Here is a 437,500-nt window from a genome sequence, read left to right as displayed (position 1 = left end):
ATTACCATCTCCCCACGCACACAATACAATGCACCCCCTCCAAACACACACACACACACACACACAATACAATGCACCACCCATCACCCCCTACACACACACACACACAATGCAGCCCCCCATCACTCCCTACACACACACAATACAGTGCACCCTCCATTACCCCTCCCCCACATACAATACAATGCACCCTCCATTACCCCCTCCCCAGACATAATACATTGCTTGCACCCCACACCACCACCCCCTGCAGACACAAATTACACTACCCCATCACTACACACTCCTGCCTCCCCCCCCCTCCCTCGGAATACAGTGCTCCTCCTCTGCCTGTCACAAAGCTGTGTCTCCTTCACAAATGTTCCCCGTTATGTGTCCTCAGCCCCTCCCCACACATCTCCATTAATTACACCTGTCTCTTCGGCTCCTCCATGGAGCGCTCGCTTCCTGATGAATCCAGTGTGGCGCCCGCAGCACTGTGATGACGTCAGCAATGTGCCGATCTCATCACGCTGCTGCACGTCGGGGGCGGGGCCCAGTCCCAGCGCGCTGTTCAAATGTATTTACGTCTGAAAGACGCAAATACATTTGAATAGAAAGAAGGAGGAAGCTGCAGGCACCGGCGCGCTCCTCTGCACTGTGTGTATGTCGGGCACACAGCACACAGCAGGGCCGGAACAGCACAGCGCGCTGCCTCCTGCTAGTGTGCCCGGCATGCACACACTGATGAGGAATGCGCCGGTGGCTGCAGATACAGGCAGGTGACTGGTAAGAAGAAGAGCCCCGCCGCACATACCCCCGGGGCCCCTGCTCGCTCCCCTGGGTCCCTGCACCCCCCCGGGCCCCTGCACACGCCCCCACACCCCCCCTCGGGGCCCCTGCTTGCTCCCCTGGGCCCCCGCACCCCCCCCGGGCCCCCGCCTTCTATACTCACGCGCTGCTGCTCCTGCAGCCTGGCCTGGGGCGACGCCGGGTCCGTCCTCCACAGCGCGATGCTGCCAGCACCTGCACAGGAAGGAAGCAGTCATCGCTCTGAGACTGCCTCCTCCTGCAGTGTCGCTGTGCAGATGAGGTAGAGCCACGCGGCACTGACAGTGACAGCAGGCAGAGCAGGGAGATCGCTCTCCCTGCTTGCCGCTGCAGAGGGAATGGGGTTGTCACTAATCATATCGGCAATGTGCCGATATGATTATTGAAATTACCGGCTGGGGGGGCCCTCTCACACATATCCATAGGGGCCCAGGGGGGATTAGGGGGGAGGGGCCTAGGGGGCGTGGCCATCAATAGCAGGGGCCCACCGGGGGTTCTCCCGACCTCCTGGTGGGCCAGTCCGCCCCTGTATACAGCTGTATGCAGGTGTGTGTATGTGTATACGGCTGTACGCAGGTGTGTGTCAATGTGTACACGGCTGTACGCAGGTGTGTTTGTCTATGTGTATATGGCTGTACGCGGATGTGTATGTGTGTATACGGCTGTACGCAGGTGTGTGTCTGTGTATACGGCTGTACGCAGGTATGTGTGTCTGTGTATAACGATGCTGAAGTTGGTTTCTTATTCGTCCAGTTTCTTATTCGGGGCTGAAGTTGGTTTCTTATTCGTCAGTTTCTTGTTCGGCAATTTAGTTTTTTCAGTTTTTTATGCATTTAACAACAAAAGTAACACATGACAATAATAAAATACAATGCACTGATGTGCCCTAATATAAATACACTCAAAATCAGCTGCAAAAATTATAAAACTGGCAAAAAAATGGGCATCAAAGTGGGCACCAAAGTATGTTAGTGAAAGGGTTAAATGGCTTTGGGCCACTGATCTAACACCAGAATTGCATATCTAGTGATGCCTCTAATCAAACTGAAGTGACTCCAGCCTGGCCCAAAGGGGTTCTGGGCATCAGAACTGGCAGCAAAGTTGGCACACAGCCAATGTTCACAGATTTGAATAAGTAACTAGTGTTTTTGAGGGGTTAAATGGCTTTGGGCCACTGATCTCACACCACACTTACATACCTAGTGATGCCAAACATCAAATTCAGATCACTCCAGCCTGGCCCAAACAGGTTCTGGGCATCAGAACTGGCATCAAAGTGGGCAAAACCCCAGTTTTACAGATTTGAATAAGTAACTGGTGTTTTTGAGGGGTTAAATTGCAATGGGCCACTGATCTCACACCACATTTACATACCCAGTGATGCCGCACATCAAATTCAGATCACTCCAGCCTGGCCCATAGGTTCTGTGCATCAGAACTGGCATCAAAGTGGGCATACAGCCAATTTTCACAGATTTGAATAAGTAACTGGTGTTTTTGAGGGGTTAAATGGCTTTGGGCCACTGATCTCACACCACATTTACATACCTACTGATGACACACATCAAATTCAGATCACTCCAGCCTGGCCCAAACAGGTTCTGGGCATCAGAACTGGCATCAAAGTGGGCAAAACCCCAGTTTTACAGATTTGAATAAGTAACTGGTGTTTTTGATGGGTTAAATGGCTTTGGGCCACTGATCTCACACCACATTTTCATACCTAGTGATGCCCCACATCAAATTCAGATCACTCCAGCCTGGCCCAAACAGGCTGGAGTGATCTGAATTTGACGTGTGGCATCACTGGGTATGTAAATGTGTTGTGAGATCAGTGGCGTAAAGCCATTTAACCCCTCAAAAACACCAGTTACTTATTCAAATCTGTGAAAACTGGGGTTTTGCCTACTTTGATGCCAGTTCTGATGCCCAGAACCTGTTTGGGATAGGCTGCTGTGATCTGAATTTGATGTGTGGCATCACTAGGTTTGTAAATGTGGTGTGAGATCAGTGGCCCAAAGCCATTTAACCCCTCAGAAACACCAGTTACTTATTCAAATCTGTAAAACTGGGGGTTTGCCCACTTTGATGCCAGTTCTGATGCCCAGAACTTCTTTGGGCCAGGCTGGAGTGATCAGAATTTGATGTGAGGCATCAATAGGTATGTAAATGTAGTGTGAGATCAGTGGCCCAAAGCCATTTAACCCCTCAAAAACACCAGTTACTTATTCAAATCTGTAAAACTGGGGTTTTGCCCACTTTGATGCCAGTTCTGATACCCAGAACCTGTTTGGGCCAGGCTGGATTGATCAGAATTTGATGTGAGGCATCACTAGGTATGTAAATGTAGTGTGAGATCAGTGGCCCAAAGCCATTTAACCCCTCAAAAACACCAGTTACTTATTCAAATCTGTAAAACTGGGGTTTTGCCCACTTTGATGCCAGTTCTGATGCCCAGAACCTGTTTGGGCCAGGCTGGAGTGATCTGAATTTGATGTTTAGCATCACTAGGTATGTAAATGTGGTGTGAGATCAGTGGCCCAAAGCCATTTAACCCCTCAAACACAACAGTTACTTATTCAAATCTGTGAAAATTGGCTGTGTGCCCACTTTGATGCCAGTTCTGATGCCCAGAACCCCTTTGGGCCAGGCTGGAGTCACTTCAGTTTGATTAGAGGCATCACTAGATATGCAATTCTGGTGTTAGATCAGTGGCCCAAAGCCATTTATCCCTTTCACTAACATACTTTGATGCCCATTTTTTTGCCAGTTGTATAATTTTTGCAGCTGATTTTGAGTGTATTTATATTAGGGCACATCAGTGCATTGTATTTTATTATTATCATGTGTTATTTTTGTTGTTAAATGCATAAAAAACTGAAAAAACTAAATTTCCGAATAAGAAACTGACGAATAAGAAACCAACTTCAGCCCCGAATAAGAATCTGGACGAATAAGAAACCAACTTCAGCATCGTCTGTGTATATGGCTGTACGCAGGTGTGTGTGTCTATGTGTATACGGCTGTACGCAGGGGTATGTATGTGTGTGTACATGGCTGTATGCAGGTGTGTGTGTCTGTGTGTATACGGCTGTACGCAGGTGTGTGTGTCTGTGTATATGGCTGTACGCAGGTGGGTGTGTCTATGTGTATACGGCTGTACGCGGATGTGTGTGTGTGTATATGGCTGTACGCAGGTGTGTGTCTATGTGTATACGGCTGTACGCAGGGGTGTGTATGTGTGTATACGGCTGTACGCAGGTGTGTGTGTCTGTGTATACGGCTGTACGCAGGTATGTGTGTCTATGTGTATACGGCTGTATGTAGGGGTATGTATGTGTGTGTATACGGCTGTATGCAGGTGTGTGTCTGTGTATACGGCTGTACTCAGTGGTGTGTGTATACGGCTGTATGTAGGGGTGGGGGTGTGTATGTGTATATGGCTGTATGCAGGGGTGTGTGTATGTGTATACTGCTGTACAAAGGGGTGTGTGTGCGTATACGGCTGTTGTGCGTATACGGCTGTACGCAGGTGTGTGTGTCTGTGTATAAGGCAGGATGCAGGGGTGTTCATGTATATGGCTGTACTCAGTGGTGTGTGTATACGGCTGTACGCAGGGGTGTGTGTGTGTATGTGGCTGTATGCAGGCGTGTGTGTATGTGTACACTGCTGTATGCAGGGGTGTGTGTGTGTGTGTGTGTGTGTATACGGCTGTACGCAGGTGTGTGTGTGTCTATGTGTATATGGCGGTACGCAGGGGTGTTTATGTGTATGTGTATATGGCTGTACTCAGTGGTGTGTATACGGTTGTAAGCAGGAGTGTGTATGTGTATATGGCTGTACTCAGTGGTGTGTATACGGCTGTACGCAGGAGTGTGTATGTGTATATGGCTGTACTCAGGGGTGCGTGTATACGGCTGTACGCAGGGGTGTGTGTGTATGTGTACACTGCTGTACGCAGAGGGGTGTGTGTGTATACGGCTGTATGCAGGGGTGTGTGTGTGTATGTGTACACTGCTGTACGCAGGGGTGGGTGTGTGTATGTGTGTGTATACGGCTGTACGCAGGTGTGTGTGTCTATGTGTATACGGCGGTACGCAGGGGTGTTTATGTGTATATGGCTGTAGTCAGTGGTGTGTGTATACGGCTGTACGCAGTGGTGTGTGTGTGTATGTGTAAATGGCTGTACTCAGGGGTGTGTGTATACGGCTGTACGCAGGGGTTTGTGTGTATGTGTATACGGCTTTACGCAGGGGTTTGTGTGTATGTGTATACGGCTGTACGCAGGGGTGTATGTGTGTGTTTATACGGCTGTACGCAGGGGTGTGTGTATGTGTATATGGCTGTACGCAGGGGTGTGTGTGTATGTGTATACGGCTGTATGCAGAGGTGTGTGTATGTGTATATGGCTGTACGCCGGGGTGTGTGTGTATGTGTATACAGCTGTATGCAGAGGTGTGTGTATATGGCTGTACGCAGATGTGTGTGTGTAGGTGTATACCGTGTCGGTGTATATGTCTATATATGTGTACATATCTCTGTACTGTATGTTTACATGTCCCTGTTTCTGGAGTTGTGTATGTGTGTAAGATGCCTGTATGTCAGGCTGCGTGCCCACCATCAGGGTTCACAGTGTTTTGGATTCAGAGTGTTTTCGCTGCATTGTACAGTACAAGCACAGTGGATGGGATTTCTAGAAATCCTATGCCCCCTGTGTGTGTACAGCCCACAGCGAAATCTGACCTGTGGTGCTGCTTCCCGAGCTCTGGCATGTCAATTTATTGCTGTGTAGCCACAAGTGTCTCCACAGAGAGAACAGAAGAGAGAGACCAAAGCAGCCCGAACCCTGACTGTGGACATAGGCAGCTGTGGCCCCTGTGGAAAGCAGTCGTGGCCCCGCAGGAGAGGACATGCTGCGTCCAGGACACACCATGTCCAGAACGTGGGCATGTAGCTTTATAGTGTATTCTGTATGTGTAAAACATTTGTATCTGTAGGACACAACACTAAATCTATACGGGTGAGTGACCACCATCAGGCGTCCTCACGGTCTGGAGACGCAGCGTGCTTTCTCTGCTGGAGACGCTAGTCTCCTAGGCGGGAGAACGCGCTGTCCGTGCACACCATCAGAGTAACTGTCAGCGGATATTCGCTATATTCTCCCGCTCAGAGCACTAGCATTGCTGTTAGAATAAATTGACTTGCTGAGGATAGGAAAGCAGCGCCAGAGGACAGTTTATGAAGTGTCTAAAAGAGCCCAGGGGGCCGGAGATTTCTATAAATCCATCCACTGTGCCTGTACTGTACAACACAGCATTTTGGACTCAGTGAAAACACTCTGCGTCCAAGTCGCTGCTGACACTGAGGGCACGGTCCCTATGGGCTCACTCACATATGTGTTAGGGAATTTCATTTGTCTTTCCATGTTTATGAAAAGAAGTGAAATTAATCCCTGCACTGTGAGGTAGCTATGTCATCACCTTATGACCTCACATGTCTGTGTATGTGGTATGTGTTGTGTCCGTTTTTTTCACAACGCATACCCATTATAATCTATGGTGCTGCTCACATGTCCGTGTGTTTACACAGACCGTGTGTGATCCCTACGGAGACATCTGTTTTTTTTCCGGCAGCGCAGATGACAAAGGCCAATAGAAGTCTATTGGGCCGTGAAAAACACACACAGCACACAGATGGCATAAGTGTATAGTCCGTGTGCCAGCCATGTTCTGTATGAGTTTAACATTGAAAATATAGGATAAGCTTTGTAATTGCTGTATATGTAGTTAGCTGGGTTATGGTACTGTATCTGTGTAGATTTGCTCCTATATCAATACAGTAAGCTCAGTTATGGTACCATATTTAAGCAGTAAGCTTAGTTATGGTACTATGTCTATGCAGTAAACTTGTTCTGTTCCAGTAGCTATGTAGGAGGCTTTGTGTCCTGTTGCTGTTTCTATGTAGTAGACTAAGTAAGTACAATTTTGTTCCTCTATGGGTACAGTAAGCTCGGTTCTGCTCCCATATCTCTGTAGTGGGCTCGGTTCTGCTCTTGTATCTCTGTAGTAAGCTCGGTTCTGCTCTCATATCTCTGTAGTAAGCTTGGTATTGATTCCCTTATCTCTGTAGTAAGCTCGGTTCTGCTCTCTTATCTCTGTAGTAAGCTTGATTCTGCTCCCTTATCTCTGCTGTAAGCTTGGTTCTGCTTCCTTATCTCTGTAGTACAGTAAACTCGGTTCTGCTCCCATATCTCTATAGTAAGCTCGGTTCTGCACCCATATCTCTGTAGGAAGCTCGGTTCTGTTCCCATACCTCTGTAGTAAGCTCGGTTCTGCACCCATATCTCTGTAGTAAGGTCGGTTCTGTTCCCATATCTCTGTAGTAAGCTCAGTTTTGCTCCTATATCTCTGCAGTAAGCTTGGTTCTGCTCCCATATCTCTGTAGTAAGCTCAGTTCTGTTCCCATATCTCTGTAGTAAGCTCGGTTCTGCTCTCTTATCTCTGTAGTAAGGTCAGTTCTGTTCTCATATCTCTGTAGTAAGCTCGGTTCTGTTCCCATATCTTTGTAGTAAGCTCGGTTCTGCTCCCATATCTCTGCAGTAAGCTTGGTTCTGCTCCCATATCTCTGTAGTAAGCTCGGTTCTGCTCTCATATCTCTGTAGTAAGGTCGGTTCTGTTCTCATATCTCTGTAGTAAGCTCGGTTCTGTTCCCATATGTTTGTAGTAAGCTCGGTGCTGCTCCCATATCTCTGTAGTATGCTCACTTCTGCTCCTATATCTCTGTAGTAAGGTCGGTTCTGCTCCCATATCTCTATAGTAAGCTCAGTTCTGCTCCTGTATCTCTGTAGTAAGCCTGGTTTTGTTCCCATATCTCTGTAGTAAGCTCTGTTCTGTTCCCATATCACTGTAATAAGCCCCTTGCAGTTCCCATATCTCTGTCGTCATCTTGGTTCTGTTGCAGTATCTATGTACGCAGTAAACGCGGTTCTGTTCCCATATATATATACCAGGCTGTTCATAAAGTCTGTTACTGCTGCTTTAATGCAGTGGCCAGAGATAAACAGACCAAAGGTGGGCTGCTGCAACTTGAGGGCCACTGCCTTATGATTGCCCCCCAGGCTAAAATGTGCCAGCCAGCCCCTGCTTATAGGGGAATCCATAGCACTTTTCCAGAGGTTTTTTTTGTTACCAGAAAGGTGAAAAACCCTTATATTTCCATTAACAGATGATGGACGTGAGTGGCTTATTGTTTTTTTTGTGGCTCGAGTTGAAGCTTTTATTAGGAACATTTTACATAAAATTTTTGACCACATTTATCCTGTGCTTCACGCTGAGAAATTACATTGAGATTTCCATCTAAATCTCCAATGTCGTGATTCAGATGACACCCCTGAGGGTTCTATTCACTATGAGGCAGTAGAGTTACTCTAGTCTTTGTCTGGCCTCTGTTCAGTGTTGTCCTTTTCAGAAGTGCACAAAATTGGATGACCACACATTTATGCATGCTTAAAAAGACGGACACTGCAGTGTAATAGGCCAGAGGGAGTACAAAATTATGCCCTCTGCCTCATTCAAGGAAATCTTCTGTTGGGGGTTCAGTTTGAAGCATGTATTTCAGTGATTTACAAGTAAACCCCAATTTAAGTGTTCAGCGTATGGCACAGGCTAAATGTGAGCCGAGACTTACTGCAATCATTAGAAGGCAGAATAAATAGTTCAAAAATTCTCTAGCACTTATAAAGAGGTCAGGAATGACACAAAAAGAGGCAGAAATTTAAATTAGGACCCAGTTGAGAGTTACACCTTGGTGTGGTAACTGGGCTCAAGTAAACTTGGCTAATTTTATTTGCAAAATAACTCATTTTTTTCCCAAATTTTTTTTTTCATGTTTTCTTTGCAGTAATGCGTATTCACATTCCAATATTCACCATATACATCTGCTTTTTTTCTCCTTCTCTCTAGTTGAGTGAAACTGCTATTTTTGATAGTGTATGTATTAAGCAAAAAACAGAATAGGAGCGTTAAAGGGCCATACAGCATACTAAGAAAAAATATGAGGACTCCTTGTGATAAGAGTAATAATAAATTTATTCCAAAATTATAACAACAAGGAGACAACATTGCAATTATTGAAAAAAGTGCATGGGTGCAGGAAAAATGGTTCCAGAAAAAGTTCCCAAACCATGGGCCCCTGCCATAAAAAGTACAAATCACTGGGTAGCAGTTTAGAATTCAATTCATTATAAATACATAAATACATTGCCGCTTACCCATCAGAGAGAAAGTACAAAAATACTGGGCAAGTGCCCAGGGAGGGGTCCAGTGCAGGAGAAGGAAGCCCCAACGCGTTTCACTGTGTTAGCTTCTTCGAGGGGAAGTGTGTCCATGTGTCCAGTGTATGCCATGTTCAGTTTGCACCAGTTCAGACAATAAGATTAGGAAGTGACGGCAATTCTTCTATTATGGTTTAAAAATAAACAAAAATAATACTCCCATGGGCAGTTGGTATCAATCAGGAGCGAAGCAGGGTATGAGAGTAGTACAACGGCATATGATCCATTGGGTAGGTAGGCAATTTGGAATGACTGCAGCTGTAAGATAATTAACTAGCTACCAATTACTCTACTGTGTTTTTCCAAAAATAAGACACTGTCTTATATTTTTTTTGCCCCCCAAAAAAGCACTAGGGCTTATTTTTGGAGGTCTTATTCTTGGAGAAACACAGTTGGGGGTAAGTTTACCCCAAAGAAAGCAGACCCCCCACTTCCCAGAAGACTAAAACTCACCAGACACGGACGTCTGCGTGGCTCCCAGGTCCTCCCTGTGATCTCCGGTCGGTGCTGCATGCCGTTCTCCCGTGCTGCTGGCTGACACACTGACACACACAGCTCGATCGCAGACACATGCAGCAAATCACACACACAGCAGATCACGCACACACACAGCAGATAGAAGACACACACAGCCGATTGCAGGCACACACAGCTGATCACAGATACACACAGCCGATCGCAGGCACACACAGCCGATCACAGATACACACAGCCGATCGCAGGCACACACAGCCGATCACAGATACACACAGCCGATCCTAGACACACACAGCAGATCACAGACACACAGCCGATCGCACACACACACAGCTGAAAGCACACATCACACCACATCCAGCGCTTACGGCCGCAGGGAATGATGAGAGCAAGTCACGTGTCGCGCCGCAGGTCCTGTTCGTTGCGCTCCATCGCACTGCCTCTCATGATTCTGCCAGCGAGAAGAGATCGGTGTCGCTGGATGAGGTGAGTGTGTATACGATCCGATGTGTGTGCGATCCGTTGTGTGTGTGTGTGATTTGATGTTTTCGTGTGATCCGATGTTTGTGTGTGCAATCTGACTGTGTGTGCGATCCGATGATTGTGTGTGAAATCTGGTGTGTGAGTGAGATCTGATTGTGTGTGTGTGAGGGTGATCTGATGAGTGCGGGTGTGTGATCACTGCAGGTCCTGCCACTCAGCATCGGGTGAGTGTAATTGCCGGGTGCCGATGTCTATATAATGAAGTGTCCTGCAGTATTTGTAACCTTTTTTAGCTGCACGGACACTTCATTATTGATCCGGGACTAGGGCTTATTTTCGGGGGAGGGCTTATATTTAAGCCTTGTTCCGAAAATGCTGAAAATCCCTGCTAGGGCTTATTTTTGGGGGAGGGCTTATTTTTGGAAAAACACGGTAATATCACCCTAATATCTTCCCTTACATGATCGTGGAGGTTGGCACCCTAAGGAACACATGCAATATGGCACCCCTTCTCCTTGTCATCTATCCCTGATAGGGCCGTATGCGTCCCTATGACACCCAGTAAAGGGCAACTTAAATCCTGTGTGAAATATCAAAAGACAATAACTTAATAGAAAGCACTGATAAAGGCTGATTCCTAGATAGAACAAAACAGGACAGATAACTGATTGCGGCCAGCAAAAAACACTGCAAAAAATACCAATCTCCTGATAATAAAACATACTGAGACCACACAGACTCTCCCCCACTATATCAGATACTCTTGTAAATAATGTCCCAAACTCCCAATTAACTCCCACACCTGTTGAGTCACAGTCAGCTTCATACCCTGTCCTGACCACCAGAGGGAGCTCCAAACCATCACCCCCTCGAATGACATTCACAACAGTATGCAATAGAAGCATCCCTCTATTATAGATCCCAAAAATTATTAATGACCTAGACATTGCACAACAAATCCTCATTTGAGGAAGCAATGTGTGTGACTTTGCAATCAGACAATACTAAGGTTGAAATTTGGTAGACACCTAAGAAAAAAAAAATATATAAAGCATATTTTGAAAAAAAAAAAAAGGAGAGGAGGATCAACACTTCTGTGTTTTAAATCTTTATTGGTGACAAAAAATATCCATTAAAAACTATGTCCATCCATTAAAAAACACATGATTGCTAATTGACCGGGTAAAATGGTTTTGGAACTCTGCACCCACCTAACAACAAGTCCTGATATCTACAATAAGGCTATGTGCGCACGTTGCGTAAATTCATGCAGTTACGCTGCGCTTTGCAGCGCAGCGTAACTGCATGCGTCCTGCGTCCCCTGCACAGTCTATGGAGATTGTGCAGGGGCCGTGCGCATGTGGCGTCTCAGAGCGCAGCGCTTCGGCTACTGCCGAAGCGCTGCGCAAAAAGAAGTGACATGTCACTTCTTTCCTGCGCTTTGCCGGCAGCTCCTGCTCTGTCTATGGCAGGAGCTGCAGGCAGAGCGCATGGAATCGGCTTCACTACGGACATTTCTGCAGCGATCTAAAGCGCACGTGTGATCTTCAGATCGCTGCAGAAATTTCTGCAGGCTAGTACGCAACGTGCGCACATAGCCTAACACCGTGAAGCATTTTCTATATATTTTCATATTATGTCTGATAACTGATCCAGGAAACCAGAAGCAAAAGAGAAAAAGTAATCACTTTCCTTTAAGTAGTCACAGCATGGTCCTGAAGAATAAAGAAGAAAAAGAACACCGCATATACATAAGGGGCACACCAACCACAGTATAAATCGTACAAAAAAGCTTTATTCAACACACTGAGTTTTAAAAACACTTAAAAAAATGTGAAGAACATCACACTCAGAGCTAAGCTAAACCCAAGTGTAACCATGGCCATGGTGAACAATAAACAAGATCACAATGATCCTATTCAACATATATAATAATACGTACATCAAAAGATATAAACCTGTGGGGAGCCACAATGAATGGCTAAAGTTGCAAAGAGATAACCAAGAGATGTATGGAGTACAGCAATAACTAGTACATACAGAGCAAATATAATATGGCTATACAATACAAAAATAATGCAACATTAGATAGGGGGCGGCGTTTGCAGGGGAGGTTTTTTTGGACAATAATACAATTGTATTAATAGACCCAAGATGGAGCTTGGGAAGATGGTACGTATCCGTATATAAATGCAAAATGATAACCTGCCTGCAGGTAACTCTGCACTGACATACACCATAAGAGTCCCCAAGCAGAATGCTGGGCTCCAATAAAATGAAGGGTGCTATAGAACTGTACAGATAGATAAGTCCCTTATGAACAGAGGGGGCACGAAGCCAAATAGCAGATCAGCAGGTGCCCACAACACTCACAAAGGAACGTAATTACCAGCGATCGTCCGCCCAGATGACCATAGCAAACACCAGCCCCAAAACATGGATGATAGTGGATGGAAAAACCACAGGGTATAAGGAACACCATAGACCAGGTGGGTAGGCAGATATAGCTCAGAGTGGGTGACCCCACGCGTATCGCTGCCGAAGCAGCTTCATCAGGGAAAGTGCTGTTGTGTTAAACAAGAGCCTATAAATAGTAGAAACAAATACACTCACCTGTGCTAGCAAACGCACAGGAGCGGTGATCAATGTAGGGCGCTATGCCCGCGCATGCGCAGTATGATCCGGACAGGGAGACATGAGGATCAAAAAGCTATAGGCAAAAAGACATTATCCGCGCGCGTGCGCAGGCCACTGCACGAGTCACACATAAACAGAGCACAGAGTATCAGGCTCAATGTATTACGCGATTGTATGTATGCGCTGGATACAAGGGAAGCCACAAGCAGAGAGGACAGTCTTGGGTATCATATACCCTATATTGCTTGAGAAACAAAGATAGAAAATAGAGATAAGAATATAGAATAACCTATGATATATAGTGTGCAAGGATATTCTTATAAGAGCTGAATGAACAGTTAACGAATAATCACAAAGCAGAGATAGTGGCACCATGACGTGCACACATAGCAGGAATTATAAAGTCGAAGGGGACCGAGGATGGTAAAGAAATGCCCCAACCATTAAGATGAAGGATGGAATGTACTTATCCATCCCTACACACCATGCAGCGGCAAAGATAAACAAGGATTGCATATGCATGCATACCGTTATAGATATATACATGCATATATTTACACCCCCCATATACAACCATATGTAAGGAGCCCCCAAGGGGGTTTTTTTTCGGATAGATCCATATGTGAAGAAAAAGTTATTGAACTAAAAACAATCACAGATGGAAAAAATGCCACCAATAGTTAGGATAAAGGATAGATAAAATGTCCCTATCCGTACATGTATACCATACAACGAGAGCATAGGTGAACACAGAACCATTATGCGTGTATAGAGATCTATACGTGCACGCAGATGCATAGGCAGAAGGTCACATATGCGTATGCGTGCACCTGCACACACTTTCATAGTCACATATGAGTGAACCCGTACACATGGCCATGGGTCAAAGGCCCACAGGGATGTCCATGGTGAGGGCATTATGTACCATAAATGGACCAATATGGGACTCTCAGATGAAGCACGAATAGGCAATGTCCAGGCCCATGGATAGACAGAGGCACCGATGTAGAAGTGCACGGAAGACGCCTGATGTATAAATGCATCGCCTGTGCACGGGGGCACATGGAACCATGAACACCAAAAATAGGTGCGCAATCAATATCATATGTAAGTGAACGATAGAACATATGAGTCCATATGCATCAAGTTGCAGGTAGTTCCTTGAAAGTTCCAAAAAGAGCCGCCACATGGAATAAAGATGAGACATGAAGGCATCGAGGTTCATACTAAATGTTGAATGAGCTGGAAACTGTGAGGTAGTAGTGATCCAAGACTGGAGCAGAACCCAATATTCAATGTAGAGGGAATTGATGAACCTGGAAGGAGGGTTTGAAGAAAACAGACGTCAGCCTAGAAAGCCAGTAAATAAAAGCTCCTCATTCAAACCAGTGGGGGCGACCAAATGTAATTTAAAGATCCAACGAGACTCATTCTGGAGGAGCCACTTAATGCAGGATCCACCCCTGGCAGTACTGGTATGTTTTTGGAGTCCATAGACCCGAGTGCCACGAGGATTACCACCATGATGGGACAAGAAGTGAGCAGCCACCGAAGTCAATGATTTACCTTTTCTTGAGTCAGAGGCTGCCAAATTGATTGTGGAGAAGTGTTTTTGAATTCTTTTACGCAATTCTTGTGTTGTCTGTCCAACGTATACTTTGTCACAAGGACAAACCATGCAGTAGATAACATTCCTGCTTTTACAGTTGATGTAAGTATGAATATGATGGTCCGTAGAATCCTGGGGATTGTGAAACACATTGTGAGTAGGATTCATATAACCACATATATTACAATCCCCGCACGGGAATGAACCCCTCAAAATGATGCCACGTTGGAGCTTATATGTAGGTCTAACGAAGTGGCTGCGCGTCAAAAGGTCCTTCAGACTCGGAGCTCGCCGGGCGGTGAGTAAGGGGAACGGAGCAGTGACAGGAGATGTTTGTAAATCGGTGGTCAAAATAGGCCAATGTCTACGTAAGATCCCTCTTACCTTATCCCATTCGTTGTTATACGTGGTGATAAATCTCACGAAGTTGTCCTTAGGTCTGGATGATGTCTGGATCAATGAAGTCTGTGTTTCCGACTTAGCTCTCTGATAGGCCCTCGAGATCACCTTCTTGGGGTATCCACGGTCCACAAATCTGCGTGTGAGATTGGAAGCCTGTTGATAGAAGTCACTATCTAGGCTACAATTCCGTCTTGCCCGCAAAAATTGGCCGATAGGTATACCTGATTTGGTGTGCTGCGGGTGAAAACTCTTATAGTGAAGCAGGCTGTTAATGGCCGTCGGTTTCCTATAAAAAGTTGGTTAAGAGTTTATTCTCCTTGATTGTGATCTCAAGGTCAAGGAACATAACAGCTGTGGACGAAATGGTATAGGAGAGAAAAATATTCAGAGCGTTGGTGTTTAAGTTAGAAATAAATGAGCAACACTCTTCCTCTGTGCCTGTCCAAATGAATATGACATCGTCTATGTAGCGATACCATTTGAGCACGTGTTCTTCGAAGTCATGTGATGGGAAAACAATGGTAGACTCCCACCATCCCAAAAAAAGGTTCGCAAAAGAGGGCGCACAGCGGGCACCCATCGCCACGCCGGAAGTCTGCCTGTAGTACGTGCGGTCGAAAAGAAAATAATTGTGGCGTAGTACGAAATCCAGGAGGTCGACCAAAAAAGAATCGTGCATGCGGTCCGACCTCACCTGTTGGTCCAAAAAATGCGTAACGGCTAACATGCCGTCGGTGTGTCGGATATTGGTGTAAAGCGATTCAACATCGCAGGTGACTAATAAGGCACCCGGAGGTAAAATGATATCCTGACACGCCTTGACCATATGTAGGGTATCCTGGATGAATGATGGAAGTTTATTCACCAGTGGTTGTAAAAAGAAATCCACATAGGTACTTGCTCTTTCGCACAGGCTCCCTATACTGGCCACAATTGGTCGACCAGGTGGTCTTACGGCTGATTTGTGGACCTTTGGCAACATGTAAAAGGTGGGGGTAATGGGGTCGCTGACCCACATGTATTGCTTCTCTTTGTCGGTAATAACGCCCAAACGATGGGCGGATGTTAAAAGATTATGAAGCTTAGACATGAAGACCTGAGTTGGATCAGACGGCAACTTGATATAAAATGACGTATTATTCAATTGCCTATGGGCCTCTTCTAAATACATGTGTGTGGGCCAAATGACCACATTTCCCCCTTTGTCGGCCTCTTTGATAATGAAGCTGTTGTTATTTTTGAGTTGCATCATGGCCTTAATTTCTGGGGTGGATAAATAAGGTGCCCTAGGTGTGCCCGATGTCAATTTGATGATGTTATTTCTTACCAACTCGAAGAAAATTTTGATAGCAGGTATTAAAGAGAAGGAAGGGGTGGCCACGGACTTGTTCTTGTAGGGAAATGCTCGCCTGCCCGGTTCCTCTGAACTCTCCTCCAATAGCTCCAGAAGGTCCTGAAATGTTTGACGTTCGTTAGGTTCCAATTCATCAATGATCTGTGGTTTCCTGTAAATCACCTGAAAAACAAGGTTCCGACAGAAAAGGTAGAGATCTTTTATGAGTACAAATTTGTCAAGTCCATGGGTAGGTGAAAAAGTGAGACCCCTCTCCAGAATCGAGATTTCCAATGTAGATAAAGTATAAGAAGACAAATTAATAATTTGTAGGGAATCTCTTACCTGGGGGTCATCACTATCCATGGGAGCCTCGATGGTATCTAAAATCTGTACCTCGAATGTCGGAAGGGTAGTGTCCGGTTGTTGTTGCCCGCCTTTCTTCTGGTGGCCTTTCCTTTTGCGCCCCCCTCTTCTGACCCTGTGTCGGGGTCGCTGCTGGTGGATAAAAAAATCGCTAGATCCACTATGTTGTGCTATGGGAGGATTGTTGACCGAAGTCTGTCTAAAATGCCTGTTAGGATGTGTGCCTCGTGAATTGCCCTTATGTCTCCATTTAAAGGCTGATTTATTATCAAAGTCATTCCTATCTCTCTGGAATTTGCCCCGTTTCCTGTCGACAATATCTCTCTCATAATGATCCATTTGATCCTTGAGTTTAGTTTGAAATGATGTAACCAGCTGGCGATCCTCTATCTTTGCCAATTTGGCCTCCAGATCCTTGATATTTGTTTTCGTAGTGGCGAGCAGGACCCTGTCATGTTCCAATAACATGTTGATCAATATATTTGAACATTTCAAAAGGCCCTGCTCCCACGTGTCTTGGAACGCAACAGATGGTTCCCATGCAGGAAAGATGTTGACTCGTAAGCCTCTTGGAACAATACCAGCCCTGAGGTACTCCTCAAGGCTGCGTATGTTCCACCAAAGGCGAATGCCCGTCTTATGGGCAGATGTAAGGTCAGAGGTAAGAAGAGAAAATTCGTCCGGGACAATTGGAGAAGCCCCCGAGGAAAATAAATTATCAGAACGTTCACGCCAAGTGGCTTCCCGTGCATCCCAGTCCATGATGCAAAAAAGCCCGCAAGGAAGTGGCACAATGTTGCCAGAACCAGGTGAGTGTAAATATAGGGACGTAAAGCAATAACCGCAAATGCGTTTTTATACAACGGTGTGCTGCCCCAACAAAAATGTCCCAAGAAAGGACAAGGAGCAAGAGCTAATATTAATATTGTTTAGGAGCGCACCACCGATCACAATGAAAGTGGGTGCACCCTAATGCGATGTGCAAAGCTGAAGAATAAAGAAGAAAAAGAACACCGCATATACATAAGGGGCACACCAACCACAGTATAAATCGTACAAAAAAGCTTTATTCAACACACTGAGTTTTAAAAACACTTAAAAAAATGTGAAGAACATCACACTCAGAGCTAAGCTAAACCCAAGTGTAACCATGGACATGGTGAACAATAAACAAGATCACAATGATCCTATTCAACATATATAATAATACGTACATCAAAAGATATAAACCTGTGGGGAGCCACAATGAATGGCTAAAGTTGCAAAGAGATAACCAAGAGATGTATGGAGTACAGCAATAACTAGTACATACAGAGCAAATATAATATGGCTATACAATACAAAAATAATGCAACATTAGATAGGGGGCGGCGTTTGCAGGGGGGGGTTTTTTGGACAATAATACAATTGTATTAATAGACCCAAGATGGAGCTTGGGAAGATGGTACGTATCCGTATATAAATGCAAAATGATAACCTGCCTGCAGGTAACTCTGCACTGACATACACCATAAGAGTCCCCAAGCAGAATGCTGGGCTCCAACAAAATGAAGGGTGCTATAGAACTGTACAGATAGATAAGTCCCTTATGAACAGAGGGGGCACGAAGCCAAATAGCAGATCAGCAGGTGCCCACAACACTCACAAAGGAACGTAATTACCAGCGATCGTCCGCCCAGATGACCATAGCAAACACCAGCCCCAAAACATGGATGATAGTGGATGGAAAAACCACAGGGTATAAGGAACACCATAGACCAGGTGGGTAGGCAGATATAGCTCAGAGTGGGTGACCCCACGAAGCAGCTTCATCAGGGAAAGTGCTGTTGTGTTAAACAAGAGCCTATAAATAGTAGAAACAAATACACTCACCTGTGCTAGCAAACACACAGGAGCGGTGATCAATGTAGGGCGCTATGCCCGCGCATGCGCAGTATGATCCGGACAGGGAGACATGAGGATCAAAAAGCTATAGGCAAAAAGACATTATCCGCGCGCGTGCGCAGGCCACTGCACGAGTCACACATAAACAGAGCACAGAGTATCAGGCTCAATGTATTACGCGATTGTATGTATGCGCTGGATACAAGGGAAGCCACAAGCAGAGAGGACAGTCTTGGGTATCATATACCCTATATTGCTTGAGAAACAAAGATAGAAAATAGAGATAAGAATATAGAATAACCTATGATATATAGTGTGCAAGGATATTCTTATAAGAGCTGAATGAACAGTTAACGAATAATCACAAAGCAGAGATAGTGGCACCATGACGTGCACACATAGCACGAATTATAAAGCCGAAGGGGACCGAGGATGGTAAAGAAATGCCCCAACCATTAAGATGAAGGATGGAATGTACTTATCCATCCCTACACACCATGCAGCGGCAAAGATAAACAAGGATTGCATATGCATGCATACCGTTATAGATATATACATGCATATATTTACACCCCCCATATACAACCATATGTAAGGAGCCCCCAAGGGGGTTTTTTTTCGGATAGATCCATATGTGAAGAAAAAGTTATTGAACTAAAAACAATCACAGATGGAAAAAATGCCACCAATAGTTAGGATAAAGGATAGATAAAATGTCCCTATCCGTACATGTATACCATACAACGAGAGCATAGGTGAACACAGAACCATTATGCGTGTATAGAGATCTATACGTGCACGCAGATGCATAGGCAGAAGGTCACATATGCGTATGCATGCACCTGCACACACTTTCATAGTCACATATGAGTGAACCCGTACACATGGCCATGGGTCAAAGGCCCACAGGGATGTCCATGGTGAGGGCATTATGTACCATACATGGACCAATATGGGACTCTCAGATGAAGCACGAATAGGCAATGTCCAGGCCCATGGATAGACAGAGGCACCGATGTAGAAGTGCACGGAAGACGCCTGATGTATAAATGCATCGCCTGTGCACGGGGGCACATGGAACCATGAACACCAAAAATAGGTGCGCAATCAATATCATATGTAAGCGAATGATAGAACATATGAGTCCATATGCATCAAGTTGCAGGTAGTTCCTTGAAAGTTCCAAAAAGAGCCGCCACATGTGCGATCCGTTGTGTGTGTGTGTGATTTGATGTTTTCGTGTGATCCGATGTTTGTGTGTGCAATCTGACTGTGTGTGCGATCCGATGATTGTGTGTGAAATCTGGTGTGTGAGTGAGATCTGATTGTGTGTGTGTGTGTGAGGGTGATCTGATGAGTGCGGGTGTGTGATCACTGCAGGTCCTGCCACTCAGCATCGGGTGAGTGTAATTGCCGGGTGCCGATGTCTATATAATGAAGTGTCCTGCAGTATTTGTAACCTTTTTTAGCTGCACGGACACTTCATTATTGATCCGGGACTAGGGCTTATTTTCGGGGGAGGGCTTATATTTAAGCCTTGTTCCGAAAATGCTGAAAATCCCTGCTAGGGCTTATTTTTGGGGGAGGGCTTATTTTTGGAAAAACACGGTAATATCACCCTAATATCTTCCCTTACATGATCGTGGAGGTTGGCACCCTAAGGAACACATGCAATATGGCACCCCTTCTCCTTGTCATCTATCCCTGATAGGGCCGTATGCGTCCCTATGACACCCAGTAAAGGGCAACTTAAATCCTGTGTGAAATATCAAAAGACAATAACTTAATAGAAAGCACTGATAAAGGCTGATTCCTAGATAGAACAAAACAGGACAGATAACTGATTGCGGCCAGCAAAAAACACTGCAAAAAATACCAATCTCCTGATAATAAAACATACTGAGACCACACAGACTCTCCCCCACTATATCAGATACTCTTGTAAATAATGTCCCAAACTCCCAATTAACTCCCACACCTGTTGAGTCACAGTCAGCTTCATACCCTGTCCTGACCACCAGAGGGAGCTCCAAACCATCACCCCCTCGAATGACATTCACAACAGTATGCAATAGAAGCATCCCTCTATTATAGATCCCAAAAATTATAAATGACCTAGACATTGCACAACAAATCCTCATTTGAGGAAGCAATGTGTGTGACTTTGCAATCAGACAATACTAAGGTTGAAATTTGGTAGACACCTAAGAAAAAAAAAATATATAAAGCATATTTTGAAAAAAAAAAGGAGAGGAGGATCAACACTTCTGTGTTTTAAATCTTTATTGGTGACAAAAAATATCCATTAAAAACTATGTCCATCCATTAAAAAACACATGATTGCTAATTGACCGGGTAAAATGGTTTTGGAACTCTGCACCCACCTAACAACAAGTCCTGATATCTACAATAACACCGTGAAGCATTTTCTATATATTTTCATATTATGTCTGATAACTGATCCAGGAAACCAGAAGCAAAAGAGAAAAAGTAATCACTTTCCTTTAAGTAGTCACAGCATGGTCCTGACACAATTCCTCTCCCATATCAGGTTCATGAGAAGGCCAGGGAAAGTTGGGTGTATACTAGAGATGAGCGATGTTCGAATCGAATCGTTCACCAATTTCAAATTCGAGTTGTTTTGGGCGATGTTCGGGTCGTTCGATGAACTCAAACGATTTGCTTAACGTTCGACCGTTCGAGTTACCGTTCGATAATGGTTCGATTACCAAAAGCGTAGCTAGTTACTAGCTGGCTTTTCACTGTGATACTGTCCCTTGCCCTATAAGACCCGGCCATTTTGGCCATCGCCGCCATTATCTCAGTGCTGCGGGTGTGTGTCAGTCACCGCTCCCACTGCTGCTGCTGCTGCTGTGGGAGCTATACACTTATACAGTGCAATATACACATCGGTTTATGGATTAGGGACTACTTGTAATTTCAGCCCTTTTTAGGGCTAGATTAGAGCAGTTCATAGCCATTTTTGCTAGGCAGGTCTGTGCAAGCGCTGTGCAAGGGTTTTTCACAGCATCTGTCTAAATCAGCTCAGGCAATTCTTTGGGGCATAGTATCAGTGTCTGTGATAGTCAGTGACCTACCACTGCTGTCAAGAAAGCTAACCCACCTCTCCATTTCTACTAGCCAATTCTTAACTGCAGGTAGTCCAGGCACTTCTTTGGGGCATAGTATTAGTGTCTGTGATAGTCAGTGATGTACCACTGCTGTCAAGAAAGCTACCCCACCTCTCCATTTCTACTAGACAATTTTTAACTGCAGATAGTCCAGGCAATTCTTTGGGGCATAGTATCAGTGTCTGTGATAGTCAGTGATGTACCACTGCTGTCAAGAAAGCTACCCCACCTCTCCATCTCTAGTAGTCAATTTGTAACTGCTGCTAGTCCAGCCAATCTGTGAGGAAGGTGCAGGCGTAGATATAATGTTGCCTTCATCCAAAGGTGGTGCTCTCGATCTCTGAGAGAGCTCAACACCAGCAGCTGTTTCCACTTCCAAAACAACTGACGACCTGCCAATCACACTGCCTGTTGCGGGTAAAGAGGTGGAAGGTCTGCGTCCAAAAGCATGTTTGACTGCTGTCCCCACAGTCACAGAGGATGAATAGCACGCAGATGCACTTGATGGGGCAGACGGTGCTTGTCCCGCCCCGCTAGGCCGCATTGTAGCACAGTGACCTTCCCACTGCGACTTATGCTTCATTTAAAGTCATGTGCAGGGTGGGCTTCCCTGTATACAGCAAAACCATACACCAGGAAAAGGACTCTAGGCAGTTGGGTTGATAAATTATTGTTTAACTTTACCAAAACAAACAATAAAAACCATGCATAAAACAGAAAGAATAGAACAATCTATTCACAAGTCCAAAAGCCTACACCCCTATGCTGCGCCACTCGTAATGGCGATTTATACCGCCTTCTCACCGACCTTTGCCTAACCAAGGGACTATCTAAACAGTTGCCTAATACCTGGTAATCACTCTTGGTAGCAGGAGTAATTGTGTGTTTGTGTGTGTGTGTGTGTGCGCGCACGCGCGCGCGAACAGACCTACCAGTGGCGCAGCACAAGAGCTTACAATTTATCTACCTGAACATAGACAAAACCCATTAACCCCCCTGAATTCCCTTGTTTGCTGAAGCCTCACAGATGAGGCAGATGATAAAAGTGATAAGGCAAACCACACAGCTCAGCAACACAGTCCTGGAAATCTTGTAAAGCAACAGTCAATGCAAACATGTGTCGCTGTCCCTTTAAGATTTTAACTGTAACTCACAAACTGACAGAGCAGAGCCAGCAAGTCTTATTGTTTATATAGTCGGCCTAAGCAGAACAGATATGTGTTTTGTTACCAAAACAAAGTGTTGCGTGCACGCAGTCCTGGGCCCAGCCTACCGTACCCGGGTACTGTGGTGACCAGCTGCCATAAATACAGACTTGATGATCTTCTCATGGTAATCAGTATAGCCAGCAACTGAAGAATGGCGGTCTCCGGCACAGGATGCTGTTCACCAAACTCCTACACGAGTCTCCTCACAATCCACCTAAGTGTTTCTGCGGTGGCTCCTTTCTGTTACGCACACCTTTTGCCCCCACTTCAGCTCACATACAGCACCTCCTCCGGTCTCCAAGTCCACAGCCGAAGACCGTTTTGCTGTTGATATAGTGACCAAACAGTCAAAGGCAGATGCAAAACAGCGGCCCCTTGTTGGTGGTCAGCAACAATGCATACAATAGACAGTAAATAAGCATTTTGCATTTACAGTGAATAAAGGTCATTTATACACTCTTACCCTTTTACATGTGAATAACAATGCATACAATGAACGGCAAATAAGCATCTTACATTCACAGTGGATAAAGGTCATCAATACACCCTCACCCTATCACTTTATATCAATGTGACAGTTCATGGACGAAGTACTCAAACTAGTGAGTTTTTGGCCTCTACTTACAGATTGGTGACAAATCTTACAGATGACATGAGTTAGATAACAGAGAGTAGTAGAGAATGGGTTTCACAGCCGCGCCAAAAGACTACTGGATTCTTCTCAGATTAATGTTTCTTTTATTTCATAACAGGTCAAGTCTACGCGTTTCAGGAGAACACAGCTCCCTTCTTCAGGACAAACCAGCAAAGAATCATCAAATCTGCTATATAGAGAGCCTATACACCATTATATACCTCATGGAATGAGGACAGAGCACACCCACCAAAAGAAAAAAAAAAAAAAAAAAAAAAAAGGAGGCGGGAAAGACATGCTTGCAAGTCACAGTGACGTAGTATGGAATAAAAAAGTCTTAATGCGATACAATTGTAAAGGCTCTCTATTAATTCCAACAACTTAAAAATCAATGAATTAAAAATACCGAATAAAATTATGTTTATATTAAAATGTTTCTGAGTGATTTATTTAATTGTGTATAAAATGTGTATATATGTATAATGAAGAACACTCTCAGGGAAGTGTATAGTGTATTGCCCAGAACACTGAAATAGCTTAAAGTTTTCAGTACCATATAAACCGGGAACCATGTGTGGAAGACGTGCAGCTGAACGTGCCACCTGTGATTATATAGATCAGACCCATACAAACACTTGTTTAGGGAGTTAAATCCTTCCAAGAAGGATTGGAGACAAAAATGGATAAAATATCTATATAAGCAAGAGTCTATTACTAGCGGTCCCATAGTGACCGCCCAGACATAAGAAGAAAAAAGTCTCCAAAATCTTAGAATGACCGTTGTGATGTGAATAATTATCTATGTTATTATATAAACGCAATCGTGACATTAGTGTCAACGTGTGTGTGCCACTGAGGGAATAATCAACCTTACAATCTTGGGACAAGGGTTGGTATGGATACGTGCAGTGAAAGGAGATATACTAATGAAAGTGAAACACAGGGTCGGGCCGGATTTGCAACACTTCATGCATAAATACAATTTAGACCATACATGAGTCCAACTATGGCTCACGGGTCTTAGGATCATAGATTCAAATAGGTCAAATAAGTTCACCGGGTGAATGGGGTTCAGGACCGTGGAAAAATGTGGAGTACGCATGCTCAAAGGGAAGATACAGAGCTAGTGCTCCATCAGAACTTTAGAAGTGAAGACGGGGTCAATGGAGTTTAGGAGCGTGGGAAGGAAAAGCAGTGCACATGTACTAAAGAAAAAAAACACCTAGAATTAACTAGAGAAAAATAGAACCGTGAGAATCAGGATAGAGGAGCGGAAAGAAATCCCTCCACTTGTTAGAGAAAGGGAGCATCTCAAACAACAGGTTCAATACCCCCATGCTAGTGAAAAGAGTGAAATAAAGTTATCCTCCACAATGACATATGAGTGATACTAAAACTGCATATATATATATATATATGCATAAATATGTGAAGAATTACATATATATATAGTGCATAATGTATAATAACAGGCAAAATAAATTAATCCATGAATCCATGGAAAAATAAAAAAATAAATTAACAATAAAATACATAGTAGGAAAAATACATATCCTACTAGCTACAATCGACCCAAGCTACCCGAATCATACACATATTAAAAATGGGAATAAATTGACGCATATAATTAAAAACAATAATTAATATACGAGACCTGGCACAATATCCACAAATTATTATATAAAACCTTTAGGGCCCATATTTACAACAATTACAAAAAATATATATATATATAAAAAAATAAAAAAGTAAAATTTAAATTATATAAAAAAATATATGGGAAAGGGACCACCTCTTAATCCTAAATCAATAGGCATATGATATGTATAGGAAACATGTCTCTAATAAAATAGATCTGTCACTTCATTAAGCCCAAGAGGTTTTAAGGTATTTAATTTATATATCCAGTATGTCTCTTTTCTTTTCAATAGATCCATACGGTTATGGGCAGACAGGGGTATCTGTTCGATGGGAGTAATCCTAAGACTGGATTTCCCATCGTGACATAGAGTGATGTGTCTGGAGAGGCCGTGTAACATGAACCCTATTTTCACATTGTGCCTATGAGAGTTCAATCTCTTATGTAATGCCTGTGTCGTTCTCCCAATATATTGTTTTTGGCATTCACAATCAATCAAATATATGACAATTATGTAATTCTTCACATATTTATTTATATTTATTCATATATATATGCAGTTTTAGTATCACTCATATGTCATTGTGGAGGATAACTTTATTTCACTCTTTTCACTAGCATGGGGGTATTGAACCTGTTGTTTGAGATGCTCCCTTTCTCTAACAAGTGGAGGGATTTCTTTCCGCTCCTCTATCCTGATTCTCACGGTTCTATTTTTCTCTAGTTAATTCTAGGTGTTTTTTTTCTTTAGTACATGTGCACTGCTTTTCCTTCCCACGCTCCTAAACTCCATTGACCCCGTCTTCACTTCTAAAGTTCTGATGGAGCACTAGCTCTGTATCTTCCCTTTGAGCATGCGTACTCCACATTTTTCCACGGTCCTGAACCCCATTCACCCGGTGAACTTATTTGACCTATTTGAATCTATGATCCTAAGACCCGTGAGCCATAGTTGGACTCATGTATGGTCTAAATTGTATTTATGCATGAAGTGTTGCAAATCCGGCCCGACCCTGTGTTTCACTTTCATTAGTATATCTCCTTTCACTGCACGTATCCATACCAACCCTTGTCCCAAGATTGTAAGGTTGATTATTCCCTCAGTGGCACACACACGTTGACACTAATGTCACGATTGCGTTTATATAATAACATAGATAATTATTCACATCACAACGGTCATTCTAAGATTTTGGAGACTTTTTTCTTCTTATGTCTGGGCGGTCACTATGGGACCGCTAGTAATAGACTCTTGCTTATATAGATATTTTATCCATTTTTGTCTCCAATCCTTCTTGGAAGGATTTAACTCCCTAAACAAGTGTTTGTATGGGTCTGATCTATATAATCACAGGTGGCACGTTCAGCTGCACGTCTTCCACACATGGTTCCCGGTTTATATGGTACTGAAAACTTTAAGCTATTTCAGTGTTCTGGGCAATACACTATACACTTCCCTGAGAGTGTTCTTCATTATACATATATACACATTTTATACACAATTAAATAAATCACTCAGAAACATTTTAATATAAACATAATTTTATTCGGTATTTTTAATTCATTGATTTTTAAGTTGTTGGAATTAATAGAGAGCCTTTACAATTGTATCGCATTAAGACTTTTTTATTCCATACTACGTCACTGTGACTTGCAAGCATGTCTTTCCCGCCTCCTTTTTTTTTTTTTTTTTTTTTTTTCTTTTGGTGGGTGTGCTCTGTCCTCATTCCATGAGGTATATAATGGTGTATAGGCTCTCTATATAGCAGATTTGATGATTCTTTGCTGGTTTGTCCTGAAGAAGGGAGCTGTGTTCTCCTGAAACGCATAGACTTAACCTGTTATGAAATAAAAGAAACATTAATCTGAGAAGAATCCAGTAGTCTTTTGGCGCGGCTGTGAAACCCATTCTCTACTACTCTCTGTTATCTGCCTCATGGGGACCGCTGCCGGGACTTGGTGTTACATGCTGCTATAGGTGTTGTGACTGTCACAACCCGAATTGGTGAGTAGGATTATTCTTTGCTTCACCCTATATATATTGGGGTAAGACCCTATTGCGCTTTCTTTTTCCACAGTTTTCACAGATGACATGAGTTGGGTGATCCTTTGCGATGTCAAAAAAGGCCCAGGCTAGGCAAGGCTTACAGCCCATACGACCTGCAGAGCCACCACGACTTCTGCTCAGAGGCAGATTTGTGGCTGAGGATGCACTTGTTGACGTGCTTCCAGTACTCCATCTCTGTCCAGGAAGGCGCAACCTAAACTCGTTGTAAGTAGCATCCTCCTCCACCTCCTCTGCTGACCTCATCGACTGGCTGACTGTGGTTTGACAGTAAGTGAGGTCTCCAACCTCATCATCACCCTGTGTGTTCTCATTCCACTCGTCCTGACTCCTCAGAGCCAACCTCTTCCTGCCCTGACCGAATAGTAAAGTTGTCGTTCCAATCAGGTAGCTGAGTCCCATCAGCATGTTCCCCATTGTCTCAACCAAGAGGAGTTACAGTTTGGGAATGAGGGTCTACATTATGCTGAGAACCTTCTTCATCTGGGCCTGGATCCGACTCACAAAGCTTCTGGGCATCAGTGCACATCATTTCCTTGTCTGGACTCACTGCAGCTTTGGAGCAGACCTCTGATTCCCAGACTATAGTGTGACTGAACAGCTCTGCAAACTCAACTATCTCTGTTACCCCATACTTAGCATTGCAGGTGGAGACTTGATAGCTGGTAGGAAGCAAGTGCGATTGGGGTGACACCACAGAGGAATGGAGTATTTGGGATATTGAAGTTGAGGTGGAGGAGAGGCCACTTGATGGAGCACTTGAGATCCATTCAAGCACCTGCTGTTTTGGTGCCTCATCTACATTTGGTAGCGATGGTCGTGTCCGTAACAAAGGGATCATATTAGATTATCCAAGGAAAGAAGTAGACATCTTATTTTGGCTAGAAGATGGTGTTACGAATCAGTGCCGCCGTAGCCGCAGGCAGCCTGCTGCGGTTTCAGTTGCGCCCAGGCATCGGCTGCCATTTTTGGCCGTGCCTCGGGTCGTTCAGCTGGCTGCTTCCTCCTCTATGTCTAAGTGTGGAGAGGCGGCTAGTGCGCATGTGTGTGCCGATTTCCCCCAGCCACAGCCTAAGTCCAGTGTTTCGCCTAGTGAGCCTGACTGTGCCATTCCTGAGGCTAAGTCCTCAGTTCGGGCTACTGAGCATGCTCCCACACTTAGTGCGAAAAGCCTCTTTGCACAGGAACTTGGACTCCGTGACGTGTCCAAGTCCTGTGCCTACTGAGCATGCTCAAGCTGATAGTCTGTTGTCTAAGACTGTTGTTCAGGATACTGAGCATGCTCAGGCACTTAGTGCATCAGAGGCTAGGTCTGGTTAGGACCTCACTGGCCATGTCCGTGAGGTGGCAGGCCCTGATAGGCCAGAGGGCATCAGGTGTCCTGATGATGTGGTCACTCCAGACTGGCTCGCAGAGGCCCGCCCCTATGACTTGGCACCTCATCATTGTTCGTCAGACAATGACTGGTGAGGTGTTTGGGGCGTGGCTGCCATGAGTTAATCAGTGAAATGACGGTTCCGGATAGGCCGCTGGTTATGTCACTGATGACATGGCACTCTGCTATTGGCTCCTGGAGGTGCATTGTGGTCCACCCTGAGTTGGAGCGGACTCAGGTTATAAAAGTGGCTGGAGACAACATGGAGGTGCGCAGTCTTCTATTATGCTCAGACAGAGCACGCCTCCATGTGTTGAACCCATTGCAGCTTTAGGACAGAGGTAGGCAGGGATAAGGTGTCGGTGCTTGACGCCATCACACTTGGTAACGCGGCACGGTTATGGCCAGCTCCTGTCCTACCAGTCCTGCTAGTGCAGCCCAGTGGCATTGACTGGGCTGTTGCGGCTCCTGCTATCCACACATGTGCCCCCTACGCACACGGACAGCGTACCCCAGGGCCCCTATGTTGTTAACAGGGAGTTCCAGTGCTAGGTGTGTGGACCCTGTGATGCTAACAGGGTTCACAGTCTCCTGATCTGAGTGTCATCTAATTCGGGTCAGGCTTCTTTTAGTTTCAGAGCCACCCAGCTCTGTATCCTCCACCTAACCTTTGGGTTGCCAGCATCTCCTTTTCCATCTGGGAGCACGGTGGACCCCGACTGGCGATTGGGATATATACCACCTTATCCTAATCTGCCAGTCCCCCCATAACAGATGGTATTTTATCAGCAGATGTTACTGTTGCTTTACCACCAACCCCACGGACACAAACTTTTTTCCCTTTCCAACACGCCTGTTCCACTTTCCACCAGCATCTGGCCTTTTTCCACTCATTTTGTAGATGACCAAATTTGCAACTCTGCAGGGATACCCTTCTCAACGCCGTCTCAGCACAGCACCCAGCCCTCGGTCCCTCAGATGTGGACAAGTAAAAGCCCATTTCCTCCTAGCCATGACAAAGCGGTGAGATTCATTCTGTGCACCACTGGTGTTTAGTGGAAAAGCTGATCTAAGATTGTGTAACCGCTTCTGCTGATACTCCTGCATACGTGTGTCCCTTTCTATGGCAGAAATTATTTAGCCAAATTTGGGCAGAGACACCATTTAAGTGGCATCAATTTTCCCACAGTTGCAAACTTAAAATGGTTATTTTCATGGAGCACATTAAAAAATCGACAAGCCTTTAGTCTGCCCAGGATGACACAGGGGTAGAAAAGTCCTTGCGGATCCATGACTTGTTAATCTTGATGAACGTTAGTCTGTTCATTGTCACTGGACAGACGCGTGCGCTTATCTGTCAGCACACACCCAGCAGCACTGAAGACACGTTCCGAGAGAACGCTGGCTGCGGGACACGACAAGATCTCCAAGGTGTAAGTGGCGAGCTCAGGCCATTTTTCCAGATTGGAAGCCCAAAATGAGCAAGGCTCCAGTTGCACAGTCATGAACTCGATGTTCACTTGGAGATAGTCATGTATCATCCTCTCGAGGCGTTGACTATGTGTCAGACCTCTTGTGTCTTCTGGCCTTGCAAAGGATGGTGTAAAAAATTCATGAAACGATTACATAAAATTGCTGTTACCACCAGATACGGTGTTACTGGTACGGGTTGAGTGATGACTCGATAGTCTCATGGTTGGCAAGTTAAAAATGTGAGATTCAGCACTGGTATTTAATGGAAAAGCCGATCTAAGATTGTGTACCAGCTTCTGCTGATACTCATGCATATGTGCGTCCCTTTCTATGGCAGGAATTATTTCGCCAAATTTTGTCTTGTACTGGGGATCTAAGAGTGTGGCAACCCAGTAGTCAGCATTACTTCGAATTCTGATAATCCGAGGGTCATGTTGTAGGTAGTGCAGCAAGAAGGCGCTCATGTGTCTTGCGCATCCAGTAGGAACAAGTCCTTGCTGTGTTGTTGGCGGCAAGGTGAGAATCATGCTTCCTTCCTCTGCCCTCTCCCCCCAACCTCGCACAACTGAAATGTGATCAAGGTGTCCCTCATCTGCTGATTCTTCCATGCTCATCACCAGTTTGTCCTCCATTTCTTCCTGGGCTCCTGCACCTTCCTCAACAGTTTGGCTGCTACCATGCGCTTTTGTTAATCCCTCTCCCCCACCGTCCCATGCCTGCCGCCTTGGTGCTGCTGACGGTCTGGACCTTGGAGATCTTGTTATCCCTTCCGCATATGACTCCTCCTGTACCTCCTCCCCTTCCTTTGGCCCATCACCTGACTCCAAATACTGTTTAGAGTGTGCTCCAGCATGTAGATGACCGGAATTGTCAGGCTGATAATGGCATCATCAGCACAAAACATCTTCGTCGCCATTTCGAAACTGTGTAGAAGGGTGCATAGGTCCTTCATCTGAGACCACTCCAGCAGCGGGATCTGCCCCACCTCTGGATCTCATTGGCCCAGGCTATGCGTAATAACGTATTGCACCAGGGCTCGGCGGTGCTGCCACCGTCGCTGCAACATGTGCAGATTCAAATTCCTGCGTGTCGGCACATCGCATTTCAGACGGTGAACTGGCAGACCGAAAGACTTCTTGAGTGATGCAAGTCCTTGAGCTGCGGGGTGTGAACGGCGGAAGTGCGCACATAACGAACGTGCCCTCTGCAGAAGCCCATGTAGGCCGGGATAGTGGTTTAAAAATTGCTGGACAACCAGGTTCAACATGTGAGCCATACAAGGCATGTGTGTCACATTGCCCCGGCGAAGGGCCGCGCCCAGGTTTGCAGCATTGTCGCACACGGCTGTTACGTCACCCCCGGAGTCGGCTCCAGCGACTTCTAATCCGATCGCCAGGTGACGCCGTGTTCCTTTTGTGGATAGTGCTGGTGATGGGAGAGGAGTCTATGACAGTGGCGCCAGTGGGCGCAGGCTCTGCTCATCCACTGGGCTGGGTAACCTTGGGATCTGCAGTACCACTGGCTGACTGTAGGTGGTGGGTGTCTCACAGCTGAAGTACCATCATTCAGCTACAACCAATGGGAATACACCACACCCTTTTTAATGCTCCTCCTGTCTGCTGACCACTGCCAGAGATAGTTCTGAACTTGTGGTTCCTGTTCCGCCCTGTTCTGTTTTGTGATTTTGTGTGCTGACTACTGCTTGTTTCCTGACTATGTCTCCTGCCTGCTGTTTATGTACCTCGCTGCCCGATCCGGATTTGACCACCGCTTGTTTCCTGACTACGTCTCCTGTCTGCTGTTTATGTACCTCATTGCCCGAACTGCATTTGACCTCTGCTTGTTTTCTGATTATGTCCTTGCTGGCCGATTCTGTCCCTGTTCCACAATTCCTGGTTTGACCCTGCCTGACTACTACTCTCTCAGACTGCAGCCTTCCACAGGTAGTGATCACCTTGGGCCCTGTGTAATTCCAAATCCCTGTATAGGGGTTAAAGTGTTTCAGGATTCTAGGGGTCCTGCTTGGTGAGTGGCTTCCCTCTAGCCTATCCTTTACAGCCCGTCTGAGTCTGTGGATCCAGGCAGGCGTTACACCGTGCCCTCTGCAGAAGCCCATGTAGGCCGGGATAGTGTTTTAAAAATTGCTGGACAATCAGGTTCAACACGTGAGCCACACAAGGCACGTGTGTCACATTGCCCCGGGCAAAGGGCCGCACCCCGGTTTGCAGCATTGTCGCACACGGCCTTCCCTGGCTGCAGGTTGAGTGGATACAACCATTGATGAAACTCGGTCTCCAGAGCTAACCGTCCACAACTCCTCAGTGATGTGACTCACATTTCCCATACATTTCAAAGTAAAGAGTCGACCGCCTGATGCCACTGAGCTCTGCTGCCAGCATAGTAAGGAGGTGTGCGGGATTCCTTGTGCACAGTTACAACACGGGTGGCCTTACCAGACAGGATTTGGGCGGAGGTGGAGGACCGAGATGAGGTTGAGGAGGCAGAAGCAGTGGAGGAACTTCTACATACAGAGGATTGACGCACAACTCGTTGGGACAGCAAGACTTGTACAGCAGACCCTTCTCCATTTCTCACCATAGTTACTCAGTGCCCAGTAAGCGACATGTAACGCTCATGTCCATGCTTACTGTTCCAACTATCTGTGGTGACATGCACCCTGTCACACACAGAGTTACTTAAGGAAGCGGTGATGATGTGTGCGACATGCTGGTGTAGCACAGGCACACCTTTCTTGGAGAAATAGTGGTGACTGGGCATCTGCTCTTGGGGCACTGCGATGGACATAAGGTCTTGAAAATCCTCTGTGTCCACCGGGCGGAAAGGCAGCATTTCTGTAGCCAACAGCTTGCAGATGCTGAAAGTCAACCTCTTAGGCATGTCATGCCCTTCTAAAATCATGTAAAAAACAGCAAGTGGACTCCAACAAGAGTCTCCATGTTTTCCAAAAATTTGGCCACAGACACCACTTAAGTGGCATCAATTGTCCCACAGTTGCAAACTTAAAATGTTGATTTGCATGAAGCACATTCAAAAATCCACAAGCCTTTACTCTCCCCAGGATGACACAGGGGTAGAAAAGTCCTTGCAGATCCATGATTTGTTCATCTTGATGAACGTTAGTCTGTCCACATTGTCACTGGACAGACACGTGCGCTGATCTGTCAGCACACCTCCAGCAGCACTGAATACACATTCCGAGAGAATGCTGTGTGCAGGAAATGACAAGATCCCCAAGGCGTAAGTGGCGAGCTCAGGCCATTTTTCCAGATTGGAAGCCCAAAATGAGCAAGGCTCAAGTTGCACAGTCATGGTATAGATGTTCACTTGCAGATACTACTATATCTGTGTCTCCTCCTCCTTTTACTCGTCCAGCTCTTTTCTTTCAGCATGAGTATATGTACTTGTCACTTTTCCATGTGTTTGTGGTGTCTTGTGAGTTATTTGTCACCTTTTGGACACCTTAGAAGGTGTTTTCTATGTGTTTGTATGTGTTTGTGTTTGCCTGCCATTGTTTTCAATGGAGGTCGAACGTTCGTCGAATACACCCACCGTTCGACGAACCAAACTGAACTCGAACACTAGCGGGGTGGCTCATCTCTAGTGTATACCCAGAATGAGTGACATATGGTTACTGCTCTATCAATTACAAATTAAAGGGATGGTCTAAATAGTAAATTGGTTGCGGTACTTATAGGCACAAGAGTTATACTGTACTATTATCTGATGGAGTGTCTTATGTCTCCACACATGGACTACGCATGGGGAAGATGCTATGGCGCTTCTTTGCCCAACACATGATATCCCAGAGGTAACCTATTTCCTATTGAACTGCAAGTGACTGTACAAATAGACATGGGTATCCTCCCTGGTCACATGACTCGCCCCTTGGAACTCTCACTGGCACACTCTCACTGATGCACTTGGAACTCTCACTGGCACACTCTCACTGATGCACAATCCCATGGTGCGCATGCTTGAGTTGTCACAGATCACATGACGCACTCACGTGACCATCCCCAGGTCCTGGTGGTGTCACTGATTTCAAAAGTGTTGATTACATACAACGCAGAATTAGATCACATCATCTGCTATCTGCCTCAGTGGATTTTATTTCAGGGGTGGGAGTTATCGTTTTTCCAGAGTATTTGTTCTACCAATAATGTGGGAGCCCCCTATATTTCCAATGCAAGATGACGGACCTGAGGTAGGGCTGGTTGTGTGCGAGATTTGTTAGGAGTTTTATTGGTAACATTTTGGGGTACAGAATTCTTTTTTGATCGCTTTCAGTATAAGGCTGGGATTGGGATCACATTCTTGTGTTCTAGACTGAGAAGTTATGTGAGGGTTTCTGTGTAAATTCCAAAAAAATGAGATTCAGATGGAACCACACTCTATAATGAGTTAGATGGAGACGCTTTGGACTCCGTTTGGCATCTGTTCCAGTTGTATTTATCTTTTTAGTCGTGCACAGAACTGTGGTTGTCCACACTTGTATGCCAAAGAGACGCCTAAAATGATGGGACACATCTGGAACAGAAATCAGACAAGGCCAAAGTGTCTCCATCTGCCTCATTTTAGTGAGTGGTTCCATCGGGGGTTTTGTCTTTGCGGTTTCTGAGATGTAACCAATTGTCTGAGAGCACAGGATAAATGTGAACCGAGCCTTTGGGAGGTAGAATGATTAAATAGACAGTAGTGCAAGATTGGTTCTTATTTTTGTGCGGTTCACCTTGTGGTATTAGTAATAAGGCAGATTTATTCTTCATGATGGTGCAATAACAGTGATACCAGATTTATTAATTTTATTCATGTTTTGATGCTATCACACAGTCAAAATGCTTTTTTATAATAAATAGTTTATTCGTCACAATATTCTGGGCGCTGTACATTTTTAACTTTTTGGGGACCATGTAAACAAAAACCAGCTATTCATTTATTGATCAGTGCGGTTACAGTGATACCAGACTTATAACGTATAGTTTTATGTTTTGCTACTTAAAAACATGAAAAATAAAATTTCACAAAAAATGTTTGTTTTTGTATCGCTGAATTCTGAGAGCTGTAACTTTCTTAGTTTTTTTTCCCGAATAAGTCATATTAGGGCTTGTTTTTTGCTGGATAGCTTGGCATTTTCATTCATACCATTTTTTTTACATATGACTTTTTGATCGCTTTTTGTTCAAGTTTTTGTGTGTCAATATGATGAAAAATCAACATTTTTGGTATGTTTTTTGTAATGAATTTTCTTTATATTGTGAGCTGTATGGAAGAAATAACATGACAGTCTTATAGATCAGGTCATTCCGGACACTGCAATACCAATTATGTGTACTTTTTTTGTTTACTTTTGCTTTAACACAAACATTGTGTTTTTGGTGGCGAAACATGTTTTTGTGATTTTTGTGCGTTTAGTTTGTGTGCATTTTGTTTTTTACACATTTTATTTCCCTTTGATTTTACTTTTTCAGTTAGCTCCACTGTGGGACATGAATTTTTTTTTAGTTTGATTACTTTTTTCATGCACTGCTGTACTCATATGTGCGGGAGACCAGTCAGTTGTTCACTGACAGAGCCTTTTAGACTCTGCTTATAGAGGGATCTAAATGGCCACCATATCCTGGGGTCATCAGATGACCACAGGGTACCATGGCAACGATCAATATGTCAATATGTCAATATGTCAATATGATGAAAAATCAACATTTTTGGTATGTTTTTTGTAATGAATTTTCTTTATATTGTGAGCTGTATGGAAGAAATAACATGACAGTCTTATAGATCAGGTCATTCCGGACACTGCAATACCAATTATGTGTACTTTTTTTGTTTACTTTTGCTTTAACACAAACATTGTGTTTTTGGTGGCGAAACATGTTTTTGTGATTTTTGTGCGTTTAGTTTGTGTGCATTTTGTTTTTTACACATTTTATTTCCCTTTGATTTTACTTTTTCAGTTAGCTCCACTGTGGGACATGAATTTTTTTTTAGTTTGATTACTTTTTTCATGCACTGCTGTACTCATATGTGCGGGAGACCAGTCAGTTGTTCACTGACAGAGCCTTTTAGACTCTGCTTATAGAGGGATCTAAATGGCCACCATATCCTGGGGTCATCAGATGACCACAGGGTACCATGGCAACGATCAGCACTTGCAATTATGATTGCAGGGGTTGATCCTGCTTCACGAGTTCTTTTTACCCCCTTTTAACCTTTTATATTGTCATGATTGACAATAAGTATTTAAGGTGTTAATCAAGCCCAATCGATTCCAAAACTGGTCAGGATTTATGTCCGCAGGTTTCAGCTGTCATATACAGCCTTCACCACCGGGACTTTTGCGCTATCCATTTTATTCTTTACCACAGTTTTAAAAAGATAATAAGGAATAAGGTCACTTATGGCTGTTTTAAAGTTTATTGGCAGTTAAGGGGTTAAAATGAATCCATCATCACGTTTTTAATACCTCATCTCACAGCAGCATAATGTAAGAAAATAAACCTTGATTCTAATAACGTATCACTTAGTTTACTGTGTGCTGCAGTTGTGACACATTCAGAGCTTTTAAATCAGGGGGTCCCAACCTGTGGCTATGGAGCCACATGTGGCTCACGGGCCAATGATGTGTGGCTAGCAGCTGACTGATATCTTGTTGCATTTGTACCAGATCTAGCAAACAGCTATGAAGAGCAGGTCTCCAGATGGTGAATTATGTAATTAGCCATGCACAGAAGAGCAGATCTGGATGCACATACACTGGTTTGGGGGGTTTTGAGATAATAAGCTTTAGACAAGATACTATCTCTACAAATAAGCATGTCAGTATGATGCCCTGGACTAGCCAGGTAGTCACAGATAGCGCCCCGCACAACACCAGTCCCTCACTAGGTAACACCAGCCAAACCAAGATAAACCCTAGTCACCTCCCTCAGTGCTTGATGGAGACACCAGGGGGGCGGAGCCAGGTAGTTGGCCACGCCCACTGAGGAGTCCAGAGGGCCTGAGGCAGGAAAAGATAGTTAGAGTTCAGTTGTCAGTAAACACAGAGAGTGGCAGTTGAGTAGTCAGCTGCCAGTGAGGAGTAGTGAGTGGAGTGAAGGAGTCTGACAGGTGCCGGGGTTGGAGCACGGACACCTTTGGCTAGGAGGCAGACAGTGGCCTAGCCTGCAGGAGCCGGGAAGACGGCTCAGTGGAACCGTGGTGGACCGGGACAGGGTAGTGGCCCGCCAGTACCGACCCGGGGAAACGACTCGGAAACCGGAGCACACAGGGGGGTACTCAGACCCTGAAACGAGGTCCAGAAGCCACTGGACTGAGTTAATCAACTGATTGCGGTCTGGACCTTAGGTCCTTTCCCACCCAAGTCCCGACTGAAGACAACAGCCCACCGAGGGGGATAGAAAGGCACCGCACAGGCAGAGAGATCCCACGGGCCAGCGTCTGCGGGCAAACGGGCTCCTCTGACATATCCAAAGCCGGGGAGCGGACTCCCGTTGCTGAAGCACAGACAGTCTACACATACACAACACGGTGCAGGAGAAAGGCCAAGACCACCGAACTGGGTGTGGGACCAGACGCAGCCGGCTGCGGGCACCGACCACCATCAACTTTGTTTACCAGAGACTTGTGTGTGTCAATAACTGTGAGTACAACAGTGCCATCCGGCAGCGCACCGCCCTGCACCGCACAGCTACTCTCCCCAACGGGTCCCAGGGTTAACATCTTGCTGCATAACCATCTCCCCCGGGTGCCCCGTAACTGCTGCGGTGGTGTCTACACCTTCACCACATCCCGTCAGTGGCGTCAGGAACTCAAACACGGCTCCGACTGTACACCTACCTACCCCCTAAGTAGCGCCAGCACTCTTTCAGAGTGAAGTGAAGTGATGCCACCCACCAACGAGCCAGGATCCAAGCGGCTTGGCTGCAGCTGAGCGCGGGGCGGTACATCTGCAGCACACATTAGGCATAAGGGAGTGTCATAGTCAAAATATACCAGAGGGACCGCTGTAAAATCCACAGAACCAGTTGAAGACAGTGCTCTTTAGAAAGTTTCATATATACATTTTTTTTTATTCCTCCATGTAATAACAGCAGCAAAGCTTCAACCTCTTTGGGTTTTTTCAAGCTAACAAATACCCCATACTTAGACATACAGTGTGTCCACCCATATCCTGTCCACCGCCATTAACTTGAGAACGGCGGCAGCTATAGGCATAGACGTGGTGTCTAGATATAGTAAAGGATCCATGCGCTATGCAATGAAACCACCTATAGTGCCACCTGGTGGAAAACAACGGAGTTAACATTTTTATCTCAACAATGGAACAAGATACAGAAAAAAAAGTGAACTACAAAGTTGTAGGGCATCATTAATTCAATACAAATCGACGCCTTGCATACTATGATTAGAACGTGTAAAACTCACAAGGCTGTGGACGTAACGCGATACCTCATGGAGACCTTCCTACAAGTCATTGGGTATGGTGGCTGCGTGGAGTGGCCTCCACGCTAACCTGACCTGACCCCATTGGACTTCTTTCTGTGAGGTCACATCAAACAGCAGGTATATGCGACCCCTCCACCAACATTGCAGGAACAATGACGTCATATTACAGATGCTTGTGCAAACGTGTCACCTACCATATTGCACAACATGCTGCAAGATACAGTATGCTGTACAGAGTCCAGATGTGCATTGCAGCTGACGGTGGCCACTTTGAGCATCAAAGTTAAATGAGCGCCATATGTGTGACCAGCATTCAATGTTTTGAGGGGGTCATGGGTTTCATATCATAACATTTCTGTATGCAAGGTGTCGATTCGTATTGAATTGATGATGCCCTACAATTTTTTAATTCACTTTTTTTCTCTATCTTGTTCCGTTTTCAAGATAAAAATGCTAACTCCGTTGTTTTCCACCAGGTGGCGCTATAGGTGGTTTCATTGTTTAGCGCATGCATGTTTTACTATACCTAGACACCACTTCTATGCCTATAGCTGCCGCCGTTCTTAAGTTAATGGTGGTGGACCAGATATAGGTGGACACACTGTATATACACCCAACTGAAAGAATGAACCAATCGCAATTGAGACATACAGTGAGACATACATTGTTAAATAAACAAATCCATGTTACTAACAAAAATAAAAAAATACATGTGGAGAAATAAATTACTTGCTTTAGTACAATTTAATTCCAACATAAAGAGTATACACCACACAGAATAAGTCCTCCACAGCTTTATATGTTGCAGCTATGCAAGTCATGATAGTGTCTTCCCACCTAGTAACAGTGATCAACTGATAATAGCATCCTAATAGGTTGACTCCTACCATAGAGGATCGATACCCCCTATACGCTAGGTATTCAGCAAAACTGACTTTTCTCCGCCCCTAATAAGTGACACATCCCTGAATTCGGTGTCTTATGCTGTCCTCAGATTACATGGTAAAAACCTACTGACTGACTCCCTGTAAGGAGCTACTGCACAGGTGTAACTGGTGCCAAGCAAACAGCTACCAGACTATGGGTTTGGTTTGCTATGAAAAACAACAGACTGGGTGATTTTACTGATTTGAAAAATAACTTGTATTTACATATATTGATGTTTTAGGGTATAAAACCCAGTGAACCACTAATGTGATCATGTAATACCCCTGTAACTAAGTATGTCTTATATATAAAATATATAAATCTCACAAGAAGACAGGGACATGAAGATATGGATTCATAATCTAACATTGCAGATACAGTGTAAATATAATGTGCACTTGGAAATATATCATCTGAACTCATGCACAGCTTCCTGACATTCAGCTAATCAGGAGGTATGTTTATAATGTCACTTGTGACACAGTGGGGAATTCTTTAAATCTCACAAGATTTCTTTAAATTACTGTGTTATTACTATTTAGTCTGTATGGTTGTCTTGCCTGTATTGAGCTTGAAGGTTAAAAGAAGAGGAAAGAAGAAGTGAAAAATGTCACATCCATTCAGAACTCGCAGGTTTTAAAATTATCCCTTGCTATGCAAATTTCCTAACCAACTGGCTGGTTCCCAGTTATGCATGGGGAGAAGCTGCAGTCACATCTGCTTCCCGTTTTGCCATCTGTTTGGCCTCATCCAAAGCAGCTTGCTTTTTACTGATTAAGCTGTCTCACTCAGCCATTAAGACATACACCCACTCTGTTGGTCGGCTGATTGGGGACACATTCATAACTGCTAAACCCATACTCATTTCACTCCCAAGAGACAAGAAGGTGTTGACTCCAGTGATATACAGCAGCACCCACAGCATAGCACTTTGACTCAGTGTCTGTTTGAATAGCATCATGTTCCATATACGTACATATTATGATGTTGGATGAAGGCAATATATAACATGTTATATGTTTCACTTAAATTGACATTTCATCATGCACTTTACAAAAAACAGATATCGGACTTTTATGACCTTTTTAACTATTATAATTCTTTAGTTTCTCCTATAACTCCATTAGTCATATCCATTTTTGTTTTATATTTGCATTGTTAATTACGTTAAAAACAGTGAAGACGTCTGCCTTTTTTAGGCTTCCTGACAACAAAGTGCTGCCATCACACAGTTTCCTGCTGTATATTGATCAGTGGTAAACTGTTGGACAGCACAAAGCAGCTTTATAGCTGTGGTTTGGTTGTTACATGTGTGAACAGGAACTGGCAGTTTTGGGTTGTGTTTAAAATCCTACTTGGACTGAGCTATATAATGCACTAGCTATACTACCCGGCTTCGCCCGGGTTAATAACTGCTGTTAACAAAATAGAATGTATTAACAAAAATTTAGTCTGCACACAAAAAACACAAAACAAATAGATAGAAATGTAATTATTAAAAGGCAAAAACTAAGCGAATAGAAGCATTTCACAACATATATTTCAACACCACAGATATTCCACACAGATTTAACTAAATTGGCCAAGTAATGTGCTCTGTCTGTCTCTTTCCAGGTCTGTCTCTTTCCCCGTCTGCCTGTCTCTGTCTCTTTTTTTGTCTGTCTCTTTCCCCGTCTGTCTCTATCAAGGTCTGTGTCTTTCCCCATCTATCTTTGTCTCTCTGGATGTCTCCTCCTTCCCTGTCTGCCTGTTTTCGTCCCTGTCTGCATGTCTGTCTGTCTCTTTCCCCATCTGTCTCTTTCCCCATCTGTCTCTTTCTGACTCTTTCCAGGTCAGTCTCTGTCTGTCTCTTTCCAGGTCAGTCTTTGTCTGTCTCTTTCCAGGTCAGTCTTTGTCTGTCTCTTTCCAGGTCAGTCTCTGTCTGTCTCTTTCCAGGTCAGTCTCTGTCTTTCTCTTTCCAGGTCAGTCTCTGTCTGTCTCTTTACAGGTCAGTCTCTGTCTGTCTATTTCCAGGTCTGTCTCTTTCCAGGTCTTTCTCTTTCCAGGTCTGTCTTTGTCTATCTCTTTCCCCATCTGTCTCTGTCTGTCTCTTTCCCCGTCTGTCTCTGCCTGTCTCTTTCCCCGTCGGTCTCTGTCTGACTCTTTCCCCGTCTGTCTCTGTCTGTCTCCTTCACCGTCTGTCTCTGTCTGTCTCTTTCACCGTCTGTCTGTCTCTTTCACCGTCTGTCTCTCTGTCTGTCTCTTCCACCGTCTGTCTCTCTGTCTCTTTCACCGTCTATCTCTTTGTCTGTCTCTTTGTCTGTCTATTTCACCATCTGTCTGTCTGCCTGTCTCTCTGTCTGTCTCTCTGTCTGTCTTTATCCGTCTACCCACCGACGTCTTATTACCTCACATATAAGCTTCTACTACTATGAATGTCTTTTGTTCGTATAGCAACCAATCACAGCTCCTACTAATAACCTGTAGTTCCAGGCTCCATATACTTTAATGGAGGCATGTTTTTTGGAGAGTAACTGTAAAGCGTGGGGTTAAATTTTCCTGTCAAAACATAGTCTACGACGTTCCCTGGGTCACATGAGGAGTGTGCAAAATTTCGTGATTGTAAATGCGACGGTGCGGATACACTTTTCGTTTCACTTTTTCCCCATTATGTAGAAAGGGGCAAAATTGATTGGTAAATTGGAACGTGCGGGGTTAAAATTTCGCCTCACAACATAGCCTATGACACTTTCGGGGTCCAGAGGTGTGAGTGTGCAAAATTTTGTGGCTGTAGCTGCGACGGTGCAGATGCCAATCCCGGACATACACACATACACACATTCAGCTTTATATATTAGATAAGCTCCACATGGCTAAAAGCAAAAAGTAACATACCCACATTTCAAATATATGGCCGATCCCTAGCCATAGGTTCTGTAATCCGCAGCTATTGTTACTGGGCCACAATTGTTGGTGGATATTTAAAAGGTGAGTATGTTATTAATTGTAATTTTTAGCTATGCATTTATACAGGGCTTTGGAAAATGTTGAAAAACACTTGTAAAGCTGCTGACCCTTATAAACTTGAATTAGTATAATTATAACAGTAAAGCTATAAAAACATCAAATTAATGTTCATACTTACTAATCTTTCTCAAGAATGCTGATGCAATACATGCAGAGTAATAATGGCTCATGAAAAATGTATATTATCATAAAGCTACAGATTTAAAACAAAAAGTTCACAGTAAACGATTTCTGGGCCAAACATTCAATTTATTTATTTTAAAGGTATAAAATAGAAATGTGATCACATACATGTAAATAAAAAAGTCTACACGGTTTGTATACTTTGATGCAGCAACAAGTTCTAAATGCAACCCAGCAGTGAAAGTGTTGATTTCTTACTGCCTGTTAAAGGGAATCTGTCAGCGGGATTTCACCCCCAAACTAGCAGTAGCTCTTTCAAGGACAAGTTCAACAATATATGGTCAATCCATTCCTCTGTTACCAGCCTCTGATATCAGCCTCTGAATTGATATGCAATTGAGACTGAATGTCTTATGGTACATGTGTCACTCCAGCTCTATTTTTTCCTGCTTGAATGACAGCCTCTATGTTGTGTAACATCAGTCAAACGCACCACTGGATAGAGATTAGAGCTGGAGTGATAGAGGCTTCAGATCTACAACCTTATTTCAATGTGCAGTAATTTAAAATGGTGATCTCAGTAACAGGGGAATAGACTGGCCATATAAAGGAATTGTTGGACTTGTCTTTGAAAAGCTACATGCATATATAAATATTTTGTAGGCTGGCAGGTTGCCTTTAAAGGGGCTGTTGGGGATTAGAAAAGCAAAGTACATGTTATTTTTTCTAGACACAACTCCATCCTTGCTAAAGAGATATGTCTCGGACTGCAGAGGAGGCGCAACAGTCCATGGACAAAAGTTATGCTGTTTTCAGAAAAAAGAACATACTCTGTTCTAATCACAGACTTCCCATGTAAACGATTTAGTCAAAAATAGTGACTCATTTCATATAGGCATATAAATAGAAAATAATATTTAGAAAAGTGGTACAAATATCTGATATGCAGCAAATAAATAATATTATACAAACATGATTCTTTATATCCGGTATCTTCCATTCCCAGCATTTTCAGAAGTGAAGACTGTAACATCTTACAATCTACAGTATGTTATATGTCTGACTTCATTCTACAAAATGTGTGCATAACTACAGGAAGTCACAATACATAAAAAGAAAAGAACAGCTAACGTCACTGACATATTACGCTTGGCTTCTATAAATCTGATTTTTTCTGCCAGATATTTTATGCTCAGCAGAGCTAAGAGACATGCGCTTTTGAAAAAGAAAGTGGGGAAATATGACTCAAAGAATGTGGATTGAATGTAGAACAGCTTTAAAGGCAATTTATTTTATAGTCCTGTTTACTTGAGGAAGAAAACAACATACACCAGTAAGATACGTGGTCAGAAAAGAAATGCAGTTCACATGTGCTCGTGTACAAATGTATGACAGTTGCCCTTTTTAGACATAGCTACAGGTGCTGATGCATGTCTACCTCTAACATACATTGCATGGAATCATGGAAGCACCTGCATTTACAGTCAAGTCATTTTGTCTAATAATGTGATTTGGGTCACAACTGAATACACAGATGTGTATATAGAACGGTTCAGCTCCACAATTTCTGGGTGTAGCAGGAGAGATACAGCAGATCTAACTAAGTTCATGCAGATGTCCTATCTGAAATTGAGCAGTTTAAGGAATTTCTATGAATCTAGTTTGGGGAAAACTAACCATATAAAATTTATAGAAAGAAGATTCTGCTTTAAAGTGAGTGTGTCACAAGTGGACATAAGTCATATTATATATTGAAAAAACAAAGCATTAAATGAGAGTAACAACTTGGAAAAATGTAAGTCAATTTTATTGATTTTGGCAGTTACTTCCCTTGAGCTATTGATAGTCATAAATGACTCTCTTGCTGTGCCAACTGGATCTCATAAAAGAGGTAGCACACGCTGCACTGTAAACCAGCTGATCTTGTGGAATGACACAGGAGTACAGTGGAGAGTGGCCAGCACAGTTCCAACTACACTGTCTGCTCATGTAGCTTTCTACCTCAAGGCCTCATGAAGAAACTCTATTGCAGCATCAAAGACTAGTAGTGTAGAACTATGTACAGCGTACAGTCTCTAAACTATATGGTTATTTTAATACTGTAGTACTAAATCATAGTCCTGCATTTTGAATTATAACATAATAGTAACATGTAAATTTCTCTTACTTTATGTGAAATAGTGCTTAGCACAAATCTATAATGAATTAGCTCTGGCACACTGAAATAATTACAAATACTATGGTTTTTAAATAAAGGAAAACACTAGCGTGTATACATTTGCATACATCATGCATGGACTTTTAGCTTAAAATATTAATATAATACACAGAATATTTTATTGTATACAATTAAATTGAAAAGTTATGGTGGACTCTTATATATTGGGCTTCTAAATCCTGATGTATCCTGGCCAAATATATGGCAAAATATCACCTTTTGGTAATACATTTGTTTGTTAAAGACTTAAGGCTGCTTTACACGCAGCGACCCGCAAATCGCTGCCCGTGGCGTACAACATCACTAGGAACTGTCACATGTACTTACCTGCCTAGCGACGTCGCTGTGGCCGGCGAACCTCCTCCTTTCTAAGGGGGCGGTTCGTGCTGCGTCACAGCGACGTCACATGGCAGCCTTCCAATAGAAGCGGAGTGGCGGAGAGCAGCCGAAAGAAAGTGACACCCACCTCGTTGCCAGACGACGCAGGTAAGGTGTTGTTCCTTGTTCCTGGGGTGTCACACGTAGCGATGTGTGCTGCCTCAGGAACGACGAACAACCTGCGTCCTGCAACAGCAATGATATTTGGGATTAGAACGATTAGGGGAGTAATTTTGATCGTTAGCGGTCGTTCGTACGTTTCACATGCAGCAACGTCGCTAACGAGGCCGGATGTGCGTCACGAATTCCGTGACCCCAACGACATCTCATTAGCGATGTCGTTGCGTGTAAAGCCCCCTTTAGTCTCAAGATGTGTCTTCAAGAGTGTAAGACTCAATAGCTTTCTGAGTTCCTTGTTGTAGGAGAACATTAGTGATGAGAGACCATGCTTGCCACTGCTCGAGCATCTGAGTTTGAAAATGCTTGAATTTCCCATTGACTTCCATTAAACTCGATACTAGAGTCGCGTTGGAGAAACCAGATGCTTAATCAAATAACAAGCAGTGTGAGCACGCTCGCCCATCACTAGAGAACACCCCTGCAGTGAAAGATTTGATTTAGCAGTATGGATGTACTAATGTGACTGTCAGTGTTTGTTCTAAATTCTGCACTAGTGTGTGTACACTTACATAGAAAGATAACAGTTCCTTTGAACAAGTGCAGGGCTCAGCAGCTCATGGAGAAAGTGAGGAATGAGTAAAGGCCCCGTCACACTAAGCAACATCGCTAGCAACATCGCTGCTAACGAACAACTTTTGTGACGTTGCTAGCGATGTTGCGGTGTGTGACATCCAGCAACAACCTGGCCCCTGCTGTGAGGTCGTTGGTTGTTGCTGAATGTCCTGGGCCATTTTTTAGTTGTTGCTGTCCCGCTGTGAAGCACAGATCGCTGTGTGTGACAGCGAGACAGCAACAACTAAATGTGCAGGCAGCAGGAGCCGGCTTCTGCGGAGGCTGGTAACCAATGTAAACATCGGGTAACCAAGAAGCCCTGTCCTTGGTTACCCGATGTTTACATTGGTTACCAGCCTCCGCTGCTCTCACTGTCAGTGCCGGCTCCTGCTCTGTGCACATGTAGCTGCAGCACACATCGGGTTAATTAACCCGATGTGTGCTGTAACTAGGAGAGCAAGGAGCCAGCGCTAAGCATTGTGCGCTGCTCCCTTCTCTGTGCACATTTAGCTGCAGCACACATCGGGTTAATTAACCCGATGTGTGCTGTAGCTAGGAGAGCAGAGAGCCAGCACTAAGCATTGTGCGCTGCTCCCTGCTCTGTGCACATTTAGCTGCAGCACACATCGGGTAATTAACCCGATGTGTGCTGTAACTAGGAGAGCAAGGAGCCAGCGCTCAGTGTGCGCTGCTCCCTGCTCTCTGCACGTGTAGCTGCGTGCGGTGGTAACCAAGGTAAATATCGGGTTGGTTACCCGATATTTACCTTAGTTACCAAGCGCAGCATCTTCCACGCGGCGCTGGGGGCTGGTCACTGGTTGCTGGTGAGCTCACCAGCAACTCGTGTAGCGACGCTCCAGCGATCCCTGCCAGGTCAGGTTGCTGGTGGGATCGCTGGAGCGTCGCAGTGTGACATATCACCAGCAACCTCCTAGCAACTTACCAGCGATCCCTATCGTTGTTGGGATTGCTGGTAAGTTGCTTAGTGTGACGGTACCTTAACTGCTGAAGGTTGGGAGCCACTGGCATGTGATTTTGTAGGTCTGATAACAGCAGCTCCTAATCAGGATCTGACAGGGAGGGGTAGGTGAGCAGAACTGTCACATTGCTATGTTAAACTTTATATGCTGGAGAGACTGAGATCTCAGGAGGTAACTGTCAGAACCCAGCCTCTAATGTAGCTATGCTTAACCATCCGCTGGTGTTCGGTTTCCTTGGCAATGAGCTGTAAACAATGTAAGATAAAAGCCGTCACAGCACTTGGATATAGCATGTCAAATGCATACTTGCTTATTTTCATGCTAACTATACCAATTTAATAACATGAGAATAGCCCTTGAAGGTCTATAGGCATTTTAATCACACTACATCACAAATGTGGTGTGAATCAGATCAGATCTGTAAGGGATGTTTGTGTTTTTTATTTTTAACTAATGTTATTCCTTGCCCGATGCTGGTTTTTGCCATCATATCTTTTTCCAGAGCATGTTGAACAACAGAGTATATTAAAATCTTGTATCGGGCAAGGAATTTGACATGCTTCTTAGTTTTAATATGATATGCTGATAATATTGTAGCATTTAAAAGTATATGTACACTACAGTTCAAAAGTTTAGGGTCACTTAGATATTTCCTTATTTTTTAAAGAAAAGCACATTTTTTTTCAATGATGCTAACATTAAATTAAACAGAAATACACTCTATACATTGCTAATGTGGTAAATTACTATTCTAGCTACAAACGTCTGCTTTTGAATGCAATATCTACATAGGTATTTAGAGGCCCATTTCCACCAACCACCACTCCAGTGTTCTAATGGTACATTGTGTCTGCTAACTGTGTTAGAAAGCTAATGGATGTTTAGAAATCCCTTGAAAATCCTTGTGCAAGTATGTTAGCACAGCTGAAAACAGTTTTACTGATTAGAGAAGCTATAAAACTGACCGTCCTTTGAGCTAGTTGAGATTCTGGAGCATTACATTTGTTGGTTCCATTAAACTCTCAAAATGGCCAGAAAAAGAGAACTTTCATGTGAAATTCGACAGTCTATTCTTGTTCTTAGAAACAAAGGATATTCCATGCGAGAAAGTGCCAAAAAAGTGAAGATTTCCTACAATGGTGTGTACTACTTCCTTCAGAGGAGAGCACAAACAGGCTCTAACTAGAGTAGAAAGAGAAGTGGGGGGCCCCGCTGCCCAACTGAGCAACAGGACAAGTACATTAGAGTCTCTAGTTTGACAAATCGAGGCAGCACAGGTCCTCAAAAGGCAGCTTCACTAAATAGTACCCGCAAAATGCCAGTGTCAACGTCTACAGTGAAGGGGCGACTCTGGGATGCTGCCCTTCAGGGCAGAGTGTCAAAGAAAAAGCCACATCTGAGGCTGTCTCTTTGTCTGTCTATTTCACCATCTGTCTGTCTGCCTGTCTCTCTGTCTGTCTCTCTGTCTGTCTTTATCCGTCTACCCACCGACGTCTTATTACCTCACATATAAGCTTCTACTACTATGAATGTCTTTTGTTCGTATAGCAACCAATCACAGCTCCTACTAATAACCTGTAGTTCCAGGCTCCATATACTTTAATGGAGGCATGTTTTTTGGAGAGTAACTGTAAAGCGTGGGGTTAAATTTTCCTGTCAAAACATAGTCTACGACGTTCCCTGGGTCACATGAGGAGTGTGCAAAATTTCGTGATTGTAAATGCGACGGTGCGGATACACTTTTCGTTTCACTTTTTCCCCATTATGTAGAAAGGGGCAAAATTGATTGGTAAATTGGAACGTGCGGGGTTAAAATTTCGCCTCACAACATAGCCTATGACACTTTCGGGGTCCAGAGGTGTGAGTGTGCAAAATTTTGTGGCTGTAGCTGCGACGGTGCAGATGCCAATCCCGGACATACACACATACACACATTCAGCTTTATATATTAGATAAGCTCCACATGGCTAAAAGCAAAAAGTAACATACCCACATTTCAAATATATGGCCGATCCCTAGCCATAGGTTCTGTAATCCGCAGCTATTGTTACTGGGCCACAATTGTTGGTGGATATTTAAAAGGTGAGTATGTTATTAATTGTAATTTTTAGCTATGCATTTATACAGGGCTTTGGAAAATGTTGAAAAACACTTGTAAAGCTGCTGACCCTTATAAACTTGAATTAGTATAATTATAACAGTAAAGCTATAAAAACATCAAATTAATGTTCATACTTACTAATCTTTCTCAAGAATGCTGATGCAATACATGCAGAGTAATAATGGCTCATGAAAAATGTATATTATCATAAAGCTACAGATTTAAAACAAAAAGTTCACAGTAAACGATTTCTGGGCCAAACATTCAATTTATTTATTTTAAAGGTATAAAATAGAAATGTGATCACATACATGTAAATAAAAAAGTCTACACGGTTTGTATACTTTGATGCAGCAACAAGTTCTAAATGCAACCCAGCAGTGAAAGTGTTGATTTCTTACTGCCTGTTAAAGGGAATCTGTCAGCGGGATTTCACCCCCAAACTAGCAGTAGCTCTTTCAAGGACAAGTTCAACAATATATGGTCAATCCATTCCTCTGTTACCAGCCTCTGATATCAGCCTCTGAATTGATATGCAATTGAGACTGAATGTCTTATGGTACATGTGTCACTCCAGCTCTATTTTTTCCTGCTTGAATGACAGCCTCTATGTTGTGTAACATCAGTCAAACGCACCACTGGATAGAGATTAGAGCTGGAGTGATAGAGGCTTCAGATCTACAACCTTATTTCAATGTGCAGTAATTTAAAATGGTGATCTCAGTAACAGGGGAATAGACTGGCCATATAAAGGAATTGTTGGACTTGTCTTTGAAAAGCTACATGCATATATAAATATTTTGTAGGCTGGCAGGTTGCCTTTAAAGGGGCTGTTGGGGATTAGAAAAGCAAAGTACATGTTATTTTTTCTAGACACAACTCCATCCTTGCTAAAGAGATATGTCTCGGACTGCAGAGGAGGCGCAACAGTCCATGGACAAAAGTTATGCTGTTTTCAGAAAAAAGAACATACTCTGTTCTAATCACAGACTTCCCATGTAAACGATTTAGTCAAAAATAGTGACTCATTTCATATAGGCATATAAATAGAAAATAATATTTAGAAAAGTGGTACAAATATCTGATATGCAGCAAATAAATAATATTATACAAACATGATTCTTTATATCCGGTATCTTCCATTCCCAGCATTTTCAGAAGTGAAGACTGTAACATCTTACAATCTACAGTATGTTATATGTCTGACTTCATTCTACAAAATGTGTGCATAACTACAGGAAGTCACAATACATAAAAAGAAAAGAACAGCTAACGTCACTGACATATTACGCTTGGCTTCTATAAATCTGATTTTTTCTGCCAGATATTTTATGCTCAGCAGAGCTAAGAGACATGCGCTTTTGAAAAAGAAAGTGGGGAAATATGACTCAAAGAATGTGGATTGAATGTAGAACAGCTTTAAAGGCAATTTATTTTATAGTCCTGTTTACTTGAGGAAGAAAACAACATACACCAGTAAGATACGTGGTCAGAAAAGAAATGCAGTTCACATGTGCTCGTGTACAAATGTATGACAGTTGCCCTTTTTAGACATAGCTACAGGTGCTGATGCATGTCTACCTCTAACATACATTGCATGGAATCATGGAAGCACCTGCATTTACAGTCAAGTCATTTTGTCTAATAATGTGATTTGGGTCACAACTGAATACACAGATGTGTATATAGAACGGTTCAGCTCCACAATTTCTGGGTGTAGCAGGAGAGATACAGCAGATCTAACTAAGTTCATGCAGATGTCCTATCTGAAATTGAGCAGTTTAAGGAATTTCTATGAATCTAGTTTGGGGAAAACTAACCATATAAAATTTATAGAAAGAAGATTCTGCTTTAAAGTGAGTGTGTCACAAGTGGACATAAGTCATATTATATATTGAAAAAACAAAGCATTAAATGAGAGTAACAACTTGGAAAAATGTAAGTCAATTTTATTGATTTTGGCAGTTACTTCCCTTGAGCTATTGATAGTCATAAATGACTCTCTTGCTGTGCCAACTGGATCTCATAAAAGAGGTAGCACACGCTGCACTGTAAACCAGCTGATCTTGTGGAATGACACAGGAGTACAGTGGAGAGTGGCCAGCACAGTTCCAACTACACTGTCTGCTCATGTAGCTTTCTACCTCAAGGCCTCATGAAGAAACTCTATTGCAGCATCAAAGACTAGTAGTGTAGAACTATGTACAGCGTACAGTCTCTAAACTATATGGTTATTTTAATACTGTAGTACTAAATCATAGTCCTGCATTTTGAATTATAACATAATAGTAACATGTAAATTTCTCTTACTTTATGTGAAATAGTGCTTAGCACAAATCTATAATGAATTAGCTCTGGCACACTGAAATAATTACAAATACTATGGTTTTTAAATAAAGGAAAACACTAGCGTGTATACATTTGCATACATCATGCATGGACTTTTAGCTTAAAATATTAATATAATACACAGAATATTTTATTGTATACAATTAAATTGAAAAGTTATGGTGGACTCTTATATATTGGGCTTCTAAATCCTGATGTATCCTGGCCAAATATATGGCAAAATATCACCTTTTGGTAATACATTTGTTTGTTAAAGACTTAAGGCTGCTTTACACGCAGCGACCCGCAAATCGCTGCCCGTGGCGTACAACATCACTAGGAACTGTCACATGTACTTACCTGCCTAGCGACGTCGCTGTGGCCGGCGAACCTCCTCCTTTCTAAGGGGGCGGTTCGTGCTGCGTCACAGCGACGTCACATGGCAGCCTTCCAATAGAAGCGGAGTGGCGGAGAGCAGCCGAAAGAAAGTGACACCCACCTCGTTGCCAGACGACGCAGGTAAGGTGTTGTTCCTTGTTCCTGGGGTGTCACACGTAGCGATGTGTGCTGCCTCAGGAACGACGAACAACCTGCGTCCTGCAACAGCAATGATATTTGGGATTAGAACGATTAGGGGAGTAATTTTGATCGTTAGCGGTCGTTCGTACGTTTCACATGCAGCAACGTCGCTAACGAGGCCGGATGTGCGTCACGAATTCCGTGACCCCAACGACATCTCATTAGCGATGTCGTTGCGTGTAAAGCCCCCTTTAGTCTCAAGATGTGTCTTCAAGAGTGTAAGACTCAATAGCTTTCTGAGTTCCTTGTTGTAGGAGAACATTAGTGATGAGAGACCATGCTTGCCACTGCTCGAGCATCTGAGTTTGAAAATGCTTGAATTTCCCATTGACTTCCATTAAACTCGATACTAGAGTCGCGTTGGAGAAACCAGATGCTTAATCAAATAACAAGCAGTGTGAGCACGCTCGCCCATCACTAGAGAACACCCCTGCAGTGAAAGATTTGATTTAGCAGTATGGATGTACTAATGTGACTGTCAGTGTTTGTTCTAAATTCTGCACTAGTGTGTGTACACTTACATAGAAAGATAACAGTTCCTTTGAACAAGTGCAGGGCTCAGCAGCTCATGGAGAAAGTGAGGAATGAGTAAAGGCCCCGTCACACTAAGCAACATCGCTAGCAACATCGCTGCTAACGAACAACTTTTGTGACGTTGCTAGCGATGTTGCGGTGTGTGACATCCAGCAACAACCTGGCCCCTGCTGTGAGGTCGTTGGTTGTTGCTGAATGTCCTGGGCCATTTTTTAGTTGTTGCTGTCCCGCTGTGAAGCACAGATCGCTGTGTGTGACAGCGAGACAGCAACAACTAAATGTGCAGGCAGCAGGAGCCGGCTTCTGCGGAGGCTGGTAACCAATGTAAACATCGGGTAACCAAGAAGCCCTGTCCTTGGTTACCCGATGTTTACATTGGTTACCAGCCTCCGCTGCTCTCACTGTCAGTGCCGGCTCCTGCTCTGTGCACATGTAGCTGCAGCACACATCGGGTTAATTAACCCGATGTGTGCTGTAACTAGGAGAGCAAGGAGCCAGCGCTAAGCATTGTGCGCTGCTCCCTTCTCTGTGCACATTTAGCTGCAGCACACATCGGGTTAATTAACCCGATGTGTGCTGTAGCTAGGAGAGCAGAGAGCCAGCACTAAGCATTGTGCGCTGCTCCCTGCTCTGTGGACATTTAGCTGCAGCACACATCGGGTAATTAACCCGATGTGTGCTGTAACTAGGAGAGCAAGGAGCCAGCGCTCAGTGTGCGCTGCTCCCTGCTCTCTGCACGTGTAGCTGCGTGCGGTGGTAACCAAGGTAAATATCGGGTTGGTTACCCGATATTTACCTTAGTTACCAAGCGCAGCATCTTCCACGCGGCGCTGGGGGCTGGTCACTGGTTGCTGGTGAGCTCACCAGCAACTCGTGTAGCGACGCTCCAGCGATCCCTGCCAGGTCAGGTTGCTGGTGGGATCGCTGGAGCGTCGCAGTGTGACATATCACCAGCAACCTCCTAGCAACTTACCAGCGATCCCTATCGTTGTTGGGATTGCTGGTAAGTTGCTTAGTGTGACGGTACCTTAACTGCTGAAGGTTGGGAGCCACTGGCATGTGATTTTGTAGGTCTGATAACAGCAGCTCCTAATCAGGATCTGACAGGGAGGGGTAGGTGAGCAGAACTGTCACATTGCTATGTTAAACTTTATATGCTGGAGAGACTGAGATCTCAGGAGGTAACTGTCAGAACCCAGCCTCTAATGTAGCTATGCTTAACCATCCGCTGGTGTTCGGTTTCCTTGGCAATGAGCTGTAAACAATGTAAGATAAAAGCCGTCACAGCACTTGGATATAGCATGTCAAATGCATACTTGCTTATTTTCATGCTAACTATACCAATTTAATAACATGAGAATAGCCCTTGAAGGTCTATAGGCATTTTAATCACACTACATCACAAATGTGGTGTGAATCAGATCAGATCTGTAAGGGATGTTTGTGTTTTTTATTTTTAACTAATGTTATTCCTTGCCCGATGCTGGTTTTTGCCATCATATCTTTTTCCAGAGCATGTTGAACAACAGAGTATATTAAAATCTTGTATCGGGCAAGGAATTTGACATGCTTCTTAGTTTTAATATGATATGCTGATAATATTGTAGCATTTAAAAGTATATGTACACTACAGTTCAAAAGTTTAGGGTCACTTAGATATTTCCTTATTTTTTAAAGAAAAGCACATTTTTTTTCAATGATGCTAACATTAAATTAAACAGAAATACACTCTATACATTGCTAATGTGGTAAATTACTATTCTAGCTACAAACGTCTGCTTTTGAATGCAATATCTACATAGGTATTTAGAGGCCCATTTCCACCAACCACCACTCCAGTGTTCTAATGGTACATTGTGTCTGCTAACTGTGTTAGAAAGCTAATGGATGTTTAGAAATCCCTTGAAAATCCTTGTGCAAGTATGTTAGCACAGCTGAAAACAGTTTTACTGATTAGAGAAGCTATAAAACTGACCGTCCTTTGAGCTAGTTGAGATTCTGGAGCATTACATTTGTTGGTTCCATTAAACTCTCAAAATGGCCAGAAAAAGAGAACTTTCATGTGAAATTCGACAGTCTATTCTTGTTCTTAGAAACAAAGGATATTCCATGCGAGAAAGTGCCAAAAAAGTGAAGATTTCCTACAATGGTGTGTACTACTTCCTTCAGAGGAGAGCACAAACAGGCTCTAACTAGAGTAGAAAGAGAAGTGGGGGGCCCCGCTGCCCAACTGAGCAACAGGACAAGTACATTAGAGTCTCTAGTTTGACAAATCGAGGCAGCACAGGTCCTCAAAAGGCAGCTTCACTAAATAGTACCCGCAAAATGCCAGTGTCAACGTCTACAGTGAAGGGGCGACTCTGGGATGCTGCCCTTCAGGGCAGAGTGTCAAAGAAAAAGCCACATCTGAGGCTGGCAAATACATGGATAAGATTAATATGAACAAAAGAACACAGACATTGGACAAAGAAATATTGGAAAAAAGTGTTATGGACAGACGTATAGAAGTTTGAGGTGTTTGGATCACACAGAAGAACATTTGTGAGATGCAGAACAACTGAAAAAATGCTAGAAGAGTGCCTGATGCCATCTGTCAAGCATGGTGGAGGTAATGTGATTGTCTGGGGTTGGTTTGGTGCTAGTAAAGTGGGAGATATGTACAAGGTAAAAGGAATTTTGAATAAGGAATGCTATCACTCCATCTTGCAACGCCATGCCATAACCTGTGGACAGCGCTTGATTGAAGTCAATTCCATCCTACAACAGGACAATGACCCAAAGCACACCTCCAAATTATGCATGAACTATTTAGGGAAGAAGCAGGCAGCTGGTATTCTATCTGTAATGGAGTGGCCAGCCCAGTCACCAGATCTCAACCCTATTGAGCTGTTGTGGGAGCAGCTTGACCATATGGTACGCAAAAAGTGCCTATCAATCCAATCCAACTTGTGGGAGGGAGGAAGCATGGGGTGAAATATCTCCAGATTACCTGCGCAAATTAACAGCTAGAATGCCAAAGGTCTGCAAAGCTGTAATTGCTGCAAAGGAGCATTCTGTGACGAAAGCAAAGTTTGAAGGAGAAAATTATTATTTCAAGTAAAAATCATTATTTCTAACCTAGTCAATGTCTGAACTATATTTTCTATTCATTATGGAACTCATTTGATAAATAAAAGTATGATCTTTCATGGAAAAGACAAAATTGTCTGGGTGACCCCAATCTTTTGAACTGTAGTGTATGTATATTACTGCTATTAAGTAGACATAACATCTATGGTTTAAAAGTATTGTAAATCTTTAAAGTGTCTAATTCTTGCGTAAATTTGGAAGGAAAAAAAACTATTGAAATTAATTACTGTATAAAACTCTGCCGCTGAGTGTTAAGTGTGGTGATGCAAGAAGTTATATCTGATGAAAAACAACATTTATTTAAACAAGGAAAGCATATTAAATGTAATGACAACACTCGTAGAGGATTGACAGATAGATTTTTGATCAAACAATGGCTTCTGCGTTACCATTAATCTGCTTCAACTATCTTTAGCTCTTTTGAAGTTGCCTTTTTTCCCATTCTTTTCAACATTACTCGACCAGGCAATTCAGAAAGTGCCTGGACTGGGTATTTTTGCTGGTAATTTTGAAGCTTGATATGCCCTTACTGAACAGAGAAACATTGAAGTGCATACAAGTTATACCTAGTGTTACACAAAGCCAGGTGAAAGCACTCCCTATCTCTACTGTATGGTCCACTCATCCTAAACAAACTGCATTGTAGATATCGCTCTGCTCTGCTCTTGCAGACGAGGAGAAAATATGTATAATTGGGTTAACAACTGGCCAGATGATATCAAACAAAGGGTGGTTATTAATGGAACACAGTCTTATTGGTTCACAGTTAACAGTGGAGTATCCCAGGGGTAAGTATTTCTTTTTAACATATTTATTAATGAGCTTGTGAAAGGCATTCAGAGTAAAATTTAAATATTTGCAAAGTATACTAAACTCTACAAGATAATGAAGAAAGAAGGATTATTTAAAATTACAGAGGGATATATGTAAGCTGGAGACTATGGCTGAGAAATACCGTAGTGATTGAAAGTTAATGATGCTGCCAAGGCACATAAAATCATGGGATGCATTAAAAGAGGCATAGAATAGAAAAGTTTTGCCTCCATGCAAGTCACTAATCAGACCACATTTAGAATACTGTGTACAATTTTGGGCTTCAAAGTATAAGAAGGACATATCTGAACTAAAGTGTGTGCAAAGACGAGCGAGCACAGATATTAAGGTAGTGGGTGGACTGCAGTACCAAGATAGCAAACCTGGGGTTATTCAGTTTTGAAAAGTGAAGGCTTAGGGGCAATTGTACTTTTGCAGGAAATAGTGGGCAAAGATGACCAATTATAGATGTACCCTCATGACTAGTATTAGTTTAAGGGTGTGCATATTTATGCAATCAAATTATTTTAATTCTTTATATTTATTTTTCCACCCAAAAATATTTCCTTTGTTCCTTTGAATTTTCCAGATTATGGCTGACATTAAAAATGCAACAATTTCTGAAATTATTCTATGTAATATTATTTTTTTAAAGACAAAAACCTGGCATTTTAAAATGGGTGTTTAGACTTTTTATATACATTGTGTGTGTGAAAACAATAATAAATTCACAGTATAGTTTTACTTGAAAAATGTATCAAACAATCACAATGAAAAAAGTGGAACAGCAGTTAATGTCAAGTAATTATGCTATGGTTTTTGTTTTTAAAAGTGAAAATACAATGTTTAGATGGGATATAACTTTTTCACCTTACTTTGAATCAATTTCAATAAAACCCCTCACAAAGCTTAGGATAAGTATTGCAGCCTCCTGTTTATGACAAAAAAAATACTTTTATGCTGTGTTCTATTTGCAGGCAAAATCTAAGACATCTCACCTTATACCCACAGAAACAATTACTGAATTAATAACAAATTAGTGACAAATTAAGTAGTGTGTCGTGGTTTCAAATTCAAATGTGAACAGAGCCTTTTTAGTAACAAATACACTGATGAGCAAATGGGTAACATTGTTTTTAAATTTTGACTTTCAGGCTCCATATCTCATAATCCACTCGATTTTTGAGCGTAAGACTACCTTTATTTTATAGACAATCATCTTAGCTGTCTCGTACATAAATATGACTTGCAACTATTTAGTATTTTATTAGTTATGCAGATTCTTGTTATTTCACTGCATTGTTACTGTTTTGCTCCTGGTGGTAGAAAAGTCTTTTTCTTCCTGTATACTGGAAACTGCAGTCCCTAATAGCTCAATGTACTAAAAGAGAAACAGCATCATCTAGCTCATTGATAGCGGTCTTTCGGTCAAGAAAATTGCCAAAGCGTACCATCTGAGTACCAAGACAGCTGGAAGAATGCAAAACGAAGTCCTTCCATCTATTCAAAAGGCAAAAGGTGGACATCCACTCAAAGTATCGGCGTCAAGAAATCGGCTCATCACAAGATCTATCAATTCTGGTACGACAAACACATATGCCAGGAAGCCAGTGCTACCTTCAATAGGTGGCACCAGAGGAGTATTGCGGCTTAAAAGTCTCCTCACTGGCATGCTGTTATGGTGTGTCAGTCTCTGTAAGGAGAATAGTTTCCCCTTTAAACTTCATCTTAGCCTCTCATTTAGCTAGATCAGATCTCATACTTTGTACTGACGAGGGACAACCTTCCCAAACACTATGTCTGCAAATTGAGGTTTTGATCTGGCATCAATCCTAAGTCATACAACAAGACTCATTGGAGGGTCACATTTGACTTCTAGGATTGCTACCTCAAATAGGTAGCACCAGAGTTTGTCTTCTTCCTCCCTGAAGAGACAATTTGAATATTTCCCAGAGGAGCATTGCAGCTTAAAAGGCTTAAAAGTCTCTTCACTGGCATGCTGGTATGGTGTGTCAGTCTCTGTAAGGAGAATAGCTTTCCTTTTAGATTGCAGGCACCATGCGACACACATTACACAAGTCTGGAATGGTGGCTCGAAAAAAAAGTAAAGAAGCCTCAATTTCAATATAGTCATGAGAAGAATTGGCTCGAGTTTGCAAAAAAGTCAGAAAGATGGATAGTAGAGCGATTTGGAGCAATGAGGCGAAAATGATGAGTGCAAATGGATCTGGAAGAAATAAGGGAAAAATAGGCTATTGGACTGAGGAATTGAAGGAACTGTCAAGTTCTATAGAGGAAGCCTGATGATAGGGGGCTGGTTCACAGCAAAAGGCATTGGATACTTTGACCATGATCGATGGTGGTCTTAATGCTATGATATGTGAATATCCCATAAGAAAATTTACTTCGTACACTTGAGTACTATGAGTAAGAAAAGACCATCATAGTGTTCCAGCAGGACAACGACCCGAAGCATACATTGAGATTGGTAAAGAAATGGTTCAATGACAATGAAGTAGAGGTGCTGGATTGGCCCCCACAGTGCCAAGAACGCAACACATTTGAACACTCGTGGGTAGAGTTGAATAAAAATCTGTATACATACTCAAGTGAGTCGACCACTATGCACCAACATTGGGAACGTGTAGATAAGACCTGGGATCAGGTTTCGGTCAAGACATGCTCATGCCCAGGATTCAGGCAGTGTTGAAAGTCAAAGGGGGATTTACAATATACTAACAAAATACAAATAAAAATTAAATTTTTAGGAGCAAAACAGTAGCAATGCAGTGCTCTGACAAGAATCTGCATAAATAATCATATGCTAAATAGTTGCAAGTTAAATTTAGGTATGAGAAAGGCAAGATGATTGTCTATAAAATGAAAGCGGTCTCATGCTCAAAGCTGTAGTGAATGGTGAGATATGGAGCCAGAAAGTCAAAAGCTTCAAAACATTGTTACCCTTTTGCTTGTCAGTGTAATTGCAATGTTTATTCTGTACATGTCTTTTATTGTGCTTGTTTTGGAACTTTATCCATCATGTTTTTTTTAAGTTTGTAAAATGTTGAAATATACACAAGACTCACTCTTATGGATGTCCAGGCTGTTCAAGCTCAAAACACCTTGTAAGGATTTTTTGAGAATATGTACAAGAATGTAGTTATAACACTCCACTGCTGGTACTAAGAATTTTAAATGCATAAGAACTGGCATTAAAGACTCTTAAAAATAATGTTGACACCAGAAGCTATAAATAAGCCTATATTATACAATTATTTAGTAACATACTGTCAGTTTTATACAGAAATGCATTTATCATTAACCCAATACTTATGACCATAATGTAATGTAATGTAATTTGTTTGAAATGTTTATTATGCTGTGTAACAATTCACTTAAAATGAACATGGGAACTATTGTCATTAACAATATCGATGCCAGTATGCTACAGCATGAAGCTTAGCATTAGGCATATACTTGAATAATTTGTTTGAAGACTAACATTTGCAAAAATATCAATACGGACTCTTTATTCCACTTAGAAATGCGCAGTAACTCTCTAGTTTCATATATATTATTATAGAAGCGAACAACGGACAGATGTTAGCTATACACATTTATGTAATTCTATGTTTCTTGATACAAACACTTTTCAAAAGATTTCCAAAAGCATGATACTTAAAAATGAGGCATCATGTCACTGTAACAATAAAAATCTTGTAAAAAAGCATGCTGTCTTAATGAAAAGTAGTCACATTGTTAACTGTAGTAAGTGGTAGGTCTTTGTATGCATTATTGGGTTTATAGATGCTTCTTCAAAATGTTCCCTTGGAAAATGTTTGTGCTTTTTTTCTGTGGAATATTAAATACATGGCAGAGAGGGGATTAGATCAACCCATATTGAAACGGTGTTCACCTCGGGTAATATGTGATGAAAACTCATATCTATCTTGGCTTTGGTATCCACACATGTTACACTCAAATGGATCGCGAAAACCATGACAGCCCATGTGGATTGTGTACATCACGTGATCCAAGAAGAGAACTCGACAGTGCTCGCACTTGTGGACTTTTATTGCCTCTCCGTTACCACTGATGACTTTGAAAGCATCTTGAGAATTGTCATTGGCAGCTCTATAGACATCAAATGGTTTGTTTTCCTTTACAGAGAGCCCATTTCTAGTATGGGGTCCTATGTGACTGGTCAGATATATAAGTCCTCCCCTTTCCTCATTGTTGCTTTCGGTATCTGTGGAATCTTGACAGCTGTTACTTGGGGATACTTCTTTCTCTAAAGCAATAGATTTAACCTGGGAAAGTAATAGCAGGTTTTCCACTGCACTTTCTTGTGCCGCCTGATTGGTGTGAGATGCAACATCTGCATGAGGTTTATGTAGGGCATACATTGTGTTAATAACTGGGACCACTTCAGGGCCACCTGGTGGTGTCTGAACCAGTGGACGCAAGGATTCAGCTCCTAAATATGTAATTGCATTATTGATGGCCTGATCCATTACATGTGTCTGCATAATTTCATTCTCCTTCTCAAAATTACTGTTGGCATCATATGGCAGGTCTGTCAGACGTTTCTCACCTAAAGAAGACAGCATATAACTAGTTAAACATTATTTATAGTGTTATATTTCAAAAGTTAGGAATACAGTACCTTACATTTTTTTAACTGACTGCTTACATAATTTCTAACATATAATCGAAAAACAATTGTACTTGTATCACATAGTATAATATGAGTGTGTATGCATATATATGTATATATGTACATATATATATATATATATATATATATATATATATACATACATACACACTCATATTAAACTATGTTACGCAAGTACAATTGTTTTTCAAATATATATATATATATATATATATATATATATATACATACACACACACACAGTGGGTACGGAAAATATTCAGACCCCTTTACATTTTTCACTCTTAATTTCATTGCAGCCATTTGGTAAATCAAAAAAGTTCAGTTTTTCTCATTAATGTACACTCTGCCCTCAATATTGACAAACCCCCCCCAGGAATGTAGACATTTTTGCAAATTTATTAAACAAGAAAAACTGAAATATCACATGGTCATTAGTATTCGGACCCTTTGCTCAATATTGAGTAGAAGCATCCTTTTGAGGTAGTGCAGCCTTCTTGGGAATGATGCAACAAGTTTTTCACACCTAGATTTGGGGATCCTCTACCATTTTTCCTTGCAGATCCTCTACAGTTCCATCAGGTTGGATGGTGAACGTTGGTGGACAGCCATTTTAAGGTCTCTCCAGAAATACTTAATTGGGTTTAGGTCAGGGCTCTGGCTGGGCCAGTCAAGAATGGTCACATAGTTGTTCTGAAGCCGCTCAATTGTTATTTTAGCTGTGTGCTTAGGGTCATTGTCTTTTTGGAAGGTGAACCTTCGGCCAAGTCTGAGGTCCAGAGCACTCTGGAAGAAGTTTTCTTACAGGATATCTCTGTACTTGGCTACATTCATCTTTCCTTCAATTGCAACCTGTCGTCCTGTCCCTGAAGCTGAAAAACACCTCCATAGCATGATGCTGCCACTGCCATGTTTCACTGTTGGGATTGTACTGGGCAGATGATGAGCAGTGCCTGGTTTTCTCCACACATACCGCTTTGACTTATCACCAAAAAGTTATATCTTCATCTCATCAGACCAGAGAATGTTATTTCTCATAGTCTGGGAGTCCTTCATGTGTTTTTTTGTAAACTCTATACAGGCTTTCATATCTCTTGCGCTGAGGAGAAGCTTCTGTCAAGCCACTCTGCCATAAAGGCCCAACTGGTGAAGGGCTGCAGTGATAGTTGACTTTGTGGAACTTTTTGACATCTCCCTACTGCATTTCTGGAGCTCAGCCACGGTGATCTTGGGGTTCTTCTTTACCTCTCTCACCAAGGCTCTTCTCCCATGATTGCTCAGTTTGGCTGGATGGCCAGGTCTAGGAAGAGTTCTGGTGGTCCCAAACTTCTTCCATTACGTATGACCATGTGATATTTCAGTTTTTCCTGTTTAATAAATTTGTAAAAAAATCTACATTTCTATTTTTTTCTGTCAAGATGGGGTGCAGAGTGTACATTAATGAGAAAAAGATGAACTTTTTTGAATTTACCAAATGACTGCAATGAAACAAAGAGTGAAAAATTAAAAGGGGTCCGAATACTTTCCGTACCACTGTATATATACATATACAGTGGGTGAAATAAGTGTTGAGCATGACACCAATTTTCTAAGTAAATTTGTTTCTAAAAATACTATTGTCAGTAACAACCCATCGAATCCCTACAGGCAATGAAATCAAACTATAGACGTCCATATATTAAGTTATGTGTTATAATAAGAAATGACACAGGGAAAAAGTATTGAACAAGAAAGAGAGGTGCAAAAAGCTATGGAAAGATATGACACCAGCTGAAAAGTTTCAGTAATTAGAAAGCAATCCTGCCACTTAGTGAAAAAATAATATCGGCTGGTTCAATGATGGCCTATAAAAAGTATCTCATTATGAAGGTGCCACACAAGAAACATTTCATGATGGGTAAAACCAGACCGCATTCTAAAAAACCTTATTATTGCAAAACATACAGTGAGCACTGTTGGGGTAGAATAATCTGGAAATGGAAAAAACATTATTTCACTATAAATTGGCCACAATCAGGTGCTTCCTGCAATATTTGAGACAGAGGAGTGAAAAGAATAATCAGAATAGTCGTCCAAGAGCCAAAGACTACCTCTGGAGAGTTACAGAAAGACTTGGGATCAGCAGGTACAATTTCTTCAAAGAAAGCAACAAGTAATACACTTAACTTCCATGACTTGTATGTATGCTCACTACGCAAGACTCTATTGCTGAATAAAAAGCATGTTCAAGCTTGTTTAAAGTTTTCTCAATAACATTTAGACAAGCCTGTGAAATACTGGGAGAATATAGTCTGGTCAAATGAGGCTAAAATGAACTTTTGGGATGCCATAAAACACACCATGTTTTGGAGGGCAAAAGGTATCGTTTATCATGCCAAAACCACAATACCAACAATGAGGTTTGAAGGTAGGAACATCATGGTGTGGGGCTATTTTTCTGCATATGGCACTGGCAAACTTCATATAATTGAAGGAAGGATGAATGGACAAATGTACTGAGCCCGAGACATTCTTTATAAAAATCTACTACCACCTACCAGGATAATGAACATGAAAATGAGGGTGGACATTTCAGCAAGACAATGATCCCAAACACACAGCCATGGAAACTCTCAATTGGTTTCAGAGAAAGTAAAGCTGCTAGAATGTCCCAGACAATCACCTGATCTGAATCCAATAGAAAATTTAAAGAAGGAACTAAACCTCAACGTTCAAAGAAGGAACCCACAGAACTTTCAGGATTTGAAGACTCTTTATGTGGAAACATGGTCCAAAATCACACCTGAGCAATGAATGTGCCAAGTTTCTACATACAGTAGGAATCTTGAAGCGGCATCATCAACAAAGTATTTTGTACGAAGTAGTAATTAAATTTCAGTAAGCGTGTTCAATACTTTTTCACTGTATGATTTTCATCATTACACATCACTAAATTTATGGACTTCTATGGCTTGATTTCTTTAACAGAGTAGATTGGATGGGTTGTTACCAACAGCTGGTGAGAAATTCATGTCAATAATACTTTTAGAAATATAGTTACTTAGAAAATTGGTGAAGTGTTCCATAATTATTTCATCAGCTGTATTTTTGCACAAATACAAAACAAGTTCTTCACATTATTTCTGAAACATTTTTTTTTGCTATTAGTGTAAATAATAAAAGTCAAACACACAGAAAAAAATGCAATATTTATATAAATTAGCTCTACTGCAACTTTTGAAGAAAGGCATGTTCATTGCAGACTTCCGGGGAGCACTGCATAACTCATAAGTCTACCGACGCCAATTCGCATTCTTCTTAATAAGAAACTTTACCCTTTAGAATCTCCGTTGAAGGCTTCTCAACAAACCAAATCAGTTTATTATATTGCATAGATGAAGGGCAAGAAACTCCAAACAACTATCTGCAAATAGATGTCTATTCCTTGTGACTACATATCCTGTCATATGACAAAGCTCTTTAAATGGTCAATATTGACTTCTAGAATTGCTACCTCCAATAGATGGCATCAGAGATCTTGTTTTTTTTCTCTGTACAGTATTTGTATAGACAAATGAAAAAGATGCCTGAACCTCAGTATTTGTGGTCAAGGGCCATGCTAAAGTAAAATTATTATTATTATTCTGTCTCCTGAACTCTCTATACTATAAAAAAGGCACAGAATTAGTCAATTATGTTGGTAATGAACAGATTGCTACAGCCATATAAAGTACTGTTCAATATATAATGTGAAAACCGCTACCGAATCTAGGCCTCACCAAGAACTAGGGAGTGCCTTACTGCCTACTGGTGAGTCTGTCTCACAGTTTGATAAGCACTCTATTTTATCAACATAACAATACTGCTAGTCTGCTCTCTTGCCTTGTTGGTTATACTTAGGATTTGAGATGAACGAAACTGAGGTTTGGTGTTCAGTGTTTGTACCAAAACAGAGTTTGGGTGCTGTACGTATGCAAAACACTTGCACAAGTTTCGCTGTAGTGTTTGAACGGCTCACTCTGGGGGTAACAACAGCATGATCGGATGTAGAGTGCACCAAACAAAAAAAGGGAAAAACCCCGCCCACCCTCCTCTGGAAGTGATCTGTTTGTGGCTGGCTGCATGTGGGCGGAGAACCGAACTGCCCAATTAATGACTTCCATTGGTGTTCAGGTAAAGTCAGGATCCCAAACCAAACTTTAACTAAAGTCCGACTGAATCTGCGAAACCGAACTTCCACAGGCCTGTGCGTCCCTACTTAGGATGTTAACTGAAAATAAAACAGGGTCTTACATTATTTTCTGCTCCGAAAGATGGGCTTGGGCTTATTTTCAGGGATGTCTTTTTTTGTCTAATTTTTTTTCATGAACAATAATCCATATTTATTCTTGAACCATGTATCCTTCTAGTCACATTATGTAATGTCACAAAGGTCCTGAAACAGTGTTATTAGGATATAAATGATGTGGCCCCTAGAAGAATGGGGGCCCTGTGAAATTAACCGGTTTGCTCTGCCTTCTCCCTAATGGCACTCCTGCATGCCAGCCTGTCTCCTGTTCAGTTCTTTTAGACTCCTGCAATTAGGAGACTTTTGATTACATCATGTCACATGACTGTGAAATCATCATAAGTTCTCAAAGAATCATAACCTCAGAAAAATACAACTGGGGTCCCTAAGGGTGTGGGGGCCCTGAGAAATTGTGCAGTTTGATTCCCCCTAGTGTTGGCCATGACTGTAACTATGGATTATTTTTGGAGTATGGCTTATATTTCAAGCATGCTTTAATAATCCTGTAAAATCATGCTAGGGCTTATTTTAGGGGAAATACGGTAGTAAGGTTAGGATGTGGCCATTAATTTGTATAGTGATCTAGCTAAAAAATGTCTCCATGACAGACAAATTAAAAAAAAATAAAAATTCAAGGAAAACTAAAGAAAATAAAAATAAAGCAGGCGCGCACTATACTTATGAAGTCTCCGGAGTGGATGTAACTGCTTCTGGGGCCGCTCTTTCTACTTTTGTGGCCACTCATTAGCTTCATATATATTCACTGCTTCGCCTGCCCACTGGCAGTCCTGGCATCTGTGATTGGTTGCAGTTAGACGTGCTCTCATCCTGTGTGGCAGCGTGTGTGACTGCTTGCAATCACAGATCCTGTCTGCGGGTCTACAATATATCATGGTGTAAAAATAAATAAATGAAAAAAAAAATTGGTGTAGGGTCCCCCTATATTATGATACTTAGCACAGTTTAAGCTTACGGCTATAGGCTGCAGCCCCCGGCCGTGTGCTTAGTTTGGCTGCGTATCAAAGGATTGATGCGGCTTTTGTTTTAAAAAAAAATGTTAAAACCATAAATGATTTTAAAAAAACAGCGTGCGGTCCCCCCAATTTTCATATCCAGCCATATTAAAGCCCAACAGCTGGGGGCTGGCATTCTCAGACTGGAGAGACCAATTCTTATTGGACCCCCCCAGCCTAAAAATAGCAGTCTGTAGTCACCCAGGATTGCTGCACCATTAGACAGTCTCCAAACTTAACCCGTCTCATCCCTATTGCCCTGGTGCAGTGGCAATCAGGGTAATGAGGGGTTAAAAGCAGCTCTCTGCTGCCACTAAACCCTAGATTATTAATGGGAGGTGTCAATGAGACCCGCTCCCATAACTAATCTGTAAGTGGAAGTAAATAAACACAAACACCGAAAAAATCCTTTGAAATAGAATACAAAAAGCCCCACCCTCATTCACCTATTTATTAACCTCCAAAACACCCAGGTCCGACTTAATCCACACGAGGTCCCACAACAATTCTAGCTCTACTACATTTGAAGTGACAGCGCGTGGCCATAGAACTTGACCGCCCAGTGTGAGCTTCAGGCAGAGAATGAGCTGTGTGATGAGCGGTAACATTACTCAGGTTGTTTGCGGTCACAGCTGGAGGTTCCCACGGTCCTCCAACTGTGATCGCAGGGTTGTTTTTTTATTTTATTTCAATCTAGCTATAGTACCCGGGCGTTTATTGGGGGGCCAATAAACATGGGCTTCCCCAGCCAGAGAATACCAGCTCCCAGCTGTCAGCTTTATCATGGCTGCATATCAAAATTCGGTGGGACAGTATACCCGTTATTTAAATTATTTATTTAAATAATTTAAAAAAAAAAAAAGCTTCATGCGGTTCCTCTTATTTTGATACACAGCCAAGATAAGCACATCGCTGGGGGTGCAGTCTGTAGCCATATACTTTATCTTTGCTGGGCAGCATAATACGGGGGAACACTATGCCAATTTTTTTATTTATTTATTTTTACAGCAATAGAGACACACACACACACAGCGCCTCTGATTGCAAGCAGTCAGACATGCTGTCACACAGGTGGGGGTGCGTCTGAGATGTGGGGACTGCCGGTGGGCGAGGGAAACAGTGAATATGTATGAAGTTAATGAGCGGCCCCAGAAGTAGCGTTAGAGCTATGCGGAGACTGCTCCAATCTCCCTATTCCTTCTAACACCATTTTAAAGCTTCAGATTCTGGTCCCCATAGACTTATATGGGGACCGGCATCCGGTCAGTATCCGGGATCAATTCCGGGTCCGAACCAGGGTTTTTCTTTTTTAACCTGGCTGGACCTGCTGATCCCGGGTATCTGCGCGTCAGCCATGACTAATCTGAAACAGATTCTCTTGAAGCATAAAGGGGAATCTGCCACCAGATTTTTCCTACCCCATTTAAGAGCATCTGAGAGAAGCATGATGTAATGGCCAAGACTCAAATTCTAGTGATGTACCATTTGCTGCCTGTTTGCTGCAGTTTTGAAAAAAAAAAACAAAAAACCCCTACTGTTTTATATACTGCATATCTAGCAGTTCTCTGAATTTTGAGCTCTGTATAACCCCGCCCACACCACTAATTGGCAGCTTTGTATGTATACTGTTCATAGGCAGAAATATGTTAATCAGTGGTTCGAGCATAGTTATATAGAGCTTATGAATATGTAGGACTACATTGTCCATGTCCTCTTCATTGCTTGGCCAGGCACAATAGCTGATCCATACAGGTGACTGAGTCTTGTCCTGCTGTTCATCCCTTTTAGGCCGGTTTCACACATCCGGCATTTCGCCGCTTTGCAGAATCCGTCACACTGCAGTACAGTGCAATACAGTACAATGGCATCACGGCAATCTCTGGTCACATGTGAAATGCTGCATGTATGAAACCGGCCTTAGCCTCATTCAAGTGTATACCGTAGGATAAAGTGCAATGTCAAGTACAGCTGTGCTGTAAATTGCTCTAAAAGAAAAGTTTAAGTCTATAATCACATATACTAGTTTTGATACAGGTTGAGTGGCTGATTTCATATGTTGATCTTCTTAGGTCAAAGCCAGATTTGGATTCAAAAGGAATGGGGAATATAAAAGAAGGACTTATACTTATTTCATGCTGGATCTTCTTTTAGCTCCAAAAAGTGCAGTAAAAGATGCACCTCAAACGGTATTAAAATCAGCAGGTGTGTGTTCATCCTTAATCATTTAATGCTGATGACCTGGCCTTGTATTTCACAGAGAAAATAGAAAACATCCACCGAGAGATCTACTCCCAGCCACTAAGCGTTGTGAATCCCATCCCTCCCCACATCCCATCCAGCTCACTTTCCACATTTGACCCAGTCACAGAGGAGGAAGTCTCCAGGCTCCTCTCTTCTTCTCGTCCTACCACTTGCCTTACTGATCCCTTTCCCTCACACCTACTCCAGTCCCTCTCTCCGGTTATCACTACTCACCTAATTAAAATCTTCAATCTTTCTCTCTCTCTTCTGGTATCTTCTCCTTCTCCCTCAAACACTCTATCATTACTCCATTATTAAAAAAACCTTCTCTTGATCCGTCCTGCACAAGCAACTACAGACCAGTCTCCATTATCCCCTTCATCTCCAAACTCTTGGAGCGCCTGGTCTACTCTCGCCTCACCCGCTACCTTTCCACTCACTCTCTTCTAGATCCTTTACAGTCTGGCTTCCACCCTTTACACTCAACAGAAACTGCCCTTGTGCTTTCCTGGTTCTCTTCCTATCTTTCTGGCCGCTCATTCAGTGTATCATTTGCTGGCTCCACATCTTCTCTTCCTCTCACTGTTGGGGTCCCTCAAGGTTCAGTCCTTGGCCCTCTTCTTTTCTCCCTCTACACTGCCCCAATTGGACAGACCATCAGTAGATTCGGCTTTCTGTACCATCTTTATGCTGATGACACACAGCTATACACCTCATCCCCTGAGCTCACCCCCGCTGTCCTACAGAACACAAGTGACTGCCTGACTGCAGTTTGCAACATCATGTCTGATCTCTATCTGAAACGTAACCTTTCCAAAACTGAACTTTTTCTTTTCCCCCCGTCTTCCAACCTGCCATCTCCCTCTCTGTGTGCGGCACAACGATAAGTCCTAGGCTGCAAGCTCGCTGTCTGGGTGTTATACTTGACACTGATCTCTCCTTCACCTCCCACATACAATCTCTTATCCGCTCCTGTCGCTTGCACCTCAAGAACATCTCTAGAATACGCCCCTTTCTCACAATGGAAATGACAAAAACCCTCACCGTGGCCCTGATTCACTCTCGCCTTGACTACTATAACTCTCTATTAATTGGTCTCCCCCTAACTAGACTCTCTCCTCTACAGTCCATCCTTAATGCAGCAGCCAGGGTCACTTATCTGGCTAACCGCTACTCGGATGCCTCTGCTCTGTGCCCGTCATTGCACTGGCTGCCCATATCACAGGATCCAATTCAAACTGCTTGTTCTCACCCACAAAGCTCTCCACAGTGCAGCACCCCCCTACATCTCCACCCTCCTTTCTGTCTATCACCCCACCCGTTCTCTACGCTCTGCAAATGACTTTCGACTAACATTCACACTAATTCGAACCTCCCACTCCCGGATCCAAGACTTCTCCCGAGCCGCACCAATCCTCTGGAACGCTCTACCCCAAGAAGTTAGGATGAATCACAACTCACTCAGCTTCAGATACTCCCTAAAAATGCATCTTTTTAGGGCGGCCTATCACACTCCCTAGCCAAATTAATTTCACATAGTCCCTCCACAACTTCTCAGAACATAACCCCACGTCAAACTCCATGGCACCCAAATGCATCTCAAGGTTCTGGCCAACTGGTTCAGGAAGCCATTATTTATCCCCCATTTCCTTGAGATGGCTGGATTGTCATTGTAAATAAGCACTTGTACCTTGCCCACCCCATCTCATTGTAGATTGTAAGCTCTCACGAGCAGGGTTGTCTTTTTTCCCTCTAAATATTGTATTTTCTATAACTGTTACTTGTTTGTATATGATGCTCCGGAATTGTAAAGCGCTGCGGAATATGTTAGCGCTATAGAAATAAAAGATTATTATTATTATTATACTTTTAGTCTCTTCAGACTTCTGCTTTAGCTACCTAAAGAGTGGGCCAAAAACTGCACCACACTGCTGCATGTGAAGGTTGCTAAACAGCAGTTCTCAGTCCAGCTGAGTTAAAATGTGACATATAATTATATTATTAACATGTTCTTTTTAAAGAACAAGCAATATAGTTTTTCCAGTTTGCTTTAAGATAATGTGTTAGAAGTGAGAATATGACACATCTAAGTGTTTAAATTCATTGCACTTCATTACTTTTGTGGCTTCCTAAACTTTGCTTGTTAGCTAGAAAGGCTGTACTACGCATAAGCAAACCAGTAAAATTAGACAAGACAGGAAACACTTGGGCTCGTGTGTTCTGGAAAATACTGGGCTGGCTATGTGGTTACGAAGGCTGAATATAAACCGCTAACTGAGCAAAGCTATAAATGCTAGGAGTTGTTTTACGTATGTCTAGGTATAATCTTTACTTCTATGGTCTTGGATCTTATTTTTTTTCTTTTTTTCAAAGGTACACACATATGACTAAAGACATTTTTGAGAAAGTTTCCTTTGTTTTTTAAGATTTGCGTTCATTTTATTTTATAACTAACCTAAACCTATATAACAAATAAAAACAACCAGCAAAACAACTGGGCGACATGAAAGGGATTCTAATTTTTATGTTTTTTACTATATATATATATATATATATATATAAATATATATATATATATATATATATATATATATATATATATATATAAATAAATATATATATATATATATATATATATAGTACGGGCCAAAGGTTTGGACACACCTTCTCATTCATAGAGAGTTTTCTTTATTTTCATGACTCTGAAAATTGTAGATTCCCATTGAAGGTATCTAAACTATGAATTAACACATGTGGAATGAAATACTTAAAAAAAAGTGTGAAACAACTGAAAATATGTCTTATATTCTAGGTTCTTCAAAGAAGCCACCTTTTGCATTGATTACTGCTTTGCACACTCTTGGCATTCTCTTGATGAGCTTCAAGAGGTAGTCAATGGAAATAGTCTTCCAACAGTCTTGAAGGAGTTCCCAGAGATGCTTAGCACTTGTTGGCTCTTTTGCCTTCACTCTGCGGTCCAGCTCACCCCCCAAACCATCTTGATTGGGTTCAGGTCTGGTGACTGTGGAGGCCAGGTCATCTGGCATAGCACCCCATCACTCTCCTTCTTAGTCAAATAGCCCTTACACAGCCTGGAGGTGTGTTTGGGGGTCATTGTCTTTTTGAAAAATAAATGATGGTCCAACTAAAAGCAAACCAAATGGAATAGCATGCCGCTGCAAGATGCTGTGGTAGCCATGCTGGTTCAGTATGCCTTCAATTTTGAATAAATCCCCAACAGTGTCACCAGCAAAGCACCCCCACACCATCACACTTCCTCCTCCATGCTTCATGGTATGTAGAGTCCATCCGTTCACCTTTTCTGCGTCGCACAAAGACGCGGCGATTGGATCCAAAGATCTCAAATTTGGACTCATCAGACCAAAGCACAGATTTCCACTGGTCTAGTGTCCATTCCTTGTGTTCTTTAGCCCAAACAAGTTTCTTCTGCTTGTTGCCTGTCCTTAGCAGTGGTTTCCTAGCAGCTATTTTACCATGAAGGCCTGCTGCACAAAGTCTCCTCTTAACAGTTGTTCTAGAGATGTGTCTGCTGCTAGAACTTTGCGTGGCATTGACCTGGTTTCTAATCTGATCTGCTGTGAACCTGCGATTTCTGTGGCTCGTGACTCGGATAATCTTATCCTCCGCAGCAGAGGTGACTCTTGGTCTTCCTTTCCTGGGGCAGTCCTCATGTGAGCCAGTTTCTTTGTAGCGTTTGATGGTTTTTGCCACTGGACTTGGGGACACTTTCAAAGTTTTCCCAATTTTTCGGACTGACTGACCTTCATTTCTTAAAGTAATAATGGCTACTCGTTTTTCTTTACTTAGCTTCTTTTTTCTTGTCATAATACAAATTCTAACAGTCTATTCAGTAGGACTATCAGCTGTGTATCAACCAGACTTTTGCACAACACAAATGATGGTCCCAACCCCATTTATAAGGCAAGAAATCCCACTTATTAAACCTGACAGGGCACACCTGTGAAGTGAAAACCATTTCTGGTGACTACCTCTTGAAGCTCATCAAGAGAATGCCAAGAGTGTGCAAAGCAGTAATCAAAGCAAAAGGTGGCTAGTTTGAAGAACCTATAATATAAGAAATATTTTCAGTTGTTTCACACTTTTTTGTTAAGTATTTCATTCCACATGTGTTACTTCATAGTTTTGATGCCTTCAATATGAATCTTCAATTTCCAGAGTCATGAAAATAAAGAAAACTCTTTGAATGAGGTGTGTCCAAACCATTGGTCCGTACTATATATATATATATATATATATATATATATACAGTATATATATATATTTTATTTATGTTTTTACTTTTTTCTTTTTTAGTTCCCCGAATCCCCCAATAATTTGATTGCTTATACTATATACTGCAATACTTTATTATTGCAGTATATAGCATAAATCACAGTCTCCTAGTAAAGGGAATGTTAGTCGGATTTCACCCCCATGTAGCTCTTCCTATGAAAAGTCCAGTAGTACCTAAACATTGCTAGTCCATTCCTCCATTACTGATAGATTAGCGTTTTAATGTATATGCAAATGAGGCAGAATATCTATCTGTAGATCTGAAGCCTCTGTCACTCCAGCTCTATTCCGTACTCCTACATCACTGACAGCCTCTATGCTGTGTGCCTTCAGGAAAAGGAGATCTTAGTCAAGCAGCAGGAGGCGGTACTGGGTGGGGAATAGTGCTGGAATAACAGAGGCTTCAAATTTACAAATAGCTCTATAGTTTCATTTTGATGTCAAGGTCTCAGAAATTGAAGAAAAGACTGGCCGTATAAAGGTATTACTGGATTTGTCTTTTAAAAGCTACATGCAATTGTAAAACGTTTGTGGTGTAACATAGTTTGTAAGGCGGAAGAAAGACATTATGTCCATCTAGTTCAGCCTATTTTTAGTGCAGCTGTTCTGCAGTGTTGAACCAGGGGAAGGTAAAACCCACAGAGTAGGAGCCAATTTTCTTCATAGGGAAAAATATTATTTCCCGACTCCTAATCTGAGTCAACTATCTACCTGTAATATTATGTTATTCATAACCTTCTATACTGTTGCTTTCAAGAAAAGCATCCATTCCTCTCTTAAATTCATTCAGTGAGTTGACCATCACCCCTTCCCCAGGAAGAGAGTTACAGAGATTCACTGCTCTTACCATGAAGAACCCTCTTCTATGCTGATGTAGAAATTTTCTTTCCTCGAATCGAAGAGAATGCCCCCTTGTTCTTGTTCTTGTCACAGTCCTTGGCATAAACAGATCATGGGAGAGATCTCTGTATGGCCCTCTGATATACTTGTACATATTTATTAGGTCTCCCCTAAGTCTTCTCTTTTCTAGAGTAAATAGACCTAATTTTGATAACCTTTCTGGGTATTGTAATGCACCCACTCCACTTATTATTTTAGTTGCCCGCCTCTGAACCCTTTCAAGTTCAGTAATGTCTTTCTTGAGCACTGGCGCCCAAAATTGCACACAATACTCCAAGTGTGGTCTGACGAGTGATTTGTACAGAGGGAGAATGATGTTTTCATCTCGTGCCCCCAGACCTCTTCTAATGCATCCCATCACCCATTTGCTTTGGTGGCAGCTGCCTGACACTGGGCACTCCAATTTAGCTTCTTATTGACTAAGATGCTTAAGGGGTATGTTGCACGTTGCGACATCGCTACTGCGATATTGTCGGGGTCAAATCGAAAGTGACGAACATCCGGCGCCAGTAACGACGTCGCAATGTGTAAAGCCTAGATGCACTGATAAATGATCGCAAAAGCGTCGTAAATCGGTGATCTGTGTAGTGTCGGTCATTTCCATAATTTCGCTGCAGCGACAGGTACGATGTTGTTTTTTGTTCCTGCGGCAGCACACATCGCTGTGTGTGAAGCTGCAGGAGCGAGGAACATCTCCTTACCTGACTCCAGCAGCTAAGCAGAAGGAAGGAGGTGGGCGGGATGTTTACGTCCCGCTCATCTCCGCCCCTCCGCTTCTATTGGCCGCCTGACTTGTGACATCTCTGTGACATCGCACGACCCGCCGCCTTAGGAAGGAGGCGGGTCGCCGGCCAGAGCAACATCGCAGGGCAGGTAAGTGCGTGTGACGCTGCCGTAGCGATAATGTTCGCTACGGCAGCTATCACAAGATATGGCATGTGCGACGGGGGCGGGTACTATCGCGCTCGGCATCGCTATCATCGGTTAGCGATGTCGCAGCGTGCAAAGTACCCCTAAGTCTTTTTCCATGTCTGATTTCCCCAGCAGTTTCCCATTTAGTAAGTAATCGTAGCATCTGTTTCTCCTTCCCATGTGCATAACCTTACATTTATCAGTGTTAAACCTCATTTGCCATTTTTCAGCCCAATTCTCCAATTTACTCAAATCCATCTGTAGTTGCAAGCTGTCCTCCTTTGTGTTAACTACCTTACATAGTTTTGTATCATCTGCAAATACTGATATTTTATTCTGTAAGCCATCCACCAGATCATTAATAAATATATTAAAAAGTAGAGGTCCCAGTACAGACCCTGTGGTACCCCACTAGTAACCCTGGCCCAATATGAGAATGCACCATTAATAACCACTCTTTGTTTTCTATCACTAAGCCAGCTACCTACCCATCTACACACATATTCCCCGAGCCCAAGCTTTCTCATTTTACTTATCAATCTTTATGTGGGACAGTGTCAAATGCTTTAGTAAAGTCAAGATAAATGACATCCAATGATTCTTCTCGGTCCATGTGAGAGCTTACATCCTCATAAAAGCTGATCAGGTTAGTTTGACAGGAGCGATCCTTCATAAATCCATGTTGATATGGAGTTAAACATTTATTAACATTGAGACATTCCATAATAGCATCCCTTAAAAATCCTTCAAACATTTTACCCACAACAGATGTTAAGCTTACCGGACTATAGTTTCCAGGTTCCCTTTTAGATCCCTTTTTGAATATTGGTACCACATTTGCTAGCCGCCAATCCAGTGGAACAGACCCAGTTTCTATAGAGCAGTGATGGCGAACTTATGGCACGAGTGCCAGCCGGGGCACGCAGAGCCCTTTCTGCCGGCACACGCGCTGTCGCCTAATCCTGCCGCTTTGCACTGCTGGTGTGGTCACGCCGTCAGTTCAAAGTTGTGTTGGAGCAGGGGAGACATATCTCCTCGCTCTGACACTCCTCCTCTCCTAGGCTGCAGTAAGTGGCGCCGGTGTAATGATGTCTTCTGGCCGCGCGGGAACTGAGGACCCAGCGGAGCGCAGCGTTGGAGCGGGTGCTGGAAGGTGAGTTGAGTGTTTTTTTTTTTAACTTGTGTGCGGCTGTGCCAAGGTTGGGAGGGGGGGCAGTGCCAGCATGGGGGAAACATACATGCAAGCACGGGGGAAACATACATGCCAGCATTGGGAAAACAAGCATGCCAGGAGGGGGGAAACATGCATATCAGGATGGGGGAAACGTACATGCCAGGATGGGGGAAACATGCATGCCAGGATGGGGAAAACATGCATGCCAGGATAGAGGAAACAAACATACATGCCAGGGTAGGGAAAACATGCATGTCACGATGGGGGAAACATACATGCCAGCATGGGGTAAACATACATGCCAGGATGGGGAAAACATGCATGCCAGGATGGGGAAAAAATACATGTCAGGATGTAGAAAACATACATGCCAGGATGGGGGAAGCATGCATGTCAGGATGGAGAAAACATACATGCCAGGATGGGGAAAACATGCATGCCAGGATGGAGAAAATATACATGCCAGGATGGGGAAAAAATACATGTCAGGATGGGGAAAACATACCTGCCAGGATCGAGAAAACATACAAGCCAGGATGGGGAAAACATGCATGCCAGGATGGGGAAAACATGCATGCCAGAATGTGGAAAACATACATGCCAGGATGTAGAAAACATGCATCCCAGGATGGGAAAAACATGCATGTCAGGATGGGGAAAACATACAGTACATGTCAGGATTGGGAAAACATACATGTCTGGATGGGGGAAACATACATGTCAGGATTGAGAAAACATATATGCCAGGATGGGGGAAACATGCATGCCAGGATGGAGAAAACATACATGTCAGGATGGGGAAAACATACATGTCAGGATGGGGGGAACATACATGTCAGGATGGGGGAGACATACATGTAAGGATGGGGAAAACATACATGCCAGGATGGGGAAAGCATGCATGTCAGAATGGGGGAAACATGCATGCCAGGATGGGGGAAACATGCATGTCAGGATGGAGAAAACATGCATGCCAGGATGGGGAAAACATGCATGCCAGGGTAGAGGAAACATACATGCCAGAATGGGGGAAATATGCATGCCAGGACGGGGGAAACATACATGCCAGGCTGGGAGAAACATGCAGGGATGGAGAAAACATACATGCCAGGATGGGGAAACATACATGTCAGGATGGGGAAAATATACATGTCAGGATGGGGAAAACATGCATGCCAGGATGGGGAAAACATACATGCCAGGATGGGGGAAGCATGCATGTTAGGATGGAGAACACATACATGCCAGGATGGGGAAAACATGCATGCCAGGATGGAGAAAACATACATGCCAGGATGGGGAAAAAATACATGTCAGGATGGGGAAAACATACATGCCAGGATAGAGAAAACATACATGCCAGGATGGGGAAAACAGGCATGCCAGGATGGGGAAAACATGCATGCCAGAATGGGGAAAACATACATGCCAGGATGTAGAAAACATGCATCCCAGGATGGGGAAAACATGCATGTCAGGATGGGGAAAACATGCATGCCAGGATGGGGAAAACATACATGCCAGGATGGGGGAAGCATGCATGTCAGGATGGAGAAAACATACATGCCAGGATGGGGAAAACATGCATGCCAGGATGGAGAAAACATACATGCAAGGATGGGGAAAAAATACATGTCAGGATGGGGAAAACATACATGCCAGGATAGAGAAAACATACATGCCAGGATGGGGAAAACAGGCATGCCAGGATGGGGAAAACATGCATGCCAGAATGGGGAAAACATACATGCCAGGATGTAGAAAACATGCATCCCAGGATGGGGAAAACATGCATGTCAGGATGGGGAAAACATGCATGTCAGGATTGGGAAAACATACATGCCAGGATGGGTGAAACATGCATGCCAGGATAAAGAAAACATACATGCCAGGATGGGGAAAACATGCATGTCAGGAGAGGGAAAACATACATGTCAGGATGGGGAAAACATACATGTTAGGATGGGGGAAACATATATGTCAGGATGGGGGAAACATACATGCCAGGATGGGGAAAACATGCATGCCAGGATGGAGGAAACATACATGCTAGGATGGGGGAAACATACATGACAGGATGGGGAAAACATGCATGTCAGGATGGGTGAAACATGCATGTCAGGATGGGGAAAACATGCATGCCAGGATGGAGGAAACATACATGCCAGGATGGGAGAAACATGCAGGGATGGGGAAAATATTCCTGCCGGGATGGAGGAAACATACATGCCAGGATGGGGGACCCATGCATGCCAGGATGGGGAAACATGCATGCCAAGATGGGGGAAACATTCACGGCAGGATGGGGACAATATACAGGGATGGGGAAACATACATGCCAGGATGGGGGAAACATACATGCCAGGATGGGGGAAACATGCAGGGATGGGGAAAACATACATGCCTGGATGGGGGAAACATGCATGACAGGATGGGGAAAACATGCCAGGATGGGGTACATTTACCAGAAAGGGGAACATTTACCAGGATGGGGGAACATGTTGGGTCGGGGAAACATGACGGGATGGGGTACATTTACCAGGATGGGGGAACATGTCGGGATGGCAAAGATTTACCAGGATGGGGGAACATGTCAGGATAGGGAATATTTACCAGGATGGGGGAACATTTTGGGATGGGGAACATTTACCAGGAAAGGGAACATGCCAGGAAGTTGGACATTTACCAGGATGGGGTTACATTTATCAGGATTGGAGAACATTTACCAGGATTGGGGAACATTTACCAGGATTAGGGAACATTTACCAGGAATCGGGTACATTTACCATGATGAGATACATGCCGGGATGGGAGAACATTTACCAGGATGAGAAATACTTTCCAGGATGGGGAATATTTACCAGGATGGGGAATATGCTGGGATGGGGCACATTTACCAGGATGGGCCATGATGCGGACAAATATATCAGAAAGTAGGAAATATATATCAGGATGGGGGACATGTTTACCAGGAAGTGGCCTAGGAAGGGGGACATAACTACCCAATGAAGGGGGAGGGGAGCAACTCATACGTCTTTATGGGATTTCAAGATGTTCAGACTTTGAAATGTAGATTGGGATTACAGGGTGAAATCTGATTGCATTCCATGCTAAAATCTCTGTCTAATATGCTGCAATTTTTTCCAGAAAGATCAATCCAACTGCTGTGTCTGGAAAGGGCAGTGGCAGTGGCTCAGCTTCAATGTGTGGTAAGCATGCATGAGCGTGATGCCCCCTGCTGAAGAGAAGACTGCAAAGGTAAGCTTAAAATCATTTATTTATTTAATAGGATTGGTTGGCACTTCGAGAAAAAAATTGGGTTTAGGGCTACAGTTTGGGCACTCGGCCTGTGAAAGGTTCGCCATGACTGCTATAGAGTCTTTAAATATAAGGAATATAGGCCTGTCTATCACATTACTTAACTCCCTTAACACCCGAGGATGAATGCCATCAGGGCCTGGTGATTTGTCAATTTTAATGTTACTAAGTCGGTTCTGCACTTCTTCCTGGGTTAGGCAGGTCATACTTAATGGGGCATTTACATGATCACTCTGCAATTCCCCTGGCATATGCTTTTCCTGTATGAACACAGTTGAGAAAAAAGTACTTAAAACATTTGCTTTTCCCACATCGCTCTCTATGATTTTACCCTCATTGTTCTTTAAAGGGCCGACACCATCAATTTTAATTTTTTTGCTGTTTATATAATTAAAGAATAGTTTGGGATTTGTTTTGCTTTCCTTAGCAATGTGTCTCTCAGTTTCTACTTTTGCTAAATGTATTTGTTTTTTACACATTTTATTTTTTTCTCTATATCTTTTTAAGGCTTCTTCGCTGCCTTCTTGTTTTAGCTTCTTAAATGCCTTTTTCTTATTATTTATTGCCCTTTTACATCCTTATTTAGCCACATTGTTTTTCTCCTGTTCCTAGCTCTTTTATTTCCATACGGTTGGCTAGCTCGCAGTGGGTGTTTAATACAGATTTAAAAATTTCCCATTTATTTTCTGTGCTCCTATTTTCGAGGACATTGTCCCAATCAATTTGGTGAAGGTCTTCTCTAAGCTGATCAAACTTTTCTTTCCTGAAATTCAGCGTTTATGTAACCCCCCTCCAAGGCACCTTACTGAAGGACAAGTGGAATTGCATTATATTGTGGTCACTATTCCCTAGGTGCCCATCCACTTGTACGTCTGTTATTCTATCTGGCCTGTTGCTTAAAATTAAGTCCAGTAGGGCTGTCCCTCTAGTTGGGCCCGTCACAAGTTGGGACAGATAATTATCCTTGGTTACTGACAGAAAACCTGCTGGCAAATTATCTTTAATGGAAGTCTGTTAGCACAAAATGACTGTTGAAACCTAGCACCAAGGCACTCAGTGCACCCAAACATTGAGGTGCAGGTTCCTACCTACTTGTTTTCCCACTCCCCCCCTTTATCTTTGATTGACAGCTCTGGCTTTATAAACTCTGAGAAGGGCTGAGATAAATGGAAAGCAAATAGGTGGAAAGTGCACCTAAGGCTAGGTTCACACACTGCGTTTTTTTGACGCTGCGTTTTTGTGCGTTTTTTGCGCCAAAAACCGCACAAAAACGCACCCGCGGCAAAAAAATGTGGCAAAAAATGCACGCGTTTTGCCGCGATTTGGTGCGTTTTTTGCTGCGTTTTTGCTCACTGCGTCTTTATGCGTTTTTTATCAGTGAACAAAAAAAAAGGTCTGATGTCATTTCCTTCTTCAATGTGTTCTTCATTCTCCACTAGTGTATCCAGAAGAGCAGACAGCTGCAGAACTACAAGGCTCAGCATACTCCATCCAATAGTGTATGCAGGAGAGCAGACAGCAGCTGTCAAACTACAAGGCTCAGCATCCTCCTTCCAGGACTGTATGCAGGATTTCTTTGCCCCCCCCAAACAAAAAAAATGACGTGGGCTTCGCCATATTTTTGTATGCTAGCCGGGTACAGCAGGCAGGTACGGGCTGCCCCCAACCCCCAGCTGCCTATTTGTACCCGGCTGGGAACCAAAAATATAGGGAAGCCCTTTTTTTTTTAATTATTTCATGAATTTCATGAAATAATTTAAAAAAAAAAAATGACGTGAGCTTCACCCAATTTTTGAGTCCAGCCGGGTACAACTAGGCAGCTGGGGATTGGAATCCACAGTGCAGGGTGCCCATGCTTTCTGGGCACCCACGCTGTGAATTGCAGTCCCGCAGCCACACCAGAAAATGGCGCTTTCATAGAAGCGCTATCTTCTGGTGCTGTATCCAACTCTTCCAGCTGCCCTGATGCCGGGTGGCTCGCTGGGTAATAATGGGGTTAGGGCTAGCTGTATAGCTGGCCCTAAGCCCGAAATTCATGGTGTCACGCCAATATTAGACATGGCCACCATGAATTTGTAGTAAAGATAAAAAAAAAAAAAACACACAGAAAAATATTTTTATTAGAAATAAAACACAACACAATTAGTGACTCAATCTTTATTGAAATAAAGAACCCCCCTCCGCAGTAATCCTGGGTCAAGGGTCCCGCGCCGTCCAATCCGGATCCAATATCATCTGATCGGTTTGCTGGAAGGCAAAGCGATCAGATGATGTGTCAGGTTCTAGGGGCTGAATCACATCACACATCAGCTGATTGTATAAAAGCCGATTATACAATCAGCTGATGCATCGGTGCAAAAAAAAAAAAAACTCACTTATGTGCTGATTACCGGCAGCTCCTGGAGCGATGGGGAGGGAGTCTGATCCCGGCCGATCGCTGCAGCAGCTGCCGGTAATCAGGGATGAAGTCTCCTGACGCATCCGCTGATAACCGGCTGGGCGTCGGCGTCAGCCCGAGACTTACGATCAGCTGATGCGTCAGGTGACTGCATCAGGTGATCCATCGCCAGGTCCTGCATCCTGCAGTTATACGTACCCGGGGAGACTGCACACACCCGGAGCGGCGGTACCAGTAGGAGGATCTGGGAGCGGGCATGGCACCGGGAGTCTGCAGACAGGTGAGTATAACTTTTTTTTTTCTACTGTTCACTTTTGTTTTCGCAGCCGCTTCCACTTCCCGCCCAAACATGGCGCCGCACGGCAGCATACATGCACAGGATGGGAGGTGGAAGCGGCGGTGACGGTACCGGGAGGATTCACGCTTCTGTGTTTACTAACAGAAGGAATCCTCTTCCTGTACACGTCACTTTACTACCCACCTCCTGCGTTTATAGCTGCATTTTTGGTCTTAGAAACGCACCAAAACACACCAAAACGCAGCTATTTGCGTTTCTCATTGCGTCTTTCAACATCCCATTGCACTCAATGGATGAAAAGCGCAGTGAAAAACGCGGGAATAATTGACATGCTGCGTTTTTGTGGCACCACAAAAACGCAGCTGAAAAAAAACGCTGTGTGCAGACAGCAAAAATGAAAACTCATAGACTTTGCTGGGGAAGCAAAGTCATGCAGTTTTCTGAGCAAAAACGCACCCGAAAACTGCGCAAAAACGCCGCGAAAAATGCACTGTGTGAACTTACCCTAAATGTTAGGCCATGCAATTGTGCACCAAGTGCCTATACTTGGTTTGAACGGCATTCTGTAATGATAAACTCCTGATGAGGTCAGCCACAGGAGTACTGTCATTCCTGAAGTACCTTGAGCTTTAAAATCTGGCATTTTTTTGCCATCTTAAAAAAATCATGTGCACACACTCTTAAATGGGATCAACAGGTTATCCTGTTTTCATTTACCATCTTTAGCAGGACATAACAAGGAGTCTGCATCATTTTTGTGTTATGTTGCAATCTGCTCTAATGATAAATTTGGCTAAAAACAAAAATGTTACCTTTTATTAGGATGCAAAACTATTCCTTGAGAAGAGACTTAATTATCCTTATTAGCCATACTATGGGACAGTGCAGATGCAACAATTGAATCCATTCCTGTAAGGGATCACACATCGGTTTTTCTCGTATGAATTCTATCCTTGTTTTTCATGGACAGACCTCGTATATATTAGCCTATGTATCTGTTCATATATCCGCATATTTTTGTGATCTGAGTGGTCCACACAAAACCACGAAGACTTGCACGATTTTGATGTGAGTCTGAGATCAATTTTGCCAATGCAAGTCTATGGGTCCACGAAAAAAATCAGAAAGCTTTTTTTCATTGATTAAAAATTGATGGCAAAAAGTGACACACTGACCAAATTTCGATGACACTCTTGATGGCACTCAGATTAATAATGGCGATGTAACTCTGAGCATTTTTTTACGTACAAGAGAAATCACTGACGTCTGAAGCCCTAAGGCTGTGGTCACAGGACTTAGGCTATGTGTCCACGGTAGAATGTACCTGCGGACTTTTCTGCCTGAAAATCCGCGACTTTCGCAGCAAATCCGCACCCGCGGATTTGCCGCGGATTTACCGCGGATTTGCCGCGGATTTGCCGCAGATTTTGATGTGGATTTTTTTTTTTTTTCCCATTCTATACCCAAATCCGCACCAAAATCCGCAACAAACAATTGACATGCTGCAGATTTTTCCGGATCAAAATCCGCGGCAAATCCGCAGCGGAAAAATCCGCAGCATGGACACAGCATTTCCAAAATGCCATTGAAATGGCTTGGAAGTGCCGCTGCTGCAGATTTTCGGCAAATCCGCGGCAAATCCGCGGCAAAATCCGCGGTAAATCCGCAGCGTGGGCACATAGCCTTAGAATGTTTTTGCATCATGTTAAAAATATATATATAGAGAACGGGTTTATGCCGTGCTAAAAAACCACTGTTGTCAAGATATTAATAAAAATCTCTTTTATTTATTTATTTTAAATAAAAGAGATTTTTATTAATATCCTGACAACAGTGGTTTTTTAGCGCGGCATAAACCCGTTCTCTATATTTATATATTTGCCACGTTTCCACTGGGCCGCTGCTTGAACCACGCGGACACACACATGCTCAGCAAGGGGTTGTGACTGGCACAACCTCACCAGGTGAGTGTACCTTTCTATACTTTCATACGGTTATTACCGGGTAAGACCCTATTGCGCCTTTTGTTTCCCCTTCTCTAGCAGTCTTTGCATCATGTTGAAAGATACAGATTTCCATTCTTTAGGCTTAGAAAGAACAGCACATGTAACACAGGATGTAACCGGACTGCCCTGAGCTCACAGTACAGGATCTGATCTGGTCTTTTACATTGAAAATACTATCCTGCTTTTCAATTTGTCTTTGAAAAAAAGGTTTATGATTTCATTATATGTCACAAATATAAAACTTGCCTATGATCTTGTTAAAGCTATTTATTTTATTCAAATCTTATAGAGAAGTTTGCTTGTTTTCCCTATCTAGGTTTGCGCTTTGTGAGGAAGGTAAAAAATTGTTTATCACTAGAAGTCCCAGAAATTTTGAGCTCCTACCTGAAGTCCCGAAAGAGGGTCAAATGACATACAATAAACTGAATAGAACTAACTAGAAACTAAATGGCTAAACTCAATGGAAAACAACAACCTCCTGTGGTGCGATAGTAATGGCCTTAATTACAGAACAAAAGACGGTGATTATAGGAAGTTAGCTAAAATCCTTCAGGTCATTCAACCCGTCTCTGGGTTCCAAAGGTAGAAATGTTAAATGACCCCGCTCTGGGACTTCTAGTGTTAAAAGAACTGAAGTCCTCAGTGGTTGATACCTGTTAATGGCTAACTGAAAAGATGGTAATAATAGCAAGCTTTCCAGACTACGTAGATCTCTTCATCAGGCTCAGCCTGATGAAGAGACCTGCATAATCTGGAAAGCTTGCTATTATTACCATCTTTTCAGTTAGCCATTAACAGGTATCAACCACTGAGGACTTCAGTTCTTTTAAACAATTGTTTATCTCTACTGGCTAACACAGTAAAAGATATATTTTACATGTAAGGAAGGTATCAGCTAACAGAATACTGTAAATTAGAGCATGCACACATTAGTCGAGACTGTGGTCACAAGATGTAGTTGTGATTTCACGGCAGCAGTAACATCAACAAAGACCAGAGCCATCAGCAGAAGCAGCGGCAGAGTTGCGGGCGGTAGTGAAAGCTGATTTCGGATTTTTTCCTGTGTATCTATACTATTTTCATAATAATATCTGCAGTGGTGTATACCATGGTGGATTTTGCTCCAACATTTCCAGTGCAGAAAAATCACTGTGGGGTAAATACCACAGGGGAGTAAATACCTGTGGGGTAAAGCAAGGACACAAATGTCATTCTCGCTTCTCATATGTATGCCAGGCATTAATGTGGATTTGATCAAACAATGTATAACCTTAATGTACACAAGAACCAGAGATGAGTGACAATCTGTTCCCTACCATGTTATTGGGTTAGTGAAGGCACTAGTACATAGATGAAACAGTGATAAAATCAAAAGGGAAGGTTAAAAAGATTTAAAGAAAAAGAAAATGAATTTATTAGTGATCTAATAATTTTAGCAATACAGAATGATTCATGTGAAATATTTTTCTACCAATTTTAGTGGTTGCTCGCTCAATTGACCCCAGCTAAAAGCACTAAACAGTAAAGGGTGCTTTACACGCTGCGACATCGCTAACGATATATCGTCGGGGTCACGTCGTTAGTGATGCACATCCAGCGCCGTTAGCGACATCGCAGCGTGTGACACCAAGGAGCAACGATCAACGATCGCAAAAGTGTCAAAAATCATTGATCAATGACACGTCACTCCTTTTCATAATATCATTGCTGCTGCAGGTATGATGTTGTTCGACGTTCCTGCGGCATCACACATCACTATGTGTGACACCGCAGGAACGACGAACATCTCCTTACCTGCGTCTACCGGCAATGAGGAAGGAAGGAGGTGGGCGGCATGTTCCGGCCGCTCATCTCCGACCCTCCTGTGCTATTAGGCGGCCACTTAGTGACGTCGCTATGACACCAAGCGCACCTCCCCCTTGAAGGAGGGATTGTTCGGCGGTCACAGCAACGTCGCTGAAAAGGCATGTGCGTGTGACGCTGCCGTAGCGATAATGTTCGCAACGGCAGCAATCACCAAATGTCGCACGAACGACGGGGGCGGGTGCTATCGTGCACGACATTGCTAACTATCGCTAGTGATGTCGCAGCGTGTAGAGCACCCTTAAGCCAACTCCCATTGTTGTCACCAGATGATCAAAACTTGAACAAAATAAACAAATGTTGGTAATGAAAACATTCAACCTTTCCAACAAGTTGTGGTTTTTAACTACACCATTTGCTTTATGACATAATGTACTAAACATGGGAAAAAAAATCCCACTGTGTTTAAATGATGAAAAAATTCCAACATTGTTTTTATGACATTCATTGTGTGCTAAAAATGACATTGAGACATAACAAAATTCTCCAGTGGTTACGATTACAGTGATAACAAACTTGTATTTTTTTCAAGTGGTTATAAAAAATTTGTAAAAAAAAAAACAATTGACAAAAAATGTAGTTTGTGTTTCCATTTTCGAAGCTCCAACCTGGTTTTTTTTTTCTATTGTGGGTTGTTTTTTTGCACTGCAGGCTGACACTTTTATTTTCACATTTTTGGTGTAGATATGATGTTTTGATCACTTTTTGATACATCATCTTAGGAAACTGTGGCAGCTGAAGATCAAAAATTCATGTCACGGTTTCAGTGCTGACGGCACTTACGTTGTTGGGGCTCATGTAAGGTTGTTATGTTACGCAAACCCTGAGCCCAATCACCTTTCAACATATAAGTATTTAAACCATTTCGGGACGGCCGACAGTATATAAACGTTCGCTTCTGCTGCTCCTTGTGCAGAGCCAACGTTTATCAATGGTCTGCATTCAGGAGGGGATCTCGACCCCTCTGCATGCTGCCATCATGCGATTTCCAGTGCAGAAGGATAGATCTGCCCAGAGACATCACCAGGATGTGATTAGATCAGGTTCTGGTGATGTTTACCCTTTGCGATTGTCTATCTGCTGTGATCAATAGTGATCATGGCACATAGACGTTTCAGAGGTACAAAGAGCTGCTTCTCTTACCTCTCCCGCGCCTCCTGTGTCACGATCGCTGAGGACCTGAGGGTTGTAATGGCAACCGGAGGTCACATGACTCCGGGACTGCCATGTATGGTGGCCTGTGAGACCCAGCAAGCAGCACGATCTGACAGGCGATCTGCACCCTGACACTGCCAGTATAATGCATTGCTACGCTGCTGCTGCTGCTGCATGACAATGCATCATACCAGTGATCAGAGTAACAAAAATTAAAGTCCCATATGTGGATTAGGTAAAAAAAAAAAAAAGAAAACTAAAGAAAAACTTGCAAAATGTAAAAAAAGAAGAAAAAAAAATTATGCCGAAAAATACATTTATTTGTATAAAAATAAAACAAACAAAAAACACAGAAAAAGTGCATATATTTGGTATCAACGCATCCGGCCCGACCTGATCTATAAAACTGTCACACTATTTAACCCCTTTAGTGAACAGTTTAAAAAATGCATAAAATAGGATTTTTCATCATAGTGCAGAAAAAAAGTGGAATAAAATCCAATCAAAAAGTTGAACATCAACAAATATGGTATTACTGAAAACTACACCTTGTCCTGAAAAAAATGAGCTGCCACAGGGCTCCATCAGAGGAAAAATAAAAAAGTTATAGCTCTGAGAATACAGCAATGCAAACATTTTTTTTTTCTAAAAAATAGTCTTTATTGTGTAAAAGCGGCAAAACATAAAAAAAATATAAATGTGGTATCAGTGTAACCATATTGACCCAAGGAATGAACCTGTGTTGTTACTTTTACCAAACAGTGGATGGCACAACCCCCCCCCCCAAAAAAAAACAATTTCTGAATTGCCATTTTATGGTAAAAGTACATAGCAAAAATGAGAATAAAAAATGATCTAAAAATGTTATGTGCTCGAAAATGGTACCAATAGAAACGTCACCTCGTACCGCAAAAAACAAGAGCTCACATGCATGACTCTCCAAATGTGACATGGCGTCCACAATCTATTACAGACAATTGTGCGCTCTAAAATTCAAAGCCCTACTGTGCGCCCAAACAATTGATTTCTACCACATAAGAGGATTTGGCGTGCTCAGTAGAAATTGCACAATACATCTTATGGTGTATTTTCTCTTGTTACCCTTGTAAAAATGCAAAATTTGAGGCTAAAGTAACATTTTTGCGGGAAAAAGTTAAATTTTCATTTTTCCTTCCCCATTGCTTTAGTTCTTGTGAAGAACCTAAAGGGTTAATAAACGTCTTGGATGTGGTTTTGAGCAGTTTGAGTAGTGCAGATTTTAGAATGGGGTCACTTTTGGGTGTTTTCTATCACCCAAGCCTCTCAAAGTTACTTCAAATGTGATGTGGTTCCTAAAAAATGGTTTTGTAAATTTTGTTGGAAAAATGAGAAATTGCTGATGAACTTTAAACCCTTCTGACTTCCTAACAAAAAAATCATGTTTCAGAAATTGCGCAGATGTAAAGTAGGCATGTGGGAAATGTTATTTATTAACTATTTTTTCTAACATAACTTTCTTGTTTAAGGGCATAAAAATTTTAATTTTCAAAATTGTAAAATTTTCAAAATTTTGGCCAAATTTTTGATATTTTTGAAAATAAACACAAAATACATCATCTTACTTTTACCCCTATCCTGAAGTACAATATGTCACGAAAAAACAGTCTCAAAATCCCCCGGATCCGTTCAAGCGTTCCAAAGTTATAACCTGTCAAAGTGACACTGGTCAGAAATGAAAAAATTGGCTCTGGCATGAAGGCATTTACAGAAAGTGAACGGTAGCCACAGCTCTCCCTTACTGTTGATTACTCAAACGTCTGAAGGTGGGGATAGCGAAGCCAGCAGTGATTGGGGGCACTGCTCGCTTGATGTCACAACCTCATGTGAGCTCTGGGAATGCGAGAGCAACCACCGCTGGAAACGTGCCAGCAACAGAGGTGAGTATAAACATTTTTATTTTAATGGGGCAAAACATGGGAAGTGAGAAGGTGTTGGTGTAGTAGTAGACAACCCCTTTAGAATGAAAAAAATTAAAATGCCAGAATTTTGCATCTTCAGTTGGCACAGCTGCCTAAGATGATGCAACAAGAAGTGATCAAAACATTGTATGTATCCCAAAACCCTTTTAAAGTGTTTAAATACATTATATTTTTTCACAAACTTTTCTGGATATACCAAATATGCTTATTATTTATTTTATTTCTTTCATTTTATAACCAGAAACAGGCGTTATTCAGGCAAAAAGCTTTTTAAAAATTTATATATATATATACATATATATACACACATTTTTAAAACCTTTTTTCATCACAATCTGTGCTTCAGCTATGAAGGGATGATGGGAGCCAGCGAGTAGACTCGCCAGCAATAGCATCTTTTAAAAGTGATTGGAGTGAGTGTTGGTTGCACAGCTGGTATCTGCTGGATATGGTGCAGGTTCAGCTCCTCTCCTGAGCCGACCCCATAAATTGGGACCCAACTAAGGTCGTACTATCACATCCCACATTGGGAAGAGGTTAAATATACCTAATATAATTTGCTTTTCGGTATATATTCATATTGTTATATACTATATGGATGCTCCAAAGGTAATGTGCAAACGTGCTGGCAATTTTATGGATCTAATATAGAAAGAACTTAAACCTGAGACACAGACTAATGGGTCATGCCAGAAACTCCTTTCACATTTTGATAATTTAATCCTATTTTTACTCTTTTAAATGAAATATTTTAACTTCTGATTCATTTTCATCTAAACTAACAAATCAAATCATTATGTGTACGATTTGGTATTACACTATGGTAAATTGTGACTACAAACTCTTACCAACAAATTTTTGAGGCATACAGCTCTTACGTTTGGCTACATTACTTGCAAGTCTGTCCAAAACAAGTGATCTTTCAGACCCAAGCTTAGATAGGTCCTCTGCCATTTCTGTGTGATTGTTCTCTTCTTTTATTGCTACAATAAAAGGAAATAAAGGTTGTCAAAAAATACAGCTCTTAAAGTGGTTTTCCCTTTTGATCTTTTTTTTATACTAATTTGTCATGCCCATGTTCAAAATAACCAAATCAACTGTTATTTACCCTCTCCAAGTGAAGCATTATATCTACTCCATTGCTCCTGTGATTGTGCAGGCCACCAAGGTGACATCACATCAATAGTGCTGCACTGTGATATAGGTGTCATGAGCTGCCGAGTGACTGGCTATAGCCTTGATGACGTGATGTCAGCATTGCAGCCTGCACACAATCATCAGAGGAGAAGGGGAGTCCACTGCCTGACCTGGGGAGCGTAAGTAACAGATGACTTATTACATTTAGCATGGCCATGACAAATTAGAAATAAAAGTTAAAAGGAGAAAACCACTTTAAGTAAAGCACAAGTCAGTGACATGTGAAACATTTAATGAGCTGCAGATACAAGATGGAGATGGGTGAGAATCCATTATTAATCTGGGATACATAATCAGTCTGGATGTTTAGGTTTGCACTCGGATCAGTTATTTTTAGGGATGATCGAATACTTCGATTATTCGGCTTCGCGAATATTTTACAAATACCTCGCCGCTATTCGATGTGTAATGTAAGACTATTGGAAGACCGAATAGTTCCAAATAGTTGTTATTTGAGTTTCCTATAGACTTACATTGCGCATCGAATATTCGCGAATAGTCGAATAACGGCGAGGTATTCATAAAATATTCGCGAAGCCGAATAATCGAAGTATTCGATCATCCCTAGTTATTTTCCATTAAAAATACTTACTGGAAAACACAAACGCAAACATAGAGGCACAAAGATAGACTTTACTGTGTGTAGTTAGAAAGAGACATTAGGACAACATGTCAAGGTGTTTTCAGTTAAACTATGCAAACCGTTGAGTAAAGGCCCCGTCACACTAAGCAACATCGCTAGCAACATCGCTGGTAACGAACAACTTTTGTGACGTTGCTAGCGATGTTGCTGTGTGTGACATCCAGCAACAACCTGGCCCCTGCTGTGAGGTCGTTGGTTGTTGCTGAATGTCCTGGGCCATTTTTTAGTTGTTGCTGTCCTGCTGTGAAGCACAGATCGCTGTGTGTGACAGCGAGACAGCAACAACTAATGTGCAGTGAGCAGGGAGCCAGCTTCTGCGGACACTGGTAACTAATGTAAACATCGGGTAACCAAGAAGCCCTGTCCTTGGTTACCCGATATTTACCTTTGATACCAGCCTCCCCCGCTCTCACTGCCTGTGCTGCCGGCTCCTGCTCTGTGCACATGTAGCTGCAGCACACATCAGGTAATTAACCCGATGTGTGCTGTAACTAGGAGAGCAAGGAGCCAGCGCTCAGTGTGCGCTGCTCCCTGCTCTGTGCACATTTAGCTGCAGCACACATCGGGTTAATTAACCTGATGTGTGCTGTAACTAGGAGACTGGGGGCTGGTCACTGGTTGCTGGTGAGCTCACCAGCAACTCGTGTAGCCACGCTCCAGCGATCCCTGCCAGGTCAGGTTGCTGGTGGGATCGCTGGAGCGTCGCAGTGTGACAGCTCACCAGCAACCTCCTAGCAACTTACCAGCGATCCCTATCGTTGTTGGGATCGCTGGTAAGTTGCTTAGTGTGACTGGACCTTAACTTGATTGATACTATCAATCAAACTAGGAAAGTCTACTAGACAAACAACAGACTGATACTTTAAGACATGCATCTGCATGGCCTGCCAAGTTTCAGTGGTACTCAATTCAGATCTACTTAGAGAGTCGAAAAGAAATAGTTTCATGAGATCACACACACATATCGTATCTATCCTGAGGAAATGTGACTTGCTCACATGTATTTCTTTGAATATATAAATCTTTGCAGATAAATTCTAAAGCCACTGCTACTAAAAGCTGTTTACAAATGGTGAGACCTAACACGTCTGAATATTCCCTGCTATATTACAATTATATGTGGCAATAATCTGCTAAATTTGGTGGCAAAACATAAGCATAGCTGGACTTTATGCATGGTATGGAGGCGCTGGGGTTCAAGAAAACCTGAAGATAAAGCAGGCAAAGCAGAGGTAGCAGGGACCTTGTATGGTTTAGCTGCAGTGTTTGACCACAATTCAATGGAATGCTTTAACTAACATCTTAGTCTCACATTGGGGTGAAAAATTATATAGAAACAAAATAGTAATATTAGTATGAATATTGCTGTAGTAAGACAATTGCTTACATATATTGAAAGTCCATATTACTATTTCCAGGCAGAAATTAGTTTGTCAAAGCATCATTAATTAGCAAGCCAGCTGTTTAACAAATTATGATAATATTGTCATGAGTGTCTCCTGCTCTGGGGAGACCTCTGGCGAGGCTGGGACCAGAAGGCCACAGCTCCTTATTACGCGCAGGTTTTTAACTTGAATTTGAGTGAATCTACTTTATTTTAGTGCTGTATGGGTTAAGGACTTTTTCCTATCTGGCTGTTCTTTGTAGCCTTCATCTCAGATGCACCTCCTTTGTGACTACTCCCCTTTGCTATAAAAAGTCACATGTCTCACCATCAGACAATGGTTATAGATTCTTATTCTTATGCTGACCACTTTGGAAGGAGCCTGTCTTTGGAAGAAGCTGAGGAGGAGCTTGTAGTGTTTTCATATTTGTGGCTATTTTCAAACTGTCTGTCTCACTTATGTGGCACCCCAGGGTTCAGCTGCCACAAATATACCTGTACCTGGGCAGGGAAGGATCTCCACATCAGGTAATCCCACATACAACATTTCCACTCCAAGCCTGGAGGGGGAGCTCTACAAGTCGAGTTCAGGTGAGGTCCCCTTTAAAGCCAGGTTTGGAGGCAGAGTCAGAGAGACAGTTGACAGTTGGAGAAAAGGAGACTGTGCGAGCAGAGAGTGAGGGGAGACATCAAAATGGAGAGGGCAGTGCTTTGCCCGCACAAGTAACTGTGTGACCACCTGAGGGATCAAGAGTGAGGCAAAAGAGGAGTGACCGGGGAGGTGGAGCCAGACCGGTTCATCCCCAAGGAACAGCGCTGATTATCGGACACCGGCGTCTGAGATTGTGAGGGATCTAATCTGCCCAGCAATAAAGACCGGGGGCCAGGGAGACTGCAGATCTCCTGGCCGCAGTAGCACCTGAAGGCAAAGCCGCTACACAGAGCTTAGGGATCACAGTGAGTACAGCAGTGCCCCTTAGAGAAGCTCCCGCCGCCTGCCATACAGGTGAAGACAGTGAGAGAGGGACATGGTATAGCTACAGGCAGCCTAGTACCAAGGAGAAACATAGCGCAGCAGGGAGGCCACACAACTGACCTGGTGCAGAGATCCTGAACTGTTCCCAGATCACCAAAAACTGTAACATCAGAAACTGAACCCCTTTTTAACACCTGCAAGTAAAATCTGGTCAGAGTTAATGAATTGGTGTGATGCACTTTATTTCTTCATCTGAGGAGCCATAGGCTGCTGCACTAAAGTGACAGTTGAAAAGGCTGTGAAGAAAAACCGCCATATCTGTGTACTACTAAAACTGCCCTGGGGACCCCGCTTCACCTACGGGAAGCGTAAACAACTGGCTGCCTAACCATCACCCCAGAGGTATGACCTGCAGACCCAGTAACCATACTGGAACCGTAGGTGGCGTCACAAAATACTTTTATTTATTTATTTATTTATTTTTTTTATTATTATTTTTTTTTTTTTTTTATTATTTTTATTATTTATTGACTTTCAGCGACCACCAGGGCCACGGAACCGGGCACAGGCCCCCGTGAGATAATCCCATTAACCAACACCCGGAACCGAGTACCCCACGGCGCTGGGGCGGGTCAGCTTTTGGCGTCACGAACAGGATCTGGACAAGGCCCAGTAACCCTGGGTAACGTGTGCCTTGAAAACTGTTTAATAACTGAACTTTGCCGCCATTTTGAGCATTTGAAAAACTAACTGCGCCACAGTGAGGATGGAGATGCAAGGTGATGCTGATGCCGCTGGAGCAGCTGCAGCACCTGAAGCTGTAGCCCCAATCATGCCGCTTGCTCTGCCGTATGTCCCAGGGGCGGCATGGTTACCGCAATATGCTGGGGAACCCAATACCCTAGCTGAATTTAGAGAAAAGATGTGCAATTTCCTGGATATATACTCTATGTCTGACAAGCAAAAAGTGTCTGTTTTGCTGGGGCAACTGACGGGTGCAGCAGAGCGAGAGGTTAAATCCTGGCTGAATACAGATAAAAGGACAATAACCCAGATATTTGCTAATTTAAAAGCTGCTTTTGAAACTCGTACTGTAGCTGAGCTAAGAATGAGGTTTTACAACTGCAAACAAAGACCGCAGGATAGCATACGGGATTATGCATTGAACCTTCAGGAGGCGCTGCAGGCTGTAAAGCAGGTAGACCCTGAAAGTGCACGAGAGGAAGATAAAATGTTAATTGAACAGTTTCTTGAGGGGCTACATTCACCAATTCATCAAACACAGCTGCGTCTATGGGTCATGGAGCATCCGAGTCTAGACTTTGTAACTCTGAAGAACCGGGCCAATAGAGCACTGCGAGTCCCTGTGACTACAGACCCCGCACCTCAACCGCGGCAAGCCATCACCTCTCCCTCAGAGGTGGCGTCCCTTTCCTTAACTCCAGCAGAAATCAATGGACAGGCTGTAATACCTTGTGCCTCTGATGACTTGCGTTTCCAGGTACAGCAGCTGACAAAAGATGTGGCCATGCTCCTAAAGGCCATGCAACTCCAGCAGAAACCACAGTCATCGGAGAGGATCCAGTTGGCTGACAGCCCTGAGGACATCCCGTGGATGCGAGGAAGGAGGAACCCACCGCCCAGAGGAAGACCCAACGACCGCTACGACTCGTCAGGACAACCTATCTGCCGCCGTTGTAACGAGGCGTGCCACTTTGCCAGGTCATGTCCTTTAAACCAGCGACTCCTGGGGCAGCGGGCCGACCACCAGGAATAAAGCAACCAGGCCCATCGAACTGGCGCGATAGATATATGGGAGGACGACCATTTCTATCTATCGTGCTAGATGGCATTCCCACACTTGCTCTATTGGACACTGGCTCACAGGTGACGACGATCCCGCATATCCTTTACAAAAGATTTTGGTCTGATTCTGAGCTCACTCGCCCAGACCCAGACCTTACTATATATGCTGCTAATGGACAGCCAGTATCACAAGTAGGGTACAAGGAGGTGACGATAAAGGTGGGGAGGGAGGAACTAAAGGGCCAAGGACTTATTGTGGTGGATACTGATTGTCGTGAAAGAAATCCAACAATGATATTAGGTACTAATGTTGTTGAAAATTGTCTAGGAGAAGTTCTTTTCTTGCTCCAGCAGGTTGCAAAAACTGCCAGCATCGGGCAGCAGAGGGTCCTACAGAAAGAAATCAAAGCCTTTCTGCAGAGACAATAGGTAGAGTTGTCTGGTGGAGAAATCGGCAGTGTACGAGTAAGCGACCCATTCCCCATTGTGTTACCCCCAAGAAGTGAAGTGGTGATTTGGTGTCGGGCAGCTATAGGCCTCAGAGGGCGGGATTACCAGGCAATGGTAGAGCCCATGTACTCAGATAGTAGGCCCACAGTCCTGACAGCCAGAGGGATAGTTGATGTACGCAAAGGGAGGGTACCTGTACGAGTTTTAAACTGTGGAGAGGAAGAGGTCAAGCTACCCAGATATGCTACTGTTGCCAAGTTGTTCACTGTCAACAACAACTCAATTCAGGCAGTGGAACCCTTGACCCCGTCCGACCAGGCGGAGAACAACAGCTCCAAGGGACAGCTGGAGGACTGGTGTCAGAAGCTGCATGTCGGCACTGATTCCACCCCTTCTTACCAAAGGCACGGAGTTTATCGGGTGGTGAAGGAATATGAACGGGTCTTTAGTAAGAATCCATTAGACTTTGGGCGGATAAAAGGGGTACACCATCGCATACCCACGGGAGACCATCCACCTATAAAAGAGAGATACAGGCCTATCCCACCAGCTCACTATCAGTGTGCTAAAGATATGTTACGGGAAATGAAGGAAGCTGGGGTTATTAGAGATAGTTGTAGCCCCTGGTCAGTCCCACTTGTCCTGGTAAGAAAGAAAGATGGCACAATGAGGATGTGCGTTGACTATAGGCAGATAAACCGCATAACACACAAGGATGCTTACCCGTTGCCCCGCATTGAGGAATCACTTGCTGCACTGAAAGCTGCTAATTTCTTTTCCACCTTAGATCTTACCAGTGGGTATTGGCAGGTTTCCATGGCAGAAGAAGATCGAGAGAAGACCGCATTCACGACGCCGATGGGTCTGTGTGAGTTCAACAGCATGCCGTTTGGACTCTGCAATGCCCCCGGCACGTTCCAAAGGCTGATGGAGTGTTGCCTGGGGCACCGAAACTTCGAGACTGTACTGATATATCTTGATGACGTCATCGTGTATTCCAAGACGTATGAGGAACATCTGGAGCACCTGGCCGAGGTGTTTGAAGCATTGTCAAAGTTTGGTATGAAACTAAAGCCTTCAAAATGCCATTTGCTGAAGCCGAAGATTCAGTATCTTGGGCATGTGGTCAGTGCGGATGGTGTGGCACCAGACCCTGAAAAGGTCACTGCTATCAGAGACTGGCCAAAGCCAACAACCGTCAAAGAGGTGCGTCAGTTCTTGGGGCTGGTAGGATACTACAGGAGGTTCATAAAGGACTTCACGAAAATAGCGGCACCTTTGCAAGATCTCCTGGTAGGCCAGACCAAAAAGGGCAAGACTTCCGGCCCTCCGTTTGAATGGGGTGAGAAAGAAGAAGACTCCTTCAAGCACATGAAGTGGGCCCTGACCGGTGAGGAAATCCTGGCCTACCCTGTTTATAATCTGCCATTCGTGCTGTACACAGATGCCAGTAATGTGGGATTGGGAGCTGTGCTGTCGCAGGTGCAGAATGGCAAAGAACGTGTAATTGCCTTTGCAAGCAGGAAGCTCCGTCCTACTGAGAGAAACCCAGAAAACTACAGTTCGTTCAAGCTGGAATTCCTGGCCTTAGTCTGGGCCGTCACTGAACGATTCAAGCACTACCTGGCATCTGCGAAGTTTACCGTATTTACGGATAACAACCCGCTTACCCACTTGGACTCCGCAAAGCTAGGTGCACTAGAGCAGCGATGGATGGCCCGGTTGTCAAACTATGACTTCACCATCAAATATCGGGCAGGCCGCAAAAACGCTAACGCTGATGCATTGTCGAGAATGCCCCATTTACCAGATGCAGGAGAAGACTCGGATGAGCTAGAAGAGATAGAGCTCCCGGCTTTTCACCGCAATAGTGCATCCCAGTGTAACCAAGGTGTTAAAGGCAAACGCCAAGAGGCCACGCTGAACCCGTTACCTTCCCACGGGTGGGAGGAAATGCAAGACAGCGATCCGGCTGTTCGCCTAGTTAAAGAGCTAATAATCCAACCAGACTCAAGTCTTAGCCCAGATGCCCCACCGGAAGCGCAGCACCTGTGGAAGGAAAAGAGCAGATTGTTCATCTACAGGGGTAGGCTATGCAGACATTACATCAACACCCGAACCTATGAGAGGGTGTGGCAAATAGTGGTACCGAAGAGAGATGTTCATATGGTGCTGGAGGCGTACCATGACGGAGCAGGACACTTCGGGTGGAAGAAGCTTGAGGTACTGTTACGCCACAGATTCTATTGGGTTGGCATGAGAACTATCACGGAGAACTGGTGCCGAAACTGTGGCCCATGCAACCTGAGAAGAAAGGATCGTGACAGTCAAACAGCTCCACTACAACCAATTGTCACCAAGCAGCCGCTGGAACTTGTAGCCTTGGACCATGTGAAATTGACACCCAGTAGATCCGGTTATACGTATGCCCTCACTATGGTGGACCACTATTCCCGGTTTCTGGTGGTAGTACCTGTAAAGGCCTTGACAGCAAGAACCGCAGCGAGAACCTTTCAAGCCTACTTCTGCAGACCACATGGCTACCCGGAACAGGTGTTGACGGATCAAGGTTCTGCATTCGAAGCTGAAGTGTTCCAGGAGTTTTGCAACCTGTATGGATGTAAGAAAATCCGAACCACACCGAATCACCCACAGACAAACGGCATGTGTGAGAAAATGATCCAGGTTGTTATAGACCTGTTGAAAACCTTGCCCTTGGAAGAAAGAAGCATGTGGCCAGAGAAGTTGCCTGATTTAGTGGACATGTACAACAACATCCCTGTGAGTTCCACCAATTGCACGCCAGCATACTTGATGAGAGCAAGACCCGGGAAGTTACCAGTTGACTTAGAAATGGGAATTGTTGTTCCTGAAACCAGTTCACCTGAAGCTGATTGGGACACTAAGCGCCAAGAGCAGTACAAAAAGGTACAGGAGTGCGTAGAAAGAAGCCTAGACCAAATTAGAGAAAGGCAAGAGAAAGATTATAACAAGAATGCACCAGCTGCTCCTTTAATACCTGGAGAGATGGTTCTAAAAAGAAAAAGAAAGACCCATAAGCGTGATGACCAGTGGGAAGCAGAACCATACACAGTATTGCCCTCTAAATTTGACAACAAGAAAATCTGCTTAATCAGCAAGGATAAGGGAAAAGCGTCAGCGGCAGTTTCTAGAGACCACCTTAAAAAATGTCCTGAACAGTTGAAACAAAAAGAAGTAATCACCTGTATACCTCAACCTAAAGAGGAAAAGAAAGAGAAGATGATAAGAACAGTACTTGGTGATTTTCCTGAAAGTTGGCCTCAGTACAATGGAGCCATAATTATACCATTATTGACTGGCGCTCAACCAGTAGAAGTCCCAGAAAGACTGGAAGAACCGGTCAACGTTTCAGAAGAACTAGCAGTAGAACCAGAGAACCCTGCTATTGGGGATCCTGCCAGTCCTATGGTAAGAATAAGACAACATTCATGCATACCAATATTGCGTAGATCCTCATGCAGACTAGTAGATAGTGCACGCATAGCACCAGCACTAAGTACCAGTACACTGCACCGACCAGTTGTGACACAGGCATTACGTAGGTCTAGCCGTAGCAACTTTGGTCAGCCCCCGTCCCGTTATATAAAAGAATATTAAATAGAAAGTGTAGTAGTTAGTAAAATGTAAAAATATTTTATTTATTTGTTTATTGCAACTAAGTAAATCTGTAACCGTCAAGCGTGTTTAGCCTGCAGGACTTTTTGCATGAACTTTTGCATCTTCTTGAACTTTTATGGAACAATGGACCACAGAACTGGTAGTGGTCAAAAACTTTCTTATATATACCATACTCACATTTTTCAGCGGAAGGACTGCATTTTTCTGTTTTAATGGTTTTTTGTAATTTTTATTTTTTTAAGACTTTATACTACTCTTTATTGTTGCTAATGTTTTATAAGTTTGTGTTTCCAGTCCAGGAGTACTGAATTTAAGTAAGGGGGAATGTGGCACCCCAGGGTTCAGTTGCCACAAATATACCTGTACCTGGGCAGGGAAGGATCTCCACATCAGGTAATCCCACATACATTTCCACTCCAAGCCTGGAGGGGGAGCTCTACAAGTCGAGTTCAGGTGAGGTCCCCTTTAAAGCCAGGTTTGGAGGCGGAGTCAGAGAGACAGTTGACAGTTGGAGAAAAGGAGACTGTGCGAGCAGAGAGTGAGGGGAGACATCAAAATGGAGAGGGCAGTGCTTAGCCCGCACAAGTAACTGTGTGACCGCCTGAGGGATCAAGAGTGAGGCAAAAGAGGAGTGACCGGGGAGGTGGAGCCAGACCGGTTCATCCCCAAGGAACAGCGCTGATTATCGGACACCGGCGTCCGAGATTGTGAGGGATCTAATCTGCCCAGCAATAAAGATCGGGGGCCAGGGAGACTGCAGATCTCCTGGCCGCAGCAGCACCTGAAGGCAAAGCCGCTACACAGAGCTTAGGGATCGCAGTGAGTACAGCAGTGCCCCTTAGAGAAGCTCCCGCCGCCTGCCATACAGGTGAAGACAGTGAGAGAGGGACATGGTATAGCTACAGGCAGCCCAGTACCAAGGAGAAACATAGCGCAGCAGGGAGGCCACACAACTGACCTGGTGCAGAGATCCTGAACTGTTCCCAGATCACCAAAAACTGTAACATCAGAAACTGAACCCCTTTTTAACACCTGCAAGTAAAATCTGGTCAGAGTTAATGAATTGGTGTGACACACTTTATTTCTTCATCTGAGGAGCTATAGGCTGCTGCACTAAAGTGACAGTTGAAAAGGCTGTGAAGAAAAACCGCCATATCTGTGTACTACTAAAACTGCCCTGGGGACCCCGCTTCACCTACGGGAAGCGTAAACAACTGGCTGCCTAACCATCACCCCAGAGGTCTGACCTGCAGCCCCAGTAACCATACTGGAACCGTAGGTGGCGTCACAAAATACTTTTATTTATTTATTTTTTTTATTATTTTTTTTTATTTTATTTTTTTTTTTATTTTTATTATTTATTGACTTTTAGCGACCACCAGGGCCACGGAACCGGGCACAGGCCCCCGTGACATAACCCCATTAACCAACACCCGGAACCGAGTACCCCACGGCGGGTCACTTACCTTATGATGTATTGCAGTGGTGACACTAGTGTTCTTGCCAGCTTTCTCACTAGCCAGGATGAGTTCAGGGCTAGCAAGGGCCTAGGCACATGACGGCAGCAGGGGGAAGGACCCGTATATGAACGTTAGGGAGTATATGGTGCAGGCTCAGATGAGTTGAAGAAGGTGTCCCCTCTCCCTATCGCTAGGGCCTTCCTTTTATACCATTCCCACTGTTACTCTTGTGTTGCGCTTCATGTATGCTGTTTGTCTGTATGCTCTGGCATGACAAATATTTAAACATGCCAAGCACAAGCATTAGAATAATTTTGTTTGGCCATGCATGTATATAAAATAACTCAACAAATTCTATGTGATAACTTTAAAATTCTATCAAAGGCCTAACACAACATGCTTAAACAGTCTTGTATGATGTAGCCACCTGAGCTAAATGGAACTGGTAGTGTGCCACAAGGCTTAGAACTGCACAGAGGACTGATTATCTCCATCACAGCTTCCCTAGATAGAGAAGCTTATGGGGTATAGGAACAATTACAGACAGTTTACTATCTATATATATAATTGCCTTATTCTGTCTGTCTGTCTGTATGTCTTGCTCCAAAATTGTGTCCTTACAGTGACAACCAGCGGATTGGCTGCTAGGCTCGGCCTGGCCCTGCCCCCCCCACAGATTGGCCGCTCGCCTCGGCATGGCCCCGCCCCCCGCATGGATTGGCCGCTTACCACGGCCCTCCGCACGCATCGCCCGCTCCAGCGTACACCGGCTCTCGGTACACATGTGCAGGGAGCCGGCATACGCTGACACCTCGCCCGCTCGCCCCCGCCCCCGGCAGACATAACTTTGCGATGCTGGGATCGTGACGGAGCCGGTGTACGCTGGTAACCATGACACACATCGCGTAACTATAGGAAGTGCTTCCCTTAGTTACCCGATGTGTAGCATGGTTACCAGCGTACCACTCGGCCCCGACCCCGGCATACGTTGGCATGCTCGGCCCCGCCCCCGGTGGCCCCAGCATGGGTGATGGAGCATGATGGGGGGTGTGCAGCATCGGGGATGGAGCACGATGGGGGGTGTGCAGCATGGAGCACGATGGGGGGGTGCAGCATCGGGGATGGAGCATGATGGGGGGTGTGCAGCATGGAGCACAATGGGGGGTGTGCAGCATGGAGCACGATGGGGGGTGTGCAGCATGGAGCACAATGGGGGTGTGCAGCATGGAGCACAATGGGGGGTGTGCAGCATGGACGATGGAGCAGGATGGGGGGTGCGCAGCATGAGGGATGGAGCACGATGGGGGGTGTGCAGCATGGAGGATGGAGCACGATGGGGGGTGTGCAGCATGGAGGATGGAGCACGATGGGGGGTGTGCAGCATGGAGCACGATGGGGGGTGTGTAGCATAGAGGATGGAGCACGATGGGGGGTGCGCAGCATGAGGGATGGAGCACGATGGGGGGTGCGCAGCATGGGGGATGGAGCATGATGGGGGGTGTGCAGCATGGGGGATGGAGCACGATGGGGAGTGCGCAGCATGGAGGATGGAGCACGATGGGGGGTGTGCAGCATGGAGGATGGAGCACAATGGGGGGTGTGCAGCATGGGGGATGGAGCACGATGGGGGGTGTGCTGCATGGAGGATGGAGCACGATGAGGGGTGCGCAGCATGGGGGATGGAGCATGATGGGGATGCGCAGCATGGGGGAAAGAGCACGATGGGGGGTGCGCAGCATGGGGGATGGAGCACGATGGGGGTGCACACCTCCCCCAAAAAAGACACACCGCCACACGCGCACCGCACAACACACCACACACACACACACACACACACACACACACTGGGAACCACAAACACCGCCCTACACAGACACCCACACACACACAGACAACGTCGCACACACACAACACCCAACACACAAACACCGCGGCATACACAAATATATGCACATACCGCGCAACACACACACTGCACAAAACATACCTCCCCCCAAAACACACACACGCACCCCACAGCCACACCCACACCCACACAAACCGCGCAACACACACAGCACAACACACACACAACACTGCAGACACACAGCGCTCCACAAACAACACAACACACACAACGCAACACACAAACAACACCGCTCTCACACGCCCCCACACCCAGACAACACCCAGAACATTTACAGCGCCCTACACAAACACTTGGCAACTACACACAACAACATCTATATATATAATAACAATCATACATTACCTACACAATACGTAAATTCTAGAATACCCGATGCGTTAGAATCGGGCCACCTTCTAGTTATATTATAATTCTTCCATTCCCCCAGAGATCACCCTCTATGGAATACAATACAGTGGAAAAACTAAAATTGTTTGGCATATGTTGGGCCCATTACTTCCTTTGAACTTATTTTGGATAGATGAAGCATTTCTAGACTGATACCCAGAACCTACACAATATGTGTGAACATAATCTTGCAGTTTTATAGTTACATATTTATTACTCTGCCCCAATGTTTCATTAACATTGTCACATTTACAACAAAACTAATGAAATGTTAGTACCGTAATTCATTTTCATTAGCGGAGGTAAAACTCTGTCTCATTTCCAGTCTAACTGCAATGATAGTCTGTAAAGTAAATTACCTGAGTAAATGTTATTCTGCAGGCCCATACTTTGCAAGTAGTTATGACATCTCTCCTTATGTTCTTCCAAAGAGCTGCGTTGTTTGTAACTGCGGCCACAATAGCCGCACTTATGTGGTTTACCCACTGCAAACAAAAAATATAAAAAGTAAAATACTGTTATATACACTGTTATATGTTATATATATAGCTCTTATATACCACTGTGTAAAAACAATGTACATTGTAACATAATATATGGTAGTTGCGTCTAAGTGGAACACTCACACGATCATTAATGAAACACCATAATACTTTTCTGATAAAAAAAATAATAATAAATAAAAAAAAATATTTTCGGCTAGGATTGTTTTTTTTTTAATCTGTCTGTTAATATCCCTGAATAGTATCTTCATGATCTTGTGAATGTTCTGAAAGTCTTGCACACTTTAGATCTCCATATTGCTTTACTAAAAGAGTTTAATTTTGTTCAAAACAATATCTGGTGGTGTGTGATGTCTCTCACTTCTGTTTTACCATGTGTGTCGTATTGTGACTTGCTTTTTTTTGCATTTAGCAGGGTATAATATTAAGATTAGAGTGCATTAAGCATTTTCTCCCCATAGCACTTTAAAACGTTTCTTGTACTGGTAAATCATTTTTTTGAAAGATGAGCGGATCAGGCAAAAATCCAAATTTAACCATTTGCACAGATTTTGCCAGGAAATTTGATTCACTGAGAAAGTTTTATACGGAAATGTAATGTCTCTCATCTCTGGGCTCTGCTCCTCGTCATCATCTGTCTTGTCCTTGCTGCATCTTCAGATTGCCATCATTACTCCGTGTATACACATGCTAGGTCTTGGTGCACGCCTTGGCATCATGATGCTGTAACCTTTTGTATGTTCCAGATGTCTCAGCTTAGAGTTAGAGGCCAAGGGATTTCAGTGCGAATGGCAGTGATCTGAAGATGTGGTGAGGGCTGGATGGGTGACTTGGAGAGGTGAGCAGTAAGGAGAACAAAAGGCATTTTTTATTTTTTGACATATTGATGGCCTTTGTACTTCAGAAAAATGTTGCCCATCTGATGCCATTTTGCTGATTCCGCATGGAGGCAAATTATAAAAATAAATCACAAAATGGCGAATGCAGATTTTTGTAAAACTTGAGTAGAATTCAATTGCACCCAGATTTTTTGCCCATCTCTCCTATTAGTTTGAATAATAAGAACAGCAGTTTCTGCTTTAGAGGTGTTCTTCCTACTATATTTGTGGACAAGATACTGCAACCATACTAACATATTCATTTAAAGCACCATTTTAATACTGTATTTTTTTTTTCAGCACTGGAGTGATGCTTTACATGTAAGTCCACTGCCCTTTGTATTATTCTCACCTGCAGCCGTCTTCTTCTTTTTCCAGTGTTGCTACGGTTAATCACCAGTGATTTGTGATCTCCCAGAAGCTCCAGTATTTCATGGTGCGTGCCGCAGGTCACAAAACAATACATCTCTATGAGAGCCTTGTTCTGGCCTTATTCTGCCTCTGATATAGTTGCAATTGGGACTTGTTATATAACTTCTGATTTTCGGCTAGTCAGAAACTATGGGCACAAGATGTCGCCATGGGACCAGAGCGGCGAAGAAAAACATAAAAGCCTCAGAGGGTGAGTATTATACGGGCAGCGATTTTATAGTTAAAGCACCATTTTAACAGTGGAAAAAAACAAAAACACTGGAGTGCTGCTTTAATGTTGCAGAATGGAGTTCTCTGCTTTTGGCAATTGAACTTCTATGACTATTCAAATGTTGTAACCTGCTAAGGCCGGATTGGCCATTTGGCAATTCTGGCATTTGCCAGAGGGGCCAATCCCTGTTGTGGTCAGCTCTCTGCTGAAGCTCCATTAATGTAATGGGAGAACAAAGCAGCCGAGGAATAGGAAAAGAGAAGAAGGAGGTGCGACCTGAACTCCTCTTTTCATCTGTAGCAGCAGCGGCTAGACCTCTCTGGCTCCAGCAGTGGAACAGAAGTCCTCAGTCAGGAGGAAGGGGCTTATTAAGATAAAAGTGTAGCTGTCCTTGTTTCAATGGCCGGTGAGTGAGCCCAATTAGAATGTAAAAAATATACACAAGCTAGGCCAGGAGCTCTGTCAGACTCATTTTGTCAGTGTTTGTGACTAGAAAAAGGGGAAGTCAGGGCTGCAGCATTTCATGTTTCACAAACAAAACCAGTGTTCAGGAGTGTTTTTCTTCCAGGAGATGCAGATTTGGTGCAGAAATGTCTGCAACCAAATACTCAACATGCGCACATAGCCTAATCCAGTAATACGAACATTGAGTTCAATGAGTTCACCTGCTGTGACCGCAGGTGATCTCATTGACCTCCATGAACTCACCTCAGGTGAACTAATTTGACTCAGTGCTGGAATAAGCCATACGCGCAAGTTGAGTATATGGTTGCAGACATTTCTGCATCAGATCTGCATGTCCTGGCAGAAAAACATACCAAAACAACATGCATTTTTCTGCCATGAGATGTAGATTTGGTCCGCAGTCAAGTTCGTGTGAAGTCTGGTACTGAACCGGGTTTTTTGTAAATGTCCAGCTGGACCCGCTGAACCCAAACCTCTACGGATTTGCCCATCTCGATTTATAATGTAAATTAAATAATGAAAACCATAGACAAAACATGAACGTGAAAAGCAGTCATTACAAGTGCCAGAAGGAGAGCAGAACTGTGCAAGCTGCAGCTGTAGTCTCAGGAGGAGAGCAGAACTGAGCACTCTACAGGTGTAGTCTCAGGAGGAGAGCAAAACTGAGCACGCTACAGCTGTTATCTAAGGAGGAGAGCAGAACTGAGCACACTGCAGCTGTAGACTCAGGAGGAAAGCAGAACTGAGCACGCTCCAGCTGTAGTCTCAGAAAGAGAGCAGAACTGTGCACGCTACAGCTGTAGTCTCAGGAGGAAAGCAGAACTGAGCACGCTACAGCTGTGATCTCAGGAGAAGAGCAGAACTAAGCACACTGCAGCTGTAGACTCAAGAGGACAGCAGGACTGTGCATGCTACAGTTGTAGTCTCAGAAACAGCTGTAGTCTCAGGAGGAAAGCAGAACTGAGCACGCTACAGCTGTTGTCTCAGGAGGAGAGCAGAACTAAGCACACTGCAGCTGTAGACTCAAGAAGACAGCAGAACTGTGCACGCTGCAGTTGTAGTCTTAGAAGGAGAGCAGAACTGTGCAAGCTGCAGCTGTAGTCTCACAGCATTATGGCATGTAAAGTGACCACTAATCAGCTATATACAAGTCAATCTTACTTACTATCAGATATATACAAGTCAATCGGCAGACCTTTATAGGCCTATTTGTGAAATGACCACCAATCAGATATAGGGCTCATGCGCATGGTGCGTACTGACATGCATTTACGCTGCGTATTGCACTGCAGCGTAAATGCATGCGTCCTGCGTCCCCTGCACAATCTATGTAGATTGTGCATGATATGTGTGCACGTTACATTTTTGAACGCAGCGATTTGGGTGCTAAAATTTTGACCCAAATCTGTGCGTTCATAAAAGCAACATCTCAATTATTTGTGCGTTCTGGATGCTTCTCCCACTCTGTCTATGGGGGGGACAGCGGCCATAGCGCTTGAAAACGGCTTTTTTTTTAACAAAAATACTGCATTCATTATGCAGAGTTCCTGCAGCGATTTGAAGCGCACATGTGCTGTCAAATCGCTGCAGAATGTTCAGCAGTTATGTGCGCATGAGACCATATACAAATCAATCGGCAGACTTTTACTGTCCTATTTACACGGGAGCACCACACTTCTATTTGCACAGAACAATTGCTAAAACAATCATTCTATGCACATAGAATGACATGTTCTCAAGAGCACACATCCTGTTTATCTGGAGCAATGTGCTACCAAGAATGGTGATTTTTAAGCTTGCTAAAATCATTGCACTTGACGAATAATCATTTTCCTCTTACATCATGAGATTACTGACCTATTTAGTTGGGCCAATAGTCAGGAAGGCGTCCTCTTGGGCTATGTGCACACACAGAATATTTGGTTGCAGAAATTTCAGCACCATTTCTGCAACGTTTTTTTTCATTGCTTTCAATGGTGAAAAATGCAGGCAAAAACGCTGAAAGAATTGACATGCTGCACATTATTTTCTGCACCATATCTGCAAGGAAAAAACTTCACATATGCACCTCATTTCAGGATTCTCATTGACTTTGCTAGCATAAAGAAGGATTTGCTTGCAGTTTTGTAACAAAACTGCACCAGAAACCGTACACACAAAAGACAAAAAAAACACACTGTGTGCACACAGCCTTACGCTTTGTGCGCTCGTTGCGTAATTACATGCTTTTACACTGCGTTCTGCACTGCAGCGTAAAAGCATGCGTCCTGCGTCCCCAGCATAATCTATGTAGATTGTGCAAATTCCATCCGCACGTTGCATTTTAGAACGCAGCATTTTGCATGCTGCCAAAATGCGTTCTAAAAAGCAACATGTCACTTATTTCATGCGCTCTGGATGCTGCTCCCACTCTGTCTATGGGAGAGGCAGCAGCCAGAGCGCATGAAATTGGCATCCATTCTGCAGACACACTGCATCCATTATGCAGTGTTTCTGCAGTGATTTGAAGCGCACATGCACTGCCGAATCACTGCAGAATTTTCAGCATGGACACTACGCAGCGTGCGCACATAGCGTTACAAATACTCTTTTCATAATTACTGGCTCATGTAAATGGGCTACAATTCAGGGGCTGTTCGTTGTACCTGTCAGCAGCACACACTATTTTCAGTGTATGCTGCTGACCTGAAGTTCCACTATATAAAGAGCATAGATTACAGTAGATACAAGAAGTGGGCCTGTGTTTTTGAAAATGCCAGGGCTAAATTTCAGTCCCAGTCCAGCCATGTTACCTGCTGTCTCATTCTTCTTTAACTATCAGGCTCACTTACCAGAATGTGTCCTGAGATGACCAGTGAGTGCATCTCTGCGTCTGCATGCATAGTTACACAAGTGACACTTAAAGGGCTTTTCACCAGAGTGTAATTTGATGTGGCGGAGGAGATTGCCTTTCTGGGTAAATGAGGCACCACATTGATTGCATTGAAAAGGCCGTTCTCCTGGGATAAGAAAAACAAAAACAAAATTATATACATATAAATAGCTATAATTGAGTAGAACAATAAAGATCCATAATATATAGCTCAACTGATCTATCTATCCATCTATCTATCTATCATGTACTGTATGTACTTATGTGAGAACAAAAATGTTACACAGTTACAAGAGGAAAATTTCAGCAAGAAAGTTGTTTTCTCACTAGCACTGTATGACTTCCGTCGTCTGCAGGTTTGATAGAACATGAGGCTTTTAGACTAGACCTGCCAGTTCCTTAACGCTTCACTGGCTGGGTCAATTTGATCTGAAAATCTAATTTTTTTTTCTAAATCAGAATGGCACATCACAATGCAAATTCAACCTCATTTAAATAAAGTGACTGCAACATTTTTGTGTTGAAGAGCCACTCTTCCTGATCAGCAGTTTTGGAATAAACCAATATCCAATTTTGTATGTAGTGGCATTTGGTGTTTTTTTTTTTTAATGTAGCTTTTTTTTTTCAAAGGGTCTTTAAAATATGCTACTGAAGCAGCAAAAATAAAAAGGGAACTCATTAAAAATGCATTTCAGGATCACAAGTTCATTTCAGCGTTACATTCTTATATTTAAATGAAAGGCACTTCATTATAGCAGTTATAATAACTTCTTTTCATTTACATTTTCCCATGTATTTTCCCTTTCAATTTCTTCTCCATTACCTGTCTGTCCCTAAGCGGCCAAATCAGGGAGGAGAATGAGAAGGTGAAATAAAAATGAGCAGGCAACACTGCGCTGAGGGACATTATCCATTATCCTTGCAGGATATTATCATGGGGTTTTGAATTAATAGTCTCAGGAGCTCACAAAACTCATAGCCCATGACTGTATGTTTAGAAAAGTGAAAGCTTTCCCAAGGAGTATCAGCAGTGAATTAGCACTACTACTCTTCCTCTTACAAGTCCCTTCAGTTTGAGCTACACATTCTATACCTACAGAATTGTGGAACTGCATGTACACTACATGTTTGCAAAGTATTTTAGTTGCAACCTTCCAAAAAAAGGTCTGAAGCCACACTGGGATGTAAATTATTCATTTTCCTGTCTAGTTGGTGGTTATGTTATAATAATTGGTGAAGAACTGAACAGTATTGTAAAATAAGAAATGCTTCCAATCTTCTAAAACTGCAATGACACTGATGTGTGTCTGGGAGGATTTATGCAATCTTGGTGCATATAGGGTCCTAATGTGTGGGGTTGGCTTAGTTATGGAGATAATCCATTGAGCTAGCTTCACAAATAGCACTGGCCACGTGCCGTCAAAGTAAAAGTTGGGTTTCCAGGACCCAATAATAATTGAGACCGGGACACCTTTTTTCGTCCAGTACATTTTATATATTTTTATGTTATACAAATCCAAAAACATATTTTTCCATCTAGACGTTACAAATAGCATATATATGTATATATATATATATATATATATATATATATATATATATATATATATATAACTAAAACCTATGCAAACTATATTATAAAAAGCTTTTTCATATAAAATTGCCCCACAACTGAAAAAAGAAAAAAAATCGAGAAAATCGTCTGAATAGTCATTTCAGAAACCGGTTTTCACAGAAATAGTTGATGACTTACAAAAACGTTTTAGATGAGTTCTTGTTAATCTAATGTATAAAGCTGAGTATGTATGTGTGTGTGTATGTATGTATGTATGTCCGCTAAAGGAATCCACATCGTCGCATTTACAATCACGAAATTTTGCACAGGTGCCTCATGTGACTCAGGGAATGTCATAGACTATGTTTTGACGGGAAAATTTAACCCCGAGCTTTACAATTACTCTCCAAAAAACCTGCCTCCATTTAAGTCAATGGAGCTGTGAGCTACAGGTTAATAGCAGTTGTGAATGGTTGCTATAGGAACAAAGGAAATTGTTAGTATAAGAAGCTTATGTGTGAGGTAATATGATATCGGTAGAGACAGACAGACACATAGACAGAGACACAGAGACACATACACAGAGACAGACAGGAACAGACAGAGAAAGAGGCACACAGGGAAAGAGACAGACAGAGACAGATAGGAAAAAAAAGCCACAGACAGAAAGAGACAGACAGAAATACACACGGGGACAGAGACCGACAGACAGACAGCGGTAGACAGGGAAAGAGACAGAGACAGACAGAGGCAGACAGGGAAAGATACAGTTAAAGAGACAGAGACAAGGGAAAAGACAGAGACAGGGAAAGAGACAGAGACAAGGAAAAAGACAACAAAAGAGACAGAGACAAGGAAAGAGAAAGGGAAAGAGACAGAGACAGGGATAGAGACAGAGACAAGGAATAAGACAAGGAAATAGACAAAGACAGGGAGAGACAGACGGGGAAAGAGACAGAGACAGACAGACACAGACAGACAGACAAGAGACTGGGAGAGAGACAGAGAGACAGTTACTATCCCGGGCAACGCCGGTTACTACAGCTAGTTCATTCTCATTGCCCCTTAGGGTAAGGAAAGTGATTTTATCTTTGCTTTCCTCAGGATCAACTGGATAAGACTTAGGCCCTGATTCATCATTCATATCTTTTTAAAGTCATGTTTCTTTTTTTGTCTTGTGCTATTTGTTGTCATTTTATGTACCAAATTCTTTAAAATTGTGCAGGTAGTTCATGTATAGTGAGCAAAGAAAAAAAAATCTTTCTTTTTTTGAGAATCTTTAGAGCAAAAAGTCATACATTTTTGCAAAATGGAGTAAAAATTGCTCAAAATAACTGCATCACTTAAAATGTCTAAACTGGGGGACTGGGGTATATTTTAACCAAATGTAAAAAAAATCACAAATTATAAATCAGTCGAAAACATTTGGAAATTTCCAAATTCGGGCAATAATGGTGAACATAAGAAAACACAGGCAAACACATAAAATAGACTTTAAAAAGGTGCAAACTCCTGGAAGAATTAAGCACAAATAAAGAACAGGTAAAAACTAAATAAAAGGAAATGCAATAATTACTTGGGGACAAAGTTCAAATATTAATTACTATATCCCGTCATCTACATTTTCACTCCTTCCATGGTTAATCATGATGGACTTACGACTTTTACTATGTAACTATTCAGTAGTTATTCATTTTGAAATAAAAAAACCCTCTACTTTTAACTGCTTCAGCCAATTAACTAAGCTGCTATCATTAGGACATCCAATGTAATATGTTTTCCAATATAATTGCATACTCATAGGGAATTTATATTGTGAGCCCCAATGGCGACAGTGTTGCCAATGTATGTAAAGCGCTGTGGAATTAATAACGCTATATAAATGAATAAATCTATAAATAGGTAAGTATAACAATTTACAGTTAGGTCCAGAAATATTTGGACAGTGACACAATTTTCGCGAGTTGGGCTCTGCATGCCACCACATTGGATTTGAAATGAAATCTCTACAACAGAATTCAAGTGCAGATTGTAACGTTTAATTTGAAGGTTTAAACAAAAATATCTGATAGAAATTGTAGGAATTGTACACATTTCTTTACAAACACTCCACATTTTAGGAGGTCAAAAGTAATTGGACAAATAAACCAAACCCAAACAAAATATTTTTATTTTCAATATTTTGTTGCGAATCCTTTGGAGGCAATCACTACCTTAAGTCTGGAACCCATGGACATCACCAAACACTGGGTTTCCTCCTTCTTAATGCTTTGCCAGGCCTTTACAGCCGCAGCCTTCAGGTCTTGCTTGTTTGTGGGTCTTTCCGTCTTAAGTCTGGATTTGAGCAAGTGAAATGCATGCTCAATTGGGTTAAGATCTGGTGATTGACTTGGCCATTGCAGAATGTTCCACTTTTTTGCACTCATGAACTCCTGGGTAGCTTTGGCTGTATGCTTGGGGTCATTGTCCATCTGTACTATGAAGCACCGTCCGATCAACTTTGCGGCATTTGGCTGAATCTGGGCTGAAAGTATATCCCGGTACACTTCAGAATTCTTCCGGCTACTCTTGTCTGCTGTTATGTCATCAATAAACACAAGTGACCCAGTGCTATTGAAAGCCATGCATGCCCATGCCATCACGTTGCCTCCACCATGTTTTACAGAGGATGTGGTGTGCCTTGGATCATGTGCCGTTCCCTTTCTTCTCCAAACTTTTTTCTTCCCATCATTCTGGTACAGGTTGATCTTTGTCTCATCTGTCCATAGAATACTTTTCCAGAACTGAGCTGGCTTCATGAGGTATTTTTCAGCAAATTTAACTCTGGCCTGTCTATTTTTGGAATTGATGAATGGTTTGCATCTAGATGTGAACCCTTTGTATTTACTTTCATGGAGTCTTCTCTTTACTGTTGACTTAGAGACAGATACACCTACTTCACTGAGAGTGTTCTGGACTTCAGTTGATGTTGTGAACGGGTTCTTCTTCACCAAAGAAAGTATGCGGCGATCATCCACCACTGTTGTCATCCGTGGACGCCCAGGCCTTTTTGAGTTCCCAAGCTCACCAGTCAATTCCTTTTTTCTCAGAATGTACCCGACTGTTGATTTTGCTACTCCAAGCATGTCTGCTATCTCTCTGATGGATTTTTTCTTTTTTTTCAGCCTCAGGATGTTCTGCTTCACCTCAATTGAGAGTTCCTTAGACCGCATGTTGTCTGGTCACAGCAACAGCTTCCAAATGCAAAACCACACACCTGTAATCAACCCCAGACCTTTTAACTACTTCATTGATTACAGGTTAACGAGGGAGACGCCTTCAGAGTTAATTACAGCCCTTAGAGTCCCTTGTCCAATTACTTTTGATCCCTTGAAAAAGAGGAGGCTATGCATTACAGAGCTATGATTCCTAAACCCTTTCTCCGATTTGGATGTGAAAACTCTCATATTGCAGCTGGGAGTGTGCACTTTCAGCCCATATTATATATATAATTGTATTTCTGAACATGTTTTTGTAAACAGCTAAAATAACAAAACTTGTGTCACTGTCCAAATATTTCTGGCCCTGACTGTATATTAACTACTTTCTGACCGCTCATAGACTTTAAAAGACGTCGGTCTGCATTCTACTCTGCAATGACATTCTCCTTCCCAATCACTATATATACAGCGCTGAACAACAGATGTGTATAGCACATACAGGAAGTGGTAATGGCACTTCCTCCTCCTCACCCAGGGGTCATATGATGGCTGGATCTAAGGAGGGAACAGGAGCTGCTGGGCAGTAGGAGACACAGTCAGCAGGTAATAAATAAGTTTTAAAAAAGCTGCTGTCAATCCAAGCAGTTGTTTCAAGCCCCATTCCCATGAAAAAAAAAATGTGTCCAATATATAAAAATAATTGTTACAAAAAGTAAAACATATTTTAAAATGTATTTTAGTGGTCCTTTGTCATTCTAAAAACAATGTGAAAAACAGACACATTTTTACATTACTTATTACCTGATATTAGCGATAAAAAAAAAAAAAAAAAGAGTATGAAAAGACCATACAAATTAATCCCATTTATCATGAAACAAATATGCAAAAACGATTAGAATTTTTTTTCCAGCTCTTTAAACTACATATACAAAAAAAACTACAAAAAATGCTTAGTCAAGAAATTAGGGTTAAATGGCCAAGTCCTGAGCTGGTTAATGAACCTATGAAAGGAGATGATCCAAGTGGATATGCTTGTGACATCTATCTTGGTCATCAATAAAGTTAACGGAAGCATTAATATCGAGCTGTTAGGTAAAGTTTGAAAACATAGAATTTTATAAAACATAGAAACAAGTTCTTTGTAATTTTCCAGGAAGCTTTAAATCTTAAAGGGGTTATTCCCATCTCCAAGATCCTATCCCAATATGTAATCGGCATGATAATAATAATAATATTATCAAATATCTCCAATTAGAGATGTAGTATAGTTCTCCTAATATAGCCATGTCTCTTACTTCATGTGCAGGGCATTGCAGTTTAGGATCCATGGTTACGTCCACTCAGAGTGACAGTTGCTTGTTGTTGTAACCATAGATACCAAAGCTGCAATGCCCTGCACATGAGGTATTGGCAGTTTTGGTGAAGCATGTCTTAATTTATTTTCTGATAACTTCCAGGTGGATTTAGCATGCTTCCTTAAAAACTGGAAACACAATAGGGTCCTCTCAGCACCATACTGTGGCTCTATATAACTCAGAGCCTGAACTAGCATAGACCCATAATACAGACAAATGCATGAGCCCTTGGGGGGGTCTAAAAAGTTTATGCAATAATCATCCTTTTTTATACATGTTCAAGAAGAGCAAATGTCGTCAACATTTCTATGTGATGGGAAAATATTAATCAAATTTACATTGATTAGTATTCTGTAAAGATTCTCAATCTCCTAAAAATCTTTTCTGGGATCGTACCATAAGATCCAGGGGTCTAATAATTTTTCCTTACATACTATGGAAAATAATTCTAACTAGGGATTAATTAGCCAGTTGTCTATTTAATGGTATATAATAGGTAATATGTATTTAATGTTTATTTATTTATTTTTTTTACAAATACAATACTACTATGAATGTCATTGTCATACAACTCTGTAATAGCAATGCCAATGTGAGGCAGAATTCTGGGAACATTCAGATGCTTGGCATAGGGAAAGGTTGGCCGAAATGACTATATTTTGTAAGAAGGAACATGAAAATGTCCTTTAGCATTACACATTTGAAAATTTTAATGTATGTAATACATTAGTCCTGTTTGTGTACGGTTAGATGATTATGTTGATACTCTAGTTGGGAAACGTTTGCATCCATTCTCCTTTTTATTCACATTTAGCAGACTCAAAGAATTAATCAACATTAATGAGATCAAAAAGAAGTGTAACATGAAGGCCTTAGAAGGGAACCTGGGATTTTACAAGTGTTTACCAGTGCATTAAAACTTCATTTTTTTTATCATTATGATGTTTTCAGTAATTTTTAGAATCCAGAATTATTTTATAACTTAAGATACTAAAACAAATTGAGAAGCAAATCCATCTGTTGTCATTACGATTGCTTTGATGATGATCAGAATTCATAGCATTACTGGCCTGTAATTTTACCAATCATAAAATGCAGCAATAAATCAATATTATTTAATCTTATTGACTGGGCTTTATTTGCTTTGTACTTTACTAACAAACTAATGTATTTTGCAATGTAAACAGAGGTAAGAAATAATATACGTATTTATGGAGGCAAATAATTCCCCTTAAGTAAGACTGCTAGTTATACAAAAGCATTATCATTACCACATTACCAAGCAACACAAGTCTTTATATTGCAAGCTTTGTCCCCAGTGTTTGAAGGGCAATTAACCCAAGGACACATTTTTTTCTTTTTTGCACTTTTGTTTTTTTCCTCTTATTCCCAGAGCCATAACTTTTATATTTTTCTGTTGATATATCCGTGTGAGAGCTTGTTTTTTGCAGGTTGAGTTACAGATGGTTCTGGAGGCTGTAGGGCAGCGCTGATGTCACTTATTGCATCTAGCACTGCTCCAGCAGACATCTTTCAAACAAGCAATGCAAATGGCTGCTGAGAGATGAATAACATGCCAGTGCTCCACTAACCCCTGCCACAGCGTCCATCTCATATTATCCAGGATTCAGGACAACCTCAGAGGGCTGCGATGCAAGAAACTAGTAATTATCTGCAGCGACCCCCCTTGGTGACATCCTATTCCAGGAGTGACAATGGGAAGTGAAAGCAGCTCCAACCCCCTGTGATGTCACATTTGTGACTCCTCTTGAAACAAAATGTCACAGGAAGGCAGTAAAAAAGATTAGAGATTAGATAGATAGGGGAGAATGGTAGGAAATTGTATAATAAAGATGACAAAAGTTGCAATAGTTGTTAGAGGTTAAGGATAGATAGTTAGAAAATACATTTTAGGTGTCGGACCACCAATTTAAGATCTTTCAAATTAAATGATGCTGTAGAGGGTTTCATTTATGGGATCTATTCAATAAATCTAACAAGACATATTCAATAGACATTCAGCACTGCCTTCTTTTTTATTCAACAGTTAAAATAAATGTTATAGCAAATGATGCACATTTATATAAGCAGTGCAATATGAATATATATATGCACACACATATATATATATATATATATATATATATATATATACACACTAGCTGTGCTACCCGTCTTCGCCCAGGTTAATAACTGTTGTTAACAAAATAGAATGTATTAACAAAAATTTATTCTGCATGCAAAAAAGACAGAACAAATAGATAGAAATGTAATTATTAAAAGGCAAAAACTAAGCTAATAGAAGCATTTCACAACATATATTTCAACATCACAGATATTCCACACAGATTTAACTAAATTGGCCAAGTAATGTGCTCCATCTGTCTCTTTCCATGTCTGTCTCTTTCCAGGTCTGTCTCTTTCCCCGTCTGCCTGTCTCTGTCTCTTTTTTGTCTGTCTAGCTCTGTTTCTTTCCCCATCTGTCTCTTTCTAGGTCTGTCTCTTCCCAGGTCTGCTCTTTCCCCGTCTGTCTCCCCGTCTCTTTGTCTGTGTCTTTTCCTGTCTGTCTCTTTCCCTGTCTGCCTGTCTCTGTCTGTCTCTATTTCTCTGTCTCTTTCCCCATCTGTCTCTATCATGGTCCGTGTCTTTCCCCATCTATCTTTGTCTGTCTCTCTGGCTGTCTCCTCCTTCCCTGTCTGCCTGTCTCTGTCCCTGTCTGCATGTCTGTTTGTCTCTTTCCCCATCTGTCATTTTCTCCATCTGTCTCTTTCCCCATCTGTCTCTTTCCAGGTCTGTCTCTGTCTGTCTCTTTCCCTGTCTGTTGCTATCTCTCTGTCTCTTTCCCTGTCTGTCTCTCTGTCTGTCTCTCTGTTTGTCTCTGCCTGTCTCTCTCTATCGTCTCCCCACCGACATCTTATTACCTCACATATAAGCTTCTTATACTATGAATGTCTTTTGTTCCTATAGCAACCAATCACAGCTCCTACTAATAACCAGTAGTTCCAGGCTCCATTTACTTTAATGGAGGTATGTTTTTTGGAGAGTAACTGTAAAGCGCGGGGTTAAATTTTCCTGTCAAAACATAGTCTACGATGTTCCCTGGATCACATGAGGTGTTTGTGCAAAATTTCGTGATTGTAAATGTGACGGTGCGGATACACTTTTCATTTCACTTTTTCCCCATTATGTAGATAGGGGCAAAATTGATTGGTAAATTGGAATGCGCGGGGTTAAAATTTCGCCTCACAACATAGCCTATGACGCTCTCGGGGTCCAGACGTGTGAGTGTGCAAAATTTTGTGGCAGTAGCTGCGACGGTGCAGATGCCAATCCCAGACATACACACACACACACACACACACACATTCAGCTTTCTATATATTAGATATATATTACAAATATATATATATAGATATATAGATATACATATATATATATATATATATATATATATATATATATATATATATATATACAGTACAGTATACACACAGTCATGCTCAAAAGAGTTGGCCCCCTTGAAATTGTTACACAAAAAGAAGTATTTCTACCTGAAAATGTTTTGCAAGAACACATGCTTTGGACATATTTATTTAATTTGTGTGTATTGGAACAACACAAAAAAACTGAGGGAAAAAAAGGAAAATTGGACTTAATTTCACACATAATCCCCAAAATGGTCCGGACAAAATTGTTTGCAACTTTCCAGAATTGTTTCAACCATGTGATGCTCATTCAAAATCATCTGTGGCAAGTAACAGATATGGGCAATATGAAAATTACACCTGAAACAAAATAAAAAGGGAAGTAGTTTACTCAATCTGAGCATTGTCTGTTTGTATGTGCCACACAAAGCATTGTGAGTAGAGAGAGGGGAAGACAACAGTCTGATGCCTTGAGAACCAACATTTTTGAAAAATTCCATCTCCAGAGATGTTGATGTTCCTTTGTCCATGGTGAGCAACATACCGTAATCAAGAATTAAAACCCAGGGCACTGTAGCTAATCTCCTTGGATGTGGACAGGAGAGAACGTTTGATGAAACTTTGCAACACAGAACAGTCCAGATGGTGGATAACCAGCCCTAATCAAGTTAAAAAGAAATTCAAGCTGTCAGGCAGGCTCAGGGTGCATCAGTGTCAGCGCGAATTATCCATCGACATTTGAATTAAATGAAACACTAAGGCAGGAGACATAGGAGGATGTCACGCTCCACGGGTCCCGACGTCGTTCCTCACTCACCGCTCCGGTCCCCGGGTCTCCTGCCTCCAGTCACACGTCCTCCTCGGCACCGCTCCCTGCTCTGGCCTCCGGCACTCGGGCGTCGCGCATGCGCATTAGGGCGCGCGCGCGGTCACTGACCTCCTCTTTAAGGCCCAGCACTCCCTAAACAGGATATTGCATCAGTCAGGGTCAGGTATATTAGGAGCTTCCTGTCTGGAGGGCGTCGCCTGTTCTACGAGTTCTATAGCTAGGAGTCCAGGCCCCGCTTGCTATGTCTTGCATTAACACTGTGTCTTCTACAGAACCATTTCTACCAAGTTAACCTGGTCCTGTCCACAACCTGTCCGAGAGGTCCTGCGGGGACTATCAGCTGAGACGCCACAATCTTCTTCAGTCTGAACCTGCCTCCTACCCTCGGCTTCACCCGGTGACCTTTGCCTCCTCTACCGGTTGGACTCTGTTCACGTCTAACGTCTCTACCTGCCATCAGTACCCGTGCACCATCATCACACCTGGCACCAGGAACTCTTTGTCCCCAGGGACTTCCTCATTCCAGCTTCTGGAAAGGACTCTGACCTTATCCCGCTTAGTTCTCCGGCAACCGTGCACCTAGGCCCTCTGGTGGGGTGACCGGACAGTCCCTGTATAGGGGTTAGCTCTGTGTTGCCTCCCTGGGGGAGTCCGGTGCACGGCCCAGAGGATCCACCACCCGGGCATTACAGATAGAACAGGCCATGGATCCCGCCAAAGCTTTAGCAGCTCAGTTGGCCGGATTGCAGCAGGAGCTGGTCCATCAACGCGAAACCCAATCCCGTATGCTGGCCTTCATGACGTCAGTAGATACCTGCCTGAACACGCTGCAAGCAACCGCCACATCCCTATCAACACCAGCCACGTCCACGACCTCCGTAGGAGCCGCCACCGAGACCTCAAGACTCCGACTGGCTTCTCCGCCCCGGTACACCGGGGATCCCAAGACCTGCAGGGGGTTCTTGAACCAGTGCTCGCTCCACTTCAAACTGCTGCCGCGCCTCTTCGCTTCTGACCAGGCCAAGGTAGCCTTCATAATGCCCCACCTGGAGGGGGAGGCACTGGCATGGATGAATCCCTTGTGGAAGAAGGAAGATCTCGTAACCAACAACATCCGAGACTTCCTGCATGCCTTCCGGGCCACCTTTGATGAACCCGGACGCGCCTCCGCGTCGGCTTCCTCGCTACTCAGACTACGACAAGGGACTTTGACAGTGGGACAGTATGCTATCCGGTTCCGCAACCTGGCCTCTGAACTAGGGTGGAACAATGAAGCCTTGACTGCCGCCTTCTGAGAGGGACTTACCGGTCGTATCAAGGACGAGCTGGCCGGCCGAGACGTCCCCTCCACCTTGGACGCCTTGATCGCCCTTGCAACCCGGATAGACCTCCGCTTTCAAGAAAGGTCTAAAGAAATGTCCCGCGAGCGGCGTCCTGTAAGGTACTCCGCTTCTCCACAGAAGCCCATCCTCTCCTCATCCGTGCTCCCTGGCTCCTCCATCCATGAGCCCATGCAAGTGGACCGGCTACGGTCCTCCGAGCAGCGTCGAGCGGAACGAGCCGCCAAGGGCCTATGCTTCTATTGTGGAGACGGCGCACACCAGGTGCGTGCCTGACCAGAGAAACCGGGAAACTCCAAAGCCTAGAGTTGGTAGGAGAGGCCACCCTAGGTACTGGGAAGCTCTCTGACCCAGTGACATGGACTGTACAGGTGACAACAGGAGAAACCCGCTTCACGGCAGAGGCGTATCTCGACTCCGGGGCAGCGGGTAACTTCATTCACCAGGCCACAGTGGAGAAGTACCAGGTACCTGTCACCCCATTGCAGACACCCCTTGTGATAGCCTCTGTGGATGGGGAACCTCTCTCTGACACCGTCCTGTTCGTCACCAAACCTGTGAAACTGCGTATCGGTGTGCTACACACCGAAGAAATCGCCTTCCATGTTCTGCCATGCATGTCTCATCCGCTTCTACTGGGTTTACCCTGGTTACGGGTACATGAACCTACGGTCAGCTGGCGTACTGGAGAAATCATCCGTTGGGGTCCGTCTTGTCATGAGAACTGCCTCCAGTCAATCCAGCCCGTCCATCGTCCTCTGGCCCCGGACTCCTTACCTGGCCTTCCTCCAGCCTATTGGTCCTTCGCAGATGTCTTTGATAAAAAGGAGTCGGAGGTATTGCCTCCACATCGACCCTACGACTGTGCCATTGACCTTCTGCCGGGAACCACACCCCCTCGGGGACGGATATACCCTTTGTCCCTTGCTGAGACCCGGGCCATGTCTGACTACATCACCGAGAACCTGGCACGGGGGTTTATTCGATGGTCCTCGTCCCCGGCTGGTGCGGGCTTCTTCTTCGTCAAGAAAAAAGAAGGCAACTTACGGCCCTGTATCGATTACCGGGGACTGAACCAAATCACCGTAAAAAACAAATACCCCCTGCCTCTCATCCCTGAACACTTCGATCGGCTCCGGGGGGCCCGTATATTCACCAAATTGGATCTCCGTGGGGCTTACAACCTGGTTCGCATACGCTCCGGAGACGAGTGGAAGACCGCCTTCAACACCTGGGACGGGCACTATGAATATTGCGTGATGCCCTTCGGTCTTTGCAATGCCCCGGCAGTCTTCCAGGAGCTGGTGAACGATGTATTCAGGGACCTCCTCTACGTCTGTGTAGTCGTATACCTGGACAACATCTTAATCTACTCCCCAGACTTACGGACTCACAGAGAGCACGTGCAGATCGTGCTACAGAGGCTGAGGAAGAATCGCTTATACGCCAAACATGAGAAGTGTGTGTTCGAGCAATCATCCCTTCCCTTTTTGGGCTATGTGATATCGGACACCGGTCTGCAGATGGATCCCGGGAAGGTCTCTGCTATCCTCGACTGGCCTCCTCCTTCGGGACTAAAAGCCATCCAACGTTTCCTCGGCTTTGCTAACTTCTATCGCCAGTTCGTCCCTCACTTCTCGACCCTAGCTGCTCTGCTCTCCGCCCTGACCAAGAAGGGGGCCAATCCGAAGGCTTGGACACCCGAGGCTGAAGCCGCCGTCTGCTCTCTGAAGCGGTCCTTTGCTTCTTCTCCAGTCCTTCACCGACCTGAGTTGAACCGCCAATTCACCCTGGAGGTTGATGCCTCCTCTGCAGGGGCAGGGGTTGTACTTATGCAGAAGTCCGCCACCGGGAAGATGGTCACCTGCGACTTCTTCTCCAAGATCTTCTCAGCCCCAGAACGCAATTATACCATTGGTGATCGAGAGCTCCTGGCTGTTAAGATGGCGTTGGAGGAATGGCGATATCTCTTGGAGGGAGCGGTTTACCCGGTGATCATCTATACTGACCACAAAAACCTGGAGTATATATGCTCCGCTCAAAGGCTGAATCCGCGCCAAGCACGTTGGTCTCTCTTCTTCGCCAGGTTTGACTTTCAGCTACACTACCGGCCCGCGGACAAGAACGTAAGGGCGGATGCCCTGTCTCGGTCCTTCGTTCGGGTGGACCAAGAGGAGGAGCCAAACCAGCCCATCATCTGTCCTAGCAAGGTCATCCCGGTGGCTCCCGTCTCTCTGGCACAGATCCCTCCTGCGAAGACGTACGTCACGGAGACCGACCGACTCAAGGTCCTCCAATGGGGACACTCCTCGAAAGTGGCCGGACACACCGGCCAGAAGAAAACCTGGGGCGCAATCGCCCGTCATTATTGGTGGCCGTCTCTTCGTACGGATGTCACCGCCTTCGTCTCTGCATGTTCCTCTTGTGCCCGGAACAAGACGCCTAAGCATCTGCCCTTTGGTCCTCTTCTTCCTCTGCCGATTCCTTCCATTCCCTGGCAACACATAGCCATGGACTTTGTCACGGACTTGCCCTGGTTATCTGGGTCGTGGTGGACCGGTTCTCGAAAATGGCTCATTTTGTTCCTATGGCTGGATTGCCCTCTGCTCAAGAGCTTGCGGACGCCTTCATACAGCACATCTTCCGGCTGCACGGCTTTCCTGCCCATATTGTGTCCGACAGAGGAGCCCAATTCACCTCACGCTTCTGGAGGGCCCTCTGTGAACACCTGGGAGTGTTTCTGGACTTTTCCTCTGCCTACCACCCTCAGTCAAATGGACAAGTGGAACGAGTCAACCAGATAATGACCACCTTCCTTCGCCACTACTTCAATGTCCACCAGGACAACTGGTCCACGCTCCTTCCTTGGGCTGAATTCTCTCATAACCACCAGGTCAGCGAATCCACCTCCAGTTCTCCCTTCCATGTTGTCTATGGTCTCCAGCCTTCTGTGCCGTTACCAGTCTCTCCAGCTTCCGATGTACCTGCAGCAGATGCCCTGGCCAGAGACTTCTCCGCTATATGGGCCTCAGTCAAGACCTCCCTGGGACATGCTGCTGCACGAATGAAGAAACATGCGGACAAGAGACGTCTTGATCCTCCTCGCTTCTCTCCTGGGGACTTGGTCTGGCTTGCCTCCAAGTATGTCCGACTCAAGATTCCTTCGTACAAGCTGGGTCCGCGGTACATCGGTCCCTTCAAGGTCCTCAGGAAGATCAACGAGGTATCCTACAAATTGCAGCTTCCGCCCTCCCTGCGGATACCCAACTCCTTCCATGTGTCCTTGCTGAAACCTGTTGTCCTTGGTCCCTTCTCTTTGATGCCAGTCCTCCTCCTCCCATAGCCGATGATGACATCTATGCGGTAAGAGATATCGTGGCCATGAAGACCGTCAGGGGACAGCAGTACTTCCTGGTCGACTGGGCAGGTTATGGTCCCGAGGATAGGTCCTGGGAACCCCGGGAGAATGTGGGTACTCCTCTGATTCGTGCCTTTCTGTCCCGGTTGCGGGGAGTGGGGTCTGGGGGGGGTACTGTCACGCTCCCTGCTCTGGCCTCCGGCACTCGGGCGTCGCGCATGCGCATTAGGGCGCGCGCGTGGTCACTGACCTCCTCTTAAAGGCCCAGCACTCCCTAAACAGGATATTGCATCAGTCAGGGTCAGGTATATTAGGAGCTTCCTGTCTGGAGGGCGTCGTCTGTTCTACGAGTTCTATAGCTAGGAGTCCAGGCCCCGCTTGCTGTGTCTTGCATTAACACTGTGTCTTCCACAGAACCACTTCTACCAAGTTAACCTGGTCCTGTCCACAACCTGTCCGAGAGGTCCTGCGGGGACTGTCCTCCCAAGCTATCCTGGCCTGGGCCACAGCCTGTCCGAGTGGTCCTACGGGGACTATCAGCTGAGACGCCACAATCTTCTTCAGTCTGAACCTGCCTCCTACCCTCGGCTTCACCCGGTGACCTTTGCCTCCTCTACCGGTTGGACTCTGTTCACGTCTGACGTCTCTACCTGCCATCAGTACCCGGGCACCATCATCACACCTGGCACCAGGAACTCTTTGTCCCCAGGGACTTCCTCATTCCAGCTTCTGGAAAGGACTCTGACCTTATCCCGCTTAGTGCTCCGGCAACCGTGCACCTAGGTCCTCTGGTGGGGTGACCGGACAGTCCCTGTATAGGGGTTAGCTTTGTGTTGCCTCACTGGGGGAGTCCGGTGCACGGCCCAGAGGATCCACCACCCGGGCATTACAGAGGACCCCACTGCTGGCACAGAGACATAAAAAAGCTAGACTGGAGTTTGCCAAAATGTACAGTACATGAGTAAGCCAAAATCCTTCTGGGAAAGTGTCTTGTGGACAGATGAGACCAAGATAGAGCTTTTTGGTAAATCTCACATTCTCCTGTTTACTGTCAAATATGGTGCAGGTTCAAAGAGAGTTAAGGCACTGCTGGAAAATTAAGGTGCCCACACAAAATATTGAGACAATTTGGCTATTTTCACTTAGGGGTATACTTACTTTTGTTGCCAGCGGTTTTGACATTAATGGCTGTTTGTTGAGTGATTTCGAGGGCACACCACATTTACACTGTTATATACAGTACAACCTGTACAATGACCACTTTAAATTGTATCAAAGTGTCATTTTTTCAGTGTTGTCACATGAAAAGATATAATAAAATGTTTAAAGAAATGAGAGGGGTGTACGCATTTTTGTTATATAGTTATATATTTCAGTTATTGCAAAAGTGCAATTTAGTTGAACAAAAAATAACCAGCTTCAATTAATTGCATTGAGGTCTATAGAAACAGAATCACGTGCCACAAGACTTTTATTTTTATGATGGTCTCGGTGGGTTACGAGTTACTACACTACCCCATTGATAACTATTTTCATGTAACACGTAAAACATTGTAGCTCTTGCTTTAAAGGGATTTTTTAGAACTACATTTAACTAATAAGGTATACAAAGGTTAAAAATAATAAAACTAAACTATACTCGCCCACTGCTGCTACATTGTCGGCTATATATTGCTGTCCCTTGTGGTTGTTTACTGCTGCAGTAGTGATTTCACGATAGCAAGGTATATGATCTCTACAACTACTCACTGTGCTCATCTTTCAATGTATGGCAATATGTATATTTTTCTATGTTTGGTTGTGTGGCATACATCTGATAGGGGTACATCAAGATACTTTGCTCAATCAGTAGCTAAGGTGTGAGTATACTGATGGGGAAAACATATGGAATATACAGTTAGGTCCAGAAATATTTGGACAGTGACACAATTTTCGCGAGTTGGGCTCTGCATGCCACCACATTGGATTTGAAATGAAACCTCTACAACAGAATTCAAGTGCAGATTGTAACGTTTAATTTGAAGGTTTGAACAAAAATATCTGATAGAAATTGTAGGAATTGTACACATTTCTTTACAAACACTCCACATTTTAGGAGGTCAAAAGTAATTGGACAAATAAACCAAACCCAAACAAAATATTTTTATTTTCAATATTTTGTTGCGAATCCTTTGGAGGCAATCACTGCCTTAAGTCTGGAACCCATAGACATCACCAAACGCTGGGTTTCCTCCTTCTTAATGCTTTGCCAGGCCTTTACAGCCACAGCCTTCAGGTCTTGCTTGTTTGTGGGTCTTTCCGTCTTAAGTCTGGATTTGAGCAAGTGAAATGCATGCTCAATTGGGTCTGGTGATTGACTTGGCCATTGCAGAATGTTCCACTTTTTTGCACTCATGAACCCCTGGGTGGCTTTGGCTGTAGGCTTGGGGTCATTGTCCATCTGTACTATGAAGCGCCGTCCGATCAACTTTGCGGCATTTGGCTGAATCTGGGCTGAAAGTATATCCCGGTACACTTCAGAATTCATCCGGCTACTCTTGTCTGCTGTTATGTCATCAATAAACACAAGTGACCCAGTGCCATTGAAAGCCATGCATGCCCATGCCATCACGTTGCCTCCACCATGTTTTACAGAGGATGTGGTGTGCCTTGGATCATGTGCCGTTCCCTTTCTTCTCCAAACTTTTTTCTTCCCATCATTCTGGTACAGGTTGATCTTTGTCTCATCTGTCCATAGAATACTTTTCCAGAACTGAACTGGCTTCATGAGGTGTTTTTCAGCAAATTTAACTCTGGCCTGTCTATTTTTAGAATTGATGAATGGTTTGCATCTAGATGTGAACCCTTTGTATTTACTTTCATGGAGTCTTCTCTTTACTGTTGACTTAGAGACAGATACACCTACTTCACTGAGAGTGTTCTGGACTTCAGTTGATGTTGTGAACAGGTTCTTCTTCACCAAAGAAAGTATGCGGCGATCATCCACCACTGTTGTCATCCGTGGACGCCCAGGCCTTTTTGAGTTCCCAAGCTCACCAGTCAATTCCTTTTTTCTCAGAATGTACCCGACTGTTGATTTTGCTACTCCAAGCATGTCTGCTATCTCTCTGATGGATTTTTTCTTTTTTTTCAGCCTCAGGATGTTCTGCTTCACCTCAATTGAGAGTTTCTTAGACCGCATGTTGTCTGGTCACAGCAACAGCTTCCAAATGCAAAACCACCCACCTGTAATCAACCCCAGACCTTTTAACTACTTCATTGATTACAGGTTAATGAGGGAGACGCCTTCAGAGTTAATTGCAGCCCTTAGAGTCCCTTGTCCAATTACTTTTGGTCCCTTTAAAAAGAGGAGGCTATGCATTACAGAGCTATGATTCCTAAACCCTTTCTCCGATTTGGATGTGAAAACTCTCATATTGCAGCTGGGAGTGTGCACTTTCAGCCCATATTATATATAATTGTATTTCTGAACATGTTTTTGTAAACAGCTAAAATAGCAAAACTTGTGTTACTGTCCAAATATTTCTGGACCTAACTGTATATATATACACACACACACACCAAGACTGTCATAATAATCCAACTCCTCTGGATTTTTGGTTGCCACAGGTGGCACATGATCTTGTTCCTGTGTTCTGCAATGTAAGTAGGTGTCACCTGTTATAAATTGCACTTTTGTAATAGTTGTGCAGTCCAATATATGTTTATGGTAAAGCAACTTGTCTGAGACCTCCTGTTACGTGAAACATTCCTGTGCAATCCTCACAGCAATTATTTCTAAGCATTTCAAACTGCAGATGAGTAATGATATTCATCGCTAATTTCCTGTTACCAAAGCAGGTCAAAAAGCCATACAATGATCAGTGTTAAATTTGGAAAAGGACATAGTTCTCTTGCTTGATGAAAGAAGAAGACATCTGCAACACACTAATCTATGGACTATTGGGTTGTTTAAACAGAGCTGGCTGTAATCATATTGCATAAAGAGGTATCCCACCTATATGGTGTCCTAAAAGGAATAGTGTTTGGTCCACCATGCATAGAAGATGCTTCATTTTGACCCTCTAGGGGTGTTAGTCAAGTATGGATCTTTGTTTGACCTTGCGAGGGCCAATTTCTTGCATTTTTTGGTCTATGGAGGACTAAACACAGTTCTGGATTTAGACTACTCTTTCTCATAATACATCCATTTTCAGTGTAGCCACCATACATTGTACCATGAGAAAGTGCTTAGAAAGTGTGATATCAAGAAAACATACATTTCATAAAAGACAACTGAAAACCGCAATATACCGACTATATTTTCAGAATAGTTTTTATACAATCATGCAAAAACACATACACACAAAGACGGCCACCACACTGAATAATAGCATGCAACAGAGATGTGGATGGGTTTGTGTTTAACATACATGATTGTCTAGTGTTTTAACACATATGAATTACAAATGTTTAAGCATACTCAACACCGTCCCTTCATTATATGGATATTTCAGGAATCCCAATTATACGCTGTACTGCAGACATGTGCCCTCTCCTTGGTATTTGTGTGGATATTTACAAGTATTTTGAAATTAAAAATGGCAGCAATATTTTCAAAATAATGGCAAAATACCAGACCACCCCTTAAAGTTTGCCTACAAATGTTATCTGTGGCTAGGCAATTATTACTTATAGTTTTCCCTCATCTGATAAGAGCTGATCTGTGAGTTTGTAGTTGCAGGATCCCTACAAATCTAATATTGATGACCTGTCTCACAGATAGATCATCAATGTCACTGTAGTGGAAAACCCCTTTAACAAGAGCTGTGATGTGCATATAGCAGATTAATTATTCCATACTATATAATGGAAAATTGGAAAGAACATTCAAAGTTTTATGAAATTGCAAAGAAAAACACAATTCCATCTTTATTTTTTGGGATTTATTTCTGTGTTTTCAATGTGTGTCAAAATTACCAGGCAATGTGATTTTTCCCCTTACATATGATGATGGTGATATCAAATGTACACAGGCTTTTGTTTATATTTTAAATAGTAAAAAAATTGTGTAATCTGTAAAACAAAAACACTTGCCTGTTTCAGCATTTTGAGACCCGTAACTGTCTTATTTTCTGCAATAAACCTGTTTTAAGACTCGTTTTTTGTACCCTGAACTGACATTTTATTGATAACATTTTGGGGTACATATGACATTTTGATCATTCTTTATTGTAGTTTTTTGGGAAAGGGGAACAACAGAAAAATGTCAAAGTTGCCATTCCATTGTTTTTTGCATCTATCGTATGTTTTAAATAAATTAATATTTTGATAGATTGGACTTTTTTAGACACAAGATCTATGAGGGGGGAAAAACTGAGTGATTTAAGCTTTGAACCCCTTCAATATAGTTTTTCTTAACATTCATATATTTTTATTTTATTTCTTAATCCCATTTAGGAGACTTGGACTTGCAATTGTTCAACCACATATACTATACACTGCAATACAACAGTATCATAGTATATAGTAAAATTGTTCTTCTATGAAGCTTGGCCTGTAGCTTTCAGCAGGCCCTTGGCTGCCCTGGTAACCTATAACCATGTATAACTAATGTGCAATTTAAATGCTGATGTCAGAGAAGGACAGTGGCATTTAAATTGTTAAGCTACTGTTTACCTCCGTTTGCTGCAGTTACAGGCAGATGCTGAATATGTAATACAGCTGGCATGTGCCTGGTATAACACAAGCTCAGATCCTCAGCTAGCTTCATACTTTCCATAGCAACCTATAAACAGTGCTGTAACCATAGTCTGATGGGCTCTGGCGCAAGATTTGGATTGGGTCCCCCATTCCCATCCCCCTGTATGTTGGTCAGATGTTTCTAAATCCTATAAAGACATACGTGTTGCCCCACCAATTATTGGGTGATGTCCCCCATCCTTTACTAACGTCCCTTATCCTGGGACTCTTCCAAGTATACATTTCCCCCATCCTGGTATATATGCCCCCTTTCCTGGTATATACAGTATGTCTCCCATTCTGGGATGATTATAGTATATATGTCCCCAATCCTTGTATATATATGTTCCCCATCCTGGTATTTATGTCTCCCATACTTGTATATATGGCCCCCTCTTCCTTGGCCCATCCAGGTATGTATATATTTCCCCCTTCCTGGTATATATGTCCCCATCCTGGGCCTATCCTGGTGTATATGTCCTCCATCCTGGGGCCATCCTAGTATACATGCCCGCATCCTGGTATGTATGTCCTCCATTCTGAGACAATCTTGGGATATATGTCCCCATCTTGGTATATATGTCTCCCATCATGGTATATAAATCCCCCATCATGGTATGTATATACACTGATGAGAAAAATGGTAACAATGGTTTGAAAGTTTGAATTTCTCACCATACACTACAGCTTTGAGTGTGAGACTACCTTCATTTTATAGATAATCAAGTTGACTATCTCATACATATATTTGACTTGCAACTATTTAGCATATGACTAGTTATGCAGATTACTGTCATGTCACTGCATTATTACTGTTTTGCACCTAAAAATAAAAATTTGCTCCTGTTGGTGGAAAAATGTTTTCATCCTGTATATTGTACACCAATGCAGATTGCGTAAAGTAGATATTTAGCCAAAACCAGAGTCTAACTACTTTGATAAAATTACATAGAACTTTATTAATATCAAAAATTACTAACAAATCACACAGTTAAAATACAAGATTTGAGAAAGGAAGGAAGATCCTACCCTAACCTTTCCCTTCCTCAAAAACGGGGGTCGGCGTCCTAGTATGAAGACGCCCCCATTCCTCGACGGCTAACCCTGGGTAAGGCCCTCCCTAGTGGGTTAGATGTGACCCCTCTCAGATAGAAACAACCCCTAAAGTAGTAACATCACAGTGAGGAAGAGGTGCTCAGTCCGTAGTGGCTAATTTGTCTGTATCACCACTTAGGTGAGTAGGGATATGGGGCCTAGGGAAGTCGTCAGTTATTCATGAGTCCATGTGCTCAGTGAAAATGATAGATGGATGAGTCAAATTACTTATAACCACAATACAAAATTTGTCCAATAGAAACAATAGTCCACATTCCATATGTAAACTAATTCAAGAGATGCCCGACGCGTTTCGCCCTTGTCACTATCAATATTCAGGGGCTTTTCAACATATTCTTGAAAGAAATTTCCGGTTTTGAACAAATCAACAGTAGTGGATTTATTCACTTCAGGGGGGTATAGGAGGTTAGTATGCTGCCTACTCAGCTGGTCTATCATGAGGCTTGTCAGGATGAATTTTTCACCTTTCTCAATGGAGGTTCCTGTCTTACTTAGAGGTTAATGAAATTCACAAAGGGAGCTGAACCCTGGAATATTTGTGCTTAATCCCCTCTGGAGCATATTTATATCGCTCAGAACAATGGCTGTGGGGTGTGACTATATACACATAGCCCACAACAGGATCAATTTACTTATGTGCATCAGCCGAAGTAAATATTTTCAAATGGTCAGCTATTTACCAATGGCAGTGTAATCACTTATGCAGCCTCCAGTGTTAAAGGAGAGGTACATATACCCAAAAGTCCTAGTTGCTGTCCCACAATGGGGCAAGGAGTAACCATAGGGAACCACAGCAACCAGTGTCTTACACAGGTCCGTGTGGAGTGTTCCAGGTCTGGCGTCCAGCGATCACCCCAGGTTTCATCCTGTATATTACAAATTACAACCTGTTATCACATTTCCTAATAGCTTTGTGTGTTATTAGGTTGATTACCAAGCTAAAGGTCACTTGTTCGAGGAGGAGTAGCCATAAAAAAAGATTTCCCAAGAAAAGAAAAACAGCATGATCCAGGTCATCGATAGTGCTTTCTTGGGCAAGAAAATTGTCAAACTGCATTATGAAGATGTCATAAAAGATAGAAGACTAGAAATAAAGTCTGACCATCCATTCATAACACAAGAGGTGGACATCCAAATAAATCGGGGTCAACTCTTCACAAGGTCTATCAGTTCTGGCGCAACACACAGATGTGGAGGTGGCTCGTATGCTTCGTAATAGTGAGATCACAGACGTTTAACGAAGCACCGTGCAATGCACGTTACACAAGTCTGGCATGGTGTCCCAAAAAAAGGTGAAGAAGCCTCGACTTCAATATCATCATAAGAAGTATCACCTCGAGTTTGCAAAAAGCGTGTAAAATGGACAGTAAAATAATGGAAACAGGTAATCTGGAGCAATGAGACAAAAGTCAATAGACTAGGTTCCAATGGGTGCAAATGGGTCTGGAAAAAAACAAGAGAAAAAGAGGCAAACAGATCAAGAAATTAAAGTAACTGTGGAGATCAGTGGAGAAAGCTTGATGATAAGTGGTTGTTTCACAGCCACAGGCATTGGTGGTCTCAATTCTGAGCTTAGAGTATCCTACAAGATGAGAAACTTCATACACTTGAGTACTATGGTTATGAAAAGGAAGACATAGTGTTCCAGCAGGAAAATGACCCAAAGCATACATCAAGATTGGAGAAGAAATGGTTTAGTGACAATGAAGTAGAGGTGCTGGATTGGCCACCACAATTCCCAGACCTCAACCCAATCATACACTTGTGGGTATAGTTGAGGAAAAAGATGTATACATACTCAAGTAATACCAGTATGCACCAACATTGGAAATGTGTAGAAGACACTAGAGATTAGATTTCGATCACAACATGCTTAAATCTAATCAAGAGCATACCCAGAAGGATTCAGGCAGTGTGTAAACCCAAAGATGAATTTACAAAATGCTAACAAAAGAATAAAAATTTAAATTTAGATTTTTAGAAGCAAAACAGTAAAAATACAGCAACATGACAAGAATCTGAGTAATCATATGCTAGATAGTTTGGATTTTGATTCATAACAACCTGTGTTTCAATATATTTGTAACCTAATTTGCATCAGCACTAAATAACTTAGGAAAGTGAAGTGAGAAAAATATAGGCAACATTTTTTTGGGATAAAATGGGATAAATTAAACTTGCCATATGCATATGCATTCTACCCTTTTGCTATGAAGCCCCAAAAAAATTCAGGTGCAATCCCTTTTTTTCATAACTCATATGCTTAGCGAAAAGAAGTCCACCTGTGTACAATACCATATGTCCCATAGTCTGTCAATATATACACAATTTTTCTCAAAGACCACAGAGGCTGCAACACTATTAAGCAAGAAGAACCACTAACTAAACAACTGGATGAATATCAAGGAGATCTCCAAACAACTCTGAAATAAAATTGTTGAGAATTACAAATCAGGGAAGGCTTTAAAAAAATATCCCAATCTCTGATGATCTCCCGGAGCATCATCAAATTCATTATCATCAAATAGAAAGAACATAGTACCACAACAAACCTGCCAAGAGAGTTCTATCCACCAAACTCTCAACATGGGCAAGGAGGGCATTGATCAGAGAGGCAGCACAGAGACCAAAGGAAACTCTGAAGATCTGAAGTTTCCAAGCAGAGAATGAAAGACAGTATCTGTATATACGACCACAATAAGCCGTATACTCCATAGAGCTAGCCTTTATGGCCAGAAAAAAAAGCCCTTACAACCAAAAATTGGAAGGCTCAATCTGATTTTATTAAAAGACATGCGGGAGACTCCCCAAATGTATGGAGGAAGTGGCTGTGGTCAAAGGAGTCCAAAATTGAACTTTTTGGCCTCCAAGATAAACACTATGTCTGGCTCCAAACTAACACAGCTCATCACACCAAGAATACCATCTCCACTGTGAAACATGAAGGTGGCAGCATCATGCTATGGGGATGTTTTTTGGTAGCAGGGACAGGGAAAATGGTTCATGTCGAGAGATGGCTGGTGCAAAATACAAGATATTCTTGAGCAAAACCTGTTTGTTAGTGATTTGAGACTGGGACGGAGGTTCACCTTCAAACAAGACAATGACCCAAAGCATACTGCTAGAGCAACAGTCGAGTAGTTTAAAGGGAAATCTGTAAATGTATTGGAGTAGCCTAGTCAAAGCCTAGACCTTCATCCAATTGAGAATCTGTGGTTATCCTTCATGGCTATTCACGAGAGGAAACCATCTAACTTGAAGGAGCTGGAGCAGTTTTGCTTTGAGAAATGGGCAAAAATTCCAGTGGCAAGATGTGGAAAGCTCATAGAGATTTATCCAAAGTGACTTGTAGCTGTAACTGCCGCAAAAGGAGGGTCAACAAAGAACTGACTTTAGGGGAGTGAATAGTTATGCACACTAAAGTTTTCAGTTATTTTGTCCTACTTGTTCTTTGCTTCACAGTAAAAACAAAGCCAAGACATGGACTGTGACATTTCAAGGTTTTGAGGTAGCAGAAAACAAAAAATGCTAAGGGGGGTGAATGCCTTCACAAGGCATTGTATATGTTCCCCATCCTGGCATGTATTTCGCAAATCCTTGTATATATGTCCTAATCTACATTGATTAACATTTGTAGGCTTTTTTATAAGGGGTACACCATGCTACTAGAACAGAGTTTAACAAAAGATCAAAAGTTTATCAACATTAAACTTTTATTTTGCCCAAAACCTGATGATCATAATTAGAGAACAACAGTGACTGTAGCACAGAAAAAGATAACTACATTTTCTGAAGGTAAAAACAGTCACCAATCAGTAGGAAGTCACATGGCTATTATCTCATTGGCTACAGACTGGTCACATGGCTTTGACGTCATGTCCTGTCCTAGGTCCTGTCATTGCACTCTCCGGTACACGGTGCACATTTGTGTATCGCCGTGTACCGGCGACATGCTCTAGCACACGGTCGACTCCCCATTCCGTTAGGGACCGGCTGACACAGCCGGTCATTAACGGAGATCACCGTTGCCATAGCAACGCAGTTAGCGGTGACGTTACCGCTAACCGCGGAATCACATGATCGGAGCACCGTTGCTATGGTAACGCATCTGTCAGCATTACCGCTGTTACCACTAACAGCCAGCAGCACTGATCTCTCACGGAGTGAAGGCTGCACGGGAAGCAGCGTCTTCTCCCATGCAGCAGTGATGGAGCAGAGCTGCATTTGTTGAACGAGAAAGACAGAAGACCATGGATCGTGGAGGGCTGACAGGGGGTAATAAAGATGGAGTCTCTAATGTGTCTGTGTATTTATTTCTATTAAAGTATTTTTTCTCTGTGTAGTGTTTTTTTTTAACCCTTTATTGGAGATTCTTAATGGCCGGGTCAAACGTGCCTGACATTAAGAATCTCTGGCTTAATACTAGCTAGTAAAACAAAGCTAGTATTAACTCATTATTACCCAGCAAGCCACCCGGCTTCAGGGCTGTTGGAAGAGTTGGATACAGCGCCAGATGATGGCGCTTCTATGAAAGCGCCATTTTCTGGGGCGGCTGCGGACTGCAATTCGCAGCAGAGGCGCCCAGAAACCTCGGGCTAACCTGTGCTGCGGATTCCAATCCCCAGCTGCCTAGTTGTACCTGGCTGGACACAAAAATGGGGCGAAGCCCACGTCATTTTTTTTTTAATTATTTCATGAATATAATATTTTTGGTTCCCAGACGGGTACAAATAGGCAACTGGGGGTTGTAGGCAGCCCGTGGCTGCCTGCTGTACCTGGCTAGCATACAAAAATATGGCGAAGCCCACGTCATTTTTTTGGTGGGCAAAAAACTTTTGCATACAGTCCTGGATGGAGCATGCTGAGCCTCTTAGTTCTGCAGCTGCTGTCTGCTCTTCTCCATACAGACAGACAGCAGCTGCAGAACTACAAGGCTCAGCATACTCCATCCAGGACTGTATGCAGAAGTTTTTTGCCCCCTGAAAAAATTATGTGGGCTTCGCCATATTTTTGTATGCTAGCCAGGTACAGCAGGCAGGTACGGCTGCCCCCAACCCCCAGTTGCCTATTTGTACCCGGCTGGGAACCAAAAATAAAGGGAAGCCCTTTTTTTATTATTTCATGAATTTCATGAAATAATTAGAAAACAAATGACGTAGGCTTCGCCCCATTTTTGTGTCCAGCCAAGTACAACTAGGCAGCTGGGGATTGGAATCCGCAGCACAGGTTGGCCTGAGCTTTCTGGGCCCCACTGCTGCGAATTGCAGTCTGCAGCCGCCTCAGAAAATGGCACTTTCATAGAAGCGCCATCTTCTGGCGCTGTATCCAACTCTTCCAGCACCTGCCTGCTATACCTGGCTAGCATACAAAAATATGGCGAAGCTCACGGCCTTTTTTTGTAGTTTTTTGGCAAAAAAAATAAAAAATGCTTCCCTGGATTTTCCATTGCCAGTGACGGTAACACCAAGCAGTGGGGGTTAGCAGCCAGTAGCTGCTTGGATTACCCTTAGCTAGCAATACAAAAAATGCAGCGGGAGCCCATATATATTTTTTTTAATTATTTATTTAAATAACTAAAAACAAAATGGGCTTCCCTGTATTTTGATTGCTGGACATCACAGTGCTGTAAAAATAAATCTTTAAAAAAAATGACGTAGCGCTCCGCGGTACTTTTGATTCTCAGCGCAGATAAAGCAGACAGCTATGGGTTGCCACCCCCATCTGCCTGCCGTTACCTTGGTTGGCAATCAAAATACAGGGAAGCCCATTAATTTTTTCTATCTAAAAAATAGTTAAAAAAAAATGACGTTGGGTCCCCCCATTTTTGATAGCCAGCTAGGGTAAAGCAGATGGCTGTAGCCTGAAAACCACAGCTGGCAGCTTTACCGTGGTTGGGGATCCAATGTGGAGGTCACCCCAGGCTCTTTTTTTATAATTATTTTATAAATATTAATAATTACACAAAAAAAGTAGGGTCCCCCCCAAATTGGATCACCAGCCAAGGTAAAGCGGACAGCTGTGGTGTGGTATTCTCAGGGTGGGAAGGTCCATAGTTATTGGGCCTTCACAGCCTAAAAATAGCAGGCCGCAGGCACCCCAGACGTGGCGCATCCACTAGATGCGCCAATCCTGGCGCTTCACCCCAGCTCATCCCATGCCCTGGTGCAATGGCAAACGGGGTAATAAATCGGGTTGATACTAGCTGTAAAGTCACCTGAGATCAAGCCCAGCAGTTTGTGATGTCATGGCGTCTATTAGATACCCAACATCATAAACTGTCAGTACTAACAAAAAAAAAATCGACAAAAGAAATTTATTTGAAAAAACAGTCCCCAAAACATTCCCTCTTTCACCAATTTATTGTAAGAAAAAAAATAAAGGGGTCCCACGACGACTCTGGACCGTCTAGAATATGGGGGGGAGACACTCAGGGAACGTATCCCCCATTTTCTAGGAGTGCAGACCCTTCATGTGAGGAGTGTGGGTGAAATGAATCTGCACTCACTCTCCCCGGGTCCACAGCAGCAGAGTCCATGTCGTAATGGTTGCTACCAAAGCTGCAATGCCCTGCTCATGAGATAAGGGCATGCCTAATCAGGAGAACTATTCTACATTTTCAAATATTGGTATTTGCTGATATTATTGCTATTCCACCTACTATATATTGGGGATAGGATCTTGGAGATGGAATACCTCTTTAAGTCCAGTTATCCAGCTGAATGAATACTTAACAACAGAGCTCGCTATTTAGATGTGTTTTCTTGTGGCGTATAACGGACTCTCATGTTTGGTAGTCGTTCAGCAGGGCAACTATAAAATCAAATGCCTCCATTTGGAAATGTAGTATATAGCTCTCCTGATCAATTATATTCCTTACCTCATGAGCAGGGCATTGCAGTAATAATAATGATTTATTCATTTATATAGCGTTATTAATTCCATAGCGCTGTATGTCTTTGGAGTGTGGGAGGAAACCGGAGGAAACCCACGCAAACACGGGGAGAACATACAAACTCCTTGCAGATGGTGACCTTGGTGGGAATTGAACCCAGGACCTCAGCGCTGCAAGACTGCAGTGCTAACCACTGAGCCACCGTGCCGCCCATTTAGCTTACAGATGCATAACCACCACTCACTGTGTCTGAACACAGGAAGCTGAGCTGACAGCCGCTCTGTGCATGCGCCAGCATCTATTGTGAAGGAGAGGGCTGTGGGGGGATCAACGCTGCACAGGTACCGTGGGACACCAGGGAACACCGGTGGGGTTATAGGGGGTGACCTGGCAGGGCCTGGGGAGGAGTTTTCTGTCGCATGTGTCATGGCACATGCGACAGAAATCAGAGGAGTAGGGTGAATGCGGCCGGCGCGCTGCTGTGCGCGCGGCCATCTTGGATTTATGGGAGGGCATCAGGGGGGGCACTTTGGCGACACCGGGGGACCGGAGGGGACCGGGGAGGAGATTTATCATGTTTGTTCATGCCACATGGGCGATAAATAATTTTTTACCGACACTGTCATTTACTTTAACGTGATCATCGGTATATGGTGTATACCTGTGATCACGTGAGCGGGAACCGGAAAAACCGTCCTGAATCATGATCTCCAGGGTCTCAGCTAGCCTTGATACCCCGGAGATTTTATGACGCTGGGGGACGTTATTCACTTATTTCTGCCTGCTGTTTATAAACGGCAGATCAGAATAAGGCTACATTAACACGACCGATCCATTTTTGTGGTCTGCAAAAAACAGTCCGTTTTTTTTCATGGGTGCATCCGTGTGGCATCCGTTTCCGTTCCGTAGACGGTCCGTATGTCATCTGTTTGTCATCCGTGTGCCTTCCGTTTTTTTTGTGTACTGCAAAAAAACTGAAGGAGGGAAAATACATAAATTTACCCAGGATCCATAGCTTCATCCTACATGAGACGGTCACATGTTCACTCCAGTGCCATTTTGTACTGCTTTTCACAGCGTAGAGTGCTCTGGTGATTTTCTTGTGCTTGTGCACTTCATATCAGTCTTTTCTGTAATTATAATGGCAGAAAGACACATAATGTCCCACTCTCCTGCATTTTGTAATTTTGCACCCTTTGGTGCCTTTCATGTGGCACTAAGGGGTGCTTAGCTTTGTATTTAGCCAAAAAAAAAAAAAAATGAAGTGGGGTTTCCCCTATTTTTGTAGCCACCTAGGGTAAAGCAGGCGGCTGCAGCCTGCAGACCACAGCTGGCAGCCTCACCTTGGCTGGTAATCCAAAACTGAGGGCACCCCACGCTGTTATTTTAAATTAAATAAATAATTTAAAAAAAAAAACACGTAGGGGTCCCCCCAAAATTGGATCACCAGCAAAGGTAAAGCAGACAGCTGGGATCTGATATTCTCAGACTAGGGAGGTCCATGGTTATTGGACTCTCCCCAGCCTAAAAATAGCAGGCCGCAGCCGCCCCAGAAGTGGCGCATCCATTAGATGCGCCAATCCTGGTGCTTCGCCCCAGCTCATCCCGTGCCCTGGTGCGGTGGCAAACGGGGTAATATATGGGGTTAATACCAGATGTGTAATGTCACCTGGCATCAAGCCCTGGGGTTGGTGAGGTCAGGCGTCTATCAGATACCTGACATCACCAACCCAGTCAGTAATAAAAAAAAATAGACGACAAACACATTTTATTTGAAAAAACACTCCCCAATACATTCCCTCTTTAACCAATTTATTAGAAAGAAAAACAAATCCAGGTCTGGTGTAATCCAAAGGGTTCCCATGACGATCCACACTGTCCCAGTCAATGAAGAGCAGGATGTTCCCCATTGGCTGGGAGAGCAGTGCAGTGACCTGAGCTAACATCAATGGGTCAGCCCAGGTCACTGCATGGGATGACAAGTGCTGCTGTCAGCGAGGTACATTACCTGCGCTGATCTCCTGCACTGCTGACAGCACCTGTCACTGATTTCAATGACCTTCACAGCCAAGTATCGCGAGAGGCCCGTGACGTCACCGCTAGTCAGTCTCAGGTCGTAAGCGAGAGAAGGTGATGTGACAAGCGGCGGCCATGGAGGACAGTGACAGCGCTGAGGTCGGGACTTCATCACCGCAGGTAAGCCGAGTGGGACCATGTGTGCAGAGTGCCAGGTGGGCGGAGCCTAGCGGGGTAATGTGTGCAGAGTGCCAGGTGTGCATAGTGCCAGGTGGGCGGAGCCTAGCGGGGTAATGTGTGCAGAGTGCCAGGTGTGCAGAGTGCCAGGTGGGCGGAACCTAGCGGGGTAATGTGTGCAGAGTGCCAGGTGTGCAGAGTGCCAGGTGGGCGGAGCCTAGCGGGACCATGTGTGCAGAGTGCCAGGTGTGCAGAGTGCCAGGTGGGCGGAGCCTAGCGGGGAAATGTGTGCAGAGTGCCAGGTGGGCGGAGCCTAGCGGACCATGTGTGCAGAGTGCCAGGTGGGCGGAGCCTAGCGGGACCATGTGTGCAGAGTGCCAGGTGTGCAGAGTGCCAGGTGGGCAGAGCCTAGCGGGGAAATGGGTGCAGAGTGCCAGGTGGGCGGAGCCTAGCGGGACCATGTGTGCAGATTGCCAGGTGGGCGGAGCCTAGCGGGACCATGTGTGCAGATTGCCAGGTGGGCGGAGCCTAGCGGGGTAATGTGGGCAGAGTGCCAGGTGGGCGGAGCCTAGCGGGACCATGTGTGCAGAGTGTCAGGTGGGCGGAGCCTAGCGGGACCATGTGTGCAGAGTGCCAGGTGGGCGGAGCCTAGCGGGACCATGTGTGCAGAGTGCCCGGTGGGCGGAGCCTAGCGGGACCATGTGTGCAGAGTGCCAGGTGGGCGGAGCCTAGCGGGACCATGTGTGCAGAGTGCCAGGTGGGCGGAGACTAGCGGGGTAATGTGTGCAGAGTGCCAGGTGGGTGGAGCCTAGCAGGACCATGTGTGCAGAGTGTCAGGTGGGCGGAGCCTAGCGGGACCATGGGTGCAGAGTGCCAGGTGGGCGGAGCCATGTGTGCTGGCGGCGGAGTGCGAAGTGGGTGGAGCCTAGCGGGGTCATGTAGCACTGAGGACGTCAGTGTCGTGGACTGCATGGCTGGGGACAGGTGAGTGTGTGTGTGTGTGTATGTATGTATGTGTACATGCCGCGTGCAGGAGGGGGCAGAGCGAGCTGAGCGGGGAAGTGTCGGCTTCCTGCACACGTAACTAGGATAAATATCGGGTTACTAACCAAAGCGCTTTGCTTGGATACCCGATGTTTATCTTGGTTACCAGCTTCTGGCAGGCTGCCAGTGATGGCTCCTGCACACTGTAGCTGTAAAAAGCCCTGTTTTTTGCTGCTAGAACCGTTCTCAAACGTAACTAGAACTATCGAACTTTAGCAAAAAGCTTGAGTTCTAGTTCGATCTAGAACAGCCCCCAAAATCACTCGAACCGCGAACTGGAGAACTGCGAACCGCGCTCAACTCTAGTAATTACATTAACACCTGTGCAATACAGAGGAAATCCCAAAAACTTGCACTGTTGTTGGGCCTTGAGGACTGGAGTTGGGGACCTCTGTCCTAAAGTGTTCTCTAATTTTGATCCGTGTTCTTTTTCATTTATCTCATTTAGATTTTGATTATGTGCTTTGGAATAAATTCAATTTATGAAATAAGCTTAAAAAAGAGAATTTTGTTTACTTACCGTAAATTCTTTTTCTTATAGTTCCGACATGGGAGACCCAGACCATGGGGTGTATAGCTTCTGCCTCCGGAGGACACACAAAGTACTACACCAAAAGTGTAGCTCCTCCCTCCGGGCTATATACACCCCCTGGATGACAATCTAACCAGTTTAGTGCAAAAGCTGAAGGAGGACATCCACCCATAAGTAGAGATAGAGTAAAACTCGGAATAACCGGAATCTCTGTCTACAACAACAGCCGGTGAAACACACGGAACAAGAACTGCCAACAGGCAACAGGGAGGGTGCTGGGTCTCCCATGTCGGAACTATAAGAAAAAGAATTTACGGTAAGTAAACAAAATTCTCTTTTTCTTCATCGTTCCTTATGGGAGACCCAGACCATGGGACGTCTCAAAGCAGTCCATGGGTGGGAAATAAACAGAACTGAGAAGTGGGCAAAACCTAACTTCACAAATGGGCGACAGCCGCCTGAAGGATGTGTCTGCCCAAGATCGCATCTGCCGAAGCATGAGCATGCACTTGGTAGTGCTTCGAAAAGGTGTGCAGACTAGACCAAGTGGCAGCCTGACAAACCTGCTGAGCCGTAGCCTGGTGCCTGAAAGCCCAGGAGGCGCCGACAGCTCTGGTCGAGTGCGCCTTAACCCCTGGCGGAGGGGGCACCTGAGAACATTGGTAGGCATCGGAAATTGCCGACCTAATCCAACGAGCTAGGGTCGGTTTAGAAGCCGAGAGACCCTTACGCTGACCCGTGGTTAGCACAAAAAGAGAGGTGGACCGCCTAAGAGCGCCCGCACCAAATCCAAGGTATGCAACGCCTTCTCAAAGCGATGCACAGGGGCCGGACAAAGGGAAGGCAATGAAATGTCCTGGTTAAGGTGGAAAGGAGACACCACCTTAGGGAGAAAGTCCGGAGTCGGACGAAGAACCACCTTGTCTTGGTGAAACACCAAGAAAGGTGACTCCGAAGAGAGCGCAGCCAAATCAGAAACTCTCCTGAGAGAAGTTATGGCCACCAGAAAGACCACTTTCTGTGAAAGTCTAAACAAAGGAACCTCCCTGAGAGGCTCAAAGGGGGGTTTCTGTAAGGCCGTGAGGACCAGATTAAGATCCCAGGAATCCAAAGGCCGCCGGTAAGGAGGAATGATGTGAGATGCGCCCTGTATGAAGGTGCGCACCTGAGCCAGTCGGGCGATACGCCACTGGAACAATACCGACAGGGCCGACACCTGTCCCTTGAGGGAATTGAGGGATAGTCCTAGCTGCAGACCGGACTGTAGAAAAGACAGGATGGTCGGCAAAGAGAACGGCCAAGGAGCATGGCCGGAAGAGCGACACCAGGACAGGAAAATCTTCCAAGTCCTGTGGTAAATCCTGGCCGAGGAAGACTTCCGAGCCTGAGTCATAGTGGAGATGACCTCGGAAGGAATGCCTGAAGCCGTCAGGATCCAGGACTCAAGAGCCACGCCGTCAATCTGAGAGCCGCAGAATTCTGGCGGAAAAACGGACCTTGAGAGAGAAGGTCTGGGCGGTCCGGGAGATGCCACGGCATTTCTACGGACAGACGGAGCAGGTCTGGGTACCAAGCTCGCCTGGGCCAGTCTGGAGCAATGATTATGACTCGACGGCCCTCCATTCTGATCTTGCGCAGGACTCTGGGCAAGAGAGCTAGAGGGGGAAACACGTAGGCCAGACGGAACTGGGACCAATCTTGAACCAGCGCGTCCGCTGCGAAGGCCTGAGGATCGTGGGAGCGAGCTACGTAAACCGGGACCTTGTTGTTGTGCCGGGATGCCATTAGATCCACTACCGGAGTGCCCCACTTGCGGCAGATTGACCGGAACACTGCCAGATGCAGGGCCCACTCGCCGCTGTCCACGGTTTGACGGCTGAGATAATCGGCCTCCCAGTTTTCTACGCCTGGGATGTGGACTGCGGATATGGTGGACTTGGAGTCCTCCGTCCACTGAAGGATTCGTTGAACCTCCAACATCGCCAGGCGGCTGCGAGTCCCGCCCTGGTGATTGATGTAGGCAACAGCTGTCGCGTTGTCCGACTGGACTCGAATGTGCTTGCCCGCCAACAGGTGGTGAAAGGCTACGAGAGCTAGAAGAACAGCCCTGATTTCCAGCACATTGATCGAGAGGGCTGATTCGGACGGAGTCCAAGTGCCCTGTGCTCGGTGGTGGAGAAATACTGCTCCCCAGCCGGAGAGGCTGGCGTCCGTGGTGAGGATCACCCAGGACGGAGTCAGGAAGGAGCGTCCCTGTGACAGAGAGAGGGGCCAAAGCCACTAGCCTGTGCAAGGAAGAGGTCCACTTGTCCCAAAAGCGGAGAATGTCCAGCTGCAGAGGACGCAGATGGAACTGGGCAAAGGGAACCGCTTCCATTGACGCCACCATCTGACCCAGCACCTGCACGAGGTGCCTGATGGAATGACGGCGGGGCTTCAACAGAGAACGCACCGCCAGATGAAGGGACTGCTGTTTGACTAAGGGCAGCTTCACAAGTGCCGGCAGAGTCTCGAATTGCATCCCTAGGTACGTAAGTTCCTGGGTCGGGGTCAGAGTGGACTTGGGCAGATTGACAAGCCACCCGAATTGAACAAGCATGGCGAGAGTGAGCGAGACACTCCGCTGACAGTCTGCACTGGATGAGGCCTTGACTAGAAGGTCGTCCAGGTAGGGGATTACTGCCAACCCCTGGAGATGCAGGACCGCAACCACTGCTGCCATGACCTTGGTGAAAACACGAGGGGCCGTGGCTAACCTGAAGGGGAGAGCCACGAATTGGAAATGTTCCTCTCCGATTGCAAAGCGTAGCCAACGCTGGTGTGAAACCGCAATAGGCACATGATGGATGCTAGAAAATCTCCTTGGGTCATTGAAGCAATGACCGATCTCAGAGATTCCATGTGAAAGTGCCGCACCTGAACATGCTTGTTGAGAAGCTTGAGATCCAGGATGGGCTGGAAGGAACCGTCCTTCTTGGGGACTAGGAAGAGGTTTGAGTAGAAACCTCTGAACCGTTCCCGGGCGGGAACCGGAACAATTACAATTACTGTGAAGGCGGCGGCTTTGGAGCAGGGTGGAGTGGACAGAAAAAATCTGTTTGGCGGGCTGGAAGAAAATTCTATCCTGTAGCCGTGGGAGATGATATCCCGCACCCACTGATCGGAGACGTGTTGAAACCACACGTCGCCAAAGTGGGAGAGCCTGCCACCGACCAAGGACGTTGCTGGCGCAGCCAGATAGTCAAGAGGAGGCTGCCTTAGTGGCAGCAGCTCCTCCGTTCTTCTGAGGACGCGGCTTCGCGTGCCAGATGGGTTTTCGAGCCTTGGCTGAGTTAGTGGACGAAGCTGAGGGCTTAGAGGATGACCAGTTAGAGGAACGAAAGGAACGAAACCTCGACTGGTTCCTGCCCTGGACAGGTTTCCTGGTTTTAGTTTGTGGCAAGGAAGTACTCTTCCCGCCAGTAGCTTCCTTAATAATTTCATCCAGTTGTTCACCGAACAGCCGGGACCCAGCAAAGGGTAGCCCAGCAAGGTACTTCTTAGAAGAAGCGTCTGCTTTCCACTCTCGAAGCCACAAGATCCTGCGGATCGCGAGGGAATTAGCGGAAGCAACCGCCGTGCGGTGAGAAGCCTCCAGAATGGCAGACATGGCATAGGATGAAAAAGCCGAAGCCTGGGAAGTTAAGGCAACCATCTCGGGTATAGAGTCCCTGGCGAGGGAATGTATCTCCGCCAGAGAGGCAGAGACTGCCTTAAGAGCCCACACTGCTGCAAAGGACGGGGAGAACGAGGCTCCTGCCGCCTCATATACGGACTTGGCCAGAAGGTCAACCTGGCGGTCAGTGGGATCCTTAAGAGAGGTGCCATCGGCCACAGATACGACTGTCCGGGCTGAGATTCTAGACACCGGAGAGTCTACCTTTGGAGAGTGAGCCCACTCCTTAACCACTTCTGGTGGAAAGGGAAAACGGTCATCAGAACTACGCTTTGGGAAGCGTTTGTCAGGACAGGCCCTGGGCTTGGTAACAGTGGCCTGAAAACTGGAGTGGTTAAAAAACATACTCCTTGCTCTCTTAGGTGAGGTAAACTGGTGTATTTCTACCAGAGAGGCTTGTTCCTCTGACACTGGTGGATTGAGGTTCAGTACGGAGTTAATGGATGCAATCAAGTCACTAACATCCGCATCACCCTCAGATAAATCAATGGGGTACATAGAGGTAGCGTCTGAGCCCACAGTAAAAGTATCCTCCTCGCCCTGCACCTCAGCTCGTGAATCAGAGCCGTGGGACGAGGAAGGAGAAGGGTCCCTGCGTCTCCGTTTAGGAGGACGGGGTCCTAAAACATGCTCTGTGAGCTCTGCAGAGCTCGGAGCAGCAGAGGCGCCCTGAGAAGGGGGCTGATGCATGGTCAGCAGAGTCCGGGACAGCTGTCCCATGCAGTCGGCAAAAGACTGGGAGATAGCTCTGGAAAAAGATGCTACCCAAGCCGGGGGTTCAGCCACCGGGGCCGGAGCAGCCGTAGGAACCCCTGAGGAGGCTCCAGGCTGAGGCACCACCATGTCAGAGCAGGCATCACAATGTGGATATGTGCTCGGTTCAGGCAGAATGAGCTTACATGCATTACATATAGAGTACAACCTTGCAGCTTTACTCCTAGTGAGAGACATGCTGCTGAGGTGGAGGCTCTGCAGTAAAGAATACACTCCTATAGAATGACCCCCTGAGAGTGTATAATAAAGCCCACAACCAGAGGTTGTGGCTTACCAGACCGGTTTTTGTGTGCCCTCCGGATTCCACAGCTCGGACCCCCAGTAGATGCAGAAGTTGCAGCAGCCAGCGCCGATCAGTGTGTGAACGCTGATAAAATGGCGCCGGAGTGAGGAGGGGGGCGGGGTTTAGCCCAAGAGCGGGAACCGGAGGGCCAAGGAGAGATACAGGGGAGGGAAACATCTCCTCAGAGAGGAGTGTCCTCCCCTCTGCTGAACGGCCGGTGGGCGGCGTCGCACTGTTCCCCTGCAAGACTGATGCAAGGGAACTGAAAACGAAACTAGGCCGCAGCTGAAGCCGGGGCCTAGATTTTTACATGCGGCCGACGAGCAGGCACCCTCGGCGCGGTTCTCAGGAAAAACCCAGAGAACCGGCCGGAATTCACAGCAAAGTCAAAAGACACACTCTCCCCTCAATAAATGTACCCGGGACCCCTGAATAACGTCTCAATACTTAGCTTTTGAGACGCAGGGCCAGGTCCCTGGTGGGGGGGTAAACGCTCCGTCCGGCAGGATCCTGACAGGGCTGCGGATGGAGACCGGTCTCCTGCAAGCAGAGAGAACCGTGATGGCTCCCACTTCAAGCCAGAGCCTCAGAGGATGGTGAAGGAGCGCGGCATGTGAAGGCTCCAGCCTTGTAAAGTCAACCTTAACAGCACCGCCGACACAGTGGGGTGAGAAGGGACATGCCGGGAGTCCAGACTGGACCCGCTTTTCTTCCAAATCTTTGAAATCAAAAATCTTAAAAAAATTAAAAATCAGAGAATGCATGTGTGTGTGACCTCCTGAACACAAAGCATTGAACTGGTTAGATTGTCATCCAGGGGGTGTATATAGCCCGGAGGGAGGAGCTACACTTTTGGTGTAGTACTTTGTGTGTCCTCCGGAGGCAGAAGCTATACACCCCATGGTCTGGGTCTCCCATAAGGAACGATGAAGAAATACTGCTAGTTTATACATGTTAGGATATAATCACAAAGGACTAAACAATGAACGTAGCATTTAGGAAATTGTGTTGTTCTCTAATTTTGATCTCTAGTGTATGTCCCCCCATCCTGGTATGTATGTTCCCCATTCAGGGCCCATCCTGATATATATGCTCCCCCTTCCTGGTATATAGAGTGGGAATAATAAGTATTTGATACACTGCCAATTTTGCAAAATTTCCAGCCTATATAGATTGGAGAAGTTTGTATTTGTTATCATAGGTATGCGGCAACTGTGACAGACAGAATAAAAAAAAACAAAACAAAGAAAATCCCATTGTATGATTTTTAAATAATCAATTAGCATTTTGTTGTATGAAATAAGTATTTGTTTGATACAATTGAAAAACAAAACTTAAAATTTGGTACAGAAACCTTTGTTTGCAATTACAGAGGTCAGATGTTCCCACCTGTTCAGAAATGCCTACAATCTACAATGAACTCACTGCCGCCAGACCACCGTGCGGAGCTGCCGCCCAATCTACACCCCACCTACTGTCTCCTCCCCATAATCCTATAGAATGTAAGCCCGCAAGGGCAGGGCCCTCTTCCCTCTGTACTAGTCTGTCTACTGTAACTTGTATATGTATTTTGTATGTAACCCACTTCTCATGTACAGCACCATGGAATTAATGGTGCTCTATAAATAAATAATAATAATAATATTTCCTGTAGTTCTTGATCAACTTTGCACACACAGGGATTTTGGCCGACCCATCCATACAGTTCTTCTCCAGATCGTTCAGGTTATGTGGCTGTTGCTGGGCAACATTGGGTTTCAGCCCTCTCCAAAGATTTTTTTATTGGCTTTAGGACTCTAGGACCTTGAAATGCTGCTTATAGAGCCACTTTTTAGTTGCCCTGGCTGTGTGTTTCGGGTCATTGTCATGCTGGAAGACCCTAGTCACGACCCATCTTCAATGCTCTTAATGAGGGAAGGAGGTTGTTAGCAAAAATCTTGCGATACATGACCCTATTCAACATCTCTTCAATACGGGACAGACGTCCTGTCCTCTTGGCAGAAAATCATCCCCAAATTATGATGTTTCCACCCCCATGCTTATAGTTGGGAAGGTGTTTTTGGGATTGTAGTAATCCTTCTTCTTCCTCAAAACACGGCGAGTTGAGTGGATACCAAAAAGTTCTATTTTGATCTCATCTGACCACATGCCTCCTGTGGATCATCCAGATGGTCATTGTCAAAATTCAAACGGGCATGGGCATGTATTAGCGTGGGCAGGGGGATCTCGGCTTTCTTCAGGTCATTGACCAGGTCCTCCCATGTAGTTCTGGGCTGATTCCTGGCCTTTCCCAGAATCATCTTTACCCTATGAGGTAAAATCTTGTATGGAGCCCCATACACAGTAAGATTGACAGTCATCTTGTTTTTCCATTTTCTAATAATCGCATTAAAAGTTGTTGCCTTGTTACTAAGCTGTTTGACTATTGTCATGTAGCTCATCCCAGCCATGTGCAGGTCTACAATTCTTTCCCTGATGTCCTTAGACATCTCTTTGATCTTAGCCATGGTGGAGAGTATGGAGTGTAATTGAGTGTCTGGACAGGTGTCTTGAGAACAGTCAAGGACAATCCACAGACCACCTCCTAAGAGCTGCAGCATCATCTTGCTGCAGATGGTGTCATTGTGCATCGGTCAACAATACAGCGCACATTGCACAAGGAGAAGCTGTATGGGAAAGTGATGCGAAAGAAGGCATTTCTGCAAGCACACCACAAACAGAGTCGCCTGAGGTATGCAAAAGCATATGTGGACAAGCCAGTTAAATTTTGGAAGAAGGTCCTGTGGACTGATGAAACAAAGATTGAGTTGTTTGGTCATACAAAAAGGCGTTATGCATGGAGGCAAAAAATCACGGCATTCCAATTAAAGCCCTTGCTACACGCAGTAAAATTTGGTGGAGGTTCCATCATGCTTTGGGGCTCTGTGGCCAATGCCGCCACTGGGAATCTTGTTAAAGTTGAGGGTCGCATAGATTCAACTCAGTATCATCAGATTCTTGACAATAATGTGCAAGAATCAGTGAAGTTGAAGTTACGCAGGGGATGGATATTTCAGCAAGACAATGATCCAAAACACCGCTCCAAATCTACTCAGGCATTCATGCAGAGGAACAATTACAATATTCTGGAATAGCCATCCCAGTCCCCAGACCTGAATATCATTGAACATCTGTGGGATGATTTGAAGCGTGCTGTCCATGCTCGGCGACCATCAAACTTAACTAAACTGGAATTGTTTTGTTAACAGGAATGGTCAAAAATACCTTCATCCAGGATCCAGGAACTCATTAAAAGCTACAGGAAGCGACTAGAGGCTGTTATTTTTGCAAAAGGAGGATCTACAAAATATTAATGTCACTTTTATGTTGAGATGCCCATACTTTTGCACCTGTCAAATTTTGTTTAAATGCGGATTGCACATTTTCTGTTAGTACAATAAACCTCATTTCAATCCAGAAATATTACTGAGTCCATCAGTTATTAGATATATGAAACTGAAATAGCTGTTGCAAAAACCCAAATTGTTATAAAGAAAAAGGTTAACATTAATAGGGGTGCCCAAACTTTTTCATATGACTGTAGGTGCAAAATGAGTGCAAAGTAGAGGGGCTTCTCAAAGAAAAAATAACAGATCTGTGAAAGCCAGAATTCTTGCTGGTTGGTACGTTATCTGGTTGGTAAGTGATCATATATTTACTTCATGCAAATCAAATGCAAATTAATTATTTAAAAATTATACAATGATTTTCTGAATTTTGTTTTATTCTATTTATCATAGTTGAAGCATACCTAGGATAAAAATTACAGACCTCTCCATTCGTTGTAGGTGGAAAAATTTGCAAAATAGGCAGTGTACGATATACATATTTTCCCCTCTATATGTTCCGTATTCTTGTGTATATGCCTCCCACCCTGTTATGTCCCCCCATCCTGGTACAGTATATATACACTGAAGAAAAATATAAACGCAACACTCTTGTTTTTGCTTTTATTTTTCATGAGCTGAACTCAAAGATCTAAGACTTTTCCTATGTCCATAAAAGGCCTTTTTGTCTCAAATATTGTTTAAAAATATGTTTAAATCTGTGTTAGTGAGCAATTTTTGTTTGCCGAGATAATCGATCCCCCTCAAAGTTATAGCATATCAAGATGCTGATATGACAGCATGATTATTGCACAGTTGTGCCTTTTGATGGAGACAATAAAAGGCCATGCTAAAATGTGCAATTTTTTTTTACACAGCACTGTTATTCTTTTGCTTATTACTGTATGACCCCCATTCTGGTATATATAGTCCTCATCCTGGGCTCATCCTGGTATATATGTTCCTCCTTTTTGGCCCATCCTGGTATACATGCCTGCATCCAGGACCCCATCATGGGCTATATATCCCCCATTCTGGGCCATCCTTGTATATATGTCCCCATCCTGGTATATATCTCCCTTCCTGGTATGTAAATCCCCCATCCTGATATAATATATATATATATATATATATATGTTCCCCATCTTGGTATATATGCCCATTATCCTGTTATACATGTTCCCCACCCTGATATATATGACTCCCATCGTGGTATATATGCTCCCCATCCTGGTCCAATCCTGGTATATATGTTCCCTGTTCTGCATTTTAAAAAAAATGCAGCTTTTTATTTTACAACTGGCATAGGAGCCCACAGCTGACGACAGCATGCACACCATGGTCCATGACGTTACGGCCAAGCGCCTCTATTTATGGCATGCTAATGTCAGCTACCGGCCTCTGCTTGGCTGGCAGTGTGTATAGCGATGCAGGGACCAGACGGATCTCTCAACCACTACACACTTCAGCTGAATGTGCTTCCTTGAATGCATATCCAGCTGAAGTAGATGCTATGGTCGGAGGGCCCCCCTTGAAGCATTGGCCCTGTCACAATCTCTGCAGGTGTGGTCATTATGCACCTGCCTATAAAAAAATGTATGCCATAGGTCTTTAAAAAGATATTGCGCCTGAGTTGTAAAACCGAAGTCAGCAAGAGTAGCACAATTTCTAAAATAAACCAGCCATAATATTCTCATCTAATACAACTCATTTAAAGAAGTTGTTCGACATAAACTCCAACATTTTTTAAAGCAATCTATGCTGTATTGTCGTCTAACACATCCTATATATTTTTTTTTGTTTCTAACTTTTATTCTTCTTGAATTATCACTTTATTCTCTGCAGCCACTTTATTTGCCTGCAGCTCAACCAAACATTACATTTTCCTGTCCTTGTTTGCCAGACCTCACAGTCAGAGCTGGCACCACCCAGCCTCATTGTCCAGCCCCTTTCTCTGCCAACCCTGTGCACTCATTGGCTGTCAGTACTCTGCCCCAGCACTGATGGAGGTGGAAGCTACAGGTCTTTTATAGAAGCTCTGATTGGTTGCTAAAGGGAATGGAGGACATTCTTAGTATAAGAAGCTTATGTATCAGGTAATATGATTTCTGCAGAGAGACGGATAGAGAGAGAGACAGAGACAGACCAAGAGATGGAGAGAGACGGAGACAGGGAGAGCGAGACAGAGAGAGACAGAAAGACAGAGAGATAGACAGAGATAGATAGACAGACAGAGACAGGCAGACATAGAGAGACACAGAGGTAGACAGGGAGAGAGATAGACAAATTGGGAGAGTTTGAGAGAGTGTGAGAGTGACAGTTACTATCCCGGGCAACGTCGGGTACTACATTATATATATATATATATATATATATATATATATATATATGGATATATATATATATATATATATATATATATATATATATATATCCATATATATACAGTTAGGTCCAGAAATATTTGGACAGTGACACAATTTTCGCGAGCTGGGCTCTGCATGCCACCACATTGGATTTGAAATGAAATCTCTACAACAGAATTCAAGTGCAGATTGTAACGTTTAATTTGAAGGTTTGAACAAAAATATCTGATAGAAATTGTAGGAATTGTACACATTTCTTTACAAACACTCCACATTTTAGGAGGTCAAAAGTAATTGGACAAATAAACCAAACCCAAACAAAATATTTTTATTTTCAATATTTTGTTGCGAATCCTTTGGAGGCAATCACTGCCTTAAGTCTGGAACCCATGGACATCACCAAACGCTGGGTTTCCTCCTTCTTAATGCTTTGCCAGGCCTTTACAGCTGCAGCCTTCAGGTCTTGCTTGTTTGTGGGTCTTTCCGTCTTAAGTCTGGATTTGAGCAAGTGAAATGCATGCTCAATTGGGTTAAGATCTGGTGATTGACTTGGCCATTGCAGAATGTTCCACTTTTTTGCACTCATGAACTCCTGGGTAGCTTTGGCTGTATGCTTTGGGTCATTGTCCATCTGTACTATGAAGCGCCGTCCGATCAACTTTGCGGCATTTGGCTGAATCTGGGCTGAAAGTATATCCCGGTACACTTCAGAATTCATCTGGCTACTCTTGTCTGCTGTTATGTCATCAATAAACACAAGTGACCCAGTGCCATTGAAAGCCACGCATGCCCATGCCATCACGTTGCCTCCACCATGTTTTACAGAGGATGTGGTGTGCCTTGGATCATGTGCCGTTCCCTTTCTTCTCCAAACTTTTTTCTTCCCATCATTCTGGTACAGGTTGATCTTTGTCTCATCTGTCCATAGAATACTTTTCCAGAACTGAGCTGGCTTCATGAGGTGTTTTTCAGCAAATTTAACTCTGGCCTGTCTATTTTTGGAATTGATGAATGGTTTGCATCTAGATGTGAACCCTTTGTATTTACTTTCATGGAGTCTTCTCTTTACTCTTGACTTAGAGACAGATACACCTACTTCACTGAGAGTGTTCTGGACTTCAGTTGATGTTGTGAACGGGTTCTTCTTCACCAAAGAAAGTATGCGGCGATCATCCACCACTGTTGTCATCCGTGGACGCCCAGGCCTTTTTGAGTTCCCAAGCTCACCAGTCAATTTCTTTTTTCTCAGAATGTACCCGACTGTTGATTTTGCTACTCCAAGCATGTCTGCTATCTCTCTGATGGATTTTTTCTTTTTTTTCAGCCTCAGGATGTTCTGCTTCACCTCAATTGAGAGTTCCTTAGACCGCATGTTGTCTGGTCATAGCAACAGCTTCCAAATGCAAAACCACACACCTGTAATCAACCCCAGACCTTTTAACTACTTCATTGATTACAGGTTAACGAGGGAGACGCCTTCAGAGTTAATTGCAGCCCTTAGAGTCCCTTGTCCAATTACTTTTGGTCCCTTGAAAAAGAGGAGGCTATGCATTACAGAGCTATGATTCCTAAACCCTTTCTCCGATTTGGATGTGAAAACTCTCATATTGCAGCTGGGAGTGTGCACTTTCAGCCCATATTATATATATAATTGTATTTCTGAACATGTTTTTGTAAACAGCTAAAATAACAAAACTTGTGTCACTGTCCAAATATTTCTGGACCTAACTGTATATATCCATATATATATATATATATATATATATATAGTATATATATTTATATAGTACAGACCAAAAGTTTGGACACACCTTCTCATGCAAAGAGTTTTCTTTATTTTCATGACTCTGAAAATCGTAGATTCCCATTGAAGGCATCAAAACTATGAATTAACACATGTGGAATGAAATACTTAACAAAAAAGTGTGAAACAACTGAAAATATGTCTTATATTCTAGGTTCTTCAAAGTAGCCACCTTTTGCTTTGATTACTGTTTTGCACACTCTTGGCATTCTCTTCATGAACTTCAAGAGGTAGTCACCGAAAATGGTTTTCACTTCACAGGTGTGCCCTGTCAGGTTTAATAAGTGGGATTTCTTGCCTTATAAATGGGGTTGGAACCATCAGTTGTGTTGTGCAGAAGTCTGGAGGATACACAGCTGATAGTCCTACTGAATAGACTGTTAGAATTTGTATTATGGCAAGAAAAAAGAAGCTAAGTAAAGAAAAACGAGTGCCCATCATTACTTTAAGAAATGAAGGTAAGTGAGTCCAAAAAATTGGGAAAACTTTGAAAGTATCCCCAAGTGCAGTCATAAACATAAAGAAAACTCTTTGAATGAGAAGGTGTGTCCAAACGTTTGGTCTGTACTGTATACATACATATACATAAACACCAAAAGCCAAGTTTTTCAGCCCATTTTTTTATGCTGAAATTGCCCTCCCTCGGCGTATACTAGTGTGAGGGTCCCACAAAAAATTATTCTCACCTGTCCTCCATTCTCGTTGTGTACTCTTACCTGCTTCTTGCAGACTGCTGGCACATAGATCGCGGTCGGCGCAGGGGCCGCCACTGTTGTCGTCAGCGCTTTACTTCACTTGAATGATTTGCAGAGCCGGCACCAGCAGCGGCCCCGTATACCAGCTGCGATCACTGAGGGGTCTATGTGCCTGCAGTCCACAAGAAGCAGGTAAGGGGATACAGCGGGAATAGAGGGTAGGTGAGAATAATTTGTGTGTGTGAATTTATATGTTAACAATGGCATAACAGGGGACAAGAAGAGGACCAGAATGAGGACATTACTACAGGATGGTCACGTTACTACAGCGGACAATATGAGCACATTACTACAGGGCACAATATGGGCACATTACTACAGAGCACAATATGAAAACATTACTACAGAGGACAATATGGGTACATATAATTTAGTAATGTGCCCATCCTTTAGTAGTGCCCCTATCCTGTAATAAAGTGCCCCATCCTTGTGCCCATCCTGTAGTATTGTGCCAGCCTTCTGCTTATCCTGTAGTATTGTGCCCATCCTATAGTAATGTGCCCTATCCTTGTGCCCATCCTATAATAATGTGCCCATCCTGTATTATTGTTCCCATCGTTCTGCGCATCCTATAGTAATATCCCCTTTTCTGCTCCTCTTCTTGTAGCAATGCTCCGTCTTGTAGAACTGTCCCATATTGTGCCATTCTTCACACACGCAAAAAAACAAAGACAGATTCTCCTCACCTGTCCTCCATTCCCTCTGTATCTTGTTTGCTTCTTGTGGCCCGCAGCCCCCTTGATGATCGCTACAGGTGCAGGGGCCGCCCCTGACAAGGCTTTATATCAGATGACAGATTCCCTGGTGCTGCACAGGGACAAGCTCTCTATACAGCTTACACCAATGATCAGCTGCTGGTCTCTGATTGCCCGGCGGCTGATCATTGCAGTAGCCGTATCGCAAAAAGCATCAGGGGCTGCCCGCATGCGGCCTACATATAGCGTCTTTGAGACTACTGCACTACAGGATATGTGGGAGGGTGTGGGGGAAGGGACTCCCCGCACTGTACCTGTTTAGCAGGTCGGCACTATAACACCAGCTGTGATTCCTGTCAACAAGGTTCTGCCCCTGTCGACGTGAAATCACAGGAAACAGCAAAATCCTGGCAGGAGGGGTCAGATGACCGCTCTGAGCCAGGGAAGAGGGGCTGACAGCAGGGAAGGTAGGTAGTTGCGATCTACTTACCTGCCCCTATGTAGCCCAATAGTAAAATGGAAAAAAAAAAAAAAAGCACAAAACCCATAATCCCTTTAATGAATGTCCTGACAGACAGTGGGGCTTCCAAACATGAAGTTACCTGTAGGGTATATTTCTTCTGATATTTTAGAGGACTAGTTTTGACAGGATCCACTTAAAAAAACACACTTGATAAATCGCTTCCAATTAATTTTTATTGTAAAACCACATTGCTGTTCAAGTGTTCAGTCTTTTGAGCATTTTTAGTTTTAAAAAATTCAGTCATTGGAAAAAAATGAAAGTGCATGTCAAGTCTTTGATGTGGCTCCTGATTTAGAATCTGTCAAACTAGGCACTGTTCCAAACTGTTCCAAAATACTTCAGAAACTCTGCAATCAGAATATAGGAAAGAAAAACTTAAAAAACTCCCAAAAGAAGAAGAGTTTCCTTTTGAGGTTTTTCACATGAAAACTTGCTTTTGATGCCAAAAAAACCTCTGTCTGCATGTAGTCCACCATATTTAAAGGGTTTTTCCCATGAAAAAAGGTACTTTTGCAGTTAATTTTAATCAGTAGATCTTGGAATAATAATATGTTTCACAAATGGATGTGTTTTAAAAAAATGCTCTTGTGCTGACATGATCTTATAAACTATCAAAAATAGCAGTTGCACTCGAGGGAAGGAGATGTATATGGTGAACATTGGAATGTGAAAATGCATTGCTGCAAAGAATGCATGAAAAATTTGAAAACATTTTTGGGGAAAAAAATTAGTTATTTTGAAAACAAAATTGGCCAAGTTTAGTTTGGGCCCAGTTACCACCCCAAAGTATAACACTCAACTGGGTCCCAATCTGAAAACTGAACACAGCATAAAGAGGTCAGGAATGACACAAAAAGAGGCAGAAACTCAGATTAGGCCCCAGTTGAGAGTTATACCTTGGAGTGGTAACTGGTATCAAGTAAATTTGGCCAATTTTATTTGCAAAACAACTCATTTTTTTCTCCAAATTTTTTTTCAAATTTTTCATGTTTTCTTTGCAGTAATGCATTTTCACATTCCAATGTTCACAATATACATCTCTTTGTTTTTTCACCTTCCCTCTACTTCAGTGCAACTGCAATTTTTGATAATGTATGCTATGTTCAGTTTGCACCAGTTCAGACGATAAGATTAGGAAGTTCCAGCAATTCTTGTATTTTGTATTAGACCCCTTTCACACGTCAGTGATTCTGGTACGTTTGTGCTTTTTTTTAAACGTACCAGAATCACTGACATACGCAGACCCATTATAATGAATGGGTCTGCTCACACGTCAGTGATTTTTCACTGCACGTGTCTCCGTGCAGCGTACCCGCGTGTGCGTGATTGCTGCACGGAGACATGTCCATTTTTTTCTGGCATCACTGATGTTCCACGGACCACGCAGTGGTGTGGTCCGTGAAACACTTGCCAGAAAAAAACGTGCATTTAAAATAATAAACATGTTAACTCACCCGGCGTCCAGCGATGTCCTCTGCAGCCCGTGCAGCTTGCTGCTTCTAAGCCGGCTGATTACTGTCGCGCATATTCATTATGCGCGACACAGCCGACCCGGAAGCAGCTGCTGCAGGGGTCACCGCCGGCCGGATGCTGCACCGCGGGAGGATTCAGCACCATGGAGAGTGGGAGCGGGCGCAGGTGAGTTGATTTCTAAGTGCAATCACGGGCCACGGAGAATGGAGCCCGGATTGCACTTAGACAACCCACGTGTGCCGTGATTCACGGCACACGCAGGGACATGTGCGTGTTTTACACGCCAGTGAAAAACGTCACTGTTTTTCACTGACGTGTGAAACGGGCCTTATGGAGTCATTTCCTTTGACTTCTCCCAGTGACCTCAGGTGTTTTAATTTTCCTTTTGCAGATTCTTCTCTAGCCCTTATAAAAAGTTCAGGAATGACATGAAAAGAGACAGAAATTTAGATTAGGACCCAGTTGAGAGTTATACCTTGACATGGTAACTAAGTTCAAGTAAACTTGGCCAATTTTATTTGCAAAATAACAATTTTTTTCCTCAAAAACATTTTCAAATTGTTCATGTTTTCTTTGTAGTAATGCATTTTCACATGCTAATGTTCACCATATACATCTCTTTGTTTTTTCCTCTGTCCCTCTACTTGAGTGCAACTGCAGGTACTCTTTGGGCACAACCCAGGGGGCTCCTTTGTAAGTCCAGATCCTATAAAGGGTTTAAAGAGTGGGAGCTGGGGTTCCTCAGGGACCTGCTAGATGCTAGATGGAGTTGCTGGCAACAAATCAGTACATGGTAGTCTTTTTGAGCTGTAGGCCTCAGACAGACTTCATGATGGTTTTTTGTTCAATTATATTTAAAGAAGTTTTCCACTACTGTGACCCCCTTTTATTTGTCCTAACTAATGCGGGCGTGACACGGGACGATAAATCGTGCGATCGCATAAGCGATTGCACCCGCCCTCGTCGTTTGTGCGTCACGGGCATTTAGTTGTCCGTGGCGCACAAAGTCGTTAAACCCCCATCACATGCACTTACCTGCTGAGCGACGTCGCTGTGGGCGGCGAACATCCACTTCCTGAAGGGGGTGGGACGTTCGGCGTCACAGCGACGTCACACAGCGGCCGGCCAATAGAAGCGGAGGGGCGGAGATGAGCGGGACGTAAACATCCCGCCTACCTTCCTTCCGCATAGCCGGCGGGACGCAGGTAAGCTGTGTTCATCGTTCCTGGGGTGTCACACGGAGCGATGTGTGCTGCCCTGGGTACGATGAACAACCGGCGCAGAGAAGAAAAAACGACTTTTTGAAAATGAGCGACGTGTCAACGAGCAACGATAAGGTGAGTATTTGTGCTCGTTCACCGCCGCTCGTAGCTGTCAAACGCTACGATATATCAAACAATGCCGGATGTGCGTAACTTACGACGTCAACCCACCGACATATCGCACGATATAGCGTACCGTGTGATCCCATAACACTTTCCCAATATACTTCTGCTACCTACCTTGCTCCTGTAAGTTGGTCTCTCTCCGGCGCCTATATTCCTACGTCGATGTTCAAGAATTGTTTCTTTTTAACCCCATAAGCATGAAGCCAGTTTTGTACTTAATGATGGGGCCATTCTTTGCAATTCTGACCAGTGTCACTTTCACAGGTTATAACTCTGGAATGCTTCAACGAATCCCAGTGAGTCTGAGATTATTTTTTCATACATATTATACTTCATGATAGTGGTAAATTTAAGATGATAGTTTTTGCTTTTATTTGTGAAAAAATCAGAAATTTGATGAAAATATCGCAATTTTCAAACTTTTAATTTTTATGCCCTTAACACTAGAAGTCCCAGGAATTTCGAGCTCTATAGGGTTCCAATGGTAGAAATGTTAAATGACCCCTCTCTGGGACTTCTAGTGTTAAACCAGAGAGTTATGTCACACAAAATAATTACAGTATTTTTCGGACTATAAGACACACCGGACCATAAGATGCACCCTAGTTTTAGAGGAGGAAAATAGGAAAATAAAATTTTAAGCAAAAAATGTGGGGGTAATGTCCCCAAATGCTCTACTAAGGTACCCCACCTGGTAATGATCCTCCTACCTTGTATATAATCCCCATCCTTGTATATATGTCTCCCATCCTGGTATATGCCCTCATTCTGGTATATGGCCCGCATCCTGTGGCACACATACAAACACAGCGTTGACGTCATCACTGTGCGCATCGCTCTCCACACACATCAGCGGGCAGGCAGACAGGAGGTCATCGCGATGCTGCAGGGAACGGTGACCGGTGAATATACTTATTCACTGCCCCCCATGCTGATGATGATACGCGGGGGCAGTGAATATAGCCACACATGTTCACTCGAGGCTGTAGGAGCCAGGGTTGATCACGTGGGCTGACTGTTTAGTATGTGCGCACTCCCTGCCCATCATCCAGCCCACCTCTCAGCACCGGCTTCAGGGCTGAGAGATGATGGGCATCGGGATGCAGTGCATATGAAATGAGGGTAATGAGCGGGCCCACGTGGTCACGGTAGGCGCTGCTACAGCCTTCTCCTGCTTCTGATGACCCACTAAACCACCACCGCACCCCCCTTCCCTGCAGCCATCGGACTATAAGATGCACCCCCCACTTTTCCCCAAAATTTTGAGGAAAAAAAAGTGCATCTTATAGTCTGAAAAATACAGTACTAAGTAACATTTCCCACATGTTCACTTTACATGAGCGTAATTTTTTAAACAAAATTTTTCGGGGTTAGGAAGTTAGAAGGTTCCAAAGTTTATCAGCAATTTCCCATTTTTTTTCCAAAAAATTTTTTTAGGAACCACATCATATTTGAAGTGACTTTGAAGAGCCTTGGTGACAGAAAATACCCAAAAGTGACACCATTCTAAAAACTTGACCCCTCAAAGTACTCAAAACCACATTCAAGAAGTTTATTAACCCTTCAGCTGCTTCACATGAACTAAAGCGATGTGGAATGAAAAAAAATTAAATTTCTCATTTTACCTAAAATGTTGCTCTAGCCCAAATTTATTCACTTGAAAAGAAATAACACAACAAAATTGACCCTAAAATTTGCTACCTAGTTTCTTATGAGCACGCTGATACCCCACATGTGGTCAGAAACCTCTGTTTGGACAAATGGGAGGACCCAGAACAGAAGGAACAATATTTGAATTTTGGAAAGCAAATTTGGTTGAAATAGATTGCGAGCGCCATGTCGCATTTGTACGGCCTCTAAGGTAACTAAACAGCAGAAACACCCACAAGTGACACCATTTTGGAAACCAGACCCTTCAAGGAATTTATCTAGATATTTGGTGAGAACTTTGAACCCCCGGGGGCTTGACAGAAGTTTATAACATTGAGCTGTGAAAATAAAAACAATACATTTTTACCACAAAATTGTTACTTCAACCACATAGCTTTTTTTTCACAAGGGTAACAGGATAAAAAACACACCAAAAAATGTATTGTGCATTTTCTCCTGAGTACACTGATACCTCATATGTGGTGAAAATCAACTGTTTGGGCGCACGGCAGAGCTTGGAAGGGTAGGAGCTCCAATTGACTGCAAAATTGTCTGGACTCATCAGTCGCGTTAGAGGAGCCCCTAAGGTGCCTAATTAGTGGAACTCCCCGACAAGTGTCCACATTCTGGAAACTAGACATCTCAAGGATTTTATCCAGGGTAAAGTGAGCAGTTTGAATCCACAGGTACTTCACAGAATTTTATAACCTTGGGTCGCCATATTGAAAATGTTCATTTTTTTTTAACAAAATTGTTGCTTTGGCATCAAATGTCTCACTTTTTCCAAGAGGCAACACCAAAATGTGGACCCCACATAATTTCTTATAAGCGTAGGGATACCCCATATGTGGTCAAATAGCTTTATTTGGACAAACTGTAGGGTTTTGGAATGGAAAGAGCACCATTTGAATTTTGGAAAAGTTGAAATAAATTGCGGGCACCATGTTGCATTTGCAGGGCCCCTATGGTACCTATACAGCTGAAACCACCACAAGTGAACCCATTTTGGAAACTAGACCCCTGAAGTATTTTATTCAGGGGTATAGTAAGCATTTTGAATCCATGGGTACTTCACAAAAATGTTGCTGTAGCCTCACATTTCTCACTTTTAGACTATCTGCACATGATCCGGCAACAATGCGTCTAATACACAGTGCCAGCCCTCTTGCGGAGATGTGAGTGTTGTCCACAGGACAGCGCAGCTGCCTGTGCCCACGATCCGGGTTCAGGCTGCTGTGGACTTTAGCTCTAATCTCCCCACAGAGTAAACTCTCATCTTCACAGCACAAATTGACATGCTGAGGCTCAGGAAGCCACGACACAAGTAAGTTTATGCTGTGGAAAAAAGAAGCACAGTTAGCATGGGATTTCAAAAATTACTTCCAATGAGCTTTTACTGCACAACGCAGCGTTATGGACGCAGCGAAAACACTCTGCGTCCAAAATGTTGCAAACCCTGATGGTGGACACGCAGCCTAAAAAGCTAGAATGGATGGATGGATGTCAAACACATATATAATGTCCCACCCCCCCCTGCATATTCTAAGCTGACACCCTTTAGTGACTTTCATGTGCAACTAAAGAGTACTTACCCTTGTATTTCGCAAAAAATAAATAAATAAATTAAAAAAAAGATGTGGGGTCCCCCCTTTTTTGGTAGCCAGCTAGGGTAAAGCAGATGGCTGCAGCCTGCAGACCACAGCTGGCAGCGTCATCTTGGCTGGTAATCCAAAATAGAGGACATCCCAGTCTGTTATTTTTAAACTATTTAAAAATAATTAAAAAAAAAAGTGGGGTCCCCCCCAAATTGGATTACCAGCCAAGGTGAAGCTGACAGCTGGGGTCTGGTATTCTCAGGGTGGAGAGAACCATGGTTATTTGGCCTTCCCATCCTAAAAATAGCAAGCCGCAGCCGCCCCAGAGATGGCGCATCCATTAGATGCGCCAATCCTAGTGATTCGCTCCAGCTCATCCCATTGCCCTAGTGCGGTGGCAAACGGGATAATATATGGGGTTGATACCAGCTGTGTAATGTTACCTGGCATCAAGCCCTGGGGTTAGTGATGTCACGGCATCGATCAGATATCCGACATCACTAACTGTCAGTAATAATAATAATAATAAAAAAAAAATAGACGACAAAAAAAACATTTATCTGAAAAAACACTTCCCAACACATTCCCTCTTTTACCAATTTATTGAAAAAAAAAAAATCTGATCTGCCGTAATCCATTTTGAAGATCCCACAACTATTCTGGACCTTCCTGAACATGGGGGTACGCTCAGTGAACACTTCCCCCATTTTCTGGGAGTACAAACCCTCCATGTGAAGAGTGTGGCTGCAGTGACCTGACAATACTGCACTCACACTGCCCGGGTCCAACGGAGGGCAGAGTGACCTGCATTAAACTCATTCCACAATATGGGGGGCATGCGCAGGAAATCTATCCCCATTTTCTGGAACTGCAGACCCTCCATGTGAGGAGTATGGGTGCACCTACTCTCCTGGGGTCCACAGCACAGCAGTGTGAGTGCAGAAAGCTCAGCGTCACTGAATGCAGGAAGCCGGTCGACAGCCACTCTGTGAAGTGCGCATGCGACCAGCATCTTTTGAGAAGGAAGAGGAGAGATCGCAGCTGCACAAGGTACCGAGGACGCTGGGGAACACAAGGGTGGTTATAGGGCGTAACATAGCTGGACCTGGGGAGGAGTTTTCTGTCGCATCTGTCATGGCACATGCAGCAGAAATCAGAGGAAGATTATGAATGTGGCAGGCGTGCTGGTCGTGGGGGTACTTTGGCAACACCGGACGACTGGAGGGAACCGTGGGAAGAGATTTATCTCCCATTTGACATGTTTGATCATGCCAGGTGGGAGATAAATTATTTTTTACCGGCGCCGCCATTTACTGTTACGTCATCACGGTTACATGGTGTGTACTGGTGATCACGTGAACGATTAATGGAAAAAACATCCGGAATTGTTATCTCCAGGGTCTCAGCTACCCCCGGTAGCTGAAATCCCTGAGATTTACCGATGTTGGGGGCGGTATTTACTTTTTTCTGCCCGCCGTTTAAAAATGGCAGATCGGAAAACGTACCCCCTTCTAACGCCGTTTTAATCCATACGGCCATCGTAAAGGGGTTAACGAACAGCGACAGAATGGGGGACATACTGTGATGAGCAAAAAGGTAACAATGTTTGGAACTTTTGACTTTCAGGCTCTATAGCTCACCACTCACAACATCTTTGAGTGTGAGACTACCTTCATCTTACAGACAATTATCTTGGCTATCTCATACATAAATTTGCCTTGCAACTATTTAGCATTTGATTAGTTATGCAGATTCTTTTCATGTTACCTACATGATTACAGTTTTGCTTTTGGTGTTTGACATTTTTTTCTTCCTATATATTACAAATTACAATCTTAACAGCTCAGTCTTTTATTAGGTTGATTTCCAAGTGAATGGTTACAGGTTCGAATCAAAGAGCAGCCATGAAAAAGGTTTCCCAAGAAAAGAGAAACTGTATCATCCAGCTCCTCGATAGCGATCTCTCGGCCAAGAAAATTGAAAACTGCATCATGTGAGTCCCATGAGAGATGGAGGAATAAGAAATGAAGTCCATCCATCTATTCAAAACCTGGAGGGGGATGTCCTGGCAAAATATTGGAGTCAACATGTCGAGGCATCCCAAGGTCTATCAGTTCTAGAGCAACAAACACGGCAGTGGAGGTGGCTCGTATGCTTCGTAATAGTGAGATCAGAAAAGTCCATGCAAGACTGTGAGACACACATAAGTCTGGAATGGTGGACTGAAAAAAGATGAAGCAGCCTTGACTTCAATATCATCATAAGAAGCCTCGACTTGAGTTTGCAAAGAAGTACGAAAAATGTACAGTAGAAAATTGGAAATGGGTGATTGGATCAATGAGATGAAAGTCAATAGACTAAGCTCTAATGGGTGCAAATGAGTCTGGAAGAAATAATGGAAAAAGTTGCTAGCAGATCAAGAAATTGAAGGAATTATTAAGTTGGAGGAAGCCTGATGATTTGGGATTGAATCACAGCAAACACAATGGATACTGGATCACAATTGATGGTGGTCTCAATGCTAAGCTATATGCGAGTATACTACAAGATGAGTTACTTCGAACACTCGAGTACTATGGATATGAAAAAGACAACATAATGTTCTAGCAGGACAGCGACCTGAAGCATATGTCAAGATTGGCAAATAAATGATTGAATGGCAATTAAGTAGAGGTGCTGGATTGTCCCCCACAGTCCCCAAACCTCAACCCAATTGAACACCTGTGGATAGAATTGAAGAAAAAGCTGTATACATACCAAAGTAAGTCGATCAGTTTGCACCAACATTGGGAATGTGTAGAAGAGACCTGGGATCAGATTTTGATCAAGACATATTTGAATCTGATGGAGAGCATGCCCAGAAGGATTCAGGTGGAATGCTAAATGTGGATTTAGAAAATACTAACAAAATTTTAAAAAATTAAATTTAGATTTTTAGGAGCAAAACAGTAACAATGTAGTAACATGACAAGAATCCGCATAACTAATCATATGCTAAATAGTTGCAAGCCAAATGTACATATGATAACAAAGATGATTGTCTATAAAATGAAGTCTCACACTCAAAGCTGTAGTGGATGGCGAGATATGGAGCGTGAAAGTCAAAAGTTCAAAACATTGTTACCAATTTACTTGTCAGCGTATATACCAGGAGGGGGGATATATATACCAGGTTGGGCCCAGAATGAGGGACATGTATATCAGGATGGGGGACAGATATATCAGAATGGGGACAGATATATCAGAATGGGGGACATATACACCAGAATGGAGGTCATATATACTACGATGAGGGACAGATATATCAGGATGGGGGACAAATATACCAGGATGGGGGATACATATATCTATATATATAATTGCCTTATTCTGTCTGTCTCTCTGTCTTGCTCCAAAATTGTGTCACCGTGACAGTGTCACCGTGACAGTGTCATAAAAGTGACAACTGTCGGATTGGCCGCTGGGCTCGGCCTGGCCCCGCCCCCCCCCACGGATTGGCCGCTCGCCTCGGCCTGGCCCCACCCCTCGCATGGATTAGCCGCTCTGGGCTCGGCCTGGCCCCGCCCCCCCACGGATTGGCGGCTCGCCTCGGCCTGGCCCCACCCCCCGCTTGGATTAGCCGCTCGCCCTGGCCCTCCGCACGCATCGCCCGCTCCAGCGTACACCGGCTCCTGGTACACATGTGCAGGGAGCCGGCATACGCTGACGCCTCGCCCGCTCAGCCCCGCTCCAGCGTACACCGGCTCCCGGTACACATGTGCAGGGAGCCTGCACCCGGCCCTACGCACGCATCGCCCGCTCCAGCGTACACCTGCTCCCGGTACACATGTGCAGGGAGCCGGCATACGCTGACGCCTCGCCCGCTCGCCCCCGCCACACGTTGGCACACTCGGCCCCGCCCCCGGCGGACATAACCTTGCGATGCTGGGATCATGACGGAGCCGGTGTACGCTGGTAACCATGATACACATCGCGTAACTATAGGAAGCGCTTCCCTTAGTTACCCGATGTGTATCATGGTTACCAGCGAACACCGGCTCCCGGTACACATGTGCAGTGAACCAGCATACGCTACGGTCAATAATGAAGTGTCATGCAGCGGTGAAAGAGTTAAAGACACTGCAAGACACTTCATTATAGGCAGCGGGCACCCCCAGAAGAGAGAAGATATAAGAAAGAAGACCCCGCAGTCATACTCACCAGACGCCGACCGGGAGCAGGTGAGCGCATCAAGGTCCTGCAGCGGCGGAACACGCACACACACACATAAGAACAGACACACACACATCAGATCACACTCACTCACTCTCACACACACCTCACACACACATCAGATCGCATCCACACTCACAACATCCAGTGATATCGCTTACTTCTTGGCGGCGATACTCTCCGTGCAGTGACCTTCCAGGACCTGCCGGAGGATCACATGGCCGGAAGCATGTGGTATCTCCGGATGTTGTGAGTGTGTGAGCGCGTATGTGCGATATCGTCAGTGTGTGTGTGTGTGTGTATGCGATCGGATGTGTGCGTGTATGCGATCGGATCTGTGAGTGTCGGCAGAAGGCAGAGGAGCACGGCGTGCAGCACAGCTGCTGGGACCGCCCACCGGAGGGCACAGGGAGAAGTGGGGTGTGAGTGTATGCGATCAGATGTGTGCGTGTATACGGTCTGATGTGTGACTGTGGAGCACGATGGGGAGTGCGCAGCATGGGGGATGGAGCACAATGGGGGGTGCGCAGCATGAGGGATGGAGCACGATGGGGGATGGAGCACAATGGGGGGTGCGCAGCATGGGGGATGGAGCACGATGGGAGTGCGCAGCATGGGGGATGGAGCACGATGGGGGGTGCGCAGCATGGGGGATGGAGCACGATGGGGGTGCGCAGCATGGGGGATGTAGCACGATGGGGGGTGCGCAGCATGGGGGATGGAGCACGATGGGGGGTGCGCAGCATGGGGGATGGAGCACAATGGGGGTGAGCAGCATGGGGGATGGAGCACGATGGGGGGTGCGCAGCATGGGGGATGGAGCACGATGGGGGGTGCGCAGCATGGGGGATGGAGCACGATGGGGGGTGCGCAGCAAGGGGGATGGAGCACGATGGGGGTGCACACCTCCCCCAAAACACACACACAGCGCCACACGCGCACTGCACAACACACCACACACACACTGGGAACCACAAACACCGCCCTACACAGACACCCACACACAGACAACGCCGCACACAGACACAACACCCAACACACAAACACTGCGGCATACACAAATATAAGCACATACCGCGCAACACACACTGCACAAAACATACCTCCCCCAAAACACACACACGCACTCCACACCCACACAAACCGCGCAACACAAACAGCACCACACAGACAGAACGCTGCAGACACACAGCGCTGCACAAACAACGCAACACACACAATGCAACACACAAACAACACCGCTCTTACAAACCCCCCACCCAGACAACACCCAGAACATTTACAGCGCCCTACACAAACACTGGCAACTACACACAACAACATCGATATATATAACAAAAAACATACATTAACTACACAATAAATTCTAGAATACCCGATGCGTAGAATTGCGCCACCTTCTAGTATATATATATATATATATGAAAGGGGCCAAAGATGGGGACAAATATACCAAGAAGGGGCCCAGGATCGGGGCACATATACCCGGATGAGGATATATTAACCAACATGGGGACATATGGAAGGGGCGCAGAATGGGGGACATTACTACATAATGGGAGAGACCTTATGTCTTTATAGGATTTAGAAAGCTAGAAGAGTCTATACATCTGACCAACATGAAGGGAGGGAGGGTGGGTCCCATCCCAGGTCTAAATTTTGCAATGGGGCCCATCAGATTCTAGTTATTCCACTGCTAACATTCTCTACAATCTATATCTCCCACTTAAGTCTACAAAACTTCTTTTGTGCTGCACCACTTCTCTGCAATTCCCCACTCCAGACAATCTTGCTAATTCCCAGTTTTGTACAGTTATAAGTGTGCTCTAAAAACATATTTCTTCAGATGGGCCTACTACCTCACCTCACTGTTCTAATTATTTACTGTTCTCCTTTCCTAAATATTCCTCAGAATCTGGTTTCTTGTATCTGTTTCACACTCCATGCACTCAAAAGCACTTTGCATCTGGACATATACAGATTCTGGATGATGACCGGTTCATATAGCTTTGTTTGAATATGCTTATTTATCATCATGATGACTGGACTTTACACTACAAGCACTGTTTACCTTTTTTCACATGAATTCCTTATAGAATGTAAACGTGCGAGCAGGGTCCACACTCCTCTTGGTAATAGTTGAATTATGCCTTACTCTGTAATGTTTTATTTTGTCTGTATATGTTCCCTTTAATTTGTGAAGTGCAGAATATGTTGGCATAGAGAAATAAAATTATGTATTTAACTGTATAGGAATGCACACTGGACTGTACTTACCTAGAAAAGGCATTCAGGCATATTGTTTTCTTTTACAAAGGTTCTCTATGTCTAAACAACCATGCAGACTAAAGCCATTTTTGCATGTATACCGTCTGAGATTATGAACATGAGTGGATGCAATCACAGTCTGCACCTGGCCTAATTCTATTTATTGTAACTTATTTTCTATACAAGTCCATATAGTGGATTATAGGCACACCCCAGAGCATGATTTGTATTTTAAATATGTGACTACATGGATATTTATAAAGTAATACACCACAGAATTTTCTTTATTACATATGAAAGTGATTTTGATAAGTGCTGAAATATATGTAAGGCCCACAATGGATACACAATGTATACTCAGTTCCAAAACAGAAGTGGCATGGACAATGTTGTGAAAGCAGATTGATGCGTATTTCTCCTTCTATGCTATTTGTTTTAAATGTAATTATTTATAACATAATGAGGTATTAATTGGAAATGGAAATATTAACTGGTGAAAAAGGTGTGTCAATGACCAGCTAATTAGTAAGGCCACGTTCACACATTTTTACACAGTATTTGTAAGCCAAAAGCAGGAGTGGGTGGAAAATGCATAAGTGTTCTGACTGTTCCACTCCTGGTTTTGGCTGACAATACTGTAGTAAAATACTGACTAAATACTGAATGTGTGAACATGGCCTTAAGCTGATGAAATGGAAACAACAAGGGACGAAGTCAGCTTCCAAAACCTCCCAAAGTGGGAATGTTGTATGGAGTTTCAGCATGCATTGTCATAATTTCATAAACTTTCATACTGCATACCTTCATTTCTGAAAGGCTGGGGGATGACTGGCATTAAATGTAAGACCACAGGATTGATCCTAATTATGAAAGTAAGATTTCTGGTTAACAGAGTCTAAATCTAGCTGATACTTTAGCCATTCCCCCCTGATTAACTCTTTAAGGGGTTTTCCAAACTTAAAGGTGCTTTACACGCTGCGACATTGCTAACGATATATCTTCTAGGGGTCACGTCGTTAATGACGCACATCCGGCGCCGTTAGCGACATCGCAGCGTGAGACACCTAGGAGCAACAATCAACGAACGCAAAAACGTCAAAAGTCATTGAACGTTGACACGTCTCTCCTTTTCATAATATCGTTGGTGGTGCATGCCGCTGGTTGTTTGTTGTTCCTGCGGCAGCACACATCGCTATGTGTGACACCGCAGGAACGATGAACATCTCCTTACCTTCATCCACCGGCAATGAGGAAGGAAGGAGGTGGGCGGGATATTCCATCCGCTCATCTCCACCCCTCCACTTCTATTGGACGGCTGCCATGTGACGTCGCTTAGAAAGGAGGCAGTTCGCCGACAACAGTGACGTCACTAGGCAGGTAAGGCTAAGTTCACATTTCCGCTAAAATGTATCAGTCACAATCCGCTGCTCTTGTAAACAACGGAATCCGTTTAGCGGATTCCGTTGCTCCCATAGACTTGTATGAGCAGCGGATTGTGACTGATGATGCTGCGTTGCACCCTCCGCCCGACTGATCAGTCGTGGAACGACTGACCCCCGGGCGGGAGGAACGCAGCATGTAACGTTTTTTGAGCAGCGCGATCCGTCGGATTTCGCTGCGCATGCTCTCTGGCTCCCTGCACACGTCACCAGCTTTGGTTGGTTACCCGATATTTACCCTGGTTACGGTGCAAAGAGCCAGCGCTAAGCGGTGTAAGCCCGTAACCAAGGTAAATATCGGGTAACCAAGGTAAACATCGGGTGCTTTGCTACCCGATATTTAGTCTGGTTACGTGTGTGCAGGGAGGCCGACACTTCCCCGCTCGGCCCCGCCCCCTCCCGCACTCCGCACATGTGTGTGTACACACACACACTCACACTCACACATACACTCACCTGTCCCCAGCCATGCAGACCGCAGCACTGCCACTGACATCCTCAGCGCCTGGCCCTGCCCCCGTTTGGCTCCGCCCCCTCCCACATTCAGCATGTGTATACACACACACACACACACTCACCTGTCCTGCAGTCCCTGCGGCACTGACGTCCTCAGTGCCACGGCCCCGCTCGGCTCCCCCCCCGAACTCCGCCCCCGAACTCCGCCCCCCCGTACACAACGGAATCCGACAAAGAATTCTGTTCTTTGTCATCCGTTGTACAGCGTTGAACAGCGCATCAGTCACATGCGTCAAGCGACACATGTGACTGATACAAAACAACGGAAATGTGAACTTAGCCTAAGTATGTGTGACGGGTGTTAGCGATGTTGTGCACCATGGGGAGCGATTTGCCCGAGATGCACAACCAACAGGGGCAGGTACGCTCGCTAGCGATATCGCAGCGTGTAAAGTGCCCTTTAGGCTACAAGTCTGCAGTCACTCTTCACGTTGTGCATAATGTGAAGATTCTGCAGTGCCAATGACAGGTGTGTTACCACATTTATGTGATTTCCATACATGCCATAAAATGCTAACTAGATGGGCGCAAACTGCTCAATGCATACTTGCAGATACATGACTGCCCGCTCACGGTGAGGAAAAATTCAATGCTGGAGAAGAGAAACGGGGTTAATGCCGCTCTGCTGCTGAAGTAATAGATTGCTGATTTAATCAATTATTTTTTATTTCACAGGTCTACGCGTTTCAGAGGTCAGAGCCTCCTTCATCGGGACAAAGGAAAAATCAACAATGAAACACGTAGACCTGTAAAGTAAAGAGGAATTTATTAAATCAATAGTTTATTACTTCGGCAGCATTGCGGCATTAACCCCGTTTCTCCTCTCCAGCATTGAAGTTTAATTCATGTGGGGCTGCGGCAGCCGCCATTACCTCAGGCTTGCATAGGGGTTGTGACTTACACAACCTCTTAAGGTGAGTGCCTCTTTATGTACATACATGTACTATAATATCTGGTAAGACCCTATTGGCGCTCTTTTCCCTTCAGCTTTCACTCACGGTGAGGGACAATCCTCACAGCATGCAGTGCACAACCTATTATCTACGAATGTCCTTTTTTTGGAACGCCTAATCTTTTGCTTCTAGCAACTATGATTTTATAATTAGGTCCAATTTTTTGTGTTGTTTTTGTAAAAAAAATGTTTGCAAAACAGGAAATCATGTCATTGTCATTTTTAATTGAATATTCTTCCACCCAGAGAGCTTTCCAAACACCTATTTTCGAGGTTATTTCAAAATTTGGCAAATTATGTTTCTGATTCATTAGGACCCAAATCATTAAAAATCTGTCATTTAATAAAAAAAAAATGAAAATTGCTAATTTGGCAAGTAATGGGTTAATGTGAGGATTTACAAGTCAGCAGTCATTTAGAATGGCTGTAGACTTGTAGCCTAAGACCGGAAAACCCCTTTAACTGTATTTTAATATCATGGCTATCTGGCAGATCTCCTACATGTTTGCATATCCCTTTGACAACCACTAACTTTGGAGGCAGCTTTGAGATGCAGCACAATAAATAAACTGTGTTTAGTTAGTTTTTTTTTTTTAGCTTTTCTCAGCTTTGGTTTTAAAGTGTGGTTCATCTGAAGGTTGTAGGTATAACTACTGTATAAAATACAAATCTGCAGTGAATAATATAAAGAAGCATGGCTGTTATGATACTGCACTATACAATGAGTAGTAGAAAGGAGTCTGCCATTCTGATGTTTCACTGACAGCGTCTGAAAATGTATTGTCAATGCTAATGTCACAGCTGTTTTGGAACTGTAAAGTTTACATTGTGTTAGAGGCCAACCATCTTTTATGAAGCCACATGATCACTACACTTGTAGCATGCCATGACGCATTACTTTTTTCTTTTTTCGGCCTTTAAAGAAAGAACTATGCCAGGCCTTACCAGTGTGGCTTCTTTTGTGTACCATGAGCACATTGGGGCCGATGCATATTATCCCACAGATATCACATTTTAGTTTTCCGTTAGGAAGTCGAATACCTCCAACTCCTGTTAAGGCTTTGGTGCCTTGTCCGTTCAGTGAGCCATTCATTTTCTCCCCAGCAACATCAATCATTCGTAAATCTTCTGCACAGTCTTCTCCATTCATGTCACAGGTACGCCCGTTCTCCTCATCACTGTGGGTCTCTACTTTTATATTGCCAGCTAAATGAGACAAAAACAGATGCAAAAAACTCAGTACCACTTAGAAGCACTTTCCAAGTCAATATTTACATGTATTATTTTCAATGAAATAATTAAATTAATAAAATAGAACAGCTTTTCATATTAAAACAAAATTCTTATACATTATTCCTGCATGCATTTCATTTCAAATGACTGCAAAACGCAAATGATGCACATCTTTGTTTCAATACAAGTATGACAATGAAGTTTAAAGGAGCCGGTCATTAGATTCATGCTGCACGAACCACTTCTAACATGGGAGAGACCATTTCCATTAACTAGAATGGGTGGGGCAGAAACTGATTAGTGACCTCATTAGACAAGTCAAGTCTATCCCTAAACTCCCTGGCTGGCTGTTCAAAGTATGTTTAGGGCTCGTGCGCACATTGAGTAATTGCACGCATTTACGCTGCGTGCTGCGTTCCCTGCACAATCTATGTAGATTGTGCATGATAGGTGCGCACAATGCTTTTATGAACACAGCGATGTGGGTGCTAAAATTTTGACCCAAATCCGTGCGTTTATAAAATGAGCATGTCAATTATTTGTGCGTTCTGGATGCAGCTCCCACTCTGTCTATGGTAGGGGCAGCATCCCGAGCGCATGAAATCGGCTTTAACAAAAAAACTGCATCCATTCAAAAAAACTGCATCCATTATGCGGTGTTTCTGCAGCGATTTGACGCGCACATGAGCTGTCAAATCGCTGCAGAATATTATGCAGTTAAATGCACATGAGCCCTTAATGTGAAATGCTGCAGCATATCACGTGGTTCGGCACTATGAATCTGAGCACGTGTTTCCTTTAAATATTATACAACAACAGAAATAATTTCATTAGCCATCGATTGGCTGAGTGGGCAGTGCAGTGAGTTCACAAGACTGTAGTTTTTCCAACTGCTGAAAAAATGGACAGCCCTCTGGCCTATGTTATTCAATGAGTCAGTGTAGATGAGCAGTTTTTGCCACTCTCCGAATCTGCATGTGAAAAAAATCACTAGTTGATGTGTCTATGGATGCACCCCCCAAAAAAATCAGGTGCAATGAGGAGCCACAGTATAGCATGGAATTTCTTTAACATAGAAAACTGTAACTTATGTTGTAAATTATTAATAACTGCTGATGTTAAATACAGAATGAATACGGCTTGCACATGGATGACAATGAGAAAACAATCATTCGAGTTTTCGGTATGAAACTCTGATGATTTTTTATACAGTCGTGTGAACTCAGCCTTTCCAACCATTTTCAAGATGGGACCAAGAAGAAGGGATTGGGATTGGAATTGCAGAGGGTGACGGTGGCTTTAATTAATCTGACATAACAGAGTAAACATTTAAAAGCAGTACGATGATGGTAATCTATAATGAAAAAATCCACACAAAGCTATAATAAAAATAAATAAATTTATGGCAGCGCATGCAAAACCACAACGTGGCACACACACCTACTGTGCAGGAAACACTGCATGCTTACAGAGTGTTAACCATGCCATGGTACAATAAAAATATACTTACGGGAAAATGATTTAAAAATGATAGCGTGTAAATCCCTAAACCGCTTAGCCTCACGTACAGCTGCAATAAAGAAGGCAAACAGGATGCTGGGTTGAACACGCCACTGTCTATACTTCATTGAAGTGGTGATACTGTTTGTCACAGTTAGAAAGCCCTTAAAATGTCGAGGTTGGTAAGACAGGAGATGGATTATTCTAATATATGATGATATTTGACTTATGTATATTATCACAGTGTAAAGGAGAAATTACAGTATTTTCTAATCGGTACAAAGCTTGGCTAGGTAACCACGGAAACACATATCATCAGTCTTTTGTCACAACATGAAAAGAATACATCTTACTTTTTACATTTCACTTAAAATACAAGGAAGTTTGTTCAACCCTATGTTTATCACAAAACATATCCTTACATCATTTTAAAGAATATTCTAACTTTTTGGCATGCAAATTCAACCTAGACTAATGAATGATAAACAATGTGCAGCATGTATATGACCATGGCTGCATGATCTCAACCACATATGTTTCATTCTGAGACGCTGTGGTGTTTCAGAGGAGAACACAGTTTAATAGTCGCCAGGGACCAAGCCACATGGGAGAGTAGAAGGGACAGGTATATATATCGGCGTTTTCTCCTCGCCTTCTGCTAGTGCCTAACAAATCTCTCCATTTGTAAGAAAGATCGGTCACTCAAGGACAGCAGAAAATAATCTGTGGAAGAATGCACAAATAGGGTCTTACCAGGCAAGGCAACAGGCAAATATAGGCAGACACACTCACCTAGTAGGGTTGTGCCAGTGACAACTCCTATTATTACATTGCAAAATGGCGAACAGCCACAGCCCCGGAGAAACCAATAAACTTAAAGCAGGGGGAATAAGGTGTATCCTGCGCTATCACTAGAGGATTCAATGTTGATTATTTCATCTCTTTATTATTTGTTCAGGTCAACACGTTTCAGAGATCACTGTATCCATCAGGACAACAAAGAAACGTCAACAATCATTGTTGATGTTTCTTTGATGTCCTGATGAAGAAAATAGTGATCTCTAAAACGTGTTGACCTGAACAAAGAGTAAAGAGATTAAATAATCAACATTGAATCCTCCGGTGATAGCGCGGCATACACCCAATTCCCCCTGCTTTAAGTTAACTCCAGGAAAGCAAGAGGGGAGAAGTTGCTGAAGACCTGCCTGTCCGAATAGTCTCCTGTGCGGCCCATCCCTGCCAGCTATTAAAAATTTTTTCTCTGAAACGCATTAAACTTATGTGGCCACGGTCTGATATTTGCAGCCTGTGGATCAGGGAGCATGTATCAGCTGTCAGGTTCCCTTCAAGGTATTATTATTATAAAGGAGTAGTGATACAGATGAACATTAAATAAAAGGTAATGCCAGACAACATGGTTGAGCACGTACATTTGATTCATAATACGTCAGCCTGTCGTACGCTCACCCCTCTCAATCATGAGATGTCTTTTAGTAAATATCTGTACTCCATGTTAAACAGCAGTTCCGGATCATTTTGCTTATTACGCAGCATTGTGCTGTTCCTCTGTTAGTCCTCCAAGAATTTAGGAAGAAATACACAACTTGGTGTTATCATTCCTCTTATTAAAAGGGTATGTGCCTATGCCTTAACAATATCAGCACCAACTGAACTGTGCAGGGGGACGCAGCCCTAAATAGTAACTTTTTTGACAGTTTATTCAATAATGATTCTGAGGAACAATGGAAGAAATGTATAAAGGAGAGTTCAAAGAAAAAATGCTTCAAAACTGTTATCGGTATTTTATCAAGAAAATTATTTACTAAAACACATATAAGGAGAACCATAAGGTCCTATCAGAGCCTGAGGTTCCCCATAAATCTTTGAGTGTTTTTTTTTTATTGATTTAAATAGTGTGAATACCACCAGGACAAAAGTAACCAGTGTTTACCCTTATTTTATTCCGGATGCTCTCCTGAATATTCTGTCTTTTCTTTATCAGATATGGTTCTAGAGGTATGGGCCTTTTTATTTAGTACAAATTTTTATGGTCAGCCTGAAGACATGCCCCAAAAGAATCCTGAGAGATATGCTATATTGTTAAAGACCATGAAAATTGACACAAAATAATCCAAATATCTCGGGTTAAAAAAAAAGAAAGAAAAAAAAAATATAGAATACTCAGGTGAGCAGTGAGATTAAAATAAGAGCCAAAACTGGCTACTTTTGACCTTGTGACAGGTCTTCTTTAAAAACTAGTGATTTGTTACCCCTTCTTGCCCGAGCAATTTTTAGTTTTTGCACCTTATATTTTTCCTCCCCTTATTGCAAGAGCTATAATTTTTTTTGTTGACAACACAGCTGTACGAGGGGTACTTTTGAATGACTCCACACATTTTATCATGTTTTATATTGGTAAACGGGGAAAAAATTCCAAGTGTGGTGAAAAAAGATCATTTGTTTTTCAGATTTTTTTTTACAGCATTCATTATAAGGTTAAAATGACCGGACAATATTATTTTCTATGCTAATATGGGTATATTAAACATGTGTATTTTTGTTTAAGTGTTAAAAATTAAATTGTAAATTCGTAAAAAAAAAATCACACTTTTTCCAAGACCCATAACATTTTAAATTTTCAAATGGTGGATCTGTGTGAGGTTTTTTTGCGACCTGAATTCCCTTGTTTATTGAAAGCATTTTAGGGTAAATAAGACATTCTTATTGCAAATGCAATGTTTTACCCTGCTGCACTTGAGACTCATGCAAAAAATTGTGAACTGCTTGAATAACCCCTTCTCATTCCACATGTGCGCCCCTTCAACAGAAAAAAAAAAAAGTCTATACTCACCTCTGGTACAGGCGCAGTTTCATCGATGATGGAACTCGCGCTTACGGGGCCCATATGACATTGTTATGACTTGTGAGCCCCGCGACCAATCAACACTAGCTTCTGTCTCCCCGCATTCGGAAAGTTAAGTAATTAACAGGAAATGAGTGTGTCTGCCACCCATTTCCTGTTAATTGCTCCTATATCTAAAGGTGGGGACAGAAAGCCTGATACTGATTAGTCGCTGGGCTCAAGTGTCATAACAATGTCACTATGTAATATCACCAACAAAAGCTTTTTTACAAAGTATTAAATACATTTCAGCAAGTGTGTTTAATACTATTTCCCTGTGCCATTTTCAATTATAACTTAATTTATGGACATCTATCATTTGATTTCTTTGCCTGTGCGAATTGGGTGGGTTGTTACTGACACCCGGTAAAAATAAAATCATGTCAATAGCACCTTTAAAAATGTATTTACTTAGAAAATCGGTGACGTGTTCAGTACTTATTTCACTTGCTGTATGTCTTTGTGATATGTCAAATGTTTTGTGTAAGTGCAGTTACACTTAATTGCAATAAATTCTTAACAGAATCCATATGATCTATGAACAACCAATGTTAGAAGGTCTACTGTAGTCACCTGGAAAACTGTTAAGTTTATATGATTGTTTAGAATATAAAGAAGTACATTAGTTTTGATGACACATACTGCATATTTTATTATTCATTTGAAATCACAATATCCAGCCTTTTAAGGTGTTATGAGACGGTAAAATGGAAATACTTTCACTGTTGTGTTTCTGAGCACTGCCCTGACAGAAAACTGATGATTCTTCCAGACTTTTATCCTGCAAGATCCTAGCTGGGCAGGGAACCTCAGTTGGGTTATGATAAGCTATCTCCCATGGGACAAACATTCACAATGAACACACCCAGAGAGCTGATGAACCAAGATTTCCTTGAAAAACATGATACTTGTACAGCTAACTATCTCTTCAGTAATCCTCAATTTACAAACTAAATATGGAACACTGTATGGCCAACAGTTATTTCCCATTGCCACAGAAAGTTACAGTACTGTAAAATACAGAATTGTCACAGTAAATGACTTGTACTGTTTAACAGGCATAGGACACATAATCTGAATAAACACAAATATTTATGGGTGTATAATTATTTAGTTTACACCCATATATATTATCCAAGAAAAAAAAAATAACGTTGGTATTTCTCTTTAAAAACATGCATTCTAGATTGTAAGAATAATTATTTTAAAATTAATAAAAAGATGTTAAAATAAAAACCAAAAACATGCATTCTGTTTCCAGATCAAGAACTCAACAAAAGTGATGAGCGAGCGTACTCACCACTGCTTGATACTCGATCGAGCATCAAGGTGATCAGGTGCACTCATTACTCGATTGAGTATAGCAGATGCTCAAGCGCCATGCTCGAGTCCCCATCCCACATGCTTCTCGAGTATTAGACAGCCAATCAACATGCAGGGATTGCCTGACATACACAGTAATGTGTTGCGGTACATTGTGTATTGTAAACTTGCACTCTTTAGTGCTTTTAGTGGTCTTATTTAAACTAATAAATAATAATAAAAAAATTATGTAGCCCCTCCTCCCCTATTTTTGATAACCAGCCAAGGTAAAGCAGAAAGCTGCAGCCTGGTATTATCAGGCTGGGAAGGCCCATAGTTATTGGGCTATTCCGGGCCTAAAAATATCATCCCACAGCTGCCTCAGAAGTGGTGCATCACATTACTTGCACCAATTCTGACACTTTGCCTGTCTCTTCCCAACTGCCTTGGTGCGTAGGCAATTGCATTGTAGTAATGGTTTATGAGGTTGATGTCAGTGTGGAGTGTCAGCTGGCATCAAGCCCTGCTGTTAGTAATGGAGAGGCGTCTATCAGAAACCCCCATTATTAACCCCCCCAACATACTAAATTACTAATTCCCAAAAAACATACAGGAAAATATAGTTTATTTGGATAAAGTCTTCCCCACACTATCCCTGGTTCACCAATTTATGATCAAAAATGTTCTTTTATTGAGGTAAAATGTTTTAGAAACAGCCATTGAAATGTTTTACCTCACAAAAAGAATCAGCTATGATCCCATGCTGTAGTGTCTGTATACTTTTTTACTTCCTCCCCTGCCCAGGAGATGTGGTATGATCACACTCTATCCCTATACGGTCAGACACGGTCACTATAGAGTACATAGCAGGTACACATATATAAGATTGTCTCAGCACAGGAACATTTTTTTCAAACACATCCAATTGTGGAAACTATTATTATTATTCCAAGGTCTACTAATTAAAATTAACTTTGTTCTTAGTAAAACCGGTTTCAGATAGGAGAGACCAATGTGGAAAAATGCCTATCTGTTAATATAAATAAAATGTAATCTGGTACCACCAAAAATAAAAAAAAATGATCTCTAATGAACAATTTTCTCCATAAAGTGAATTAAAAATTCATAGTGGAAAAATTCTGAGAGATTTTACATGCTTCAAATTACTAAGAGTTCTTAATCATAAACATGTCCATGAGGTTCCAAGAGCAAAAGGCATTATGTCTTTTATAAGTCTCTTATACAACCGAAGGACAAACTTCACACAATTGACACCTGGTGATTAGATATTCAAATAATTCAGTAATGTTAAACCAGTTATAATAAAATAACATTAAATAATATCCAATATAACAGAAATTAAAGATATAAAATCACAAAATAACATATCAATGAAGATACATGAAATCTGTGCAATAATGTAAACCAAGAGGAGCACGAGCATTGAGTTTTAATATCCAATAAGCTTCTTGTCCAAACAAGGTTTCCATCCTGTCACCACCTCTTTTTGGCCTATTCACAAGTTTAATGCTCGTCACAGTTAGAGATAAAAGATCCCCATGCTGTATGTCCAAAAAATGTAAGCCAGACGAAGACAGCCCTATTTAAGAAGAGCTAGGTAATGCTGCAGCAACATGTTCCCATATTCTCTTTTTGAAAGTGCGGGTGGTATATCCAATATTATATTTAGGAAATATGTATATGTTGCCATATAAATAACATGTAGAATTGCAGATGATGCAAGTATTAATAAAATATGTTTTATCAATACTTGAAAAGGTAGTATTTTTTTACATGAATTGAGACAACTTACATTTCTGGCCACTACATTTATATGATCCCTTAACACTAAGCCATGTGCCTTTATTATTGCAATCACTAGAAAAGAGATAGGAGATTGCCGATACTAGTAGCTTTTTTTGCTACACAATTAATATCTTTTGATAGTATTTCTACTAGTTTTTCATCTTTGTTAAGAATGGGCAAATAGACAATATTGTGGTAATTCAGACTACAAGGGGTAGAAAACGTAACCTGTTCTAATTAATGATAAGGTTACGCTTAACATCCAGTACGATAGTTTGTGTTACAGTATCATAATTAACACTTTACGCCAAAACGTGTAGGTCCCTTACTTCTTGTGTCCTGCACCTTAAGATTGGAATTCTTAATTGTCCCAAATGATCATCAAGTCTAATAGGCTCAGTGTACATTTTTCCACACTGGACCCTCCTATACGTTGTTTGTAATTTACTTATTTATTTATCCATACATGAAAAACAGTGATGAAATACTGATTTTAAAAACTGACATTAACCAAACACCAAAGAAACTCAGAACCTCAAAGATGCTTATGATTAAGGACTTATCTATATTCCAACTGTCCGAAACGCGTCAAGCCATGATTTTTTCATGGAACTGATGATGTTTTTCTTGGATTTTTAATCATTGAATAAAGTTTCTACATTTTTATATATTTTTCGTTGGATTTATATTTTTGCTATCCTGGAATTGGTGCTGAGTCCCATCCTGTCTCCTTGCTATTGCCTCTACGGACCTGCCTGTCCGGTGGACATCCTGCATCCCACCTGAACTGAGCGGATACATATACGGGTGAGCTGAATAATATTTTTTTTCTTCGTTCCCAGTTCTGGAATATAACAGCATTGGAGGATAATGGATTCCTGGTCACTTCATGTGTGATTCTTCTCAAATCTTTGGCAGTTAATGTATGTCTTTTTTTTTTTTCAACACGTTTTTTTCAATTCTGTTGAGTATTTTAAAAAAAAAACTTTTGCTGGTTCTGTGATCATGCCCCAATATTTTCAGAAATTTCAAGAGTGTTGCATACCACTGTAAAAGTTGTAACAATTTTTGACTTTTCAGTCAGTTAAATCTCGTTTTAGGCCCATTTTGCCTGACGAAAGCAAGTTGCTTAATAATCATGCGCTCCTTGATAAAGAATGTTGATATCCTTAGGCTCCATTCTACACAAATGTACATCCCCTGATATGCTTAAAACCAGTAAGCAATCAAGTTTAAATAGCTTGGAATAGGAAAATCTGAATAAAAATGTTGTTCTTGTAAAAATACTCGCATGCCTAAAAATTGTGCATACAGTGCAGTAGTGATATAGAACATGTAATTAATAGTCTCTTTCCTCCTCCTCACTCATCCCCTCCAAGAAGCCTTTCCAACAAACTTGATGGTTGCTAGCTCTCCCCAGTCTCACAAGCTCGTTGCCTTGGAGTAACCCTCGACTCTACTCTATCCTTTAAGCCACACATCCAAGCCCCCTTCACCTCATGCAGACTACAACTCAAAAATATCTCCCGGATCCATGCTTTCCTTAACCAAGAATAAGCAAAAACATTAGTGCATGCCCTCATCATCTCCCGCCTCGACTACTGCAACCTCCTGCTCTCTGGCCTCCCCTCCAACACTCTTGCACCCCTCCAATCTATCCTAAACTCTGCGGCCCGCTTAATCCACCTCTCCCCTTGCTATTCCCCAGTCTCGCCACTCTGCCAATCCCTTCACTGGCTTCCCATCGCCCAACGACTCCAGTTCAAAACATTAACCATGACATACAAAGCCATCCACAACCTGTCTCCTCCTTACATCTGTGACCTAGTCTCCCGGTACCTACCCACACGCAACCTCAGATCCTCCCAAGATCTCCTTCTCTGCTCCTCTCTTATCTCCTCTTCCCACTATCGCGTACAAGATTTCTCCCGTGCCTCCCCCATACTCTGAAACGCTCTACCTCAGCATATCAGACTCTTCCCTACCGTGGAAAGCTTCAAGAGGAACCTCAAGACCCATCTCTTCCAACAAGCCTACAACCTACAATAACCCTCAGTCCAGTACACCACTGTGCAACCAGCTCTGTCCTTACCTATTGTACCATCACCCATTCCCTATAGACTGTGAGCCCTCGCGGGCAGGGTCCTCTCTCCTCCTATACCAGTCTGTTTTGTACTGTTAATGATTGTTGTATGTGTATAGCCTCTTTCACTGTAAAGCGCCATGGAATAAATGGCGCTATAATAATAAATAATAATAATAATAATAGTGTTGTTTCTATTTTTGCAGATGCTACCTAACTATGTAGTATAGTGTTATATATTGAAGATGTTCTTAAGATATAAGCTGACTTGGACAAACTCAGTGTGTGGGCATTTAGTGGGCAAATGAGGTTGGTGAGATTCAATGAGGATAAATGTAAAGTTAGGCATCTAGGTACTACAATATGTGGGCATCATTCGTTCTAGGTGGAGAGTCACTAGTTCATGCACTATGTCTCATTCATATACCCTTTCCCTAAATCATCTCCTATCCCTTGGCTGAATTTGATTTGAATGTGTCTTTTTTCAACCGTAACATGTAACTATTTGTTGATTTTGACCTTACATTATATTTTTATAGTATTTCAACATAATAGTCATCATTAACAATCCAACAGATGCACTGTACACGGAGAAAATAAGCAGCAGTTGAGGCCACTTGCATGACAAACACAGTTACTCAATTCTTGCAAAAGCCAGCCCTCTCCTTGTTTGTATAGTTTCCACTTCCTCACTCTGTCCTAAGATATTCCTATTTTCACAATACTTATGTCGGAACAAGAACCATAAAAGAGAAGTATATATTTCTGGTTTAATGCAGGGAATAGGGGAAAAAAATCTGTTTCTACTTCATCCTTCTGGTGCCACTGTATGTGAGACATAAAAGCTTGCTCTCTACCATATGCAGTGAAAGATAAGAGGCTTTTACTTTTACTAAAACTTAACACTATTTATCTTCAGCCTGCAATAGTTAATGTGCTTTTCAAAATCCCTTTAAGGCTATGTGCCCACGTTGCGTTCTGTCCCTGCAGAAATTTCTGCAGCGATTTGAACAGCACACGTGCGCTTCAAATCGCTGCAGAAACAGTCCGTAATGAAAAGCCGGTTTCATGCGCTCTGGATGCAGCCTCTGCCATAGACAAAGCGGGGCCTGCATCCAAAGCGAATGAAAGAAGAGACATGTTGCTTTTTAGAACGCAGCGATTTGGCAGCAGCCAAAGCACTGCGTTCTAATACGCTGTGTGGGCATGGATTATGCACAATCTTCATAGATTAGCAGGACGCATGCAGTTACGCTGCAGTGCAGAACGCAGCGTAACTGCATGAAAATATGCTACGTGGGCACATAGCCTTAGGCCTCATTCACACATCAATATTTCTGATCAGTATTTCATCAGTATTTGGATGCCAAAGACAGGAGGGGCTCTAAGATACAGAACAGGTGTCAGTCTTTCAATAATAGTTTTTATCTGTGGGTTAAACTCCTGGGTTTAGCACAAAAAAACGAATGCAAAAATAATGATGTGTGAATGATTGATTACAATTAGATAGAATAAAAGTAAAACAAGGCCACTAACAGCATGAGGTCCTCATAGTAAAAAAGTGGATCCAATGCCAACATGGTTTCCGACTTTAAAAAGGCTGATGGCTGTATAGGTACTGTGCTAACTGCCACACTTGTGTACACAGTGCTATCTACAAAAACAATGAAGTCTATAGGCTCAGTAGTTCCTAAATTGAGATCTGGGAAGATAGGAAGTTGTACCATTAATTTGTAACCACTTATAAGGGTTGTCTGGAATATATTTTTATTTGGGCATAGGTTTGAAGACATTGAAAGTAACAAAAACACCAGTACCTTCCTGAGGACCAATGGGTTTGAAGACATAGAAAGTAACAAAAACACCAATACCTTCCTGAGGTCCAGCGCCGTCTCTCTGCAGCTACACTGGTTTTTGTTGAAACTGTGCAACAGTATTGTTATGACTACAATGCACAACACCGCTGCAGCCAATCATTAGACTCTGCTGAGGTAGAACTACATTTTTCAGAAAGCTATCTTATGTGTATGGGCACCTTTAACACTAGAAGTCCCAGAGAGGTGTCATTTAACATTTCTACCTTTGGAACCCAGAGACGGGTCGAATGACCTGAAGGATTTTAGCTAACATCCTATAATCACTGTCTTTTGTTCTGTAATTAAGGCCATTACTGTCGCACCACAGGAGGTTGTTGTTTTCCATTGCGTTTAGCCATTTAGTTTCTAGTTTGTTCTATTCAGTTTATTGTATTTCATTTGACCCTCTTTCGGGACTTCAGGGGGGAGCTCGAAATTTCTGGGACTTCTAGTGTTAACCTGATAATTGGTCATGATTTAGCTTTCATTACCTAACACAATTATGTAAAAGACAAGAAATGGCATAACAACAAAATCTGTTAGGTGGCCTAAATGCAAGAGTAATGATCGTGGTAGCAGAAGGTGCGTCCACGACTGGGCCCATGCTGCGGGCCCACCAACCCCGCTGCCTACTTCAGCTGGATATGCATCCAAAGATACACATTAGCTGTAGTGTATTGCAGTGCATAGACCCGACAGGTCCCTGTGCCACAATACTGGCTAATCAAAATCCAGCAACTGACATCAGTGTGCCTGTTATTGGCACCACATGGCAGTAACGTCATTTGTCACCCTAGCAGGCATGCAGATGTCTCTGTAACGGCTGTAGATGAGGACGAGGGATATATACCAGGATGGTGGACATATATACCTGGAAGGAGACCAAGATACGGACATATGTGCTTCTAAAGGCCCCAAGATGGGGGGGACATATATACTAGGATTGGGGACATTACTGCATAATGAAGGATGGAAGGACAACACATTTGTCTTTATAGGATCTAGAACTACAATGTCCCATACATCTGACCAACATGCATTGAAGGAGAGGCAAGGTCCAAATTTTGCACCAGGGCCCATTTGACTCTAGTTATGCCACTGCTAAAAAGTGTCTATGCCTGAAGTTATCTAGCTGTAGTACATGCATGGTCATGTTTTAACAGTGTATCAGGAGGTCCTCATGTTGTATTTGTAATGTGCAGCACAGTATACAATGACATCTCATGTGTACTTTAAGGGTAAGTTCACACAGTGCGTTTTTTCGCGGCGTTTTTGCGCAGTTTTCGGGTGCGTTTTTGCTCAGAAAACTGCATGACTTTGCTTCCCCAGCAAAGTCTATGAGTTTTCATTTTTGCTGTCTGCACACAGCGTTTGTTTTCAGCTGCGTTTTTGTGGTGCCACAAAAGCGCAGCATGTCAATTATTCCCGCGTTTTTCACTGCACTTTTCATCCATTGAGTTCAATGGGATGTTGAAAGACGCAATGAGAAACGCAAATAGCTGCGTTTTGGTGCGTTTTGGTGTGTTTCTAAGACCAAAAACGCAGCTATAAACGCAGGAGGTGGGTAGTAAAGTGACGTGTACAGGAAGAGGATTCCTTCTGTCAGTATATACAGAAGCGTGAATCCTCCTGGTACCGTCACTGCCGCTTCCACCTCCCGTCCTGTGCATGTATGCTGCCGTGCGGCATCATGTCTGGGCGGGAGGTGGAAGCGGCTGCGAAAACAAAAGTTAACAGTAGAAAAAAAAAAGTTATACTCACCTGTCTGCAGCCTCCTGGTGCTATGCCCGCTCCCATCTCCTCTCACGGTATCGCCACCCCCGCTCCGGCTGTGTGCAGACGGCCGGGAAACCTCCGATGGATGCAGGACCTGGCGATGGATCACCTAATGCAGTCACCTGACGCATCAGGTGATCGTAAGTATCGCGGTGACGCGGGCGCCCGGCCGGTATCAGCGGATGCGTCAGGAGACTTAATCCCTGATTACCGGCAGCTGCTGCAGCGATCGGACAGGATCAGACTCCCGCCCCATCGCTCCAGGAGCTGCCGGTAATCAGCACATAAGTGAGTATTATTTTTTTTTTTTTTGCACCGATGCATCTGCTGATAGTATAAACGGCTTTTATACAATCAGCTGCTGTGTGATGTGATTCAGGCACTTGATCCTGACACATCATCTGATCGCTTTGCCTTCCAGCAAACCGATCAGATGATATTGGATCTGGATTGGACGGCGCGGGACCCTTGACCCAGGATTACTGCAGAGGGGGGGTTCTTTATTTCAATAAAGATGGAGTCACTAATTGTGTTGTGTTTTATTTGTAATAAAAATATTTTTCTGTGTGTTGTGTTTTTTTTTTTATCTGTACTAGAAATTCATGGTGGCCATGTCTAATATTGGCGTGACACCATGAATTTCGGGCTTAGGGCCAGCTATACAGCTAGCCCTAACCCCATTATTACCCAGCGAGCCACCCGGCATCAGGGCAGCTGGAAGAGTTGGATACAGCGCCAGAAGATGGCGCTTCTATGAAAGCGCCATTTTCTGGGGTGGCTGCGGGACTGCAATTCACAGCGGGGTGCCCAGAAAGCATGGGCACCCTGCACTGTGGATTCCAATCCCCAGCTGCCTAGTTGTACCCGGCTGGACTCAAAAATTGGGCGAAGCTCACGTCATTTTTTTTTAAAATTATTTCATGAAATTCATGAAATAATTTAAAAAAAAAGGGCTTCCCTATATTTTTGGTTCCCAGCCGGGTACAAATAGGCAGCTGGGGGTTGGGGGCAGCCCGTACCTGCCTGCTGTACCCGGCTAGCATACAAAAATATGGCGAAGCCCACGTCATTTTTTTTGTTTGGGGGGGGCAAAGAAATCCTGCATACAGTCCTGGAAGGAGGATGCTGAGCCTTGTAGTTCAACAGCTGCTGTCTGCTCTCCTGCATACACTATTGGATGGAGGATGCTGAGCCTTGTAGGTCTGCTCCCCCTGACTCTCCCTCAAGCATACAGTCCTGGATGGAGCATGCTGAGCCTTGTAGTTCTGCAGCTGCTGTCTGCTCTCCTGCATACACTATTGGATGGAGTATGCTGAGTCTTGTAGTTCTGCAGCTGTCTGCTCTTTTGCATAAACTAGTGGAGAATGAAGAACACATTGAAGAAGGAAATGACATCAGACCTTTTTTTTTGTTCACTGATAAAAAACGCATAAAGACGCAGTGAGCAAAACCGCAGCAAAACGCAGCAAAAAACCGCACCAAATCGCGGCAAAACGCGTGCGATTTTTGCCGCGTTTTTTTGCCGCGGGTGCGTTTTTGTGCAGTTTTTGCCGCAAAAAACGCACAAAAACGCAGCGTCAAAAAAACGCAGTGTGTGAACCTAGCCTAACACTACTTTAAGAAGGGGGTGATTTGGCTTATATAAGATACATATGCTTGAAAGATAGCAAAACAGGCAAATTTCCATTCTAATTCAGTTAAACAAATTATGACCTAAAACCCCCACACAAGTGGGAATACGAAATGAAGAGCCCTATCTCTCATAGCATGCCTTGCTTCCCTTCCCTTGCCAAGAAAAAAGAAACTTTGAAATGCTGTGGTTTGCATGTTCTCCTGTAACTGGTTTTCTACATCACTGGCCTATTGTATAAACAGATGAAGAGGAACAAGCACAAATAATGAAATATAGGATATGGGAAAAAGAGGAAGCTAAAGTCGCTTCGACTGCCCAACCGAAATGCAGAGTTATGGAGAAGTGACAGAAAAGAAAGCACACATAAGGAATAGCTCTGGTAGCTTTCTCTAGGATGTTTGCTTTCATTTGTTTGCATTTTTCTTAGTCTGAAATGAACTTATCTGGTTCATCTGTATCCATTTAGTTGGGTAAAAATCAATAAAGGAGGATTGTAATAAATCCACAATTATTTATATATACACATATCTAGAACAATTGCAGTGATCAATGAAATCGGTTACCATGTACCAGGTTTTGTTACTGAACTGAAAATGTTATACTTAAAGAGATACTCTAAATGTTATATGACATGTTTTTTAACCGTAAGAAAATTATGGCCCATCCATAAGGCCCCCAAACACATGAGATAACTGTCAGCAGAAATATTGTCTGGCTAGCTAAGCACCAGAGGTATAGCCATTTCTTTAAAGTATCAGAGGAAACGTTTTTCACCAAGACATTAGGGCACATGTTGCATGCTCTACTGTGAGCAGACTGCTTGGCCATCGAGTACATCTGGAACGTCATTGTTTGGCAATTGTAAAGGGAGCTGGAAGCAGCTGATCTTGATGATTTGCCTACCAAAATGCAGTAAGTGTGGCAGAACATTCCTCAACCCTTCCAAACCTTAGTGGTAGCATGTCAAACTTGTGTAGAAGAATGTGTAATTCTGTGTGTGATGTTCATACTCGATACTGAATAAATTAGGAGGTTGCAATAATTATGTTTACATTTTTTTTATTAAATGTCAATAATATGTCTATTGATCCTGTGATTTTGAAAATTCTATGACTTATTTTTTGCAATTTCAATGCTGAGAAGTGTATAAAGATAATAATCATATTCAGTATCACAACATCCTTAACCCCTTCACGACCGCGGGCTGTAAAATTACGTCCTATTTTAACGTGACTTAACGACCAGGGACGTAATTTTGCTGCCTAAAGTTCATTTGATTGCCGTGGCCATAGCAACGGCTTTCAAATGATGTCCCCTGCTGTTTCTTACAGCAGGGGACCTTTGCTTCACCCCAGGGGGGGTGGCATCGCCACCCCCCATCGACGATCGATGTGATTGGCTGTTCAAATCTGAACCGCCAACCACATCTTTCGCACTGATTTCGGTAAAAATAATGCCGGAAATAGTGCGATACTGTGATATCCGGCTATGAGATGCCGTAGCAGGTACATCAGATCATAGGTGGATCTCAAACATGCCGCCCCCAGCCCCTGCAGCACTGATTGGAGCGATCGTGCTATGACGCGCAATCGCTCCAATCAGTGTGCAGTGGGGCGGTTTGATTTGCTGGTGGCCGTCCTCCCCAGGCCTGTGCTGGTCTGGGGACCCTCCCCCAACATGTCTGCAGCGTGCAGCACTGGCTCGCACTAGTGGTACCACGCCACCGCAGCTGCTGCCGCTGCTGTCACGTGGAGCAGGAGCAGGAGCGGTGAGTATTGTGCTCACCTTGCAGCCCCTGCGCGCTCCTGTGATTGCTCCTGCGCGCTCCCGTAATGGCCCCTGCCCGTGCCCCCCTGCGATCTGCCCCCCGACATACCGATCTGCCCCCCCGACATCCCGATCTGCCCCCCGACATCCCGATCTGCCCCCCCGACATCCCGATCTGCCCCCCCGACATCCCGATCTGCCCCCTCGACATCCCGATCTGCCCCCCCGACATCCCAATCTGCCCCCCGACATCCCAATCTGCCCCCCGACATCCCAATCTGCCAGCCTCCCCTGTGATCTCTATTCTGCAGCTCCTCCGGTATCTCCCTCCTCCTCTGCTCTCCCCCTCCCCCTCTGCTGTCCCCCCTACGTCCCCTTACCTGTCTTCACCGGAGGGGTCCTCCAAGGTCTTCACTGGCCCGATCACATCTGCCTCCATTGCTGGGTCCTTCTTCCTGGGTCTTCTGCTGAGCTGTCCAACTTCCTGCCTGCTGCTCCTGTAAAGCTGTTCCTCCTGCTAATCCTCTGGGTACTGTGAGTATAACTTTTTTTTTTTCTTTTTTTTCCTCTATCCCCTGTCCATTTTTACACCTCATGCGTCCGTGCATCCCGCCGAGCGCTGATCAGGGATGCAGATAACGGATCGGCATCCCTGCTCAATTTTTGGCGTGACAAAAAAAATCCGGGATACGGAAAAAAAAGTCACGCCAAAAATTGAGCAGGGATGTCGATCCGTTATGTGCATCCCTGATCAGCGCTCGGCGGGACGCACGGACTGATGCGATACAAAAAGCGTCGGGGATATGGAAAAAAAAGTATCACATCTGTCCATGTGTCCCGCTGAGCGCGGATCAGCATCCCTGCTCAATTTTTGGCGTGACTTTTTTTTTTTTCCGTATCCCCAGCGCTTTTTGTATCTCATCCGACCGTGCCTCCTGCAGCGGCCGATCAGTGCACTGCGTCTGTGCGTTTGAAAAGTCAAATGGCGTTCCTTGTCTTCTGAGACCCGCCATGCGCCCAAACAATTGATTTCCACCACATATGAGGTATCTGCGTACTCGGGAAAAATTGCACAATACGCTTTATGGTGCATTTTTTCCTGATACCGTTGTAAAAAGAAAAAAAAAAAGCTACCTTGTTGCTGCAAAAATTAAAAAAAAAAATTAAAAAAAAAAAAATTTTCACGGTTCAACGTTATCAACTTTCAGTGGGGGTACAAGGGGCTCACTAAACATCTAGATAAATTCCTTGAGGGGTCTAGTTCCAAAATGGGGTAATTTGTGGGGGAGTTCCACTGTTTAGGCATCATAGGGGGGGTCTAAAAACGTGACATGGCGTCCGCTAATGATTCCAACCAATTTTGCTGCCAAATGGTGCCCTTCTCTTCTGAGCCACGCCATGCGCCCAACAATTACTTTCCATCACATGTGAGGTATCTGCGTACTCAGGAGAAATTGCACAATACGTTTTATGGTGCATTTTTTCCTGATACCCTTGTGAAAAAAAGCTACCTGGTTCAAGTAACAGTTCTGTGGTAAAACAAAAGAAAATTGTATTCATGGCTCAACATTATCAACTTCTGTGGAGCCCCTTGGGGCTCACTAAACATCTAGATAAACTCCTTGAGGGGTCTAGTTTCCAAAATGGGGTCACTTGTGGGGGAGCTCCATTGTTTAGGCACCTCAGGGGCTCTCCAAACGTGACATGGTATCCGCTAATGATTCAAACAAATTTTGCTGTCAAATGGTGCTCCTTCTCTTCTGAGCCCCGCCATGCGCCCAAACAATTACTTTCCACCACATATGAGGTATCATCGTACTCAGGAAAAAATTCACTATAAATTTCATGGTGTATTTTTTCCTGATACCCTTGTGGAAAAAAAGCTACTTAGTTGAAGCAACAGTTTTGTGGTAAAAAAAAAATAATTCTTTTCACAGCTCAACTTTATAAACTTCCGTGAAGCCCCCAGGTGTTCAAAGTGCTCACCAAACATCTAGAAAAATTATTTGAGGGCTCTAGTTTCCAAAATGGGGTCACTTGTGGGGGAGCTCCATTGTTTAGGCACCTCAGGGGGTCTTCAAACCTGACATGGCGTCTGCTAATGAGTGCAGCTAATTTTGCGTTCAAAAATTCAAATGGCACTCCTTCCCTTTCGAGCTCTGCCGTGTGCCCAAACATTTGATTTCCACCACATATGAGGTATCTGCGTACTCAGGAGAAAATGGACAATACATTTTATGTTGCATTTTTTCCCGATACCCTTGTGAAAAAAAAGCTACCTAGTTGAAGCAACAGTTTTGTGGTAAAATATTTTTTTTTTCTTTTCACGGCTCAACGTTATAAACTTCTGTGAAGCCCCCAGGTGTTCAAAGTGCTCACCAAACATCTAGAAAAATTATTTGAGGGCTCTAGTTTCCAAAATGGGGTCACTTGTGGGGGAGCTCCATTGTTTAGGCACCTCAGGGGGTCTTCAAACCTGACATGGCGTCTGCTAATGAGTGCAGCTAATTTTGCGTTCAAAAATTCAAATGGTGCTCCTTCCCTTTCGAGCTCTGCCGTGTGCCCATACATTTGATTTCCACCACATATGAGGTATCTTCGTACTCAGGAGAAAATGGACAATACATTTTATGTTGCATTTTTTCCCGATATCCTTGTGAAAAAAAAGCTACCTAGTTGAAGCAACAGTTTTGTGGTAAAAAAAAATAATTTTCTTTTCACGGCTCAACGTTATAAACTTCTGTGAAGCCCCCAGGTGTTCAAAGTGGTCACCAAACATCTAGAAAAATTATTTGAGGGCTCTAGTTTCCAAAATGGGGTCACTTGTGGGGGAGCTCCATTGTTTAGGCACCTCAGGGGGTCTTCAAACCCGACATGGCATCCGCTAATGAGTGCAGCTAATTTTGCGTTCAAAAATTCAAATGGCGCCCCTTCCCTTTCGACCTCTGCCGTGCACCCAAACAATTGATTTTTACCACATATGGGGAATCAGCGTACTCAGGAAAAAATGCACAATAAATTGTAGGGTGCACTTTCTCTTTTCTCCCTTGTGAAAATGAAAATATTATGGCTAAAGTAACATTTTTGTGTTAAAAAGTAAAATTTTCATTTTTTCCTTCCACATTGCTTTGGTTCCCTTGAAGCACCTAAAGGGTTAATAAACTTCTTGAATGTGGTTTTGAGCAGTGTGAGGGGTGCAGTTTTTAGAATGGGGTCACTTTTGGGTATTTTCTGTCACCTCGGCCTCTCAAAGTCACTTCAAATGTGATGTGGTCCCTAAAAAAATTATTTTGTAAATTTTGTTGGAAAAATTAGAAATTGCTGATGAACTTTGACCCCTTCTAACTTCCTAACGAAAAAAAAAAATCTTACGAAAATTGCGCTGATGTAAAGTAGACAAGTGTGAAATGTTATTTCGTAACTATTTTGTGTGACATATCTCTCAGATTTATGGGCATACATTTTCAAAGTTTGAAAATTGCGAAATTTTCAAATTTTTCGCACAATTTCCTAAATTTTCACAAATAAACGCAAAAAGTATCGGCCTAAATTTACAACTGACATGAAGTACAATATGTCACGAAAAAACAATGTCAGAATCGCCAGGATCCGTTGAAGCGTTATAACCTGTCAAAGTGACACTGGTCAGAATTGCAAAATATGGCCCGGTCATTAGGGTGTTTTAGTGGCCGGGGGTGAAGGGGTTAAGAGCCCAATCTATCAAAACATAAAATAGTTTAACCCATATGGTAAACTTTGCAAAGCAAAACAAATTGAAAGTCCAGAATTGCAGGTTATGGATCTCAGAAAACAACAACATAAACCATTTCATTTCCCATTTACAAATTTAAAGATTTTTTTCACCGCTAACATTATAAAAAAGATTGGTACCAACGTAACCAAACTGATCTGATGAAGCATGTAGGCAGGATATTTATGCTGCAAAAACAAAACAACCCAAACATACCTTGTCTCACAAAAATAGAAGAAATGAGGCACTCACCGGTTTATAGAAATTTTCAAAAAACTGGTTTATTCAGGCATGGGGAGAGGGTGCAGGGATGGCATTTTCTGAAAATTTCTACAAAACGGTGATTGCCTCATTTCTTCTATTTTTGGAATGATATGGCTCTGCAGCTTTGGATCACACCTCGGGGGTAGATCCATACTCAGGAACACACTGATGAACACCTGAACAGGTGTAACAAAGCAGAGTGTTGGCCTTATGTTTCAACTAGTGGATATTGGAGTGTGACCGTTCCTTTCCTGGAAAAAATAGTGCCCAGTGTTCTCTCTTTTTTTTGGTGGATTAACTTGTCCCACAAGCCTTCATATCGCTATATCAATGAAAAAATAAAAAGATATGGCTCTGGAAAAAAACAAAAACACAAAACCTAAAATTGGCCATGGTGTGAAGGTGTTCAAAGTAAAAATCATCCTAAAATGTTCTTCAATTACATGAACAATAAGGCTATGTGCCTGTGGGACTCTGTACCCGCGGATTTTGCAGTGGAAAATCTGCGGATTTATTTGGATAAATCCGCAGGTTTTAGTAAGTACAGACAGTCCCCATGTTATCCTATGGAACATGGGGAGTGTCTGTGTCCATGCTGCGGCATGTGCGGCTGCGGAACATGCTGCGGATTTCCTCCAGCCGCACGTAACTGCATGTCAATTATACCTGCAGAAATACCTGCGGAGATCCCAGCTCTCCACTATGGAGATAGAGGCCGGGACTTCTGCAGGTAAGTAACAGAAATGTCCGCAGGTTTTCCGCAGATATTTCGCTGGAATCCCGCAGCTATGTATAGCTGCGGATTCCGGGGTCAGCTGCGGGAAACCTGCGGAGGTACCTGTGGATATATCCGCAGGTACAGAGTCCCGTGGGCACATAGCCTAATAGAATTAAAAATGATAGTGTTGACCTCTTAAAATATTTAAAGGGGTTTCCCAATTATGTAATATTTATGACCTCTAAACTTTGTAAAACGGTTGAAGAGGATGAAGGAAAAACCAAACTATTAAGAGCTTTCTTTACAAATGTAAAATAGCAAGGGAGGTAATCTTATCCCCTCTTATGTGAAACAACCCTAGGTTAAGGCCAACGGGAACAAAGTAATTGACTGATGTCACACTGTACAAAGGGCTAGTAAGACGTAGTACAGCATATTCCCCACTAGGTGGCAGCAGAGTAGTGAAGGAGAGTCAAAATTACACTGTAACAGAAAGGCAGCTGAAGTAGAGCAGAGTAACTCCAGCAGGCAGCTAACAGGCAAACCACCAGGGGGCAATAGAGTAGTCAAACAGTCAGGGTCTAGCCGGGAAGTCAAGTCAGTGCAGAGGGAGGATCAAAATCAAGTTAGAAAACAACCGAGTCAGAAGCCGGGAGATCAGGAATGCAGAAGGAAACACAAATAACAGACAGGAGTGGGAAGCCAGGGACTGGGACAGATGGACGAACGGGGGAGGGTACACGTCAGGGCATGACAACAAGGAGTCAGATAAACCAGATAATCTCACCAGAGCAAGTCACAGGCTGCAGAGCAAAACTATAACCAGCACAGGAATGCAGGTTCAGAGACCAGATATAGTGCCTCCTGAAACTAGAATGAGGCTGATGGGAGTTAACCTCTGACATGACCAGGCCGGGTCTGTGAAACTCTGGAGAGGAGAATATCAGTCCTGGATCATGACAACTGATTTCTTAATGGATAAAAAACATCCTATTTTATTATGCCAGGTAGATTGGAAAATGGGAAGTAATTGTAACATCTGACTGGTCCATAAATTATTTATTACTAGGAGTGTTGGGAATATACAGTGGATATAAAAAGTGTACACATCCTTGTCAAAATACTAGGTTGTCATATAAAAAACAGATCAGGAAGAATTATTTCAAAACATTTTCCACCCTTAATGTAATCCGTAATCTATACAAATTCACTGAGAAAAAAAAAAAAACGAAATAATTTTGAGTTAAAAAAATAGAATACCATAACTACGATATGGTGGTTGCATAAGTGTTAACACCTTCTTATAATTGGGGATGTGCTTGTGTTTAGAATTGGATATGGATACCGCGTCATACCTGACTACGCCAGTTGCTACCACTTCTGAGGACCTCCTGCACGCACACTGATGAGGGTCTTTGACCGAAACGTCTGTGCTTGTGCTGGTCCTACAAGTTCTTGTCAATAAAATACCACTATTTATATTTATCTTGAGTGCCAAGTTTCTACATCTACTGGGGACTCATAAAGGCCAGGATGTCTACTGAAGAGAACAGTGGTGGATGATCACAGAATCCTTTCTATGATGACAAAAAGCTTCAGAACATCCACCGAAGTAAAGAACACTCTCTAGGAAGTAGGTGTTTCAATATCTACCATAGAGAACACTTTTTGAGAGCAAATACAGAGGGTTCACCACAAGTACAACACATTAATCAGCCTTAAAAAAAGAAAGGCAGATTAGACTTTGCCAAAAACATCTAAAGAAGCCAGCCTAGTTTTAGAAAAGCATTCTTTGGACAGATGAAACTTAGATCAACCTGTACCAGAATAAAGGAAAGAAGAAATTATGGAAAAGATTTAGAAAGGCTTATGATCTAAAACACACCACATGCTCTGTAAAACATGATGGAGGCAGTGTGATGGCCGGTCATGCATGGCTTCCAATGGCACTTGGTCACTAGTGTATATTGATGATGTGGCTGAACACGGAAAAGGTGGATGAAGTCTGAAGTGTACAAGGCTATACTTTTTGCTTAGATTCAACCAAATGCAGCAAGTTTGATTTGGCAGCGCTTCCCAGTACAGAGGGACAATGACCCAAGATATACTGCAAAAGCAGCCCAGGAGTTTTTAAGACAAAAAAGCTAAATATTCTGCCATGGCCAAGTCAATCACCAGATCTCAATCCCACCGATCATGCATTTCACATGTTTACGATAAAACTTAAGGCAGAAACTAGCAACAACTAAAATCAGCTGCAGTAAAGATCGGCAAAGCCTTACATAGGAGGAAACCCAGCGTTTGATGATGTCCATAGCTTCCATACTTCAGCCAGTCATTGCCGGCAAAGGATTCTCTACAAAATATTAAAAATGAACATTTTATTTATGGTAAAGTTACTTTGTCTAATTATTTTTGAACCCCTGAAATGAGGAGGCTTTGTACAAAAGTGGTTACAATTTCTAAAGGTTTCACAGGAAATTTTTGTTCAACCCCTTTAATTAAACCTGAAAAGTCTACACTTCAATTTCATCTCAGTTGTTTCATTTTAAATAAAAAATAGGAGGCCAAATCATGATGATACAGTCATTGTCCAATTATTTTTCGACCTCACTGTATGTATGAAAATGATGATATGGTCAAAATACTCACTTGCTGAATAACTGCATGAGTATATATGTAGTCAGGAAGGAATTTTTCCCCTAATATGGGGCAATTAACACCTGCCTTATAGGGTTTTTGCCATTCTTTAGATCAACACACGTTTGGGTTATAGGTTGAAATAAATGGACCTACAGTAAATACAATGCTTCCAAAAGTTACTAAAGGACAGCGGTCAATAACAGTGTTACAAAATCGGACTATAACTTCCAAATGCCTGACCTGCTTCATATTATATCACATGAGCGTTAGCAAAAAAACTTGGGTCATATATATCATGACATAAAGTATTACCTTGAATCTTTGTTGCCAAAAAGGAAGCCATAGAGTTTAAAATGAGACTCAAGAGAGAACATGGACACATTTCATGAAGTGAAAATTTTCAGTTCTTCCTAGTCTTCCTATTTTTTAAATGAGTTAAAAAAGTTTGAACGCCAGTAGAAACATTTTTTTTTAGGGACGAAAAGCTTAGTGTTAATCAGCTTCACCTGAGACCAGTACTTGTTATATCTAGTGAAATTTGGGCAAATTAAAATACATGGCTCAAAATAAATAACAAAGAGAAAAAAAGTTCAGCTCACCCAATCCACATGGAGACTGGAATGATAGACAGGTGCACGGTAGAAATAGCCGGCCAAGCTCTAGGATTCAGGGGAAAAAAAAAAAGGGGGGGGGGAACTCCAGCAAGCAAGTGCAGTATAAAAATAAAATTCCTGTTTATTAGGTATGCATTAAAAGAAACAAGTCCTAGACATTAAAATCCACAAAATCATATGAGATGGTATGCATTTCGAGCGCCTAGCGCTCTTAGTCGTAATCAGGAGTAAGAGCGCTAGATGCTCGAAACGCGTACCATCTCACATGATCTTGTGGATTTTAATGTCTAGGACTTGTTTCTTTTAATACATACCTAATAAACAGGAGTTTCATTTTTATACTGGACTTGGATGCTGTAGTTCCCCCCCTTTTTTTTGCATTGCTCAAAATAAAGTACTGCCTAAAGGCCGCCTTGACACATTGCATGTTTTTGCTGAAAAAACGGGACAACCGCAACGGTTTTGTCAAACTTTTAGTAAATCGAGGGGGAACAGTTTTGCCCTTCCAAAAAATTACAGTGTGGGAACGCTGCTTAAAAGGTTTGCAAGATAATCATGTTTAATGTCCTTAGACATTTTCTTTTGCAGCAGTTTGGTTACCTATCCCCAGTGTTGTGACATAATTCTTGTCACCTTATTGCACTTCCTAATGTTTTTGAATAACATGTGAAAACCAATAAAGAAAGTAAAAGTGCCTGGTGAGTGCCACTTTATTCTTATACAATGTTTTGTTTTTTTTTACAAAATTTTGGCTTATTTTGCTTATACCGCACATCAGCAGTATTTTGCCGCAAAACCGGATCCGTTATAAATGTGTTTCAGTTCAATTAATTTCCAATGGAATCGCTGCAAGATGCAGTCACATGCGGTTGTGTATGATGCACGCAACCGCATGTGACTATATTTTACCGCGATTCCATTGAATTAATTAAACTGAAACGCATTTGTAACGGATCCGGTTTTACAGCAAAATATCGCTGATGTGAGCGCGGCCTTAGGAAAGTCTTTATTGGGTTATCAATATTCACAATTTGCTTTATTACAGTTGACTCTAGGATAGGAATTTACAAACGATGAAAAAGGTGATAGATTACAGTAATAAGACAAAAATATACTCACTCATACAATGTCAAGGTTACAGTGGGTGGGTATTCAGACCCCTTTAAATTTTTCACTCTTTGTTTCATTGCAGCCCTTAGGCAAGTTGAAAAAAAACATTTTTTTCTCATTAATATACACTTCAAACCATATCTTGAAAAAAAACAAAAAAACAGAAAAAAACACAGAAATGTAAACATTTTTACAAATTTATTAAACAAGAAAAACTGAAATATTACATGGTCATATGTATTCCGCCCATTTGCTCAGACACTCATATTTAAATCACATGCTGTGCATTTCCTTATGATCCTACTTGAGATGGTTCTACTCCTACATTGGTGTCCAGCTGTGTTTAGTTAAACTGATAGAACTTGATTTGGAAAGGCACAAACCTGTCTATATAAGACCTCACAGCTCACAGTGCATGTCAGACCAAATGAGAATCAGGAGGTCAAAGGAACTGCCCAAGGAGCTCAGAGACAGAATTGTGGCAAGTAACATATCTGGCCAAGGTTACAAAAGAATTTCTGCAGTACTTAAGGTTCCTAAGAGCACAGTGGCCTCCATAATCCTTAAATGGAAGAAGTTTGGGATCACCAGAACTTTTCCTAGACCTGGCTGTACTGCCAAACTGAGCAATCATGGGAGAAGAGCCCTGGTGAGAGAGGTAAAGAAGAACCCCTAAGATCACCGTGGCTGAGCTCCAGAGATGCAGTAGGGAGATCGGAGAAAGTTCCACAAAATCAACTATCACTGCAGCCCTCCACCAGTTGGGCTTTTATGGCAGAGTAGTACGACGTAAGCCTCTCCTCAGTGCAAGACATATGAAAGCCCGCATAGAGTTTGCAAAAAAACACATAACGGACTCCTAGACTATGAGAAATAAGATTCTCTGGTCTGATGAGCCGAAGATAGAAATTTTTGGTGATATTTCTAAGCAGTACATGTGGAGCAAACCAGGCACTGCTCATCACCTGCCCAATACAATCCCAGCAGTGAAACTTGTTGGTGGCAGCATCATGCTATGGGGATGTTTTCCAGCTGCAGGGACAGGATGACTAGTTGCAATTGAAAGAAAGATGAATGTGGCCAAATACAGAGATATCCTGGAAGACAACCTCTTCCAGGGTGCTCTGGAGCTTAGACTTGGCCGAAGGTTCACCTTCCAACAAGACAATGACCCTAAGCACACAGCTAAAATAACAAAGGAGTGGCTTCAGAACAACTCTGTAACTATTCTTGACTGGCCCAGCTACAGCCCTGACCTAAATTGATCATCTCTGGAGAGACCTGAAAATGGCTGTCCACCAACGTTTACCATCCAACCTGACGGTACTGGAGAAGATCTGCAAGAAAGAATGGCAGAGGATCCCCAAATCCAGATGTGAAAAACTTGTTGCATCATTCCCAAAAAGACTCATGGCTGTAATAGCTCAAAAGGAGGGTGCTTCTACTCAATACTGAGCAAAGGATCTGAAAACATATTACCATTGGATATTTCAGTTTTTCTCGTTTAAAGAATTTGCAAAAATTTCTACATTTGTTTTTTTTTCTGTTAAAGATGGGGTGCAGAGTGTACATTAATGAGAGAAAAAATGAACTTTTTTGAATTTACCAAATGGCTGCAATGAAACAAAGAGGGAAAAATTTAATGAAGTCTGAATACTTTCCATACCCACTGCATTACAGATATTATGTAAACATTTGTTATTGTTTAAATACACAGATGTATATTTTCTAAGCCAACTGGATTTGTCCCCCGAACCACCATGCTTAATATTAGTAATTACTATTATACCAATGCAATGTTGGACAATTATGATCCAACTATTTTTATAACTTTCTTCACTATTTCATTACTTCTTTAACATTCCAAAAATAGCGCTTCCTTAACATTAGATCCTGTTCAGTAAAAATGCTACTTCTCCATAGTTAAAATTATTGCAATCCACGCCATAAAATAGGGAAGAGAACTTAAAGAGTACTTATCACTAGTATGTGGCTGCCTAGTTTTGTTTTTATTTTTAAAGAAAACCTATATAATACAAACTCTTTCTACATATCTGTATATAAAAGAAAATAATGAAAAGTACCTCTACATCACGTGACTTTTTAGCAAACGTTTGGTCCAAACTTTAAGGCTATGTGCGCACGTTGTATATTTACATGCAGTTACGCTGCGCTATGCACCGCAGCGTAACTGCATGCGTCCTGCGTCCCCAGCATAATCTATGAAGATTATGCAGGAGCTGTGCGCATGTGGCGTCTTAGAGCGCAGCGCTTCGGCTGCTGCCCGAAGCGCACGTTCTAAGAAGTGACGTGTCACTTCTTTCCTGCGCTCTGCCTGCAGTCCCCGCTCTGTCTATGGGAGGGGCTGCAGTCAGAGCGCATAGAATTGGCTTTTTTTTTTTTCATTACGGACTCTTTCTGCAGCGATTTGAAGCGCACGTGTGCTGTTCAAATCGCTGCAGGAATTTCTGCATGGACAGTACGCAACGTGCGCACATAGACTTAGGCTGTGGGAACTAGCTTGCAGTGCTGATTCCAGTAAACTCCACAGCCGCATTTACTGTCAGACTGTGAGGGCTCGTAGGTTATCATAAAATCTCACTGTTCTGACTAAACAAATGCTGTTTGCACTTTCAAACAGCAATTACTGATTGGTAGTTGCTACAATACCCTTATGAGTTGGGCATGGAGCTGTGGTAGATAAATGTGCCTGCTTTGTCATCTCAGTTGCTGTCTAAGCAGAGTGCAGCAGTTGAGATCAGTTTGTCACTGACTGGGTCAGTCTACATAGGCAGCGACTCAGATGGAAGAGCTCCCTTCTTCATACTGAATAAAAATAATAATAATAATAATCTTTATTTCTATAGCGCCAACATATTCCGCAGCACTATACAATTCAGGAGGATCATATACAAACAAGTAACAGTTATAGAAAATACAATATTTAGAGGGGAAAAAAAAAAGAAAGACAACCCTGCTCGTTAGAGCTTACAATCTACAGTGAGATATGGGGGGGGGGCAAGGTTCAAGTGCTTATTTACAATGACAATCCAGCCATCTCACGGAAATGGGGGATAAATAATGGTTTCCTGGACCAGTTGGCCAGAGCCTTGAGATGCATTTGGGTGCCATGGAGTTTGATGTGGAGTTATGTTGTGAGAAGTTGTAGAGGGACTAGACTATGTGAATCGAATCTGATTAGGGAGTGTGATAGGCCGCCCTAAAAAGATGCGTCTTTAGGGTGCGTCTGAAGCTGAGTAAGGTGTGATTTGTCCTAACTTCTTGGGGTAGAGCGTTCCAGAGGGTTGGTGCAGTTCGGAAGAAGTCTTGGATCCGGGAGTGGGAGGTTCGAATTAGTGTGGGTGTTAGTCGAAAGTCGTTTGCAGAGGGTAGAGAACGGGTGGGGTGATAGACAGAGAGGAGGGTGGAGATGTAGGGTGGTGCCGCACTGTGGAGTGCTTTGTGGGTGAGAACAATACTGAAAGCCTTGTTATCTCAGTTGCTGCCGATGCAGAGCACAGCAGATGATATGAGTTTGTCATTGGCTGCTGCGCTCTGACAAAGCTCACTTCATTCTGAGAGCTTTGATATTTCAAGGCGGAGCACAGGAGCCAATGACAAACTCATGTCAAATGTTACACTGTGCAAGGGTCCCTGTGGCAGCCACCTAGATGACAGTCTAGTTTGCCTATGCAAGATTCTAAAAATCAGCAAAGAGGTCAGTGGACATTTTGCACACTCACAATTTAACACTCAGGAAAGTTTTACTAGAAAGTCAGATGCTTGAGACAGTTTAGGAGGAGTTTATTATTAATTTATTTAATTGGAAAATTGTTTTACATACTCTATGGCTGTCTATTCTTATCTTAAATAACATAGGTGATCACATACTGGTAATAGGTACTCTTTAAATTCTTCCTGACATAAGATGTATTAGTGTGCCTAATAAATAAGTAAATAAAAAAAAAGGAGTTACAAAGTTATCGCAAAATGGATGTACTGGTACGTCCTAGAGATTGTGCAGGTTCAGAAGCTGGGCCGGTGAAATCACTGCCGGGAGCTTATGTTGAGGCTCGGGTCCCACGAGCACATAAAAAATAGGTCCCATTCTCAACCACAAAACGGCTGACTAGGAAAGTGTAAATGGGCGTCGGTGGGAAGGGGTTAAAATAATGATTTTCTTGGATTAAATTATCTTAAAAACTAAACTACCGTATTTTTCACTTTATAAGACGCACCTGATTATAAGACACACCCCCAAATTTGGTGAAGGAAGAGAGAATTGTTTTTTTTTTAATGTTAAATGGGGTCCATCTTATAATGCCAGTGTCAGTCTAACAAATCATATAGGGTATATGTCCCTCATAGCCCCCCATCCTAAAATTAGCCCCCTTTAATCTGGATATGGCCCTCTTATATTGAATATAGCCCCCTTGTGCTGGGACACGTCGCCCTGTGCTTCCCCCCCCTATAGATGGCACACCTCCCCTGTGTTTGATATGGCCCCCATACTGCTGCCCATGGCCACTATAGATGGCACATCTCCCCTGTGTTTGATATGGCCCCCATACTGCTGCCCATGGCCACTATAGATGGCACATCTCCCCTGTGTTTGATATGGCCCCCATACTGCTGCCCATGGCCACTATAGATGGCACATCTCCCCTGTGTTTGATATGGCCCCCATACTGCTGCCCATGGCCACTATAGATGGCACATCTCCCCTGTGTTTGATATGGCCCCCATACTGGTGTCCATGGCCACTATAGATGGCACACCTCCCCTGTGTTAGATATGCCCCCCATACTGCTGCCCATAATAAAATAAAACACTCTTTCCTTACCTTCTCAGCACTGTCCCTCCTCGCAGTTGAGCTCCGGCTTCCTCCACTTCCTGGTTCTTGCTGCCGGTCATGTGATCGGCACGGCAGAGTGATATCATCTCTGCGTGCCTGATCACAGACAGCAGCAGCAGGAGACCGGGAGATCAGCGCTGGAGGTAAGTAAAGCTTTTTTTATTTTACTATGGGCAGCAGTATGGGGGCCATATCTAACACAGGGGGGGATCATGTGCGATCAAAGGGAGCACAGGCAGATATAATATTTCCCCCGCTGCCCCAGCCCATCAGCACGATGCGGTTTCAGAGGACAGTGGACAGCGGCTGTGCATATTATATGAGCGGAAGCAGGAGATCTAACGCTGCCGCCCGCAGCTTTCACCTGCCCCCAGCACTGCTCCAGAGCGGACCCTGCAGTATATATATATATATATATATATATATATACACACACATACCACCCCCACCCCCTTATATTCGGTTTATAAGACGCACCCCCTACTTTAACCCAAAATTTGGGGGAACAAAAGTGCGTCTTATAAAGCGAAAAATACGGTAATTATTTTTATTATTATTTCCCCAATAAATACATTTATCACCTACATTATCTATAGGAAAGATGATAAATATATAGTAGCTTGGGCTCCCGTAATCATGAAAACAAGTTAGATCCCCAGATTAGTCGACCCTTTTTCCACGTTTTCACAACCCTGTGGGCATGATAATATGATTTCCAGGAGCCAGCATCACCACCAGCTCCTCAAAATCTCACGCATGTGCTCAACTCATTTTGGCCACGTCAGTGCACTTCAGAAGCAGGGTGGACACTTCCTGGCTTTATGGCTTATGTACACGTCTAATGAATTCGGAAAGCATACATCTTCAGAGGCACATTAATGGGGCTGAAACGAGCCATGCACATGCACGAAATTTCCAAGAGCTGGCGGTGAAGATCCTGGAGATCATGTTATCATTCCCACAGGGGCGTCATAACATAGAAAAAGGGTCGACTAGTCTGGGGAACTAACGCCCTTGCGACTAGTCACATGCCTAATTATTATAAGGACAGTAGTGAGTTTTATAAGTGTTTTTTTAAAAAAATCATATTAGTGAATAGTGTTATACAGGACTAGTTAGGGAGGTGATTTGGACATACAGGTATGAATGTTGCAGGCCAGGAGAGCATAGGAGACCTGACAGGTTCCCTTTAAGGGTACGATAACCTATGGAAAAGGTGTCAAATCTGCAGTGTATAACAATACAAGCAAGGAATCACATGCTGCAGGAACACTCCACAACCGAAATTGAAACAATATGTGAATTTTAAAATCTGTAACAGGTAATTTATGCTGCAGATTTCCACAGTATATTTCACCCTTTGCAATAGCGTTTTGATTTGTTTTTTAATTAGAATTAGCTAAAGTATGTGTATAAATATATTGCATGCTATTTTTAGTATATCAATTGTCATTTAATATCCTGGGTGGAATTTGATTGGTCTTAGATATTTTCATGTGACCATTGTATTTGAGATATAAACGTTTGCACGGAAAATGTTACTTTTTTTTATTTAATCTTAATATGTATTTAAGCAATACTAAAATATTTTTAGATGGAAAACTTTGATATCTATAGTATATGTAATTAAAAAAGACAGTTGGATGACACGGACTGAAACTTCCTGTCACAGATAAAATATGAATAGCAATAATTTGGTATGAACTGCTGCTTTAAAGGCAATCTGTGAGTAGTATCCACCCTCCTAAGCCATCAATATGGGCATGGAGGTCATAGGAAGCTGCGTACATATATACCTTGATATCTGTAATATGATGTTTTATTCCACTGAAATCCACATTTTTTTTATATGTAAATGAGCTGTTAAGATCCATTGGCCGAATATAGATCTCCATGAGAATCTGCCTCCAGAGCATAAAAGTGTGAGACATGTAATAACTGATATTTTTTTCCCTTAATGACACACAGCTCTGCAGTGAGATCAGAGCTAAAACAATAAAGCAGAGCTAAGGCTTCAGCTCGGGAGGGGGGGCAAAACATCTGATTGGGTCCCTCACCAGGTAATCATGATAACTACGGTGGCACAGACTAATCGTGGGTATAGTGGAACCTCGGCAGATGACACTGATATTACTGCTGTATGGTGACTATATAGTGGTAGATATCGGTCCTGCAGCACATACAAGAGATCACAGTACAGTTATAGATGGTGACTTACAGCTGACGTTCTTTCAGATGGAATTGTTCACCTTTTCCGTCTTTCCATCTGGCCCAACCAGCATGACAACTTCTTCCAGCCACATCTCGTCTACAGAGATTACAACAAAGACACATTTGACTTCTCACATTTTTGGGACCGTCCTCATCTAATCCCAACCTGCACAAACTCCTCATCCTGCAGTTACCCCAAAACTGAGCTACTGTTGTTGTATGTGTCCCTATTATTGTACCTGCTGTGTGGCACAAAAATCCTCTTACTGCACCACATAGTAATGCCACCACTGTGCCCCCACTTGGTAATAATTCCCCACTGTGCCCCCACATAATAATGCCACCACTGTGCCCCCCACATATTAATACCACCATTGTGCCCTTTACATGGTAAAATGCCTCCTTTGTGCCCTCTAAATGGTAGAATTTCCCCTAGAAAATATTAATGCCCTGTATAAGTGCCCTAGAAAAGTGTCCACATTTTGCTTCTAGAAAGTAATAATGCTCCCAGTGTGCCTGTGACGGTCACAATACTCTGAGTGCCCATATAACATTAATGGTTCTTAAGTGTCCACTTAACAGTTAATAATGTTCCCCCATGTACAGCTTGTTTATACACAGTATGAAGCCCCTATACACATCAAAGTATGATGTTCCCATATCTCCTCCTATACACAGTATGATACCTCTACACCACCCCTATACACAGTATGAGGCCTCTACACATCCCCTATACTCAGTATGATGGGCCTACCACTCCCCCAAAACAATGGTCCACACACTGTATAATGGCCACCACAGTAGCTGACACACTGATTAATTGTCCCAACAGCAGCCCCCATATTGTATAATGGCTTCAATAGTAGCCCCCTCACTGTATGAGGGCCCACAAAGTAGTCCCCACAGTATATGACAGCCCCCACATTATCTCCCATACTGTAGAAAGGCTCCCATTAGCTCCCACACTGTATAAAGGCTCCTCACACAGTATAAGTGCCCCCCACACCAGTGGCATAACTAGACTCCAATGGACCCCGATGCAACATTGACATGTTTATGTCACATTTACAGACCCTTGCAGCTTTCTAAAACCTATCAAGACGTGTTGCACCCCCTACATTATGTAGTAATGTCCCCCATCCTGGTATATATACTATGTCCCCATCATGGTGTATATGTGCCCCCAGCCTGGCGTATATGGGCCCCAAAAATAGACCCCATTCTGGTGTATATGGACCCACAGCCTGGGACCCATGTTAGCATATATGGGCCCCCACTCTAGGCCTCATGCTGGTATATATGGGCCCCCACCCTTGGCCCCATGATGTTATATATGGGCCCTCATGCTGGTATATATGAACCTCCAGCCTGGGCCCTGTGTTGGTATATATGGGCCTCTAGCTGGTATATATGGGCTCCCAGCCTGGACCTATGCTGGTAATATATGGGCCCCCTCCATGGGCCCCATGCTGGTATATATGGGCCCTCATGCTTGTATAGATGAGCCTCTAGCCTGGGCCCTGTGCTGGAATATATGGGCCTCCAGGTGGTATACTGCATATGGGCTCCCAGCCTGGAACCCATGCTGGTATATATGGGCCCCCAGCCTTGATATATTTGTCCACCGTGCTGCATAAAATAAAAAAAAATTAAAAGAAATCATATACTTACCTGCTTCAGCAGGTCTTGAGCGGTACAGCGCGGGTAGTACATCTCGTGCACAAGACATCAGAGTCCCGGCGCTTTGCGATGATGTCATTACATTGGGACTCTGATGTCCTGCGTGTGCGCTGTCATCAGCAGCAGTGCAGGGAGACTGTGTCTCTGCAGAAGTTAAAGGCAACCAATCATCAGGTTTTTCGGATATAACCTAAAGCCAGTGCTGTACTGGCACTATCAGGCTGATTCTCTACATACCTGTAGTGGTCAGCTTGGATGTTTAGGTTTTGAAATCCAAGAAAGGGAAGTTTGTAAAATGAGCAGCTTGTTGAGTTACAGCAGCTGAGGATCAGATAATATATTCATAGTTATCCCCTCCCCCTGTTAGAATTAGCATAAGTATTATACAAATGACTCACTTTGTTTCTTGCAGGACCTGTGGTGAGTTCATACCACCACAGGTCCTGCAAGAAACAAAGTGAGTCATTTGTATAATACTTATGCTAATTCTAAAAGGGGGAGGGGATAACTATGAATATATGATCTGCTCCAGTGCAACTGTCACTCTAGAAGCTGCTCATTTTACAAACTTCACTTTCTTGGAATTCAAAATCTAAACATCCGAGCTGACCACTACAGGTATGTAGATAATCAGCCTGATAGTGCCAGTATAGCCCTGGCTTTAGGTTATATGCGAAAATCCTGGTGATTGGTTCCCTTTAACTATGTCAGCGCGCTGTGCACGCCAATATAGTTAACTGTAGCACTGCTCTGATGGGCCCCCCTGGAGCATGGGGCCCGGGGCAGACGCACCCTCTGCCCCCCCAGTAGCTACGCTACTGAGTACAGCAGGCAGAAGTGAAGTTTGTATCATTTCAAACACATTTGCAGTTGTGCACTAATGGTGCTGTCAGCTCTGCTGTACTGACCTTCCCCACATACTGGCTGCCTGTGGGATGGAAGCTGAAGTACTGTGAGTGGACAACTGCAAATGTTTTTGTAATGAGACAAACTTCACTTCTGCTATAAAGTGTTAGAAATCAGCTGTCATGTTTTAGTTCTGATCTTACTGCAGAGCTGGGTGTCATTATAAGAGCAGGGTTTCAGTCATTACATGTCTCACACTGGTAACCCCCTCTTTAAAGGGGTTTTCCTGATTAGCTATGTTACTTACCTCATATAGAGAACACTGCAGCAGCTCAAGTATCCATGGTTACAACCACTAGCCACTAACATACTGTCTCTAAATGAGTGGTCACAACCAATGATATGTAAGCTGTTACTATGTCCTGCTCATGAGGTAAGTGACATAGCTAATCAGGAGAACTATACTGTACTACATTTCTAATTGGAGTTATTTGCTAATATTATTATTATTATTATTACTACACCTACTACATGTTGGGATAGGATTTGCGAGATGAGAATTCCCTAAAATAATCTCTGGAGACAGCTTCTCATGCAAATCAGTATCCGGCCCAAAGATCTTAACAGCTCATTTACATATAAGGCCACTTTACACACAGAGATAAATCTGCGGCAGATCTGTGGTTGCAGTAAAATTGTGGACAATCAGTGCCAGTTTTGTGGCTGTGTACAAATGGAACAATATGTCCATGATTTCACTGCAACCACAGATCTGCCAAAGATTTATCTCTGTGTGTGATGGGGCCTATACAGTACGTAAAATGTGGATTTCTGTTAAATAAGACAACGGATTACAGATATCAAGGTATCATTTTATTCCACTCTCTATGACCTACATGCCCATATACCGTAGATGTCTTAGGAAGGTTAGTCATACTGACAGATTCCCTTTGATAAAAGTTTAATGTGTATTTGCATGTTTATCCTTTCTTACACTGTATTTACATTTTTTTTTCACTCAGGCAAGATCTGGTGTAAGTACCCATGAAAGAAGATGGTCTAAATTTCATATGCTGTTTGGCATAGCAAAAAAAAAAAGCGGAAAGGATGATTGTCTTATCTTACTCTCATATAACCATTTTATGAGGGGTCAAAATTCCATTTCCCTTAATTTTTAAACTTATGAGCTCACAAGCATAAAGTAACTGGAAACACATACCGCAGATGGTCTTACCTTAACATTACACTATCAGAGAAAAGCGACTTCACATGTTAAAAAGATTACTCACAGAACTGTCAGGAAGTGCGTGAGCAAAGACTTTATATTGGTGAATAGTCCATGGGAAACTTTAGGACTAAAAACTGCATAAAAAAACCTATCTTAGCAAACAAAAACAACACTTTCAACCCACAAACCAGCACAAAGCTTAACTAAATCTTCATACGGTAACAATATTCCTCTGCAAGCAACTTTATTAGTTAGTCACAACTAAGAACTAACTGTAGTTAAAATCCTACGCTCAAAGAAGTTCCTGTATATCTACTATGCTCATATTCTTAAACACATTTTTTTTAATTTAGTTAACTGCTGGAAAAAATGGAACAAAGGAATTACAAAATAATTTACAGAGAAAGTGGAAATCGTTTCACCTTTTTAACATACATGATGGCACTTATTGGCAACATGTGAGTAGATCTTGGATGTTTATGCATTTCTGAAGTAGCTGCCGGGAAAGAGTATGAGGGCTCATTCACAGAACAAGTATCCATGAAAATCTATGGGGCTATTCACATGTCTGCGTCTTTTTTGCAGACTGCATATTAGCCAAAACAATTATGATACATATTTGTTTTTAATAAAAGTCATGGAGCAAAATTACTATGGGTCCATGAAAACCACGGACAACACACATTTGTCCATTTGTGTGCAGTTTATGATCAACATTGTAATGGACAAGAAAGGCTTTGCAGCGTATATATTTATTTTTCCATACATAAAAACCACTGATGTGAAAAATTATGGATGCCTAAATGAGGGCTAATACAGAGTATAACATATGGGGAGAAATTACCTTATTCTTTGGAATATAAAACACACTTTATCCCAAAAATGTGGGAGGAAAGTGGGGGGTGCATCTTATAGTCCAGATGTATTAGAGTTCCTACAGTAGGCAGGAGCAGGGTTGCCGCTGCAGGGAGTCGGCGTGTGGAGGGAATACATGTGTCGACTATTATGGAAAATGAATATTCACTGCTCCCTATGATCCCATCCACCTCTTAGCACTGAAGCCTGCACCGAGAAATGGGTGGGATTCCGAGAGTGGGGAGCAGTGAATATTCATTAGGAAGTAGCCAGCCGCTGACATCAGTGTGTGATTGGGGTACATGGCAGTGACATCATGCACTGTCTGTCGCTTACACGCCAAAGTCAGTTACCGGCATCAGATGGTGGATTGGTGTCCTCCAAGGTTCATTTCTTGGACCCCTGCCTGGGACAGCTCATAGAATCCCACGGCTTCTAGTATAATCTTTATGCTGATTGTACACAGATCTACCTGTCTGGACCTGATATCACCTCCTTACTAACCAAAATCCCACAATGTCTGTCTGCTATTTCATCCTTCTTTTCTGCTCGATTTTTAAAACAACATGGACAAAACACAACTTTTCATCTTTCCCCCATCTCACTTTACCACCCCACCTGACCTATCCATTTAAGTCAATGGCTGCTCACTCCCCCAAGTCCTGCATGCTCACTGCCTAGGGATAACCCTTGACTCTACTCTCTACTTCAAGCCACATATACAAGCATATCCCCCTCCTGCCGACTCAAAAACAAAAATACTTCCCTGATCCATACATTCCTTGCCAAAGAATCTGCAAAAACATTAGAGCATGCCCTTATTATCTACCGCCTCGACTACTGTAACCTCCTTCTCTCTGGCCTCCCTTTTAACACTCTCGTACCCTTCCAATCTATCCTACACTCTGCTTAATCCACCTGTCTCCTCACTATTCCCCCATTCTCCTCTCTGCAAATCTCTTTACTAGCTTCCCATTGCCCAAAGACTCTATTTCAAAACACTATGGCATTATAGCTGTTTCCTGAGCTAGGGGTTGGCAATGGTTTTGTAAAGGGGTATTGTACATGCTTACCTGTTATTTATAATAACAAAATTTTGATTTTTACTTGATTTTGAATTGTCTATGTTATACAATTTAGATTTTCTTAAAGAAGAAAAAAAAATGTTTTGGTTTATACATAAACAGCACACAGACTGAATAATTTCTTTGAAAATACCCAAAGTTTGAATGAAACCAAAGACCTAGTACATGAACTAAATTTGTAGTATGCTATTATTGAGAACATCATATGTTCTATTTACAGGCATTTTTCTTTCAATTAAAGGACCACACCAGCATTTGTTTTTTAATGCACCTTAGGAGTGGTGCTTTTAATCTAAGTACCCTGCCCACTGTCTTATACTCACCCTCCGGCAGCTTCATCGTCTATCGGTCTCCGGCAATTTGTGACCTGTCGAAAGCTCCAGTGTTTGCTGGAGCACTCCAGAGGTCATAGATCAATCTATAATAGCCTCATTCTGGCGTTTAGGCGGGCTTTACATGTTGCGACATCGGTAACGATATATTGTCAGGGTCACGTCGTTAGTGACGCACATCCGGCGCCGTTACCGACACCGCAGCGTGTGAACCCTAGGAGCGACAATCACCGATCGCAAAAACGGCAAAAATCGTTGATCTGTGACACATCGCTCCTTTTCATAATATCGCTGCTACTGCCGGTACAATGTTGTTTGTCGTTCCTGCAGCACCACACATCGCTGTGTGTGACACCGCAGGAACGACAAACATCTCCTTACCTGCCTCCACTGACAATGCGTAAGGAAGGAGGTGGGCGGGATGTTATGTCCCGCTCATCTCCACCCCTCCGCTTCTATTGGCCGGCCGCTTAGTGATGTCGCGGTGACGTCGCTGTGACGCCAAACGCACCTCCCCCTTGAAGGAGATATTGTTCGGCGGTCACAGCGACGTCGCCGACCAGGTATGTGCGTGTGACGCTGCCGTAGCGATAATGTTCGCTACGGCAGCAATCACCACATATCGCATGTGCGACAGGGGCGGGTGCTATTGCGCTCGACATCGCTAGCAATTGCTAGCGATGGCGCAGTGTGTAAAGCGCGCCTTAGACTTGTATTGAGTGCTTATTCCATAACATCTGACTTCCGGCTATTCAAAAGTTACAGTCACAGGATGGTGCCACGGGACCAGAGCGGTGCCGGAAAAGCATGAAAACGTGAAAGGGTGAGTATAAGACAGAGGGCAGGGGGCTTACATTTAAAGCACCACATCAAAAGAAAAAATGAAAAAACTGGAGTGGTGCTTTAATGAAAAAATTTAGAAATTGTTATAAAAAGTGGACATACCTCCTATATCCAAAACAGGCTAAAATTTTCATGCATGTTATGGTAGTGACAGCTGCTACACTTTCCACAATGTCTTCCATTGCACTTAAGCCTGCTTTACACGGGACGACCGACAGTGCGATTTCACAATCGATCGTACCCACCCCCGTCGTTTGTGTGTCACGGGCAAATCGCTGCCCATGTCGTACAAAGTCGTGAAACCCCCGTCACACGTACTTACCTGCTGAGCGACCTCGCTGTGGGTGGCGAACGTCCACTTCCTGAATGAGGAGGGACGTTAGGCGTCACAGCGACGTCATACAGCCGCCAGCCAATAGAAGTGGAGGGGCGGAGATGAGCGGGATGTAAACATCCCGCCCACCTCCTTCCTTCCGCATAGCCGTCGGGAGCCGTGGGACGCAGGTAAGCAGAGTTCATCGCTCCCGTGGTGTCACACGGAGCGACGTGTGCTGCCACGGGAACGATGAACAACCGGCACAAGTAAAAATAAATGATATTATGAAAATGAGCGACGAGTACACAACTCACGATTTGTGAGCGATACTGCATCGCTCAGAGGTTTCACACGAGACGACGTCGTGTATGATGCCGGATGTGCGTCACGAAAACCGTGACCCCGACGATGCATCGCACGATCCGTCGTCTCGTGTAAAGCACCCTTTAGAACTGCAACACTTTTTTATTGCATAGGAATTATGCATTGCCTTGTGCTCTTTAGCTGGAATCAATTGGCATTTCCAAAATCCATAAACGTAAGTAGGTTGAGAGTATAATACTGATATTTTGTGGTCTTTTTGAAAGTTAGTTCCTTTTAAAACCTTGAGAAACAAGACTTATCCCCTGCTTTATGGGGGCCAGGAGAAGTCAGCTGCCACAAAGGCACTGGAGCAACTTCCTCTACGTCCGTTCTAGTTCAAATTGCACAAAGTGTAGCTAGTTCATGTGAAAATTAGGGCTCTAAAAATACCAGACGTTGTAGAGGCAGATACACGTGAGAATAATAAACATTAATGTTAATGTACAGTGTCTTTGCAAAAGTATTCACTCACATTGACATTTTACCTATTTTGTTACATTACAATCATTAAATATTTTTGTAATCTGATTTGTGTACAATGCGTCAGCACTAAATAGTCTGTTGGTAAAGTGAAGTGAGAAAAATATAGGTAAAATTTCAATTTTGGATAAAATAAATAAAAATTGTCATGTGCATATGTATTAACCTCTTTTGCTAGGATACCTCTAAATATTTTGGTGCAAGCTATTCCCTCCAAAAGTCAAATGCTTAGTGAAAGGAAGTCAACCTATGTGCAATCTAAGTGTCACATGGTCTGTCAGTATATTCACACCTTTTTTTAAAAGCCACAGAGGCTTTCTCCATTAAGAAAGATCTACCACTAACCAAACAACACCATGAAGACCAAGATCGCCAAACAATCCAGAGACAAACTTGTTGAGAAGTGCATATCTCAATCTCTGATGATCCCCTGGTGCAGCATCATATCCATTATCATCAAATGGAAAGAAACCGGTACCACAACAAACCTACCAAGACAGGGCCGCCCACTAAAATTTTCAGCCCACGCAAGGAGGGCATTAATCAGAGAAGCAGCACAGGGACCAAAGGTAACACTGAAGGAGCTGCAGAGTTCTCAAGCAGAGACTGGAGTATCTGTCCATATGACCACGATAAGCCATACACTCCACAGAACTGTCCTTTATGGAAAAGTGGACAGAAAAACATTCCAGCCAAAAAGTGGAAGGCTCATTCTAGATTTTGCCAAAGATATGTGGGAGACTCCCCAAATGTATGGTAGGAGGTGCTGTGGTCAGATAAAACCAAAATTAAACTTTTTGGCCACCAATTTAAACGCTATGTCTGCACCAAACCAACACAGCTTATCATCCCAAGAACACCATTTGTTTTGGCAGCTGGGACAGGGAAAATGGTCCAAGTCAAGAGGAATTGGATGATGCAAAACACAGGGATATTCTTGAGCAAAATCTGTTTCAGTCTGTCAGAAATTTGAAACTAGGATGGAAGTTCACCTTTCAACAGGACAATCACCCAAAGCATACTACTAAAGCAACTCTCCAGTGATTTAAGGGAAAATGGGTATATGTATTGGAATGGCCTAGTCAAAGTCCAGACCTTAATCCAATTGAGCATTTGTGGTCAGACTTGAAGATTGCTGTTCACCAAAGGAAACCATCTAATTTGAAGGAGCCGGAGCAGTTTTCACTTGAGAATGGGCAAAAATCCCAATAGCAATGTGATTGTTAAAGTGAGAAGCCATGCCCAGCACCCTGCCAGCCCTCTACCATTGACAGTGGTAGCTGGAGGTCAGGGAGTGCAGGGCTCTAGCCTGGAGAGATTAGACATGTTTTTGGTCTCTCCAGGTTCAGATGTAGCAGAGCCCGGACCGTTGTGTGACATTATGTGGAATAAGGTTCCTTTTGGGGTTAATAAAGAGGGGACAGAGGGTACTGTATTTTATTTCAAATAAAGGATTTTTCCTGGTGTTTATTTCTTTTTACTTATAGTATTAAGGGCTTCATAACAGTTGTCATTAACCTCTTATTACCCCATTGCCACCACACCAGGGCAATCGGGAAGAGTTGAGTTAATCGCCATGATTGTCGCATATAATGGATGTGACAATTCTGAGTCGGTTGCAAGCTGCTATTCTTAGGCTTCGAGGGTACCAATAATCATGGTCTTTCTCAGTCTGAAAATACCAGCACCCATCTATCAGCTTTATCTTGGCTGGGTATCAAAATTGGGGGGACTGCACTTAGTTTTTTTAAATTATTTAATTAAAAAAAAATTGCATGCAGATTTTTATTTTGATACACAGTCAAGATAAGCCCATAGCTGGGGGTGGCAGCCTGTAGCCGTGGCTTTATCTGTGCTGGTATCACTATAGGGGATGTCTACGCCATTTATAAATTTATTTATTTATTTTACACTCTACTTTAAGCACGCAGACAGTGCCTGTGATGCCAACCAATCACAAGCGCTGTTACAGAGGGTGGGAGCATGTTCTACCGGCAGCCAATCAGAGCCGCCGGTGGGCGGGGAAAGCAGTGAATCTCGATGAGGACTGATGAGCCGACACAGAAGTAGTGTTACAGCCACACGGGAAGCTCCGTAAGTATATTCTTCTGCTTTAACCCTTTTATTTTACAGGTAATATTACAGTCACTATAGACCTATATGGGGATTGGCATCTGGGCTTATGTTGGGGTAGACGTCCGGTCCCGAAATTGACTTTTTTTTAACGTCTAGCCGGACACACGGGAGCCGAACATCTGCGGGTTCACTCATCTCTAGTGAAGACTACACAACAACCATTAGTTAGGCACAGAACATATGCATACAGTTACACAGTAACATTTGTCTAGGTGCGTGTTGTAGTAAAATCTCCACTAGGAACCTTAACATTTCTAAGGTACCTTGTACCGTTGCACAAAAAATATAAGTGTCTCTTTCTGCAAAAGTTGTAAGAACACCCACAATTGTGTTTCCTATAAACACTGATATTGCATGGTAGTTGTGATTATCTTATCTTACCTACATGCACAACCAAATGTTACTGTGTAGCTTTGCTGACAGCTCAAATTGGTGTGGTTCTGTTGCTGTTGGCAACTGTTGTAGTACGGTATCTCCATCAGCTAAAGTTTGCTACAGCCACTTAAAGTATGTGACAAAAGTCAGTACAGTAGAAGTAGACTTAGGGCGGCTTTGCACGTTGCGACATCGCAAGCCGATGCTGCGATGTCGCACGCGATAGTCCCCGCCCCCGTCACAGGTACGATATCGTGTGATAGCTGGTGTAGCGAAAATTATCGCTATGCCAGCTTCACATGCACTCACCTGCCCTGTGACCGTCGCTCTGGCTGGCGACCCGCCTCCTTCCTAAGGGGCGGGTCGTGCGGCATCATAGTGACGTCACACGGCAGGCGGCCAATAGCGGCGGAGGGGCGGAGATGAGCAGGATGTAAACATCCCGCCCACCTCCTTCCTTCCGTATATTCTACGGAAGCCGTGGTGACGCCGGTAGGAGATGTTCCTCGCTCCTGCGGCTTCACACACAGCGATGTGTGCTGCCGCAGGAGCGAGGAACAACATCGGACCGTCGCGTCAGCGTAATTATGGATTACGCCGACGCTGCACCGATGATACGATTACGACGATTTTGCGCTCGTTAATTGTATCATCTAGGCTTTACACACTACGATGTCGCATGCGATGCCGGATGTGCGTCACTTTCAATTTGACCCCACCGACATCGCACCTGCGATGTTGTAGTGTGCAAAGCCCGCCTTAGTATCAAGATGCTGCTATTGCTCATGTTCTGGTTAAGTTTTTAACAATTTTATTTTATTTTAAAAAAACATTTTTGAGTATTTTTGTTAAAAGGGAACTTGTCAGTAAGAATTTCTTTAGGAAACAAAAGATAGTGCAGGGTAGCGGAAGGTGAAACATCTCAAACGATGCATATTTCATAACACTCTAGTGCTTTGTTCAAAAATGTTGTATTCATATGCATATTAGGCTCACTCGCCAGTGCACAGGTGGACATATTGGTGCCCTTGCAGTCGTCCTCAATCCAACTTTGCTTCTCCAATACAGTTGCGCTCCCATTTCTTGATTGATTGTGGAGACAGAGGCTCAACTGCATGATGACACCTCTGATGGGACTGTGAAACAAAATGCGAGAAAGAAGAGAAATAGACTACAAGTGCAATTATACGCCCACCAGTGCTCCTTCAGTCATCTGCTGCCCTTTGTTTTACCCCTTTTTGCTTCTCTTGATTGACAGTAGAATGTATAGGTGACATCATGCAGCAGAGCCTCTGGCTCCACTACAAAGAAGCAGGGTTGCTGCTATATGATTTTTTTTTTCTTTTCTTGATGAACTCCATTATGCTTTCACTCCACAGCTACAATAATGATTATATACAGGTTGCAGCAGAGACATCATCACCACAAAGTACATCACTGCAGCAGGCAGCCGACAAGCAGTGTAGCCCATGCTGTCACTGATTGGCTGCAGAAGCGATAAACTCAATAGTCATCAGATAACTGCTGAAGCCTGCAAATAGTCGCAGGTCTTAGCAGATGAGAGAAAACGTAACAGAAAAAAAACATGTATTTGTATATACAGTTAGGTCCAGAAATATTTGGACAGTGACACAATTTTCGCGAGTTGGGCTCTGCATGCCACCACATTGGATTTGAAATGAAACCTCTACAACAGAATTCAAGTGCAGATTGTAACGTTTAATTTGAAGGTTTGAACAAAAATATCTGATAGAAATTGTAGGAATTGTACACATTTCTTTACAAACACTCCACATTTTAGGAGGTCAAAAGTAATTGGACAAATAAACCAAACCCAAACAAAATATTTTTATTTTCAATATTTTGTTGCGAATCCTTTGGAGGCAATCACTGCCTTAAGTCTGGAACCCATGGACATCACCAAATGCTGGGTTTCCTCCTTCTTAATGCTTTGCCAGGCCTTTACAGCCGCAGCCTTCAGGTCTTGCTTGTTTGTGGGTCTTTCCGTCTTAAGTCTGGATTTGAGTAAGTGAAATGCATGCTCAATTGGGTTAAGATCTGGTGATTGACTTGGCCATTGCAGAATGTTCCACTTTTTTGCACTCATGAACTCCTGGGTAGCTTTGGCTGTATGCTTGGGGTCATTGTCCATCTGTACTATGAAGCGCCGTCCGATCAACTTTGCGGCATTTGGCTGAATCTGGGCTGAAAGTGTATCCCGGTACACTTCAGAATTCATCCGGCTACTCTTGTCTGCTGTTATGTCATCAATAAACACAAGTGACCCAGTGCCATTGAAAGCCATGCATGCCCATGCCATCACGTTTCCTCCACCATGTTTTACAGAGGATGTGGTGTGCCTTGGATCATGTGCCGTTCCCTTTCTTCTCCAAACTTTTTTCTTCCCATCATTCTGGTACAGGTTGATCTTTGTCTCATCTATCCATAGAATACTTTTCCAGAACTGAGCTGGCTTCATGAGGTGTTTTTCAGCAAATTTAACTCAGGCCTGTCTATTTTTGGAATTGATGAATGGTTTGCATCTAGATGTGAACCCTTTGTATTTACTTTCATGGAGTCTTCTCTTTACTGTTGACTTAGAGACAGATACACCTACTTCACTGAGAGTGTTCTGGACTTCAGTTGATGTTGTGAACGGGTTCTTCTTCAGCAAAGAAAGTATGCGGCGATCATCCACCACTGTTGTCATCCATGGACGCCCAGGCCTTTTTGAGTTCCCAAGCTCACCAGTCAATTCCTTTTTTCTCAGAATGTACCCGACTGTTGATTTTGCTACTCCAAGCATGTCTGCTATCTCTCTGATGGATTTTTTCTTTTTTTTCAGCCTCAGGATGTTCTGCTTCACCTCAACTGAGAGTTCCTTAGACCGCATGTTGTCTGGTCACAGCAACAGCTTCCAAATGCAAAACCACACACCTGTAATCAACCCCAGACCTTTTAAGTACTTCATTGATTACAGGTTAACGAGGGAGACGCCTTCAGAATTAATTGCAGCCCTTAGAGTCCCTTGTCCAATTACTTTTGGTCCCTTGAAAAAGAGGAGGCTATGCATTACAGAGCTATGATTCCTAAACCCTTTCTCCGATTTGGATGTGAAAACTCTCATATTGAAGCTGGGAGTGTGCACTTTCAGCCCATATTATATATATAATTGTATTTCTGAACATGTTTTTGTAAACAGCTAAAATAACAAAACTTGTGTCACTGTCCAAATATTTCTGGACCTAACTGTATATATATATATATATATATATATATATATATATATATATATATATATATATATATATAATAAAGTATTTCTCACAGAAAATTTTGACAAATGCCCATGTGTTGTTATGCACATGTTTATTTGCTTTCTATGTATTGGAACAACACGATCAAATACAGAAAAAAAGGCAAATTGGACATAATTTCACACAAAACCCCCAAAACTGGACTGAACCAAATTGTTGTCACTCTCAAATTAATATTTGATTGCGCACCCTTTGGAGAAAATAACCGCAATCAATCACTTCCCATAACCATAAACAAGCTTCTTACACCTCTCAACTGGAATTCTGCACTACTCTTCTTTTGCAACCTGCTCCAGGTCTCTCATATTTGAAGGGTGCCTTGTCTCAACAGTGATTTTAAGATCTCTCCACAGGTGTTCAATGGCATTTAGATACGGACTCTGGCCACTTCAGAACTCTCCAGTGCTTTGTTTCCATCCATTTCTGGGTGGTTCTTGAAGTATATTTGAGACCATTGTCCTGCTGGAAGACCCATGACTTAGGACGCAAACCCAGCTTTCTCATACAGGGTAGTATATTGTGACCCAAAATCCTTTGGTAATCTTCAGATTTCATGATGCCTTGCACACAGTCAAGACACCCAGTGCCAGAGGAAGCAAAACAACCCCAGGAAATATTTCAACCTTCACCATATTTGACTGTAGATACTGTGTTCTTTTCTTTGAAGGCCTCATTCAATTTTAAGTAAACAGAAGAATGATGTGCTTTACCAAAAAAGCTGTCTTGGTCTCATCTGTCCTCAAGATACTTTCCCAGAAAGATTTTGGCTTACTCACATACATTTTGGCATACTGTAGTCTAATTTTTTATATCTCTGTCAGCAGTGGGGTTCTCCTGATGATAAAAACTGACACAAAGGTCAAACACTGATAAAACTAAGATCCAAAACTTAAATGACACTCATAACACAGATGTATTAATGAGGTCTCAGGGTATGTGCACACGTTGCATTTTTATCACTTTTTTCCTTGCTTTTCCCGATGCGTTTTTTCATTGTTCACAATTATCGTACTTTTCTATGTATGCCCCTTTTTCCCATGTAAAGCACCATGGAATAAATGGTACTATAATAATAAATAATAATAATATTATTAATAATAATAATGAGGCCTTACAGGTGAGGGCAATGTTAAATTAGAACACTGATAGCAACTCTAGGCAAAACAAGCATATTTTGCTAATCACAGGTGTTTATGAGTATGTACAAACAATTTTTTTGCCTGAGGAATAGTGATGGGCAAACTTGAACTGTAAAGTTCGGAGTCCCTATCCGACACCTATTGTCCGTGTATGCACCCTGAACATGAACTTCTCTGGGAAATATGTGCTACTATTCGGATTTGGCCATATGGATTAAAGCTTTGACACTGTTTCCAGTTCCACTCATTAAACCTCATGAATTTTCACTGCTCACTGCTTCCCCTGCCCACCAGGCAGCGTCCATGAGCCGGTTAAGCTAATAGATGCGCCAATTCTGGGGTGGATGTGGGCTGCTATCTTAAGGCTGGGGAGGACTCAATAACTATGGGCTTCCACAGCCTGAGAATACCAGCACTCAACCATCTGCTTTATATTGGCTGGGTAGCAAAATTGGTGGGAGAACACATGCAGTTTTTAAAAATTATATAATTAAATATTTTTTTAAAAAGGCCCCTTGTATTTTGATACACAGACAAAATAAGGCACATTTATTTAATTTTACACTCCACTTCCGTGACCAAGACAGCTACTGTGAGGGAAAGCAATCACAGATGTCAGCAGTCTAACTGCAACCAATCATAGACTCTGTCACAGAGGGTAGGAAGGGGAAGCAGTGTATCTTCATCAGCTCTAATGAGGGGACCCAGAAGCAGTGTGACAAACGCGCAGCAGACTCTTTAAGTATAACGGTCATGCTGTAATCCCAGTTTTGCTTCCTTCTGCAAGCCCCTAGCCCTTACTATCACTATTTTATAACAAGTTTGGGTTCCTTAGACTGATATGGGGCTTGGGGTCTAGCTCAAGTTTGGGTTCAAGTCCGGTCCCAAACTGGACTTTTCTTTTTAATCCTGGCTGGACCTGAAAACCTGAACATCTGCAGCTTCGCCTGTCTCTACTGAGTAACCTTTTTGTGACTTGTGCTTCTCTCATCAAGCAAAAAGTAAATTTTATTAAGCTTATTTCCTTTCCCAAACCAAATGATTCTCTTAAGTATGTTTCTTGTATTGTTCACAGCAAGAATTGTTAGATAACAGGAGTTTGCCTTCACAAAATAGATGTAGCCAGGAGATAAAGATGACTTCCTTTACCAGTCACTAACCAAAGTAAAAATCAGCAGAAGTCTGCTTCTGCTATTAGCTTACTAATTCATGATAAAGAAAAAAAAAATCTTTCTACTCTGAAAACATGCTTATATTTTTATATTATATCTGTAGTCTTTTGCATTCTATAACCAGGGTAAATAGTTTATGTAAAGTTTCATCAAATAGCTTCTAATTCTGTGCTGTACTTCAAAATATCTAAAATCTAGAACAATAGAAGCTTGGTATTGTATTTCTCCATTTCTCCATTATTAAAAACACATCTATTACACAGAAGACTAAAGTAGAAGCTCAATTCCAGCTACATAGCCTATTCTTCTACTCAAGACATGAAGCATGAAGTTGGCATAATATAAAGCCAATCATTCCTCAAATAGAGTCAGGTCTAGCATGGTAGCTATGTTACTGGAAGAACTGAATGAAAATCTAACAAACATGACAATCCTGTGTTTGGAATACCATGACTGCACAATTCAATATGCTTAGTTGAATGGGAAACCCAAAACTGGATCGCAAGCAAATTTCATGCTTTGTAGGAGGCAAAAGCTGCATCTCTTGCTAACATTCCAGGTATCAACTACAGTACATAACGCAAATATCAGCATAAAAATGCGTCAAGTGGAAAACATTCAATGAAATGCAGCAATTTGTCTCAGCTTTCACTGTATTGTGCGGCTTTTTTAGGTTGTGCGTTCTCTGCTATTAGTTATTGTGTGTTTGATGTCTCTTACAGGGAGTCATCTTCATCATCATTATCATCTATCAATCATGAGATACAAGTATTTGCGTATACAAAACAAGAGGTGTCAGCTCAGCCAGGACCGATATATATCCTAATTGTTACTATTAGAGATATACTTCATAACCGATGCAAACGCTTTACCTTTTGTGCATTTTTGCTTCTTAAACCATCATGCATTTTCTAAGTCCAATTTCAGTCATTGTTCTTCTTGTAATCTGCGAGTTAAGCCCGTTACAATAAATCTGTTAAATTACGTATACTAACCTCTTACGTTTTAGTTCTTTCCTTCCCTTCTTCCCAGAGCTATAACTTTTTTATTTTTCTATTACCACAGACATATGAGGGCTCATTTGTTGCAGGACAAGTTGTACTTTTCAATAACAGCATTCATTTTCCCACATAGTGTACTGGAAAATGGGGAAAAAATTCCAAATGGGGAGAAATCGTGAAAAAACCTCCACAATTCTGACATTTCTTTGGGGGAAAAGTATATTTTGTGGTAAAAATCACGTTATAATATGATTCTCTTTATCAATATGATTGTGATGATACCAAACATGTCGGTCGATGGACCTGTGGGATAGCTTACTTTTTGCAGTGCTAGATGACATTTTTATTGATTCATTTTTGGATAGATATGACGTTTTGATCTTTTGTTACAGAATTTTTTGTGGTATTCACCAACCAAAAAAGTCATTTTGGTGTTCTTGAATTTTAAATCAACTAAATACTTTATTTTATTTTCTTTAATTTTAATTGGGCAAAATGGGGGTGATTTTATGGTTTGTTTTTTTTTTACTTTTCACTGTTCTTAATAGACTTCTTAGTGGACTTTAATATCCGATTGTCTATTCACTTGTGCCACAGCATTGCTGTATATGGTAATGTATTTGCTGGATACCACACACTATGTCACTCCCCACTCTTCAATGTAGGACTAATTAGACATTTCTTCTTCATGGCATTGCCCATGCAGTCTTCAGTCCAATCTCTAGCTATTACTGCATCCAAGACAAAAGTAGGACTCATCGCTTGAAAGGATAGACCCCCATTTCAACTTCTGAAGCCATCTTACTCTGCACCATGATAGCCTTTGAGAGTGGTGGCATAAGGTCAATTAAACACCTGTAGCTGGATAAATGTCTCATAGACTAACAGTGCAGAATGTATCTTTCATGGAACCGGTGGTAAGGTCGATTTCAATACGACATTGCATGGCCGCATGTTGCTCATACCATAGCAGCCTGCATGGCCTAAATATTCTAACATTGCTTGCAGTGTTTCTGGACTTGTCTCTCATTGAGAATATCTGGTACATCAGTGGGGAAGTCCATTGGCCAGTAAGTACCATCATCCAACACAGTTTCTCCCCGGGGCCAGCAGAGGGAGCTCTAAACCTGGAGTTCCAGGGAGATTCCTTAAGCTCTGACCTGGGGGAGGAGTTAGTTAGTCTGTGAGGAGAGTTCAGTGAGGAAGGAACTCGAGTAGTGTGGTGTGTGAGCTGGGAGCTGAGCCAGATCGGTCAGCCCAGGAAAACACAGTCCACAGAGAGGTAAAGAGGAGAAGGACACTGGGGAGTGGAGCGCAGCCAGCTTACCCCGATGTCTTCGCTGAAAAATCAAATACCGGAGTTCGGGGCCAATCGAGTATTCGAGTACTGGTGGTCGTATCCGGAGTACGAGAGAACTGCAGGTCTCTGTACAACCCCACACCCGAAGGCACGGCTGTAGAGCCAGTTCTTGGAGCCAGGATTGGAAGAGGGGCACCTGTGACAGTCCACGCAGCCTGCCATATGGGGAAGGTAATAAATTACCTCAAAGAGCGACAGAAGTGGTCTCAGCATTGCTGAAGCAGCGGTACCTTGCTTACACAGACAGAGCGTAGGGATCAGGCCTCATTACTAACCTGGCCAGTGTGAGTTCCCTGACTGTTTCCAGGTTACCGGATCACCGCTACCAACTGTAACAGGCTCCCTGGAGGTCACTAGTTGAAGACAAGTAAAGGAGAAGGTAAAAGAAACCATTGTCTGTGTCCGTTCCTTTCCTCTGCCTTGTGAGCCCTGCATCTCATCAACATCCACCATAGACTTTACTAACGGTTGCCCCGGGGTTCCCGCTCCACCTGTGGGGAGCAAGAAACACCTCAGCTGCCATAACTCCAGCCCCGGAGGTCCCGTCCAAAAGTCTTATACAAACTTTATTACCATCTTCCCCATACCACCATATTTTAATTGACTCTGCCAGGGTCACAGAGTCGGGCCCCGCCACCGCTGGCTACCCCAGACTAGTCCGGTCCGACACCGAGTCACCTAAGGCCGTGGGGCGGGTGAGTCACATTTGCGTCACGAACAGGATCATCGTGCTGGGTACCACTGGGTACTGTGTGCCTCAGAACTGTATTTAATAGACTGTGTTTTACTGTTGGTGGAAACTGACGCTGCCATTAAAACTGCCGGGCACAGGAAGAAAGGGGGCATGCCAGAAAAAGAGTGCGAAGAAAGCCCGCCATCAGAGCGACGGTTAGTTAACCCTGCGCTACCTGGAAGAGAGACCCAGGAGAGAAACGCGGAGCCTGGTAAGATCCACTAAGGGAGGAAGAAAATGTCCAGCCCAGGTGGAGACGAGGCTGCCGCTACAGCCCCAGCTGCAGTGCCCGTGATGCCGCTCACAATGCCATACCTCCCGGGAGCGGCCTGGTTACCACAAAACTCAAGGAAGTTGCATACCCTGAGTGACTTTAAAGAGAGACTGAAAAGGCTATTTGAAGTATAACCCATGAGCAAAAGCCAGAGAGAGGGCATAATAATAGGACAGTTAACTGGCGCAGCCCAGCGTAAAGTATAGTCCTGGCCTGACACTGATAAAAGGGACAGTAACACATATACTGGCCAAGTTAAAGGACACTTTTGACACCCGCACTGTGGCAGAAATTAAAATGAAATTCTTTGTGTGCTAACAAAGGGCACAAAACAGTATACGGGACTATGCCTTAAACTTGCAAGAGGCATTGAGAGCAGTTATACAGGTGGACCCTGAGAGTGTGCATGATGAAGACAAACTACTGACTGAGCAGTTTATAGAAGGGCTCCTGTCAAACACTCACAGGACACAGCTGCATATTATGGTCCTGCAGAACCCTGCCCTCGACTTTGCAAAGTTTAAGGACCAGGCCATTCGGGTGCTGAGAGAATCTACACCAAATTACACAGTACCCCTCCGGCATCTTGCCATCACATACCCGAAGGAGGTGCCCGCAACCCGAGCAACTGCAGGGGCAGAGGTGCAGACCCTGGGTAATGACCCCTCTGCAGACCTCAGATGTCAGGTCCAAGAACTGACCAAGAGTGTGGCTGCCCTCGCAAAAACAGTGCAGTCTCTACAGGTGACCCCCATCGCTTGCAAGCATCGAGTTGGCATCCAGTCCAGATGACGTCCCATGGATGCGGCAAAAGAAGATCCCTCCAACCCGAATAAAAGACACAGACCGTTATGATTCAACTGGACAACCAATTTGCCGCCTGCTGTAGCCAGGCGGGGCACTACGCAAGGTGCTGTCCTTTAAACGGGCAGAACCTGGGGCCAGGAGCAAACCCCCAGGTGTAAGAAAACCTAGCTTGCCTTCCTGACGCAACAAGTATGTGTGAGGACGACCGGTCCTTCCTATTGTGCTGGATGGGATTCCTATGACCGCCCTCTTCGATACGGGGTTTCAGGTAACGACCATCCCTTATATACTGTAGAAAAGATACTGGGCTGATTCAGACATCACCCGAGGCCCAGATTATGACTTGACTATAGTAGCCAGTAATGGCCAGCCATTGCCTCAAATCGGGAACAAAGAGGTAACCATTAAAGTGGGGCGGGTAGAATTGTCATCACAGGGAATGATAATTGTGGACATTGATCACAAAGAATCTAACCCAATGTTAACGATCGGTACAAATGTTATACAAAATTGTCTTGCCGGGGTGATAATCTTGTTGCAACAGGTGGCTGAAACTGCTAGCTCCGGGCAGATGCGTGTCCTACAGAGGGAGATCAGAGTTCTGATGAGGAGGCAGCAGGTAGAGCAGGTCAGAGGTGAAGTTGGCAGTGCGAGGGTAAGTGACCCCTTCCCCATTGTAATACCCCCAAGAAGTGAGAAGTTGATATGGTGTCGGGCAGCAATAGGCCTCAAGGGTCAAGATTACCAGGCCCTGGAAGAACCTGTGTATTCAGACAGTAGGCCTGGCATCCTGATAGCCAGGGGGGTAGCAGACGTCCGCAAGGGAGAGTACCCATCTGCATCCTGAATTGTGGGGAGGAGGAAGCCAAATTACCCCGGTACGCCACTGTAGCTAAGCTGTACACTGTCAGTAATAATGCCATGAGGACAGTGGAACCCTTGATCCCGTCTGACCAGGAGGAAGACAACGGCTCCAAGGGACAGCTGGAGGACTGGTGTCAGAAATTACATGTGGGCACCGACTCCACCCCTTCTCATCAAAAGCATGGGGTTTACCGGGTGGTACAAGAATACGAGCGGGTCTTCAGCAAACGCCATCTAGACTTAGATAAAAGGTAAAAGGGGTCCAACATCAAATCCCCACTGGTGACCATCATCCCATTAAAGAGAGATACCGCCCTGTAACCCCGGCCCAATATCAGAGTGCCAAAGAAATGTTACGGGAAATGAAGGAGGCTGGGGTGATCAGAGATAGTTGTAGCCCCTGGGCAGCTCCACTGGTGCTCGTAAAGAAAAAAGATGGCACAATGAGAATGTGTGTTGACTACAGGCAAATTAACTGCATTACACAGAAATATGCTTATCCACTACCCAGAATAGAGGAGTCGTTGGCAGCCTTAAAATCAGCTAATTATTTTTCCACCTTGGATCTCACCAGTGGGTATTGGCAGGTTTCCGTGGCAGAGGCGGACAAGGAGAAGACTGCGTTCACGACACCAATGGGCCTCTGCGAGTTCACCTGTATGCCTTTCGGGATCTGCAACGCACTGGGAACATTTCAAAGATTGATGGAGTGTTGCTTTGGACATTACAACTTTGAAACCGTGCTATTGTACCTGGATGACGTCATAGTCTACTCAAAGACCTATGAAGACCACCTGAAGCACCTGGCCGAAGTGTTTGACTCTTTGTCCGGGTATGGCCTGAAGATAAAGCCGTCAAAATGTCACCTCTTGAAGCCAAAGGTACAGTACCTGGGTCATGTGGTCAGCACAGAAGGTGTGGCACCTGATCCAGAGAAGGTCACAGTAATCAAGGACTGGCCAAGACCCACCACGATTAAGGAGGTGCGGCAGTTCCTTAGACTGGTGGGCTACTACCGAAGGTTCATTAATGGTTTCACGAAAATGGCAGCGCCCCTTCAAGATCTCCTGGTGGGTCAGTCATAGAAGGCTAAGAAGCAAAGTCCTTCATTTGAATGGAACAGTCAAGTAGAAACATTCTTTGTCCAGTTGAAGATGGCTCTCACAGGACAAGAAATCCTGGCCTACCCTGCCTATGGCCAACCGTTTGTACTGTACACAGATGCCAGCAATGTGGGATTAGGAGCAGTTCTGTCCCAGGTACAGGGAGGCCGAGAAAAGGTGATAGCTTACGCCAGTAGAAAGCTTCGTCCCACAGAAAGGAATCCAGAAAACTACAGTTCCTTTAAGCTGGAATTCCTCGCCATCTTCTGGGCAGTGACCGAACGCTTCAAGCACTACCTGACGTTGGCGAAGTTTACCATCTTTACGGACAACAATCCGTTGACCCACCTGGCAACAGCCAAGCTAAATGCGCTGGAACAGCGATGGATGGCCCGGCTGTCCAACTTTGACTTTACCATCAAGTACAGAGCTGACCGAAAGAATAACAATGCTGACGCGCTGTCTAGAATGCCTCACTTACTCTAGTCTGGAGAAGACCTGGATGAATTGGAAGAGATAGAGTTACCGGCTTTCCACAAACAAGGCGTCTACCAGTATATGCATGCTATAATAGAGAAGTGCTCGAGCCAACAAGGGGTCTCTTTCAACCCATTGCCTCACCATGGATGGGAGGAAACAGAGATCAGTGACCCAGCCGTCCGATTAGTCAAAGAAAAGCTGGCACAAGCTGACCCCCAGCTTGGTCCTGATGCTCCACAAGAAGCCCAACAGCTGTGGAAGGAGGGCAAGTTATGCAAAAGATATGTTAACTGGCAGACCAATGAGCTCGTCTGGCAAATAGTGATTCCACAGAGGGATGCCCCTATGGTCCTAGAAGCTTACCATGATGAAGCAGGACACTTCGGATGGAAGAAGTTGGAGATCCTACTCCGTGACCGGTTCTACTGGGTTGGCATGAGAAAGGCAATCGAGAAGTGGTGCCGAGAATGTGGCCCATGTAACCTGAGGCAGAAAGATGATACTAACCAGAGGTCTCCCCTGCAGCCAATCATCACGAAGCAGCCCCTTGAGTTAGTGGCCATGGACCACGTGAAATTAACACCAAGCCGGTCAGGCTATGTGTATGCCCTAACCATTGTGGACCATTACTCCCGTTTCCTGGTAGTGGTGTCTGTGAAAGATCAAACAGCCCAGACCGCAGCTAGGGCATTCCAAGCACACTTTTGTCGGCTCCACGGTTATCCTGAAAGAGTACTGACTGATCAAGGCCCTGCATTCGAGGCAGAAGTGTTCCAAGAATTCTGTAACCTGTACGGCTGTAAGAAAATAAGGACAACACTGTACCACCCTCAAACCAATGGACTGTGTGAGAAAATGAATCAGGTGGTTATCGACTTGCTCAAGACTCTGCCTCTGGAAGAAAGAAACCAATGGCCAGAGAAGTTACCAGACCTGGTGGACTTGTACAATCATATCCCAGTAAACTCCACTAACTGCATCCCCGCTTACTTGATGCGAGCAAGACCTGGCAAGTTACCTGTAGACTTCGACATGGGAACTTTGTCACCTGAAGCAGTCCAACAGAAGGAAGATTGGAATACAGAGCGGCAACAACAGTACCGCAAGGTTCAGGAATGTGTAGAAATGAGCCTGTCCCAAGCAAGAATGAGACAAGAAAAGAACTACAATCAAACAGCCCCAGCAACTCCCTTAGCACTTGGAGAACAGGTCCTCAAGAAAAAGCGGAGAATGCACAAATTAGATGACCAGTGGGAAACTGAGCCCTATACAATTATTCCCTCAAATTTTGACAATAACAAAGTGTGTCTCATAAGTAAAGATGGAGGCAAAACATATCAAGCAGTTTCCAGAGATCGTCTGAAGGTATGCCCTGAACGGTGTAAAACCAAAGAAGAAGTTCAAGAAAGTCCTCAACTTCAAGAAAAAGAAGAAGAGATGATTCAAACAGTACTTGGAAAATTCCCCATAACATGGACCCAGATAAACCAGGCTATAGTGGTACCAGTATTGAGTTTCCCGCAAGTAATAGTACCAGAAACAGTAGAGGTTCCAGATCTACCTGAAGACCTGTCGGCCCCAACACCAGATGCCACACCAGCAGTGGAACAGGAGAATCAACCCCCTGCCAGTGGTGAATCTGTCCGGCCTGTGGTGAATCTAAGAACCCGTAGGAGATTGCCAACCCTACCAGTTAGGCCAACTTGCAACATTGAGGTAGTACACGCACCAGGTAGTGAGGAATTACAACCAGTATTACGCAGGTCCCAACGTAGCAACCAGGGACAGCTCCCTCTAAGGTATAGAGACTAAGAGGAAAAGTACCTATAAGAGTGTAAATAGTTAGTTGAAATGTTTTCTTTGTCTAAAATGCTTTTGTTTTAGGTGATTAAGTTTATGGACAACTGGGTCACTGGACTATGGGTGATCAAAACTTTAATTGTATATAGTTAGCATCCATTGTGCTCAATACCCCAGAAGAAAAACCCATCCGGCGTGCATAGAATTGGGGCATCGATGCTCTGACGCACGCCCAGAGGCTACGTTGGGGGTTTTTCTCGCGGCGGGTCCCCCATGGACTGTTACCCACACCTGGAGCAGTGTGATGGACACCCGGCAGGGAGCCACACTGGATTCATAATAATTGTAAATAGTATTGTTTTATTGTTATTTAAGTTTGAAACGTTCAAGTGATGTTGCCTCCCTAAGGGGAAAAAACGTTATAATGTTATGTTTTGTTTATGTATCCTCAGTCCGGGAGTACTGATATTTACTAAGGGGGAATGTGGCACCCATTCGGTCTGGATGCCACAGCAGTGTTGCCCTCCCAAACCCAAAAGGGTTAATGCTGAGCCTGGAGGTAGTTAGGGAAGTCCATTGGCCAGTAAGTACCATCATCCAACACAGTTTCTCCCCGGGGCCAGCAGAGGGAGCTCTAAACCTGGAGTTCCAGGGAGATTCCTTAAGCTCTGACCTGGGGGAGGAGTTAGTCAGTCTGTGAGGAGAGTTTAGTGAGGAAGGCACTCGAGTAGTGTGGTGTGTGAGCTGGGAGCTGAGCCGGATCGTTCAGCCCAGGAAAACACAGTCCACAGAGAGGCAAAGAGGAGAAGGACACTGGGGAGTGGAGCGCAGCCAGCTCACCCCGACATCATCGCTGAAAAATCAAATACCGGAGTTCGGGGCCAATCGAGTACTCGAGTACCAGTGGTCGTATCCAGAGAACGAGAGGACTACAGGTCTCTGTCCACCCCACACCCGGAGGCACAGCTGTAGAGCCAGGACTTGGAGCCAGGATTGAAAGAGGGGCACCTGTGACATTCCATGCAGCCTGCCATACTGGGAAGGTAATAAATTACCTCAGAGAGTGACAGACGGGGTCTCAGCATTGCTGAAGCAGCAGGGCCCTGCTTACACAGACAGAGCGTAGGGATTAGGCCTCATTACTCACCTGGCCAGTGTGAGTTCCCTGACTGTTTCCAAGCTACCGGATCTCTGCTACCAACTGTAACAGGCTCCCTGGAGGTCACCGGTTGAGAACAAGTAAAGGAGAAGGTAAAAGAAATCATTGTCTATGTCTGTTCCTTTCCACTGCCCTGTCAGCCCTGCACCTCATCACCATCCACCATAGACTTTACTAACGGTTTCTCCGGGGTACCCGCTCCACCTGTGGTTTATAATATATATATATATATTGTGAGGTAGCGACCACCAATGTTGTGGATGGTCGCAGTGGAGAAGGATCCCCCTGTGATATTGAACTGAAGGTGTGACTGTGGGACCTGTAGTTCCACAGAACTTAGGTTGTAATTAAGGGTTAGGTTCCCTTTAAACTGTGACCAGTGTGATGGACAGAGCTGGAGAATCACATACCTCCACCTGTGGGTGTATCCGGTTGGGTTTAAGAGACTGTTAGTTTTAGAAACAGAGAGAAGCCTGAGAGTGCTGCACATGGAGGATGTGTGCTGGAGGTCTCAGTCTGTGTGAAGACTGAAGAGAGACGTTTGGAAATCAGTCCAGGTGAGGACTGGGGAAAATACTGCAGCCTGGCTAGAGAGGGCTGGAGGCTGCAGGTTGCAACCACAGTGACTTGTGTTCGCTGGCTGGAGCCAGAGTGTGGAGAATCCACTATGGACATTTAATTGGACTGGAAGCCCACGGTATGTGGATGTTATATTTTCCTTTAACCCCTTAACGACCGCGGGCCGTAAAATTACGTCCTAAATGACATAATCTTACTGCCCGCGGTCCTCCGGCGGCAGCATGCCGCGATCGGCACACATCTCAGCTGATTTTCACAGCTGAGATGTGTGCCTGCTAGGCACGAGCAGAATCGTTATCTGCTCGTGCCGATTAACCCCTTATAATGGCGCTGTCAATACATGACAGCGCCATTATAAGCGCAATCGCGGTAAAGTTTTACTTACCGCCGAAACCGGAAGTCACGTGACGCGATCACGTGACTCCCGATAGTTGTCATGGTAGCACAGGGTCATGTGATGACTCCTGTACTACACATGAATTGGTTTCACTTTCGCTGTGCCCGGGGCACAGCAAAAGAGAAAGACAGCGTATCTGCTGTTTACAGCCTTCCAGCTGTGATCAGCAGATACTGCAGAGCGATCGGAATGCTGATCGCAATAGCCCCCTAGGGGGACTAGTAAAATAAAAAAAAAAAGTAAAAAAATAAGTTTTAAAAAATTAAAAAAAAACAAAAAAACCTAAAAGTTCAAATCACCCCCCATTCGCCCCATTGAAAATTAAAGGGTTAAAAAAATAAAAAATATACACACATTTGGTATCGCCGCGTTCAGAAACGCCCGATCTATCAAAATATAAAATCAATTAATCTGATCAGTAAACGGCGTAGCGGCAAAAAAATTCCAAACGCCAAAACGACGTTTTTTTGTCGCCACAACTTTTGCGCAAAATGCAATAAGAGGCGATCAAAACGTAGCATCTGCGCAAAAATGGTACCGTTAAAAACGTCAGCTCGAGACGCAAAAAATAAGCCGTCATTGAGCCTAAGATCCCGAAAAATGAGAACGCTACGGGTCACGGAATATGGCGTAAAACGTGCGCCACTTTTTTCGGACAAACTTCCGATTTTTTTTTAACCCCTTATATAAAAGTAAACCTATACATGTTTGGTGTCTACGAACTCGCACTGACCTGAGGCATCACACCCACACATCAGTTTTACCATATAGTGAACACAGTGAATAAAATATCTCAAAAACCATAGTGCTATCGCACTTTTTTTGCAATTTTTCAGCATTTGGAATTTTTTTGCCATTTTCTAGTACACAATATGGTAAAACTGATGGTTTCATTTAAAAGTACAGCTCGTTCCGCAAAAAATGAGCCCTCACATGACCATATTGACTGAAAAATAAAAAAGTTACGTCTCTCAGAAAAAGAATGGCGAAAAAAAAAAACGGAAAGCGAAAAATCGGCCGGTCGTGAAAGGGTTAAGCCGGGAGGGGCTTTGTTACATTTTGTTTAGCAGTTTATGTTGAGTCTAATAAATAAACTGCTGCATTTTATAAGAGACGGTGATACCTATGTTGTCTAAGCTGCCTAGCACCGCTGCAAGCGAGTGAAACCCCTGGGTTGAGGTGAGCAATGTTTACATATGGTGGAGAATGCGGGCAGCAATCCAGGCATCACGTCTAGCAACTGCAGAGGTGTTGTTCCTGTGGATCAGCCGGGTCCACGAAGGGTTTTTTTTCTCTACTGTCTACACACTGCAAGGAAGTGTTGCCTGTGGATCGGCGGGTCCACGAAAACAATTTTCGAAGCAGTTTGCAGTGGATCGGCGGGTCCACGAAAGTTGACGGCGCACTCAAGTGGCTTGCGGTGGATCGGCGGGTCAACGAAGGTCCGTGGGAGCTGAGCGACCATGACTGGAGCAGGAGGTAAAGCAGCATGAGCTGCAGCGGTGACAGGAGTCGCTGGCAGAGCGTCTGGACTTGGTGGCGCTGGACAAGTGGGTACAGTCCCTTGTGGGGCCAGTGCACACACAGGGTGCTCAGAAGGATACCTGGGGCACCGAGGTACTGTGTGGTTTGGGACATGCGTTTTCCATTGAAAGGCCATGGAATGTACCCTCTCGGGACTGAGTTGCCCAAAAGGGGGTGGAATCCCAAGAATGGGTGGTTGCCCAAAAGGGTGTGGAGCATCCCATAGACAAGAGCGCAGTGGCGCAGATGGACAGTAATCAAGCACAAGGGTGTTCATGCTGCAGGTGTCCTGTCTGCAGTGTAGACCACCCATCTGACGATAGGCCACGTCTGTGTACCGTGGAAGTGGATGGAGAATCCGTAACTGGACTCGTAGACTCACGGAGTTTGGTGACCCTGGTGAGGGCCACAACTAATGTCTACCTGATTCCTGGAAAGAAGTTCCACGCCAACTGCACCCACAATAATGATAGAGAATACCCAATGTCCAGCGTGGTCATTAAGACAGACAGGGACATTGGTTCTCATGATGTTGGTGTAGTTTCAGATTTACAGCACCCAATTATTATAGGTTGGGACTCTAAATTATTTGTGGACTTGTGGAAGCAGGGGGAAGTGTCCGGGTGCTTGTGTAAGAGCCGGAACGGCCCAAAGGAAGCTCCACCACAGCGGGAGGTTAAAAAGAGTCCTTGTGGGGTGGTTATGTGTGGTAAGGTGAAGATAGCACCCCCTAAAGTTGACTGTCCTAAGTTAGGGGGGGGAGCAAAGAAAAAGGTGGACATGCCCAACTTAGTGACATTATGGGTAAGAAAATAAATGACAATATGACCGTTAGTGACGAGGGAGCTCCAGAAAAGGGAGCCAACACCTGGTTAGGTGGGAACACGTTAATCCAGGACACCAGGGCGAGTGACGACTCCAGTAAAGACACTGAATCTACTAAAGTGACAAACAAGTACACTGACATACTGATGAGCAAAGAGGGGAAAACCTCCTCCCGTCGTCGAAGGCGCAACAGGCGTAGAGAGGCGGAGCAAGCTACAACCTCTGAAAATATGGTCCAGGTAGAGACAGTGTCATGTATTTCTGCCCAAAGTGTGGATTCCCTTCCAGAATCTGAGTGTGCAGAGAAGGTTGAGAAAGGCATGTTGCCAAGAGCAACCGCTAATGTAGTGTTGGACAGCAAAATCATGCAAAAGAAAGATGAGTCTGAGCTAGAACTGACACATTGTAACGACAGAAATCAGCAGGGTGAAAATGCAGAAAAGGAGCTGACCAAAACAGTAGTGGTGATGTCCCCTATGATTTCCTGGTGTGAAGCTGATGGTCTGTTGAGTGAGAACACTATAGGAGAAGAAATCCTGGAGGCTGTTGGTGGAGGAAAAATCCACAAAGGTCATAGTGAGCAGACCAGTGATCCACCCAGTGCTGGGGTGAATAATAGTGCCAACAGTATAAAAGCTGATGTAGACTCCAGAGAATCTGAGGTTGAAGGTATGGAGTGCAAGAAAGCCTCTGAAGTTGCAGAGAATCAAGAGGAAATTGAGGGAGATGCTGCAGAGTCCCAAGAGATGGCTGAAGCTGCAGAAGGTGAGAGAACCCTTAAAGTAGGGAAATCTAGCCCAGAAGTCCCATCAGCAGCTGAGAGCTTAACTGAACTTACTGGTAAGACCAAGATGGAGGCCATAAAGATGGACTTGGTTCAGAAGATTGAGAATCTGGAGGTCAAAGATGAGGTAAAATTCAAAGGCTCTGAGGCTATGGAAAATCCTGAGGAGAATGCAACTCCAAAGGTGGAACCTGTGATAAGAAAAGAGGATGGATGTGGAAGACCCAAGGAACGGTCCGATGGCCTTACAAGTAAAGAAATTCGTCCAGTCTTTACATGCATGGTAGAAGTCTCTGCAGACTTGAGAAAAGTCTGTGCCAGTGAGGCGGTACATGAAAAATTCAAGACGGCCGTAGGAGCCTATAAAGTGTACTTTGCCCCAGAGTCTTGTCGGTTGGTGGTGTGCTCTGTAAGTGATGTCACAAAGAAGCGGGTGGCTATCCTGAGTGGCATGCACCTACAGTGTCTTCGCTCAAAGTGGCTCATCTCTACAAAGATGGAAGAAGACACCAGACGAATGGCGCATATGAAGCAGCTCACCACAGCGTTTCAGGAAGTGGTGGTTGTGAAGAAACCATTAATTGGGCTTGCAATAAGATAAGTAACATTCAGCAAGCGAGGAAGGTTCCAGGTATTACAGCTATTGAAGTGGAAAAAACCAGTGGAACATTCCGAATCTATGGGAAAACTGCAGAAGCAGTCAAGACAGCTCGAAGGTTGTTGGAGTTTGTGGAGGAGGTCACACAAGTGCCCAAAGAACTGGTTAAGAAGCTGATTGGAAGAAATGGTAGAGTCATGCAGGAGATGGTTGACAAGTCCGGTGTGGCGAGAGTAAGAATTGATATTCATAATGAAGCCAAGATACTCTGTGAAGTCGGTATGGTTCCATGTGTCATTGTGAGAACAAAGGAGTGTGTTGAAAATGTACGAGTCCTCCTAGAGTACCGCCTGGGTTACCTGGAAGAACTAAGGCAGTTGAACCTAAAAAGGCAGAATATTGCAGAACAACTCCATCAAGTGGGTATGAAGTGGAGAGCACTTTCAAGCTGGGGCCAGGAGAAGGGTTGCCCACCTGATAAAGGTGTTGCTTCAGTTGGCACAGAAAGTAGGTCCTATAATAAAAGGAACCAAGGTCATGGAAGACCTAACTACACTTTGGGCTATAGCATAGACTCTGAATGGTCCAAGTCCTCTACTCTAAACTCCAAAGGAATGGATGAAGGGAGTGATGTATCTACAGCGAAGGATGGTCTTGAGAGACCACACCAACAGAGCGATGACAACCGAAGACGCCACAGCAGAACATGCCATATTAAATCTACAAAAAGAGAATGCAGACGGTCTAGATATAGCAGATGGTCTATCCGCTCAGTGCTGAGGTGCCCAGACAGTAGCCCTTCTAGTGGATTAGATAGCTCGGAGTCAGACCAGACAGTAGTTTCGACTGGAAGATACTTTCGCTACTACACTAGCTGTTGGAGACAGTCATGGAGAGATAGGTCTGACCGGGGGGCGTATCTGACAAGGGGGTTGACTGAGACAAGTCTGGTGACAATGACCGACTTAATGTCAGGAGCTAAAGCTCAAATTTATCAGAGAGGGCCCTCTCGACTTGTAGGGCAAGGTAACACTAATGCCCTGTCTCAGGGCCCCTGTGGGTTATCAAATGTTCAACCCTACAAGTTTGAACAGAGGGGGGGGGATATGTGAGGTAGCGACCACCAATGTTGTGGATGGTCGCAGTGGAGAAGGATCCCCCTGTGGTATTGAACTTAAGGTGTGACTGTGGGACCTGTAGTTCCACAGAACTTGGGTTCTAATTAAGGGTTAGGTTCCCTTTAAACTGTGACCAGTGTGATGGACAGAGCTGGAGAATCACATACCTCCACCTGTGGGTGTATCCGGTTGGGTTTAAGAGACTGTTAGTTTTAGAAACAGAGAAGCCTGAGAGTGCTGCACATGGAGGATGTGTGCTGGAGGTCTCAGTCTGTGTGAAGACTGAAGAGAGATGTTTGGAAATCAGTCCAGGTGAGGACTGGGGAAAATACTGAGGCCTGGCTGGAGAGGGCTGGAGGCTGCAGGTTGCAACCACAGTGACTTGTGTTCGCTGGCTGGAGCCAGAGTGTGGAGAATCCACTATGGACATTTAATTGGACTGGAATCCCACGGTATGTGGATGTTATATTTTCCTTTAAGCCGAGAGGGGCTTTGTTACATTTTGTTTAGGAGTTTATGTTGAGTCTAATAAATAAACTGCTGCGTTTTATAAGAGACGGTGATACCTATGTTGTCTAAGCTGCCTAGCACCATTTTGCATGTGGTATGATACAGTAGTGATGCGTTTTTTGACCAGGAGGTGTAGATTGAATGCAAGATTATGGTGTAAAAATTTCAGCACCAAATCTGCATATCTTGGCAAAAAAATGCACAATAATAGTTTGCACACCGTTTGGGTGCATTTTTCTCCCAGGATATAAGCATTTGGTGCTGAAATCTGGTGCAGACATTTCAGCACCAAATTTGCACCTCCTGGAAGAAACCTGCACTGAAACAGCATCAAAACTGTTTTTACAATTTTTACACCATATTCCTGTACTCAACCTCCTAGCAAAAAAAACATCACTACCGCATCATACCGCATGCGGTAGTGATCCGTTTTTTGCCAGGAGGTGTAGATTGGGTGCAGGAATATGGTGTAAAAATTTTAGCACCAAATTTGTATTTCTTGGCAAAAAAAATGCAGTTTTCTGCCAGGAGATGCAGGTTTGTGAACTCAGTGAGACTTCATTGAGGTCAGGTTACCTACGATCACAGGTGGAGGACTGTGGGAACCTACAGTTATGACCGCACCTAACCTGAGTGATTTCACCGCTGATTGCGGCTCAATCTCTGACTGAAGTCATGGTCCATAATTACGCGCTGTGCCGTCAGTAATGTAGCAGAGCTGGAATCGTTGTGGGACCTCAAGTGGATTACGCCACACCTGCAGGGTATTTTGGGGGTTAAAGTCGTGAGAGAGGATGTTTTTTGTCTTTTATTTCAAATAAAGGATATTTTTGGTGCTTGTGTTTATTTACTTTCACTTATAGATTAGTAATGGGGGGGCTCTCATAGACATCCTGTTACGGTTGCTGTGGCTCTGGAGACTATGTCCGGATTTCAAGCCACTGCACATGTGCAAGCGCTGGAGACTAAGTCCTATCTTGGAGCCATTGCACATGTGCGGGTGACATCATCGCTGATACGAGGTCACATGTCTCTGACACCTTCTAAGCTGATTGGCCACTGGTCATGTGCTTGTGACACGTGGTCACATGTCTCTGACACCTTCTATGCCGATTGGTCGCTGGTCATGTGCTTGTGACGCTTTGCTCGGTGATAGGCCAGCGTGACGTCATTGCTGTCATTCTGGCAGTGGATTGACTCTGGTGTCCTCCATAAGACCCTGACGCACGCCGCCCGGCGCTCAGTCCTCTTGGTTCATGCATGCGAGTAGACGCTCTGTGCACGTTCCTCTAGGCATCTCTCTGTCTATGTTAGGTGAGCGCTACCGGCAGGGTAGCGTTCTTATATTTTACAGCTTCGGCTGCAGTCCGTATCCTTACCTCTTAGTGGAGCGGGCACATGGTCCGGCTGGGCCTTGTGATTCTACTCGTAGGTGGACGTTGCTGCTAGGGTAACGTTCTTTATACTGCGTCTGGCAGTTGTTCGTATCCTCACACACTAGGGGAGCGAACAGAGGTAGGAGCTTTGTGCGGCTTATACTGCTGTCCGTCTCTTTTGCACCACTAGAAGAGCGGACCTAGGCAGGTGCCATATCTAGTGGTTCGTGTCCTCGCACACTAGTGGAGCGAACGCAGGTAGGAGCTTTGTGCGTCTTACGCTGCTTTCCGTCTCTTTTGCACCACTAGAAGAGCGGACCTAGGCAGGTGCCATATCTAGTGGTTCGTGTCCTCGCACACTAGTGGAGCGAACGCAGGTAGGAGCTTTGTGCGGCTTACGCTGCTGTCCGTCTCCTGGCACCACTAGAGGAACGGACCTAGGTAGGTGCCATTTCACACTCACTGCTTTTGTCTCTGTGATCTTTAACAGAGACCATTCCACACACCCTCCATGTGAGGGAGGAATTGCTTTATTTTCTAATTATATTCCTCTGTGAGTATAACAGAGGTATTGCACTCTGCACTTGTGCTATAATTATTTACAGTAGCACACTTATATACCCCTTATCCATCCATAGTCTGCAGCAAAGTCTTTGCACGGTGGACCCTGACTGTCTGACATTCCTTTAGGTTTTATTATCAGACAGCCCCCCGTAACATTAGGACTGAGCCAAGGGTCTGGCAGTTATGGCAGAATATCAGCAGTTACACCGTTACATACAAGTACTTGAGTCGCGGCTCAAGAGTATAGAGGATAAACCTCAGACCATGGTGACATCTGCACATGATCCTCGACTTGCTCTGCCAAACAGATATTCTGGCGATGCCAGATCATTTCGTGGTTTCATTAGTCAGTGTCAGATACACCTAGAGGTCAATTCTTCTTGCTTCTCTATGGAGGGGTCCAGAGTAGGCTTTATCATCTCCTTACTTCAGGACAAAGCCTTAGAATGGGCGACTCCCTTATGGGAGCGATCTGATGTGGTTACTCTGAGACATCAAGACTTTCTTGATGCTCTTAAAGCGGTATTCATGGGTCCGCAGGTTACCCATGATGCGGCCCTGAGACTCTTAAATCTATCTCAGGGTTCGTTATCCACTAGTTCTTATGCCATTGCTTTTAGAACTCTGGTGGCAGAACTAGATTGGCCAGAGAAGGTGTTGATTCCTATCTTCTGGAGAGGGTTGGCAGGCTATGTCAAGGATGCCCTTGCTACTCGTGAGGTCCCTGCTTCTCTGGAGGACTTGATCACAGTAGCAACGAGGATCGACGTACGCCATAGGGAACGTAGACTCGAGGTCTCTTCCTCACGCCCTAAGCATCGGGCTATTCCAGTTGTTGAGGGTCCACTACCATCCTCCTCAGCATCTGAAACATCTCCCACTCCTATGGAGTTAGGTCATACGTCCTCCAGACTACGCAAGTCTGGTCCTCCTATATGTTACGTATGTCGTCAGGCTGGGCACTATGCCAACAAGTGTTCTAGTTGTCAGGGAAACTCCCAGGCCTAGTAACCATTAGAGGGGGGTTACTAGAGACGTCTTCTGCACCCTCTAAGTGTAGTATCCCAGGTCAGCTCTCATTCTCTGAGAATACATGGCCTATTATGGCTTTTGTGGATTCCGGAACTGACGGGACTTTTGTGTCCTCAGGATTTGTAAAGAGACACAATATTCCCTCTATCATGTTAGAGGCGCCCATTCCTGTCCGTGTTGTTAATGGGACTATGTTGTCTGACTCCATTACATTGAGGACAGTTCCCTTGCGCCTTTCCCTGCCTCAGGGTCACATAGAGGAGATTTCTTTTCTTGTTTTGCCTGAGGGTATAGACGACGTCCTTCTGGGTCTCCCATGGCTTCGGACTCATGCTCCTCACATTGACTGGGAGTCCGACAGCATTATTAGTTGGGGTTCGAAATGTCAGTCCCGATGTCTTCCCTTACCACCTAAGGTCGTTGCGGTTGCATCAACTGATCTCTCTCCCATACCTACACCCTATTTGGATTTCGCTGACATGTTCTCCAAACAGGGTGCTGAGGTTCTTCAACCCCATAGGCCGTATGACTGTGCCATAGACCTTATCCCAGGTTCGGTTCCACCTAAGGGCAGGGTTTACCCCCTGTCGATACCTGAGTCGGAGGCCATGTCGACCTATATAAGAGAGAGTTTAGAGAAGGGGTTCATTCGTAAGTCTGTCTCTCCCGCGGGAGCTGGGTTTTTCTTTGTTCGGAAGAAAGAGGGTGATTTGCGTCCCTGCATAGATTACAGGGGTCTCAACGCAATCACAATAAAGAACAAATACCCGTTACCTTTAATTTCGGAGCTCTTTGACAGACTGAGGGGAGCTCAGGTTTTTATGAAGTTGGATCTGCGGGGTGCGTATAACTTGGTACGAATTCGAGAGGGTGACAAATGGAAGACCGCTTTTAACACCCGAGACGGTCACTATGAATACCTCGTCATGCCTTTTGGGTTATGTAATGCACCCGCAGTATTTCAGGACTTCGTAAACGATGTGTTCAGGGATTTACTGTTATCCTCTGTCGTGGTGTATCTGGACGACATCCTGATTTTTTCTCCTGATCTGGAGACTCATCGTCAGGATGTCGTTCGTGTCCTTTCCCGTTTAAGGGAGCACTCATTGTTTGCTAAACTCGAAAAATGTGTATTCGAGCAGTCATCCTTGCCTTTTTTGGGCTACATTATCTCACAAGAGGGTCTGGCTATGGATCCTGCGAAGCTCTCTGCTGTCCTTGAATGGTCCGAACCTCATTCCTTGAAGGAGATGCAACGCTTCTTAGGATTCATAAATTATTACAGGCAGTTCATACCCCATTTCTCTACTTTGGTGGCCCCTTTGGTGGCCTTGACTAAGAAAGGTGCTAATCCAAAAGTCTGGTCTACTGAGACATCTCAGGCTTTTGAGGCAGTAAAAAGACACTTTTCAACTGCTCCCGTTCTTCAAAGACCCGATGAGAATAAGCCCTTCCTCTTGGAGGGTGATGCCTCTTCAGTGGGTGGTGGTGCAGTCTTGTATCAAAAGAACGGTGCAGGTAGAAAAAGGCCGTGTTTCTTCTTTGCTAAAACCTTTTCACCGGCAGAGAGAAACTATACCATTGGGGATAGGGAACTGCTCGCCCTGAGATTAGCCTTGGAGGAGTGGCGTCACTTGCTGGAAGGAGCGAAACATCCTTTCCAGGTCTATACAGACCATAAGAATCTGACGTACTTACAAACCGCTCAGCGTCTGATCCTCGCCAAGCCCGCTGGTCCTTGTTTTTCTCCCGCTTTCACTTCTCCATCAACTATCTGTCTGGGAGTAAGAATAACAAGGCAGACGCCCTGTCTCGCTCTATGGTTTCTACCCAGGAAGAGATTGACGAACCTCGTCTTATCCTTCCCTCCAGGGTTTTTCATACGCTCTCCCCTGTGACGTTAGACCAAATCTTACCGGGCAAGACCATTGTGCCGCCTGATCGACAGAATGATATACTGTCGTGGGCCCACACCTCAAAGGTGGGTGGGTATTTTGGTATTAGGCGGACACGAGAGTTACTGGAGAGGTGGTATTGGTGGCCACACTTAGCCAGCCACGTCAAGAGATATGTCGGTTCCTGCTACTCGTGTGCTCGCAACCGTCCATTACGGCAGAGACCGGCTGGGCTCTTGCATCCTTTACCAGTGCCAGATAGACCATGGGAGGTGGTAGGCATGGACTTTGTGGGTGATCTTCCGTGTTCACAGGGACATAGATTTGTGTGGGTCATTACGGACCATTTCTCCCGGATGGTTCATCTTGTACCGTTATCGAGGATCCCGTCTTCCAGGGTACTAGCCAAACTATTCCTCAAGCATGTCTTTAGGCTTCACGAGATGCCAGATCGTATCATTTGTGATAGAGGCCCGCAATTTGCTTCCCGTTTCTGGCGAGATCTTTGTAGCCTTCTGCAAATTGAGTTGAATCTCTCTTCGGCATACCATCCGGAGACGAATGGTTTGGTTGAGCGTACCAGTCAATCCATGATTATATACCTTCGACACTTTGTTGCTGAGAACCACGATAACTGGTCCTCCCTCCTACCCTGGGCAGAATTTGCCCTTAACAATTCGCTGGCTGAGGCCACTGGGCAGACACCATTCCTACTCAATAATGGGCAACACCCTAGGGTACCGGTACCGTTTCCCGCTACTGCACCTTCTCCTCTTGTGGCCGACTGGGCAACTAATGCCAGAGAAGTTTGGGATCGGACTCAAGAGTCGATCCAAGCAGCTAAGGACCGTATGAAGACGGTGTCCGATCGATTTCGTCGCCCGGCTCCTGTCTTTTCTCCAGGGGATTTTGTGTGGCTCTCTGCAAAACACGTGAGACTTAGAGTGAGCTCTGTCAAATTTGCTCCTCGCTTCCTGGGTCCTTATGAGGTTCTTCGACAGGTAAATCCAGCAGTCTACCAATTGAAGTTACCCGTCCATCTTAGGATCCATGACAAATTCCATGTTTCACTGCTAAAGCCGGCTATTTTACCTCACGCTCGTGAGGTGCACTCTCCTGCCTCTGATTCCTCTCGCTCTAGCTATGAGGTACGAGCCATAGTTGGTTCTAAGATGGTTAGAGGGCGCAGGTTCTTCTTGATAGATTGGGAGGGCTATGGCCCGGAACATCGCTCTTGGGAGCCTGAGGAGGCTGTCCATGCTCCCGACTTAGTTGCCGATTACCTGCGTCGCCGGGAGGGGGGCCCTTGAGGGGGAGGTACTGTTATGGTTGCTGTGGCTCTGGAGACTATGTCCGGACTTCTTGCTACTGAACATGTGCAAGCGCTGGAGACTAAGTCCTATCTTGGAGCCATTGCACATGTGCGGGTGACATCATCGCTGACACGAGGTCACATGTCTCTGACACCTTCTAAGCTGATTGGCCACTGGTCATGTGCTTGTGACACGTGGTCACATGTCTCTGACACCTTCTATGCCGATTGGTCGCTGGTCATGTGCTTGTGACGCTTTGCTCGGTGATAGGCCAGCGTGACGTCATTGCTGTCATTCTGGCAGTGGATTGGCTCTGGTGTCCTCCATCTTGGATGAGGCACAGAGTCTATATAAGACCCTGACGCACGCCGCCCGGCGCTCAGTCCTCTTGGTTCATGCATGCGAGTAGACGCTCTGTGCACGTTCCTCTAGGCATCTCTCTGTCTACGTTAGGTGAGCGCTACCGGCAGGGTAGCGTTCTTATACCTTACAGCTTCGGCTGCAGTCCGTATCCTTACCTCTTAGTGGAGCGGACATAGGCAGGTGCCTGAGGCACATGGTCCGGCTGGGCCTTGTGATTCTACTCGTAGGTGGACGTTGCCGCTAGGGTAACATTCCTTATACTGCGTCTGGCAGTTGTTCGTATCCTCGCACACTAGTGGAGCGAACGCAGGTAGGAGCTTTGTGCGGCTTACGCTGCTGTCCGTCTCTTTTGCACCACTAGAAGAGCGGACCTAGGCAGGTGCCATATCTAGTGGTTTGTGTCCTCGCACACTAGTGGAGCGAACGCAGGTAGGAGCTTTGTGCGGCTTACGCTGCTGTCCATCTCCTGGCACCACTAGAGGAACGGACCTAGGTAGGTGCCATTTCACACTCACTGCTTTTGTCTCTGTGATCTTTAACAGAGACCATTCCACACACCCTCTAAGTAAGGGAGGAATTGCTTTATTTTCTAATTATATTCCTCTGTGAGTATAACAGAGGTATTGCACTCTGCACTTGTGCTATCATTATTTATTTATTTACACACTTATATACCCCTTATCCTCTGCCATAGTCTGCAGCAGAGTCTTTTCACGGTGGACCCTGACTGTCTGACATTCCTTTAGGTTTTATTATCAGAAAGCCCCCCCGTAACACGCCCCAATACTAATCTAAGGCTTAGTAGCAGCTGTGAGCTGTTTGACCCCTTATTACCCTGATTGCCACCACACCAGGGCAATCGAGAAGAGCCAGGTAAAATTCTTGGATTGTCGTATTTAATGGATGTGGCAATCCTGGGCAGCTGCAGGCTGCTATTTTTAGGCTGCATGCTGTTCTTTAAATTATTTATGTAAATAATAATAAAAAAGCCCCATGCAGTTCCTCTCATTTTGATACACAGCCAACATAAGTGCACGGCTGGTGGCTGCAGCCGGTAGCCGTATGCTTTATCTGTGCTGGCTATCATAATATGGGGTACCCTACGCCAATTTATTTATCTATTTTAATTGTACGATATAGACCTGCAGACGGGGTCTGTGATTGGAAGCGTCAGACAGACTGTCACTCATGGTGTGGGCCTATCTCACTGCAACCAATCACAGATGCCGATGGGCGGGGAAAGCACTGCATATGCATGAGCCTAATGCACAGCCCTCTAAGTGAAAGAGCAGTTACAGCAGTGCTGGAGGCTCTGTAAGTATGGCACCACTTGCTTTATTATTTTTTTTCTTTATTTTCATTTTATTTTTAGTATTACTCGAGTGCCGGATCCGGATCATTAGCCGGAGTTCATTAGCCTGAGAACTCCGGGCTTGGGTCCGAAACCCGGATACTTTTGAAACCGCGCGGATCCTGACTTTTGCCCATCCGCCCATCACTACTTATGACCACAAAAGAAAATGAAATTACATATTTTTTGTTTCATGTAAATTACTTGTTATTTTTTTGGAAATTGCATAATAATTATCTCACCAATGGATTTCTCAGTCTTAGCAATTTGTTGTGATGCTGCATTGGTGGAAAGATCCTCAGGCATCGGCATGGGTTCATCATTGTCTTCCAAACCATCACTTATTGCAGGACTTTGATTGCCTGTATGAAAATCAAAAGGTAAAGCATAAGAATGAATGAATGAAAAGACTTCGGGAACAAGGTCAATCAGATCCAGTGCTTTCTGATTTAGAAAGTCTTTCCCAAAGAAATCATTAGGCAATTTTTCTCTGATATTGGATCTGTTAAAATGTTTCTCTAATCTGGGATCTGTTAACATTTGTAGGCCTAACTATAAAATCATGGCGTAAAGTTTTGAGACTGACATGATTTTTTTGTTTTCACAAAGTTTAGTTTGTTATGAACAGTATCCAGATGAATTGCAAAAAAACTGTGACGTTATTCCTTGCACTAAAGATAAACTTAAAGGGAACCTGTCATCTGAAATTTTGCTTTAAACCTAAATGTTTCCCCCTCTGCAGCTCCTGGGCTGCATTCTAGCAAGGTTCCTGTTGTTTTTTTGCTCCCTTTTAGACGAAATATAATACTTTATAAAGTTGTACCTTTTGGGATGCAAATTTTGTAAATCGTCCATGGGGGCGGGCTCTCTGGTGTCCGTTATGTCCCTCCTGCCGATTTACGCTGTCCGCCAACGCAGCATTTCATACTTCCAGGATGCCGCCCAGTGAGCCCGTGGTCCGGCGCATCCGCAGTGCCACTGTAGCGGGACTGTGCACTGCGTGCACAGTGTGACCGCTGGTGACGTTTGCGCAGGCACGAGATTATGGGCGGCGCTGTGTTGTCATCGCAAGTGCCCGCGCTTTCCCCTCTGCCTCCAGCGTTCTGCGCAAGCGCTGGCTAGATGACCGCACGTCCCCTCTTTCCCATCTTTCCCTGTAGCAGGAAATAGATGGGAGGATTGAAGCAGGACACCACCGGTTACGGCCAGCGCTTGCGCAGAACGCTGGAGGCAGAGAGGAAAGCGCGTGCACTAGATTATGGGTGGGCACTTGCAATGATAATCACAGCGCCGCCCATAATCTCGTTGGTGAACGTCGTAAATCGGCAGGATGGACATAACGGACACCAGAGAGCCCGCCCCCATGGACGATTTAGAAAATTTGCATCCCAAAAGGTACACCTTTATAAAGTATTATATTTGGTCTAAAAGGGAGCAAAAAACCAACAGGACCTTGCTAGAATGCAGCCCAGGAGCTGCAGAGGGGGAAACATTTAGGTTTAAAGCAAAATTTCTGATGACTGGTTCCCTTTAAATGAGTTGTCCTATCCTTAGATAAGGTCATCAGTGTCTGACTGGCAACGACACCGTGCACCCCCGCAAATAAGCTGTTCTCAGTCCTAGCTGCGCAGCAGGCAGATGGAAATGCCCAACTCCAGCACTGCTCTGTCTTCTGATAGTGGCCATGCTGGGTAAAGCTGGGTTTACACACTGAAACTTTCTAGCGATCCCACCAGCGATCCCAACCTGGCCGAGATCGCTACAAAGTCTCTGGTGAGCTGTCAAACAAGCAAACCTGGCCAACGACTCAACAGCTATCCGGACCTGCAGAGCGACCTAGCTGGTTGTTGGGGACGTTGTAAAGCAGCTTTTTGAAAGGGAAGTCGCTGTAAAGTCCCCTTTACACACTGAAACTTTCTAGCGATGCATGCTGCACAGCGGGAAACAAAGGACCTAAGAATGGTCCTGAACGATTTGTAGCGATCACAACTTCACAGCAGGGGCCAGGTCGCTGATGTGTTTCACACACTGCAATGTCACTGGGGAGGTCGCTGTAACGTCACAAAACCGGTGACGTTACAGCGATGTCGTTTGCGATGTTGCAGTGTGTAAAGCCACCTTAATGCACATCCACCTCCTATTGATCTGGATGGGAGGCGGATGTACAGTACCCGGCTGCGGTTGCTATCAGAAGATGGAGCAGCGTCGGAGCTGAGCATTTCTGGATGCCTGCTGCCACCGCCGGGACCAAGAACAGTTGATTGGCGGAGGTGCGGGGTGTCAGACCCCAGCTGATCCGACATTGATGGCCTATCCTATGGATAGGCCATCAATAAAGTGTGAATGAAGACAAAGATACTGATATCACTCTGTTATGCCAATTGAATTAGAAGAGAAGATTGCTTGGATTAACCCGTTCTTGACAATGCTGTATATGTACAGCATTGCGGGCAATTTATTCCTGCAAACAACCATATATATTCTTGAGAAAGAACGATAAACTACTGATAGCGGTTTGAGATATGTCTCCAAGTATAATGGAAGTAGCAGATAATATCCTCATGAAGCAATGAGATAAGGCATCACAATAGGGAGAAGTCATTATAATGGGGGATGTCAAGTAAAAGGAAATAGGGTTTTGACAATAATAAACAGACAATTATTTTTCACAACTTATGCCTGACCCAACAAGACGGGGGTGGGGCAGGGAGCACTTCTTAACCTAATTTTAACCAATAGGCCAAACAAAATATGAAATGTTCGGTTTGGGGCAGTCACAAAATAATAAGTTTTCATGTATCCTTTAATGATATGTAATGTAAAGGGACTACAAGAACACTAATTTTTAGGAAGGTGAATTTCCAACGTCTAAGTGATGATCTTAGTGCCATAAACTGGGATAATTTCTTTGGGAAAAAAAGTACATAAAGCAAATGGGGAACTTTTAAAAGTATCTCGAATAGGACCTTGCACAATATATACCCTATGGGAATAAACAAGCTGGAAATAAGAGGAAACCACTATGGCTAAATAGAGCTGTAAGGGGAGCAATAAATGACAAAAATAAAGCATTTAGGTAAATAAAGCAAGAGGGTAGTGAGGAGGCATTAAATAATTCAAAAGAAAATAAATTGTGTAACAACTAAAATCAAAGCAGCAAAGATTGAGATAGACTCATTGCTAAAGAATGAAAAATAAAAAAAAATACCCTCAACTACATAATCAGTAAGACACTCAAAAATTATAGTGTTGGCCCACCTGGGTGAAAGAAGACGAAGGAAAGGCCAATATACTAATATATTTTTTCTCTACAGTATTTATACAAGAAAATCTCATGACAGATGAAATGATCAGGAATACCATAAATTCACAATTACATGTCACTTGCATAAGCCAGCATGATGTACGGTCACCTCAAAAACAATAAAATAGACAAATCCCCAGGCCTGGATGGCCTACACTCCCGAGTACTTTAGGAATTAAGTACCCTGTTAGACACACTATTATTTCTAATAGTCAAGGATTTTATAATAAAAGGGTCTGTACAAAAGGACTTGTGAATAACAAATATGGTGCCAATATTCAAAAAGGGCATAAAATCTGAGTCTGAAAATTTAGGCCAGTAAGTTTAACCTCTGCTGTTGGTAAAATCCTTGAGATATGCTATCCAGGAGTATCTCAATAAGAATAACCTCCTGACCCAGCATCAAAATGGATTTATGAAGGTTCAGTCCTATCAAACTAATCTAATCAGTTGTTTCTATGAGGAGGTTAGTTTCAGACTAGAACGGGTGAAGCTGGACTTTTCAAAGGCACTTGAAACAGTGCCACAGAAAAGGTTGTTACATTACTAGAGTAATGGGACTAGGGAAAAATATGTGAGACTAGGTTAACAACTGGCTCATTGATAGGAAACAGACAGTGGTTATTAGAATATACTCGGATAGGATCACAGTTAATAGTAGAGTACAACAAGGGTCAGTATTGGGCCCTCTTCTTTTTTAAATACCTATTAATGACTTTTTAGGGGGCATACAGAGAAGAATTTCAATGTGTGCATATGATACTAAACTCTACAAGGTAATCAACACAGAGGAGGATAAATTAATATTACAGAGGCATTTATGTAAGTTGAGTTTTTGGGCTGAGAAAAGGCAAATGAAGTTTAATGTAGATGTATGTTAGGTTATGCACTTAAGCAGAGAAAATGAAATGAATAATTTTGTACTAAATCATAAAATACTGCATAAAACTGTCACTGAAAAAGACTTGGGCATATGGGTGGATAATGTACCCTAAGGGTATGTGCACATGATGCATTTTAGACGTGTGAACTGGCCGAGATTTTCTGGAGGAAATTGATTCAAGAGTCAGACATGTCAGTGTCTTCTGCCATGAAACATCTGTTTTGGCATCTTTTCAATATTTTTTATGCTACGTCTTTTGCAGCTGGCTTTTTTAAAAAAAACTTGTATTAAATATATGTGAGCACTTTGCAATTGGGAACTGCCTAAAAAATGGTAGGTAACATAATTTTACAGTTTTACATCCATGGAAACCTGAACCAGTTAAAAGAATCTCAAAACACTGAACATATGTACAGCAAATTGTTTTCACATTGCAATGCAAATGATCATTCTTTTAAAGATGTTTTCATGAGTAGATTCACTCAGATCTAAAACACTGAAGCAGCAAACTTAGTGAAAACCAAAATTTGTTGTTAGTCTCAAAACTTTTAGCCTTGATTTTAATAAATGGAGCCATCATGTATGAGCCTTAAATTCAGTAGCTGTTATGTACGGGTAAATACATTACATTGCAGAAGATCTGCACGCTGCATATTTGTAAATTAAAAATTAACATTCACAGACAATTGTGATGAAAAGACAGAAATCCCTATCAAACTGGTAACAGACTGTAGGCACATAACAAATACAAAGCAATAATTTTATACTAGGACTAATTACATGAGTTGATAAAAGATGAATAGAAGTTAAACTGCATGAACCAGTCACCCTGGAAAATATGTAAAGAGCATGAGGATGTTTATGTTTTAACAGATAGGATAAGATTTACTAAGCTAAGTGCACCAAAAATCTTCTTTTACCAAATTTATTATACTTTTTAACGCTTTCTTTGCCTTCTCCGGGAAAGGGATGTCTTTGAAAGGGGCAAGACTTAGCAAACAACATGGTTACATGTGAGATAACATGAACAAAAAGAAAAGAACAACATTTGGTTAACTTCTAAATATGCTTATTGGGTAGCTCTTTTTTATATATGGATGTATTAGGGACTAACCTTGGATTACCACATGCTAAGAGTGGCTGTTATCTAGGGAAACAGATCTGAAATCTGTGTGATACACAGGTGATCCATCTTTAATTTCTATTTCAGTAGGAAATGTGAACACACCAGCAGTTTTCCCTGACATCTTAAGGCCTATTTCACACATCAGTTTTTTGCCATCAGTCGCAATCCGTCGAAATGTGAAAATAACGGATCCAGTGCTGGATCCGGGTTTTTCTCATTGAGTTGTATTGGCGATGGATTGCGACAGATGGCCTGATGTTGCATCTGTCGTACGACGGATGTGTCGAAAAATGTCTTTTTGGCCCATGGAAGCAACATCCAGAGGAACGTTTTTTGTCACCGTCGAAAAAACAAACGACGCTGGATCCATCGCTGTCCATCGACTTTTAGAATGGAAGCCTATGGGCGCAGGATCTGTCCTATAAAACGGAAACGTTGATCTGTCCTATGAAACGGAAACGTTTAAAGAAACGGAATCCAGAGATGGTTTCCGTTTCTTTAAACAGAGCATGCTGAGATGGGATAAAACAGTGCCTGGCTGAACATCTCTCTCTCGCTTTCTCCCCCCCCAACCCACAGAGGAAAATTATAGGTTTTTACTACCAAATAAGCTTTTACATGGAAAAAAAATTATACAACGGATCCGTTTTTTTTACAGGATCCATTGCATCAGTTTTAGCACAATCTCCAACTGATCCGTTGCATCTGTCACAAGACGGATTGTGACTGATGACAAAAAACTGATGTGTGAAAGAAGCTTTATCCTGTCCATGGAATTACTATAATCTACACCTCACTGGCACATTTCACATAGGACTGATTTTTACCAAATACAACTCTTCAAACAAGTAGATGAAGAGTTATAGGTCAACTTGTTAGGCATCTTAAAGTGAGTATCCAACATACTTATTTTTGCTATTTTTACATATCTTGCATAACTCCTGTAAATCAATATTTTATTTGCATGCTTTTTGAGCGATTAGACTTGTTCTGATGCGATGTCGGCTGCCCACACTTTCCATAATACTGTGCTCAGTACTCAGCCAGGCAGATGTCTTCCCGCTACTGCTCCCTGCTATGCAGTTTCACAGAAACAGAGAAATGCTTTTGCTGAATCTCCACCTCCCCATCTACTTTTGGGTGTATTATTGTAGATGGGTTTTTAGAGGACCGTGAAGGTTTCTGAATATTTGTACACAGCTTGCAGCCTAGGAAAGGGAAACAAAGTTATACAAAAGGCAACGAGAATGTCAATTAAGACCAACTTCAAATATTCACCTATATATGCAGATACAATTATAAAAATGAATATGATAAATAACAAAGCGGAAGCTTTAGTATACCAAAAAGACTTTAAATAGCCAGAAAGAGTCAGTAGCCAAATTTGTAGCTTTGTTATATATAAATGTTATTAATTTTGGAATTGGGGTGAGGGTAAATTGAACTTGTCAGGTCCCATATAACGTCTAACCTAACAGCATGGACGTGTGTGGGCTAAAAATCCCTGCCAACCATCCCTGTCTAATTGTGTAAAAGCAAAGTATAAAAAAGGATTACAACTTGAGTTTTCCCTATGCATATAAGCACTGGGACTAATCATAAGGGCGTTGCTTCGCCCCTACTAGTCTGCCCTCTTTCCATGGTATCACACTCCTGTGAGCGTGATACCAACATTTCAATGAGCCAGCTCATGGAAATCTTGCGCATGTGTGCGTCTCATCCCTGGATTCAGACGCGCTCAGCGCATGATCGGAGTTCAGGAGACTTTGGATCATACACAGTGCGCTTGTGAAGTTGACAAGCATATACCCAGCTAAGGAGGCCAAGTGCGCTGCAGGAATGAGACGTGCGCATGTGCGAGATTTCCATGAGCCGGCAGTGACATTGGCTCATTGAAATCTTGGTATCATGCCCACAGGGGTGTGATACCATGAAAAGAGGGTAGACTAGTAGGAGCGAAGCAACACCCTTGCAACTAGACCCAGTGCTTATTAGCATAAGGAAAATGTAAGTTTTAAACCTTTTTTTATATTTTGCATTTACAGAATATTATTAGACAAAGATGGTTAGCAGGGATTTTTACACATGTCTATGCTGCTAGGTTAGAAGGCATATGGAACATGACAGGTTTATTTTAATATATCGCTAGGGTTATGTTGCCATTTCTGAGGACAGAAATAAGTAATAACATGATTTTCCTTTTTATATGGAGGCCTTGTATTCATGAGCAACAGCCCCACCATCAACCTACTGATGATTTATTTACTTATCTCACTTATATAGCATTATTAATTCCATATCACTTTACAGATGTGATCATCACTGTCCCCATTGGGGCTCGCAACCTAAATTCCCTATCAGGAACCCCACACAAACAAGGGGAGAACATACAAGCTCCTTGCAGATGTTGTCCTTGGTGGGACTTGCTGCAAAGCAACAGCGTTCACCACTTAGCCACCATGTTGCCTCTTTCTGCTGTGCAAAGGAAAAAAGCTGTCAATCTGTAGTAGGTGGGCGAGTGAGTTGTAGATCATACATTTTGAGGTCTGCACTGAGCATACACATAATTGAGAGAGCTGCTGAGTTTGGCAGGGCTACAGCAAATAGCCAGAGATTTAGTGAAAACTGCTAAAAGAAATAAAACAACGCAGCTAGAGAATAAGGGAAATTATTACTACTTAATTATGCTCATGGATAAGGCAGCAAAACAGGGTGACAGACTCCCTATAGGGATAAAGATAATCACTGGTTTAATAGGACCTTACCTTGCCACAGCAATACTAACTAACAACATGCAAAGTTAAAACATGCAAAGTTAAAATGTTTATTGTAGTGTACAAAAAGATACATTTACTTCTTGGCATATATTATCTTACACATATACAGCTGGGAAGATTTAGCAGGTTTTCCCACCTACAAAGAATGGAGAGGTCTGTAATTTTTATCGTAGGAACACTTCAACTGTGAAAGGCATAATCAAAAACAAAATATAGAAAGTCACTTTGTATGAGTTTTAACTCCTTCACCCCAGGCGATTTTCTGTTTTTCCGTGGTTTTTTTTGGTCCCCATCTTCCAAGAGCCGTTTCTTTTTTAGTTTTCCTTCAATCTTGCCATATAAGGATTTATTTTTTGCGGCACAAGTTGAACTTTTAGGCCATGTGTGCATGATGCGTTTATTTCTGCGTTTTGGCTGCGTTTACAACTGCACTGTGTCATTGACAAAATGGATGCGTTGTGCTTCCCCAGCAAAGTCTATGAGAATCATGCAAAATCTGTGTGCACGATGCTTTTTGAAAACGCAGCGTTTTGATTGTCAGAAATTTGACAAAATCTCTGCGTTTAGAAAAGCAGCATTTCAATTCTTTTGTCCGTTTTGGCAGCGTTCTACACCCATTGAAATCACAGAGTTGTGGAAAAACACTGTCAAAATGTTAAGCAGTGCGTTTGCATTGCATTTTTGTTGCGATCCGCATGTTTTTTTGACATAACAAAGGCAGGTCTTTCGGTCTCTCTCTCTCTGTCGGTCGGTCTCTCTCTCTCTGTCTCTGTCTCTTTATCTCTCTCTCTGTCCATGTCGGTCTCTCCCTCCCACCCCCTCTCTCATACTCATCGATCCACGATCACCGGCGCGGCGCTGCACGGCGTTCACAATATGGCGGCTGCTCCTCTTTTGAAAATGCCGGCCGCTCATTAATCCATCTCGTATTCCCTGCTTCCCCCGCCCTCTGGCGCCTATGATTGGTTGCAGTCAGACACGCCCCCACGCTGTGACAGCTGTCTCACTGCAACCAATCACAACAGTCCAAATAATGGTCTGGCTCACTGTGTTGTGGTGCTCAGGAGAATAAAGTCAATAATAAGAAAAAAACTCCGGCACTCAATGATGAAATAAGGATAATTGTATTTATTTTCAAAAGTAGTTATATCAGATGTTTTGACGTTTCGGCTAATGCCTTCTTCACAGACATCAATTGATATATCATTTAGTTGTGAAGAAGGCATTAGCCGAAACGTCAAAACATCTGATATAACTACTTTTGAAAATAAATACAATTATCCTTATTTCAGTTAGTGCCGGAGTTTTTTTTCTTATTATTGCAACCAATCACAGTCGCCGGTGGGCGTGTGTATATCGAGCAGTAAAAAAATAATAATAAATAATTAAAAAAAAACGACATGCGGTCCCCCCAATTTGGATACCAGCCAGGGTAAAGCCACATGGCTGAAGGCTGGTATTCTCAGGATGGGGAGCTCCACGTTATTGGGAGCCCTGCAGCCTAACAATATCAGCCAGCAGCCGCCCGGAATTGCCGCATCCATTAGATGCGACAGTCCCGGGACTCTACCCGGCTCATCCCGAATTGCCCTGGTGCGGTGGCAAACGGGGTAATAAGGAGCTAATTGCAGCAGCCCATAGCTGCCACTAAGTCCTAGGTTAATCACGGCAGGCATCTCTCCGAGATACCTTCTATCATTAACCGGTAAATTAAAGAAAATAAACACACACATCCAAAAAATCCTTTATTTGTAATGAAAGACAAAAAAACACCCTCTTTCACCACTTTATTAACCCCTCAAAAACACCTCCAGGGCCGACGTAATCCACGCAAGGTCCCACGATGCTTTCAGCTCTGCTACATCGGAAGCTGACAGGAATGGCAGTAGAACACCGCCGCTCCTGTGAGCTCCATGTGCGACTCACTACAGTTGCTGCAATCAGCTGTGCTGTCACTGAGGTTACTCGCGGCCACCGCTCTCAGGTGGAGGACTGCAGCTGTGGCCACGAGTAACCTGAGTGAAAGCACAGCTGATTGCGCAGCTCACTGCAGTCCCTCAGGGAAATTGTGATCACAGGTGAGTCCTTCACGTGTGACCGTAAATCAAGCCGCGGCACATGCACAGAGCCGCGCAATCACAATGAAGTCGGGTGAAGTTCATCCGAGTTCATTCTGATCGCGCTGCTCTGTCCTGCAGCCAGCCATGCTCTTTTTGATAGTGCGGTCCCACTCGGCTCTGCTGCAAGTCTATGGGGATGCTGCAGAGCCGAGTGGGACCGCACTGTAAAAAATGTGCGTTCTGGATGCTTTTCCTACTCTGTCTATGGCAGAGCAAGCATCCAGAACGCATGAATTCTCCAGGAATGTGCGCACATTGCGTTCTGCCGAATGCATGTCAGAACGCAGCTTTTTCGGCTGCATTCTGAGATGCACATGCAGTGACTTACACGCTGCGGAATAGAACGCAATGTGCGCACATAGCCTTAAATTAAACCATGAGTTTTACCATATAGTGTGCTGAAAAAAGGCCCAACAATTCCAAGTGCAGAAACATTGCAAAAAAAGTACAATTGTTTTTGGGATATTTTATTCACCATGTTCACTACATAGTAAAACTGATGTGTTGGTGTGATGTCTCAGGTGGGTACGAGTTTTTGGACAAAACAAATGTATAGGTTTACTTTTATTTAAGGGGTTAAAAAAATTCACAAGACTGTCCAAAAAAAAAGTGGTGCACTTTTTGAGCCATTTTCCAAAACCCGTAGAGTCCTCATTTTTCGGGATCTGGGGATCAGTGACAGCTTATTTATTGTGTATCGAGCTGATGCTTTTAATGGTACGATTTTTGCACAGATTCTACGTTTTAATCGCAAGTTATTGCATTTTGCGCAAAATTTATGGCAACCAAAAATCGTAATTTTGGTGTTTAGAATATTTTTGCGGCATTGCCGTTTAACAATCAATTTAATTCATTTTATATTTTGATAGATTTGGCATTTCTGAATGCGGCGATACCAAATATCTGTATACTTTTTAACCCTTTGATTTTCAATGGGGCGAATGGAGGGTGATTTGAACTTTTATTTTTTTATTTTTTTTTTTTATTTTACTAGTCCCCCAAGGCGACTATAAGGATCGGCAGTCTGATCGCTTGTTCATTTCTGTAGATCACAGCTGCACGCTGAAATCTGCTGAAATGCTGCTCTCCTCTTGTAGGGAGCACTCTCTTGGCAGTAACAGGAAGTGACTCATGTGAGCTACAGGAGTCATCAAATGACCCTGTGCTACCATGGCAACCATTGGCTCCACGTGATCACGTCACGTGACTTCTGATGGCGGTGGGTGAGTGCGCGCTTACCACTGCGGGCATGGACATCAGGCTGCCACATATTGACAGTGTGGTGTAAGGGGTTAACAGGTCCGGGTGGATTGCGGATCTATTCGTGCCTGAGAGGTACACATGTCAGCTATTCAAATCAGCTGACATGTGCAGGGATTGCCGCAGGCTTCCCACAGCAGCTGGCGGTGAATACCCTGACACGATCTATGACGTACCCAGTACGTCATCTGTCGTGAAGAGTTTAAATAATTATTTTTCATTTTATTGCATGGAATAAGTATTTCATCACCTACCAATCAGCAAGAATTCTGGCTCTAGAAGACCTCTTATTTTTTCTTTAAGAAGCCCTCCTGCTCTGTACTCATTATCTGTTTTAATTGCACCTCTTTGACCTCATTACCTGTATAAAAGACACCTGTCCACACACTTAGTCAATCACATTTCAACCTCTCCGCTATGGTCCAGACCAAAGAGCTGTTTATGGACACCAGGGACAAGGATGTGAGCTGTTTATGGACACCGGCACAAGGATGTGATTGTCTACAGGACAATATGCAAGCAGCTTGGTGAGAAGACAACAACTGTTGGTGCAATTATTAGAAAATGGAAAAAAGACAAGATGATTGTCAATCATACTCAGTCTGGTACTACATGCAAGATCTCGCCTCGTAGGGTACGGATGATTCTGAGAAATGTCAGGAATCAGCCCAGAACAACACAGGAGGATCTTGTTAATGACCTTAAGAGAGCTGGGATCATAGTCTCAAAAATTACAGTTAGTATCAGACTACGCCATCATAGATAAAAATCTTGCAGGGGATGCAAGGTAACCTAGCTCACGTCAGCACATGTCAGAGACCCATTTGATGTTTGCCAATGACCATGTGGATGATCCAGAGGAGGTCATGTGGTCCAATGAAACCAAAATAGAACTTTTTAGTATCAGCTCCATTTGTCGTGTTTGGAGGAAGAAGAATGAGTAAAACCTCAAGAACACTTTCCGAAACCTGAAGCATGGGAAAGGAAACATCATACCTTGGGGATGCTTTTTTGCAAAGGTGACAGGATGACTGCACCGTATTGAAGGGAGGATAGATGGGGTCATGTATTGTAAGATTTTGTCCAACAACATCCTTCCCTCTGTAAGAACACTGAAGATGGGTCGTGGCTGGGTGTTGCAGCATGACAACGACCCAAAACTGTCATGGGGTAGTCTAGCCAGTCTCCAAACCTAAACCCAATAGAAAATCTTTGGGCGAGATGAAACTCAATGTTGCCCAGTGACAGCCCCGAAACATGATAGATTTGGAGATCTGTATAGAGGAGTGGGCTAAAATCCCTGCTGCAGTGCGTGCAAACTTGGTCAAGAACTACAGGAAACATCTGATCTTTGTAATTGCAAATAAAGGTTTCTGTACCAAATATTAAGTTCTGTTTTTCTATTGTATCGAATACTTATTTCATGTAATAAAATGCAAATTAATTATTTAAAAATCATACAATGTGATTTTCTGGATTTTTTTTTCGACTCTGTCACAGTTGAAGTGTACCTACATTAAAAATTACAGACCTCTCCATTCTTTGTAGGTGAGAAAACTTGCAAAATTGGCAGTGTATCAAATACTTATTTTCCCCCGTGTGTGTATATATATATATATATATATATATATATATATATATTCCTCAGACACGAATGCCTGCTGTCAACTCCTACAAGCTAATTCTCACTGCAGGCAAAAGTCTACCAGCTACTGCAGATAACATCTCTGCCTCTGGTTCCCTGGAAGTGCCGGATATTGTTCCGTTAAATATATCTCACTTTGTTCTTTTCATTTCACAACTTTAACAGTTACCATCAGATATTAGTTTCATAAGAAGCAGAGATATGAGTGCTGAGTGAGGTTAATGTGGGTTGTGCTGGCTTATTGTCAATCATAAGTGCCTTCCCAAAGTTGTGACACTATACGCCTAGGTGTTTGGCTATGACAAGTTACCTACAGCAGCAGATAAGATCTAAGCGTATGTACAGAAATATATATAACTAGTGATACCAAAATGTAGCTTCAGACTAAGGATTGTTAAAAACTAAACAGATGATAATAAACAGCTGAGATATTATGACCTCAAATTTTTGGTCCAAATGGGACTTTTAGGTAGTGGCTGTGTCTGGTATTGAAGCTTAGGCGGGCTTTGCACACTATGATACCACAGGTGCGATGTCGGTAGGGTCAAATCGAAAGTGACGCACAGCCGGCATCGCTGTCGACATCGTAGTGTGTAAAGCCTTTTACATACGATTAATGAGCGCAAAAGCGTCATTATCGTATGATCGGTGTAGGGTCCGACATTTCCATTATACCGCTGCTGCGACGGTACAATGTTGTTCCTTGTTCCAGCAGGCAGCACACATCGCTGTGTGTGAAACCGCTGGAGCGAGGAACATCTCCTACCTGCGTCCCGGCCGGCTATGTGGAAGGAAGGAGGTGGGCGGGATGTTCACGTCCCGCTCATCTCCGCCCCTTCGCTTCTATTGGCTGCCTGCCGTGTGACGTCACTATGACGCCGCACGACCCGCCCCCTTAGTAAGGAGGCGGTTCGCCGGCCAGAGCGACGTCGCAGGGCAGGTGAGTGGATGTGAAGCTGCCGTAGCGATAATGTTCGCTACGGAAGCAATCACAAGACATTTCTACCTGCGACAGGGGCGGGGACTATCGCTGCAGCGTCGGTAACACATTGTTACCGATGTCGCAGCGTGCAAAGCCCACCTTAGTCTCATACACTTGAATTGGACTTAACTGCAACAATTTGCAGACACAGTAACCAAAAAAGGAACAAAACTATGCTTGGTAAATAATGAAGTCTGAGTGCTGTGACACCTATATTCAACACACTGGTGTCTGGAAATATAAAAATACCCCCTAAAATTCCTCTTACTATTTTTATTGAACTTGTCCGCCTGATCTCTTTGGACAATGCAATATGAAGACAATGTGCCTACTAATCTAGAGTTATTAATAATAGAATGAAGAGATTAAAGGGTTTTACACATTGCAAAGAACACAGGAAAGACAGCAGTAGATGACTATTAGATGTAGCATAAAATGTCTTATGTCTACACGTCAAATAATTATTCATTACAATGTTTCCGGCAGCAAACTGGCGGCAAAAGAGTTGTGCAAACAATTTTTTTTAAATAAGTGATTTTAGCTTGAATTGTTTTTTTGTTTTTTTAACATTGGAGTTTATGGAAAAAGGATCCATTAATGGACTGATACTTATTTTCCATTTGAAACTGATCCAGCAAGCAAACAACGGATCCTTTAGAAATAAAAGAAAAATGGATGACTAGATAGCAGTAATTTAACAGACCCATTTTCCATAGATTGCAATGTTAAAAAAAAACGGATCCAGCTAAAATCAATTATTTATAAACGGACAAAAAAGTTGTGTCTGCAAAACCTTTTATGCCAACCAATCCATTCTAACGGATGACTACTGGGCATGTGAACTTAACCTTCCCTTACATGGTTTTTCTGAAATGTCTCTGAATCATTTCTGACAGTTCTCGGCCTGAGAGATGGGAACAATTGGCGTCTAATGGCAAGGGGCCACCATCAACTAATAAGATATATATAAAAAAATTAATGTATTCACAAGTATTACTAACTTCAATAATAATACGTATATTATAAAGATATATCACTGAATTAAATCATTTAACACTTTCACGACCGGGCGATTTTGCGTTATCGTTTTTTTTTTCGCCATTCTTCATCCGAGAGAGGTAACTTTTTATTTTTTAGTCAATCTGGTCATGTGAGGGCTCGTTTTTTGCGGAACAAGCTGTACTGTTAAATAAAACCATGAGTTTTACCATAAAGTGTACTGGAAAACGGCAAAAAAAATTCCAAATGCAGAAAAATTGCAAAAAAAGTGTGACTACACTATAGTTTTTGAGATATTATATTCACTGTGTTCACTTTATGGTAAAACTGATATGTCAGTATGATGCCTGAGGTTGGTGCGAGTTCGTAGACACCAAACATGTATAGGTTTACTTTTACCTGAGGGGTTAAAAAAACCCAGAAGTTTGTCCAAAAAAAGTGGCATACGTTTTGCGCCATTTTTCGCATTTGTAGTCTTTTCATTTTTCAGGATCTATGGCTCAGTGATGGCTTATTTTTTGCGTCTCAAGCGGACATTTTTAAATGTATTATTTTTGCGCAGATGCTACGCCTTGATCGCCTGTTATTGCATTTTGCGCAAAATATGAGGCGACCAAAAAACGTAAGTTTGGCGTTTGGAATTTTTTGCCACTACGCCATTTACTGATCAGATTAATTCATTTTATATTTTGCTAGATCTGGAATTTCTGAAAGCGGGGATACCAAATGTGTGTATATTTTTTTATTTTTTTCTAACCCTTTAACTTCTAATGGGGCAAAAGGGGGGAGATTTGAACTTTTTGGTCTTTTTATAAAAAACTTTTTTTTTTATTTTACTAGTACCCCTGGAGGACTATAGGAATCAGCTGTCTCAGATCGGGAGAAATGATCATCTCATATAAACTGCTGTACTTGGCTGCTGGTTAAAGGACCTGAGTCATGTGAGCTATAGAAGTCATCAGAGGCCCCTGTGCTATCATAACAACTGCCGGATTCACGTGATCATGTCACTTGACTTCCAGTATCGGGCAGTGAGTAAACGTCTACTGCAATCGCCGGTAAAATGGTGCTGTCACATCTTGACAATGCCATTTAAGGGGTAAACAGGTACAGGTGGATAACGATTGCACTCGTACCAGCGAGGCACACGTCAGCTGTACAAATCAGCTGACATGTGCACGGATCCCCACCTGTAGCCCGCAGCAGCAGGTGGGGATTTATACTATGACCGCAGGGATGTAATATTACTGCCCACGGTCGTTAAGGGGTTAAATGCAATTTTTTTCGAACTTAAAAATGTTTCATGGTTATAAATAAAGCTAAAAAGGAGAGAGCGCAATAGGGTTTTACCAGATTAAAATAGTGGTGTGTGAAGGATGACACTCACCTGCCAGGGTTGTAGAAAGGCATAACCCCTATGAAGGTATAAATGATAATGGTGGCTGCCACAGCCCAATGTGAGTTAATATTCGGTGCTGGAGAGAAGAAATGGGTTTAACGCCGCACTACCGCCAATAAGGAAAAATTGTTGATTAATGATATCTTTATTCCTTAAGTTGACGCATTTCTGGGATCCAGTCCTACTTTTGCACAGTCTTCCCAGTAAGAAAATTAAAGTTTAGGTTGCTCGAGTAGTCATTACATATTTACTTTTGCTGGCAAAACTCATTTTGCTCTGTCTATGCCACATTACAATAGACTTGTAACCATGTAATTTCTTGGGCACTAGATATAGGGCATAAAGTGTTATCTTATGCCTATTTCAGGTCATATATTTTGGAACTGGCCAAAAATAGTCAGCCTCTACCTAATAAAGAGTACAAACAAAATATTCTATTAAAAGCCCTAAAGAAAGTCAAAGGATTCATGAAGACTCCAAATGCCTATGTGCTCACTGAGTCTTTTTGTAGCGTATTCGGAGCAGAAAATAAGTGGAACCACCAAGTGTTTGAGGAGTTTTTCAGCATTTTCCGAAGGATTTGGGGAGTTTTTGCTCAGGTTGTGCTATACAAATACCTCAAAAAATCTCTGTATGCACATAGGCAAATTAAGAATTACTGGAGTAGGAAACAAAGAAAAACTATTTTAGCTTGTGCTATATATTTCAGCCCACTAACAGCTTGTGCTACAGTATATCACAAAAGAGATTTTTGCAACTATTTTATATCTTTTCATGGGAAAACGCTGAAGATATTACACTGTGATATAATGTAATGTAGTCAGTGTACATCTTGTATAACAGTGTAAATTTGGTGTGCCCTCTAAATAAGTCAACACACAACCATGAATGTCTAAACCGCTAGCAACAAAAGCGAGTACACCCCTAAGTAAAAATAGCCAAAATGTGCCCAATTAGCCTGCATCTCCTAGCAAAAAAAACGCATCAAAACCGGTTCACCTGAGGTCACAGCAGGGATACTGTGGGAAACCCAGCTGTGACTTCAGGTGAAGTCACTGCTCGCACAGCTGCAGCTTCATCAGTGTTTACCTGATGCCACACAGTGCTCAATTATTTTTTTTAATGTGACTTAACACTGGAAGCTCAGATGTAGTAGAGGTGGGATCATCGTGGAACGTCGTATCTATGGATTATTTAAGACCTACAGCGGTGTTTTGGTGGACAATACATTGGAGAAAGAGGTTTTTTTAAAAAAAATACATAAAGGATTTTTCTCTGTTTTGTGCTTATTTCTTTTTACTTGCACGATTAGTAATGGAGAGGGTCTCATAGACCCCTACACATAACAAATCTTGGGCTTGATGACAGCTGTGATTTTTTTACAGATCACAGCTGTCATTAACCCCCTATATTAACCTGGTTTCCACCGCACCAGGTAATCGGGATGTTGGTAAAGAGCCAGGATTGGCGCATCTAACGGATGTACGAATTCTGGGAAGGTTGCAGGCTGCTATTTTTAGGCAGGGGAGGGCCCAATAACCAGTGAATATTCTTAAAGGTTAATGATCGGACCTGGAATCAGTGTGACAGCCGTGCAGAAAATTGATAAGAATAGTTGTCCTGCTTTAATACCTATTTTGCTTCCTTTTGCAGCCCCCTAGCCCTTACTAACACCATTTTACAGCACATAAGTTCAAGTCCTCATAGACTTATATGGGGTTTGGGATCCGGGCTCAGGTTTGGGTTTAAGTCTGGCCCCGTACCGGAGTTTTTCATTAAGTCTGACTGGACCCGCCGAATCCAAAAAGTGCGGGTTCATCCATCTCTATCTGTAAAACTATATTATTGATTAATGAATGTTATTGCAGAAAACAGTTGCACCTTCCAATACAACTCCATAATTCATAAAAAAAAGCAAAGAACAAAAATCAGTCAACAACTCAGAATTACTGTGTCTCAATAATTGGCTCCAAATGTAAAGTAATAATGAAAATGGCCTGACTCTGTACAACTCATTTCTCTTTGGGAAACACTAAGGGGCACTTTGCACGCTGCGACATCGCAGGCCGATGCTGCGATGCCGAGCGCGATAGTCCCCGCCCCCGTCGCAGCTGCGATATCCTTGTGATAACTGCCATAGCGAACATCATCGCTACGGCAGCTTCACATAGACTCACCTGTCCTGCGACCGTCGCTCTGGCCGGCAACCCGCCTCCTTATTAAGGGGGTGGGTCGTATGGCGTCACTGCGACGTCACACGGCAGGCGGCCAATAAGAGCGGAGGGGCGGAGATGAGCGGGATGTAAACATCCCGCCCACCTCCTTCCTTCCGCATATCCTACGGAAGTCGCAGTGACGCCGGTAGGAGATGTTCCTCGCTCCTGCGGCTTCACACACAGCGATGTGTGCTGCCGCAGGAACGAGGAACAACATCGGACCGTCGCATCAGTGTAATGACCAGAGATCCTATTAAGATCCAGTGAGTCACAGACCGAGACTGAGACAGAAATGAACAACAGTATTTTACTGAAATGGGGATCAAATTACGGTGAAATGTAGAATATAATAAGCTCAAAATCCCCTTAAAAACATTACCATTAATAATTTTCACACACTAAGCGCTAGCCGAAAATCAATGCACCGATCTCAGAGATCCCAGTATATGTAAATCACATTTGGGACCCGGAACAAATTTACCTACACGTTAAACTTATCAAACTGGAAAGACGATGTAAATTAGGTGAGGGTGGTCTGATGGAACCTCTGAGATGGCGCACTGAGTATAACTTATCACAGATAATAATACAATACACTAAATTAATGATGACTATACACTTATCACAGGGATACCCGGGTATCTCACAACCTATGGTACCATTATACTCCAATGTGACTTTACACCGGTATGTTTCCGCGTGGGCTGCAGCAAGTCCAGAAAAATAAAAATAAAACTTTGGCGCCAAAAATAAGTACTTATTGCAAAAAAAAAACCCAAAGTTTGGCAGCTATCAGCCAATGCCAGAGTCACCTGTCAAGCACTTTAATTCTGTAGCCTCAGGGTGCAGTCTGGGGATCACTCCTTTCCAGGGCTTGTCAGAATCCTTCCAATGGGGATGACACGGGACGCCGTCTCTCTTATTGCAGTCACTCACGGCCTTACTGGACATCAATCACTTGCTCAGTCAGGGAGGGAAACATCTCCTCAGCTTCTCCTCAAATGCTCTTTCAGTTGGACCCAGGTCCGCACAACTGGATCGCTTATCACACAGTGATGTGGTATTGTCTTCGCAATTTCTGTTTCCCTTCACTCTCCTCAGATGCTGTCACTGGCTCTGTTCACCAACAAGTCTCTTGGTCACCAACCGGGGCTTACAACCCACTTTTTTTAAGGCCCAAATTGCTTCACCTACTACGTTTTCAAAAACCCGTTGCCATGGACACCCAACTCCCTCTTCGCACTTCCTGGATCTCCACAACTACTTCCTGTTTATCGCTCAGACAGACAGGCAGACTCTGCAGGGTCCTAATGCTCGCCCTGTATTGTCATAGTTCACTCTCTTACATGCCACCCCACTAGAGGTTGGCGTCCTCGACATACCTCCCCACTCAAAATCATCCTGTGAGTAGCGCTGAGGGGGTATTCCTGCCGTAGGTCGAGTGGTTCTCTGAAGGTCCTTCCCAACGGATTCTGTCCCCGAAGGGGCAGGAGTCCCTTCAGAAGTGTCATCAGAGGAAAGGCGTGACGCTGCCCCCTCTTGAAGTGCAACACCCCGTGACAAATTATTCATGTCAGGTGGCTGACTCAAGCCCTCACCCTCGGAAGGACATTCCACCGGCTCAACACTCTTTCCACACAGGTGCAGATCATTCACAAGGGGCAGATAAACAGGCGCGGAGGAGGGCTCATCATCAAACTCAAAAACATCAGGAGTACCTGATCCTTGGGACACAGCCTCTGGTTCCGTAGAAACGGGAGCCACGTCCTCAAACCAGCACCGTTGTAACATGTTACGGTGAAGATTACGAGTGAGCCCCCTGCCCCCACGGGCTCGACCTCATAAACTGGAATCTCAGGGTTCACTCGTCTCTTTATCAGGTATGGGGTCGCCTCTCATCGATCGGCCAGTTTCCCTGTCGGTCGTTTGACCCTCACCAACACTCTATCCCCTGGGGAGAAAGGTTCCATCTGCACAGGCCTCGTGTCCCTATGAGACACCTGATTGAGTCTATTACCCACCACCTGATGCACCACTCTCAGTCGCCGCTGGTGTTCCCGAACCCATTCAGATGCAGTCCGAGGGGAATCAGAGGAGGGATTTGGCATGTTCAAATCTTCAATATCCCTCCCGGGTCTCCCAAACATCAACATGTGTGGCGAATAGCCCGTAGTGCTGTGCAATCGATTGTTGTAGGCCCACATTAGTTCAGGGAGGTACTCAGGCCAGTGGCCCTGCTGCCCTTCCTCTAATGTTCTCATCATCTGTATCAAGGTACGATTGAAACGCTCACAGGCCCCATTTCCTTGGGGATGGTAAGGTGTCGTTCTTGAATGTGCTATGCCATACAGCCGGCGCAGCTCTTCCATTAGTGTCCCCTGGAAACATGCCCCCTGGTCTGAGTGTATCCTTTGCGGACACCCAAACACTTGGAGAAAATGACGACACACAGCCTTAGCCGCCGACTCCGCTGTCTGATCTCTTGTCGGCACTGCCACAGCATATTTAGTGAAGTGGTCTGTCATTACCAAGCAATAGGAGCACCCAGACGTCGAGTATCCTATCAGGACATAATCAATCATGAGCAATTCCAAGGGGGCAGACGTTTTAATGGTTTGAGTAGGGGCCCGCTGCTCAGGACTCTTACTGAGCCCACAGACCCGACATTGCCGACATGCCTCCGCTACCATCCCTCCCAAGTCAGGGCAATAGAGGATTCGCTGTAACCACTGGAGTGTCTTTTCACTACCAAAGTGGGCTCCTTTCTCATGTGCCTCGCGGGCAACCATCGGACCCATCCCTACAGGGATTACCAGTTGGTACCGGTGTTGCAGCTCAGATGGCAGATACACCTTACGATACAAAAGATCCTGTTCCACACACAACTTATCCCACTGTCGCAATAGTTTAATTCCTTCTGCGGATAGTTGGGCCTTGTCCCCTGCACTCGGCCAAATCCCATTTTGTACCCAGGTGCGCACTCGCGAGATATCTGGACACTCGTTCTGATCTTTTGCCCAATCTGATGGCGTTTTTCCCAGGACACACGGCATCCCTGATGCCACCCCACTTGAATGTACCACACTGCGGAAGATAGGTACCTGCCCCAAGTCAGGGATCTCTGTGTCCTCGAGCTGGTCATCAATGCTTTCTCCCCTAAATCCAAGGGGTACCCTCGACAATGCGTCCGCATTACCGTTTTCTCGCCCCGAGCGAAACTTAATCTGATAATTAAACTTAGCAAGGCGAGCGACCCATCGCTGCTCCAACGCTCCCAGTTTCGCATTCTCTAAGTGAGCAAGAGGGTTATTATCGGTCATGACCAACACCTCAGCTCCCGTTAGATACTCAGCAAAGCGCTCCGTCATTGCCCACACCAGGGCTAACAGCTCTAGGCGAAACGAACTATAATTAGCCGGATTACGCTCAGTGTCCCTTAAAGACCTGCTGCCATAGGCAATGACCCGCTCCCGGCCATCCTGAATTTGGGCCAGTACCGCCCCCAACCCGTGAAGACTACCGTCAGTGTACAACAGGAAAGGGGTATCAAACCTGGCATATGCAAACAAAGGGGCACTCGTTAGGGCGGCTTTCACCTCGTCAAATGCCTTTTGCTGCTGAGGCCCCCATTGGACAGGGCGGTTGCGATGACCCAGCGCCGTCCCTCTTAAAAGTTCATTCAGGGGACCCACTACTTGTGAAAACCTGGGCACAAATCGTCGATAGTACCCTGCCAATCCCAAGAAAGCCCGCACCTCCCGTAGAGTCTGAGGAGGTGCCCACCCCTGTACCGCTAAGATCTTACTGACTGAGGGTAACACCCCGTCGGGAGTCACTACATGGCCTAGATACTCTATGCGACTCTTGAACAGTTGACATTTCTTTGGTTTTATCTTTAAGCCATGGCGACTGAGACGTTGGAGCACTTGGCGCAACTTCTCAAGATGGTCTTCAAATGACGTTCCGAACACCACGATGTCATCTAGATATATCAATACCGATTCAAAATTCAGGTCACCTAAACAGTGTTCCATAAGGCATTGAAAGGTCCCCGGGGCATTACTGAGTCCGAACGGCATCCGGTTGAATTCATAGAGCCCCATTGGCATAACAAATGCTGTCTTTGCCCGATCTTTCTCAGCCATTGGTACCTGCCAATATCCACTCGCCAAGTCCAACGTTGAAAAGTATTTGGCCCGTCCTAATGCAGACAGGGACTCCTCTATCCAAGGCAACGGGTATGCGTCTCGCACAGTGTGCGCGTTTAATTTCCGATAATCCACACAAAATCGGAAGGTCCCATCCTTCTTTCGGACAAGGACAACGGGAGCAGCCCAAGGACTTTGGTTCTCTCGTATTACTTGATTGTCGAGCATACTGGCGACCATGCCCTTCACCTCTTGATAAAGTGTCGGGGGAATCTGACGATAACGTTCTCTAATGGGAGGGGTGCCCCCCGTGGGAATCTCATGCTCAATCGTCGGTGAGCACCCGAAGTCTTCTGCATGTCGCGAGAAGGCCTCTTCATGTTCCCACACGACCCTCTCCAACTGTTCTAGTTGCACGGAAGTCAGTTCCTCCCGATCTACTCCCATCTGATCCATGATCACACGACCATTCTATTCTTTGGTAGGAGATTCAGGCCCTGCTACTTCGACCGCATATGTCCAGGATGACTGTGGGTCTGGCCGCAATTCAAACACTGCTTTGTCAGGCATCTTCCCCTCTGGCACGAACAGTTCAGCTAGGATGGTCCCAGCAGGAATGGTAATAGCCTTCTCCAACACGTTAATGCATCTGACTGGCACCCGTCCATTCTTCACAATCGTCAGAGACCGGGCCACATGCACCTTGGCACAAGAGGACTTCTCTGGGGATGGCTCAAGTAATACCTCAAGTCCATTCAGCCTCTGCGCCGCCCCCACTGGCAACATCAAGAGTTCCTCCTGTCGGGGCCCCAGCGAAATTGTGGTCCGTGATGGCACTCGGACAAGGCCCACCCGGCCCCCAGGGGCTGCACTTTTCAGCAGATCACAGTTCAGCACTAGGCGGTGTAACATTCTCTGTGTCGGTCGGTGACCTGTAGCACGAGTCCAGTAACGGGGTCCCTCACGGGCATACATCTGATGATTTAGATCTCGCAGAATGTTCATTCCCAGTGTCACTTCCATCCCTCTTCTAGGGGGGTGGTCCACCAGCACTACCCCTTTCTGACCCAGCTCTTGACCAAACATTTTCAGTCTCATCCACACGATCCCTTTCACCGTCAGTTGGCCATTGTTAGCGGCAGTAAGTCTTATCATTCGACCATCTTCGGGAACCACTAGTTGACTGAAGTATTTCTCGAAAACTTCTAGAGGCATAATGGTACATTCAGATCCCGTATCAACCAAGCAATTCATCTTCCGTCCTTCAAATTCTGCTTCTAAGACTGGACTCCATGCAAACAAATCTTGCTCATTCCGTTGGGGGCTTTGCGAGGGGGGGCCGCTGCGAATTGCCCCTTCAAGGCAGCGGCTGGGAGTTTAACGTCGGCGGAGGAGTCTCGGGGACTGTGGACATCCGGCAGTATCGTGAGATGTGTCCCCGGCGCCCGCACCTCCAGCAAGTGACTGCTCCCCGGGGACGGGGGCTCGAGTCATTCAAAAAGGGCGGTCCGGCTGTCATTGGAATCACCATCCCAGAGGGTGTAGCTGGTGGCCTCTCCAGGGGAGTAGGGGACGACCCAGCTCTGATTTTAGACACTTCCAGCTTTAGCTCCTTCAACTCAGCATGCAGAGCTTGTACAACATCTACCAGTCCTTCCGCTCCTGACAATTGCATTCCGCCTCCCTCCAGCCGTGTACTGTCCACAGCCCCTTGAACTACCAGAATGGACTCTGCCTCCCTTTCCACCGCGGCCTGGTAAATCTGCCAGAAAGATATTTCTGGGGTAGCCCGGGCCACCTCATACAGTTTATCCCGAAGGAGCCTGTTAGCTAACCCTGTGATGAATTGGTCCCGGAGCAAGTGGTCTACCTCCCGGAACGCTCCCAGGGCCCCTGGGTCTAGTCGCTGCACTTCATTCAATGTTTCCTGTAGCGTATTAGAGTACTGCATCAGAGACTCACTTTCCTTTTGAGGGCGGTTAAAGAAAAATGATCGAAGCTGGGTCACACGGGCCCGGCCTCCAGAACTCCCCTCTAACAGTACCAAAATTTTCTCTAACGTACTTCTCTCAGCCTCAGGTCGTACCATCACCGTCCGCCTAGCGTCGCCTTCTAGTGCGTTCAATGCCAGTTCTGCTCGTAATGCGGGAGTCAGATTACACATCCGCAGAATACTCTGGACCCTCTCTGCCCAATCTTGCAACGCCATATTACGCCCGTCGTATTTCGGCATGTGCTGGAGTAAAGCTCCTACCGGTACATGCCCTCCCACATTCGCCGCGGCTGCCAAAAGACCCGCACCCAGCAGCGGGGCTGCTGATGCGGTGGGATCATTTCTTCCCTCGCCGCCTCCGTCCATGACAAACACTGAATCCTGCCGACTACGCCAAAAATGTAATGACCAGAGGTCCTATTAAGATCCAGTGAGTCACAGACCGAGACTCAGACAGACATGAACAACAGTATTTTACTGAAATGGGGATCAAATTACGGTGAAATGTAGAATATAATAAGCTCAATATCCCCTTAAAAACATTACCATTAATAATTTTCACACACTAAGCGCTAGCCGAAAATCAATGCACCGATCTCAGAGATCCCAGTATATGTAAATCACATTTGGGACCCGGAACAAATTTACCTACACGTTAAACTTATCAAACTGGAAAGACGATGTAAATTAGGTGAGGGTGGTCTGATGGAACCTCTGAGATGGCGCACTGAGTATAACTTATCACAGATAATAATACAATACACTAAATTAATGATGACTATACACTTATCACAGGGATACCCGGGTATCTCACAACCTATGGTACCATTATACTCCAATGTGACTTTACACCGGTATGTTTCCGCGTGGGCTGCAGCAAATCCAGAAAAATAAAAATAAAACTTTGGCGCCAAAAATAAGTACTTATTGCAAAAAAAAAACCCAAAGTTTGGCAGCTATCAGCCAATGCCAGAGTCACCTGTCAAGCACTTTAATTCTGTAGCCTCAGGGTGCAGTCTGGGGATCACTCCTTTCCAGGGCTTGTCAGAATCCTTCCAATGGGGATGACACCGGACGCCGTCTCTCTTATCGCAGTCACTCACGGCCTTACTGGACATCAATCACTTGCTCTGTCAGGGAGGGAAACATCTCCTCAGCTTCTCCTCAAATGCTCTTTCAGTTGGACCCAGGTCCGCACAACTGGATCGATTATCACACAGTGATGTGGTATTGTCTTCGCAATTTCTGTTTCCCTTCACTCTCCTCAGATGCTGTCACTGGCTCTGTTCACCAACAAGTCTCTTGGTCACCAACCGGGGCTTACAACCCACTTTTTTTAAGGCCCAAATTGCTTCACCTACTACGTTTTCAAAAACCCGTTGCCATGGACACCCAACTCCCTCTTCGCACTTCCTGGATCTCCACAACTACTTCCTGTTTATCGCTCAGACAGACAGGCAGACTCTGCAGGGTCCTAATGCTCGCCCTGTATTGTCATAGTTCACTCTCTTACATCAGTGTAATCATGGATTACACCGACGCTGCACCGATGATACGATTACGACGCTTTTGCGCTCGTTAATCGTATCATCGAGCCTTTACACACTACGATGTCGCATGCGATGCCGGAAGTACGTCATTTTCAATTTGACCCCACCGACATCGCACCTGCGATGTCGTAGTGTGCAAAGCCCGCCTAAGTGTTCCCATAGTACCCTAATCTTTCAGAGGATGGCAGGCACTAAAGTGTCACAGTGTTGCTCTTGCTGTAATCAAATGTTCCCTAAAACATGGCAAACTTTTCAAAATATATGATCATGTGATCTGGTTTACCCTTGCTCACCAGTTATATAGTTCTGACCATCTTAATAACCTGTTATCACTGGAAACAGTAGTGCACAGCATTATTTGGAGCTCAAAATTAATATTTCTAACAGGTAAACATGAATAAATAAAAATAATGGAACTTTGGGGTTGATATACAAAACTGAGTGTTCTAACTAGTATCTTTCAGATGGACTTTTTAGAAAAGACAGAAAATGTACCAGTAAATGTATGGCTTATTCTTCTATTAATCTACAGTGGATATAAAAAGTCTGCACACCCCTATTTAAATGTCAGGTTTTTGTAAAGTATACCAATCATAACGACAAGAATCATTTCATAGCTTTTTCAACCTTTGTCACCCGTAAACCGTACAAATCCACTGAAAAAGCAACTGAAACCATTTTGAGGGGGGAAATAAAAATACTAAAATTAAAATAATGCAGTTTTAGAAGTGTGAACACCCTCATATAATTGGAGATGTGGTTATTTTCAGAATTTAAACTTATGTAAATAGTAGTTAGTACTCAACTGCCATCATATCAAGTGATTCTGCTTATATAAAGTTTAGCTGTTCTAGTAGGATTTTCCAGATATTTTCTTATTTGCATTTGACAGCGATAGCCATGGTCCATAAACAGCTTATAACACAGCAAAGGGATCTCATTGTTAAAAGTTATCAGTCACTAGAAAAATACAAAAAAAATTCCAAGGCATTAGATATACCATGGAGCACCTTTGAAAATGGGAATCAAAAAGTGGCTTAAAATTTGGCAAAACAATTACATTACCTGAAATGAGATGTCCCTCAAATATTAATGAAAAGATGAAAAGAGATATGGTGCAGTAGATTGTCAAAAGGTCTAAAGCAACATTAAAGGAGCTGCAGGAATATCTGGCAAGTACTGGCTGTGTATAGCATGTGATAATAATCTCCAGTATCAAGTCTGCCAAAAGCATATGAGGAAACACTTTATGGAGTGATGAGACCAATTCCAAAAGGTATGTTTGGTGCAAGGCCAAGACTGCGCATCAACAAAAGAACACCATACCCATAGTGAAATGTGGCACCCCTGACCTGGTCAGGCACCACTGAGTACTGCACCCATGCTGGGTCAGTACTTCCAGTTAATCCTAAAGGCTGGAATAGGGTGTGTATGCACAGACACATAGCAACCAGGTCTTCCACACCTTGAGAGGGGACCCTTGGGCAGACCCAAGAGGGGGCTTGCCTCCACATCTCATCAAGGGGTGTAGTGGAGGGGCTGGGAGCTAAAGTTGCAGAGGCTGTCAGGAAAGGAGGAGGGGAGCCATTCTGGTAGTGGAGCGCAGCGGTTGCTAGGAGACGCAGGCGCGCGCAGACACTAGCCAGACCCTGCACGTGAAGTAGCCGTTAGCGGGGGAGAACGGTTACCAGAGAGTCAGTCATAAAGACACCTGAAGTGAGGAGGTCGAGTACGGGGACTGCTGGTGACTAGGCATGCACGGGGAACAGGTCCCTAGAGTAGATGTCCATTTATTGATCTGCTAAACCTGCCGGTGAGGGGAACTACAACTACAAGAATGAATAAATATTATATTATTATATTATTATTATTATATATTATATTATTATTATACCTCACTAACCATCTAGAGTCCGAGCCTCAGCAGCAACGAGGGGGCTCATTTGGGGGATCGAGCCTGGAGCCATCTCCCTTGGTCCACGCTGCCGGCAAATGGTCCAAAAAGGGGAGAAGAGCCTGAGTTATTCTGGAACCTGTTCTACACACCCGAGCCTCTGGGGCCAGCCTCACTCATGGGAGGCCATATCATCTGACTGCAGGCTCCATCAGCCCCAGACACTCGTTAAATTTGCAGTGGCGGTCACCCATATCCCTGACCGCAAACCGTGAGTGGCGTCACGACTCATATATATACAAAGCCGACATACCTGTTGCCATATATACCCAAAACAGACCCTGTGGCGTCCCTGAAGGTGGAGTGATGATCCTGACTACTGCAGGTAGGCGTCACAGAAGCATGGTGGGAGCAGCACTGTTTTTCAGTAGCTGGAACTGAGGCTTTAATCAAGGTGGAAGGAATTTTGAATACTCCAAATATCAGTCAATTTTACATTAAAACCTTCAAAACTTTGTTAAAAAACTGTTGATGAAGAGGAACTCTACTTTTGAGCATGTAAACAACCGTAAGCATACCTCCAAATCAAAAAAAGAATGGCATCAACAGAAGTGATCAAAGTTTTGAAATGGCACAGCTAGAGCCCAGACTTGAATCCAATTGAAAATCTGTAAAGAGGACGCTGTACACAGGAGACTCATTTTTTTTCTTTTTACACACAAAAAGATTTGTTTGTTTTTCATGTGAATTGTACAGATTATATGTGATGTGACATTAAGATGGAAAAAGTTCTGAAATTATTCTTCTTGATGTGATTTTTTTTACATGACAAAGCCTTGCATTTTAACTGGAATGCATAGACTGTATCTTCTGTGTAGTCTGCTGTTATCCAACAAAATTTACTTTCAATTCTCCTTTTATGAATTTTACAGTTTTCACATGGGGAAATAAATGCTCTTTTGCTAATTTATTTTTTATTAAAACAATGAAAAAAATTCCTTCTACCCTTGTGACTTTTTATTCTATGGGAAAAGGAACCATAATATTGTTTTAAATCTAAAAAACAAGGAAGAGGAATTTGTCTGTATGTGTCAATATAATTTTACCAAAAGAATAAAATGCAAAACAAAATGAAAAATAAGGGAAGCTGCCATCAGGTTTCCCATTATTGTATACTCACACAAGCGTATACCGTATGTCTTTTCGGATAGCACTCAGACCAGTGTTATACTACAGTGGGGAAAAAAAGTATTTAGGCAGTCACCAATTGTGCAAGTTCTCCCCCTTAAAAAGATGAGAGGCCTAAAACTGACATCAAAGGTAGACCACAATTATGAGAGACAAAATGAGAAAACAAATCCAGATCACCTTGTCTGATTTGGCAATTTTTTTTTTGCAAATTATGGTGGAAAATAAGTATTTGGTCAATAACAAAAGTTCATCTCAATATTTTGTTAGAAATCCTTTGTAGGCAATGACAGAGGTCAAAAGTTTTCTGTAAGTCTTCATAAGGTTGGCATACACTGTTAGGGCGGCTTTGCACACTACGACATCGCAGGTGCGATGTCGGTGGGGTCAAATTAAAAGTGACGCACATCCGGCATCGCATGCGATATCGTAGTGTGTAAAGCCTTGATGATACGATTAACGAACGCAAAATCGTCGTAATCGTATCATCGTTGCAGCGTCGGCGTAATTCATAATTACGCTGACACGACGGTCCGATGTTGTTCCTCGCTCCTGCGGCAGCACACATCGCTGTGTGTGAAGCCGCAGGAGCGAGGAACATCTCCTACCGGCGTCACTGCAGCTTCTGTAGGATATGCGGAAGGAAGGAGCTGGGCAGGATGTTTACATCCTGCTCATCTCCGCCCCTCCGCTCCTATTGGCCGCCTGCCGTGTGACGTCGCTGTGACGCCGCACGACCCGTCCTTAGGAAGGAGGCGGGTCGCCGGCCAGAGCGACGGTCGCAGGGCAGGTGAGTGCGTGTGAAGCTGGCGTAGCGATAGTTTTCGCTACGCCAGCTATCACACGCCTGCGATGTCGCAACGTGCAAAGCCCGCCTTAGTGGTATGTTGGCCCATTCCACCATGCAGATCTCTAGAGCAATGATGTTTTGTGCCTGTCTCTGGGCAACACGGACTTTCAACTCCCTCCAAAGGTATTCAATGGGTTGAGATCTAAAGAATGGCTAGGCCACTCCAAGACCTTCATATGCTTCTTACAAAGCCACACCTTCGTTGCCCTGGCAGTGTGCTTGGGATCATTATGCTGAAAGACCCAGCCACGTTTCATCTTCAATACCCTTGCTGATGGAAGGAGGTTTGCAAAATCTCATGATACATAGTCCCATTCATTCTTTCATGTACACGGATCAGTCATCCTGGTCCCTTTGCAGAAAAACAGCCCCAAAGCATGATGTTGCCACCCCCTGCTTCACAGTAGGTATGGTGTTCTTTGGATGCAACTCTGCATTCTGTCTCCTGCAAACATGACAAGTTGTGTTTCTACCAAGCAGTTCTACTTGGTTTCATTGGACCATTTAACATTATCCCAATACTCTTCTGGATAATCCAAATGCTCTCTAGCAAACTTCAGATGGGCCCGGACATGTATTGGCTTAAGCAGGGGAACACATCTGGCACTGCAGGATCTGAGTCCCTGGCGATTTAGTGTGCTACTGATGGTAGCCTTTGTTACGGTGGTTCCAAATCTATGCAGGTCATTCACTAGGTCTAGTGTGTCGTTCTGGGATATTTGCTCACCGTTCTTGTGAACATTTTGACCCCATAAGGTGAGATCTTGCGTGGAGCCTCAGATCGAGGGAGATTATCAGTGGTCTTGTATGTCTTCCATTTTCTTATTATAGCTCCAACAGTTGATTTCATCACACCAAGCTGCTTCCCTATTGCAGATTCAGTCTTCCCAGCCTGGTGCAGGGCTACAATTTTGTTTCTGATGTCCTTCGACAGATCTTTGGTCTTCATCGTAGTGAAGTTTGGAGTGTGACTGTTTGAGGTTGTGGACAGGTGTCTTTTATACTGATAAGTACAAACAGGTGCCATTACTACAGGTAATGAGCGGAGGACAGAGGAGCCTTTTAAAGAAGAAGTTACTGGTCTGTGAGAGCCAGACATCTTGCATGGTTTTAGATGACTAAATACTTATTTTCAACTATAATTTGCAAAAAAAAAATCTTGCCAAATGAGACAAGGTGATTTTCTGGATTTGTTTTCTCATTTTGTCTCTCATAGCTGTGGTCTACCTATGATGTCAATTACAGGCCTCTGTCATCTTTTTAAGTGGGAGAACTTGCACAATTGGTGGCTGACTAAATACTTTTTTCCCCACTGTATAGGGCAGTGCAGATCTGTGATCTTTTTCTCATGCTAATTCGGCATAAGAAAACAATTGCAGTATGAAGCGAGTGGCTCCAATATTCAGATCACGCACACCCATACAAGTATATGGGTGCGTGTGATGTAGCAGATACAAACAATAGAAAAGATGGATAGAGTAATCTCCTCCGCACCTCTGATCAGATTCTTGAATGTGAGAGAATCGGTGCTCAGTGAATGACACAAGGCCCACACTCGGAGCAGAATTTAAGCCAAGTGTGATTTGAATAATGCATCCGATTCTCTTGCATAGAGACTCATGCTAGTGTGAGCAAGCGTTTAGACTGCTGCCAGCACATTATGTGCATCTTAATTAGGATCTTAATGATCCATTCCATTCACCCCTGCATAACTTTAAAAATGAATGCAATGTTAATCAGCACCAAGCAGTTCTATGGATACGTATGGACTAACCTCAACGCCTGCTGTGAGCTCACAAATTCAGCCCCTCTGCCTGGGATTGATGGAAGTGATGGATATCACTTCTATTACATATATATTTTTTAAGCAGTACAAGGCAGCCCTTTAACATTCTAATAGGAAAAGAAAAATTAGATTTCTGGGATAACCGTTGTTTTAAAGGGGCTCTCACAAGTGGACAACCGATATTCTTTATTAGAGGATGTGAATGATGCATGATTCCCCTATTCATGCATGCACTTGAATCCAAAGAAACTGTAATAGGGAGTAATGGCAGATAAAACATTATTCACCAATGGTCTAGAGGCTTATCAAATGCAAAATAATGTTGAAAAGGTTGTGCAACAATAAATTATCATTTTTTTTAGCCATGGATTAAGAATATAGAGACATAATCCCATTCCAGGATCTTTGTGGATCCAGAGCAGAACACTTCAGAGGTCTCTACCGGTTCTGCAAGTGATGTGGGCCCTGTTTGGAAGTCTTAGCTTGTCATTGGATATTTCTCCAATGATGCGCTCTTCTAGTCACCTGATCAAACAACAGGTAGCCGGAATCAGCTGTGTGAGACATAACTAATCCTTTCTAGTCCCAGCAGGGTTCTCTGCGTTCCAGTTGATGGACAAGCCACATCCATATGTGCGCAGAAGGGCATGGAGAAACCATTCAGAGGTCATACTAGACCACTTCAGTTTTTTTCCTATAGTCCAATAGTCCATGGTTGGCATTACAAGCCATGTTTTCTCTGAAATACTGCAGTGTTACATATACCAGGCTGCAATAGTGCAACTAGGCTCTGATTCATGATGGTGGTGGATGGGGCAGCAATACTCTGACAAGTTTCTTTTAAAATGATTCCGAAGATATACAAAACAACTAAATAACTAAAGGAAATTGTTATAATAAATGAATTAATAAATGAATTCCTATTTATATTTAATTAGTAAATCACAATAGTCTTGCCTAGGGAAGTAAGTACTATAGAGTTAAAATAACTGCCATCCTGTTATAATGACAAAAACCTGATTTTGAAAGTTAGGACAGGTGCACGTGAGCATGTGCAATAGGAATTTCTACTGCTGTGACCCCGGAGAAATCCTATGCCACCTATTGGCATTCAGAAAGACTAAGTGGACAGCAGTGTGAGCAGCCTCTTCTTATCTCAGTACACTTGGTATATTCAGAATTAGATAGTAAAGACATATTGGACAGCAGTATGAACAAAAACTTCTTACCTCAGCACCCCTGCGATGTGTGCTACCCCGGGTACGAAGAACAATCTGACGTTCAATTCATGAGAAATGAATGACGTGCATGCGATGAACGTTTTAACATTGAATCGCAATCGCACGTACCTGTCACACACTACAATGTACCTTACGATGCCGGATGTGCGTCACTTACGACGTGACCCCGCCGACACATCGTAAGATATATTGTAGTGTGTAAAGCGGCCTTAAGTCCTCGGTTCAGACTACTGAGCATGCTCCTACACTTAGTGTGAAAAGCCTCTTTGCACAGGTACTTGGACTTCGTGCCATGTCTAAGTCCTCTGTTTTGCCTAATGAGCATGCTCAGGCAGATAGTCTGATTTATGAGACTGTTGTTCAGGCTACTGAGCATGCTTAGGCACTTAGTGCATCAGAGGCTAGGTCCGGTAAGGACCTCACTGGCAATATCCGTGAGATGGCAGGCCCTGATAGGGCAGAGGGCATCAGGTGTCCTGATGACGTGGCCACTCCAGACTGGCTCGCGGAGGCCCGCTCCTATGACCTGGCACCTCACCATTGGTCGTCAGACGATGACTGGTGAGGTGTTTGGGGCATGGCTGCCATGAGGTCATCAATGATGTTGCGGTTCCGGATAGGCCGCTGGTGATGTCGCTGATGACATGGCACTCCGCTATTGGACCCTGGAGGTGTCATTGTGGTCCACCCTGGGTTTGGGGTGGACCCAGATTATAAAAGGGGCTGGAGACAACATGGAGGTGCGCAGTCTTCTCACATGCTTGTTTTGAGCACACCTCCATGCATAGAGCCCATTGCGGCATAAGCCTTTGTTTGGAAGCGGTGAGTAGGATTAGGCGTCCTGTACCTGTCACGCCAAGATACCCGTGGCTCAGCACGTTAGGGTCAGGCGGCGGGCTTCCACCTCCTACCGTCCAGTCCTGCTTGTGCAGCCCAGTGGAGTTAACTGGGCTGCGGCTGCTGCGCCTCCTGTCTGGTTGTGGCCCCTACGCACACAGACAGCGTACCCCAGGACTCCTGTGGAGTTAACAAGGAGTTCCTGGGCTGGGTGTGTGTACCCTGTTCCCCTCGTATCGGCTTCCCAGTCAACGTTACTGGTGTGACCACCTGGCCTGACGTGTCCTTCACCCACGTGGCCAGTCGAGAGGTGACCAGAAACGCTAATCGGAGGAACGCTAGGCCTGACGTGTCCTACACACAAGGCCGACAGGGCGCTTTCGCGGCGGTCTTCCGGTCAATGCTACCTGGTCACCACCCAGCCTGACGTGTTCCCTGCACACGTGGATGGTGTAGCGCCAGGTGCACCAAAACACTAACTGGGTTGTCGTCCGGTCTGATGTGTCCCTACACATGTGACCGGTTCCCAGGTTTCCTGGGTTATCTCACAGCCACCCAGCTCTGTATTCTCCGCCTAACCTTCTGGTTGCCAGCAGCTCCTTTATCAGCTGGAGCACGGTGGGCCCTGACTGGCGACTGGGATATTTACCACCTTTTCCAGATCTGCCAGTCCCCCGTAACAAGAAACCACATGGAGATACAGGTCAAATATGGAGAGAAACAGGTTAATAAACCGCGCTGCCGTAGAAAGAAGGATCCATATGGAAGGAATTATTTTATTTGTCTACGCAATTCAAAGTCTTATGGCTTCTTCCTCAGGACGAATCATATATATTCTCCTAGATCTCTCTGCAGCATTTGACACCGTGAACCACCAACTCCTCATTACTATGCACCACTCTATTGGCCTCAAGGACACTGTGTTCTCTCTTGGCTTTCCTCCTACCACTCTGACCACTCCTTCAGTGTATCGCTTGGTGGCTTTTCTTCACGTCCTCTTTCCCTTACTGTTTTAGTTCCTCAGGTTTCAGTCCTAGACCCCCTCCTCGTCTCTCTATACACCACCCTTAAAGGACAAACTATCACCAGATCTGGTTTCCAGTACCATCTCTATGCTGATGACGCACAACAAAAATCCACTTCTTCAGACATCACTCTCCCATTACTACAAATAACATCATGTCCTCCCTGTATCTAAAATCGAATCTGTACAAAACTGTTGTCCTTGTGTTTATCCTCTCTTCTAACCAACTGAAACCTGAAATTGCCATTTCTGTTTGCAGTTCTCCATAAATCCCAAGCAGAATGCCCGCTATCTTGGGGTTATATTTGACTCAGATCTCTCCTTCAATCCCTACATTCGATTACTCCCTCGCTCATGTCACATTCACCTTAAGAACATCTCTAGAATTCAACCTTTTCTTTCTTTCTTTTCTTTTCTGTAAAAACTTACTGTTGTTCTGATTCTGTCCCATCTGGATTACTGCAACTCTCTACTAAGCAGTCTCCCTCTCTGTTAGCACTCCCCTCTTCAATATATCATGAATGCGGCAGCCAAGTTCATATTCCTGTCCAACCGCTACATGTATGCCATCACCATGTGCCAGTCTTTGCACTGGTTGTCTCTCCACTACAAAATCCAATATAAACTTATCCCTCTTACACACAAAACTCACCACAATTCCTCCCTCATCTCTGTCTACCACCCTAACCGTTCCCTCCATTTCACTAATGACCAAAGACTAACATGCTCCATAATCCAGGACTTCTATCATGCTGCACCAATTTCCTGGGATAGGCTACCCCAGACAATCTGATTAATTTCTAGTATCTAGTTTTACGCTTGCACTAAAAGCACATTTCTTCAGACTGGCTTATCACTTCACTTTATTCATCTCTCCCAAGCACTCTGTAGCTCTCTGTACTTGTACTTGTACAGATATTAGCTGGTCACTGCAGCATTCATGCAGCATTATTACACAAAAGGTAAAAATAAAGTGCTTATCATATAAGGTCCAGCCATTTACTATACTGATGTCTGGACCTTACATGACAAGCACTTTATTTTTACCTTTTGTCTTACCCTTATTTCCTCATAGATTGTAAGCTTGTGACCAGGGACCTCACTCCACTTGGTATGCATTGAGCTATGTGTTACTTTGTAATGTCTTATCTTGTTTATACAACTACCCTCTGAAGAGTAAATTCCTGTAGAATATGTTGGCGCTATATAAATAAAAAAAAATATTATTATTATTATAGTGATATTTATTTTAAGAAATTTCTTTTGCTCCATATTCAAATGTTAAGAAAGGCATGCATTACATATTGACCAGTGCTGCCCTGTCTGAATACCGTGACTTCGAGCATGCACAGTGTGACACGTAGACAAAGATCCACTGTGCATGCCTGAAGTCGCGGAATTCATAAGCAGAATATAAGTACAACTTACCATAAAATGTATGGAAAAATGTGACAAAAATTCAAGTGGGGTGAAATTGAAAAATAAAAATTCTTCCTTTTTAAAGAAGTAGAGATGATTTAAAATGTTTTTATTTTTCCTTTTTTATAAATATAATTTTTTTTAAACTTTAGCAAAACTAGCCAGATTTCTACTCCACACTGATGAGGGGCAAATACCCCGAAACGGCTGTCTGTGGATGGATACCATGTTTGGTATAGGTGGTCTCCTTGACTGGAGACTGCCCTTCCCGTGGTTGTTCCTTCCCGGTGAAAGACCTGGCTAGTTTCCTGGCAGCGTTGAGAAACACGTGATGGTGTCTCCGCGGCTTTCTTATTTGCATGCTTCCCAGGGGGGCGTTGCTCTAGAATCACTGCGTTGAGAAACACGTGATGGTGTCTCCGCAGTGGATATGTTGATCTCCCTAAGGTCAACAATGCTTGCTTAATTAGTCTTTTACTAGGCATTGCCCCCACTAGCCAGATTCCTACTCCACACTGATGAGGGGCAAATACCCCGAAACGGCTGTCTGTGGATGGATACCATGTTTGGTATAGGTGGTCGCTTTGACTTGAGACTGCCCTTCCCGTGGTTGTTCCTTCCCGGTGAAAGACCTGGCTAGTTTCCTGGCAGCGTTGAGAAACACGTGATGGTGTCTCTGCGGCTTTCTTATTTGTATACTTCCCAGGGGGCGTTGCTCTAGAATCACTGCGTTGAGAAACACGTGATGGTGTCTCCGCAGTGGATATGTTGATCTCCCTAAGGTCAACAATGCTTGCTTAAGTAGTCTTTTACTAGGCATTGCCCCCACTAGCCAGATTCCTACTCCACACTGATGAGGGGCAAATACCCCGAAACGGCTGCCTGTGATTGGATACCATGTTTGATATAGGTGGTCTCCTTGACTGGAAACTGCCCTTCCCGTGGATGTTCCTTCCCGGTGAAAGACCTGGCTAGTTTCCTGGCAGCGTTGAGAAACACGTGATGGTGTCTCCGCGGCTTTCTTATTTGTGTTTGACAGCTAAGCAGCGATCATAACAGCGACTTACTAGGTCGCTTTTGCGTCACAGAAAATGGTGACGTAACAGCGACGTCGTTGTCGCTGTCGCTATGTGTGAACCCAGCTTTAGACTGACACCTGTGCAGATAAAGTGAGTCTACTGACACCTCTGCAGATAAGGTGAGTCTACTGACACCTCTGCAGATAAGGTGAATCTACTGACACCTCTGCAGATAAGGCGAGTCTACTGACACCTCTTCGGATAAGGCGAGTCTACTGACACCTCTTCAGATAAGGCGAGTCTACTGACACCTCTGCAGCTAAGGCGAGTCTACTGACACCTCTGCAGCTAAGGCGAGTCTACTGACACCTCTGACGATAAGGCGATTCTACTGACACCTCTGCACATAAGGCGAGTCTACTGACACCTCTGCACATAAGGTGAGTCTACTGACACCTCTGCACATAAGGCGAGTCTACTGACACCTCTGCACATAAGGCGAGTCTACTGACACCTCTGCAGATAAGGCGAGTCTACTGACACCTCTGCAGATAAGGCGAGTCTACTGACACCTCTGCAGATAAAGCGAGTCTACTGACACCTCTGCAGATAAGGCGAGTCTACTGACACCTCTGCAGATAAGGCGAGTCTACTGACACCTCTGCACATAAGGCGAGTCTCCTGACACCTCTGCAGATAAGGCGAGTCTACTGACACCTCTGCACATAAGGTCAGTCTACTGACACTTCTGCAGATAAGGCGAGTCTACTGACACCTCTGCAGATAAGGTGAGTCTACTGACACCTCTGCAGCTAAGGCGAGTCTACTGACACCTCTGCACATAAAGCGAGTCTACTGACACCTCTGCACATAAGGCGAGTCTATTGACACCTCTGCACATAAGGCGAGTCTACTGACACCTCTGCACATAAGGCGAGTCTCCTGACACCTCTGCAGATAAGGCGAGTCTACTGACACCTCTGCACATAAGGTCAGTCTACTGACACTTCTGCAGATAAGGCGAGTCTACTGACACCTCTGCAGATAAGGTGAGTCTACTGACACCTCTGCAGCTAAGGCGAGTCTACTGACACCTCTGCACATAAGGCAAGTCTACTGACACCTCTGCAGATAAAGTGAGTCTACTGACACCTCTGCAGATAAGGCGAGTCTACTGACACCTCTGCAGATAAGGCGAGTCTACTGACACCTCTGCAGCTAAGGCGAGTCTACTGACACCTCTGCAGATAAGGCGAGTCTACTGACACCTCTGCAGATAAGGCGAGTCTACTGACACCCCTGCAGATAAAGCGAGTATACTGACACCTCAGCAGATAAGGCGAGTCTACTGACACCTCTGCACATAAGGCGGGTCTACAGACACCTCTGCAGATAAGGCGAGTCTACTGACACCTCTGCAGATAAGGTGAGTTTACTGACACCTCTGTAGATAAGGTGAGTCTACTGACACCCCTGCAGATAAGGCGAGTCTAAAGCTGGGTTTACACACTGCAACATCGCAAAGGACATCGCTGTAACGTCACCGGTTTGGTGACGCAATAGCGACCTCCCTAAGTCTCTGCTAAGTCTCTGGTGAGCTGTCAAACAGGCAAACCTGGCCAACAACTCAACAGCGATCCGGACCTGCAGAGCGACCTAGCTGGTTGTTGGGGACGTTGATAAGCAGCCTTTTGAAAGGGAAGTTGCTAACAAAGTCGCTGCAAAGTCTTCACACACTGAAACTTCATGCTGCACAGCGGGAAACAAAGGACCTAGGAATGGTCCTGAACGATTTGTAACGATTACAACTTCACAGCAGGGGCCAGGTCGCTGATAGGTTTCACACACTGCAACATCGCAAACAACATCGCTATTGCGTCACAAAACCGGTGACGTTACAGCGATGTCGTTTGAGATGTTGCAGTGTGTAAACCCAGCTTACTGACACCTCTGCAGATAAGGTGAGTTTACTGAAACCTCTGCAGATAAGGTGAGTCTACTGACACCCCTGTAGATAAGGTGAGTCTACGGACACTTCTGCAGATAAGATGAGCCAACTGATACCTCTGCAAGTAAGGTGTCAGCGACACCTGTTCTGCAGGGGTATCAATTGACTCACCAATTCTCTTCAATACCTAGCACCAGCAGAACAGGGCAAGGAAAGAGTAAACCACTGTGAATGCATATTAGCTGCTAGTTAGTACATAGCAGTCCTAGGGCAGGAAGGGATGGTGACTTGCATTGTTTGTTAGTGCTGACCAGGCAGCAGGGCCCACTGGGATTCACCAGCTCCCTCATGAGGCAATCTGCACATGCAAGTTTCGATCAGGGTCATTGATGTCGTTTTTGAAACTGAAACTCTATGTGGGTCACAAATTGGAAGAAAGTATAAAGAACAGATTGTCCTTATTATAATTTTTTAACCCACCTCTGTTTTTTGCTTCTAAAGCCACATTAAAAACCTGAATAAGACCTAAAATATCCCAATAAATTATTGCAATGTCAAGCAGTTAGTGTTTTTGTATAGATACATCACCTTTATCTTCAAATACGGTTTGACAAGTGATCAAATTATTAATTAATAATTTTTATTGTATTTATTATTGATCCACCCATATACACAATGAAAGACTTTTCATGGAGTGAAATCTAAAATACACATAGCCAAGATCACTGTGGATTACAAGATTGGAATTCTAGATGGGTCAGCCTATGGATTTATAAGACACACTTTATTTGATAAACTTTCCCAATAAAGATTGCACCAACAAAAATCTTATATTATTCAAGTTGTTTAGTTTGAATGCATCCTTATGATTTTAAATCAACCTCACCTGACATTTGGGTCATATCCTGTGCCTCATCTGTTTCCATGATTCTTTGATTATCTGTAAATTAAATTTTAAAGACTGTTAATATTTATTTTAATGGGTCTTAAACTAAAATCTATAATTATTAAACTATTCTTCCTTTTACTCTTCTTTCCTTCTGTACCTGCCCGGGTATCAGACAGGAACAGACCTTGAGCCTTTAAAAAAAAATAGAATTACAAAGATGTATAAAGAAATATCATTAGTAGCACAGGAGGACCAAATTTGTTATTTATTGTTAATTTCCTACTGCATAATAACCCAAAATGCAAACTGACTGCAACAAAATTAAGCAGAAAATTAAATGGCCTTGGGTCATTGTAGGCACAGAATTCATTCTCTCGGCTGATCCATACTTATGTTCCTTTTAATTTACTGAGCATGCATCGATGAACCTTGAGTCAGCTTGGTGACACGCGTACAATCAGCAATCAAAAACGAAAGCAATTTGCTGAAGAATGTCTCATTTGCCCAAGCAAGGCTGCATATCTGAGCAGGAACTGTCGCTGGCTCTATTAATAATGAATACACCTCAAACAGTAGCAGATGGGTAAAACAGAAGCTCTTGCCTTAAACATATAAGGAGACCCGTAATCAGACCATACTGTCCTTCTTCTACTTAGGGAGAAGTGAATCTCCCAAAATAGCAAAAAAAGCCCGGGAGAGAGAGACAAACCAGACCTTCCTGTTTAACTTAACAGATGGCTCCACAGCTTTGGAACAAATAGTAGGAAACACTTGCCCCTCTGTTGCAACACGTAATGTTCTGAAGACTGAGTTGTAAGTACAAGGAAACACGAGGGAAATGCAGACTTGAGGGTAGTTGGGTAGAAAGCAAGTAAAAAGTTTGGTCTGCGCTGAGGAGCTTGGTGGTGTTATTCTCTGGTGTCTCGAGTGCACATCTGGTGGTTACACTGTCAAATGTCTGGAGCCAGATCCCCAAACAATTTATTCAAACATTTCAGACAATTTTTGAACAAAGTAGCAAGTTTTATCTCTTTAGCTTCTTTTATTTGTTATTACAATTTTTTGTAATTAAATGTTTTAGTGCCTTTACATGTTTAGTACAGACATAATAATGAGTACTTTTATTAGAGTGCTGTATGTCAGATTTCAACACTGCACTCTTTGAATCGACATAATTGTGACATTTGGACAGGTAACTGTGATTCTATTTTTTTTGAATGGTAGTATTAACCTTTACAAAAATGAAAATAAATCTTACTGAAGTGTTAGCATATGTTTTCAGATACATTCACTGGTAGCAATTTTTAAAACTATTGAGAAATAAGTCTAAACATTTACATTTTCTAATATAAAGAGAAATATGTTTGCAATCTACCACCACTTTCTCATTATAACAATCCATTTTTGTACTAAAGCCACATCCTTATCTTTTAGTTGCAGGTCCAGTAAGACCTGGAAAAGAATTTCTAGCTCGCCATAAATTTTACCTACTACTGACAATGAATGAATATGGCAATACCCTGCCAACACCTGTGTCAACTAAGGGACATGTCATCTGAGGGATTAAATTGTTGGGATTGATGTTCTCACCTGGGCCATGTATTTATGGTACTGAGTCATAGATATATTGGGATGGCACAAGCTGAAAGTTGAGCCTGCATTGGTGCAGCAGGTATTTGCTGTATATTACATTACATAACTACATAACTGAAGACAATAGTGACTGCAGCATCAAAGCAGTTAGGCTATGTGCGCACGTTGCGTAAATTCATGCAGTTACGCTGTGCTTTGTAGCGCAGCGTAACTGCATGCGTCCTGCGTCCCCTGCACAGTCTATGGAGATTGTGCAGGGGCCGTGCGCACGTGGCGTTTTAGAGCGCAGCGCTTCGGCTACTGCCGAAGCGCTGCGCAAAAAGAAGTGACATGTCACTTCTTCCGTGCGCTTGGCCGGCAGCTCCTGCTCTGTCTATGGCAGGAGCTGCAGGCAGAGCGCACGTTCTCGCCGGCACCATGCGCTTCAGAACGGAGCTTTTCAGCTGCGCTCTGAAGCGCACCTTTTACGGTGCTGGGCTAGTACGCAACGTGCGCACATACCCTTAAACACAAGGAAATAGTATGGTCTGTTCCATTATGGGTGTAACTGTGACATGATCGAAAGGTGATAAAGAGTTTCCATAGCAGCTCAGAGGCTAATGAAAGCTCCCAAGTCTGTCTACATTTAACTCTTATTAAAAGGAGGCCTCTAACTTTTGGTCTGGAAACACATATACAAAGCTTTTCTTTCCCCATTAATCAGTTGCTTTTTCCTCTCCCCTGTCCTGTGACATAGCCCATTGTACTATAAGAATAGGGGAGGAGTAAAGATGAATGGACCAGTGGAAGTTCAATTCAGCGGGTTGAGCTGGACTTTAGATAAAGTTTGGTTTAGGACCCAGACTTGACCTGAACCCCAATGGAAGTTACTAATTGGGCAGTTTGGGTCTCTGCTCAAATGCAGCCAGCCATAAAGAAATCACTCTCGGGGATAGGTGGCTGGAATTTTCTTCATTTTTTTTGTTTGGTGCATAGTACATTCGATCATGCTGTTGTTACCCCAAGTGTGCGCCGTTCAAACACTGCAAGTGGCTCGCACTGGGATGAGCACCGAGCATAACCAAGTACAGTAATGTTTGCATGAGTTGTTTACATAAGTAAAGCACCCGAACGCTGAACCCGAACTCTGAATTTTTTTGTTAAGTCTATGTTTGGAACGAACACCGAACCTCAGATTCGCTCATCTCTAGAGAGGAAGAGTAAGGCGTAAGGAAAGAAAATAATCAGAGAGAGACACAGAACCTTGCTGCAGAGCTTTCTACAAGTCAGACTAGAGCTTGATTAATACTGAATAATGACAGTTCAGTATTGCACTGTCCTCCATGTCTCTTGGGCTAAAAAAGGATGAGGAGAAGGAATCACTGTTTTGAGCTGTATACGGGAGAGATCATAGCAGCTAATCTCCTCCCATCAGCTCAGAATGAACTGCAAATTAAAGGGGTTTTCCACTACTCGATATCCCATGTGCACATACTCTGAGGGTCCATTTTTACACATCGAAATGTGCCACAAAACGACAGCTGATCAGCTGCTTTTCTGCTGATGAGAAGTTGATTAACACCCTGTTTTCACAGGCAGAGCATGCTTTAGATATGCACTGCACAATCTGTAATAGCCTGTGCGCACTGAACAGTCTATGTTTTCGGCGAAAGAAGTCCTATTTAATGATCACTTTGATCGTTCAGTGGGTGATCGGCAGCTTGTTTAGATTGCAAGAATATTAATGCTCAATCATGATAATCCTGTAGTGTAAATAGATTTAACACATTTTTATAGCCAAACAAAATAAATTATACTTTTGTCATTTAAATACATATGCCTGTATTTAGATGACAAAGACTTAAGTATATTTAAAGTGAACCTGTCAGGTGCAATATGCACCCAGAACCACGAGCAGTTCTAGGTGCATATTGCTAATCCCTGCCTAACCGTCCCTGTATACACTAGCATAGATAAAAGGATCTTTAAAAAAAGTATTTCTAAAGATCTTTTATCTTATGCTAATGAGCGCGGGGACTAGTCCCAAGGGCGTTATATCTCCCGATTAGTCCGCCCTCTTAGCATGTTAGTATGCCTACAGGGGTGTACTAACATGCTATGCAATGCAGAGTCCCCAGCGGTGCTGCGCGTACCTGTGTTTGCTGTCAACCCTCTTCTGAATGCCCGGCACTTCCAGTCATGCGCAGTAGGCCTCTCTGAAGCCGTGACGCGTACACCCAACTTCATACTATGCATGACTGGAAGTGCCCGGCATTCAGAAGCACAGTCACAGCGAACACAGGTATGTCCTGCACCACTGGTGACGCTGCACTGAACAGAATGATAGTACGACCTTGTGTGCGTGCTGCCATGCTAAGAGGGAGGTAAGTAGGGGGATATAACACCCTTAGAACTAGTCCCTGCAATGATTACCATAAGATAAAAGATCTTTAGAAATACTTTTCTATACTGCTCGTGATTCTCGGTGCAAATTGCACATGACAGGTTCCCTTTAAAAAAACACTGGAAAAGAGCTACCTAAATAAAATATTATCAATTCCCTTGCTAACCAAAAAAAATCATAAGTTATTTTAATTATAAAAAGTCCATGAACATTAACATTTAACTGAACATTCTTTAAAGAGTAGTGCACTTGTAATGGTAGGTGATACCCTTTTCTAGGTTTACAATGTTAAATTGGTCATATCATGGAATAGTGGCTGCAGAGCTGAATAAAACATACTTTTTTATTTTTTTAAATATGTTTCTGAGATATTAGCTTGAAAAGTTTAGGTTATAATTTATGATACGTCCAAGGGGGCATTACCAGAGATTTGTGTGATTACCAACGCCAAAATCTTTTACTTCACAGCAATTTGTGTGGGGAAAGGAGATTACAACAGAGCTGCGTGTTACAAACACTTCCAAGTTTAATCTCATGGCAGTAAGTACCCCTTCTCCACACACTGACTGCCATGAGATTAAAGATGGCGGTTTTTGTAATCACAGCTCTGCGATATTCCACGCAGTAGATCAGGGCTGAGTTCGGAACTGTTTGTCACTACATGTCTCACACAGGAGAAAGCCTGCTCCAAGCTTATCTAGAGGGATGTTCTTTTTTTCCTTGTATGACACTCCTTGTTTAGTGTTGGTCAACCTCCTGCAGGTGAAAAAGTACACACCCCAAGAGACAAATCTCAGGTAACATACAACTGACACCTCAAAATCAAGAAGTTATTAGTATCCAAAAAGGATGCCAATTAAAAATATAATTTTTGCCACAAAAACTAAGTCATCGTCCCCCATTAGAGGACTGTGTTCCTGATGCTCCCTGATGATGTACTATTTACATTGGCTGTAAACAATGGAGCAAGTATACCACATGTGACTGCTGCAGCCAATTCCTGGTCTCAGCAGTAAATGGTCCATGACAACTGAAGCCATTAATTAGCAGAGATATACCAATTCAATTTGCATAACATACTAAATATAGAAAGATGCCTTACATTTCTCATATGGCAACTAATTTTTTCATCTGGCATTTAGTGTTTTTTTTAATAAAACAGCATGTACTATTCGTTGTGGTTTTGATGAAAACTGCTAATCAAGCCACATGTTGAACCCACAAACACAGTGACCCCATGAATCCATTTTTTTATAGACGCTATGACAATAAATGGAACTGCAAACACAATTATTGTAAGAGAGAAGGTATTAACATTTAAAAAAAAATAAATAAATGATCCAGCAGTTTGGGGTGTGATCTAAGCATAGGAAATTCTGGATGACAACAAGAACCTTGTGAGTGATCACAATATATTGTTGCATCAGAGTAAGGCTGGTTTCACACTACGTCTTTTTAACATCCGTTGAAAACGTTATTTTAGCGGAAGTACGGATCCAGTGCAAATGCGTTTTCATTTCAATGCATTTGCAATGGACTCGCGTCCACCTGCGTTCACCTGCGTTTGCGTGCGTTATAGTGCGGATCCGGTGACTTGCAGTTTTTTAACATGTTTCAAAAACGCTACTTGTAGCGTTTTTGAGCTGCGTCAAAATACTGCAAGTCACCGGATCCGCACTATAACGCACGCGAACGCAGGTGAACGCTGGCGTGCTGATAGACAGGATCCTGCTTTTGTACTGAGCATGCCCAGAAAGTACTGAGCATGCCCAGAACCAGTCTCGCGTGATCTGTCTCTCTCTCCTACTCCCTCCCTCACCCTCTCTCTCTCTATCTGTCTTTCCCCCTTCCTCCCTCCCTCCCTCTCCCCCACCTGAGAGCTGCGGACACTCGTAACCAAGGTAAATATCGCGTAACGACTTCTCTTAGTTACCCGATGTTTACGTTGGTTACGCGTGCAGGCAGCCCTGCTCCTAGCAGCTGCAGACACTCGTAACCAAGATAACTATCGGGTATCCAAGGCCGATGTTTACCTTGGTTACCAGCGTCTGCAGCTGTCAGAAGCCGGCTCCCAGTCTAGCTCCCCTCATTCCCGATCACATGACTCCAATGCCCGCCCCTAAACATCCAGTGCAGGATCCTGCAAAATAACATATGCGTTTGCATACGTTATTTGCTGTAAAAGCAGGATCCGTACTTCCGCTAAAAAAACGTTTTCAACGGATGTTAAAAAGACGTAGTGTGAAACCAGCCTTAGCAGAAGCTTCACTTGAAGAACTATGCAGGGAAGCAGATGCCTATAATCCAGCATGTTGGTAGTATGACAAAGAAGCAGCACACTCCTCAATTACATATAAGCAGTATGCACGTAGACAGAAAAGTATTCCAGTCTAGCGAAACATTAAAACTCCAAATCAAAGAGTGCAGCATTGCAGTTTCCTCCATTGTGTGTATTCAATAGACTTGCAACATATCAACCTCAATGAAGTTGCAGTGCTTTTCTTCTTATTTTTTACATAGAATCCAGCATGGCTACAGCACATGTGTTCATAGCTCTATTGCCTGCCCATAGCTGCCTTCTCCTGCTTCCCTGTAATCTTTGTGACTCCAAGCAAATAACTGTCAGTCAGGCAGGAGGAGGCAGTGCTGGGAGGGGAACAGAGCTGGAGTGACAGAGGCTTGACAAGAAGTTCCACTCCACAAAAGCACTTTCAGTATCATTTGCATAAGAAGTCAAAAGCTGATTTTTCGGTAATGGAGGAATGACCTGTCTAGATAAAGATATTGCTGAACTTGTTTTTAAAATAGCTACATGTGAATATAAGTAGTTTGGAGGGTAAAATCCTGCCTGCTGACAGTTTCACTTTAAAGTTCCCAAAAGGATTAAACAGCTATTTTGACATGCATATATAAAATATGTACACCCTACTTAATAATTTGCCTATAGTGTAAAATCAGAAAATTGATCCCCTGTAAGTTTTCATTACAATTTAATACAAAGTTCCTACACTGATATAGAATTTTCCATAGCCTATTGATAACTATCACAAACGTTTTATGTACATGAACCCTCAGCAGGTACATCTGACTATTAAGTTACCCAGTAGAAGTCATTGCAGGGAAAATGTAACATTATATGATGACTGCCTATCAAATGGCTATCCACATAATGCATAGATGGGCCATGTTTGCCAGGGTATACTCATATTTGTTCACATAGGCAGGGGTTTCCCTTATGGAACAGTCTCTTAGTTTTCTACTATAGTTATTTCACTGTTTGTTACGCAGCCCAAATCTTTACTGGAAGCTGTATAGAAACAGCTCTCAAGAAGTAAAGAAGATGTTGGGACCCTGTGATTACCTCTAAATATATACCGTATATAAATGGAAGGGGCAGAAGGAATGTGCATCGGGGCAATTCTATTCCTCTATTAAAGTTCTTCTTTAATTCTTTCTTTTATGCTAAATTTCACACCTAGCTGTATTTAAAATAAACAGGAAAACACCATTTCCTGTGCTCAGTTGCCTCCTCTGCTTTTTATCCTGTATGCTGTGTTGCAAAAGGATCTTAAGTAGTGCTTCAAAGATCAAAAATATAAATGAAGTATACCACAGCAAACACTTCTAGGCTGCGCTCATACAAGTGATGATTCTTTGAAGAGATTCGGATCGATTATGGTAATGACATCGACTCAAACTGTGATCAGAGATTGAGCCGAGTGTCAGTTTACTGTGATACAATTAGAGAATCAGATCACAGGTGAGGAGAAGATGGAGATCTTAATTTCTCAATTGCCTGTCTTGGCGTAAATCGGACTGCACTCAGAAGACATCCAAGTGCAGTCTGATGCGTTCCATGTACGGTGCGCACAGTATGATATAAGCTGCCACTCATGCTGACTAGGCATAACAATAAAAGCACTGAAGGGCACTGCCTCATAATATAACATTGGAGTGAGTGCTATCTGATAAAGTATCTGTGTTATATGCTCGTGCTTACGTTAATATGTGAAACCTTATGAATTTAGATAGATGAATATTTTAGGGTCACATGTATTTTGATAAACTAACAGATCACAGTGGAATTCACATGATATCAAATAATGAGCTAAATATATCAATAGAGAAGTGACAACACATGGGCACTGGCATTAGCATAAAGTGTAATAAAACATGCGCTTGTCTTTTATATGTATAGCATCACATGATATTCTTTTGATTCCATTTCAGTAAATCCATATCCTCTGTACTGTCAGTGATACACAAGCTTCGATACTTTGTAAGAATGTCTCTTTTCTCTTATATGGGCAATGGAGTAATTCCTTCTATTGTCGGAATCAAACCACTCTAAGCAACTGTTTCTCACCATCAATATTAGGAAAGACATTCTGAAAGGGAATAAAAAAAACCACCAGGGGGCGCCAATACAAATCTGTAAGAGCACATGAGTATGCTTCAGTTGTACTGTGCTGCCAGGTCCAGCAGAGAAGCATTATACTGTATATTTAAACAGGAAACAACCCTTTTAAGTATACTTTGATAGTAATACAGGATCCAATAGGTGATACACACACTGAAACTAAAAGATAAGATCGCTTTTTAGGGCTCCTACTAATGTATAAATTGACTTTGGTGAGACAAAAAGGAAAGAGCCATGACAAATGACAATACAAATAATATAGGTATCAAAAGCTATCAACCACTGAGGACTCTCAGTTTTTTTAAACATTTTTTTAATACAAATAATAACACAACACATACAGTTAGGTCCAGAAATATTTGGACAGTGACACAATTTTCGCGAGTTGGGCTCTGCATGCCACCACATTGGATTTGAAATGAAACCTCTACAACAGAATTCAAGTGCAGATTGTAACGTTTAATTTGAAGGTTTGAACAAAAATATCTGATAGAAATTGTAGGAATTGCACACATTTCTTTACAAACACTCCACATTTTAGGAGGTCAAAAGTAATTGGACAAATAAACCAAACCTAAACAAAATATTTTTATTTTCAATATTTTGTTGTGAATCCTTTGGAGGCAATCACTGCCTTAAGTCTGGAACCCATGGACATCACCAAACGCTGGGTTTCCTCCTTCTTAATGCTTTGCCAGGCCTTTACAGCCGCAGCCTTCAGGTCTTGCTTGTTTGTGGGTCTTTCCGTCTTAAGTCTGGATTTGAGCAAGTGAAATGCATGCTCAATTGGGTTAAGATCTGGTGATTGACTTGGCCATTGCAGAATGTTCCACTTTTTTGCACTCATGAACTCCTGGGTAGCTTTGGCTGTATGCTTGGGGTCATTGTCCATCTGTACTATGAAGCGCCGTCCGATCAACTTTGCGGCATTTGGCTGAATCTGGGCTGAAAGTATATCCCAGTACACTTCAGAATTCATCCGGCTACTCTTGTCTGCTGTTATGTCATCAATAAACACAAGTGACCCAGTGCCATTGAAACCCATGCATGCCCATGTTATCACGTTGCCTCCACCATGTTTTACAGAGGATGTGGTGTGCCTTGGATCATGTGCCCTTCCCTTTCTTCTCCAAACTTTTTTCTTCCCATCATTCTGGTACAGGTTGATCTTTGTCTCATCTGTCCATAGAATACTTTTCCAGAACTGAGCTGGCTTCATGAGGTGTTTTTCAGCAAATTTAACTCTGGCCTGTCTATTTTTGGAATTGATGAATGGTTTGCATCTAGATGTGAACCCTTTGTATTTACTTTCATGGAGTCTTCTCTTTACTGTTGACTTAGAGACAGATACACCTACTTCACTGAGAGTGTTCTGGACTTCAGTTGATGTCGTGAATGGGTTCTTCTTCACCAAAGAAAGTATGCGGCGATCATCCACCACTGTTGTCATCCGTGGACGCCCAGGCCTTTTTGAGTTCCCAAGCTCACCAGTCAATTCCTTTTTTCTCAGAATGTACCTGACTGTTGATTTTGCTACTCCAAGCATGTCTGCTATCTCTCTGATGGATTTTTTCTTTTTTTTCAGCCTCAGGATGTTCTGCTTCCCCTCAATTGAGAGTTCCTTAGACCGCATGTTGTCTGGTCACAGCAACAGCTTCCAAATGCAAAACCACACACCTGTAATCAACCCCAGACCTTTTAACTACTTCATTGATTACAGGTTAACGAGGGAGACGCCTTCAGAGTTAATTGCAGCCCTTAGAGTCCCTTGTCCAATTACTTTTGGTCCCTTGAAAAAGAGGAGGCTATGCATTACAGAGCTATGATTCCTAAACCCTTTCTCCGATTTGGATGTGAAAACTCTCATATTGCAGCTGGGAGTGTGCACTTTCAGCCCATATTATATATATAATTGTATTTCTGAACATGTTTTTGTAAACAGCTAAAATAACAAAACTTGTGTCACTGTCCAAATATTTCTGGACCTAACTGTAATAGCAGGAATTCCTCCCACCTTATGTTAGTCATGTACGGTATGTAAAGTCAAATGCATTACATATGTTAGGGTTCACACTTTTTAATGGAATACAGACAATTAAAAGTTGTCACTAACGGCCCATTCACTAGGACTCCTTCTAATGAAAATGGATCCACAATTTCATTTTAGCATGGAAATCACACTTTAACCCCTTCCCTCTACAGCCAATTTTCATTTATGTGCTTGGGGTTTTTTTCTCCTTTTTCATACATTTTTTTACATTCCTGTTCACATATCTGTACGACAGATTGTGTTTTTATAACATGAGTTAGTTTTGAATGACACCATTCATTTTACCATTCAATGTACTGAAAGATGGAAAAAAATTCCAAGTGTGGTGAAATTTTGGAAAAAAAAAAAATGCAATTCTGCCATGTTTTTTGGGGTTTTGTTTAATGACGTACAATTTGTGGTAAAAGTTACTATGGATCGTATTTCTCCCGATCAGTATGATAAGAACAATACCAAACTTCTATAGATTTTTTTTCATTTAAGTGTGAAAAAAAAATCAGAAATTTGGAAAAGAAATTTGGGGGGTTTGTTGCTCTTTTCCTAGACTCAGATAACAGTTTTGTTTTTCTGTCTATTGGGCTGGGTGAGGGCATGATGTTTTGTGTGACAAGCAGACAGTTTTACTAATACCATTTTTGGCTATATATGATATTGATCTATTCTCATAGCATTTTAAAGGAGGAAAAGTGACCAAAAAAATGAATTTCCGATGTTTTGATTTTTAATCTTGTTACTGTGTTTACGGATCAAGGTAATTAATTTTATATTTTGAAAAATTGCACTTTTACGAATGCGGTGATATCAAATATTTTTTTTTCACTGTTTCTCATTCCATTTTGAATGGGAAAAAAGCGAGTCAATGGAACTTTAATATATACACTACAGTTAAAGTTTGGAGTCACTTAGATATTTCCTTATTTTTGAAAGAAAAGCACTTTTATTTTCAATGAAGCCAAAATTAACTTAAACAGAAATACACTCTAGTTCAAATGTAGGAAGAAAGCGTCAACTCACTCTGGTAGATGGCGAATTCTTTATTCTGCCAGTGAAGACATTAACACAGAACAACGGGGGAGAGAGGGGGGGTGCAGGGGCGACAGACGGACGTCAGCCGTTTCGCGCTGTGGCTAGCGCTTTGACGAGGCCTTGTCAAAGCACTAGCCACAGCGCAAAACGGCTGACGCCCATCTGTCGCCCCCGCACCCCCCACCCCCCCTCTCTCCCTTGTTGTTCTGTGTTAATGTCTGTACTGGCAGAATAAAGAATTCGCCACCTACCAGAGTGAGTTGCCGCTTTCTTCCTACATTTGAACTTTCATGATCTTGAAAACGCTGCCAGCAGAGCACCACCTGAGACTGCAAAACTAAGTCTTGGAACAGCTGATCGCTGGAATCCGTGAGTACGGCTCCACTACACAGCCCAGCGCTGTAGTGCCCAACATTCTCATGTTATTCAGAAATACACTCTATACATTGTTAATGTGGTAAATGACTATTCTAGCTTCAAATGTCTGTTTTTTAATGCAATATCTACATAGAATCAGCAAATAAGCTAGAAGTAAAGAGGCCCATTTCCAACAACCACCACTCCAGTGTTATAATGGTACATTGTGTTTGCTAACTGTGTTAGAAGGCTAACTGTGTTAGAAGGCTAACTGTGTTAGAAGGCTAATGGATGTTTAGAAATCCTTTGAAAACCCTTGTGCAAGTATGTTAGCACAGCTGAAAACAGTTTTGGTGATTAGAAAAGCTATAAAACTGACCTTCCTTTGAGTTAGTTGAGAATCTGGAGCATTACATTTGTTGGTTCCATTAAACTCTAAAATTGACCAGAAAAAGAGAACTTTCATGTGAAACTCAACAGTTTATTCTTGTTATTAGAAATTAAGGATATTCCATGCGAGAAATTGCCAAGAAACTGAAGAATGCCTACAACGGTGTGTACTACTCCCTTCAGAGGAGAGCAGAAACAGGCTCTAACCAGAGTAGAAAGAAAAGTTGAAGGCCCCGCTGCACAATTGAGCAACAAGACAAGTACATTAGAGTCTCTAGTTTGAGAAATCGACGCCTCATAGGTCTTCAACTGGCAGGTTCATTAAATAGTACTTACAAAATGCCAGTGTCAACATCTACAGTGAAGAGCCATATCTGAGACTGTCTAATAAAAGGAAAAGATTGATATAGGCAAAATAACACAGACATTGGACAGTGGAAGATTGGAAAAAAAGTGTTATGGACAGACAAATCGAAATTTGAGGTGTTTGGATCACACAGAAGAACATTTGTGAGATGCACAACAACTGAAAAGATGCTGGAAGAGTGCCTGATGCCATCTGTCAAGCATGGTGGAGGTAATGTGATGGCCTGGGGTTGCTTTGGTGCTGGTAAAGTGGGAGATTTGTACAAAGTAAAAGGGATTTTGAATAAGGAAAGCTATCACTTTATTTTGCAACGCTATGCCATACCCTGTGGACAGCACTTGATTGGAGCCAATTTCACCCTACAATAGGACAATGACCCAAAGCACACCTCCAAATTATACATGAACTATTTAGGGAAGAAGCAGACAGCTGGTATTCTATCTGTAATGGAGTGGCCAACCCAGTCACCAGATCTCAACCCTCTTGAGCTGTTGAGGGAGCAGCTTGACCGTATGGTACGCAAAAAGTGCCCATCAAGCCAATCCAACTTGTGGGAAAGGCTTCTGGAAGCATGGGGTGAAATATCTCCAGATTACCGCAAATTAACAGCTAGAATGCCAAAGGTCTGCAAAGCTGTAATTGCTGCAAAGGGAGCATACTTTGACGAAAGCAAAGCTTGAAGGAGAAAATTATTATTTCAAGTAAAAATCATTATTTCTAACCTAGTCAATGTCTGGACTATATTTTCTATTTCATTGTGCAACTCATTTGATAAATCAAAGTATGATTTTTCATGGAAAACACAAAATTGTCCCAAAGACCCCAAAGTCATTTGATAAATCAAAGTATGATTTTTCATGGAAAACACAAAATTGTCCCAGAGACCCCAAACTTTTGAACTGTAGTGTGTATGTATGTATACATATATATATATATATATATATATATATATATATATATACAGTCATGGCCAAAACTTTTGAGAATGCTACAAATATTAATTTTTACAAAGTCTACTGCTTAAGTTTTTCTAATGGCAATTTGCATATACTCCAGAATGTCATAAAGAGTGATCAGCTTAACAGTAATTACTTGCAAAGTCAATATTGGCTAAGAAAATGAACTTTAACCCCCAAAACACATTTCAACATCATTGCATTCCTGCCTTAAAAGGAGCAGCTAACATTGTTTTAGTGATTGTTCCATTAACACAGGTGTGGGTGTTGATGAGGACAGGGCTGGCGATCAATCAGTCATGATTAAGTAAGAATGACACCACTGGACACTTTAAAAGGAGGCTGGTGCTTGGTATCATTGTTTCTCTTCAGTTAACCATGGTTATCTCTAAAGAAACCCGTGCAGCCATCATTGCTCTGCACAAAAATGGCCTAACAGGGAAGAGTATCGCAGCTACAAAGATTGCACCTCAATCAACAATCTATCGCATCATCAAGAACTTCAAGGAGAGAGCTTCCATTGTTGCCAAAAAGGTTCCAGGGCGCCCAAGAAGGGCCAGCAAATGCCAGGACCGTATCTTAAAACTGTTTCAGCTGCAGGATTGGACTACCAGCAGTGCCGAGCTAGCTCAGCAATGGCAGCAGGCTGGTGTGAGTGCTTCTGCATGCACTGTGAGTCGGAGACTGCTTGAGCAAGGCCTGGTTTCAAGGAGGGCAGCAAAGAAGCCACTTCTCTCCAGAAAAAAAATCAGGGACCGACTGATATTCTGCAAAAGGTACAGGAAGTGGACTGCTGAGGACTGGGGTAAAGTCATTTTCTCAGATGAATCCCCTTTTCGATTGTTTGGGACATCTGGAAAACAGCTTATTAGGAGAAGAAGAGGTGAGCGCTACCACCAGTCTTGTCTCATGCCAACTGTTAAGCATCCTGAAACGATTCATGTGTGGGGTTGCTTCTCAGCCAAGGGAATCGGCTCATTCACAGTCTTGCCTAAAAACACAGCCATGACTAAAGAATGGTACCAGAATGTCCTCCAAGAGCAACTTTTCCCAACTGTCCAAGAGCAGTTTGGCGCCCAACAATGCCTTTTCCAGCATGATGGAGCACCTTGCCATAAAGCAAAGGTGATCACTAAATGTCTCATGGAACAAAACATAGAGATTTTGGGTCCATGGCCTCGAAACTCCCCAGATCTTAATCCCATTGAGAACTTGTGGGCAATCATCAAGAGACGGGTGGACAAACAAAAACCAACAAATTCTGGCAAAATGCAAGCATTGCTTATGCAAGAATGGACAGCTATCAGTCAGGATTTGATCCAGAAGTTGATTGAGAGCACGCCAGGGAGAATTGCAGAGATCCTGAAGAAGAAGGGTCAACACTGCAAATATTGACGTGCTGCATTAACTCATTCTAACTGTCAATATAACCTTTTGGTACTCATAATATGATTGCAATTATATTTCTGTATGTGATGTAAACATCAGACAAACACAATTAAAAACCATAGGGCAACAGATCATGTGAAAATATAATTTTGGTGTCATTCTCAAAACTTTTGGCCATGACATGACTGTATGTAGGTATATATATATATATATATATATATGTACTAGCTGTAGTACCCGGGCGTTGCCCGGGATAGTAACTGTTTCTCTGTCTCTCTCCTAGTCTCTGTCTGTCTGTCTCTGTGTGTCTGTATCAGTCTCTCTCTCTCTCTGTATCAGTCTCTCTGTTTGTCTATTTGTCTCTCTCTATCTCTGTCTCTCTCTATCTGTCTGTCTCGTTCCCCGTCGGTCTCGTTCCCCGTTGGTCTCGTTCCCCGTCTGTCTCGTTCCCCATCTGTCTGTCTCGTTCCACGTCTGTCTCGTTCCCCATCTGTCTGTTTCCCTGTCTCTTTACTTGTCTCTGTCTCTTTCCCTGTCTGTCTCTGTCCCTGTCTGTCTCTTTCCAGGTCTGTCCCTTTCGAGGTCTGTCCCTTTCCAGGTCTGTCTCTTTCCAGGTCTGTCTCTTTCCAGGTCTGTCTCTTTCCAAGTCTGTCTCTTTCAAGATCTGTCTCTTTCAAGATCTGTCTCTTTCAAGGTCTGTCTCTTTCAAGGTCTGTCTCTTTCAAGGTCTATCTCTTTCCCCGTCTGTCTCTTTCCCCGTCTGTCTCTTTTCTTGTCTGTTTTTGTCTGTCTCTCTGTCTGTCTCTTTCCAGGTCTGTTTCTTTCCAGATCTTTCTCTTTACTCGTCTGCCTCTTTCCCCATCTGCCTCTTTCCCCGTCTGCCTCTTTCCCCGTCTGCCTCTTTCCCCGTCTGCCTCTTTCCCCGTCTGCCTCTTTCCCCGTCTGCCTCTTTCCCCATCTGCCTCTTTCCCCGTCTCTTTTCCTGTCTCTTTCCCTGTCTGTCTTTGTCCATCTCTTTGTCTGTGTCTTTTCCTGTTTGTCTCTTTCCCTGTCTGCCTGTCTCTGTCTGTCTCTTTCCTTGTCTGTCTTTATTTCTCTCTCTCTTTCCCCATTTGTCTCTATCAAGGTCTGTCTCTTTCCCCATCTATCTTTGTCTGTCTCCTCTTTCACTGCCTGCCTGTCTATGTCCCTGTCTTCCTGTCTGTCTGTCTCTTTCTACGTCTGTCTTTTTCCCCAACTGTCTCTGTCTGTCTCTTTCACCGTCTGTCTGTCTGTCTGTCTCTATAGGGCACTTTACACGCCGCGATATTGCTATCGATATCGTTAGCGAGCGTACTTGCCCCCGTCGGTTATGCGACACGGGCAAATCGCTGCCCGTGGCGCACAACATCGCTTACCCCCGTCACACGGACTTACCTTCCCTGCGACGTCGCAATGGCCAGCGAACCGCCTCCTTTCTAAGGGGGCGGTTCGTGCAGCGTCACAGCGACGTCACACGGCAGCCGTCCAATAGAAGCGGAGGGGTGGAGATGAGCGGGCGGAATATCCCGCCCAAGTCCTTCCTTCCTCATTGCCGGTGGACGCAGATAAGGAGATGTTCGTCGTTCCTGCAGTGTCATACATAGCGATGTGTGATGTCGCAGGAACGACGAACAACCAGTGGCATGCACCACCAACGATATTATGAAAAAGAGCGACGTGTCAATGATCAATGATTTTTGAAATTTTTGCGATCGTTAATCGTCGCTCCTAGCTGTCACACGCTGCGATGACGCTAACGACACCGGATGTGCGTCGCAAACACCATGACCTCGACGATATATCGTTAGCGATATCGCAGCGTGTAAAGCACCCTTATCTCTCTGTCTCTTTCCTTGTCTGCCTCTTACTCTGCCTGTGTCTATGTTTGTCTTTTTCTGTCTCTCTGTCTCCCCACCGACATCATATTACCCCACACATAAGCTTCTTATACTTACAGTATTTTGTTCCTATAGCAACCAATCACAGCTGCTATTAAAACCAGTAGTTCCAGGCTCCATTTACTTTAATGGAGGTATGTTTTTTGGAGAGTGAATGCTGCTTTACACGCTGCGACATCGCTCAAGCGATCTCGTTGGGGGTCACGGAATTTGTGACGCACATCCGGCTGCTTTAGCGATGTCGTTGCGTGTGACACCTATGAGCGATTTTGAATCGTCGCAAAACCGTTCAAAATTGCTCATCGGTGACATGCCGCCCTATTCTCGATTATCGCTGCTGCTACAGCTAGCGATGTAGTTCCTCGTTGCTGCGGCAGCACACATCGCAATGTGTGACAATGGTGTTCCCCAATCTCATCAGAGGTCTCCAATGGGAGCCAATAAGCAACACGCTGTATAATTAAATGCTGCTGGCTGAGACTGACAGAAGCATTTAAATGGTTAACAGCCTCTGTTAGAGACAGATGCTGTATATGTAATATAGGGGATATCTTCTGCATATGGAGAGAGCTTAGCTCCTGAGGCCCCCTCCGTACGCAATCATATCTGCAATCACGCACATGTACATGATATTGCGTTACGGGGAATCTGTCAGCAAGATTTTATCCCCCAAATTACTCATATGCACATTTACCAAAGCTCTTTCAATGACAAGTCCAGCAATACTTTTACATGAGCAGTCCGGTCTTCTGTTACTGAGAAATCAGCATTTGAATTGTTATGCACTTAAAGGGAACCTTTCAGGTCCCATGTGCACCCAGAGCCACGAGCAGTTCTGAGTGCATATTGCTAACCCTGCCTAACCGTCCCTGTATACACTAGTATAGATAAAGAGATCTTTAGAAAAAGTATTTCTAAACATCTTATATCGTATGCTAATGAGCACAGGGACTAGTCCCCTGGGCGTTATATCCCCTGACAAGCTGCCCTCTTAGCATGTTAGCACTCCCACAGGGATGTACTAACATGCTATTCAATGCAGCATCACCGTACCTGTGTTCGCTGTGACTGCGCTTTTCAATGGCAGGCACTTCCAGTCATTACTGGAAGTGCCCGGCACTCAGAAGCGCGGTCACAGCGAACACAGGTATGCGTAGCACCGCTGGTGACGCTGCACTGAATAGCATGTTAGTACACGCCTGTGAGAGTGCTAACATGCTACGAGGGTGGACTAGTCAGGGGATATAATGCCCTTGGGACTAGTCCCCGTGCTCAATAGCATATGATAAAAGATCTTTAGAAATACTTTTTCTAAAGATCCCTTCATCTATGCTAGTGTATACAAGAACAATTAGGCAGGGATTAGCAATATGCTATCAGAACTGCTCGTGGTTCTGGGTGCATATTGCACCTGACAGGTTCCCTTTAAGGCCGGTTTCAGACATCCTTGTTTTAGGTACGTGTGACATCCGTTTTTAACATGGATATCACCCATGTTATTCTATGCTGTACTCACAACGGACATGTGACCCCTCATGACCCCTCATGCACACACGGAAACATGTCAGTTTTTTTGCCGGTAACATTGGTGTCACACGGATCACACACTGATGTGATCCGTGTGACATCAGTGTGACACATACCGGAGAAAACACGGGTCTTTTAAATAAAAATATTTTCTATATTTACCTGTATCCAGCAGTGCTGTCTTCGGTTCTGCTGCCTCCCGCTCCTGATCCCCGCTCATTATATTCAATGATTATTCACTGCACTGAGGAGCTGGAAGCAGGAGCAGCACTGGAGACTTCAGTGCCGGGGACCATATCGCTGAGGACAGGTGAGTATCCAGCAGTGTGTGTGTGTGAAGACACATGTGTGTGTCTGTATTCAGTGTATATGTGACGCCCTGGCAAAACCAGGTAGTCACAGATGACTGTACCCCCCACCAAGGGTACAGGAATCGCTTCCTCCTTGGGATTACACACACCTCCCCCCACATGGTGCATATGAGCAGCCGCCCCTCCCCCCCAGTTAGGAGCTGAAAAGAGCAGCAGGGGAGGAGTTCAGACAGTCGGAGGACAGCAGCAGAGCAGTCAGGAGTGTGTCTCCTGGGCTGCAGAGAAAGTTGCAGAGCGGTCAGGGGTTGGAGCCCCTGGACTGCGGGAACAGGTCAGGCACTAGGAGGGGACCCGAAGTGGACCGGGGCAGGGTAGTGGCCCGCCGGCATCGGGAACCCGGAATAGTGCAGGGAAGTGGACTTCCCCCGTTCCAACCAGAGGAGCTAAGCAGACTACAAGGTGCAGTGCAACAAAAGAGGGCTCCTGCTCATTGCACCGTGTGTGGGACCAGCACACCCCTCCAAAAGGATCCCGGTCACTGGCAAGTTGTTTTACAAAGGACTCTGTGTTTTATGACCACAGACATCAGCCTAGCTTCATCCAACATCAAGACAACCGAACTGTGAGTTCCCTGCTCTCTGCAATCCCTGCCACCATCACAACTCCCAATTGGGCCCCGGGACTACACCTCCCATACCCGTGGAGGGGATTCCGCCTTGCTGCCCCACACCATCAGTCCCGGGCACGGTCCCCAGAGGCAGCGGCAGTGCCACCATCTCATCACCGCAACCCACGGGTGGCGTCACGGACAATCTCCCTTACCTAATCCCCTTTTTGTTGTGGAGCCTGGGATCACAGACCGGGTCACACCACTGTGATACCTCTAGAAGCGACCCCATTGGCCCGGCTCTGAGTACCCCCTATCCCTGGGCGACACAAATATATGCATGTGCGCTATCTGTGTGTATGTGCTCGATGTATCCATGTGTATCTGCTATGTTTGTGTACATATGTGTGTGTATATGTGCTCAGTGTATACATGTGTGTGCTGTGTGTGTGTGTGTGTGTGTGTGTGTGTGTATATATGTGTGTGTGTGTGTGTGTGTAAGCCGGAGCATATCAGGGACAGCGCTGGACACACCATCGCCGAGGACAGCATCGCGGGGTCAGGTGAGTATTCAGCAAGCAGTGTGTGTGCAGTGATGTCCAGGAGATCTTTGCAGTTCCCAATGAACTCTGATGAACCCGTGAAGTCACCCTCCTGACACTCGCTGTATTTCGGTTGTCACGGCGGTGTCATCAGGATGTCATCAGAGTTCAGCTGGACCTGCAATGACCTCCTGGACGTCACTGCACACACACTGCTTGCTGAATACTCACCTGTCCCCGCGATGCTGTCCTCGATGATTGTGTGTCCAGCGCTGTCCCTGCTATGCTCTGGCTTCCAGCTCCTCAGTGCTGTGAATATTCTATGAGTATAATGAGCGGTGGTCAGAAGCAGGAGGCAGCAGTGCCGAACAAAACAGCGCTGGATACAGGTGAATATAGAAAATCTTTTAATTTCAGACTCGTGTTTTCTCCGGTACCTGTCAAATGTATGCAAACACAGATGTCACACGTGTGACATACGCGTGACACACACATATGACCATAACCATGCGTCTGGCTTGTACCTGATTAAACACGGACGTCTGAAAACCGCCTAAGATTGTAGATCTTAAGCCTCTCTCACTGCAGCTTTATTCCCCACCAATGCCACCACCTCCTGCTTGACTCTCAATCTCTATGCAAAATGACTTCAGGCAAAGGAGTCAAGTGTCAATCAGGAGGAGGTAGCAGCACTAGAAGGGGAAGGAGCTGGACTAACAGAGTCTTCAGATCTTTAACACTAGAACTAGTGAGGTAGTCATTTTGACTACTTTGAACTATGTATTTCTATATAGGTGTCACGAGTCCAGTAGTTCTAGTGTTAAAGGCCTATTTACATATCAAGTCAAACGCTAATATCTCAGTAAAGGCCACGTCTCACTAAGCAACATCGCTAGCAACATCGCTGCTGAGGCACGACTTGCTAGCGATGTTGCTGTGTGTGACATCCAGCAACAACCTGGTACCTGCTGTGAGGTCGCTGGTTGTTGCTGAATGTCCTGGACCATTTTTTAGCTGTTGCTCTCCCGCTGTGAAGCACAGATCGCTGTGTGTGACAGCGAGAGAGCAACAACTGAATGTGCAGTGAGCAGGGAGTCGGCTTCTGCGGACGCTGGTAACCAATGTAAATATCGGGTAACCAAGAAGCCCTTTCCTTGCTTACCCGATATTTACCTTCGTTACCAGCATCCGCCGCTCTCACGCTGTCAGTGCCGGCTCCCTGCACACATAGCAAGACTACACATTGGGTAATTAACCCGATGTGTACTCTGGCTAGGAGTACAGGGAGCAAGCGCTAAGCGGTGAGCGCTGGTAACCAAGGTAAATATCGGGTTGGTTACCCGATATTTACCTTAGTTACCAAGCGCAGCATCGCTTCCACGCGTCGATGCTGGCTGGGGGCTGGTCATTGGTTGCTGGTGAGATCTGCCTGTGTGACAGCTCACCAGGAACCCGTGTAGCGACGCTCCAGCAATCCCTGCCAGGTCAGGTTGCTGGTGGGATCGCTGGAGCGTAGCTTAGTGTGACGGTACCTTAAGGGAAGAACAGATTGACCATGTAAAGGTATTGATGGACTTGCTGACAGATTCCCTTTCAATAATAATCTTTATTTCTATAGTGCCAACATATTCCGCAGCGCTTTACAATTCAGAGGTTCATATACAAACAAACATAAGTAACTGTAATAGAAAATACAATAATTAAAGCAAAAATAAAGACAACCTATAAAGTACAATAGCTCCCAAAATTCACTAGAACAATGCCATCAAAGCTGCGAACTTATAATTATTCATGAGGTAGCCTAAAGGTCAGAAACTGCAGTAACCTTCTGTATTGCAATATAATGAAAAAATGTTTCACTAACGTTACAGGAGTTATCCGACCTTAGCTTACCAAAAAATTTTGAGTTTATCTGTGCTGTATTGTCATATAAAACACCCCTACATTTTTATTTTTTGTTTTCTAACTTTTGTTCCTCTTGAATTAGCCCTTTATTCTCTGCAGCTCCTTGTTTACATTTTGCTCCAGCAAACATGATAACTTCCTGTGCTAAACCTCCCAGTCACAGCTGGCACCGCCCGGCCTCACTGTCCAGCCCCTCCCCCTGCCAGCCACGCCCTCTGCCCGCCCCCTGCACACACATTCCATGTCAGTATTCTGCCCCAGCACCTGACTTGTTATCACTCTAGCAACAGGAAATAACAGCCCCACATCAGGCTCTGCGCCACACACACACACACACACACACACATTGGACTCTGCGCCACACACACACACGCATGCACGCACACATCGGGCTCTGCGCCACACACACACACACATCGGGCTCTGCACCCCACACCACATGAGGCTCTGCAACCCTCGCCACACACACACACACACACACACACACATACACACAAATACACACATACACAACACAGATCGGGCTCTGCGCCACACACACACACCCATCGGGCTCTGCACCCCACACCACATCAGGCTCTGCAACCCTCCCCCCCTCTCCACACACACACACACACACACACAAACGGCGCTCTGTACCGACCCCCCCCCCTCACCATCGTTCTGTACCGACCACTACCCCCATAGGGAACACATGTAGGCTACATTCACATGACCGTTCCGTTTTTGCGGTCCGCAAAAAAAAACGTCCATTTTTTTCACGGATACATCCGTGTGTCATCCGTGTGCCTTCCGTTTTTTTGCGGACCGCAAAAAACGGAAGCAGCAAGAAAGATAAATAGATGAGTAGATATAGAGATGAATAGATAGATATAGAGACAGAGAGATAGAGGGATGAATGAATAAATGAATAGAGGGATAGATAGATAGATAGATAGATAAATAGATAGATGAGAAAGACATATAATGTCCTACCCCCCTGCATATTCTAAGCTGGCACCCTTTAGTGACTTTCATGTGACACTAAAGGGTGCTTAGCCTTGTATTTATCCAGAAAAATAAATAAATAATTAAAAAAAAAAAACGACGTGGGGTCCCCCATACTTTTGTAGCCAGCTAGGGTAAAGCAGACGGCTGCAGCCTGCAAACCACAGCTGGCAGCTTCATCTTGGCTGGTAATCCAAAACAGAGGGCACCCCACGCTTTTATTTTAAATTAAATAAATAATTAAAAAAAAAACCATGGAGTCCCCCCCAAATTGGATCACCAGCCAAGGTAAAGCGGACAGCTGTGGTCTGGTATTCTCAGACTAGGGAGGTCCACTGTTATTGGACACTCCCCAGCCTAAAAATAGCAGGCCACAGGCACCCCAGAAGTGGCGCATCCATTAGATGTGCCAATCCTGGTGCTTCGCCCCAACTCATCCTGTGCCCTGGTGCGGTGGCAAATGGGGTAATATGGGGTAATATATGGGGTTGATGCCAGATGTGTAATGTCACCTGGCATCAAGCCCTGGGGTTAGTGATGTCACGCGTCTATCAGATACCTGACATCACAAACCCAGTCAGTAATAAAAAAAATAGACAACAAAAAAAAAAAAGTTTTATTTGAAAAAACACTCCCCAAAACATTCCCTCTTTTACCAATTTATTGAAAAGAAAAACAAATCCAGGTCCGGCGTAATCCAATAAGGGGGTCCCATGACAATCCATACCATAGTCACTGTCCCAGTCAATGAAGAACAGAATGTTCCCTATTGGCTGGGAGAGTAATGCAGTGACCTGAGCTAACATCAATATCCCAGGTCACTTCAGGGGATGACAAGCGCTGCTGTCAGGAGGTTAGATGAGATCACTACCTGCTGTGACGATCTTCGCTTCACTCCGGTCAGCGCTGTCACTGACTTCTATGCTCGACGCGTTCTCAGCAGTATCGCCCGTGACATCACCGCTAGTGACGTAAGAACGCAGCGGGCATAGAAGGCAGTGGCAGCGCTGACAGGAGTGAAGCGAAGATCGTCACCGCAGGTAATGATTTAATGATTTAATCTAACATCCTGATGGCAGCGCTTGGCATCCCCGCGGCTGCCTGCACTGCAGGGTGAGAAGCTGCTGAGCCTGCAATGAAGGCAGCCGCGGGGCTGGAGCGGGACACAGACTGCACGGGCACTCCTGCTATCCTGAGCAGGGGGCCTGGTGCTGGCGGTGACACCGTGGGCGGGAAGAGTACGGGTGCGGGGGAATGTGTGGGAGGGTGCAGGGAAGGGAAGCAGTGACTTCATGCACTGTACCAGCCCAGCAGGGCGGCAACAAGCTGTTTAAGATTTGCATGTCAACATGGTTCTGCCCATGTTGACATGAAATGACCGGAAGCAGCAAAATCGCGGCAGGAGCAGTCACATGACCACTCCGGGGAGAGGGGCTGACAGCAGAGCAGGTAAGTGCTCACAATCTGCGTACCTGCCCCTATGTAGCCCAATAGGGTAATAATAAAAAAAAGTCAAAATAAGCCGGATAACCCCTTTAAAGGTTACATGATCCAATTTAACTTGTGCACTCATAGACTTGAACAGGTAAGTCTCATCTGAAATATACAGAAGAGAGTAGTGGACTTGCTCCATGTGAGATGACATCGGTCAGTGTGCTGTAGGTCTGCTATCCAATTTTAACTCGGACAGCACATGTCACATGTCATACGTCCTATAACAGATTCCACATATTGACCAATGTGTTACATGCTAATTGTTTCTGTTCATCGCTTGAAAAGAATATTTCAGCTGGTTTTTGCAACCTCATCTGAGAGAAGCATGATGTAGGCAAAGAGACCTTGAGTCCAACAATGTATCACTTAGTTTACTGGGTGCAGCGGTTTTGATAAAATAAAAATTTTTACATTTAGCACCATAGTAGAGCTCAGAAAGCTGCCTCTGCCCACACCAGGCTCTGTATAGACATTGTACATTGACAGTGAGGCTCCAATTAGAAGCCAGGCATGTCAGACAACATGGCTAGTCACTGCAATGATAAGGTCCTGTTGTTAAAACAAACACTGCAAATAAATTACATCACATACCTTAGCAAGAGAGGCATTGCTGAACTCTCTTGCTGAATTCTCTTAGCTCTTACAGCATGCTGTCTTTAGATTACGTAGCAAAAACCTGCTGACAGATTGCCTTTAACAAACCATGAACAATCATGATTTATTTGAAACGTATATATCAATCACTATGTTGATTCAGTGTTATAAAGCTGTATTTTAACTCAATTCTAAAAGTTAGTGAATATTAGTTACTCACACGAATATTAAGGTATTACTCACCGAGTATTTTGCTAGTCACCTTCACGTCCACTCCCCACATGTTTGGCAGCTATTTTTCAGCTACTAAACATGCGCTGATTCCCTACCAATACCAGTAATGCTGTAGCCATCTTTGCTACTGGCATTACTATGATTGGCAGGTGCAGTGAAAAAAAAATATAATGAAATGCGGTCCCCAGCCTATTTGTGATAACACAAGTTTGGAAGATCCTTGGTTATCGGGCCCTCCCCAGCCTAAAAATAGGAGCCCACAGCCACCCCACAATTGACGCATCCATTAGATGAATCAATTGTGGCACTTTGCCCGTGTTTTCCCAATTGTACTGCTGCGGTGGCAATTGGGTAATATATAGGGTTGTTGTCAGCTGTGACTTAGTAAAAATCACAGCTGCCATCAAGTCCTGGGTTGGCAATGGACAGATATCTATGAAACCCCTCCATTAACAACCCTGTTAATAAAAAGAAAAAAACACAAATACACAAAAATCCTTTATTTTAAATAATAAAAATCTCTCTTTTACTAATTTATTAACCCCAAAAACACCTAGCAGGTCTGATGTAATCCACAAGACGTCCCATGATGATCCTGGTTTTTCTACATCCATAAGCTCCAGTGATGGAAAACATGAATGATCACTGCAGCTCCTGGGAAACACTGAGGACAGAGAGGGACCTGGCTGTGAGAAGCGGTGATGTCAATCAGGTCACCGGAGTTCACAGCTTGGTTCCTATGGTACCAAGTGTGACCACTGATGAAACCGCTGCCAGATTGCCAGACTGTGGGACACAGTGACAAAGCAGTCCGGCAGTCAAATCACCGGAGATCACACTCGGGGGCTCCCCCACTGCTGGATTGCCATGTCGCACAATCCGCAGTGGGTTCAACTGAGTTCACTGAGAGCAGCAAGGGAGCCCCCGAGTGTGAACTCTGATGACCTGACTGCCGGACTGAAGGACTGTTGGACTGCGGGACAGGGCAGCACAGCAGTCTGACAGTCCGGTGGCTGTGAGGCCCAGAAACCTTAAAGGAGCCTCAAGTAAGGGTTCACAATCTACAGATATCCTTTGAGATGAGAACTCAAGGAACCTTAAAGGGAACCTGTCGTCAGGTCACCTATGCACCCAAAACCACAAGCAGTTCTGCATGCATATCTATAATCCCTGCCTAACTGTCCGAGCATATACTAGCATGCATAAAGAGATCTTTTGAAAAAGTATTTCTAAAGATTCTTTATGAGATGTAAATGTGCGCTGAGACTAGTCACAAGGGTGTTATTTCTCCCGTCTAGTCTGCACTCTTAGCATATTATCATACCCCTGTGGATGTGCTAACATGCTATTCAATGGCCAGCATCATCGGCATGGACATGTGTACCTGTCCGTTGTCACGCCTCCGACGCCAGGTTTAGGCTCAGTGATCAGAAGTCCTGGCACTTTGGGTCACGCACATTAGACCTCTATAAAGCCAAGACGCGTACACCCGGCTTCATAGTGCGCATGACCGGAAGCGCTGGGACTTCTGATCATGCTCAATGAGCCTAAACGACATCAGAGGTGGTAACAACGGACAGGTACACACATCCATACTGATGACGCTGGGAATTAAATAGCATGTTAGCACACCCATGGGGTCTCTTGGCAGCTGTGAGGCATGGAAACCTTAAATGAGTCTTAAAGGGGGACTTTAAGGTTCATGAAGTTCTCAGCTGATGGGACATCTGGAGGCTGTGAACTCTACTAAGAGTTCACAGCCTCCAGGTGTCCCAACAGCTGGGAACTCATGGAGCCTTAAAGTCTACATTAAAGGCTCCATTAAGGATTCAGGGCCTCACAGCTACCGGACTGTCAGACTGCGCTACCGCTGTAACATGCAGTGTCTGACAGTCCAGCACTGAGTTCACCAGATATCACAGCTGGCGGCTCACACAAAGGGTAGCGTGAGAACCACCAGAAATGACCTTAAGTGAACTCAGTGCCGGACTATCAGACTGCTCTGCCAACATGACACGCAGTTAGGCAGTCCGGCACTGAGCTCACTGGAGGTCACTTCTGGAAGCTCTTTCACTGTTATCAGTGTTTTACGGAGGCTGTGGTGAACCGTCACGTAGATTACGTTGGACCTGCGGGGGTATTTTTCGAGGAAATAAATTGGTAACAGAGAGGTTTTTTTTATTATTATTATTATTATTATTATTATTATTTAAAATAATTTTTGTGTGTTTGTTTCTTTTTACATACAGGGTTGGTAATGACAGGGTCTTATTGACAACTCTCCATTACCAACCCAGGGCTTGATGGCAGCTGTGATTTTCGACAGACCACAGCTGACATCAACCCCATATATTATCCTAATTGCCACCCCACCAGGGCAATCGGGATGAGCCAGGCCAAGCGCCACTATTGGCACATCTAATGGATGCGCCAATTGTGGAGCAAATGCATGCTGCTATTTTTAGTCTGGGGAGGTCAATAACCATGGACCTTCCCAGCTTGAGAATATCAATCCCCAGCTGTCTGCTTTATCTGCACTAGTTATGAAAAGTAGGCAGGTGTCCACAACATTTTTTTTAATTTATTTTAATGATTTAAAGATAAATGTTTGGAGGTGCCTCTATTTTTGACAACCAGACAAAAAAAGCCCACAGCTGGAGACTGCAGCCCACAGCTGTCTACTTTACCTTGGCTGGTTATCACAAGTAGGTGAGGGACTGCTCATCAAAGTGGCGTAATACTTTAAAAACATTGTTCCCATAAATAACCTGTGTTTCAGAGATGCATCCAGGCATCTTCCCATGCTGTTCCCATTCAATTTCAGCAGTTTTCCATCCATTTCAACATTTTCAAGGCCCCACCATACATCCTGGAAGGGTCCGCAGGAAAATTATTCACGTTTCCCATTGACTTGAATTAGAATTGTTATTCGTGACGAATACACAAATAGTACAAAATATTTCTGACAAATAATCCGAATATTTCAGTTATCAGTAGATTTATTCAATATATATTTCCCTTATTATTTCCCAAAATACTTTTATTTCATGATACAGTATATTCCCTACATGTTGGGAAAAAGGACAACAGAGTTGTAGCAGCTATAATTTTTTCATGTAATGTAAGACTTCTACAGGTACCATAGGTAAATAAGAAATAAACAGCATCTATTCTCCCAGTGGACTCCTTGGACTTGAGGTGCTTCCCTCTCTTGGTTTGATGCCTCACTTTTGAAAGGTCCTGATTGAGGTGCTGGGAACCATCCTTGTGTCTTTCTACAGGTACCCTATGATATTAGATGGGTATGTAGACACATGGCAGATCTGTTACAGAAAGTTCTGCAACTGAAATCAGTTCCATATATGAGTCTAAATGAGATAGTTTCTATACCATGCATATGGATTTTTACAAGCCACATTAAGTTATATAGAACACAAATTGATTTTGAACAATATAGTTCATGGATGTCATGGAACGCTATTAAGCATATGAGACCTTGCTCATATCAGAATCAGAGGCACCTTTTGGAGCCTGCATTGTGCATTGATGATTTCATACTATTTGCCTGAAAGAATAATGCAGCTTCCCGTCAAATTGATGTATAAGCTAAGCAAAAATTCCAGATAATTTCAATGGATGTTACATGTTGTTTTATTAAAAATCTAATTATGTTAGTCTATACATGAAATATAAAAGTCATATTAGAGGGTTATTAAAAAAAGGTTATCTCCTATCCAAAGTATAGAGGATAACTTTAGATAGGGGACCACTGCTAACTGCTACCCGCAGCTCACACTTAATCTTGATTATTTGCTTGAAGGCAGGGACAGTGAAGCCGTTGCTGATTGGTTACAGGGCTCGCGTGATATAACAGCCTCACGTGAGCATCAAGAAAGTGAGTGCCAACACCACTGGAACCGCGCTGGCAAGGGAGGCGTTTTTATTTTAATCGGGGCAAACATAAGTAATGAGAAAGGTTTGCTCTAGTAGTGGACAACCCTTTTAATAACCCTTTTAGGCTATGTTCAAACTGAAATAAGAGGCTCTCTTTGGAGCCATCATTGGAAGTGCCAGAAGATATGACAGGATTAATAATCAGCATGCAGCACTACTCTTCCTTTCAGAACAAAGGAAAAGAACACACAAGTCCATATTGACTGCAGAGTAATTCATTAAGGTTCATCAAGTGCCACTGGTATCTACCATGCAAAGAATGTTCAAAGTTTCCTTTAGAAACATAACCCATGGCACAAGTGTAAAGTAAGGACTTAAAGGATTTGTCTCATGAACAAAAGGAATTTTAATCAATACATCTTTGAATGATAATACAGTTCTACAATGGAATGTGTTAAATATAAAATGTTCCTGTGCTGAGATAATCTTATATATGTGTCCCTGCTATGTACTGTGTAATGACCGTGTCTGACTGTACAGGAACATGAATAAGGCTGCACATCAAACATAGATAATGGTATAATGCCTCAAGCATATGGAAAAATATTGGAATATACAATGAAAAATGCTACTTGCTAATTTGAACATGTGAATAATGAATTGCATACCTGCCATGAATATTAGGAAAAAGGAGATATTTAGCAATCGCATTGATCAATGTAACTGAGCCCCAAGACCTCGTCAAGGTATATCTCTATATTGGGGTCCCTAGCTCTGTGACCCTAACTGTGTGTCATCTCATTGCAATTAAAAACTGCTGTGGGTGGAGAGGGGTAACTAAGGACTTTCTTATATAGGAGATGGAAAAAACATGGCCGAAAGGGGCGGAGCTGTGTTCACATTCAGAAAAAAACTACATATGTTGATCCTATGTTGTAATGTCTTTACTTTATACTCTTTTACATCCTTCCCTGCCCAGGAGCTGTGGTATGATCAGGCCATATTCCTGTACGGTCAGACACAGCCATTACACAGTACATAGCAGGGGCACATTTATAAGATTATCTCAGCACAAGAATATTTTTTATTTAACACATACATATGTGGAAATTATTATTATTATTATTATACGATCTATTGATTAAAATGTTACGTGCTTGGAACAACCCGTTTAAGTTTAAAATTGCAATAACTCATTTTTTTAAGTGTTCATCAAATTTAAAGTCTTTTTTGTATAGATACATTCTACTAACTAGTCATATTAATGGGAAGACACTACAATGCCTTATGTTCTGCATATCTGTACATGTTACAGACCTACAGAAAAATCATGTTTGTAACTCTTTAGGAGAGATTTATCAATAGTATTGCATGATGTATAAATATTCAGCTTAGTAAAAATGACATTAAATGCCCCCAATTTTACTACATCAAGACATTTGGTACAACTCAATATGCATTTTAGACACATTTTGACTTATGACACCTATAGCCAATATTTTACACCAAGGACCTTTATGTCATTTTAGCCAAAGCCATTTTTTATTATTTTTAAAACTGTTGGGGCAGGTGTAAAAGTGAACAAAACTTTAACTTTTTAACCTATATGACTTGTAATTCTGGTACATTTCCTTTACTTAATCTCTGTCTGTGATTCATGGTTTAAAATATGCCATATTGCTATCTAATTTACGTAACAATCCATTAACCCAGCCATCAATTCCAGACATTATGTCCCATATTTAGCAGAGCTCGATACTAACAATTACCATCATATTGTATCTTTAGTGTCTAGCAAAGTGTTTCCCAAACTCCAGTCCTCCCAGCCCCTTACCAGCTCATATGTTCAGGATTTCCTTAGTATTGCACAGGTGAGAGAAAATGTGGAAATTTCTGATGCCTTGATAATGATTCCATCATCTGGGCAATACTAAGGAAATCCTGATGACCTGACCTGTTGGAGCCGTGCGGACTGGCGTTTGGGAAATGCTGCTCTAACATAATGGTCCTAAAAACAATAACCTGAAGTCTATTGATAATATAGTCTTATTTATTTTATAAGAGCATATTAATATAAACTAATCTGTAATCAAACATATGCAAGTTTCACATTATAATTCACTGAAATAAAAATACTTTTCTATCTTTAAAATTAAGTAAAGATATTCCAATGGTAGATATGGTATTTGGTATTCCGATGAGACACCATACCATCTAACACACATTGTTTCTGATCTTTTTTTAACAACATATCAATGTTTATAAATTGAAATAAAGCACTCATACATGAGCGGTAATGTAGATTGTTTGGAATATATTGAAATTTGTCATCAGTCTATCTTAAAACTAAAAGACATATTTGTCCGTTTTATAAACTACTTTTAAACAGGCCAACAAAAAAAATACCAAGAAACAGAACCTTAGAAGTTACGACACTGAACCCTAATTTTGTCAAATCTTGAGTATACCCTTCAGTGACCTACTCCATGTCTGGCAGCTGCAAACACCAGAACATGACTTTTTATTCCTCATTGTGAAATTACTGCGTGCTTTAAGCAGTCTTTACAAGCAGTTTATTCACTGATGTCACAAATATGACCAATGACTCCCTAACTACTATTTTGTGGGAATTGATCAGCAACATTACTTATTCCTGGGTTTAGTAGTAAATATAACAATCATCCTATGTATTACCACTGGCGTAGTTTGTTTCTGTAGTTCATTTCATTCCACTTTCTTATCTGTCCTGAGTCGTTTCACAACTTCCTTAAACTACCCTGTGCATTTTGTTCCCCATTTCTCCATTAGTAGTCATATTAATGTGCTTTGCATCCAGTATACTGTACACTAATAGAGATAATATAATTTGGATCATAACAAATTACATCAAAAGGAATTAAGGAACACTGTCATTTATCCATTCTTCTACAAAATGCTATAAAATATAAAACTTGTTATAGTTGAGAGCTGCCCTCAAGTTTTAACTGTTTGCGTAGTTAATAAGGCTGTAAATGGTTGTTTGTTTAGAAATGTGTTGTGTTATTTTATATTATCTTTATGTTAGAATATAATTGTAATTGATCTTACCCCTAAAATATATCAAAAACTACCTAGTGAACTTTATTGGGGGAAAAAGTTTTCATTTCTTATAATCACCTGTTCATACATTTATCAGAAGATTATTAAAATCAAGTGAAACTTTTGCTGGAATCACTAGCTAGATCAATGCTTGAAATCATCAGATTATTGTTAGGTTTTACTGAACCCCCCCCCCTTCCTCTAAATACATTTACTTACAGTGTAATGTAATAATTTATGGTGAGAAAAACAATATGCAACTCAAAATGACAATACAATCCTAGGACTCATCTCATTATTTCCATCTACGCAGAAACTTCATTCACATGAACTGAACATTCATCCAATTAAATTCAGAATTCCAAGTTATAAGACACATCTTACTACAACATCCTTCAGTATTGTCAGCTGCTAATATAATTTGCTGCTTGTTTTAACGGCAGGTAAAATAATGTGTACGGTATATGAAGTGTATCTAATAATCCCTTTAAGATTAATTGACCTAATTATGCGTATAAGCAAATTATATGCCTTTATTTACAAAATACCAGAACGGATCTATGTGAAAATGAAGGTTTCAATCAGGATTGACTTTTATTTTATTGTAATTGTGAATTGTTAGTATTTGTGTACACTATGCACATTATCTGAACTAATAGGACAAGAATAAATTAACTGACAAATAGGACAGAATAATGGGATAAAGTAAAAAAAAGTTATCAACAATAGAGTAGAAAAATTATTTCTTTAAATAAGACATATATAATGTATATATTGCCACGCTAATGTAATAAGTTACACTATAGACGCACTGTAATATAATAATATATTCTGTATGACAGCTCCATATCCTTATAAAAATATGTCTATATTTGCAATTTGCACTCATGTCTATACAATATGTGACTAATTATATATATATATATATATATATATATATATATATATATATATATATATATATATATATATATATTTGTGTGTGTGTGTGTGTGTGTGTTACTATGTGATATATATGAGAGATACTTGGATATACTTTTACCAAACTTTCAGAGTGCCAGGGTCAGTACTGTTGTAAAGTTAGCACACATGATCATCTCCAACTTTTTGAGAAGGAGTAAAAGTAAAACTGCAATGTTAAAATAAGACATATATAATGTATATATTGCCACGCTAATGTAATAAGTTACACTATAGACGCACTGTAATATAATAATATATTCTGTATGACAGCTCCATATCCTTATAAAAATATGTCTATATTTGCAATTTGCACTCATGTCTATACAATATGTGACTAATATATATATATATATATATATATATATATATATATATATATATATTTGTGTGTGTGTGTGTGTGTTACTATGTGATATATATGAGAGATACTTGGATATACTTTTACCAAACTTTCAGAGTGCCAGGGTCAGTACTGTTGTAAAGTTAGCACACATGATCATCTCCAACTTTTTGAGAAGTAAGGAGTAAAAGTAAAACTGCAATGTTAAAAAGATTCTTTGCATGCATCAATATCTTATTTCTTAACATATGTGTTGATATATTTTTCATATCTATGTTATATATATATATATATATATATATATATATTGCAATTGTATATTGTGCATGAATATTGAAGTAGGGATAGATTACATGGATAGACAAGTAAAGAGCAGTAAAGTTGCTGTAAGGCAACCATAGTGTGCTGGAGGGGTGTGTGTATCAATGAATCTATCTATCTATCTATCTATCTATCTATCTGTGTGTGTATGTATATATATATATATATATATATATATATATATATTCACATATACATATATATTCACACTCGTACACACATATATAGATAGATTGATATGTGTATATATGTGCATATATATATAATTTATTTTTTACCATGTATATAGGCACACATACATATATATTCACACTCATACAAACACACATACATAGATAGATAGATATGTATATATATATATATATATATATATATATATATATATATATATATATATATATATATATATATATATATATATATATATAATTTTTTATTTTTTTACCATGTATATAGACACACATACATATACACAGCAGCCGAGCACTTTTCTCCACCCTGTGCACCTTCCTGTCTTGCAGTTAGTTGTGCAGTGCAATGTGTGAACTTTGCAGTAAGTTGGGCACTTTGTGCACACATTACCCGTGCACTCTCTGCTCACATCCACATCCATACATTGGCACTAGTATCTGTCCTGGATGCGGTGGGTGACAGCAGGGCACGATGCCTGCCTCTGTGCACCTGGCCGCCGGCGCTGCATTACCTGCTCTGCCGTGGGTTGGCTGTAGACAGCTCTCCCAGTCCCCTGCAGCTGCTCCATGTGCTGCTCTGAGCGGCGCCGCAGGATGAAGCTCAGGTCTCAGTCCCACCCCTCTCCACTCCACTTCCTCATTCCAGTGTAACATGGCAGCAGCCTGGTGTGTCGCCTGCTGTGTCGCCGGGCATGTCCTGCACTGATGTGCCTGTGCCCGCCACTTCCATTTAATAGGCGAGCTGCCAGGCTCAGCGCAGATTGATGCTGTGCTCGTCAGATGAGAACACACCTCCCCGCGGAGAGCACTGGACACAGAGCGGCCGGCGTGCCCTCACCTTGTCTGCGCTGTGGCGGCAGAGGGGCAATGTTACCTCACAGCTGTCACCTCGGGAGATACTACTCGATATGTCACCCCGATATGTCACCCTCCAGTGGAGACACCACTACCCGATATATCACCCCTCAGCCCCTCAGTGGAGACACCACTACCCGATATATCACCCCTCAGCCCCTCAGTGGAGACACCACTACCCGATATATCACCTCTCAGCCCCTCAGTGGAAACACCACTACTCGATATATCACCACTCAGCCCCTCAGTGGAGACACCACTACTCGATATATCACCCCTCAGCCCCTCAGTGGAGACACCACTACCCGATATATCACCCCTCAGCCCCTCAGTGGAGACACCACTACCCGATATATCACCCCTCAGCCCCTCAGTGGAGACACCACTACCCGATATATCACCCCTCAGCCCCTCAGTGGAGACACCACTACCCGATATATCACCCCTCAGCCCCTCAGTGGAGACACCACTACCCGATATATCACCCCTCAGCCCCTCAGTGGAGACACCACTACCCGATATATCACCCCTCAGCCCCTCAGTGGAGACACCACTACCCGATATATCACCTCTCAGCCCCTCAGTGGAAACACCACTACCCGATATATCACCCCTCAGCCCCTCAGTGGAGACACCACTACCCGATATATCACCACTCAGCCCCTCAGTGGAGACACCACTACCCGATATATCACCCCTCAGCCCCTCAGTGGAGACACCACTACCCGATATATCACCTCTCAGCCCCTCAGTGGAAACACCACTACCCGATATATCACCCCTCAGCCCCTCAGTGGAGACACCACTACTCGATATATCACCACTCAGCCCCTCAGTGGAGACACCACTACCCGATATATCACCCCTCAGCCCCTCAGTGGAGACACCACTACCCGATATATCACCTCTCAGCCCCTCAGTGGAGACACCACTACCCGATATATCACCCCTCAGCCCCTCAGTGGAGACACCACTACCCGATATATCACCTCTCAGCGACTCAGTGGAGACACCACTACTCGATATATCACCTCTCAGCCCCTCAGTGGAGACACCACTACCCGATATATCACCACTCAGCCCCTCAGTGGAGACACCACTACCCGATATATCACCCCTCAGCCCCCCAGTGGAGACACCACTACCCGATATATCACCTCTCAGCCCCTCAGTGGAGACACCACTACCCGATATATCACCTCTCAGCCCCTCAGTGGAGACACCACTACCCGATATATCACCTCTCAGCCCCTCAGTGGAGACACCACTACCCGATATATCACCCCTCAGCCCCTCAGTGGAGACACCACTACCCGATATATCACCCCTCAGCCCCTCAGTGGAGACACCACTACCCGATATATCACCTCTCAGCCCCTCAGTGGAGACACCACTACCCGATATATCACCCCTCAGCCCCTCAGTGGAGACACCACTACCCGATATATCACCCCTCAGCCCCCCAGTGGAGACACCACTACCCGATATATCACCTCTCAGCCCCTCAGTGGAGACACCACTACCCGATATATCACCTCTCAGCCCCTCAGTGGAGACACCACTACCCGATATATCACCCCTCAGCCCCTCAGTGGAGACACCACTACCCGATATATCACCACTCAGCCCCTCAGTGGAGACACCACTACCCGATATATCACCCCTCAGCCCCTCAGTGGAGACACCACTACTCGATATATCATCTCTCAGCCCCTCAGTGGAGACACCACTACTCGATATATCACCCCTCAGCCCCTCAGTGGAGACACCACTACCCGATATATCACCCCTCAGCCCCTCAGTGGAGACACCACTACCCGATATATCACCTCTCAGCCCCTCAGTGGAGACACCACTACTCGATATATCATCTCTCAGTGGATACACCATTACTCACCATTACTCAGTATATCACCCCTCAGGCAGTGTAGACACCACACTGCTCGATATGTCATCCCTCAGTGGAGAAACCATTACTCGATATATCGTTTCTCAGTGAGACACCACACTACTCCATATGTCATCCCTCAGTAGAGAAACCATTACTCGATATATCAACCCTCAATGGAGACACTACACTCACAACTCCACACTAATAGTTGTGTATGTAGCAGATAGTGCACTAATACAGCATGGAGACATTTTACCTCAGGAACATGGTTAAAACTTTGTACCAAGTTCCTATGAATGGCTGGAAATTAATCCTAAATAGAGCACAAGTTACTGGCCACTAACACCAATGTTTCTGTTCATAAAGGGATTTTAAAAAAAAAAGTCCCTCAGACTTTCATTGATAGAGGAAAAGAGACCCTGAAGAATAGCAAATAAGATGTTCAATTTGGAGCAAAGTGCCTCAATTTTATCATGGCTGCTGTGCTTGTGTGCCAGTGTTTACACCACAATCTATTATTTGACTCCACCAATCTTTTTTTGGACATAGTTACAAAACAAATGTCATACATTACAATACGCATGGGGTGTGAACTGCTAACATCACATACAACATCATTTCACATTTTTATTTCTTTTTTTATTACAGAATATTTTTGTAGAAATGACGAATGCCTTACAACTGATACAAACAGAGGCGATTGGTGGTTTGGGGTTATTATTATTTAGTTTTATTCTCTTATAGAGCACTGTTAATTCCACAGCGCTTTAAAGATGTGATCATCACTGTCCCATCGGGACTCAGAATCTAAATTTCCTATCAGTATGTCTTTGGAGTGTGGGAGGAAACCAGAGACCCCTGGAGGAAACGCACGTAAACACGGGGAGAACATACAAACTCCTTGCAGATGTTTTCCTTGGTGGGATTATAAAGCGGTGCAGTTAGGCTGATGGGTAGGACTTGTTAATCATAGCAAAAAATTATGTCACATTTGGCCAAGACAGCCATTGGTCCTGATTTCATGAAAGACGTCAGGCTACATTGCCCAAGCCCATGTAGGAGCACTGATATAATTCATTAATTAAAAAATGCATGTAAAAAGGGGTCTCCTTCCAGTCTCCATTAGTTCCTACCTCCTCCCTTGGGGTGGACACAGAGAGAAGATGGCCCCAGTACAAGAAAATTATATGAGCGCTTTTTAGTTTAATAGTTCATCATAAAGGACTCTCTAATGTGACAGAAGCTGCTTGTTGCTTGGGAGGTTGAAGTGAGCTCGACTCTACTGGATCTTGGGCCACTTGCAGCTGCACTGGTTGCACCAATGGCATTTCTGCCCCTGTTCCTCACCCGTCTTTCTTATGAAATCTGTACCTCAGCTAGTACAAAAAAGAAACCCTCTATCAACTCCTAGACCTGGTTGAGAACATTTAGGCGCTATTCATGATTTTGTGGGGTTTTTAAGTCACTTTCCTTTTGTGTTTCATGGTATTAGTTGTTGTTTTAGGTGCCAAATTCTTCAAAATGTCAGACGCAATTCATGAATTTGGCACAAAGTAAAAGATGAACCTTTTTCCTTTCTTGAGCTGTTTTTGCCACTCTTTAATGCCAAAAGTCACATATTTTGCAAAATGGCACAAAAATTATCGCAAAATACTGACATACTCAAAAATACACTAGGTGGGGAATCAAGTGGAGTTGCACCAGATTTTGCAACTTAAGGCAAAACCACGTGAACCAGGCAAAAACATCTGGAATCTCTAAACTCCATCCACAATGCAGAAAACAAAAACAAAAAATATGAGCACATATAAAATAGACTAAAAAAAGTGCAAATAAAATAATGAAAAGGATATAAACGTAAAAAGGCACAAAACAGAAAACTAGACAAAAACAGGGGGCTCGAAACTCTTAAAGAGAGTTTAACCCCTTCACGACCGCGGGCAGTAAAATTACGTCCTATTTTAACGTGACTTAACGACCAGGGACGTAATTTTACTGCCTAAACTTCATTTGATTGCCGTGGCCATAGCAACGGCTTTCAAATGATGTCCCCTGCTGTTTCTTACAGCAGGGGACCTTTGCTTGACCCCAGGGGGGGCGGCATCGCCACCCCCTATCGACGATCGATGTGATTGGCTGTTCAAATCTGAACCGCCAACCACATCGATCGCACTAATTTCGGCAAAAATAATGCCCGAATTAGTGCGATCCTGTGAGATCCAGCTATGAGATGCCGCAGCTGCTGCAGCATATCATAGGTGGACCTCAAACATGTCTCCCCCAGCCCCTGCAGCACTGATTGGAGCGATCGTGCTATGACGCGCAATCGCTCCAATCAGTGTGCAGTGGGGCGGTGTGATTTGCCGGTGGCCGCCCTCCCCAGGCCTGTGCTGGCCTGCGAGCCCTCCCCCAACATGTCTGCAGCGTGCAGTGGCTGGTACTTGTGGTACCACGCCACCGCCGCTGCTGCTGCCGCCGCCGCCGCCCTAGCTGTCACCGCTGCTGCACGTGAGTACTGTGCTCACTTTGCAGCCAGCCCGTGCGCGCTCCCGTGGTGCCCCTGCGCGCTCCCGTGGTGCCCCTGCGCGCTGCCATGGTAGCCCCTGCCGTGCCCCCCCCGCGATCTGCTCCCCCCAAACCCCCCCCCCCCGACATCCCGATCTGCTCCCCCCGCGATCTGACTGCCTCCCCCATTATCTCTGTTCTGCAGCTCCCTCTCCGGTCTCCCCCTCTGCTCTACCCCCTCCCCCTCTGCTTCCCCCCCCTCTCTGCTCTCACCCCCCCCTCTCCCCCTCTGCTCTCCCCCGACGTCCTCTTACCTGTCTTCACCGGCCTGATCACATCTGCGTCCATCGCTGGGTCCTTCCTGGGCATTCTGCTGATCTGCCTGCTGCTCCTGTAAAGCTGTCCATCTCTCTGCCATCTATTCCTCTGCAGCTCTTCTGGTCAGTGATCCTCCTGCTAGTCCTCTGGGTACTGTGAGTATAACTTTTTTTTTCCGTATCCCCTGTCCATTTTTACACCTCATCTGTCCGTGCGTCCCGCCAAGCGCTGATCAGGGATGCAGATAACGGATCGGCATCCCTGCTCAATTTTTGGCGTGACTTTTTTTTTTCCGTATCCCCGACGCTTTTTGTATCGCATCCGTCTGTGCGTCCCGCCAAGCGCTGATCAGGGATGCCGATAACGGATCGGCATCCCTGCTCAATTTTTGGCGTGACTTTTTTTTTTCCGTATCCCCGACGCTTTTTGTATCACATCCATCCGTGCGTCCCGCCAAGCGCTGATCAGGGATGCAGATAACGGATCGGCATCCCTGCTCAATTTTTGGCGTGACTTTTTTTTTTCCGTATCCCCGACGCTTTTTGTATCGCATCCGTCCGTGCGTCCCGCCAAGCGCTGATCAGGGATGCACATAACTTATCTGCATCCATGGTCAATTTTTGGCGTGACTTTTTTCCGTATTTGCGACGCTTTTTGTATCGCATCCGTCCGTGCATCCCGCCAAGCGCTGATCAGGGATGCACATAACGTATCTGCATCCATGGTCAATTTTTGGCGTGACTTTTTTTTTTACGTATCCCCGACGCTTTTTTTTATCGCATCCGACCGTGCGTCCTGCAGCGGCCGATCAGTGCACTGCGTCTGTGCGTTTGAAAAGTCAAATGGCACTCCTTCTCTTCTGAGCCCCGCCATGCGCTCAAACAATTTATTTCCACCACATATGAGGTATCTGCGTACTCAGGAGAAAATGCACAATACATTTTATGGTGCATTTTTTCCTGATAGCCTTGTGAAAAAAAAAGCTACCTAGTTGAAGCAACCGTTTTGTGGTAAAAAAAAAAATTTTTCTTTTCACGGCTCAACGCTATAAACTTCTGTGAAGCCCCCAGGTGTTCAAAGTGCACATCAAACATCTAGAAAAATTATTTGAGGGCTCTAGTTTCCAAAATGGGGTCACTTGTGGGGGAGCTCCACTGTTTAGGCACCATAGGGGGTCTCCAAACGTGACATGGCGTCCGCTAATGATTCCAACCAATTTTGCTGTCAAATGGCGCTCCTTCTCTTCTGAGCCCCGCCATGCGCCCAAACAATTACTTTCCACCACATATGAGGTATCTGCGTACTCAGGAGAAAATGCACAATACATTTTATGGTGCATTTTTTCCTGATAGCCTTGTGAAAAAAAAAGCTACCTAGTTGAAGCAACCGTTTTGTGGTAAAAAAAATTTTTTTTCTTTTCACGGCTCAACGCTATAAACTTCTGTGAAGCCCCCAGGTGTTCAAAGTGCTCACCAAACATCTAGAAAAATTATTTGAGGGCTCTAGTTTCCAAAATGGGGTCACTTGTGGGGGAGCTCCATTGTTTAGGCAGCTCAGGGGGTCTTCATACCCCACATGGCGTCCGCTAATGAGTGCAGCTAATTTTGCATTCAAAAATTCAAATGGCGCTCCTTGCCTTCCGATCACTGCCGTGTGTCCAAAGATTTGATTTCCACCACATATGAGGTATCTGCGTATTCAGGAGAAAATGCACAATACATTTTATGGTGCATTTTTTCCTGTTACCCTTGTGAAAAAAAAAGCTACCTAGTTGAAGCAACCGTTTTGTGGTAAAAATTTTTTTTTTTCTTTTCACGGCTCAACGCTATAAACTTCTGTGAAGCCCCCAGGGGTTCAAAGTGCTCACCAAACATCTAGAAAAATTATTTGAGGGCTCTAGTTTCCAAAATGGGGTCACTTGTGGGGGAGCTCCATTGTTTAGGCACCTCAGGGGGTCTTCAAACCCGACATGGCGTCCGCTAACAGGTGCAGCTAATTTTGCACTCAAAAATTCAAATGGCGCTCCTTGCCTTCCGAGCACTGCTGTGTGTCCAAACATTTGATTTCCACCACATATGAGGTATCTGCGTACTCAGGAGAAAATGCACAATACATTTTATGGTGCATTTTTTCCTGTTACCCTTGTGAAAAAAAAAGCTACCTAGTTGAAGCAACCGTTTTGTGGTAAAAATTTTTTTTTTTCTTTTCACGGCTCAACGTTATAAACTTCTGTGAAGCCCCCAGGGGTTCAAAGTGCTCACCAAACATCTAGAAAAATTATTTGAGGGCCCTAGTTTCCAAAATGGGGTCACTTGTGGGGGAGCTCCATTGGTTAGGCACCTCAGGGGGTCTTCAAACCCGACATGGCGTCCGCTAATGAGTGCAGCTAATTTTGCGTTCAAAAATTCAAATGGCGCTCCTTCCCTTCCGAGCTCTGCCGTGCGCCCAAACAATTGATTTTTACCACATATGGGGTATCAGCGTACTCAGGAGAACATGCACAATAAATTGTGTTGTGTACTTTCTCTTTTCTCCCTTGTAAAAATGAAAATTGTATGGCTAAAGTAACATTTTTGTGTTAAAAAGTAAAATTTTCATTTTTTCCTTCCACATTGCTTTGGTTCCTGTGAAGCACCTAAAGGGTTAATAAACTTATTGGATGTGGTTTTGAGCAGTGTGAGGGGTGTAGTTTTTAGAATGGGGTCACTTTTGGGTATTTTCTGTCACCTAGGCCTCTCAAAGTCACCTCAAATGTAATGTGGTCCCTAAAAAAAATTATTTTGTAAATTTTGTTGGAAAAATGAGAATTTGCTGATGACCTTTGACCCCTTCTAACTTCCTAACGGAAAAAAAATTTGTTTCGAAAATTGCGCTGATGTAAAGTACACAAGTGGGAAATGTTATTTAGTAACTATTTTGTGTGACATATCTCTCAGATTTATGGGCATAAATTTTCAAAGTTTGAAAATTGCGAAATTTTCAAAATTTTCGCCAAATTTCCTAAATTTTCACAAATAAACGCAAAAAATATCGGCCTAAATTTACCACTGACATGAAGCACAATATGTCACGAAAAAACAATCTCAGAATCGCCAGGATCCGTTGAAGCGTTCCAGAGTTATAACCTGTCAAAGTGACACTGGTCAGAATTGCAAAAAATGGCCCGGTCATTAGGGTGTTTTAGTGGCCGGGGGTGAAGGGGTTAAGATCTTTGCAATTTCAGTCAAATTTTCAACAAGCGCAAACTGGATTATGTATATAAATGCTCTCTGGTTTCAGTAGGGAGCTTACTTTCAGAGAACATTGTTTATCGTTTAGATAGGGAAACTGTGACGTCAAATGTAAGAAAATAAAATGAAAAAGCGACAATTTCTTCCTTTGCATACTCCGTCATAAATGGCTTCTAAATGCTGGTGACCTGTAAACACATGGATTACAGTTGTGATGTGTGATCTGTGGCAATTCAGCAACATGACACCTAGCGATAGGATTTCTTAATACAGGACATTAATTGCAACATTTCCTTACATGCTCGTTTCCAAAAGATTTCACCATTTTTATGTCTTTGCTTTCCTAAAAATGAGAAACTCAATAGTATTTCACAACTGGAATCATTAGCACCAAGGAATGTTTTAAAATTGCTTAAAGTAAATTTGTTTTGGATAGGAGCTATTCACACAATGTTGATTGCATAAAATTAGAAAGAAAAGAATTCTTTCTTTATAAGAAAGAAAAGTATACTCAACTGTATACCTAAACGTACAACTGACAAATGTCACTGAATTTTAAAATAAAAAAAATCTCTAAACATAGCCAAGAATTAATCAATATTATTGTTTAAGGTTACATTGCCAAGATGAGCTTCTGATGAGTTTTTGATATTTCAGAATTTATGCACCTATGGTATATCACAAAAGTGAATTCACCCCTCACATTTTTGTAAACATTTTATTATATCTTTTCATGGAACAACACTGAAGATATGACACTTATACAATACAAAGTAGTCACTGTACAGCTTCTAGTGAAAAGGTTTTGGTACCGTGTTAGTACTGGCTAACACGGTACCAAAACCTTTTCACTTGTAATTAAAAATGGGGGATACCAGAATGTACCGTATTTTACAACTGTACAGCTTCTGTAACATTGCAAATTTGGTGTGCTCTCTAAATAACTCACACAGCCATTAATGTTTAAACCATTGTCAACAAAAGTGAGTACACCCTTAAGTGAAAATGGCCAAATTGTGATTAATTTCCCATTTCCCTTAAGTAAAAATGGACAAATTGTACCCAATTAGCCATTTTCCCTCCCTGGTGTCACATGACTCATTAGTGTTACCAGGTCTCAAGTTTTAAAAGGAAGCAGATGTGTTACATTTGATGTTATCACTCAAACACTCTCTCATACTGGTCACTGGAGGTTCAACATGGCACTTCATGACAAACAATTCTCTAAAGATCTGAAAAAAAGAATTGTTGTTCGGCATAAAGAGGGCCTACACTATAAGAAGACTGCCAACACCTTGAAATGGAGCTGCAGCGCAGTGGCCAAGACCATACAGCAGTTTAATAAGACAGGTTACACTTAGAACTGTCCTCGCCATGGTCAACCAAAAAAGTTGAGTGAATGTGCTCAGCATCATATCTAAAGATTGTCTTTTTAAAATAGATGTATGAGTGCTGCCAGCATTGTTGCATAAGTTAAAGGGGTGGAAGGTGAGCATGTCAGTTCTCAGATCATACGTTGCACACAGCATCAAATGGAACATTACACTATTGGGACATTACACTATTGGATTACGTTAGAAATTCGAACATTTCTTTTAAGAAATTGGTGAACATGGGAGTGTGGGGGAGTCTTTATTTAAATTCTTTCCATTTTCCTGTGTGTGTGTTTTACCTCTACACTTGCCGGGTTAGTAATAAGGGTGTCTGATAGATGCCTCTCCATTACCAATCCCTATGCTTGACGATAGCTGTCAATTCACAGCTAATATCAACACCCTAAAGTATCACCGCCATTGTCAAAGCACCAGGCAAAGCACCAGAATTGGTGCAGCTAATGGATGAGCCACTTCTGTGTCGGCTGTTGGCTGCTATTTTTAGGCCGTTTGTGAAAGCTCTACCAAAATATGGAGAGACTTTTAAGTACCTGTGTACCCAGTTTCAGGGACTGTCCAAAGCAAAAGTAACAGCAAAGTTATGCTCCAAACGTATAAAATTGAATGTGTACTGTACTATAGCACTCAAAAACTATAAAAACATGGCACACATAAGAAATAATCTAGCGGTAACATATTCCGTAATTTTTTTAAAATTAAGCAGGGACAAGTACATACAATAAAGAAATTGCAAAGTAACACAATTTTACAGTTACAGGAGGAGTGAGGGCTCACCATGTATAAGTATATGGGGGAAACAAAGGGACACAAAAGGTAACAAGGACTTGTTATGTACAGTCTGGCCATTACAATAAATAGGGGTTTGCATATAAAGCTGCATGAGCTGTTATCAGCCTGTATCTAAATACAATTTACCAAGCTATTGGGTGCATGGAGGATGTGTAGACAGATGATAGTTGGGACAAGATTCTGGGAAAAAATGTAGAAACAGAGTATAGTTTTATTAGTGAGGTGAGGAGATAAGCCAGTCTAAAAGAAGTGCTATTAAAGTACACTTAACCCTTTCCTGACCCTTGACGAACCTATACATCATAAAAGTAGGTCCATTCCCAATCAATGACATATAGGTATGGAGGAGAACAGGAGAAGACGTGCTGCATCCAGGACACAGGGTGTGCGGATTGTAGGCACATATCCTAAATCTCTGAAAAACGTGATTCAGACAAAATTCCCAACGCAGATGGAGTCACTTGAACTCACGTTTGGCCTGTGGTCCGACGGTGTCCATCTTTTTGCGTCTCTTTTTAGCATGCACAAAAGTGTGGTCGTCAACAGTTTTGTTCACCTTTGAAAAGACGGACACCGCTGAGCAGAGGCCAAACAGAGTCCAGAATAAACACATTCAATTTAGTGACAGAAGGATGAATCATTGCCTATAATATAGAAGGGGCAACTCCCTATAGAGCTTATCAATCCAATTAAATTCAGAGTTTTTCAACTTTACCCCTGATATTTGAATTTTATGGTGATTATGTCCTGTTTTTTGTATCTCTTGAAAAAATTATGCATTTATTAAAACAGATTATTATAGTAATTATATATTATTGGGTAGTATGGTAGTTTGGTATTTTGAAAAACTCTGAATTTAATTGGATTGCTAGAGTCCAGAGTAACTTTGATGCCCCATTAGTGAATGGATCCATTGCGGGTTTCACCTGAATCACGTTTATCAGAGATATAGATGGAAACCCCAGTGTAAGTGCTCAACATAGACCACAGGATAAATGTGGACTGATCCAAAATGTTCTGTACCAAAATCGCCAGAAAATAGCATTCAACTCAACCTACAAAAACAAAAGTCCCCATTCAGGTATGACATCAGTTAATGGAAATATGGGGGACTTCCACATTACTGGTAGCACAAAGGCCCTCGAAAAACACTATGGCTCCCCCCTTAATATAGAAATCCAGCAGAATCTGTGCTCCCAAATCCAACTATCCCCACCCTTCAGAGCACCACAGTGTGCCTACACCACAGTTAGCATCCACATGTTTGGCATTATTGCAGTGAGGAGAGACCGCTTTAATGTATGGGGTGCAGGTTTCCAGAAGCACAATCTGGGCACAATGTACAGGCACTACAATGTACTGGGGGCACAACAAGGACTTATTTGCAATTTTTATTTATTTATTTTTTTTAAACACCAATTTTATAATTTTTTTTGAATCAGGGTACAGAAGCAAAAAGGGAAAAGGGATAAAACATAAGTCAAAACATCATCATTTCAAGAGGTAAGGTCTCTCATCTTTCATAATTAACCCTCTTTTCTCAGTAACAACAAATCCCATTACCCTGACACCAACCCTGTAATCTTCCTTATCTCCCACCCCCCTAAAACACCTTAACAAAAGCCCGCCCCACACCCCCCACTGGTTACAACACTAAGGGTACCGTCTCACTAAACGACGTACCAGCGATTCCGACCACAATATGACCTGGTCAGGACCGCTGGTGCGTCGCTACATGGTCGCTGGTGAGCTGTCAATCAGACAGATCTCACCAGCGACCAGTGACCAGCCCCCAGCCACCAGCGACGCGTGGAAGCGATGCTGCGCTTGGTAACTAAGGTAAATATCGGCTAACTAAGCAAAATGCTACCAGCGCACACCGCTTAGCGCTGGCTCCCTGCACTCGTAGCCAGAGTACACATCGGGTTAATAAGCAAACCGCTTTGCTTATTTACCCGATGTGTACTCTGGCTACGTCTGCAGGGAGCCGGCACTGGCAGCCTGAGAGCGGCGGACGCTAGTAACCAAGGTAAATATCGGGTAACCAAGCTACGCGCTTCTCTTAGTTACCCTATGTTTACCATGGTTACCAGCTTCCGCAGCTTCCAGATGCCGGCACCCTGCTCCCTGCACATTCAGATTGTTGCGCTCTCGCTGTCAAACACAACAATGTGTGCTTCACAACGGGAGAGCAACGTCCAAAAAATTAACCAGCACTGTGTGTAACGAGCAGCGAATTCACAGCAGGGGCCAGATCGCTGCTCAGTGTCACACACGGTGAGATCGCTAATGAGGTCACTGGTGCGTCACAAAAACCATGACTCAGCAGCGATCTCGCTAGCGATCTCGCTGTGTGAGAAGTACCTCTAACCTTCTTCCATTCTTTTGACAAAAACACTTAAGCTAGTTCCCTCCATGCCGTCTGTATCTTTAATTTGCCATGGGAGCCTTGCAAGTCTTCAGTTAGATACCATTCTGCATATGTAAATGGAGAAACCACCTGCCTTATCTCTTCTTCGAATATATCCTCGTTATGAATGCTCTCCATTTAATTTCTCTCAAATAATTTCTTTGCTTGTTTATCTTTATCCCGCTCTGCCCCCAGGTTTTCCAGACTGAGCAAGTTTTTTATTCGCTTTACCAACCCTTCCTGTGTCGGTACTTCCTTCACTAACCATTTCTGTAGTATTGCTCTCTTGCCTAACATCACTAAGCAGTGGAATAGGGTAGGCAGCTTCTCATTGAATTCCTCCTTTCCCTCCCCCTCCTCTTGCTGTCTATAATGGAATAGCTACAAAAAAGGTTCCAATTCTACCCTTACTGTCCATATATCCCATATTAATAGCTGGACCTGCTTCCAAAACTTTTGAATCTCATTACACTACCATATCCCATGGTACAAATCCATTTTCTCTGTATTACATTTTGGACAGTGCAATAATTTGTCCGAATGCTTTCTATTCGGGATATTGAATGCAAATATAGCTCTATGTATTAATAGAAACTAGGTGTGCCTCCAACCTTCATTAATAACGCATTTCCTTAGCATCATCCACCCTTTCAGTATTTTCTCTTCCCCCTCCTGATGTCCCAGCTGCCGGGCCCATGCGCCCAACGTTGGAACCCGGAATATTAGGGATTAGTATTTCCCTCAGGTCCTTGTATAGAGTAGAAATACTTATCTCGTTAATTTCTCTCATGATGACCTCATCCATTTGGTTGACCCAAAATTCCTTTGTAATATTCTATAATTTGAGCATTATCCCCTGTTTAACCTATCCTAATTGAATGGTTTGAAACGATCCCAAGCCATATCTGTCTTTCAGCTCTTCGCATGTCAACCACCTTGCTTCCGTTTTGTGCATTAGGTCCCCTTATCCCCTTCTCTCCCCACTCCTGAAAAAGCTTATTCTCAAGTTCTTGGGGAAAATCTGGATGAGCCCAAATGTTCAGAAATTTAGGCTCATCCATGCTAGCCCAAACCTTTTCCTCATTGCCTTCCACGCCATCACTGTGTCTCTGCATACCAGTGACTGCTTTGTTTTGGTCGGCAGATTCAGTATGGACGTGTGCATGATGGATCCCAAATCCTATGGTTTACAAAATTCTGATTCCACATTCAAATCTGAATGCCGGCTCGTCGCCCTCAACCAATCTATTACATGTCGCATTATGCATGCTAGATTGTACCTCCTAGCGTTGGGCAATTTAACCCCACCTTTTTCCAAGGGCAGGATCAATTTTTTGGTCCCAATCCTTGGCGGGTGCCGTTCCACAAAAAGCGAGAAAAATCCCTGGTGAGTCTATTAACTTTGGTATGTCTCAGAATTAACGGAATCGGCTGGAGTGGGTAAAGCAGCCTTGAAAAGCTTATCATTTTTATTAGGTGATTTCTGCCCAATAATGTCAGCGGGAGATTAACCTACCTCTGTAGTTCCTGCTTTATTTTTCCGATTAGTGGAGAGTCAATGAGAGAATATATTGTTTCCGTATTCCTGCCTATCTGCACCCCCAAGTATTTGATGGCCGACTTTGCTACTGGTATACCACGAAATCTATCTCCCATCTCCTGTCTATTGTTGCCACCTCTCTTTCCCAAAAACAATATTTCACATTTAGCTTTATTGGGCTTAAACCCCGCCAACTTCTCAAATATCTCTATCTTCTGAGGTACTTCCTGTATTTAGTCTAGAGGGTTACTCATGAACAAAATGATGTCATCCGCAAATAATACTGAGTATAGTTTATTGTTTCCAATAACCATCCCGTCGAACCAACTTCCCTTGTTTAGACATCTCAATAGCGGCTCTATGGCCAAATTAAACAGTAAGGAAGACATCGGGCACCCCTGTCTGGTCCCCTTAATTAGTGGGAAAGCCTTAGAGAGTGCAGACTCTTGCCTGTGGTTACCATATAGAACCTTCACAAATCCGCAAAAGGCCCCCTGTAAACCAATATGATTTAATACCTGTGCCAGCCATGACCACCTGACATTGTCAAATGCTTTTTCCGCATCTAATGTGATCACGGCTGGATCTCCCCTTACACCCACCCCTCCCCTTTTAGACGCGTCTATCGCCAGCATCACCTTCCTCACATTTGTCACTGCTGACCATCCTTTCACAAAGCCTGTTTGGGGAGAATCAATAATGTGTGGTAGAACCATCGCCAGCCTATTAGCTATCAATTTAAACAGTATCTTAAGATCCTGATTTATTAATGATATGGGCCGATAGTTGGAAGGATCCTCCAGGCTCTTCCCTCCCTTGGGTATAAGCTTTATATATGCCATGTTGAGCAATGGCATTATCTCCTTCCCCTTCAAAATCCCATTGAATACATCTGTAAGTACAGGGGCTACTTGTTCCTTCAAAATTTTATAGAAATCCCCACTAAAACTTGCACTTTAAATGTATTTAGTTCCCCTATAACTCCTTACACTTCTCCTGTCGTTATTTCCAGGTTTAAATCATGCAATATCTTCTCCGAGAGCCTAGGCATTTTAATTCCCTTCAACCAGTCTCTCCCTCCTTCTTCTGATCTTCCACCTTCTCTCTATATAAGTCAACATAAAGTCTCCCAGGATGTCATTTATTTCTTTAGGATCATTGGTCTTGTTCCCATCGCGTTTATATAGTGTTGTTATATGCATTAACTGTCGGCAACCTTTAGCTACATTTGCCAGAAGCCTTCCTGCCTTGTTTCCAAACCTGTGCACGACTACCTCTTGTTGTGACCGATGCAAGTTTCTCTCTTGTCTGCCCATATCTCAAAACTCCCCTTAGCCTTTACCCACTTCTCCTTTGAACTTTGCAAAGGCCTTTTCACAAACGCCGTATGCGCTTCCTTACTTTCTGGCTAGTTTATTGGAAGTTTTTGTTTATCTGACTTATCATTTTGGCCGTGTAACCCATCACTTTGGTCCCTTAGGACTGCCTTAGCCGTCTCCCAATATAGTAGTGCCTTTCTTGCATATTCTTCGTTAGTGAGAGTGAAATCCACTGACCATTCCTTCAAGATTTTATGGAAGTTACTATCTCTCAGCAAAAAAGTTGGAAAGCACCAAATATAGTCCTGTCCCCTCTGTATTTTATCCCTCACCATTTCTAAAATCGGGCTATAATCTGAGATCACCATATTTTCTATTGTTATCTCTGCTATTCTCTGTGTCAAAGTGAGCTCACCAGTATATGGTCAGTCCTTGACCACGTGTCATGGGGATATGAATAGTGAGTAAATTCCCTTTCATGGAGATGATGTATCCTCCAACAGTCCTGTAGCGTCGTGTCCTTCAACAGTATCCGCAGCAACCCATCTACGCCCCTCTTATCCCTCACCCACCCACGTTACCCCGCCTGTTTTCATCATGCAACAACACTGTATTGAAGTCCCCTCCCACCAATTTGTACATAGCTGTGTCTGACAGTATCTTGTGTGTTAGGAACTTAAAGTAGGGCTTCTGGTCCACATTAGGAGCGTATACATTAAGAATGCTAAGGTTTCCCTTAGAACCCGCTAGAACCAAATGAATATACCTCCCCTTTCCACCGCTATCCTGGGCCTCAACTGTGTGCACAAAATTTCAGTCAATCAAGATTAAGACCCCTGCTTTCCTCCCTATGGAAAGTGACCCATAAACTCCTCCCAACTACATCTTATTCATGCGAAAGAAATCCTCCGCTGGTAAGTGAGTCTCGTGTAAAAGGGCAACATTCACTTTTAACGTCTTAAGATGTCTCGGGACCATATTACGTTTATGCGGCGATCTCAACCCCTTTACATTCCAGGTTATCAGCCTAACCATGTTCTTGATAAAATGTGTTCCTCGTTCTTCATTGTGTTGCACCATAACACCTCCTTAGTAAACATTCCCCCTCCCTCACAACCCCCTGACCCACCCCCCACCTTCCCTAACTCCCCACCTTTTAACTGTGGAACAGCAACGAGCCAACAATCCAAATATAGAAAGTTTCTCGACCTCCATTTTTTCTGGGACACCTTTTCTCTCCCTCCAACCCCCAACTCTTTACGAAATTCTTTTGCATTACCCCACATTGTATTGCTCCATATCACCACCTCTATTTTATGCAACCTTTTTGGCAAGCAGCTCCGCCTGCATGCACAATCACTTGACCTTATTGGAGAGGGACCAATAAACACGATGTCTCACACCTAGTCGTAGATGAAGGGAGAGCATAGATAACAGACAGCAAGAACATTGAGCATGATCAGAGAGGACCTAAGAAGAGAGAAAAATAAAGAGAGAATAGAAGAGAAAGGGAGGAAGACCGCACAATAAAAAAAAATGTTCCCCCTCCTCATATACGAATATATATATATATATATATATATATATATATATATATACATACATATATATATATATATATAAATATATATATATATATATATATATATCCCACAGTCTCTGTTCTCCTCTTGTGTGACCAAGCACCTCAATAAGGGGAACCAAACAAAAAAAAAGTCCCCAACTTGTTCTTCCACCAGGTCAATTCTCTACCAGAGTCTCTCATATTATGTCGCTTCCTCCACCACCTTTCTTTCCTGAAGCGGTCATCATCTGTCGCTTTTCCTTAGGGCTACCAGCTGAGATCCCCATCGATCTTGATCCAGACTTGATCTAGGTCTCCCGGACATTGGTGACTGAGTTCCCCAGTCAGCTTCTTCTCTTGAGAAGTCTCTCTCACCTCCCCGTCATTCTCTAGCTCCCGTGTCTTCCTCTCGTAGAAAGTATTCCTCCGCCTCCAGCGGGTATTTAAATGTTTTTGTGTCACCGTTTTGATCTCTCACTTTCAAGAAGGCTGGATATAATAATTGAAATTTAGCATTTTTTCTGTACAGGGCAGAGCACACCTTGCTAAACGCTTTTCTCTTCCTTGTTACTGCCGCGAAATAATCTCCAAATTGTAAGATCGTATGTCCTTGAAGTTGCAGTGGCTGGCTTCTATTTCTGAAGACCCATAGTATCTCCTCTTTGTCCTTGTATTCAAGATATTCAATAATGACTTGGCGTGCTCTAGTTAGCTCTCCTGACCTGGCTACCACTCTTTCACCTCCTCCTGTCACTGTCTCCTTCAGGTGGCCCACTCTGTGTGCTCTTTCTACCCGGCAACCATGACTAAGTCCGAATGCCTGTGTGCCGCCCCCGTGCCAGCAGCCGACGCTGCTCGGATCTGGACCTTCAGGGGTGGTGGCTCGAGGGTCTCCGGACCCGGGGGTCTCGCGGACACGCTGAATAAATGGGGGATACGTAGATGTACGGGCTAGACCGTAATAAGTTTGTGACGCCAACCACGGTGTGTGGTGAAGTGGGACACCACCGCTGCTGTTGCGGGGCACCCGGGGGAGATGTTGTGCAGCAAGTTGTTAACCCCTCCGTGGGCAGGGATGGTGGCCCCGGGCCCCAGTGGCTCTGGTGCAGGGGAGATGACGACTGCAGGGGGTGCTGGTGTACTCACTGTTAGTAAAACACACAAGTCTCTGGTAAACCAAGGTGGTGGTGGCCGGTGCCGCGGCCGGTTGCGTTCGGCATCCCCCACCCGGCTGGTGGTCTCTATCCTTTTCCTACACCATTGTGTAAGGTGGACTTTCCCAGTATAAAACTGAGGAGTCTGCTCCCGGCTGGATGTGGCCTAAGGAGCCGTGCCCGCAGACGCTGGCCCGTGGGATCTATGGGCCCTGGCGGTGACATTTTATCCCTAATCGGTGGGCTGTTGTCTTCTATGAGGAACTTTGGGTGGGACAGGACCTCTAGTCCTGGCCTCAATCGGTTAATTAACCAGTTCCACTTGTTTCTGGTTCCTGGCTTCAGGGTCCGAGTACCCCCCTTTGTGCTACGTTTTTCGGGTCGGTTCCCCGTGTCGGTACCGGCGGGCTACAACCCTGGCCCGGTCCACCTCGGTTCCACCGAGCCGTTTTCCCGTCTCCTGCTGACGGAGACCACCGTCTGCCTCCTAGCCAAGGCACCAGGGCTCCTACCCTGGCACCGTTCAACTTGGACTTGACTGCTGGGGCTACCCCTAGCTCCAGCCCACACTCCTCTCCAAACTGAACTTTAAAGCAATCTATGCCTCAGGCCGTCTAAACCCTTAGTTGGGCGTGTCCCAACTGCCTGGTCACGCCCACTGGTGTGTCTGTCTGTCCCTAAGGGGGTGACTAGGGTTTTCTGGTTGGCTGTCTGTTTCCTAGTGAGGGAAGGTATTATGCAGGGGCCTATTTGTGACTACCTGGTTTTGCCAGGGCGTCACACCTGTGTTAGCTCCACTTCACATAGTGCATCCAGCTGGTGAGTAGTCACAGACTCTGGGAGGCTGACCAACCTGATATTGCTCCTCCTGGACCTGTTCTCCCGGTCATCTATCTTATCCTTCATTATTTGAGCTGTGGCATCCAGCTCCCTGAGCCACTTAACCTTTGACAGGTTTTCCTCTGCATCTGACACTCTCTGCTCTGCTTATGTCAGGCGGACGTCATGCTGCTCTACAGCTTCCTGCAGAGCAGATAAAGCCGCCCTCACCAACGTGGCCAGCGTCTCCCTTATCTCATTAGTCAGATGTTCTGCCACTTCTCTTGCTAGCCTGGGGTAATCTATCACACATCCCTGCGGCTGTGATTTGTCTCTGTCTCTCTCCTTATGCAGGTCGCTTCCTTCCTCCTCTGTGAGCCAGACACCCTCCCCCCTCTCCATACTTGTTCTATCAGGCGCCATCTTTTCTGCCTCTGCTGGCTCCTCCAACCTGTCTCCCCGGGATTTGCACGGTGTTGCTCCACTTTTAAGTTGATACCACTCCATACACTGTCCTCCACTGCACTCCCCTCCTCCGAACCGTTGTTCTGAGGTAATTTGCTCGCCGGGGGGTCGCTGCTAAGTCAGGGGCCGTCTAGAGCTCTTTCACCCATGACCTCACATCCCAGCATCGGAACCGGAAGTCCTGCAATTTTTTATTCTGCAACATTCACTGCATTTGACGCCATGGGTGTTTTCCACAGACTATATCATCACTACATCCTTAGATGAATTTCCAGAGCCCTGTGGTACAGCCAAAGAGTGCTGTACCATGCACTGTACATGTGAGGTATTGCCACGTTTAGGAGAAATTGTGTAACACATTATGAGTAGAGATGAGCCACCCCCCTAGTGCTTGAGTTCGGTTCGTCGAACGGCGGGTATGTTCGTCGAACGTTCTACAAACGTTCGACGAACACCTTCGAACCCCATTGAAAACAATGGCAGGCAAACACAAACACATACAAACACATAGAAAACACCTTTTAAGGTGTCCAAAAGGTGACAAACAACTCAGAAGACACCACAAAGACATGGAAAAGTGACAAGTACATATACTCATGCTGAAACAAAAGAGCTGGACGAATAAAAGGAGGAGGAGACACAGATGTAGTAGTATCTCCAAATGAACATCGATGCCATGACTGTGCAATTGGACCCTTGCTCATTTTGGGCTTCCAATCTGTAAAAATGGCCTGAGCTCGCCACTTACGCCTTACGGATCTTGTCGTGTCCTGCAGCCAGCGTTCTCTCGGAACGTGTCTAATGTGCTGCTGGGTGTGTACTGACAGATAAGCGCACGCATCTGTCCAGTGACAATGTGGACAGACTAACGTTCATCAAGATGAACAAATCATGGATCCACAAGGACTTTTCTACCTCTGTGTCATCCTGGGGAGAGTAAAGGCTTGTGTATTTTTGATTGTGCTTCATGCAAATCAACATTTTAAGTTTGCAACTGGTATACAATTGATGCCACTTAAGTGGTGTCTGTGGCCAAATTTTTTTAAAAAATGGAGACTTGTTGGAGTCCCCTTGCTGTGTTTTACATGATCGTTCATCAAGATGAACAAGTCATGGATCCGCAAGGACTATTCTACCCCTGTGTTATCCTGGGGAGAGTAAAGGTTTGTGGATTTTTGAATGTGCTTCATGCAAATAACCATGTTAAGTTTGCAACTGTCGGACAATTGATGCCACTTAAGTGGTGTCTGTGGCCAAATTTTTGGAAAACATGGAGACTCTTGTTGGAGTCCACTTGCTGTGTTTTACATGATTTTAGAAGGGCATGACATGCCTAAGAGGTTGACTTTCAGCATCTGCAAGCTGTTGGCTACAGAAATGCTGCCTTTCCGCCTGGTGGACAGAGAGGATTTTTGAGACCTTATGTCCATCGCAGTGCCCCAAGAGCAGATGCCCAGTTGCCACTACTTCTCCAAGAAAGGTGTGCCTGCGCTACACCAGCATGTCGCACAGAACATCACCGCTTCCTTGAGAAACTGTGTGTGACAGGGTGCATTTCACCACAGATACTTGGAACAGTAAGCATGGACAGAGGCGTTACATGTTGCTGACTGGGCACTGGGTAACTATGGTGAGAAATGGAGAAGGGTCTGCTGTACAAGTCTTGCCATCCCCACGAGTTGTGTGTCAATCCTCTGTATGTAGAAGTTCCTCCACTGCTTCTGCCTCCTCAACCTCATCTCGGTCCTCCACCTCCGCCCAAATCCTGTCTGGTAAGGCCACCCGCGTTATAACTGTGCACAAGGAATCCCGCACACCTCCCTACTATGCTGGCAGCAGAGCTCAACGGCATCAAGCGGTCGACTCTTTACTTTGAAATGTATGGGAAATGTGAGTCACACCGCTGAGGAGTTGTGGACGGTTAGCTCTGGAGACCGATATTCATCAATGGTTGTCTCCACTCAACCTGCAGCCAGGGAAGGACGTGTGCGACAATGCTGCAAATCGGGGTGCAGCCCTTCGCCAGGGCAATGTGACACACATGCCTTGTATCGCTCACGTGTTGAACCTGGTTGTCCAGCAATTTTTAAACCACTATCCCGGCCTACATAGGCTTCTGCAGAGGGCATGTTCGCTATGTGCTCATTTCCGCCGTTCACACCCCGCAGCTCAATGACTTGCATCGCTCCAGAAGTCTTTAGGCCTGCCGGTTCACCACCTGAAATTCGATGTGCCGACACACAGGAATTTGAATCTGCACATGTTGCAGCGACTGTGGCAGCACCGCCGAGCACTGGTGCAATACGTTATGACATATTGCCTGGGCTAACAAAATCCAGAGGTGGGGCAGATCACGCTGCTGGAGTGGTCTTAGATCAAGGACCTATGCACCCTTCTTCAAAGTTTCGAAATGGCGGCAAACATGTTTAACGCTGACGATGCCATTATCAGCATGACAATTCCGGTCATCTACATGCTGGAGCACACTCTAAACATTATTCGGAGTCAGGTGGTGGGACAAGAGGAAGGGGAGGAAATACAGGAGGAGTCATATGCGGAAGGGATAACAAGATCTCCAAGGTCCAGACGGTCAGCAGCACCAAGGCGGCAGGCATGTGACGGTGGGGGAGAGGGATTAACAAGGGCGCATTGTAGCAGCTAAACTGTTGAGGAAGGTGCAGGAGCCCAGGAAGAAATGGAGGACGAACTGGCGATGGGCATGGAAGACTCAGCAGGTGAGGGAGACCTTGATCATATTTCTGTTGTGAGAGGTTGGGGGGAAAGGGTGCAGAGGAAGGAAGCATGATTCTCACCTTGCCACCAACAACACAGCAAGGACTTGTTCCTCCTGGATGCGCAAGACACATGAGCACCTTCTTGCTGCACTACCTACAACATGACCCTCGGATTGTCAGAATTCGAAGTAATGCTGACTACTGGGTGGCCACACTCTTAGATCCCCGGTACAAGACAAAATTTGGTGAAATATGTCCTGCCATAGAAAGGGACGCACATATGCAGGAGTATCAGCAGAAGCTGGTACGCAATCTTAGCTCGGCTTTTCCACTAAACACCAGTGCTGCACAGAGTGAATCTCACATTTCTAACTTGGCAACCATGGGACTGTCGAGTCATCATCACTCAAACCATACCAGCAACACCATATCTGGTGGTAACAGCAATTTTATGGAACCGTTTCATGAATTTTTTAGACCATCCTTTGCAAGACCACAAGACACAAGAAGTCTGACACATAGTCAACGCCTGGAGAGGATGATACAGGAGTATCTCCAAGTAAATATCGATGCCATGACTCTGCAACTAGAGCCTTGCTCATTTTGGGCTTCCAATCAAGAAAAATGGCATGAACTCGCCACTTACGCCTTGGAGATCTTGTCGTGTCCCGCAGCCAGCGTTCTCTCAGAACGTGTCTTCATTGCTGCTGAGTGTGTGCAGACAGATAAGCGCACGCGTCTGTCCAGTGACAATGTGGACCGACTATCGTTCATCAAGATGAAGAAGTCATGGATCCGCAAGAACTTTGCTACCCCTGTGTCATCCTGGGGAGAGTTAAGGCTTGTGGCTTTTTGATTGTGCTTCATGCAAATAAACATTTTAAGTTTGCAACTGTGGGAAAATTGATGTCACTTAAGTGGTGTCTGTGGCCAAATTTGGCGAAATAATTTGTGCCATAGAAATTGACGCACATATGCAGGAGTATCAGCAGAAGCTGTTACACAATCTTAGATCAGCTTTTCCACTAAACACCATTGGTGCAGAATGAATCTCACCGCTTTGTCATGGCTAGGAGGAAATGGTCTTTAAGGCTAAGTGCGCACTTTCCGTCGTCCTACATGCAGTTGTAAACGCACATTTTAGCCTTAATTGATTTAGCCAAAGTTGCCTTTTTCAGAAATTTAGCACAGAAAACGCATGCGTATTTACCGCGTTTTAGATGCGTTTTTAGTGCTTTTTCCATGCGTTTCCACATGCGCTTTCACAGATGCGTTTTGAACATCAAGACTAGAGTTGAGCGCGGTTCGTGGTTCGAGGTTCTCCAGTTCGCGGCTCGAGTGATTTTGGGGGCTGTTCTAGATAGAACTAGAACTCGGGATTTTTGCTAAAGCTCGATAGTTCTAGATACGTTCGAGAACGGTTCTAGCAGCAAAAAGACCAGCTAATTACTAGCTGGCTTTCCACTGTAATAGTGTAAGTCACTCTGTGACTCACACTATTATGAAATTTCAGTGTATAGTGTGCGGGAACAGCGCATTCAGATCACTGCTGTATGGATAATCGCCATTTTTTTTTTTATCCTTGTCTTCATTCCCTAAGCGCGCGCGTGTAGTGGGGCGGGCCAGAATGTCAGCCAACCCCAGACACACACACAGCTAAGTGGACTTTTAGCCAGAGAAGCAACGGCATGTGTGATAGGATGTCCATGTCACATGTCCCTGCATTATAAAACCGGACATTTTCCTACAGCACGCCATTATCTGCCTTCTGCGTCCTTGGTGTCAGTCATCACTGGCGCAGCTCCTATCGCCGATCCTGCTGAGTACGCTCCATACACAGCGCTGTACAGCATAGGGATAGCACTTTCTATCAGTCCTTTTAAGGGCTCATACCGGCAGGGTCAGAGCCATAGGTGACAGTTCCGTGAAAACAGAGTTTAACAGCTACACAAGATGACAGCGTCTGTGTAGCTAAGGTCAGGGATTTCCTCGCTGCATTTCCCCATTAGGAGGGATAGAAAGGCAGGCTTCCTTTCCTCTACCCAGAAACCCACAACCCTGCCACTGTACCCTCCTGCCCTTTGCACACTCAAACTCATTGTTACTAAGCCATTATACTAGCAAACACTGAGTGAACTTAGTGGCATCCTAAACGTGGCTGTTGCACTTCTGTATTGTCCCACAAGTGCAAAGATATTTGCAGCACCTCTGCCTGCATTGCACACTCAAACTCATTGTTACTAAGCCATTATACTAGCAAACACTGAGTGAACTTAGTGGCATCCTAAACGTGGCTGTTGGACTTCTGTATTGTCCCACTAGTGCAAAGATATTTGCAGCACGTCTGCCTGCATTGCACACTCAAACTCATTGTTACTAAGCCATTATACTAGCAAACACTGAGTGAACTTAGTGGCATCCTAAACGTGGCTGTTGGACTTCTGTATCGTCCCACAAGTGTAAAGCTATTTGCAGCACCTCTGCCTGCATTGCACACTCAAACTCATTGTTACTAAGCCATTATACTAGCAAACACTGAGTGAACTTAGTGGCATCCTAAACGTGGCTGTTGGACTTCTGTATTGTCCCACTAGTGCAAAGATATTTGCAGCACGTCTGCCGGCATTGCACACTCAAACTCATTGTTACTAAGCCATTATACTAGCAAACACTGAGTGAACTTAGTGGCATCCTAAACATGGCTGTTGGACTTCGGTATCGTCCCACAAGTGCAAAGATATTTGCAGCACCTCTGCCTGTTTTGCACACTCAAACTCATTGTTACTAAGCCATTATACTAGCGAACACTGAGTGAACTTAGTGGCATCCTAAACGTGGCTGTTGGACTTCTGTATTGTCCCACAAGTGCAAAGATATTTGCAGCACGTCTGCTTGCATTGCACACTCAAACTCATTGTTACTAAGCCATTATACTAGCAAACACTGAGTGAACTTAGTGGCATCCTAAACGTGGCTGTTGGACTTCTGTATCGTCCCACAAGTGCAAAGATATTTGCAGCACCTCTGCCTGCATTGCACATTCAAACTCATTGTTACTAAGCCATTATACTATCAAACACTGAGTGAACTTAGTGGCATCCTAAACGTGGTTGTTGGACTTCTGCATTGTCCCACTAGTGCAAAGATATTTGCAGCACATCTGCCTGCATTGCACACTCAAACTCATTGTTACTAAGCCATTATACTAGCAAACACTGAGTGAACTTAGTGGCATCCTAAACGTGGCTGTTGGACTTCTGTATTGTCCCACTAGTGCAAAGATAATTGCAGCACGTCTGCCTGCATTGCACACTCAAACTCATTGTTACTAAGCCATTATACTAGCAAACACTGAGGGAACTTAGTGGCATCCTAAACGTGGCTGTTGGACTTCTGTATTGTCCCACTAGTGTAAAGATATTTGCAGCACGTCTGCCTGCATTGCACACTCAAACTCATTGTTACTAAGCCATTATACTAGCAAACACTGAGTGAACTTAGTGGCATCCTAAACGTGGCTGTTGGACTTCTGTATTGTCCCACTAGTGCAAAGATATTTGCAGCACGTCTGCCTGCATTGCACACTCAAACTCATTGTTACTAAGCCATTATACTAGCAAACACTGAGTGAACTTAGTGGCATCCTAAACGTGGCTGTTGGACTTCTGTATCGTCCCACAAGTGCAAAGATATTTGCAGCACCTCTGCCTGCATTGCACACTCAAACACATTGTTACTAAACCATTATACTAGCAAACACTGAGTGAACTTAGTGGCATCCTAAACGTGGCTGTTGGACTTCTGTATTGTCCCACTAGTGCAAAGATATTTGCAGCACGTCTGCCTGCATTGCACACTCAAACTCATTGTTACTAAGCCATTATACTAGCAAACACTGAGTGAACTTAGTGGCATCCTAAACGTGGCTGTTGGACTTCTGTATTGTCCCACTAGTGCAAAGATATTTGCAGCACGTCTGCCTGCATTGCACACTCAAACTCATTGTTACTAAGCCATTATACTAGCAAACACTGAGTGAACTTAGTGGCATCCTAAACGTGGCTGTTGGACTTCTGTATCGTCCCACAAGTGCAAAGATATTTGCAGCACGTCTGCCTGCATTGCACACTCAAACTCATTGTTACTAAGCCATTATACTAGCAAACACTGAGTGAACTTAGTGGCATCCTAAACGTGGCTGTTGGACTTCTGTATTGTCCCACTAGTGCAAAGATATTTGCAGCACGTCTGCCTGCATTGCACACTCAAACTCATTGTTACTAAGCCATTATACTAGCAAACACTGAGTGAACTTAGTGGCATCCTAAACGTGGCTGTTGGACTTCTGTATCGACCCACAAGTGCAAAGATATTTGCAGCACGTCTGCCTGCATTGCACACTCAAACTCATTGTTACTAAGCCATTATACTAGCAAACACTGAGTGAACTTAGTGGCATCCTAAATGTGGCTGTTGGACTTCTGTATCGACCCACAAGTGCAAAGATATTTGCAGCACCTCTGCCTGCATTGCACACTCAAACTCATTGTTACTAAGCCATTATACTAGCAAACACTGAGTGAACTTAGTGGCATCCTAAACGTGGCTGTTGGACTTCTGTATCGTCGCACAAGTGCAAAGATATTTGCAGCACGTCTGCCTGCATTGCACACTCAAACTCATTGTTACTAAGCCATTATACTAGCAAACACTGAGTGAACTTAGTGGCATCCTAAACGTGGCTGTTGGACTTCTGTATTGTCCCACAAGTGCAAAGATATTTGCAGCACCTCTGCCTGCATTGCACATTCAAACTCATTGTTACTAAGCCATTATACTAGTAAACACTGAGTGAACTTAGTGGCATCCTAAACGTGGCTGTTGGACTTCTGTATCGTCCCACAAGTGCAAAGATATTTGCAGCACGTCTAGCTGCATTGCACACTCAAACTCATTGTTACTAAGCCATTATATTAGCAAACACTGAGTGAACTTAGTGGCATCCTAAACGTGGCTGTTGGACTTCTGTATTGTCCCACTAGTGCAAAGATATTTGCAGCACGTCTGCCTGCATTGCACACTCAAACTCATTGTTACTAAGGCATTATACTAGCAAACACTGAGTGAACTTAGTGGCATCCTAAACGTGGCTGTTGGACTTCTGTATTGTCCCACTAGTGCAAAGATATTTGCAGCACGTCTGCCTGCATTGTACACTCAAACTCATTGTTACTAAGCCATTATACTAGCAAACACTGAGTGAACTTAGTGGCATCCTAAACGTGGCTGTTGGACTTCTGTATTGTCCCACTAGTGCAAAGATATTTGCAGCACGTCTGCCTGCATTGCACACTCAAACTCATTGTTACTAAGCCATTATACTAGCAAACACTGAGTGAACTTAGTGGCATCCTAAACGTGGCTGTTGGACTTCTGTATCGTCCCACAAGTGCAAAGATATTTGCAGCACGTCTGCCTGCATTGCACACTCAAACTCATTGTTACTAAGCCATTATACTAGCAAACACTGAGTGAACTTAGTGGCATCCTAAACGTGGCTGTTGGACTTCTGTATTGTCCCACTAGTGCAAAGATATTTGCAGCACGTCTGCCTGCATTGCACACTCAAACTCATTATTACTAAGCCATTATACTAGCAAACACTGAGTGAACTTAGTGGCATCCTAAACGTGGCTGTTGGACTTCTGTATCGACCCACAAGTGCAAAGATATTTGCAGCACGTCTGCCTGCATTGCACACTCAAACTCATTGTTACTAAGCCATTATACTAGCAAACACTGAGTGAACTTAGTGGCATCCTAAACGTGGCTGTTGGACTTCTGTATTGTCCCACTAGTGCAAAGATATTTTCAGCACGTCTGCCTGCATTGCACACTCAAACTCATTGTTACTAAGCCATTATACTAGCAAACACTGAGTGAACTTAGTGGCATCCTAAACGTGGCTGTTGGACTTCTGTATTGTCCCACAAGTGCAAAGATATTTGCAGCACCTCTGCCTGCATTGCACATTCAAACTCTTTGTTACTAAGCCATTATACTAGTAAACACTGAGTGAACTTAGTGGCATCCTAAACGTGGCTGTTGGACTTCTGTATTGTCCCACAAGTGCAAAGATATTTGCAGCACGTCTGCCTGCATTGCACACTCAAACTCATTGTTACTAAGCCATTTTACTAGCAAACACTGAGTGAACTTAGTGGCATCCTAAACGTGGCTGTTGGACTTCTGTGTTGTCCCACAAGTGCAAAGATATTTGCAGCACGTCTGCCTGCATTGCACACTCAAACTCATTGTTACTAAGCCATTATACTAGCAAACACTGAGTGAACTTAGTGGCATCCTAAACGTGGCTGTTGGACTTCTGTATTGTCCCACTAGTGCAAAGATATTTGCAGCACGTCTGCCTGCATTGCACACTCAAACTCATTGTTACTAAGCCATTATACTAGCAAACACTGAGTGAACTTAGTGGCATCCTAAACGTGGCTGTTGGACTTCTGTATTGTCCCACTAGTGCAAAGATATTTGCAGCACGTCTGCCTGCATTGCACACTCAAACTCATTGTTACTAAGCCATTTTACTAGCAAACACTGAGTGAACTTAGTGGCATCCTAAACGTGGCTGTTGGACGTCTGTGTTGTCCCACAAGTGCAAAGATATTTGCAGCACGTCTGCCTGCATTGCACACTCAAACTCATTGTTACTAAGTCATTATACTAGCAAACACTGAGTGAACTTAGTGGCATCCTAAACGTGGCTGTTGGACTTCTGTATTGTCCCACTAGTGCAAAGATATTTGCAGCACGTCTGCCTGCATTGCACACTCAAACTCATTGTTACTAAGCCATTATACTAGCAAACACTGAGTGAACTTAGTGGCATCCTAAACGTGGCTGTTGGACTTCTGTATTGTCCCACTAGTGCAAAGATATTTGCAGCACGTCTGCCTGCATTGCACACTCAAACTCATTGTTACTAAGCCATTATACTAGCAAACACTGAGTGAACTTAGTGGCATCCTAAACGTGGCTGTTGGACTTCTGTATTGTCCCACTAGTGCAAAGATATTTGCAGCACGTCTGCCTGCATTGCACACTCAAACTCATTGTTACTAAGCCATTATACTAGCAAACACTGAGTGAACTTAGTGGCATCCTAAACGTGGCTGTTGGACTTCTGTATTGTCCCACTAGTGCAAAGATATTTTCAGCACGTCTGCCTGCATTGCACACTCAAACTCATTGTTACTAAGCCATTATACTAGCAAACACTGAGTGAACTTAGTGGCATCCTAAACGTGGCTGTTGGACTTCTGTATTGTCCCACAAGTGCAAAGATATTTGCAGCACCTCTGCCTGCATTGCACATTCAAACTCTTTGTTACTAAGCCATTATACTAGTAAACACTGAGTGAACTTAGTGGCATCCTAAACGTGGCTGTTGGACTTCTGTATTGTCCCACAAGTGCAAAGATATTTGCAGCACGTCTGCCTGCATTGCACACTCAAACTCATTGTTACTAAGCCATTTTACTAGCAAACACTGAGTGAACTTAGTGGCATCCTAAACGTGGCTGTTGGACTTCTGTGTTGTCCCACAAGTGCAAAGATATTTGCAGCACGTCTGCCTGCATTGCACACTCAAACTCATTGTTACTAAGCCATTATACTAGCAAACACTGAGTGAACTTAGTGGCATCCTAAACGTGGCTGTTGGACTTCTGTATTGTCCCACTAGTGCAAAGATATTTGCAGCACGTCTGCCTGCATTGCACACTCAAACTCATTGTTACTAAGCCATTATACTAGCAAACACTGAGTGAACTTAGTGGCATCCTAAACGTGGCTGTTGGACTTCTGTATTGTCCCACTAGTGCAAAGATATTTGCAGCACGTCTGCCTGCATTGCACACTCAAACTCATTGTTACTAAGCCATTTTACTAGCAAACACTGAGTGAACTTAGTGGCATCCTAAACGTGGCTGTTGGACGTCTGTGTTGTCCCACAAGTGCAAAGATATTTGCAGCACGTCTGCCTGCATTGCACACTCAAACTCATTGTTACTAAGTCATTATACTAGCAAACACTGAGTGAACTTAGTGGCATCCTAAACGTGGCTGTTGGACTTCTGTATTGTCCCACTAGTGCAAAGATATTTGCAGCACGTCTGCCTGCATTGCACACTCAAACTCATTGTTACTAAGCCATTATACTAGCAAACACTGAGTGAACTTAGTGGCATCCTAAACGTGGCTGTTGGACTTCTGTATTGTCCCACTAGTGCAAAGATATTTGCAGCACGTCTGCCTGCATTGCACACTCAAACTCATTGTTACTAAGCCATTATACTAGCAAACACTGAGTGAACTTAGTGGCATCCTAAATGTGGCTGTTGGACTTCTGTATCGACCCACAAGTGCAAAGATATTTGCAGCACCTCTGCCTGCATTGCACACTCAAACTCATTGTTACTAAGTCATTATACTAGCAAACACTGAGTGAACTTAGTGGCATCCTAAACGTGGCTGTTGGACTTCTGTATTGTCCCACAAGTGCAAAGATATTTGCAGCACGTCTGCCTGCATTGCACATTCAAACTCATTGTTACTAAGCCATTATACTAGTAAACACTGAGTGAACTTAGTGGCATCCTAAACGTGGCTGTTGGACTTCTGTATTGTCCCACTAGTGCAAAGATATTTGCAGCACGTCTGCCTGCATTGCACACTCAAACTCATTGTTACTAAGCCATTATACTAGCAAACACTGAGTGAACTTAGTGGCATCCTAAACGTGGCTGTTGGACTTCTGTATTGTCCCACAAGTGCAAAGATATTTGCAGAGCATGTCTGCCTGCATTGCACACTCAAACTCATTGTTACTAAGCCATTATACTAGCAAACACTGAGTAAACTTAGTGGCATCCTAAACGTGGCTGTTGGACATCTGTATTGTTCCACTAGTGCAAAGATATTTGCAGCACGTCTGCCTGCATTGCACACTCAAACTCATTGTTACTAAGCCATTATACTAGCAAACACTGAGTGAATTTAGTGGCATCCTAAACGTGGCTGTTGGACTTCTGTATTGTCCCACTAGTGCAAAGATATTTGCAGCACGTCTGCCTGCATTGCACACTCAAACTCATTGTTACTAAGCCATTATACTAGCAAACACTGAGTGAACTTAGTGGCATCCTAAACGTGGCTGTTGGACTTCTGTATTGTCCCACAAGTGCAAAGATATTTGCAGAGCACGTCTGCCTGCATTGCACACTCAAACTCATTGTTACTAAGCCATTATACTAGCAAACACTGAGTAAACTTAGTGGCATCCTAAACGTGGCTTTTGGACATCTGTATTGTTCCACTAGTGCAAAGATATTTGCAGCACGTCTGCCTGCATTGCACACTCAAACTCATTGTTACTAAGCCATTATACTAGCAAACACTGAGTGAACTTAGTGGCATCCTAAACGTGGCTGTTGGACTTCTGTATTGTCCCACTAGTGCAAAGATATTTGCAGCACGTCTGCCTGCATTGCACACTCAAACTCATTGTTACTAAGCCATTATACTAGCAAACACTGAGTGAACTTAGTGGCATCCTAAACGTGGCTGTTGGACTTCTGTATTGTCCCACTAGTGCAAAGATATTTGCAGCATGTCTGCCTGTATTGCACACTCAAACTCATTGTTACTAAGCCATTATACTAGCGAACACTGAGTGAACTTAGTGGCATCCTAAACGTGGCTGTTGGACTTCTATATTGTCCCACAAGTGCAAAGATATTTGCAGCACGTCTGCCTGCATTGCACACTCAAACTCATTGTTACTAAGCCATTATACTAGCAAACACTGAGTGAACTTAGTGGCATCCTAAACGTGGCTGTTGGACTTCTGTATTGTCCCACAAGTGCAAAGATATTTGCAGCACCTCTCCCTGCATTGCACATTCAAACTCATTGTTACTAAGCCATTATACTAGCAAACACTGAGTGAACTTAGTGGCATCCTAAACGTGGCTGTTGGACTTCTGTATTGTCCCACTAGTGCAAAGATATTTGCAGCACGTCTGCCTGCATTGCACACTCAAACTCATTGTTACTAAGCCATTATACTAGCAAACACTGAGTGAACTTAGTGGCATCCTAAACGTGGCTGTTGGACTTCTGTATCGTCCCACAAGTGCAAAGATATTTGCAGCACGTCTGCCTGCATTGCACACTCAAACTCATTGTTACTAAGCCATTATACTAGCAAACACTGAGTGAACTTAGTGGCATCCTAAATGTGGCTGTTGGACTTCTGTATTGTCCCACAAGTGCAAAGATTTTTGCAGCACGTCTGCTTGCATTGCACACTCAAACTCATTGTTACTAAGCCAGTATACTAGCAAACACTGAGTGAACTTAATGGCATCCTAAACGTGGCTGTTGGACTTCTGTATCGTCCCACAAGTGCAAAGATATTTGCAGCATCTCTGCCTGCATTGCACATTCAAACTAATTGTTACTAAGCCATTATACTAGCAAACACTGAGTGAACTTAGTGGCATCCTAAACGTGGCTGTTGGACTTCTGTATTGTCCCACTAGTGCAAAGATATTTGCAGCACGTCTGCCTGCATTGCACACTCAAACTCATTGTTACTAAGCCATTATACTAGCAAACACTGAGTGAACTTAGTGGCATCCTAAATGTGGCTGTTGGACTTCTGTATCGACCCACAAGTGCAAAGATATTTGCAGCACCTCTGCCTGCATTGCACACTCAAACTCATTGTTACTAAGCCATTATACTAGCAAACACTGAGTGAACTTAGTGGCATCCTAAACGTGGCTGTTGGACTTCTGTATCGTCGCACAAGTGCAAAGATATTTTCAGCACGTCTGCCTGCATTGCACACTCAAACTCATTGTTACTAAGCCATTATACTAGCAAACACTGAGTGAACTTAGTGGCATCCTAAACGTGGCTGTTTGACTTCTGTATTGTCCCACAAGTGCAAAGATATTTGCAGCACCTCTGCCTGCATTGCACATTCAAACTCATTGTTACTAAGCCATTATACTAGTAAACACTGAGTGAACTTAGTGGCATCCTAAACGTGGCTGTTGGACTTCTGTATCGTCCCACAAGTGCAAAGATATTTGCAGCACGTCTAGCTGCATTGCACACTCAAACTCATTGTTACTAAGCCATTATATTAGCAAACACTGAGTGAACTTAGTGGCATCCTAAACGTGGCTGTTGGACTTCTGTATTGTCCCACTAGTGCAAAGATATTTGCAGCACGTCTGCCTGCATTGCACACTCAAACTCATTGTTACTAAGCCATTATACTAGCAAACACTGAGTGAACTTAGTGGCATCCTAAACGTGGCTGTTGGACTTCTGTATTGTCCCACTAGTGCAAAGATATTTGCAGCACGTCTGCCTGCATTGTACACTCAAACTCATTGTTACTAAGCCATTATACTAGCAAACACTGAGTGAACTTAGTGGCATCCTAAACGTGGCTGTTGGACTTCTGTATTGTCCCACTAGTGCAAAGATATTTGCAGCACGTCTGCCTGCATTGCACACTCAAACTCATTGTTACTAAGCCATTATACTAGCAAACACTGAGTGAACTTAGTGGCATCCTAAACGGGGCTGTTGGACTTCTGTATCGTCCCACAAGTGCAAAGATATTTGCAGCACGTCTGCCTGCATTGCACACTCAAACTCATTGTTACTAAGCCATTATACTAGCAAACACTGAGTGAACTTAGTGGCATCCTAAACGTGGCTGTTGGACTTCTGTATTGACCCACTAGTGCAAAGATATTTGCAGCACGTCTGCCTGCATTGCACACTCAAACTCATTGTTACTAAGCCATTATACTAGCAAACACTGAGTGAACTTAGTGGCATCCTAAACGTGGCTGTTGGACTTCTGTATCGACCCACAAGTGCAAAGATATTTGCAGCACGTCTGCCTGCATTGCACACTCAAACTCATTGTTACTAAGCCATTATACTAGCAAACACTGAGTGAACTTAGTGGCATCCTAAACGTGGCTGTTGGACTTCTGTATTGTCCCACTAGTGCAAAGATATTTGCAGCACGTCTGCCTGCATTGCACACTCAAACTCATTGTTACTAAGCCATTATACTAGCAAACACTGAGTGAACTTAGTGGCATCCTAAATGTGGCTGTTGGACTTCTGTATCGACCCACAAGTGCAAAGATATTTGCAGCACCTCTGCCTGCATTGCACACTCAAACTCATTGTTACTAAGCCATTATACTAGCAAACACTGAGTGAACTTAGTGGCATCCTAAACGTGGCTGTTGGACTTCTGTATCGTCGCACAAGTGCAAAGATATTTGCAGCACGTCTGCCTGCATTGCACACTCAAACTCATTGTTACTAAGCCATTATACTAGCAAACACTGAGTGAACTTAGTGGCATCCTAAACGTGGCTGTTGGACTTCTGTATTGTCCCACAAGTGCAAAGATATTTGCAGCACCTCTGCCTGCATTGCACATTCAAACTCATTGTTACTAAGCCATTATACTAGTAAACACTGAGTGAACTTAGTGGCATCCTAAACGTGGCTGTTGGACTTCTGTATTGTCCCACTAGTGCAAAGATATTTGCAGCACGTCTGCCTGCATTGCACACACAAACTCATTGTTACTAAGCCATTTTACTAGCAAACACTGAGTGAACTTAGTGGCATCCTAAACGTGGCTGTTGGACTTCTGTGTTGTCCCACAAGTGCAAAGATATTTGCAGCACGTCTGCCTGCATTGCACACTCAAACTCATTGTTACTAAGCCATTATACTAGCAAACACTGAGTGAACTTAGTGGCATCCTAAACGTGGCTGTTGGACTTCTGTATTGTCCCACTAGTGCAAAGATATTTGCAGCACGTCTGCCTGCATTGCACACTCAAACTCATTGTTACTAAGCCATTATACTAGCAAACACTGAGTGAACTTAGTGGCATCCTAAATGTGGCTGTTGGACTTCTGTATCGACTCACAAGTGCAAAGATATTTGCAGCACCTCTGCCTGCATTGCACATTCAAACTCATTGTTACTAAGCCATTATACTAGCAAACACTGAGTGAACTTAGTGGCATCCTAAACGTGGCTGTTGGACTTCTGTATCGTCGCACAAGTGCAAAGATATTTGCAGCACGTCTGCCTGCATTGCACACTCAAACTCATTGTTACTAAGCCATTATACTAGCAAACACTGAGTGAACTTAGTGGCATCCTAAACGTGGCTGTTGGACTTCTGTATTGTCCCACAAGTGCAAAGATATTTGCAGCACCTCTGCCTGCATTGCACATTCAAACTCATTGTTACTAAGCCATTATACTAGTAAACACTGAGTGAACTTAGTGGCATCCTAAACGTGGCTGTTGGACTTCTGTATTGTCCCACTAGTGCAAAGATATTTGCAGCATTTCTGCCTGCATTGCACATTCAAACTCATTGTTACTAAGCCATTATACTAGCAAACACTGAGTGAACTTAGTGGCATCCTAAACGTGGCTGTTGGACTTCTGTATCGTCGCACAAGTGCAAAGATATTTGCAGCACGTCTGCCTGCATTGCACACTCAAACTCATTGTTACTAAGCCATTATACTAGCAAACACTGAGTGAACTTAGTGGCATCCTAAACGTGGCTGTTGGACTTCTGTATCGACCCACAAGTGCAAAGATATTTGCAGCACGTCTGCCTGCATTGCACACTCAAACTCATTGTTACTAAGCCATTATACTAGCAAACACTGAGTGAACTTAGTGGCATCCTAAATGTGGCTGTTGGACTTCTGTATCGACCCACAAGTGCAAAGATATTTGCAGCACCTCTGCCTGCATTGCACACTCAAACTCATTGTTACTAAGCCATTATACTAGCAAACACTGAGTGAACTTAGTGGCATCCTAAACGTGGCTGTTGGACTTCTGTATCGTCGCACAAGTGCAAAGATATTTTCAGCACGTCTGCCTGCATTGCACACTCAAACTCATTGTTACTAAGCCATTATACTAGCAAACACTGAGTGAACTTAGTGGCATCCTAAACGTGGCTGTTTGACTTCTGTATTGTCCCACAAGTGCAAAGATATTTGCAGCACCTCTGCCTGCATTGCACATTCAAACTCATTGTTACTAAGCCATTATACTAGTAAACACTGAGTGAACTTAGTGGCATCCTAAACGTGGCTGTTGGACTTCTGTATCGTCCCACAAGTGCAAAGATATTTGCAGCACGTCTAGCTGCATTGCACACTCAAACTCATTGTTACTAAGCCATTATATTAGCAAACACTGAGTGAACTTAGTGGCATCCTAAACGTTGCTGTTGGACTTCTGTATTGTCCCACTAGTGCAAAGATATTTGCAGCACGTCTGCCTGCATTGCACACTCAAACTCATTGTTACTAAGCCATTATACTAGCAAACACTGAGTGAACTTAGTGGCATCCTAAACGTGGCTGTTGGACTTCTGTATTGTCCCACTAGTGCAAAGATATTTGCAGCACGTCTGCCTGCATTGTACACTCAAACTCATTGTTACTAAGCCATTATACTAGCAAACACTGAGTGAACTTAGTGGCATCCTAAACGTGGCTGTTGGACTTCTGTATTGTCCCACAAGTGCAAAGATATTTGCAGCACCTCTCCCTGCATTGCACATTCAAACTCATTGTTACTAAGCCATTATACTAGCAAACACTGAGTGAACTTAGTGGCATCCTAAACGTGGCTGTTGGACTTCTGTATTGTCCCACTAGTGCAAAGATATTTGCAGCACGTCTGCCTGCATTGCACACTCAAACTCATTGTTACTAAGCCATTATACTAGCAAACACTGAGTGAACTTAGTGGCATCCTAAACGTGGCTGTTGGACTTCTGTATCGTCCCACAAGTGCAAAGATATTTGCAGCACGTCTGCCTGCATTGCACACTCAAACTCATTGTTACTAAGCCATTATACTAGCAAACACTGAGTGAACTTAGTGGCATCCTAAATGTGGCTGTTGGACGTCTGTATTGTCCCACAAGTGCAAAGATTTTTGCAGCACGTCTGCTTGCATTGCACACTCAAACTCATTGTTACTAAGCCAGTATACTAGCAAACACTGAGTGAACTTAATGGCATCCTAAACGTGGCTGTTGGACTTCTGTATCGTCCCACAAGTGCAAAGATATTTGCAGCATCTCTGCCTGCATTGCACATTCAAACTAATTGTTACTAAGCCATTATACTAGCAAACACTGAGTGAACTTAGTGGCATCCTAAACGTGGCTGTTGGACTTCTGTATTGTCCCACTAGTGCAAAGATATTTGCAGCACGTCTGCCTGCATTGCACACTCAAACTCATTGTTACTAAGCCATTATACTAGCAAACACTGAGTGAACTTAGTGGCATCCTAAATGTGGCTGTTGGACTTCTGTATCGACCCACAAGTGCAAAGATATTTGCAGCACCTCTGCCTGCATTGCACACTCAAACTCATTGTTACTAAGCCATTATACTAGCAAACACTGAGTGAACTTAGTGGCATCCTAAACGTGGCTGTTGGACTTCTGTATCGTCGCACAAGTGCAAAGATATTTTCAGCACGTCTGCCTGCATTGCACACTCAAACTCATTGTTACTAAGCCATTATACTAGCAAACACTGAGTGAACTTAGTGGCATCCTAAACGTGGCTGTTTGACTTCTGTATTGTCCCACAAGTGCAAAGATATTTGCAGCACCTCTGCCTGCATTGCACATTCAAACTCATTGTTACTAAGCCATTATACTAGTAAACACTGAGTGAACTTAGTGGCATCCTAAACGTGGCTGTTGGACTTCTGTATCGTCCCACAAGTGCAAAGATATTTGCAGCACGTCTAGCTGCATTGCACACTCAAACTCATTGTTACTAAGCCATTATATTAGCAAACACTGAGTGAACTTAGTGGCATCCTAAACGTGGCTGTTGGACTTCTGTATTGTCCCACTAGTGCAAAGATATTTGCAGCACGTCTGCCTGCATTGCACACTCAAACTCATTGTTACTAAGCCATTATACTAGCAAACACTGAGTGAACTTAGTGGCATCCTAAACGTGGCTGTTGGACTTCTGTATTGTCCCACTAGTGCAAAGATATTTGCAGCACGTCTGCCTGCATTGTACACTCAAACTCATTGTTACTAAGCCATTATACTAGCAAACACTGAGTGAACTTAGTGGCATCCTAAACGTGGCTGTTGGACTTCTGTATTGTCCCACTAGTGCAAAGATATTTGCAGCACGTCTGCCTGCATTGCACACTCAAACTCATTGTTACTAAGCCATTATACTAGCAAACACTGAGTGAACTTAGTGGCATCCTAAACGTGGCTGTTGGACTTCTGTATCGACCCACAAGTGCAAAGATATTTGCAGCACGTCTGCCTGCATTGCACACTCAAACTCATTGTTACTAAGCCATTATACTAGCAAACACTGAGTGAACTTAGTGGCATCCTAAACGTGGCTGTTGGACTTCTGTATTGTCCCACTAGTGCAAAGATATTTGCAGCACGTCTGCCTGCATTGCACACTCAAACTCATTGTTACTAAGCCATTATACTAGCAAACACTGAGTGAACTTAGTGGCATCCTAAATGTGGCTGTTGGACTTCTGTATCGACCCACAAGTGCAAAGATATTTGCAGCACCTCTGCCTGCATTGCACACTCAAACTCATTGTTACTAAGCCATTATACTAGCAAACACTGAGTGAACTTAGTGGCATCCTAAACGTGGCTGTTGGACTTCTGTATCGTCGCACAAGTGCAAAGATATTTGCAGCACGTCTGCCTGCATTGCACACTCAAACTCATTGTTACTAAGCCATTATACTAGCAAACACTGAGTGAACTTAGTGGCATCCTAAACGTGGCTGTTGGACTTCTGTATTGTCCCACAAGTGCAAAGATATTTGCAGCACCTCTGCCTGCATTGCACATTCAAACTCATTGTTACTAAGCCATTATACTAGTAAACACTGAGTGAACTTAGTGGCATCCTAAACGTGGCTGTTGGACTTCTGTATCGACCCACAAGTGCAAAGATATTTGCAGCACGTCTGCCTGCATTGCACACTCAAACTCATTGTTACTAAGCCATTTTACTAGCAAACACTGAGTGAACTTAGTGGCATCCTAAACGTGGCTGTTGGACTTCTGTGTTGTCCCACAAGTGCAAAGATATTTGCAGCACCTCTGCCTGCATTGCACATTCAAACTCATTGTTACTAAGCCATTTTACTAGCAAACACTGAGTGAACTTAGTGGCATCCTAAACGTGGCTGTTGGACTTCTGTATCGTCGCACAAGTGCAAAGATATTTGCAGCACGTCTGCCTGCATTGCACACTCAAACTCATTGTTACTAAGCCATTATACTAGCAAACACTGAGTGAACTTAGTGGCATCCTAAACGTGGCTGTTGGACTTCTGTATTGTCCCACAAGTGCAAAGATATTTGCAGCACCTCTGCCTGCATTGCACATTCAAACTCATTGTTACTAAGCCATTATACTAGTAAACACTGAGTGAACTTAGTGGCATCCTAAACGTGGCTGTTGGACTTCTGTATTGTCCCACTAGTGCAAAGATATTTGCAGCACGTCTGCCTGCATTGCACACTCAAACTCATTGTTACTAAGCCATTATACTAGCAAACACTGAGTGAACTTAGTGGCATCCTAAACGTGGCTGTTGGACTTCTGTATCGTCGCACAAGTGCAAAGATATTTGCAGCACGTCTGCCTGCATTGCACACTCAAACTCATTGTTACTAAGCCATTATACTAGCAAACACTGAGTGAACTTAGTTGCATCCTAAACGTGGCTGTTGGACTTCTGTATCGACCCACAAGTGCAAAGATATTTGCAGCACGTCTGCCTGCATTGCACACTCAAACTCATTGTTACTAAGCCATTATACTAGCAAACACTGAGTGAACTTAGTGGCATCCTAAACGTGGCTGTTGGACTTCTGTATCGTCGCACAAGTGCAAAGATATTTTCAGCACGTCTGCCTGCATTGCACACTCAAACTCATTGTTACTAAGCCATTATACTAGCAAACACTGAGTGAACTTAGTGGCATCCTAAACGTGGCTGTTTGACTTCTGTATTGTCCCACAAGTGCAAAGATATTTGCAGCACCTCTGCCTGCATTGCACATTCAAACTCATTGTTACTAAGCCATTATACTAGTAAACACTGAGTGAACTTAGTGGCATCCTAAACGTGGCTGTTGGACTTCTGTATCGTCCCACAAGTGCAAAGATATTTGCAGCACGTCTAGCTGCATTGCACACTCAAACTCATTGTTACTAAGCCATTATATTAGCAAACACTGAGTGAACTTAGTGGCATCCTAAACGTGGCTGTTGGACTTCTGTATTGTCCCACTAGTGCAAAGATATTTGCAGCACGTCTGCCTGCATTGCACACTCAAACTCATTGTTACTAAGCCATTATACTAGCAAACACTGAGTGAACTTAGTGGCATCCTAAACGTGGCTGTTGGACTTCTGTATTGTCCCACTAGTGCAAAGATATTTGCAGCACGTCTGCCTGCATTGTACACTCAAACTCATTGTTACTAAGCCATTATACTAGCAAACACTGAGTGAACTTAGTGGCATCCTAAACGTGGCTGTTGGACTTCTGTATTGTCCCACTAGTGCAAAGATATTTGCAGCACGTCTGCCTGCATTGCACACTCAAACTCATTGTTACTAAGCCATTATACTAGCAAACACTGAGTGAACTTAGTGGCATCCTAAACGGGGCTGTTGGACTTCTGTATCGTCCCACAAGTGCAAAGATATTTGCAGCACGTCTGCCTGCATTGCACACTCAAACTCATTGTTACTAAGCCATTATACTAGCAAACACTGAGTGAACTTAGTGGCATCCTAAACGTGGCTGTTGGACTTCTGTATTGACCCACTAGTGCAAAGATATTTGCAGCACGTCTGCCTGCATTGCACACTCAAACTCATTGTTACTAAGCCATTATACTAGCAAACACTGAGTGAACTTAGTGGCATCCTAAACGTGGCTGTTGGACTTCTGTATCGACCCACAAGTGCAAAGATATTTGCAGCACGTCTGCCTGCATTGCACACTCAAACTCATTGTTACTAAGCCATTATACTAGCAAACACTGAGTGAACTTAGTGGCATCCTAAACGTGGCTGTTGGACTTCTGTATTGTCCCACTAGTGCAAAGATATTTGCAGCACGTCTGCCTGCATTGCACACTCAAACTCATTGTTACTAAGCCATTATACTAGCAAACACTGAGTGAACTTAGTGGCATCCTAAATGTGGCTGTTGGACTTCTGTATCGACCCACAAGTGCAAAGATATTTGCAGCACCTCTGCCTGCATTGCACACTCAAACTCATTGTTACTAAGCCATTATACTAGCAAACACTGAGTGAACTTAGTGGCATCCTAAACGTGGCTGTTGGACTTCTGTATCGTCGCACAAGTGCAAAGATATTTGCAGCACGTCTGCCTGCATTGCACACTCAAACTCATTGTTACTAAGCCATTATACTAGCAAACACTGAGTGAACTTAGTGGCATCCTAAACGTGGCTGTTGGACTTCTGTATTGTCCCACAAGTGCAAAGATATTTGCAGCACCTCTGCCTGCATTGCACATTCAAACTCATTGTTACTAAGCCATTATACTAGTAAACACTGAGTGAACTTAGTGGCATCCTAAACGTGGCTGTTGGACTTCTGTATTGTCCCACTAGTGCAAAGATATTTGCAGCACGTCTGCCTGCATTGCACACTCAAACTCATTGTTACTAAGCCATTTTACTAGCAAACACTGAGTGAACTTAGTGGCATCCTAAACGTGGCTGTTGGACTTCTGTGTTGTCCCACAAGTGCAAAGATATTTGCAGCACGTCTGCCTGCATTGCACACTCAAACTCATTGTTACTAAGCCATTATACTAGCAAACACTGAGTGAACTTAGTGGCATCCTAAACGTGGCTGTTGGACTTCTGTATTGTCCCACTAGTGCAAAGATATTTGCAGCACGTCTGCCTGCATTGCACACTCAAACTCATTGTTACTAAGCCATTATACTAGCAAACACTGAGTGAACTTAGTGGCATCCTAAATGTGGCTGTTGGACTTCTGTATCGACTCACAAGTGCAAAGATATTTGCAGCACCTCTGCCTGCATTGCACATTCAAACTCATTGTTACTAAGCCATTATACTAGCAAACACTGAGTGAACTTAGTGGCATCCTAAACGTGGCTGTTGGACTTCTGTATCGTCGCACAAGTGCAAAGATATTTGCAGCACGTCTGCCTGCATTGCACACTCAAACTCATTGTTACTAAGCCATTATACTAGCAAACACTGAGTGAACTTAGTGGCATCCTAAACGTGGCTGTTGGACTTCTGTATTGTCCCACAAGTGCAAAGATATTTGCAGCACCTCTGCCTGCATTGCACATTCAAACTCATTGTTACTAAGCCATTATACTAGTAAACACTGAGTGAACTTAGTGGCATCCTAAACGTGGCTGTTGGACTTCTGTATTGTCCCACTAGTGCAAAGATATTTGCAGCACGTCTGCCTGCATTGCACACTCAAACTCATTGTTACTAAGCCATTATACTAGCAAACACTGAGTGAACTTAGTGGCATCCTAAACGTGGCTGTTGGACTTCTGTATCGTCGCACAAGTGCAAAGATATTTGCAGCACGTCTGCCTGCATTGCACACTCAAACTCATTGTTACTAAGCCATTATACTAGCAAACACTGAGTGAACTTAGTGGCATCCTAAACGTGGCTGTTGGACTTCTGTATCGACCCACAAGTGCAAAGATATTTGCAGCACGTCTGCCTGCATTGCACACTCAAACTCATTGTTACTAAGCCATTATACTAGCAAACACTGAGTGAACTTAGTGGCATCCTAAATGTGGCTGTTGGACTTCTGTATCGACCCACAAGTGCAAAGATATTTGCAGCACCTCTGCCTGCATTGCACACTCAAACTCATTGTTACTAAGCCATTATACTAGCAAACACTGAGTGAACTTAGTGGCATCCTAAACGTGGCTGTTGGACTTCTGTATCGTCGCACAAGTGCAAAGATATTTTCAGCACGTCTGCCTGCATTGCACACTCAAACTCATTGTTACTAAGCCATTATACTAGCAAACACTGAGTGAACTTAGTGGCATCCTAAACGTGGCTGTTTGACTTCTGTATTGTCCCACAAGTGCAAAGATATTTTCAGCACGTCTGCCTGCATTGCACACTCAAACTCATTGTTACTAAGCCATTATACTAGCAAACACTGAGTGAACTTAGTGGCATCCTAAACGTGGCTGTTAAACTTCTGTATTGTCCCACTAGTGCAAAGATATTTTCAGCACGTCTGCCTGCATTGCACACTCAAACTCATTGTTACTAAGCCATTATACTAGCAAACACTGAGTGAACTTAGTGGCATCCTAAACGTGGCTGTTGGACTTCTGTATTGTCCCACTAGTGCAAAGATATTTGCAGCACGTCTGCCTGCATTGCACACTCAAACTCATTGTTACTAAGCCATTTTACTAGCAAACAATGAGTGAACTTAGTGGCATCCTAAACGTGGCTGTTGGACTTCTGTGTTGTCCCACAAGTGCAAAGATATTTGCAGCACGTCTGCCTGCATTGCACACTCAAACTCATTGTTACTAAGCCATTATACTAGCAAACACTGAGTGAACTTAGTGGCATCCTAAACGTGGCTGTTGGACTTCTGTATTGTCCCACTAGTGCAAAGATATTTGCAGCACGTCTGCCTGCATTGCACACTCAAACTCATTGTTACTAAGCCATTATACTAGCAAACACTGAGTGAACTTAGTGGCATCCTAAATGTGGCTGTTGGACTTCTGTATCGACTCACAAGTGCAAAGATATTTGCAGCACCTCTGCCTGCATTGCACACTCAAACTCATTGTTACTAAGCCATTATACTAGCAAACACTGAGTGAACTTAGTGGCATCCTAAACGTGGCTGTTGGACTTCTGTATCGTCGCACAAGTGCAAAGATATTTGCAGCACGTCTGCCTGCATTGCACACTCAAACTCATTGTTACTAAGCCATTATACTAGCAAACACTGAGTGAACTTAGTGGCATCCTAAACGTGGCTGTTGGACTTCTGTATTGTCCCACAAGTGCAAAGATATTTGCAGCACCTCTGCCTGCATTGCACATTCAAACTCATTGTTACTAAGCCATTATACTAGTAAACACTGAGTGAACTTAGTGGCATCCTAAACGTGGCTGTTGGACTTCTGTATTGTCCCACTAGTGCAAAGATATTTGCAGCATGTCTGCCTGCATTGCACACTCAAACTCATTGTTACTAAGCCATTTTACTAGCAAACACTGAGTGAACTTAGTGGCATCCTAAACGTGGCTGTTGGACTTCTGTGTTGTCCCACAAGTGCAAAGATATTTGCAGCACGTCTGCCTGCATTGCACACTCAAACTCATTGTTACTAAGCCATTATACTAGCAAACACTGAGTGAACTTAGTGGCATCCTAAACGTGGCTGTTGGACTTCTGTATCGTACCACAAGTGCAAAGATATTTGCAGCACCTCTCCCTGCATTGCACATTCAAACTCATTGTTACTAAGCCATTATACTAGCAAACACTGAGTGAACTTAGTGGCATCCTAAACGTGGCTGTTGGACTTCTGTATTGTCCCACTACTGCAAAGATATTTGCAGCACGTCTGCCTGCATTGCACACTCAAACTCATTGTTACTAAGCCATTATACTAGCAAACACTGAGTGAACTTAGTGGCATCCTAAACGTGGCTGTTGGACTTCTGTATTGTCCCACAAGTGCAAAGATATTTGCAGAGCACGTCTGCCTGCATTGCACACTCAAACTCATTGTTACTAAGCCATTATACTAGCAAACACTGAGTAAACTTAGTGGCATCCTAAACGTGGCTTTTGGACATCTGTATTGTTCCACTAGTGCAAAGATATTTGCAGCACCTCTGCCTGCATTGCACACTCAAACTCATTGTTACTAAGCCATTATACTAGCAAACACTGAGTGAACGTAGTGGCATCCTAAACGTGGCTGTTGGACTTCTGTATCGTCGCACAAGTGCAAAGATATTTGCAGCACGTCTGCCTGCATTGCACACTCAAACTCATTGTTACTAAGCCATTATACTAGCAAACACTGAGTGAACTTAGTGGCATCCTAAACGTGGCTGTTGGACTTCTGTATTGTCCCACAAGTGCAAAGATATTTGCAGCACCTCTGCCTGCATTGCACATTCAAACTCATTATTACTAAGCCATTATACTAGTAAACACTGAGTGAACTTAGTGGCATCCTAAACGTGGCTGTTGGACTTCTGTATTGTCCCACTAGTGCAAAGATATTTGCAGCACGTCTGCCTGCATTGCACACTCAAACTCATTGTTACTAAGCCATTTTACTAGCAAACACTGAGTGAACTTAGTGGCATCCTAAACGTGGCTGTTGGACTTCTGTGTTGTCCCACAAGTGCAAAGATATTTGCAGCACGTCTGCCTGCATTGCACACTCAAACTCATTGTTACTAAGCCATTATACTAGCAAACACTGAGTGAACTTAGTGGCATCCTAAACGTGGCTGTTGGACTTCTGTATTGTCCCACTAGTGCAAAGATATTTGCAGCACGTCTGCCTGCATTGCACACTCAAACTCATTGTTACTAAGCCATTATACTAGCAAACACTGAGTGAACTTAGTGGCATCCTAAATGTGGCTGTTGGACTTCTGTATCGACTCACAAGTGCAAAGATATTTGCAGCACCTCTGCCTGCATTGCACATTCAAACTCATTGTTACTAAGCCATTATACTAGCAAACACTGAGTGAACTTAGTGGCATCCTAAACGTGGCTGTTGGACTTCTGTATCGTCGCACAAGTGCAAAGATATTTGCAGCACGTCTGCCTGCATTGCACACTCAAACTCATTGTTACTAAGCCATTATACTAGCAAACACTGAGTGAACTTAGTGGCATCCTAAACGTGGCTGTTGGACTTCTGTATTGTCCCACAAGTGCAAAGATATTTGCAGCACCTCTGCCTGCATTGCACATTCAAACTCATTGTTACTAAGCCATTATACTAGTAAACACTGAGTGAACTTAGTGGCATCCTAAACGTGGCTGTTGGACTTCTGTATTGTCCCACTAGTGCAAAGATATTTGCAGCACGTCTGCCTGCATTGCACACTCAAACTCATTGTTACTAAGCCATTATACTAGCAAACACTGAGTGAACTTAGTGGCATCCTAAACGTGGCTGTTGGACTTCTGTATCGTCGCACAAGTGCAAAGATATTTGCAGCACGTCTGCCTGCATTGCACACTCAAACTCATTGTTACTAAGCCATTATACTAGCAAACACTGAGTGAACTTAGTGGCATCCTAAACGTGGCTGTTGGACTTCTGTATCGACCCACAAGTGCAAAGATATTTGCAGCACGTCTGCCTGCATTGCACACTCAAACTCATTGTTACTAAGCCATTATACTAGCAAACACTGAGTGAACTTAGTGGCATCCTAAATGTGGCTGTTGGACTTCTGTATCGACCCACAAGTGCAAAGATATTTGCAGCACCTCTGCCTGCATTGCACACTCAAACTCATTGTTACTAAGCCATTATACTAGCAAACACTGAGTGAACTTAGTGGCATCCTAAACGTGGCTGTTGGACTTCTGTATCGTCGCACAAGTGCAAAGATATTTTCAGCACGTCTGCCTGCATTGCACACTCAAACTCATTGTTACTAAGCCATTATACTAGCAAACACTGAGTGAACTTAGTGGCATCCTAAACGTGGCTGTTTGACTTCTGTATTGTCCCACAAGTGCAAAGATATTTTCAGCACGTCTGCCTGCATTGCACACTCAAACTCATTGTTACTAAGCCATTATACTAGCAAACACTGAGTGAACTTAGTGGCATCCTAAACGTGGCTGTTGGACTTCTGTATTGTCCCACTAGTGCAAAGATATTTTCAGCACGTCTGCCTGCATTGCACACTCAAACTCATTGTTACTAAGCCATTATACTAGCAAACACTGAGTGAACTTAGTGGCATCCTAAACGTGGCTGTTGGACTTCTGTATTGTCCCACTAGTGCAAAGATATTTGCAGCACGTCTGCCTGCATTGCACACTCAAACTCATTGTTACTAAGCCATTTTACTAGCAAACAATGAGTGAACTTAGTGGCATCCTAAACGTGGCTGTTGGACTTCTGTGTTGTCCCACAAGTGCAAAGATATTTGCAGCACGTCTGCCTGCATTGCACACTCAAACTCATTGTTACTAAGCCATTATACTAGCAAACACTGAGTGAACTTAGTGGCATCCTAAACGTGGCTGTTGGACTTCTGTATTGTCCCACTAGTGCAAAGATATTTGCAGCACGTCTGCCTGCATTGCACACTCAAACTCATTGTTACTAAGCCATTATACTAGCAAACACTGAGTGAACTTAGTGGCATCCTAAATGTGGCTGTTGGACTTCTGTATCGACTCACAAGTGCAAAGATATTTGCAGCACCTCTGCCTGCATTGCACACTCAAACTCATTGTTACTAAGCCATTATACTAGCAAACACTGAGTGAACTTAGTGGCATCCTAAACGTGGCTGTTGGACTTCTGTATCGTCGCACAAGTGCAAAGATATTTGCAGCACGTCTGCCTGCATTGCACACTCAAACTCATTGTTACTAAGCCATTATACTAGCAAACACTGAGTGAACTTAGTGGCATCCTAAACGTGGCTGTTGGACTTCTGTATTGTCCCACAAGTGCAAAGATATTTGCAGCACCTCTGCCTGCATTGCACATTCAAACTCATTGTTACTAAGCCATTATACTAGTAAACACTGAGTGAACTTAGTGGCATCCTAAACGTGGCTGTTGGACTTCTGTATTGTCCCACTAGTGCAAAGATATTTGCAGCATGTCTGCCTGCATTGCACACTCAAACTCATTGTTACTAAGCCATTTTACTAGCAAACACTGAGTGAACTTAGTGGCATCCTAAACGTGGCTGTTGGACTTCTGTGTTGTCCCACAAGTGCAAAGATATTTGCAGCACGTCTGCCTGCATTGCACACTCAAACTCATTGTTACTAAGCCATTATACTAGCAAACACTGAGTGAACTTAGTGGCATCCTAAACGTGGCTGTTGGACTTCTGTATCGTCCCACAAGTGCAAAGATATTTGCAGCACCTCTCCCTGCATTGCACATTCAAACTCATTGTTACTAAGCCATTATACTAGCAAACACTGAGTGAACTTAGTGGCATCCTAAACGTGGCTGTTGGACTTCTGTATTGTCCCACTACTGCAAAGATATTTGCAGCACGTCTGCCTGCATTGCACACTCAAACTCATTGTTACTAAGCCATTATACTAGCAAACACTGAGTGAACTTAGTGGCATCCTAAACGTGGCTGTTGGACTTCTGTATTGTCCCACAAGTGCAAAGATATTTGCAGAGCACGTCTGCCTGCATTGCACACTCAAACTCATTGTTACTAAGCCATTATACTAGCAAACACTGAGTAAACTTAGTGGCATCCTAAACGTGGCTTTTGGACATCTGTATTGTTCCACTAGTGCAAAGATATTTGCAGCTCGTCTGCCTGCATTGCACACTCAAACTCATTGTTACTAAGCCATTATACTAGCAAACACTGAGTGAACTTAGTGGCATCCTAAACGTGGCTGTTGGACTTCTGTATTGTCCCACTAGTGCAAAGATATTTGCAGCACGTCTGCCTGCATTGCACACTCAAACTCATTGTTACTAAGCCATTATACTAGCAAACACTGAGTGAACTTAGTGGCATCCTAAACGTGGCTGTTGGACTTCTGTATTGTCCCACTAGTGCAAAGATATTTGCAGCATGTCTGCCTGTATTGCACACTCAAACTCATTGTTACTAAGCCATTATACTAGCGAACACTGAGTGAACTTAGTGGCATCCTAAACGTGGCTGTTGGACTTCTGTATTGTCCCACAAGTGCAAAGATATTTGCAGCACGTCTGCCTGCATTGCACACTCAAACTAATTGTTACTAAGCCATTATACTAGCAAACACTGAGTGAACTTAGTGGCATCCTAAACGTGGCTGTTGGACTTCTGTATCGCCCCACAAGTGCAAAGATATTTGCAGCACCTCTCCCTGCATTGCACATTCAAACTCATTGTTACTAAGCCATTATACTAGCAAACACTGAGTTAACTTAGTGGCATCCTAAACGTGGCTGTTGGACTTCTGTATTGTCCCACTAGTGCAAAGATATTTGCAGCACGTCTGCCTGCATTGCACACTCAAACTCATTGTTACTAAGCCATTATACTAGCAAACACTGAGTGAACTTAGTGGCATCCTAAACGTGGCTGTTGGACTTCTGTATCGTCCCACAAGTGCAAAGATATTTGCAGCATGTCTGCCTGTATTGCACACTCAAACTCATTGTTACTAAGCCATTATACTAGCGAACACTGAGTGAACTTAGTGGCATCCTAAACGTGGCTGTTGGACTTCTGTATTGTCCCACAAGTGCAAAGATATTTGCAGCACGTCTGCCTGCATTGCACACTCAAACTCATTGTTACTAAGCCATTATACTAGCAAACACTGAGTGAACTTAGTGGCATCCTAAACGTGGCTGTTGGACTTCTGTATCGTCCCACAAGTGCAAAGATATTTGCAGCACCTCTCCCTGCATTGCACATTCAAACTCATTGTTACTAAGCCATTATACTAGCAAACACTGAGTGAACTTAGTGGCATCCTAAACGTGGCTGTTGGACTTCTGTATTGTCCCAATACTGCAAAGATATTTGCAGCACGTCTGCCTGCATTGCACACTCAAACTCATTGTTACTAAGCCATTATACTAGCAAACACTGAGTGAACTTAGTGGCATCCTAAACGTGGCTGTTGGACTTCTGTATCGTCCCACAAGTGCAAAGATATTTGCAGAGCATGTCTGCCTGCATTGCACACTCAAACTCATTGTTACTAAGCCATTATACTAGCAAACACTGAGTGAACTTAGTGGCATCCTAAACGTGGCTGTTGGACATCTGTATTGTTCCACTAGTGCAAAGATATTTGCAGCACGTCTGCCTGCATTGCACACTCAAACTCATTGTTACTAAGCCATTATACTAGCAAACACTGAGTGAACTTAGTGGCATCCTAAACGTGGCTGTTGGACTTCTGTATTGTCCCACTAGTGCAAAGATATTTGCAGCACGTCTGCCTGCATTGCACACTCAAACTCATTGTTACTAAGCCATTATACTAGCAAACACTGAGTGAACTTAGTGGCATCCTAAACGTGGCTGTTGGACTTCTGTATTGTCCCACAAGTGCAAAGATATTTGCAGAGCACGTCTGCCTGCATTGCACACTCAAACTCATTGTTACTAAGCCATTATACTAGCAAACACTGAGTAAACTTAGTGGCATCCTAAACGTGGCTTTTGGACATCTGTATTGTTCCACTAGTGCAAAGATATTTGCAGCTCGTCTGCCTGCATTGCACACTCAAACTCATTGTTACTAAGCCATTATACTAGCAAACACTGAGTGAACTTAGTGGCATCCTAAACGTGGCTGTTGGACTTCTGTATTGTCCCACTAGTGCAAAGATATTTGCAGCACGTCTGCCTGCATTGCACACTCAAACTCATTGTTACTAAGCCATTATACTAGCAAACACTGAGTGAACTTAGTGGCATCCTAAACGTGGCTGTTGGACTTCTGTATTGTCCCACTAGTGCAAAGATATTTGCAGCATGTCTGCCTGTATTGCACACTCAAACTCATTGTTACTAAGCCATTATACTAGCGAACACTGAGTGAACTTAGTGGCATCCTAAACGTGGCTGTTGGACTTCTGTATCGTCCCACAAGTGCAAAGATATTTGCAGCACGTCTGCCTGCATTGCACACTCAAACTCATTGTTACTAAGCCATTATACTAGCAAACACTGAGTGAACTTAGTGGCATCCTAAACGTGGCTGTTGGACTTCTGTATCGTCCCACAAGTGCAAAGATATTTGCAGCACCTCTCCCTGCATTGCACATTCAAACTCATTGTTACTAAGCCATTATACTAGCAAACACTGAGTGAACTTAGTGGCATCCTAAACGTGGCTGTTGGACTTCTGTATTGTCCCACTAGTGCAAAGATATTTGCAGCACGTCTGCCTGCATTGCACACTCAAACTCATTGTTACTAAGCCATTATACTAGCAAACACTGAGTGAACTTAGTGGCATCCTAAACGTGGCTGTTGGACTTCTGTATCGTCCCACAAGTGCAAAGATATTTGCAGCACGTCTGCCTGCATTGAACACTCAAACTCATTGTTACTAAGCCATTATACTAGCAAACACTGAGTGAACTTAGTGGCATCCTAAATGTGGCTGTTGGACTTCTGTATTGTCCCACAAGTGCAAAGATTTTTGCAGCACGTCTGCCTGCATTGCACACTCAAACTCATTGTTACTAAGCCAGTATACTAGCAAACACTGAGTGAACTTAATGTCATCCTAAACGTGGCTGTTGGACTTCTGTATCGTCCCACAAGTGCAAAGATATTTGCAGCATCTCTGCCTGCATTGCACATTCAAACTAATTGTTACTAAGCCATTATACTAGCAAACACTGAGTGAACTTAGTGGCATCCTAAACGTGGCTGTTGGACTTCTGTATTGTCCCACTAGTGCAAAGATATTTGCAGCACGTCTGCCTGCATTGCACACTCAAACTCATTGTTACTAAGCCATTATACTAGCAAACACTGTGTGAACTTAGTGGCATCCTAAACGTGGCTGTTGGACTTCTGTATTCTCCCACTAGTGCAAAGATATTTGCAGCACGTCTGCCTGCATTGCACACTCAAACTCATTGTTACTAAGCCATTATACTAGCAAACACTGAGTGAACTTAGTGGCATCCTAAACGTGGCTGTTGGACTTCTGTATCGTCCCACAAGTGCAAAGATATTTGCAGCACCTCTGCCTGCATTGCACACTCAAACTCATTGTTACTAAACCATTATACTAGCAAACACTGAGTGAACTTAGTGGAATCCTAAACGTGGCTGTTGGACTTCTGTATTGTCCCACTAGTGCAAAGATATTTGCAGCACGTCTGCCTGCATTGCACACTGAAACTCATTGTTACTAAGCCATTATACTAGCAAACACTGAGTGAACTTAGTGGCATCCTAAACGTGGCTGTTGGACTTCTGTATCGACCCACAAGTGCAAAGATATTTGCAGCACGTCTGCCTGCATTGCACACTCAAACTCATTGTTACTAAGCCATTATACTAGCAAACACTGAGTGAACTTAGTGGCATCCTAAACGTGGCTGTTGGACTTCTGTATTGTCCCACTAGTGCAAAGATATTTGCAGCACGTCTGCCTGCATTGCACACTCAAACTCATTGTTACTAAGCCATTATACTAGCAAACACTGAGTGAACTTAGTGGCATCCTAAATGTGGCTGTTGGACTTCTGTATCGACCCACAAGTGCAAAGATATTTGCAGCACCTCTGCCTGCATTGCACACTCAAACTCATTGTTACTAAGCCATTATACTAGCAAACACTGAGTGAACTTAGTGGCATCCTAAATGTGGCTGTTGGACTTCTGTATTGTCCCACAAGTGCAAAGATTTTTGCAGCACGTCTGCCTGCATTGCACACTCAAACTCATTGTTACTAAGCCAGTATACTAGCAACCACTGAGTGAACTTAATGGCATCCTAAACGTGGCTGTTGGACTTCTGTATCGTCCCACAAGTGCAAAGATATTTGCAGCATCTCCGCCTGCATTGCACATTCAAACTAATTGTTACTAAGCCATTATACTAGCAAACACTGAGTGAACTTAGTGGCATCCTAAACGTGGCTGTTGGACTTCTGTATTGTCCCACTAGTGCAAAGATATTTGCAGCACGTCTGCCTGCATTGCACACTCAAACTCATTGTTACTAAGCCATTATACTAGCAAACACTGAGTGAACTTAGTGGCATCCTAAACGTGGCTGTTGGACTTCTGTATTGTCCCACTAGTGCAAAGATATTTGCAGCACGTCTGCCTGCATTGCACACTCAAACTCATTGTTACTAAGCCATTATACTAGCAAACACTGAGTGAACTTAGTGGCATCCTAAATGTGGCTGTTGGACTTCTGTATCGACCCACAAGTGCAAAGATATTTGCAGCACCTCTGCCTGCATTGCACACTCAAACTCATTGTTACTAAGCCATTATACTAGCAAACACTGAGTGAACTTAGTGGCATCCTAAACGTGGCTGTTGGACTTCTGTATCGTCGCACAAGTGCAAAGATATTTGCAGCACGTCTGCCTGCATTGCACATTCAAACTAATTGTTACTAAGCCATTATACTAGCAAACACTGAGTGAACTTAGTGGCATCCTAAACGTGGCTGTTGGACTTCTGTATTGTCCCACTAGTGCAAAGATATTTGCAGCACGTCTGCCTGCATTGCACACTCAAACTCATTGTTACTAAGCCATTATACTAGCAAACACTGAGTGAACTTAGTGGCATCCTAAACGTGGCTGTTGGACTTCTGTATTGTCCCACTAGTGCAAAGATATTTGCAGCACGTCTGCCTGCATTGCACACTCAAACTCATTGTTACTAAGCCATTATACTAGCAAACACTGAGTGAACTTAGTGGCATCCTAAATGTGGCTGTTGGACTTCTGTATCGACCCACAAGTGCAAAGATATTTGCAGCACCTCTGCCTGCATTGCACACTCAAACTCATTGTTACTAAGCCATTATACTAGCAAACACTGAGTGAACTTAGTGGCATCCTAAACGTGGCTGTTGGACTTCTGTATCGTCGCACAAGTGCAAAGATATTTGCAGCACGTCTGCCTGCATTGCACACTCAAACTCATTGTTACTAAGCCATTATACTAGCAAACACTGAGTGAACTTAGTGGCATCCTAAACGTGGCTGTTGGACTTCTGTATTGTCCCACAAGTGCAAAGATATTTGCAGCACCTCTGCCTGCATTGCACATTCAAACTCATTGTTACTAAGCCATTATACTAGTAAACACTGAGTGAACTTAGTGGCATCCTAAACGTGGCTGTTGGACTTCTGTATTGTCCCACTAGTGCAAAGATATTTGCAGCACGTCTGCCTGCATTGCACACTCAAACTCATTGTTACTAAGCCATTTTACTAGCAAACACTGAGTGAACTTAGTGGCATCCTAAACGTGGCTGTTGGACTTCTGTGTTGTCCCACAAGTGCAAAGATATTTGCAGCACGTCTGCCTGCATTGCACACTCAAACTCATTGTTACTAAGCCATTATACTAGCAAACACTGAGTGAACTTAGTGGCATCCTAAACGTGGCTGTTGGACTTCTGTATTGTCCCACAAGTGCAAAGATATTTGCAGAGCACGTCTGCCTGCATTGCACACTCAAACTCATTGTTACTAAGCCATTATACTAGCAAACACTGAGTAAACTTAGTGGCATCCTAAACGTGGCTTTTGGACATCTGTATTGTTCCACTAGTGCAAAGATATTTGCAGCTCGTCTGCCTGCATTGCACACTCAAACTCATTGTTACTAAGCCATTATACTAGCAAACACTGAGTGAACTTAGTGGCATCCTAAACGTGGCTGTTGGACTTCTGTATTGTCCCACTAGTGCAAAGATATTTGCAGCACGTCTGCCTGCATTGCACACTCAAACTCATTGTTACTAAGCCATTATACTAGCAAACACTGAGTGAACTTAGTGGCATCCTAAACGTGGCTGTTGGACTTCTGTATTGTCCCACTAGTGCAAAGATATTTGCAGCATGTCTGCCTGTATTGCACACTCAAACTCATTGTTACTAAGCCATTATACTAGCGAACACTGAGTGAACTTAGTGGCATCCTAAACGTGGCTGTTGGACTTCTGTATTGTCCCACAAGTGCAAAGATATTTGCAGCACGTCTGCCTGCATTGCACACTCAAACTAATTGTTACTAAGCCATTATACTAGCAAACACTGAGTGAACTTAGTGGCATCCTAAACGTGGCTGTTGGACTTCTGTATCGCCCCACAAGTGCAAAGATATTTGCAGCACCTCTCCCTGCATTGCACATTCAAACTCATTGTTACTAAGCCATTATACTAGCAAACACTGAGTTAACTTAGTGGCATCCTAAACGTGGCTGTTGGACTTCTGTATTGTCCCACTAGTGCAAAGATATTTGCAGCACGTCTGCCTGCATTGCACACTCAAACTCATTGTTACTAAGCCATTATACTAGCAAACACTGAGTGAACTTAGTGGCATCCTAAACGTGGCTGTTGGACTTCTGTATCGTCCCACAAGTGCAAAGATATTTGCAGCATGTCTGCCTGTATTGCACACTCAAACTCATTGTTACTAAGCCATTATACTAGCGAACACTGAGTGAACTTAGTGGCATCCTAAACGTGGCTGTTGGACTTCTGTATTGTCCCACAAGTGCAAAGATATTTGCAGCACGTCTGCCTGCATTGCACACTCAAACTCATTGTTACTAAGCCATTATACTAGCAAACACTGAGTGAACTTAGTGGCATCCTAAACGTGGCTGTTGGACTTCTGTATCGTCCCACAAGTGCAAAGATATTTGCAGCACCTCTCCCTGCATTGCACATTCAAACTCATTGTTACTAAGCCATTATACTAGCAAACACTGAGTGAACTTAGTGGCATCCTAAACGTGGCTGTTGGACTTCTGTATTGTCCCAATACTGCAAAGATATTTGCAGCACGTCTGCCTGCATTGCACACTCAAACTCATTGTTACTAAGCCATTATACTAGCAAACACTGAGTGAACTTAGTGGCATCCTAAACGTGGCTGTTGGACTTCTGTATCGTCCCACAAGTGCAAAGATATTTGCAGAGCATGTCTGCCTGCATTGCACACTCAAACTCATTGTTACTAAGCCATTATACTAGCAAACACTGAGTGAACTTAGTGGCATCCTAAACGTGGCTGTTGGACATCTGTATTGTTCCACTAGTGCAAAGATATTTGCAGCACGTCTGCCTGCATTGCACACTCAAACTCATTGTTACTAAGCCATTATACTAGCAAACACTGAGTGAACTTAGTGGCATCCTAAACGTGGCTGTTGGACTTCTGTATTGTCCAACTAGTGCAAAGATATTTGCAGCACGTCTGCCTGCATTGCACACTCAAACTCATTGTTACTAAGCCATTATACTAGCAAACACTGAGTGAACTTAGTGGCATCCTAAACGTGGCTGTTGGACTTCTGTATTGTCCCACAAGTGCAAAGATATTTGCAGAGCACGTCTGCCTGCATTGCACACTCAAACTCATTGTTACTAAGCCATTATACTAGCAAACACTGAGTAAACTTAGTGGCATCCTAAACGTGGCTTTTGGACATCTGTATTGTTCCACTAGTGCAAAGATATTTGCAGCTCGTCTGCCTGCATTGCACACTCAAACTCATTGTTACTAAGCCATTATACTAGCAAACACTGAGTGAACTTAGTGGCATCCTAAACGTGGCTGTTGGACTTCTGTATTGTCCCACTAGTGCAAAGATATTTGCAGCACGTCTGCCTGCATTGCACACTCAAACTCATTGTTACTAAGCCATTATACTAGCAAACACTGAGTGAACTTAGTGGCATCCTAAACGTGGCTGTTGGACTTCTGTATTGTCCCACTAGTGCAAAGATATTTGCAGCATGTCTGCCTGTATTGCACACTCAAACTCATTGTTACTAAGCCATTATACTAGCGAACACTGAGTGAACTTAGTGGCATCCTAAACGTGGCTGTTGGACTTCTGTATCGTCCCACAAGTGCAAAGATATTTGCAGCACGTCTGCCTGCATTGCACACTCAAACTCATTGTTACTAAGCCATTATACTAGCAAACACTGAGTGAACTTAGTGGCATCCTAAACGTGGCTGTTGGACTTCTGTATCGTCCCACAAGTGCAAAGATATTTGCAGCACCTCTCCCTGCATTGCACATTCAAACTCATTGTTACTAAGCCATTATACTAGCAAACACTGAGTGAACTTAGTGGCATCCTAAACGTGGCTGTTGGACTTCTGTATTGTCCCACTAGTGCAAAGATATTTGCAGCACGTCTGCCTGCATTGCACACTCAAACTCATTGTTACTAAGCCATTATACTAGCAAACACTGAGTGAACTTAGTGGCATCCTAAACGTGGCTGTTGGACTTCTGTATCGTCCCACAAGTGCAAAGATATTTGCAGCACGTCTGCCTGCATTGAACACTCAAACTCATTGTTACTAAGCCATTATACTAGCAAACACTGAGTGAACTTAGTGGCATCCTAAATGTGGCTGTTGGACTTCTGTATTGTCCCACAAGTGCAAAGATTTTTGCAGCACGTCTGCCTGCATTGCACACTCAAACTCATTGTTACTAAGCCAGTATACTAGCAAACACTGAGTGAACTTAATGTCATCCTAAACGTGGCTGTTGGACTTCTGTATCGTCCCACAAGTGCAAAGATATTTGCAGCATCTCTGCCTGCATTGCACATTCAAACTAATTGTTACTAAGCCATTATACTAGCAAACACTGAGTGAACTTAGTGGCATCCTAAACGTGGCTGTTGGACTTCTGTATTGTCCCACTAGTGCAAAGATATTTGCAGCACGTCTGCCTGCATTGCACACTCAAACTCATTGTTACTAAGCCATTATACTAGCAAACACTGTGTGAACTTAGTGGCATCCTAAACGTGGCTGTTGGACTTCTGTATTGTCCCACTAGTGCAAAGATATTTGCAGCACGTCTGCCTGCATTGCACACTCAAACTCATTGTTACTAAGCCATTATACTAGCAAACACTGAGTGAACTTAGTGGCATCCTAAACGTGGCTGTTGGACTTCTGTATCGTCCCACAAGTGCAAAGATATTTGCAGCACCTCTGCCTGCATTGCACACTCAAACTCATTGTTACTAAACCATTATACTAGCAAACACTGAGTGAACTTAGTGGAATCCTAAACGTGGCTGTTGGACTTCTGTATTGTCCCACTAGTGCAAAGATATTTGCAGCACGTCTGCCTGCATTGCACACTGAAACTCATTGTTACTAAGCCATTATACTAGCAAACACTGAGTGAACTTAGTGGCATCCTAAACGTGGCTGTTGGACTTCTGTATCGACCCACAAGTGCAAAGATATTTGCAGCACGTCTGCCTGCATTGCACACTCAAACTCATTGTTACTAAGCCATTATACTAGCAAACACTGAGTGAACTTAGTGGCATCCTAAACGTGGCTGTTGGACTTCTGTATTGTCCCACTAGTGCAAAGATATTTGCAGCACGTCTGCCTGCATTGCACACTCAAACTCATTGTTACTAAGCCATTATACTAGCAAACACTGAGTGAACTTAGTGGCATCCTAAATGTGGCTGTTGGACTTCTGTATCGACCCACAAGTGCAAAGATATTTGCAGCACCTCTGCCTGCATTGCACACTCAAACTCATTGTTACTAAGCCATTATACTAGCAAACACTGAGTGAACTTAGTGGCATCCTAAATGTGGCTGTTGGACTTCTGTATTGTCCCACAAGTGCAAAGATTTTTGCAGCACGTCTGCCTGCATTGCACACTCAAACTCATTGTTACTAAGCCAGTATACTAGCAACCACTGAGTGAACTTAATGGCATCCTAAACGTGGCTGTTGGACTTCTGTATCGTCCCACAAGTGCAAAGATATTTGCAGCATCTCCGCCTGCATTGCACATTCAAACTAATTGTTACTAAGCCATTATACTAGCAAACACTGAGTGAACTTAGTGGCATCCTAAACGTGGCTGTTGGACTTCTGTATTGTCCCACTAGTGCAAAGATATTTGCAGCACGTCTGCCTGCATTGCACACTCAAACTCATTGTTACTAAGCCATTATACTAGCAAACACTGAGTGAACTTAGTGGCATCCTAAACGTGGCTGTTGGACTTCTGTATTGTCCCACTAGTGCAAAGATATTTGCAGCACGTCTGCCTGCATTGCACACTCAAACTCATTGTTACTAAGCCATTATACTAGCAAACACTGAGTGAACTTAGTGGCATCCTAAACGTGGCTGTTGGACTTCTGTATTGTCCCACTAGTGCAAAGATATTTGCAGCATGTCTGCCTGTATTGCACACTCAAACTCATTGTTACTAAGCCATTATACTAGCGAACACTGAGTGAACTTAGTGGCATCCTAAACGTGGCTGTTGGACTTCTGTATCGTCCCACAAGTGCAAAGATATTTGCAGCACGTCTGCCTGCATTGCACACTCAAACTCATTGTTACTAAGCCATTATACTAGCAAACACTGAGTGAACTTAGTGGCATCCTAAACGTGGCTGTTGGACTTCTGTATCGTCCCACAAGTGCAAAGATATTTGCAGCACCTCTCCCTGCATTGCACATTCAAACTCATTGTTACTAAGCCATTATACTAGCAAACACTGAGTGAACTTAGTGGCATCCTAAACGTGGCTGTTGGACTTCTGTATTGTCCCACTAGTGCAAAGATATTTGCAGCACGTCTGCCTGCATTGCACACTCAAACTCATTGTTACTAAGCCATTATACTAGCAAACACTGAGTGAACTTAGTGGCATCCTAAACGTGGCTGTTGGACTTCTGTATCGTCCCACAAGTGCAAAGATATTTGCAGCACGTCTGCCTGCATTGAACACTCAAACTCATTGTTACTAAGCCATTATACTAGCAAACACTGAGTGAACTTAGTGGCATCCTAAATGTGGCTGTTGGACTTCTGTATTGTCCCACAAGTGCAAAGATTTTTGCAGCACGTCTGCCTGCATTGCACACTCAAACTCATTGTTACTAAGCCAGTATACTAGCAAACACTGAGTGAACTTAATGTCATCCTAAACGTGGCTGTTGGACTTCTGTATCGTCCCACAAGTGCAAAGATATTTGCAGCATCTCTGCCTGCATTGCACATTCAAACTAATTGTTACTAAGCCATTATACTAGCAAACACTGAGTGAACTTAGTGGCATCCTAAACGTGGCTGTTGGACTTCTGTATTGTCCCACTAGTGCAAAGATATTTGCAGCACGTCTGCCTGCATTGCACACTCAAACTCATTGTTACTAAGCCATTATACTAGCAAACACTGTGTGAACTTAGTGGCATCCTAAACGTGGCTGTTGGACTTCTGTATTCTCCCACTAGTGCAAAGATATTTGCAGCACGTCTGCCTGCATTGCACACTCAAACTCATTGTTACTAAGCCATTATACTAGCAAACACTGAGTGAACTTAGTGGCATCCTAAACGTGGCTGTTGGACTTCTGTATCGTCCCACAAGTGCAAAGATATTTGCAGCACCTCTGCCTGCATTGCACACTCAAACTCATTGTTACTAAACCATTATACTAGCAAACACTGAGTGAACTTAGTGGAATCCTAAACGTGGCTGTTGGACTTCTGTATTGTCCCACTAGTGCAAAGATATTTGCAGCACGTCTGCCTGCATTGCACACTGAAACTCATTGTTACTAAGCCATTATACTAGCAAACACTGAGTGAACTTAGTGGCATCCTAAACGTGGCTGTTGGACTTCTGTATCGACCCACAAGTGCAAAGATATTTGCAGCACGTCTGCCTGCATTGCACACTCAAACTCATTGTTACTAAGCCATTATACTAGCAAACACTGAGTGAACTTAGTGGCATCCTAAACGTGGCTGTTGGACTTCTGTATTGTCCCACTAGTGCAAAGATATTTGCAGCACGTCTGCCTGCATTGCACACTCAAACTCATTGTTACTAAGCCATTATACTAGCAAACACTGAGTGAACTTAGTGGCATCCTAAATGTGGCTGTTGGACTTCTGTATCGACCCACAAGTGCAAAGATATTTGCAGCACCTCTGCCTGCATTGCACACTCAAACTCATTGTTACTAAGCCATTATACTAGCAAACACTGAGTGAACTTAGTGGCATCCTAAATGTGGCTGTTGGACTTCTGTATTGTCCCACAAGTGCAAAGATTTTTGCAGCACGTCTGCCTGCATTGCACACTCAAACTCATTGTTACTAAGCCAGTATACTAGCAACCACTGAGTGAACTTAATGGCATCCTAAACGTGGCTGTTGGACTTCTGTATCGTCCCACAAGTGCAAAGATATTTGCAGCATCTCCGCCTGCATTGCACATTCAAACTAATTGTTACTAAGCCATTATACTAGCAAACACTGAGTGAACTTAGTGGCATCCTAAACGTGGCTGTTGGACTTCTGTATTGTCCCACTAGTGCAAAGATATTTGCAGCACGTCTGCCTGCATTGCACACTCAAACTCATTGTTACTAAGCCATTATACTAGCAAACACTGAGTGAACTTAGTGGCATCCTAAACGTGGCTGTTGGACTTCTGTATTGTCCCACTAGTGCAAAGATATTTGCAGCACGTCTGCCTGCATTGCACACTCAAACTCATTGTTACTAAGCCATTATACTAGCAAACACTGAGTGAACTTAGTGGCATCCTAAATGTGGCTGTTGGACTTCTGTATCGACCCACAAGTGCAAAGATATTTGCAGCACCTCTGCCTGCATTGCACACTCAAACTCATTGTTACTAAGCCATTATACTAGCAAACACTGAGTGAACTTAGTGGCATCCTAAACGTGGCTGTTGGACTTCTGTATCGTCGCACAAGTGCAAAGATATTTGCAGCACGTCTGCCTGCATTGCACATTCAAACTAATTGTTACTAAGCCATTATACTAGCAAACACTGAGTGAACTTAGTGGCATCCTAAACGTGGCTGTTGGACTTCTGTATTGTCCCACTAGTGCAAAGATATTTGCAGCACGTCTGCCTGCATTGCACACTCAAACTCATTGTTACTAAGCCATTATACTAGCAAACACTGAGTGAACTTAGTGGCATCCTAAACGTGGCTGTTGGACTTCTGTATTGTCCCACTAGTGCAAAGATATTTGCAGCACGTCTGCCTGCATTGCACACTCAAACTCATTGTTACTAAGCCATTATACTAGCAAACACTGAGTGAACTTAGTGGCATCCTAAATGTGGCTGTTGGACTTCTGTATCGACCCACAAGTGCAAAGATATTTGCAGCACCTCTGCCTGCATTGCACACTCAAACTCATTGTTACTAAGCCATTATACTAGCAAACACTGAGTGAACTTAGTGGCATCCTAAACGTGGCTGTTGGACTTCTGTATCGTCGCACAAGTGCAAAGATATTTGCAGCACGTCTGCCTGCATTGCACACTCAAACTCATTGTTACTAAGCCATTATACTAGCAAACACTGAGTGAACTTAGTGGCATCCTAAACGTGGCTGTTGGACTTCTGTATTGTCCCACAAGTGCAAAGATATTTGCAGCACCTCTGCCTGCATTGCACATTCAAACTCATTGTTACTAAGCCATTATACTAGTAAACACTGAGTGAACTTAGTGGCATCCTAAACGTGGCTGTTGGACTTCTGTATTGTCCCACTAGTGCAAAGATATTTGCAGCACGTCTGCCTGCATTGCACACTCAAACTCATTGTTACTAAGCCATTTTACTAGCAAACACTGAGTGAACTTAGTGGCATCCTAAACGTGGCTGTTGGACTTCTGTGTTGTCCCACAAGTGCAAAGATATTTGCAGCACGTCTGCCTGCATTGCACACTCAAACTCATTGTTACTAAGCCATTATACTAGCAAACACTGAGTGAACTTAGTGGCATCCTAAACGTGGCTGTTGGACTTCTGTATTGTCCCACTAGTGCAAAGATATTTGCAGCACGTCTGCCTGCATTGCACACTCAAACTCATTGTTACTAAGCCATTATACTAGCAAACACTGAGTGAACTTAGTGGCATCCTAAACGTGGCTGTTGGACTTCTGTATTGTCCCACAAGTGCAAAGATATTTGCAGAGCATGTCTGCCTGCATTGCACACTCAAACTCATTGTTACTAAGCCATTATACTAGCAAACACTGAGTAAACTTAGTGGCATCCTAAACGTGGCTGTTGGACATCTGTATTGTTCCACTAGTGCAAAGATATTTGCAGCACGTCTGCCTGCATTGCACACTCAAACTCATTGTTACTAAGCCATTATACTAGCAAACACTGAGTGAACTTAGTGGCATCCTAAACGTGGCTGTTGGACTTCTGTATTGTCCCACTAGTGCAAAGATATTTGCAGCACGTCTGCCTGCATTGCACACTCAAACTCATTGTTACTAAGCCATTATACTAGCAAACACTGAGTGAACTTAGTGGCATCCTAAACGTGGCTGTTGGACTTCTGTATTGTCCCACAAGTGCAAAGATATTTGCAGAGCACGTCTGCCTGCATTGCACACTCAAACTCATTGTTACTAAGCCATTATACTAGCAAACACTGAGTAAACTTAGTGGCATCCTAAACGTGGCTTTTGGACATCTGTATTGTTCCACTAGTGCAAAGATATTTGCAGCACGTCTGCCTGCATTGCACACTCAAACTCATTGTTACTAAGCCATTATACTAGCAAACACTGAGTGAACTTAGTGGCATCCTAAACGTGGCTGTTGGACTTCTGTATTGTCCCACTAGTGCAAAAATATTTGCAGCACGTCTGCCTGCATTGCACACTCAAACTCATTGTTACTAAGCCATTATACTAGCAAACACTGAGTGAACTTAGTGGCATCCTAAACGTGGCTGTTGGACTTCTGTATTGTCCCACTAGTGCAAAGATATTTGCAGCATGTCTGCCTGTATTGCACACTCAAACTCATTGTTACTATGCCATTATACTAGCGAACACTGAGTGAACTTAGTGGCATCCTAAACGTGGCTGTTGGACTTCTGTATTGTCCCACAAGTGCAAAGATATTTGCAGCACGTCTGCCTGCATTGCACACTCAAACTCATTGTTACTAAGCCATTATACTAGCAAACACTGAGTGAACTTAGTGGCATCCTAAACGTGGCTGTTGGACTTCTGTATCGTCCCACAAGTGCAAAGATATTTGCAGCACCTCTCCCTGTATTGCACATTCAAACTCATTGTTACTAAGCCATTATACTAGCAAACACTAAGTGAACTTAGTGGCATCCTAAACGTGGCTGTTGGACTTCTGTATTGTCCCACTAGTGCAAAGATATTTGCAGCACGTCTGCCTGCATTGCACACTCAAACTCATTGTTACTAAGCCATTATACTAGCAAACACTGAGTGAACTTAGTGGCATCCTAAACGTGGCTGTTGGACTTCTGTATCGTCCCACAAGTGCAAAGATATTTGCAGCACGTCTGCCTGCATTGCACACTCAAATTCATTGTTACTAAGCCATTATACTAGCAAACACTGAGTGAACTTAGTGGCATCCTAAATGTGGCTGTTGGACTTCTGTATTGTCCCACAAGTGCAAAGATTTTTGCAGCACGTCTGCCTGCATTGCACACTCAAACTCATTGTTACTAAGCCAGTATACTAGCAAACACTGAGTGAACTTAATGGAATCCTAAACGTGGCTGTTGGACTTCTGTATCGTCCCACAAGTGCAAAGATATTTGCAGCATCTCTGCCTGCATTGCACATTCAAACTAATTGTTACTAAGCCATTATACTAGCAAACACTGAGTGAACTTAGTGGCATCCTAAACGTGGCTGTTGGACTTCTGTATTGTCCCACTAGTGCAAAGATATTTGCAGCACGTCTGCCTGCATTGCACACTCAAACTCATTGTTACTAAGCCATTATACTACCAAACACTGAGTGAACTTAGTGGCATCCTAAACGTGGCTGTTGGACTTCTGTATTGTCCCACTAGTGCAAAGATATTTGCAGCACGTCTGCCTGCATTGCACACTCAAACTCATTGTTACTAAGCCATTATACTAGCAAACACTGAGTGAACTTAGTGGCATCCTAAATGTGGCTGTTGGACTTCTGTATCGACCCACAAGTGCAAAGATATTTGCAGCACCTCTGCCTGCATTGCACACGCAAACTCATTGTTACTAAGCCATTATACTAGCAAACACTGAGTGAACTTAGTGGCATCCTAAACGTGGCTGTTGGACTTCTGTATCGTCGCACAAGTGCAAAGATATTTGCAGCACGTCTGCCTGCATTGCACATTCAAACTAATTGTTACTAAGCCATTATACTAGCAAACACTGAGTGAACTTAGTGGCATCCTAAACGTGGCTGTTGGACTTCTGTATTGTCCCACTAGTGCAAAGATATTTGCAGCACGTCTGCCTGCATTGCACACTCAAACTCATTGTTACTAAGCCATTATACTAGCAAACACTGAGTGAACTTAGTGGCATCCTAAATGTGGCTGTTGGACTTCTGTATCGACCCACAAGTGCAAAGATATTTGCAGCACCTCTGCCTGCATTGCACACTCAAACTCATTGTTACTAAGCCATTATACTAGCAAACACTGAGTGAACTTAGTGGCATCCTAAACGTGGCTGTTGGACTTCTGTATCGTCGCACAAGTGCAAAGATATTTGCAGCACGTCTGCCTGCATTGCACACTCAAACTCATTGTTACTAAGCCATTATACTAGCAAACACTGAGTGAACTTAGTGGCATCCTAAACGTGGCTGTTGGACTTCTGTATTGTCCCACAAGTCCAAAGATATTTGCAGCACCTCTGCCTGCATTGCACATTCAAACTCATTGTTAGTAAGCCATTATACTAGTAAACACTGACTGAACTTAGTGGCATCCTAAACGTGGCTGTTGGACTTCTGTATTGTCCCACTAGTGCAAAGATATTTGCAGCACGTCTGCCTGCATTGCACACTCAAACTCATTGTTACTAAGCCATTTTACTAGCAAACACTGAGTGAACTTAGTGGCATCCTAAACGTGGCTGTTGGACTTCTGTGTTGTCCCACAAGTGCAAAGATATTTGCAGCACGTCTGCCTGCATTGCACACTCAAACTCATTGTTACTAAGCCATTATACTAGCAAACACTGAGTGAACTTAGTGGCATCCTAAACGTGGCTGTTGGACTTCTGTATTGTCTCACTAGTGCAAAGATATTTGCAGCACGTCTGCCTGCATTGCACACTCAAACTCATTGTTACTAAGCCATTATACTAGCAAACACTGAGTGAACTTAGTGGCATCCTAAACGTGGCTGTTGGACTTCTGTATTGTCCCACAAGTGCAAAGATATTTGCAGAGCATGTCTGCCTGCATTGCACACTCAAACTCATTGTTACTAAGCCATTATACTAGCAAACACTGAGTAAACTTAGTGGCATCCTAAACGTGGCTGTTGGACATCTGTATTGTTCCACTAGTGCAAAGATATTTGCAGCACGTCTGCCTGCATTGCACACTCAAACTCATTGTTACTAAGCCATTATACTAGCAAACACTGAGTGAACTTAGTGGCATCCTAAACGTGGCTGTTGGACTTCTGTATTGTCCCACTAGTGCAAAGATATTTGCAGCACGTCTGCCTGCATTGCACACTCAAACTCATTGTTACTAAGCCATTATACTAGCAAACACTGAGTGAACTTAGTGGCATCCTAAACGTGGCTGTTGGACTTCTGTATTGTCCCACAAGTGCAAAGATATTTGCAGAGCACGTCTGCCTGCATTGCACACTCAAACTCATTGTTACTAAGCCATTATACTAGCAAACACTGAGTAAACTTAGTGGCATCCTAAACGTGGCTTTTGGACATCTGTATTGTTCCACTAGTGCAAAGATATTTGCAGCACGTCTGCCTGCATTGCACACTCAAACTCATTGTTACTAAGCCATTATACTAGCAAACACTGAGTGAACTTAGTGGCATCCTAAACGTGGCTGTTGGACTTCTGTATTGTCCCACTAGTGCAAAGATATTTGCAGCACGTCTGCCTGCATTGCACACTCAAACTCATTGTTACTAAGCCATTATACTAGCAAACACTGAGTGAACTTAGTGGCATCCTAAACGTGGCTGTTGGACTTCTGTATTGTCCCACTAGTGCAAAGATATTTGCAGCATGTTTGCCTGTATTGCACACTCAAACTCATTGTTACTAAGCCATTATACTAGCGAACACTGAGTGAACTTAGTGGCATCCTAAACGTGGCTGTTGGACTTCTGTATTGTCCCACAAGTGCAAAGATATTTGCAGCACGTCTGCCTGCATTGCACACTCAAACTCATTGTTACTAAGCCATTATACTAGCAAACACTGAGTGAACTTAGTGGCATCCTAAACGTGGCTGTTGGACTTCTGTATCGTCCCACAAGTGCAAAGATATTTGCAGCACCTCTCCCTGCATTGCACATTCAAACACATTGTTACTAAGCCATTATACTAGCAAACACTGAGTGAACTTAGTGGCATCCTAAACGTGGCTGTTGGACTTCTGTATTGTCCCACTAGTGCAAAGATATTTGCAGCACGTCTGCCTGCATTGCACACTCAAACTCATTGTTACTAAGCCATTATACTAGCAAACACTGAGTGAACTTAGTGGCATCCTAAACGTGGCTGTTGGACTTCTGTATCGTCCCACAAGTGCAAAGATATTTGCAGCACGTCTGCCTGCATTGCACACTCAAACTCATTGTTACTAAGCCATTATACTAGCAAACACTGAGTGAACTTAGTGGCATCCTAAATGTGGCTGTTGGACTTCTGTATTGTCCCACAAGTGCAAAGATTTTTGCAGCACGTCTGCCTGCATTGCACACTCAAACTCATTGTTACTAAGCCAGTATACTAGCAAACACTGAGTGAACTTAATGGCATCCTAAACGTGGCTGTTGGACTTCTGTATCGTCCCACAAGTGCAAAGATATTTGCAGCATCTCTGCCTGCATTGCACATTCAAACTAATTGTTACTAAGCCATTGTACTAGCAAACACTGAGTGAACTTAGTGGCATCCTAAACGTGGCTGTTGGACTTCTGTATTGTCCCACTAGTGCAAAGATATTTGCAGCACGTCTGCCTGCATTGCACACTCAAACTCATTGTTACTAAGCCATTATACTAGCAAACACTGAGTGAACTTAGTGGCATCCTAAACGTGGCTGTTGGACTTCTGTATTGTCCCACTAGTGCAAAGATATTTGCAGCACGTCTGCCTGCATTGCACACTCAAACTCATTGTTACTAAGCCATTATACTAGCAAACACTGAGTAAACTTAGTGGCATCCTAAACGTGGCTGTTGGACATCTGTATTGTTCCACTAGTGCAAAGATATTTGCAGCACGTCTGCCTGCATTGCACACTCAAACTCATTGTTACTAAGCCATTATACTAGCAAACACTGAGTGAACTTAGTGGCATCCTAAACGTGGCTGTTGGACTTCTGTATTGTCCCACTAGTGCAAAGATATTTGCAGCACGTCTGCCTGCATTGCACACTCAAACTCATTGTTACTAAGCCATTATACTAGCAAACACTGAGTGAACTTAGTGGCATCCTAAACGTGGCTGTTGGACTTCTGTATTGTCCCACAAGTGCAAAGATATTTGCAGAGCACGTCTGCCTGCATTGCACACTCAAACTCATTGTTACTAAGCCATTATACTAGCAAACACTGAGTAAACTTAGTGGCATCCTAAACGTGGCTTTTGGACATCTGTATTGTTCCACTAGTGCAAAGATATTTGCAGCACGTCTGCCTGCATTGCACACTCAAACTCATTGTTACTAAGCCATTATACTAGCAAACACTGAGTGAACTTAGTGGCATCCTAAACGTGGCTGTTGGACTTCTGTATTGTCCCACTAGTGCAAAGATATTTGCAGCACGTCTGCCTGCATTGCACACTCAAACTCATTGTTACTAAGCCATTATACTAGCAAACACTGAGTGAACTTAGTGGCATCCTAAACGTGGCTGTTGGACTTCTGTATTGTCCCACTAGTGCAAAGATATTTGCAGCATGTCTGCCTGTATTGCACACTCAAACTCATTGTTACTAAGCCATTATACTAGCGAACACTGAGTGAACTTAGTGGCATCCTAAACGTGGCTGTTGGACTTCTGTATTGTCCCACAAGTGCAAAGATATTTGCAGCACGTCTGCCTGCATTGCACACTCAAACTCATTGTTACTAAGCCATTATACTAGCAAACACTGAGTGAACTTAGTGGCATCCTAAACGTGGCTGTTGGACTTCTGTATCGTCCCACAAGTGCAAAGATATTTGCAGCACCTCTCCCTGCATTGCACATTCAAACACATTGTTACTAAGCCATTATACTAGCAAACACTGAGTGAACTTAGTGGCATCCTAAACGTGGCTGTTGGACTTCTGTATTGTCCCACTAGTGCAAAGATATTTGCAGCACGTCTGCCTGCATTGCACACTCAAACTCATTGTTACTAAGCCATTATACTAGCAAACACTGAGTGAACTTAGTGGCATCCTAAACGTGGCTGTTGGACTTCTGTATCGTCCCACAAGTGCAAAGATATTTGCAGCACGTCTGCCTGCATTGCACACTCAAACTCATTGTTACTAAGCCATTATACTAGCAAACACTGAGTGAACTTAGTGGCATCCTAAATGTGGCTGTTGGACTTCTGTATTGTCCCACAAGTGCAAAGATTTTTGCAGCACGTCTGCCTGCATTGCACACTCAAACTCATTGTTACTAAGCCAGTATACTAGCAAACACTGAGTGAACTTAATGGCATCCTAAACGTGGCTGTTGGACTTCTGTATCGTCCCACAAGTGCAAAGATATTTGCAGCATCTCTGCCTGCATTGCACATTCAAACTAATTGTTACTAAGCCATTGTACTAGCAAACACTGAGTGAACTTAGTGGCATCCTAAACGTGGCTGTTGGACTTCTGTATTGTCCCACTAGTGCAAAGATATTTGCAGCACGTCTGCCTGCATTGCACACTCAAACTCATTGTTACTAAGCCATTATACTAGCAAACACTGAGTGAACTTAGTGGCATCCTAAACGTGGCTGTTGGACTTCTGTATTGTCCCACTAGTGCAAAGATATTTGCAGCACGTCTGCCTGCATTGCACACTCAAACTCATTGTTACTAAGCCATTATACTAGCAAACACTGAGTGAACTTAGTGGCATCCTAAACGTGGCTGTTGGACTTCTGTATCGTCCCACAAGTGCAAAGATATTTGCAGCACCTCTGCCTGCATTGCACACTCAAACTCATTGTTACTAAACCATTATACTAGCAAACACTGAGTGAACTTAGTGGAATCCTAAACGTGGCTGTTGGACTTCTGTATTGTCCCACTAGTGCAAAGATATTTGCAGCACGTCTGCCTGCATTGCACACTAAAACTCATTGTTACTAAGCCATTATACTAGCAAACACTGAGTGAACTTAGTGGCATCCTAAACGTGGCTGTTGGACTTCTGTATCGACCCACAAGTGCAAAGATATTTGCAGCACATCTGCCTGCATTGCACACTCAAACTCATTGTTACTAAGCCATTATACTAGCGAACACTGAGTGAACTTAGTGGCATCCTAAACGTGGCTGTTGGACTTCTGTATCGTCCCACAAGTGCAAGGATATTTGCAGCACGTCTGCCTGCATTGCACACTCAAACTCATTGTTACTAAGCCATTATACTAGCAAACACTGAGTGAACTTAGTGGCATCCTAAACGTGGCTGTTGGACTTCTGTATCGTCCCACAAGTGCAAAGATATTTGCAGCACCTCTGCCTGCATTGCACACTCAAACTCATTGTTACTAAACCATTATACTAGCAAACACTGAGTGAACTTAGTGGAATCCTAAACGTGGCTGTTGGACTTCTGTATTGTCCCACTAGTGCAAAGATATTTGCAGCACGTCTGCCTGCATTGCACACTAAAACTCATTGTTACTAAGCCATTATACTAGCAAACACTGAGTGAACTTAGTGGCATCCTAAACGTGGCTGTTGGACTTCTGTATCGACCCACAAGTGCAAAAATATTTGCAGCACGTCTGCCTGCATTGCACACTCAAACTCATTGTTACTAAGCCATTATACTAGCGAACACTGAGTGAACTTAGTGGCATCCTAAACGTGGCTGTTGGACTTCTGTATCGTCCCACAAGTGCAAGGATATTTGCAGCACGTCTGCCTGCATTGCACACTCAAACTCATTGTTACTAAGCCATTATACTAGCGAACACTGAGTGAACTTAGTGGCATCCTAAACATGGCTGTTGGACTTCTGTATTGTCCCACAAGTGCAAAGATATTTGCAGCACGTCTGCCTGCATTGCACACTCAAACTCATTGTTACTAAGCCATTATACTAGCAAACACTGAGTGAACTTAGTGGCATCCTAAACGTGGCTGTTGGACTTCTGTATCGTCCTACAAGTGCAAAGATATTTGCAGCACCTCTGCCTGCATTGCACATTTAAACTCATTGTTACTAAGCCATTATACTAGCAAACACTGAGTGAACTTAGTGGCATCCTAAACGTGGCTGTTGGACTTCTGTATTGTCCCACAAGTGCAAAGATATTTGCAGCACGTCTGCCTGCATTGCACACTCAAACTCATTGTTACTAAGCCATTATACTAGCAAACACTGAGTGAACTTAGTGGCATCCTAAACGTGGCTGTTGGACTTCTGTATCGTCCCACAAGTGCAAAGATATTTGCAGCACGTCTAGCTGCATTGCACACTCAAACTGATTGTTACTAAGCCATTATATTAGCAAACACTGAGTGAACTTAGTGGCATCCTAAACGTGGCTGTTGGACTTCTGTATTGTCCCACTAGTGCAAAGATATTTGCAGCACGTCTGCCTGCATTGCACACTCAAACTCATTGTTACTAAGCCATTATACTAGCAAACACTGAGTGAACTTAGTGGCATCCTAAACGTGGCTGTTGGACTTCTGTATCGTCCCACAAGTGCAAAGATATTTGCAGCACCTCTGCCTGCATTGCACACTCAAACTCATTGGTACTTACTAAGACATTATAATACCAAAAATTGAGTAAACATAGTGGCATACAAGAAGTGGCTGTTGTACTCCATTAGTTACCCACTGGTGCAAATCTATGTGCAGCACCTCTGCATGACACCCACCTGCCCTGTTTTTAATAAGCTATAATGATAGCAAAAAATGCTGCCATTTAGTGGCATCATAGAACTGGCTGTTGTATTTCATTAGTGCCCCACTGGTGCCAAGCTATTTCTAGCACCTCTGCATGACACCCTCATACACATTTTGCTACGCTAATGTTATAGCAAACTCAGGGAATTCATTGCTGCATTTGATAATTCGGAGGGATAGAAAGTGAGGCTTCCTTTAGCTTTTCCTTCTGTTCATAGACAGCATCTCCAAGTCCACACCCGAAGAGCAATTTCTCCTCCACGTGTAAGTGTGGAGAGGCAGCTAGTGCGCATGCGTGTGCCGATTTACCCCAGCTGCAGCCTAACTACAGTGTTTCGCCTAGTGAGTATGCTCAGCCTGACTGTGCCATTCCTGAGGCTAAGTCTTCATTTCGGGATACAGCGCATGCTCCCACACTTAGTGTGGAAAGCCTCTTTGCACAGGTACTTGCATTCCGTGTCGGGTCTAAGTCCTGTTTTGTGTCGAGACACCATGCTAAAGCTGATAGTCTTTTTTCAGAGACTCTATTTCATGCAACTGACCATGCTCAGGCACTTACTGCATCAGAGACTAGGTCCGGTAATGAACTCTTTGGCCCTGCCCCTGATGTGGGGGGGCCCATATAGACCACAGGGCATCAGGTGTCCTGACGATGTGGCCAGGCCACTCCCAAATGGCTTGCAGAGGCCCGCCCCTATGACTTGTCACCTCATTATTGATGGTCAGACGATGACTGGTGAGGTGTTTGTGTCGTGGCAGCCATGAGGTCATTATTGAAGTTGCGGTTCCAAATAGGACGCTAGTTATGCCACTCATGACGTGTCCCTCTGCTTTTGTCTCCAGGAGGTGCATTGTGGTCCACCCTGCTTTGGGGCGGACCAAGGTTATAAAACGAGCTGGAGCCAACAAGGAGGTGCGCAGTCTTCTATTATGCTCCGAAAGAGCACACCTCCATGTGTTGAACCCATTGCGGCTTTAGGCCAGAGGTAGGCAGGGATAGGGCGTCGATGCAGGCCGCCACCACAGTTGGTAACGCAGAACGGTTAAGACCAGCTCCTGTCCTACAAGTCCTGCTTGTGCAGCCCAGTGGCATTAACAGACCTGCTGCTGCTGATGTGCCTGCTGTCCACAGGTGTGGCCCCAATGCACACGGTCAGCGTACTGAATGGCCCCTGTGATGTTAACAGAGAGTTCTTGGGCTGGGTGGGCGTGTGGACCCTGTGACGCTAACAGGGCTCCCAGTCTCCAGATCCGAGTGGCGTCTAACTCGGTTCAGGCAACTATTAGTTTCATAGCCACACAGATCTGTATCCTCCATCTAACCTTCCAGTTGCCAACCTCTCCTTTTCCATCTGGGAGCTTTCTCTTTCTTTTCTTATTAATTTTCGTTATATAGAGGTAACATAGTATATACCACCTTATCCAAATCTGCCAGTCCCACCGTAACAGATGGTGTTTCTCCATCAAATGTTACTTTTGCTTAACCAACAAACCCACGGACAAAAACTTTTTTCCCCTTTTCAACACACCTGTTCCCCTTTCCACCAGCATCTGTCCTTTTTGAACTCATTTGGTATATGACCAAAAGTGTAACTCTGCAGGGACACCGTACTCAATGCCATCTCAGCACAGCAGCCAGCCCTCGTTCCCTCAGATGTGGACAAGTAAAAGACCATTTCCTCCTATCCATGACAAAGCGTTGAGATTCACTCTGTGCAGCACTGGTGTTTACTGGAAAAGCAGATCTAAGAATCCGTACCACCTTCTGCAGATACTCCTGTATACGTGCGTCCCTTTCTATGGCAGGAATTATTTCGCCAAATTTTGTCTTGTACCGGGGATCTAACAGTGTGGCAATCCAGTAGTTAGCATTACTTCGAATTCGTACAATCCGAGGGTCATGTTGTAGGTAGTGCAGCAAGAAGGCGCTCATGTGTCTTGTGCATCCAGGAGGACCAAGTCCTTGGTGTGTTGGTGGCAGAGAGGTGAGAATCGTGCCTCCTTCCTCTGCCCTCTCCCCCAACCTCGCACAACCTAAATGTGAGCAAGCTCTCACTCATCTGCTGAGTCTTCCATGCCCATCGCCAGTTCGTCCTCCATTTCTTCATGGGCTCCTGCACCTTCCTCAACAATTTTTGCAGATACTATGCGCCCTTGTTAATCCCTCTCCCCCACCGTCCCTTGACTTCCGCCTAGGTGCTGCTCACCATCTGGACCTTGTAGATCTTATTATCCCTTCTGCATATGACTCCTCCTGTACTTCCTCCCTTATTTCCTCCCCTTCCTCTTGGACCAACACCTGACTCCGAATAATGCATACAGTGTGCTCCATCTTGTACATGACCAGAATTGTCACGCTGAGAATGGCATCGCCAGTGCTAAAGATCTTCGTCGATATTTGTAAACTGTGTAGAAGGGTGCATAGGTCCTTGATCTGACACCACTCCAGCAGCGTGATCTGCGCCATCTCTGGATCAAGTTAGTCCAGGGTATACGTCATACCGTATTTCAGCAGGGCTCTGCGGTGTTGCCACAGACGCTGCAACATGTGCAGATTCAAATTCCTGCGTGTCGCAACATCGCATTTCTGGCGTTTAACCGCCAGACCCTAAGACTTCAGGAGCGATGAAAGTTGTTGAGCTGCTGGGTGCGAAGGATGAAAGTGAGCACATAGCAGCGTGCCCGCTGCACAAGGCCATGTAGGCCGGGATGGTATTTTAAAAATTGCTGGAGAATCAGATTCAACATGTGAGCCATACAAGGCACGTGTGTCACATTGCCATGACGAAGGGCCGCAGACAGGTTTGCATCATTGCCGCACACGGCTGTTAAGTCACCAACGTAGTCCACTCAATCAATTTGTACTCCGGTCGCCAGGTGACAACGTGTTCCTTTCGTGCATAGTGCTGATGATGGGAAAGGAGTCGATGCCAGCGGCGCAGGTGGACGCAGGTTATGCTCACCCACTGGGCTGCGTTACCTTGACAGATGCAGAACCACAGGCTGAATGTAGGTGGTGGGTATCTCACAGATGAAGTACCATCATTCAGCTACAACCAATGGGAATACACCGCACCCTTTTTTAGGCCCCTCCTGTCTGCAGACCACTGCCAGACAAAGCTATGAACCTCTTGTTACTGTTACCCCCAGTTCAGTTTTATGATTTTGTGTGCTTGTTACCTGTGACTAATTTTCCTGCTTGCTGTTTATGTACCTCGTTGGCCGATCCGCATTTCACCTCTGCTTGTTTTCTGATTAAGTCCTGGCCATCCCATTCTGTTACTCTTCCTCAATTAATGTTTTGACCCTGCCTGACTACTATTCTCTGGAACTGCAGCCTTCCACAGGTATTGATCAACTTGGGCCCTGTGTAATTCCAAATCACTGTATAGGGGTTAAAGGGTTTCAGGGTTCTGGGTGTCCAGCTTGCTGAGTGGCTTCCCTCTAGCCTATCCTTTACAGCCCATCTGAGTGTGTCGATCCAGGCAGGTGTTACACCGTGCCCTGGTCAGAAGGCCATGTAGGCCAGGATAGTGTTTTAAAAATTGCTGGACAACCAGGTTCAACACGTGAGCCATACAAGGCACGTGTGTCACATTGCCCTGAAGAAGGGTCGCAGACTGGTTTGCATCATTGTCGCACCCGACCTTCCCTGGCTGCTGGTTGAGTGGAGACAACCATTGATGAAACTCGGTCTCACTCTCCAAAGCTAACCGTCCACAATTCCTCAGCGGTGTCTCACATTTCCCCTACATTTCAAAGTAAACATTTGACCGCCTGATGGCCTTGAGCTCTGCTGCCAGCATAGTAAGGAGGTGTGTGGGATTCCTTGAGCGCAGTTACAAGGAAGGGTGGACTGACCACACAGGGTTTGGGCCGAGGTGGAGGACCCACGCGAGGTTGAGGAGGCAGAAGCAGTGGAGGAACTTGTACATACAGAGGAAGGATTGACACACAAGTCGTGGGGACGGCAAGACTTGTACAGCAAACCCTTCTCCATCTCTCACCATAGTTACCCAGTGCCCAGTCTGCAACATGTAACTCCCCTGTCCATGCTTACTGGTCCAAGTATCGGTGGTGAAATGCACCCTGTCACACACAGAGTTTCTCAAGGAATCGGTGAGGTTGTGTGCGACCTGCTGTGGTAGCGCAGGCACGCCTTTCTTGGAGAAGGAGTGACGACTGGCCATCGGCTCTTGGGGCACTGCAGTGGGCATAAGGTCTCGAAAATCCTCGGTCTCAAAAGGGTGTAAAGGCAGCCTTTCTGTTGCCAACAAGTTGCAGATGATGAAACTCAACCTCTTAGGCATGACATGCCCTTCGAAAATCATGTAAAACACAGCGAGAGGACTCCAACCACAGTCTCCCTCGTTTCCACTAATTGGGCCACACACACCCCACTTGACTGGCATCACTTGATCCCCCTTTTCAAAATGAAACAGATGCTTTGCATGAAGCACTCTCAAAAATACGCGTGCCTTTCGCCTCCCCTGGATGACCCAGGGGAAGAAAAGTCCTCTGAGAGCCATGACTTGTTCATCTTGGTTCTTTTTTCAAAAGCGAGGGGACTCCAACCACAGTCTCCCTCGTTTCCACTAATTGGGCCTCACACCCCCCACTTGACTGGCATCAGTTTATCCCCCTTTTCAAAATGAAAAAGATGCTTTGCATGAAGCACTCTCAAAAATACATGTGCCTTTTGCGTCCCCTGGCTGACCCAGGGGAAGAAAAGTCCTCTGAGAGCCATGACTTGTTCATCTTGGTTCTTTTAGAAACACAGCGAGGGGACTCCAACCACAGTCTCCCTCGTTGCCACTAACTGGGCCACACACACCCCACTTGACTGGCATCAGTTGATCCCCCTTTTCAAAATGAAAAAGATGCTTTGCATGAAGCACTCTCAAAAATACGTGTGCCTTTCGCGTCCCCTGGCTGACCCAGGGGAAGAAAAGTCCTCTGAGAGCCATATCCACATTGTCAGTGGACAGACGCGTGTGCTTATCTGCCAGCAGACCCCCAGCAGCACTGAAGACAGGTTCTGAGAGAACGCTGGCTGCAGGACACAACAAGATCCCCAAGGCGTACGTGGCAAGCTCAGGCAATTTATCCAGATTGGAAGCCTAAAATGAGCAGGGCTCAAGTTGCACAATAATGGCATCGACGTTTCCTTGCATATACTCATATATCTGTGTGTCCTCCTCTTTTTCCTTGTCCAGCTCTTTTGTTTTCGCATGAGTATATGTCCTTGTCACTTTCCCATGTGTTTGTGTTGTGTTGTGAGTTGTTTGTCACCTTTTGGACACCTTTGAGGGTGTTTTTATGTGTTTGTGAATGCCTGCCATTGTTTCCTATGCGGTTCGAGTTCGGTTCGTCGAACGTTCGACGAACCGAACTCGAGTCAGACCTCCGTTCGACGAACCGACCTCGAGCCGAACCGGGATCGGTTCGCTCATCTCTAATCAAGACACTGCTAAATAAAGATTAAATAGTCAAACAGAATGAAAAAAGAGAAAAAAAAGGGACAAATCTATATTAATGGGAAAATGGAAAAATATATATTTAATAAAATTATAGCGTTATTATACATTTTATCAGTAAAATAGCAATAAATGCATATTATTCTTAAATTTATTTGTCGGATTATGTGTGTGTGAAAAGGGACATATCAAATCATTATTTTGATGTTCAAAAAGCATGCGTTTTGGTAGTCCAAAACGCATTTTTTCTGCAATGGAAAAGCAGGTAAAACGCAGGAATTTTGATATTTCTTGCTTTTTGCTACTTCTCATTGACTTCAATGTTAACAAAATGCACCACAAATGGCAAAAACAATTGACAGGGTCCTTTTCTGAACGCATGGTTTTTGACCAAACTTATGCAAATTTTGAGATGCGTTTGGAAACGCAAAGTGCGGACAAGAAATCATGAATTCTCATTGTCTTTAATGGAAAATCAAAACGCATGCATTTGGGCACAAAAACGCTGCAGTTCAAAACTGATCCTAAACGCACCTGAAACGCAGGTGAAAACGGAACTTACTTGTCCACATCTTTTCCACATCTGAGGGACTGAGGGCTGGCTGCTGTGCTGAGACGGCGTTGAGTAGGGTGTCCCTGCAGAGTTGCAAATTTGGTCATCTACAAAATTAGTGTAAAAAGGACAGATGCTGGTGGAAAGGGGAACAGGTGTGTTTGAAAGGGGAAAAAAGTTTGTGTCCGTGGGGTTGGTGGTAAAGCAACAGTGACATCTGCTGAAGAAACACTATCTGTTACAGGGCGGCTGGCAGATTAGGATAAGGTGGTATATATCCCAATCACCAGTCGGGGTCCACTGTGCTCCCAGATGGAAAAGGAGATACTGGCAACCCGAAGGTTAGGCGGAGGATGGGTGGCTCTGAAACTAATAGTAGCCTGACCCGAGTTAGACGACACTCGGATCAGGAGACTGTGAACCCTGTTAGCGTCACAGGGTCCACACACACAGCCCAGGAACTCCCTGTTAACAACACAGGGGCCATTGGGTACGCTGTCCGGGTGTGTAGGGGGCACACCTGTGGACAGCAGGCGCAGCAGCAGCCCAGTTAAATGCCACTGGGCTGCCCTAGCAGGACTGGTAGGACAGGAGCTTGCTTTAACTGTGCCGCGTTACCAAGTGTGGTGGTGTCCAGCACCGATGCCCTATCCCTGCCTACCTCTGTTCTAAAGCCATAATGGGTTCAACACATGGAGGTGTGCTCTGTCTGAGCATAATAGAAGACTGCGCACCTCCATGTTGTCTCCAGTCCCTTTTATAACCTGGGTCTGCCAGGGTGGACCACAATGCACCTCCAGGAGCCAATAGCAGAGTGCCACATCATCAGTGACATAACCAGCGGACTATCTGGAAGCGCCACTTCACTGATGACCTCATGGCAGCCACATCCCAAACACCTCACCAGTCATCGTCTGACAAACAATGATGAGGTGCCAAGTCATAGGGGCGGGCCTCTGCGAGCCAGTCTGGAGTGGCCACATCATCAGGACACCTAATGCCCTCTGGCCTATCAGGGCCTGCCACCTCACGGACATGGCCAGTGAGGTCCTTACCGGACCTAGCCTCTGATGCACTAAATGCCTGAGCATGCTCAGTAGCCTGAACAACAGTCTCAGAAAACAAACTATCAGCTTGAGCATGCTCAGTAGGCACAACACAGGACTTAAACACGGCACGGAGTCCAAGTACCTGTGCAAAGAGGCTTTTCGCACTAAGTGTGGGACATGCTCAGTAGCCCGAACTGAGGACTTAGTCTCAGGAATGGCACAGTCAGGCTGAGCATGCTCACTAGGCGAAACACTGGACTTAGGCTGTGGCTGGGGTAAATCGGCACACGCATGCGCACTAGCCGCCTCTCCACACTTAGACATGGAGGAGGAAGCAGCCAGCTAGACGACACGAGGCACGGCCAAAAATGGCAGCTGACGCCTGGGTGCAACTGGAACCGCAGAAGGCTGCTTGTGGCTACGGCGGCACTGAATTGTAACACCAACTTCCAGCCAAAATAAGATGTCTACTTCTTCTGATATGATCCCTTTGTTTACGAACACGACCATCGCTACCAAATGTAGATGAGGCACCAAAAGAGCAGGTGCTTGAATGGATCTCAAATGCTCCATCACGTGGCCTCTCCTCCACCTCAACTTCAATATCCCAAATACTCCATTCCTCTGAGGTGTCACCCTAATCACACTTGCTTCCTACCAGCTCTCAAGTCTCCATCTGCCCTGCTGAGTATGGGGTAACAGAGATGGTGGAGTCTGGAGAGCTGTTCAGTCACACTATAGCCTGGGAATCAGAGGTCTGCTCCAAAGCTGCAGTGAGTCCAGACAAGGAAATGATCTGCACTGATGCTCAGAAGCTTTGTGAGTCGGATCCAGGCCCAGATGAAGAAGGTTCTGAGCACAATGTAGACCCTCATTCCCAAACTGTTATTTGTTTTGGTGGAGAAAATGGGGAACATGCTGATGAGACTCAGATACCTGATTGGAACGACAACTTTACTATTCGGTCAGGGCAGGAAGAGGTTGGCTCTGAGGAGTCAGGACGAGGGGAGTGAGAACACACAAGGTGATGATGATGTTGGAGACCCCACTTACTGTCAACCCACAGTCAGCCAGTCGATGAGGTCAGCAGAGGAGGTGGAGGAGGATGCTACTGATGACGAGGTTAGGTTGCGTCTTCCTTGACAGAGACGGAGTACTGGAAGCACATCAACAAGTGCATCCTCAGCCAGAACTCTGCCTCTGAGCAGAAGTCCTGAGGGCTCTGCAGGTCGCATGGGCTGTAAGCCTTGCCTAGCCTGGGCCTTTTTGACATCCAAAGGATCACCTAACTCATGTCATCTGTAAGATTTTTCACCAATCTGTTAGTAGAGGCCAAAAACTCACTAGTTTGAGTACTTTGTCCATGAACCGTCACATGGATATGAAGTGATAGGGTGAGGGTGTATTGATGACCTTTATCCACTGTGAATGCAAGATGCTTATTTGCTGTTCATTGTATGCATTGTTGCTGACCACCCACAAGGGGCCACTGTTTTGCATCTGCCTTTGACTGGTCACTATAGTAACGACAAAACGGTCTTCGGCTGTGGACTTGGAGACCAGAGGAGGTGCTGTATGTGAGCTGAAGGAAAAGCGAAAGGTGTGTGTAACAGAAAGGAGCCGGTGCAGAAACACTTAGGTGGATTGTGAGGAGACTCGTGTTGGAGTTTGTTGAGGAGGACCGTAACGCGTGTGAGCAGCATCCTGTGCCGGAGACCCTCATTCTTCAATTGCTGGCTATACTGATTACCGTGAGAGGATCGTCAAGTCTGTATTTATGGCAGCTGGACACCACAGTACTTGGGTATGGCAGGCTGGGCCCAGCCACTTTGTTTTTGTAACAAAACACTTATCTGTTCTGCTTAGGCCGACTATATAGACAATAAAGGTCCAGTCACACTAAGCAACTTACCAGCGATCCCAACAACGATAGGGATCGCTGGTAAGTTGCTAGGAGGTTGCTGGTGAGATGTCACACTGCGACGCTCCAGCGATCCCACCAGCAACCTGACCTGGCAGGGATCGCTGGAGCGTCGCTACACGTGTTGCTGGTGAGCTCTCCAGCAACCAGTGGCCAGCCCCCAGCGCCGCGTGGAAGATGCTGCGCTTGGTAACTAAGGTAAATATCGGGTAACCAACCCGATATTTACCTTGGTTACCAGCGCACGGAGCTACACGTGCAGAGAGCAGGGAGCAGCGCACACTGAGCGCTGGCTCCCATTGGGTAACCATTGGGTAACCAAGGACAGGGCTTCTCGGTTACCCAATGTTTACTGTGGTTACCAGCCTCCGCAGAAGCCGGCTCCTGCTGTCTGCACATTTAGTTGTTGCTGTCTCGCTGTCACACACAGCGATCTGTGCTTCACAGCAGGAGAGCAACAACTAAAAAATGGCCCAGGACATTCAGCAACAACCAACGACCTCACAGCAGGGGCCAGGTTGTTGCTGGATGTCACACACAGCGACATCACTAGCAACATCGCTGCTACGTCACAAAAGTTGTTCGTTAGCAGCGATGTTGCTAGCGATGTTGCTTAGTGTGACGGGGCCTTAAGACTTGCTGCCTCTGCTCTGTCAGTTTGTTAGTTACAGTTCAAATTCTAGAGGGCCATTTTTTATTTTTATTTTTTTTCTAAGCGTGCGTGTAGTGGGCGCGGGCCAGCATGTCATCCAATCCCAGACACACACAGGTAAGTGGACTTTTTGCCAGACAAGCAAGGGCATGTGTCATAGGCCGTGAATGTCACATGTCCTTGCATTATAAATACGGCCATTTTCCCTCAGGACACCATTATCTGCCTTCTGCGTCTGGGTGACAGTCACCGCTCACGCAGCTCCTGTCGCCAGTCATGCTGTGTACGCTATACACACAGCGATCTACAGATTAAGGACAGAAGTTTATTTCAGCCCTTTTGAGGGCTCATTTCCTCAGGCTCAGAGCCATAGGTGACAGTCAGGTCCGTGGAAACGCTGTATACAGCTTCAGATAACAGCGTCTGTGTACCTAAGGTTAGGGAATTCCTTGCTGCATTTCACCATTAGGAGGGATAGAAAGTGAGGCTTCCTTTCCTCTACACTGACCCACAACCCGGCCACTGTACCTTCCTGCCCTTTTTTGCAAAGTCATTTTACTAGCAAAGAGTGCTGTCAGCTAGTGCCATCCACAAAGTATCTGCTAGACTACATTAGGGTCCCATTTGTGCCAAACAAGTTCCACCACCTCTACATTCTACCCTCATGCACATTTTTGCAAAGCCTTTTTAATTGCAAAAAGTGCTGCCAGTTAGTGGCATCCAAAAAGTGGCTGCTGTACTCCATTAGTGTCCCACTGGTGCCAAGCAATTTTCAGCACCTCTGTATTCCACCCTCCTGCTCATTTTTACTAAGCTATTTTAATAGCAAACACTGCTGAAACTTAGTGGCATCCAAAAAGCGGCTGCTGTGCTCCATTAGTGTCCCACTGGTGCCAAGCAATTTTCAGCACTTCAGCATTGTACCCTCCTGCACATTTCTACTAAGCTATTGTAATAGCAAACACTGCTGAAACTTAGTGGCATCCAAAAAGTGGCTGCTGTACTCTATTAGTATCCCACTGGTGCCAAGCAATTTCCAGCACCTCTGCATTCCACCCTCCTGCTTATTTTTACTAAGCTATTATAATAGCAAACACTGCTGAAACTTAGTGGCATCCAAAAAGTGGCTGCTGTACTCCATTAGTGTCCCACTGGTGCCAAGCAATTTCCAGCACCTCTGCATTCTACCCTCCTGCACATTTTTATTAAGCTATTATAATAGCAAACACTGCTGAAACTTAGTGGCATCCAAAAAGTGGCTGCTATACTCCATTAGTGTCACACTGGTGCCAAGCAATTTCCAGCACCTCTGCATTCCACCCTCCTGCTTATTTTTACTAAGCTATTATAATAGCAAACACTGCTGAAACTTAGTGGCATCCAAAAAGTGGCTGCTGTACTCCATTAGTGTCCCACTTGTGCCAAGCAATTTCCAGCACCTCTGCATTCCACCCTCCTGCACATTTTTACTAAGCTATTATAATAGCAAACACTGCTGAAACTTAGTGGCATCCAAAAAGTGGCTGCTGTACTCCATTAGTGTCCCACTAGTGCCAAACAATTTTCAGCACCTCACTATTCTACCCTCCTGCACATTTTTACTAAGCTATTATAATAGCAAACTGTGCTGCCAGTTTAAGGGCCATAGTTGCATTGTCAGTGATAGTCAGTGTTGTTTCTTCAGCTGTCAATAAAGCTAGACCACCTCTGCAATCTACACCACCTCTCAATTTTTACTACCACATTTTAAGTGGACAATCTTGTCGCTATCAAAATGAGTGGCAAAATGACAGATGCTGGTGGAAAGGGGAACAGGCATGTTGGAAAAGGAAAAAAGTTTTTGTCTGTGAGGAAGGTGGCAAAGCTACATTAACATCTGCTGAAGATAGGCCATCTTCCAGCAAAAGTAAGATGTCTACTACTTTCTGTGGACAATCCGGTGTGCTCCCTTTTTTACGGACCCGAACAACTGTAACAAAGGTAGATGATGCACAAAAAAAGCACATGCTTGATTGGATCTCAAGTGCTCCAACAAGTCCCCTCCTCCACCTCAACTACCGCATCTAAAAAAACCCAGTCCTCTGAGTTATCATCCCAATCACACTTGCTTTCTCCCAGCTCTCAAGTCTCCATCCGCCCTGCACAGTATGGTGGAACAGAGATGGCTGAGTCTGCCGAGCTGTTCAGTCACACTATAGCCTGGGAATCAGAGGTATGCTCCCAAGCTACAGTGAGTACAGACCAGGAAATGGTCTGCAGTGATGCCCAGAACCTTTGTGACTCAGATTCAGGCCGTGATGACCAGGTTTCTGAGCATAATGTTGACCCTTATTCGCAAACTGTAACACCTGTTGGTAGAGACAATGAGGAACATACTGATGACGATGAGACGCAGATACCAGATTGGGATGACAATTTAAATATTCGGTCAGGGCAGGAAGAGGCTCGATCTGAGGATGAGGGGAGTGCAAACACAACGCTTGATGAGGGAGTTCTAGATCCCACCTACTGTCAACCCACAGTCAGGCACTCGAGGAGGTCAACAGAGGCGGTGGAGGAGGATGCAACTGACGACAAAGTTACCTTGCGCCTTCCTGGACAGAGGAGAAGTACTGGTAGCACGTCTACAACTGCATCCTCAGCCACCACTCTGCCTCTGAGCACTAGTTGTGGTGGCTCAGCAGGTCGCATGTCCTCTAAGCCTTGCCTAGCCTGGTCCTTTTTTGACCTTGCAAAGGATCGCCCAAATCATGTGATCTGTAAAATTTGTCGGGAATCTGTAAGTAGAGGCAAAAACCTCAGCAGTTTGACAACTTCTTCCATGAATCGTCACATGAATAAATATCATATGTCCCAGTGGGAAGCTCACCGTGCTGCAATGCGGCCTAGTGGAGTGGACCATCCACCGCCTGCCCCTTCCAGTGCATCTGCGCGCTCTTCATCTTCTAAATCTGTGGGGACAGCTGTCACACCTGGTTTTCCACGCACAACTTCCCCCACTGTAACCGCGACAGGCAGTTTGCTTGATAGGTCGTCAGTTGGTTTGGAAGGTAAACAAGTGTGGGTGTACAGCTCTATCAGACATCGACAGCACCAACTTTGGATGAAGGCAACATCATGTCTCCGACTGCACTTTCCTCACAAACCTGCATTTTTCCAGTGACACACTACTCACCACCATCTCCACACAGCAGCCAGATCTCTGTCCCTCAGATGTGGACAAATAAAAGGTCATTTCCTCCGACCCATGACAAAGCTAAGAGGTTGACTTTATCCCTCTGTAAGCTCTTGGCTACCGAAATGCTGCCTTTCCGCCTGGTGGACAAACAGGATTTTCAAGACCTTATGTCCGTCGCTGTGCCCCAGTACCAGATGCCCAGTCGCCACTACTTTTCTAAGAAAGGTGTGCCTGCGCTACACCAGCATGTCGCACACAACATTAACGCTTCCTTGAGAAACTCTGTGTGTGAACGGGTGCATTTCACCACCGATACTTGGACCAGTAAGCATTGACAGGGACGTTACATGTCGCTGACTGGGCACTGGGTAACTATGGTGATAGATGGTGAAGGGTCTGCTGCAGAAGTCTTGCCATCCCCACGACTTGTGCGTCAATCCTCTGTCTGTCCAAGTTCCTCCACTGCTTCTGACTCCTCAACCTCATCTGGGTCCTCCACCTCCGCCCCAAGCCTGCCTGGTCAGGCCACCAGCATTCTAACTGCGCAGAAGGAATCACGCACCCCTCATTACTATGCTGGCAGCAGAGCACAACGGCATCAGGCGGTCTTTATCTTGAAATGTCTTGGAAATAAGAGTCACACAGTGGCTGAGTTGTGGGCAGCTCTGGAGACTGAGTTTGGTAAATGGTTGTCTCCACTCAACCTGCCGCCAGGTAAGGCCGTGTGCGACAATGCTGCAAACCTGGGTGCGGCCCTTCGCCTGGGCAAGGTGACACACGTGCCTTGTATGGCTCACGTGTTGAACCTTGTTGTCCAGCAATTTTTAACACACTATCCCGGCCTAGATGGCCTTCTGCACAGGGCACGAAAACTGTCTGCTCACTTCTGCCATTCAACCGCCGCAGTTGAGCGACTTGCATCGCTCCAGAAGTCTTTCGGCCTGCTGGTTCATTGCCTGAAATGTGATGTGCCGACACGCTGGAATTCGACTCTCCACATGTTACAGCGACTGTGGCAGCACCGCCGAGCACTGGTGCAATACGTCATGACGTATAGCCTGGGCCAACGAGATGCAGAGGTGGGGCAGATCACCCTGATGGAGTGGTCTCAGATCAAGGACCTATGCACCATTCTGCACAGTTTCGACATAGTGAAGATTATTTTTAACGCTGACAATGCCATTATCAGCATGACAATTGCACTCATTTACATGCTGGCGCACACTCTAAACACTATTCGGAATCAGGGGGTGGGACAACAGGAAGGGGCGGAAGTATAGGAGGATTCATATGCGCAAGGGACAACAACATCACCAAGGTCCAGACGTTCATCATCACCAAGGCGGCAGGCATGTGACGGTGGGGGACAGGGATCAACAAGGGCGCATGGTAGCAGGCAAAATTTTGAGGTAGGTGCAAGAGAACATGAAGAAATGGAGGACGAACTGTCCATGGACATGGAAGACTCAGCGGATGAGGGAGACATTGGTCAAATTTTAGTTGAAAAAGGTTTGGGAGAGATGTCAGAGGAAGAAAGAACGGTTAGCACCTTTATGCCACAAACACAGTGCGGACTTGGTCCGCATGACTGCGCAAGACACATGAGCTCTTTCTTGCTGCACTACCTACAACATGACACTCGTATTGTCAAAATTAGAAGTGATGATGACTACTGGCTTGCCACAATATTAGATCCCCGGTACAAGTCCAAATTTTGTGACATAATTCCAGCCATAGAAAGGGACGCACGTATGCAGGAGTATCAGCAGAAGCTGTTACTCGAACTTAGCTTGGCTTTTCCACCAAACCACTGTGGTGCACGGAGTGAATCTCCCAGTTGTAACTTGACAAACATGGGACTGTCTCGTCATCAACAGTCTAACCGTACCAGCAGCACCGTATCTGGTGCTGGTAACAGCAATTTTATTGAATCGTTTCATCATTTTTTTAAACCATCCTTTGCAAGGCCACCAGAGACAAGAAAGAAGTCTGACACATAGTCAATGGCTGGAGAGGATGATACAGGAGTATCTCCAAATGAACATCGATGCCATGACTTTGCAAATGGAGCCTTGCTCATTTTGGGCTTCAAATCTTGAAAAATGGCCTGAGCTCTCCACTTACGCCTTGGAGATCTTGTCATGTCCAGCTGCCAGCGTTGTCTCAGAACGTGTCTTCAGTTCTGCTGGGTGTGTGCTGACAGATAAGCACACGCGTTTGTCCACTGACAATGTGGACAGACTAACGTTCATCAAGATGAACAAGTCATGGATCCGCAAGGACTTTACTTCCCCTGTGTCATCCTGTGGAGAATAAAGGATTGTGGATTTGGAATGTGCTTGATGCAAATCTACCTGTGAAGTGTACAACTGGGGCACAAGTGCTGCCACTGAAGGGGTGTCTGTGTGGCCCAATTTTTGGAAAAAAGGGAGACTCCGCTTGGAGTAACCCTTGCTTGCAGTGTTTCTAAAAATGATCCAAGATGAACAGATCTGGGATCAGCAAAGACTTTGCTACCTACCCCGGTCTCATCCTGGGGATGGTTAAGGATGGCGTATTTTTGAATGTGCTTGATGCAAATCTACCTGTGAAGTGTACAACTGGGGCACAAGTGCTGCCACTGAAGGGGTGTCTGTGTGGCCCAATTTTTGGAAAAAAGGGAGACTCCGCTTGGAGTCACCTTGCAGTGTTTTACATAATTTTAGAAGGGCATGCCATGCCTATATCTGTGTCTCGTCCTCTTTTTCCTCGTAACGCTGTTTTGTTTTCGCATGAAAATTTGTTCTTGTCACTTTCCCATGTGTTTGTGTTGTGAGTTGTTTGTCACCTTTTGGACACCTTTGAGGGTGTTTCTAGGTGTTTTTATGTGTTTGTGATTGCCTCCCATTCTTTCCTATGGGGTTCGAGTGGTTCGCCGAACCGAACTCGAACGCGACCTCCGTCGACGAACCAAGCTCGAAACGAAGCGCGACCGGTTCGCTCATCTCTACTCATGCTATGCCCCAAAGAATTGCCTGCACTTTTTGCAGTTAAAATTGCGTAGCAGAAATGTAGAGGTGGTGTAGAATGCAGAGGTATTGTAGCTTTCTTGTCAGCAGAGGAACGTCACTGACTATCCCAGACAATGATACTATGCTCCAAAGAATTGCCTGCACTTTTTGCAGTTAAAATTGTGTAGCAGAAATGGAGAGGTGGTGTAGAATGGAGAGGTGGTGTAGCTTTCTTGTCAGCAGAGGAAGGTCACTGACTATCCCAGACAATGATACTATGACCCAAAGAATTGCCTGCACTTTTTGCAGTTAAAATTGCGTAGCAGAAATGGAGAGGTGGTGTAGAATGGAGAGGTGGTGTAGCTTTCTTGACAGCTGAGGTACGTCACTGACTATCACAGACACTCATGCTATGCCCCAAAGAATTGACTGCACTTTTTGCAGTTAAAATTGCGTAGCAGAAATGGAGAGGTAGTGTACACTGTGTTCCAAATTATTATGCAAAAAATATTTTTTCATATTTTCCTAAATTAACTTTATGAATTGCAGTCATTGTTATTTTACAGTCATCTACTATTCGAGTATAATTGAAATGTTTTTGATCAAACTGCCTATGAAAACAGTATATTTTTAAAAATAATAAACACTGAAAATGCACTCAAAATGCATGTTCCAAATTATTATGCACAGCAGAGTTTTCAACCTGTTTTATTTTTATTTTGAAAAGCAAAATAGTCAATTGTGAAATTCTAAGGATTATCAGCTTATTACAAAATGAAATCAAACAGTTTTCAAGTCAAAACTTAATTCTAGGTGATGTTACATTTGCACATAGGACCCCTTGTTTGAAAGAAGCTTCTGAACTCTCTCGTCTCGCAGCCAGAGATGCAGATGTGTTATTTGCAGCATGAGACGGTGCATTATCATGCATGAAAATGATCTTGCTGCGGAATGCACGGTTCTTCCTCCTGAACCATGGCAGGAAGTGCTGTTTTAGAAACTACACATAGATTATGGAGTTCATCTTTACCCCTTCAGGGATCCTAAAGGGGCCGACAATCTCTCTCCCCATGAATCTAGCCCAAAACATTATTCCACCTCCTCCTTGTTGGCGCCTTAGCCGTGTTTTCATGGGGTGTCCATCAACCAGCCATCCTCCACTCCATCCATCTGGACCATGGAGCGTTGCACGGCACTCATCGGTGAACAAAACAGTTTGGAAGTCAGTCTTCATGTATCGTTTTGCCCACTGGAGCCGTTTCGGCTTGTGTGCAGTGGATAGAGGTGGTCGACAGGATGGCTTACGCACAGCTGCAAACCTCTGAAGGACCCTGCAACTTGTTGTTCGGGGGACGTTGGAGGCACCAGCAGCTTCAAAAACTTATCTGCTGCTATGACAAGGCATTTAAGCAGCTGCTCTTTTAACCTGACGCAATTGCCTGTTGGAAAGAGTCCTCAATTTTTCCTTATTAGCACGCACACGTGTGTGCTGTGAATCAGCTACATACTTCTTGATTGTGCGACGATCACGATGAAGTGTCTTGGCAATGTTAATTGTAGTCATGCCTTGACCTAAATACTCCATAATTTGTTGCTCCTCAGCAGCCGACACATCCTTTTTCTTTCGCATATTGGCAAAAAAGGTAGGCTGCTTAATAATATGGAACAGCCTTCTTAAGTTGTCTTGCCTTTATTTGGACACCCGTGCCAAACTAATTTGCACAGGTATCTGCAATTTCAGTGATATAAAGAGCCCTGGCTCACATCACCATCAATGAGTTTAAATGACAAACAAAAAATTTCTAACCTTATCACTCCTAAACTCTTTTTGGATAATAATTTGGAACACAGTGTAGAATGCAGAGGTGGTGTAGCTTTCTTGTCAGTAGGGGAATGTCACTGACTATCCCAGACAATGATACTATGTACCAAAGAATTCCGTGCTTTTTTTTGCAGTTAAAATTGCGTAGCAGAAATAGAGAGGTGATGCAGAATGCAGAGGTGGTGTAGCTTTCTTGTCTGCTGGGAAACATCACTGACTATCCCAGACAATGATACTATGTCCCAAAGAATTGCCTGCACTTTTTGCAGTTAAAATTGCATAGCAGAAATGGAGAGGTGGTGTAGAATGCAGAGGTGGTGTAGCTTTCTTGACAGTTGAGGTACATCACTGACTATCCCAGACAATGATACTATGCCCCAAAGAATTGCCTGCACTTTTTACAGTTAAAATTGCATAGCAGAAATGTAGAGGTGGTGTAGAATGGAGAGGTGGTGTAGCTTTCTTGTCAGCAGAGGAATGTCACTGACTATCCCAGACAATGATACTATGCCCCAAGGAATTGCTTGAGCTGATTTAGACAGACGCTGTGGAAAAACCCTTGCACAACGCTGGCACAGACCTGCCTAGCAAAAATGGCTATGAACTGCTCTAATCTAGCCCTGAAAAGGGCAGAAATTAAAACTAGTCCCTATTCCCTAAACCGATGTCTCGATAGCACTTTATAGCGCCCACAGCAGCAGCAGCGGGAGTGGTGACTGTCACACACCCGCAGCACTGAGATAATGGCGGCAATGGGGGAAATGGCCGGGTCTTATAGGGCAAGGACATGTGACATGCACAGCCAATGAAACATGCCCTTGCTTGTCTGGCAAAAATCCACTTTGCTGTGTGTGTGTCTGTGATTGGCTGACAGCCTGGCCCGCCCCACTGGATGCGAGGATAGGAAAAAAAAATGGCGATCGCGATTATTTCAGCACTCAGCAGCACTGATCTAAACCCTGTCCCCCCTGCACACTATATGCTGAATTTTGATAATATCATTAGTAACAGTGACTGACAGTATTACAGTGAAAAGCCAGCTAGTAACTAGTTACTCTTTTGGTGATCGAACCATTATCGGTAACTTGAATGGTCGAACGTGAAGCAAATCGTTCGAGTTTGTCGAACGACTCGAACATCGCCCAAAACAACTTGAATTTGAAATTGGCGAACGGTTCGCTTCGAACACTGCTCATCTCTAATTATGAGGCCTTTTTTACCTTTTCCTCTTGTGAAAATTAGAAATCTGGGGTTAAAACAACATAGTGGTCCTTTAATTTTTTTATTCACCACTTAATAACGTAACATTTTCTGACATACCTGTAGAGTCAATATGCTCACTGCACCCGTGAATGAGAGTTCATTGAGGGGTGCAGTTTTTAAAATGGGGTCATTTGTGGGGAATTTTTGCTGTTCTGACACCTCAGGGGCTCTCCAAACGTGACATGGCATCCACTAAGGATTCTAGACAATTTTGCACTCAAATGGTGCTCTTTCCCTTCCGAGCCCTGCCGTGCACCCAAACAGTTGATTTCCACCACGTACGAGCTATTTGCGTACTCAGGAGAAATTGCACAATAAATTGAATGGTGCATTTTCTCCAGTTACCCTTGTGAAAAAAACAACTATTTGGTTAAATTAACAATTTTGTGATAAATATACAGTTAGGTCCAGAAATATTTGGACAGTGACACAATTTTCGCGAGTTGGGCTCTACATGCCACCACATTGGATTTGAAATGAAATCTCTACAACAGAATTCAAGTGCAGATTGTAACGTTTAATTTGAAGGTTTGAACAAAAATATCTGATAGAAATTGTAGGAATTGTACACATTTCTTTACAAACACTCCACATTTTAGGAGGTCAAAAGTAATTGGACAAATAAACCAAACCCAAACAAAATATTTTTATTTTCAATATTTTGTTGCGAATCCTTTGGAGGCAATCACTGCCTTAAGTCTGGAACCCATGGACATCACCAAACACTGGGTTTCCTCCTTCTTAATGCTTTGCCAGGCCTTTACAGCCGCAGCCTTCAGGTCTTGCTTGTTTGTGGGTCTTTCAGTCTTAAGTCTGGATTTGAGCAAGTGAAATGCATGCTCAATTGGGTTAAGATCTGGTGATTGACTTGGCCATTGCAGAATGTTCCACTTTTTTGCACTCATGAACTCCTGGGTAGCTTTGGCTGTATGCTTGGGGTCATTGTCCATCTGTACTATGAAGCGCCGTCCGATCAACTTTGCGGCATTTGGCTGAATCTGGGCTGAAAGTATATCCCGGTACACTTCAGAATTCATCCGGCTACTTTTGTCTGCTGTTATGTCATCAATAAACACAAGTGACCCAGTGCCATTGAAAGACATGCATGCCCATGCCATCACGTTGCCTCCACCATGTTTTACAGAGGATGTGGTGTGCCTTGGATCATGTGCCGTTCTCTTTCTTCTCCAAACTTTTTTCTTCCCATCATTCTGGTACAGGTTGATCTTTGTCTCATCTGTCCATAGAATACTTTTCCAGAACTGAGCTGGCTTCATGAGGTGTTTTTCAGCAAATTTAACTCTGGCCTGTCTATTTTTGGAATTGATGAATGGTTTGCATCTAGATGTGAACCCTTTGTATTTACTTTCATGGAGTCTTCTCTTTACTGTTGACTTAGAGACAGATACACCTACTTCACTGAGAGTGTTCTGGACTTCAGTTGATGTTGTGAACGGGTTCTTCTACACCAAATAAAGTATGCGGCGATCATCCACCACTGTTGTCATCCATGGACGCCCAGGCCTTTTTGAGTTCCCAAGCTCACCAGTCAATTCCTTTTTTCTCAGAATGTACCCGACTGTTGATTTTGCTACTCCATGCATGTCTGCTATCTCTCTGATGGATTTTTTCTTTTTTTTCAGCCTCAGGATGTTCTGCTTCACCTCAATTGAGAGTTCCTTAGACCGCATGTTGTCTGGTCACAGCAACAGCTTCCAAATGCAAAACCACACACCTGTAATCAACCCCAGACCTTTTAACTACTTCATTGATTACAGGTTAACGAGGGAGACGCCTTCAGAGTTAATTGCAGCCCTTAGAGTCCCTTGTCCAATTACTTTTGGTCCCTTGAAAAAGAGGAGGCTATGCATTACAGAGCTATGATTCCTAAACCCTTTCTCCGATTTGGATGTGAAAACTCTCATATTGCAGCTGGGAGTGTGCACTTTCAGCCCATATTATATATATAATTGTATTTCTGAACATGTTTTTGTAAACAGCTAAAATAACAAAACTTGTGTCACTGTCCAAATATTTCTGGACCTAACTGTATATTTTTTTATTTTAACAGCTCATCGTCATAAACTTCTGTGAAGCCCCCTGGGGTTCAAAGTGCTCACCAAACATCTAGATATATTCCTTGTGGGGTCTACAGTAGTTTCCAAAATGGGGTAATTTGTGCTGGCGCTCCACTGTTCAGGCACCCCAGGGACTCTCCAAACACGACATGGCGTCAGCTAACGATAGCAACTATTTTAGAATTCAAAAAGTGAAATGGCGCTCCTTCTCTTACGTGCCCTGCCATGCGCCCAGTTCATTTCCACTACATATGAGGTATCTGCAAACTCAGGAGAAATTGCCCAATACATTTTATGGTGCATTTTCTCTTGTTACCCTTATGAAAAAAAGCTATCTGTTTGGAGTGATCGTTTTGTGGTAAAAATGTATTTTTTTTTTCACGGCTCAACGCTAATAATTCCAGCTAATTTTGCTTTAAAAAAAATTCAAATAGCACTCATTCCTTTCCAAGCCTTGTCATGCGCCCAAAAAATAGATTTCACCAAATTTAAGGAGAAATTGCACAACAAATTTTCTAGTGCATTTTCTCTTATTATCTTTGTGAAAATGAAAAAGTTTATGGCTAAAATATATTTTTTTTGTGGGAAAAAGTAAAATTTTCTTTTTTTCCTTCCATATTGCTTTTGTTCCTGTGAAGCACCTAAAAGGTTAATAAACTTCTTGGATGTGGTTTTGAGCAGTGTGGAAGGTGCAGTTTTTAGAATGGGGTCACTTTGCGGTATTTTCTGTCACTTAGGCCTCTGAAAATCACTTCAAATGTGATGTGCTCCCTAAAAAATGTTTCTGTAAATTTTCTTGGAAAAATGAGAAATTGCTGAAGAACTTCAAACCCTTCTATCTTCCGAACCAGAAAAAAAAATCATATTTCAAAAATTGTGCTGATGTAAAGTAGACATGTGGGAAATGTTATTAAGTGACTATTTTGTGAGACAACTCTCGGATTTAAGAACATAAAAATTCAAAGTTTGAAAATTGTAACATTTTCAGCAATAGCGCTTTGGTTACCATTTTCCAAGACCCGTAGTGTTCTCAATTTTCAGGGTCTGGAGCTGACTGATGTCTTATTTTTTGCGTCTTGAGCTGACGTTTTTAATGGTACTACTTTTTGCAGATGCTACGTTTTGATCACCTGTTATTGCATTTTAAAATGTTGCCGACCAAAAAAACAATTTTTTTTTCGCCACGCTGTGTGCCGATCAGGTTAATTAATTTTATATTTTGATAGATCGGGTATTTCTTTTTACAGCAGTACCAAATATGTGTATATTTTTATGTTTTATTTTTAATGTAGCCAATTGGTGGGTGATTTGATCTTTTAGTTTTTTATTTTTTAATATTTTTAAAAACTTTTTTTAATTTTTTATTTCTTTTACTAGTCCCCATAGGGGACTTCATCACTGCACAGCCCAATCACTTCTTCATTTCTGCTGATCAGAGCAACATCACTTTGATCAGCAGAAATGCAGCCTTCCTGTGAGTGCCAGTGCTCTGTCAGCTCTCACAATAAGTGAGCCATGGCAGCATCAGGAATCATCGGCTGACCCCACACTACCATGGCAACACATTAGCATCCCGTGATCATATTAAGCGGCGATTTAAATCGCGTGGTCAGTATTTAAGATCACGATCTAAAGGGTTAACAAGTGCGAGTGTGGCGCCCCAGCATCTGGTTGCCACAATAGTGTTGCCCCTCCAAAGGGTTAATGCTGAGCCTGGAGGTAATTGGGGAAATCTATTGGCCAGTAAGTACCAGCATCCAACACCGTTCCTCTCCCAGGCCAGCAGGGGGAGCTCTAAACCTGGAGTTCCAGGGAGGATCCCTTAAGCCCTGACCTGGGGGAGGACTTAGGTAGTCTGTGAGAAGAGTTCAAGGAGAGAGGAGTTTGAGTAGTGCAGGCTTGCGAGCTGGGGCCTAGAGCTAAGATAGCTCAGCCCAGAAAAGCAGGACTTGCAGAGAGGCACAGAGAAAAGATTCTAGGGGAGAACAGGTTGGAACCGGTTTGCCTCAGAAGAACCCACTGAAAATTAGACATCGGAGTCTGTGGTTGCCAGGGTGTTAGATCCCCCAGTAACCGAATCCGAAGGGCAGGAGGACTGTAGGTCTCCTGGCCCCCAAAACAACCCGAAGGTACAGCTGCATTACCAGGGCCCAGTGTGGACTCCAGCAGAGAAGCATCAGAGAGGGCCTGCGCAGCCTACCACACGGGAACAGGACGTACCACAAGTCCCAGCAGAGAGAGGGCTCCCGCTAAACCAATACTGCAGGGTCCTGTAAAAAAGAAGAAAGAGTAAAGAGAAGGCCTCAATACTCACCTGGCCAAGGAGATAACCCCAACTGCTTCCAGGCCGACCGGATCGCCATTACCACTGTAACTGTCTCCCAGGACTGCACCGTTTGTCGCAGAGTAAAAGAAGGTAAAGAGACTGCTGTTTGTGTCTGTTCCTTTCACTGCCCTATCGGCCCTGCACCGCATCATTCACAATACCACCATAGACTTTTAAAAGCACCAACGGTTGCCCCGGGGTACCGCTCCACCTGTGGGGAGCAGAACCACCATAGCTGCCATTACATCAGCCCCGGAGACTCCATCCAGCAGCGGCGGCTCCATAGCCGCAATCCACAGGTGGCGTCACGAATATATATTTCCACAAACTTTATTATTGATCATCACCCCCACAGCCGCCATATTAATTGACCCCGCCAGGGTCACGGAGTCGGGCCCCGCCACCGCTGACTACCCGGGACTAGTGTGGCCAGACACTGGGTCACCCAAGCCCTTGGGTGGGCGAGTCATGGGCAGATCTTCATCCACCTGAGACTGTTAGCCACACATCTCTGCTGATCAGATCAGCTTAGATGTACAGGGTATACCACAGGCTCGCCGCTGGAGCCCACGGTAACCGGGGAGAGGCCACCAAGGACATATCAGTACGTCCTTGGTAATAAAAGGGTTAAGGTGAAAATGGGCTCGGGGTGAAAGGAATCGCTCTGATTAGCAGAAATGCTCATCTCCTGACCCTGTGCTACCATGACAACACATTAGGGCCCCGTGATCGTGTCATAGAGCTGACAGTAGTGTCGGGGAATGGTGTGATCCCCGCCACGGCCATTGAAATCTTGCTGTCAGTATTTGACAGCGCGATCTAAAGGGTTAACAGGTGCGGGTGGATCTCCAATCAACCTGCACCTGTGAGCCACACATCTCTACCGACGTACCAGTACATCCTTGGTTGTAAAGGGGTTAAGGTGAAAATGGGCTGGGGTATTAAAAATTTGGTGGCTACGTATAAATAAGATTGGCTGGGGAAGGGAAATCCAGAAAACTGGTGCAGTATGAGAAAAGTCTTGGAGATGGTAGTGGGCAGTTTGGATTATGGAGGATGCTAGTCTTAGATCAGTTGCAGAACAGAAATCAAGGATAGGGTGATAGACTGAGATGAGGGAGGAAATGTATGGTGGTGCAGCACTGCAGAGAGCTTTCAGGGTGAGAGATGAGCTTATATTGCACTTTGTAGCGAATGGGTAACCAGTAGAGATGAGCAAATCAGAGGTTCGGTGTTTGTACCAAACACAGACTTTACAAGAAATACATAGGTCAGGTTCGGAATTCTGGTGCTTTACATATGCAGATCACTTTTGTAAGCATCACTGTGCTTGGGTACACTCGGTGTTCAGCCCAGTGCAAGACGCTTGCGGTGTTTGAATGGCTCTCATTGGGGGTTACAACTAGAGTTGTGCGTGGTTCGAGGTTCTCCAGTTCGCGGCTTGAGTGATTTTGGGGGCTGTTCTAGATCGAACTAGAACTCGAGCTTTTTGCTAAAGCTCGATAGTTCTAGATACGTTCGAGAACGGTTCTAGCAGCAAAAAGGCAAGCTAATTACTAGCTGGCTTTCCGCTGTAATAGTGTAAATCACTCTGTGACTCACACTATTATGAAATTTCAGTGTATAGTGTGCGGGAACAGCGCTTTCAGATCACTGCTGTTTGGATAATGGCGATCGCCATTTTTTTTTTTTTTTCCTTGTCTTCCTTCCCTAAGCGCGCGCGTGTAGTGGGGCGGGCCAGCATGTCAGCCAATCCCAGACACACACACAGCTAAGTGGACTTTTAGCCAGAGAAGCAACGGCATGTGTGATAGGATGTCCATGTCACATGTCTCTGCATTATAAAAACGGACATTTTCCTCCAGCACGCCATTATCTGCCTTCTGCGTCTTGGTGTCAGTGACCGCTGGCGTAGCTCCTGTCTCCGATACTGCTGTGTACGCTCTATACACAGCGCTATACAGAATAGGGATAGAAGTTTCTTTCAGCCCTTGTAAGGGCTAATACCGGCAGGGTCAGAGCCATAGGTGACAGTCAGGTCCGTGAAAACAGATTTTAACAGCTACACAAGATGACAGCGTCTGTGTAGCTAAGGTCAGGGATTTCCTCGCTGCATTTCCCCATTAGGAGGGATAGACAGGGAGGTTTCCTTTCCTCTACCCAGACCCACAACCCTGCCACTGTACCCTCCTGCCCTTTGCACACTCAAACTCATTGTTACTAAGCCATTATACTAGCAAACACTGAGGAAACTTAGTGGCATCCTAAAAGTGGCTGTTGGACTTCATTATTGTCCCACTATTGCAAAGATATTTGCAGCACGTCTGCCTGCATTGCACACTCAAACTGATTGTTACTAAGCCATTATACTAGCAAACACTGAGGAAACTTAGTGGCATCCTAAAAGTGGCTGTTGGACTTCATTATTGTCCCAGTAGTGCAAAGATATTTGCAGCACGTCTGCCTGCATTGCACACTCAAACTGATTGTTACTAAGCCATTATACTAGCAAACACTGAGGAAACTTAGTGGCATCTTAAAAGTGGCTGTTGGACTTCATTATTGTCCCACTAGTGCAAAGATATTTGCAGCACGTCTGCCTGCATTGCACACTCAAACTGATTGTTACTAAGCCATTATACTAGCAAACACTGAGGAAACTTAGTGGCATCCTAAAAGTGGCTGTTGGACTTCATTATTGTCCCACTAGTGCAAAGATATTTGCAGCACGTCTGCCTGCATTGCACACTCAAACTCATTGTTACTAAGCCATTATACTAGCAAACACTGAGGAAACTTAGTGGCATCCTAAAAGTGGCTGTTGGACTTCATTATTGTCCCACTGGTGCCAAGCTATTTCTAGCACCTCTGCATGACACCCTCCTGCTCTGTTTTTAATAAGCTATAATAATAGCAAAAAATTCTGCCATTTAGTGGCATACAAGAAGTGACTGTTGTACTCCATTAGTGTCCCACTGGTGCCAAGCTATTTCTAGCACCTCTGCATGACACCCTCCTGCTCTGTTTTTAATAAGCTATAATAATAGCAAAAAATGCTGCCATTTAGTGGCATACAAGAAGTGACTGTTGTACTCCATTAGTGTCCCACTGGTGCCAAGCTATTTCTAGCACCTCTGCATGACACCCTCCTGCTCTGTTTTTAATAAGCTATAATAATAGCAAAAAATGCTGCCATTTAGTGGCATACAAGAAGTGGCTGTTGGACTTCCATTAGTGTCCCACTATTGCAAATCTATTTCCAGCACCTCTGCATTGCACACTCAGACTCATTGTTACTAAGCCATTATACTAGCAAACACTGAGGAAACTTAGTGGCATCCTAAAAGTGGCTGTTGGACTTCATTATTGTCCCACTATTGCAAAGATATTTGCAGCACGTCTGCCTGCATTGCACACTCAAACTGATTGTTACTAAGCCATTATACTAGCAAACACTGAGGAAACTTAGTGGCATCCTAAAAGTGGCTGTTGGACTTCATTATTGTCCCAGTAGTGCAAAGATATTTGCAGCACGTCTGCCTGCATTGCACACTCAAACTGATTGTTACTAAGCCATTATACTAGCAAACACTGAGGAAACTTAGTGGCATCTTAAAAGTGGCTGTTGGACTTCATTATTGTCCCACTAGTGCAAAGATATTTGCAGCACGTCTGCCTGCATTGCACACTCAAACTGATTGTTACTAAGCCATTATACTAGCAAACACTGAGGAAACTTAGTGGCATCCTAAAAGTGGCTGTTGGACTTCATTATTGTCCCACTAGTGCAAAGATATTTGCAGCACGTCTGCCTGCATTGCACACTCAAACTCATTGTTACTAAGCCATTATACTAGCAAACACTGAGGAAACTTAGTGGCATCCTAAAAGTGGCTGTTGGACTTCATTATTGTCCCACTGGTGCCAAGCTATTTCTAGCACCTCTGCATGACACCCTCCTGCTCTGTTTTTAATAAGCTATAATAATAGCAAAAAATTCTGCCATTTAGTGGCATACAAGAAGTGACTGTTGTACTCCATTAGTGTCCCACTGGTGCCAAGCTATTTCTAGCACCTCTGCATGACACCCTCCTGCTCTGTTTTTAATAAGCTATAATAATAGCAAAAAATGCTGCCATTTAGTGGCATACAAGAAGTGACTGTTGTACTCCATTAGTGTCCCACTGGTGCCAAGCTATTTCTAGCACCTCTGCATGACACCCTCCTGCTCTGTTTTTAATAAGCTATAATAATAGCAAAAAATGCTGCCATTTAGTGGCATACAAGAAGTGGCTGTTGGACTTCCATTAGTGTCCCACTATTGCAAATCTATTTCCAGCACCTCTGCATTGCACACTCAGACTCATTGTTACTAAGCCATTATACTAGCAAACACTGAGGAAACTTAGTGGCATCCTAAAAGTGGCTGTTGGACTTCCATTAGTGTCCCACTGGTGCAATTCTATTTGCAGCACCTCTGCATGACACCCTCATGCACATTTTGCTACGCTAATTTTATAGCAAACTCAGGGAATTCCTTGCTGCATTTGATCATTCGGAGGGATAGAAAGTGAGGCTTCCTTTACTGTCCTGGTACCCACAGAACATGGCCACTGTACCCACCTGTCCACTTTTGCCACGCTATTTAATTTGCCCAAAGAGCTGACTCTTTTTCTGCCTTCCTAAAATTGTCTGTAATACTAAGTTAGTGTTCCTTTGCTGCCAAGCAAGGTACAACACATGTGCATTCTACACTCCTTTCCATTTCTGGAATGCAATTATTAAATGCAGGTAGTCCAGCCAATCTATGACGAAGGTGCAGCTGTGGATATAATGTAACCTGCATCCAATGTTGGTTTTCTCGATGTCTGACAGCTCAACAATACCATCTGTTTCCACTTCCAAAACAAGTGATGACTTGCCAATCACACTCCCTGTTGCGTGTAAAGGGGTGGAAGTTCAGTGTGAAAAACCATGTGAGACTGCTGTCCCCACAGTCACAGAGGATGAAGAGCACGCAGATGCACTTGATGGGGCAGGCGGTGGTTGCACAGGCACGCTAGGCCGCATTGTAGCACAGTGAAATTCACATTGCGAATTATGCTTCATTTTAAGTCGTGTACAGGGTAGGCTCCCCAGTATGCAGCAAAACCAGGCAACAGGAAAAGGACTCTAGTCAGTTGGGTTGATAAATGATTGTTTAACTTTACCAAAACAAACAATAAGAACCATGCAGACAATTTAAATAATTGAACAATCTATTCTGTTGCCTACTACCTGCTAATCCCTCTGCGTAGCAGTAATTGTGTGTTTGTGCGTGTGTGTGTGTGTGTGTGTGCGAACACGACTTACCAGTGGCGCATCACAAGAGCTTCCCAGTTATCTACCTAAACATAGACAAAACACATTACCCCCCCTGAATACCCTTGTTAGCTAAAGCCTCACAGATAAGGCAGATGATAACAGTGTGAATGCAAACCACACAGCTCTGCAACACAGTCATGGAAATCTTGAAAATCAACAGTCAATGCAAACATGTGTCGTTGTCCCTCTATGATTTAAACTGTACGTGACAATTTGACAGTGCAGAGGCAGCAAGTCTTATTGTCTATAAATAATCGGCCTACCCAGAACAGATATATGTTTGCTAATAAAACAAAGTGTTGCGTGCCCGCATTATTGTCTGGGCACAGCCTACCGTACCCGGGTACTGTGATGTCCAGTTGCCATAAATACAGACTTTACGCTCCTCTCACGGTAAGCAGTATAGACAGCACCGTAAGAATGTTGGTCTGTGGCACAGGATGCTGCTCACTGGCGTTACGGTACTCCTCACCAAACTCCAAAATGATTCCCCTCACAATTGAACGAAGTGTTTCCGCGGTGGCTCCTTGCTGTAACACACACCTTTAGCTTTTCCTTCTGTTCATAGACAGCATCTCCAAGTCCACACCCGAAGAGCACTTTCTCCTCCACGTCTAAGTGTGGAGAGGCAGCTAGTGCGCATGCGTGTGCCAATTTACCCCAGCTGCAGCCTAACTACAGTGTTTGCCTAGTGAGTATGCTCAGCCTGACTGTGCCATTCCGGAGGCTAAGTCTTCATTTCGAGATACAGCGCATGCTCCCACACTTAGTGTGAAAAGCCTCTTTGCACAGGTACTTGCATTCCATGCCGGGTCTAAGTCCTGTTTTGTGCCGAGACACCATGCTAAAGCTGATAGTCTTTTTTCAGAGACTCTATTTCATGCAACTGACCATGCTCAGGCACTTACTGCATCAGAGACTAGGTCTGGTAATGAACTCTTTGGCCCTGCCCCTGATGTGGGGGGGCCCATATAGACCACAGGGCATCAGGTGTCCTGACGATGTGGCCAGGCCACTCCCAAATTGCTTGCAGAGGGCCGCCCCTATGACTTGTCACCTCATTATTGATGGTCAGATGATGACTGGTGAGGTGTTTGTGTCGTGGCAGCCATGAGGTCATTATTGAAGTTGCGGTTCCAAATAGGACGCTAGTTATGCCACTCATGACGTGTCACTCTGCTTTTGTCTCCAGGAGGTGCATTGTGGTCCACCCTGTTTGGGGCGGACCCAGGTTATAAAATGGGCTGGAGCCAACAAGGAGGTGTGCAGTCTTCTATTATGCCCCGAAAGAGCACACCTCCATGTGTTGAACCCATTGCGGCTTTAGGCCAGAGGTAGGCAGGGATAGGGCGTCGATGCAGGCTGCCACCACAGTTGTTAACGCAGAACGGTTAAGACCAGCTCCTGTCCTACAAGTCCTGCTTGTGCAGCCCAGTGGCATTAACAGGCCTGCTGCTGCTGATGCGCCTGCTGTCCACAGGTGTGGCCCCAATGCACACGGTCAGCGTACTCAATGGCCCCTGTGATGTTAACAGGGAGTTCCTGGGCTGGGTGGGCGTGTGGACCCTGTGACGCTAACAGGGCTCCCAGTCTCCAGATCCGAGTGGCGTCTAACTCGGTTCAGGCTACTATTAGTTTCATAGCCACACAGTTCTGTATCCTCCACCTAACCTTCCAGTTGCCAACCTCTCCTTTTCCATCTGGGAGCACGGTGGACACTGACTGCTGATGGGGATATATACCTTTCTCTTTCTTTTCCTTCCAGTTGCCAACCTCTCCTTTTCCATCTGGGAGCACGGTGGACACTGACTGCTGATGGGGATATATACCCTTCTCTTTTTTTTCTTATTAATTTTTAGTTATATAGCGGTAACATAGTATATACCACCTTATCCAAATCTGCCAGTTCCACCGTAACAGATGGTGTTTCTTCAGCAAATGTTACTTTTGCTTAACCACCAAACCCACGGACAAAAACTTTTTTCCCCTTTCCAACACACCTGTTCCCCTTTCCACCAGCATCTGTCCTTTTTCAACTTATTTTGTATATGACCAAAAGTGCAACTCTGCAGGGACACCGTACTCAATGCCATCTCAGCACAGCAGCCAGCCCTCGGTCCCTCAGATGTGGACAAGTAAAAGACCATTTCCTCCTATCCATGACAAAGTATTGAGATTCACTCTATGCAGCACTGGTGTTTAGTGGAAAAGCAGATCTAAGATTGCGTACCACCTTCTGCAGATACTCCTGTATACGTGCGTCATTTTCTATGGCAAGATTTTTTTCGCCAAATTTTGTCTTGTACCGGGGATCTAACAGTGTGGCAACCCAGTAGTTAGCATTACTTCGAATTCGTACAATCCGAGGGTCATGTTGTAGGTAGTGCAGCAAGAAGGCGCTCATGTGTCTTGTGCATCCAGGAGGACCAAGTCCTTGGTGTGTTCGTGGCAGAGAGGTGAGAATCGTGCCTCCTTCCTCTGCCCTCTCCCCCCAACCTCGCACAACCGAAATGTGAGCAAGCTCTCACTCATCTGCTGAGTCTTCCATGCCCATCGCCAGTTCGTCCTCCATTTCTTCATGGGCTCCTGCACCTTCCTCAACACTTTTTGCTGATACTATGCGCCCTTGTTAATCCCTCTCCCCCACCATGACTGCCACCTAGGTGCCGCTGACCATAGATCTTGTTATCCCTTCCGCATATGACTCCTCCTGTTCTTCCTCCCCTTCCTCTTGTCCCAACACCTGACTCCGAATAATGCTTACAGTGTGCTCCATCATGTAGATGACCAGAATTGTCACGCTGAGAATGGCATTGCCAGTGCTAAACTTCTTAGTCGACATTTGTAAACTGTGTAGAAGGGTGCATAGGTCCTTACTCTGACACCACTCCAGCAGCGTGATCTGCACCACCTCTGGATCAAGTTAGGCCAGGCTATATGTCATAACATATTGCAGCAGGGTTCGGTGGTGCTGCCACAAACTTTGCAACATGTCGGCACATCGCATTTCAGGCGTTTAACCACCAGACCTAAAGACTTCTGGAGTGACGAAAGTTGTTGAGCTGCTGTGTGCGAACAATGGAAGTGAGCACATAGCGAGCGTACCCACTGCACAAGGCCATGTAGGCTGGGATGGTGTTTTAAAAATTGCTGGAGAATTAGATTCAACACGTGAGCCACACAAGGCACGTGTGTCACATTGTCACGGCGAAGGGCCGCACCCATGTTTGCATCATTGTCACACTCGGCCTTCCCTGGCTGCTGGTTGAGTGGAGACAACCATTGATGAAACTTGGTCTCCAGAGCTAACTGTCCACAACTTCTGAGCGGTGTGACTCACATTTCCCATACATTTCAAAGTAAACATTTGACCACATGATGGCATTGAGCTCTGCTGCCAGCATAGTAAGGAGGAGGTGTGTGGTTTTCCTTGTGCGCAGTTACAAGGAAGGGTGCCCTGACCATACAGGGTTTGGGCCGAGGTGAAGGACCCACACGAGGTTGAGGAGGCAGAAGCAGTGTATTAACTTCTACATACAGAGGAAGGATTGATACAACTCGTGGGGACAGCAAGACTTGTACAGCAAACCCTTCTCCATTTTTCCCCATAGTAACCCATTGCCCAGTCAGCGACATGTAACGCACCTGTCCATGCTTACTGGGCCAAGTATCTGTGGTGAAATGCACCCTGTCACACAGTTTCTCAAAGAAGCGGTGATGTTTGGTGCGACATGCTGGTGTAGCGCGTGCACGCCTTTGTTGGAGAAGGAGTGGCGCCTGGGCATCGGCTCTTGGAGCACTGGGATGGGCATAAGGTATCGAAAATCCTCGGTTAAAAAGGTTGGAAAGGAAGCATTTTGGTAGCCAACAGTTTGCAGATGCTGGAAGTCAAGCTCTAAGCCATGTCATGCCCTTCTAAAAGCATGTAAAACACAGCAAGGGGACTCCAACCACAGTCTCCCTCGTTTCCACTAATTGGGCCACACACACCCCACTTGACTGGCATCAGTTGACCCCATTTTCAAGATGAAAAAGATCCTTTGCATGAAGCACTCTCAAAAATATGCGTGCCTTTCACCTCCCCTGGCTGAGCCAGGGGAAGAAAAGTCCTCTGAGAGCCATGACTTGTTCATCTTGGTTCTTTTTTCAAAAGCGAGGGGACTCCAACCACAGTATCCCTCGTTTCCACTAATTGGGCCACACACACCCCACTTGACTGGCTTCAGTTGACCTCCATTTTCAAGATGAAAAAGATGCTTTGCATGAAGCACTCTCAAAAATACGCGTGCCTTTCACCTCCCCTGGCTGAGCCAGGGGAAGAAAAGTCCTCTGAGAGCCATGACTTGTTCATCTTGGTTCTTTTTTCAAAAGCGAGGGGACTCCAACCACAGTCTCCCTTGTTTCCACTAATTGGGCCACACACCCCACTTGACTGGCATCAGTTGACCCCCATTTTCAAGATGAAAAAGATGCTTTGCATGAAGCACTCTCAAAAATACGGATACGGAATATGGATGACCCAGGGGAAGAAAAGTCCTCTGAGAGCCATGACTTGTTCATCTTGGTGAACGTTAGTCTGTCCACATTGTCAGTGGACAGATGCGTGTGCTTAGCTGTCAGCACACCCCCAGCAGCACTGAGGACACGTTCCGAGAAAACGCTGGCTGCGGGACACAACAAGATCCCCAAGGCGTACGTGGTGAGCTCAGGCAATTTATCCAGATTGGAAGCCTAAAATGAGCAGGGCTCAAGTTGCACAGTAATGGCATGGACGTTCCCTTGCATATACCCATATCTGTGTCTCCTCCTCTTTTTCCTTGTCCAGCTCCTTTGTTTTCGCCTGAGTATATGTCCTTGTCACTTTCCCATGTGTTTGTGTTGTGTTGTGAGTTGTTTGTCACCTTTTGGACACCTTTGAGGGTGTTTTCTAGGTGTTTTTATGTGTTTGTGATTGCCTGCCATTGTTTCCTATGCGGTTCGAGTTCGGTTCGTCGAACGTTCGCCGAACTGAACTGGAACGGGACACCCGTTCGACGAACCGAACTCGAGCCGAACCACGGCCGGTTCGCTCATCTGTAGTTACAACAGCATAAGCGGATATAGTAAGCACCAAAAAAAAGGCATAAAGCCCGCCCACCCTTCCCGGAAGTGTTCTGTTTATGGTTGACTGCATGAGGGTGGAGACCCGAACTGCCCAATTAATGACTTCCATTAGGTTTCAAGTCAAGTTCGGTTCCCAAATCAAACTGTATCTAAAGTCTAGCTGAACCAATCTTCCATGGATCCTCTTATCTCTAGTAACCAGTGCAATGTCTGGCACTGGCACACATACACTTTAATTTTAAAAATGTTGTCTGTATTTGTCTTTGCATTGTCTATGTGCGTAACCCCCACTACTTTTGCCGATTCCCACCATGAGACATAGATGTATAATGCTGGAAACAAGTGTTTACCGTAACGCCAAGCATTTAGCATATTTTTGTTGTTGATTTTCTAAATAGAAAATCTACTGAGTACTACTGTACTAGCATTATAGATGACATAACCTGATCCAAGTTTCATTGAAAATGTACAGTGAAAACTATTGAGTGTCCCACGTCCACAGAATTTCCACAGCTAAACATAGAAAATATATAATATATAATAATATAATATACAGTATAACATAGAGATAGTGTTGCCACAATCAAAGACCTAAACATTTTTCATTTTTATGATGTCATAGCAGTATGAGGGCTTGTTTTTTGCTGGACCATTTAGGGTGTTTAATGTATTTTTTAGTATTTTTTGGGGGGGTTACAAAATTTTTTTGATGGGGTAATAGCAGAAATTCTACAATAGTTTTTGAATTTTTTAACGGCATTCACTTATGCTTAGTGTAGTTTAATTAAAATTTTACTACTTATGCGTAATAAAAAAACACTTAAAACAACACTTTTATTTTTGACAACAGAAATTGGTAAGGTCAATTATTTTCACGAGAAATAGTAATTTTGCAGGGCAATGTTTTGCTTGTTCTGCAGCATTAGCTGTATTATTCCATGTCACAACTGAGGAGGTGTGACACGCCTGCACTCCTTACCGGTCGGCGGTTCTTCTCCTGGGGCACCGCGGTGGCGTGGCCCGTCTCCGTGACCCCGTTGGTGTCATTTAAGGAATAGGAAGGGGATGATAACAGTTTATTTGTGAGGCTACCTGTGGTATGCGGTAAGATAGGTGCCGCCACTGCGAGATAGGGCTCCCCGGGGCAGATGGTGACGCAGCTTAGATGGTGTAGCTCTCCACAGGTAGAGCTGGGCCCCAGGGCGGATGGGGGTGGTAGTAGTCTATGATAGTGGGCGCAGGCGAATAACGGAGTGACAGGGATGCCGTCTCAAGGTTTTTACTCACTGTAGCAGGTTGCAGGGTAACGACATACCAGTGACCGCCTTTGGAGTGCTGGGTTCCACTGTGATGGGTTCCAATCGATCCCGGGTAGTTCGGAGGTCAAGTCCGGTGCACCGTTCTTAACATGCTCCCTTAAAGTTTGATTAGGGTCAAAAGAATACTACTTTTGTCCAGATAAATATACTGTATTTTGTCACTCATAATTCTAGTTACTCATGCTTCATTGCTTTCTACACCATGAAAAGTAATTCAGTTTATAGTAGGCTTTCTGCAGAGGTTATTTTTACAAGCTTGCTCATATTCTGTAGAACAGTAAAGGTACTGTAGATTGGTCTTATATTAGGCTGCTTTGCAGAATAGCAAACATCATGTTCGTGCAGTTCCCGAAGATGTAATGGACTAGAAACAAACCATTATAATGTATACATGCTGTTTTTTCTGTTGAATTAAGAAAATTGTTTAGGTACCTAATTTAATCATTTGAAATTGGCATGTTATTTTAGTAGAAATCCCAACAGATGTGTGTAATGTGCTGTGTCTATTCACCAAATTATAATATACAATTATTCTTCATTGGGATAGTGAGATTAAACATTGTGTCCGTACCTCAAAATTATTAATTCCCTAGTCAAAACGTTTATGTAGATTCTGTTTGCATTGTTTCATATTCTCATAGTGTTTAAGGTTGAAAGTAGACATAAGTCCATCGAGTTCAACCCATGACCTAACCTAACATGTTGATCCAGAGGAAGGCAAAAAAAAAAAACATTCAACAGACAGTAGGCGCCACATTAGGGTAAAAAATTCCATCTCGACTCCACTTTTGGAAATCAGACTAATTCCCTGGATCAACACCCCATCACAGAATCTAGTGCACATAACCAATAATATATTTTTCAAGAAAGACATACAGGTCTCTCTTAAATTTTAGTAGTGAATCAACCATTACAATATTACGTGGCAGTGAGTTGCATACTCTCACTGCTTTTACAGTAAAGAATCTGCATCTGTGATTATGATTAAACCTCCTTCCTCTAACCATAGTGAATGCCCCCTTGTCCCCATTGCAGGATTAGGTGTAACAAGATCATTAGAGAGCTATAATATAATACATTTATTTAATCGTATTAATGTATACCTTACCATCATAAAAAAATAAACACCAGACAATAGACAGTGATTGAAAATTATAAAAAGAATAAAAATCAAAGTTGAATATCAAGATTTTCTATATATTCAATAGCGTTATCATTTACAGTATAGAAATCATTCTTGTCACCATGGTAGGATCTCAGGGGGCACTCCTCAACAATGTGCTGGGTAGTTTGACGATCTGCTCCACAGTCACAGGTCGGAGAGTCATATTTTCCCCACTTATACATAAAATCTGCACAGACGCCAAAGTTTGTTCTGATACGATTTAGAGTAACCCATGTTTTCCTTGGTAGATTGAAGCCTGGTGGAGGGTTTTGTAAATTAGGGAACATTTCGGGATCATCGTCTACTACACTGACCCAATGTTCTCGCCATTTCTCCTCTAAATTGAAGTCTTGTTCATGCAAGGTGATTGCAGTTCGGATGGGTGGGTGTATTGATTTCAATCGTTGTATTGTAACATCTCTGATATTTTGGTGTATTGGAAGTTTTTCATTATTCACTACTTTAGTGTATTCTTTAAGTAGGAGCTTTTGTCTTCTTAGATTTGCGGGTGCGATATGACTCAGCACAGGTAACCAGTGAAAAGGTGTAGGTCTAATAGCACCAGATATACGCAAAGAGTTGTTCAGCTGAGTGTCAATTAGGTTTACATGACAGCTATTTAACCATACTGGAGCACAGTATTCTGCAGAAGAATACACCAGGGCAAGAGTAGATCTTCTCAAAACAGATGTTGCTGAGCCCCAGGAGGATCCACAGAGTTTCTGAATAATATTATTACGTGCTTTCAGTTTCTGCACCAATTTATCCAAATGGGATTTAAAAGTTAGACTTCTATCAAGGGTTACACCTAAGTACTTAGGATTGAAATTGTGTTTAACAGATTGGCCTTCAAATTGTACTTTAAGTTCAGTCTTAGCACTTGCATTATGTAAATGAAAGCAACAAACTTCCGTTTTTGATGGGTTAGGTTTTAATCTCCATTGTTGAAAGTACTTTCCCATTACACTAAGGGGTGCTTCACACACAGCGAGCTCGCTGCCGAGATCGCTGCTGAGTCACGCTTTTTGTGACGCAGCAGTGACCTCATTAGCGATCTCGCTGTGTGTGACAATGAGCAGCGATCTGGCCCCTGCTGCGAGATCGCTGCTCGTTACACACAGCCCTGGTTCGTTTTCTTCAAAGGCGCTCTCCCGCTGTGACACACAGATCGCTGTGTGTGACAGCGAGAGAGCGACAAATGAAGCGAGCAGGGAGCAGGAGCCGGCGTCTGGCAGCTGAGGTAAGCTTGTAACCAAGATAAACATCGGGTAACCAAGGTGGTTACCCGATATTTACCTTAGTTACCAGCCTCTGCAGCTCTCACGCTGCCTGTGCTGCCGGCTCCGGCTCTCTGCAAATGTAGCTGCATTACACATCGGGTTAATTAACCCGATGTGTACAGCAGCTAGGAGAGCAAGGAGCCAGCGCTAAGCAGTGTGCGCGGCTCCCTGCTCTCTGCACATGTAGCTGCATTACACATCGGGTTAATTAACCCGATGTGTACTGTAGCTAGGAGAGCAAGGAGCCAGCGCTCAGTGTGCGCGGCTCCCTGCTCCCTGCACACACAGCTAAGCGGTGTGCGCTGGTAACTAATGTAAACATCGGGTAACCATACCCGATGTTTACCTTAGTTACCAGTCTCCGCAGCTTCCAGACGGCTGCTCCGTGCAAGCGCAGCGTCGCTTGCACGTCGCTGCTGGCTGGAGGCTGTTCACTGGTCGCTGGTGAGATCTGCCTGTTTGACAGCTCACCAGCGACCATGTAGCGATGCAGCAGCGATCCTGACCAGGTCAGATCGCTGGTCGGATCGCTGCTGCATCGCTAAGTGTGAAGGTACCTTAAGATCTTTTGTAAGAACATCCTCTGCTTCCTCCATTGTTTTGCTTACCATAGCAAGTGCCCAGTCATTAGCATATTCAAATTTCCGTGACACTGTTTTAGGAATATCAGCTAGGTACAGGGAAAACAGGAGAGGTGTTAGCACTGATCCCTGGGCCAGTCCGTTGTTTAAAGATTTCTTTCAACTGGTTGAATCGCCCATAATAAGATGAAAAGTTCGATTTGCAATCATATTGTTCAAGAGGTACATCATTTTCTTACATGGAATCACCTTCAAATATTTATATAAAAGTCCTTCCCTCCACACAGTATCATATGCGGCAGAGATAATATAATACATATATTTTTTACATTGTAATAAGATCGCCCCTCAGCCTTCATTTTTCCAAACTGAATAACTCTAAGTTTAATAACCTGTCTTGGTACTGCATTCCACCCATTCTTTCATAGCTTTGGTTGTTCTTCTCTGCATCCGCTCTAGTTCAGCTATATTCTTCTTATATAATGAACACCAAAATTGTACACAGTATTCTGTGTGGTTGCACTAGTAACTTGTATAGGGGTAAAACTATGTTCTTGTCATGAGCATCTATGCCTCTTTTAATGCATGCCATTATTTTATTAGCCTTGGAAGCAGCTGCCCGACACTGGTCAGTAAAGTTGAGTTTGCCATCCATCTATACACCAAAGTCTTTTTCAGTGACAATTTTACCCAGTATTTTATAATTGAGTATATAGTTATACATTTTATTTCCTCTTGACCTTACATTTATCCATATTAAACTTCAATTGCCATTTCTCAGCCCAAGACTCCAGTCTACACAAATCCCTCTACAATATTAAATTATCCTCCTCTGCATTAATTACCTTATATAGTTTAGTATCATCTGCAAATATTAAAATGCTACTCTGAATGCCTCCTACAATGTTATTAAAAAATATGTTTAAAAGAAGAAGACCCAATACTGATCCCTGTGGTACATCACTGTTAACTGTGACCCAGTCCGAGTGTGTTCCATTAATAACCACCTTTTGTTTCCTATCACTGAGCCAGTTCTTAACCCAGTTACACGTTTTCCCCTATTCCCATTAATCTCATCTTATGTATCAACCTTTTGTGTGGCACTGAATCAAACACCTTTGAAAAATCCATATAGAAAACATCCTCTGCATTTTCTTAGTCCAGTCTGGAACTTACCTCCTCATAGAAGCTGATCAAATTAGTTTGACAGGACCGATCCCTCATAAAACCATGTTAATACTGGGTCATGAGGTTATTCTTCTTGAGAAACTCCAAGATGGCATCTCTTAGGGAACTCTCAAGGATTTTACCCACAGTAAAGGTTAAAATTACCGGCCTATAATTACCAGGCTCAGATTTTGTCCCCTTTTTAAATACTAACACAAAATTTGCTATGTGCCAGTTTTGCAGTATAGTTCTGGGGAGTTTATACCATCTAGGCTTGGGGATTTATCTGCTTTAGTGATTTTAATGCAGCGCAGTACTTCCTGCGGGGTTAAGCAGGTAATATTTAATGGCAAATTTATGGTATCCCTAATCATGGCATTTGACACTGGATTTTCTTGTTTAATACTGTAAAAAAAAAGGAGTTTAGCAGATTGGCCTTTCCTTCATCCTCCTCCACCATTTCACCCAAACTATTTTGAGAGGGCCAACACTATCATTTTTGAGTTTCTAACTGTTTATGTAGTTGAAGAACAATTTTGGATTATTTTTACTTTCTCTGGAAATGAGTCTCCCTGCCTCAATTTTTGCTGCCTTGATTAGTTTTTTACAGATTTTATTTAATTTTCTATAAGTATTTAATGCCTCATCATCACTACCCTATTATTTTGATTCATTTATTGCTCCCCTTACAGTTCAATTTAGCCATAGTGGTTTCTAGCTTGTTTATTCCCAAAGGGTATACATTGGTCACAGGTCCTATTCAGGATGCTTATAAAAGTTTCCCATTTGTTTTGTGTACTTTTATTTCTCAGGACATTGTCCCAGTTTATGGCACTAACTTCATGTCTTATAAATTGGAAATCCACCTTCCTGAAGTTTAGTGTCCTTTTATCCCCTTAATATACATCTTAATAAAGGATACACGAAGACTTATTATTTTGTTATGGCAGTTATCCAAGTGATCCCCAACCCATATATTTGATATCTCGTCTGAACTTTTGGTTAATATTAGGTCTAGCAAAGCCCCTCTTCTTGTTGGGTCCTGAACCAGTTGTGATAGGTAACTGTCCTTCATTGTTGTCAAAAACCTGTTTTATTTGCTGGACTTGCAGGTTTCTGTTTCCCAATTTATAGCCGAATAGTTGAAGTCCCCCATGATAATGACTTCCCATTGATTCACTGCCACATCTATGTGCTTCATGAGGATATTTTCTTCAGTTTCCTTAATACTTGTAACTGTAGCACCCCATGGGGCAGGTGTTTTAACCTGCTTGTCGCCGGTTGTGGGGTGCAGATCCTCTGCAATGTCACGAGGTGGCCTGGCCCGGTTCCGTTACCTCGAGGCGTACAGGAGGGGAGGAAAGGCAGTGGACGGGAGGCAGGACGGAGGATGGGGTTGGTGGTGACAGTTAGGAAAGCCTATTAGATGATCGTGATGCCACCTGTGGTACGCGGCCAGGGATGGAGGCTGCCGCTGCAAGTGCTATTCTCCGGGGCTGATGATGAAGGTTGCAGCCAAGATGGTATAGCTCCCCCCAGGTGGAGCGGGATTACCCCGGGGAGGATGATGGATGATGGGGGTGATGGTAGTCCCCATTGGCGCCGCAGCGCTGGGCACCGGCGCCGGTAAAGGAGAGGCAGAAACAGAGGCAGCGGTTGCAGGTCTTTTACTCACAGGTAGTTCATGCGCTACCCCAGAGTACCGATCTCTGCCACGATGGGCTCCAGCCAATCCCGGATAGTCGGTGGTCACCGCCGGTGCCCATGAAAGTCTTTTAGGGAAGTGTCCCTTGGTTGCTATCTGGAACCCGGGCCGAGCCTCCTGCTCCAAGCCACGGGCCCACGAACAGAGAGAAACACTAACTCCTGTTGTCAGTGCTAGGTGATATCCAAAGCTGTGCCCAGGAAGGTTCTGCTGTAAGTGTGATGGTTGTGCCTACTTCTACCCCATGTGGTGCCCGCCCCAGTGGTTGTCCTATCGACTGGGAAAGTCCGATGCTTCGTGGTGGCTAACTCCCCTGTCTGCCCTAGTCCAACCCCCTGTGTGTAAGCACCTTGCTGTTTGTTTGTGTTTTGTGAAGGCACCGACAGGTTAACCCCCTCCTCACCCGGGATAGATATTACCCCTGAAACACGTGGTGTAATACCCTGTGGTGCCTGAAGCCCAGGGGCGACACATAACAAACCCGTATCAGTATTTTTTTCTCCCTCCCCCATAGAGACACTGGCATTGGCATTACATAGATATTCAAGTAGTATAGGTTTTAGATACGATTTTACGTATAAACACACACCTCCTCCTCGCTTATTTGTACGGTCATTTCTGAACAGACTATACTGCTGTAAATTAATAGCCCAGTCAGCTCTCATCCAGCCAGATCTCTGTTATCCCCAGCATATCATAATTTTTTTGCAACAATATTACTGTTAAATCTGCCATCTTGTTGGAGAGGCTTCTGGCATTAGTGTACATGCACTTTATGTATTTCTCTGTACTTCTATCCTTGCTTAATATATTGACTGTCCTCACCCCTCCCTCCATACCACCCCCAATTTCATTACTTATACCCAGGTCACTGTCTGTATTAACCCCCCCCCTGTACTGTAATTGCCCCCCCCCCGCCAGTCCCTAGCTTAAACACTCTTCCACCCTTCTAGCCATTTTTCCCCAGCACAGCTGCCACCTCCCCATTGAGGTGCAGCCCATCCCTAGCATAAAACTTGTAGCCAACAGAGAATTTGGACCAGTTCTCCAGAAACCCCAAACCCTCCTTCATACACCAATTCCTGAGCCACTTGCAATCCGCATTTAAACAAAATTTGACCGGTGCAAAAGTATGGGCACCTCAACATAAAAGTGACATTAATATTTTGTACATCCTCCTTTTGCAAAAATAACAGCCTCTAGTCGCTTCCTGTAGCTTTTAATGAGTTCCTGGATTTTGGATGAAGGTATATTTGACCATTCCTGTTTACAAAACAATTCCAGTTCAGTTAAGTTTGATAGTCGCCGAGCATGGACAGCACGCTTCAAATCATCCCACAGATTTTCAATGATATTCAGGTCTGGGGACTGGGATGGCCATTCCAGAACATTGTAATGTTCCTCTTCATGAATGCCTGAGTAGATTTGGAGCGGTGTGTTGGATCATTGTCTTGCTGAAATATCCATCCCATGCGTAACTTCAACTTCGTCACTGATTCTTGCAGATTATTGTCAAGAATCTGCTGATACTGAGTTGAATCCATGCGACCCTCAACTTTAACAAGATTCCCGGTGCCGGCATTGGCCCACACAGCCCCAAAGCATGATGGAACCTCCACCAAATTTACTGTGGGTAGCAAGTGCGTTTATTGGAATGCCGTGTTTTTTTGCCTCCATGCATAACGCCTTTTTGTATGACCAAACAACTCAATCTTTGTTTCATTAGTCCACAGGACCTTCTTCCAAAATGTTACTGGCTGTCCAAATGTGCTTTTGCATACCTCAGGCGACTCTGTTTGTGCCGTGCTAGCAGAAACGCCTTCTTTCGCATCACTCTCCCATACAGCTTCTCCTTGTGCAACGTGCGCTGTATTGTTGACCGATGCACATTGACACCATCTGCAGCAAGATGAAGCTGCAGGTCTTTGAAGGTGGTCTGTGGCTTGTCCTTGACTGTTCTCACCATTCTTCTTCTCTGCCTTTCTGATATTTTTCTTGGCCTGCCACTTCTGGGCTTAACAAGAACTGTACCTGTGTTCTTCCATTTCCTTAGTATGTTCCTCACAGTGGAAACTGACAGTTTAAATCTCTGAGACAACTTTTTGTATCCTTCCCCTGAACAACTATGTTTAATAATCTTTGTTTTCTGATCATTTGAGAGTTGTTTTGAGGAGCCCATAATGCCACTCTTCATAGGAGATTCAAATAGGAGAACAACTTGCAAGTGGCCACCTTAAATACCTTTTCTCATGATTGGATACACCTGCCTATGAAGTTCAAAGCTCAGTGAGGTTACAAAACCAATTTAGTGCTTTAGTATGTCAGTAAAAGGTAGTTAGGAGGGTTCAAATCAAGAAATTGATAAGGGTGCCCATACTTTTGCACTGGTCTAATTTTGTTTAAATGCGGATTGCACATTTTCTATTAGTACAATAAACCTCATTTCAATCCAGAAATAGTACTCAGTCCATCAGTTATTAGATATATGAACAGAAATAGCTGTTGCAAAAACCCAATTGTTATAAAGAAAAAAGGTTAACATTAATAGGGGTGCCCAAACTTTTTCATATGACTGTATTTACCTCCCTAATCTCCTGCTTCCTCTCTGGCGTGGCATATGGTACAGGTAGAATTTCATAAAATACCACCTTTGAGGTCATTGCCTTCAGCTTACACCTAATTCCCTATAATTATTTATCAGGACCATTCACCTAACTCTAACGTTGTCATTTGTGCCGATGTGCACCATGACCACTGGGTCCTCACCAGCCCATCCGTCAACCCAATCAGCAATGTGCGGAACTAGAGTGCCAAAAAGACAACACACTGTTCGATGTTCCTTGTCTTTGTGACAGATTCCCTATCTGTTCCCCTAATAATGGAGTTCCCCACTTCCAGCATCTGACTTGCCTGCCCTTTACTCCTGTTTTCCCCCTTACTGAAGCAGTCACTACTCCGGCTTTCAGAGCACATGTCTTGCTGCAGCAGTGCTACTCCTGTACTGACACCCCCCTCATTTACCAACTTCGCAAACTTGTTGGAGTATGCCAGATCAGGACTAGCCTCCCTGGCACTTTTCCCTCTACCCCACTGCTAACTGTAACTCAGCTAGCTGCCTCACTGTCCTGCAGCTCCATACTGGCTGTACAGTTCTGATAGACTTGCATTGCTTAATGTGAATAACGATTTATATCTAAAGAGGATGGACTGATCTCTTCATTAGACATATGTGACTACTAGAGATGAGCGAACCGGTCCCGGTTCGGCTCGAGGCCGGTTCGCCGAACGGGGGTCCCGTTCGAGTTCGGCTCGTCGAACGTTCGACGAACCGAACTCGAACGTATAGGCTATAATGGGAGGCAATCACAAACACATAAAAATGCATGATAAATGTACACAAACAGTTAATAAACATTGCCATAACACTTACCGGTCCTCGCGATCCCTTCTGCACTCTGTCTCCTGCCGCTATTCCATCCGATGATCGCTGAATCCTCCCGGTGATGGCACTGCCAGCAGAGATGCAGGACCTATCGTGACGTCAAAATAGCCATGTGACCAGTCACGTGGCTATTATCTCATTGGCTACAGACTGGTCACATGACTATGACACGTCATGTAGGACCTGCGAGTGCATCTCTCCGGTACACGGTGCACATATGTGTATCGCCGTGTACCAGCGACATGCTCTAGCACACGGTCGACTCCCCGTTCCGTTAGGGACCGGCTGACACAGCCGGTCATTAACGGAGATCACCGTTGCCATAGCAACGCAGTTAGCGGTGATGTCACCGCTAACCGCGGCTCCGAGAGCACCGTTGCTATGGTAACGCGTCTGTCAGCGTTACCGCTGTTATCGCTGACAGCCAGCAGTGATCACTCACGGAGTGAAGGCTGCACGCTGCTTCACGATTGTAGTGATGATTGTAGTGAGGATGGAGGTTCCCCAGCCCCAAGTGATGAGCTGGTGAATCTCATCCTCACTACAATCGTCACTACTACTACACTAGTGAGGATTGTAGTGAGGATGGAGGTTCCCCAGCCCCAAGTGATGAGCTGGTGAATCTCATCCTCACTACAATCGTCACTACTACTACACTAGTGAGGATTGTAGTGAGGATGGAGGTTCCCCAGCCCCAAGTGATGGGCTGGTGAATCTCATCCTCACTACAATCGTCACTACTACTTACACTAGAAAGAAAGAAGACAGAAGAGCAGGATCGTGGAGGGCTGACAGGGGGTAATAAAGATGGAGTCTCTAATGTGTCTGTGTATTTATTTCTATTAAAGTATTTTTTCTCTGTGTGGTGGTTTTTTTTTAACCCTTTATTGGAGATTCTTAATGGCCGGGTCAAACGTGCCTGACATTAAGAATCTCTGGCTTAATACTGGCTAGTAAAACAAAGCCAGTATTAACTCATGATTACCCAACAAGCCACCCGGCTCCAGGGCTGTTGGAAGAGTTGGATACAGCGCCAGATGATGGCGCTTCTATGAGAGCGCCATTTTCTGGGACGGCTGC

At 43.8% G+C, this 437,500-nt stretch overlaps 1 protein-coding gene across 3 annotated transcripts; it reads right to left on the bottom strand.

Moving 5' to 3' along the window:
* Positions 1–59,095: 59,095 nt before the first annotated feature.
* IKZF1 (IKAROS family zinc finger 1) lies at positions 59,096–319,224 on the bottom strand. Of its 3 annotated transcripts, XM_075316568.1 has the most exons (9): positions 319,083–319,224; positions 284,730–284,783; positions 244,478–244,597; positions 172,978–173,037; positions 171,180–171,440; positions 107,861–108,028; positions 102,900–103,025; positions 89,517–89,651; positions 59,096–60,767 (listed from the first exon to the last, which is right to left on the bottom strand). In XM_075316568.1, exons 1-9 carry the CDS (start codon positions 319,222–319,224, stop codon positions 60,064–60,066), a joined length of 1,770 nt encoding a protein of 589 aa, XP_075172683.1. In that variant the 3' UTR covers positions 59,096–60,063. The 3 variants fall into 3 exon arrangements, with proteins under 3 accessions (XP_075172683.1, XP_075172684.1, XP_075172686.1); XM_075316569.1 differs by lacking the exon at positions 172,978–173,037; XM_075316571.1 differs by lacking the exon at positions 172,978–173,037 and having other exon boundaries at positions 171,276–171,440.
* Between the last annotated feature and the right edge of the window lie 118,276 nt (positions 319,225–437,500).

The sequence above is a fragment of the Anomaloglossus baeobatrachus genome, chromosome 6 (assembly GCF_048569485.1).
Source record: "Anomaloglossus baeobatrachus isolate aAnoBae1 chromosome 6, aAnoBae1.hap1, whole genome shotgun sequence".
NCBI lineage: Eukaryota > Metazoa > Chordata > Amphibia > Anura > Aromobatidae > Anomaloglossus > Anomaloglossus baeobatrachus.
This window is presented reverse-complemented; position numbering and strand designations above follow the sequence as displayed.

Excerpts from the sequence above, each read along its gene's own strand:
- IKZF1 (XM_075316568.1), bottom strand. The coding sequence starts at position 319,224 with ATGTTACACTGGAATGAGGAAGTGGAGTGGAGAGGGGTGGGACTGAGA. Across the intron at positions 244,598-284,729 it reads GGATATGACCCAAATGTCAG|GCAATCAAAGTCCTGCAATA; the intron begins GTGAGGTTGATT and ends ATTTTCATACAG. Across the intron at positions 89,652-102,899 it reads GCAGAATAACATTTACTCAG|CAATAAAAGAAGAGAACAAT; the intron begins GTAATTTACTTT and ends CTTTTATTGTAG.